The sequence below is a fragment of the Dendrobates tinctorius genome, unplaced genomic scaffold, assembly GCF_039654945.1.
Source record: "Dendrobates tinctorius isolate UK_male_01 unplaced genomic scaffold, ASM3965494v1 ptg000004l, whole genome shotgun sequence".
In the NCBI taxonomy this organism is placed as follows: Eukaryota; Metazoa; Chordata; class Amphibia; order Anura; family Dendrobatidae; genus Dendrobates; species Dendrobates tinctorius.
In genome coordinates this window covers 29,701,663-30,278,378 of record NW_027361672.1, presented here as the reverse complement: position 1 = coordinate 30,278,378, position 576,716 = coordinate 29,701,663, and the positions used below count along the sequence as shown (strand labels likewise).

The 576,716-nt window shown below is 44.5% G+C and overlaps 2 protein-coding genes across 7 annotated transcripts; one reads left to right on the top strand and one right to left on the bottom strand.

Annotated features, from left to right (window-relative positions):
* Positions 1 to 114,466: 114,466 nt before the first annotated feature.
* GCM2 (glial cells missing transcription factor 2) lies at positions 114,467 to 125,319 on the bottom strand. The gene is made up of 5 exons (XM_073566078.1): positions 125,221 to 125,319; positions 121,341 to 121,593; positions 119,247 to 119,359; positions 118,605 to 118,730; positions 114,467 to 115,757 (listed from the first exon to the last, which is right to left on the bottom strand). Exons 1-5 carry the CDS (start codon positions 125,317 to 125,319, stop codon positions 114,897 to 114,899), a joined length of 1,452 nt encoding a protein of 483 aa, XP_073422179.1. The 3' UTR covers positions 114,467 to 114,896.
* A 125,089-nt stretch (positions 125,320 to 250,408) lies between these two features.
* On the top strand, positions 250,409 to 570,600 carry SYCP2L (synaptonemal complex protein 2 like). 6 transcript variants are annotated; one of them, XM_073566670.1, is made up of 34 exons: positions 250,409 to 250,594; positions 290,956 to 291,009; positions 295,888 to 296,025; positions 296,100 to 296,218; positions 296,996 to 297,095; positions 302,954 to 302,981; positions 309,720 to 309,805; positions 309,904 to 309,992; positions 321,133 to 321,167; positions 324,140 to 324,282; positions 328,259 to 328,311; positions 351,521 to 351,566; positions 364,036 to 364,128; positions 407,487 to 407,547; positions 409,905 to 410,053; positions 416,671 to 416,734; positions 416,828 to 416,888; positions 417,977 to 418,046; positions 424,706 to 424,749; positions 435,638 to 435,695; positions 478,866 to 478,909; positions 479,065 to 479,125; positions 489,994 to 490,111; positions 492,783 to 492,835; positions 501,885 to 502,026; positions 504,840 to 504,916; positions 505,058 to 505,115; positions 508,034 to 508,147; positions 511,752 to 511,876; positions 532,636 to 532,730; positions 546,683 to 546,782; positions 554,385 to 554,443; positions 567,605 to 567,656; positions 570,203 to 570,600. In XM_073566670.1, the coding sequence occupies exons 1-34, from the start codon at positions 250,589 to 250,591 to the stop codon at positions 570,251 to 570,253; spliced, it is 2,646 nt and encodes an 881-aa protein (XP_073422771.1). In that variant the 5' UTR covers positions 250,409 to 250,588; the 3' UTR covers positions 570,254 to 570,600. The 6 variants fall into 6 exon arrangements, 5 of the variants coding, with proteins under 5 accessions (XP_073422771.1, XP_073422765.1, XP_073422777.1 ...); XM_073566664.1 differs by having other exon boundaries at positions 489,994 to 490,123; XR_012230581.1 differs by lacking the exon at positions 546,683 to 546,782 and having other exon boundaries at positions 489,994 to 490,123.
* The last annotated feature ends 6,116 nt before the right edge of the window (positions 570,601 to 576,716 follow it).

Below are 576,716 nucleotides of genomic sequence, written 5' to 3'. Positions count from 1 at the left end.
AATGTCACTTAGTATTACAGTGGGTGATGGGACTGTGGAAGGTTCCAGGGGTGGAGGCAGAGCTGGGGTGAAGCCTGGGTGGATTCTCAAGGGGACCTGAAAATTTTGCCAGTATAGGGTCCCAAAATTTCTAGTTGCAGCCCTGCATGGCACCACAACATTCATGCTAGGGACCCACTGAGAGGTTCACTGTGACGTGGTGGCTTCATACAGTTTGATCAGAATGTTAAACTAAGAACCTCATGTTCATTTTTGTAAATTTTTGCCTAGCGGGTGAAATAAGTATTGTACACATCATCAATTTTCTAAACAAATACATTTCTAAATGTGCTATTGACATGAAATTCTCACCAGATCTCAGTAAAAACCCAGACAGGCAAAGAAATTAAACCACAGATGTCTATAAATTAAGTTTTGTGTAATAATTAGTAATGACACAGGGAAAAAGTATTGAACATGCTTACTGAAATTTATTTAATACTGCGTACAAAATCCTTTGTTGGTGATTACAGCTTCAAGATGCCTCTAGTATGGAGAAACTAGTTGCATGCATTGCTCAGGTGTGATTTTGGCCAATTACATGAAGTTTGCCAGATCTGTATGCTGAAACACAGCCCCAGAGCAAGATGTTCCCATCTCCAAACTTCGCTGTTGGTATGGTGTTTTGGGGGTGATATGCAGTGCCTTTTGGCCTCCATACATGGTGTGTATTATGGCATCCAAAGAGTTCAATTTTAGCCTCTGACCAGACTATATTCTCACAATATTTCACAGGCTTGTCTAAATGTTGTTGAGCAAACTTTAAATGTGCTTGAACATGATTTTTGTTCAGCAATGGAGTCTTCCATTGTGAGCATGCATAGAGGCGATGGAGCCTGAATGCATTAATTATTGCTTTCTTTGAAGCAATTGTACTTGTGAATTCTAGATATTTCTAGAGCTCACCACAGGTGGTTCTTGCCTCTTGGATAATTTTCCTGATAATTATCTTCATTCCTTTGTCTGAAATCTTGCGCTGGGCACTTGGTCATAGCCAGTTTCTGTTGAAACTATGTTCTTTTCACTTCTGGATTATGGCCCCAACAGTGCTCACTGGAACCTTTTAGTAGTTTAGAACTATATCTGCAACCAATGCCATCAGTATGCTTTGCAACAATAAGGTTGGAAAGGTCTTGAGGCAGCTCACTGGTTTTACCAATCACAAGATGTTTCTTGTGTGGCACCTTGGTAACTAGACACCTTTTAGAGGACATCAGTTGAACCAGCTGATATTATTTTTCACTAAGTGGCAGGATTGCTTTCTAATTACTGATAGATTTCACCCGTTACCATGACTTTCCATGGCTTTTAGCACCTCTCTTTCTTCATGTGCTCAATACTTTTTCAGTGTCATTTTTCATTATTGCACATAACTTAATTTATGGACATGTATGGTTTGATTTCTTTGCCTGTGTGGATTGGATGGGTTGTTACGGACAGCTGATGAGAATTTCACATCAATAGCACCCTTAGAAATATATTTTAAATTAAGTTTGAGGTGTGCAAAATTCTTAACAAAGAGCAAACTGACTAAAAGGCTGGTGGAGCTGTAAACTGCAAATAGTGCCATAATTACTTTATAGCAGACCTAAGCAAAGTGTGCCGCATACTGGGACATTCAAAGAGCTTTGAGTGGCCACACATATGTCAAAGGTCCAACAGCTCCAATATCTGCATGTTCAAGGCACAGATACTGGTGAATACATCTTCCACCATTTAGCCTGTGCATCTGAGACTCAGAGCAAAAGCGCGACATTATCACTAGATCGCACCTGCTGTGTGGAGCCTCAGTCCACAGACTGGCGTAGGTGAGTAATTCTATTTATTTTATGTATTTTTTTTCTGTTAGTCAGTAGTTGGTGAAAACTGTGGGGGCATCATAATGTGTGAGGACTCTTTGGGTGGCATCAAAGAAGTGTGAACTGTAGAGGCCATGATACTATGTTGGTGGCTGTGGGGGCAATCTTACCGTGCGTGGGAAGCTATGGGTGCATCATTATTTGTTTGGGAACTGTGGGTTTCATCATACTGTGTGTATTGGAGAGTTGTGGGGTCCTTCATACTGTGTGTTCATTTTTTTTATAAATCATTAGTAAGAGGTGGCATATAAAAATGTGGGCACTCCTGGTCAGAATTACTGTTATTGTGAGCAGTTAAGCAAATTGAAGATGAAATGATCTCTAAAATGCCTAAAGTTAAAGATGACACATTTCGGAAAATGGGTTGATGCAAAAGGTTGATCACCCTTGGTGTTTTGTATGCTTGGATAACTTTGACCAAGGTTACAGACCGCAATTATTCTGTTTGGGTTATGGCTTGTTCACTTTCATCGTTAGGAAAAGCCAGGTAATAAAAATGTCCCAACTTTATAAAACCCCAGCCTCCTCTAACCTTGTGCCAAAAAACAGCAGCCATGGGTTCTTCTAACCAGCTGCCATGCACTCTGAAAATGATCGAGGCCCACAAAGCAGGAGAAGGCTATGTAAGGCAATGAGGGTTGATATGTGTTCCCAAGGAAGGGAGTTTTCTTAAACCTGCTGCAGTGTCTTGTGTTCACAGCAGGATGACTGTGAATCACAAGGAAAAATAAAAGAAAGTGTGGATTGGGTCGAAATAGTTGACCCAGTTATATTCTTAGAAAAACCCGGCATGGGCTTTTATTTTTGGAGCAAACTACAGGATAGTAATGGTGTGGTTTGCTCCCTCCAGCCAGGTCATACAAGTGGCCCATGGCCACAGATTCCATTTAAAAACCCTGCAGCAAGGTGTTGGGTGTGTCAGTGTTTGTTTGTAAACTGCAGAGCATGTGGCTCTGCAACATCCTGTTTAGGTGTACAGTCAAACAGAGCCAAGGGAAGCGAATGCCTGGCGCCCCCCAGCGTGACACGGTGGTAGGTCTCGGATACAGACTCCCCGGCTGCGATCCAGAGGATACCATTTGCTTTCCATTTGTAAATTTTATTTTGTACATTAGAGATAATTTGCTTTGAACTTTCCTGTACCTACAAAATTTTAATTCCACCGTGGAACATCACAAAGGGAAGGTGTAAGGGAATGCAGATGCCTGTCTTAGGCACCCTGTATGGTGACAAGTGTTCAGCCCCACAAGTTTGAACAGAGGATGGATATGTGAGGTAGTGAGGGAGATCATATGCAAGGGTCTATATGGGTCCTCCAGAATGCAAAAGGATTCTTATTAAACCCGCTTGGGTGCCTTGTGTTCACAGCAGGATGTCTGTGAATCACAAGGCAAAATAAAAAAAAGTGTGGATTGGGTACAATTAGGTGACCCAGTCAGATTCTTTGGAAAACCTGGCATGAGCTTTTATTTTTGGAGGGAACTACAGGATGGCAGTGGGTAGGTTCGCTCCCTCCAGCTGGGTCTTACAAGTGGCCCATGGCCACAAATTCCATTTGAAAACCCTGCAACAAAGGGTTGGGTGTGTCAGTGTTTGTTTGCAAACTGTAGAGCAGATGGCTCTGCAACATCTGGCTTAGGTGTGCAGTTAACACAGAGCCAAGGGAGGCAAACGCCTGGGGCCCCCCAGCGTGACATGGTGGTGCAGTCGTCCATGGTGTAGGGATTCTACTCGCTTATGTGCGACGGGAGACAGTCAGGAGGCAGGTTCCCTTAAAGTTCATACGGTTTATTACGTCATAAACCGAACAGCATGTCACCAAAATAAACAGCCATCAGTTCAGGAGACAAAGTAACATCACATGACCTTTCCTTCAGGCTCAGTCCGCGAGGAGGTGTATACCCCCCTCACATACAGCTGCCTGGTTCAAGAGCAGGCCACATTATAAGGGTGTAGCCACACCCACAAACCCAGCAGCTGACTGGTCACATGACTGTGACCTCACCACAGGTCCTTCAAAACAATAATACAGCAATATTTGTTATGCCTTACATAATGGAGACAAGCCATTTATGAGACACATATCTCCCATCGATTACACGACCCTTAGCCCTGCCACAATGACAACCGGTCTTGAATACGGACTGTTTTTTACGCCCCGACTGCGATCCGGAGGATACCGTTTACTTTCCATTTGTAAGTTTTCTTTTGGAAATTAAAGACACTTTGCTTTTAGCTTTCTTGTCCCTGCAAAATTTCAATTTCACCATGGAACACTGCGCAGGGAAGGCGCAAGGGAATGCAGATGCCCTGTCTTGGGTACCCTGTATGGTGACAAGTGTTCAAACTCACAAGTTTGAACAGAGGGTAGGATATGTGAGGCAGTGAGGGGGATCATATACGAGGGTCGATATGTGTTTCCCAGAATGCGAGCATAGTCTTATTAAACCCACTGGAGCGCCTTGTGTTCACAGCATTCCATTTGTAAGTTTTCTTTTGGTCATTAAAGACACTTTGCTTTGAACTTTCCTCTGGTCCCTGCCTATCTGTCGCACTGCACCAACCCCGCTGCACAACAGCTATAAGAAGATAGAAAAATGGTTTCAAGTTGCCTTTTCCTCACTTCGAAATGTAATTAAGAGAGTTAATAGGAACAGTGGAGTTCAAGATAAGGTCTGGAAGACCAAGCTAAATTTCAGTGAGAACTGCTTGTAGGATTGCTAGAGAGGCAAATCAGAATCCCCGCTTGACTGCAAAAGACCTTCGGAAAGATTTAGCAGACTCTGGAGTCGTGGTACATTGTTCTACTATTCAGAGACATTTGCACAATTATGACCTTCACGGAAGGTCATAACCTCTCCTGCGTTGTCACCACAAAATTCAGCATCAAAAGAATGCAAATGAGCATCTAAAAAGGCCTGATGCATTTTGGAAAATAGAACTCTTTGGCCACAATGATCAAAGGTATATGTGGAGAACAAATGTCACAAAATTTCAGGAAAAGAACATTTTGCCAACCATTAAGCATGGGGGTGGATCAATCATGCTTTGGGATTGTGTTGCAGCCAATGGCACAGGGAACATTTCATAGGTAGAGGGAAGAATGGATTCAAAGAAATTTCAACCAATTCTTGATGCAAACATAACACCATAAGTTAAAAAGCTGAAACTGCAAAGAGGATGGCTTCTATAAATGGATAATGATGCTAAACACACATCAAAATCCACAATACACTACCTCAAAAGGAGCAAGCCTAAAAAAGTAGTGCTTGCTAGACACCACAGGAATCTCACAGAGCTGGAAACATTTTCCAAAGAAGAATGGATGAAAATCCCTCAAAAAAGACCTGAAAGACTCTTGACTGGCTACAAAAAGTGTTTACAAACTGTGATACTTTCAAAAGGGGAGCTACTAAGTAGTAACCATGTAGGGTGCCCAAACCTTTGTCGGCCAATTTTCCTTATTACAATTTTTAAAACGTAAGAGATGAAAATATTTATATATTTTTTTTGCCGAAAATACAAAGTAAGTGTGTTTAACTTTAGGCCTTTTAGAGAACATTTCATCTTCATCTTGCATAACTGTTCACATTAACAGTTTTTTGACCAGGGGTGCTCAAACTTTTACATATCACTGTATATAAAAATAAAAAACTTTGTAATATAACTGAATAGATAAAGCAACTTGTTACCTTCTCCTGGACTGATCATTCATTCTCAAAGTTCTTAACTCATGGGTAAAAATCTGTCTTCAGTTAATACACATTTTCCCATAACTAAGCTATGACAAAACAGTAACTGCTCATAAATATCTATAGAGAACTGTAACTGTGGTTTCAAGAGAGGTTGTAGCAGAATACTCATATATGTGTCTTTCCATAGCTCCACCTCCCTGTTCCATAGAATATTAACCCCTTTCCCACATGAGACATAATCATCCACGTCCCTGTGACCTGGGCCTTATTGACCTGAGATGTATGGATACATCCCGGCGATTTTGTGCATACACAGACTGTGATTCTGACAGCTGACACCTGGCACTCAGTGCAAGGAGTGACACTTTAACCCCCTAAATGCTGCGACCGAACTTGATCAAAGCATTTCGGGATCATGCAGAGGGAAGACAGCCCCTCTGCCTTTGAATCTGTGACCAAATCGAACTGGCAATTGGCGCTCCTTCCCATCCGGGCTCTGCCGTGCACCGAAACAGTGGCTTTTCCTTCATATATAGGGTATTGGCATGCTCAGGAGAAAACATTTTAGAGTCAATTTTTTCCTGTTACCCTTATGAAAATAATAAAAAATTGGGTGGTTCTAAAGTTAATTTTTTGTGAAAAAAATTAAAAAAAAACTTGCACATTCCAAAAATTCCTGAGAAGCACCTGAAGGATTACTAAACTTCTTGAATGTGGTTTTGAGCACCTTGAGAGGTGCCGTTTTAGAATGGTGTCACTTTGGAGTATTTTCTATCATATAGACCCCTCAAAGTCACTTCAAATGTGGGGTGGTCCCTAAAAAAATGGTTTTGCAAATTTTATTGGAAAAAGAAGAAATTGCTGCTGTAAAGTTAGACATGTGGGAACTAAGGGCATAAGAATTCAAAGTTTGAAAATTGCAACATTTTTCATATTTTCGCCAAATTTCCATTGTTTTCACAAATAAACGCAAGTCATATCGCAGTAACAACAATTTCAGAATCAGAATCAGTGGGATCCATTGAAACTTTCCTGAGTTATAACCTGAATAATAATTTAACAAATGAATTGAGAAAGAATGATCAATCAAGGAGGTGAGAGAGGCAAATTTTACAAATAAGATATATTACAAAGCTGCTTATTTTCATTCGTTCTATTCATTTATTAAATAAGAATTAAACCAAGTTACTCTTTAAAACAAAAAAAGTGTATTCAAATCCTTTTAAGTTTCTAAAAATAAATAATACGTCTTTCCTAACATAAAAAATAACGCATGCGGCTTGCAATGAATGACAGTGTGGCTATAGTTTGTGGCTACATACCAAAACTGTAATTCACTGACACTGTGCTACAACTAGAACTAGTACATTCATTAATGACTGACACTGACTTATTACAAAATGTGTGTGCATCCATGTTTCCTCACACATTGACAAAGCCTGCCTTGGCAAACATAAAAAATTGAGGGTACATTTATTATCATTTAACCTCTTGTAGGCATTAGTGAGAACAGGACATATAGTCAGTGTGCATATCTGCTTTCAGGATCAAAGCCTCAGCACTGAGATATATTGCTTTACATGATTCTATTTTCCTTAAGAAGGTTAATGATGTGCATTGACTCCTTTCACAGTGAGATTAATCATAATTTTACTAGGTCTTCATTTTGCATTGTCAGTCTCCTCTGCTTAAATGAAGGTAAATGTATTATTTTTCACACACAGATGGCCAGACTGTGCTCCCATAACATAGAATCCTCAATTTAACCCAAACTATTAGTAACACTATTAGAGATGAACAATGCCATTAGTAAAGAGAGCAGAAGGTTTAACTGCAGCACAAGTAATTATTAAAGAAAATCTGTTCCATAAAGTGATACTTTATTACTCCAGCTCCGACAAAAACAACATATACAAGAAGGCAACGTTTTGACGGATAAGTTATGCTTCAGCTAATCCTTTGCATAAAGTTTATGTATATGGCTATATTATAATTATGTTGGGTACTGGACGCGTATAGTGTCGCACATGTCCTTTACCTGCCTTCAGTTTAATAGTATAACAAAAATTATTCAATTGCTTTAACTCTGATTTATATTGGGGCATTCTCTCCTAGGGGTAGTCAAGGTCAAAATAGCTGTGTGTACATCTGGCCCATAATGGAGTTTTGTGACATACAAAGTCCAATATGGCTCAGTAGTACATAGCCATATGAGACTTTGAGTGCCACTTTACCATGTCCATGAGACCTAGGCCTGCAAAAATATATTTTTTAATCTCTTATCCTAATATTACATACATATTTCCTAAACTATTGTAGTGACCCTGTCCAGAGTGTGTCCGTCCCTTTAAGTAATACTGAATTGAGAGTAGCTTCTGTACACTACAGCTCACTCTCTAACTGGCCCTCTACATTATTTGTGAGCTGTAATTCTCCATTTCTAGTCACCTCCATTTTAGATGCAATGCATTTCTCGTTTGCTGTGTTCTGTCGCCATCTAATGGTGAAAGTGTACAATGACTGAATTATTGTTTTGTAAGGATCTGAAATGTGAATTCGGTCTCCTATTGGCCAGCTCCTAGTCACATGGTCAATAGGAGAAGCTGTTTTTTGGGCAAGTCTAGAATGTTCTTTAGTCTGAGGGATGCCTTCAGGGAGAACAGAACACACATGAAGGATGTTTTTACCTCAAGATCTCTTGCAGGCCTAAAAGCCTGGGTTCCCTCTAACCTGTACAGAAATCATTTTAAAGACTTTCTGACAGGATTCACCGCATCTAAAGTATTTCTGTAAGGATTCACAACATCTAAAGTATTTCTGACAGGATTCACAACAGTTTCTACATTCACCTATAAGTATTTGTGCACGTGCCATGACTAGAGTTGAGCGATACCGTCCGATACTTCAAAGTATCGTATCGGATGGTATCGGCCGATCTTTAAAAAAAGTATCGGTATCGCCGATTCCGATACCGGAAGTCCCATTCAAGTCTATGGGACTTCCGGTATCGGAATAAGAAAAACCCTTTCCTGCCCTTGTACAGCCTCTCTGGGGTCTGTACGGGCCTTTCGGGGGGCTGTGCCAGCCTGCCAGGGGGTCTGTGCAGGCTCCGGTGGTCTGTGCCGGCCTGCCGGTGGTCTGTGCAGGCTCCGGGGGGCTGTGCCGGCCTGCCGGGGGGCTGTGCCGGCCTGCCGGGGGGCTGTGCCGGCCTGCCGGGGGGCTGTGCAGGCTCCGGGGGGCTGTGCCGGCCTGCCGGGGGGCTGTGCCGGCCTGCCGGGGGGCTGTGCCGGCCTGCCGGTGGTCTGTGCAGGCTCCGGGGGTCTGTGCAGGCATCGTCCAATGGGACTACAAGTCCCATCGGGCGATGCCTGCTACCATGACAGTGATTGACACATTAGCCAATGATGGGACAGTAGTAGTCCCATCATCCGGCTAATGTGTTAAATGTAAAAAAAAAAAAAAAAAAAAAAAAAAAAAAAAAAAAATTACATGCTACATACATACAACATGCATACTACATACATGCTACATTCATACTACATACTACATACATGCTACATTCATACTACATAAATACTACATGCAACATACATACTACATATATACTACATGCATGCTACATACATACTGCATGCTACATACATACCACATATATACTACATACATACTACATGCATGCTACATGCATGCTACATGCTACATAAATAACACATATATACTACATGCATGCTACATACATACTACATGCTACATACTACATATATACTACATGCATGCTACATACTACATGCTACATACATACTACATATATACTACATGCATGCTACATACATACTGCATGCTACATGCATGCTACATGCATGCTACATACATACTACATGCTACATACATACTACATATATACTACATACATACTACATACATACTACATGCATGCTACATGCATGCTACATACATACCACATACATAACACATATATACTACATGCATGCTACATACATACTACATGCTACATACATACCATATACATACTACATGCATGCTACATACATACTACATGCATGCTACATACATACTACATGCTACATACATACTACATATATACTACATGCATGCTACATACATACTACATGCTACATACATACTACATATATACTACATGCATGCTACATACTACATGCTACATACATACTACATATATACTACATGCATGCTACATACATACTACATGCATGCTACATACATACTACATGCTACATACATACCACATACATACTACATATATACTACATGCATGCTACATACATACTGCATGCTACATGCATGCTACATACATACTACATACATACTACATGCTACATACATACCACATATATACTACATACATACAATACATTCATACAATACATACATAGACATACAGTACATATAACATAGAGTAACATACTTACCAATACTTGTCACATTGTTCCCCGAAGCCATTGTCTTTTCCGGAATAAATATTAACATAACAAACCACAAAAATACTCACCCACGATCCGAAGCAGTCCACGAGTGTGTCCCACGACGATCTTGGGTAGAGAACTGCAGCATCAGCTGTTGCTGCCGTTCTCTACGGGCTGCAGGAATCCAATGACGGAAGGTAGGTATCCTTCCGCACTGTATTCCTCCGCCACTTAAAAAAAAAAAAAGTCCCTAGTCTCACTTTATGCCATTGCTGTGTGGGAAATTCCCACGCAGCAATGGCATAAAGTGAGACTAGGGACTTTTTTTTTTTTAAGTGGCGGAGGAATACAGTGCGGAAGGATACCTACCTTCCGTCATTGGATTCCTGCAGCCCGTAGAGAACGGCAGCATCATCTGATGCTGCAGTTCTCTACCCAAGATCGTCGTGGGACACACTCGTGGACTGCTTCGGATCGTGGGTGAGTATTTTTGTGGTTTGTTATGTTAATATTTATTCCGGAAAAGACAATGGCTTCGGGGAACAATGTGACAAGTATTGGTAAGTATGTTACTCTATGTTATATGTACTGTATGTCTATGTATGTATTGTATGAATGTATTGTATGTATGTAGTATATATGTGGTATGTATGTAGCATGTAGTATGTATGTAGCATGCATGTAGCATGTAGTATGTATGTAGCATGCATGTAGTATATATGTAGTATGTATGTAGCATGCATGTAGTATATATGTAGCATGTATGTAGTATGTATGTGGTATGTATGTAGCATGTAGTATGTATGTAGCATGCATGTAGTATATATGTAGTATGTATGTAGCATGTAGTATATATGTAGTATGTATGTAGTATGTATGTGGTATGTATGTAGCATGTAGTATGTATGTAGCATGCATGTAGTATATATGTAGTATGTATGTAGCATGTAGTATGTATGTATGTAGTATGTATGTAGTATGTATGTGGTATGTATGTAGCATGTAGTATGTATGTAGCATGCATGTAGTATATATGTAGTATGTATGTAGCATGTAGTATGTATGTATGTGGTATGTATGTAGCATGTAGTATGTATGTAGCATGCATGTAGTATATATGTAGTATGTAGTATGTATGTAGTATGTATGTGGTATGTATGTAGCATGTAGTATGTATGTAGCATGCATGTAGCATGCATGTAGTATGTATGTAGCATGCATGTAGTATGTATGTAGCATGCATGTAGTATGTATGTAGTATGTATGTAGCATGCAGTATGTATGTAGCATGTATGTAGTATGTATGTAGTATATATGTAGTATGTATGTAGCATGTAGTATGTATGTAGCATGCATGTAGTATATATGTAGTATGTATGTAGCATGCATGTAGTATGTATGTAGTATGTATGTAGTATGTATGTAGCATGCAGTATGTATGTAGCATGTATGTAGTATGTATGTAGTATATATGTAGTATGTATGTAGCATGCATGTAGTATGTATGTAGCATGTAGTATGTATGTAGCATGCATGTAGTATGTATGTAGCATGTATGTAGTATGTATGTAGCATGTATGTAGTATGTATGTAGCATGTAGTATGTATGTAGCATGCATGTAGTATGTATGTAGTATTTTTTTTTTTTTTTTTTTTTTTAACATTTAACACATTAGCCGGATGATGGGACTACTACTGTCCCATCATTGGCTAATGTGTCAATCACTGTCATGGTAGCAGGCATCGCCCGATGGGACTTGTAGTCCCATCGGACGATGCTTGCACAGACCCCCGGACATCAGCACAGCCCCCCGGCAGGCCGGCACAGCCCCCCGGCAGGCCGGTACAGACCCCCACAGGGTGCACAGACCACCGGCAGGCCGGCACAGCCCCCCGGCAGGCCGGTACAGACCCCGGGCAGTCCACACAGCCCCCCGGCAGGCCGGCACAGCCCCCCGGCAGGCCGGCAGAGACCCCCGGAAGGCCCGAAATGACGGCGCATCATGATGCGCACACACCGCGCATCATGATGACGTCAGGCCGTCAATCAACTGAACTTCCGATTCCGATGCCGAATTCCGATATTGAAAAAATATCGGAAGTCGGTATCGGAATTCCGATACAGCAAGTATCGGCCGATACCCGATACTTGCGGTATCGGAATGCTCAACACTAGCCATGACACATTGTGGAGCTAACCCCAAGTACAGGTCTGTAACCTCTAATTGCTGCATCTACCTCCTTCTGTAAAATACCAAAAGACACTGTCCAGTGCTCTTAAAGCTCCAAACCCCAATCACATCTCAGTATCTAAGTGTGAACTGTAATTACCGTGGACTACCCATGAGAAACTGTTCCTTATTTGTTCAAAGTTATAATTCCCGTTCTTGCTGAAGTAAAAGCAAATGTTATCCCCGAGACCGGTGTGTGTCATAATTCCTTTGGCTACGGACATCGTGTGGGTGTGGATAGCAGGGAACATTTGTCCTAGTCATTACACCATTGAATTCACACTCACTTTCTTTAAAGGGAACGTGCAGATTTGGGGTTATCGATAAGAGCTGGGGTGTAGTTACAGACGCAAATCACCATGCACTGAGCAGTGACAGAAGCCTTGCTGGCCACACCCTATGACTGAAAGCTTTAGGCTGCTGGGAGGAATAAGGCTCATTTCTTCCAGGCAGTGGGGCTCTCTGTGCGGCGCTCACACGGTTTTTGAACACTATCACTCTGTAGAATAACCCCATATGTGAAGTTTAAAGCGGTTTCTTACACAACAAGTTCCCTTTAGGTCACTTGCACACGTTGAGTATTTGGTCAGTATTTTACATTAGTATTTATAAGCCAAAACCAGGAGTGTGCAAAAAATACAGAAGTTGTGACTAGTGTTGAGCGATACCATCCGATATTGAAATATATCGGATCGGATTGGATCGGCCGATATCCAAAAAGTATCGGGTATCGCCGATTCCGATCCCGGAAGTCCCATTCAAGTCAATGGGACAGAAATATCAGAATTAAAAAAAAACCTTTCTTTCCTTGTAGGTTAATTCTACATGAAGAAAAAGAACTAATAATAATAATGTAGAATGTATTGTGGGAGGTGTAGGAGACATTAAATCCATAGAGGTTTAGCCCAATCAAATGGAATAGCAGGAATTTTTTTTTTTTTTTAAAGACGTTCGGAGTTACAAAGATATTGACTATGTTAAACTCTTTTATATTTTGTCAGATATGTATGTTTCACTACTTCCATGCTCTTCACCTTCTTTTTTACTTCTCCCACACTTTCTCTTTCATCATCCTCAGCAGCAGCATCTTTTTCATCAACTTCTTCACATTATTCATCTTCTTCTTCTTCACCGTCTTCCTATTATTCTTTTTTTTTAGATTCTTCATATTCTTCTTATTCAACAGGATTTGTCCGCGTTCAGTTTTGCCTGCAGCAGCAGGCATTTTCCAGGGGCACCATGAGGAGGACGGACTCACCCCCATACACTGCTTAGTCTTCTTCTGCTTATAATTTAGATAATATCATTTGCTCTGATTTTTAGTCTTATGCTTAATGTTCTTCTGCTTTTGGTTTTTCTGCTTCTTGGTCTTCTGTCTCTTGTTGTTCTGCATCTTGGTGGTTGTCTTCATGTTCTTTGTCCTCTTGGTCATCTTCTTCAGGGTCATCTTTTTGGTCTTCTTCGGAGTGGTCTTCAGGGTCGACGACTTCAGGGTCGTCATCAGGGAGTTCCAGGGTGAGAACCAAAAACCATTTCCACAAGCTCGAACTTGGAAAAGTAGCAGAAGGTACAAGAAGGCTGAGGAACTGCTGAGAACCAGCTGACGGTACTGGAACCCGGATGGTTAGCAGAAGGAACAAGAGCAAATGGAACTAGCGAGGACCAACTGACGGTGCTGGAACCCAGAGGGGCAGCATAAGGAACAAGAGCCAATGGCACAACTGTGGACCAGCTGACGGTGCTGGAACACGGTTACTATGCAGGAGGTACCTGTGCTACAAAGCACTACCAAGGACAAGCAGACATTGCTGGAACTCGGATACTGAGAAGGAGGCACCTAGGCCAAAGGCACTGCCGAGAACCAGCTGACGATGCTGGAACCCGGATGGGTAGAAGAAGCTGCAAGAGCAAATGGAACTAGCGAGGACCAGCTGACAGTGCTGGAACCCAGAGGGGCAGCAGAAGAAACAAGAGCGAATGGCACAACCGTGGACCAGCTGACAATGCTGGAACACGGTTTCTAAGCAGGAGGTACCTGTGCTACAAAGCACTACCAAGGACCAGCAGACATTGCTGGAACACGGATACCGAGAAGGAGGCACCTCGGCCAAAGGCACTGCTGAGAACCAGCTGACGGTACTGGAACTCGTATGGGTAGCAGAAGGTACCCACGAAAAAGACAAAGTTGCAAGGCCGCGAGCAGGCCGCAGTTACCGAAACCCACAGTCTTACAGGGGGTGCTTGTCCTATTGGCACTACGGAACCAGCCTTTATTACCAGAACCCACTGCCCACATAGGAAGCACCTAAACTGCAGGCATCATAGACTCGGCTAACCCGACCGCGGCACGACCGGACAACGAGTCGGTGGCAAAGTGACGTTGACACTACCCGGAAACAGCAAGCGTGCTGGAACCAGGATGGGCAGGAGGGAGTACCCGTGCCAAAGACACTGCCGAGAACCAGCTGACAGTGCTGGAACCCGGATGGGTAGCAGAAGCTGCAAGAGTCAATGGAACTACCAAGAACCAGCTGACGGTGCTGGAACTCAGAGTGGCAGCAGAAGGAACAAGAGCCAATGGCACAACCGTGGACCAGCTGACTGTACTGGAACACGGTTACTAAGCAGGATGTACCTGTGCTACAAAGCACTACCAAGGACCAGCAGACGTTGCTGGAACTTGGATACCGAGAAGGAGGCACCTAGGCCAAAGGCACTGCCGAGAACCAGCTGATGGTGCTGGAACCCGGATGGGTAGCAGAAGCTGCAAGAGCCAATGGAACTAGCGAGGACCAGCTGACGGTGCTGGAACCCAGAGTGGCAGCTGAAGGAACAAGAGCCAATGGCACAACCGTGGACCAGCTGACGGTGCTGGAACACGGTTTCTAAGCAGGAGGTACCTGTGCTACAAAGCACTACCAAGGACCAGCAGACGTTGCTGGAACTCGGATACCGAGAAGGAGGCACCTCGGCCAAAGGTACTGCCGAGAACCAGCTGACGGTGCTGGAACCCGGATGGGTAGCAAAAGGTACCCATGATAAACAAAGTTGCAAGGCCGCGAGCAGGCCGCAGTTACCGAAACCCACAGTCCTACAAGGGGTGCTTGTCCTATTGGCACTACGGAACCAGCCTTTATTACCAGAACCCGCAGCCCACATAGGAAGCACCTAAACTGCAGGCACCATAGACTCAGCTAACCCGACCGCAACACAACAGGACAACGTATTGGTGGCAAAGTGATGTTGACACTCCCCGGAAACAGCAGGCGTGCTGGAACCAGGATGGGCAGGAGGGAGTACCCATGCCAAAGACACTTCTGAGCAGCAACTGGCGATGTTGGAGCCCAGGGTCAATCAGGGTGTAGGCTGAGGCCTAATTTCATCAAGTTTAATATCTGTTGTAGACTACTACTGATTTTAAACGTGCTCCAACTAGGCCTCTGGCTCCACTCTGTCTCTAGTATTTCCCCTGGCCTCCAACCCCGCCAGTTGCTGCTCAGAAGTGGCGTCTGCACAATTAACACTTGTTCCTGTGTTACTGGGGTTCAGTAACGTCAGCTGTTCCCCTGATGTGTGTCCGGCAATGTCTCCTGCTCTGTCCACATTCCCACTACTAGTAATGGGAATGTGGACAGAGCAGGAGACATTGCCGGACACACATCAGGGGAACAGCTGACGTTACTGAACCCCAGTAACACAGGAACAAGTGTTAATTGTGCAGACGCCACTTCTGAGCAGCAACTGGCAGGGTTGGAGGCCAGGGGAAATACTAGAGACAGAGTGGAGCCAGAGGCCTAGTTGGAGCACGTTTGAAATCAGTAGTAGTGTGAATGTGGAGGCAGCAGGCGATATTGCCGTCCACACAGCAGGGGAGCAGCTGGCATTACTGAACCCCAATAACACTGGAGCATGTGTTTCTCTCTGTGCAGACGGCACTTCCAAGCAACAACTGGCTGTGTTGAAGCCCGGGATCAGTCATGGAGCAGGCTGAGGCCTAATTGCAGCAAGTTTTATAGGTGATGTAGTTTGAATGTGGAGGCAGCAGGAGATATTGCCGTCCACACAGCAGGGGAGCAGCTGGTATTACTGAACCCCACTAACACTGGAGCATGTGTTTCTCTCTGTGCAGGCGGCACTTCCAAGCAACAACTGGCTGTGTTAAAGCCCAGGATCAGTCATGGAGCAGGTCGAGGCCTACTTGGAACAAGTTTAAGAGGTGATGTAGTTTGAATGTGGAGGCAGCAGGAGATATTGCCGTCCACACAGCAGGGGAGCAGCTGGCATTACTGAACCCCACTAACACTGGAGCATGTGTTTCTCTCTGTGCAGATGGCACTTCCAAGCAACAACTGGCTGTGTTGAAGCCTGGGATCAGTCATGGAGCAGGCTGAGGCCTAATTGCAGCAAGTTTTATAGGTGATGTAGTTTGAATGTGGAGGTAGCAGGAGATATTGCCGTCCACACAGCAGGGGAGCAGCTGGTATTACTGAACCCCACTAACACTGGAGCATGTGTTTCTCTCTGTGCAGATGGCACTTCCAAGCAACAACTGGCTGTGTTGAAGCCCAGGATCAATCATTCAGCAGGCTGAGGCCTACTTGGAGCAAGTTGAAAATATGATCTAGCTTGAATGTGGAGGCATTAGGAGATATTGCTGTCCACACAGCAGGGGAGCAGCTGATGTTACTGAACCCCACTAACACAGGAGCTAGTGTTTTTCTCTGTGCGGACAGCACTTCCGAGCGACAACTGGCTGTGTTGAAGCCCAGGATCAATCATTCAGCAGGCTGAGGCCTACTTGGAACAAGTAGAAAATCGGATGTTGGGTTAATGTGGAGGGAGCAGGAGACTTTGCCGTCCACACAGCAGGGGAGCAGCTGGCGTGACTGAACCCCACTAACACAGGAGCTAGTGTTTTTCTCTGTGCGGACGGCACTTCCGAGCGACAACTGGCTGTGTTGAAGCCCAGGATCAATCATGCAGCAGGCCGAGGCCTACTTGCAGCAAGTTTTATATAGGTTTTAGACTACTACTGATTGTAACTGTGCTCCACTTAGGCCTCTGGCTCCACTGTCTCTAGTATTTCCCCTGGCCTCCAATCCCGCTAGTTGCTGCTCTGAAGTGGAGTCTGCACAATCCACACTTGTTCCTGTGTTACTGGGGCTCAGTCACGTCAGTTGATCCCCTGATGTGTGTCCGGCAATGTCTCCTGCTCTGTCCACATTCCCACTACTAGTAATGGGAATGTGGACAGAGCAGGAGACATTGCCGGACACACATCAGGGGGATCAACTGACGTGACTGAGCCCCAATAACAAAGGAACAAGTGTGGATTGTGCAGACGCCACTTCTGAGCAGAAACTGGTGGGGTTGGAGGCCAGGGGAAATACTAGAGACGGTGGAGCCAGAGGCCTAAGTGGAGCACGTTTAAAAATCAGTAGTAGTTTGAATGTGGAGGGAGCAGGAGACTTTGCCGTCCACACAGCAGGGGAGCAGCTGGCGTTACTGAACCCCACTAAAACAGGAGCTAGTGTTTTTCTCTGTGCAGATGGCACTTCTGAGCAACAACTGGCTGTGTTGAAGCCCAGGGATTACAGTTCAGGTGGTAGAAACATGAACACAACAGGAGACCTTTATACTGTTGCCAACCAATTATTTATTCTGGAAGATGACTGGCAAATTCTGGCGAGATCCAGGCCTTGTTCATTTTCAGAAAAGTAAGCCGGTCAACGTTATCGGAGGATAGTCGCGTGCGACGGTCTGTTAGTACACCACCTGCGGCACTAAAGACGCGTTCCGATAATACACTGGCAGCAGGGCAAGCCAGCACCTCCAATGCATACTGGCTAAGCTCTGGCCATGTATCCAGCTTAGAGACCCAAATATTGAAGGGGGAAGAGCCGTCTGGGAGTACACTGACAGGGCAAGACATGTAGTCTGTCACCATCTGATGGAAACGTTGCCTCCTGCTGACTGGAGCCGTCTGTGATGGTGTAGACATTTGTGGCGGACACACAAAACTTTGCCACATTTGGGCCATACTGGTCTTGCCTAGTGCTGAGGCGCTGCCTCTGCTCCCTCTTTGTGCAGAGCTTCCTCCACTTCCTCGACGCACAGAGCTGCTTTGTAAAGCACTAGCAGCACTGCTGTCAGGTGGAATGGAGAACATGATGGACTGCACCAGTGTGTCTTGGTACTCCCGCATTTTACGCTCCCGGTTCAACGGTGGTATGAGGCTTTGTAAGTTGTCCCGGTAGCGAGGATCTAGGAGGGTGTACACCCAATAATCAGCCGTGTTGAGAATGTGGGCGATGCGGCGGTCGTTTCTCAGGCACTGCAGCATGAAATCAACCATGTGCTGCAGACTCCCAACTGCCAAAGAAACACTGTCCCCTGCTTGAGGCGTCATCTCTGCCTGCTCTGCATCACCCCACCCTCACTGTACATACTGACTAGAGCACTGTGTACCTCCCTCCTCTGGAGAGATGTCTTCCTCCTCCATTAACTCCTCCTCATCCTCTTCACAATGTGTCCCCTGCCTAGGCCTTTGTGAGGAACCACGTAGCGCAGACTGTCCAGAAGCAGATGGCATTTGTGACTCCTCATCCTCCACCTCTTCCAAAACCTCCTCCCTTAGTGCTTGCAGTGTTTTTTGAAGCAGGCAGATAAGGGGGACAGTCATGCTGACTAGTGCATCATCTGCACTCGCCATCCGCTTGAAATCATCGAAGGCACACAAAACGAGGCAGATGTCCTTCATAGAGGCCCACTCAGTGGTGCTGAAGTGTGACCGGTGCACAGTGCGACTTGTTTGTGCCTGATGCAGCTGGTACTCCATTACTGCTGCCTTCTGCTCACACAACCGCTCCAACATATGTAACATTGAATTCCACCTGGTGGGTAGGTCACATATGATGCGATGTTCCGGAAGGCGTAATCGGCGCTGCAGAGCTGCAAGGCGCAATCTTGCCGTGCTGGAACGCCGCAAGTGAGCGCACTCTATGCGGACCTTGTGCAGCAGTGCATCAAGATCCGAATAGTCTCTCAGAAAGCTCTGCACTACCAAGTTCAGCACATGTGCCAGACATGGGATGTGAGTGAGGTTGCCTAGGCCCAGAGCCGCCACCAGATTTCGGCAACTGTCACACACTACCAAGCCTGGCTGGAGATTCGCTGGCAGAAACCACACGTCGCTCTCCTGCTTGATGGCATTCCAGAGCTCCTGCGCTGTGTGGCTTCGATTCCACAAAGAAATAAATTTCAGTACAGCCTGTTGACGTTTGGCCACGGCTGTGCTCATATCGGTCGTAACAGGCTCCTGCAGCGCTGATTCTGAGGAACTTGAGTAGGAGGAGGAGTCAATGTGTACAGACTGGATTCCTGCAATCCGTGGAGTTGGCAGAACACGTACAGCGCCACTCTCCAGATCTGTACCCGGCTCCACAACATTGACCCAATGGGCAGTGAGGGAAAAGGTATCGTCCCTGTCCATGGTTACTGGTCCACGCATCGGTGGTCAGGTGGACCTTGCTACTGACGGCATTTAGTAGCGCATGTTTTATTTTTCCCTCCACATGCTTTCGCAGGGCAGGGACGGCTTGCCTGCTGAAATAAAAGCGGCTGGGCACGGTGTATTGTGGGACTGCCAATGCCATGAAGTTCCGGAAGGTGTCAGTCTCCACCAGCCTGAATGAGAGCATTTCAAGGGCCAGTAGTTTGGCAATGCCAGCATTCAGAGCCTGTGCTCAGGGATGGTTTGCCGAGTATGACCGCCTTTTATCCCATGCCTGTGCTACCGATGGCTGTAGAGTGGCCTGGGAGTGTGAGGATGACTGGGAACGTGGTGCTGTGGGTGGAATGTCACTGGATCTCAGGACAACAGTGCCAGAGTTTCTTCCTTGGCGATCCTGTGAGGAAGCTGAACCAGCTGTGTGTGATCTGGAGGAAGAGGCCCCAACACGAGCTGAAGAGGTGGTAGGTGGTGCTGTACGTTGGCCTACGTCTTCAGTGTGTCTGTGTAACTCCAGCTCATGCTTGGTCCGCACATGTTTCCACATATTTGTGATATTGAGGTTGCTGACATTTTTCCCTCTTGACTTTCTGATGACACAGCTTGCATTTGACAAAACAAATGTCATCTGCAACTGTGTCAAAAAAGGACCACGCACTGCAAGTCTTGGGAGCGCCCGTTTTGGCTTTTGGAAGAGGAATGCTCCTAATGGGTGCCGAAGTGGAGGCTACAGGCAACCAAGTCTGCTCCTTCCCTCTCCCTCCTGTTTTGGCCGTTCGGGGAATCTCTTCCTCAGAGCTGCTCCCACCACCTTCCTGTTCCTCACGCCATGATGGGTCAAGGACCTCATCATCTACACTCCCCTCTTCAAACACCTGCTTCTTCTGGGTAGTCTCGCCAGCACCGTATGCACCAGAAAGTGGCACCTGAGTCTCGTCATCATCTGATGCGTACTGAGGTGTGCTGACCATAGGCACTGGCCCACCCACCTCTTCAGATTCAGAGGGACAAAGAAGTTGCGCATCACTGCATACTCCCTCTTCACATTCTTGAATGCTGCTTGGCTGGCCCCCTCTTTCCAAGCCAACAGATTCAGAGAACAGAAGTAAAGACTGTGATGGCTCCTGTCCTGGGCTCTCTGACTGCCTGGGCACTTTGGCAGGTGGTGAAGAGACAGATGGTTGCTCTTCAGTGCTCTGGCCCTGAGAGGACGTGGAAGTCATTGAAGTCGATGCGTTAGCTGCCATCCACCTGACAACAGCTTCAATTTGTTCCTCCCGCAGCAGTGGGGTACGGCGAGGTCCTACAAAGCTGCGCATAAAGGACTGTTGCCTGGTAAAACTGGGGGATGCTGACTCACTGGTGCCCGCAGCAGGCACAGAATCCCCACGTCCTCTCCCTGCTGAAACTCCATGCCCACGTGCCTTACTCCCTGCCTTCTTCATCTTGGTAGACTGATAAAGATAGGCAGAAAAGTACAAAGGTGGGGCTTAGTGTGCTTATTCCTGAACAGCTGCTAACAGGTATAAGAAACACTAATTTTATAAAGTGTGTGTGTGGACTACACTTTAATATGAGCTAATGTGGCCTACACAACTGTCAAATGGAGTGTTTGGTGAACTTTATTTTGTTTGTTTTTTTTTCAAAAAAACTAAAAGGATGTGACCAAAGAATTGAAAGCGATAGTATCACAAACTTTTTGGAGCTATTACAATGCAGGAAGGTAACCTGCAATGCAAAAGATGAGGCTCCAAAATTAGGGTAATACTAATCTGGCTGCCACTGAAGGGCACAAGCCAGAAAAAAGGCTCCTCTATCTACTCCTATATAGTGTTTGCAACCAACCAATGTAGATTGATACGGATGGATGCACACTAATAGGAGAATGAAAAATGAGCTGCAATAAAAGAAAAATATGTGTGAGGCAGTGACGCACACTCAGCGGCCTACAACCAGACGTAGCTGTAGGACACACTACAGCGTGAGCTGCACTCACACACAGAGACCTCTCAGACAGCCGTGAACAGTGAAGATAAGTGGGCACTAGCACTGAAAGGCTGCAGAAAGGCTCCGCTGTCTTCTCCTATAGTGTTTGCAACCAACATACTGTATATGGATACGGATGGATGCACACTAATAGGAGAAAGAAAAATGAGCAGCAAAAAAAGAAAAATATGTATGAGGCAGTGACACACGCTGAGCGGCCTACAACCAGACGTGGTTGCAGGACACACTACTCAGCGTGAGCTGCACTCACACAGACCTTGCAGACAGCTGTGAACACTGCTGCAAGGCAAAAGAAAGCTACAGTGGTGGATTATGTAGCCTGGGTAAAGCACACTATGATTGTGAAAACCGTTATCTCTAACTGTCCCTCACGTCTTGAACAGCAGCCTGTCCCTAACTGAATTCACAGCAGAGTGAACCCGAAATGGCGGCGGCGGCTTTTATAGTGCATCATAACATCATTTCAGCAGCCAATCACAGCTATGCCATTAGTTAACATGCCTACATGCCTAACAGGACGTGTCCACACTTCTGAGGATTGTCATTGGCTGAATCAAATCAAACTGGCTCATAGCATTATGGGAACTTCCGATTCCGGTATTCGATATGCTAAAAGTATCGGAACTCAGTATCGGAATTCCGATACAGTGAATATCGGCCGATACCCGATACTTGCGGTATCGGAGTGCTCAACACTAGTGGTGATGTGTTTTCATTATATTTTTCCTCTGAATGTTCCTCTCCTGGTTTCGTCATACAAATACTGAGATAAAATACTGACCAAATACTCAATGTGTGCACATGGCCTTAAGGTAAAAACCCAGCCATATAGAAAAATGAATGGTCCCACTTCATCAAACAATTACTGCCTGAATTTTTAGAGTAAAGTTGTTTTAAATTTCAGAAACTTTTTCCACAACTTATAGAATAAAATTAGAAACACATTTTATAGCTAGTGTACTAAACAGAAGAATTGTCAATCACTTTATTTATGTGAAACGTCTCCGTAAAAATGCCCTTGTGCCGACTTCTAGGTGCCTTCCTTTTATGTAACTTGCTGTTCTCTGCCTGTTGTTAAGTAAAATCCATCTCTGTTAACAAAGAAGCAGAACTAAATTACAGGAGGTAAGTCAGGACTTTCTTCTAATAGCTGTCATCTACTGTACACAAAGAAGGCAGAGAGTGGGGATCTTCCTTTCATGCACAGATTATGTCCAATCCCTCCCCTGTCTTTCCCCTCCTGGAACTCTGCATTGTTCACATACAACACTCCGCTCACAGCAACTAGCAAAATCTTAGTCTTCCATGTTTGAAAGTCAGGTCTGGTGCATCAACTTTTCAATTCTGCTTAATTTTTCAATTTCCCATACAGCTGTAAGCTACTTTTAGGAATATCTCAGAATATTTTTCTGCCCGTATAAGCTCATCTGTCTGATAAAACATATAGATGAACATACAAATAATGGGATTGGAACTGAACAGAGTCAAACTAGGGACACAAGACATATCTAGTGAAGAATAACGTCCAGCAAATAATCAAAAGATAAAATTTAACTTTTAATGCAAACAATGGTTAAAATTCCATTTAAATAATGTCCAGCATAATACACACACTGGCTCAATGCCGCTAATGATCAACGCGTTTCGACCTGTGGGTCTTAGGGTACCGTTAAACTTAGCGATGCACCAGCGATCCCGACCATGATAAGATCACTTGTGCATCGCTAAGTGGTCGCTAGTGAGCTGCCAAACAGGCAGATCTCACCAGCGACATAGCAGGGATCGGGGGTCGCTACTTACCTGTCAGACAAGGCGATCCTGACGTCCTCCCGCCCGCGTCCATGCGTCGCTCGTCGCCACAGCAGGAAGCCCAGCAGGAAGTGGCCAACGAGAAACGGCCAGGACGTCCTCGTGCGATCAGCGATAACCAGCGGGGGAGGCGGTCGGAGGTAAGTATCACACATAGCGATATCACCAGCAATATTGCTGCTGCGTCACAAAACTAGTGACGTTATAGCGATATTGCTAGCGATATCGCTTAGTGTAACGGGCCCTTTAATCATGATCTAGTGCTTTAGCAGTTTGGCCACGAATTTATAGTTCCCTGTAAAGCACTCATTCATGCTTACTTTGCATACAAACAGCTGTGCTCATTAAAGCTAACAAGGGTATGCATATGTGTTGTTACACAGAAAAAAAAAGAAGAAAAAAAAGGGGGGGAAAAGAAGTATATACAATAAACAAATGAAACAAATAAATACATTAAAAACAATAAAATACAAGCAGACTCAAATGCTTAATATTGCGCGATTAAATCGTATCTAGCATTTAATCCATGGGGTATGCGAGTGTCTAAAGTGAACATCCAATAGGATTCCCTATTCATTAATTTTCTATTATAATCCCCACCTCTATGCAGTTTTTGCACCTTTTCTATGCCATAAAACTTTAAAAAAAACTTGTATTGCCTTTGTGTTTTATTGCAAAATGTTTAGATGCCGCTGAAATGCCTGTAGTTGTAATAGTGTAATACAAGCAGCATCAGAGAGGTGTCTCCTTATACGGTTTTTTAAGGGACATGTGGTGCATCCTGTGTATTGTACAGTTGTGGCCAAAAGTAATGACACCCCTGCAATTTTGCCAGATAATACTCAGTTTCTTCCTGAAAATTATTGCAAACACAAATTCTTTGTAATTATTATCTTCATTTAATTTGTCTTAAATGAAAAAAACACAAAAAGAATTGTCCTAAAGCCAAATTGGATATTATTCCACACCAATCATAAAAAAGAGGGTGGACAAAAGTATTGGCACTGTTCGAAAAATCATGTGATGCTTCTCTAATTTGTGTAATTAACAGCACCTGTAATGTACCTGTGGCACCTAACAGGTGTTGGCAATAACTAAATCACACTTGCAGCCAGTTGACATGGATTAAAGTTGACTCAACCTCTGTCCTGTGTCCTTGTGTGTACCACATTGAGCATGGAGAAAAGAAAGAAGACCAAAGAACTGTCTGAGGACTTGAGAAACCAAATTGTGAGGAAGCATGAGCAATCTCAAGGCTACAAGTCCATCTCCAAAGACCTGAATGTTCCTGTGTCTACCGTGCACAGTGTCAACAAGAAGTTTAAAGCCCATGGCACTGTGGCTAACCTCCCTAGATGTGGACGGAAAAGAAAAATTGACAAGAGATTTCAACGCAAGATTGTGCGGATGTTGGATAAAGAACCTCGACTAACATCCAAACAAGTTCAAGCTGCCCTGCAGTCCGAAGGTACAACAGTGTCAACCCGTACTATCCGTCGGCGTCTGAATGAAAAGGTACTGTATGGTAGGAGACCCAGGAAGACCCCACCTCTTACCCCGAGACATAAAAAAGCCAGGCTGGAGTTTACCAAAACTTACCTGAAAAAGCCTAAAACGTTTTGGAAGAATGTTCTCTGGTCAGATGAGACAAAAGTAGAGCTTTTTGGGCAAAGGCATCAACATAGAGTTTACAGGAGAAAAAAGAGGCATTCAAAGAAAAAAACACGGTTCCTACAGTCAAACATGGCAGAGGTTCCCTGATGTTTTGTGGTTGCTTTGCTGCCTCTGGCACTGGACTGCTTGACCGTGTGCCTGGCATGATGACGTCTGAAGACTACCAACAAATTTTGCAGCATAATGTAGGGCCCAGTGTGAGAAAGCTGGGTCTCCCTCAGAGGTCATTGGTCTTCCAGCAGGACAATGACCCAAAACACACTGCAAAAAGCACTAGAAAATGATTTGAGAGAAAGCACTGGAGACTTCTAAGGTGGCCAGCAATGAGTCCAGACCTGAATCCCACCTGTGCACCTGTGGAGAGATCTAAAAATGGCAGTTTGGAGAAGGCACCCTTCAAATATCAAGGACCTGGAGCAGTTTGCCAAAGAAGAATGGTCCAAAATTCCAGCAGAGCATTGTAAGAAACTCATTGATGGATACCGGAAGCGGTTGGTCGCAGTTATTTAGGCTAAAGGTTGTGCAACCAAGTATTAGGCTGAGGGTGCCAATACTTTTGTCTGGCCCATTTTTGGAGTTTTGTGTGAAATGATCAATGCTTTGCTTTTTGCTTCATTCTCTTTTGTGTTTTTTCATTTAAGACAAATTAAATGAAGATAATAATACCAAAGAATTTGTGTTTGCAATCATTTTCAGGAAAAAACTGAGTATTATCTGACAAAATTGCAGGGGTGTCAATACTTTTGGACACAACTGTATAAAGAGGAGGTCGTCGATAAAGCGACCAAACCAAACAATATTACGACTATAAGGCTATGTGCACACCTCCTTTATCTGCTCTTCGGACTAAGAGGTCTTCATTATTTTTTATTTCTTGAATGGCTTTTCTTTCTGCATATGTCAAATTAGAAAGTTTTTCATTTCCATTTCTTTTCTTTTTATTCAATTCAATCAAGTCTTTTTCTATGAGGTCTTGAAATTGGTCCAATATTGCTGGTCTTGACTGAAGCGGATAAAAATATTGGTTTTTCATAGAAAAATGACTGTTCAATGATTCACTTTCCAATATTTTCAGATCCAAAAGTGATTTTTGTTCCTTGAAGGATCTAAACACATCTGGAAATATAAATGCACTGCGGTATTTTGAAGCTATTAAATGAACTGGCAGATGAATCAGAAAAATCTTCCGATGTAGATGGACATGTAGTATCTGAAAAATCTGTGGTGTCTTGAAAGCTGACTGTACCCTTGTTAGCTTTAATGAGCACAGCTGTTTGTATGCAAATTAAGCATGAATGAAAGCTTTACAGGGAACTATAAATTCATGGTCATACTGCTAAAGCACTAGATCATGATTAATGCTGGTTTCACACTAGCGTTTTTTAGCTATGCGCTTTGTGCGCGTCCATGCGCATGCGTCCTGCGCCCCTATATGTAACATGGGGGCGCATGGTCTAGCGTATGCACGTGTTCGTATGCATTTTCGTGCGCATGTGTTTTTGTAGTGTGCGCTGGACGCAACCTGTTGCATTTTTGGTCTGTCCGACCTGTCTCAAAAAAACGCTTGCGCACGGAATGCGCAAAAAAAATCACATTACAGTCTATGGGAAAGCAGGCGTGCGCATGGACATTTCCATAATTGTGGATCCTCAGGAATTAGGACCACTTGTCATTAAGGACAATCCACTGAATTTAGAAACATTGCCTAACAGTGAAACTATTTAACCGGTGACTACAACCTCTCTTCTCTAAAGGGCGACTATATGATAAAGGCCGTTGTGAGGCCGAAACGTCAAAAAGCTATCGCTTCTTCACCGTCAACTAAAAATTAAAAATATTTCACTTAAATCAAAATTCACGTGTGCAGTGACTCTATATTGAACTTATGCTGACGGGACTATCAGTTCCCTTTTCACTAGCACCGTACATCTACACCTTTTATTCGAGTGCTAACCATCTCTATTATCCGTTATACCCTCCCATATAAGCCATGTTACCCAGCTAAAAATAAAAGTGCAAAGTGCATATGGAAGCATACAACCTTGTGAGGCAGAGATCCCCGATGTACATTTCGCCACCGCAGTCGCAGTGATCGAATTCAGGTGCCCGCTCAGTCTTGTAGCAGGGCACATAATGTAGTCATCCCGGGGGTGGTGCCGTCCCCCCACAACTACGATCACTGTGATTGGCTGTTCATTTCTGAACAGCCAATCACAGCGTTTTCAGTGTTTCAGGCAATGAAATTGCCTGAAATACTGCTGCCCAGCCTATGATCGGCAGGGCTGCCAATAGGAATTTCGGGGCCCCATACTGGCAACATTTTCGGGGCCCCTTTGAGACTCTGCCCAGGCTTTTGCAGTATATTTTTTACTTTTAGTTCAGGATATTTGTGTTTTTTGCTTTTTGTTTTCTCTGGTTAATGGTCATGTGTTAATATGCACCTACATTGTGCATACACATTAACTTACTTTTCTCAGTTCAGATTTGCTTTTTATTCATTTCATTGTGCATTCAGTGCATATATGGGTGTGACCGCCCTCTTTCTGAGCTGGGAAAGCCATCCAGTCTGGCCTAAGCTGTTACAAGTGGTTCAGCCGCTCGACCCTTATTCACATTCACGCCACTTGGCAAGTGATAAGGTTTTAAATACTAGAGTAGGGACTGTCCCACAAGGGTTGCCGTGACGTGGCGGGATGGCTTGTACATTATTTTGATCAAAATTATGTTTACTAAATACCCTTATTATTATTACCTTTATGCATTATTTGCAGTATATTTTTTACTTTTAGTTCAGGATATTTGTGTTTTTTGCTTTTTGTTTTCTCTGGTTAATGGTCATGTGTTAATATGCACCTACATTGTGCATACACATTAACTTACTTTTCTCAGTTCAGATTTGCTTTTTATTCATGCCAGCCCTGCCTCGACCCCTCGAACTGTCCATAGTCAAAAAAAATTGTAAACCTCAAGAACAAGAAGTACAAGAAGATGGCTGTGCTCATCGTTCAGATAGCAATGTACAATGCTGACATGCTATCATGATGTGCAGCCCAGACCGGTACATTGTACCTTCAGTTCCAGGAGGTAGTGATCAAGGCCCTAATCTTTGGAAGTCAGGAAGGGAACTGAACGTGATCCCCTCTCCCATCTGTCTTGAATGCTGCAGCGAGGATCATATTCCTTACCAATTGTTACACCGATGCCTCTACTTTGTGCCAGTTTTTACACTGGTTACCCATCCATTCCAGAATCCAGTACAAACTTATTACCCTCACCACAAAACACTAAATCATAGAATCGTAGAGTTGGAAGGGACCTCCTGGGCCATCTGGTCCAACCCCCTGCTCAAACCAGGATTCGCTAAATCATCCCAGTCAGATGTCTGTCCAGCCTCTGTTTGAAGACTTCCATTGAAGGAGAACTCACCACTTCTCGTGACAGAGTGATCAATGAGTGGAACAAGCTAACTGTCAAAAAGTTTTTTCTAATATCTAATCTGTGTCTCCTCCCATTCAGTTTCATCCCATTGCTTCTAGTCTTTCCTTGTGCAAATGAGAATAAAGTTGATCCTTCTACAATATGACAGCCCTTTAGATATTTGTAGACAGCTAATAAGTCTCCTCTCAGTCTTCGCTTTTGCAAACTAAACAATCCCAAATCCTGCAACCTTTCCTCATAAGACAGGGTTTGCAGACCGGTCACCATTCTGGTTGCTCTTTTCTGAACTTGCTCCAGTTTGTTGATGTCTTTTTTAAAATGTGGTGCACAAAACTGGACACAATATTCCAGATGAGGTCTGACCAAAGAGGAGTAGAGGGAAATAATGACTTCACGTGATCTAGACTGTATGCTTCTGTTAATACATCCTACAATTGCATTTGCCTTTTTTGCTGCTGCATCACACTGTTGACTCATATTCAGTCTGTGATCTATTAGTATACCCAAATCTTTTTCACATGTGCTGTTGCTTAGGCCTATTCCTCCCATTCTGTATATGCTTTTTTCATTTTTATTGCTCAGATGTAGTACTTTGCATTTTTCCCTGTTAAAAACCATTCTGTTAGTTGCTGCCCACTTCTCCAGTTTATTTATATCTTTTTGAATCCTCTCTCTTCTCTAGTATTAGCTATCCCTGCTAGCTTTGTGTCATCAGCAAATTTAATCAGTTTACCCTCAATTCCTTCATCTAAATCGTTGATAAAGATGTTGAACAATACAGGGCCCAGGACAGAGCCCTGTGGTACCCCACTTGAGACATTCTTCCAACTGGATGTGCAGCCATTTATGACCACTCTTTGGGTCCGATCACTAAGCCAGTTATGAATCCACCTAACAGTTGCCTTGTCCATTCCATACTTAGTCATTTTTTCAATAAGGATTGTATGAGATACTTTGTCAAATGCTTTGCTGAAATCAAGATATACTATATCTACAGCATTTCCTTGATCCACAAAATCAGTGATTCCGTCATAGAAGGAAATTAAGTTAGTCTGACATGACTTATTAGTTACAAACCCATGCTGACTCTGTTTAATCACTTCATTCTTATCCAGGTACTGACATACATGTTGTTTAATAATTTGTTCAAAGATCTTTCCTGGTATAGAAGTCAGACTCACCGGCCTATAGTTGCCTGGGTCCACCTTCTTCCCCTTTTTGAAGATAGGAACAACATTTGCTCTTCTCCAGTTTTCTGGGACTTCTCCTGTTCTCCAAGAATTTTCAAAGATTATGGAGAGGGGTTCAAAAATTTCTTCTGCTATCTCCTTCAGTACTCTGGGGTGTAATTCATCTGGACCTGGAGACTTGAATTCATTTAGGTTAGCTAAGTGTTTCCTCACTATCTTTCTGTTTATAGATATGCTGGATTCTTCTATTCCCTTAATAGGACAGTGAAGAGCAGTTGATGTTACATTTCCTTTCTGAGAGAAAACAGATGCAAAATAGAAATTTAAAAGTTCGGCCTTCTCAACATCCTGTCTTACCATTTCATCATTTTCATCCTGTAAAAATCCTATAGCATCTTTGACTTTTCTTTTACTTTTGACATATCCCCAAAATCCTTTATTATTGCTTTTGACATCTCTTGCAAGCCTCAATTCATTGTCAGCTTTAGAAAATCTGATTTGTGCCCTGCAGGTTCTGCAGACAGCATTATATTCTTCTTTAGATATGCCTCCCTCTTTCCATTTTATAAACATTTTTTTCTTCCTTTTTAGCATGTGCTTAAGTTCTGTGTTCATCCATCCTGGCTTCCTTAAATGCTTCCTATTCTTCCGTCTTTTCAGAATTGTTAGCAATTGTGCTTTGAGAATTTCATTTTTCAAGATTTCCCATCCTTCCTGGACATTTTTGTCTTTAAGGATATCCAGCCATTGGATCCCTCCAATTCTCTTTCTGAATCCCTTAAAATCTGCCTTTCTGAAATCTAACCTTGACGTCTGAGTCTACACAGGTCTTCCTCCTCTAGTTATCCAAAATTCTAAAATAGCATGGTCGCTACCTCCTAGGGTCCCAGCCACTTTTACCTCCTCAACCATTTCCTCCTTGTTTATAAGGATTAGATCCAAGGTAGCAGTTCCCCTTGTTTTATCCCCTACCTTTTGGAAGATAAAGTTGTCAGCAAGAGAGGATAAGAATTTCCTTGACCTGTTAGTTTTGCCTGAGAGAGATTCCCAACAAATGTCTGGATAGTTGAAATCTCCCATGACAACTATGTCATATTTTTTGGAGAACTTGGCCATTTGATGCATAAAGAGTTCATCCATATCTTCAGCTTGCACAGGCGGCCTGTAGTAAATGCCTACAATGGTGTCCTTTCCATTGTTCTGTCCTTGTATTCCTACCCAAACAGTTTCCACAGAACTCCCAGTCTCTGAAGCTTCAATCTCTGTGCAGATATACGCGTTTCTAACATACAATGCAACACCTCCTCCTCGTTTATCAAGTCTGTTTCTTGCAAATAAGTTGTATCCTTCTAGTCTTGTATTCCAATCATGTGTATCGTCCCACCAAGTTAAAGTGATTCCAATGACATATTTCTTTTCCTGTGTTAGTAGTTCCAATTCTCCTTGTTTGTTGCCCATGCTTTGTGCATTAGTATAGAAACATTTTAGTTTGTGATTGGATTCTCTTTCTCCAAATTTTTATTAACTAGATTCTTTTGTCTTTGTTCTTCCATTCCACTTCTAATAGCAGAGTTCTCAATAGCATTTGTCAGGTGTACGGCTTTTTCTGGTCTTTTGCTTCCCTTCCCATGTTGTTCTAGTTTAAAGCTCTCCTTACAAGTGTAGCAAGGCGACTTCCAAATACATGTTTTCCAGTCTTCGTAAGGTGCACCCCATCTCTAGCAAGTAGTCCATCGTAAAGGTAATTCACTCCGTGATCCATAAATCCAAATCGTTGCTGACGGCACCATCGACGTAGCCAGTTGTTCACCTGCAGAATCTTATTCCACCTCCTTGTTCCATGGCCATCCACTGGGAGGATGGAAGAGAAGACCACCTGTGCTCCCAGTTCTTTCACTTTCTTGCCTAACTCTTCAAAGTCTCTGCAGATGGTTTCCAGGTCGTTTCTTGCGGTGTCATTTGTCCCCACATGTAGTAGCAGGAATGGGTAGTCATCTGTAGGTCTGAAGAGTCCTGATATCCTGTCAGACACATCTTTAATTTTTGCACCTGGAAGACAGCACATTTCTCTTGAAGTTATATCCGGTCTGCAGATAGCGGCCTCTGTTCCTCTCAACAGGGAATCCCCCATGACCACCACTCTCCGTTTCTTCTTCACAACATTTTTCTTTCTCCATCCAGGAGGACTCTGAGGGCGTACAAGGTTGCTATTTGTGGGCAAAGTCTTATCCTGATGTATTTCTTCATCGTTTTCCTGCGTGAGAGCCTGGTACTGGTTCCTGAGAAGTATGGGTGCTAACTGCCTCCTGATCCTCCTGCTTCTCTGGGTCACATGTCTCCATTCCTCTGTTTCTTCAGGTGCACTTCGAATTTCTTCTCTTTCTGTAACATGAAGAGATAATTCTGCTCTGTCTAAGAACTCTTCACCTTCCTTAATGATCTTCAACATAGCTAACCTCTCTTCGAGATTTTGCAACTTTTCCTCCAACAGGGACACAAGCTTGCATTTGTGGCATGTGAAGTTTGGCTTTTCCACTGGTAAGTCTGTGAACATGTAGCAAGAAATGCAGCTCACCAAATGGCTCCTGGCCTCTTCCATATTGAGATTTCTTAAAAACGATGAAAGATGAGCCAAAATTCCGATTTCCTCTTTTCAGCTGCAACGGCCAAAACCCAGTGATCGTTGAGCTCGCGGAGACTCTTCACTTATCCCAGAAGGCACTGGGAATATGCAAATGATCTCCTCAAGGCTCTTCCCCTGGTTTTCCAATTTCCTCTTTTCAGCTGCAACAGCCAAAACACAGTGATCGTTGAGCTCTCGGAGACTCTTCACTTATCCCAGAAGGCACTGGGAATATGCAAATGATCTCCTCAAGGCTCTTTCCCTGGTTTTTGTTTGTATTTTTTTGTATATGGAATAGTCAGTACTAATAGACACAGACTCCATTACCCACTATCTGCCTGATCATTTCCCCATTTCTGGATGGTGGTGATTACCCAATGCTACACAACATAAGTCGGTGTATAAGAGTCTCACCTCCTGAGCACTCCACCCAGCAGGGAAGCAAAATGGCTCAGCACCACCCTACATCTCATCCCTCGTCTCAGTCTACCACCCTACCCGTGCTCTCCGTTCTGCCAATGACCTGAGGTTAACATCCTCAATAATCAGAACCTCCCACGCCTGTCTTCAAGACTTTTCACGTGCTGCACCAATTCTTTGGAATGCACTATCCAGGTTAATATGATTAATCCCCACAGTTATAAGTGTGCCCTAAAAACACATTTGTTCAGGCTGGCCTTCCATCTCAATGCTTTAACCTAACTACCACTGTGTTTCCCATTCAAAATCTTTTACTATAACCAGGCAATTTATATCATGTTCTCACTTGTTTTATGCATTTAATAGCCCTCTGTGCCTGTATTGTTACATACTTAAGCTGATAACCGGTCATGCTGCATTACATGAACACCCGATTCTTACACTTTGACTGGTCCGAACAGCAAAAGCAATTGTTACCATCTACCTTCTTTGTCTCCACTTTTCCTCATAGATTGTAAGCTTGCAAGCAGGGCCTTCATTCCTCTTGGTATCTGTTTTGATCTATGTGACTATTGTTATGCTGTAATGTCTATTGTCTATACAAGTCACCTCTAAAATGTAAAGTGCTGCGGAATATGTCGGTGTTATAGAAATAAAATTATTGTTATTATCGTACCAGGCCAACATTTCCCTGGGGAAATCCCTCAAACCACAAAGAAAGGAAGTTTTCAAAAGAGGTGCCGATTTACAGAAGGGGGATGAGCAAGGACACCACTTATCAATTCGACACCTGCCCCAACAAACCTGACCTGTATATAAAAGAATGCTTCAAACTGTACCACACATCCATGGACTACTAAATTAATTTCTGATTTGAACAACCAATGTATGCCAACCTGACGTACACTAAACAACTCACATATGCCAACCTGACATACACTACACTACTCACATATGACTACTAGTGTTGAGCGATACCATCCGATATCCAGAAATATCGGATTGGATCGGCCCGATACACAAAAAGTATCGGGTATCGCCGATTCCGATACCGGAAGTCCCATTCAAGTCAATGGGACAGAAATATCGGATTTAAAAAAAAACCTTTCTTTCCTTGTACATCCAGTTCGGGAGGGGGGAAGAGTGTGGGCGGTGCGTGGGCTGACACTGTGCGTGTCTGTATGTGCGGGCGGGCTCTGTGCGGGCCTCTCGGGGGGTCTGTACAGGCCTAACGGGGGTCTGTGCTGGCTGCCGGCGGTCTGTACGGGCCTGCCGAGGGTCTGTGCCGGATGCCGGGGGTCTGTACGGGCCTGCCGGGGGTCTGTGCCGGCTGCCGGGGGTCTGTACGGGCCTGCCGGGGGTCTGTGTGTGTGTGCAGGCATCGTCCGATGGGACTACAAGTCCCATCGGGCGATGCCTGCTACAATGACAGTGATTGACACATTAGCCAATGATGGGACAGTAGTAGTCCCATCATCCGGCTAATGTGTTGAATGTAAAAAAAACCAAAACATACATACTACATACATACTACATACATAATACATACATACAACATTCATACAACATACATACTACATACTACATACATACTTCATATATACTACATTAAAAAAAAACATACATACTACATACATACTACATACATAATACATACATACAACATTCATACAACATACATACAACATACTACATACATACTTCATATATACTACATTCATATAACATACATACTACATACATACTACATATATACTACATTCATACAGCATACATACATACTACGTACATACTACATATATACAACATTCATACAACATACATACATACTACATTCATACTACATTCATACAGCATACATACTACATACATACTACATATATACAACATTCATACAACATACATGCATACTACATGCATACATACTACATATATACTACATTTATACAGCATACATACAGTACATACTGCATACATACTACATATATACTACATTCATACAGCATACATACATACAACATACATACTACATATATACTACATTCATACAGCATACATACATACTACATACATACTACATACAATACATTCATACAATGCATACATACAGTACATATAACATAGAGTACATACTCACCATTACTTGTCACATTGTTCCCCGAAGCCAGTGTCATCTGTGAAAAAATATGAAAAAAACAAACCACCAAATACTCCCTGTTCTGCAGAAATCCACGAGTGTCCCACGCAGATCTCCCGTGGAGAACAGCAGCATCAGCTGATGCGACCGCTCTCTAGGGGGCTCCAGGAATCCAATGACGGGAGGTAGGTATCCCTCCGCACTGTATTCCTCCGCCACTGTAAAAAAAAAATAGTCCCTAGTCTCATTTTTGGCATTGCTGTGTGAGAAAGTTCAAACGCAGCTTTTGCCATAAAGTGGGACACTCGTGGATTTCTGCGGAACAGGGAGTATTTGGTGGTTTGTTTTTTTCATATTTTTTTCACAGATGACACTGGCTTCGGGGAACAAGTAATGGTGAGTATGTACTCTATGTTATATGTACTGTATGTCTATATGTATGTATTGTATGTAGTATGTAGTATATCTGTAGCATGTTTTATGTATGTTGTATGTATGTAGTATGTATGTATGCTGTATGAATGCAGTATATATGTAGTATGTATGTATGCTGTATGAATGTAGTATATATGTAGTATGTATGTAGTATATCTGTAGCATGTTTTAAGTATGTTGTAAGTATGTAGTATGCATGTATGCTGTATGAATGTAGTATGTATGTATGCTGTATGAATGTAGTATATACAGTATGTACTATGTATGCAGTATATCTGTAGCATGTTTTATGTATGTTGTATGTATGTATGTAGTTTGTATGTATGCTGTATGAATGTAGTATATATTGTGGGGAATAGATAGCTCAGCTGGGATCTTTGCTTTGGCACAAGCGTGTGGTTATGAAGTCACTTCAGCAGACTAGCAAGTTCCACATGAATATGGACATGGCATATTTATTGTGCACACTTGTTATTCAATGTTACACATGCCAAACATGAAATAAAACATCTAAGGCCATCTGGCCACTAACTAACAATAGCAGGCTAACTCCAAAATAAACCTATATAACAACAAACAAGTCCATGTAATCTTACTGTGTCAGCTCCCAGCTCAGCAGACAAGATAGACTGAGAGATCCCAGCTCCTCCTGATTATATCAGCTGGACCAGTCAGGAAACCAAAACCTGGATTCAATAAGTGGAGGGGGAACTACCAGTCCTTTCCATGCTGATCACTAAGGAAACCAGGACTGGATTACAGTGAAATAAACTGGCTTCATCATCAGTACAGGGAGACATATGAAATGAAACGGGGAGAAATATACCTGTTTTCTAGTACCTCTCCCCTTGGCACCTCACAATATGTAGTATGTATGTAGTATGTATGTATGCTGTATGAATGTAGTATATATGAAGTATGTATGTAGCATGTATGTATGCTGTATGAATGTAGTATATATGTAGTATATATGTAGTATGCATGTATGCTGTATGAATGTAGTATATATGAAGTATGTATGTAGTATGTATGTAGTGTGTTTTTTTTGTTCTTTTTTTTACATTCAACACATTAGCCGGATGATGGGACTGTATGTATGTAGTATGTGGGGTTTTGTTTTTTTTTACAGTCAACACATTAGCCGGTTGATGGGACTACTACTGTCCCATCATTGGCTAATGTGTCAATCATTGTCATTGCAGCAGGCATCGCCCGATGGGACTTGTAGTCCCATCGGACGATGCCTGCACACACACACACAGACCCCCGGCAGGCCCGTACAGACCCCCGGCAGCAGGCACAGACCCCCGGCAGGTCCGTACAGACCGCCGGCAGCTGGTACAGACCCCCTGGCAGCCGGCACAGACCCCCGGCAGGCCCGTACAGACCGCCGGCAGCCCACACAGACCCCGGCAGGCCCATACAGACCCCCGGCAGCCGGCACAGACCCCCGGCAGACCCGTACAGATCGCCGGCAGCCCACACAGACCCCCGGCAGGCCCGCACAGACCCCCGGCAGGCCCGCACAGACCGCGCATCATGATGACATCATTTCAGCAGCCAATCACAGCCACAACAGTGGCTCATTGCATTATGGGAACTTCCGATTCCGATATTCGATATTGAAAAAATATCGGTACTCGGTATCGGAATTCCGATACAGCGAATATCGGCCGATACCCGATATTTGCAGTATCGGAATGTTCAACACTAATGCTAACCTGACGTACACAACACAACTCACGTATGCCAACCTGATGCACTCTACACAATTTACATATGCCAATACATTGTAAAATTGACATACTAGGAAACACTAGATTACTGTTTAGGCACTGTTCAGGAACTCTCCAAACGTGACATGACCCCCGCAGAACAATCCATCAAAGTCTGCATTCCAAAAAGTCACTCCTTCCCTTCCAAGTCCTGCTGTGCCCCCAAACAGAAGTTTTAGTCCACATATGGGGTATCAACATACACAGGAAAAATTGCACAACAGATTTTGGGGTCAATTTTTGCCTGTTACCCGTGTGAAAATAAAAGAATTGAAGCTAAAACAGCATTTTTGTTTGAAAAAAATGATTTTTTTACTTTCACAACTCAATGTTATATTTTTCTATAAAGCACCTGGGGGTTCAAGGCGCTCACCACAAATCTAGAAAATTCCTGGAGGGGTCTAGTTTACAAAATGGGATAATTTGCTGGGGATTCCTACAGTATTGTTTAGGCACATTATGGGCTCTCATACCGCAACATGACGCCCGCAGACCATTCCAGCAAAATCTGTATTCCAAAGCGTCATTCCTTCCCTTATGAGCTTTGCTGTTCTCCCAAACAGAAGATTTCCTCCACATATGGGGTATCAGTATACTTAGAAGAAATTGCACAACATATGTTGGGGTCCATTTTCTCATATTACCCTTGTGAAAATAAAAAAAATAATTGGTGCTACAATAACTTTTTTGGTGAAAAATGTGATTTTTTTTATTTTCATGACTGAACGTTACAATTTTCTATGAAGCACCTGGGGATTCAGGGTGCGCACTACACATCTAGATAAATTAATTGGGGGTTATAGTTCCCAAAATGGGGTCACTTGTGTGGGGGGGTTCTACTGTTTAAGCACATCAGTGGCTTTCCAAAAGCGACATGGTGTCCGCTCTCGATTCCAGACAATTTTGCCTTTGAAAAGTCAAACAGTGCTCTTTCCCTTCCCATACCTGCCTTGCATCCAAACAGTGATTTTCCCCCAAATATTGGGTATTGGCGTACTCAAGAGAAATTGCACAACAATTTTTGGGGTCTATTTTCTCCTCTTACACTTGTGAAATAAAAAAATAAAAAAAAGAATACCACTGAGACAACACACGGTGAGGATACAACAGTGTGGCAATAATTTATTGAACCACCAGACAAAAACATATAGAATAGTCCCAGCAAATACACAACAGGGTCTCACCCTTCAGCAGGCTCACCGGGATTACAGCAGCTGTGAAGCTGGGGCTTCCAGGTCCAAATACCCCCACCAGTGGCACCCTACTTTTGGGGAGCACCAACAGAGATGAGGTAATCATAAGCTTTGGAAATTGACACTCTATTGAGGTACGTGACCAGGTGACCTGATTGTCTCAACCTGGATTCTCCAAATGTCTTTATGAGTTCAGCAATAGTCAATGGAGCAGATCTGTATTCCTCCAGCTAGGGCCATGGTCCCTTGAGCTGGCATCCCATGGAATGTGTGTGGGAACAGAGGCAGATCCCCCTTTTATAGTTCACAACTATTCATCGGGTTATCATACACATGTCAGGGGGAAGGTGGGATAAGGCCAACTCTCATTGTTTGAGTATTTATTCTCCATAGTAGTTTGTCCTTCACTGTTTGCAAGTCAACAAGCTACATGGACATATACAATAGGCATTCAACATATTAGCAAACATCGATTGCTCAATGACCCAGCATCCCTGTCCTCCAAAAATAGCAACACAATAACCTATAGGAGCTGATATAATAGGTAAACAGCAGCCATTCAACAATTTACAAACATCAATTCAAGAGTCAATGTTTAGACTCATATGAACAATAGTCTATGTCTCCCGGACTACTGAACATTTATGTCTGGCATAGGCAAGATTTAATGCTGTGCTGTCAAAATCATTTTTGTGGACAAAAATGTGACTTTTTATTTTCACGGCTCTATGTTATAAACTTCCGTGAAGCGCCTGGGGGTTCAAGGTGCTCACCACACATAAAGATAGGCTCCTTGAGGGGTCAAGATTGGGTCTCCTGTGGGGGGGTTCTATTCTCGATTCCAGACAGTTTTGCTTTCAAAAAGTTAATCTGTGCTGCTTCCTCTCCGAAACCTGCTGTGCTCCCAAACAGTGTTTTTTTCCCCCACATATGGAGTATGGGTGCCATTAGGAGAAATTGTACAACAATGTTTCTGGTTTACTTTCTCCTCTTACTTACCCTTGTGAAAATAAAAAATTAGGGGCATAAAATCATATTTATGGAAAAATTAAGAGGTTTTTTTATTTTCACGGCTCTATGTTATAAACTTCTGTGATCTACCTGGGGGTTCAGGGGGCTCACCACACATCTAGGTAAGTTCCTTGAGGGGGTCTAGTTTCCAAAATGGGGTTACTTGTGGGGGGGGTTCTACTATTTAGTCACACCAGGGGTCTCCAAACATGATATGGCGTCAGCTCTCGACTCCAGGCAAATTTGTGTTCAAAAGTCAAACGGTGAACCATCCCTTCCGAACACTGCCATGCCCCCAAACAGTGGTTTTCCCCCACATATGGGGTATCAGCGTAATCAAGAGAAATTGCCCAACAATTTATGGTGTCTATTTTTTCCTCTTATCTTTGTAAAAATAAAAATTTGGTGGCTAAAAGATCATTTTTTTGGAAAAAATTGATTTTTTTTGTTTTCATGGCACAACGTTATAAACTTCTGTGTAGCACCAGGGGGTTGAAGGTGCTTACCAAAAATCTAGGGGTGGGAGGGGTCTAGTTTCCAAAGTGGGGTTATTTGTGGGGGTTTCCACTGTTTAAACATATGAGCAGCTTACCAAACGCGACATGGTGTCCGCTCTCGATTCCAGCCAATTTTGTGTTCAAAAAGTCAAACGGTACTCTTCCTTTCGATGCAGTGTAAATTTACACCTATTTGATAATAAAGGTATTTTTAACTTGACTATTATTATTTTTTGTCTCATTTTATGATTTTAGTTGATTGATCACTGATCCGGTACCTCTTTTTTATTCTGACATTACCGAATGGTCTGCGATTCAGCCTTTTAGTAGATATATATCACATTTTATTTTATTTTTATAAACATAAGTATAGTGTATATATATTTATTATTGTGTTGTGTGTTTCTGTTAAGCCTGATGGTCTTAGGAATGATAAGACCAGGGTCAAATGGATTCCTATACAGAGAGAGACTGGGACCTTTATGCTAACAATGTTTAAAGAAAAATGTTGTGGTACCAAAGTTTGTGCTTATGTGGCTGCTAGTAAGGTTGCCATGGCCAGGGATGGCCATGTTTACAGGAGGGAGGAGTGTAAGAAGGTGGCAGAGGACCTCTGTGCTCCCTCTCTCCTTCTTGTGAGGCTCCCCAGTGCATTCTATGTAAAAAAATGTTATCCACTACTATGTACTACTGTTGTACTCGATTACATTGTTCTATGGTGTGAGTCCCCTTTAATTGCTAATGTGTCTCTTGTAGTAACTGCTGCCTGCATGTAGGCTAGGGACAGATAATAGTTAAAAGTGGGCTGGATTAGCAGCTCAGAAAAGGCAGCAGAAAGCTGCTGCTGCTGGAGTAGCCCAGGCACTTTGGCCCTGGGCAGATGTATAGAAGCAGCCGGGGCATTGCCAGATCCCAGGAAGGAACAGAATCTGTTGCCCTGGACTAAGGACTTAAGGATCACAACGCAGCCCTCAGGACTTCAGAAGGGCCCCCCGCTGAAGGGACTAAAAGCGTTCAGATCCCAGCCTGTGGACTGCTGCTTGATTTTGGCTACCATGGCTGTGGTGGGTACAGCTGTGGATAGTGTCAGGGAGAGAGCAGGAAGCCAGTGTTGTACCCTTTTTCTTATCACTGTTTTATTAAAGTTCATTCCCTGTTGGACTGCAGCTGTGATCATGGACTTTAATTGCCTGGCCTACCATGGCTGAGGAAGCTGTGTCCGTCCTGTGTTTCATGTGCAAGGGGCCGGGGTATCTGCGAACTGTGTTTTGTGGGTGAACTCGGTCAGGACTACCACTCCGGTTGCCCTTGTTACATGCACACTTCACTCATAGGATTATAATACATACCTAACTGTATTAGGCATCATCTCGCCATCTAGCAACAGTGCTTGTACATAGAAAGTAACACAAAACATAAAACATCAGGCATAAACCGTTCATTTTTGTAAGACGATAGCAGATGCATTTTCAAACCTCTACAAAACTAGCACCTGAATAGGTATGCTCTGAAATATTCAAGACCAATATTTTTTGTTGGTAGCAAGAGACAGTTATTTGCTCCTCCGTGCGAGGAGGAGCAGAAAGAAAACTGCTAGAACAGTACAAAATGACATCCAGTGGCTACTGGCACGTAAGCTTCTGACCACACTGTCAGAAACAGATTCCTTTAGTGGATCAAAGACCTATAGTGGTACCAATCCTCACAGACCTGCACTATTCAGCTCAATTGGCATTTCCGTAGAACAGCAGACTTTTAAAGTCCACCATTGTTGCCTGGTCTCTTCACAGATGAGAGCTGGTGCACACTGAGCATATGTGACAGACATAAAAAATCTGTAGAAGCAGTTGAGAGCCTTATGCTGTGTGAACATCATCCAGCATGACAAGTTTGGCGGCAGACTAGTGATGGTCTGGGGAGGTACAGCTCTGGCAAAAATTAAGAGACCACTGCAAAATTTTCAGTTTGTCTGATTTTTCTCTTTATAGGTATATTTTTGACTAAAATGTAAATTGCTTTTTTATTCTATAATGTAGTGACTACATGTCTTTGAATTTCCAAGCATTAAATTTTGTATTTATTTTCAGAAAATGAGAAATGGACAAAATAACAAAAAAATGCAGTGCTTGCAGACTTCAAATAATGCTAAGAAAACAAGTTCATAATCATTTAGAAACAACAATACTAATGTTTTAACTCAAGAAGAGTTCAGAAATCAATATTTTGTGGATTAACCATGATTTTTAATCACAGCTTTCATGCGTCTTGGCATGCTTTCCACCAGTCTTTCACACTGCTTTTGGGTGACCTTATGCCACTCCTGGTACAAAAATGTAAGCAGTTCTTTGTTTGATGGCTTGTGACTATCCATCTTCCTCTTGATTACATTCCAGAGGTTTTCAATGGGGTTCAGGTCTGGAGATTGGGCTGGCCATGGCAGGGATTTGATGTGGTGGTCCTTCATCCACACATTGATTGACCTAGCTGTGTGACATGGCACATTGTCCTGCTGGAAAAAAAACAGTCCTCAGAGTTGGGAAACATTGCCTGAGCAGAAGGAATCAACTGTTTTTCCAGGATAACGTTGTATGCGGTTTGATTCATACGTCCTTCGCAAAGATTAACCTGCCCAAATCGAGCCTTGCTGAAGCATCCCCAGATCATCACTGATCCTCCATCAAATTTCAGAGTGGGTGCAAGGTACTGTGGCTTGTACACCTCTCCAGGTCTCCGTCTAGCCATTAGTCGACCAGGTGTTGGGCAAAGCTGAAAATTAGGCTCATCAGAGAAGATTATCTTACTCCAGTCCTCTATGGTCCAAACCTTATGGTCTTTGGCAAACTTCAGCTTGGCTCTCCTTTGCTTCTCATTGATGAAAGGCTTTTTTCTACCTTTACATGACTTGAGTCCTGCCTCTAGGAGCCTGTTGCGAACTGTTTTTGCTGTGCACTTCACCACAACTGCCATTTGCCATTCCTTTTGTAGGTCACTTGATGTCATCCTTCGGTTGCAGAGTGACATTCGAATAAGATGACGGTCATCCCAGTCAGTGGAGAGTCGTTTTCGCCCTCTGCCGGTCTGTAGCTTTCTTGTCCCCAATGTCTACTGCTTGACCTTGTTGTAATGGACTGCCGTCTTAGAAATTTTAAGGATGGAGGCAACATAATGCTCACTGTATCCCTCTGCTAGTAAAGCCAGAATTGAGCCCTACTTTTCCTCACTCAAAACTTTTCTTTTCAACATCTTTGGCATGGTTAAAAGTTATTTTTTCATTCCTATTACTTTTGGGATATTACTAGCACTTGTTTTGCCATCCAGCTTGTCTTATTGCAAGAACATTGTGAATACCACAGCAGGGTTTTTTATACTTTCCTTCGTTAACTAAGATTTGGTTCAGGTGATCACCTAATCAAAAGCACATTAAGTAGAATGAGGTGTTCTCTGGTTGGAATGCAATTGACACGGGAATGGCATGGCTGTCAGACATGTAGAGAAGCTGATTTTTATAAAACTGTGCAGTGGTCTCTTAATTTTTGCCACAGCAGTATATCCTTTGAAGTTCACAATCATGACATGTTAGCCAGTGAAGTACGAGGATAAAATCCTCAGAGCTATTGTATGACCTTGAGCTGGTGATGTGGGCCCTGGGTTCCTCATGGTGCAGGACAACGCTTGGCCTCATTTGGCCAAAGTGTGTAGGTAGTTCCTGGATGATAACATAACATAACATAACATAGTTTTGAAGGCTGAAGGAAGACCTTATGTCCATCTAGTTCAGCCTATTTTTAGTGCAGCTGTTCTGCATTGTTGATCCTGGGGAAGGCAAAAAACCCACAGAGTAGAAGCCAATTTTCTCCATAGGGAAAAAAAATTCCTTCCCCTTAGCTGGGTCAACCATCTACCTATAATATTATGTTATTCATAACCTTCTATACTGTTACTCACAATGAAGTCATTGATGCTACTGACTTGTCCTCCCATTCTCCAGACCTAAAAAGAACTCAGAACCTCTTGGAATTATATATCAGTGGATCAGACTCTGCCAAGTAAGACCACAAGAGCTGAGTGATGTCCTGTTTCAGGTCTGGAACTAGATCCCTCAGGATTCCATCATATCAGGAGCATTCTTAGACTTTGTTTGGAGTGTATACAGTCACATGGGAGCCATACACATTAAATCACACTAAGAGTTGTCGTAATGGAATTTATATAAATTGGATTTGCCTGTGATTTAAATATTTTACTTTGATTTTCAGAGTGATTTGGAATCCAGTCCTCAATTGGTTGAGGATTTCAGTTTTCACTGATTGTTGATACATTGTTTAGTTTTCCACAAATAACACAACTTAGTCCTTATATCAGTAAAATGTTCAACTAGAATGTTTTGTTCATTGAGGTCTGATGTGGGATTTAAGCGTTGCCTTAACATTTTTTAGCACTATATTTTTTAATGATTTGTCTCTCCCGTGCTATTGGTTACCACTAACTCCATTCTTTGTCCAAGACGTAGCAACCTGCTGTGACTTGTACAAAGTCAGCTTACTCCTCGTAGAAACATTAACTCTAGTCAAGTCTCCATTTCAAAGAAGAATCATTATAGCATCCAACTTCTCAGACCATATTTCAATGAAAGCAAGTCTCCTGAGAAGAATAATAACTCTAACAAAGGCAAAGATGGACATACTTAACAATGATCAAAATCCTACATTTTTTAGCAGGTGTGACTTCCAATTTTCATGCCATCAAGGTCTGAGTTAAAAATACTCATGTAACTAAAATAAAGGATAGTATTTATCAGCTCTTTACTCCTTTCCCACATTAGCCTGTTCCTGGACATCATAGGAGATTGGTAAAACTCTCAGAATTGAAATTTTCCTGTCACCTTGTTGCCCTCAAAACATTTGACTTAAAAGCAGTGGAAAAGTCAAATGTACCCCAAAATGGTGCAAATTTTGCAGTGAAATACAAAAAATATATAAATTTGGTATTGCCATAATGCCACTGATCTGGATAATCAAGTTACCAGCTAGGTAATTTTTGTTGACGTATACATCAACTGCAAGCTTATCTTGGAGGGACTATGCTAAGTAAGCAGCAGATGGCACTATGTTAACTGCTAGCGGGTGTGAATCAGTTCATTTTCCCACCGGGTGAATGCTCACAACCTTAGCTATTTTCTTAGCATTTTTTAAACTTCTACTGGTACTTTGCACTGGTTGCCCGCTCACGTAGGTGGCCACTTGAGCAGTAATTGAGCCTTGTAGGGCAGCTCTCTTTAGCGCAGTGGTACTGTGTTGTATTATGTATTGGTTAACATCTGAGTGAAATACCCCAAACAGGGGTATGGTATCTATCTATCACACTACACTGCTATATTGACTTTAGAGCATAGCTAAATTATAGTAATTAAGAAAAGTTTAGGTTCTTGGAAGAAGGGATGGAAAAAACAAAAGAGCAAAAGAAAAAATCGGCCAAATCTTGAATGGGTTAAAGTAGTTTAAGGTGTTGTCCAGTTAAAATAAGTTACCACCTATCTGCAGAATAATGGATAAGTGGCAACTGGCTGATCAGTGGATGTCCCATTGCTAGGACAAGCATCAATAAGCAGATTGGAGAAGGGTTATCTGAAACTGATAACTTGTATCCTTTTTATAACATAGTACTGCAGGTTGATGCCCAACGATGCTCAATTTATTGTCTATGGGACTGCCAGAAAAAGATTAGCGCAGCCCCATACGGAATGACTAGCACACAGGTAGAGCATGCACAGCTCAGTTCTAATGGGGATAAAAGTTCCACGAATATGTGTGCATCCCAAAGGTTGGACCACCAGTGATCAGCAAGTTACCACCTATCCTGTGGATAGGAGGTAACTTAGTTTAACCGGACAACCAGTTTAATGGTGAGAATTTCCATTTATCTTCAGTAGATTACTTTCTATGTTACATAACAAAAATAAAGCTAAAAATAAGTAAAAATAGATTAAAAAAAGAAAATATAGTGCAGAGTTTCTTGATTTAACATTTTGGTCAATATTACCCATCAAAAATATTCTTCACAATAAGATTCTATAATCCAGGTTATTTCTTACAGTCTAATAATGTATAGAATTTCTCTGTGTTATAAACTATAGCTATCATAGGGAATCACAGGGTATATACCATTTTTTGAAGCAGTACAAGCTTCTTTCCGGTATGTGTTTCTTTCTACACACAATCAACAAATTTTACAAACAGCTACACATCCGTCCCTATCCTTAGTGGTTAACTTGTTTACTGATCCAACCCTTATGTTTCTCCACTCCATTGTTCACTTACCTGTGCTCTTACAGATTCTTGTAATTTAAGTCTCTGATTTGTCTTATCACATCACCTTTGATGCGACTAGACGAAAGGATGCATTGTAATGTGTGTTTTCCAGTTGCCCTCATACATTTGATTTGTCAGTTACTTAGAACTTTATTTACTTTCTTTCTTCTTTTTTACTGTCAGAAGGAAAGGATATAAGGTACAAAAATCATAGCTCTTCTTGAAAGAGATTTCATTTTATTTATCTGGCAAAAGATCACTGTGAAATATTTACTTCAAATAAATCAAGATTAGGCTTTGTAAAAGTTAAAAGAAGTTTCCAGATTGTTTTATGAGTATGATGTGTGTCCCATCGTCTCCACAGACTTGGTTTCTACTTGGTGTATGAGCAAAGAATTTGTGATTGTTTTGTTAAGGTGATAAATGAGGTACTTAAATTGAATCTTCACCATACATTGTGTTTTTTCAAACCCAATCTTCTGTGCTGATTAATTTATTAAAAAGAGTTGTCCACTATTTTGATATTGATGACCTAACTTTAGAGTAGATTAGTGAGAGCGTGGGACGCTCACTAATCTGATATTAATTGTCTATGCTGTGGATAGCTCGTCAATATAGAACTAATGGACAACCTTTTTAATATAACTGCTTTTGAGTCAGATTAGTTTTCCCGGTACTGTGTGCCATCAGTGGTGTATGTTCGAGAGGGTGGGCTAGCATGCGTCCGTTGCCACTTTCAAGGCATACTCAGTATGCACGCCCTGCTCACGGTGTAAGGGGCTGGCAGTGCTATGGACAGTAGAGACAAGCTGCCCCTTTAAGAGACAGGACCCCCTTGGTTAGAGCAGTGGGACATTCTGTGCTTCCCTGCTGTAAAGGCTGTTTGGTTTCATCTGCCAGACTACAGAGGGGAGGGGCTGCGTTTCTGTATGGAGAAGAGATTTCTGCAGGAAGCAGGTGTGCTTGTGTAAGCTGTGAGTAAAAGAACATTTAGTCTACGACTGTGACTTTGTAAACTATTCTGAGGATTAAAAGGAGGCTTTCCTGCCTTGCCGTGAGAAGCCACGAAGAAAGGACAAGAAAGGAACCCAAAAGAGGACTCCATTGTTCCTAGGAGCATCATTGAACTTGCACACAAGGAAAACAGAGCTTCCAGGAAGAAGTGCGCACCATCTTGCAAAGCTTCAGGGGCCCCCAGGAATGGACTGAGATACCAACTACTGTGAGTGTTAACCCTGTGTGCGCACATGTTTAGGGCTTAGAATAGCCTGCAATAGACAGAGCACGGTAGCCACGTGGCCGAAGCAGGAGCGGCCAGATAGGTTATACGCGTAGTTAGAGTAGCAGCATACTGTATTGTATTGTATTGTTTTGCCTTTTGCAAAATACACTGATCTGTAATAGTTGGTGCTCCGTGCCATTTGTACTACCCAGCTAGAGAATATCACTTTTGTAAAATGTTTTATGTCATTGCATACCCCTGTTTACACTTTCCTAACACTGCATTCCTTGCCTGTAAATAAAATAACCCTTTGATGCTTGCACCTCATCTTGTGTACCGTAATCTCCCTGCATTGTGGTGGTCCCTGGCCATCGCTTCAAGTGGCGCTGCAAGCAGGGATACTGTCACCAAGATGCAGGCAGCAGGTAGCAATGGCGAGAATGCTAGTGTTAGTAGGGATGCTGTGGGCATTGGTGGAACCCCTGCAAGGTCACTCCCTATGGGCACCATATTTAGCGTGCTTCCAAAATTTGACGGCAATAATATGCCCCTGTCTGTTTGGGTGTCCCGGCTGCAAAGCACCCTAAAGATTTATAACCTCAGCACAGACCTTGAAGTGGATATTGCTTTGACTGCCTTGGAGGGAGAGGCCCATAAAAACTTCTGCCTACAGCCGGAACTCACCCGTAGTCCTGAAGGAGTTAATGAAATTCCTGGAAGAAATCTACGGCGAGACTGCTAGTGTGGGACACCTTCACGCCAAATTTTTCTCTAGACTGCAACAGGAAGAGGAAGGGATCTCTCAGTATGCAACAGCACTGCAAGAAGTGTTGACAGAAGTGCAGAGGAAAGAGACAGATGGGCTCAGTGGCATGGGCTCCAAAGACCGGTTACTCCGGGATCAATTCATTCTGGGACTGCATAGCACATCCTTGAGGACAGCACTGTCAGAATGGGTCCGTGCAGATCCAGCTCTTTCATTTCATCAAATCCTGGCAGAAGCAGTGGCCCGAAGCAAGGAAGACAGTTACATGTCTGGTGTGATGCATGTCCAGGGTGCCAATACCAGAGGAGACCCAAATCATCAGGAGGCGCTGGTCCAGGTAGTGCACGACTTGCAACGGTCTCTTGTCAGTATGCAAGATAAATTAACCTGGATGGAGCAAAGAATGGGAGAACAATAGTCTGACTCAACGCACTCATAAAACCATCCTTCGGCCCGACCTTTAAGGGGTCAGTGTGTGCAAGCTCGCCCGCACCAAGCATCAGAGGCACAAAGGCAGGCTCGGGGTGCCCTTCGGCGAAGAGGAGGCATCCAATGCTGGGAATGTGGAGGACAAGGGCACCTTGCCAGGGACTTCTGGAATTATGCTCAAAGCCAGCAACAGCCACCGTTAAACTACCAACCCCCGCAGTAAAGCGGCACTCTGTGGGGGAAGCAAGAAGAGAAGCCGCTCCTTATCATAACGAACACCTGATTGCTGGGAGTCCCATCCTGCGTGCTGAATTTGAAGACATTCCAGTGGATTGCTTGATAGATACCGGTTCACAAGTGACAACAATGCCAGAATCATATTTCAAACAGCATTTTCAGGCCCTAGCTAAGCCAGAGAAGGAGACATTGATCCGGTTGTTTGCTGCCAATCAACAGCTGATCCCAATTACAGGGGTTGTGTGGATGAATATTCGAATCTGTGGGCAAGAAGTAAGAAAGAAAGGGATCCTGCTAGTCCCTGAGCCCATCAAAGAAGATGTGCCTGTAGTACTGGGAATGAATATCCTACGAGAACTCGATCAGATAATGTTCACCAAACGGGGACCCAGTTATTGGATGAAGGCTGCCACACACAAGCCTACTCAAGAAGCCCTTCAGCGATTGATCCACGTCTGTGGGACGCAGGAGAGTGTGCCATCTTATCAGGCGGTAGGGGTCATCAGGGCCCCTGGGAAGGAGTCTATAATCCAGCCTCCCGAGCGAGAAAGTATATTACACCTTCCAGTGGGGACTCATCGCAGCCTTGATGGGCTGGAGGTGATAGTTCAGCCTGTGTAAGGCGGAGGAGCGGACCAAGAAGTCATGATAGCTCATACGATAGCTGTGGTCCAACGAGGACACGTCCCCATAAGAGCTTTGAACGTGGGCCCCGGGGAAGTCACCTTGCCACGGGGAACAGACCTGGCCCAGGTATACCTACACAAGGGCGAAGTGGTGAGTCAGAAAGAGATATCTTTATTGCCAATCGAAAGTGCGGGGTGGACCCTGGCAGTCGCTGCGGGGCCCGAAGAGATGCCATCCCCGGAGTGGAATGGGTGAATCATCCTTGACCAATTGGAAGTGGATGTGAAGACTCTTGGTCCTGAGCATGTGCGGGTGATAGAAGCTATGCTGTGGGAAAATCAGGCTGCATTCGCCCATCACGCCGAAGATTTTGTCTGTACCGAAGCGATCACACACGAGATACCGATCGGGGACGCTCGCCCAATTCGAGAACGATACTGGCAAATCCCACCCAAGATGTACCAAGAGGTGAAGACAATACTGAGGCAGGTGCTGGATTCAGAAGTAGTGCAAAGTAGTCAGAGCCCTTGGGTGGCACTGGTGGTGTTCATCAAGAAGAAGGATGGGACCATCCGGTTCTGTGTAGATTACAGGAAACTCAATGCCTGCACTGTGAGAGACTCATATCCATTACCCCGCATCGAGGAATCCTTGACAGCGTTGGGGAAAGCCAAGTACTTCTCCACCTTGGACCTAGCAAGTGGATACTGGCAAGTGGCCGTGGCCGAGAAAGACAAGGAAAAAACTGTCTTCATCCTCCCTATGGGATTGTTCGAGTTTAACCGGATGCCCTTTGGGCTCTCCAATGCTCCGGGCACGTTTCAATGACTGATGGAAAAGTGTTTTTGAGACTTAAACTTTGAGGCTACCCTGATCTATCTGGATGACATCATTGTGTTCTCTGCCTTGTTCGAAGACCATCTTGCCCGGCTTGGACAGGTACTCGGAAGACTGCGGGTTCATAACCTGAAAGTGAAGTCAAAGAAGTGCCACCTCTTCAAGAGAGAGATCGAGTACCTGGGCCACATAGTGTCTCAAGACGGATTTCTGCCTTCACCAGAAAAAGAGGCTGCTATCCAGAAGTGGCCAGTTCCTCGAACCGTGCAGGAGCACCAGGCCTTTCTTGGACTCGCTGGGTACTACCGACAGTTTGTCAAAGATTTCGCAAAGGTGGCAGGTCCTCTGAATGAACTGCTGAGGGGGACCGCCGGAGTGCCGAACACCCAGTGCATTCACTGGGACCAGAGGCAAGAACAGGCCTTTCAGGCTATAAAGAATGCTCTTACTTCAGCCTGATTTTGGCCTACGCAGATTTCGATCAACGGTTCCTGTTGTACACAGACGGTATCCTTCATGGACTCGGTGCAGTACTTTCCCAAATACAGGATGGACATAAGAGAGTCATTGGGTATGCCAGTAGGTCCCTGTGAGACAGTGAAAGAAACCCCCATAATTACAGCTCTTTCCGGTTAGAGCTCCTGGCCCTCATGTGGGCCATGACAGAGAAGTTTGCGGGCTTCCTTGCAGGGACCAAGATTCAAGTTCGCACAGACAGTAATCCCCTGGCCCACCTTGAGAATGCTAAATTGGGGGCCTTAGAACAACGGTGGGTGGTTCGCCTGGCCAAGTTTGACTTTACCATCCATTATTGCTCTGCTACTGAAAATGCAAATGCCGATGGCCTGTCACGAGTGACGGTAGAAACTCCAGTGGGGGATCTCAAAGAACAACTTGAAGAGGAAGAAACCCCAGACTTCCATAAGTTCAAGATCCCAGTGGTTGCGGTCCAGTCGAGTAGGGAGGCCTGCGCACTACCCCGATCTCTGGGGAGAACCAATGAAGAGTGGGGAAATGTTCAAGATGAAGACGGAGGGCTGAGACAGATGAAATGCTTTGTACCGCAGAAGCGGAAGCCAGGCAAACAAGAGAGAGATGGTCTGGACGCTGAGATTAAGAGTATCTTACACCAGTGGGATAGGCTGGAGGTGCGAGAATTGGCGCTATATTGCAAGAGGCAACAGCCGAAAGATACTGAAGTAAGGTGGCAGGTGGTCATCCCAGGAGGAATGGCCCAAGAAGTTGCTAAAGATGCCCATGAATTCGGAGCCCACTTCAGGTCCACAAAGACCTACCAGTGGTTACAGCGGCACGTGTACTGCCCCCGGTTGGAGTCCGTGGTAGAAGAGGTTTGCCGGCAATGTCGGGTATGCGACCTCATTAAGAGTACTGAACAAAGGGCATCCATCCAGACCATACATACTAAGGAACAGCTAGAAGTCCTGATGATCGACTATCTCCTCATGGGACACTCAGCCCAGGGGCCACAGTACTGTTTGGTGATGACCGACCATTTCTCCATGTTCGCGGTAGTCACCCCGACTAGAGATCAGAGTCGGCGGCACGGGCTATCTGTCAAGACTTCATCCGAGTGTATGGGTGCCCAAAGCGCATCCACTCTGACCAAGGTACATGTTTCCAAGGCAAGGTGATGGAAGAACTGTATCGTTTGTATGGCATCGAGTGGTCCCGGACAACCCCTTACCATCCTTAAGGCAATGGAGCATGTGAACGCTTCAACCAGACCTTACTTCAAATGCTGAGGACATTGGAAGAGGACAAGAAGGCATGCTGGCCAGATTTCCTGCCAGAGTTGATCTGGACCTACAACAATCCGGTCCATTCCACCACGGGTTACACCCCTTATCTGCTGCTGTTTGGAAGAGCTGGACGAGAGATTATTGAATTGAAGTTGGAACAGCCATAGGAGCTGATGGAGCGAAACGTCACTTCATGGGTGAAAGAACATATGGGCCATAAACCGATTCAAGAGATACCGCTCCGGACCGAGTATTAGTCAGAGCGAAATGCCCCAAGGGTAAACTAAGCGAGAGATGGGAAGTACAGCCTTACAAAGTCATCGAGCGAGTGTAGGCTGACGGTCCGGTCTACAAGGTGCAGGTTGAGGATGGGGCATCCACCCCTAGAGTGCTCCACAGGAATATGCTACGGCCATGCCGGTCCAAGGCCTGTCCTGTACCAGTGCCGCTTTAGGGTGATGCTCCACCTCCTGAACCTGTCTTGCCTGCTGTGAAGTCCATGATGAATGGTGGATCGGCCCTGACACCGTGGGGGGCCCTCAGCCGGACAGAGATGGTAATCTTCTGGAGGTACCACTGCCGCCACGTGACGATGAGTCCAGACAAGAGCCTTCTACAACTCCTGCAGCAAGTATTCCTCTGGAGGATAGTCAAGACATCCGAAGATCCCAGAGGTCTACTGCAGGGGTTCCACCAGCCCGATACATAGAACAGTGTTCTCTGTCTGTTTCTCCGCTTGTGTTTTCTCCCCTATAGATGCTGTTCCGCATTGCAAGTGTCTCTATTCCACTGCAACCTTGATGCTTTGATGGTCGAGGATGACCAACTTTCTATAGGGAGGCATGTAAGGAGGTGGCAGTGAGAGCGTGGGATGCTCGCTAATCTGATATTAATTGTCTATGCTGGGGATAGATCGTCAATATAGAACTAATGGACAACCTTTTTAATATAACTGCTTTTGAGTCAGTTTAGTTTTCCTGATACTGTGTGCCATCAGTGGTGTATGTTCGACAGGGTGGGCTAGCATGCGTCTGTTGCCACTTTCAAGGCATACTCAGTATGCATGCCCTGCTCACGGTGTAAGGGGCTGGCAGTGCTATGGACAGTAGAGACAAGCTGCCCCTTTAAGAGACAGCACCCCCTTGGTTAGAACAGTGGGACATTCTGCGCTTCCCTGCTGTAAAGGCTCTTTGGTTTCATCTGTCAGATTACAGAGGGGAGGGGCTGCTTTTCTGTATGGAGAAGAGATTTCTGCAGTAAGCAGGTGGTGAGCTGTGAGGAAAAGAACGTTTAGTCTGCGACTGTGACTTTATAATCTATTCTGGGGATTAAAAGGTGGCTTTCCTGCCTTGCCGTGAGAAGCCACGAAGAAAGGACAAGAAAGGAACCCAGAAGAGGAATCCATCGTTCCTAGGAGCATCATTGAACTTGCACATAAGGAAAACAAGGTTCCAGGAAGAAGTGCGCACCATCTTGCAAAGCTTCAGGGGCCTCCGGGAATGGACTGAGATACCAACTACTGAGAGTGTTAACCCTGTGTGCGCACATGTTTAGGGCTTAGTATAGGCTACAATAGACAGAGCACGGTAGCCGTGCGGCCGAAGTAGGAGCGGCCAGATAGGTTATACGTGTAGTTAGAGTAGCAGCATACTGTACTTTAATGTATTGTTTTGCCTTTTGCAAAATACACTGATCTGTAATAGTTGGTGCTCCGTGCCATTTGTACGGCCCAGCTAGAGAATATCACTTTTGTAAATTGTTTTATGTCATTGCATACCCCTGTTTACACTTTCCCAACACTGCATTCCTTGCCTGTAAATAAATTAACCCTTGTTGCTTGCACCTCATCTTGTGTACCGTAGTCTCCCTACATTGTGCTGGTCCCCCGGCCATCGCTTCAAGGGCACTGTATTTATTTGAAAGAACGCTGACTTTGCGATCCCTTCCTGGGTTTAAAGTGTAGTAATGAGACTGCAAGAGAGCACTGTCACTGCTTTAAAATGGAGAGAATGTAGCAAACAGGAAGAACAGACCAGCCCCTGAAATGTACATCACCATTCTGAAATGGGACGTCATTGCTGACGTCCGTTTCAGGTGTTGGTCTGGTATCCTTTCTCCCAGCTTGCCGCATTTTTCCTTTTCAATGCAGCACTTTCTTCAAGCAGTGGTACAGGAAAGAAAGCCATCATTTTTATGCTCCATCGCATGTATCAAAGTACACCATTGCTTGGCTAGCCAGTAAAGGCTTTAAAGATGAAAGAATAATAACATAAACCCCTGTCTATGTCTGACCTATACCCTATTGAGGACTTATGGTCCATTCTTAAAAGTGAAAGTAAGCAGTGTACCTATCTGAACAGTGTCTGGGAGGTTGTGTTTGGTGATGCCCAAAATGTTGATCGTCAGATTAAGAAACTAACAGACTCCATGGATGAAAGGCTTATGACTGTTACTGAAAAGACGAGTGGCAATATTGGTTACTTTTTTTTTTTTGCAATTTAAATAGTGTATTTTTGTACATTTTGAGTTGTTTGGTTATTATTTTCACTTCAAATAAACAATTGATTTTCATTTAATAGTATTAAAAACTTAGCCCGCTAACAGTTGCCCAATAATTTTGTATACATAGATATTCTCCTAAAGCAAAACTTTACTTTTATTTTCTTACAAATTCAGTTTTCAAGTTTACTAACTCTTTGGATTAACCAACAGCACTGTAGTTGTTCATTAATAAAAGAAATCATCAAAAATACAAATTGCCTAATAATTGTGCACACAGTGTAATGTTCAACTGTACCCATAACATAAGGATGCGGATACATTTGAAAGTGAAACTTACCTGGAAATATGAGGAACCCAGACAGAAATCCAGGGCACGTGTAAGTATATTAGCTTTTATGTAAGTTATTTTGAATGCAATAGCAGTCATTAACTATATGAGCATAATCTGATGCACTAATTGTATGCTTACTTTATTAGTTATAACATTTTCTGTTGGTATTATGATGAATGAAATGGATTTATCCAGCGTCGGACTGGAACACCTTGGGCCCACCAGAGAAAATCATTCTTGGGGCCCACTATGTAGCTGAATAGATAAAAAATACCAGACCACCAATTGTGCGGTAAAACACACTAATATCCGGGTATAATATAAGGTTGTACATGTCTTAATTATGTAGCAGGAGTTGGGGTAGCCCCCTCATAGAATATAAAGCAGCCCCCTCATAGAATATAATGTAGACCCCTCATAGAATATAATGCAGCCATCTCATAGAATATAATGCAGCCATCTCATAGAATATAATACTGCCCCCCTCATAGGGTATAATGATAGGGTATAATGCACCCCCTCATAGGGTATAATACTGCCCCCCTCATAGGGTATAATACTGCCCCCCTCATAGGGTATAATGATAGGGTATAATGCACCCCCTCATAGGGTATAATGCACCCCCTCATAGGGTATAATACTGCCCCCCTCATAGGGTATAATACTGCCCCCCTCATAGGGAATAATGCACCCCCTCATAGGGTATAATACTGCCCCCCTCATAGGGTATAATACTGCCCCCCTCATAGGGTATAATACTGCCCCCCTCATAGGGTATAATGATAGGGTATAATGCACCCCCTCATAGGGTATAATGCACCCCCTCATAGGGTATAATACTGCCCCCCTCATAGGGTATAATGATAGGGTATAATGCACCCCCTCATAGGGTATAATACTGCCCCCCTCATAGGGTATAATACTGCCCCCCTCATAGGGTATAATGATAGGGTATAATGCACCCCCTCATAGGGTATAATGCACCCCCTCATAGGGTATAATGCACCCCCTCATAGGGTATAATACTGCCCCCCTCATAGGGTATAATACTGCCCCCCTCATAGGGAATAATGCACCCCCTCATAGGGTATAATGCACCCCCTCATAGGGTATAATACTGCCCCCCTCATAGGGTATAATACTGCCCCCCTCATAGGGTATAATAATGCCCCCCTCATAGGGAATAATGCACCCCCTCATAGGGTATAATGCTGCCCCCTCATAGGGTATAATACTGCCCCCCTCATAGGGTATAATACTGCCCCCCTCATAGGGAATAATGCACCCCGTCAAAGGGAATAATGCTGCCCTCCTCATAGGGTATAATGCTGCCTCCTCATAGGGTATAATGCTGCCTCCTCATAGGGTATAATGCTGCCTCCTCATAGGGTATAATGTTGCCCCCTCATAGGGTATAATACTGCCCCCCTCATAGGGAATAATGCACCCCCTCATAGGGTATAATGCTATATAGATATATAGAGTTAGATAGATATAGATAGAAAGACAGATGTAGAAATAGATAGATATAGAGATAGATAGTAGATAATGGATAGAAAGTAGATAATGGATAGATATAGATAGAAAGATTCATAGAGATAGATAGAGATAGATATAAAGATAGATATAGAAAGAAATATAGATAGATAGATCGATAGGTAGATAGATATAGAGATAGATAGAAAATAGATAATGGATAGATAGATAGATAGCTATAGATAGAAAGATATAGAGATATATAGATAGAGATAGATAATAGATAGAGATAGATAATAGACAGAGATATACAGATATAATAATAATAATAATAATAATATAGACATATATAGATAGATATAGAGATAAATATATATAGATAGATATAGAGATAAATAGATAGAGAAAGATAGATAGATATATAGATATAGAGATAGAAAGATAGATATAGAGATAGAGCGATAGATAGATATACAGAGAGATAGATATAGAGATAGATAGATATATATAGATAGATAGCTATAGAGAGAGATATAGAGATAGATATAGAGAGAAATAGATATAGAGATAGATATATAGATATAGATATAAAGATAGATATAGAGATAGATATAGAGATAGAGCGATAGATAGCGAGAGAAATAGATATAGAGATAGATAGATACAGAGAAAAGATATAGAGATAGATAATGGATAGATAAATAGATAGATAGGTATAGAGATAGATAGATATAGATATTAGATAGAGATATATATAGATAAAGATAGATAGATAGATATAGATGGTAGCTAGATAGATAATATAGAGATAATAGATATAGAGATAGATAGAGTAAGATAGATAGATATAGAGATAGACAGATAGACATAATAGATAGATATAGAGATATATATAGAAAGATATAGAGATAGATAGATAGATATAGAGATAGATGTAGAGATAGAAAGATAGATATAAAGATAGAGCGATAGAGATAGATATAGAAATAGATAGATATAGATAATAGATAGAGATAGATATAGAGATAGATAGATATAGATAATAGATAGAGATAGAAAGATAGATAGATATAAGAGAGATAGAGAGAGAGATATATAGAGATATAGAGATAGATAGATAGAGAGAGAGAGAGACAGATAGAGAGAGCGAGAGAGATATAAAAAAAAAAAAAACACAATACTCACCTCTCCTCCTCGCTCCCACGCTGATTCCGGCAGCCGGCTTCAGTGTCAGGAGCTGCCCCCTCTGCCAGACACACAGCGGGTGTGCGATGTAGTGACGTCATCGCGCACTGGCTGTGAGCCAGGAGCAGAGAGGACTGAGGGCGACGCCGGCCCTGATTTACAGCTGTAGTCTGCAGAGCGGCTTACTGGGCTGGGGGCGGGGCCTCTGGGGGTGGAGACCTGAAATGATATTCACTGCTTCGCAGTGAATATTCATTTCTCTTTAGCAGCGGGGACAGGGGCTCCTGCCTCCTGACACCCGCTGCTGCTCCGCTGGCACGGGCCCCCATAGCAGCTGCATGGTGTGCGACACACCACTGGCTGGGGGCCCCTGGAGCAGCGGGGGCCCTAGGCAACTGCTGGCCCTGTATGCCAGCATGTGCCAGGGCCCACCAGATGCCAGGGCCCACCGGAGAATCCACCGGTTCTCCGGTGGGCCAGTCCGACGCTGGATTTATCCCATTTTAGCTCAGTTGAAGGTTTTATAGAATTCCTGAGAAAGTGAAAGCTAAACTTGTTTAAATATATACCGTATATACTTGTGTATAAGCCGACCCGTGTATAAGCCGACCCCCTAATTTTTGCCACAAAAAACTGGAAAAACTTATTGACTCATGTATAAGCCAAGGGTGGAATCCATAGACTATGCCCCCATATGCTGCTCCATAGAATATGCCCCCATATGCTGCTCCATAGAATATGCCCCCATATGCTGCTCCATAGAATATGCCCCCATATGCTGCTCCATAGATTATGCCCCCATATGCTTCTCCATAGTTTATGCCCCCATATGCTGCTCCATAGATTATGCCCCCATATGCTGCTCCATAGAATATTCCCCATATGCTGCTCCAAAAGCTATGCCCCATATGCTGCTCCATAGAATATGCCCCCATTTGCTGCTCTGTTGACTATGCCCCCATATGCTGCTCCATAGAATAAGCCCCCATATGCTGCTCCATAGATTAAGCCCCCATATGCTGCTCCATAGATTATGTCCCCATATGCTTCTCCATAGTTTATGCCCCCATATGCTTCTCCATAGTTTATGCCCCCATATGTTTCTCCATAGTTTATGTCCCTCATATGCTGCCCCATAGACTATGACCCCATATGCTGCCCCATAGAATATGCCCCCATATGCTGCCCCATAGACTATGACCCCATATGCTGCCCCATAGAATATGCCCCCATATGCTGCCCCATAGACTATGCACCCATATGCTGCTCCATAGAATATGCCTGCATATGCTGCAAAAAAAATGCCATACTCACCTCTCCTGGGTCCATCGCCACTGTCTGCCGCTTCTTGTGTCAGTGACTGTTCAGCCAGCAGAGGGGCAGCGCGCACTAACCATGTCACCGCGCCCCCTGCTGCCTAAACGTCACTGACACAGGATGCAGCAGAGAGCGGTGAGCAGCGATGGACCGGGGACAGGTGAATATCGCTATACTCACCCATCCTGCTGCGGTCTCTGCAGCCTCGCTTCTCCACTGTCTCCCTTCCTGTCTTCAGGGGTCACGTGGTACCGCTCATTACATTACACTCATGAATATGCGCATATTCATGAGTGTAATGAGCGGTACCACGTGACCGCTGAAGACAGGAAGGGAGACAGTGGAGAAGCGGGTGGCTGCAGAGACCGCGGCTGGACAGGTAAGTATGATCTCTGACACCCCCGCTCCCCGTCCCCCGCTGACCCCCAGGTATATGACCCGAGTATAAGCCGAGAGGGGGATGTTTGTGACGTTATAGCGATATTGCTAGCGATATCGCTATGTCTGAAACTTACCTCCGACCGGCTCCCCCGCTGATTATCGCTGATCGCGCGAGAACGGCCTGGGCCGTTTCTCGTCGGCAGCTTCCTGCTGGGCTTCCTGTGGCGCCGACGAGCGACGCGTGGACGCGGGTGGGAGGATGTCAGGATCGCCTCGTCTGACAGGTAAGTAGTGACCCCCGACCGCTGCTATGTCACTGGTGAGATCTGCCTGTGTGGCAGCTCACTAGCAACCACTTAGCAATGCACCAGAGATCCATATCGTTGTCGGGATCGCTGGTGCATTGCTAAGTGTGACAGTACCTTTACAAATACATATCTATATTGAATCAGTTTAATTACACTACTAGACTATTGGAAATTGGATCCAGTGTGTTTCAAAAAGAGATACGGCACTGGGTGGTTATTATAACCAAGTTTCTTCTGTGACAATCCATGGGGAAAAGCATGGTTTCACCAGAGGGGGTACCTTTACATGTGGGGGCATCACATGTAACATGTACTCATGCTAGTAAAAAGACTATATTCGCAGTATGTGGGACACAAATTTACACACCCGATGAAGAAGAAAAGAACACCAGGCACATGAATAGGTCAGTGAAAGATAAATATATTTGATCCATTATAGCCACAATCGATTGCCTGACTCTGGAGGCACCCATTAATTTTGCAATATGCAACTGAGGCTTTAGGGACTTTGTCACACCCAGAGCATTCAAAGAAACTCCGCCATCTGACCCTTGACAATTGGCTACTCATTAATAATTTTTTAAAAAAGAAATTATTTCTTTTAAACCTCCATTATTAATTACTATACTACTGAATAATTCTTCAAATGGGTGAAATTGGAAAACTAATAATATTTACATTTTTGTGAAGAAATATCTCTTTGCAAAATGACACTACAGGACCCATTGACGTGCAGTCAGCGCGAAATGGCCATCATCCACAGAAGGTTTCTGCTCCTCTCCCGCTGTACCCGTTTTATGGATAAAATAAAGGACTGTTTTATTTGGAGGTTGAGTGACACCTTTTTCTTTTTTTTGGACTATAATAAATAAAAATAGTATCACTAAAAACATCATCTTGTCTCACAAAAAACAAGCCGCCAGACATCTCCATCAGTGGAAAAATAAAAAGGCTTTAGCTTTCAGAATACAGCGATGTCAAGATAATTATTTTTTCTATAAAATAATTTTTATTGTGTAAATGCACAAAAACATGAAAACTTTGTAAATGTGCTATCGCAGTAATCGTAGTAATCCGAAGTATAAAACTGCCTTATCAATCTTACTATATACAGAACAGCATAAAAAAACAATTCCTGAATTGCTGGTTTCTGTTCTTTCTGCTTCCCAAAAATTGACATAAAATGCAATCAAAAATGTTTATGTGCCCAACAATGATACCAATAAAAATGTCAACTCATCCCACAAAAAACAAGCTCTCACATGACTGTCTTCCGAAATATGGAAAAAGTATAGCTCTCAAAATATGATGATGCAACAATAAAAAGCATTTTTTAGTGTGTTACAGCAGCCAAACAGAAAAACCCAATATAAATCTGGTATCGCTGTCGTCTAATCACTTATACCACAGGAGGAATGGCATAAAAAATAAATAAAACCAATTCTTCACCTGTTGATTTTTTCATTCTGCCTCCCAAAGTTCGCAGTAAGGATCGGCTCACATTTATCCTGCGCTCTAAGCTGAGCACTTGCATTAGGGTTTCCGTGTAAATATCTGAAATATGTGATTCAGATGGAACCCCCCCTGCAGACAATTCCCTATAATGAAGCAGAAGAAGCCAATGTGAATGCTGTCTGGTCTATAATCCGGCTGTCAGTCTTTTCAGGTGTGCATAAAAGTGCCATCGACCACAGTTATGTGCACTTTTAAAAAGAAGAACAATGCTGAACAGATGGAGTTCAGAGTAACTCTGCTCCCTCATTATAGTGAATGGATCCCTCTGGAGTTTCATCTGAATCATGTCATTTAGAGATTTAGATGGAAACCACACAGTGCTCAGAGTAGAGCGCCGGATAAATGTGATCCAAAATGTTATGTAAATTGTTTCCAACAAAAGCTTCAAATCAATCCACAAAAAAGCAAGTCCCCACTGTCATCATCTGTTAAAGGAAATATATGGGGCTTTCACGTTAACCGGTAGTACAACGGCTCTGGAAAAGTGAAATGGCTCCTTGCCCCTCTAAAAAAATTTAGTAATTCTGCACTCCCAAATCGAAAAAACCCTTCCCCTTTGGGTCCTACTGTGCCTAAGTCACATTTAGTGTCCACATGTTTGGCATTTCTGTAGCAATGAGAGGCCGCTTAATTTAAAAGTGCATGTCTCCAGAAGCATGAGCTGGGCACTACAATGTACTGGCACAACAATATACTGGGAACTACAACGTACTGGAAACTTCAATGTACTGCAGTTTGCAATTTTTACTGAGCAAAATCCACTGCTGCTTGTTTCTGGGAAAGACCCATAGAGTCAAAATAGTAACTACACTTCTAGATAAATTCCCAAAGGGATATAATTTCCAAAATGGGGTCATTTGAAGGGAATTATAGTCTTCAAGCATTTAAGGGCCCTGAAAATGGAGTCTGCAAACTATTCTAGGAAAATCTGCACTTCAGTAGCCAAATAGTACTCAGTCTCTCTCAAGTCTCGCCATATGGCTAAGCAGTACTGTACAGCCACATATGGGGTATTTCTACATTCAGTAGAAATTGTAGGACAAATTTTGGTGCCATTTTTAACCATTTCCAAGTTTGAAAATGGGCTGAAATTAAATTTTGGTGGTAAAAAATGTAATTATTTTTTTCTTCGCTGCCCAATGGTATAAAATTCTGTGACACACTTGGTGGGTTCTGATGTTCTGGCATCTCAGGGGCTCTCCCAGTGGGTCATGGCACCCACAAACCTTAAAAGTAAAATCTGCACTATAATATGGCTCTCCTTCCCTTCTGAACTTTGCACTGCCCTGATTACATGTAGGGTATTGGCGAACTCAGGAGAAATTTTTACAATAAACTCAGGTCCATTTTTTCCTACTGGCTCTTAGAAAAATTAAAAACTTGGGGATAAAACAAAATTTTAGTGGTAAAAATGTATTTATTCTTCCTACATTGCCCAATGGTATATAAATTCTGTGAGGCACATGTGGTGTGAATATGATCACTGCACCCCTAGATGAATTCATTGGGGGTTGCAGTTTGCAAAATCAGGTCGCTTATGTGGGATTTCTGCTGTTCTGGCAAATCAGGGGCTCTGCCAATGCGATATGGCACCCTCAAACCATTCAAGCAAAATCTGAACTCCAATATGGCACTTTTTCCCTTCTGAGGTTTACACTGTGCCTCAAAACTATGTATGGGGTATCTGTGTACTCAGGAAAAATTGCAGAACAAATTTTGGCATCCATTTACTTCTACTATCCTTGTGAAAATGAAAAAATTGGAGCTAAAAGAACATTTTTGTGGAAAAAATATATATATTTTTCATTTTCACAGTTCAACATTGTAAAATTCTGTAAAGCACCTGTGGTTTCAAGGACTTTCACCACAAGTCTAGATAAATTCCTTGAGAGGTTTAGTTTTCAAAATGGGACCACTTGTGGGGGGTTTCCACTGTTTAAACACATTAAACACCATGACACCCGCAGACCATTCCATCAAAGTCTACGTTCCAAAACGTTACTCCTTCCTTTATGAGATTTTCCGTGCTCCAAAACAGTAGTTTTTTTTCCCACATATGGGGTATCTTTGGACTCATGAAAATTTGAGCAACAAATTTTGAGTTTCATTTTCTCCTGTTACCCTTGTGAAAATTAAAAAGTTGGGGCTAAAAGAACATGCTTGTGGGAAAAATTTGATTTTTTTACTTTCTCGGCTCTACGCTATAAACTTCTGTGAAGCATCTGGAGGTTAAAGTTGCTGACCACACATCTAAATACATTCCCTGAGGGGGTTTGTTTCCAAAATTGTGGCAATTATTGGGTGTTTCCACTGTTTCGGCACATCATGGGCTCTCCAAATGCAACACGGCATCCGGTAATGTTTTCAGGCCATTTTGTGCTCCAAAAGTCAAATAGCACTCCTTCTCTTCTGAGCCCTTCGTACTCAAGAGATATTGCTCAACAAATTTTGGGGTCCGCTTTCTCCTCTTACCTTGTGAAAATGAAAAAAATTGGGGATAAAAGAGCATGTTTGTGGAAAGAATGTGAATTTTTATTTTCATGGCTGTACGTTATAAACTTCTGTGGAGCACCTGGCGGTTCATGTTGCTCATTATTCATCTAGATAAGATCCTTGCAGGGACTAGTTTCCAAAATGGGTCACCTGTGGGGGTTTCCACTGTTTAGGCACATCAGGGGCTCTCCAAACGTGACATGGCGTCCGCTCTCGATTCCAATCAATGCTGTTTTTAAAAAGTTTAAAGGTGCTCCTTCCCTACCAAGTCCTGCTATGTGTTGAAACAGATGCCTTAAACATGTGCTGAAACAGTAGTATTCTACGACATGTGGGGGATGAGAATACTTAGGAGAAATTGCACAACTATTTTTGTAGTCTATTTTTTCCTGTTTTCCTTGTGAAAATACATAAAATTTGGGGTTAAAAGAACATTTGTGTGGAAAAAAAATAATTTCTTATCTTCACTGCTCAACATTATAAATTTCTGTGAAGCACCTGGGGGTTCAAGGTGCTCACCACATATCTAGTGGGGGGTTTCCACTGTTTTGTCACATCAGGGGCTCCTCAAACGCGACATGGCATCCGCTAGTTTCTAGAACGGTGTCACTTTTGGGTATTTTCTGTCATGTATGCCCCTCAAAGTCACTTCATATGTAATGTGGTTCTTAAAAAATGGTTTTGTTGGACAAAATAGAAATCGCTGGTAAACTTTTAACCATTCTAACAAAATAAAGTTTCAAAACTTGTGCATATATACACTCACTGGCCACTTTATTAGGTACACCATGCTAGTAAGGGGTTGGACCCCCTTTTGCCTTCAGAACTGCCTCAATTCTTCGTGGCAGAGATTCAACAAGGTGCTGGAAGCATTCCTCAGAGATTTTGGACCATATTGACATGATGGCATCACACAGTTGGCGCAGATTTGTCGGCTGCACATCCCTGATGCGAATCTCCCGTTCCACCACATCCCAAAGATGCTCTATTGGATTGAGATCTGGTGACTGAGGAGGCCATTTGAGTACAGTAAACTCATTGTCATGTTCAAGAAACCAATCTGAGATGATTCGAGCTTTATGACATGGCGCATTATCCTGCTGAAAGTAGCCATCAGATGTTGGGTACATTGTGGTCATAAAGGGATGGACATGGTCAGCAACAATACTCAGGTAGGCTGTGGCGTTGCAACGATGCTCAATTGGTACCAAGGGGCCCAAAGAGTGCCCAGAAAAAATTCCCCACACCATGACACCACCACCACCAGCCTGAACCGTTGATACAAGGCAGGATGGATCCATGCTTTCATGTTGTTTACGCCAAATTCTGACCCTACCATCCGAATGTCGCAGCAGAAATCGAGACTCATCAGACCAGGCAACGTTTTTCCAATCTTCTACTGTCCAATTTCGATGAGCTTGTGCTAATTGTAGCCTCAGTTTCCTGTTCTTAGCTGAGAGGAGTGGTACCCAGTGTGGTCTTCTGCTGCTGTAGCCCATCTGCCTCAAAGTTCGACGCACTGTGCGTTCAGAGATGCTCTTCTTTATACCTTGGTTGTAACGGGTGGCAATTTGAGTCACTGTTGCCTTTCTATCAGCTCGAACCAGTCTGCCCATTCTCCTCTGACCTCTGGCATCAACATGGCATTTCCGGCCACAGAACTGCCGCTCACTGGATTTTTTTTCTTTTTCGGACCATTCTCTGTAAACCCTAGAGATGGTTGTGCGTGAAAATCCCAGTAGATCAGCAGTTTCTGAAATTCTCAGACCAGCCCTTCTGGCACCAACAATCATGCCACGTTCAAAGGCACTCAAATCACCTTTCTTCCCCATACTGATGCTCGGTTTGAACTGCAGGAGATTGTCTTGACCATGTCTACATGCCTAAATGCACTGAGTTGCCGCCATGTGATTGGCTGATTAGAAATTAAGTCTTAACACACAGTTGGACAGGTGTACCTAATAAAGTGGCCAGTGAGTGTAAAGTAAACATGTGGGAAATGTTATTTATTTATTAACTATTTTGTGTGACATAACTCTCTGGTTTAAGAGCATAAAAGTTAAAAGTCTCAAAATTGCAAAATTTTCAACAAAGTTTAAATTTTTTCACAAATTGACATAAGTAATATTGAACAAATGTTATCACTATCGTTAAGTAAAATACAGTGGGTACAGAAAGTATTCAGACCCCTTTAAATTTTTCACTATCTGTTTCACTGCAGCCATTTGGTAAATTCAAAAAAGTTAATTTTGTTTTCTCATTAACCCCTTCCTGACATCAGACGTACTATCCTGTCCATGGGACCCGGGCCCCTATGCCCATGGACGGGATAGTACGTCTACCGCGATCAGCGGCGCCCACGTGGTGAGCGCCGCTGATCGCGGCCGGGTGTCAGCTGATTATCACAGCTGACACTCGGCACAATGTGTCAGGGGCGGTCACGGACCGCCCCCGACACGTTAACCCCTTGCACACCGCGATCAAACATGATCGCGGTGTACCGGGGGTTAAAGGGAAGCATCGGCAGGGAGGGGGCTCCCTCCGTGCTTCCCTGAGCCCCCCACGGCAGCGCAATGTGCAGCGCTGCTGCGGGGGACTCCTTTCCTGCAGGCCCCCGAATCCAAGATGGCGACGGGGGCCTGCAGGAAGCTGGCTTCCTCAGTGCCTGCAAAGCGCAGGCATGAGGAAGCCTTCTGCACTGCCTGTGACAGATCGCTGATCTGTCACAGTGATCTGTGATGTGACAGATCAGCGATCTGTCACAGGACAGTGATGTCCCAACTGGGACTATTTAATAAAGTAAAAAAAATTTAAAAAAGTGTTAAAATAAATTTTAAAAAAATCGCCAAATAAATTAGAAAAAAAAAAAAATATTCCCCCAAATAAATCCATTTTTTGAAAATAAAAAAAAAAAACAATAAAAGTACACATATTAGGTATCGCCGCATCCGTAACGACCCGCCCTATAAAACTGTCCCATTAGTTAACCCCTTTAGCGAACCTCTTAAAAAATAAAAATAAAAAAACAAAGCAAAAAATAATGATTTATTATCATACCGCCAAACAAAAAGTGTAATAACGCGCGATCAAAAAGACGCATATAAATATCCATGGTACCACTGAAAACGTCATCTTGTCCCGCAAAAAATGAGCTGCCACACAGCATCATCAGCGAAAAAATTAAAAAGTTATAGCTCGCAGAATAAAGCGATGCAAAAATAATTATTTTTTATATAAAATAGTTTTCATTGCATAAAACCGACAAAACATAAAAAAAGACCTAAATAAGGTATCGCTGTAACCGTACTGACCCGAAGAATAAAACTGCTTTATCAATTTTATCGCACGCGGAATGGTGTAAACGCACCCCCCAAAAGAAATTCACGAAACGCTGGTTTTTGTTCATTCTGCGTCCCAAAAATCGGAATAAAAAGCGATCAAAAAATGTCACGTGCCCGAAAAAGGTACCAATAAAAACGTCAACTCGTCCCGCAAAAAATAAGACCTCACATGACTCGGTGGGTCAAAATACGGAAAAATTATAGCTCTCAATATGTGGTAACGCAAAAACTATTTTTACAATAAAAAGCGTCTTTTAGCGTGTGACAGCCGCCAAACATAAAAACCACCATAACTAGTAAATCAAACCCCCCGTTATCACCCCCTTAGTTAGGGAAAAATAATAAAATAAAAAAAATGTATTTATTTCCATTTTTCCATTAGGGCTAGGGTTAGGGGTAGGGTTAGGGCTAGGGTTAGGGTTAGGGTTAGGGTTAGGGCTAGGATTAGGGTTAGGGTTAGGGTTCGGACTGAGATTAGGGTTAGGGGTGTGTTGGGGTTCGGGTTGGAGTTAGAATTGGGGGTTTCCACTGTTTGGGCACATCAGGGGCTCTCCAATTACAGCATGGCGTCTGATCTCAATTCCAGCCAATTCTGAGTTGAAAAAGTCAAATGGTGCTCCTTCCCTTCCAAGCTCTGCCATGCACCCAAACAGTGTTTTACCCTCACATGTAGGGTATCAGCCTACTCAGGTCAAATTGCAAAACAATTTTTGGGGTCCAATTTCTCATGTTACCCTTAGGAAAATAAAAAATTGGGGTCAAAAATATCATTTTTGTGGAAAAAAATGATTTTTTTATTTTCACGTCCGAGCGTTATAAACTTCTGTGAAGCACTTGGGGGTTCAAAGTGCTCACCACACATCTAGATAAGTTCCGTGGGGGGTCTAGTGTCCAAAATGGGGTCACTTGTGGGGAGTTTCAATAGTTTAGGTACATCAGGGGCTCACCAAACGCACCATTCCATCAAAGTCTGCATTCCAAAACGTCACTGCTTCCCTTCCGAGCCCCGACGTGTGTCCATACAGTAGTTTTCTCCCACATATGGGGTGTCAGCGTACTCAGGACAAATTGGACAACAACTTTTGGGGTCCAATTTCTCCTGTTACTCTTGGGAAAATGAAAAAATTGGGGACTAATTGATCATGTTTGTGGAAAAAATATGATTTTTTTATTTTCATGCCCTGGCATTATAAACTTCTGTGAAGCCTTTGGGGGTTCAAAGTGCTCACCTCACATCTAGATAAGTTCCTTAGGGCAGGGATCCCCAACTCCAGTCCTCAAGGCCCACCAACAGGTCATGTTTTGAGGATTTCTTTAGTATTGCCAAGGAGATAATTGCATCACCTGTACAATACAAGGGAAATCCTGAAAACTTGACCTGTTGGTGGGCCTTGAGGACTGGAGTTGGGGAACCCTGCCTTAGGGGGTCTAGTTTTCAAAATGGGGTCATTTGTGGGGGGTTTCCACTGTTTAGGTACATTAGGGGCTCTCCAAAGGCAACATGACACCCGCAGACCATTCCATCAAAGTCTGCATTCCAAAACGTCACTACTTCCCTTCCGAGCCCTGACGTGTGTCCATACAGTAGTTTTCTCCCACATATGGGGTGTCAGCGTACTCAGGACAAATTGGACAACAACTTTTGGGGTTCAATTTCTCCTGTTACCCTTGGGAAAATAAAAAAATTGGGGACTAATTGATCATGTTTGTGGAAAAAATACGATTTTTTTATTTTCATGCCCTGGCATTATAAACTTCTGAGAAGCCTTTGGGGGTTCAAAGTGCTCACCACACATCTAGATAAGTTCCTTGGGGGGTCTAGTTTACAAAATGGTGTCATTTGTGGGGGGTTTCCACTGTTTAGGTACATCAGGGGTTTTCCAATCGCGACATGGTGTCCGATCTCAATTCCAGCCAAAAACGTCAAATGGCTCTGCTTCCCTTCCGAGCTCTGCCATGCACCCAAATAGTGGTTTACCCCCCACATGTGGGGTATCACCGTACTCAGGACAAATTGCACAATAACTTTTAGAGTCCTGTTACCCTTGCAAAAATAAGAATTGAGGGTGAAAAGATCATTTTTGTGGAAAAAACATGATTTTTTAATTGTACGGCTGTATGTTATAAACTTCTGTGAAGCCCTTGGGGGTTCAAAGTTCTCACCACACATCTAGATAAGCTCCTTGGGGGGTCTAGTTTCCAAAATGGGGTCACTTGTAGGGGATTCCACTGTTTAGGTACATCAGGGACTCTCCAAACGTGACATGGCGTCCGATCTGAATTCCAGCCAATTTTGCATTGAAATAGTCAAACGGCGCTCCTTCCATTCTGAGCTCTGCCATGGGCCGAAACAGTCGTCCCCCCCCCACATATCAGGTATCAGCGTACTCAGGACAAATTACACAATAACTTTTGCAGTCCAATTTCTCCTGTTACCCTTGGTAAAATAAAAAAAATTGAACCTGAAGTATTTTTTTTGTGAAAAAAAGTTAGATGTTCATTTTTTTTAAATATTCAAAAAAATTCCTGTGACGCACCTAAAGGGTTAATAAACTTCTTGAATGTGGTTTTGAGCACCTTAAGGGGTGCAGTTTTTAGAATGGTGTCACTTTTGGGTATTTTCTATCATATAGACCCCTCAAAGTGGCTTCAAATGTGATGTGGTCCTAAAAATAAAATGGTGTTGTAAAAATGAGAAATCGCTGGTCAACTTTTAACCCTTATAACTTCCTAACAAAAAAAAATTTTGGTTCCAAAATTGTGCTGATGTAAAGTAAACATGTGGGAAATGTTAGTTATCAAGTTTTTTGTGTGCCATATCTCTGTGATTTAAGGGCATAAAAATTCAAAGTTGGAAAATTGTGAAATTTTCAAAATTTTCGCCAAATTTCCGTTTTCTCACAAATAAACGCAAGTTATTTGAATGAAATTTTACCACTAACATGAAGTACAATATGTCACGAGAAAACATTGTCAGAATCACCGGGATCCATGGAAGCGTTCCAGAGTTATGACCTCATAAAGGGACAGTGGTCAGAATTGTAAAAATTGGCCCGGTCATGAACGTGCAAACCACCCTTGGGGGTGAAGGGGTTAATGTACACTATCACCCCATTTTGACTGAAAAAAACAGAAATGGAGAAATTTTTGCAAATGTGTTAAACAAGAAAAACAGAAATATCACATGGTCATAAGTATTCAGACCATTTGCTCCTACACTTATATTTAAGTCACATGTTGTCCATTTCTTTGTGATACTCCTTGAGATGGTTCTACTCCTTCATTGGAGTCCAGCTGTGTTAAAGTAAACTGATAGGACTTGATTTGTAACGGCACACACCTGTCAATATAAGACCTCACAACGCACAGTGCATGTCAGACCAAATGAGAATCATGAGGTCAAAGGAACTGGCCTAGGAGCTAAGAGACAGAATTGTGGCAAGGCACAGATCTGGCAAAGGTTACAAAATAATTTCTGCAGTACTCAAGGTTTCTAAGATCACAGTGGCCTCCATAATCCTTAAACAGAAGAGGTTTGGAACCACCAGAAGTCTTCCTAGACCTGTCAATCCAGTCAAACTGAGCAATCATGGGAAACAAGCCTTGGTGAGAGAGGTAAAGAAGAACCCCAAGAACACTGTGGCTGAGCTCCACAGATGAAGTAGGGTGATGGGGGAAAGTTGCACAAAGTCAACTATCACTGCAGCCCTCCACTAGTCGGGCCTTTGTGACAGAGTGGCTCGATGGAAGCCTCTCCTCAGTACAAGACATATGAAAGCCCGTATAGAGTTTGCGGAAAAACACAAGGACTCCCAGACTATGAGAAATAAGATTCTCTGGTCTGATGAGACAAAGATAGAACTTTTTGGTGATAATTCTAAGCTGTATGTGTGGAGAAAACCAGGCACTGCTTATCACCTGCTGAATACAATCCCAACAGTGAAACATGATAGTGGCAGCATCATGCTATCGGGGGGGGAGGTTATCAGCTGCAGGGACAGGACAACTGGTTGCAATTGAAAGAAACATGAATGCGACCAAGTATAGAGATATCCTGGATGAAAATCTCTTCCAGAGTGCTCTAGACCTCAGACTTAGCCGAAGGTTCACCTTCCAATAAGACAATGACCCTAAGCACATAGCTAAAATAACAAAGGAGTGGCTTCAGAACAACTCTGTGACCATTCTTGACTGGCCAAGCCAGGGCCCTGACCTAAACCCCATTGAGCATCTCTGAGAGACCTGAAAATGGCTGTTCACCAACGTTCACCATCCAACCTGATGGAACTGGAGAGGATCTGCAAGGAAGAATGGCAGAGGATCCCCAAATCCAGGTATGAAAAATTTGTTGCATCAGTCCCAAGAAGACTCATGGCTGTGCTAGCTAAAAAGGGTGCTTCTACTCAATACTGAGAAAAGAGTCTGAATACTTATGACCATGTGATATTTCAGTTTTTCTTTTTTGACCCCTTCATGACCCAGCCTATTTTGACCTTAATGACCTGGCCATTTTTTGCAATTCTGACCATTGTCCCTTTATGAGGTAATAACTCAGGAACGCTTCAACGCATCCTAGCGATTCCGAGATTGTTTTTTCGTGACATATTGGGCTTCATGTTAGTGGTAAATTTAGGTCGATAATTTTTGCGTTTATTTGTGAAAAAAATGGAAATTTGGTGAAAATTTTGAAAATTTTGCAATTATCAAATTTTGAATTTTTATTCTGTTAAACCAGAGAGTTATGTGACACAAAATAGTTAATAAATAACATTTCCCACATGTCTACTTTACATCAGCACAATTTTGGAAACAACATTTTTTTTCGTTAGGAAGTTATAAGGGTTAAAAGTTGACCAGCAATTTCTCATTTTTACAACAAAATTTACAAAACCATTTTTTTTAGGGACCACCTCACATTTGAAGTCACTTTGAGGGGTCTATATGGCAGAAAATACCCAAAAGTGACAATTCTAAAAACTGCACCCCTCAAGCTACTCAAAACTACATTCAAGAAGATTATTAACCCTTCAGGTGCTTCACAGGAACTAAAGCAACATAGAATGAAAAAATGAACATTTTAATTTTTCCAACCAAAATTTTCTTTTAGCATCAGTTTTTTCATTTTCACATGGGTAACAGGATAAAATGTATCCTAAAATTTGTTGGGCAATTTCTCCTGAGTACACCGATACCTCATATGTGGTCATAAACCACTGTTTGGGCGCACGGCAGGGCTCAGAAGGCAAGGAGCGCCATTTTACTTTTTGAATGGAAAATATGCTTGAATATTTAGCGGTTGCCATGTCGCGTTTGGAGAGCACCTGTGTGCCTAAACATTAGAGCTCCCCCACAAGTGACCCCATTTTGGAAACTAGACCCTCCAAGGAACTTATCTAGATGCATAGTGAGCACTTTGAACCCCCAGGTGCTTCACAAATTGATCTGTAAAAAAAAGTACTTTTTTTTTTTCACAAAAATTTTATTTAGCCTCAGTTTTTTCATTTTCACATGGGTAACAGGATAAAATGGATCCTAAAATTTGTTGGGCAATTTCTCCTGAGTACATCGATACCTCATATGTGGTCATAAACCACTGTTTGGGCACACGGCAGGGCCCGGAAGGGAAGGAGCGCCATGTGACTTTTTGATTGGAAAATTAGCTCCAATCGTTAGCGGACACCATGTCGTATTTGGAGAGCCCCTGTGTGCCTAAACATTGGAGCTCCCCCACAAGTGACCCCATTTTGGAAACTAGACCCCCGAAGGAACTTACAGCGCCTACAAGTAGTATTCAACCCCCTGCAGATTTAGCAGGTTTGATAAGATGCAAATAAGTTAGAGCCTTCAAACTTCACCCAAGAGCAGGAGTTATTAACAGATGCATAAATCTTACAAACCAAAAAGTTATGTTGCTCAGTTAAATTTTAATAAATTTTAAACATAAAAGTGTGGGTCAATTATTATTCAACCCCTAGGTTTAATATTTTGTGGAATAACCCTTGTTTGCAATTACAGCTAATAATCGTCTTTTATAAGACCTGATCAGGCCGGCACAGGTCTCTGGAGTTATCTTGGCCCACTCCTCCATGCAGATCTTCTCCAAGTTATCTAGGTTCTTTGGGTGTCTCATGTGGACTTTAATCTTGAGCTCCTTCCACAAGTTTTCAATTGGGTTAAGGTCAGGAGACTGACTAGGCCACTCCAACACCTTGATTTTTTGCCTCTTGAACCAGGCCTTGGTTTTGTTGGCTGTGTGCTTTGGGTCATTGTCTTGTTGGAAGATGAAATGACGACCCATCTTAAGATCCTTGATGGAGGAGCGGAGGTTCTTGGCCAAAATCTCCAGGTAGGCCGTGCTATCCATTTTCCCATGGATGCGGACCAGATGGCCAGGCCCCTTGGCTGAGAAACAGCCCCACAGCATGATGCTGCAACCACCATGCTTGACTGTAGGGATGGTATTCTTGGGGTCGTATGCAGTGCCATCCAGTCTCCAAACGTCACGTGTGTGGTTGGCACCAAAGATCTCGATCTTGGTCTCATCAGACCAGAGAACCTTGAACCAGTCTGTCTCAGAGTCCTCCAAGTGATCATGAGCAAACTGTAGACGAGCCTTGACATGACGCTTTGAAAGTAAAGGTACCTTACGGGCTCGTCTGGAACGGAGACCATTGCGGTGGAGTACGTTACTTATGGTATTGACTGAAACCAATGTCCCCACTGCCATGAGATCTTCCCGGAGCTCCTTCCTTGTTGTCCTTGGGTTAGCCTTGACTCTTCGGACAAGCCTGGCCTCGGCACGGGAGGAAACTTTCAAAGGCTGTCCAGGCCGTGGAAGGCTAACAGTAGTTCCATAAGCCTTCCACTTCCGGATGATGCTCCCAACAGTGGAGACAGGTAGGCCCAACTCCTTGGAAAGGGTTTTGTACCCCTTGCTAGCCTTGTGACCCTCCACAATCTTGTCTCTGATGGCCTTGGAATGCTCCTTTGTCTTTCCCATGTTGACCATGTATGAGTGCTGTTCACAAGTTTGGGGAGGGTCTTAAATTGTCAGAAAAGGCTGGAAAAAGAGATAATTAATCCAAACATGTGAAGCTCATTGTTCTTTGTGCCTGAAATACTTCTTAATACTTTAGGGGAACCAAACAGAACTCTGGTGGTTTGAGGGGTTGAATAATAAATGACCCTCTGAATAAACTTTTCACAATTTAAAAAAAAATTAAACAAAGAAATAACATTCTTTTTTGCTGCAGTGCACTTCACACTTCCAGGCTGATCTACAGTCCAAATGTCACAATGCCAAGTTAATTCCGAATGTGTAAACCTGCTAAATCTGCAGGGGGTTGAATACTACTTGTAGGCACTGTATCTAGATGTGTGGTGAGCACTTTGAACCCCCAAGTGCTTCACAGAAGTTTAGAACGCAGAGCAGTGAAAATAAAAAATAATTTTTTTTTGCTCAAAAATGATTTTTTAGCCCACTATTTTTTATTTTCACAAGGCTAACAGGAGAAATTGAACCACAAAAGTTGTAGTGCAATTTGTCCTGAGTACAACGATACCCCATATGTGGGGGGAACCACTGTTTGGGAGCACGGGAGAGCTCAGAAGGGAAGGAGCGCCATTTTGGAATGCAGACTTTGATGGAATGTTCTGCGGGCGTCATGTTGCGTTTGCAGAGCCCCTGTGTGCCTCAACAGTAGAAACCCCCACAAGTGACCCCATTTTGGAAACCCCAAGGAGCTTATCTAGATGTGTAGTGAGCACTCTGAATCCCCAAGTGCTTCACAGAAGTTTATAAATGCAGAGCCATGAAAATAAAAAAATATTTTTTTTTCCTCAAAAATGATTTTTTAGCCCGCTATTTTTTATTTTCCCAAGGGTAACAGGATAAATTGGACCCCAAAAGTTGTTGTCCAGTTTGTCCTGAGTACACTGGTACCCCATATGTGGGGGGAAACCACTGTTTGAGCGCACGGCATGACTCAGTAGGGAAGGAACGTCATTTGACTTTTTGAATGGAAAATTAGCTCCAATCGTTAGCGGACACCAAGTCGTGTTTGCAGAGCCCCTGTGTGCGTAAAGTTTGGAGCTCCCCCACAAATGACCCCATTTTGGAAACTAGACCCCCTAAGGAACTTATCTAGATGCATAGTGAGCACTTTGAACCCCCAGGTGCTACACAGAAGTTTATAACGCAGAGCTGTTAAAATAAAAATATTTTTTTTCCTCAAAAAATACATTTTTAGCCTGCTGTTTTTTATTTTCACAAGGGTAACAGGATAAATTGGACCCCATAAGTTGTTGTCCAGCTTGTCCTGAGTACGCTGGTACCCCATATGTGGGGGGGACCACTGTTTGGGCACACATTGGGGCTCGGAAGGGAAGTAGTGACGTTTTGAAATGCCGACTTGATGGAATGGTCTGTGGGCGTCATGTCACGTTTGGAGAGCCCCTGATGTACTTAAACAGTGCAAACCCCCCACAAATGACCCCATTTTGGAAACTATATCACCCAAGGAACTAATATAGATGTGTGGTGAGCACTTTGAACCCCCAAGTGCGTCACAGAAGTTTTTAACGCAGAGCCGTGAAAATAAAAAATATTTTTTTTCTCAAAAAATGATTTTTAGTCCACTATTTTTTATTTTCACAAGGGTAACAGGATACTTTGGACCCCAAAAGTTGTTGTCCAGTTTGTCCTGAGTACGCTGGTACCCCATATGTGGGGGGACCACTGTTCGGGGACACGTTGTGGCTCGGAATGGAAGTAGTGACGTTTTGAAATGCCGACTTGATGGAATGGTCTGTGAGCGTCATGTTACGTTTGCAGAGCCCCTGATGTACCTAAACAATGCAAACCCCCCACAAGTGACCCCATTTTGGAAACTAGACCCCCCAAGGAACTTATCTAGATGTGTGGTGAGCACGTTGAACACCCAAGTGCTTCACAGAAGTTTATAACGCAGAACCGTGAAAATAAAAAATCATTTTTTTTCCACAAAAATAATTATTTTAGCCCCCATGTTTTTATTTTCCCAAGGGTAACAGGAGAAATTAGACCCCCAAAGTTGTTGTGCAATTTTTCCTGAGTACCCTGATACCCCATAAGTGGGGGTAAACCACTGTTTTGGCACATGTCAGGGCTCGAAATGGAGGGAGCACCGTTTGACTTTCTGAATGCAAAATTGGCTGGAATAAATGGTGGCTCCATGTCACGTTTGGAGACCCCATGATGTGCCTAAACAGTGGAAACCCCTCAATTCTATCTCCAACCCTAACCCCAACACACCCCTAACCCTAATCATAACCCTAACCTCAACCCTAATCCCAACACACCCCTAACGAATCCCAACTCTAACCCTAACCACAAGCCTAACCGTAATCCCAACCCAACCCTAATCCCAATTACAACCCTAACCCTAATTCCAACCCTTAGTCCAACCCTAACCCTTAGTCCAACCCTAACCCTTAGTCCAACCCTAACCCTTAGTCCAACCCTAACCCTAATTCCAACCCTAGCCCTAACCCTAGCCCTAACCCTAGCGGAAAAATAAAAATAAAAATATTTTGTTTATTTTATTATTTGTCCCTACCTATGGGGGTGATAAGGGGGGTGGTGATTTACTTTTTATTTTGATCACTATGAAAGTTTATTATAGTGGTCAAAATGAATGAATCTGCAGCGTTGCAGATTCGATTCGGCGCACTGCGCATGCGCCCGCCATCCTCCAAGATGGCGGCGCCCATGACGCTGGACGGCGGGACACCGGACGGATAGCGGGAGATCGGAGGCACAAAAGAGGGTGAGAGGGGGTGATTGGAGGGCTGAGGGGGTGATCGGAGGGCTGGGGGGCGGAGGGAAGGCGGGGAGCAGATTATGACGGCGGCTGCCAATCGGTGGGGGGGGTCGGGTCTCGGTGTCCAGCCATGTCCGATGCTATTTCAGCATCGGCCATGGCTGGATTGTAATATTTCACCACTTTTCATTGGTGAAATATTACAATCGCTCTGATTGGCAGTTTCACTTTTAACAGCCAATCAGAGCGATCGTAGGCACGTGGGGGCTAAGCCACACCCCAGGTGTTAACTCTAAGGGTCCTTTGTGTGCGGGTCGGGTGACCTTTCAGTGACCCCGGTCACCCAACCCGCAGGGGGGCAATCAATTCATGATGCCACATAGGCGTCATGGGTCGTATTGTCACGACTTTTCATGACGCCTACGTGGCGTCAAAGGTCGTGAAAGGGTTAATAAATTTGCAAAAATTTCTACATTTCTGTTTTTTCAGTCAAGATGGGGTGCAGAGTGTACATTAATGAGAAAAAGAATATTTTTTTTTACTTTACCAAATGGCTGCAATGAATCAAAGAGTGAAAAATTTAAAAGGAGTCTAAATACTTTCCGTACCCACCGTATGTATTAAAAAAATTCTCAGGATCAGTGGGAACTGTTAAGCATTCCAGAGATATTAGCACATAAAATTACACTGATCAGAATAGCAAAATTTGCCATTCTGACATGAATTTTCCAAATAAGTATAGCAGCCACTGTCCAATCCACTGTCTCTTTGTGACAACACTTTGATGTTGCTGCACTGCAATGTGATTATCTCTCTTTTCCAGAATAATCTTTGCTGATTTATATCCAAATTTTAATTTAGTCATAAATCAGCTCAGAAGAAGAAAGATGTAGAAGCCAAATAGCCCCAAATTTCCAAATTTTATATGAACTCGTGTTATAAATGTCTTTAAAGACCAACCAAAATACATGCATTTAAATAAAATATGCACAAAAGGTGTCCATATCATTTACTTATAATGTACTAGCATTCTGTATATCGCCAGTACTGTGCGAAAGTTGTAGGCAGATGTGGATAAAAAGCTGCAAAGTATGAATGCTTTAAAAAATGAAAGTGTTAATAGTTTATTTTATCAATTAGCAAAATGTAAAGTGAATGAACAATACAGAAATCAACTCAATATTTTCTAAGTCCACCCTTAACCTTCAAATAGCATACATTTTTCTAGGATCACTTACACAATGTCAGGGATTTTGTAGAATTATAACCAAACAGGTGATAATGATCATCATTTTCATATGTATGTCACTCAGGGCCGCCATCAGAGCATTACTGCCCTGACTGACATATGGGACCCAATGACCAGAGGGGGCCGGCGTCTCTTCTAGTCATCGAGCCCCAGCAGCAGGATTCTGCCGGTGCAGTAACTGAACCTGCGTCCGATTCAGTTAAACTCTATTGCCATGTGGGCTGTATCCGCACGGCAATTGTTAAAAGCCACCAGCCAATCGGAGGCTGGCAGCTGACGTCAGCACGCACATCGCCGGTGTATGATGTCATTGCCATTCGCTGGCGAGTGCACGCTTGAACTGCACGGACGGAATTTCACCGCAGGAGCACGGCAAGGTGTCTCCTTTCTTGCCCCCTGTGTCTCCATTCTTGCCCCCGTGTCTCCTTTCTTCCTTGTGTCTCCATTCTTGCCCCATGTCTCCATTCTTGCCCCCTGTGGATCCATTCTTGACCCTTGTGTCTCCATTCTTGACCCTTGTGTCTCCATTCATGGCCCCAGGGGGGCCTTTGTCTTCTGACAGTCCAAACTGATTCAGAATTGAGTTGATTTTTGCTCTTTGGTTTAGAAGAAAGCTTCCACCTTCTTCCCTTTTGACCTGGATTCCTAGATAATATGTGACATTTCCAAGGTCTTTAGTTTCAAATTGCTCATTCAGAACTTTAGACATCTTTGCAATTTCTGTTTCCTCTTGATGAAACACAATCACATCATCTACATATAAGAGAATACATATCCACTTTCCGTCTGTACATTCTGTGTATAAACTCGCATCTGCCTGACCTCTTCTCAATCACTACTTCAATAAGACTGCCCACCTTGGTGCTCCATGCTCAACGTTCTTGTGACCTCAGGCCGACTTGATTTCTCTGTTGCATTTTTCATAGCTGAAGAACCCAACTAAACCCGTACATCCTTTTTCTTGCTATATTTAAATTGTGACTGTGATTGCTGTTGCTTCAGCTAGACCACCTGCATGATGTCATGAAACCCGAGTGACACCAAGCTCTCACCAACCACGACATCTCTGCCCACTGTGACCCTGTTCATCTCTGTGTTCAGGATCCTACATCCTCTCTGGATCCCACTGCAGCGCACCAGGACACCCTTGCATGAGATTCCTGTTTGGTACATTTTTGTCTGGCAATATGTACAAATACTTAACTTCCGGATATTCTTACACCTGTGGTCAAAATTGCTGGTACCCCTCGTTTGATGACAGTGGTGACAGAAATAAAGTAATAAATCAAAATCTATGAAAATGAACAGATGAAAGTCAGACATTGCTTTTCAACCATGCTTCCACAGAAATAAAAAAAATAAAATCATGAAATAGGCCTGGACAGAAATGATGGTACCCCTCAAAATAATGTGACAAAAGGGACATGTCAAATCAAGGTCTGTCCACTAATTAGCATCACAGGTGTCTACAATCTTGGAATCAGTGAGTTGGCCTGTATAGAGGGCTACAGATACTCACTGTGCTGTTTGGTGACATGGTGTGTATCACACTGAACATGGACCAAAGGAAAGCAAAGGAAAGACTTGTCTCCGGAGATTAAAATAAAATTATAGACAAGCATGTTAAAAGGTAAAAGTTTTATTATATTCTATGGGGGGCTGCTTTATACTGTATTAGGGGGCTGCATTATATTCTCAAAATGACCTGGAAAATCATAATGGCAGGTCAGATTTAGTATTTATTGGATGTGGTAAAAAAAAAAAAAAAAAAAAAACAATTGTGGAACTTCAATTTGTTTTAAATTTTAGCACACTTGGAATTTTTTTGCCATTTTCCAGTACACGATATGGTAAAATCAATGATGTCATTCAAAATGACAACTCGTCCCACAAAAGCTAACATGGTCATATTGATGGAAAGGTAAAAAAAAGTTATGGTTCTGGGACAAAGGGGAGCAAAAAATGAAAATACAGAAGCAGAAAATCCCAAGGTTGCGTAGGGGTTAAAATTGCCAGTGGATTTGATGATTTCTAGTTGTGAATCACAGCACATAAGAGCCTAGGAACTAGAAAAACCAGACTAAAATCAGGACTGAAGACCTGTGCAGCTTTAAGATCAAGAGTAAAGAAATACAGACATTTCTAGTTAGAAACTCTGAAGCCTGGGTAAAATGTACAGTATCTTAGCTCAGTGGGCTTTATTAACCCACCAAAAGGGATGTCATTGAGCTGTAATAGTTGCCCTAGCACTATAAAACAGTTATAAAGAGAACCTGAAAGTGCTGCTGGAGGTAGGAAGAGTACGGTAAATTACATCGTGGGCAGATGTGTCTAAATAAGACCACTTCTGCTGTATGTAGAAGCAAGGAATAAATTCATTGGTACTTAACATTATTGAACACAAGCATAAAAGTTTTAAATACACATACAAAAACACAAATTTAATTTTCTTAGATATTGTGTTACAAGAATAGTTTACTTATAGACCTGTACATTCTCCTCTGTTCTTAACCATTTATAACTGAAAAATGAGTAATTATGGGTTTCCCTTTCTCCTGTCTGTTCATATGAACAAAAGCTGTCATTAGCACAAACACGTGCATATTTGTGGTTCTGCCGTGTATGACAAATTAGCTTGTCAAGCCACTAATGCACCAGACGTCTTTTCAATAGCTCAAAGTATTTTAAAGTTGTTGTGGTATTCACAAGGTTTCTTCAACAGGACGGAACGTAGTTCATCTTGCTAACACATATCCCTGCAGGCCAATCATTTTCAATTAATGGCAACCATCAAAAAGCTTTATGCTTGAAAAGCTAGATTTCTCGAAATCCTCTGAAGTCAGAGCAGACGCAATAATGAAAAGTTTAAGGCATTCATTGATTGCTAAACCAGTATTTGCTTTCATTGTTGATTCCAATTCTGCTGCAATTTTCTGGTCATTTGTAAATTATCAAGTATAAATGATTTCTTTTCTCTGATTTTCTATGTCGCCTGGGGGTATAATTGCTACCACAAAACGTACTTTATCTAACTGGCGCATTCTCTACTGTCAGGGAATTGGCGGTAGACAGATCTGGAACATCTTCTTTCTAGAACTCTCTGACAGGAGCTTTTGCATCATACCTGACAAATTGCAGATCCTCATCTTATTGATGATGCCATGCACTGCAATGATGAGTAAGTTACAAAGGAATATTAATTACAGAAATACTTTTAAGATAAAAAAGTTATCATGTTTCTTTGAATACTAGAAGAAGCAAATGTGAGTAGTTTTTAGGTCTTGAGAAATGGTAAAAACTATTTTGAACATGTACTGTATCTACCAATTTGGAAATAGCTAGAAAGGAAAATCAGATTGATTTCAATAGAAATGGATAGAAACTAGCAACAGCATATATGATGAATAAAAACTATAAGTAAACAAGATTGTACTTGATAACCTCTTATATTTAACTTTAATACTATCTCATTACAGTTGCTGACCTTGTTTAGTATGAGCACTTATTCCAAATTTCTGTTATTGACCTTTCCTTGCCTTTTTTCAAGCTATGTACCTGGTGTCAAAATTTACCGTTGTCCCTTATGTTTAGCAGACTTTTTGTATCCATAGACTAATTATTGCTATGATAGTGTAGCAACTCACCCAGAAAAATAGGTCACACACTAAAAATTGCAACTGATACTGCCGATTCCTATACAGACTAGAGATCCTGACCCCGCAATCCCTAGTGCTTCCTGCGTGAGCACAGATAGCGCTAACTACAGACTAGATGATGGCAACTTGGACCTATGCTGCCTAATGGTCATCGATCTATTCACATTCCTCCTAAGAAATAGGAGGGCAGAGCAGAGGGCAAATTACCCACAGAAGGGAAAGTGTGCTGAAATAGAAAAAGATCCCAAAGTGAGTTTAACAAACCATGAAATGCAAAATAAAGGAGTAAGCTCGTACTGTTAGAGAATATGCCACTTCCTTTCTAAGAAAAAAACAGAAGATAGGAGCAGGGTAAATAACGTAAACAGCAGAGAGATAAACCCTGGCTGGTTTTTTACTGACTGGCTTAAACTACAGCAGTATGGCTGGACATCAAAACTCAGAGAAAAGGTTTCATCTGCTGAAGCTCAGCGGACAGAAAAGCTGACCACAAAGTACAGGCTCAAGACTTCAAACCCAGATGCATGACAATTATAAATCAATGCTCAGGTCTGTCTAAACTTTGGGACCTCCACTTATTGGGTTTCGACATTTAATCAGTACAAGTGTAGGTAGGTTGAACTGATGGATAGATCTGCCTGTAGTAAGAGGCAGAGGGGTAGCGCAGTGTAGGTGCAAAAGCGCTGAGATTAAGAGAAAAAGGTGCCGTGTTGTAGTTTGACCATTAGAGGGCAGTTGGGAGTGTAGGAGTGTGAATGTGTAACTGCCATTGGTCGAATTAACTGTCAGGTGATTGTGGGCGGAGACACCAGGACTGGGAGTATAAGAGGCTGAGGGAAGGTTCTGGAAAGTCCAGTCAGCCAGGGGAGCTCACTAGTAAGGAGGTTCTGCTGTAGAGAGGAAGACGGCAGAAAGCCTCCAGAGAGAAACTGACAGTTGAGACGGTCACGGGGGGTGGCCCAGAGGACAGTAGCCACAGGCGGAGATGGTCTGGGGGTGCCAAACGGACGGTGTACTTGAAATGGTGAAGCGCTGTGGTGGATTGGCCTAGGGCAGCCACAGTGAGAAGAGCCACAAAGGACGCCACGACGGTAAAAATAAGAAGTGACGGTACCCGGGTCTGTGAACAAAAGGACTGTGAAATTCCTGTGATGCATGGCGGTGGTGGTCAGAGAGGCGGCCAATAAAAATGGACCTGTTGAATATAACCCCGGTCTCAGTCTCGTGTCTGTCGGCGGCAAGAAGTGGGTCACCCCCCATTCCTGTTGGATCACTCCCTCGCCTATCCTACACAAGCTCCCTTACTACTGTATGATATTCTTCTGACTGCACAGTGACTGCGCTCCCTTGCCGACTATGATGAGAAGAGATGACAACCTGGCAAGAGAGCACACAGGTAATGTGCATTGTAATAAAAGAACATGATCAGCAGAGACCAGCACTGCCCCCAAAAGAGAAGTCACATTTGTGCGGTGGATCTGGTCTCTGCTCTCCCTACTTGCCACGCTTTTCCTTATAAGGCACACTAATAGTGTGCCCTCTTGTTGACTTGTCACTAATAATTAGAGCCAGCGATGGAGTGCACTGTGACTGTGCACTGGAAGAATATTGCACAGTAAGATTCGATCTTGTACTGAGCATATGTTGGAATTGACAACCGACGAATGCTCAGTAGAGCATGGACTAATGCTGCCCCTGAAATGGACACCACTGATGACACTTCATTTCAGAATGGGTACATCGACTGTAGCAGTTTACCAAAGCATGCATTGGGAGCTTTCACATGTAACATCATCAAGACAGAAATAGGTAAAAAAATAAATAAAGCAATTACATTACAGAGGGAACTATAGGGATTTTTAATTAAAGCGTATTAGAAAAGCGATTAGATTACAGAGTCGTGACAACTGTAGATTTTGTGATCTGCAGGAAATTCTGGATGTGATCAAACATTGTGGGCAGTATTTTTACTTTTATCATTCATGTAAAAGTTAAGTATTTCTCTAAATTTAGCTTTAACTTAAATTTAACTTTAACTGTAAAGCGCTGCGGAATATGTTGGCGCTATATAAAGATTATTACTATTTACAGTCCAGATCTGGAGACCAGACAAGTTGGGTATAAAGGATCTATGGTTTTGTCCTAATTTAATAAGTTTATAGAATACCTCAATAGCTCCAAAAATCTGAACATAAACTTTAATAGTAAGATTGAAGGTACTCGCTTAGAGTTTTTGGCTGGTTTAGTTGCTATGATGAATGAAAAATTTACCACCAAAAATTATTGAAAAAGAAGCCAGCTCACCTGAAGGCATGTGTAGTGGATAGCCTGGACCACGTGCAGTCTTCATGCAGTAACCAAGGAAAAAGAAAAAAAAAGAAAAAAGGTCCAGCTTTGCAAATTCAAGTTCAATTTATTGTTAAAAACAAGTCCAAAACAGAGCAAAAAATAGTGTGTTCACATGAGTAACAAGTAGTAGATTACGCGTTTCGAACAATAGCTTGTTCTTTCAGTTTTGAGAAAGAACAAGCTATTGTTCGAAATGCGTAATCTACTACTTGTTACTAGAGTTGAGCGAAACTGTTCGACCTGTTTCAAAAGTCGCCGACTTTTGGCAAAGTCGGGTTTCATGAAACGAAACCCGACCCTAGGATGAGGTCGGCCACAAGGTCGGCGACTTACGCGCCAAAGTCACGTTTCAAAAGTTTGTTTAGCGCTCTTTTTCAGCCAATCAGGATCCACGGACACTGTGGGCAATGTGATGACATAGGCAGAGGTCGCCACCATCTTTCAGAAGGGCATGCAAGTGATTGGCTTGCTTTGGTGGGCATCACAGGGGTTATAAAAGGGCGTGCACGCCGACCGCCATCTTACTTCTGCCGATCTTAGCATAGGGAGAGGTTGCTGATTCTGTAGGGAGAGCGTTAGGCAGGGAAGAAGACAAAAAAACTGCTTCTGCTGCTAGCGATTTTGCCTGTGCAACACACCAGTCACTGTGTGTGCAGTGCAAGGGGAGGCTATATTGTGGTGGATCAGCGGTGTTGGTTGTTAGGCTGCCTTCTAAGGCTTCCTGACAGCTGCATTGCTGTTTCCCCACTGCTCTGCAAACTGCTTTTTTAAAAGCAATCCCAATTTTTTTTTTGTCCTGCTAAGGTACTGAGCGTGCATTTATTCACACCATACAGCGGTGTACGCTCCTCACACAGTACCGTGTAACGGCTGTTATCACAGCCACAGTGAAGCTATCTGTGTGTCACTGTGGAAGGATAAGTGGAGGACTTGTTCCGTTCTTACAGACCTACACTATAGGGAGATTCCTATTCTGCCCAATTCTACAATTCACTTTTTTCACACCTGTGCCATCGAGCCTGTGACATAGCGCTCTGATATTCAGTGGGCCTCACACAATCCAAAAGTGTCCAGTGTCCACAAGTGTCTGCAGAATTTCAAAATCTCCCTTATCCTGTAGTCACTTTTTTCACACCTGCTGCATTGAGCCTGTGGCATAGCGCTCTGATATTCTTTGGGCCTCACACAATGCAAAAGTGTCCAGTGTCTGCAGAAATTCAAAATCTCCCTTATCCTGTAGTCACTTTTTTCACACCTGCTGCATCGAGCCTGTGACATAGCGCTCTGATATTCATTGGGCCTCACACAATCCAAAAGTGTCCAGTGTCCACAAGTGTCTGCAGAAATTCAAAATCTCCCTTATCCTGTAGTCACTTTTTTCACACCTGTGCCATCGAGCCTGTGACATAGCGCTGTGATATTCAGTGGGCCTCACACAATCCAAGTGTCCAGTGTCCACAAGTGTCTGCAGAAATTCAAAATCTCCCTTATCCTGTAGTCACTTTTTTCACACCTGTGCCATCGAGCCTGTGACATAGCGCTGTGATATTCAGTGGGCCTCACACAATCCAAGTGTCCAGTGTCCACAAGTGTCTGCAGAAATTCAAAATCTCCCAGAAATTCAAAATCTCCCTTATCCTGTAGTCACTTTTTTCACACCTGTGCCATCGAGCCTGTGACACAGCACTGTGATATTCAGTGGGCCTCAGACAATCCAAGTGTCCAGTGTCCACAAGTGTCTGCAGAAATTCAAAATCTCCCTTATCCTGTAGTCACTTTTTTCACACCTGTGCCATCGAGCCTGCAATATAGCGCTGTGATATTCAGTGGGCCTCACACAATCCAAGTGTCCAGTGTCCACAAGTGTCTGCAGAAATTCAAAATCTCCCAGAAATTCAAAATCTCCCTTATCCTGTAGTCACTTTTTTCACACCTGTGCCATCGAGCCTGTGACATAGCGCTGTGATATTCAGTGGGCCTCACACAATCCAAGTGTCCAGTGTCCACAAGTGTCTGCAGAAAATCTAAATCTCCCCTGTCCTATAGACACCTTGTACCTTGTTTTACATTACTATATAGTTTGTAGGATTTTGTCTACATTTCTACCAAAAATGAGGAAGGCTGGTGGAAGAGGCCGTGGAATTGGGAGGGGGTTGGCAGCTGGTAATGATGGTGTTGGTGGTGGATCTGATGGTAGTGGCAAAAGCAAAATAGGACCGAATGCAGGAGGTATTGAGCCTGCGTCATCGTCTGGCTCCATAAGGCTTCGAAGGCTTAGTTTTCTAGGAGTTGGCAAACCGCTTTTAACGCCAGAGCATCAGGAAAAAGTTTTGTCTTACATTGCTGACACAGCCTCCAGCTCTATCGCCTCCTCTTCTGAAGTTGTAAAAAGTAAAAGCACTGAGTCGTCATTGGAGGCTCATGTTCATGAACCACACCTTTCCTTGTATCCTTCACCACAACCAAGATTGAAGGATGACGCAGGCCATACTACTGATTACTCCATGGAGCTGTTTTCACATACCATGCCTGGATTATCAAGTGAAATGGTGAATTACCCAGGCCAAGATGAATCTGACATGGAGTGCACTGATGCACAGCCGCTGATAGATGATTCTGCTGGTACATTCACTCAGAGCACTACATTGTCCTCGCAGTGTACAGAGCCAGATTCTGACCCTGATGAGACTCAGGTGCCCCTTCCCGCACACTATACCACCATACACGGTGACACAGAGGAAGGTGCACATGACATTGAAGAGGAGGTGATGGATTACCCAGTTGTTGACCCAGATTGGCATCCATTGGGGGAAGAGGGTGCTGCTTCCAATAGCTCAGATGAGGAGCATCCACAGCAGACATCAACATCGCAACAGCTGTTATCTGGCAGGCCCGGAGCACTCCAAAGACAGGTTCCAAAAATCAAAAGAGTTGCTGGACAGCTTGTCCAGAGGGTCAAAACATCACAGCATGCTAGGCCGCAAAATGTCTGCCAAAGTAGGAAGAGTGCAGTGTGGCACTTTTTTGAACAAAATCCTCATGATCAGGCCAAGGTTATCTGTAAGAAGTGCGCAAAGACCTTTAGCCGAGGGAAAAATCTGAAAAATTTGAATACCAGTTGCATGCTTAGACATTTAACCAGCATGCACTTGCAAGCGTGGACACAACACCAAACCTCAAGTGCCACATGTGCAACTGATCACAAAGAAGGTAGTCAGCAACGCTTCATTGTGTCCCCCACTGTAAGCCCACCGGTTAGCACAGCAGCAAATGTTGAGGTGTCGTTGCAAGGCCACAGCAGTCAGGGAATCCCACTGTTATATCAACGAAATACTGAATCTAGGCCATCAGAAAGAACACCAACTCCATCACCATCATCAACCCTCTCTCAGTCCGCCCTGTCCACCGCTACTTCCACCATATGCAGCTCTCAAGTCCAGCTCATACCCTCCCAGACACTATGAGTAGGTCAAGAAAGTACTCAGTCTCTCATCCGCGTACACTGGGTTTGAACGCCCACATTGCCAAACTAATCTCATTTGAGATGATGCCCTATCGGTTGGTGGAAAGCGCAGCTTTCCGCGAACTCATGGCCTATGCAGTACCACGCTATGACCTACCCAGTCGCCACTTCTTCTCTCGCAAAGCCATTCCAGCCCTCCACCATCATGTGAAAGACCGCATTGTCCATGCACTCAAGCAGTCAGTGAGTGGAAAGGTGCACCTCACAACTGATGCATGGTCCAGTCGGCATGGCCAGGGCCGTTACGTGTCCATCACTGCGCACTGGGTTAATGTGGTGGATGCAGGGTCCACAGGGGACAGCGGTGGTGGGACAGTGCTGCCTAGCCCACGGTATAGGAAACAGTTGGCTGTAGGCGTTCCACCCTCCTCCTCCTCCAGAAGCGAAAGCTCGTCCACAGAGCGCAGGCGTACGAGCACTCCATCTGCAGCTGCCACTGTTGCACACGAGGTGTCCCCCTATCGAGCAGCTAGTGGAAAGCGTCAGCAGGCTGTGTTGCAGATGATGTGTTTGGGCGACAGACACACCGCCGAGGTGCTGGCCGAGAACTTGAAGAGACAAACTGAGTCATGGCTGGGCAGTGTACATCTTGAGGCAGGCAAGGTAGTTAGTGATAACGGCCGTAATTTTGTGGCAGCCATAGCCCTTTCAAAACTCAGCCACATACCTTGCTTGGCTCACACCTTGAACCTGGTGGTGCAGTGCTTCCTCAAAAATTATCCGGAGTTAACAGCCCTGCTCCATAAGGTGCGAAGACTGTGCGCGCACATCCGCCGGTCGCCTGTACACTCCGTTCGTATGCAGAAGCTGCAGCGATTGCTCCACCTTCCCAACCACCGCCTCATTATCGACATTGCAACAAGGTGGAACTCCACCCTGCACATGGTGGAGCGGCTGTGCGAGCAGAGGCAGGCCATAATGCATTTGTGGGAGGATACACGGCCAGGCACTTTGAGAGCAGACATGGAGTTGACAGGTGTGCAGTGGTCGAAGCTGAAAGACCTCTGTAAAGTCCTTCAGTGTTTTGAGGAATGCACACGGCTGGTAAGCGCAGACGACGCCATCCTAAGCATGAGCATCCCACTTATGCATCTGCTCATGCAAACTTTGACGCACCTTAAGGAGCAGGCGTCTGCAGCCAATGTTGACGAGGAGGAAGAGGTGGAGGGAATCCTTGATGACATTCAGCCATTGTCTGCTCAGGGACCTCTCCTGGACGAGTTGGAGGAAGAAGAGGAGGAGGAGGATGATGATGGGGATGATTACTTAGGGGAGGAGGATGCATCTCGTGGGGCAAGTGAAAATGTTGGCGTGGCAAGGTCTGGTACAGGGTTTGTGCGTGACTGGAGGGATGTGGATTTGCCAGAAAGTGCTCCTCCAACCAGCACTCGCAGTGCATCATTGACACCGGGAACATTGGCCCACATGTCAGATTATGCCTTGCGGATCCTAAAAAGGGACCCCCGCATTGCCAAAATGATGAACGATGACGACTACTGGTTGGCCAGCATCCTGGATCCACGCTATAAAGGCAAATTACAAAACATCATGCCACCGAGAACCTTGACCTAATATTGGCTAATAAACAAGCAACTCTGGTAAATCGGTTGCTTGAGGCATGCCCAGCACACAGCAGCGGTGATGGTTCTCACACGAGCCGTATGGGCCGGGGGCAGCTTGGCAGAGGTGTTCATGGTGCACACAGCAGAAGTGGCGTTGGAGACAGGGGTTTCATGACAATGTTGTGGACTGATTTTTCAAGTACCGCTCACACAACTGGTAATACAGCATCGATGGAAAGTGACAGGAGACAGCAGTTGTCAACTATGGTTACAAACTACTTTTCCTCCCATATCGATGTTCTCCCACACAGGTCATTCCCCTTTGACTATTGGGCTGCTAAACTGGACACCTGGCTTGAATTGGCACAATATGCCTTACAGGAGCTCGCTTGCCCAGCTGCAAGTGTGCTATCGGAAAGAGTCTTCAGTGCAGCTGGATCAATCCTGACAGAAAAAAGGACCCGTCTGTCAACCCAAAATGTGGATCATCTAACCTTCATTAAAATGAACCATGCATGGGTTTCCAAGGATTTTGTCCCACCTTTCCCTGATGACACATAGGGTGACAGAAAAATGGCTTGCTTTGGTCCACCTCTTCCTGGGACTTGACCTATTTCGCCTTTTGCATCAGCTGAATGTCCAACATCAACATATGCCACTTTCTAAAACTCCCTAACTGTGCTGCCTCCCCCCCATGGCCGGGGTCACCACCTAGCGCACGACACCGTGCGGGTGCCGTTGCCCTGGACAGGTGGGTAGGCCGACTCTTGGGCGCGGGCACTGGCACAGGGTCCCTCATAGTGCAATAAAGTGTCTCTGACGGTGGTGGTGCACACCCGCCGTCAGACACACCGCCGTACTATGAGGGGCCCAGTGCCAGTACCGACGCCCACGAGTGGGCCCCCCTTGCTTGGGCAGGGCCCCAGCATTTGCAATCTTTACCTCTCCCTGCTCCTCCGCTGTGTAGTCTGGGCCGTCAAATCCATACTGTGCCTGACACCGTCTGAGCCTGCCTCCTGATGTATAGATATATCTTTTGAATGTGTACGCTATCCATACATATTATCCGGGGATACGGTACCCTTTCTCACCTTTGTGCAATCACTTGCAAGCCATACTGGGCCTAACACCATCTGAGCCTGCCTCCTGATGTATAGACATATCTTTTGAATGTGTACGCTATCCATACATGTTATCCGGGGATACGGTACCCTTTCTCACCTTTGTGCAATCACTTGCAAGCCATACTGGGCCTTACACCGTCTGAGCCTGCCTCCTGATGTATAGACATATCTTTTGAATGTGTACGCTATCCATACATGTTATCCGGGGATACGGTACCCTTTCTCACCTTTGTGCAATCACTTGCAAGCCATTCTGGGCCTTACACCGTCTGAGCCTGCCTCCTGATGTATAGACATATCTTTTGAATGTGTACGCTATCCATACATGTTATCCGGGGATACGGTACCCTTTCTCACCTTTGTGCAATCACTTGCAAGCCATACTGGGCCTTACACCGTCTGAGCCTGCCTCCTGATGTATAGACATATCTTTTGAATGTGTACGCTATCCATACATGTTATCCGGGGATACGGTACCCTTTCTCACCTTTGTGCAATCACGTGCAAGCCATACTGGGCCTAACACCGTCTGAGCCTGCCTCCTGATGTATAGACATATCTTTTGAATGTGTACGCTATCCATACATGTTAACAGGGGATACGGTACCCTTTCTCACCTTTGTGCAATCACTTGCAAGCCATACTGGGCCTTACACCGTCTGAGCCTGCCTCCTGATGTATAGACATATCTTTTGAATGTGTACGCTATCCATACATGTTATCCGGGGATACGGTACCCTTTCTCACCTTTGTGCAATCACTTGCAAGCCATACTGGGCCTTACACCGTCTGAGCCTGCCTCCTGATGTATAGACTTATCTTTTGAATGTGTACGCTATCCATACATGTTATCCGGGGATACGGTACCCTTTCTCACCTTTGTGCAATCACTTGCAAGCCATACTGTGCCTGACACCGTCTGAGCCTGCCTCCTGATGTATAGACATATCTTTTGAATGTGTACGCTATCCATACATGTTATCCGGGGATACAGTACCCTTTCTCACCTTTGTGCAATCACTTGCAAGCCATACTGGGCCTTACACCGTCTGAGCCTGCCTCCTGATGTATAGGCATATCTTTTGCATGTGTACGCTATCCATACATGTTATCCGGGGATACGGTACCCTTTCTCACCTTTGTGCAATCACTTGCAAGCCATACTGGGCCTTACACTGTCTGAGCCTGCCTCCTGATGTATAGACATATCTTTTGAATGTGTACGCTATCCATACATGTTATCCGGGGATACGGTACCCTTTCTCACCTTTGTGCAATCACGTGCAAGCCATACTGGGCCTAACACCGTCTGAGCCTGCCTCCTGATGTATAGACATATCTTTTGAATGTGTACGCTATCCATACATGTTATCCGGGGATACGGTACCCTTTCTCACCTTTGTGCAATCACGTGTATCCCATACTGGGCGTGAGAACGGCTGGCGAGCTGTTAAGCAAGCTACAGCACCTGTGGTTTGCACACGTAAGTTTTTAATTTTTTTCAGGAATGACGGTTAGGCCTAATTCCGGAACTGCGGTTGACCTGCACTTACTGGGAAATCATCGTTCGCGAGTAATAATTGTAATCAGTGATCCCCATCACTAACGTTGTTCAGCGGGTTATCTGCACCTGTAAGCGACAAACGCTGGCCTTTTCAGTGTAGCGCACATGCAGCCACGGACATGTAAGGGCATGACACACCAGTTATTGGCCAATCTCATGTGCCAGAGCCTCACGTGTCCCTCTAGTAAGCCAGACTCGGACCGCGGGGCATGACGGAGTCTCGTTCGTTTACGGAATTAAGCTTGCAATGTGTGCATCTGTTCTGTAGCTGGCATGGTTGAGGTTGCCCGTGTTGAGTCAAATTACGCCGTAGGCTCCACTCCTGGTGGTGCCCTTCTGGACATTCCTTTAAGGTTCAGCTTTGCAACCATACTTCCCACATAAAACAAACACTTTGCCTTCATGAACGCTGTTTGGAGGGTCATGACTCGTGGGAATAACGCCGCCCAATCAGTTAACCTGCTAGAGAGATCCTTCGCTGCTCCCAAGCATGACATCACACTCCCTAGGAGGAAGGTAATGCCACTGTGGCGACCGTACTCCTGGGGGCGACACAAGTGCACTGATGCCCAGCCACTGCTCGATGAATCTGCTGGTACATTGACCCAGACCACTACATTCCCCTCGCACGCTACCCGGCCTGAATCTGACCCTGATGAAACTCAGGTTACCCTTCCCATATACAGTTCCATCTTACACGGTGACAAAGAGGAAGCTGCAGATGAAAGTGCAGGTTCGGCCCACCCGCCATCAGACACACCACCGTACTATCAGGGGCCCTGTGCCAGTGCCGTCGCCAACGAGTGGGCCCCCCCTGCTTGCTCAGGATCACAGCACTTGCAAGGTTGAAATACTGTGCAGTGAGATGGAAGATGGGGACGACGAGGAGTCCAGACTAGTACAGGGATTCCCTAGCGAGGAGACTTATTTCATTGTTTTCAATGTTGGGACAGCAATTTTTGGGAGCACTATACTCTGGAGTATGATAGATGGGGCCCACCATACACTGGAACATTCCAAAGGTGGACATCAGACACTGGAGCAGCATTTACAGGGCCCATTATACACTAGAGCATTAGAAATGGGGCCCATTATGTTTGGAGCATTATTTGGGCCCATAAGACAGTGGAGCTTCATCCATGGGGACCAACATATACTGTAGCATTATGTGGAGCTCATCATATACTGTTTCAAACATTATATGGGACCAATGATTCTGTATGGAGAAATAGATGGGCCTCGTCATGAGATGTAAAAAGTGAAGTATTTTTCATTGTACTATACCGCTATTTCTCTGCCGTATCGGAGCATGATGAGTTGTGGTATTATGTGTTAAAGGGGCGCTCTTTCGCCCAGGGCACATGAAAACCTGGAGCCAGCCCTACCCCCCCACAACTTTAGCCAAATAACCCCCATTTTTCAGTGCATAACTTGTATTATGAAGTTAATTAAGGTTGACCAGCTTAAGTAAGAAGAATTGATGCTTTTGGCATTCAAATGAGCACTGTAGGTGTGTTTCCTGTCCTCCTCTCACTGCCGACTTTTATTCCCCATTGACTTACATTGGGTTTCGTGTTTCGGGACGACCCCGACTTTTCCCTATAATCGGCCGATCTTGCTCGACCCGACTTTTGGAAAAGTCGGGTTTCACGAAACGAAACTCGACCATAAAAAAACAAAAGTCGCTCAACTCTACTTGTTACTCATGTGAACACACTATTTTTTGCTCTGTTTTGGACTTGTTTTTAACAATAAATTGGACTTGAATTTGCAAAGCTGGACCTTTTTTCTTTTTCAAAAATTTTTGAACACCCACCAAAATAAACTGCTTTTTGCATTTTCAGAGCACCCATCCACCACATGTTAAGAAGTCCATTCCATATAGTCAGTTTGTGAAATTTCATCTTATCAATGGCAGTGCCAGTGATGAAGGATGTTTTAAACAGGCCATAGAGTTAAAAAAAAAGGTTCATATAACGACGTTACCTTGAGAAAATTCTTAGTCACGCATTAGATCCGGCAAGTAACATTAGACCTGATAATTCTATTCCAAAAGAAAAGGAAAAAAAAAACTTTTTGTTTTTCTTCAAGGACGACCCTCCTGATGCGATATTTAGGTTAGCTGCATATATAAAAATTAGAATGTAATTGAAAATTATCCCAATTCAGAACAGGAACATTAAAAAATAGCTTATAGACACAACAATAACATAAAAGATTTACTGATAAGCACTTTCATAATGCAAAATGCACATGGCTGGAGGAATCTGTTCTGAACCATATGTAAATATTATGCAACATAGAATTAACCAGTTTACTTAATATTATGTTAAAATGATTTTGATTTTTATTCTATGTTATATTGTGCTGCTGCAGAGCCTTTTATATAGGAAAAGCAATCAGGTGTCTACATGTTAGAATAAAGGAACATCTAAAATCTACACAGCTACAGTATATTTATATCACTGTATATATGTATTGAAAGAAAGCAGGAGCTAAGGTCCTAGATGGCAGGTTTGTGTAACTGAGATGTTTATTTATTTTGACTAGATTTTAGGTTTAGGATTTAGGAGTGACCAAAACAGCCTGGATGGGAAGAGTTGCTCCCATATGCCAGTCCAGGTCTAACAGGCCTAATAACAAGCAGCTGGGAATAGGAGTGCATAAAAGTGCCGTCAGCCACAGTTATGTGCACCTCTGCAAAAAAAGGACACCGCTGAACAGAGGCCAGACGGAGCCCAGAGAAACTCTGCTATGTAAAATGTTCCAAATAAAAGCTTCAACTCATTCCACAAAAAAAGCAATTCCCGACTCAGGTCTTTCATCTGGTAACGGAAATGTAGGGGGCTTCCACGTTAATGGTAACACAAATGCTATAGAAAAGTGAAATGGCCCTCGCCCCTATAAAAGAAATTCAGAAAATTCTGTGCTCACAAATCCAAATGCCCCCTTCTGAACTCCTGTGTGCCTAAACCACAGTTAGTGTCCACATGTTTGGCATTTCTGTTGCGATGAGAGCCCACCTAATTTACGGTGCATGTACAATGTAAGGACACTGCAACGTAGTGGTCACTACAACGGCAGTTTGCCATTTTCACTCAGCAACATCCACTGCTGCTTGTTTCTGGAAAATACCCATGAAGTCAAAATCCTCACAACACCTATAGATAAATTCCCAAAGGGGTATAATTTCCAACATGGGGTCACTTGAGAGGGGATTCTGCTCTTCTAGCACTTAGGGTCTCTATATATGGAGTTTGCAAACTATTCTAGAAAATTCTGGGCACCAGAATGGTTCCTATATAACAGTACTACTTAGGCATGCGGTGAGATTCAGGGGGAAAGGAGCTCTTTATGCCAATAGCGCTCCGTCCCTCCTGAGTCTCGCTGTATGGCTAAGCAGTACTGAACAGGCACATATGGGCTATTTCTACATTCAGTAGAAATTGTGGGACAAATTTTGATGCCATTTTTACACATTTTCCAGTATGAAAATGTGAAATCTGGGGCTAAAAATAAATTTAGGTGGTCAAAATTTAATTATTTGTTTCTTCATGCCCCAATATTATAAAATTCTGTGACCCACTTGTGGTGTCAATATGATCACTGAACTCCTAGATGAATTCATTGAGAGGTGTAGTTTGTAAAATGGAGTCTCTTATGTGAGAGTTCTGCTGTTCTGGCACTTCTGGGGCTCTGCCAATATGACATGGCACACACAAATCTGTCCAGCAAAATGTGAACTCCAATATGGCGCTTCTTTTCTTCTGAGCTTTTCACTGTGCCTCAAAAGTAGTTTTTGACCACATATGGGGTATTGGAAAACTCAGGAGAAAAGTGCACAGAAAATTTTGGGTCCATTTTCTCCTACTATCCTTGTGAAAATAAAAAAACTTGGGGCTAAAATAATATTTTTGTGGGAAAAATTAGATTTTTTCATTTTCAAGTTTCATTCAAGTTTTTCATGTTATAAACTTCTCTGAAGCAGCTGCTCACCACACATTTAGATACATTCCTTGAGAGGTCTAGCATCCAAAATGGTGTCACTCTTGGGGATTTCTACTGCTTAGGCACAGCAAAGGTTCTAGAAACGAGACATGACACTGGCAGCCAATTCCATCACTAATTATTTTTTGAGCCCTGCCATGAGCCCAAACAGTAGTTTCCCCCCACATATGAGGTATCTGCAACAAATTGTATGGTGAAATTTCTCCTGTTACCCTAGTGAAAATGCAAAACTTGGGTCTGAAAAACATTTTTGTGGGAAAAATGTGTTGTTTTTTTCATTTTCATGGCTCAATATTATAAACTTCTGTGAAGCACCTGGGAGTTCAAGGTGTTCACCACAATCTAGATAAGTTCCATAAGGGGTCTAGTTTTTAAAATGGTGTCACTTGTGGGGTGTTTCTACTGTTTACGGACATCAGGGGCTCTCCAAACGCAGCATGACATTTGCTAATAATTTTTCCAGCAAATTTTACATTAAAAAAGTCAAACGGTGCTCCTTCCCTTCTTAGCCCTGCCATGTGCCCAAACACTGATTGTCCTGAACATACCAATGTATGTTCAAAAGAAATTGCACAACAAAATGTATGGTCCATTTTTTCCTGTTACCCTTGCGAAAATAAAAAAAAGTGGGTCTAAAGTAAAATTTTTTAAAGTAAAATTTTTGTAGCAAAAGTTAAATGTTCATTTTTCCCTTCCACATTCCAAAAATTCCTGTGACACACCTGAAGGGTTAATAAACTTTTTGAATGTGGTTTTGAGATCCTTGAGGGGTGCAGTTTTTAGAATGGTGTTACTTTTGGTATTTTCTGTCATATAATGTTATGTATTAACTATTTTATGTGATATAACTCTGATTTAAGGGCATAAAAATTAAAAGTTTGAAAATTGAAACATTTTCACCAAATTTCCATTTTTTTCACAGATAAATTATATTGAAGCAATTTTACCACTATCACAAAGTACAATATGTCATAAAAATATAATCTGGTAAGAATTGCAAAATTTTGCCTGGTCATGTAGGTGCAAACACCCTGGAGCGGTAAAAGGGTTGAATACAAGGGGAGTTACCAGTGTGAGACATGTAACTAACACAGAAGAGGTGAACTGAACGTTGTCTCATAACAACCATTTTGGGAGCTGCTGCTCTCACAGCTCTGCTGTATTGCAACAATATTGCAACGTGTGAGATGGAAGATAAAGTCTGGTAGGCTGCGCTTGCACAGATTGAGAGCATTGCTTGCCGATAGATGCTGCTGTGCATGCGCTGCCATTTTGTTTGAGCAAAAATAATTTGGTTACAGCAAAATGGCGTTGGAGGCGCATGCGCAGTAGTATCTATCGGCAAGCGATAGATTCTTCTGTGCATGTGCTGGCGCCATTTTGCTAGAGTTCAGTTTTCTTTTGTAAAACTGTGTGCATGTGTTTAGTATGTCCTTTAAAGGGGTGTTTTCAAGTTTGGTCACTATCCACTATCGTATGGATACGGGATAATTTCCCAATTGCTGGGAGTCCAATCTCTGTGCCCCACACCGATGCTGAGAACCAGAACTTTGAACAGCGCTGTGGGAATAGAGCAATGGTCGATCATGTGCGGTGCAGCTCCATTCATTCTTAATTGTACTGTCAGAGATAGCCAAGCTCTGCTCTTGGTTGATATTCAGCACTCCAATAAAAATACATTAAGTGGAAGTGCGAGTGTGCATGATAAACCTGAACTCCATTCACATGGGGTGTTTCAAAACACCAGCTCTCAGGTTTTGTGGGAGCCCCAACATTTGGACACCCAGTGACATGAAAAGTATTTCGTTTCTAATAGAGAGTACCCTTTTCCCACTCTTTCTGATGAAATTGGTAAAGCCAAGGAAAACTATGACCATTGATAAAATGTGGTTATTTGTTATGCCATAAGTTATGTAAATGCGCAGGTGTGGACTGTCACAAGGTATATTTTTTTCCCAGTCTGCCCTAAGGTAGCTTGTGGACAGTGCTAGAAAACTTCATTACAAGGGATTTTGTTTCATTTTTTAAAAAGGCGTGTTCACACTGAGTCTTTTTTTGCTGAGGTTTTTGCAGCATAAAATGATTGAAAACTCCAAATTTGTGAGGTGTTTTGAGTTTAAGTAGCATTTAGAGAGTTTCTGCTCAGTTTCTACTCCAAAAACTCTATGACCACACCTTAATTGTAACAAATACACAGGGAATAATACACAAATGCTTTTCCAAAATAAAACCTGAGAAAAACTCTTTTAATATTAACAAACATAGTCCTTTTAAGTGGATATGATAATATATTGCATTTTTCAGGAATCGACAGTATATTAAAAATATCTTTGGTGCTTTGTAACATAATGTATTTAGTGCTTTGTAACATAACATATTTAACATGTAGTCTTTTAATTTTATGAGATTAAATATTACCAGCTCTGTTTTATGCACTTAAAAAGTGTCAGAGTGTCAGAAGATACCTCATTACCCCAACTGAATCAATAATATCAGCTCCTTGCTCTAGTTCAAGGCTTGTGTCTCCAACATCTAATGTCATGAACTTGGACCAAACTCATTAAGATATCTCAGCAAATAGCAAACCTGGTTATTGTATGTTACTTTGCCTGATGCCAGCAAAAAACTCCTTTGAAAAGCTGTGGCTCCAAATGATGGTCTTGTTTTACTTTTTATTGCAGCTCTGTAGAATCTGTCTGTGGTTCTTCTTCTGGGCATGGCCATCTGTGTTGGTAAGATATGTTCTGTCCTATGGTAAGGCTTCTTCTGCATTAATATCCTGCCAGCAAAGTAAGTTACTTCCTTTGTTTGCCTATTGTCAGATGTTAAAATTAAGATAAGGCATTTGTGAATTAATCTTCTGGAGTTCGGGGGTCCAGTATTGCATTGTTAAGGGCTCACCTACTGATGTGGATGTATAGTTGAGCAAAAATGCATGAAAGGCTATGGTGCAGCGGAGTTCGTGTCAATAAAAACCATGACAGCTGGGTAAGCGGGACGGCAGTCAAACAAGTGAAGCAGGTAGCACAGATAAAGCAGAGCCAGGTATCCAGATACATATGAGAACAATGAAACTTCTATTAGAGAAGCAGTTAGCCATAGAAATGCAGTCTGCTACGTTCTGGCAGGACAATGGTTAAATACAGGAGTGACCAAGAAGTAAATGCAGAATGGTATGTTCAAGCAGGACAGTAGGTCATGGTAAAAATGTAACAGAGAAATAAATTCAGTCTGGTGTCTTCCAGCAGGTTAAATGTTCACAGTAGCGATAAAACAAAGAAGTAAACTCAGTTTTGTATCTTCCAGCAGGGCAAAGGTTAACAACAGCGATGTAACACAAATAAATGCAAGATAGAGACAGATGTGTTACCTTGATTGCAGAGGCTAGGTGTAAACAGGACTGAGAACAGTTGCGAGGAGTTTGTAACTTACCTGCAGAGAGGTTGGTGTGGACAACACCTAGTAAGTTTGACTCCACTTGGAAATAACTCTATTTGTAGCATGGAAGTCAAGAGAAGCTGAGGAGATGACAGAAATGTGACTGGATCAGAGCCAGGCAAAGTGGTAATAATAATAATAATAATAAATTTTATTTCTATAGCGCCGACATATTCCGCAGCACTTTACATTTCAGAGGGGATTTGTACGGACAATAGATATTACAGCATAACAATAATCACATAGATTATAACAATTACCAAGAGGAATGAGGGCTCTGCTCACAAGCTTACAGTCTATGGGGAAAGAGGTAGACATGAAAGGTGGGTGGTAACAGTTGCCCTGATTGTATGGACCAGCCATAATGTTAAGTGTGTAACAGTACAGACACAGAGGGCTAATGGATGCATAAAGCATGTGGGAACATGATGCGGGGAACCTGGTTATGGTAAAAAACTTTTGGCTGTGCCACACAGGGATAGATTAGGTTAATGTGTTGAGGCGATATGCCAGTCTGAATAAATGCATTTTCAGGGCACGCTTAAAATTGTGGGGATTGGGGACTAATCGTATTGACCTGGGAAGTGCATTCCAAAGAATTGGCGCAGCACGTGTAAAGTCTTGGAGACGGGAGTGGGAGGTTCTGATTATTGAGGATGCTAACCTCAGGTCATCAGCAGAACGGAGGGCGCGGGTAGGGTGGTATACTGAAACAAGGGAGGAGATGTAAGGTGGTGCTGAGCCATAGAGGACTTTGTGGGTGAGGGTAATAAGTTTATACTGAATTCTGGAGTGGATGGGTAGCCAGTGTAATGACTGGCACAAGGTAGAGGCATCGGTGTAACGTTTTGGTGAGGAATATGATCCTGCCTGTAGCATTCAAGACAGATTGGAGAGGGGAGGGTTTGGTAAGAGGGAGACCGATTAGAAGAGAGTTACAATAGTCGAGACGAGAATGAATAAGAGAAACAGTAAGAGTTTTTGCAGTCAAAAGTAAGAAAAGGTTGGATTCTAGAAATGTTTTTGAGGTGCAGATGACAAGAGCGAGCCAGTGATCGAATGTGGGGGCAAAGGAAAGCTCGGAGTCAAGTATGACCCCAAGACAGCATGCATGTTGCTGGGGAGTAATAGGGGAACCACACACAGAAATGGCAATGTCGGGTATAGGCACATTAGTAGAGGGAGGAAACACAAGGAGTTCAGTCTTTGACAGGTTCAGTTTCAGATATAGTGAGGACATGATGTTAGACACCGCATTTTGACAATCACCAGTGTTTTCTAGAAAGGCTGGCGTGATGTCAGGAGAAGAAACGTATAACTGGGTGTCATCAGCATAGAGATGGTACTGGAAACCAAATCTACTGATTGTTTGACCAATAGGGGCAGTGTACAAGGAGAAGAGGAGGGGGCCTAGAACCGATCCTTGAGGAAACCCAACAGTAAGGGGAAGGTGAGAGCAGGAAGAACCGGCAAAAGATACAGTAAAGGAGAGGTCAGAGAGATAGGAGGAGAACCAGGAGAGAACGGTGTCCTTGAGGCCAATGGAACAGAGCATAGTAAGTAGGAGCTGATGATCCACAGTGTCGAATGCTGCAGAGAGATCCAAGAGAATTAGCATGGAGTAATGACCATTTGATTTAGTTGTTAGTTGATCATTAAAGACTTTAGTGAGGGCAGTTTCAGTAGAGTGTAAAGAGCGGAAACCGGATTGGAGAGGGTCGAGAAGAGAGTTATCAAAGAGATAGCGGATAAGACGGGAGTGGACCAGGCGTTCCAGGAGTTTAGAGATGAAGGGAAGATTAGAGACAGGTCTATAGTTAGCGGCCCAGTTTTGGTCGAGGGATGGTTTTTTAAGTAGTGGATGTATGATGGCATGCTTAAATGAGGAGGGAAAGATACCAGAAGAGAGAGAGAGGTTAAATATTTTAGTTAGGTGAGGGGTGACAGCAGGGGAAAGGGACTGGAGGAGATGTGACGGAAATGGGTCACTGGTGCAAGTGGTTCGGCGAGAAGATGCAAGGAGCCTGCTTACTTCTTCTTCTGTGACTGGTTCAAAATCAAAAGTGGTAGAGAATTCCTGACAAACCCAAGACAATTATGGATAAAGCTATTTAATATCCAAGCCCTTCTGCCAAAGCCAGCCTTAAAAGGCCTGGTGTGATGATGTCAAAGAAGTTTGCTGAGTTATTTGCGAAAACTATATGACTACTGCAATGGGAGGAAGTCATAGGAGAAGGAAGCCAAACCAGGTACTTGTGCCGGGACAGGTGAGTAGCATGTATTAGGTTCGTCTTATGTCTCGTCATTCCCTGCACATTCTGTGAAAAATTTATGTAAGGCTATTGTTTTTAGAATATCTGTAATGGTATTGTGTTCTTAATTGGGTATATAAAGTATTTAATAAAGGATTGCATATATTTTTGTTACACTGATATAATTTGGTCTATTCAGATGTTATATATACTGTATATTTTTATTTTGCAGTCTGAGCCTATCAGGGGATATACTAATACTCCAATCCTGCAACATCCTTTTTTTTCTCAAAACTCATATTTTCAGTCTAGAAGACCCAATGCATATATGCAAATTTTAAAGTTTGAAGTCACTCCATATTAAACATATCCAAGAAAACATTAACATTTCTAGGAAACTACATATTTTATTCATGAAAAAATGTATAATAAATAGAAAATGTAATCAATACTACAACATAGGGTAAAAAATTATCAATTTAAAAAAAAAAAAATTATCACTTCACAATTTAGGGCTTGTTTCCTTTTGTCCAGCTTTTTTCTCCCTTCAGTGTGGGGCAATATGCTGGAGGGAAACTGATCCTATAGTTCTATATTGGATCATTCACATTCCCACAATGCATCAGTTGCTGCACCAGATTGGTTTTATCGCTGGATCAGAAAACTGCGCATGCAGCGTTTTCTGATCCAGCTATGCGTTTCAGACCATAGTTACACAGACGTGCAAGGTGCACAACTTGGTATTCAGCTACATCTGACCATGACTGAACAAACCCAACTGACAAATGGAAGCCCAATTTTTGGCCATTCTTTTTTATTTCTCTGTATGTGAAAAATGGTCCGTGTGGTGTGGCCCATTTGGTGGACCCATGTTTGGTGTGTGTTTCAATACCCACAATTCTTATTGCACTCATTTTCATATATGTAAAAAAAAATCTTAGCATTTCCTACACATTAACCAGTAAAATAAGGACAGCACACAAAGGACATCCATATGCTATCCATTTTTTCACGGGGCCATTGACTTGCATTGGTAAGTTTGATCTGCAACATGGATAAAAGTAGGACATGTCTGCGTTTTTTTTGGTGTTTTTTGTTGACAATCAATCCTCAAAGCAAATACATGTGAATAGGCACATTCATTGGCATGGACCATGATCGATTCGCAAATATAAAAGATAGAACACATACAAAAAAAACTGATGTTTGAAGTCAGCCTTATTGTAATCAATATTTTATTTGTTAATATCTCTGTTTTTTGAGGGTCTTTTCAGGAAAAAATGTGGTTCTATTCACATGATTCATATCCATCTCTGAATGCACATTTACTCAAGTTCGGCTATGAATCAGTGATTCAGACGGCCCACTTGTTTATATTTATTTGCCATGGGGAGCATGTCACCCCCATAGCCTCCCAATGTGCAACATGTCACCCCCATAGCCTCCCCATGTGCAGCATGTCACCCCCCATAGCATCCCCATGTGCAGCATGCCACCCCCATAGCCTCCCCAAACCCACCCAAACATCCCATACACATGAAAAAAAAGAACACCACATACTCACTTCAGTCCTGTTCCCCGGTGCTCTGCTTCTGCTCCTGTCTCAATGTCTCTGGTGCGCTGACTTTCCGCAGTACACCGCTGACCCAATGAAATGACGTAATTGCATCAGCTGTTTCACACACTGATTAGTTTAGGAAGTGGCCAGAGGCCTCTCCTCCACCAATGAAGTTAGCGCAGATGGAGACAGAGAGCGGGCAGGCAGGATGTGGCCATACTTTCCCCAGGTCTTTTTTTATATACATACTGAAAAAAAAACCTTCTGCAGGTGGGCGCCGGTCATGGCACCTTCGCTGCAGCATAATCGCATATGTACTGTGTAAATAATTACTATGTTTTAGGATATGATGATATTCCCAAAATGAAATCCAGTTGAAAATGGTGACCACCGTGCCTATGTAGTAGCAGCTATCAGTGATCCTCCTCCAAGATGGTGCTGCTGGCGTATGCGCAGTAGCAGCTATCAAATCACCGATACTGCGCAGGGCGAGCGCCATTTTCAAATGGATTTTTTTTTCTTATCAGCATAACCTCAAACATATTAATTATATACACAGTACACATGCGATTATGCTGCAGCACAGGTGCCATGGCTGGCACCTACCTGCAGAAGTTTTTTTTTTACAATATGCAAAGATATTCATCATGTAAACTAGGGGACAGGTCAGTGAGGGATCAGTGACCTGTGAGAAGCCATTCAGATTAATAGCTAAGCAGAGCACCACATGAAGCCCTCCCTCTCCCCCCACAGTCCGCCCCAGAGCATGAGCATATCATTAATCCATAACTGAAAATAAAGATTACACAAGCACAAGACAGATTTCATCAACCAAGTTATAATTGTAGTCAGTATAATGGCGCCGACCTGACACTGTCTATAGGTTACTGTGCACAATTCTGCTAACAAGTTCCCTTTACCTGGTTCCTTCACTTAGTAAATGTCGGCCAAAGTATAGATTATAGAGCTACTAGAGTTCTCAAGCCAGATGTGTCTGTTTGCAGAAGTAGAATGTGATAAATGCGGATTCCGCACAACTCACTATTCAGTCCCGATGATATGTTTACATGAAGAAGCACAAATGAAAGCGCACACTTCTACAATGAGCGTAGATATTGGACGGCTTTTTGATAACAGTATGTTGATGTAAATTAAACATAAACCACAAATTCTTCCCAAAGTAGACATTGCCATGATCCCCCTTGTTAGTCATGGCTGACAAATTTTCTCCACGGTCTTAAGTGCAAGTGCGGATAGTTTTTCCCTAATATTTCCTATATACTCGTAAAATCCTGATATTTGTCAATACATGCCAAAACATGTAAAGAACACCTGAGAAATGTAAGACTGTGTGCACACGCTGCGGATTCTGCTGCGGATTTTTAGCAAAATCCGCAGGTTAATCCGCAGGTCAAAAGACCTGCGGTTTATCTGCGGATTAGCCTGCGGTTTTCCCCTGCGGTATGACACCTCTACAATGGAGTAGGTGTAAAACTGAGGATTCTGCACAAAGAAGTGACATGCTGCGGTTTTGAAGCCGCTGCAAATCCGCGCGGAAAAATCTGCACGGTGTGCACTGCGGTTTTTGTTTCCATTGACGATAAAGGTACTGTACACCGCAGCAAAAACTGCTGCGGATCCGCAGGGCCAAATCCTCTGCGGACCGGCAGCAGAATCCATAGCGTGTGCACATACCCTAAGACTTTTTCTCACAGAAGTACATAAGTACAGTTATGATTGAAATTGTTCTATCCGAGCAAGAGCATAAAAACTAGAAATTTTTAAAGAATTTTTTATTTTTGACTTCAACTTTTATTGTATCCTTTTTGGTGATTTAACCTGTGAAGATAAAGGTATGGCCATAATGGCCCCGTTATACTGATTTAATGGTTAGCTCTAGTGAAAAAATGTATAGCCTGCTTCTTGTTTAATCCACCTTAGAAATTTTTGAGCAATAGCCTCTTTGGTGCATTCAGACAGGACTTTGCCTTTTTTAGGGTCGAGTCGGGTTTCATGAAACCCGACTTTCTCAAAAGTCGAGTCGAACGAAATTGGCCGCCCATTGGGAAAAGTCGGAGGTCCGACTAAAACACGAAACCCAATGCAAGTCAATGGAGAAGCAAAGTCGGCAGGGAGTTCTCTCTCTTGACGCTGCACATGTCATCTCGTTGCCCACAGTGTATGTCCTTGCTCATTGGCTGAAAAAAAAGTCATGTGCAAGCATTCTGTGAAATCATACTTTGGCGCTTGGGTCAACGACCGCATGGCCGACCTCACGCAGTGGTCGGGTTTCGCTCGGCGAAACCCGACTTTGGCGAAAGTCGGCGACTTTTGAATCTGACCGACCTGTTTCGCTCAACTCTAGTGACTAACTTTTTACTATTGAGGCCGCCTATGCAGCATCAGTAGTAAATGATAGGATGTAAAAAATAATTTAAAAAATTAAAAATCGGGTTATATTCACCTTCCGACGTCCCACGCAGCGTCCCCAGGCCCCCGCGATGCTCCGGCAGGTCCCGTTCCCAGTGATGCATTGCAGCAATGACCTTTGATGATGTCGTGGTCTTGCGAGATCAGCAAAGGTCATCGCAATGCATTACTGGGAATGGGAGCTGCCGCGTGTATCGCTGAAGCCTGGGGATGCTGCGTGGGACGCTGGAAGGTGAATATAACCCAATTTTTTTATTTTAATTCTATTTTTTACAGGGATATGGTACCCACAGCCCGGAGGACAGTCCCCTCTCCTCCAGACCGTGGGTACCATCCGCAAATGTTCTGCTTACTTTTCGCATGGTGGGCACAGCAACATGCGAAAAGTAAGCAGAACAATGCATTCCTATGTGGGAGGAATTGCCGCAATTCCGCCAAATAATGAGCATGCTGCGGATTTTTCCGCAATGCGACTCCGCTGCGGGAAAATCCGCAGCATTAGCACAGCATTGCGGAATCCCATAGGATTGCATGGGATGCCTTTTTTTTACGTTTTCGGGGCAAAATCGCGCGGTAAAAACCGCCACGAAAACACAAAAAAAACAGAACATGTGAACGCAGCCTTAAGGTGAAATAAATATTGACCAGGCTACAGATTTTTTCACTACAGTTATCCATTAAATCAGTATAACAGGGCCATTACGCCCATACCTTTACTTTAAAGGGGTTCTCCACTACTAGGAACACCCCTTCTTAAACTAAATATTCAGACCCGATAAAATAATAAAACCTATACTCATCTTCCATGCTGGCATGTATTGGCACTTGCTCTCTCCAGGGCTGTGGTGCCATGTTGTGTCTCCACCTTCGGGCAAACTGAACATGAAGAGGAAGCCAGAGATCAGCTGCAGCCCAAATTTCGTCTTCATGTTCAGTTTGTCCGAAGGCAGAGACAGTGATGCCAGCGCTGATTTGACACCAAAAATCACGTGTCGTTTCACCGCATCACAGCCACTGGACTTTGAGTGCCAATGTAAAGAGGTGGCCAATGTAAAAAAGTCACAATTGATGAATCAGTCGAAAACACCCGGAAAGTCCAAATCCCTGTCCACAATGGCAAAAACTAAAACAAAAAAAAGTTGATCACACGTATAAAATACACTTAAAAATGCACACATAAAAAAGAAGACTAAGGGGCAAATAAAAAAGCACCAAAAACCACACAAAGCCAATGCAACAGTGAGTGAAGCTCCATTGTGTATCTTTATGGTAATTGTCAAGTGTGTATTTGAAGCAATATTTTAATATGCATCACAATTTAAAGGGAATCTGTCAGCAGGGTTTTCTACCTCATCTGAGAGCAGCCTGATGTAGGCAAAGAGAAGCTGAATCCAACGATATATCACTTAGATTACTGGGTGCAGCCGTTCTCACACAGAGTTTTCAGATTTAGCAAAGAAGTAGAGCTGAGAAAGCTAATCCCGCCAACAGCAGCCTCGCTGTGTACTGTACATTGTCGATAGACAGAGAGGTGCTCATCTCAGGAGGGGGCATTGCTGGACCAGGAGGCAGGAGCTATTGCGTCTCAGCAATGATAAGCTACTGGTTCTAAAACAATCATTGCAAGCAAACAAAACCACAGGGTTTGAGGGGCATCCCTGAAATCTGTGTTTTAAAGGGAATCTGTCACCCTTTTTTTGGCCTATGAGCTGCCGGCATAGACATCGGGGGCTTATCTACAGTATTCTGTAATGCTGTAGATAAGCCTCCGATATAACCTGAAAGAGAAGAAAAACACGTTATATTATGCAGCATTTGACAGCGGCATTTAACGGGTTAATAGCCACGGGAGGATCGCGATTCCACCTGCGGTTATTCCAGACACATTTGTGCTGTTTAAAACAGCTGACATGTCCCGGAAAAGATGTGGGCTCACTGCTGGAGCCCACATCAAAGGGAGGGAGTCGAATGTCGGCGTACTATTCTATTACAACTGATGTCGTAAAGGAGTTAAAGTGAATTATATCTAAGCTACAGAGCCAAATAAAATGCAATATTTGTATGTAGCTGAACATTAGACCCCACAGTGCCATCTGCACCCCAGTCACAACTCCTGAATCATTCTCAAAATGTAATCTATAGCATTGATTCATATATTCCATCAGTAAGGCATCTTTACTGCAAAAGCTTATCTATATGGGGGAAAATTCAAATGAATCATAGAATGTTAGAGTTGAAAGCGACCTCCAGGGTCATAATGTCCAACCCCCTGCTCAATGCATGATTCACTAAATCATCCCTGACCGATGTCTGTTCAGCCTCTATTTGAAGACTTCCATTGAAGGAGAACTCGCCACCTTTCGTGGCAGTTTGCTCCACTCTCACTGTCAAAATTTTTTTCTAATATCTCTTCTCAATTTCAGTTTCAATCCATTGCTTCCTGTGTTTCCATGAGCAAATGAGAATGATGATCCCTCTATTCTGTGACGTCTCTTCAGATATTTGTAGACAGCTATTAAGTCTCCTCTTAGTCTTTTTTTTTGCAAGCTAAACATTCTGAGATCCTTTAATTGCTCCTCGTAGGACATACTTTGCAGTCCACTCACCTTTCTGGTAGCTCTTCTCTGAATTTGCTCCAGTTTTTCAATGTCTTTTTTCTAAATCTGGTGCCCAGAACTGGACACAGAATTCCAGATATTGAAACCACAGTGAAATCTAGTAGAGTTAATTTACTAGCAAAAATATAAACACATGGAAAGGAAAAAACATCACAGCCATCAATGACTGTTGTCTGGGTGATTTACTAGTGTTTCTTTAGTGGGTGATTAACAACACGTAAAAAAAGAATATTGGTGCATGCCGTCTATAGAAGGCACTGGATTAAAAAAAAATGAAAATATTCTGCAATCTGTATCATTATAATGAATTATACCTATAAAAAATTTGGATCCTTATAATGAAAAAATATAAAACATATCACCTTACTAATAGAAAAAATATAACACTACAATTAAAAAGATCAGGATACAGGAGGTGAGGGCTCAAATAGAAATGGGCACAAATGGGGGCATTATATAGGGGACAGCAACATATAGTCAAAATTTGCAGTCAAGTAATGGTAACAGTATGCAAAATAAAAACATAACAGTACAAGAATATGTGCAAGTGCAGGATTATAAAGACATGTATATAGATAACAGTTTAAAAACATGCTTATAATATAGACCAAACAGTGGTCAGAAATAAAGGTACAAGTACTAACTAGATAATTCATAAACTGCACAGAACATGTTCAATTAAACAAGTGCTTACCCATGCTTAAAATGACACAATGTGACCCACAGACTCTGATGCTCGTTTCACCTGGGCTTCCTCAGGGGGGCCATCATTTTAATGAATATAGCGGCAACAGATGCATATAAGACATGGAGCTTGTGATGACTCTGAGATATCTTTACCAAAAAAAGATGAATTGATGACAATACTTATATAATGCTATGGTAATCACCCAGTATTTTAGTAAAACCACACAGACCAGAACATCAAATCTATATCTAAGTCTCATATGCTGTCCAGTAATATCACATGACAGGTGTGGGATCATACTAGAGATTTTACATTTGGACTCACAAGTTTCCTGCTACACATCTACATCTGCACCAACATTGAATCTTTTTGTTAAAAGAGTCTCTCAACATAAAGGCACATTCAGCATATTTATACAGTTAGGTCCAAAAATATTTGGACAGTGACAGGACTGTGATTTGGGCTCTACATGCCGCTATTTATTATTTACAATGAAACAGCTGAGATGCAATTGAAGTGTAGACTTTAAGGTTTATTTAAACGGGATGAAGAAAAATATTCTGTAAAACGTTTAGAACTTACGTCCATTTTTCTACATAGCCTCCTATTTCAGGAGCTCAAAACTAATTGGAAAAATTAACTTTAGCATAAATAAAATGTAAATTTTCAAAAACTTGCAAACAAGGAGAACCTGAGTCATATACTGTACGTATTGCAAAATATTAACATTTTATTTAGGGTAAATGTACACCACATATGAAATAATTAAATACACATAAATTATTTCTTACCAAATATGGATAAAAAAATGTGATCCACAAGGAAAATGAAAGAAACTGCAGTCACCAAGGGGATCAGGACAGCAAAGCATACATAATTATATATATAGAAAGCCGCGCTAGCAAGAAAAATATCATAAAGAGAGGGGCAGAGCAAGCCGTGAATCACCCACTATAATCGGGACTGCACCAATCCACCCCCATCGTCACAAGGATAACATATGCAAAGCGTTGCTATATTCAAATTGGTATGCTATGCAAAGACTATACAAAAATGTAAAAGAATAAAGAGTTAATTACCCATATGTGTAGAGTCTCCCGTCCACCACGGGACCGCAGACCCGACGCGCGTTTCGCGAGCATGACTGTCGCTTCCTCAAGGGGGCCCCTTCCTCAAGGGGTCAAATTTTAATCTGGCCATTCTATTTTTAAGGCTGAATAATGATTTGCACCTTTTGGTGAACTGTCTGTATTTTCTCTCATGAAGTCTTCTCTTTATGATAGATTAAGACTTCTATACTGAAACACCTACCTCCTGGACAGTGGTTTTCACTTGGGTGGATGTTGTGAACAGGTTTTTCTTCATCATGGAAAGGATTATTATCCACCACTGTTGTTTTCTGTGGATGTCCAGGCCTTTTTGAGTTCCCATGTTCAGACCAGTATGCTCTTTTTTTTTTTTGCAGATTGTGCCAAACTGTTGATTTGGCCACTGCTAACATTTCTGCTAACTCTCTGATGTATTTCTTCTTTTTTCAGTCTAATGGTGGTTTGTTTCTCTTCCATTGAGAGCTTCTTTGACCACATGTTTTGGGTTCACAGCAACAGCTTCCAAATCTAAATACCACATCTGGAATCAGCTTGAGACATTTTACCTGCTTAATTGATGATGGCTTAATGAGGGAATAGCCAAAGCAGTCTAATAAAGAGCTTTTGAAATCATTATCCAATTACTTATGATTCCTTTAAAAAAGGCAGCTACATATTAAAGAGCTGTAATTCCTAAACCTGTGTCACTATCCACATATTTATGGACATAACTGTACGTACATGTGCTGTCCGTATAAAAATGAAAGTCCACACAGACAGCACATGAACCAATGTCATTGAATACGGCTGTGCAGTTAGCAGTTTCTACAATGACGAAGTGTAAAGGGAGTAGGTGAGGGAGTTAGCAAAGGGGAGCCCTAACGGTAGGGAGAGGGGATAGATGGTGACCCCTGAACACTCACCTTATGCTGACCACTGTGCTCCCTATCGCCCTAGATCAGGCCTTCTCCCCACGCGCCATTGCGTACCTAAGCCCTGTTTGCCTCTGGGTCTTAGCCCTAGATAGTAAGTTGGGCAGAAAGGCACTGGTCTTACTACTAAAACAAGATAACACATTGAAAGAGATAGAAGAAACTCCCAAACAAATGGAAATCCACAGGAATTTTAGGAACACAAACTTCTTCTCCAAGAACTCTACAGCTTCTCCAGGAACACAGGAGCTACTTCAGGTAAGTAAGGCACAGGGTAGATAAATGTATTGAAAAAATGGATTAAAAACACATGTGAACTGAACATCTGAACAGTGTCTTGACATGAACAGGATTCAGACAGGCTGCTCCACAGTGTGGGCTTATGGTCTGAGACAGCTCTTTTGTACACCTCACACAGGAGAGGGGTGGGGTCTCCCAAACCATGCTAAGCAAGGAAAAAAATGGATTAAAAACACATGTGAAGTGCACAAATGTGAACACGTCGGTCAGACAGTGTTCACACCACCCATTAACTAAGATGGGTGGTGAGGCAGCTTGGTATACTTTTTTTGCAAAAAAAGTATCGACTAAATACCCTGTATTTGTTGTTCAGCACTTGCTGATTACTGCCATATTTTTGGCTGCAGAGAATTTTTGCAAATTTTTGCAAATCTGCCATTCTATGTTCTCTTGTTATATCTTAGTTAATGGGTGGTGTGAACACTGTCTGACCGACGTGTTCACATTTGTGCACTTCACATGTGTTTTTAATCCATTTTTTTCCTTGCTTAGCATGGTTTGGGAGACCCCACCCCTCTCCTGTGTGAGGTGTACAAAAGAGCTGTCTCAGACCATAAGCCCACACTGTGGAGCAGCCTGTCTGAATCCTGTTCATGTCAAGACACTGTTCAGATGTTCAGGTATTAAATACATTAGATAGGGACTGCTTCGACACGGGTTACCTTGACATTGGTGAGGCAGCTTGGTATGCTTTTTTTGCAAAAAAACGTATCGACTAAATACCCTGTATTTGTTGTTCAGCACTTGCTGATTACTGCCATATTTTTGGCTGCAGAGAATTTTTGCAAATTTTTGCAAATCTGCCATTCTATGTTCTCTTGTTATATCTTAGATAAATGTATTGCTAGCATTGGTGTTAGCCAGAAGTGAGTTTAAATAGTGATGGGTGAAGTGTACCAAGAGAAGCAGAAAGCACTCACCAGTCTTTAGTAGAAATTCCGGCAATAAAAAAGCTTGTTGGCTGGGGGAGTGAGGACGGGAGTGGGCAGAAACTTGACGACGGCCGTTTCGCGCCGACTAGCACTTCCACCTGTATTCGTATAACTGTACATTTTAATGCATGCTTAATGTTGATTTTAATTGCTTTTATGTTTCATGTCACTATGGCAGCAGCTGTGGAAGGAGGAGCGATATGGTGATGGGTTATTTTCTTCCCCCGTCACATCCTTCCACTAATTGACCCATGGATGCGCTAGTCAGTGCGAAACGGCCGTCGTCAATTTTTTGCCCACTCCTGGACTCACTCCGCCGGCCAACATGCTTTTTTATTGCCAATAAAGAGTATAATTTCTACTAAAGACCAGTGAGTTATCTCTGCTTCTCTTGGTGGATTTATTACACTGTGTTTTCTTGGACAAGCACCCGAGGTCATGAGGCAAAATTTGCAGCATGGTATGATACCAACAGCATAGGATTTCAGCAGTACTGGTGGTGCCGTCCATCTTTTCTCTTGCAGCCTAGTGGATATATATATATATATCAGTGTGTTCTGGTTGCATTATATCCTATGGGGGGCAGCATTATTCCGTATGAGGGGGAAGCATAATACCCCCTGAGGGGCAGCATTATACTCTATGAGTGGGTCAGCATTATACCCTATTAAGGGGGCAGCATTATATTCTTTAAGAGGCAGCATTATAGCCTATGAAGGGGGGCAGCATTATACCCTTTGAGGGGGTGCATTATACCCTATGATGGGGCAGCATTATACTCTATGAGGGGGCTACATTATATTTATGGGGGGGCTGCATTATACCCTATGTGAGGATGCATTATACCATATGAGTGGCAGCATTATACCCTATGAGGGGGTTACATTATATTCTAAGAGGTGGCTGTATTATACCCTATGATGGGCAGCATTATACCCTATGAGGGAGCTACATTATATTCTATGAAGGGACAACATTATATATTACATGAGGAGGCTACATTATACTATATGAAGGCTTTACATTACATTCTATGAGGGGGCTACATTATACTATATGAGGGGTCTACAGTATATTCTATGAGGGGGACTACCCCAACTCCTGCTACATAATTAAGATAAAACACAAAAATTGAGCTTGGTTTGAGTTGGTACACATGCAGCATATAAATGCATGTTCACATGGCCAAAAAGCATACAAAACCTACAAAAGACAAAATGAAAAAAACACTGCTATAATTAAATAAGTAAAAAGCAAAAGTGCATTTAAATCATACAGAGTTCTTAGTAATACTGTATTTGATCAAACATAGCATAAAAGCCGTCCCACCATCGACAAGGTGACTCTGTGGTCTGGGCGGTCCTACACTGTCTAGTATTAATAACCTTATCATGTGTCAAAGTTGACGTCTGTGTGAATAAGGGCAGACAAGGACTGGGTCCCAACCACTGGACACCAGTCAGTGGAAGCCTTTAGATACAATTTCCAGCTCAGGAGAGGGAGGCCACACCCCAGCTTGCATAGAATGCAAAAATACAAAGAAAAAACACAAAAATTGAGCTTGGTTTTAGTTGGTACACATGCACTGGTGTCCAGTGGTTGGGACCTGGTCCTTGTCTGCCCTTATTCACACAGACGTGAACTTTGACACATGATAAGGTTATTAATACTAGACAGTGTAGGACCGCCCCGACCACAGAGTCACCTTGTCGATGGTGGGACGGCTTTTATGCTATGTATGATCAAATACAGTATTACTAAGAACTCTGTATGATTTAAATGCACTTTTGCTTTTTACTTATTCAATTATAGCAGGGTTTTTTTTTCATTTTGTCATTTGTAGGTTTTGTATGCTTTTTTGCCATGTGAACATGCATTTATATGCTGCATGTGTACCAACTCAAACCAAGCTTGTATTTATTTCTATGTAGCAACATAGTGGTCCCCAAGAATGATTTTCTCTGGTGGGCCCAAGGTGCTCCAGTCTGACGCTGCTCATGTGAATATTAGCATAGACTTTAAAGAGGACCTGTGATCAGCTTACCTCTGTGATCTTCTGATGCCAGGTGCAACACAGGTACCAGCAGGGTGCGGCACACTTGTGACAAAGAGACTCCACTCCAGCAACTCAGAATTAGTCAATAGAGTTAAAATCCTTATTCTAAGCCAGAAAATCAATTGGATTTTAGAAATCAAAGATTAATACATGTTTTTCCAAACCTCAAAATAAAGAATTACTAGTGTGCATGTATTTGGTGTAAAAAAGATCAATACTAATGTAATATAGCTCTGTTTATTAGCAAAATACACCGTATATACAAACCAATACACATACTTTTATTATACAACACCTGCAGGTCAGTTATGTGCATAGTAAGTCCAATACACATAAGCTTTACAAAGGGGATACTTGTAGGTTTGTGGTATTCTGCGCTACACAAAAAAATAGACTGCGACACAACTCTACTGACACCACATTATAAGTTGTCTTTTCAGTTAAGCAAATACTGTTCTTAATATTATATTTTAGCTTAAAGATCTTGACGATACCACCAGCTTGTATCTCAGGATGACTTAGTGGCAGTAGCCATTGTGTCACTCTAAAATTTTCTGAACAACTACTAAACTTAGTTTGCCTTCTGAGAATTCATACAGTCAACTTAATGGATACCCAGATTGTCTACTATAGAGTTTTCCCATCTCATTACAGGTCATTGATCTGCACAATATCAAACTAAGTTGTCAAGGCCTAATTCCATAAATAATAGCAAAGAGTGTCCACATTTATTGCCTCCCACTATTTCAGTACTCTGAGTTTTCAAATCGGTAAGGCTGCCCCGAGAAGCCATTGCCCATACATGTACCGTATCGATATAAGTCCAGGTTATCCACCCTCTCAGGCTTTGTTGGAATTTGTTCTTGGCAGCCTAGAGCAGACTTGATAACTGTGAAATCATCTTGAGCTTTCATGTCACTAAAGACACCTTCTGATATGCTGTCTTGCATATGTGAATAGTTTTGCAAAGTTTTGACTTCGCATAGATTGTCAGCATATTTAACCACTGGAGGTTTATAGGCTTGGTAAGAAACCTTGGTGGTTGTCGTAATAACGGTCTGCAAGGCTGGAGATGGTGTCCTTGCATATCTGCATGGGTATTCAGCATTGTAATAAGAGTGACCAGTATTTGGCTGAATTTGGGAATAGTCATTTCTGTCCACATATCCATTTTTGGAAAATATTTGCTTCCATCCATTGTGCTTAGCAGGGCCATCATAACTCCTCTCATGTGCATTCAGCATGCCAAGATTAGGTTGAGGCCCATTGAACTGAACTCGATCACTATCTGGCAAACTTGCCACTGCTTCTTTATACAGTGGTGGGTATGAATTGGGGGTCATGTAGCCAGGGACATGGAAATCATAACCACATGGAGTTCTGGGCACATATATTCTGTTAGGACATTTTGAAAATGGGGCCACAGAATCCCCCTGATATCCCATTGGATCATAGTTGCTTTTGTAGGGATCTGAATTATGAAAAGATGTGTAGTGTTGTGGTGGAAGCGGAAAGTTTCCGTCTGCAACTAGACTGAGCCGTTCTGATCCTTCCAAGCAAGAGATGGGATGAGGAAAATGTCCACCACTATCGTTGTATCTTCCCATCTGAAGAGAAGCAGAAGAAAATGACACATTTTAAAAAAGTATTATAGATATGAAGTATATGGACATAAAAAGTTTTAAAGGAAAACAAGGGATACCTCCCCCCAACTCTGCATACCTGATAGAATTCACTTCTTACTTATCCTCACAGTATTTAAAGGGAATAGGTTTTTGCTATTTAATGTGAAAGCAGCATAATATAGGGCAAGAGAGCCTGACACCTGGCATGTGACAATTATTAGACTGTGTGCTGTGTGTACTGTGTGCTGTGTGTACTGTGTGCTGTGTGTACTGTGTGCTGTAGTTTACAATACAATACAATCAGTATTTTATCAGCAGGACACCATGATTGCCTGACTAGGTCTCTTACACAGGAAGCTGCCAATCAGAGATGTGGGCGGGGTTATACACAGCTCAGCCTTCTGAGCACTGCCACATCTACAGCAGAGAAAACTGGGATTCAATTGAAATTACACCAGACAGTCCAGGGCAGCAAGGTGGCTTAGTGGTTAGCGCTGCAGCCTTGCAGCCTGGGGTCCTGGGTTTGAATCCCACCAAGGACAACATCTGCAAGGAGTTTGTATGTTCTCCCCGTGTTTGCGTGGGTTTCCCCCGGGTACTCCGGTTTCCTCCCACCCTCCAGTATGATAGGGAATTCAGATTGTGAGCCCCCATTGGGGACAGTGATGAAAAAGTGTGCAAAACTGTAAAGCGCTGCGGAATATGTTAGCGCTATATAAAAATAAAGATTATTATTATTAAGTGATATATCTCTGGTGTCAGGCGCCCCTGCCCTGACATCATTCTGCTCTTAGTTTACAAAGCAAAAACCTGCTGACAGGTTCCCTGAAAGTCATCATTGATCTGTCCGATTTATGCACCTGGACTGTACTTCACAACTGCTATCAGCCTCAGGATCAAGCCTCATTAGCTCTACATCCCCTACGTCCCCTACATCATCCATGCAGAAATGTCACCTGCTATTGCTATTGAGTTGAAACCATACACACAGGGCAGGCTCCAAGTTTTCGTGGGCCCTGGGTGAAAGATTCTCAGTTAACACATACCATGATTCATAAGGCACAGGTACAGCAGAGAAATATAGGTATAGTACAATGCCAAAGATTTCACATACATCTTACATTACATGAGTGATATACTGTATATTGTAAATTCTACAATACCATACATATAGTATAATGCATCCCATAGTCCTCCATATATAATTCACAGCCCATAGTCCTCTGTACAATAAATGCACCCCCCATCGTTCTCCATATTCCTCCACATAGTATAATGCACTTCCATATATAAAGCAGGGCACATAGTCCTTCATATAGTATAATGAACCTTCACATACAGCATAATACACAGCCCATAATCATCCATGCAGTTTAATGCACAGCCCATAGTCCTTCATATAGTATAATGCACAGCCTATATTCCTCCATTTAGTATAATGCACCTTCATATATTACACAGCCCATAATCATCCATACAGTTTAATGCACAGGCCATTGTCCTTCTTAGAGTATAAAGCACAGCCCCTAGTCATCCATGTAGTACAATGCACAGTCCATAGTCACCCATGTAGTAGTATGGCCAACGTGGACTCACTAATTTAAACAATATAAATGCGCTCCCCCCACTGTGCGACATCCTCTTCTGAGGCCGGCGGCTGAGTTCAGCGTGCAAGCTATGTTAGCGCATGACATTCATTCCATATGGTCACATGCACATCAACGTCAGCTGCTTCCCTCTGATTGGCTGGCAGAGTGTATTACTGCACACGGATCCGATGGGTCTGTGGGCTGCAATACACCAACTGAAAGTGCAATTGTGGTAGTTACATCCCTGCAGATGGCGAATGAGCGCCCCCCTGTTTTTCCAGGGCCTCACACTTGCCTGGTTGTGGCAGGTGGTGATGCCGACCCTGCAGACACATGTGAATAGATCAGGTGATTCTACCATCCAGAAAAGGGCATTGAGAAATGTGCAAGCACCAGGCTTCAGCTCAGTGGCGACAGTGCAAAATAGCTTGGTATGCAAGCCATATGGGACTTCAAGGATGTACTGGGGGACTTCATCCACATCAGCCATTGGGTTATGAGGCTGACAGAAGTCGTGATAATTAAACTGTTCTGGGCTGATTTGTATACGACATGGAAGAATTAAAAAGTGAATTTTATTAGCTATAAGAACTACCAACTTGACTTTTTATTTTTTTTACATCATAATTCTGATATGATGACATCAGCTGCATTCACAGTGAACTGTAAAGTGATGATAATTACAGTCAAAATATTCTGTATAAGTTTCTTTAGCTTCAAAGGAATCATGGACGCCTTCAATTGTTTTTATGGACAGAGCAAAAAAGTGCCCTTCTTTACGGACAGTCCTGGAATTTCTGGAAGATTGACAACCCTGTCCGCTATGCCTAGCTGTGTGCGGGGTGGTTAATCAACACATGTTTCAAAAAAGTCTTTATTGGACGAGCAACCCAGTGGCAGCTTGTTACGTGAGGGAAACCTGGTGACAAGTCCCTTTAAAGGATATTGAAAAAAAAAACATTTTTCCAGTTTTTTCTTATATTATTTCACTTTGAAAGTCAACAGTAAATGTTACACAGTCTAGCATGATGCAACAAAATATGTAAAAGTCTATCACACATGAGCCTAGGTAATATATTGTATGGTGATATATGCATTCATTATCAACTCTAATATTAATCACAATAAGGATTGAATAATGAGCACGGGTAATGAGCCATCAGTCAGCTGCTATATAGATTGCTCCGTGAAGCAAAATCTAAGTGCACTCCAGAGCTGCTCCTGAGAGCCATTTCCTCACCTCGGATTCCAGAAGCTTCTTTTTCTGTGACAGGTGAGAAGAGGACATTTGTCTTTTTACCGCACTTCGTCTAGCTTCTGTCTCTGATTTACTTTCTGGTCTTGGATGGTCATGAACTCCTTTTGCCTGAAAATAAATCTTTAACTGTTATTCTAGAACAGATCGGCTGCAGATTACCAGTTTCACTACAAGATATGCATACGTATGTCTGGCTTAACTCATTGGGTTTATGGGGTTGTTATAGCAGAATAGGTTATTCTGCATTTTTTATCCAGCCTTAACGAAGACTTGGAGAAAATATTACCCAAGTAAATTTTAGCAATCGCATATTTCCTGGTGCATTTCTCTCTCTATGGCCGTGGTCACACTTGCAACTGCAATGCGAGAAACTTGCTCGAGTCTCTCGCATCAATACCCGGCACTGTCGCCGGTACTTGGGACCGGAGTGTGCGGCGGCATGTATTTCTATGCAGCTGAGCATGCCGGTCCAAACCGCCGGCAGCAGTGCTGGGTATTGAGGCGAGAGACTAACGCAAGATTCTCGCATTGCACTCGCAAGTGTGACCCTGGCCTATAAGACATTTCAATACATCTGCTGCTGCTTTATCTGATAAGAACATAAAAATTGTTGTTAAAAATTACCTGAAAGAAGATGGCTTTTCCATCTAGGCGCCAGAAATTAGTAACTGGATAACCACTGTGACCTCTACAAGGGATCAGTTCTAGAGCAGAGCTACAGTTACTGCAGAGCTTTTCTGGAGAGAAAGAAGAATTAAAGCATATTACTATTGTGTTTTACATCCCTTTATGCCTAGAGGTTTTTTTTTTCAATAAATCACACAGGTGTCCTTAACACATATGCACGAACATATAGATACATGATACTCGGATAATTCAATTGCATCAGTTGTTTAGTTTTTGTATGTATATACTTATGATACTAATCAGGAAAATAATGCAGCTGTAAGGGCTTGTGCACACTACTGTATTTTCAGTCTGATTGTTATCTGTTAAAAATGGATCGCACTCAGACCAATGTCATTCAATGGGGCAGTGCAAATGAACATTTTTTTTTTTTTCACAGAATCTGCATGTGAAAAGAATCACATCATGCACTAGTTTCTTCTGTATATTGGATGAGACTCACCCATTCAAGTCTGTGTGTGCAAAAAAATCAGATGCCACAGTCTGGCATCCTATTTTTATGGATTGATTGCAATTCTGTAATTTAGGAAACTGTAAATGATTAATAGCTGCTGTCAAAAATGGATTGTATATGGACTGCACACAGATAACAAGTGAGAAAAAAAATCATTACACTTTTCTGGAAGAAACGCTGAAGGTTTTTCTATATGGTTGTGTGAAGCTACCCTAAGGCCATGTTCACACGTTGTGTTTTTGTAGCCTTTTTTGCTGCATTTTTTTAATGCAAACCTTAAGCTGCATTTTACAGCACCAGAAAAGTCTATGATATTTCAGAAAACTTATACAAACACATTGGTGTTTTTCCATAAACTGCAGCATGTCATTTCTTTCAGCGTTTTTTCAGCTAATTTGTTTTTTCGCCCATAAGAAACAATGGATAACTGCAAAAAATGCAGCAAAACCACTGCAAAAAATGCATGTATTAGTTTTTGCTGCGTTTTTGGCACAAAAACCCAAGGAAGTTCAATCATGCTTTTCTGGAGGGCACTAAACTTTATCAACACGCACAAGAGACAACAAAAACACAGCAAGAAAAATCAGCAAAACCTGCTTTTTGTAAGCAGATTCTTTAACTGCCGAGAAAGCAGGTTTTAGCTGCGGGAAAAGAAACGCAACGTGTGGAACATAGCCTAATAGATAACTTTGGAAATTACATTATAGAATCAGGAAGACTAAAAATAAGACAAATGATATAATTTATTGCATCATTGATATGACAATTGAGGTAGATATCTATTTATATGTTATCCTGAAATTAAAGTACAAGAACACTACATCAACCCTGCACATAATGTGCAAGTAAAAGTGCTATTGGCATTGGAAGTTTTTCCTCTTTTTTTGCATAGGCATAGTCCACTAAATAAAAGTATAAGATTATATCTCATTTTTTTCATTGTTATCATGAAGAAGGCTGGATGATAATAAATTGGTGTTATATGCCCATCTTAATAATTATGCCCCATAATATATGGTATCTATACCTGTAGAGGAGCGGTAAACCAGACCCAAATATTTATTATTAATGCGTTAAAAATGAGTTAAATGTATATATTCTACAAACAGGAGAATTTTTTTTTTTTGCAGTTGCTTTGGTTTATTAAATAGTCTAAATTTGGAGCATAAAATTTCTACATTATTGCCATTCCTATTTATACATTTTGCTACTCACTTGGTGTGGGAAACATATGTTTATTTTTCAGCACCCCCCAATTCTGATATTTCTTATAATTATGAATAAAGAAGACATCAAAGCATTATATTCTGAGCACTGGAAATAATGATGTGCTTGTCACCAGCAGAAATCACAGATTACATACTAAAATCGGATCTATGTTCAGCAATAAATAATAAACTATGTAGGTGCAATCAAGTAAAAGTGCAATTTGCATTCATATATGGAGCAGCATTGCCCATCCCATCTGCTGTGTGCTAGTGACAACAGGGAGTCACTAAAAATTGCCACTAGGATGAAACCAGTGCACACATAGGTGCAATCATAGTGAGAAAAGACATTTAGCACATTTCACTCACTTTGTTGCTTCTGTCTTGCTTTGTCACATATTGCTGGTCTGAGCTGCAGTTTGCCCCCATCCTGCAAGGCACAGCCCCTGCTGCAGACCACTACCCCCAGACAGGACTTCTTCAGGATCTGACAGTTGTGGTTGTTGGTGTTCCTCATGGCCCAGCCACTGAGGTGGCGCTGGGCATTTTTGTCTTCTCCATTGTATATGAATCTAACATAGCCATCTGTCCATTCCTGGAAGTTGTCAAACTGCTTTATATCCTGAAATATCAAATGGGATAATTCATAGTAATAGCACAATATAGAATAATTCCTTTAATTAGTCAGTACCAATTTGTCACCAACCTGACCCCTCTTCCTTGCCTGGACATATTAGGCTGTGTGCACACGCTGCGGATTTTGCTGCGGTTCTGCAGCGGTTTTGGCCGCTGCGGACCCGCAGCAGTTTTTGCTGCGGTGTACAGTACCATGATTCCCTATGGGAATCAAAAACCGCAGTGCAGACGGTGCGGAATTTTCCGCGCGGATTATCTGCGGTTTTCAATCCGCAGAAAGAATTGACATGTCAATTCTTTCTGCGGATTCTCCTGCGGTTTGCCATCTCCTCCATTGAGGAGATGAAAAACCGCAGGGCAAAACCGCAGAGCAATCCGCAGGTAAAACCACAGGTCTTTTGACCTGCGGTTTCACCTGCGGATTTTACAAAATCCGCGCGGATGAATCCGCACATAATCCGCAGCGTGTGCACACAGCCTTATACACAGCCTATAATCAGAAGTAGTGGCATTTGAATATCAGGAATACTTTATATCATTTTCTTTATATTAGTAATGGTTTGTTTATTAAATATATAAATAAAATATTATTAATAAGACAGAATTATTAAATTATAAAATGATGTAAAGAATAATTTTTCCCACTGTGTGTTACAGATGTAAGGACGTATATCATTATTAGATACAATGAGAAATTTTGTGGAAAGAAAACAGACTATTATTATGCTGAAACTTAGGTACTATTCTAGATATTCCTTGCTAAAACTTGTTGGGATGTTATGCAGCTTTGTGATCGGAGCCCAAGCTTACAGAATAACTTCTATTGCAGTGATTCGGGAGCTGCAGACTTGGTTTAGCCGGCATATCAGTATTATTAGAAGACTGGACCTGTATTGAGTTCTATCACCTGATAAGAAACATTCTGCTAAAGAACTCTTTTCTTTTATCTTCTAACTAAGGTGGTAAAGAAAACCTAAATGAACGGAATCTGAATATACCTAGCACATTAATGATAAAGGTCTGCAGAGATTTAGATCCTCACTTATTCTGTACAATTTCTATTCCTTGCAGTATTTCTCTTCACTTCACAAAGTTTGGGCAGAAAGTATAATCTCCAACGTTTAATAATAGTAATCATAATGTTAATAATGTCCATAACTGAGGATCTTCACTATGAGCTGTATGGAGATATTTGCTCTGGTAGAAGATTTGTTTGGCAATAGATTAGCGCTTACAATTGAGAATGAACAGTCCAGTAACTGCGATGACATGTTCCCCATTGATGGCTCACACTGGGATGTTTGCTGATGCTTTACTGAGTACACACTGGATTATTCACAGCAAATAAGGCACAAGTGCTCCCTGCCTATACCGAGCTGGTGTGAGAAGAAGAGAGCCCTGCAATAGCATCTATACATCCATATCTATCTATTTATCTATCTATCTGTCTACACACATATATGTTTATATTGTATGTTTATATCGTATGTTTATATCTATATATATATATAAACATATGTGTATGTATGGATAGATAGATAGATAGATAAAAGTCCACCTTTTTCTAATGCGTCTGTGGAGTGCTACCTCCTTTTATTATATGTGTGTGTATATATATATATATATATATATATATATATATATATATATACACACACACACACACAGATAAGTTATGCATGATACTAGATATATCACAGATACCTAAGCACCTAGACAGATCTGCATGTGGATGCAGCGAATCTTCACTAGAAGTACAAGAAATATCTGGTAACGTGAATTTTATGAGTTATTGAAAAAGTTCTTGTTTTCTGTCCAAAAGAAATGAGTATACAAAAGAATTGTAGGTGCTTTTATACTAATATAGCTATTACTATATTAATATCCAAATACTAAGAGGACTGGCATGAAACTATGAAGATATCTTTCTTTATTTGCTGTCCTTACAGAATCTCATTGATTTTTACCTATTTTTCATCGAAATTCTTCCCTCTAATTCAACCAAAACGAAGGTTGTTTAGGAAATGTTCAGGCAGCAAAAACCAGAATAACAGCCAGGCAGCTACTTGTGAGAAGAGAATGTCCTGCCCTTGACTCTGAGACCTAGAACTATTAGTTATTGGCACGCTGCTGGAAATCCCTAATTGTTTTACTCCTGAATAATATTTCACTATGTGATCTCATCGTCAGAACATTACAAAAAATAATGTATTTAGTGGTTATTGTAAAGGCGATTAACTATAATAATTAGGAGGGAGAAGTTCTAGAACGAATCATTGTAAATCCATTGATTAGAATCCATTTTACATAACATCTCACACATGATTACATCCGGCGACCTCATCAGTCTTAGAACCCAAGCACTGCTACTAATAATGCACCACATGGAGACATCATTAATGGTTAGATATTAGAAAGGAGCTTGACTGGGAGGAAATCTATTATAGTTACTTAGCAGAGACCCCTTCTATGTAACAGCCTTACATAAGATTACATCATGATGCAACCCAAATAATACTAATAATAATAATGTAGTATCTAAATGTTGGAAAAGGGCACATGCCCTGAAAAAAAATAGTTCTATGGACAATCGTTTATATCTACTGCATGTTTTCTAATTGCCCGAAGACTCTGCCGAGACTCAGTCTAATAGCCCTACAATTACTGTGTCCTACTTGTAACGTTGGCTAATTGTTCTATTCTTCAGCAATTAATATGTCATCCTTATTTACTGAACTCCTGCAGATTACTTCAAGCCTTTGACAGATAGATGATGGAGAGAGATAGACGGATAGATGGATTATGTATAGATAGATAGATAGATAGATAGATATGGGATAGATAGTAGATAGATAGGTAGAGATGGGATGGATAAATAAATATTAGATAGACAGATAGATAGATAGATAGATAGATAGATAGAAAAAAATCAGGCAGCAGTCCAGTTCAAGGAAAAATTGTGGACTTTAATCCAGCACCAAGTGGTGCAACGTTTCTACCTCACAGCACGGTCTTTGTCAAGCAACAAAGATATATATGAGATACTGTAGATAGATAGATAGATAGATAGATAGATGAATAGATAGATAAGGGATAGATGGATAGATAGATAAAATAATAGGAAGCAGCACCAGCAAAAAAGGGCAATAAAGTTTTAGTACCCCATCATAGCAACGTTTCGGTTCTTAGTGTGAACCTTTCTCAAGTCTAGTTGGGATAGAAAGCTGATTGATTCTATATATAGAAAATAGATAGATAATAGATGATGGATATAGTAAATGATAAACATATTATTTTTTACATTGCATGACTTGCTCTACAGCTATCAGTATTAGACCTTTTTTACAGATACACAGAGCCCATTGTCATTGTTAATGAAATTATCTTCTGTAAAGCTGTGAGCAGACTGTCAGAGGCTTTTTGCCATCGTAGTTGTTGTGTTTGCAGGCTGTGAAGCAGCATATGTCCCAGTCCTCCATGCATGCAGTGTGAAAGTATCTGTCAGGCTCTACTTGGTGTAAAAAGCACTGTTTGGAGATTTGGAGTCTTTGAACTTCTCCCAGCCCCGAGAGGGGCTCTGCGCTCCAGATTTCCTTCAGGAGGCTGCACTCACCTGCGGGAGCTTGGGGTCATTGATGTCCCAAGTGAGCTTCATCCCATAGGAGCAGATACAGTCGGATTCATCGTACATGTCCCCAGACACTTTGGACATGGTCATTACAGTGATTGTTAATTCTCCTATGAAGAGGAGAGAGAATCAAACAATTACCCACCAGGGATCAGTCCCAATGACCTGCTAATTAGTTCCATTTCTCCTAACAGACACAGTTAGATCGTCTGCTTGGAGTCACATACATTAAAGAGGTTCATCAGAGATAAAGGAATGCAGACAGTGACAGGTGTAGGGACTTACCTATGTGCTGTCTGGATGGGTGATGAGCTCAGAGTCCTCTGGCTACAGAGTCAGGTACAGGTAAACTGCTTCCCCTCCTGTGCCCACTCCTCCTCCTGCCTTATGGAGATGAGAGAGGCAGTACTGTCTCCTCACTGGCAGTAGGGAGCCAAGCTGCTGACTCCTCCTTCCACAGACAGGGCAGGAGAAGCATGTGCAGATCCCAGGGAGGCCAGTCATCCAGAGCAGGAACATACAGGTGACAAGTGTACTGCAGGCATGACAGAAGCTGTCCAGAGGGGGGTCTACCAATCAATGGGGTGCACTAGAAAACAGTCAGGATATGATGCTGCTCTCAGCTCCTCTATTAATTGTGCATTGACTTTTCCATTCATAAAACGAATTATGCAAAGCAAAAGAAAAAAAAAATGCAGTTGGATTATTTAGTTCTGGAAATAAGAATATGACGTGTGTCAGGAATTTCCCTAGAAAAAAGGCATGAAATAAGGAAAAAAAAAACATTTTTATTTTTTTTTAAAGTAGTGGATATTCACCAGGAAGCAGTGATAATTCTGGAGAGAAATGAGGGTCTTCTTCCTGCAGAAACTGGAAATAACATTACAAGCCCCAACTTTCCAACTTCTTGCTCGTATTACCAATCTCACTCCTAGGAAATACACTACATTGCAAGAAGTGCAGCTCTAAAAACGACTGTGACTATTCTTCATATGGAAATGACTATCACCATCTGTACTAGTGGTCAGGATTGTATGAATAGCAAGAAATCGGAATATGGCAAGGATTCTAATCAAACATACTTAACAGTGACATTGCCTGGAAAACCTATCTAATCCAATGGAACATCACAAGGAAAACGCCACAAATTGAAAATGATCTCTAGTCAGATAGGGATAATTATATAGAATAAGTTTTACCTGCTTTCTCCAGGGATCTGTGTTGCTGTAACTTGTAGTTCCACACCAATATTTATTTACTTCTTTAGATTTCTGCACAAAAAGCCATGTATGCCAAATGTCAGTATTGTATGTATTCAGTCATGGGCTGGAAAGTCTCCATATCTTATTGCCCAGTGAAGGCTAATTCTAACATTTGAGAGAATGGGGATTTAATTATTAATTTATAAGTAATTGTGATAGAGGCACCTTTGTTACTTGTACAAATATATAACTGTTTGTGAGATTTTCTGCTTTGAACATAATTAATCTTCCCCCATCGCTTGGTGTCTATGGCTTACTAGTAGTTATTGTCGGAAAATTCCAATCACTCACCAACTATGGGAAAACTACAACTCCTAACATCGCTGGGAAGCCTGCATGAGACAAGGGATGCTGGAAGTTGTAGCCTCACATCAGCAGAAGGGATGCTGCAGACCGATGTGCCATGTCTTGCTCCCACTCTGGTATTGTGTACCTGACAAGCAGCAGATTTCCATTCTATGCTTTCTAGTCTGAAGCCAGAGTGCCTAACTTCTTTGTATTGGACATAATAACCTTAGTAATTACTGTGCACTTTCTGGTTAGGAAATAGTTGTAAATTCTGTATTCAGCAAAGTTATTAATTATGTCACGGTAACTACTGAATGTTCTAGAATATTAAAGAGTAACCATCATTTTAATTTTTATTTCATGAACCAATAGTACTCATGAAAATAAGCAACCTTAAATCTGCTTCCCTTTCCTCCTAGATTGATTTTTTCATAAATAAAAGCTGTAAAATTTGTATTCAGTGGACACAGATTTTCCCATTACTCAGGTAGAAGATGGCAGCTGGTGCTTTTAAAATGCTTTGGAGAGGCAAGGAGCAGGAACTAGAGGTAAACCAATATTCTGCTGCAAGTTCTGAAAGGACAGCCAAAGTTCTCCATAGAACTTTACGAGCACCAACCGCCATCTCCTTTCTCAGTAATGAGAAATTACTGTATTTACTGAAGACAGATTTTACTTTGAGCTGAGAATACTTTGAATGGTCAGTGCAGAGGGAGAAAGAAAAATTATATTTTGCTGATAAGATATATTATAAAGTATCTTATTTTGAAAAAACATCACAGCTTGCATGTTACTTTCTCTAAAGATAATTTATATGGTCCATCTAATTTAAATTGATTGCTGGTGTGTACTTGCCTAATGTGTAGAGATAGGTGGATCTTTGAAATTGGAATTTATGGGCATCCGCTAGATGTTATAGCTTTAGTGGGAAACCTGCGCTGCTACGCAAAATGCCATTAGCTCACTCTCTGAGGATTCAGCAATTCCTTTACATACCTCAAATCGAATCTCAAAATGTTCAAATTCAAGCGAACCCGTGAACTTCAGGAAATTCGACTCAAACTTGATCCTCCGCAGGTCGTTCCACTCATCTCTACTAATGTGCGCCAGTTATGGCATAATGAGAAATACAATATTAGTGCTGAAAAATTCCATACCATATATAAATACAAGACAGAGGAATAAGTATATTGATACAGGTCACTATCAAGGTGGCTTGTAAAATTCTTCTTAATTGAGATTTTGGGCTACATTATTCCTTACAATTCACACCTTGACTTGAATAGATTGATTGAAATGAAATACCAGAGTCCTTAATAAGGGGGTAGCTCTTCAGATGCCACATTTTATGTCCGATAGTAGCTGTATATGACATATTTCAGTTGCGGGCACAGGTGGAGAAATTTCCTGCATAAGTATCTGTGACAGTAATGCCATTCATCTTGGTGTAATTGTCACAGTTGCCAGCCGTGAAAATTTGAAATATGAAAAATTGTTTTCACAGCATCGATATCAGGGGGTGCCAACGTGACTTTTTATTTTTTTCTGGACAGATTATAAAAAACCTCACGGACAAACAAGGTTTTTTACAGACACATTGGAAAACCATAAGAAACCATTATGAATGTAAGTGATACATGTCTGGAGCCAATAATTCTGATCTGAAAATATTGGTTGCCTTCACTATAAACTGTAAAATGATGATCATTTTTGTCAAAATACTCTTCATATGTTTCTTCAGCTTCAATAAAAAATCATGGAATCCTTCAATTTTTCTTACATAGAGGGCAAAAAAATTGCCCTTCTTTACGGACTGTTCTGGAATTTCGGAATGGTTGGCATCCCTGATCTGAGGGTCACCGCTAGGATGTCGTGGAATGGGCTTCACTATATAATTTCTGTACTGATAGGTGATCTGAGTAGATGGACATTTCTGCCCATACATTCAGTTAGATGCTCATAGTTCCACAATGGATTCATCTCTAAAGTTGTCACATATCTGATCTCTAAGACGCTTACTATTATGTGATATTACTGTTTGAATGAGGTTAGTCTATGCTCCTGGTCCTGGGGCCATATTTGGTCTACATCTACAACATGTGCCAGCAATTACTTTTTAGGAAATCCAAAAATGCCAATATGTTAACTTAGTATTTCCGTTGACTCTTGTAAAATGGACAACAAAATTAATTTGAATCAATTTAATGATGAATAAGAACCCAACAAGCTTTAGGTACAGGTGCTTCTCACAAAATTAGAATATCGTCAAAAAGTTAATTTATTTCAGTTCTTCAATGCAAAAAGTGAAACTCAAATATTATATAGAGTCATTACAAACAGAGTGATCTATTTCATGTGTCTATTTCTGTTAATATTGATGATTATGGCTTACAGCCAATGAAGATCCAAAAGTAATTATCTCAGTAAATTAGAATACTTTATAACACCAGCTTGAAAAATTATTTTAAAATCCGAAATGTTGGCCTACTGAAATGCATGTTCAGTAAATGCACTCAATACTTGGTCGGGGCTTCTTTTGCATCAGTTACTGCATCAATGCAGTGTGGCATGGAGGCGATCAGCCTGTGTCACTGCTGAGGTGTTATGGAAGCCCAGGTTGCTTTGATAGCAGCCTTCAGCTCGTCTGCATTGTTGGGTCTGGTGTCTCTCATCTTACTCTTGACAATACACCATAGATTCTCTATGGGTTTAAGGTCAGGCGAGTTTGCTGCCCAATCAAGCACAGTGATGCAGTTGTGTATAAACCAGGTATTGGTACTTTTGGCAGTGTAGGCAGGTGCCAAGTCCTGCTGGAAAATGAAATTTTCATCTCCAAAAAGCTTGTCGGCAGAAGGAAGCAAGAAGTGCTCTATAATTTCCTGGTAGACAGCTGTGCTAACTTTGGTGTTGATTAAAACACAGTGGACCAACAGCAGCAGATGACATGGCTCCCCAAATCATCACTGATTGTGGAAACGTCACACTAGACCTCAGGCAGTTTGGATTGTGGTCTCTCCACTCTTCCTCCAGAAGACCTTGATTTCCAAATGAAATGCAAAATTCACTTTCATCTGAAAACAACACCATGGACCACTGAGCAACATTCCAGTTCTTTTTCGCCATGGCCCAAGTAAGAAGCGTCTGGCGTTGTCTATTGGTCATGAGTGGCTTGACACAAGGAATGCGACACTTGTAGCTCATGTCCTGGATACGTCTGTGTGTGGTGGCTCTTGAAGCAATGACTCCAGCAGCAGTCCACTCCTTGTGAATCTTCCCCAAATTTTTAAATGACCTTTTCTTAACAATCCTTTCAAGGCTGCGGTTATCCCGGTTGCTTGTGCACCTTTTTCTACCGCACTTTTTCCTTCCACTCAACCTTATATTAATATGCTTGGATACAGACTTCTGTGAACAGCCAGCTTCTTTAGCAATAACATTTTGTGGCTTACCCTCCTTAAGGAGTGTGTCAATGACTGCCTTCTGGACATCTGTCAAGTCAGTAGTCTTTCCCATGATTGTGGAGCCTACTGAAACAGACTATGGGACCTTTTTAAACACTTAGGAAGCCTTTGCAGGTGTTTTTTGTTAATTATTCTAATTTACTGAGATAATGACTTTTGGGTTTTCATTGGCTGTAAGCTGTAATCATCAACATTAGCATAAATAAACACGTGAAATAGATCACTCTGTTTGTTATGACTCCATATAATATATGAGTTTCACTTTTTGTATTGAAGAACTGAAATAAATTAACTTTTTGATGATATTCTAATTTTTTGAGAAACACCTGTAGGTGCGTCAGATTCATTTACGTTTTTCTGTACAGCAGAGAACCGCAGATCAGCTAAAGGACTGAGGAACCAATAACCTCAAACAGAAATGGGTCTGCTAAGTGTGTATAAGGTAATACGTAGCGTAATATATGTGTCTGTACAGTTCACTACTCTTAACCGTGTTGGTGACCTAGCAATTGTGCTAGTTATTGGCAATAGAGACCACAAAAACCAAGTGTATAATTGAAAACAAGGATAGGATCTAGAAACTAAATCACAGACATTCAGGGAGTGGCTATGTTTTTAGAAGTTTTTTTCTCCATGGCAATATTTTTTTAGAAAAAATATTTTTTTTTCCTGGACATTGAAAGTACAACAAGATCTTTCATCTACCATAACTAGTAGCAGTGGAGTTTCCGAATTTCTGACAGTGACATCAGTATCAACCACAATAAGCAAATTGCTATGAGGCTTGTGCTCCTTCAGGTGCTTTTAACACTTTCACTTCGGGTACATGCTTTATCTTCGTTATAGTCGCATACATCATATCATCTCTATGAGTGGAGCCCAAGGGACACCTCTGTTTTTTAATCATTTTTTATAAGCATTTTGTGTGTGGACCATGATGAAGCTTAGATAAGTGGTGACAACTTTCCTGCTAATTTCAATAGCTAAGCCAGACTCCTTCTACACTCCCTAACAGAAGTTATGTCGCTTATCCATGTTATGTAAATAAAAGCTTATAACCTGATGTTAAATTCATCCATTGGTTGTATAAATTATTTTTTTGAAAGCTGAAACCCTCCGAAATGTGGTATAGGTTAAGAAAATAAATTGGCATCAATGCAGAAGTATTGATCATTTAATGAACACAGAATGGTCAGATTTTGGCAAGACAAAAGTTTTGTCGCCTGGTCATATAATGCACCCAATCCTAGTTTACATCCTCACCTGTGCTCAGTAAATGATCGGTTAATTAGTGGGTGTGCTTAAAAAGAAACCCAGCACCCAAAACCTTCACTTGAGCTACAACTTGAGCTCTGACAACATGCCAAAAATCCACCCTGCGACCAAAGCCTGGATTATCAAGAGACTGAAGACCAGATCCACTGCAGAGGTGGCTGGCACTGTTGTGAGTTCATTTTCCCCTTCACTACTGAGGCCCGAGGAACTCCCTCTTCTGGTAAAGAAAGGTAGTGAGCCTGATTATCAAACACCTGAGTCTGATGATGATAACTGGCTGAGTGGAGTTACTGACTGGATATAAGGCTGCTGACGCCCTTCTGCCCTGCGGGTGATTTCTCTGTGGGATCCTTGGAGACCAGTCTGAATTCCTGCTCTTCTAAAGCTAAGTTTTCTGCTCGGCTTTTTGCATTCGTGCTTTGACTTTGTTTTGCTTTGTTTTTCTGGATTTCTGCCATTCCCTGCTGGGGTGTGCTGAATTCCTTTAGCTCTGTCTTCTGAAAATACCTGAGTGCTGATTTAGTTTTTGAAGCCTAGCTGCTTCAGGGTCTTTTTCATATCAGCTTGTTGGCTTATGTCTTTGATAGGGTTTTGGCAGATTGCAGACAGCAACCTTCCTTTCCTGTTCTGTTTAGTTAGCTTGGGCCCCGTCTTTGCTCAGTCTATCTTTCTATCTGTGTGAGTGTTTTTTCATCTTGCTTCACCGTCATTATATGTTGGGGGCTGCCTTTTACTTTGGGGTCTGCTCTGGGGCAGTTTAGATTTCCTTTTCTGTCTTTAGGCTATTTAGCGCTCCGGCTGTGATCGAGGGGTCTAGGGCATCGTAGGAACCCCCCACGGCTACTGCTAGTTGTGTTGATAGGTTCAGGGGTCTGCAATCTGATAGTTGCCAAATTCTCTGGTTTTCCGGACGTAGCTTCTATTTTTGTGTCTGCCTCCTACGGTGACTCAATCATAACAGAATCACCCGCCCTACCTCACATCCTAGGGTACTCAATAGCAGGAAAGAATTGTAAAAAAAAAAAAAAAATTTTTTCCTCTATATCTCTGAGGCCGTAGGGGGAATTTTTTTTTTCTCTCAATGGAGATAAAGCAATTGTCTGATCGTGTGGAGCAGCTCGCTGCGGAAGTGCGGGGAATTTCCGCCTACCTTGCTCATTCACATGCTGCTTAACCAAAGATTCCTACACCTGATGTATTTTTTGGGGATCGGTCTAAATTTTTGAATTTCAAAAATAATTGTAAATTATTTTTTGCCTTGAAGCCTAACTCGTCAGGGAGCTCCGTGCAGCAGGTTAAAATTGTCATCTCTTTGCTGCGTGGCGATCCCCAGGATTGGGCATTTTCTTTGAAACCAGATGATCCTATTCTGACTAATGTGAACGCATTTTTTCAGGCCTTGGGGTTGTTGTATGATGAACCTAATGCCATTGATCAGGCTGAAAAGACCCTGCTGGCATTGAACCAGGGTCGTGATTCTGTAGAATTGTACTGTCAAAAATTCCGAAAGTGGGCAGTACTTACTACCTGGAATGATAATGCCTTGGCTGCTCTCTTTCGGAAGGGGTTGTCAGAAGCCGTAAAAGATACTATGGTGGGATTTCCTGTTCCCTCTGGTCTTGACGATTCTATGTCATTAGCCATTCAGGTTGATCGGCGTTTGCGCGAACGCAAAGCTGCACGAGAGGTGTTGCCACCTGTTGAACAAATGTCTGAACCTATGCAATGTGATAGAGTTTTTTCCAGAGAGCAGCGTCAGGAGATCAGAAGGCGTAATAAGTTGTGTTTTTTCTGTGGAGATGCCTCGCATATTATTTCTGTCTGTCCTAAACGAGAGAAACGCTTTGCACACACGTTTTCTGTTGGTGGTGTTCAACCTAAGTTTCTTCTGGCTATTACTCTGATCTGCTCCCTGTCCATATTTTCCGCCAAGGCTTTTGTGGATTCGGGAGCAGCCCTAAACCTAATGGACTTGGATTTTGCTAAACGTTGTGGATTTCCGATGACACCTCTGCAGACGCCTATCCCTTTGAGGGGGATTGATGCTACTCCTTTGGCTAAAAATAAACCTCAGTTTTGGACCCAGGTGGTAATGCGGGTCGCCCCAGACCATCAAGAAAATTGCAGATTTTTGGTGTTGCATAATCTGCATGATACTATTGTTCTGGGGTTTCCCTGGTTACAAATTCATAATCCAGTTTTGGATTGGAAATCTGTGTCTGTGGCGAGTTGGGGTTGTCGGTGTGCCTTTAGTGAGGCTCCGGTGTTTTCCACCTCTCCTCAGTCGCATGATGTTCCTGATTATTTGGCGGACTTTTATGATGTATTTAGTGAGAATGAGTCTGCGTCCTTGCCTCCTCATAGGAGTTATGACTGTGCAATTGAACTGAGCCCGGGGTGTAAATTTCCCAAGGGTCAGCTCTTCAATTTATCTGTACCCGAGCACGAGTCTATGCGATCCTATATTAAGGAGGCGTTGGAGAAGGGTCATATTAGACCATCCTCGTCACCCTTAGGTGCCGGTTTTTTTTTTGTAGCCAAAAAGGATGGATCATTAAGACCTTGTATTGATTATCGTGCCCTCAACAAAATTACTGTTAAATATCAGTATCCATTACCCCTGATTTCTGATCTATTCTCCAGAGTTAAAGGTGCTTGCTGGTTTACCAAGCTTGACCTAAGGGGGCGTATAATCTTATTCGCATTAAGCATGGGGATGAATGGAAGACGGCGTTTAATACTCCGGAGGGACATTTTGAGTACCTGGTGATGCCTTTTGGGCTCACTAATGCCCCTTCTGTCTTCCAGTGCTTCATGAACGATATTTTCCAAGATTTTGTCGATAAATTTTTGATTATCTATCTGGATGATATTTTGATCTTTTTCAAGGATTGGGATTCTCATGTGGAACATATTCGGACTGTGTTCCGGATCTTGAGGGAGAATTCCCTGTATGTCAAAGGATCTAAATGCCTTTTTGGAGTACAGAGGATTTCTTTTTTGGGATTTATTTTGTCCCCGTCAACTATTGAAATGGACCCGGCCAAGGTACAGGCCATTTACAATTGGGTTCAGCCCACTTCTTTGAAGGCCCTCCAGAAGTTTTTGGGTTTTGCTAATTTTTATCAGAAATTTATAGCAAAATTTTCTAGTATTGCCAAGCCATTGACTGATTTGACTAAGAAGGGTGCTGATGTGTTAAATTGGTCTCCGGAGGCTGTTTCTTCCTTTCAGGAGCTGAAGCGAAGATTCACCTCCGCCCCAGTTTTGCGGCAACCTGATGTCTCACTTCCGTTCCAGGTAGAGGTGGATGCTTCTGAGATTGGGGCAGGAGCTGTTTTGTCCCAAAAGGATCCTGTAACATCTAAAATGAATCCCTGTGCTTTCTTTTCCCGAAAGTTCTCTCCATCTGAACGTAACTATGATGTGGGGAATCGGGAACTGTTGGCCATGAAATGGGCATTTGAGGAGTGGAGACATTGGTTGGAGGGAGCTAAGCATCAAGTCGTGGTCCTCACTGACCACAAGAATTTGATTTACCTAGAGTCGGCTAAGCGCTTGAACCCTAGACAGGCTAGGTGGGCCTTGTTTTTTACACGTTTTGATTTTGTGGTTTCTTTTCTTCCTGGAACTAAGAATGTCAAGGCAGACGCCCTCTCTAGGAGCTTCTTTGCTGATTCTCCTGTGGTGACCAAGCCTGCTACCATCTTAGGCGAAGGAGTAGTTCTTTCTGCCATCTCGCCCGATTTGAGTCGTGCTCTGGAAGAGTTCCAGGAGGATAAACCTGAGCGTTGTCCCAGTGGAAAGTTGTATGTTCCTGACCAGTGGAAGAAGAGAGTGATGTCTGAAGTTCATTGCTCTGCTTTGGCTGGTCATCCAGGTATTTTTGGTACTAGAGATCTGGTGAGTCGGTCTTTTTGGTGGCCTTCCTTGTCTCGTGATGTCAGGAATTTTGTGCAGTCCTGTGGGACGTGCTCCTGGTCTAAATCGTGTTCTCGCTCTAGTGGGTTGTTGATGCCTTTTCCTGTCCCCAAGAGGCCATGGACCCATATTTCAATGGATTTCATCTCTGATATGCCTGTCTCTCAAAGGATGACTGTTATTTGGGTGATTTGTGATAGGTTCTCTAAGATGGTTCATCTTGTACCACTCTCTAAGTTGCCGTCTTCCTCTGAGTTGGTGCCCCTGTTTTTACAACAGGTGGTTCGCTTGCACGGGATTCCTGAGAACATTGTATCTGACAGAGGAGTCCAGTTTGTGTCTAGATTTTGGAGAACTTTCTGTTCCAAGCTGGGAATTCAGTTGTCCTTCTCCTCTGCTTTTCACCCTCAGACCATTGGGCAGACAGAGAGAACAAACCAGACCTTGGAGTCATATTTGAGATGTTTTATTTCTGCTGATCAGGATGATTTGGTTTCATTTTTGCCCTTGGCCGAATTTGCTTTAAATAATAGAGCTAGTTCTGCCACTTTGATGTCACCTTTTTTTGTAACTTTGGGTTTCATCCTCGATTTTCTTCAGGGCAGGTGGAGCCCTCTGCCTGCCCAGGTGTTGACACTGTGGTGGAGAGAATGCACCAGATCTGGGACCAAGTGGTGGATAAGTTATCTCTCTCCCAGGAAAAGGCCCAGCGATTTTCCAACCAACATAGGACCATTGGTCCCCAGTTTAAGGTTGGTGATATGGTGTGGTTATCATCAAAAAATATTGCTATGAAGGTGGCTTCTCCTAAGTTTAAGCCTAGATTTATTGGACCTTACAAGATTTTGGAGATTATTAATCCGGTCTCTTTTCGTTTGGCTCTTCCTGTCACATTTAAAATCCAGAATGTGTTCCATAAATCTTTGTTGAAGAGGTTTGTTGAACCTGTTGTTCCGGGGGTGGCACCTCCAGACCCTGTATTGGTTGAAGGTAACATGGAATATGAGGTAGAGAAAGTACTGGATTCCCGTCTGGCTAGACGGAGACTCCAGTATTTGGTTAAGTGGAAGGGTTATGGTCAGGAGGATAATTCCTGGGTCTCTGCCTCTGATATTCATGCCAAAAGATTGATGCGTGCCTTTCATCGGGCTCACCCTGATCGCCCTGGTGGCGTGGTTGAGGGTTCGGTGACCCCTCCTCAAGGGGGAGGTACTGTTGTGAGTTCATTTTCCCCTTCACTACTGAGGCCCGAGGAACTCCCTCTTCTGGTAAAGAAAGGTAGTGAGCCTGATTATCAAACACCTGAGTCTGATGATGATGACTGGCTGAGTGGAGTTACTGACTGGATATAAGGCTGCCGACGCCCTTCTGCCCTGTGGGTGATTTCTCTGTGAGATCCTTGGAGACCAGTCTGAATTCCTGCTCTTGTAAAGCTAAGTTTTCTGCTCGGCTTTTTGCATTCGTGCTTTGACTTTGTTTTGCTTTGTTTTTCTGGATTTCTGCCATTCCCTGCTGGGGTGTGCTGAATTCCTTTAGCTCTGTCTTCTGAAAATACCTGAGTGCTGATTTAGTTTTTGAAGCCTAGCTGCTTCAGGGTCTTTTTCATATCAGCTTGTTGGCTTATGTCTTTGATAGGGTTTTGGCAGATTGCAGACAGCAACCTTCCTTTCCTGTTCTGTTTAGTTAGCTTGGGCCCCGTCTTTGCTCAGTCTATCTTTCTATCTGCGTGAGTGTTTTTTCATCTTGCTTCACCGTCATTATATGTTGGGGGCTGCCTTTTACTTTGGGGTCTGCTCTGGGGCAGTTTAGATTTCCTTTTCTGTCTTTAGGCTATTTAGCGCTCCGGCTGTGATCGAGGGGTCTAGGACATCGTAGGAACCCCCCACGGCTACTGCTAGTTGTGTTGATAGGTTCAGGGGTCTGCAATCTGATAGTTGCCAACTTCTCTGGTTTTCTGGACGTATCTTCTATTTTTGTGGCTGCCTCCTACGGTGACTCAATCATAACATGGCACCTTTAATGTGTCTCAGCGTCAAGTACAAAGAACTAAAAAAAAGATTCGAAGAGACTGGAGATGTGTTTGACAAGCCCAGGTCCGGCAGACCCCGCAAGACAACTGCTCAGCAGGAACGTTTGTTGGTTAGAAAATCCAAAGCAAGCCCCTCTTCCACTGCAGCAGAGCTCCAACAGGCCTGGTCACCTCAAGTCCCTGTGTCAACTAGAACAGTTTGTAGGATTCTGTCTCGAAATAGCCTCCATGGTTGAATCAGTGCCCAGAAGCCAGCACTAAACAAAAGGCAAATAAAAAACCATGTGGCATTTGCAAAGTCCCACAGCCTGTTAAACAAATGGATGCTGGAAAAGTGACAGAAGGTGGATTTCTCTGATGAATCTTCAGTAGAATTATGCCACAGCTGCTGCAAATACTGCAGGAGACCTACTGGAGCCCGTATGAATCCAAAATACACCCAGAAAACAGTTAAATTGTATATAAATTGAGTTTATAGTCAACATATAGACAAAGAAGTAGAATCTGAAAAGCAATGTAATCTTTCAAACCCATGTTGAGACAATATGAGGACACAGGAGTAGAAGCTGACAAATGACACCCTGATGTGTGTTTCTCCCTTTGGCTTTGTCTGGGGATACATGGGTTTGTAATGTTACTTTGCTTTTCTGAAACAGTTTTTTGTGTATTGATTGCTATAAATGATCTTGCTTATAACTGATTGTGCTACATGCTGTTACTATACTGTGATTATTGGAGCTAGTTATAGACTACTTACCTATTAAACATACTACTTACCTATTCAACGCGCGTCGGGGCTGCAATAGGACACAGAAATTGACAGCTAATTATGGGTAAGACTTATCTATCCTCGCTAAGACCTTTATCACTATGATTTATATGAAAGCGCTATTGATTTAATGGCTACTTAGCATTTCACTGCTAATTCCCCTATTTGCACTTTACATGCATTATGCACTTTTTGGGATTCATTTGCGATTGGGTCCTTTTTCATGCAAATTCCTAGTGGGTTTTGTTTGTTTATGCTCAGGCTGCTACACTCATTTTTTATGCCCTTCATTCATGAGCTTTTTGAAGTACGCTTTGTTTTTCTGAGTCTGTATACTACTATATTTTGTGTTTTATGTGGATATATATTTTTAATAAAATTATTTTGATATTTTCATACTTTTGGACGTATGTACTCCGTTTGTTGAGTGTAGGATCTATATTGATTAGAGTGTCCGGTTCATATTCTTTGTGTCCGTGGAAAAATGCATTTGTCTATTTCTATACAGTGACATGTATCAGTGGAAATTGCTCTTACCTATTAAACATACCTAGCCAGCAGATTATTTGTGTAGAACACCTTTGGTTAGTTATGATGTACCACCATTGTGTATGTTGTTTATTTATCTGACTTTATGAGTATGTATTGAGTAGTGGTCGTCCACATCTGCTATGCCTTTTAATTGTTTTTTAAACAGTGCATTTGTTATATGTCAAAGAAAATTTAATTTCATAAGTCCTATCATTGTACTGATGTTAAATTTAAGGGATGTTATAGAAATCACATTAATAAGCTCCACAATGTACTAATTTAAAGCCATGTTTCCATGGCTTTGCTGCATTTTGTTAGGCATTTTCTCTTTTTTATGTTTTTTAGAGCAATTTATTGCAATTCTTAAATTTTAAACTTAAAAGCCCAACTGCCCTTTGTATTGCATTTTGATGAGCTTTTGATGAGTTTTTGACACTTCAGAATTTCTGCACCATTTCTGCAAGTATTATTTCAAGGTTACTTCTGATTTTTCATTGTGTTTTTGTTTGCGTTTTACTTGTGTTTTTATCTAGTTTTTGACTCTTTATGGTGTGCTATGTTTTAAAGAAGCACTTCTCCCATCAAAATTGTTATCCTCTTAATATATTGCAGCCATATTATAAAGCACTCTGTACTTACAATTGCTCATTTTGCCTGTCTACCCAGATAATTATACTGTTTTCCATTAGGTCTGTGACATCACGACTAGCTGAATCCTTCTAAGCTATATGTAAAAACAGGAGGTCAATTTTCTGCGCAAGTCATTAGTCACAGCAACAGTCTATGATATGACAGTGGTGAAGGGGAGCAGCTGGGTCAGAAGTTAAAGAGGGGAATGATAAATGCAGGGAAAAAAGACTTCGTGCTTCTACATAAAGCAGAGAAAATAGAAGAAATAACTAGGTAGAAAGGCAAAATGAGCAATTTTAAGTACATGGGGCTATATAATATCATAATTGCAATATATTAAGAGAATAAAAACTTTGATGCAAGTACTTCTTTAAATAAAGCTGCTTTGTTTTTGACATTTCCAGGTATTTGACTTTGACAAAACTTTATTGATATACTTGGATGAGAATTACATGAGTTATTGATGGGTTTCCGCAGCGGAAATGCACTTAAAACAGATGTGCGTTTTTTACTTGCAGAATTTCCGCACCTAACACAGGTCTATTGGGAAATTCCACTCAAAAACTCACCAAAACTCATTGTGGGCAGACAGCTTAAGGGGAAAAAACACTCAGCAAAAATATGACGTTTGTCGGTGAATTTAAAAACAATAATTTTTCATGAAATCACATTGACTTTGCTTGAACTGTCAAACACAGAATATTTTCTGCACAAAAAAAACACAATAGAAAAAAATGCAGCATTTACGCTTCATGGGAATATGACTCTTAACAACTTTGTTCAACCCCTTTAAAGGACCTTACCAAAATCCAAGAACATACTGTAGATTGTGAGGTGGTATGGATTAGCAGTAATACAGTAGATGGAGAGAATAGTGATAAAATGGTAAAATACTTAGTTCGTGTAAGTAGAAAAATAAGTGTAAAAATTTGATTATAATCTATCATGCTGCTCGAAGATATCTCTGTGCTGTGATGGCGATAGAAAATACTGTTAAAAAAGATTAATGCACACAAGTCTATCTAAAGGGAGGGAATAAAAAATCCACACGGTCAAAGAACATTTGAATGCATTGTCTTTCTTTGCATCCTTCGCTTTTGATAATGCTATCAGGGTGCCTGTATCCTATGTAACATGCTGGCGTCTTCAACCAGTAGCAACACAGATGTGCACATAAAGGATCACAACAAGTTTGCATCACTGTCTTGTAACGTGAATGTTTTCAGCAGTTTCAGTTATCAGTGGTTTACGCTATTAAGCGAAAACCTACCAAATTTTTGCCCTCCGTCCTCATGACACGACTCAAAAGTGACTTTTCTCAGCACATTGAGTGGAAGAAACTGTCAACTATTGTGGCTCTCTTGTCTTAAAAATTCTAAACCAGTCTGTTGTTTTTAGTGATCCCCCAACCCCATCCCAAGGCTTTTATCATTAACGTGCCAATGTAATCTCTGTCCCGAAATGATGATGATGAGTTCATGGTCCAGCAGGTGGAGTTGGTTGATCAGTGAGCCAAGGTACATTTGTACATGGGAATGCAGTTCTTCAGACAGGTTCTGCAACCATTGTTGCCCACTTGATTGATGTGTTTCCTTGTGTATGCTAGGAGATCCAAGCACTTTTGTCGTCAATGTAAGCAGTGCCGCTCATTCCTCCTCACCACCTGGACACAGTTTCTACATTGTAGAAGAAACAATGTAACTTTATATTGTCTGTTCTTATTTCCGGGGGCTGTGGAACACACTGCCGGTGTGAACATATGTAAGACATTATCAAGCTTAATGAATACATGTGTTAACAACTCACTTAATCAATGTTTCAAATTGTCTATTGCCTTAAAAATGAAAGGAACATTCTTAATTCTACATCATTTTATTCTCTCTATATTTTTAATTAAATATATTTATATGTACAGTGGGGCAAAAAAGTATTTAGTCAGTCAGCAATAGTGCAAGTTCCACCACTTAAAAAGATGAGAGGCGTCTGTAATTTACATCATAGGTAGACCTCAACTATGGGAGACAAACTGAGAAAAAAAAATCCAGAAAATCACATTGTCTGTTTTTTTTTCATTTTATTTGCATATTATGGTGGAAAATAAGTATTTGGTCAGAAACAAAATTTCATCTCAATACTTTGTGATATATCCTTTGTTGGCAATGACAGAGGTCAAACGTTTTCTGTAAGTCTTCACAAGGTTGCCACACACTGTTGTTGGTATGTTGGCCCATTCCTCCATGCAGATCTCCTCTAGAGCAGTGATGTTTTTGGCTTTTCGCTTGGCAACACGGACTTTCAACTCCCTCCAAAGGTTTTCTATAGGGTTGAGATCTGGAGACTGGCTAGGCCACTCCAGGACCTTGAAATGCTTCTTACGAAGCCACTCCTTCATTGCCCTGGCGGTGTGCTTTGGATCATTGTCATGTTGAAAGACCCAGCCACATTTCATCTTCAATGCCCTTGCTGATGGAAGGAGGTTTTCACTCAAAATCTCACGATACATGGCCCCATTCATTCTTTCATGTACCTGGATCAGTCGTCCTGGCCCCTTTGCAGAGAAACAGCCCCAAAGCATGATGTTTCCACCACCATGCTTTACAGTAGGTATGGTGTTTGATGGATGCAACTCAGTATTCTTTTTCCTCCAAACACGACAAGTTGTGTTTCTACCAAACAGTTCCAGTTTGGTTTCATCAGACCATAGGACATTCTCCCAAAACTCCTCTGGATCATCCAAATGCTCTCTAGCAAACTTCAGACGGGCCCGGACATGTACAGGCTTAAGCAGTGGGACACGTCTGGCACTGCAGGATCTGAGTCCATGGTGGCGTAGTGTGTTACTTATGGTAGGCCTTGTTACATTGGTCCCAGCTCTCTGCAGTTCATTCACTAGGTCCCCCCGCGTGGTTCTGGGATTTTTGCTCACCGTTCTTGTGATCATTCTGACCCCACGGGGTGGGATTTTGCGTGGAGCACCAGATCGAGGGAGATTATCAGTGGTCTTGTATGTCTTCCATTTTCTAATTATTGCTCCCACAGTTGATTTCTTCACTCCACGCTGGTTGGCTATTGCAGATTCAGTCTTCCCAGCCTGGTGCAGGGCTAAAATTTTGTTTCTGGTGTCCTTTGACAGCTCTTTGGTCTTCACCATAGTGGAGTTTGGAGTCAGACTGTTTGAGGGTGTGCACAGGTGTCTTTTTATACTGATAACAAGTTTAAACAGGTGCCATTACTACAGGTAATGAGTGGAGGAAAGTGGAGACTCTTAAAGAAGAAGTTACAGGTCTGTGAGAGCCAGAAATCTTGATTGCTTGTTTCTGACCAAATACTTATTTTCCACCATAATATGCAAATAAAATGAAAAAAAACAGACAATGTGATTTTCTGGATTTTTTTTTCTCAGTTTGTCTCCCATAGTTGAGGTCTACCTATGATGTAAATTACAGACGCCTCTCATCTTTTTAAGTGGTGGAACTTGCACTATTGCTGACTGACTAAATACTTTTTTGCCCCACTGTATATGCATGAGTCAAAGGGGTTGTGCAGGACTTTTAATCCCTTCACGACCTTGGGATTTCCCGTTTTTAAGTTTTCGTTCTTTTGCTCCCCTTCTTCCCAGAGCCATGATTTTTTTTATTTTTCCATCAATATGGCCGGGTGAGGGCTCATTTTTGGCATGACAAATTGTACTTGTCACTAAAACCGACCTGCCTTTATGATTCTCCAGGTCACTTTGCAAATACCAAACTTGAATAGATTATTTTTAATTTAAGTGGTACAAAAAAAATCCAAACTTTGTAAAGAAAAAGAAAAGGCACCATTTTCCTAGACTAGTAGCATCTCCATTTTTCAGGATCTGGAATTTAATTTTTGCATGCCGAGTTGATGTTTTTATTAATACCATTTTGGGGTAGATAAAATGTTTTGATCTCCTACATTTTATTGCAATGCTGCAGAAACAAAAAAAACCTTAATTCTGGCGCATTGATTATTTTGGTTACATCGTTCACCAATTGGATTAAATATTTTTATATGTATTTTGAAAGTACTGGCGTTTCTGAACACAGCGATACCAAATCAGATCTGCTGCCCTGTGCCTGAAAAGATGCGGGCTCAGCGCCGGAGCCCACAGCAAATGCTGAGACACGACCTATGACGTACCCATATGTCATAGGTCTTGAAGGGGTTAAACTGGTGATAGGGGGGATTTCTATACTAGGTGCAGGGGTTCCAGTTGAACCTGGATCCTGGAGCCTATTGAGCCCAAAAGTTTCCTTTGGCCCATAATAATAAATTAATAGATTACTACTATTAAAGACCTTAAAGGTCTTTTAGGAGCAGTTCTTTGGTGCATTTATTGCGTGCTTTCTTTCTCCTTGTAGTGAAGTGAATGAAAGCTGAGGCACAGTACCCAAGAATGGGGAAAAATAATTTTTTTTTAAACAAATATTGAGGGGAAAGTATCAAGGCTTTAATACCAATTTTCTGCTGATAAAAAGACAAATTGTGGTGCATGGAATTTTGTGCAAAAAAATGTGCAACATCTTGTCATGCTATGCAAAAGTGTTGCCATATATTTGAATTGTGACTTTTTAAAAAAAAAAAGTGACATGAATAGTTAATAAACTCACTCCAAATGGATTTTCCTAAATGGACAACCCCTGTAAGTACAGTAGAAGATATAATATTTTGTTATAGACAACTTTTATTGACAGAGGAAAGAATATATAATATCTATTTATATCGGCCATATATATATATATTGGTCGTGTTAAGAGCTGGGTTTTTGTGAACAGCTGAAGAGTGGGTGGAAGGCTGTTCACCATATCTCCACCCCAGGGTGTGGTCCAGAAGCTAAATGTGGAGTCTTCGGACTCATTCAGTGTTTGGTGAGTGGCTCTGGAGTGGCTCTGTATTGGCAGCGGATTATTCAGGATACTCTCCAAGCGTGTGACAGCAGAGCTTCTTTACTGACAAAAGATTGCTTTCAAGGCTGGGAACATAGAGAACATGCTTTATTGGGATCTTTCTGTTTTGTACTGAGGAAACTGGACAGTGGAGGTAGTTGTCTCCTACTCCTTCTGATGTCATATAGTGACCATTAACTAAGATGACCTTTTCTGACTTGCTTTCATTAAGGTCAGTGAAGAAATCCTTGTTATTTATCATATGGCTGCTTGCACCAGAATCTTTACACCATATATGCTTTGCAGATGGGCCTGTACTGGCATTAATGCAGCTTCAACACATGGAGAATCTTCCTTTACAGCTGTTTTAACCTTCTGATGACTGTTCTGCTTTTTAAGCTGACTCAGTCTTGCTTTCCAAATTCTGCAGTCTGCTTTAAGGTGGCCATGCTTTTTACAGACAAGACATTCACAAGTTTCTCTTAGATTGCTCTTTTATTTAGGGAAATTCTGTGTCTTTAATGCTGTTTCTGCCCTAGATTCATTACTGCTACTTACATGCTGCATTTTTTCTTGAATTCATCCACAAGTTTGCCTTTAACATACTCTAGTGTCAGCTCATTATCTGGCTGTGCATATAGTGTAGTCATGAGTGTGTCATAACTTTCTGGAAGACCACTTAGTAGATGTGCTACAACATGAAAATCTTTAATTTCTTCTCCAATAGCTCTGAGATGCTCCACAATCTCTAGGGTGTTTCTTATATAGTCCTGCATATTGTCTATCACTTAGCTTAGACTGATACAGCTTTCTCATGAGATAAAGCTTATTGCTGAGATTTGATCTTTCATGCACTTTCTGTAACTCATCCCACATCTCCTTTGAAGTTGCACATTTGCATATATACACAATCTGATTATCATCTACACTGAGGGAGATTGTGCTTTGTGCTTTCTGATCCTTCTCTAGCCAATCATTTGGTAATGGATAAGGCACTTGTTCCTGAGTATATTTCCATGTGCCTTCTCTAAGGGTACTGTCACACAAAACACAACCAAAAACAGGGATGGGCTATGCAAAGGGGATCACCACAGACAATTGGTAGGCGTTTAGATAGACAGTTTTTTATTTCAATTTAGACATGCATAAACCACACAAAAGGTAAAAACATTAAAAAGTCACACATGTGACTTGACAAACACATGACTGGCTCGCAATAGAGCCTTCACCCTAGAGGTGTACTCCACAAAAGACTTGCCTGTATAAACAGCATACCAAACGGTGACCAAGTGTAACGGGAAATGAGGAGGGTTGTACAATCCCTCAGTCCAAACGCTTGAAATTATTCCGCGGTAATTATGACCCCTAAATAGGTTGAATATAAAAAGTACACTTGGTCACCATAACCCAGAATGCCTGTCAGGAAGAAATTGTAAAGCATACATATAGTCAACATCAGATAGGTGCATCCCCAAATCAAAAAATAAACCCAGACAAGCAAAAAACCTGGGTAGAAGGAACCTATAATCATAAGTAATGGTATGTAGGGTAACCTACAATTACAGAGTCCATGTGGGGCAACCTCAGGGAGAACAAGATACCCGACGCGTGTCGCCACCCACAGTGGCTTCGTCTAAGGGTACTGTCACACTTAGCGATGTACCAGCGATCCCTACCAGCGATATGACGCGGTCAGGATCGCTGGTACATCGCTAAGTGGTCGCTAGTGAGCTGCCACATAGGCAGATCTCACTAGCGACATCGCTGGGGACGGGGGTCGCTACTTACCTGTCACACCAGGCGATCCTGCGTCCTCCCGCCCGGCTCCACGCGTCGCTCGTCGTCACAGCAGGAAGCGCCGCAGGAAGCTGACGACGAGAAACAGTCCAGGATGTTCTCGCGCGATCAGCGATAACCTGCGGGGAGCCGGTCGTAGGTAAGTATCAGACACAGCGATATCGCTAGCAATATTGCTATAACGTCACTAGCTATAGCGATATTGCTAGTGATATCTCTTAGTGTGACATGCCCTTTATGAGCAGCATCTTTGAATTTCCAGGACTGGTAGTTCTGGTTAGGGAGGCTTAGCACTGAGAACTTGACAGGATTGCTGCTAGTGGAAATCTTCTCTGTTGCTCTGTGCTGCTTTTGCTTTTGGCTTCTATTGCTGTGTTACTCTGGGGTTCTGTGTCACTCTGGGCCCATAACCTGTTGGTAGCAGATTATTCAGGATACTCTCCAAGCACATGACAACAGAGCTTCCTTATTCAGAAAAACAATCAGGAACCATATATGATAAGCTTAATAGATCAGGAATAAATCATTTTTGTGTTATGAATGAGTCACCGGAGGAGGAAAAAACAAAAATGCAAGCTCAGTCCAGAAAACCAGAGAGGTTGGTAGCTAGCGGATTGCAGACCCCTGATCCTATTCACAACAACTAACAGTAGCCGTGGAGCATTCCTACGGTGGTCCTAGACGCTTCTTCACAGCCGGAGAACTAAATAAGCCTAAAGAAAGAAAGGGGAAATCTAAACTGCCCCAGAGCAGACCCCAAAGCAATAGACAGCCCCCAACATGTATTGTCGGTGAAAATAGATGAAAACACAAACACAGACAGAAAGACAGGCAGAGCAAACGATGGGGCCCAACTAACTAGATAGGAAAGGACAGAAAAGATGCTGGCTGCAATCCACAAAAACCCTACCAAAAATGTCCCAACACGTCTGATAGGAAAAACGGCCCTGAAGTCACTAGACTTCAAAATCCCTATATCAGCACTCCGATATATTTTGAAGACAGAGCAAAAGAGATTTAACCGATCAGGGACAAAAATGGAAATTCAGCAAAGCCCCAGCCGGGGCTGACTGAACACAAAACTAAGCAAATCAGAAAAAATCTCATGGAACAATAACAGAGCAAAACTTAGCTTTAGAAGACAGGAACTGAACTGGAGGCCAGGGCTCAGAGCAGAGAAATCACCAGCAACCCTACAGGGCGTCGGCTGCCTTATATCCACTCAGAGATTCCGGATGTCCAATCGCAATCCACCTGTTCAGGTGACAGGTCTCTCTCATCCAAATCAGTTGCACAACCTCCCTTCACCAGCAGAGGGAGTTCATCGGACATCAAAGGTGAACGAGAAAATGAGCTCACAACAGTACCTCCCCCTTGAAGAGGGGTCACCGAACCCTCATCCACGCCACCAGGCCGATCAGGATGGGCCCGATGGAAAGCACGAACCAATCTTTTGGCATGAATATCAGATGCAGAGACCCAAGAATTATCCTCCTGGCCATAACCCTTCCGCTTAACCAAATACTGGAGTCTCCGTCTAGCCAGACGAGAATCCAGTATCTTCTCAACCTCACATTCCACATTACCTTCAACCAATACAGGGTCAGGAGGTGCCACCACAGGAACTACTGGCTCAACAAACCTCTTCAACAGAGACTTATGAAACACGTTATGGATCTTAAATGAAACAGGAAGAGCCAATCGAAAAGAGACCGGATTAAGAATCTCCAAAATCTTGTAAGGTCCAATAAATCTAGGTTTAAACTTTGGAGAAGCCACCTTCATAGAGATATTCTTTAATGACAACCAAACCATATCACCCACCTTAAACCGGGGACCAATGGTCCCATGCCGGTTGGAAAACCGCTGGGCCTTTTCCTGGGAGAGAGACAACTTATCAACCACTTGGTCCCAAATCTGGTGCATTCTCTCCACCACAGTGTCAACACCTGGGCAGGCAGAAGACTCCACCTGCCCTGAAGAGAATCGAGGATGAAACCCAAAATTACAAAAAACAGGTGACATCAAAGGGGCAGAACTAGCTCTATTATTTAAAGCAAATTCGGCCAAGGGCAAAAATGAGACCCAATCATCCTGATCAGCAGAAATAAAACATCTCAAATAAGACTCCAAAGTCTGTTTTGTTCTCTCCGTCTGCCCATTGGTCTGAGGGTGAAACGCAGAGGAGAAGGACAACTGAATACCCAGCTTGGAACTAAAAGTCCTCCAAAATCTAGAGACTGAACTCCTCTGTCAGATACAATGTTCTCAGGAATCCCATGCAAGCAAACCACCTGTTGCAAAAACCAGGGCACCAACTCTGAGGAAGATGGCAACTTAGGGAGTAGTACAAGATGGACCATCTTAGAGAATCTATCACAAATCACCCAGATAACAGTCATTCTCTGAGAGACAGGCAGATCAGAGATAAAATCCATTGAAATATGGGTCCATGGCCTCCTGGGCACCGGCAAAGGCATCAACAACCCACTAGAGCGAGAACAAGGTTTAGACCGGGAGCAAGTCCCACAGGACTGCACAAAATTCCTGACATCACGAGATAAGGCGGGCCACCAAAAAGACCGACTCACCAAATCTCTAGTACCAAAAATACCTGGATGACCAGCCAATGCGGAGCAATGAACTTCAGACATTACTCTCTTCCTCCACTGGTCAGGAACATACAATTTTCCAATGGGACAACGCTCAGGTTTGTCCTCCTGAAACTCTTCCAGAGCACGTCTCAAATCGGGCGAGATGGCAGAAAGAACTACCCCCTCACCTAAGATGGTAGCAGGCTTGGTCACAATAGGAGAATCAGCAAAGAAACTCCTAGAGAGGGCGTCTGCCTTGACATTCTTAGTGCCCGGAAGAAAAGAGACCACAAAATCAAAACGTGTGAAAAACAAGGCCCACCTAGCCTGTCTAGGATTCAAGCATTTGGCCGACTCAAGGTAAATCAAATTCTTGTCGTCAGTGAGGACCACGACTTGATGTCTAGCTCCCTCCAACCAATGTCTCCACTCCTCAAATGCCCATTTCATGGCTAACAGTTCCCGATTCCCCACATCATAGTTGCGTTCAGATGGGGAGAACTTTCAGAAAAGAAAGCACAGGGATTCATTTTAGATGTTACCAGATCTTTTTGGGACAAAACAGCTCCTGCACCAATCTCAGAAGCGTCCACCTCTACCTGAAACGGGAGTGAGACATCAGGTTGCTGCAAAACCGGAGCAGAAGTGATCCTCCGCTACAGCTCCTGAAAGGAAGAAACAGCCTCTGGAGACCAATTCAGCACATCAGCACCCTTCTTAGTCAAATCAGTCAATGGTTTGGCAATACCAGAAAAATTAGCTATAAATTTACGATAAAAATTAGAAAAACCCAAAAACTTCTGGAGGGCCTTCAAAAAAGTGGGCTGAACCCAATCATAAATGGCCTGTACCTTGGCCGGGTCCATTTCAATAGTTGACGGAGACAAAATAAATCTCAAAAATGAAATCCTCTGTACACCAAAAAAGCATTTCGATCCCTTAACATACAGGGAATTCTCCCTCAAAATCAAGAACACAGTCCAAACATGTTCCACATGAGAGTCCCAATCCCTGGAAAAGATCAAAATATCATCCAGATAGATGATCAAAAATGTATCCACAAAGTCCCGGAAAATATCATTCATGAAGCACTGGAAGACAGAAGGGGCATTAGTGAGCACAAAAGGCATCACCAGGTACTCAAAATGTCCCTCCGGAGTATTAAACGCCGTCTTCCATTCATCCCCATGCTTAATGCGAATAAGATTAAACGCCCTGCTGAGGTCAAGCTTGGTAAACCAGCAAGCACCTTTAACTCTGGAGAATAGATCAGAAATCAGGGGTAACGGATACTGATATTTAACAGTAATTTTGTTGGGGGAACGATAGTCAATACAAGGCCTTAATGAACCATCTTTCTTGGCCACGAAAAAAAACCCAGCACCCAAGGGTGAAGAGGATGGTCTAATATGACCCTTCTCCAACGACTCCTTAATATAAGATCGCATAACCTCGTGCTCGGGTACAGATAAATTGAAAAGTCGACCCTTGGGAAATTTACACCCAGGGCTCAGCTCAATTGCACAGTCATAACTCCTATGAGGAGGCAAAGACGCAGACTTATTCTAACTAAATACATCATAAAAATCAGCCAAATAGTCAGGAACATCATGCGACTGGGGAGAGGTGGAGAAAACAGGAGCGTCACTAAGAGCACACCGACAACCCCAACTCACCACAGACACAGATTTCCAATCCAAAACTGGATTATGGATTTGCAACTAGGGAAACCCCAGAACAATGGTATCATGCAAATTATGCAACACCAAAAATCTGCAATTTTCTTGATGGTCTGGGGCGACCCGCATTACCACTTGGGTCCAAAACTGAGGTTTATTCTTCGCCAAAGTAGTAGCATCAATACCCCTCAAAGGGATAGGGGTCCGCAGAGGTGTCATAGGAAACCCACAACGTTTAGCAAAATCCAAGTCCATCAGGTTCAGAGCCGCTCCTGAATCCACAAAAGCCTTAGCGGAAAATGTGGACAGGGAGCAGATCAGAGTAATTGCCAGAAGAAACTTAGGTTGTACACCACCCACAGCAAATGTGTGTGCAAAATGTTTCTCTCGTTTAGGGCAGACAGAAATAATATGAGAGGCATCTCCACAGAAAAAACACAGCTTATTAAGCCTTCTGAACTCCTGACGTTGCGCCCTAGACAAAACTCTATCACATTGCATAGGTTCAGACATTTGTTCAACAGGTGGCAACATTTCTTGTGTAATTTTACGTTCACGTAAACGCCGATCAACCTGAATGGCTAATGACATAGAATCGTCAAGGCCAGAGGGAACAGGAAATCCCACCATAGTATCTTTTACGGTTTCTGACAAACCCTTCCGAAAGAGAGCTGCCAAGGCACCATCATTCCAGGTAGTAAGGACCGCCCACTTTTGGAATTTTTGACAGTAAAACTCTGCAGAATCCTGACCCTGGCTCAATGCCAACAGGGCTTTTTCAGCTTGATCAATAGCATTAGGTTCATCATACAACAACCCCAAGGCTTGAAAAAATGCATCCACATTAGTTAGAATAGGATCATCAGGTGTCAAAGAAAACGCCCAATCCTGGGGATCGCCGCGCAGCAAAGAGATGACAATTTTATCCTGCTGCACATAGCTCCCCGATGAGCTAGGCTTCAAGGCAAGAAATAATTTACAATTATTCTTAAAATTCAAAAATTTAGACCGTTCCACAAAAAACACATCAGGTGTAGGGATCTTTGGTTCAGCAGCATGTGAATGAGCAAAATAGGCGGAAATTCCCAGCACTCCAGCAGTGAGCTGCTCTACACGATCAGACAATTGCTTACTCTCCATTAAGAAAAAAATCCTCCTATGGCCCCAGAGAAAAAGAGGAAAAAATATACATAAAAAAAAAATTCTGACACTTTTTTTTTTACAATTCTTTCCTGCTATTGAGTACCCTAGAATCTGCGGTATGGCTGGTGATTCTGTTATGAAAGAGTCACCGGAGGAGGAAAAAACAAAAATGCACGCTCAGTCCAGAAAACCAGAGAGGCTGGTAGCTAGCGGATTGCGGACCCCTGATCCTATTCATAACAACTAACAGTAGCCGTGGAGCGTTCCTACAGTGGTCCTAGACGCCTCTTCACAGCTGGAGAGCTAAATAAGCCTAAAGAAAGAAAGGGGAAATCTAAACTGCCCCAGAGCAGACCCCAAAGCAATAGACAGCCCCCAACATGTATTGTCGGTGAAAACAGATGAAACAACAAACACAGACAGAAAGACAGGCAGAGCAAATGATGGGGCCCAACTAACTAGATAGGAAAGGACAGAAAAGATGCTGGCTGCAATCCGCAAAAACCCTACCAAAAATGTCCCAACACGTCTGATAGGAAAAACGGCCCTGAAGTCACTAGACTTAAAAATCCCTATATCAGCACTCCGATATATTCTGAAGACAGTGCAAAAGAGATTTAACCAATCAGGGACAAAAATGGAAATTCAGCAAAGCCCCAGCCTGGGCTGGCTGAACACAAAACTAAGCAAATCAGAAAAAATCTCATGGAACAATAACAGAGCAAAACTTGGCTTTAGAAGACAGGAACTGAACTGGAGGCCAGGGCTCAGAGCAGAGAAATCACCAGCAACCCTACAGAGCGTCGGCTGCCTTATATCCACTCAGAGATTCCGGATGTCCAATCGCAATCCACCTGTTCAGGTGACAGGTCTCTCCCATCCAAATCAGTTTGACGACCTCCCTTCACCAGCAGAGGGAGTTCATCGGACATCAAAGGTGAGAAAATGAGCTCACAACATTTTTGTGTCTCTATCTGTGCAGCATCTATAGCAGGCTGCTTCATCTTCCATACACAGACACAGGGAGATCATGTGACTGTATTTCCTGTTTTCCTGTGTCTGTGTATGGAAGATGAAGCAGCTTGCTATAAATGCTGCACAGATCGAGACACAAATGATTTATTCCTGATCTATTAAGCTTATCATATATTGTTCCTGATTGTTCCTGAATAAAGAAGCTCTGGAGACGCTTGGAGAGTATCCTGAATAATCCGCTGCCAGCACTCTATATGCCATTTTGTTTTTCCTGTTATGCCAGGAGGGCCGTGTATGTTGATTTAATTTCGATCTGGTTTATGCAGCATGCCTTTTAATAAACCAGTGGAAGACTTAAACTGAAATCCATCCTATGTCTACCTCTGTGAGCAGCCGAGTGAGTCGCTTTACTTCAGGTGGTGGCTAGAAGTGCAGGCAAGATCCCCAGGAAGCAAGTGTGATGGCTATGGACAAACTGCATGTCCTGGGTGAAAGTAGATATAAGAATGAAACAATTGTCAGACTAATAGGAGGAGCTAATCAAGCACCTGATCCAAAGCCAACTGCACCAGTAGCAGCTCCAGCTGCAGCAGATCCAGCAGCAACAGCAAGTTCAGCAGGAGACAAATAAACTACTGATGCAACAGATCCAGCAACAGCAACAGCAGATGGAACTCCTGGCAGGGGAGGTCTAAGAAACTGCCCCTCACCCAAGTCCAGGTGATGACTCATATGTTTGGAAGGTGGCAAGGCAAGCCATACAAAAGATTACACAGGGTGATGATGTGCAGGCATCTGTTACTGTTTTTAAAAGGGTAGCAGAGCGGGAGAAGCTCCTGTCAGAGCAGTGGGCGGAGGTGTTGGCCCCCTATTTAACTGGCGAGCCCCCAAAGGCTTATTATGACCTTGCCTTACAGAACATATAGGAGTATACCAAAATAAAAACTGAAATATTGGCATGCTCAGGAGAGACTATGTCTGTCAGAACACATAGGGTCCAACACTGGATGTACTACGGTGACGAACCCACTCGCTCCCAAATTTTTGACCTGCTATATCTTGTACAAAAATGGCTGCAACCAGAGTCCTCTACCCCAGCAGAGATGGTTGAGCATGTTGTTATGGACAGATTTAGTCACAAACTGTGTCTCATGAACTCTGAATAGTTAAAGACCTGCTAAACCCAGTTTTAATAAGTCAGGACTTTAGTTTATTCTGGTACTTATGGTGAAAGGAGGCAGTGCCAAGTAACTCAGATAATGTTACAGTTCTGCAGCACAGGACTAGGGTAGAAGGGGGGAAAACTGACCCTGCACTGCGACTAGGCTGATACCCTACGATGGAGTGGGCGACCCATTCCTAGCGAATAGACCCACTGACGATCCTAGGTTAATCTCAAGTGAAGACCTATAGATAGCGGGAAGGGGGTCCCTGAAAGATCTATGAACTGGGTACAAAAAAAAGGGTCACCTCCTAATAGAAAACAAAGAAAAGACTGCAGAAACAAACTGAAAATAGAAACTAAGACTAGCAGAACCAGAGGTCCCAGAACTGCACTAATTAAACACACAGAAGGCAAAGCAAGGCTCCAAGCCAGACTTTAAGTGGATTAACACTGTTGTCCAACAAGGAATAGGAGACAGGTGCAGGTTATTAAAGGGTGATACAATCACCTGACCCAAGGCAAACCCAGCACCAGGGGAAAAAGACCAGCAGCCAGAACACTACAAGAAAATAGTGGATAGTCACAAACTGAACAGATTCTAACAGATAAGAGCCAGCTCGACAATGAAGAATCCTCATAGCAGTCAGAGGCAGAAGAGTTCCCTCTGTGAATCCTTGCTGGTGAGGAGTACAAGACAGTAACCTATCAGGTCGACATCCCTGAGTTTGATGTTTCTAGCGGGGAAATTTTGGACTGCTCAAATGAAGGATCTTACATTAATAATGTTACTGTTGTAAATGATGTTGCTCAAGAGCCGAGAGCTGACTCCAGGTTTCCATAGCTTGTGGAAATGTGGGTTTGCTACTTGCTACTAAACTGAGGGGAGAGGTAATAGAGCAATTGTTAGTACCAGGACTCTATAGGCATAGGGTGTTAGACCTGGCCCATTCTCATGTCTTGGGTAGGAATCTGGTCATAGACAAAACTCAAGAGTGGGTTCTTCAGAGGCTCTACTGGCCTGGATGTCACCAAGAGACTGTTAACTGTTGCCGGTCATGTCCCACCTGTCAGCTAACTACTCCAGTCTCTCACTTCCGTAGTCCCCTAGTGCCATTACCCATTATAGATGTTCTATTTGACCAAATTGTCATGGATCTTGTCGGACCCCTAGTTAAGTCCGCCAGAGCGCACCAATATATCTTGATGGTCATAGACTACACACCACAGTACTCAGAGCTGGTACCACTGAGAAACTTCTCCACCAGTAGTATAGCTCAACAGTTAGTCCATATTTTCCACCGGTCAGGCCTGCCAAAGGAGATCTTGATGTTAACCAAGGAACTCTGTTAATGTCCAAAGTAATGAGAGAGTTATGTAAGGCTCTCCAGATTGTACAACTCAGGAAGTTGTTATACTATTCGCAGACGGACAGTCTGTTGGAGAGGTTCAATAAGACCTTGAAATTCACACTTAAGAAAGTCATGGAGAAAAATGGCCGAGAGTTGGATGGCCTACTTCCGAACCTGCTGTTCTCTGTTAGGGAAGTTCCACAGACTCGGTAGCTCACCGTTCAAACTGTTATACTTATGGCACCATCGGGGACTTCTGGATATTCTGAAGGAAACCAGGGAAGTAGAGGTTACACCCCACTGGAGCATTATCAAGCAGGTGGCCCAGATGCAGGACAGGATCGCAAGGGTGATGCCAATTGTGAGGGAGAGCCTCTTTCAAGCACAAGTAGCCCAGACAAGGTTCTACAATTGGTTGGCGAGGCTGAGATAGTTTAGGCCTGGAGACCGAGTGTTGGTGTTAATCCCCACAGTTGAAAGTAAATTTCTGGCCAAGTGGCAGGGGTCATATGAGGTGGTCAAAAAGCTGGGTGATGTCAACTACAGGGTCCACCAGCCAGGGAGAAAAACTGTACCAGGTGTACCACATTAACCAGTTTCAACCGTGGTGAGACAGGGAACCGGTGGAAGCTACGTGATTGGAGGCCAATCCTGAAGCCAAGTTTGAGAATGTCACAGTGGCAGAGACACTGTCACCGGCCCTTAAACAACGATGCCAAGAACTGCTGCCGTGGAATCAAGACCTGTTTTCATAGTTGCCAGGATGAACAGAGGTTGTTGAGCATGAAATCCTGTCAGAACCAAATGTGCGGGTGAACCAAAAGTCGTATCAAATTCTCGAAGCCCACCGCAAGGTGATTTCGATGGAGGTGAGGATAATATTGATCCTGGGCATCATCGAGGAGTCAAAGATCGGCTCCAGGTGCAGAATCCTGATGGAGATTGGCATTTTTGTAATGATTACAGGAAGCTGAATAAGGTGTCCAAGTTCAATGAGTACCTGATGCAACGGGGCGATGAACTCATTGAGAAGCTAGGGTCAGCAAGATACATCACCACCCTAGGTCTAACGAATAGGTATTGACAAATCCTCCTGTCCCACAGAGTCATGGAGAAGACGGTCTTCTCTACACTTGATGGGTGCTTCCAGTATACCAGAATGCCGTTTGGCCTGCAAGGAGCCCCAGCTACCTTCCAGAGGGCCATGGACCAGATCATAGCACCTCACAAAAAGTATGCCACAGTTAACCTGGATGAAATTGTGATCTTCAGCCTGGTTTGGGAAAGTCATCTGCAGAAGATCCAAGTGGTATTAAATGCGCTGAGGAAGGCAGGGTGTCACAATGGTGTTGGGACTATAGATGCTGTAAGGCAGTGCTCACTGAGTGCATTGGGGATCGCCCGCTTGGCAGCGCTATAACATACAGGAAGACTCAATTTCCTTAAAAGTTCTCCTGGGTTTATTGCTCCATATCCCCAGCAGCACAAACACAGAGTAGTCAGCCTTTAGGTCTGGCATCATAAAATAATAATGTCCATAAACAAGGGTTTGCTCTCTCAGACCTTGTTCACACACAGGCCAGGGCTAAGTTTGCACTGTACACGTATGTCTCTGGGCTTGTACTGGCCCTTTAAGAGTTTTGTGCGACCTGGACCACTAATGTCTTTTTATGACACCCCACCAGCTCCTGCTGGCACTGCCACAGCTCCTGCTGTAGCCACAAACCACCGGCACCTCCGGCTGCCAAACAAGCAGCTGATGGTGTCACTGCAGCTCCTGCTGCTGCAGAACCTCTTGCTGCAACTGTAACTGCCGGTCCCACTGCCACAAGTCACTGCACGCTTCCCCTGTGCCGTCTTCGTGGACCCACCGATCCACAGCAACCTTCGTGACCCCGCGGAGCCACAGCACGCTGACTTGAGAAAAAAAAATCAAAAAAACTTCGTGACCTCACCAAGCCACCGCAAGCTGACTTGAAGAAAAAAAAACTTTGCGACCCGAACGAGTCACAGCAAAATACCTCACGTGCCTCCTGGACCGTTTCCCTTAGCATCCGAGTTTGTAGACCTCGTCCGTTGCCCCTAGCAACAAGGCTACAAAAGTGCCCTTAGCATTCTCCACCGTATGTAAGGCAGTGCTCACTGAGTGCACTGGGGAACGCCCACTTGGCAGCACTATAACATACAGGAAGACTCAATTTCCTTAAAAGTTCTCCTGGGTTTATTGCTCCATATCCCCAGCAGCACAAACACAGAGTAGTCAGCCTTTAGGTCCAGCAACATAAAATAATAATGTCCACAAACAGGGCTATGCTCCCTCAGACCGTGTTCACACACAGGCCAGGGCAATGTCCGTTAAACACTCAGTTCCATAGGACAGTACAAGTACAGTCTCTTACTGACAGTGGTCATTGCCACTCACGGTTGGCCGACCGTCCACTCTGGAGGTATCTCACAGCCCTCGTTCCTCTGGTTCAAGAAAGCCAGCACTGCTTCCCCAGGCTGTGCGATATCCAGCAAGCAGGGTTGGCCTGGAGCCACACACACAGGAGGCCTTCTACCTCCCAGGTCACAGACAACTCTGTAGTGTCCCACCTGGACACATGGAAGTCTGTGCACAATTCAGACTCCCAAAACTCTCTCATGTGCTAAACACACCTTCATTATGTAGGCTGTAACCCCACCCCCAGGTGAGGTATGGATCACATGGCTGGTCACCTGGTCATAACCTCACGGTAGGTCCTGAAAATATCTGCAGGTCCTGAAGGAAAACAGGGGTACAGCCAGCACCCTCACCCAAAGGTGAGGTAATATGGGTAGCCTGATCCTCCTATCTCTCATAGCTACCCGCACCCGGACCCAGGTGCACTAACCGTTATATTAGTGCTCACATGCACTAATAATAAAACACTCCGGGTTGCATCTCAGGGAGCATCTATCCCTGTGACATATATCGGCCATTCACAACCCTGCCAGTCACTGTTTCTGCATCACCACAGAGGGAACGCCTGTATGCATGACCTGGGGAGCCCACATAGCGCCCCCTAGCTGTCACAGGGGTCACTGCATTACAATGCTAACTATGTCCCTAGAACTAGAGGCACCCTAGTCTATCCCTGACTCCCAGATTACTCCTGAAAGTGGAGACGTTGATTTCTTGTGCCTTGCTAGTCTCAACCTCTATCTGTCCCCTCCCCTGCCAAGGTTAGTGGCAGGCAGAATTATATAGGAATATTCTAAATAAATAAAACAAATACAGCCCGCTGGGCAAAAGCAGGAAAACAAAACAAAATGGTAGCACAACCCACAGTCTTTCTGAGAGTGGGATTCCTTCTGCTCACTGCTAACAGAACACACACGCTTCTTTGGAGTGTTCCTCTTCAGACCCTGAACAACTACTTCCTCTAGAGGCTAGCTATTAAAAGCCCCAGACCACACCCTGGGGTGGAGATAAGGTGGACATCCTTCCAGTTGTTCCCAAAGGTTTCCAAATCCTGGCAGAATTTTTACTTTCTTGGCCTTTTTTCAGAAAATATGAATGATAACACCCAAACTTTATCCCCACTCATGGTTAGCGGTTGGGTGAAACCATTTATTGTCAGACTACTGTGTTTTCTCTTTTTAAATCACAATGACAACCCAAAACATCCAAATGACCCTGATCAAAAGTTCACATACCCCATTTCTTAATACTGTTTGTTGCCCCATTTAACATCAGTGACAGCTTGAAATCCTTTGTGGTAGTTGTGGATGAGGTTCTTTATTTCCTCAGATGGTAAAGCTGCCCTCTCTTCTTGGCAAAAAGCCTCTAGTTCATGTAAATTCCTGGGCTGTCTAGTATGAACTGCGGGCTTGAGATCTCCCCAGAGTAGCTCAATGTCAGGAGACTGAAATGGTCGCTCCAAGTACATCCCATGGCTGATGATTACTGATTATTGCAAATCATGATTGCAAATTTGCCTCCAGTATTTGCTGATAACGTGCTGCATTCATCTTTCCTTCAACTTTGACCAAGTTTCCTGTGCCGTTGTAGCTCACATATCCCCAAAATATCAGCGATCCACCTCTGTGCTTTACAGTATGAATGGTGTTCCATTCATCATAGGCCTTGTTGAGCTCTCTCCAAATGTAGCATTTATGGTTGTGGCTAAAAAATTTAATTTTAGTCTGAATTCTCCAAATTACCTCGTTCCAGAAGAAGTTTTGAGGCTTGTCTCTGTTCTGTTTTGCGTATTGTAGGCAAGATACTTTATGGCATTTGCGCAGTAATGGCTTTCTTCCGGCGACTCGACCATGCAGCCCATTTATGATTTAAAAAGAGAAAACACAGTAGTTTGGCAATAAATGGCTACACCCAACCACTAAACATGAGTGGAGAAAAAGTTTTAGTGTCATCATTCATGTACAGGAGTCTTTTATAAAGGTTGCTAGGTAAGACCGTTGTCTTTAATGCAGGTAACAAGGTGATTAGGAGCATCTAACTGGTCAGTAGGAGCCAGAACTCTTAATGGTTGGTAGGGGATCAAATACTTATTTCTCACAGCAAAATGCAAATAAATTTATACAATGTAACTTTCCGGAAAAATATTTTTTGATATATGTGCTTCTCACAAAATTAAAATATCATCAAAAAGTTAATTTATTTGCGTTCTTCAATACATAAAGTGAAACTCATGTATTATATAGGGTCACTGCAAACAGAGTGATCTATTTCAAGTGTTTATTTTTGTTAATGTTGATGATTATGGCTTACAGCCAATAAAAACCCCAAAGTCAATATCTCAGTAAATTAGAATACTTTATATGTAATACCAGCTTGAAAAAATGATTTTAAAAAGAACCTGTCACCTGGTTTGGCCACTATAAGATGCGGCCACTGCCTTTCAGGGCTAATCTGCAGCATTCAATAATGCTGTAGATAAGCCCCTGGTCTGACCTGAAAGATAAGAAAAATAAGTTTTATATTCACCTGCGGGACAGTCCGGTCCGATAGGTGTCGCAGGTCCGGGTCCGGCGCCTCCCATCTTCTTGTGACGCCATCCTCCTTGTCATGATCCAGGTTGGATCTGACAGATTAAATGCACAAAGTAACCTTTTTTTTTCCTTTGGCTGTGTGCCAAAGGTGGTTTTGCCCCCGGTGGCCATTAGGATTATTGCACTATGGTGTCTTTTGTTCAAAATTTGCCCCCGGTGGTGGTGAGCGTCATTGCACTTGGTTACTTTAGTTTGTGCACGTCATTATGTTACAGGTGTGATTGCTCTATAAGAAAGTGTCAGGTGTGTCAATCACTGTTGGTGATTAGTCCTCAGTTACATGCAAGCCTGGGTGAAGGATGGAGCTGAAAGAGAGTCCCGGGCAGCTCAGTGAGAGTCCTGGAGTGGCAGCTATGGTGTCTGCGAGGAGGGCTGGCATGGTTTGGTGGAGTTGCAGCTATGGTGTCAGCAAGGAGTTCTTGCATGGCTTGGTGGAGTGGCAGCTATGGTGTAGAGCTGCACTCAGGATGCTGGATTCGGTTGCTGGAAAGCTGGACTCAACATGCTGGACTCTTTGGCGGAAATCTGGACTCTTATGCTGGACTCTGTTTTCTGGACAGCTGCACGGAGGTGGTGGACTCTGTTTGCTCCAAGGCTGCACTATGGTGTTGGACCCGGTCAGAGGAAAAGATGCATGCAGGTGGTGAGTTCTGTTGCTGGGAGCGTAAGCAGCAGAGCAAAGCTAAGTGGTGTTCCCCTGTTTTGTCTCTTTTCCTTATGTGTGTTTAGTGCAGTGGTGGGATTAGTTTCCGCACCAACCATTTCCCTAGTGAGGGTTTAGGTGCAGGGCGAGCTAGGGTTTAAAGGTATCCTGAGCGGCGCCCGGTGCAGAACCGGCCTAGGGAGCGCTAGGAGTGTAGAGACACTGACTCAGGGGAGTGCAGGAGGTCTCCACTTCCCCGTTTCCCTATCGCAGGGCCACCAATGTTATTGTTACCCAGGTTTCCCTTATTGTTTAAATTCGCCTTACTGGAGGCGGGGTTTCCAGATTTACGTGTTACGTGTATTACCTAAATTCACCTGTTGGAGGCGGCGTATCCAGCTGCAAGTGTTATTATTTAAATTCGCCCAACTGGAGGCGGTGTATCCAGGGTCACGCGTGTCATCTAAATCCACCCTGCTGGGGGCACTGTGTCCAGCCACGCGGGACCATGACAGAATCACCAACCCCACTTTTTTTTTTCTGGTGAGCCTTGGCCATGTGGAGGTTCACACGGTTCATTCACCAGATGGCGATATGACTGCAGGTATGCTGATATAATTTATTGAGTGATCCTGCCTTCCTACTTACCTCTACTATGAAGCATAAGTGTATTTTATGGACTTCTTAAGGAAGGTCATTTGCCATGATGGTATCATGAGAATAATTTATTTGAAGTCATACATTAGCATGGTATAGATGGTGATTGTCTGCTTCACATACCTCTACTTAGTAGAATCATTAGGATCTTATCAATGAGGTATCTTTTTAGGCTATAGAACTTATAGTCAGATATATTATAGTCACTGCCCAATAGTTGGATCCGTGTGACCCTTCACAATTTTTCTGATATCCACAGCTTTGTATTGAACATTGAGGTGAGGTATTTTCCACCCATTTTTGTACTCTGTATCTCATTGATTGGTATTGTGTTGCAATGATATGTCTTTTTTATTATGTAGAAATAAAATTATTAATTTTTAGATCAATATGCTCCTTCATTTTGTCTCTTTTGGTGATATGTTTGGTATCTGAAGGGATCATTATTTATGGTGATTTTGAGGTAAATTACTGTTTCGATTGGATGTGGAGACCTGTGAGCAATTGCTGCTGGGCCTCACTGAGGTGAGTGAGGAGCTGCATGGTGTTGAAGCAGTTGCAGCAGCAATTATCAGGGTCTAGGGCCTTCCCCCTGGCTCAACCAGAAAATCAAAATTGCGGCTCCGGCAAAGAAGCCCCCTAGAGTTGCAGCTGGGGAACAGGACTTGCTCATACAGGTGGACGTACGCAGACAGGTGGGTGGAGTTGGTCCCCATGGTGCTGTCTGGGGTTCCCCGAGGTGAAGGGGTGCATCCCTGTAGTGAGCAGACTGGTGTGATAGTCCGTGGGGTTTACGCCAAATCTTCCATACCACCAAAGAAGCCGCCCCTCCTGGTCGTTCGGAGGAAGGCGACCAGGGAGTGTATTTTTCCTCCATATCCCGGGCCCCTTCTTCTCCAGTGTGAGCAGCAGGTGTGCTGCAGGAGTGTAGGGGCATGTCTCAACCCTCGCCATTAGCCAACCCAGAGAGGCGCAGACCTCGTGGTGTAAAGGGTTGGAGGGTGGTGTTCCCGTGGTGAATAGCGGTGGTGTGAGTGTGGTGACACAGGGGGACGCCTCTGTTGTCGATCCCAGAATTAGTTCACCGAGATATGACAAACGAATGTGTGGCAATAAACGTTCAGGTCCGGACCTGTGTGTGAACGAGCATGTATGGGTGGCCACCAAAAAACATCTTGTGGAAGTGTGTTGCGGAGTCTTACCAGCTCATACCGAACATACACTTACATAACTCGTTCCCCAGGTCGGCGCTTTGGAGATGTGTGGTGCCTCCAGAACAAACATTGCCTATACCAGCGGTGCGTTTGTCATTCACCTGAAGTGTCAGGTAGTGGTTGGGGTTAACTCTGGATCTGGGCATCCCCGCTGTAGGTGGTTCCCTGATGGGGAGTGGTTCTGAGGGTCCAGAGGCCCCTCATTAAGGGGAGGGTAGTGTCATGATCCAGATTGGATCTGAGATTAAATGCACAAAGTAACCTTTTTTTCCCTTTGGCTGTGTGCCAAAGGTGGTTTTGCCCCCAGTGGCCATTAGGATTATTGCACTGTGGTATCTTTTGTTCTAAATTTGCCCCCCGGTGGTGGTGAGCGTCATTGCACTTGGTTACTTTAGTTTGTGCTCGTCATTATGTTACAGGTGTGATTGCTCTATAAGAGAGTGTCAGGTGTGTCAATCACTGTTGGTGATTAGTCCTCAGTTACATGCAAGCCTGGGTGAAGGATGGAGCTGAAAGAGAGTCCCGGGCAGCTCAGTGAGAGTCCTGGAGTGGCAGCTATGGTGTCTGCAAGGAGGGCTGGCATGGTTTGGTGGAGTTGCAGCTATGGTGTTAGCAAGGAGTTCTTGCATGGCTTGGTGGAGTGGCAGCTATGGTGTAGAGCTGCACTCAGGATGCTGGAAAGCTGGACTCAACATGCTGGACTCTGGCCGAAAGCTTGACTCTTATGCTGGACTGTTTTCTGGACAGCTGCATGGAGGTGGTGGACTCTGTTTGCTCCAAGGCTGCACTATGGTGTCGGACCCGGTCGGAGGAAAAGATGCACGCAGGTGGTGGGCTCTGTTGCTGGCAGCGTAAGCAACAGATCAAAGCTAAGTGGTGTTCCCCTGTTTTGTCTCTTTTCCTTATGTGTGTTTAGGGCAGTGGTGGGATTAGTTTCCGCACTGACCATTTCCCTAGTGAGGGTTTAGGTGCAGGGCGAGCTAGGGTTTAAAGGTACCCTGAGTGGCGCCCAGTGCGGAACCGGCCTAGTGAATGCTAGGAGTGTAGAGACACTGACTCAAGGGAGTGCAGGAGGTCTCCACTTCCCCGTTTCCCTATCGCAGGGCCACCATTGTTATTGTTACCCAGGTTTCCCTTATTGTTTAAATTCGCCTTACTGGAGGCGGGGTTTCCAGATTTATGTGTTACGTGTATTACCTAAATTCACCTGTTGGAGGCGGCGTTATAGAATGCTGTAGATAAGCCCTGAAAGGCAATGGCCGCATCTTATAGCGGCCAAAACAGGTGACAGGTGCACTTTAAAATCTGAAATGCTGACCTACTGAAATGTATGTTCAGTAAATGCACTGAATACTTGATCGGGACTCCTTTTGCAGCAATTACTGCATCAATTCGGTGTGGCATGGAGGCGATCAGCCTGTGGCACTGCTGAGGAGTTATGGAAGTCCAGGTTGTTTTGATAGCAGCCTTCAGCACATCTGAATTTCTGGGTCTGGTGTCTCTCATTTTCCTCTTGACAATACCCCATAGATTCTCTATGAGGTTAAGGTCAGGTGAGTTTGATGGCCAATCAAGCACAGTGATGCTGTTGTTTTTAAACCAGGTATTGGTATTGGCAGTATGGACAGGTGCCAAGTCCTGCTGGAGAATTAAATTTCCATCTCCAAAAAGCTTATCAGCAGAGGGAAGCATGAAGCACTCTAAAATTTCCTTGTAGACAGCTGCACTGACTTTGGTTTTGTTAAAACACAGTTGTCCTTCACCAGCAGATGACATGACTCCCCAAACCATCACTGATTGTGGAAACATCACACTAGACCTCAAGCAGCTTGGATTATGTGCCTATCCACTCTTCCTCCAGACTCTAGGACATTAATTTTCTAATGAAATTCAAAATTTACTTTAATCTGAAAACAACACCACCAGTTCTTTTTCTGGCGTTGACTATTGGTCATGAGTGACGTGACACAAGGAATGCAACACTTGTAGCCCATGTCTTCTTTCTTTTCTTTTTTTTTTCATATAGCGCTAACATATTCCGCAGCGCTTTACAATTTGCACACATTTTCATCACTGTCCCCGATGGGGCTCACAATCTAAATTCCCTATCAGTATGTCTTTGGAGTATGGGAGGAAACCGGAGTACCCGGAGGAAACCCACGCAAACATGGGGAGAACATACAAACTCCTTGCAGATGTTGTCCTTGGTGGGACCCCTGACTAACCACTGAGCCACCGTGCTGCCTGAATACGTCTGTGTGTGGTGGCTCTTGAAGCAATAACTACAGCAGCAGTGCACTCCTTGTGAATCTCCCCCAAATTTTGAATGGCCTTTTGTTAACAATCCTTTCAAAGATTTTTTTGCCTTTTTCCTTCCACTCAACTTTCCATTAATATGCTTTGATACAGCACTCTGTGAACAGCAAGCTTCTTTAGCAATTACCTTTTGTGACTTACCCTCATTGTGGAGTGTGTTAATGACTGCCTTCTGGACATCTGTCAAGTCAGCAGTCTTCCCCATGATTGTGGAGTCTACTGAAACAAACTAAGAGACCCTTTTAAATGCTTAGGAAGCCTTTGCAGGTGTTTTTTGTTAATTATTCTAATTTACTGAGATAATGACTTATGGGTTTTCATTGGCTGTAAGCCAGAATCATCAACATTAACAGAAATAAACACTTGAAATATATCACTCTGTTTGCAACGACTCTATATAATATATGAGTTTGACTTTTTGTATTGAAGAACTGAAATAAATTAACATTTTGATGATATTCTAATTTTGTGAGAAGCACCTGTATATATGTATTTATACAACTCTGGCAAAAATTAAGAGAGCACTGCACAGTTATAAAAATCAGCTTCTCTACATGTCTGACAGCCATTCCATTCCAGTGTCAGTTGAATTCCAACCAGAGTACACCTCATTCTACTTAATGTGCTTCTTATTAGGTGATCACCTGAGCCAAATCTTATTTATCGAAGGAAAGTATAAAAACCCCTGCTGTGGTGTTCACAATCCTCTTGCAACAGGACAAGCTGGATGGCAAAACAAGTGCTAGTAATATCCCAAAAGTAACAGGAATGAAAAAATTACTTTTAACTATGCCAAAGAAGTTGAAAAGAAAAGTCTTGAGTGAGGAAAAGAAGGGCTCAATTCTGGCTTTACTAGCAGAGGGATACAGTGAGCGTCATGTTGCCTCCATCCTTAAAATTTCTAAGTCAGCTATCCATTACAAGGTTAAGCAGCAGACATTGGGGATAACAAAGCTACAGACCAGCAGAGGGCGAAAAAGACTCTCCACTGACCGGGATGACCGTCATCTTCTTCAAATGTCACTCAGCAACTGCAAGATGACATCAAGTGACCTACAAAAGGACTGGCAAATGGCAGTTGGGGTGAAATGCAAGAACAGTTTGTATCAGGCTCCTAGAGGCAGGGCTCAAGTCATGTAAAGGTAGAAAAAAGCCTTTCATCAATTCAAAGCAAAGGAGAGCCAGGCTGAAGTTTACCAAATACCATATGGATTGGACAATAGAGGACTGGAGTAAGGTAATCTTCTCTGATGAGTCTAATTTTCAGCTTTGCCCAACACCTGGTCACCTATTGGTTAGACGGAGACCTGGAGAGGCGTACAAGCCACAGTGTCTTGCACCCACTGTGAAATTTGGTGGAGGATCGATGATGATCTAGGGATGCTTCACGAAGGCTGGAATTGGGCAGGTAAATCTTTGCGAAGGACATATGACTCAAGCCACATACAATGTTATCCTGGGAAAACAGTTGATTCATTCTGCTCAGGCAATGTTTCCCAACTCTGAGGACTGTTTTTTCCTGCAGGACAATGTTCTTATGTGACAGCTAGGTCAATCATAGAATCGTAGAGTTGGAAGGGACCTCCTGGGCCATCTGGTCCAACCCCCTGCTCAAAGCAGGATTCGCTAAATCATCCCAGTCAGATGTCTGTCCAGCCTCTGTTTGAAGGCTTCCATTGAAGGAGAACTCACCACTTCTCGTGGCAGCCTGTTCCACTCATTGATCACTCTAACTGTCAAAAAGTTTTTTCTAATATCTAATCTGTGTCTCCTCCCATTCAGTTTCATCCCATTGCTTCTAGTCTTTCCTTGTGCAATTGAGAATAAAATTGATCCTTCTACAATGTGACAGCCCTTTAGATATTTGTAGACAGCTATTAAGTCTCCTCTCAGTCTTCTCTTTTGCAAACTAAACATTCCCAAATCCTGCAACCTTTCCTCATAAGACAGGGTTTGCAGACCGGTCACCATTCTGGTCGCTCTTTTCTGAACTTGCTCCAGTTTGTTGATGTCTTTTTTAAAATGTGGTGCCCAAAACTGGACACAATATTCCAGATGAGGTCTGACCAAAGAGGAGTAGAGGGAAATAATGACTTCACGTGATCTAGACTGTATGCTTCTGTTAATACATCCTAGAATTGCATTTGCCTTTTTTGCTGCTGCATCACACTGTTGACTCATATTCAGTCTGTGATCTATTAGTATACCCAAGTCTTTTTCACATGTGCTGTCACTTAGCCCTATTCCTCCCATTCTATATATGCTTTTTTCATTTTTATTGCCCAGATGTAGTACTTTGCATTTCTCCCTGTTAAAAACCATTCTGTTAGTTGCTGCCCACTTCTCCAGTTTATTTAAATCTTTTTGAATCCTCTCTCTCTCTTCTCTAGTATTAGCTATCCCTCCTAGCTTTGTGTCATCAGCAAATTTAATCAGTTTACCCTCAATTCCTTCATCTAAATCGTTGATAAAGATGTTGAACAATACAGGGCCCAGGACAGAGCCCTGTGGTACCCCACTTGAGACATTCTTCCAACTGGATGTGCAGCCATTTACGACCACTCTTTGGGTCCGATCACTAAGCCAGTTATGAATCCACCTAACAGTTGCCTTGTCCATTCCATACTTAGTCATTTTTTCAATAAGGATTGTATGAGAGACTTTGTCAAATGCTTTGCTGAAGTCAAGATATACTATATCTACAGCATTTCCTTGATCCACCCAATCAGTGATACCGTCATAGAAGGAAATTAAGTTAGTCTGACATGACTTATTAGTTACAAACCCATGCTGACTCTGTTTGATCACTTCATTCTTATCCAGGTATTGACATACATGTTGTTTAATAATTTGTTCAAAGATCTTTCCTGGTATAGAAGTCAGACTCACCGGCCTATAGTTGCCTGGGTCCACCTTCTTCCCCTTTTTGAAGATAGGAACAACATTTGCTCTTCTCCAGTCTTCTGGCACTTCTCCTGTTCTCCAAGAATTTTCAAAGATTATGGAGAGGGGTTCAAAAATTTCTTCTGCTATCTCCTTCAGTACTCTGGGGTGTAATTCATCTGGACCTGGAGACTTGAATTCATTTAGGTTAGCTAAGTGTTTCCTCACTATCTTTCTGTTTATAGATATCCTGGATTCTTCTATTCCCTTAATAGGACAGTGAATAACAGTTGGTGTTACATTTCCTTTCTGAGAGAAAACAGATGCAAAATAGGAATTTAAAAGTTCAGCCTTCTCAACATCCTGTCTTACCATTTCATCATTTTCATCCTGTAAAAATCCTATAGCATCTTTGACTTTTCTTTTACTTTTGACATATCCCCAAAATCCTTTATTATTGCTTTTGACATCTCTTGCAAGCCTCAATTCATTTTCAGCTTTAGCTAATCTGATTTGTGCCCTGCAGGTTCTGCAGACAGCATTATATTCTTCTTTAGATATGCCTCCCTCTTTCCATTTTATAAACATTTTTTTCTTCCTTTTTAGCATGTGCTTAAGTTCTGTGTTCACCCATCCTGGTTTCCTTAAATGCTTCCTATTCTTCCCTCTTTTCGGAATTGTTAACAACTGTGCTTTGAGAATTTCATTTTTCAAGATTTCCCATCCTTCCTGGACATTTTTGTCTTTAAGGATATCCAGCCATTGGATCCCTCCAATTATCTTTCTGAATCCCTTAAAATCTGCCTTTCTGAAATCTAACCTTGACGTCTGAGTCTTCACAGGTCTTCCGCCTCTAGTTATCCAAAATTCTAAAATAGCATGGTCGCTACCTCCTAGGGTTCCAGCCACTTTTACCTCCTCAACCATTTCCTCCCTGTTTATAAGGATTAGATCCAAGGTAGCAGTTCCCCTTGTTTTCTCCCCTACCTTTTGGAAGATAAAGTTGTCAGCTAGAGAGGATAAGAATTTCCTTGACCTGTTAGTTTTGCCTGAGAGAGATTCCCAACAAATGTCTGGATAGTTGAAATCTCCCATGACAACTATGTCATATTTTTTGGAGAACTTGGCCATTTGATGCATAAAGAGTTCATCCATATCTTCAGCTTGCACAGGCGGCCTGTAGTAAATGCCTACAATGGTGTCCTTTCCATTGTTCTGTCCTTGTAATCTTACCCAAACAGTTTCCACAGAACTCCCAGTCTCTGAAGCTTCAATCTCTGTGCAGATATACGCGTTTCTAACATACAATGCAACACCCCCTCCTCGTTTATCAAGTCTGTTTCTTGCAAATAAGTTGTATCCTTCTAGTCTTGTATTCCAATCATGTGTATTGTCCCACCAAGTTTCAGTGATTCCAATGACATCATATTTCTTTTCCTGTGTTAGTAGTTCCAATTCTCCTTGTTTGTTGCCCATGCTTTGTGCATTAGTATAGAAACATTTTAGTTTGTGATTGGTTTCTCTTTCTCCAATATTTTTATTAATTAGATTCTTTCGTCTTTGTTCTTCCTTTCCACTTCTAATAGCAGAGTTCTCAATAGCATTTGTCAGGTGTATGGCTTTTTCTGGTCTTTTGCTTCCCTTCCCATGTTGTTCTAGTTTAAAGCTCTCCTTACAAGTGTAGCAAGGCGACTTCCAAATACATGCTTTCCAGTCTTCGTAAGGTGCACCCCATCTCTAGCAAGTAGTCCATCGTATAAGTAGTTCACTCCGTGATCCAGAAATCCAAATCGTTGCTGACGGCACCATCGACGTAGCCAGTTGTTCACCTGCAGAATCTTATTCCACCTCCTTGTTCCATGGCCATCCACTGGGAGGATGGAAGAGAAGACCACCTGCGCTCCCATTTCTTTCACTTTCTTGCCTAAGTCTTCAAAGTCTCTGCAGATGGTTTCCAGGTCGTTTCTTGCGGTGTCATTTGTCCCCACATGTAGTAGCAGGAATGGGTAGTCATCTGTAGGTCTGAAGAGTCCTGATATCCTGTCAGACACATCTTTAATTTTTGCACCTGGAAGACAGCACATTTCTCTTGAAGTTATATCCGGTCTGCAGATAGCGGCCTCTGTTCCTCTCAACAGGGAATCCCCCATGACCACCACTCTCCGTTTCTTCTTCACAACATTTTTCTTTCTCCATCCAGGAGGACTCTGAAGGCGTACAAGGTTGCTGTTTGTTGGCAAAGTCTTATCCTGATGTATTTCTTCATCGTTTTCCTGCGTGAGAGCCTGGTACTGGTTCCTGAGCAGTATGGGTGCTGACTGCCTCCTGATCCTCCTGCTTCTCTGGGTCACATGTCTCCATTCCTCTGTTTCTTCAGGTGCACTTCGAATTTCTTCTCTTTCTGTAACATGAAGAGATAATTCTGCTCTGTCCAAGAACTCTTCATCTTCCTTAATGATCTTAAACGTAGCTAACCTCTCTTCGAGATTTTGCAACTTTTCCTCCAACAGGGACACAAGCTTGCATTTGTGGCATGTGAAGTTTGGCTTTTCCACTGGTAAATCTGTGAACATGTAGCAAGAAATGCAGCTCACCAAATTGCTCCTGGCCTCTTCCATCTTGAGATTTCTTAAAAACGATGAAAGATGAGCCAATTTCCTCTTTTCAGCTGCAACGGCCAAACCCCAGTGATCGTTGAGCTCGCGGAGACTCTTCACTTATCCCAGAAGGCACTGGGAATATGCAAATGATCTCCTCAAGATTCTTCCCCTGGTTTAATGTGTGGATGAAGGACCACCACATCAAATCCCTGTCATGGCCAGCCCAATCTCCAGACCTGAACCCCATTGAAAACCTCACAAGTCACAAGCCATCAAACAAAGAAGAACTGCTTAAATTTTTGTACCAGGAGTGGCATAAGGTCACCCAAAAGCAGTGTGAAAGACTGGTGGAAAGCATGCCAAGACGCATGAAAACTGTGATTAAAAATCATGGTTATTCCACAAAATATTGATTTCTGAACTCTTCCTGAGTTAAAACATTAGTATTGTTGTTTCTAAATGATTATGAACTTGTTTTCTTAGCATTATTTGAGGTCTGCAATTACTGCATTTTTTTGTTATTTTGACTTTCTCATTTTCTGAAAATAAATATTTGCCAGAGCTGTGTATATACCGGTATATATATATATATATATATATATATATATATATTAGCATAGTCTTAAAATTCAGCATGAGGAGCCAGCAAAAATTCATTATGATTGATATTTTCCTGAAAGTGCAACTTTACTCTGCATCTCATCTCTAGATTAGATCTTTGCTTGAAATTGCCCATGACAAGCAGTTATTTGGGAGAAATGTGCCTAGACTGGAGCACTAGAAATCTGTGTTTACTCTGGCTAATAAGAGACACTAGCGAACGCAAAACTTTTACACCTCTTTTGCAAAGTCATTCCTGTGAACCCAAACTTAAACAAACAATTATGATCATCAATGTCTTTGTGGCTTTGTACCCTAAAACATGTCTTGATTGACATAATGAAAAAACAGACAAAATGGGCAAGTCAACAAAAGAAGTGTGGATTTAAAAGTATTCTCTGTTTAAATATCCAAAATTGCATTTCTATCTTCGCAGTACACAAACAGATGTAATATATGAATATAGAGTTGAGCGAAACGGGTCGGTCAAATTCATAAGTCGCCGACTTTCGCTGAAGTCGGGTTTCATGAAACCCGTCATGAAACCCGACCATAGCGTGAGGTCGGCAACGAGGTCGGCGACCAGAGCGCCAAAGTCGCGTTTCAAATGATGCTTCCAGTGCCCTTTTTCAGCCAATGATGGAGGACACACGCTGTGGGCAACGCAATGACATGGGCATCGGTCACCACCATCTTTGAGAAGGGCATGCAAGTGATTGGCTTGCTTTGTGTGGCGTCACAGGGGCTATAAAAGGGCGTGCACGCCGACCGCCATCTTACTTCTGCCGATCTTAGCATTAGGGAGAGGTTGCAGCTGCTGATTCTGAATAAGGGAGAGCGTTAGGCAGGGAAGAAGAACAAAAAAAACTGCTTCTGCTGGTAGCGATTTCCGCTGTACAACACAACAGTTTGTGTGCAATGACAGGGGAGGTTATATTTTTGTGCATCAGCTCTGTTGGTTATTAGGCTGCCTTATAAGGCTCCCTGATAGCTGCATTGCTGTTTGCACACTGTTGTGCAAACTGCTTTTTAAAAGCAAAAATACTTTTCTTCCTCTTTTCTGCAGTTACCAAGCGTTCATTTTTCCACAATTTTGTGTGCAGCAGTCCTGCTTATTAGGCTGCCTGCTGCCATACTTGGACTGAGAGCATCATTGTCAGCCTTCTAAAATCTATAGGGAGATTCAAATTCTCCCCAATACTATATACACCTTGTACCTGGTCATACACCTGCCTATTTCAGCCTGTTAAATTGAGGTGTAATCTATAGTGGGTGTGACGGACTCGGCTTCTGCTGAGCCCATCTTCCTTTTTAGAGTGGACCCTCTGGGCCTTGACACCCACCCACCTAGGGCGAGCTGACCTAGTGAGAACCCACCCCCTGTACAGGGAGTGTCAGGGGCAAGACCAAGGGGGTGAGCCACCACGGCAGCTGGACCAGACGGCCGGCTCAAGGAGACACTATTAAGTGTCTGACAACAGGACGGACAGGATACCAAACATAAAGTAAAGTCACACAGTTTCTTCCTCAAATGTGGATTCACACTTTATTCAGTGCAAGGCATAACAGGGAATCAGGTGCAGGGCACAAACAGTGATGCATGCAAGGGCACGCCAAATGTTCCAGACATAGTACGTGCACGAAAACATACCAGGGTCCAGGACAGGATACGTGATAGGGATCACACAAGAGTTCCTAGAAGGGATGCATGCTAGGACACCCAGGATCCAAGACGGGGTGCGATGGCATCGGACTCCGGACTACTAGCAATGACCGACAGGGTCCAGGCATCAGGCTGCGGACATCAGCTCCGGACATCAGGCCGCAGTCATCTGGTTCCGGACCTCTGGCAACGGTCGGCAGGTTTCGGGAATCCGGCAGGCAAGCCAAGGTTCAAGGCAGGAAGCGTGCTTGGAGACATGCCAGGGTTCAAGGCAGGGTGCGTGCTTGGAGACACGCCAGGGTTCAAGGCAGGGTGCATGCTTGGAGACACGCCAGGGTTCAAGGCAGGGTGCGGGCTTGGAGACACGCCAAAGCACAAGGTAAGACAGAGTGCGTGTGTAGAGACACGCCAAGGCACAAGATACTAGACAGAGTCCTGTGCGTGCAAAGGGGCACGCCAGGGTCAGGCAAGGCAGAGTCCTGCGCGTGCAGAGAGGCACGTCAGGGTCAGGGTTCCAGGACAGGGTTAGGGCCTGTGCGTGCAAGAGGGCACGACAGGGGACATGACAAAGCCTGCGTGTACTTTTACAGGAGCACAGGGAGGTATACCATGGGCAGGCGAGGGCCTGCGCGTGCTTTAGAGAGCACGCAGAGCACTGTGCGGAAACAGCGTGAATTGCAAGGGAGCACAGAGGGCACGGCTGGGGCACTGGCTAGCTGATCGGGCTGCGGCAATGACAGGCGGGCAAGACTACAGCAAACCCGACTGAGGCATGGCAGGCGACACAGCTGTCACTGACCGACGAGCACGGCTGAGGCACAAGCAGGCGGGCACGGCTAGGGCGGGCGCGGCTGAGGCACAAACAGGAGCTAGGAAGGCCAGGTGCATGCAAAGAGCATGCGAAGCAGCAAGGGAAGACAAGACAAGAAACCAGGCAGAGTACAGAACCAGGGATGGAAGCATAGGCAGAAACACGGAATCAGGTCAGAGCAAGAACAGAGCTAGCAGCGGAGCGTAGGCCGAAGCCCAGAGCTGGGCCAAGGGAGAACCTTGGGACTAGCCTAGAAACGTGCAAGAGAGCATAATAGGAAAGAGTCTAGCAGCGGAGCGTAGGCCGAAGCCCAGAGCTGGGCCAAGGCAGAGCCTTGGGACTAGACATGGAAAAGAGCACAAAAGGAAAGAAAGGAGATATGGTGCGTGTGCCAGGGAGCACTACAGAGCACCATAGGAGAGAGCGAGGCAGAACAAGCAAAGACTGAGCCCACAGGAAGGAACAAGGCAGAGCAAGGCAAGGTACGAAACAAGCATAGCAAAAACAGGCAAGGGAGAGAATAACAGAAGGACTACAAGTCCAAGCAGGACAAGGACGAACATGGCACAATGGACAAAAATAAGACAAAGCACGGGACAAGAGACGGAGTACGAGCACGGAGCGTGTGCATAGACGCACAACAGAGCTAGGTGCACGGGCACAGAATAGAGGGAGCGCCCCACAGACCAAGCAGCCATGCAGGGACACGACACAATACTCAGGCCCTGAGCAAAGGAAAGGGTGGTCTGATATAGGGCACAGCACCTCCTCTTCCGGGTCAGGACCAGGGGAGAACTTCCTAGTTCAGACACTCCAGGATCACAGAGCGCAGTCACATGATCAGGGTTTCAGACATAACGAGATGATCACCGAACCAGACAGTGCAGGACCCCAGGAAGGACACATGATCAGAGTTTCAGACATGACGAGATGATTGCAGAACCAGACAGTGCAGGATCTTAGGAAACGTCACATGATCAAGGTTTCAGACATGACGAGATGATTGCAGAACCAGACAGTGCAGGATCCTAGGAAACGTCACATGATCAAGGTTCCAGACATGACGAGAAGATCACAGAAGGCAAAGCCGAAACGCAGGCATCTTGCAGCTCAACAAACATGAGGCAAGTGTGCACACTGCTCTAGGGAACAAGCAGGACAGCAGACAAGATATGCGCATGCACATCGCTCCAGGAGTTCTTGAGACAAAACAGACATGGCGGACATGACAGTGGGCCTGAGATAATAGTTCAGCCTCCTAAAATGTCAAGGGAGCTTTCAATTCTCCCCAATACTATATACACCTTGTACCTGGTCATACACGTGCCTATTTCAGCCTGTTAAATTGAGGTGTAATCTATAGTGGGCCTGAGCTAATAGTTCAGCCTCCTAAAATCTCTAGGGAGCTTCCAATTCTCCCCAATACTATATACACCTTGTACCTGGTCATACACCTGCCTATTTCAGCCTGTTCAATTGAGGTGTAATCTATAGTAGGCCTGAGATAATAGTTCAACCTCTTAAAATCTGTAGGGAGCTTCCAATTCTCCACAATACTATATACACCTTGTACCTGGTCATACACCTGCCTATTTCAGCCTGCTAAATTGAGGTGTAATCTATAGTGGGCCTGAGCTAATAGTTCAGCCTCCTAAAATCTCTAGGGAGCTTCCAATTCTCCCCAATACTATATGCACCTTGTACCTGGTCATACACCTGCCTATTTCAGCCTGTTAAATTGAGGTGTAATCTATAGTGGGCCTGAGATAATAGTTCAGCCTCCTAAAATCTCTAGGGAGCTTCCAATTCTCCCCAATATTATATTCACCTTGTGCCTGGTCATACACCTGCCTATTTCAGCCTGTTAAATTGAGGTGTAATCTATAGTGGGCCTGAGATAATAGTTCAGCCTCCTAAAATCTCTAGGGAGCTTCCAATTCTCCCCAATATTATATTCACCTTGTGCCTGGTCATACACCTGCCTATTTCAGCCTGTTAAATTGAGGTGTAATCTATAGTGGGCCTGAGATAATAGTTCAGCCTCCTAAAATCTCTAGGGAGCTTCCAATTCTCCCCAATACTATACACACCTTGTACCTTGTTTTACAGTACCATATAGCTGGTGGTATTTTGGTTACATTTTTCCAAAAATGAAGAAGTATGGTGGAAGAGGCCGTGGAAGTGGGTGGGGGTTGCCAGCTGGTACTGATGGTGGTGGTGGTGCATCTGCTGGTAGTGACAAAAGCACAATAGCACCTAAAGCAGGAGGTGTTGAGCCTGCGTCATCGTCTGGCTCCACAAGGCCTCGAAGGCTCCCTTTTCTGGGAGTAGGTAAACCGCCGGAGCTTCAGGAACAAGTTTTGGCTTACATTGCTGACACAGCCTTCAGCTCTATCGCCTCCTCTTCTGAAGTTTCAAAAAATAAAAGCACTGAGTTGTCAGTGGAGGCTCCTGGTCAGGAGCAACACCTTTCCTTGTGTCCTTCATCCCTACCAAAAGTGAAAGATGTGGCAGGCCACACTACAGATTACTCCATGAAGCTCTTTTCACATACCATGCCTGGGTTATCAAGTCAAATTGTGAATTCCTCAGTCCAAGATGAATCTGACATGTAGTGCGCTGATGCACAGTCACTGCCAGAATTTCCTGCTGGTACATTCACTCAGAGCACTAATTTGTCCTCGCAGTGTACTGAGCCAGAATCTGACCCTGATGAAACTCAGGTGCCCCTTCCCGCATACTATACCACCTTACACAGTGACACAGAGGAAGGTGCACATGAAATTGAAGAGGAGGTGATGGATGACCCAGTTGTTGACCCAGATTGGCATCCATTGGGGGAAGAGGGTGCCGCTGCCAATAGCTCAGAAGAGGAGGAGGAGGATCCGCAGCAGCCATCGAGATCGCAACAGCTGTTATCTGGCAGACCCGTAGCAGTCCAAAAATGGTTTACAAAAACCAAAGGAGTTGCAGGACAGCTTGGCCAGATGGTCAAATTAGCACAGCGTGCAAGGCCTCAAAATGTCTTCCATAGTAGGAAGAGTGCAGTGTGGCACTTTTTTGAACAAAATCCTAATGATCAGGCAAAGGTTATCTGTAAGAAGTGCGCAAAGACCTTTAGCCGGGGGGAAAAATCTGAGAAATTTGAATACTAGTTGCATGCTTAGACATTTAACCACTATGCACTTGCAAGCGTGGACGGACTACCAAACCTCACGTACCACATGTGAACCTGATCCGAATGCAGGTAGTCAGCAATGCTACATTGCTTTCCCCACTGTAATCCCACCGGTTAGCACACCACCAGCAGCAAATGTTGAGGTTAGAGTTGAGCGAAACGGGTCGAACAATTTCAAAAGTCGCCGACTTTTGGCAAAGTCGGGTTTCATGAAACGAAACCCGACCCTAGGATGAGGTCGGCCACGAGGTCGGCGACTTACGCGCCAAAGTCGCGTTTCAAAAGTTTGTTTAGCGCTCTTTTTCAGCCAATCAGGATCCACGGACAATGTGGGCAACGTGATGACATAGGCAGGGGTCACCACCATCTTTCAGAAGGGCATGCAAGTGATTGGCTTGCTTTGGTGGGCGTCACAGGGGTTATAAAAGGGCGTGCACGCCGACCGCCATCTTACTTCTGCCGATCTTAGCATAGGGAGAGGTTGCTGATTCTGTAGGGAGAGTGTTAGGCAGGGAAGAAGAAAAAAAAACTGCTTCTGCTGCTAGCGATTTTGCCTGTGCAACACACCAGTCACTGTGTGTGCAGTGCAAGGGGAGGCTATATTGTGGTGGATCAGCGGTGTTGGTTGTTAGGCTGCCTTCTAAGGCTTCCTGACAGCTGCATTGCTGTTTCCCCACTGCTCTGCAAACTGCTTTTTTTAAAAGCAATCCCAATTTTTTTTTTGTCCTGCTGAGGTACTGAGCGTGCATTTATTCACACCATACAGCGGTGTATGCTCCTCACACAGTACCGTGTAACGGCTGTTATCACAGCCACAGTGAAGCTATCTGTGTGTCACTGTGGAAGGATAAGTGGAGGACTTGTTCCGTTCTTACAGACCTACACTCTAGGGAGATTCCTATTCTGCCCAATTCTACAATTCACTTTTTTCACACCTGTGCCATCGAGCCTGTGACATAGCGCTCTGATATTCAGTGGGCCTCACACAATCCAAAAGTGTCCAGTATCCACAAGTGTCTGCAGAAATTCAAAATCTCCCTTATCCTGTAGTCACTTTTTTCACACCTGCTGCATCGAGCCTGTGACATAGCGCTCTGATATTCAGTGGGCCTCACACAATCCAAAAGTGTCCAGTGTCCACAAGTGTCTGCAGAAATTCAAAATCTCCCTTATCCTGTAGTCACTTTTTTCACACCTGCTGCATCGAGCCTGTGACATAGCGCTCTGATATTCAGTGGGCCTCACACAATCCATGTGTCCAGTGTCCACAAGTGTCTGCAGAAATTCAAAATCTCCCTTATCCTGTAGTCACTTTTTTCACACCTGTGCCATCGAGCCTGTGACATAGCGCTCTGATATTCAGTGGGCCTCACACAATCCAAAAGTGTCCAGTGTCTACAAGTGTCTGCAGAAATTCAAAATCTCCCTTATCCTGTAGTCACTTTTTTCACACCTGCTGCATCGAGCCTGTGACATAGCGCTCTGATATTCAGTGGGCCTCACACAATCCAAAAGTGTACAGTGTCCACAAGTGTCTGCAGAAATTCAAAATCTCCCTTATCCTGTAGTCACTTTTTTCACACCTGCTGCATCGAGCCTGTGACATAGCGCTCTGATATTCAGTGGGCCTCTCACAATCCAAGTGTTCAGTGTCCACAAGTGTCTGCAAAAATTCAAAATCTCCCTTATCCTGTAGTCACTTTTTTCACACCTGTGCCATCGAGCCTGTGACATAGCGCTCTGATATTCAGTGGGCCTCACACAATCCAAGTGTCCAGTGTCCACAAGTGTCTGCAAAAATTCAAAATCTCCCTTATCCTGTAGTCACTTTTTTCACACCTGTGCCATCGAGCCTGTGACATAGCGCTCTGATATTCAGTGGGCCTCACACAATCCAAAAGTGTCCAGTGTCCACAAGTGTCTGCAGAAATTCAAAATCTCCCTTATCCTGTAGTCACTTTTTTCACACCTGCTGCATCGAGCCTGTGACATAGCGCTCTGATATTCAGTGGGCCTCTCACAATCCAAGTGTTCAGTGTCCACAAGTGTCTGCAAAAATTCAAAATCTCCCTTATCCTGTAGTCACTTTTTTCACACCTGTGCCATCGAGCCTGTGACATAGCGCTCTGATATTCAGTGGGCCTCACACAATCCAAGTGTCCAGTGTCCACAAGTGTCTGCAAAAATTCAAAATCTCCCTTATCCTGTAGTCACTTTTTTCACACCTGTGCCATCGAGCCTGTGACATAGCGCTCTGATATTCAGTGGGCCTCACACAATCCAAAAGTGTCCAGTGTCCACAAGTGTCTGCAGAAATTCAAAATCTCCCTTATCCTGTAGTCACTTTTTTCACACCTGCTGCATCAAGCCTGTGACATAGCGCTCTGATATTCAGTGGGCCTCACACAATCCAAGTGTCCAGTGTCCACAAGTGTCTGCAGAAATTCAAAATCTCCCCTATCCTGTAGTCACTTTTTTCACACCTGCTGCATCGAGCCTGTGACATAGCGCTCTGATATTCTGTGGGCCTCACACAATCCAAGTGTCCAGTGTCCACAAGTGTCTGCAGAAAATCTAAATCTCCCCTGTCCTATAGACACCTTGTATCTTGTTTTACATTATTATACAGTTTGTTGGATTTTGTCTACATTTCTACCAAAAATGAGGAAGGCTGGTGGAAGAGGCCGTGGAATTGGGCGGGGGTTGGCAGCTGGTAATGATGGTGTTGGTGATGGATCTGATGGTAGTGGCAAAAGCAAAATAGGACTGAATGCAGGAGGTGTTGAGCCTGCGTCATCGTCTGGCTCCATAAGGCTTCGAAGGCTTAGTTTTCTAGGAGTTGGCAAACCGCTTTTAACGCCAGAGCATCAGGAAAAAGTTTTGTCTTACATTGCTGACTCAGCCTCCAGCTCTATCGCCTCCTCTTCTGAAGTTGTAAAAAGTAAAAGCACTGAGTCGTCATTGGAGGCTCATGTTCATGAACCACACCTTTCCTTGTGTCCTTCACCCCAACCAAGATTGAAGGATGACGCAGGCCATACTACTGATTACTCCATGGAGCTGTTTTCACATACCATGCCTGGATTATCAAGTGAAATGGTGAATTACCCAGGCCAAGATGACTCTGACATGGAGTGCACTGATGCACAGCCGCTGATAGATGATTCTGCTGGTACATTCACTCAGAGCACTACATTGTCCTTGCAGTGTACAGAGCCAGATTCTGACCCTGATGAGACTCAGGTGCCCCTTCCCGCACACTATACCACCATACACGGTGACACAGAGGAAGGTGCACATGACATTGAAGAGGAGGTGATGGATGACCCAGTTGTTGACCCAGATTGGCATCCATTGGGGGAAGAGGGTGCTGCTTCCAATAGCTCAGATGAGGAGCATCCACAGCAGACATCGACATTGCAACAGCTGTTATCTGGCAGGCCCGGAGCACTCCAAAGACAGGTTCCAAAAATCAAAAGAGTTGCTGGACAGCTTGTCCAGAGGGTCAAAACATCACAGCGTGCTAGGCCGCAAAATGTCTGCCAAAGCAGGAAGAGTACAGTGTGGCACTTTTTTGAACAAAATCCTCATGATCAGGCCAAGGTTATCTGTAAGAAGTGCGCAAAGACCTTTAGCCGAGGGAAAAATCTGAAAAATTTGAATACCAGTTGCATGCTTAGACATTTAACCAGCATGCACTTGCAAGCGTGGACACAACACCAAACCTCAAGTGCCACATGTGCAACTGATCACAAAGAAGGTAGTCAGCAACGCTACATTGTTTCCCCCACTGTAAGCCCACCGGTTAGCACAGCAGCAAATGTTGAGGTGTTGTTGCAAGGCCACAGCAGTCAGGGAATCCCACTGTTATATCAACGAAATACTGAATCTAGGCCATCAGAAAGAACACCAACTCCATCACCATCATCAACCCTCTCTCAGTCCGCCCTGTCCACCGCTTCTTCCACCATATGCAGCTCTCAAGTCCAGCTCACCCTCCCAGACACTATGAGTAGGTCAAGAAAGTACTCAGTCTCTCATCCGCGTACACTGGGTTTGAACGCCCACATTGCCAAACTAATCTCATTTGAGATGATGCCCTATCGGTTGGTGGAAAGCGCAGCTTTCCGCGAACTCATGGCCTATGCAGTACCACGCTATGACCTACCCAGTCGCCACTTCTTCTCTCGCAAAGCCATCCCAGCCCTCCACCATCATGTGAAAGACCGCATTGTCCATGCACTCAAGCAGTCAGTGAGTGGAAAGGTGCACCTCACAACTGATGCATGGTCCAGTCGGCATGGCCAGGGCCGTTACGTGTCCATCACTGCGCACTGGGTTAATGTGGTGGATGCAGGGTCCACAGGGGACAGCGGTGGTGGGACAGTGCTGCCTAGCCCACGGTATAGGAAACAGTTGGCTGTAGGCGTTCCACCCTCCTCCTCCTCCAGAAGCGAAAGCTCGTCCACAGAGCGCAGGCGTACGAGCACTCCATCTGCAGCTGCCACTGTTGCACACGAGGTGTCCCCCTATCGAGCAGCTAGTGGAAAGCGTCAGCAGGCTGTGTTGCAGATGATGTGTTTGGGCGACAGAATGCACACGGCTGGTAAGCGCAGACGACGCCATCCTAAGCATGAGCATCCCACTTATGCGTCTGCTCATGCAAACTTTGACGCACCTTAAGGAGCAGGCGTCTGCAGCCAGTGTTGACGAGGAGGAAGAGGTGGAGGGAATCCTTGATGACATTCAGCCATTGTCTGCTCAGGGACCTCTCCTGGACGAGTTGGAGGAAGAAGAGGAGGAGGAGGAGGATGATGGGGATGATTACTTAGGGGAGGAGGATGCATCTCATGGGGCAAGTGAAAATGTTGACGTGGCAAGGTCTGGTACAGGGTTTGTGCGTGACTGGAGGGATGTGGATTTGCCAGAAAGTGCTCCTCCAACCAGCACTCGCAGTGCATCATTGACACCGGGAACATTGGCCCACATGTCAGATTATGCCTTGCGGATCCTAAAAAGGGACCCCCGCATTGCCAAAATGATGAACGATGACGACTACTGGTTGGCCAGCATCCTGGATCCACACTATAAAGGCAAATTACAAAACATCATGCCACAGGAGAACCTTGACCTAATATTGGCTAATAAACAAGCAACTCTGGTAAATCGGTTGCTTGAGGCATTCCCAGCACACAGCAGCGGCGATGGTTCTCACACGAGCCGTACGGGCCGGGGGCAGCTTGGCAGAGGTGTTCATGGTGCACACAGCAGAAGTGGCGTTGGAGACAGGGGTTTCATGACAATGTTGTGGACTGATTTTTCAAGTACCGCTCACACAACTGGTAATACAGCATCGATGGAAAGTGACAGGAGACAGCAGTTGTCAACTATGGTTACAAACTACTTTTCCTCCCATATCGATGTTCTCCCACACAGGTCATTCCCCTTTGACTATTGGGCCGCTAAACTGGACACCTGGCCTGAGTTGGCACAATATGCCTTACAGGAGCTCGCTTGCCCAGCTGCAAGTGTGCTATCGGAAAGAGTCTTCAGTGCAGCTGGATCAATCCTGACAGAAAAAAGGACCCGTCTTTCAACCCAAAATGTGGATGATCTAACCTTCATTAAAATGAACCATGCATGGGTTTCCAAGGATTTTGTCCCACCTTCCCCTGATGACACATAGGGTGACAGAAAAATGGCTTGCTTTGGTCCACCTCTTCCTGGGACTTGACCTATTTCGCCTTTTGCATCAGCTGAATGTCCAACATCAACATATGCCACTTTCTAAAACTCCCTAACTGTGCAGCCTCCCCCCCCATGGCCGGGGTCACCACCTAGCGCACGACGCCGTGTGAGTGCCGTTGCCCTGGACAGGTGGGTAGGCCGACTCTTGGGCGCGGGCACTGGCACAGGGTCCCTCATAGTGCAATCAAGTGTCTCTGACGGTGGGGGTGCACACCCGCCGTCAGACACACCGCCGTACTATGAGGGGCCCAGTGCCAGTACCGCCAGTACCGACGCCCACGAGTGGGCCCCCCTTGCTTGGGCAGGGCCCCAGCATTTGCAATCTTTACCTCTCCCTGCTCCTCCGCTGTGTAGTCTGGGCCGTCAAATCCATACTGTGCCTGACACCGTCTGAGCCTGCCTCCTGATGTATAGACATATCTTTTGAATGTGTACGCTATCCATACATGTTATCCGGGGATACGGTACCCTTTCTCACCTTTGTGCAATCACTTGCAAGCCATACTGGGCCTAACACCGTCTGAGCCTGCCTCCTGATGTATAGACATATCTTTTGAATGTGTACGCTATCCATACATGTTATCCGGGGATACGGTACCCTTTCTCACCTTTGTGCAATCACGTGTAATCCATACTGGGCGTGAGAACGGCTGGTGAGCTATTAAGCAAGCTACAGCACCTGTGGTTTGCACACGTAAGTTTTTCATTTTTTCAGGAATGTCGGTTAGGCCTAATTCCAGAACTGCGGTTGACTTGCACTTACTGGGAAATCATCGTTCGCGAGTAATAATTGTAATCAGTGATCCCCATCACTAACGTTGTTCAGCGGGTTATCTGCACCTGTAAGTGTCAAACGCTGGCCTTTTCAGTGTAGCGCACATGCAGCCACGGACATGTAAGGGCATGACACACCAGTTATTGGCCAATCTCATGTGCCAGAGCCTCACGTGTCCCTCTAGTAAGCCGGACTCGGACCGCGGGGCATGACGGAGTCTCGTTCGTTAACGGAATTAAGCTTGCAATGTGTGCATCTGTTCTGTAGCTGGCATGGTTGAGGTTGCCCGTGTTGAGTCAAATTACGCCGTAGGCTCCACTCCTGGTGGTGCCCTTTTGTACATTCCTTTAAGGTTCAGCTTTGCAACCATACTGCCCACGTAAAACAAACACTTTGCCTTCATGAACGCTGTTTGGAGGGTCATGACTCGTGGGAATAACGCCGCCCAATCAGTTAACCTGCTAGAGAGATCCTTAGTTGCTCCCAAGCATGACATCACACTCCCTAGGAGGAAAGTAATGCCACTGTGGCGACCGTACTCCTGGGGGCGACACAAGTGCACTGATGCCTAGCCACTGCTCTATGAATCTAATGGTACATGGACCCAGACCACTACATTCCCCTCGCACGCTACACGGCCGGAATCTGACCCTGATGAAACTCAGGTTACCCTTCCCATATACAGTTCCATCTTACACGGTGACAAAGAGGAAGCTGCAGATGAAAGTGCAGGTTCGGCCCACCCGCCATCAGACACACCACCGTACTATCAGGGGCCCTGTGCCAGTGCCGTCGCCAACAAGTGGCCCCCCCTGCTTGCTCAGGATCACAGCACTTGCAAGGTTGAAATACTGTGCAGTGAGATGGAAGATGGGGACGACGAGGAGTCCAGACTAGTACAGGGATTCCCTAGCGAGGATACTTATTTGATTGTTTTCAATGTTGGGACAGCAATTTTTGGGGAGCACTATACTCTGGAGAATGATAGATGGGGCCCACCATACACTGCAACATTCCAAAGGTGGACATCAGACACTGGAGCAGCATTTACAGGGCCCATTATACACTAGAGCATTAGAAATGGGGCCCATTATGTTTGGAGCATTATTTGGGCCCATAAGACAGTGGAGCTTCATCCATGGGGACCAACATACACTCACTGGCCACTTTATTAGGTACACCTGTCCAACTGTGTGTTAAGACTTAATTTCTAATCAGCCAATCACATGGCGGCAACTCAGTGCATTTAGGCATGTAGACATGGTCAAGACAATCTCCTGCAGTTCAAACCGAGCATCAGTATGGGGAAGAAAGGTGATTTGAGTGCCTTTGAACGTGGCATGATTGTTGGTGCCAGAAGGGCTGGTCTGAGAATTTCAGAAACTGCTGATCTACTGGGATTTTCACGCACAACCATCTCTAGGGTTTACAGAGAATGGTCCGAAAAAGAAAAAAAATCCAGTGAGCGGCAGTTCTGTGGCCGGAAATGCCATGTTGATGCCAGAGGTCAGAGGAGAATGGGCAGACTGGTTCGAGCTGATAGAAAGGCAACAGTGACTCAAATTGCCACCCGTTACAACCAAGGTAGGCAGAAGAGCATCTCTGAACGCACAGTGCGTCGAACTTTGAGGCAGATGGGCTACAGCAGCAGAAGACCACACTGGGTACCACTCCTCTCAGCTAAGAACAGGAAACTGAGGCTACAATTTGCACAAGCTCATCGAAATTGGACAGTAGAAGATTGGAAAAACGTTGCCTGGTCTGATGAGTCTCGATTTCTGCTGCGACATTCGGATGGTAGGGTCAGAATTTGGCGTAAACAACATGAAAGCATGGATCCATCCTGCCTTGTATCAACGGTTCAGGCTGGTGGTGGTGGTGTCATGGTGTGGGGAATTTTTTCTGGGCACTCTTTGGGCCCCTTGGTACCAATTGAGCATCGTTGCAACGCCACAGCCTACCTGAGTATTGTTGCTGACCATGTCCATCCCTTTATGACCACAATGTACCCAACATCTGATGGCTACTTTCAGCAGGATAATGCGCCATGTCATAAAGCTCGAATCATCTCAGATTGGTTTCTTGAACATGACAATGAGTTTACTGTACTCAAATGGCCTCCTCAGTCACCAGATCTCAATCCAACAGAGCATCTTTGGGATATGGTGGAACGGGAGATTCGCATCAGGGATGTGCAGCCGACAAATCTGCGCCAACTGTGTGATGCCATCATGTCAATATGGTCCAAAATCTCTGAGGAATGCTTCCAGCACCTTGTTGAATCTCTGCCACGAAGAATTGAGGCAGTTCTGAAGGCAAAAGGGGGTCCAACCCCTTACTAGCATGGTGTACCTAATAAAGTGGCCAGTGAGTGTATACTGTAGCATTATGTGGAGCGCATCATATACTGTTTCAAACATTATATGGGACCAATGATTCTGTATGGAGAAATAGATGGGCCTCGTCATGAGATGTAAAAAGTGAAGTATTTTTCATTGTACTATACCGCTATTTCTCTGCCGTATCGGAGCATGATGAGTTGTGGTATTGTGTGTTAAAAAGGCGCTCTTTCGCCCAGGGCACATGAAAACCTGGAGCCAGCCCTACCCCCCCACAACTTTAGCCAAATAACCCCCATTTTTCAGTGCGTAACTTGTATTATGAAGTTAATTAAGGTTGACCAGCTTAAGTTAGAAGAATTGATGCTTTTGGCATTCAAATGAGCACTGTAGGTGTGTTTCCTGTCCTCCTCTCACTGCCGACTTTTATTCCCCATTGACTTACATTGGGTTTCGTGTTTCGGGACGACCCCGACTTTTCCCTATAATCGGCCGATCTTGCTCGACCCGACTTTTGGAAAAGTCGGGTTTCACGAAACGAAACTCGACCATAAAAAAACAAAAGTCGCTCAACTCTAGTTGAGGTGTCGTCGCAAGGCCAAAGCAGTCAGGGAATCACACTGTTATTGCAACGAAAGACTGAATCTAGGCCATCAGCAAGACCACCAACACCATCACCATCACCAACCCTCTCTCAATCCGCCATGTCCACCGCTAGTTCCACCATATGCAGCTCTCAAGTCCAGCTCACCCTACCAGAGACTCTGAGTAGGACAAGAAAGTACTCATCCTCTAATCCGCGTACACTGTGTTTGAACACCCACATTGCCAAACTAATCTCGTTAGAGATGATGCCCTACCAGTTGGTTGAAAGCGAATCTTTCTGCGAGCTCATGGCCTACGCAGTACCATGCTATGACCTACCCAGTCGGCACTTCTTTTCTCGAAAAGCCATCCCAGCCCTCCACCTGCATGTGAAAGACCGCATTGTCCATGTACTCAAGCAATCAGTGAGTGGAAAGGTGCACCTCACAACAGATGCATGGTCCAGTAGGCATGGCCAGGGCCGTTACGTGTCCATCACTGCGCACTGGGTTAATGTGGTGGATGCAGGATCCAGAGGGGACAGCGGCGGTGGGACAGTGCTGCCTAGCCCACGGTATAGGAAACAGTTGGCTGTAGGCGTTCCACCCTCCTCCTCCTCCAGAAGCGAAAGCTCGTCCACAGAGCACAGTCACACGAGCACTCCATCCACAGCTGCCAGTGTTGCACACGAGGTGTCCCACTATCGAACAGCTAGTGGTAAGTGTCAGCAGGCTGTGTTGAAGATAATGTGTTTGGGCGACAACAGACACACCGCGGAGGTACTGGCCGACTACTTGCAGCGACAAACTGAGTCATGGCTGGGCAGTCTACATCTTGAGGCAGGCAAGGTAGTTAGTGATAACGGCCGGAATTTTGTGGCAGCCATAGCCCTTCCAAAACTCAGACACATACCTTGCCTGGCTCACACCTTGAACCTGGTGGTGCAGTGCTTCCTCAATAATTATCTGGAGTTAACAGCCCTTCTCCATAAGGTGCGAAGACTGTGCTCGCACATTCACCGGTCGCCTGTACTCTCCAGTCGTATGCAGAAGCTGCAGCGATTTCTCCACCTTCCCAAGCACTGCCTAATTATCGACGTTGCAACAAGGTGGAACTCCACCCTGCACATGGTTGAGAGGCTGTGCGAACAGAGGCAGGCTGTAATGCACTTGTGGGAGGATACACAGGCAGGCAGTTTGAGGGCAGACATGGAGTTGTCTGGTGTTCAGTGGTCGAAGCTGAAAGACCTCTGTAAAGTCCTTCAGTGTTTTGAGGAATGCACACAGCTGGTAAGCGCAGACGACGCCATCATAAGCATGAGCATCCCACTTATGCGTCTGCTCATGCAAACTTTGACGCACATTAAGGAGCAGGTGTCTGCAGCCGAGGAGGAAGAGGAGGAGGGAAGCCTTGATGACAGTCAGCCATTGTCTGCTCAGGGAACTCTCCTGGATGAGGTGGAGGAAGAAGAGGAAGAGGAGGAGGATGGGGATGATTATTTAGGGGAGGAGGATGCTTCTCAGGGGGCAAGAGAAAATGTTGGCGTGGCAAGGTCAGGTACAGGGTTTGTGCGTGACTGGAGGGATGTTGATTTGCCAGAAAGTGCTCCTCCACCCAGCACTCGCAGTGCATCATTGACACCTAGAACATTGGCCCACATGTGTGATTATGCCTTGCAGATCCTTAAAAGGGACCCCCGCATTGCCAAAATGATGAACGATGACGACTACTGGTTGGCCAGCATCCTGGATCTACGCTATAAAGGCAAATTCCAAAACATCATGCCACAGGAGAACCTAGAGCTAATACTGGCTAACAAACAAGCAACTCTGGTAAACCATTTGTTTGAGGCATTCCCAGCACACAGCGGCGGTGATAGTTCTCCCACGAGCCGTAGGGGCAACATGGAAGAGGTGTTCGTGGTGCACACAGAAGAAGTGGCATTGGACACAGGGGTTTCATGACCATGTTGTGGACTGATTTTTCAAGTACCGCTCACACGACTGGTACTACTGCATCGATTGTAAGTGACAGGAGACAGCAGTTGTCAACTATGGTTACAAACTACTTCTTCTCCCATATTGATGTTCTCCCTCACAAGTCATTCCCCTTTGACTATTGGGCCTGTAAACTGGACACCTGGCCTGAATTGGCACAATATGCCTTACAGGAACTCGCTTGCCCTGCTGCTAGTGTGCTATCCGAAAGAGTCTTCAGTGCTGCTGGATCAATCCTGACAGAAAAAAGGACCCGCCTGTCGACCCAAAATGTTGATGATCTAACCTTCACTAAAAAGAACCATGCATGGGTTTCAAAGGATTTTGTCCCACCTTCCCCTGCTGACACACAGGTTGCCAGAAAAATGGCTCGCTTTTGTCCTCCTCTTCCTCGGACTTCTCCAATTCCTCCATTTGCAGCTGCTGAATGTCCAACATCAACATATGCCATTTTTTCAACCTCCCTAACTGGGCTGCCTCCCCCCAGGGCCGAGGTCACCACCTGGCGCATGCACCCGTGCGAGTGCCATTGCCCTGGACAGGTGGGTAGGCCCACTCTTGGGCGACGGCACTGGCACAGGGTCCCTCATAGTACAATCAAGTGTCTCTGACGGTGGGGGTGCACACCTGCCGTCAGACACACTGGCGTACTATGAGGGGCCCTGTACCAGTTCCGCCGCCCACGAGTGGGCCCCCCCTGCTTGCTCAGGGCCCCAGCACTTGCAATACTTACCTCTCCCTGCTCCACCGCTGTGTAGTCTGGGCTGTTAAATCCTTTACTGGGACTGCCAATACAAATTTGGTGAACTGATAGATGATGGTTAAGATGTAGCTATGCCCTGTTCTGCTGGGCTCTATCTTCAGATGATCAATGGCTTCCATTTGTTATGGACGTCGACTCACAATGAGATGCAGTGGTGGTTTATCATCAGCTTTCACGGTTTTCCTACTCACAGACGTGTGACATTCCTGCCCACATTTTTAATTGTGTCCTCTCATGCCAATCCAATAGAATCGCCTACGGCCTGTGGCTTCTGTCTTTTGCACTCCAAAGTCACCTGACAGATCATGATAGGCAGTGAGGACAATGTCTACATCTCTCCCTGTGATCACAATTTGATGGAGATGAGTAACGGTGATGGGATCCACGGTACTGCGATACAGCAAACCTTTCTTCACAAAGAACTGTTTTCGCTGTATCCACAGACAAAGTAATTGAGGGTCAGCATCGCTTCTGAGAATTCTCCCGGGAGTTTTTCCTGTGATTACTAATTCCAAAATTTCTGCAATCACTCGACTTTCCATCTGTACTTGTATCCATCTCGTTTCCTCTTGCGGAGAGTCTGGACTGTCTTACTGAGACTGAAATATATATGAAGATTCAAAAATACCCCAACAGTGTATACTGGTGTACACTTCGAATACATTACCCTTTTTCTACTTTTTAGATTCTTGTCTAATCCATACTGAGGCTGTAAGTGTCTTTGTCGGACTCCGGAAATATACACGGAGATTTTTAATGTGTAAACTATGCTATATATACCTGTTATCCGGTGATACTGTACCCTTTCTCAACTTTCTACAATCCTGTCGAATCCATACTGGGCCTGAGACCGTCTGAGTCTGCCTCCTGATATATAGACATAGATTTTTAATGTGTAAAACATGCTACATATATACCAGTTATCCTGTGATACTGTACCCTTTCTCAACTTTCTACAATCTTGTCGAATCCATACTGGGCCTGAGACCGTCTGAATCTGCCTCCTGATTAGAGATGAGCGGTGTTCGAGTCGACCTGTTCACCAAGTTCAAATTCGAGCTGTTTTGGGCGATGATCGTGCCGTTCGTCGAACTCGAACACTTTGCTTAAAATTCGGCTGTTCGAGGTTCCGTTCGAGAACGGTTCGTTCACCAAAAGCGTAACTTTATTTTCACATTAATAATGGTTTTCAATGTTAATACCGTGTTTCCCCGAAAGTAGGACCCCCCGAAAGTAAGACAGGGTGGGGGTTACGGGGGGGTCCTTCAATGTAAGGCCTCCCCCGAATGTAAGGCAGGGTTGGGGGCCGCTGTGAAATGTAAGGCCCTTACCTTTGGGCCGCCGCTGTCCCCCATTGGGTCCCCAGGCTCCAGAGGTGTCCTCAGGTGCAGCTGGGCGGGTCCAGCGCTCATGGGGTTAACTCGCCGTGTTAACCCCGCAATCCGCCCAGCTCAACAGCTCATTGGCCGCCCCTGTTCCCCACGTCACCGCCGGCCCCCAGCTCGAGCACTGATTGGTCCAGCAGCTCGGGCTGTAATTGGCCGCCCCAGCCCCACGTCACCGCTGTTTCCCTGCTGATTGGCACAGCGTTCCCTGCAGCACAGGCCTTCCGCACCCACAGCCGCACCGCAGAGGAAAACGTCCAGCATTTAAAAACCAAGTAGGGAAACATGTACTGTATAGGGTATGGGGCTGTGTGCAGTGGGATACGGCACTGTTATGGGGTGTGGGGCTGTGTGCAGTGGGATACGGCACTGTTATGGGGTGTGGGGCTGTGTGCAGTGGGATACGGCACTGTTATGGGGTGTGGGGCTGTGTGCAGTGGGATACGGCACTGTTATGGGGTATAACAGCATGTTAATAAATGTTAATTTATTGGTTAAAAAGAAATTGTCATTTTTTTTCGGCTAATGTAAGACCTCCCCCGAAAGTAAGACAGGGTGGGACTTTTTGGGGTAAAATTAATGTAAGACAGGGTCTTACTTTCGGGGAAACACGGTAGACAGTTTCATGGCATAATAGCGGTGTCTGGTAGCCAGAGGTGTAGTACACCTGTCAAGGAGCTACACCATGTGTGTTTCTAATAATTTTTTACCACATCTTGTCCAGAAAATCCTTTTGGGCCTTGTAGCACTGTCTGCTACTCAGTAGAGGAGCCCACCTGTGAACCAAGCTGTGCCGCCTGTTTATGTAACAATCATTTTTTAACTCCATTTAGCCCAGTGAATACTTTGGGCCTAGTACCTGTGTCTACTGCTCAGCAGAGGAGCCCACCCGTGAACCTAGCCATGACGCCTGTTTATGTAAGCACTGTCTGCTACTCAGCAGAGTTGCCCACCCGTGAACCAAGCTATGTCTCCTGTTTTTGTAAGAACTGCGTGCTACTCAGCAGAGGAGCCCAGCTGTTAAGCAAGCTACAGCACCTATGGTTTGGACACTTAATTTTTTCACATTCTTTCTGGAATGCTGGTTAGGCCTAATTCCAGAATTCCGGTTGACCTGCACTTTGTTATGGTCACGTGACCCTGGATACACTGCCTCCAGTGGGGCAAATTTAAATAATAAACACGTGCAGCTGGATACACCGCCTCCAACTGGCGAATTTACACTTTACACGTATATACAAGTCTGGAAACCCCGCCTCCAGTAAGGCGAATTTAAACAATAAGGGAAACCTGGGAAACATTAACAATGGTGGGCCCTGCGATAGGGAATAGGGAAGTGGAGACCTCCTGAGCTCCCCTGAGCCAGTGTCCCTGCACTCCTAACGTTCCCTATGCCGGTTCCGCACCGGGCGCGCAAGAGGAACCTAAAAACCCTAGCTCGCCCTGACCTAAACCCTCACTAGGGAATTGGTCAGTGCGGAAACTAATCCCACCACTGCACTAAAACACACATGAGGAAAGATGACAAAACAGGGGAAACACCACTTAGCTTTGCTCTATTGCGTACGCTCCTAGCAACAGAGCCCACCACCTGCGTGCATCTTCTACTCCACCCGGATCCATCACCATAACTGGATCCTTCACCATAATGCAGCCTTGGAGCAGAGTCCACCACCAATTGCAGAAGTCCAGTAACAGAGTCCCAAAGATGAGTTCAGCTCCTGCCCAAAAAGTCAAGCATGCTTGAGTCCAGCTCTCAGCAACCAAGTCCCGCATGCTGAGTGCAACTCTCTCCAAAGCCGCCACTCCGCCAAGCCATGCAAGCACTCCCTGTTGACACCATAAACTGTGACTCCACCACGCCACGCCAGCCCTTCTTGCAGACCACATAGCTGCCACTCGTCCCCTCTGGCTGGACAGCGCAGGACTCATGTTCAGCTCCTTCCTTCACCCAGGCTTCCTTGTGAATGACTAACACACAATATCACCAAAAGTGATTGAACACACCTGATACTCTTTTATAGAGCCTAACACCTGCTTTGTAATTAAGTGCACATTAAACCAAAGAAACTAAAGTGCACTACCGCTAACCACCACCGGGGCAACTCAGAATGAACGACACCACGTGTGATAATTCTAATGGCCACCGGGGGCAATCACATCACTTTGGCACCAAGCCAAAGGAAAAAAAACTCACTTTGTGCATTTAAACTGTCAGATCCAAACTGGATCATGACACACTTACTGGGAAATCCTGGTTCGCGGGGAAGAATTAGAATCCCAGATCCCCATCACTAACGGGGTTCAGTGGGTTATCCGCACCTGTAAGCGACACACACTGGTACTTTCAGTGTAGCGCGCATGCAGCCCCGGACATGTAAGGGCATGACAGACCTGTTATTGCTCGATCTCGCGTGCCAGAGCCTTGCGTGTCCCTCTAGTAAGCTGGACGCGGACCGCGGGGGCATGCCGGAGTCTCGCTCGTTAACGGAATTAAGCTGACAAATCGCTAGCACAGCTAAAAACGGCCATGCACCACCACTGACAGAATCGACAAAGCTTGCAATCTGTCCATCCTTTCCGTGGCTGGCATGGTTGAGGTTGCCTGTGTGTAGTCCAATTAAGCCACAAGCTCCACTCCTGGTGGTGCCCTTGTGGACATTCCTTTAAGGTTCAGCTTTGCAACCATACTGCCCCCGGAAACCAAACACTTTGCCTTCATGGACGCTGTTTGGAGGGTCGTGGGAATAATGCCGCACGAACGATAGTTGGCATACTTGATGGTGGGAAGTCCGACGGTATATGATCGTCTTCGATTTTAGAATTTTAGATTTTTTTTTATTTTAGATTTTTATTCCAGCCTTTCTTGACTTTATAAAGGCATGACATGCCTATATCTGTGTCTCCTCCTCTTCCTTTCACTCCTCCACTTCTTTTCTATATATAGTTACCCTTTTCCATATGTTATTTGTGTCTTCTGAGCATTTTGTCTGCTTTGGGACACAATTTAAGGTGTTTTGTAATTGTTTTCTATGTGTTTGTATGTGTTTGTCTGCCATTGTTTTCAATGGGGTTCGTCGGTGTTCGTCGAACGTTCAATGAACATTCACATTCGACGAACTTGCCTTCTATTCGACGAACCGAACCGAACTCGAACACTAGCGGGGTGGCTCAACACTACTCCTGATATATAGACGTACATTTTTAATGTTTAAACTATGCTATATATACCTGGTATCTGGTGATACTGTACCCTTTCTGACAGGAAGTCCTCCTCCACCCACCACTCTAAGTGTATGATTGACACCTGGAACATTGGCCCACATGTGTGATTGTTTCTTGCGGATCTTCTTTTTATATTGTGGTGTGATCCATCCTGAGCGTGTGAGAGTCTGTGGGTTAATCCTGCAATTTATATATAGATTTAAAAATTACCCCAACACTGTATACAGCTCTATGCTTGTGATACATTACCCATTTAATGCTTTTTATATTCTGGTCTAATCCAAACTGACCAAGTGAGAGTCTGTTTCTGACTGTGGAAATAAATACTGAGATTGACAATGACCCCTACACTGTATACAGCTGTACACTTCAGATCCATTACCGTTTTACGGCTTTTTATATTGTGTTGTAATCCATACTGAGCCTGAGAGCATCTGTGTCTGCCTCCTGAAATATATACAGAGAGTTAGAATGTTTAAACTATACTATATATACCTGCTATCTGATGATACTGTACCCTTTTTCTACTTTTCATATTCTTGTCTAATCCATACTGAGCCTGTGAGCGTCTCTGTGTGACTAATGAAATATATAGGGAGATTGACAATTATCCTTTGACTGTATAGAGCTGTATGCTTCTGATACAGTACCATATATCTGATGTTATTTTGGGTACATTTTCTCCAAAATTTGGAAGTATAGTGGAAGAGGCCACGGACGTGGGCATGGGGGAGCCAGCTGGTACTGATGGTGGTGGTGCATCTGCTGGTAGTGGCAAAAGCACAATAGCAGCTAAGGCAGGAGGTGTTGAGCCTATGTCATGGTCTGGCTCCGGAACGCCTGGAAGGCTACCTTTTCTGGGAGTAGGTTAAACGCTTTTAAAGCCGGAGCATCAGGAACTGGTTTTGGCTTACATTGCCGAAACAGACTCCAGCTAATATGCCCTCCTCTTCTGAAGTTTAAAAAAATGCAAACACTGAGTCGTCAAGTGCTGGCTCCTGGTCAGGAAGAACCCCTTTCCTTGTGTCCTTCACTCCCAGCAAAAGTGAATGATGCAGCAGGCCACACTTCACATTAGTCCATGTAGCTCTTTCTCACATACCATGCCTGGGTTATCAAGTCAAATCATGTATTCCCCAGTCCAAGATGAATCTGACATGGAGTGTGGGTGGCCAGCCAGGGCAGTGGGGTTAATCGGTACCAGGCCGGTGTCTCAGAGGGATGTGTCACGGTGGTGGTGACCTGGTTCGTGGCCCTGGGCGTCCATGCAAAGGGGTGAATAATGTTTATAGGTGAATGATACGTGATGCCACCTGTGGTTTCTGATCAGATTGATCAGTGCTGCAGTGTCGCTTCTCTGGGACAAATGTTGTGGTGCAGCTAAGATGTAGAAGCCCTGCACAGGTAGGGCCGTAGTCGCAGGGCAGATGAAAGAGTTGGTAGATGGTGTGCAGTGCAGGATGTAGCAGAGCCGTGTGCCAGGCGCAGGAGAAAGATGACAGACACAGTCGTGCAGTTCCTTTACCTGTACTTGGTAAGTGCCATCCAGGACCCAGAGTACAGATGGAGAAGGAGTTGGTCAGCCTGGAAGCAAATTAGGAATTCTCTCTCTGCAGATAGGTAGTGTGGCCTCCGTTCTAGCGCTTATCTGAGGTACTCGCAGTACTGAGTTCACTGAAGTTCCCCTGTTGACTCTCTTTTGAAACTTTCTCGTATGGCAAGCAGCCGTATCCTTTTCCTTCTGGCTCACACAAGTCGACGCTGGGGCCTCCGAGCCTTAGTTGGGAGCAAAGCATTTACAGCTGCTACTTCCTCCGGTTTCTGCTGCAGGACCGTCAGTGTCCCTACAAACTCGGAGACCGGAATCTGGACCATGCGCTCCAGCTAGGAGTTAGCCTTAACTCTGCTCATCCTCCAGCTCCCCTTCTCACATCCACACACTTCCTCTTACCTTCACAGACTGCCCTAACTTCCCTCCTCCCGACCACAGAGAGCAGCTCCTCAGCAGTCAGGTTCAGAGCTCTCCCTGCCGGCCTGGAGTGGGAACTGTGTTGTGTGTTGGTTTAACTGCTAGAGAGATCCTTCACTTTAGCATGACATCACACTCCCTAGGAGGAAGGTAATGCCACTGTGGCGACTGTACTCCTGGGGGCGCCACAAGTGCACTGATGCCCAGCCACTGCTAGATGATTCTGCTGGTACATTGACCCAGACCACTACATTCCCCTCGAACTCTACACAGCCTGAATCTGACCCTGATGAAACTCAGGATCCCCTTCCCGCATACTATACCACCTTACACGGTGACAAAGAGGAAGGTGCAGATGAAAGTGGTGGGGGGAATACTCATGGGCGATGGCACTGGCACAGGGCCCCTCATAGTATGCAAAAGTGTCTCTGTCGGTGGGAGGGGGGCCCTCACCCCACCCGCCGTCAGACACACTGCCGTACTATGAGGGGCCCTGTGCCAGTGCCGTCGCCAACAAGTGGGCCCCCCCTGCTTGCTCAGGATCACAGCACTTGCAAAGTTGAAATACTTACCTCTCCCTGCTCCACTGCCGTGACATCTTTCGCATTTCCTGACAGTGACATTCTGGTCAGAGAGCGCGATGACATCACATCTGTACGCCCTCTGCCTAAACAGTCCAAGTGCAGAGAGATGGAAGATGGGGATGAGGAGGAGTCCAGACTAGTACAGGGATTCCCTAGCGAGGAGACTTATTTAATTGTTTTAAAGGTTGGGAGCAATTTTTGGGGAGCACTATACTCTGGAGAATGATGTGGGTCGCACTCCCAGGGCAGCGGGGTACTCGGATGGAGAGCTAGTGAGGAGAGCGTAATGGTGCAGTGTTCAGCACAGAGATGTAGCAGTGTTGAGTGGGTTGGCGCAGGAATAATCGGAGGACACCAGGGCATATAGTTCCAAAGCTTTACTCACAGTCTGTTGTGCATACAGGTGCCCGCATCCGTGCCGTGTCCTCCAGGTCAGGGGCTCAGCCAACCTCCAGGGAAGATGAAGTACTCCCTCCGTTCCAACACTCCGCCAACATATGTGCCTTTTCTGAACGTCTTCCTTCTTGCGCCTATTTGAGGTACTCACACTACTGAGTTACACTGGAGTTCCTCCTTTCAGATGTTCTTAGAACTCTACTTGTACAGCAGACAGCTGTAGCCTGCTTCGGGGATTCCTTGCTACTCAGTCCCGGCTCTCTCACGTTGCTGTTGTGTCCCCAAGTCTTGTGTGGGAATAACGTGGTGACAACTTCTATTCCTCCGGTGTCTGTTGCAGGACCATTAGTATCCATACAACCTCGGGGACCAGACCCCGGCCATGCACTTAGAACTTGAGGATGGGCTCTGCTCTAACTCTAATCCTTAGTTCTCTTCTTCTCCTCATGTTCCGTACAAATTAATCTTTCTTATGGAGAATTAGGCTTTCTGAATATCTCTTTCCTGTGCCAGCAGACCAAGGTCACTGAGGTCTGCTGCAGCACTTCCTTCAATCCATCCCACTCAGGGGATCTCCTCTCACAGACTGACCTAGTCAGACTGACCTAGTCCTAATAATTTCCCACTCTCTTGTGCAGACTAAGCTCCACCCACCTCCCAGCACTCTTCGTGTTCCAAGCAGGGAGCCACCAAAGGTACTTTGCTACACTACTATGTTGTGTGGGATGCAGGTGTTGGAGTGTGGTCAGGTGTCTCAACCTTACCTGATTGGTGGGGCACCACACCTCAGGAGGAGGTGCAATACCTCTGTGGCGACTGAACCCTCAGGGCCGCCACATACCCCCCCCCGTTAAACACAGCACGTCCGTGGGCTGCAAGTGAAACAAAATAAGGAACATACGAAAATTTTTGAAATGCTTGATAAACAGTTCTTAAACTAAACTTCCCAATTTGGGAGGCACTGATTCTTGAACGTTACAAGCAATTTAACAGACTATCTATACTTAATATATTACTTAATTTAAAGTTATATTATCTAATTTAAAGTGCTATGGAAGTAAACTCACTACCTGTTCAAGTACCATCATCAAAACATTTTTCTTCTTTTTGTCTTTCACATTTTCACTGTCTCTGCTAGACTATGGGTGACAACCGCTGATGCCTGGTTCGTCACCTGATTCAAACCTTTATTCAAATTTTACACATCTTTATTAAAGTTCTAAATTCTACAAAATATTCATTCCTAATCAAATACCTAGCTACTACTGTCAGGTAAACTCTATATAAAATCTGTTCTACTATTATCAACATTTTTATAAGGCACATTATACAATACTTCTTATTAAGACGTCAATAATTCTTGCAAGTGCTGGACACCGCTCCCCGTCGGGATTTCTTGCAGTGTCCTTGGGTTGGAGCAATGCTCCATGATGAGGTAGTTCTTATTTATAGAAGACCTATGTGAAACCAAGAGAGGGCACCTCAAGAGGCGCAACTATTTACAAACACAGTTTGTGGATCACTCATTGTCCATGATCTCTGCAGTTCAATAAAAGTGGTGCCAAAACAACTACGCAGATAAACTGGAAAAATAACGAGAAAACAGAAAACAATGAGGGCACAACGGTGCCAGTACCCTTCTGGGTAACAGTTTAGTTTGGGAAATGTTCTTTATTGTTGGTCCCCTCCTGGGGTAGTGGAAGCTGGTTTCTTTTGTTGCTTCCAGGGGAGAACTTCAGATTTTCCTCTTCCTGTTGATGGTTGTTGCACATTGGATGAAGTGGTAGCTGGTGGAACTGCTGCCTGAGGTACAGCAGGGGTGGTGACATGTACCAATGGATGTTGTACTGGTGTAGAGGTGGCTTGCGTAGCCTTGGCAGGTACAATTACCACTGTAGGAGATATTCCTGCTGGGGGAACATAGGCATTTTCCCTCTTGTAGACCGCTATGAAGTCCTCTGGTTAGCGGCGCACGTTCAGGGCATACCAGTCACGTAGCCCCTCATGCCGGGTGAAGGTGACATATTCTCCCGGGTGCAAGTCACGAGCAGGGTGTCCCCTCTGCAGGTGGGACTCTACATCCCTCCGGCTGAAGAAGAGGTCAGTGATCCTCTGGGGGTCTGAGATAAAGCCAAACCCCCGTTCTTGGTTGACGTTAAGGACCTGACCCCATCCTGCTGAGTCCCGGGGACCATAGTGACCGGCACGGACCCTTTCTTACCGGTCCATGTCAGGGCCCAGCACGGCCAGTCTCCGCTGTTCCTGTTCCCTCTGCTCGGCTGCCAGTTGGCGGAGAGTCTGCTGGCAATAGGACTCTTCTTCCTCCACCTCTTCAGGCCGGCCTCTACCCACCTTGGACAGGGGCACTACTGCTAGGGGTTCAGGCATTCCCCCCCAGGGACTAGAATCCCGGTCCCAGACTAGGTCCAACACGACCTGACTGGATGCTGCAGCAGCTGTGCACCCCGAGGCCTTCCCAGCTGCAGGGGCGGCGGTCATACCTTGAGCCTCCTGGCGGTGTGGTGTCGGCTCCGGTGCAGGCATCGGGTGGCAGCAGTGGTGACTGGAGCTGCCGGGTCAGAGGCGGGAGACAGTGGTGGAGCGGATGGCGTCTCCGGATCCGAAAGGGCCTCCAGTGGGACCTGCGCAGCCTTGCTAGGTCCAGGCAGGAGCACAGCTTCTTCCTGCTCAGCTCCCGGGCCCTCCGGTAACTCCTCCTGGCAGGCAGCGCTCAGCGGCGGTTGCAGCATGGAGGTAGTGACAGGCGTTGCCGATGGCATCGCAGCAGCCGCAGGTGCTGCCTGAGGGAGAACCAGTGCATCGACGGTGGGGACCAGTGGTGAAGGTACCGTTGGTGTAGGCCCCTCCTGGGCACGCTGCAGGTTCAGGGTCCAGAGAGCCTCTTGTCTCAGCCGCAGATGGTGAGTCAGCTGGGCAATTTCGTCCTCCAACTGCTGGCGGTCCATGGTGGAAGCGGGGTTGGAGCCCTCAATCAGTGCACTGAGGAAGATCAGCTCAGCCTCCTCGCACTCTTCAGGCCTCCGTGCTTCTTCCAATATGGCATCCTGGCGTTCTCTCTCCTTCCCGGGCTCCTTTCCGGCCACAGGGCTTTGCTCCTCCTTCTGAGGGCGGCATCTTCTTCCTACTCCTCCATACCAGGCTAGTATATGAACCCCTCTGGGGGTGGGCCATGTCACTGTAGCATAGAAGTTTAGGCAGGGGAGGCCCAGGACAGTTCGCGGTCTTTTCTTAGGACCACCCATGTTGTCACGCCCTTCTTCACCGCGCCGGCGGCCATTTTGAGAGTACATTTTACAGTTTATAATTTTGGTTATTTTACACATTCTCAGCAATTAAGTCCAGTAAATCTTTGGCACACAGAACCCGGTGGCACCGGGCTTTGTCATCCTGTTAGTGACGCCAAAATATGCGTTGCCCTCCCAGGGCAGCGGGGTACTCGGACCCAGGCCCGTTGATTTCAATGAGAAGTGTCACGGCAGTGGTGACCCGGTCCGTGGCCCTGGGCATCCATGTAAAAGGGGTTAAGAGTGAAGCGTGGCTGATTAAAGTTTATAAGTGAATGATTCGTGACGCCACCTGTGGTGTTCGGCAATGAAGATGTTAAGCCGACGCTGCAGACAGATCCTCTGGGACAGATGGTGTGGTGCAGCAATGATGGTGTAGCCCTCCACAGGCAGGGCTGTAGTCCCAGGGCAGTGTAGATGGAGAGCTAGTGAGGAGAGCGTAATGGTGCAGTGTTCAGCACAGAGATGTAGCAATGCTGAGTGGGTTGGCGCAGGAATAATCAGAGGACACCAGGGCATGTAGTTCCAAAGCTTTACTCACAGTCTGCTGTGCATACAGGTGCCCGCATCCGTGCCGTGTCCTCAAGGTCAGGGGCTCAGCCAACCTCCAGGGAAGATGAAGTACTCCGTTCCAACACTCCAACATATGTGCCTTTTCTGAACGTCTCCCTTCTTGCGCCTATTTGAAGTACTCACAGTAACATAATAACATAGTTTTGAAGGCTGAAGGAAGACCTTATGTTAGTTCAGCCTATTTTTAGTGCAGCTGTTCTGCATTGTTGATCCTGGGGAAGGCAAAAAACCCACAGAGTAGAAGTCAATTTTCTCCATAGGGAAAAAAATTCCTTCCCCTAAGCTAGGTCAACCATCTACCTATAATATTCTGTTATTCGTAACCTTCTATACTGTTACTCACAAGAAAAGAATCCATTCCTTTCTTAAATGCATTCAGTGAGTTGGCCATCACCATAGTACGCGCCCCGACGCTCACCTGGGGTCCTCCTCCTCCCGGTGCACTCCCCCTTCATCCTCGCGCCGTGCCCTGTCTGGCTTTGCAGGGTCACGGCGCGTCAGAAGTCCGCACATGCGCACTCGCTCATTTCTGACCGCTGGGCATCCTGGGAGCATGTGACCCGGTGGCTCCGCCCCATCATGGCGGCGCCCACCGGGTATTTCTGTCTGGCGTCTTGACAGGTAAGACGCCTGTTTGTCATTCTCTGTGGCGCTTAGCGTTCCTGCGCAGCGTCGCCCCCGACTCTCAGGTCCCTCCGCTCTCCTAGACTGCGTTCTGCTCACCGCTCTGTAGCCCCGTCTGGGATCTTCGTTCAGTTCCCTCTGCTGCCTTCCTCTCTGTTTCTTTGCCTGTTCCCTGCCTGGTCCTCCGCTGCTGCAGTCGTCTGTAGCCCCCTTAGCTAGTGCTCTGTCTGTACCCCTAGGCCAGTCCCTCCTAATCTTATTTCCTTCTTCCATTCCAGCGCTTCTGCCCCGACTCCGTCCTGATCGGTCCTGGTTCCCTCAGTCTGTTCCCTCTTGCCCCGGGTCTACTTTATTCAGCATTCTTTGGCCTTCTCCCCTGTACACTCCCCGGGTCGTCCCTTTGGTTCCGGCTGTCGTGGTCTCACCCCCCTTGGGCCTGCCCCTAACACTCCCTGTATAGGGGGTGGTCATCACCTGGTCCGCTCGCCCTCGGGGGCTCTGGAGCCACGACCCAGAGGGTCCACTCTCGGGTTTCTACCTAGAACCCTAACACACCACTTCCTCAGGAAGAGAATTCCAGAGCCTCACTGCTCTTACCGTGAAGAACCCTCTTCTATGCTGGTGCAGAAATTGTCTTTCCTCCAAACGAAGAGAATGCCCCCCTTGTTCTTGTCACAGTCCTTGGTACAAACAGTTCATTGGAGAGATCTCTGTATTGCCCTCTGATATACTTGTACATATATATATTAAGTCTCCCCTAAGTCTTCTCTTTTCTAGAGTAAATAGACCTAGTTTTGATAACCTTTCGGGGTATTGTAGTGAACCAACTCCATTTATCATTTTAGTAGCCCGCCTTTGAACCCTTTCAAGTTCAGTAATATCTTTCTTGAGCACCGGCGTCCAAAATTGCACACACTACTCCAAGTGTGGTCTGACGAGTGATTTGTACAGAGGGAGAATTATGTTTTCATCTCGTGTCCCCAGACCTCTTCTAATGCATCCCATGACCCTATTTGCTTTGGTGGCAGCTGCCTGACACTGGGCATTCCAATTTAGCTTCTTATTGACTAAGATGCCTAAGTCTTTTTCCATGTCTGATTTCCCCAGCAGTTTCCCATTTAGTAAGTAATTATAGCATCTGTTTCTCCTTCCCATGTGCATAACCTTACACTCATCTGTGTTAAACCTCATTTGCCATTTTTCAGCCCAATTCTCCAATTTACTCAAATCTGTCTGTAGTTGCAAACTGTCCTCCTTTGTGTTAACTACCTTACATAGTTTTGTATCATCTGCAAATTCTGATATTTTACTGTGTAAGCCATCCACTAGATCATTAATAAATATATTAAATAGTAGGGGGCCCAATACAGAACCCTGTGGTACCCCACTAGTAACCCTGGCCCAATCTGAGTATGCACCATTAATAACCACTCTTTGTTTTCTATCACTAAGCCAGCTACCTACCCATCTACACACTTTTTCCCCTAGCCCAAGCTTTCTCATCTTACTTACCAATCTTTTATGTGGGACAGTGTCAAATGCTTTAGAGAAGTCGAGATAAAGGACATCCAATGATTCTCCTTGGTCCATTTGAGAGCTTACATCCTCATAGAAGCTGATCAGGTTAATTTGACAGGAGCGATCCTTCATAAATCCATGTTGATATGGAGTTAAACATTTATTAACATTGAGATATTCCATAATGGTATCCCTTAGAAACTCTTCAAAAATTTTACCCACAACAGATGTTAAGCTTACCGGCCTATAGTTTCCAGGTTCCCTTTTACACCTCTTTTTGAATATTGGTACCACATTTGCTTGCCGCCAATCAAAAGGAACAGACCCTGTTTCTATAGAGTCTTTAAATATAAGGAATAGAGGCCTGTCTATCACATTACTTAACTCCCTTAATACCCAAGGGTGAATGCCATCAGGGCCCGGTGATTTGTCAATTTTAATCTTACTAAGGCGGTTCTGCACTTCTCCCTGGGTTAGGCAGGTGTGGTGTAATGACCACTGTGTCCACTAGGGGGCACTGTGTGGATGTCCCATGAGAACGGATGAGTGGCAGAATCCTGAAGGATAGTTATGTATCTCAAAGTGGGTGGCTTTGAGATGGAGACTTGTGTATGTGTGATCAGCAATATCATTGCTGAGGTGTCGTTTCTAAGTGTAAGGGAGAAGTCTTCAGGTAACTAGAGAGATGGGCGGGTTCTGGTTACCTACAAACCCACCCAGGGGTGTGTCTGAAAACGCCTATAGTAAAAGGCTTTGTAAGTGTGTGAAGGACCTGTGATGAGGTCATAGCCATGTGACCCAGTGGGCATGGCTACAAACCATATAAGATGGCCAGGGTAGGTCACAAGGGGTGAATGCTGGGACCTGATTGCTCCAGTTTGGAAGGTCCCATGAGGAGAAGGATCTCCTGGCTAACAGCCTGTGGAGCGGCTGTGTGAGCATTGGCAATGTGTGCCTGAGAGTTCCCTGACGGGTGAGATAATGATGAGGCTGAATAGCCTATATAATGGACGCTATGCGGATATGAACTTTGTGGTGCTTCCTTTGGTTTATGCTGAAAAATAAACCTCACGGACTGATATGGTTTTATGGAAAACCCGTACCGGATGTGATTTATTTGCTGCCAAGCGAGTGTCCCCCAACATTGAATGACAGCGCTACCTCACAGCAGGTAATACTTCATGGGGAGTTTACATTATCACTCTGCATTTCCCCTGGCAAATTCTTTTCCTGTGTGAACACTGTTGAGAAAAAAGTATTTAAAACATTTGCTTTTCCCACATCGCTCTCTATGATTTCACCCTCATTGTTCTTTAAAGGGCCGACACCATCAATTTTAATCTTTTTACTGTTTATATAATTAAAGAATAGTTTGGGGTTTGTTTTACTTTCCTTAGCAATGAGTCTCTCAGTTTCCACTTTTGCTAAATGTATTTGTTTTTTACACATTTTATTTTTTTCTCTATAACTTTTTAATGCTTCTTCATTGCCTTCTTGTTTTAGCTTCCTAAATGCCTTGCTCTTGTTATTTATTGCCCTTTTTACATCCTTATTTAGCCACATTGGTGTTCTCCTGTTCCTAGCCCTTTTATTTCTGTACGGAATGGCTAGCTCGCAGTGGGTGTGTAAAACTGATTTAAATATTTCCCATTTATTTTCCGTGCTCCTATTTTTGAGGACATTGTCCCAATCAATTCGGCGAAGGTGCTCTCTAAGCTGATCAAACTTTGCTTTCCTGAAATTCAGCGTTTTCGTAACCCCCTTCCAGGGCACCTTACTGAAGGACAGGTGGAATTGTATTATATTGTGGTCACTGTTCCCTAGGTGCCCATCGACTCGTACTTCTGTTATTCTATCTGGCCTGTTGCTTAAAATTAAGTCCAGAAGGGCTGTCCCTCTAGTTGGGTCCTGCACAAGTTGTGACAGATAATATCCTTGGTTACTGACAGAAATTGGTTTCCTTTCTGAGATACGCAGGTTACAGTTTCCCAGTCTATGTCGGGTAGTTGAAGTCCCCCATAATAATCACCTCATTGTGATTTACTGCTTTGTCTATTTGTTTCAATAATACATTTTCAGTGGTTTCTGTTATATTTGGTGGCTTATAACAAACCCTATGAGGATTTTATAACTTTTCTCTCCTTGTATCTCCACCCATAGAGACTCCACCTCTTCATTTCCCTCTTGTATATCTTCTCTTAGTGTGGGCTTTAAAGTGGACTTTACATATAGACAGACTCCACCCCCTTTCCTTTTTTTACGATCCCCTAAACAAATCATATCCTTGCAAGTTAGCCGCCCAGTCATAGCTGTCGTCTAACCATGTCTCAGTTATTCCTACTATGTCGTATTTTTCTTCATACATTACCAACTCCAGATCTTCAATCTTATTGGTCAGGCTTCTTGCGTTGGTCAGCATGCAGGAAAGAAGTTTTGCTTCATTTTTCTTAGCTTCCTTCTGAGTACCCTGTCTTGGGTCCTCTTTACCACATCTAGTATCCTTGATTAGTTTGTTCTTCTGCTGCATGTTCTTGTCTGCTGTTTTTCCTCCCATGCCCTCTTCTTCTAGTTTAAAGCCCTCCTGATGAGAGTGGCAAGTCTTCTGGTGAATGTGTGTTTCCCAGGTTTTGTGAGGTGTATCCCATCTCTTGCGAGAAGTCCATCGTAGAGGTAATTCATGCCTTGGTCCAAGAATCCAAATCCTTGCTGTCTGCACCACCGTCGTAGCCAGTCGTTCACCTCTAGTATCCTATTCCATCTTCTGATGCCATGGCCATCGACTGGGAGGATTGATGAGAAAACAACATGTACGTTCTGTTCCTTTATTTTCTTCCCCAGAATTTCAAAGTCTTCGCAGATAGTTGGTAGGACATTTCTTGCCGTGTCGTTTGTGCCTACATGTATCAGTAGGAAAGGGTAGTCGTCCTTGGATTTGAGGATAGTTGGTATCCTGTTTGCTACATCCTTGATTTTTGCTCCTGGGAGGCAGCATACTTATCGTGTGGTTATGTCTGGCCTGCAGATAGTTGCCTCCGTGCCTCTTATTAGTGAGTCGCCCACAACTACCACTCTTCTTTTCTTTCCGGACGCACTGCTTGTTGCTCATGAGTGTTTTTGAGTGTCATTTGTTTCCGCTTTTGTTGACAGAGTAACTTTTGTTGATAGTGTGTCTTCTCTTGTAGATATGGTATCATCCTGAGCTGTGCCATTTTCGTTCTCCAGCATCAGGGCTTCATATTGGTTGCTAAGCTGTGTGGGTGGTGATGACCACTTGATCCGTTTGCTTCTTTTCGTCACATGGCTCCACTTTTCAGCCTCTGTATGTACTCTGAAGCTTTTCTCACTTTCCAAATCCTGAATGGTTGCTTCTGCTTCATCCAAGAAGTCCTCATGTTCTTTAATTACCTTCAATGTTGCTATTCTTTCTTCCAGTCCCTGCACCCTTTCCTCTAAGAGGGCAACAAGTTTGCACTTCTGACAGATAAAGTTGAGTTTTTGGGCCGGAAGATCCGTAAACATGTAGCATGTGTTGCTGGTGACCATGTGGATTTTCTTCTCTTCCATATTGCTGATGCAGTCTATGACAGTACTGAGTTACACTGGAGTTCCTCCTTTCAGATGTACGGCAGACAGCTGTAGCCTGCTTCGGGGACTCCTTGCTACTAAGTCCCGGCTCTCTCACGTTGCTGTTGTGTCCCCAAGTCTTGTGTGGGAATAAAGTGGTGACAACTTCTAATCCTCCGGTGTCTGTTGCAGGACCATTATTATCCATACAACCTCGGGGACCGGACCCCGGCCATGCGCTTAGAACTTCAGGAAGGGCTCTGCTCTAACCCTAATCCTTAGTTCTCTTCTTCTCCTCACGTTCTGTACAAATCAATTTTTCTTATGGAGAATTAGGCTTTCTGAATATCTCTCTCCTGTGCCAGCAGACCCAGGTCACTGAGGTCTGCTGCAGCACTTCCTTCAATCCATCCCACTCAGGGGATCTCCTCTCACAGACTGATCTAGTCCTAATAATCTCCCGCTCTCTTGTGCAGACTAAGCTCCACCCACCTCCCAGCACTCTTCATGTTCCAAGCAAGGAGCCACCAAAGGTGCTTTGCTACACTACTATGTTGAGTGGGATGCAGGTGTTGGAGTATGGTCAGGTGTCTCCAACTTACCTGGATGGTGGGGTACCACACCTCAGGAGGAGGTGCAGTACCTCTGTGGCGACTGAACCCTCAGGGGTGCCACAAATATATGGGGCCCACCATACACTGGAGCATTCCAAAGGTGGACATCAGACACTGGAGCAGCATTTACAGGACCCATTATGCACTGGAGCATTAGAAATGAGGCCCATTATATACGGAGCATTATTTGGGCCCATAAGACAGAGGAGCTTCATCCATGGGGACCAACATATACTGTAGCATCATGTGGAGCTCATCATATACTGTATCGAACATTATATGGGACCAATGATTCTGTATGGAGAAATATATGGGCCTCATTACTCTGTATAGCGCACTATGCGGTGGCCATAATACTGTATGGAGTAATATACTGTCCGTTTTTGGAGCTATTGGAGAATTTAAAATGGATATCAGTCATGTGATGTAAGAAGTGAAGTATTTTTCATTGTACTATACCGCTATTTCTCTGCCGTATCAGAGGATCATGAGTTGTGGTATGTGTTAAAGGAGCCCATTGACACTCTTTGGCCCTGGGCCCACGAAAATCTGGAGCCAGCCCTACCCCCCCACAACTTTAGCCAAATAACCCCCAGTTTTCAATGCGTAACTATTATTATAAAGTAAATTAAGGCTGACAAGCTTAAGTAATATGAATTGATGTTTTTGGCATTAAAATGGGCACTGTAGGTGTGTTTCCTGTCCTCCACTCACTGACGACTTTTCTTCCCCATTGACTTGCATTGGGTTTCGTGTTTCAGTCGGCCTTCGACATTTCACGATAATCGGCCGATTGCGTTCAACCCGACTTTTGCGAAAGTCGGGTTTCATGAAACCCGACTCGACCCGAAAAAAGGCAAAGTCACTCATCTCTATATGAATAGATGAATTACATTGTAATAATGTTTGTACACTACAAGAAAATTAGATGATGACTAATAGGCAATATCAAGATACATGATAACTATATTTATTTTCTTTTACTACAAAAAAAAAATCATTAAAGGGCTGGTCCAAACCTAAAGTTGATTTTATTCCTAAATGTTAAGTATCTAATGTGATAATCTAGCACTTTTCTAATATACCTTAAAGGAGTTGTCCAGAACTTTTTTTGGTCATTATTGGACTAAAAGCTAACAGACATGTGGTTTCTAATAACTACCTGCATGTTCTACCCATCTCGGTCTCCGAAATAGTTGATTTAAGGTACTGTCACACTTAGCGATGTACCAGCGATATGATGCGGTCAGGATCGCTGGTACATCGCTAAGTGGTCGCTAGTGAGCTGCCACACAGGCAGATCTCACCAGCGACATCGCAGGGGTCGGGGGTCGCTACTTACGTGTCAGACGAGGCGATGAAGACGTCCTCCCGCCCGCGTCCACGCATCTCTCGTCGTCACAGCAGGAAGCCCCAGCAGGAAGCTGGTGACGAGAAACAGTCCAGGATGTTCTCGCGCGATCAGCGATAACCAGCGGGGGAGCGGTCCGAGGTAAGTATCAGACATAGCGATATCGCTAGCAATATCGCTATAACGTCACAAAAACCAGTGATGTAAAAGCGATATTGCTAGCGATATCGCTAAGTGTGACAGGCCCTTAACTGGAAGGAGTGGTCAGTGACTGCTCTGTGCTAGCAGAGATTTGCACTGGGCAAAACAAGAGGGTAATTAGCAACTACTTGACTGTTAGTTCTTAGGCCCAAAGTAAAAAAATTAAAACTCTTGGGTAACCCCTTTAATTAAAAAGTCCCGACCCTTCCCTATCTGCTCTAATAGCTTTATTTTATTTATTTTTTTCTGCTTTGATCACGTTTCATTTGAGAATCCCCAATACATGCTTTGATAATCAATCGCAGCATCATCAGAGGTCGAGGCTTCAAACACTGTCACAGTTGCTTTCCCCACCCTGAAAAGAAGCATCATCAGTCTTGTCCGTTTCAGGTACTGGTCTAGTCTCTACTTTACTGGGTATGCATTGTTTGTCAATTCCAATACCTGTTTATTTGACGAAGCATATCAGGTGATGTGTATTTGGGTAATGAGGGAGGGTGTGGCCTAATGATGTAAACACGCTTTATCGAGGTGTGCAGAATTATTAGGCAGCTTGTTTTCCTCTGGCAAAATGGGTCAAAAAAGAAATTGAACTGACTCAGAAAAGTCAATGTTATGATAGCAACTCACTCTGAAAAATAGGTGACACACTAAAAACTGCCTTTGACGCTGCCACTTTGTGTACAGACTAGAAATCCTGACACTGCAGTCCCCAGTGGTTACTGTGCCAGCTGAGAAAGCCCTAACCACAGACTAGACATTGGCAACTTGGACCTATGCTGCCTGAAAGGCCATCGAGCACTTCACATACCGCCTAAAGAACCAGAGGGCAAAGCTGAGTGCAACTTACCTACAGAAGGGAGAGTGTGTTCCCAAGTAAAGAAAAGGTAGATGCAGTGTAAAGAACATAAACAGTAAAGGGATAAACCTTAGCCTTAGCTGATCTTTCATTGGCAGACATAAACTACAGCAGAAAGTCCCATGGCTTCAAGTACCATCTATACTCTGATGACACACAGATCTACCTCTGTAGCCCAAACATCATCCTTCAATCTACTAAAATAATAGTGCATGCTCTCATCATCTCACACCTGGACTATGGCAATATCCTCTTCTGTGTCCTTTCTGCTAACCTCTCGCACCTCTCCAGTCTTGACCTGAACTCTGCTGCCCGACTAATCCACTTCTCTACTGGCTACTTCTCTGCTTCTCCCCTCTACAAATCACTTTATTGGTTCCCAATTCCTCAATGTATCCACTTTAGGGTACTAACACTGAACTACAAAGTTATCCATAATCTGTCTCCCATATACATCTCTAAACTAATCTCCTGATATCTCCTACCACATTATCTCTGGTCCTACTTCTCTCCTTACCACTCGAATGTTTCCCACCCAATCGCCTGCAAGACGTCTCCGGGTATCAACCATCCTCTGGAATTCTGTGCCACAACACATCCGATTATCTCATACATTCAGAACTTTAAAGCGGAACTTGAAAACTCATCTCTTCAGAACAGCTTACAGCCTGCAATGACCCATCTGCAACCTCACCACTAGCAGATCTTTAATCTCACCATCACCGGAGTTGCTGAAATCCTTAACTTACTGTTTCCTTCCTCATTACCCTGTAGAATGTAAGACCGCAAGGTTAGAGTCCTCTCCCTTTGTACCTGTCTGCCACTATTAGTTTGTTCATTGTAATTTTTGTGTTTTTTTATGTAACCCCTTCTCATGTACAGCACCATGGAATCAATGGTGCTCTAAAAATAAATAATAATAATAATAATAATAATGGCTGAACATCAAAAAGAGACTATCACCAGCAGGAAATACCAGCAGGGGGAAAGAATATAAAAGCGCACCTGAAAAATGATAGGGCATACAAATGCGTAAATGAGAACATCTGTTACCCCAAAAAGATTGCAGCAAGGATAACAGAAACTAAGCAACCAGAAAAATGTGTATCCGCTGTGGCTCAGCAGAAAGAGAAACCAGCCATAAAGCACAGGTTCAAAGGTTTGAACCTAAACGTCTGACAGTACCCCTCCTTCTACCAGGGGCCAATGGGCCACTAAGATCCCCAACTGCTGATTCTGCTGACGGAACTCCCTCACTAGGTGATCTGCATGCAAATCGTTCGTATCAACCCAGGAATTATCCTCCAGACTGAAACACATTCATTTAACGAGATATTACAGTCAATGTCTGACACATCTGGAACTCAAAACTCATTCTACATCATACTCCTTGTCCTTTCCAAGTCAACCTCAATGATGTCCTAGGGACCTGGTATTCACTCAAGCTTTTTAAGAAGAGAGGAATGGAAGGAATTATGAATCCTCCATGCAATTGGTAGTTAGAGCTTGACTGTCAAAGGATTAATGAACTTATACGGACCAACAAATTTAGCAGGAAATTTCCTTGATGGAACTTTAAAACAAAGACATTTTGAGCATAGCAAAATAAACTCTCCCACCTTAAAGACAGGAGCTGGATAAAATTACCCTCAGGGCTAGCGCCCTGCAGGGGTCCCTCTCCATTTCTGGGTCCCAGTGCAGTCACATTGGTTGCACATGCGATATGTCCGCCCCTGGCTGGGTCACATTCTTGTGTTGTACGCTAAGAACTTATGTTGGGGTTTCCGTATAAATAACACAAAAATGTGATTTTGTTCCCCCTTTAATGTGGCAGATGAAGACACTTTGCACTCTGTTTGGTGTTTGCTCCAGTGGTATACATCTTTTAAAGCGTACACAGCTCTGTGGTAACCCACACTTGTGCACTAAAAAGACGTCTAAAATAATGGGACACCACCCAAACACAGACCAGTCCAAAGTGACTCCATCTGCCTCATAAGTGAGTGGTTCCGTCCGGTGTTTTGTATGAATCGCGGTTTTGAGGAATCTACATGGAAACCCCGTCGAAAGCACTTAGTGATGAGCGCAAGATAAATGTGAGCTGAGCCTCATTCCGATTTTGGGGAGGTAGAATGAACAAATAGACAGCAATGCAAGAGTAGTTCGTTTTTTTATTTTTGCGCTGTTCACCGTGCGGTGTAAGTGTCACGAAAATATGAACCATTTTCCAGGGTTTCGAATACACCTCCAGAACTTTCCGCTGCATCTACTGGGTTTGACATGCTGCCCCTCCCCCATTACGTTTGAGTTGTCCAGGCCCACAGCAGCAGTTCTCTCTGCCTGCGTGTAATTCTACCCCACTCTTGCACCTCCCTCGGAAATGTGGTTTGTGATCAGCTAACTCAACCTTTGTTTCAAAGCACATGGTTTCTTTGTTTATTTCAGATTGAATATAATAACACAAAATGTTCATAGGGGCAGGACAAACATATTTTTGGAATCCACATCATTAAAGCTATTCATAGCAGCGTTGTGTAGGTTGTGCGACTACCAGAATCCAATAAACGGATTTCTACCCAACCGTATCACACAGTCATGGCATGTTTAGATTTAAATGAAAGCTAATTTTGTCAGAAAAACTATAACACTCCTGCCGGCACGCTGTGAGACTTGCAGCAGGAGATATGGCCCACAGAAGTTTTTAGTAACTTTGGAAAATCCCCTGGTCCGCCCACCCAGTGAGGTCAGCAAGAAGAAAGTATAAGGCTAAAATGCCCAATTAGGACATCAGTCACACAGATAAGTGTGGTGCAAAGTGTTTGAGCAGCCTATTAATGACGCCCATAGTATTAGCAGGTGGGCCACTCTGCACTATATATATGCATCACACAGAAAAAACCAAGCCAACATGAAGAGGTCTAGCTGCATCCTGCAAAAATGATAAAAAGTGCAAAAAGATAAAAAGATATGGGGTATTAGTTACTATTTTGGCCAAAGCAGATAAGCTCACAACCCAATGTCAAGGGTCCCCAAATTTTCTGAGTCCCTAACACTAAATCTGAACAGCGCACATAAGGAAAAAATTCCCAAAAATTAAAAAAAAAAACACATTTGAAAGGTTGACTCACCAAAACCCTGACTAATGCACTAGCAGGATGCAGCAGACCTCCATTGATAAAGGCTGGGGCAGCACAGGTGTAAACCACTGATGAGAACAGCCAGTAACCCAAGAGGGTCTGGCTGCCTAGTGGAAAAAATGCACACAAATAGGGCTTGCATAGGACATCAGTCACACAGATAATTGTGGTGCAAAGTGTCTGAGCAGCCTATTAATGACGCCCATAGTATTAGCAGGCGGGCTGCTCAGCACTATTTATATGCATCACACAGAAAAAAACCAAGCCAACATGAAGAGGTCTAGCTGCATCCTGCAAAAATGATAAAAAGTGCAAAAAAATATAAAAAGATATGGGGTATTAGTTACTATTTTGGCCAAAGCAGATAAGCTCACAACTAGAGATGAGCGACTTTGCCTTTGTCGGGTTTCATGAAACCCGACTTTCACAAAAGTCGGGTTGAACGCAATCGGCAGATTATCGTGAAAAGTCGAAGGCCGACTGAAACACGAAACCCAATGCAAGTCAATGGGGAAGAAAAGTCGTCAGTGAGTGGAGGAGAGGAAACACACCTACGGTGCCCATTTTAATGCCAAAAACATCAATTCATATTACTTAAGCTTGTCAACCTTAATTTACTTTATAATAATAGTTACGCATTGAAAACTGGGGGTTATTTGGCTAAAGTTGTGGGGGGGGGTAGGGCTGGCTCCAGATTTTCGTGGGCCCAGGGCCAAAGAGAGTCAATGGGCTCCTATAACACATGCCACAATTCATGATCCTCTGATACGGCAGAGAAATAGCGGTATAGTGCAATGAAAAATACTTCACATCTTACATCACATGACTGATTATGGCCACCGCATAGTGCGCTATACAGAGTAATGAGGCCCATATATTTCTCCATACAGAATCATTGGTCCCATATAATGCTCGATACAGTATATGATGAGCTCCACATGATGCTACAGTATATGTTGGTCCCCATGGATGAAGCTCCACTGTCTTATGGGCCCAAATAATGCTCCATATATAATGGGCCCCATTTCTAATGCTCCAGTGTATAATGGGCCCTGTAAATGCTGCTCCAGTGTCTGATGTCCACCTTTGGAATGCTCCAGTGTATGGTGGGCCCCATATATCATTCTCCAGAGTATAGTGCTCCCCAAAAATTTCTCCCAACCTTTAAAACAATTAAATAAGTCTCCTCGCTAGGGAATCCCTGTACTAGTCTGGACTCCTCCTTGTCCACATCTTCCATCTCTCTGCACTTGGACTGTTTAGGCAGAGGGTGTACAGATGTGATGTCATCGAGTTCTCTGACCAGAATGTCACTGTCAGGAAACGCGGAAGATGTCACAGCGGTGGAGCAGGGAGAGGTAAGTATTTCAACTTTGCAAGTGCTGTGATCCTGAGCAAGCAAGGGGGCCCTCTCATTGGGAAAGGCACTGGCACAGGGCCTCTAATAGTACGGCAGTGTGTTTGACGGCGGGCCACCCACTGGCAGAGACACTTTTGCGTATTATGAGGGGCCCTGTGCCAGTGCCGTCGCCCATGAGTATGCCCCCCCACCTGCTCAAGGAACCTGCACTTTCATCTGCACCTTCCTCTTTGTCACTGTGTAAAGTGATATAGTATGCGGGAAGGGGAACCTGAGTTTCATCAGGGTCAGATTCTGGCTGTGTAGAGTGCGAGAGGAATGTAGTGGTCTGGGTCAATGTACCAGCAGAATCATCTAGCAGTGGCTGGGCATCAGTGCACTTGTGGCGCCCCCAGGAGTACGGTCGCCACAGTGGCATTACCTTCCTCCTAGGGAGTGTATTGTCATGCTTGGGAGCAACGAAGGATCTCTCTAGCAGTTAAACCAACGCACAACACAGTTCCAACTCCAGGCCAGCAGGGAGAGCTCTGAACCTGACTGCTGAGGAGCTGCTCTCTGTGGTCGGGAGGAGAGAAGTTGGGGCAGTCTGTGAAGGGAAGGGGAAGTGTGTGGACATGAGAAGGGGAGCTGGAGGATGAGCAGAGTTAAGGCTCACTCCTAGCTGGAGCGCATGGTCCGCATTACGGTCTCTGAATTTGTAGGGACACTGACGGTCCTGCAGCAGAAACCGGAGGAAGTAGCAGCTGTAAATGCTCTGTTCCCAACTAAGGCTCGGAGGCCCCAGCAGCAACTTGTGTGAGCCAGAAGGAAAAGGCTACGGCTGCCTGCCATACGAGAAAGTTTCAAAAGAGAGTCAACAGGGGGAACTTCAGTGAACTCAGTACTGTGAGTACCTCAGATAAGCGCTAGAACAGAGGCCACACTACCTATCTGCAGAGAGAGAATTCCTAATTTGCTTCCAGGCTGACCAACTCCTTCTCCATCTGTACTCTGGGTCCTGGATGGCACTTACCAAGTACAGGTAAAGGAACTGCACGACTGTGTCTGTCATCTTTCTCCTGCGCCTGGCACACGGCTCTGCTACATCCTGCACTGCACACCATCTACCAACTCTTTCATCTGCCCTGCGACTACGGCCCTACCTGTGCAGGGCTTCTACATCTTAGCTGCACCACAACATCTGTCCCAGGCATGGTATGTGAGAAAGAGCTACATGGACTAATGTGAAGTGTGGCCTGCTGCATCATTCACTTTTGTTGGGAGTGAAGGACACAAGGAAAGGGGTTCTTCCTGACCAGGAGCCAGCACTTGACGACTCAGTGCTTGCATTCTTTGAAACTTCAGAAGAGGAGGGCATATTAGCTGGAGTCTGTTTCAGCAATGTAAGGCAAAACCAGTTCCTGATGCTCCAACTTTAAAACAGTTAACCTACTCCCAGAAAAGGTAGCCTTCCAGGCATTCCGGAGCCAGACCATGACGCAGGCTCAACACCTCCTGACTTAGCTGCTATTGTGCTTTTGCCACTACCAGCAGATGCACCACCACCATCAGTACCAGCTGGCCTCCCCATGCCCACGTCCGCGGCCTCTTCCACCATACTTCCAAATTTTGGAGAAAATGTACCCAAAATAACATCAGATATATGGTACTGTATCAGAAGCGTACAGCTCTATATAATCAAAGGATAATTGTCAATCTCATTATACATTTCATGAGTCACACAGAGACGCTCACAGGCTCAGTATGGATTAGACAAGAATATAAAAAGTAGAAAAAGGGTACAGTATCATCAGATAGCAGGTATATATAGTATAGTTTAAACATTCTTAATCTCCGTATATATTTCAGGAGGCAGACACAGACGCTGTCAGGCTCAGTATGGATTACAACACAATATAAAAAGCCGTAAAACGGTAATGGATCTGAAGCTTACAGCTGTATACAGTGTAGGGGTCATTGTCAATCTCAGTATTTATTTCCACAGTCAGAAACAGACTCTTACTTGGTCAGTTTGGATTAGACCAGAATATAAAAAGCAGTAAATGGGTAATGTATCACAAGCATAGAGCTGTATACAGTGTTCGAGTAATTTTTAAATCTATATATAAATTGCAGGAGTAACCCACAGACTCTCACACGCTCAGGATGGATCACACCACAATATAAAATGAAGATCTGCAAGAAATAATCACACATGTTGGCCAATGTTCCAGGTGTCAATGATACACTTAGAGTGGTGGGTGGAGGAGGACTACCTGACAGAAGGGGCACAGTATCACCAGATACCAGGTATATATAGCATAGTTTAAACATTAAAAATGTACGTCTATATATCAGGAGTAGTGTTGAGCCACCCCGCTAGTGTTCGAGTTCGGTTCGGTTCGTCGAACAGGAGGCAAGTTCGTCGAATGTTCGTCGAACGTTCGACGAACACCGTCGAACCCCATTGAAAACAATGTCAGGCAAACACAAACACATACAAACACATAGAAAGCAATTACAAAACACCTTAAAGGTGTCCCAAAGCAGACAAAATGCTCAGAAGACACAAATAACATATGGAAAAGGGCAACTACATATAGAAAAGAAGTGGAGGAGTAAAAGGAGGAGAAGGAGACACAGATATAGGCATGTCATGCCCTTATAAAGTCAAGAAAGGCTGGAATAAAAATCTAAAATAAAAAAAAATCTAAAATTCTAAAATCGAAGACGATCATATACCGTCGGACTTCCCACCAGAAATTATGCCAACTGTCAATCGGGCGGCGTTATTCCCACGACCCTCTGAACAGCGTCCATGAAGGCAAAGTGTTTGGATTCCGGGGACAGTATGGTTGCAAAGCTGAACCTTAAAGGAATATCCACAAGGGCACCACCAGGAGTGGAGCCTGCGGCTTAATTTGACTACACACGGGCAACCTCAACTATGCCAGCCACGGAAAGGATGGACAGATTGCAAGCTTTGTTGATTCTATGGGTGGTGGTGCATGGCCGTTTTTAGTTGTGCTAGCGATTTGTCAGCTTAATTCCGTTAACGAACGAGACTCCGGCATGCCCCCGCGGTCTGCGTCCAGCTTACTAGAAGGACACGCGAGGCTCTGGCATGCGGGATCGAGCAACTACAGGTCTGTCATGCCCTTACATGTCCGGGGCTGCATGCGCGCTACACTGAAAGTACCAGCGTGTGTCGATTACAGGTGCGGATAACCCGCTGAACCCCGTTAGTGATGGGGATCTGGGATTCCAATTCTTCCCTGCGAACGAGGATTTCTGTAAGTGAAGGTCAACCAGAATTCCGGAATTAGGCCTAACCGGCATTCCAGAAAGAATGTGAAAAAATTAAGTGTCCAAACCACAGGTGCTGTAGCTTGCTTAACAGCTGGGCTCCTCTGCTGAGTAGCATACAGTTCTTACAAAAACAGTCGGCATAGCTTGGTTCATGGGTGGGCAACTCTGCTGAGTAGCAGACAGTGCTTACATCTGAATCAACTCCTGTGTTTCTCAACTCCATTCAATGTCAGCAAGCAGTTAATCCTGAATGCTATATACAGTGGGGCAAAAAAGTATTTAGTCAGTCAGCAATAGTGCAAGTTCCACCACTTAAAAAGATGAGAGGCGTCTGTAATTTACATCATAGGTAGACCTCCACTATGGGAGACAAACTGAGAAAAAAAAATCCAGAAAATCACATTGTCTGTTTTTTTTCCTTTTATTTGCATATTATGGTGGAAAATAAGTATTTGGTCAGAAACAAAATTTCATCTCAATACTTTGTGATATATCCTTTGTTGGCAATGACAGAGGTCAAACGTTTTCTGTAAGTCTTCACAAGGTTGCCACACACTGTTGTTGGTATGTTGGCCCATTCCTCCATGCAGATCTCCTCTAGAGCAGTGATGTTTTTGGCTTTTCGCTTGGCAACACGGACTTTCAACTCCCTCCAAAGGTTTTCTATAGGGTTGAGATCTGGAGACTGGCTAGGCCACTCCAGGACCTTGAAATGCTTCTTACGAAGCCACTCCTTCGTTGCCCTGGCGGTGTGCTTTGGATCATTGTCATGTTGAAAGACCCAGCCACGTTTCATCATCAATGACCTTGCTGATGGAAGGAGGTTTGCACTCAAAATCTCACGATACATGGCCCCATTCATTCTTTCATGTACCCGGATCAGTCGTCCTGGCCCCTTTGCAGAGAAACAGCCCCAAAGCATGATGTTTCCACCACCATGCTTTACAGTAGGTATGGTGTTTGATGGATACAACTCAGTATTCTTTTTCCTCCAAACACGACAAGTTGTGTTTCTACCAAACAGTTCCAGTTTGGTTTCATCAGACCATAGGACATTCTCCCAAAACTCCTCTGGATCATCCAAATGCTCTCTAGCAAACTTCAGACGGGCCCGGACATGTACAGGCTTAAGCAGTGGGACACGTCTGGCACTGCAGGATCTGAGTCCATGGTGGCGTAGTGTGTTACTTATGGTAGGCCTTGTTACATTGGTCCCAGCTCTCTGCAGTTCATTCACTAGGTCCCCCAGCGTGGTTCTGGGATTTTTGCTAACCGTTCTTGTGATCATTCTGACCCCACGGGGTGGGATTTTGCGTGGAGCACCAGATCGAGGGAGATTATCAGTGGTCTTGTATGTCTTCCATTTTCTAATTATTGCTCCCACAGTTGATTTCTTCACTCCAAGCTGGTTGGCTATTGCAGATTCAGTCTTCCCAGCCTGGTGCAGGGCTACAATTTTGTTTCTGGTGTCCTTTGACAGCTCTTTGGTCTTCACCATAGTGGAGTTTGGAGTCAGACTGTTTGAGGGTGTGCACAAGTGTCTTTTTATACTGATAACAAGTTTAAACAGGTGCCATTACTACAGGTAATGAGTGGAGGAAAGAGGAGACTCTTAAAGAAGAAGTTACAGGTCTGTGAGAGCCAGAAATCTTGATTGCTTGTTTCTGACCAAATACTTATTTTCCACCATAATATGCAAATAAAAGGAAAAAAAAACAGACAATGTGATTTTCTGGATTTTTTTTTCTCAGTTTGTCTCCCATAGTTGAGGTCTACCTATGATGTAAATTACAGACGCCTCTCATCTTTTTAAGTGGTGGAACTTGCACTATTGCTGACTGACTAAATACTTTTTTGCCCCACTGTATGTGTTTTCAACTATGGAAGCTTATATCTGGTATATAGGTATTTCAACTTACTCTGCTTGTCCCCTTATGTTGTGAGGTCAAGAAACTTTTCAAAGTGCTTTATGATACATGTAGTGCTGGACATCTGTTTATCTGACCACAACATTTTATTGGGTCCTGCTGTCTCAATTTAGTTTGACTGATTAACGAGAAGAGAGAGAGCACAAAAAAAAATCTAAGCCTTAGCTTCCTATATATGCAGACATAGCTTGGGGGAGCATTTATGCAGGGGGCATTTATGCACATGTTAATCGAAGTACATGTTTCAAAGTACTGGCAGTTATAACATGGCAGTTAGACAGGGCAGGAGACAGGTAAGACAATTTTATACATCTATTCCCTGTACATTTGGATTGCAACAAATATATACCATATGCATTTGTGTAATTTATATCCTGGCCGCTGCATTCACACACATCCACCGCCCTGGCATTAACTGTCTACACTCCATCGATATCGGCCCCTCATTCCTTTCCTCTCCTATGTATAGCACTAGAGCGTGAGTGCTATACATAGGAGAGGAAAGGAGCACATTGTTAAATTGCACAGATTCAGTCAGTCCCACCATTCAACATAAGAGACGCTCTCGCAAATCACTTAACCATCTGCTCACTCTTTCTATCCTCCTTCTCCTAGTCGCAGGAGATATTGCTCCCAACCCTAGTCCCCCATGTTATAGAAAGTCAAACTCCCCAACTGCTACACTCAGAAACCCCTCTAATCTTATTAATATTCCCTGCATACTATCTGTCTCTCTTAATTGTGCCCTTTGGAATTCTCGCTCAGTGTGTACCAAACCCTCCTTCACTCATAACTTTTTCCTTTCTAATTCTCTTAACCTCCTGGCTCTTACTGAAACCTGGATCCAGCAGTCAGACACTACCGCTGCTGCTGCTCTTTCATATGGGGGGACTAGACTTCTCTCATACGCCAAGATCAGACAATAGAGCAGGTGGAGGCGTTGATCTGCTCCTATCACCAAAATGTACCTTTCAGGTTATCCCTCAACTACCCTCACTAGTCTTCCCTTCTTTTGAGGTCCATGCCGTCAGACTCTACACCCCCTTCTCCATGCGAGTGGCAGTGGTGTATCGTCCTCCCGACCCCTCCCATCAGTTCTTGGATCATTTTGCCACTTGGCTTCCACATTTTCTTTCATGTGACATCCCTACCCTCATCATGGGAGATTTCAACATCCCCATTGCTCTTCCCCTCTCCCCATCTGCTACTCACCTTTTATCTATAACCTCCTCCTTTGGCCTTTCGCAGCTTACTAATTCTCGAACGCATGAAGACGGAAACTCCCTCGACTTGGTCTTCTCTCGGCTTTGTGCAGTGGATGATTTTGCAAACTCCCCTCTCCCGCTCTCTGACCACAATCTTCTTTCTTTCACTGTCAAGAACTACCAGGCTGCTCAGGTCACCCCCACTGTCCATACTTATAGAAACATACAGGCCATTAACACCCAGAAACTTATGAAGAATTTGCAGTCATCATTGGCCCCTATCTCCTCCCTCTCATGTCCTGATTCTGCATTGAAGCATTACAATGAAATACTTCAAAGTGCCCTGGATGAATTTGCACCCCCTATAAATAGAACACCACAACACAGACGGCGACAACCCTGGCACACCCTGCAAACATGCTTCCTGCAGCGGTGCTCCAGGTGCGCCGAACGTCTGTGGAGAAAATCCAATCTACATGAAAATTTCATCCATTATAAGTTTATGCTTAGAACATACAACACTGCCCTTCCCCTCTCCCAACAAACCTATTTCAACACCCTCATCACCTCACTGTTCAATAACCAGAAACGTTACTTTGACACTTTTCATCCTCTACCCTACCCAAGAGTACACGCCCCAACCACGGAGCTCCGAGCTGACGATCTGGCCAATTAATTCAAAGAAAAAATTGACCAGATTCGACAGGAAATTATCTCCCAATCACCTCATACCATGCACTGTCCTCCCTCCCCTACTGCATCTAGCTCACTCTCTGATTTTGAACCAGTCACAGAAGAAGAAGTAAACAGGTTCCTTGCATCTTCTCGCCCAACCACTTGCACCAGTGACCCATTTCCGTCACATCTCCTCCAGTCCTGTTGTGAGTTCATTTTCCCCTTCATCACTGAGGTCTGGTGAACTCCGTATTCTGGTAAAGGAAGGTAATGAGCCTGATTATCAGGCACCTCAGCCTAATGAGGATGACTGGCTGAGTGGAGTCACGGACTGGATATAAGGCTGCTGACGCCCTTCTGCCCTGCGGGTGATTTCTCTGTGGACTTCTGGGATACCAGTCTGATTCCTGCTCCTCTAAAGCTAAGTTTTCTGCTTTGCCTGTTAGCATTTGTGTTTTGTTTTTGTTTTCCTTGCTTTTCTGGATTCTGCCATTCCCTGCTGGGGTGAGCTGAATCTCCTTTTGCCGGTTTCTCTGTCTTCAGAATATTCCTGAGTACTGACATAGCTTTTTTGAAGCCTAGCGTCTTCAGGGCCTTTTTCACTGTCAGTCTGTTGGCTCTTATTTTCATAGGGTTTTTCACGGATTGCAGACAGCAGCCTTCCTGTCCTTTCCTATCTAGTTAGCTTGGGCCCGTCTTTGCTCAGTCTATCTTTCTGTCTGTGTTAGTGTTCTTTCTTCTTGCTTCACCGTCATTATATGTTGGGGGCTGCCTTTTGCTTTGGGGTCTGCTCTGGGGCAGTCCAGATTTCCCTTTCTGTCTTTAGGCTATATAGTCCTCTGGTTGTGATCGAGGGGTCTAGGGCATCGTAGGAACCCCCCACGGCTACTGCTAGTTGTGTTGATAGGTTCAGGGGTCTGCAATCCGATAGCTGCCAACTTCTCTGGTTTTCTGGACTTAGCTAGCATTCCTGTTTTTTGCCTCCTACGGTGACTCATTCATAACAGAATCACCCGCCATACCGCAGATCCTAGGGTACTCAATAGCAGGAAAGAATTGTGTTTAAAAAAAAAAAAAAGTGTGTATATTCTTTCCTCTATATCTCTGAGGCCGTAGGGGGAATTTTCTTTTTCTCTCAATGGAGATCAAGCAATTGTCTGATTGGGTGGAGCAGCTCGCTGCTGAAGTGTGGGGAATTTCCACCTACCTTGCTCATTCGCATGCTGTTGAACCAAAGATCCCTACACCTGATGTATTTTTTGGGGATCGATCTAAATTTTTGAGTTTCAAAAATAATTGTAAATTTTTTTTTGCCTTGAAGCCTAACTCGTCAGGGAGCTCCGCGCAGCAGGTTAAAATTGTCATCTATTTGCTGCGTGGCGATCCCCAGGATTGGGCGTTTTCTTTGAAACCAGATGATCCTATTCTGACTAAAGTGAACGCATTCTTTCAAGCCTTGGGGTTGTTGTATGACGAACCTAATGCTATTGATCAGGCTGAAAAGACCCTGTTGGCATTGAACCAGGGTCGAGATTCTGCAGAGTTGTACTGTCAAAAGTTCCGAATGTGGGCGGTCCTTACTACCTGGAATGATAATGCCTTGGCTGCTCTCTTTCGGAAGGGTTTGTCAGAAGCCGTAAAAGATACTATGGTGGGATTTCCTGTTTCCTCTTGTCTGGACGATTCTATGTCATTAGCCATTCAGATTGATCGGCGTTTACGTGAATGCAGGATTGCACGAGAGGTGTTGCCACCGGTTGAACAGACGTCTGAACCTATGCAATGTGATAGAGTTTTGTCTAGGGCGCAACGTCAGGAGTTCAGAAGGCGTAATAAGCTGTGTTTTTTCTGTGGAGATGCCTCGCATATTATTTCTGTTTGTCCTAAACGAGAGAAACGCTTTGCACACACGTTTTCTGTTGGTGGTGTTCAACCTAAGTTTCTTCTGGCAATTACTCTGATCTGCTCCCTGTCCACATTTTCCGCCAAGGCTTTTGTGGATTCAGGAGCAGCGCTAAACCTAATGGACTTGGATTTTGCTAAACGTTGTGGATTTCCGATGACACCTCTGCAGACGCCTATCCCTTTGAGGGGGATTGATGCTACTCCTTTGGCGAAAAATAAACCTCAGTTTTGGACCCAGGCGGTCATGCGGGTCGCCCCAGACCATCAAGAAAATTGCAGATTTTTGGTGTTGCATGGTCTGCATGATGCCGTTGTTCTGGGGTTTCCCTGGTTGCAAATTCATAATCCAGTTTTGGATTGGAAATCTGTGTCTGTCGTGAGTTGGGGTTGTCGGTGTGCCTTTAGTGAGGCTCCAGTTTTTTCCACCTCTCCTCAGTCGCATGATGTTCCTGACTATTTGGCGGACTTTTATGATGTATTTAGTGAGAATGAGTCTGCATCTTTGCCTCCTCATAGGAGTTATGACTGTGCAATTGAACTGAGCCCGGGGTGTAAATTTCCCAAGGGTCGGCTCTTCAATTTATCTGTACCCGAGCACGAGGCTATGCGATCCTATATTAATAAGGCGTTGGAGAAGGGTCATATTAGACCATCCTCTTCACCCTTAGGTGCCGTTTTTTTTTTTGTGGCCAAAAAGGATGGTTCTTTAAGGCCTTGTATTGATTATCGTGCCCTCAATAAAATTACTATTAAATATCAGTATCCGTTACCCCTGATTTCGGATCTATTCTCCAGAGTTAGAGGTGCTTGCTGGTTCACCAAGCTTGACCTCAGGGGGGCATATAATCTTATCCGCATTAAGCAGGGGGATGAATGGAAGACGGCGTTTAATACTCCGGAGGGACATTTTGAGTACCTGGTGATGCCTTTTGGGTTCACTAATGCCCCTTCTGTCTTCCAGTGCTTCATGAACGATATTTTCCGAGACTTTGTCGATAAATTTTTGATTATCTATCTGGATGATATTTTGATCTTCTCCAAGGATTGGGATTCTCATGTGGAACATATTCGGACTGTGTTCCGGATCTTGAGGGAGAATTCCCTGTATGTCAAAGGATCGAAATGCCTTTTTGGAGTACAGAGGATTTCATTTTTGGGATTTATTTTGTCTCCGTCAACTATTGAAATGGACCCGGCCAAGGTACAGGCCATTTATGATTGGGTTCAGCCCACTTCTTTGAAGGCCCTCCAGAAGTTTTTGGGGGTTTGCTAATTTTTATCGGAAATTTATAGCAAAATTTTCTAGTATTGCCAAGCCATTGACTGATCTGACTAAAAAGGGTGCTGATGTGTTGAATTGGTCTCCGGAGGCTGTTGCTTCCTTTCAGGAGCTGAAGCGAAGATTTACCTCCGCCCCGGTTTTGCGGCAACCGGATGTCTCACTCCCGTTCCAGGTAGAGGTGGATGCTTCTGAGATTGGTGCAGGAGCTGTTTTGTCCCAAAAGGATCCTGTAACATCTAAAATGAATCCCTGTGCTTTCTTTTCCCGAAAGTTCTCTCCAACTGAACGTAACTATGATGTGGGGAATCGGGAACTGTTGGCCATGAAATGGAGGTGGAGACATTGGTTGGAGGGAGCTAAACATCAAGCTGTGGTCCTCACTGACCACAAGAATTTGATTTACCTAGAGTCGGCTAAACGCTTGAACCCTAGACAGGCTAGGTGGGCCTTGTTTTTTACACGTTTTGATTTTGTGGTCTCTTTTCTTCCTGGAACTAAGAATGTCAAGGCAGATGCCCTCTCTAGGAGTTTCTTTGCTGATTCTCCTGTGGTGACCAAGCCTGCTACCATCTTAGGCGAAGGGGTAATTCTTTCTGCCATCTCGCCCGATTTGAGACTTGCTCTGCAAGAGTTCCAGGAGGACAAACCTGAGCGTTGTCCCAGTGGAAAGTTGTATGTTCCTGACCAGTGGAAGAAGAGAGTGATGTCTGAAGTTCATTGCTCTGCATTGGCTGGTCATCCAGGTATTTTTGGTACTAGAGATCTGGTGAGTCGCTCTTTTTGGTGGCCCACCTTGTCTCATGATGTCAGGAATTTTGTGCAGTCCTGTGGGACTTGCTCCCGGTCTAAATCTTGTTCTCGCTCTAGTGGGTTGTTGATGCCTTTGCCGGTCCCCAGGAGGCCATGGACCCATATTTCAATGGATTTCATCTCTGATATGCCGGTCTCTCAAAGAATGACTGTTATTTGGGTGATTTGTGATAGGTTCTCTAAGATGGTTCATCTTGTACCACTCCCTAAGTTGCCGTCTTCCTCTGAGTTGGTGCCCCTGTTTTTGCAACAGGTGGTTTGCTTGCACGGGATTCCTGAGAACATTGTATCTGACAGAGGAGTTCAGTTTGTGTCTAGATTTTGGAGGACTTTCTGTTCCAAGCTGGGAATTCAGTTGTCCTTCTCCTCTGCTTTTCACCCTCAGACCAATGGGCAGACAGAGAGAACAAACCAGACCTTGGAGTCGTATTTGAGATGTTTTATTTCCGCTGATCAGGATGATTGGGTTTCATTTTTGCCCTTGGCCGAATTTGCTTTAAATAATAGAGCTAGTTCTGCCACTTTGATGTCACCTTTTTTTTGTAACTTTGGGTTTCATCCTCGATTTTCTTCAGGGCAGGTGGAGCCTTCTGCCTGCCCAGGTGTTGACACTGTGGTGGAGAGAATGCACCAGATCTGGGACCAAGTGGTGGATAAGTTATCTCTCTCCCAGGAAAAGGCCCATCGGTTTTCCAATCGACATAGGACCATTGGTCCCCAGTTTAAGATTGGTGATATGGTGTGGTTATCAGCAAAAAATATTGCTATGAAGGTGGCTTCTCCTAAGTTTAAGCCTAGATTTATTGGACCTTACAAGATTTTGGAGATTATTAATCCGGTCTCTTTTCGTTTGGCTCTTCCTGGCACATTTAAAATCCATAATGTGTTCCATAAGTCCTTGTTGAAGAGGTTTGTTGAACCAGTTGTTCCTGGGGTGGCACCTCCAGACCCTGTATTGGTTGAAGGTAACATGGAATATGAGGTAGAGAAAATACTGGATTCCCATCTGGTTAGACGGAGACTCCAGTATTTGGTTAAGTGGAAGGGTTATGGTCAGGAGGATAATTCCTGGGTCTCTGCCTCTGATATTCATGCCAAAAGATTGGTGCGTGCCTTTCATCGGGCTCACCCTGATCGCCCTGGTGGCGTGGTTGAGGGTTCGGTGACCCCTCCTCAAGGGGGAGGTACTGTTGTGAGTTCATTTTCCCCTTCGTCACTGAGGTCTGGTGAACTCCCTATTCTGGTAAAGGAAGGTAATGAGCCTGATTATTAGGCACCTGAGCCTAATGAGGATGACTGGCTGAGTGGAGTCACGGACTGGATATAAGGCTGCCGACGCCCTTCTGCCCTGCGAGTGATTTCTCTGTGGACTTCTAGGATACCAGTCTGATTCCTGCTCCTCTAAAGCTAAGTTTTCTGCTTTGCCTGTTAGCATTTGTGTTTTGTTTTTGTTTTCCTTGCTTTTCTGGATTCTGCCATTCCCTGCTGGGGTGAGCTGAATCTCCTTTTGCCGGTTGCTCTGTCTTCAGAATATTCCTGAGTACTGACATAGCTTTTTTGAAGCCTAGCGTCTTCAGGGCCTTTTTCACTGTCAGTCTGTTGGCTCTTATTTTCATAGGGTTTTTCACGGATTGCAGACAGCAGCCTTCCTGTCCTTTCCTGTGAAGGGTTAATACTAAAATCAGAGCTTAAGTTTCACTTCTCCATTTCTCTGTAAGGTTTCGTTTCTCCGTTTTTGTTGCTGTAAGATAAATTTTTATAATTGGCATGGGCTGTCATGAAACCAGATTGTTCTCATCAGGTGCAAAGATAAGGGAGGCTGGGGTTGTAAAACTCTGAAGAATATGCCATTATACTACTTTCTACGCTATCTGGATACGGACATATATGTAGTTTCCGGTTTTCTTGCAATATTATTGGCTTATAAAGTGAAATGATGCTATTGGTACTTGAGAACCTTGCATAATTAAGCAAAAGATTATAAAAGATGTGACTAAAATAAGGGGCTTAGTGATCTGCCTCGATCCTCCCGTACAGAGACCCCAGTCTCCGTGTGGTCATTTGAGTTGCTAGCAACACTGGAATAATTTGGAACTCACTGGCTCAACCGTGAAGGGTTAATTTAGCCCTCCCTAAATAGCTACCTCGACAGTGGTGCCCAACGTGGGGCCCCCGAATAGGGACGCCTCTGCCCCGGAGGACAACAAGACAAAGGACCCTCGGAGCGGACACAGGTGTTGGAAAATTGGGACTGATCACCCTCCACGACAACTACGGTAAGTTGGCAGTTATACTGTTCAGACTGACCCTTGGTGTGGTTTTCCTGTGCTTGTTGCTGCAAAGAGGATCTGAGGTTTGTCCCCTGGTGGGGTGATTCATGGGTGGAATCATATAGAGGTGTAGTCCCGTTGGGGGCCCAGTGCTCGAACCATACCTCATAAGGGACGGACACCCCGGATTGACCAGTGATTGTGACTCTCTTTATAGTCAAAATATCCTGAATTCCTGGTCATTGTTAGTTATCAGGCGTGGTCATGTGATCGAAGATGGGTAGGATACGTAACTCAGGTATATATAGATAGATATATATAATCAGAGGTGTCCGGAGGGATAGTCTGAGACGCCCTCCTCCTTTCACTGAGTACCGCGAATTTTGGGCTTCCCAGTGGGGGTTGACCCTGTGGAACAAACGGAGACGGCTGCTCCAGTATTGTGCACAACTGAAGTAAGGATATTTAGCTCTAAAGGAGAGAATTATGTTTCTGTGGAAGAAAAAGAAAAGTTTGGAATTGTGTGAAGGATCAGATACTGTTAGTCTTATGATTCAAAGACGAGGAAAGAAATGTGTCAGAAATGCAGGAAAAATATTTTCGATTCTGGGATTTCCTAAGGGCGGGAGGTTGCAGCCTATGCTATGGGATGAAGGAGTTAAAAGGTTTACTGATGATGGATTACTTAAAGGCGCTGAGGAATTCCGTGGCTTGGCACATGAATTGTATAATGAAGGTTATGTGGAAATTGAACAGCAAGTGAATTCTGATTGTTTTTATTGCTATGTGGAAAAAAGGAAAATTGTCTAACACTGTGAAAAAGACTGAAAGTGTTGTGGTACAGGAAGAATTGAGATGTGATTGGTTACGAAGGAACTAAGATTGATATTAATGTGTCAGGGAAATAGTTAAAAGTGATGATTTGAAACAAGAGGTCTCCCTGCTAGATGACAATTGTACAATGAGACCGAGAGTCACAGCCCCCACCGCAGCTGCGAGCACACAGTGTGCCCTTCAGCCCACACCATATCACCCTTCGCCCCCACCGCAGCTGTGAGTACACAGCCAGTCTCTTATCAGTATCACTGGAGCACACACCAAACTCTGGCCCCCCCTCAAATACTGGGAACCCTGCTCCTCAGCCCCTCCCTGCTAATGCTGGCGCTGCGGGGGACTTGGTCACTTTCAGAGAGACTGTCACACTCCCGCTGATAGATGCTACCCTCAAGTTCTCTCTTCCAATCGTAATCTAAATACTGGGAACCCTAGAGGATACCCCGGTTACGGACAGCCCCAAAATCCTGATAATTGTCCATACTGAAGGGGTGGCCAACCAGGGTCTGCCATCACAATGTCCTCTGCCAAACCTGGGGCATGCTCATCCGTCACGCTCCCTGTAGGGGACACCCTTGTTAAGTTCATGGTAGACACTGGGGCGGCCAATTCTATAATCAAGTCATCAGATGTACCTACGGATATCCCTATTCAATTCAAGAGCTTGTTTTAATTGGAGTAGATGGCAGACCCAATAAACATACTCTTACAAAACCCATCCCTGTAGGACCTTTCCCCGAGGTTACTGCTCAGTTTGTAATTTCTCCCACATGTCCTGTAAATTTACTAGGGGCAGATTTATTATCACAGTTCCGCTCCAGAATACAATTCCAAGATGATGGTCAGATGGCTCTAACATTATATAATCCCTATGTAGATGGAGACAGTGAGGAAATCTGTATTTTGCATGCCTTTCCCACAGTTATGATGGCCCTGATAGGCTCAGATCCACCCCCAATATTGCCTGAGGATCAGTGACTCACCGCATACCTCTCAGAGATACCATCTAAAATCTGGTCAAAAGGGCCAAATGATATAGGGAAAATGCCTGTAGAACCAGTAAAAGTGTTTCTCAAACCTGGTGCCTAATCCACATACTCTTTTGTCCCAAATACCCCAGGATGCTGCTTGGTTTACAGTTATTGATCTTACCAATGCCTTCTTTAGCATTCCGTTACACCCAGACTGCCAGTTTCTATTTGCATTCACTTATCAGGGACGACAGTTAACATGGACAGTTATGTCACAATGGGCCCAAAACAGTCCAAACCAGGTTGCCAAAAAAAATATGAGCAGGTGTCTTTTGCCATTGTTGCCACTGTTAGCCTCCTTAAAGCATCTGGCAGCACTGAACTGTCGGGTTTCGGCCTCGGGACTTCAGTTCTGCCTTGGTCAAGTGATATTCTTGGGTCACTGTCTCCTTCAGGGTGCCAGACACCTCGCAGAAGAAAGAAAAATAGCTGTCAGCTCCCTTCCTTTCCCAAAGGATGAATCTGAACTCCAGCGTTTTCTTATGCACTTATTGTTGTCAGTGGATACCGGATGCATCCCGCATAATGCAACCCCTTTACAACGCCTTGAAAGGCGGTATAATGAACTATAAGGGAAGATGACAGTGATGAGGATTACCTCCAACATGATTGTTCCCAACTTATGACTGAAGAAACCAAATGCCAGTGAGAATCCACTCCCAAATCCCGATCTGGTGTTATACACGGATGGTTCTAGATATGCTGATGAGTTTGGTAGATTCCACACGGGATATGCTGTTACCACAGAGGACACTGTAGTGCACGCAGCTGTGCTCCCATCCTCACAGTCAGCACAAGAAGCAGAACTCCAGGCTCTGTCTACTGCATGTACTTTGGCCAAGAACAGACGCGCTAATATATGCACGGACTCACGGTATGCATTTGGTATTGCTCACGATTTTGGGGCTCTATGAGCCAATCGAGGGTTTATTACTACTGCCGGAACCCCAGTGAAAAATGCTGAAGCTGTTAAAACCCTCATGGGCTCGATCAAATTACCTACTCAGGTGGCTATTATCAAAGTTAAGGTGCACGGTCCTAGGAACAGTCCACAGACTGTTGGCAACACATTTGCGGATATGCAAGCAAAAGCCGCCGCTCTCTTACCCATTGAACCAACCATACCAACTATGGTGACCACATGCTCTCAACGTAAACAGTTACAAGAAGCACTGACCCTACAAGAACCTGATGATCTACAACAGACTGAAGTTTTCTGTCGGACCCTGCGAGACCGCTTAATGACGATGCAGAGAATGTCTCCAAAGGAAGAGGTGAAGCGATGGAAGACTGATGGGGCACATATGGATAATGGTCTCTGGAAAAAGGAGCAACTCGTGTGTCTCCCTAAGCGGATGTACTCTGCTATTGCCACATGGGCACATGGGCCTACACATCGAGGAAAGAATCAGGCCCTCGCACTGGTGCAAAAATTCCACTGGGCCCCGGTTCTCCAGTTGGCCGGAAGCATTCCCTGTTACCAACATGACTGCAAAAACCACAGCGAAGAAACTGGTGATGGAAGTTATTTGCAGATATGGGGTTCCAGAAGTTGTTGAAAGTGATCAAGGCCCGGCCTTTTCTTCTCATGTGTATCAGGAAGTTCTGACAATGCTTGAATCCACTGTAGCCCTCCATACTCCGTACCACCCACAAACCAGTGGGAAAGTTGAGAGTCTGAATGGCACACTGAAAGGACAATTGACCAAAATGATGCAGGAGACTACGGCTCCATGGCCAGAGCTCCTACCCATTGTACTATACCATATTCGTACTACCCCTATTGCAAAATATGGCCTGTCCACATATGAGATATTGTTTGGTACTAGGCCCCCAGTTGTAAATTTCCAGCCCCAGTAGTTATCAGAAGAAACTGACCGTGTTGTTCAATATGTTATTCTGCTTAGTAAAAATCTTGCTAACACCTATGTTCTAGTTTCCTCTTCTATTCCAGATTCAGCAGAAACCGGCACTTGTCATAACCTGAAGCCTGGTGATTTGGTAGTCGTGAAGAAGCATGTCAGGAAGCACGGACTAGAACCCTTGTATGACGGTCTCTATCAAGTTCTCCTCATCACCCAACAAGCCAATAGCAAATGAAGGGACATAATGTTTTGGTTTTTCGCATTTTCCATATTATTATTGGTAGAAGTTAAAAGTTAAAGTTAGAAGATATTCAATGACTCAAATCAATACGATAAAGATAATGATCGTACTAAGGACAGTTGGTGGTCAGATATCTTCTCCTTTTTCAATCCAGCCAATTGGTTTAAGGGAATTGGGGGCTGGATAGCTGGGATCTTACAAAGCTTGTTGCACATTTCTGCCTGTATCCTTGTTGTATATGTGATACTAAAACTTGTTCTTTGGTGTATTTCTGTATGTATTAGGAAATTCTGCACTAAGACAGCTAATGATGATACCAAAGGTGTCGTTGCCCCTGCTCTTCTCTGCACCGATCTCAAAAGGCTACTTGATGAAGATGTTGAAGCCAAGCACATGGCTACTTACAAAAGATCCCCACCACCGTCATCAAAAATTGTTATTCGTGAACTGCAGTATACAGGGGGGACGGGTGCGCCACGATAGCCATGACTGGTAACACGGCATCAGTCATGTGAAGACCAGTACCCCTCAAGCTGTTAGCTTGGGATAGCACCTCTGATGCTGCATATGTGTTAAAAAAAATTATCTAGGGGGAATGTGAAGGGTTAATACTAAAATCAGAGCTTAAGTTTCACTTCTCCATTTCTCTGTAAGGTTTCATTTCTCCGTTTTTGTTGCTGTAAGATAAATTTTTATAATTGGCATGGGCTGTCATGAAACCAGATTGTTCTCATCAGGTGCAAAGATAAGGGAGGCGGGGGTTGTAAAACTCTGAAGAATATGCCATTATACTACTTTCTACGCTATCTGGATACGGACATATATAGTGGGGCAAAAAAGCATTTAGTCAGTCAGCAATAGTGCAAGTTCCACCACTTAAAATGATGAGAGGCGTCTGTAATTTACATCATAGGTAGACCTCAACTATCGGAGACAAACTGAGAAAAAAAAATCCAGAAAATCACATTGTCTGTTTTTTTCATTTTATTTGCATATTATGGTGGAAAATAAGTATTTGGTCAGAAACAAAATTTCATCTCAATACTTTGTGATATATCCTTTGTTGGCAATGACAGAGGTCAAACGTTTTCTGTAAGTCTTCACAAGGTTGCCACACACTGTTGTTGGTATGTTGGCCCATTCCTCCATGCAGATCTCCTCTAGAGCAGTGATGTTTTTGGCTTTTCGCTTGGCAACACGGACTTTCAACTCCCTCCAAAGGTTTTCTATAGGGTTGAGATCTGGAGACTGGCTAGGCCACTCCAGGACCTTGAAATGCTTCTTACGAAGCCACTCCTTTGTTGCCCTGGCGGTGTGCTTTGGATCATTGTCATGTTGAAAGACCCAGCCACGTTTCATCATCAATGCCCTTGCTGATGGAAGGAGGTTTGCACTCAAAATCTCACGATACATGACCCCATTCATTCTTTCATGTACCCGGATCAGTCGTCCTGGCCCCTTTGCAGAGAAACAGCCCCAAAGCATGATGTTTCCACCACCATGCTTTACAGTAGGTATGGTGTTTGATGGATGCAACTCAGTATTCTTTTTCCTCCAAACACGACAAGTTGTGTTTCTACCAAACAGTTCCAGTTTGGTTTCATCAGACCATAGGACATTCTCCCAAAACTCCTCTGGATCATCCAAATGCTCTCTAGCAAACTTCAGACGGGCCCGGACATGTACAGGCTTAAGCAGTGGGACACGTCTGGCACTGCAGGATCTGAGTCCATGGTGGCGTAGTGTGTTACTTATGGTAGGCCTTGTTACATTGGTCCCAGCTCTCTGCAGTTCATTCACTAGGTCCCCCCGCATGGTTCTGGGATTTTTGCTCACCGTTCTTGTGATCATTCTGACCCCACGGGGTGGGATTTTGCGTGGAGCACCAGATCGAGGGAGATTATCAGTGGTCTTGTTTGTCTTCCATTTTCTTATTATTGCTCCCACAGTTGATTTCTTCACTCCAAGCTGGTTGGCTATTGCAGATTCAGTCTTCCCAGCCTGGTGCAGGGCTACAATTTTGTTTCTGGTGTCCTTTGACAGCTCTTTGGTCTTCTCCATAGTGGAGTTTGGAGTCAGACTGTTTGAGGGTGTGCACAGGTGTCTTTTTATACTGATAACAAGTTTAAACAGGTGCCATTACTACAGGTAATGAGTGGAGGAAAGAGGAGACTCTTAAAGAAGAAGTTACAGGTCTGTGAGAGCCAGAACTCTTGATTGCTTGTTTCTGACCAAATACTTATTTTCCACCATAATATGCAAATAAAATGAAAAAAAAACAGACAATGTGATTTTCTGGATTTTTTTTTCTTAGTTTGTCTCCCATAGTTGAGGTCTACCTATGATGTAAATTACAGACGCCTCTCATCTTTTTAAGTGGTGGAACTTGCACTATTGCTGACTGACTAAATACTTTTTTGCCCCACTGTATGTAGTTTCCGGTTTTCTTGCAATATTATTGGCTTATAAAGTGAAATGATGCTATTGGTACTTGAGAACCTTGCATAATTAAGCAAAAGATTATAAAAGATGTGACTAAAATAAAGGGGTTTAGTGATCTGCCTCGATCCTCCCGTACAGAGACCCCAGTCTCCGTGTGGTCATTTGAGTTGCTAGCAACACTGGAATAATTTGGAAATCACTGGCTCAACCGTGAAGGGTTAATTTAGCCCTCCCTAAATAGCTACCTCGACATTCCTATCTAGTTAGCTTGGGCCCCGTCTTTGCTCAGTCTATCTTTCTGTCTGTGTTAGTGTTCTTTCTTCTTGCTTCACCGTCATTATATGTTGGGGGCTGCCTTTTGCTTTGGGGTCTTCTCTGGGGCAGTTCAGATTTCCCTTTCTGTCTTTAGGCTATATAGTCCTCCGGCTGTGATCGAGGGGCCTAGGGCATCGTAGGAACCCCCCACGGCTACTGCTAGTTGTGTTGATAGGTTCAGGGGTCTGCAATCCGATAGCTGCCAACTTCTCCGGTTTTCTGGACTTAGCTAGCATTCCTGTTTTTGCCTCCTACGGTGACTCATTCATAACACAGTCCCTTTCCCCTGCTGTCACCCCTCACCTAACTACAATATTTAACCTCTCTCTCTCTTCTGGTATCTTTCCCTCCTCATTTAAGCATGCCATCATACATCCACTACTTAAAAAACCATCCCTCGACCAAAACTGTGCCGCTAACTATAGACCTGTCTCTAATCTTCCCTTCATCTCTAAACTCCTGGAATGCCTGTTCCACTCCCGTCTTATCCGCTATCTCTTTGATAACTCTCTTCTCGACCCTCTCCAATCCGATTTCCTCTCTTTACACTCTACTAAAACTGCCCTCACTAAAGTCTCTAATGATCTACTAACAGCTAAATCAAATGGTCATTACTCCATGCTAATTCTCTTGGATCTCTCTGCAGCATTCAACACTGTGGATCATCAGCTCCTCCTCACTTTGCTCCGTTCCATTGGCCTCAAGGACACCGTTCTCTCCTGGTTCTCCTCCTATCTCTCTGACCGCTCCTTTACTGTATCTTTTGCCGGTTCCTCCTCCTCTCACCTTCCCCTTACTGTTAGGGTTCTTCAAGGATCGGTTCTAGGCCCCCTCCTCTTCTCCTTGTACACTGCCCCTATTGGTCAAACAATCAGTAGATTTGGTTTCCAGTACCATCTCTATGCTGATGACACCCAATTATACGATTCTTCTCCTGACATCACGCCAGCCTTTCTAGAAAACACCGGTGATTGTCTAAACACTGTGTCTAACATCATGTCCTCACTATATCTGAAACTGAACCTGTCAAAGACTGAACTTCTTGTGTTTCCTCCCTCTACTAATGTACCTATACCCGACATTGCCATTTCTGTGTGTGGTTCCACTATTACTCCCCAGCAACATGCCCGCTGTCTTGGGGTCATACTTGACTCTGAGCTTTCCTTTGCCCCCACATTCGATCACTGGCTCGCTCTTGTCATCTGCACCTCAAAAACATTTCTAGAATTCGACCTTTTCTTACTTTTGACTCTGCAAAAACTCTTACTGTTTCTCTTATTCATTCTCGTCTCGACTATTGTAACTCTCTTCTAAACGGTCTCCCTCTTACCAAACTCTCCCCTCTCCAATCTGTCTTGAATGCTGCAGCCAGGATCATATTCCTTACCAATCGTTACACCGATGCCTCTACCTTGTGCCAGTCATTACACTGGATACCCATCCACTCCAGAATTCAGTATAAACTTATTACCCTCACCCACAAAGCCCTCCATGGCTCAGCACCACCCTACATCTACTCACTTGTTTCAGTATATCACCCTACCCGCGCCCTCCGTTCTGCTGATGACCTGAGGTTAGCATCCTCAATAATCAGAACCTCCCACTCCCGTCTCCAAGACTTTACACGTGCTGCGCCAATTCTTTGGAATGCACTTCCCAGGTCAATACAATTAGTTCCCACATAGGCCTGTTTCACAATTCAGTTTTTTTGTGTCAGTTAAAATCCGCCAAAATGGCGGAAAGCGGATCCATTGCTAACTGACGTGAACGGATGCCACCAGACCGTTTTTTTGACAGACCCGATGAATGAAGAATTTTAAAGGAACCGCAGCCCGGGGAGGGGAGGGGGGGGAGGAGAGAGAGAAAGAGAGAGAGAATTTTTTTTTCCAGCCGCCAGAACAGACTTTAGGGTTAAATTTCCGGCTGAGTGAAGACTTTCGGCCATGCGCAGTGTCAAGTGCGGATCCTGCCGGCCGAAAAAACGTTACATGCTCCATTCGGGTATGTCGGCGGATGGCAAAATTTTGGCGGATCCGCAAAAAAAACGGATTCAACGGATGGCCATCCGTCGGGATCCGCCGGTAATGCAACTCAATGGAAAAAAAAAAGGATCCGCCAAACAAAATGGCGGATCCGTTTTTTTTGCAAAACGGCGGATCTTGACTGATGGACAAAAACTGAAGTGTGAAACAGGCCTTAACCTAATCTATCCCTGGGTGGCACAGCCAAAAGTTTTACCATAACCAGGTTCCCCGCATCATGTTCCCACATGCTTTATGCATCCATTAGCCCTCTGTGCCTGTACTGTTACACACTTAGCATTATGGCTGGTCCATACAATTAGGGCAACTGTTACCACCCACCTTTCGTGTCTACCTCTTTCCTCATAGACTGTAAGCTTGCGAGCAGGGCCCTCATTCCTCTTGGTATTTGTTATAATCTATGTGATTATTGTTATGCTGTAATATCTATTGTCTGTACAAATCCCCTCTGAAATGTAAAGTGCTGCGGAATATGTCGGCGCTATAGAAATAAAATTATTATTATTATTTTATTATTACATAAACAGGCGGCATAGCTAGGTTCACGGGTGGGCTCCTCTGCTGAGCAGTAGACACAGGTACTAGGCCCAAAGTATTCACTGGGCTAAATGGAGTTAAAAAATGGTTCTTACATAAACAGGCGGCACAGCTTAGTTCACGGGTGGGCTCCTCTGCTGAGTAGCAGACACAGTTACTAGGCCCAGAGTATTAACTGGGATAAATGCAGTCAAAAACTGGTTCTTTCATAAACAGGCAGCATAGCTAGGTTCACGGGTGGGCTCCTCTGATGAGTAGCAGACAGAGCTACAAGGCCCAAAAGGATTTTCTGGACAAGATGCGGTAAAAAATTATTAGAAACACACATGTGGCGCCCCTGAGGGTTCAGTCGCCACAGAGGTACTGCACCTCCTCCTGAGGTGTGGTACCCCACCATTCAGGTAAGGTGGAGACACCTGACTATGCTCCAACACCTGCATCCCACACAACATAGTAATATAGCAAAGCACCCTTTGGTGGCTCCCTGCTTGGAACACGAAGCGTGCTGGGAGGCGGGTGGAGTTTAGTTTGCACAAAAGAGCGGGAAGGGTTTAGGATTCAGTCAGTTTGTCACAGGAGTCTGACGAGGTCAGTCTGTGAGAGGAGATCCCCTGAGTGGGATGGATGAAGGAAGTGCTGCAGCCGACCTCAGTGACCTGGGTCCGCTGGCACAGGAAAGGAACTTTGATAGAAAGCCTGACTCTCCATAAGAAGGAAAGGATTAGTACGGAACGTGAGGAGAAGAGAACTAAGGATTAGGGTTAGAGGAGAACCCTTCCCAAGTTCTAAGTGCAAGGTCGGGGTCCTGTCCCCGAGGTTGTATGGATACTAATGGTCCTGCAGCAGACACCGGAGGAATAGAAGTAGTCACCACTTTATTCCCACACCAGACTTGGGGGCACAACAGCAATATAAGAGAGCCGGGACTAGGTAGTAAGGAGTCCCCGAAGCAGGCTACAGCTGTCTGCCGTACAAGTAGAGTTCATAGGAACATCTGACAGGAGGAACTCCAGTGTAACTCAGTACTGTGAGTACTTCACTAAAGGCGCTAAGAGGGAGACATTTAGAAAAGGCACATAAGTTGGCGGAGTGTTGGAAAGGAGTACTTCATCTTGCCTGGAAGTTGGCTGAGCTCCTGACCTGGAGGACACGGCACGGATGCGGGCTCTTGTGCCGCAACAGACTGTGAGTAGAGCTTTGGAACTACATGCCCTGGTGTCCTCCATTCATTTCTGCGTCAACCTGCCTGGCACTGCTACATCCCCTGCGCCCGACACTACACCATCTAAGTGTCACTTCACCTACTCTGCCCTGGGACTAGAGCCCTGCCTGTGGAGGGCTATAACATCATTGCTGCACCACACTATCTGTCCCAGAGGATCTGTCTGCAGCGTCAGCTTAACACCTTCATTGCCGAACACCACAGGTGGCGTCACAACTCATTCATTCTAATCATCATAAGCACACTGAACATTCTCCCCCTTTTACAATGGGCGCCCAGGGCCATGGGCCGGGTCCCAGCTGCCGTGACATCTCCCATTGAAGTTCATCGGGCCCAGTATTGAGTACCCCACAGCCCTGGGAGGGCGACCCACACACGGTGTAGCTCCTTGACAGGTGTACTACACCGCTTGCTACCAGACACCGCTACTATGCCATGAAACTGTCTATTAACATTGAAAACCATTATTAATGTGAAAATAAAGTTACGCTTTTGGTGAACGAACCATTCTCGAACGGAACCTCGAACGGCCGAATTTTAAGCAAAGTGTTCGAGTTCGACGAACGGCTCGAACACCACCCAAAACAGCTCGAATTTGAGATTGGCGAACAGGTCGACTCGAACACCGCTCATCTCTAATCAGCAGGCAGACTCAGACGGTCTCAGGCCCAGTATGGATTCGACAAGATTGTAGAAAGTTGAGAAAGGGTACAGTATCACCGGATAACAGGTATATATGTAGCATAGTTTACACATTAAAAATCTATGGCTATATATCAGGAGGCAGACTCAGACGGTCTCAGGCCCAGTATGGATTCGACAAGATTGTAGACAGTTGAGAAAGGGTACAGTATCACCGGATAACAGGTATATATAGCATAATTAACACATTAAAAATCTATGTCTATATATCATGAGGCAGACTCAGACAGTCTCAGGCCCAGTATGGATTCGACAAGATTGTAGAAAGTTGAGAAAGGGTACAGTATCACTGGATACCAGTTATATATATATATATATATATAGTTTAAACATTAAAAATCTCTGTGTATATTTCCGGAGTCCGACAAAGACACTCACAGCCTCAGTATGGATTAGACAAGAATCTAAAAAGTAGAAAAAGGGTAATGAATTCGAAGCATACACCAGTATACACTGTTGGGGTATTTTACAATCTTCATATATATTTCAGTCTCAGTAAGACAGTCCAGACTCTCCGCAAGAGGAAACTAGATGGATACAAGTACAGACGGAAAGTCGAGTGATTGCAGAAATTTTGGAATTACTAATCACGGGAAAAACTCCCGGGAGAATTCTCAGAGGCGATGCTGACCCTCAATTACTTTGTCTGTGGAGACAGCGAAAACAGTTCCTTGTGAAGAAAGATTTGCTGTATCGCAGTACCGTGGATCCCATCACCGTTACTCATCTCCATTAAATTGTGATCACAGGGAGAGATGTAGACATTGTCCTCACTGCCTATCATGATCTGTCAGGTAACTTTGGAGTGCAAAAGACAGAAGCCACAGGCCGTAGGCGATTCTATTGGATTGGCATGAAAGGACACATTTAAAAATGTTGGCAGGAATGTCACAAGTCTGTGAGTAGGAAAACCGTGAAAGCTGATGATAAACCACCACTGCATCTCATTGTGAGTTGGCGTCCATAACAAATGGAAGCCATTGATCATCTGAAGATAGAGCCCAGCAGAACAGGGCATAGCTACGTCTTAACCATCATCTATCAGTTCACCAAATTTGTATTGGCAGTCCCAGTGAAGGATTTAACAGCCCAGACTACACAGCGGTGGAGCAGGGAGAGGTAAGTATTGCAAGTGCTGGGGCCCTGAGCAAGCAGGGGGGGCCCACTCGTGGGCGGCGGTACTGGCACAGGGCCCCTCTTAGTACGCTGGTGTGTCTGACGGCAGCTGTGCACCCCCACCGTCAGAGACACTTGATTGTACTATGAGGGACCCTGTGCCAGTGCTGTCGCCCAAGAGTGGGGACACCCACCTGTCCAGGGCAACGGCACTCGCACGAGTGCGTGTGCCAGGTGGTGACCCCGGCCCTGGGGGGGAGGCAGCCCAGTTAGGGAGGTTGAAAAAATGGCATGTGTTGATGTTGGACATTCAGCAGCTGCAAATGGAGGAATTGCAGAAGTCCGAGTAAGAGAAGGACAAAAGAGAGCCATTTTTCTGGCAACCTACGTGTCAGCAGGGGAAGGTGGGACAAAATCATTTGAAACCCATGCATGGTTCATTTTAATGAAGGTTAGATCATCAACATTTTGGGTCAACAGACGGGTCCTTTTTTCTGTCTGGATTGATCCAGCAGCACTGAAGACTCTTTCGGATAGCACACTAGCAGCAGGGCAAGCGAGCTCCTGTAAGGCATATTGCGCCAATTCAGGCCAGGTGTCCAGTTTACAGGCCCAATAGTCAAAGGGGAATGACCTGTGAGGGAGAACATCGATATGGGAGGAGAAGTAGTTTGCATCCATAGTTGACAACTGCTGTCTCCTGTCACTTTCAATCAATGCAGTATTACCAGTCGTGTGAGCGGTACTTGAAAAATCAGGCCACAACATGGTCATGAAACCCCTGTGTCCAACGCCACTTCGGCTGTTTGCAACACGAACACCTCTTCCATGTTGCCCCTATGGCTCGTGGGAGAACCATCACCGCCACTGTGTGCTGGGAATGCCTCAAACAAACGGTTTACCAGAGTTGCTTGTTTGTTAGCCAATATTAGCTCTATGTTCTCCTGTGGCATGATGTTTTGGAATTTGCCTTTATAGCATGGATCCAGGATGCTGGCCAACCAGTAGTCATCATTGTTCATCATTTTGGCAATGCGGGGGTCCCTTTTTAGGATCTGCAAGGCATAATCACACATGTGGGCCAATGTTCCAGGTGTCAATAATGCACTGCGAGTGCTGGGTGGAGGAGCACTTTCTGGCAAATCAACATCCCTCCAGTCATGCACAAACCCTGTACCTGACCTTGCCACGCCAACATTTTCTCTTGCCCCCTGAGAAGCATCCTCCTTCCCTAAATAATCATCCCCATTATCCTCTTCCTCTTCTTCCTCCACCTCGTCCAAGAGAGTTCCCTGAGCAGACAATGACTGACTGTCATCAAGGCTTCCCTCCTCCTCTTCCTCCTTGGCTGCAGACGCCTGCTCCTTAATAAGCATAAGTGGGATGCTCATGCTTATGATGACGTCATCTGTGCTTACCAGCCGTGTGCATTCCTCAAAACACTGAAGGACTTTACAGAGGTCTTTCAGCTTCGACCACTGCACACCAGACAACTCCATGTCTGCCCTCAAACTGCCTGCCCGTGTATCCTCCCACAAATGCATTACAGCCTGCCTCTGTTCGCACAGCCTCTCAACCATGTGCAGGGTGGAGTTCCACCTTGTTGCAACGTCGATAATTAGGCGGTGCTTGGGAAGGTGGAGCAATCGCTGCAGCTTCTGCATACGACTGGAGTGTACGGGCGACCGGCGGATGTGCGAGCACAGTCTTCGCACCTTACGGAGCAGGGCTGTTAACTCCGGATAATTATTGAGGAAGCACTGCACCACCAGGTTCAAGGTGTGAGCCAGGCAAGGTATGTGTCTGAGTTTTGAAAGGGCTATGGCTGCCACAAAATTCCGGCCATTATCACTAACTACCTTGCCTGCCTCTAGATGTAGACTGCCCAGCCATGACTCAGTTTGTCGCTGCAAGTAGTCGGCCAGTACCTCCGCGGTGTGTCTGTTGTCGCCCAAACACATCATCTTCAACACAGCCTGCTGACGCTTACCACTAGCTGTTCGATAGTGGGACCCTCGTGTGCAACACTGGCAGCTGCAGATGGAGTGCTCATGCGACTGCGCTTTGTGGACAAGCTTTCGCTTCTGGAGGAGGAGGGTCAAACGCCTACAGCCAACTGTTTCCTATACCGTGGGCTACGCAGCACTGTCCCACCACCACTGTCCCCTGTGGACCCTGCATCCACCACATTAACCCAGTGAGCAGTGATGGACACGTAACAGCCCTGGCCATGCCTATTGGACCATGCATCTGTTGTGTGGTGCACCTTTGCACTCACTGATTGGTTGAGTGCATGGACAATGCGGTCTTTCACATGCAAGTGGAGGGCTGGGTTGGCTTTTCGAGAAAAGAAGTGCCGACTGGGTAGGTCATAGCGTGGTACTGCGTAGGCCATGAGCTCGCGTAAAGCTTCGCTTTCAACCAACTGGTAGGGCATCTTCTCTAACGAGATTAGTTTGGCAATTTGGGCGTTCAAACACAGTGTACATGGATGAGAGGATGAGTACTTTCTTGTCCTACTCAGAGTCTCTGGTAGGGTGAGCTGGACTTGAGAGTTGCATATGGTGGAACTAGCGGTGGACATGGCGGACTGAGAGAGGGTTGGTGATGGTGTTGGTGGTCTTGCTGATGGCCTATATTCAGTCTTTCGTAGCAATAACATTGGGATTCCCTGACTGCTTTGGCCTTGCGACGACACCTCAACATTTGCTGCTGGTGGTGTGCTAATCGGTGGGCTCACACTGGGGGAAGCGATGTAGTGTTGCTGACTACCTTCATTCGGAGCAGGTACACATGTGGTACGTGAGGTTTGGTAGTCTGTCCACGCTTACAAGTGCATGGTGGTTAAATGTCTAAGCATGCAACTGGTATTCAAATTTCTCAGATTTTTCCCTCGGCTAAAGGTCTTTGCACACTTCTTACAGATAACCTTTGCCTGATCATTAGGATTTTGTTCAAAAAAGTGCCACACTGCACTCTTCCTATTATGGAAGACATTTTGAGGCCTTGCACGCTGTGCTAATTTGACCGTCAGACCATTTTTGGACTGCTACAGGCCTGCCAGATGACAGCTGTTGCGATGTCGATTCCTGATGCGGATCCTCCTCCTCCTCTTCTGAGCTATTGGCAGCGGCACCCTCTTCCCCCAATGGATGCCAATCTGGGTCAACAACTGGGTCATCCATCACCTCCTCTTCAATTTCATGTGCACCTTCCTCTGTGTCACCGTGTAAGGTGGTATAGTATGCGGGAAGGGGCACATGAGTTTCTTCAGGGTGAGATTCTGGCTCAGTACACTGCGAGGACAATGGAAGCTCCCTAGAGATTTTAGGAGGCTGAACTATTATCTCAGGCCCACTATAGATTACACCTCAATTTAACAGGCTTAAATAGGCAGATGTATAATCAGGTACAAGGTGTATATAGTATTGGGAAGAATTGGAAGCTCCTTAGAGATTTTAGGAGGCTGAACTATTATCCCAGGCCCACTATAGATTACACCTCAACTTAACAGGCTGAAATAGGCAGGTGTATAACCAGGTACAAGGTGTATATAGTATTGGGGAGAATTGGAAGCTCCCTAGAGATTTTAGGAGGCTGACAATGATTTTCTCAGTCCAAGTGTGGCAGCAGGCAGCCAAATCAGCAGGACTGCTGCACACAAAAGTGTGGAAAAATGAACGCTTGGTAACTGTGCAGGAAAGAGGAAGAAAATTATTTTTGGTTTTAGAAAAGCAGTTTGCACAGCAGTGTGCAAACAGCAATGCAGTTATCAGGGAGCCTTATAAGGCAGCCTAATAACCAACAGAGCTGATGCACAAAAATATAGCCTCCCCTGTCACTGCACACAAACTGTTGTGCTGTACAGTGGAAATCGCTACCAGCAGAAGCAGTTTTTTTGTTCTTCTTCCCTGCCTAACGCTCTCCCTTATTCAGAATCAGCAGCTGCAACCTCTCCCTAATGCTAAGATCAAATATGCAAATAAAGTCCGTGGAGCCTCATTTAAGAGTCTCAAACACGGGACTAGCCACATTAGCCTGCTAATACTATGGGTGTCATTAATAGGCTGCTCAGACACTTTGCACCACACTTATCTGTGTGACTGATGTCCTATGCAAGCCCTATTTGGGTGCATTTTTTCCACTAGGCAGCCAGACCCTCTTGGGTTACTGGCTGTTCTCATCAGTGGTTTGCACCTGTGCTGCCCCAGCCTTTATTAATGGAGGTCTGCTACGTCCTGCTAGTGCATTAGTCAGGGTTTTGGTGAGTCAACCTTTCAAATGTTTTTTTTTTTCTTAATTTTTGGGAATTTTTTCCTTATGTGCGCTGTTAAGATGCCCAATTAGGAAGACGTCATTCGCCCGGGGTGCCAGCTAGGAAGGTGTGCTGATAGACTATTTTCCCTTGGGGAAAGTACACCTCCCTCTCCTCCGCATGGCATGCCATTGACTGAGATATGTGCGTTTCTTATTTTAATCCATTGTATTTTACAATTGCCTGTATATATTGTATCTTGTCTCATTTGTAGCATCTTTTATTTTTTTGTAAACACTGCCTATATTTTCTGGAGTAAATCTATAAAATGTACTAGTTTTGCTTTCCTTGCTCTATAATGTACCGCCACGTTCCCCGCGCTAAAAAATTACACTACTGTGTGGGTTGGCTCCTGATCCGATATTGATTTTTATGTAGAACGAGGAGCTGGTGGCAGCACAGTGTTCTGGGGATTTGGGAGACTCTGGCAGTGACGGAATGGAGGTTTTATGTGTGTATTACCCACCCTTGGTCTGGGGGCATACATACCGCCCTCACTGCAGAGTGCCCAATAGCCAATACACGGCAACGCAGCCTTTCTGGTGACTACTTATCCTAGGTGCAGTTCCCTAACTGACCTAAGGGTAAAGGGGGCGCCAGTGAGCTGCAAGTTCCAAAACCAGAACTGAAGATCGAAGCAAAAGTTGTGGGTGGTTATAGGACCCACAACCACAAATAAATAGTAAATTTGTGACAATTAGTGGGATACAATAAATCCCTGACAACTGGGGGGCAACCTCACACCCCCAGTTCATGACAGTAAGTGATGAGGCAGATTTATTCTTTGGGTTGGTGCTAGAGTTGAGCGACTTTGGTCGGATAGGGTTTCATGAAACAAAATTTGTTTCAGATGAAACTGGTCCGACTAGGGCAAAAAAAAGTCGGAGTTTCATCCGAAACCCGACCCCAATACAAGTCAATGGGAAATAAAAGTTGGCATTGAGCGGACTCTTCCCTGGAGTTGTATGTCGGATCCTGGAGAGGGCGTCAGCGTGTACATGTTTGGCCCCTCTTTTATAGATGATCTTATAGTTGAATTTAGCCATTCGGGCCACCCACCTTTGTTCCAGAGCCCCCAGTTTGGCGTTCTTCAAATGGGCCAGCGGGTTGTCGGTCCGAACCACCACTTCAGAGCCCGCCAGGTACTCTGCGAACCGCTCCGTCATGGCCCACACTACTGCGAGGAGCTCGAGCTTAAAGGAGCTGTAATTGTCAGGGTTGCGCTCGGAATCATGAAGTGAGCGGCTTCCATATGCGATCACTCTCTCCCGGCCATCTTGAACTTGTGACAACACAGCCCCTATCCCGTAGAGACTCCCGTCAGTGTGTAGGATGAACGGTTGCGAAAAATCCGCATAACCTAACACCGGGGCACCCGAGAGTGCAGCCTTAAGGTCTTGGAAGGCCTCTTCTTGGGGTTGTTGCCACTGGATTTTCTGTCCATTTGCACCAGCGGGAGTCCCTTTCAGCAGGTCATTCCAATTCCAGCTCTTAGCCTTACTCTTCCCATTTCCCTGTAGCTGATGGCATATGGGGTAATAAGGGGTTAATGTCACTTTGCTATTGTAAGGTAACATTGAGCCTGGTTAATAATGGAGAGTTGTCAATAAGACACCTATCCATTATTAATTCAATAGTATGAAAGGGTTAAAAAAACACAGACATTAAGAATAAAGTCTTTTAATGAAATAATCAAACACACAGGTTTGCCATCTTTATTAAACTCCCAATCCAAGCGAAGCCATCGTTCTCCTGTAAAAAATTAAAAATAAAAAAGTAACAATATTCCATACCTATCCGCTGTACAGTTATGTCCCACATTGCAATCCATCTCAAGGGGTTAAATAGTTTACAACCGGGAGCGGTGCTGATGCTACAGAAATCCGCTCATCGGTGACCCCTGTCACGTGATTACGGGTCACTGTTGGGTTGGTATGACAACCAGAGGTCTCCAGCAGAAATCTGTGGTTGTCACTGCCGGATTGGTATGAGCGCTGCTTGGTGGTCGGCACTCATAGCAACAGAGCAATTCTGCTACATACAGGTTATCTGATAATCACCTGTATGTAGCAGAGCCGATCAGGCTGTGGTATCTTCTAGCCTCCCATGGAGACTATTGAAGCATGCCAAAAGTTAAAAAAAAAATGTTTTTCAAAATATAAAAAAAAGTTCAAATCACCCCCTTTGTGCCCCATTCAAAATAAAACAATAAAAAATCAAACATACATATATTTGGCATTCCCGCAATCAGAATTGCCCAATCTATTAATATAAAAAAATTTAACCTGATCGCTAAACGGCAAAATGAGAAAAAAAAGTCAAAACGCCAGAATTATGTTTTTTTTGGCCACTGCAACATTGCATTAAAATGCAATTAAAATGCAATAACGGGCGATCAAAAGATTGTATGTGCACCAAAACGTTATCATTAAAAAGTCAGCTCGACACACAAAAAATAAGCCCTCACCCAACCCAAGATCACAAAAAATGGAGACACTACGGGCATCAGAAAATGGCGCAATTTTTATTTATTTATTTTTTTAACAAACTTTGAATTTTTTTTTTCATCACTTAAATAAAAAAGAACCTAGACATATTTGGTGTTTATGAACTCTTAATCACCTGGGAAATCATTATGGCAGGTCAGTTTTAGGATTTAGTGAACATGCTCTCCAAACGCAACATGGCATCTGATCTCAATTCCAGCCAATTTTGCGTTGAAAAAGTCAAACGGCGCGCCTTCCCTTCCAAGCTCTGCCATGCTCCTAAACAGTGTTTTACCCCCACATATGGGGTATCAGCCTACTCAGGACAAATTGCAAAACAACTTTTGGGGTCCAATTTCTCCTGTTACCCTTAGAAAAATAAAAATTGGGGGCAAAAATATCATTTTTGTGGAAAAAAATGATTTTTTTATTTTCACGCCCGGGCGTTATAAACTTCTGTGAAGCACTTGGGGGTTCAAAGTGCTCACCACACATCTAGATAAGTTCCGTGGGGGGTCTAGTTTCCAAAATGGGGTCACTTGTGGGGAGTTTCAATAGTTTAGGTACATCAGGGGCTCGCAAAACGCACATGACAACCGCAGACCATTCCATCAAAGTCTGCATTCCAAAACGTCACTACTTCCCTTCCGAGCCCCGACGTGTGCCCATACAGTAGTTTTCTCCCACATATGAGGTATCAGGGTACTCAGGACAAATTGGACAACAACTTTTGGGGTCGAATTTCTCCTGGTACCCTTGGGAAAATAAAAAAAATGGTGACTAAAAGATTATGTTTGTGGAAAAAATACGATTTTTTTATTTTCATGCTCGGGCGTTATAAACTTCTGTGAAGCACGGGGGGGTTCAAAGTGCTCACCACACATCTAGATAAGTTCCTTGGGGGGTCTAGTTTCCAAAATGGTGTCATTTGTTGGGGGTTTTCACTGTTTTGGTACATCAGGGGCTTTCCAAACGCGACATGGTGTCCGATCTCAATTCCAGCCAAAAACGTCAAATGGCGCTGCTTCCCTTCCGAGCTCTGCCATGCACCCAAATAGTGGTTTACCCCCCACATGTGGGGTATCAGCGTACTCAGGACAAATTGAACAATAACTTTTAGGGTCCTGTTACCCTTGGAAAATTAAGACTTGAGGGTGAAAAGATCATTTTTGTGGAAAAAATATTATTTTTTAATTGTAAAGCTGTACGTTATAAACTTCTGTGAAGCCCTTGGGGGTTCAAAGTTCTCACCACACATCTAGATAAGTTCCTTGGGGGGTCTAGTTTCCAAAATGGTGTCATTCATGGTGTCCGATCTCAATTCCAGCCAAAAAAGTCAAATGGTGCTGCTTCCCTTCTGAGCTCTGCCATGCGCCCAAATAGTCGTTTACACCCACATATGGGGTATCAACGTATTCAGGACAAATTGCACAATAACTTTGTGCCGGGTATTGAGATGCGAGACTCGTTCGAGTTTCTCGCAAGCCTGACCCTGGACTTTATTCATGATGAGCTGTGGCATACCACATACCAGAAACCTTAGGGTATATGCAAAAAATCAATAAACACTGCTGGTTGTATGGTGTGTACTTGTGCAGTATCCAACACATAAGAAATCCCATGCCCACTATGCATCCATAGATGCCCACGGAAACGGAAATGCAGCGCGTCTCTCCATACAGCAGCATGTCAATTTATTTTGTGGAGATGCGAGCCTCCAATATAAATTTCACCCGTACTATGTATTGGATGCGGAGAATCCACACGGTTGAATGGGTACATGCGGAATCACCTGCGTTCAATAGTCAGAAGCGCTGGGGATGCAGTGAACATGCACTGCATCCAAAGCGCTGCCAATTCTTGATCGTGTGCACATACCCTTAGGCTACATTCACATAATGAGTCTTTTTACTCTGCGTTTTTTCCAAAAAATTCGAGTAACCTATTTTATTTATCCCCTTAACCCCCAAGGGTAGTTTGCACGTTCATGACCAGACAAATTTTTACAATTCTGAACACTGTCCCTTTATGAGGTAATAACTCTGGAACGCTTCCATGGATCCCGGTGATTCTGACATTGTTTTCTCGTGACATATTGTACTTCATGTTAGTGTTAAAATTTCATTCAAATAACTTGCGTTTATTTGTGGAAAAAAACGGAAATTTGGCGAAAATTTTTAAAGTTTCGCAATTTTCCAACTTTGAATTTTTATGCCCTTAAATCACAGAGATACGGCACACAAAAAAACTTAATAAGTAATATTTCCCACATGTTTACTTTACATCAGCACAATTTTGGAATAAAAAATTTTTTTCTTAGGAAGTTATAAGGGTTAAAAGTTGACCAGCGATATCTCATTTTTGCAACACCATTTTATTTTTACGGACCACATCACATTTGAAGTCACTTTGAGGGGTCTATATGATAGAAAATACCCAAAAGCGACACCATTCTAAAAACTGCACCCCTTAAGGTGCTCAAAACCACATTCAAGAAGTTTATTAACCCTTCAGGTGCGTCACAGGAATTTTTTGAATATTTAAAAAAAAATGAACATTTTACTTTTTTTCACAAAAAAAATACTTCGGATTTAATTTTTTTTATTTTACCAAGGTTAACAGGAAAAATTGGACTGCAAAAGTTATTGTGCAGTTTGTCCCGAGTACGCTGATACCTGATATGTGGGGGGAACCACTGTTTCGGCGCATGGCAGACCTCAGAAGGGAAGGAGCGCCGTGTGACTTTTTCAATGCAAAATTGGCTGGAATTCAGATCGGACGCCATGTCACGTTTGGAGAGCCCCTGATGTACCTAAACAGTGGAAACCCCCCACAAGTGACCCTATTTTGGAAACTAGACCCCCCCAAGGAACTTATCTAGATGTGTGGTGAGAACTTTGAACCTACAAGGGCTTCACAGAAGTTTATAACGTACAGCGGTACAATTAAAAAATCATATTTTTTCTACAAAAATGATCTTTTCATCCCCAATTTTTATTTTTCCAAGGGTAACATGCAGAGAAAGGAAGACATGCAGCCGCACGCTCCGGTCCCGAGTGCCGGGAATGGTGTCATGCCCTTGTTTCTCCTCCATACTACCAAAGTTTGGCTTTGAGCAAAAATGTTGCAGCTTTGTAATAGTAATTTACACCAGAATTCTGGCGTAATCACTTTAAGGCTGCGTGCCCACGATGCGATTTTTAAGCGTTTTTGCCGCGATTTTTGGTGCAAAAACGCTGCGAAAACGCTTAAAAATCGTGTACAGACCGCCCCCATGCATTCCTATGGCATTCCGCACATGCTGTGCTAATGCTGCGCTTTTTTCCGCGGCGGAATCGCATCGCGGAAAAACCGCAGCATGATCATTCTTTTGTGCGGAATCGCAAAGAATTGCCACGATTCCGCACCCATAGGAATGCATGAGAATCGCTTACTTCCCGCATGTGGCTATGCCCACCATGCGGGAAGTTAAGCGTCTCATGTGCAGTTGGTACCCACGGTTTGGAGGAGAGGAGACTGTCTTCCAGGCCCTGGGTACCATACCCCTGTAAAAAAAGAATAAAAAATAAAAAATCGGGGTATATTTACCTTCCGGCGTCACACGCTGCATTCCCGGCCTAAGCGTTCCCAGTAATGCCTTGCGGCAAGGTTCTATGATGACGTACTCTCGCGAGATCGCTATAGTAACGCGAGACCAACGTCATCACAGGTCTCGCAAGGCATTACTGGGAACGCTGAGGCCCGGGATGGCAGCGCGGGACGTCGGAAGGTAAATATACCCCGATTTTTTATTTTTTTTATCATTTTTAACATTTTATCTTTTACTATTGATGCCGCATAGGCGGCCTCAATAGTAAAAACCTGGTCACACTTGTCAAACACTATGTTTGACGAGTGTGACCAACCTGTCAATCACTTTCCAAGCGATGCTTCAAATCGTTTGGAAAGTGCTTGAGAAAATCGCGGCAAAATCGCAAACAGAATCGCGGTAAAATCGCGTGGAAAAAAAACGCGCGATTTCTGGGAAGGAGTCCGGTTTTCAGTGTGTGTTATAACACGCAACGTGGGCACATATCCTAAGGGTATGTGCACACGTTGTGGATTCGTCTGCGGGTTTGGCCCTGCGGATTCGCAGCAGAATCTCATGCGGTGTACAGTACCATGTAAACCTATGTAAAACAAAAACTGCTGTGCACATGCTGCGGAAAATTCCGCACGGAAACACAGCGGTTTATTTTCCACAGCATGTCAATTCTTTGTGCAGATTCCGCAGCGTTTTTACATCTATTCCATTCTAGGTGTAAAAATGCAAGTCATCCGCACTGGTAACCGTAACATGTGCACATACCCTAATGAATAGTGGCTTCAGCATCCTGTGGATGATTACATATGTTCTCTGCACAGAGCATGCTGAGCTCCAAGCCTAGGATGGGAACTAATCAGTGCTGATTGCTGAACTGTGCTCAGGTGCTGTACACATTGGGCGTGTTACTGGTGCAGCACTGACTCCTCAGCAGGTGAAGGGCCCACAGTGGAGACTATCCTTCTCTTCCCCCTGAGTGTGGACTCATTATTCAGTTCACTGAGGCTGGCAACATGAGTGTATGTATTCCTTGCTCTGCTCTTAAAGTTGTGTATTATTATTATACATGTATAGTAGTGATCAGTGCACCGCTAGGGCTACTAGTTTGTTTGTGATGGCCTCCATAGAGATAATATAATGCTTTGTATATTAGGAATCAAATATCTGGTGCTGTAGAATTTTTTTTTTTTTTTTTTTTTTTTTTGCTCCCTTCAATATTTTTAATATTCAGATTATATTAATATCACAATCTTACAGTATGTTAAAATCAATTTTTTGCAGTACCAACAAAAGCTATGAGATTTTAGAAATCTCATGCACACTCCTGGGGTTTTTTTTTTTTTTTATTTTAAATCTGCAGCATGTCAATTCTTTCAGGGTGTAGACAACTTTTTTTTTTTTTTGTATCACCCATAGAAAGCAATGAGCGTGATAAAATGCTGCAAAAATGGAACAAAAGTTTTTGCACCATTTTTGGTTAATAAAAGTAACTATTAACCCTTTAGTGACGAGGCCAATTTTTTTTGTAATTCTAACCAGTGTCATGCTGTGGTAATAACTCTGGAACATTTCAACAGATCCCAGTGACTGAGATTCTTTTGTTTTGTGAAATATTGTTCTTGTTAGTGGTAAATTCTAGATCATTTTTCTTTTTTGCATTTACTTGTGAAAATTCTGGAAATTTTGGTTAAAACTTTCTTTGGAGACCTATTAGGATTTAAATGGACTTTGCAGGAACTATATATTGAAAACTCCCCAAAGTAATTCCATTTTAAAACTGCTCACCTCTTACTTCACAACTGCTGTTGGGAAGTTTTTTAACCCTACACAGAAATTAATACAATTTTTTTCCACTAAAATATGACTTAAGCCCCATTTTTTTTTTTTTTTTTTCACTTGCACAAGGAAATGGACTGCAAAGTGTGTTCCTCACTTTCCATATCCCACATGTAGGGACACATGGCAGGGCTCAAAGGGAAGGAACATAATTTATATTTTGGAACACAAATGTGACTGAAATAGATTGCAGAGCTCCATAAGTGTTTCATGGAACGCTTTAAAATGTGCGTGTGAAAATGAAAATCTTTGTTTTTTTTTTCTGCTAAAACATTGTTTTAGCCCAAGGCTTGTAACTTTCACAATGGGTAATAAATAATGGGGTCCATTTATTCCTGTTACGCAGATCCGCAGCGGATTTGGCCCTGCAGATCCGCAGCGGATTCTTGGTGTACAGTACCATTATTCCCTATGGGAAATGGAAACCGCAGTGCAGATGCTGCGGAATTGTCTGCGCAGTTTTTGCTGCGGTTTCTAATCCGCAGAAAGAATTCCATGCGGTTTACCATCTCCTCCATTGTGGAGATGATAAACCGCAGGTCTTTTGACCTGTGGATTTTGCAAAATCCGTGCGGATCAATCCACAGCAGATTCCGCAGAGTGTGCACACAGCCTAAGAGTGTGGGTGGAAACTGGAGTACCCGGAGGAAACCAGCGCAAACACTGGGAAAACATACAAACTCCTTGCAGATGTTGTCCTCGGTGGGATTTGATCCCGCTGCAAGGCTGCAGTGCTAACCACTGAGCCACCTAGTTGCTCTCCCTAATTCTTTCAGTGTCCAGTGGAAAACTGGGAGAAGCATGAAGAAAAGCTCGTGTCATATGAAAATCACATATGAGTGAAGTGGCTGGAACCAGCAAGCAGAGCTAAATCCTGACAGTGAGTATATTACACGCTGTTAGGATTGGCTACAAGGCTTTATTTTATAAATGACAGGTTTGAGATGAAAATCTGCAATCACTCTAAGTGACTGCAGGCTTCTGAATTCTCACAGCACATGCACTGCACATTTTTAGGATTCTCCCTTGCCGATAGCAAGAGTGGACTGTCATGTAAGCACACGTATGCGATTTGAATACTTCTGGCAACATTCCAACTAGACATGTCCAGCCTCGCTCAACTCATTTTCATTAAGTAAGGCTATGCATATCTTGTCAGCACATGACCGTGTGTACTTAAATTGCCGGCACAAAAGAATCCTGACAGTGTCCAGTGCACAGTGTGAGAATTCAGAAGTCTGCAGTCTCATCACAAATCTGGACAACCCCTTTATCCTCCTAACTAGTGATTAGCAAGTACTAAACTGCTCAGGTCGAGCAAATTGGAGTACTCAGGTACTCGGACAGAACAACGAGCCCAATGTAAGTCTATGGGAGACCCAAGCGTTTTTACCGCAATCCACCCCCCCCCCCCAGGGTTTCTTCAAGGTCTAAAAACGTCAGAAAATGATGGAAACACTGCTCAAATTACACAGGAACTTCATGGCAACTGTCCCTGGAAGCATTTCTCACTCCTAGGTCACAGCTCTCAACAATATTGTCAGTTTCACGCCCTACAGGCACTATACAAAATGAAACCAAAATGGATTTTGCTGGGAAATATGTTAAGTTATTACCCTGGAAAGGATGTTCCTTATCTATGGCATAACTCCAAACCAAAAAGTTCTTCCACCGCTTGGGCTATGTTCATACACAGCGTTTTTGAGGTGTTTTGCAACTTTTGTGTGGCGCCCCTGAGGCTCAGTCGCCACAGAGGTACTGCACCTCCTCCTGAGGTGTGGTATCCCACCATCTAGGTAAGGTGGGGACTCCTGACCACGCTCCAACACCTGCACTGCACCCCACACCACAAAGTAGTGTAGCAAAGCACCTTCGGCGGCTCCCTGCTTGGAACACGAAACGTGCTGGGAGGTGGGTGGAGTTAGATCACATTACAAGGAGCGGGAAGAGTTTAGGACAACAGTCAGTCAGCAGTTGGTTAGAGGTGGAGAGAAGAACATCCCTGGAGAGATGAATAGATGGATGCAAGTGACCTGGGACTGCTGGCACGGGAAAGGAAGAGAGAGCAACATAGACTGAAAGCCTGATTCTCCATAGAAAGAAAGACTAGTACGGAACATGAGGAGTAAAAGGGGACAGAGGAGGTGGGTTAGAAGAGAACCCTTCCTAGAAGTTCCAAGCGCAAGGCCGGGGCCCGGTCCCCGAGGTTGTATGGATAATAATGGTCCTGCAGCAGACACCGGAGGAATAGAAGTAGTGACAACTTTATTCCCACACAAGACTGGGGGGCACAACAGCAACTGGATAGTGAGCCGGGATTTAGTAGCAAGAAGTCCCCGAAGCAGGCTACAGCTGTCTGCCGTACAAGTAGAGTTCATAAGAAAATCGGACAGGAGGAACTCCAGTGTAACTCAGTACTAGGAGTACTTCATTTAAAGGCGCTATGTTGGGAAGGAGTATTCTATCTGGCCTGGAGGTTGACTGAGTTCCTGACCCAGAGGACACGGCATGGAGGCAGGCACCTGTTTGTACAACAGACTGTGAGTAAAGCTTTGGAACTACATGCCCTGGTGTCCTCCACTTATTCCTGTGCCAACCTGCCCAGCACTGCTATATCCCTTGCGCCTGACACTACACCATCTACGTGTCACTTCGCCTACTCTGCCCTGGGACTACAGCCCTGCCTGTGGAGAGCTATAACATCACTGCTGTCCCAGAGGATCTGTCTGCAGCGTCGGCTTACATCTTCATTGCCGAACACCACAGGTGGCGTCACGACTTACACATTGATACTGAACATTTACAATGGGCGCCCAGGGCCACGGGCTGGGTTCCAGCTACCGTGACATCTCCCATGGAGGACCATCGGGCCCGGTACCGAGTACCCCACTGCCCTGGGTGTGAGGTCGTTCCATTTGCATTGCTGAATTGGGAGCAAACTTGTATGTGATACGTGTGCGGGAAAACCACGCTTTAAACTATCTGGACTGTAGTTAAAAAGGTTTTTTGGTTATCAAATTCATGTCAATAAGTACGGTAACAGACTGCAAAAACAATGGAATATGTAGGCCTAAAGTGGCCAAATTTTTTGCACGGAGATACCACACTGCCAAATGTGTCCTGTAAATTATTTTTTTATTTTTTTTTTTTTTTTTTTTTTTTTTTTTTTTTTAATGCAAAATAGTGCTGCATAAAACTAGAGTGACAGACAGCAAAAAAAGAAATTTAGGCATAAAATGCCCACGTTTTTAGCACACAGATGTACGAGCCGTGTCACAGATATACCGGACTGTAAAATGTGGCCTGTATGTATTTTTGGGGGTTTCAGCAAAATAGCGTCAAGAAATTGTGTAAGACTCTCAAAAAAAAAAAAAAAAAAAAAGAAAATTCTACCGTGCCATATGAAAATGAAAGATTTTTCTGCACACATTGCTAGATTTTCACGCTGTGCTAGGAAAAGGATCTGGCTGTATTGTGCAGTGTCAAAAAGCAAATGGAGAAAAAAAAAAAAAAGGGCTCTGGATTGCTTGGCAAGAAAATAATCTCTATTAACCTGGCAAAAAAAAAAAAAAATTCCTAGCCAATTATACCTAGGTATATATGCTATAGGTAGCAGCAGACACTAATGGAATGGACCCTCTTGATGTATGCAATGATATCTATATACACACTTACAGTGCCTGCAGGCCTTGCACTGATATGTATAGAGCGACGTACACTGCGACCTATATACTCCGGAATTGGTCTCTAGAAGGACTGTTGGTTTAGCTGGATTTGAGTTGTTTAGGATGGTAGATCCCACACTGACTAATCCCCATATCAGCAGCAGCTCTCCCTACACCATCTCAATCTGGAGCTGAATGTGCTGAGCAGGGCGGCGTCCAGTCTTATACCCCTGATGATGCTGTGTGGCCAGCCAATCGCTGCACGACCACAACAAAGATGGCTGCGGCATTTCAGTGCCTGGCAGACAATCCCTGCCTCGTGATTGGGTCTCTAAATACCGCCAAATATGCTGGGTGGAGACCCGAGTTCCCACCGAGTAATCCCGAAAGTGGTCGCCGAGTACACAAAGTACTGTGATACTCGAGCGAGTAACGAGTAGTGGTGAGCATGTTCGCTCATCACTATTCCTAAGAAAAATAAAAAAATGAGGATTGGTATCACAAAAACAATTTACATCCAGAGACCTTTTTAGATGAACGACTCCAGAGACGTCTTTCGTTTTATCGTCATTTTGTCCAGACGCCATGATGACTCTTCTCTCCCACAGTTGGTCTCCACAAGCTTCCATCTTTTCCGGTCTTGTGAAGCACATCACCACACGACGCACTTAAACATAACAGAGTTATTATAATGCTCCTGAATAAAAAATATCTTCAGTATGGTGAACCTCTGAATAAACAATTGCTCCTCACTATATTCTCTGCAAAAAATATGGCCCCACGCTGTCCCATTTATGGTACATGCCCGCCACACTGCCCTCTCCTTTCTATATTCTCCTCATACTGTCTGCACCTCTCTCCCAATCACCATGCTGTGAATGCACCCATCCCCCATAATGTTTCCTCATACATGCCTGTCTCCCCATTTACCCCTCATACTGTGGTTTCAAATCTTTCCCGTTTTCCATATCGTCTACACCTGTCCCTCACTTGCTCACCAAACTTGTCCTCAAATATTTCCCCCCCCCCCACATTTAATCTTCCGTGTCTTCAGCTCCAGAGTGGAGCACTTAGTGGCGGATTATAATGAGGTCAATTTGGGCAGTTGCCCCGGGCCCAGTGGGGTTAAGGGGCCCACAGCCCAGGCCAGTAAATTGCCCCATTATAATCTGCCACCGCGCAGGGCCGGATTATAGGCAAGGCAGGCGGGGCTTCAGCCCCGAGGCCCCCACCACAAGAGCTTCTAAGGGGGCCCCCACCACATGGCTGCTGCAATGGCACTCCATCTTCTCCCCACCTAAAAGTGAGTGACCGTGGGGGCGGCATTATGTGCTCTGCTACCAGCAGCATCTACAAGTAGCCTGAACGCTGGTGCTGCTGGTAGCGTGCAAAGGCTTGTGATGAGATCACAGGAGGTAAGGTGTCAGGGCCCCCGATCATGTGACCCCTGTCTCCTCCCCTCCTGTGACCTCATCACAGGTCCTGTGCGCACAGCACAGAGCACTGAGAGCAGCCATGTATGTGGAGTGCGGCTCTGCGGGTGGAGGTCGGTGCTGGAGGCCCCATTATTCTCTATGTAGAGTGCGGGTGGAGGTCGGTGCTGGAGGCCCCATTATTCTCTATGTGGAGTGCGGCTCTGCGGGTGGAGGTCGGTGCTGGAGGCCCCATTATTCTCTATGTAGAGTGTGGCTCTGCGGGTGGAGGTCGGTGCTGGAGGCCCCATTATTCTCTATGTAGAGTGCGGGTGGAGGTCGGTGCTGGAGGCCCCATTATTCTCTATGTGGAGTGCGGCTCTGCGGGTGGAGGTCGGTGCTGGAGGCCCCATTATTCTCTATGTAGAGTGTGGATCTGCGGGTGGAGGTCAGTGCTGGAGGCCCCATTATTCTCTATGTAGAGTGTGGCTCTGCGGGTGGAGGTCGGTGCTGGAGGCTCCATTATTCTCTATGTGGAGTGCGGGTGGAGGTCGGTGCTGGAGGCTCCATTATTCTCTATGTGCAGTGCGGCTCTGCAGGTGGAGGTCGGTGCTGGAGGCCCCATTATTCTCTATGTGGAGTGCGGCTCTGCGGGTGGAGGTCGGTGCTGGAGGCCCCATTATTCTCTATGTAGAGTGTGGATCTGCGGGTGGAGGTCAGTGCTGGAGGCCCCATTATTCTCTATGTAGAGTGTGGCTCTGCGGGTGGAGGTCGGTGCTGGAGGCTCCATTATTCTCTATGTGGAGTGCGGGTGGAGGTCGGTGCTGGAGGCTCCATTATTCTCTATGTGCAGTGCGGCTCTGCAGGTGGAGGTCGGTGCTGGAGGCTCCATTATTCTCTATGTGGAGTGCGGCTCTGCGGGTGGAGGTCGGTGCTGGAGGCTCCATTATTCTCTGTGTGGAGTGCGGGTGGAGGTCGGTGCTGGAGGCTCCATTATTCTCTGTGTGGAGTGCGGCTCTGCGGGTGGAGGTCGGTGCTGGAGGCTCCATTATTCTCTATGTGGAGTGCGGGTGGAGGTCGGTGCTGGAGGCTCCATTATTCTCTGTGGAGTGCGGGTGGAGGTCGGTGCTGGAGGCCCCATTATTCTCTATGTGGAGTGCGGCTCTGCGGGTGGAGGTCGGTGCTGGAGGCCCCATTATTCTCTATGTAGAGTGCGGCTCTGCGGGTGGAGGTCGGTGCTGGAGGCCCCATTATTCTCTATGTAGAGTGTGGATCTGCGGGTGGAGGTCGGTGCTGGAGGCCCCATTATTCTCTATGTAGAGTGTGGCTCTGCGGGTGGAGGTCGGTGCTGGAGGCTCCATTATTCTCTATGTGGAGTGCGGGTGGAGGTCGGTGCTGGAGGCTCCATTATTCTCTATGTGGAGTGCGGGTGGAGGTCGGTGCTGGAGGCTCCATTATTCTCTATGTGGAGTGCGGGTGGAGGTCGGTGCTGGAGGCTCCATTATTCTCTATGTGGAGTGCGGCTCTGCAGGTGGAGGTCGGTGCTGGAGGCTCCATTATTCTCTATGTGGAGTGCGGGTGGAGGTCGGTGCTGGAGGCTCCATTATTCTCTATGTGGAGTGCGGCTCTGCAGGTGGAGGTCGGTGCTGGAGGCTCCATTATTCTCTATGTGGAGTGCGGCTCTGCAGGTGGAGGTCGGTGCTGGAGGCTCCATTATTCTCTGTGTGGAGTGCGGGTGGAGGTCGGTGCTGGAGGCTCCATTATTCTCTGTGTGGAGTGCGGCTCTGCGGGTGGAGGTCGGTGCTGGAGGCTCCATTATTCTCTATGTGGAGTGCGGGTGGAGGTCGGTGCTGGAGGCTCCATTATTCTCTGTGGAGTGCGGGTGGAGGTCGGTGCTGGAGGCTCCATTATTCTCTATGTGGAGTGCGGGTGGAGGTCGGTGCTGGAGGCTCCATTATTCTCTATGTGGAGTGCGGGTGGAGGTCGGTGCTGGAGGCTCCATTATTTTCTATGTGGAGTGCGGGTGGAGGTCGGTGCTGGAGGCTCCATTATTCTCTGTGGAGTGCGGGTGGAGGTCGGTGCTGGAGGCTCCATTATTCTCTATGTGGAGTGCGGGTGGAGGTCGGTGCTGGAGGCTCCATTATTCTCTATGTGGAGTGCGGCTCTGCAGGTGGAGGTCGGTGCTGGAGGCTCCATTATTCTCTATGTGGAGGTCGGTGCTGGAGGCTCCATTATTCTCTATGTGGAGTGCGGCTCTGCGGGTGGAGGTCTGTGCTGGAGGCCCCATTATTCTCTATGTAGAGTGTGGCTCTGCGGGTGGAGGTCGGTGCTGGAGGCCCCATTATTCTCTATGTAGAGTGTGGCTCTACGATTCGTGACCCCCGTCACGTGACGAGGGGGGCCCACAGAGTCTGAACTGCCCCGGGCCCTGGCTACCCTTAATCCACCCCTGCTTGTTACTGATGCTCTTCGCACTTCTGGACACCGGCAGGTGACGTCAGCAGTGTGATCAGAACCTCACTTGTGCTTGTGAGTACAATTTAACACTGGGAGTCAGCGTGCTGCAGCTTCCCTGTGCCAGCTGTCAGCTTGACAGTCAGCTCAGAGAACTGCCTACTCCCAGTCCGGGGGATGGCAGAATGCAGCTGCCAGAGGAGACACTTCCGACCACCACATTAGGCGGCCCGACTGTGCCTTGGGCACATGCCCCGGCTGCCCCCCCCCCCAGATACACCTCTGTTTGACATACCAAAACAGAAGGGAAACCCCCCCCCCCCACACACAAGCGATCCCATTTTGGAAACTAGACCCCTCATGGATTTCATCTAGGGGTGTACAGAGAATTTTTCACCTACAGGTGATTCACAAAACTTTACAACAGATGTGAAAACTAAAAATTAAATTTTTCTCTTCACTAAAACACTGTTTAGCACCAAATTTATAACTTCCATAAGGGATAATAGGAAAGAATGGACCCCATAATTTCTTATGCAATTTTCACCAAACATGGCTGTACCACATATATGGTTGCACACTGCTGTTTGAGCACACGGCAGGGATCAGATGGGAAGGAACGCTACTTGGCTATTAGAAAGAAAGCAGATTCTGTTTGAGTAGCTTTAAGGCGCTGTTAGCTGAGCCCCTGAGGTGTCGGGTCAGGAGAACACCCCCCCCCCCCCATCCTCGTGTGACTCCATGTTGGAAACTTCACTGCTCAAGATTCCATCTGGGGGTGTAGTGAGTATTTTGAACCCATATGTGCTCCACAGAATTTTATAACATTGAGACATAAAAAAAAAATAATTTTTGTATTTGTGTATTAGTTACACAAAGGTTAATGAGAGAAACTGAAACCGAAAATTTATTGCACAATTTCTCTCAAACGCAGTGCTGCCCCATATATTGTCAGAAGCTACTGTTAGGCCACATGTCATGGCTGAGAAGGAAGGAGTGCTATTTGGCTTTTAGAGCACAGATTTTGCTAGAATAGTTTGCTGGCAACATTTGTGGAGTCCCTAATGTGCCAGAACACCTCCCAAAAGTGACCCCCATTGTAGAAATGGCACCTCTGAATGAATTCATTTATGGCTGTAGTGACTATTTTGTAACATGCATGTCTTGCTTTGTTCTGGAAAATTGCAAATATGCCAGTTTACTGCCCACATATTGTGCCCCCATGCGTTGTAGCTAGCTTGCACTTCTGTTGACATGCAACCTGTAAAAATGTTAATTGGACTCTCCCTGCTATAGAAATGCCAAACGTGGCCTATTATTGCCCCCTCCTCCTGAGTCTAAACCGCATTTGGGTTTTGGAGTTAAGATTTCACTGGATTTTATTTGAAGATGAGACATTTCACTTTTCCAGAGACTTTATTCTACCAGTAGTCATTCAGATCCCTGACGGAACCATCCACCATAATAGGGCATATGGAGACACTTTGAAATCCGCTTGGCATCTGTTCTGGTGGTATCTATCAGGAGAAGGGCATACTGTTATGAGTGATGTATGTTGTGACATACTTTATTAGTGACGGCATTGTAGTTTGGCAATATAATAGGGAGAGTTACGGTTAATGATGGGGACTAGCCCAGAAAGAGAAGTGCAGGGACAGAGACAGTTTCCTGTCAGTCATATAGGGCTGAAATCAGGGGCGGATATACCGCTGGTGCAGCTGCATCAGATCCCTGAAGGAGGGGGGGACCTTGATTCATCATAGAGGCAGGGGTTTAAGGCAATAAATATCAACATAATAAAATACACAGGACACGTTGACTTTTAAATGGAAGGTTTTGGCCATGGCCTTTATTAAATTTAAATATATAACTTATAAACCATACCACAGTTTAGCAAAAGCTCAAGCCCGTTCACCATTTTTACTTATAAACCATACAGCAGCTTAGCCAAATCTCAAGCTCCGCTTACCGTTTACCATTTACCATCATGCAGTCCATTCAGTTCCCTGAATGACATATCCAACGGCCACTCTCGCCTAAAAAAATAGGCGAGAGTGGCCCCCCCCACCAAGGGCCACTTCAACTCATTTCTGCGGGTTAAGATGAAAAATATCATTACCTATTTCAGATAGGTTAACCAAGTCATTCAGAAAAAGGCTTGGCATACCAACCATACAAAGTCAATGTGCCTGAAAGGAAAAAAAAAAAAAAGCCAATAGATGGCATAAACTTTTACATGACTCTGTTCAACCTTTATGGATTTTTCACAAAATCTTAAATCCAGAGAAGCCTCGACACAATTCTAAAAATATTAAAATAACACTGCTTTTAAGTTCTACCAAATTTTTCTACATCTGGCATAATAAATCGATGGTGCTGAGCTTCTCACGTCGCTTCCTCCTAAATGGATAATGATATCGTTGGGTAATGGGGCCCTGCTGTACATAAGGGCCACTCATTCATTTAGGCTGGTCCATTTTCATCCTGTTATACAAAACCAAAAACCATATTAGATCAAACCATAGCAGCGTTGCTGAGCTCTCCTTTCTGTCCAGCGGGCAAGAGAATGGCCCAGGGTCCATGCTTTGTTACACCTATAAAAAAGAAATAAAAATCTGCAAACTAAAGTTAATACCATATTTTCAAATGTATAACATTTTGAACTCCATCTTCCCAGCTTTTAATCATAGCCTCACTATAGCAAATACTGGCCACCTCTGTCGCAGATGCAAATCTTTTTGGAGGAATGGGTGGAAAAGTATATGTCAAGTAGATCCATTTTAATAAAACACTTTTGAAAATACTCCTGCTAGAACTGCGTAATAGGCTTGCTAGTAAGATGCCTGAGGAACTTATCCATACCAGCAGGGTGCACACAAATATAGTGTCTTCCCAAACAAATTGGACAAAATGACTTCTCTGAAAAAACATCAAATTTAAACTACTGCCCTTCCCTTTGTCAGTTTGCATCTGGCTATTTAAAAGACAAGTGAATTGCATCCCATCATGAGATAAATGATGCTTTTTGTATCCCTTGAAATCCTACTTCAAAATAAAATAAGAATTCAAAGCCTCCTGGCCTATAATTTCATTAAAAGGAAATATCGACTAAGTATTGAAAATTAAGCTCCATTTCTGCGTTTGAACTCAAAGTTCTCTGGTTATGTTTGCACACTGAACCACTGTGCTATACTCCCAATTAGCAAATGTGAAATAACCAAAGTCCCTATCAAAGAAAATAACAAAACATTAAGGCAGCCTGCTCTGAACTTGCTCCCATATCTAGCTTTCATTTAAAACAAAACTTGTACCAAACATCCTAAGCTGCTTAATAACCTCTCTAAGTCAAACTGGCAACAGACTGCTGTAGCCGCTCCATTACTATTACCAGATTAACCCCCATAGATTCTCCCAGCAATCCTCTCCTATTATTTGGGCACTAGGAACAAGCTTGAAGAACTTTGTGAACCTGAAAGCCAGAGAGAGTGATTCAGCCAATAAATTGTTTTTTTTTTTTTTTTTTTTATAATTAGTATAACTAAAAGCCAGTATTCCATTTAAAGGTACTGTCACACTTAGCGATGTACCAGCGATCCCGACCAGCGATATGACGCGGTCAGGATCGCTGGTACATCGCTAAGTAGTCGCTAGTGAGCTGCCACACAGGCAGATCTCACCAGCGACATCGCTGGGGACGGGGATCGCTACTTACCTGTCACACTAGGCGATCCTGACGTCCTCCCGCCCGGCTCCACGGTCCAGGACGTTCTCGCGCGATCAGCGATAACCAGCAGGGGAGCGGGTCGTAGGTAAGTATCAGACACAGCGATATCGCTAGCAATATCGCTATAACGTCAGTAGTTATAGCGATATTGCTAGCGATATCTCTTAGTGTGACATGCCCTTAAGGCATAACGGCACCAAATGTCTCAATAATTAAACCACTAAATCACTTTTACTAGATAAACAGTTCACAGCGTATACAAGCCTTTACTGTTGGACCTAATCAGAATATTTTTATAGCTAAACTCCTACCTTAAATGACTCTTGCTACTAGTATGGGAAACAATTCTAAGAAAACACCCCTGCTGGTGATGCCCCTTCTAATCCATGACCGATGCCGCATCTCAGCACACCACTCTCCGTCTAGGAAAACACCAAAACCAGAGGTGACTGCGTAGGTAAAGAAAAACTGCTCGTATGAGATAAAAGGTGACCGCCGCATAGACCAACCATTAACCCCTTCCAGACATCTGACGTACTATCCCGTTCATGGGACCCAGGCCCCTATGCCCATGGACGGGATAGTATGTCATAGCGATCAGCGGCGCTCACGGGGGGGAGCGCCGTTGATCGCGGTCGGGTGTCAGCTGATTATCATAGCTGACATCCGGCACTGTGTCAAGGGCGGTCACGGACCACCCTCGGCAGGTTAACCCCTGGGACACTGCGATCAAACACGATCGCAGTGTATCGGGGGGCTTAGGGAAGCATCGACAGCGAGGGGGCTGCTTCCCTGCAGGTCCCCAGATCTAATATGGCGGCGGGGACCTTCGGGGGGCCTGCAGGGAGAGGGCTTCCTCACTGCCTGCAGAGCGCAGGCATGAGGAAGCCTGCTACAGTGCCTGTGTCAGATCACTGATCTGTCACAGCGATCTGTGATGTGTCAGATCAGCGATCTCGCACACTACGGTGATGTCCCCCCTGGGACAGTGTAATAAAGTTAAAATAAAGCGTAAAAATAATTTATAAAAAAATCGCTAAATTAACAAAAAAAAAAATATTCCCTAATTCATTTTTTGAAATAAAAAAATAAATAAAAGTACACATTAGGTATCGCCGCGTCCGTAATGACCTGCCCTATAAAAGTGTCCCACTAGTTAACCCCTTTAGCGAACCCCTTAAAAAATAACAATAAAAAGCAAAGCAAAAAATAATGCTTTATTATCATAGCGCCGAACAAAAAGTGCAATAACGCGGGATCAAAAACACTGATCTAAATAACCATGGTACTGCTGAAAATGTCATCTTGTCCCACAAAAAACGAGCTGCCACACAGGGTCATCAGCAAAAAAAGTTATTGCTCGCAGAATAACGCGATGCAAAAATAATTATTTTTTATATAATTGTTTTTATTGCATAAAAGCGCCAAAACATAAAAGACATAAATGAGGTATCGCTGTTATCGAACTGACCCGAAGAATAAAACCGCTTTATCAATTTTACTGGATGCAGAACGGTGTAAACGCACCCCCCCCCCCCCAAAGAAATTCTTGAAATGCTGGTTTTTGTTCATTCTGCGTCCCAAAAATTGGAATAGAAAGTGATCAAAAAAGGACACATGCCCGAAAATGGTACGAATAAAAACATCAACTTGTCCCGCAAAAAATAAGACCTCATATGACTCGGTGGGTCAAAATATGGAAAAATTATAGCTCTCAGAATGTGGTGATGCAAAAACTATTTTTACAATAAAAAGCCTTTTAGGCTGTGTGCACACGCTGCGGATTAGGTGCGTATTCATCCGGGCGGATTTTGTAAAATCCGCAGGTGAAACCACAGGTCAAAATACCTGCGGATTGCTCTGCGGTTTTGCATCTCCTCAATGGAGGAGATGGCAAACCGCAGGGGAATCCGCAGAAAGAATTGACATGTCAATTCTTTCTGCGGATTGAAAACCGCAGATAATCCGCGCGGAAAATTCCGCACCATCTGCACTGCGGTTTTTGATTCCCATAGGAACCGCAGCAAAATCTGCAGCGTGTGCACACAGCCTAAGCGTACGACAGCTGCCAAACATAAAAACCCATCATAAATAGTAAATCGAACCCCCCTTTATCACCCCCTTAGTTAGGGAAAAATAAAATTACAAAAATGTATTTATTTCCATTTTCGGGTTAGGGCTAAGATAAGGGTTAGGGTTGGAGTTAGAATTGGGGAGTTTCCACTGTTTGGGCACATCAGGTGCTCTCCAAACGCAACATGGCGTCTGATCTCAATTCCAGCCAATTCTGCATTGAAAAAGTCAAATGGTGCTCCTTCCCTTCCAAGCTCTGCCATGCGCCCAAATAGTGTTTTACCCCCTCATATGGGGTATCAGCGTACTCAGGACAAATTGCAAAGCAACTTTTGGGGTCCAATTTGTCCTGTTACCCTTGGGAAAACAAAACAATTGGGGACTAAAAGATCATGTTTATGGAAAAAATTATTATTTTTTTTTATTTTCACGCCTGGGCGTTATAAACTTCTGTGAAGCACTGGGGGGTTCAAAGTGCTCACCACACATCTAGATAAGTTCCTTAGGGGGTCTAGTTTCCAAAATGGGTCACTTGTGGGGGGTTTCCACTATTTAGTTTCATCAGGGGCTATCCAAAGGCAACATGACACCCGCAGACCATTCCATCAAAGTCTGCATTTCAAAACGTCAGTACTTCCCTTCCGAGCCCCGACGTGTGCCCATACAGTAGTTTTCTCCCACATATGGGGTATCAGCGTACTCAGAACAAATTGGGCAACACCTTTTGGGGTCTAATTTCTCCTGTTACCCTTGGGAAAATAAAAAAAAAAAAATTGGGGACTAAAATCATGTTTGTGGAAAAAATGTTTTTGTTTTTTTACGACTGTACGTTACAAACTTCTGTGAAGCCCTGTGTGTTCAAAGTTCTGACCACACATCTAGATAAGTTGCTTGGGGGTCTAATTTACAAATTGGTGTAATTTATGGGGGGTTTCCACTGTTTTGGCACATCAGGGGCTTTCCAAACGCGACATGGCATTTGATCTCAGTTCCAGCCATGAAAGTCAAATGGCGCTGCTTCCTTTCCGTGCTCTGCCTTGCGCCTAAATAGTGGTTTACCCCCACATATGGGGTATCAGCGTACTCAGTACAAATTGCACAATAACATTTGGGGTCCTGTTACCCAGGGAAAAATAAAAATTGAGGGTGAAAAGATCATTTTTGGAAAAAATGATTTTTTTTTTAATTGTACGGCTGTACGTTATAAACTTCTGTGAAGCCCTTGTGGGTTCAAAGTTCTCAACACATATCTAGATAAGTTCCTTGGGGGGGTCTAGTTTCCAAAATGGGGTCACTTGTGGGGGGGTTTCCACTGTTTAGGTACATCAGGGACTCTCCAAACGTGACATGGCGTCCGATCTGAATTCCAGCCAATTTTGCATTGAAAAAGTCAAACGGCGCTCCTTCCCTTCTGAGCTCTGTCATGCGCCGAAACAGTGGTTCCCCCCACATACAGTGGGGCAAAAAAGTATTTAGTCAGTCAGCAATAGTGCAAGTTCCACCACTTAAAAAGATGAGAGGCGTCTGTAATTTACATCATAGGTAGACCTCAACTATGGGAGACAAACTGAGAAAAAAAAATCCAGAAAATCACATTGTCTGTTTTTTTTCATTTTATTTGCATATTATGGTGGAAAATAAGTATTTGGTCAGAAACAAGCAATCAAGATTTCTGGCTCTCACAGACCTGTAACTTCTTCTTTAAGAGTCTCCTCTTTCCTCCACTCATTACCTGTAGTAATGGCACCTGTTTAAACTTGTTATCAGTATAAAAAGACACCTGTGCACACCCTCAAACAGTCTGACTCCAAACTCCACTATGGTGAAGACCAAAGAGCTGCCAAAGGACACCAGAAACAAAATTGTAGCCCTGCACCAGGCTGGGAAGACTGAATCTGCAATAGCCAACCAGCTTGGAGTGAAGAAATCAACTGTGGGAGCAATAATTAGAAAATGGAAGACATACAAGACCACTGATAATCTCCCTCGATCTGGTGCTCTACGCAAAATCCCACCCCGTGGGGTCAGAATGATCACAAGAACGGTGAGCAAAAATCCCAGAACCACGCGGGGGACCTAGTGAATGAACTGCAGAGAGCTGGGACCAATGTAACAAGGCCTACCATAAGTAACACACTACGCCACCATGGACTCAGATCCTGCAGTGCCAGACGTGTCCCACTGCTTAAGCCTGTACATGTCCGGGCCCGTCTGAAGTTTGCTAGAGAGCATTTGGATGATCCAGAGGAGTTTTGGGAGAATGTCCTATGGTATGATGAAACCAAACTGGAACTGTTTGGTAGAAACACAACTTGTCGTGTTTGGAGGAAAAAGAATACTGAGTTGCATCCATCAAACACCATACCTACTGTAAAGCATGGTGGTGGAAACATCATGCTTTGGGGCTGTTTCTCTGCAAAGGGGCCAGGACGACTGATCCGGGTACATGAAAGAATGAATGGGGCCATGTATCGTGAGATTTGGAGTGCAAACCTCCTTCCATCAGCAAGGTCATTGATGATGAAACGTGGCTGGGTCTTTCAACATGACAATGATCCAAAGCACACCGCCAGGGCAACGAAGGAGTGGCTTCGTAAGAAGCATTTCAAGGTCCTGGAGTGGCCTAGCCAGTCTCCAGATCTCAACCCTATAGAAAACCTTTGGAGGGAGTTGAAAGTCAATGTTGCCAAGCGAAAAGCCAAAAACATCACTGCTCTAGAGGAGATCTGCATGGAGGAATGGGCCAACATACCAACAACAGTGTGTGGCAACCTTGTGAAGACTTACAGAAAACGTTTGACCTCTGTCATTGCCAACAAAGGATATATCACAAAGTATTGAGATGAAATTTTGTTTCTGACCAAATACTTATTTTCCACCATAATATGCAAATAAAATGAAAAAAAAACAGACAATGTGATTTTCTGGATTTTTTTTTTTTCTCAGTTTATCTCCCATAGTTGAGGTCTACCTATGATGTAAATTACAGACGCCTCTCATCTTTTTAAGTGGTGGAACTCGCACTATTGCTGACTGACTAAATACTTTTTTGCCCCACTGTATCAGGTATCAGCGTACTCGGGACAAATTGCACAATAACTTTTGCAGTCCAATTTCTCCTGTTACCTTTTGGTAAAATAAAAAAAATTGGACCTGAAGTAATTTTTTTGTGAAAAAAAAAAAAAAAAAAGTTCATATATTTTTTTTTTTTTTTTTTTTACATTAAAAAAATTCCTGTGACGCACCTGAAGGGTTAATAAACTTCTTGAATGTGGTTTTGAGCACCTTGAGGGGTGCAGTTTTTAGAATGGTATCACTTTTGGGTATTTTCTATCATATAGACCCCTCAAAGTTACTTCAAATCTGATGTGGTCCGTAAAAATAAAATGGTGTTGCAAAAATGAGAAATCACTGGCCAACTTTTAACCCTTATAACTTCCTAACAAAAAAAAAATTTGGTTCCAAAATTATGCTGATGTAAACAAATGTGAAATGTTACTTATTAAGTTTTCTGTGTGCCATATCTCTGTAATTTAAGGGCATAAATTCTAAGTTGAAAAATTGCGAAATTTTCACCAAATTTCCGTTTTTTTCACAAATAGATGCAAGTTATACAATTTTACCACTAACATGAAGTACAATATGTCACGAGAAAACAATGTCAGAATCAGTGGGATCCATGGAAGCATTTCAGAGTTATTACCTCATAAAGGGACAGTGGTCAGAATTGTAAAAATTGGCCTGGTCATGAACGTGCAAACCACCCTTGGGGGTAAAGAGGTTAAAACATTCGAAAAATGAACATGTGTACTGTATTTTCCGGCATATAAGACTACTTTTTAACCCTTGAAAATCTTCTTAAAAGTCGGGGGTGGTCTTATACGCCGGGTGTCATCTTATAGGGCATGTGCGGTGCAATTTTCGGTCACCGCATATGGTGGGGGGGAGTGGTCCCGATGACGAGGTGAGGGGGCACCTCACTGGGAAGATGTAAGTGAAGTATGCCTATTACCTCATTGCTGCAGCGGTGCTCTGCACGGCTCTCTGTGCTGGGGGGCGGCAGCGCTTTGTGCAGCTTGGGGGGGCTCTGCCAGCATCAAAGCCCGGAGGCCCCTGCAGCTCCATTGCTGCGATGCGGTGGCCTCTGGGGAAAATGGCCACTGGGGGGGCGGCGCATGCTTAGATTCAGATCTCGGTACGACGTCCGTGAGGCTGCGGAGTCCCTGGCTGACCTGAGGTGAATTGATGAGCGTGGGAAAAAGTTCAGAAACTTTCCCATGCTCATTGGTTGATCTCCGGTCAGCCGGGGAGGCTGTGCAGAGATTAATTCATTCATTCTGCAGTGGTTTACAGCGGGGCCGGTAGCATTAGCACCGGTCCCTGTTGTAAACTAGTTAACCTCTTGTGATGGATTGTAGCGGGGGACCTGACTGAACGGTGGAGAGGTATGTATATTGTTTTTTTTATTTTTATTACAGGACAAGGGCTTTTTTAGATTAGCAGATTAATAAATTTTGTCAAACTTTGTGTGGTTATTTCATTAAGAATTTTTAATGTCTTTTTTTAACCCTTTTACTATTCTAGGGTTAATAATGGAGAGGTGTCTTATTGACACCTCTCCATTATTAACCTGGCTTAATGTCACCTTTTAATAGCAAGGTGACATTAACCCATTATTATTATCCCATGGGAATAGAGAGGCTAAGTGTCAGAAAAAGCACATCTTATAGGTGCACCTTTTCTAGGGTGGCTGGGGGCAGATTTTTTTTTTTTTTTACTTTTTAGCTAGGGGGGGCCCAAAAACAAAGGTCCCTCTCTAGGCTATTAATATCTGTCCTCACTCACTAGCTTTCCCTCTCTGGCAGAGGAATTATAGCAGGAGCCCACGCAATTTTTTTTTTTTTTTTTTCAACGGATTAACCCCTTAATTTAACACCTACATGTCCCAAATTTTACACACCTACCCTAATCTAATTATTAGTCAGACATATAAAAAACTAAATGAAATGGTTTACTGTATGTAAACCTTGTCATTTCATGTCGAGTTTTGTATTGATTTTACAGAAGCTGGCAATTGATTTAGTGGCTATTATGCTATATAGAACTCGATCTCTGATATATATTCTTAATGACGTGTGTGTGTGTGTGTGTGTATATATATATATATATATATATATCTCATATGTAAAAGTTTGAGCACCCCTATTAATGTTAACCTTTTTTCTTTATAACAATTTTGGTTTTTGCAACAGGTATTTCAGTTTCATATATCTAATAACTGATGGACTCAGTTATATTTCTGGATTCAAATGAGGTTTATTGTACTAAAAGAAAATGTGCAATCTGCATTTTAACAAAATGTGACCGGTGCAAAAGTATGGGCACCCTTATCATTTTCTTGATTTGAACACTCCTAACTACTTTTTACTGACTTCCTGAAGCACTAAATTGGTTTTGTAACCTCATTGAGCTTTGAACTTCATAGCCAGGTGTATCAAATCGTGAGAAAAGGAATTTAAGGTGGCCACTTGCAAGTAGTTCTCCTATTTGATTCTCCTATGAAGAGTGGCATCATGGGCTCCTCAAAACAACTCTCAAATTATCTGAAAACAAAGATTATTCAACATAGCTTTTCAGGGGAAGGATACAAAAGTTGTCTCAGAGATTTAACCTGTCAGTTTCCACTGTGAGGAACATAGTAAGGAAATGGAAGAACACAGGTACAGTTCTTGTTAAGCCCAGAAGTGGCAGGCCAAGAAAAATATCAGAAAGGCAGAGAAGAATGCTGAGAACAGTCAAGGACAATCCACAGACCACCTCCAAAGACCGGCAGCATCATCTTGCTGCAGATGGTGTCACTGTGCATCAGTCAACAATACAGCGCACTTTGCACAAGGAGAAGCTGTATGGGAGAGTGATGCGAAAGAAGCCGTTTCTGCAAGCACGCCACAAACAGAGTTGCCTGAGGTATGCAAAAGCACATTTGGACAAGCCAGTTACATTTTGGAAGAAGGTCCTGTGGACTGATTAAACAAAGATTGAGTTGTTTGGTCATACAAAAAGGCGTTATGCATGGAGGCTAAAAAGCACAGCATTCCAAGAAAAACACTTGCTACCCACAGTAAAATTTGGTGGAGGTTCCATCATGCTTTGGGACTGTGTGGCCAATGCCAGCACCGGGAATCTTGTTAAAGTTGAGGGTCGCATGGATTCAACTCAGTATCAGCAGATTCTTGACAATAATGTGCAAGAATCTGTGACGAAGTTGAAGTTACGCAGGGGATGGATATTTCAGCAAGACAATGATCCAAAACACCGCTCCAAATCTACTCAGGCATTCATGCAGAGAAACAATTACAATGTTCTGGAATGGCCATCCCAGTCCCCAGACCTGAATATCATTGAACATCTGTGGGATGATTTGAAGCGGGCTGTCCATGCTCAGCAACCATCAAACTTAACTGAACTGGAATTGTTTTGTAAACAGGAATGGTCACAAATACCTTCATCCAGGAACTCATTAATAGATACAGGAAGCGACTAGAGGCTGTTATTTTTGCAAAAGGAGGATCTACGAAATATTAATGTCACTTTTATGTTGAGGTGCCCATACTTTTGCACCGGTCAAATTTTGTTTAAATGCAGATTGCACATTTTCTGTTAGTACAATAAACCTCATTTGAATCCAGAAATATAACTGAGTCCATCAGTTATTAGATATATGAAACTGAGATACCTGTTGCAAAAACCATAATTGGTATAAAGAAAAAAGGTTAACATTAATAGGGGTGCCCAAACTTTAACATAAGACTGTATAGAATATATTCTATTTATTAAACATGTCAGTGTGATTTTACTGTATCGCAAAATGAATTGCAGGCTTTTGTCAAACGACACCAGGGCATATTTCTCGCAAGTCACACTTGTGGTCTGTGTGTAATCCGATTTTATTTTTTTTTATCACATTGCAATCGTCCGTCTTTCTCGCTAGTGTGACTCCGGCCTAAGCGCTGTTCCCAGGCGCCGAGTGCTGAACATGGCTCTCATCATTCTCCCCTACTCTGCCGGTGATCGGCACAAGCAGGTGAGAATGATGAGAGCCGTGGTGAGCACCTGGCGACAGGGAACAGCGCTTAGTGTAACGCTTCTTCCCTGGCGCAGATATGTCACATGGATGACATCCATGTGTGTTATGCGTATGCATGTGTGCTGGATGTTTTGTGGCCCGTGTTGATATTAAAAATGGACATGTCAGCGTGTTTTTCCCACGGACACACGGTTCGTGAAAACACACTGACGTGCACAGACCCATTCACTTGAATAGGCAAAGGGCGCTCCGTTCCTTCTGAGTGTCTCCGCATGGCTATGTAACACTGTACAGCCACATATGGGGTATTGCCAACGTTCAGTAGAAAATGTGGAACAAATTTTGCTGCCATTTTTACCCACTTCTTGTGTGAAAATGTAAAATATTTGGCTAAAACAATTATCACCAAAAATTTTACTTTGTCCTCACTGCCCAATGGTATAAAATTCTGTTACAGACACACTCATGTTGTCAATATGATCACTGCACCCCTAGATTAATTCATTGAGAGGTGTAGTTTGTAAAATGGGGTCACTTCCGGGGGGATTGTGCTGTTTTGGTACCTCATGGCCTCTCCCAGTGGGTCATGGCACCTGCAAACCATAGCAGTAAAATCTGGCACTCCTTCCCCTTACCCCCACATATGGGGTATCTGCATACTCAAAGCAAATTGCACAGTAACTCTTGGGGTCCAATTTCTTCTGTTACCCTTGGGAAAATAAAAAATTGGGGGCAAAAACATCATCTTTATGGAAAATTTTATTTTTTTTTATTTTTTTTTTTTTGCGACTCTACGTTATAAACTTCTGTGAAGTACTTGAGGGTTCAAAGTGCTCACCACACATCCAGATAAGTTCCTTAGGGGGTCTAGTTTCCAAAATGGTGTCACTTGTGGGGAGTTTTCACTGTTTAGGCACAGCAGGAGCTCTCCAAATGCGACATGGCGTCCGATCTTAATTCCAGCTAATTTTACATTGAAAAAGGAAAACGGCCCTCCTTCCCTTACGAGCTCTGCCATGCATCCAAACAGTGGTTTACCCCCACATATAGGGTATCAGCATACTCAGGACAAATTGCACAACAACTTTTGGGGTCCAATTTCTCCTGTTACCCTTAGTAAAATAAAAAAATGGATCTGAAGCAATTTTTTTGTGGAAAAAAAAAGTTAATCATTTTTTTTTTTTCTTAACATTCTAAAAATTCCTGTGAAGCACCAAAGGGTTAATAAACTTCTTAAATGTGGTTTTGAGCACCTTCAGGGGTGCAGTTTTTAGAATGTCACTTTGGATATTTTCTTTTGGTTATTATCTATCATATAGACCCCCTCAAAGTGACTTCATATGTGATGTGGTCCCTGGAAAAAAAAAAAAATGGTGTTGTAAAAATGAGAAATCGCTGGTCAACTTTTAACCCTTATAACTTCCTAACATGAAATTGTGCTGATGTAAAGTAGACATGTGGGAAATGTTAATTAAGTATCTTGTATGTCATATCTCTGTGATTTAAGGGCATGAAAATTTAAAGTTGGAAAATTGCAAAATTTTCTAAATTTTTGCCACATCTCCGTGTGTTTTTTTTTTTTTATGAGCGCAAGTCATAGCAAAGAAAATTTAACACTATCATGAAGTGCAATATGTCAAGAAAAAAAAAAACCAATGTCCGAATCACCACGATCCATGGAAGCATTCTAGAGTTATCTCAAAAAGGGACAGTGGTCTGAATTGTAAAAATTGGCCCTGTCATTAACGTGCAAACCACCTTCGGTGTTAAAGGGGTTAATACCGGGCATGGGATGAGCATGACAATTTTTTTTTTTTTTTCATGCATGTGTTGTGTGGGCGCCAAATTCAGATGTGTGTGCTTAATGTAAACTTCCTCTTATGTCGGTCTCAATCCAATCATGGACCGCAATGAATGGATTGGCCTTTGGTATCCTGACTTTTGCATGATGGCCTCATAAAAGTGTATGAATCTGCTTTGCTCCAAGATCCAAAGACATCTTCATGAGCCCTCCTAGGAGCTCCCGTTTTATGCTTCACAGGAGCGTTTGCCAATCCAGTCCTTAGACACCCCAACAGATAATGTCTTCAGGATTTCCTTAGTATTGCACAGTTGATGGAATTATCACGGCAGCAAAAACTGCTACAGGTTCTCTCACCTGTGCAATACTAAGGAAAGCCTGATAACATGTTTGTGGTCGTGAGGGCTGGACTTGGGAAACACTGCTTCAGAGGAACCAAACTTTGCAACCATGATGAGCCATTATTTATAAATGCGCATCATGGCAAATGTTAACTATTTTAGTGTTAATATAACATATTGTTGGGGGGGGGGAGAATTGCGATAATTTTAGGTTCTGTATTTCATTGGTGTTTATATAAAAAAAAAAAAAAAAAAAAAAAAAAAAAATTGTTTAAACTGCTCCAACTTAAAATGACTAAAGTACAAAATATGCTGTTTGTCATTTGCAGAGCTGTTTTAGTGTTTGGAATGTGGCTAGGGCTTAGTGGTGTAGCTATCCAGAGTGTAAAGGTTTTATAATTGACACCTGAAATTGGAGTAAATTTCAGCAAAAGTCCAGCCAGAGTATGAACTTTCTGGCTCATAGGCATAGGTATATTGAAGGGAAGTTGGCTGATTCATGATGTTGGGAAAAAATTGACAGGTCTCTTCTTGGAGGGACTCATCCCCTCAAAAAAGCAGTCTAGGGGTGCAACCAGACATGTATGGTCCTCAGACAGATCTTGTATCTATATTTTCTCTGAAAGCCATAGCGTTTCAGATAAATATCCCTGGATTCAGGCATGCAGCCAGGCTCTGATTTGTGCTGCCTGTGGTTTGCATAGCGTGAATCAGCTGACCGGTTCCCTTTTAAGGGCTGTGCCCCATAATAAATTAAACTCTCCTTGCTGTTGCTAGCTTGATAAATTTAAAAGAAACTTGTCCGATAACTTGGACTCCCCATACCACAGGTAGCATATGTCAGATGTGGGCTTCATGATGACAGATATGTCTTGGACATCCATGTGTCGTGGTCTGTGATGCATGGACTGGCTGCAAGTCCCCTGATTGGAGCTCATCAGTCTCGGGCATATATTAGACTGCCAAGTTCAGATCTGGAAAGCTAAGGACAGTCCATGCCCACCTTCCAATATTTAGACCATGACACATGCATTTGTGAATTCAGCCTTACTGTGAAACATTATGTCCAGAGCCAGGAAAGGATAGACTGGTTGTATGCATGGGTCACTTTGCTCAGGCAGGTTCACATCTCTCCTTACATATACAAATGGAGAAACTGGTAGATGCAAGTGAGAGAAGCTGGTGGGGACCCACATCCATAGCTAGCCAATTCAGCACATCATACCTGGTTCTCTCTTCTAAAGGTTTTCTCCACTGGAAGGGTTGCAAAAAAAAAAATTGGACCTACCGGTAATTCAGTTTCTAGGAACCTTCCACGACAGCATTGGAGGTTGTCTCCACGCCCTAATGGGAGACAGGAAGCACAAAGCAGTTAAAGCCCCTCCTACCTCCTATTTGCCAGTGACTTATCACTAACACCATAGCACCAGATACCTTTTTAGGCTTCCAGGAATTATCGAAGGAACATAGGGAGGGAAATAGTGTTGTCGTGGAAGGTTCCTAAAAGCCGATTTACAGGAGGTCTAATTCTAGTTTCTCCAGTCGCCTTCGACGACAGCTTAGGAGGCATACCAACCAATTCTGCACTGGGGGGACAACAGCATGAAGAATTTTCCTGCCAAAGGCTAAATCCCTATTGGACTGCAAGTCCAAATCTATAGTGTCTGGTAAAGGTATGAAGTGAAGATCACGTAGCAACCCTGCAAATCTGCCCTGTGGATGCACGAGCTTTCTCAGCCCAGGAGGTCAAGGTAAATCTTGTAGAATGAGCCTTGACCCCAGCGGGGGGTGTCATATTTTGGGCTAAATATGTTTCCTATATAACCCTCTTGATCCAATTTGCGATGGTACTCTTCCACATTCCTACCCTTGTTTTTACCTGATGGATGAACGAACAGGTTCTGGTCAGTTCTCTGACTTGGTTTGCTCCAGGTAGTATAAAATCATACGTTGAGCGTATGAAACTCCTCCTCCTTTACTCTTGTTGGATTTTGGCAAAAGGAGGTGAGTACGATGTCTTGTGAACGGTAAAAAAATCAGACACCACTTTGGGCAGAAAGGACGGATCAAGATGGAGGACTTTACAGTTGTCTCTTATTATAGACAAAGCCTGAAGCTCCCCTACACGTCTTGCCATAGTTATAGCTACTAGGAAGGCTGTTTAAATGAAAGAAGCTGAGGGGTACGGGTGGATAAAAGTTCAAATGGGGGTTGTGTGAGGACCTTGAGGACTATATTTAGATCCCATGAGGGGATAACACTGTTTTACTTCATTGTAAATGGGATTAGTGACTGATTTCCTGGACATCTGTAAGGTGGCAATTACCCTGTCCGAAAGCCTCTGTGCACGTAACACCTGAGCCTCAGTAGCCAGGCAGCTAACTTCAGTCTCTGAGGATTTGGATGATGCACAGGTCCCTGTGAGAGAAGATCTTTATTCGGCGGTAACTGGATTGGGCCGTCCACCTGGAGATCGATGACTAGGTCGAACCAGCTCCTTTTGGGCCACATTGGAGCCACCAGGATGGTTAGTACTCTATCTTCCCGGATCTTCTGAAGAGCCCTTGCCAGCATTGGAATCGGAGGAAATGCATAAGCCAACTGGAAGTTCCACTGCTGGGCAAAGGCGTCTACTCCCCTGGATTTGTCCCTGGGGTTCAGGGAGAAATAGTTTTCAAGCGGCAAATTTTGTCCTGATGCGAACAAATCGATCTCTTGCAAACCCCATCTTGCTACCAGCATCCAGAAGGTTCCTCGATTCGGGCTCCATTCTCCTGGCTGTATATCTTGGCGACTCAGGAAGTATACATGAAGGTTGGAGGACCCTTTTAGGTGGAAAGCCATCCAGGAGAGAGATGTCTTTTGGCCCAACAAAATATTCGGCTTGATATGCTTTTCAGGCTGTCGAACTTCGTGCTCCCCTGATGTCTGAGGTGAGCTACGGCTAGTGACTAGGTTGCATGCTGCAAGAAGGGTCATAGAATCATAGAATCGTAGAGTTGGAAGGGACCTCCTGGGCCATCTGGTCCAACCCCCTGCTCAAAGCAGGATTCGCTAAATCATCCCAGTCAGATGTCTGTCCAGCCTCTGTTTGAAGACTTCCATTGAAGGAGAACTCACCACTTCTCGTGGCAGCCTGTTCCACTCATTGATCACTCTAACTGTCAAAAAGTTTTTTCTAATATCTAATCTGTCTCCTCCCATTCAGTTTCATCCCATTGCTTCTAGTCTTTCCTTGTGCAAATGAGAATAAAGTTGATCCTTCTACAATGTGACAGCCCTTTAGATATTTGTAGACAGCTATTAAGTCTCCTCTCAGTCTTCTCTTTTGCAAACTAAACATTCCCAAATCCTGCAACCTTTCCTCATAAGACAGGGTTTGCAGACCGGTCACCATTCTGGTCGCTCTTTTCTGAACTTGCTCCAGTTTGTTGATGTCTTTTTTAAAATGTGGTGCCCAAAACTGGACACAATATTCCAGATGAGGTCTGACCAAAGAGGAGTAGAGAGAAATAATGACTTCACGTGATCTAGACTGTATGCTTCTGTTAATACATCCTAGAATTGCATTTGCCTTTTTTGCTGCTGCATCACACTGTTGACTCATATTCAGTCTGTTATCTATTAGTATACCCAAGTCTTTTTCACATGTGCTGTCACTTAGCCCTATTCCTCCCATTCTATATATGCTTTTTTCATTTTTATTGCCCAGATGTAGTACTTTGCATTTCTCCCTGTTAAAAACCATTCTGTTAGTTGCTGCCCACTGCTCCAGTTTATTTAAATCTTTTTGAATCCTCTCTCTCTCTTCTCTAGTATTAGCTATCCCTCCTAGCTTTGTGTCATCAGCAAATTTAATCAGTTTACCCTCAATTCCTTCATCTAAATCGTTGATAAAGATGTTGAACAATACAGGGCCCAGGACAGAGCCCTGTGGTACCCCACTTGAGACATTCTTCCAACTGGATGTGCAGCCATTTACAACCACTCTTTGTGTCCGATCACTAAGCCAGTTATGAATCCACCTAACAGTTGCCTTGTCCATTCCATACTTAGTCATTTTTTCAATAAGGATTGTATGAGAGACTTTGTCAAATGCTTTGCTGAAGTCAAGATATACTATATCTACAGCATTTCCTTGATCCACCCAATCAGTGATACCATTATAGAAGGAAATTAAGTTAGTCTGACATGACTTATTAGTTACAAACCCATGCTGACTCTGCCACTGCCTTCAGCTCTCTGAAGTTGGACGACCTGGCACTTGTCGCTGGAATCCAGAGTCCCTAGGAAGGAGTGTGGGATACTACTCCACCCCATCCTCTCTTGCTGGTGTCGGTTATTACCGTGACCAGAGGTGCCTGGGACCAGGCTACACCCCTGCAAAGATTTCAGGTGCACAACCACCAAGCCAGGGAAGCTTTTACCCGGCCCGGGGTCTGTTTAGAGAGTTGGGTTTTCTGTTTCAATTCTTGAGAATGTGAGCCAGTAGGATCCTGGAGTGGGCCTGGGCCCAAGGTACTGATTGAATGCAGGCAGTTATGGAGCCTAGGACAGATATTGCTGCCTGGAGGGTAGGAGACCTTTTGTTCCCTGAACTCAGAAATTTTGGTTATCAGTCAGATGATCCTCTGGTAAAAAGGACATCTGCTTTCCTGAGTCTAGTAGAACTCATAAGAACCTTCTTTTTGTAGAGGGTTGGAGTTCGGATTTCTTTAGATTTGGGAGCCACCCCAGGGGTTGTAGAATGTCTAGTGACCTTAGTACATGACTCCTGAGTGTCTGAGCAGATGGGTCTATGATCAAGAGATCATCCAGATAAGACACAATACAAATGCCCTGTCCCCGGATGTAGATAACTGCCTCTGACATTATCCTGGAGAATACCCTTGGCGCTGAAGAGATGCCAAAGGGGAGCACGTTGTATTGGTAGTGCTTCACTTGCTGCTTTTGTATGACTGCAAATCTCAGGTACTTCCTGTGGTGAGGGTGAATCAGGATATGAAAATAAGCATCCTTCAGGTCGATGGCTGCTATTAAAAAAAAAAAAAAAAGTCCTGTCAGTGGAGTTGCTGATTTCACCGACTCAATCTTGAACCTTCGATATACAATATGACACTTGAGACCCTTCAGATTTATTATAACTCACTTCTCCTGAAGATTTTTTCGTGACAGAGGTGGGAGTAATGACCTCTTCCCCACTCGTCTACTGGTACTGGGCTGGGGAAATTGCATTTGATTTTTGCAGATCCTGAAACCCGATATCAGTAGGTCTTGGGCTTCCTGGTATGGTAGGGAGGTGACTCTTAGATGCTGAGGAAGGGAGGATGCGAACTCTATAAGGAGGCCCTCCCTGATGACATGGGGGACCCACTGGAAACAGCCAGCCATTGATGGAAGAATCTCAACCCCCCCCCCCCCTAACGGCGTCAGTCATTACTTGTCCAGGTGCTGCTGTTGGGGGACAAGGATGCTTTTGCCCTTCCCCTTAGCATAGCTCCACCTCCCAGTCTTCCCTTTACCCCTGGTCTGAGGCAGAGAAGACAAAAAAAACTCTTCTTGGCAGGCTTCTGCTCAGGAAGAGTCTTTTTGTCTCTAGGAAAGTGATAAGCGGTCTCAGGGGAGCGCTAAGGACCGAGCCACAGAGGGCTTAAAATGAGCAATGAGTCCAAGGCAGCCCCAACCGTGAACCCTCAAAGAGGGATAAAGAATACAGGATGCAAATAAACACGGTTACAGGAGCGCCAAGGAGTAGTGCTCAGAAGTATCTTTATTCCGCAAGGCTTTTCAATGACCAGACGCTGTCTTCATCAGGTGGCTGCCAACTGATGAAGACTACGACTGGTCATTGAAACACGTTGTGAAATAAATATACTTCTCAGCACTACTCCTTGGTGCTCGTGTGACCGCGTTTATTTGCATTCTGTATTCTTTTAGTCTGTGGCCTTTTCCAGTATGTCATAGAGGGCTGGTCCAAAGACATATTCACCCTTAAAGGGGATGGAGCAAAGTTTAACCTTTGTGACATCCCAACTCCACGTTTTAAGCCACAGGGCCCTCCTAGCAGAGTTGGACTGGACCAGGGACCTAGCAGTGATGCAAACCGATTCAGCAGTGGTGTCTGCCAAGAATCTAGTTGCATTTTTAAGTAGCAGAAGGGAATCCAACAACTCCCCTCTTGAGGTCACCAGGGAGATGTGACTCTTCAATTGATCTATCCACCGAAAGAGGGATCTGGCCACACAGGACAAATATAGCTTCCACCTAAGTGAGGAAGTGGAGGTCTCCCAGGATTTTTTTTTTTTTTAGCAGGCTCTCCACCTTCCTATGGGAGTGAAGTCTTCTTGGCTACCCTCGCCTAACCAATTCACCCTCTAGAGGGAAACTATGCTTAAGTTCCGAGGGATATTCGGCCATTTTCCGAAAACTCCCATTCTTGAGAAATCATATTCGTGATGTTCTCATGGACTGGGAACCCAATTTGCCTCCCTGCCTTCAACCCTCCAAACATTTCATCTTGGACTGTTTGGGGAACCTGTTCCTCCTCCAAACCCATGGTGTTACGGACTGCGCCAATTCCTCCATATAGTCCGTGGAGAAAAAATACTTCCTAGCTTTGGATATTTTTTGGGATGATGATGATTCCTCCCATTTCCCTGAAGCCAAGCTCTGAGTTCTCTGAATCTGACTCAGAGTCCTCATTTCAGAGCTTTCTTTTTTTGGGGGGGGGGGGGGATGTGTTATGAATGAGTCACCGGAGGAGGAAAAAAGAAAAATACAAGCTAAGTCTAGAAAGCCAGAGAGGTTGGTAGCTAGCGGATTGCAGACCCCTGATCCTATTCACAACAACTAACAGTAGCTGTGGAGCGTTCCTACGGTGGTCCTAGACGCCTCGTCACAGCGGGAGAACTAAATAAGGCTAAAGAAAGAGAGGGGAAATCTAAACTGCCCCAGAGCAGACCCCAAAGCAATAGACAGCCCCCAACATGTATTGATGGTGAAAACAGATGAAAACACAAACACAGACAGAAAGACAGGTTGAGCAAACGATGGGGCCCAACAAACTAAATAGGAAAGGACAGAAAAGATGCTGGCTACAATCCGCAAAAACCCTACCAAAAATGTCCCAACACGTCTGATAGGCAAAACAGCCCTGAAGTCACTAGACTTCAAAATCCCTATATCAGCACTCCGATATATTCTGAAGACAGAGCAAAAGAGATTTAACCGATCAGGGACAAAATGGAAATTCAGCAAAGCCCCAGCCGGGGCTGGCTGAACACAAAACTAAGCAAATCAGACAAAATCTCATGGAACAATAACAGAGCAAAAACTTGGCTTTAGAAGACAGGAACTGAACTGGAGGCCAGAGCTCAGAGCAGAGAAATCACCAGCAACCCTACAGGGCGTCGGCTGCCTTATATCCACTCAGAGATTCCGGATGTCCAATCGCAATTCACCTGTTCAGGTGACAGGTTTCTCCCATCCAAATCAGTTTCACCACCTCCTTTCACCAGCAGAGGGAGTTCATCGGACATCAAAGGTGAACGAGAAAATGAGCTCATAACAGGGATGGTTACTGTGATGAAGGAGTTAACTGCTCCTACCCCTCCCCAGGGCCTGTAAGCATATTGAAGAAAACAGGATTTAGTGCTCCAATGTTGAATAGCAAGGCCTTTAAGTATGATAATGAGATAAGGCCCAAAACAGAACTTCAAAGCTGAGTAGGAACCACGCCAGCATGGGGCAGGATGGGGCCTGGGGGCTTCAATTAGAATATACCTGTCAGCTAAACACAGAAATACACATCCATTGTCTCTCCCAGCCGCCCCGACTCCATCCTAGGATCATGGATTATGAGCACATCTTTCGAGTTATGGACTCATGAGAAATATCTGCATGACCCTGAGGAAATCGCGCATCTGGCAGTGCGACTCCTGAGTGGGTGAGGGCTCTGGGACCTGAGATATAGAGATTGGCCCTCCACAGCCATCCAATGGGGCCATGTTTGCTCTCCACACAGGCAAAACAAACCGCATTCACTGGTACCTCTCATGTCCTGATCCAATCATGCTGTTGAAAGTTACCCCCTTTCTTAGATATTGGGAATAAGTTCTGCAGGGAGCTAAAGAGTGGAGATTATTAGCCCACCCTCTGACACAGGGGGAGGAGCCTAGCATGCTTAAGAACTAGCAGCACATGGCAGAGACTCTCTCTCTCTCTCTCTGAAGAACCAGACGATGATGATCTAAGAAGGCACTGAGGACAGAAATGCCAAGGGGAGCAGCGGCTGCGCTTTGGGGTCTGTCCGGCAACTAAGATTCTTGTACTTGTGGACTGCAGAGCTCCCGACACCCACATGCAACCTACAATCTGGTAAATTGACCTCCAGCCTAATATCTCTAAGTCTTGTACCCTTATTGTTATATTTTACTCTGACTGCAAATCCACTGTAATTCCATTGTATAGCTTACTGTATATTTCTGTAATTAGTGTGCCCTTAAGGCAATTAAACCATAAAATTAATCTTGGGCTAATGCTTTTACTCTGATTACGAATCTTAGAATACCCAGCGGGTAACAGGACATCCTCCCCGGCGGCCATTTGCTCTAAGTGCAGTTCCCTTACTGACCTGAGAGACAAAGGGGGCGCCGGAGAGCTGTGCATGTGTATTTGTTACATTGGTGACGTGGGAGGAACGGGTCCTGTTCCTCCACATTGGTGGCAGCGGTGGTATCAGAGTAATAGTGTGCGTGGGACCCCTACTCCCAGACACTAAACACTACCAGCGGTAACTTTCACTGCTGGGGTCTTAAGGTCAGCCCAGCACTAGACGGTCAGAGTGTTATTATAATAAGTTGTGTGCGAGGTCAGGGTTGCAGCTGTGTCAGTAACCAGAGGTTCCCAAGATGACGGAAGGCACCTGGAGTAAGGCAAAGGGGGAGGCCAATGCTATGGTCTATGAGGAGGTGGTGGACAATACCAATGAAGGCGAGGGGGAGCTGAGCCAGACCCTCATGCTCAGTCCCGCAGTGGACTGTCCACCACCTGCCCGCCCCAGCCTGTCCAGATCGGAGGCCCTTTTCCATGCGGCTATGGCACAGCTCGAGGCTGGTAACGACGACGCCCATGACAGACTCCTGGTGGCGGCAGAGAAAGCAGCGGAGCGTGAGCATGCCGAACGTGTGCTGCAGAACGCCGTGAAGCTGCGGAGCACCGGCACAGACTGGAGATGGCTCAGCACGGGCTCCCGCTGGATGCTCCAGCCCCACCGGGGACCAAGGCTTCCAAGGTCTGGGCGGAGGACTTCCCCCTGCTTGAAAAGGATGGAGACCTGGATTCCTTTTTGCTGGCCTTTGAGAGAACCTGCCTCCAACACTATCTGGCCCTGGATCAGTGGACAAGGTACCTGACCCCCCTGTTTGAGGGGTAAGTTCCTGGAAGTTTTGGGGGACTTGCCTGCCAGGGAGGAGCAGGACTACACAGCATCAAGCGGGCCCTGATCCAGCACTACAACCTCACCCCGGAGTCATACCGCAGGAAGTTCCGGAGCCTGCAGCGGGGCTCAAAGGACAACTGGACCGACCACATGCGGGCACTGCTGAGAGCTGCGGAGCACTGGACCTCGGGTCTAGAGCTCAACACCCGCCAGGAGGTCCAGGAACTGTTAGTCACAGAGCAGTTCTTGTGGAACTGCCCAGAGGACCTCTAGCAGTTCCTCTGTGGCCGGAAACCAAAGGGGGCTTCTGCTACAGCCGCCCTGGCAGACGAATATGCCAACAACAGGGCCTCTGAGCCAAAGAAGCCTGCCAGCAGCACCTGGAGAGGGGGTAAGCCCAATCCTGCCCCTGTCCCCCCAGCCCCCATAGTGCAAGGGGTGTACCCCCCTGCTGCCCTCTCCAGGCCAGGAGCAGAACCCAGACGTTGTCGTCATTGCAACCAGCCGGGACGCTTTAAGGCTGCGTGTCCCCAGCGCCATAAGGCCCCATCCCTGTCCCAGAAACCGTCCACTGTTTTGTGTGTGAGAGGGGGTGATGGGAGGTCCCTGGACAATTACCAACCCATCACCATCGGCCGCTCAGCGGTCATGGGACTGCGGGACACAGGCGCTGAATGAACCCTGGTATGTCCTGAGGTGGTGTCTACTCAAAACTTGGTGACCGGGAAAACCCTTTCCATCTCCGGAATTGGAGGTGTTGAACCGGCGCTGCCCGTCGCCAAGGTGTTTTTGGACTGGGGCACTGGGAGGGGAATGCGGGAGGTGGGAGTAACACCAAATATTCCTGTTAATGTGTTGCTTGGGACCGAGTTGGGGTGGCTAGTGTCTCAGTATGTGGCCACTGAACCTCCAAGTCCGGCTCCCCAAGAATGTCATGATTCTACTGTGAATGTTAATGTGTTGAATGTGCCTCCAAAGGTGGAGGAGGGAGTGAAAACTGATGGGAAGCCATGCACTGACACTACACACAGGGCTCACAGTGAGGACAGGTGAGAAGACTTCAGGGGAGAGCTCAGAGGTGGAGGGAGCGGCTGCTATGGGCAGTGTAGGGCCCCTAAGCGACTCCAGCCTGCTGAGTCTAGGGCCTCTGCAGAAAGAGGAACAGGCCATGGGGGGAGGTGGCGTCCTGGGAGAGGAGCCACCAGGTAAGACCCCAGGGCAGGAGTTTCCCGCATCCGGGATGTCAGGAGGCCAGGGAAGTCTGCCTGACCCGGCAACTTGGTTGGGGGCCGAGGGGAAGCAGGCACTACCTGTGGTCTCAGCAGTCGTGGCCCCTGTTACCAGGAGTAGGAGCGCCGGAGCCCAAGGAGCCTCGTGGAGGTCCGACTGTTTCCCCCTCTCAGACCTAGTGGCTGCCGAGTCAGACAGCGGCCAGGAGACAGATCCCGGGGAGCTGATAGAGGATGTGGCAGTTTCGTCAATTCTTGCCACATCGAGTCAGGGATTTCAGGCAGCGTTGGAAGCTGACACTAACCTGAAAGCTCTCAAGGAGCAGGCGGCACAGCCTCCCCTGGAGTCCGACCGCGAGTGAGTGGTCTGGGACCAGGGACTGCTGTACCGGGTAATGGACCAGCAGGATTCACCAGAGGTGTGACCCAGGGACCGACAGTTAGTGGTACCCTATCCGTTCAGAGCGGAATTGTTGCGGATCGCATACGAGATTCCCATGGCCGGACACCTAGGGATCGCTAAAACCAGGGCCAGGCTAGCTCAGCATTTCTACTGGCCAGGAATGAGGACCAAGGTGATTGCCTACTGCCGTTCGTGTGACACCTGTCAGAGGGTGGGGAAGGCGGGGCGGCGCCCCAAAGCCCCACTGGTAACTGCCCATCATCGAAGAGCCTTTCTCAAGGGTGGCTGTGGATCTCATTGGACCTCTGTCCACCCCCAGCCGCTCTGGGAAATGCTTCATACTAACGGTAGTGGACTATGCCACCCGGTACCCGGAGGCGATAGCTTTGTCGTCCATTCGGGCTGACAAAGTGGCCACTGCCTTACTGGAGATTTTCTCCAGAGTGGGGTTTCCCCAGGAAATGCTCACCGACCGAGGGACCCAGTTCATGTCACAGCTGATGGAGTCTCTCTGTAAGCAGACACTGGTGCAACATCTGGTAGCCAGCCCGTACCAACAATAGACCAATGGCCTGTGTGTGCAGTTCAATGGCACCTTAAAGCAGATGCTGAAGATGTTGGTCGACTCACACGGGAGAGACTGGGTGCGGTATCTCCCACACCTGCTGTTTGCCTACCGGGAGGTCCCACAGCCCTCAATGGGGTTCTCCCCCTTTGAGCTCCTGTACAGGTGACTTGTACGGGGGCCCCTTGCTCTGGTGAAGGAAGCATGGGAAGGGGATTTGGCCACACCTGGAGTGTCGGTCATTGAGTATGTCGTGCGCTTCCGGGACAGAATGATGGCCTTGACACGGCTGGTGCATGACAATATGGCCCAGGCTAACCAGAAGCGGTGGTGTGACCAGAATGCTTGTGAGCGGACCTACCAGGTGGGTCAAAAGGTGTGGGTACTGGTCCCCGTACCTCCAAAACAAGCTTCAGGTGGCCTGGGAGGGTCCATACCTCGTGCACCAGCGGCTCAACGCTGTCACCTATCTAGTCACCCTGGACCATGCCCGTGGAAGGAGGAAGGCCTTCCACGTGAATATGATGAAGGCCCATCATGAGCGGGAGGCTTGTGCCCACCCAGTGTGCAACCTTCCCGAGGAAGGAGAGGTAGAAACCCTCCTGGATCTGCTCACCCAAGCCAAGTCGGGTGGATCCATCGAGGATGTGGGGGTTGGCCACCAGCTCTCGGAGGACCAACGTTCCCAGCTGGGGGTCACCCTACACCTCTTTCGGGAGCTGTTCAGCAGCCTGCCGGGAAGGACTTAGACAGCCGTCCATGACGTGGACACCAGCAGTCACCCCCCCGATCCGGCGTTCAGCGTATCGTGTCTCTCGAGGTGCAGCAGCACATGCGCCAAGAGATAGACGAGATGCTGAAGCTGGGGGTGATCCAAGTGTCCAGCAGCGCATGGGCTTTGCCTGTAGTCCTCGTCCCTAAAAAGGACCGAACTACGCGGTTCTGCGTGGACTACTGGGGGCTCAACGCTGTGACGGTCACCGATGCCTACCCAATGCCGCGCATCGATGACCTGCTCGATCAGCTGGCCGGGGCCTAGTACCTGACCATCATGGATCTGAGCAGGGGTATTGGCAGATTCCCCTGACCCCTGGGGCACGGAAATGCTCTGCCTTTATCACCCCATTCGGACTGTACGAGTCCACGGTGATGCCATTCGGCATGAAGAATGCCCCTGCCACTTTTCAGAGGATAGTCAACACGCTGCTCAAGGGACTGAAAGGGTATGCGACCGCGTACCTAGATGACATCGCCATCTTCAGTCCCACCTGGGAGGATCACCTAGAGAACCTGGCGCAGGTGCTCTGGTGGATCCAGCAAGCAGGCTTGACCATTAAGCTGGAAAAATGCCAGCTGGGTATGAGTGAGGTCCACTACCTGGGACACCGGGTAGGTGGGGGAGCTCTGAAGCCAGAGCCCGGGAAGGTGGATGCCATCACATCCTGGCCCACCCCAGGACCAAGAAGCAGGTGATGTCCTTCTTGGGGACTGCCGGGTATTATAGGAGGTTTGTTCCACACTATAGTGCCCTGGCCAAGCCCCTGACGGACCTCACCAAGAAGAAGCTGCCCGTCGCAGTCGACTGGACAGTCACCTGCGAGACAGTTTTCCAGGTGCTCAAGACCGCCCTTTCTAGCTCTCCTGTACTACAGGCATCCGACTTCAAGCGGCCATTCGTAGTGCAGACAGATGCCAGCGACTTCGGCCTCGGTGCTGTGCTCTGCCAGGTCAACACTACGGGCCATGAACACCCCATTCTGTACCTGAGCCGGAAGCTCCTGCCGAGGGAAGTGGCCTATTCCACAATGGAGAAGGAATGTCTGGCAATTGTGTGGGCCCTGCAGCATCTGCAGCCATATTTGTACGGACGCCAATTCACCGGGGAAACAGACCACAACCCCCTCAGCTGGTTACACACGGTCTGTGGGATGAATGGGAGGTTGCTACGCTGGAGCCTCACTCTCCAGCAGTATCACTTCACCATTCGCCACAAGAGGCAGGGACCATGGTAATGCTGATGGGTTGTCCCGGCAAGGAGAGGGTGCGGAAGAGCGCATGGGGGGAACACAGGAATGTGATACCACCTAGCGCCCTCTAAAGCAGGGAGGTGTGATGGAGTTAACTGCTCCTACCCCCCCCTGGGCCTGTAAGCATATTGAAGAAAACAGAATTAAGTGCTCCAATGTTGAATAGCAAAGCCTTTTATTACGATAATGAGCGAGGGCCCAAAACAGAACTTCAAAGCTGAGTAGGAGCCATGCCAGCATGGGGCAGGAAGGGGCCTGGGGGCTTCAATTAGAATATACCTGTCAGCTAGACACAGAAATACACATACACATCCATTGTCTCTCCCAGCCGCCCTGACTCCATCCTAGGATTATGGATTATGAGCACCTCTTTCGAGTTATGGACTCATGAAAAATATCCGCGTGACCCTGAGTAAATCGCGCATCTGGCAGTGCGACTCCTGAGTCGGTGAGGGCTCTGGGACCTGAGATATAGACATTGGCCCTCCACAGCGACCCAATGGGGCCATGTTTGCTCTCCACACAGGCAAAACAAACCGCATTCACTGGTACCTCTCATGTCCTGATCCAATCATGCTGTTGAAAGTTACCACCTTTCTTAGATATTGGGAATAAGTTCTGCAGGGAGCTAAAGAGTGGAGATTATTAGCCCACCCTCTGACACAGGGGGAGGAGCCTAGCATGCTTAAGAACTAGCAGCACATGGCAGAGTCTCTCTCTCTATATATATCTCTATCTCTCTCTCTCTCTCTCTCTCTCTCTCTCTCTCTCTCTCTCTCTCTCTCTCTCTCTCTCTCTCTCTCTCTCTCTCTCTCTCTCTAGAACCAGACGATGATGATCTAAGAAGGCACTGGGGACAGAACTGCCAAGGGGAGCAGCGGCTGCGCTTTGGGGTCTGTCCGGCAACTAAGATTCTTGTACCTGTGGACTGCAGAGCTCCCGGCACCCACATGCAACCTACAATCTGGTAAATTGACCTCCAGCCTAATATCTCTAAGTCTTGTACCCTTATTGTTATATTTTACTCTGACTGCAAATCCACTGTAATTCCATTGTATAGCTTACTGTATATTTCTGTAATTAGTGTGCCCTTAAGGCAATTAAACCATAAAATTAATCTTGGGCTGATGCTTTTACTCTGATTACGAATCTTAGAATACCCAGCGGGTAACAGGACATCCTCCCCGGTGGCCATTTGCTCTAGGTGCAGTTCCCTTACTGACCTGAGACACAAAGGGGGCACCGGAGAGCTGTGCCTGCGTAGTTACGTCACATTGGTGAAGTGGGAGGAACGGGTCCTGTTCCTCCACAGTTATGGAGGAAGAAGTGTAAAGGCAGCCAAGGAGAACTGTACCTCCTGTTTGACCAGGGTACAGATTTCATCCAGAAGCGAGGGATGTTCAGCCCTAACCACCTTATCCACACACTCCTGACATAGCTTCTTCTCCCATCGAGATGGAAGCTTCTTAATGCAGAGGGCACATTTAAGGACCACCTTAGCCGGGTTTTTGTGGTCAACTTGTCTCCCTAGAAGAAAAGGGAGAAGAGTATAACTAGAAGGTTACCACTATCCCTAACCAAAGGACCCTGACTAGGACCCCCCCCCCCCTCCACATACTTACTGAGGCTGGGACAGCGCTGGGCTCTGCAGATGCAGGGCAGGAAGTAGACACACCATCCATACTTGCAGGGATTTAGCCTTACCTGGAGGTGTCTTCCGGCAGGTTTATATAGAAATAAACCCTACCCTCAGTGCCAATGATTCGCCCTCCCCCCTTCCCCTCTGGGTTCTGACCAGGTGCCAGCTCACTTCAGCGTGCTCTGCATGCCATTCGGAGGCTTCAGAGGGCCGAAAACTGGAAGTTCATGCGTTCCACAATGGAATGCAAGGCATTGAAGTTACACGTGCCCTTTAAAGGATGTCACTTCTGGGTCGCCGAACAGCACGTGCTGAGGAGGAGGAAAGCCGGAGGGCCAGGAAGGTGCCGAATCCACCGCAAGCAGAGAGATGGGAGCAGAACAGAGGAGGAAGGCAGAGCCCACGACCACCACTGCCCAGCTTCAAAAATCCAGGTGCAGCACAGCATACAGGCAAAAAAACCTCTCCATTCCCCATGGGGGACAGTAATGACACTGGCGAATAGGCAGTGGGAGGGCTTTTAACCTCTTTGTGCTTCCTGTCCCCAATTAGGGTGTAGGGACAACCTCTTATGCTGTCGTGGAAGGTGACTGGAGAAAATGGATATTTGTAATTATGAATCCTGTCTTTGATTCCTGCTATACTAACTATAAACACAATGAATCAACTGTGACAAGTTCCGTTTTAGGCTACATTCCCGCACTGAGTATTTGAGTTATTGCTGTTTTAAGATTTTCTAGGCATGTTAAGTAAATTAGGCTACTTGTGTTTTTTGAGTGCAATTTTTTTATTTATTTTTTTTGTGCTTTTGTCTCGTTTGACACTTCGGATTTTGCCCAGTCATGTTTTAAATAAAGCTGCTTTGCTTTTGATACTTTAACAAAACTGATAGTCATGCGTGGATTACATGTGTTTTATCTGCAGATTTTCTGCATCTAATGTAAATCTCAGTGAAAAAAATCTGCACGTAAAACTCGGCTTACCCTCGAAACTGACATGTTGTGGATTTTGAAACAGCAAATCAGTGTATGCTGAGTACAAAAAAAAATTCTATAAATCCCATCCATGCTGGAACTGTAAGCTGATGCGTTTTTGATGCAGTGAAAATACGTAGCGTCAAAATCACCAAAATTCATTGTGGGCGCACAGCCTAAGACTTAACAGGGTATTCCAGCTCTCATCAATTCCTCACCAGAAGTGAACTTTGCTGACGATATTACAACTCCAAAAACGGATCTATTAAGTCGCCATCCATTTTTTTTTTTTTTTTTTTTTTTTTTTTTCTTTCTAACATTTCAAAAGGATCCATTTACTTACTGGAGTTGGAAAATATTTCACATATACTCCTGGACATGTGAACTTTCATGTTTATTTGAAACTAATCAAGTAAGCATAGACTACAAAAAACAGATCTAGTTGAAATCCATTTTTTTCAGATGGCCAAAAAAGTTCTCTGAACAACTCTTTTGCTCTTTTGCCAAGGATTTGCTGCTGGATCCGTTGGAATGGATAATTGCTGGACATGTGAACATGGCCATATCTGTTAGGCCCCTACTGCACAGGTTGCTCCAATAATTAGTCCGCCTCTGATTCTGAACATTTTGTTTTCGCCTAAGAATTTTTGTCTCTGTAATATTGTACATTTTAAAGATGTTTGACGTCAATGACAAATTGTTTTGTTACAGGGAGAAGAAAAACTGAATCCCAGTGAAAAAATGAACATTCAGACTGAATATTATGTATGTAACTGTTCCAGTATATTCTGCCTTATCCGTCTCATTGTTGCACAATTTTTGTGTTGTCACTTATCGGTCCTGCAGGTGGGTGGCAACTTGGTCACTGCACAAAGAATTTAAGGCCCCGACGCATCACCGCCGTTCCTCCACTTTTCTGAACTAATTTCATCCTTTTTTTAGCATCTTTAGTATTTGTACCTCTGTTTGGCACCACTTTTTTTTTTTTTTTTTTTTTTTTTTTTTTTCCTCAACAATTTTTATCCAGATGTTTGTTTAGATGGATTCATCAAATGCGACTTATACCAAATGTCATACTTTTTTTGGTACATTCAGCTCCACTACCTAACCAAAATAAGGTTTCTGTAAGGCTGTGCGCAAGATGCGTATTTAATGCGTTTTCTCAGCGTTTTTTTACGCACAGAAATGCTAGAAAAATGCAATGGAATACTAAAGCAAGGTAATGCAATGACAGTCCTGAAGTGCTGTGCACATGAACTGTAAATTTCTGTTTGTATTTGCAGTGTTTTTCTGCAGCTTGTCAATTCTTTGTGTTTCTGCAGTGTTTTTGACTCTGACTTCAACTGAATCTGTCAAACCTGCTGCAAAAACACAGGTGTAAAAAAAGTTTTGGGATTTGCTGCCAAAAACGCTGCAGAATTGTCAAAGGAAATGTCAGAAGGAGGAAGAACATGTGGGTGCATGGGTGGGCGGAGAGTGTGTGTCTGTGTACCCATGTGACGAACAGCCCATATTGATTATACTTAGGAGTCTTCTGATGGGACTACTACTCCCATCCGGCTATGTCTGCTGTCACATATAAGAGACAGCATGAGTCGTTGATGGGAGAATTGTCTCCTTATCTGGCGCATGAGTTTAGATGTGTTTAACCCCTTCACTACCAAGGGTGGTTTGCATGTTAACTCCCGGGCCAATTTTTACAATTCTGACCACTGTACCTTTATGAGGTCATAACTCTGGAACGCTTCCATGGATCCCGGTGATTCTGACATTGTTTTCTCGTGACATATTGTACTTCATGTTAGTGGTAAAATTGCATTCAAATAACTTGCGTTTATTTGTGAAAAAAACGGAAATTTGGCGAAGATTTTGAAAATTTCGCAATTTTCCAACTTTGAATTTTTATGCCCTTAAATCACAGCAATACGGCACACAAAAAACTTAATACATAACATTTCCCACATGCTTACTTTACATCAGCACAATTTTTGAACCAAAATTTTTTTTGGTAGGAAGTTATAAGGGTTAAAAGTTGACCAGCGATTTCTCATTTTTGCAACACCATTTTATTTTTAGGGACCACTTCACATTTGAAGCCACTTTGAGGGGTCTATATGATAGAAAATACCCAAAAGTGACACCATTCTAAAAACTGCACCCCTTAAGATGCTTAAAACCACATTCAAGAAGTTTATTAACCCTTTAGGTGCGTCACAGGAATTTTTTGAATATTAAAAAAAAAAATGAACATTTAACTTTTTTTCACAAAAAAAGTACTTCAGGTTCAATTTTCTTTATTTTACCAAGGGTAACAGGAGAAATTGGACTGCAAAAGTTATTGTGCAATTTGTCCTGAGTACGCTGATACCTGATATGTGGGGGGAACCACTGTTTCGGCGCATGGCAGACCTCAGTAGGGAAGGAGCGCCGTTTGACTTTTTCAATGCAAAATTGGCTGGAATTCAGATGGGACGCCATGTCGCGTTTGGAGAGCCCCTGATGTACCTAAACAGTGGAAACCCCCCAAGTGACCCCATTTTGGAAACTAGACCCCCCCCAAGGAACTTATCTAGATATGTGGTGAGAACTTTGAACCCCCAAAGGCTTCACAGAAGTTGATAACGTACAGCAGTACAATTAAAAAATCATATTTTTTCCACAAAAATAATCTTTTCACCCTCAATTCTTATTTTTCCAAAAGTAACAGGACCATAAAAGATATTGTGCAATTTATCCTGAGTACGCTGATACCCCACATGTGGGTGTAAACCTCTATTTGGGCGCATGTCAGAGCTCGGAAGGGAAGCAGCGCCATTTGACGTTTTTGGCTGGAATTGAGATCGGACACCATGTCGCGTTAGGAAAGCCCCAATGTACCTAAATAGTGGAAACCCCCCACAAATGATCCCATTTTGGAAACTAGACCCCCTGAGGAACTTATTTAGATGTGTGGTGAGCACTTTGAACCCCCAAGGGCTTCACAGAAGTTTATAATGCCCAGGCATGAAAATAAAAAAAATCGTATTTTTTCCACAAACATGATCAATTAGTCCCCAATTATTTTTATTTTCCCAAGGGTAACAGGAGAAATTGGACCCCAAAAGTTGTTGTCCAATTTGTCCTAAGTACGCTGATACCTCATATGTGGGAGAAAACTACTGTATGGGCACACGTCGGGGCTCGGAAGGGAAGTAGTGACGTTTTGGAATGCAGACTTTGATGGATTGGTCTGCGGGTGTCATGTGCGTTTGGAGAGCCCCTGATGTACCTAAACTATTGAAACTCCCCACAAGTGACCCCATTTTGGAAACTAGACCCCCCCATGGAGCTTATCTAGATGTGTGGAGAGCACTTTGAACCCCCAAGTGCTTCACAGAAGTTTATAACGCCTGGGCGTGAAAATAAAAAAAAACATTTTTTTTCCGCAAAATTATATTTTTGCCCCCAATTTTTTATTTTCCTAAGGGTAACAGGAGAAATTGGACCCCAAAAGTTGTTTTGTAATTTGTCCTGAGTAGGCTGATGCCCTACATGTGGGGGTAAAACACTGTTTGGGCGCATGGCAGAGCTTGGAAGGGAAGGAGCACCATTTGACTTTTTCAACGCAGAATTGGCTGGAATTGAGATCAGACGCCATGTTGCCTTTGGAGAGCACCTGATGTGCCCAAACAGTGGAAACCCCCCAATTATAACTCCAACCCTAACCTCAACACACCCCTAACCCTAATCTGAGCCCTAACCCTAACCCTAGCGGGAAAATGGAAATAAATACATTTTCTTTTAGTTTTATTATTTTTCCCTAACTAAGGGGGTGATAACGGGGGGTTTGATTTACGATTTATGGCGGTTTTTGTTTGGTGGCTGTCACGCTAAAAGACGCTTTTTATTGTAAAAATAGTTTTTGCATCACCACATATTGAGAGCTATAATTTTTCCGAATTTTGACCCACCGAGTCATGTGAGGTCTTATTTTTTGCGGGACGAGTTGACGTTTTTATTGGTACCATTTTCGGGCACGTGACATTTTTTGATCGCTTTTTATTCTGATTTTTGGGATGCAGAATGAACAAAAACCAGCGTTTCATGAATTTCTTTTGGGGGGGGTGCGTTTACACAGTTCCGCGTGTGGTAAAATTGATAAAGCGGTTTTATTCTTCGGGTCAGTACGGTTACAGCGATACCTCATTTAGGTCGTTTTTTTATGTTTTGTCGTTTTTTTGCAATGAAAACAATTTTATATAAAAAATTATTTTTGTATCGCTTTATTCTGCGAGCTATAACTTTTTTATTTTTTTGCGGATGATGCTGTATGGTGGCTCGTTTTTTGCGGGACAAGATGACGTTTTCAGCGGTACCATGGATATTTATATGCATCTTTTTGATCGCGCGTTATTGCACTTTTTGTTCGGTGGTATGATAATAAATCATTATTTTTTGCTTTGTTTTTTATTTTTATTTTTTAAGGGGTTTGCTAAAGGGGTTAACTAATGGGACAGTTTTATAGGGCAGGTCATTACGGACACGGCGATACCAAATATGTGTACTTTTATTGTTTTTTTGTTTTTTTTTTATTTTGAAAAAATGGATTTATTGGGGAATATTATTATTTTTTTTTTTTTTTTTTTTTTTACTTTATTACCTTGTCCCAGGTGGGACATCACTGTCCTGTGACAGATCGCTGATCTGTGACAGATCAGCGATCTGTCACAGGCACTGCTGCAGACTTCCTCATGCCTGCGCTTTGCAGGCACTGAGGAAGCCAGCTTCCTCAGGCCCCCGTCGCCATCTTGGATTCGGGGGCCTGGAGGAAAGGAGCCCCCCGCAGCAGCGCTGCACATTGCGATGCCGTGGGTGCTCAGGGAAGCACGGAGGGAGCCCCCTCCCTGCCGATGCTTCCCTTTAACCCCCGGTACACCGCGATCGCGTTTGATCGCGGTGTGCAAGGGGTTAACGTGTCGGGGGCGGTCCGTGACCGCCCCTGACACATTGTGCCGGGTGTCAGCTATGATAATTAGCTGACACCCGGCCGCGATCAGCGGTGCTCACCACGTGGGCACCGCTGATCGCTGGGACGTAATATTCCGTCCATGGTAGTTAGGTCCAGGGTCACATGGACAGAATATTACGTCCTTTGTAGGTAAGGGGTAAAAAAAAAAAAAAAAAAATGGACATAATCACATACTCGCCAAACACCTAATCCCCGAGACCTGCGTCTCCTGCAAGCAATCAAAAATGATAAACCAACATGTACTCCCTGTCTGCCGTAGTTAATTTAATTCCGAGTGTCCCGCGGAATTAATGACTACCTTTCTGTTCAGAGACAGGGACAATGTTTCCTTGATTAGTTTAGCCCTACTCCTTTTTGAAGGGCAGTAGAGGGGAGGACATGTCTGACTTTTCAGAAAGTTCTCCATGAAAATGATGGGGCCATTGTGGAAATTAACAGTCATAGTAACAGTGGCACTGTATTTTCTGAGGGTGGTACCAGGTATATTAACTACACATTTAACATGTATTGTTACATTTTCATTTTGGAATGGAGAGTTACGTTATCTGTAATATAATTCTTCCTATGATCAAAAAGGTAGCATTAGTGATGGTTGTAGCAGCAAGTCATTTTTATTTATTTTTTTTTAATTGTAGCTGGAAATGCTCCTCATCGATGCTTTTAAGGGCAAAGGGTTTCAGGAAATTGGTGCATTATTTGAACATAAGGGAATATATTCACCACAGAGATACAGCAAGGTTCTCTTAAACCAACTGGACCGGTTAATAAATAAGGTGGGTACGTGACGGTGCAGTTGTTCCTTACCACAGCTGCCCTTCAGATGGTACATGGCTCTTTTATCTTGTAGGAGTTGGATCGAAATGATTTTCAAAATGTATCTCTAGTGATGAAATGCATACAGCATTTCTGCAAGAGTGAATGCCATGATGGTTCATCCTTGATTAAACAAGGCCTGGTTTCTAAGATAAGTGCTACTTAACCTTTTTTTTTCTATCACTATGCTTTCTAACATTTATATTCCATTATTCCATTAGTGTTCACATAAGTATTGACATGCATATAACGGTATTTACTGTACATCCTTTTTGCAGCTTTGTGGGGTCTAGTATGTTGTAATCAGTACACTGGATCAGCTTAACACTAACGGCATCTGTTAAATAAACTCCCTACATTTTGCTGCTACTTCAAAAATTGGGGTGTAGTTTTGTGGGAATGGTATGGCTTATAATGCACTGAAATTTTGGCGCCAAATGTCTATCTGGAAGCAACCAATGAAGAGGCGGTGCAAAATTAAGTATCTTAAGATGCAGCAAATTTACCTGATGGCATAAACTGTAAGAAATTTGTAGTATTTCTAGACTTGTCTATTTATTTCACAGCAAAAATAAATTTTCCTGAGTATAATAATTTTTTTTTTTTTTTTTTGGGGGGGGGGGGGGGGGTGGGAGTCATTTTGGCTGATGGGAAAGTGGACTAATAACGCTTCCCCCAAATGGACCACATAGCCTAATGACATTTATTTTAGCATGGCATCCCATTGCATTTCAAATTTATTCGTTTGACTTATATTTTTTAAATAAAACACTAAGTTTGAGTGCGACGCAAAATACATGCACATATACATACACTTTTTTTTAATTTTTTGTGATCGCCAGTGCTACACTACAAACAAACAACAAAACCATCTGCCACTACACAAATCGCAGATCTATTTTTTTTTTTTTTTTTCTTTTTCCATTACATGGTCTTATGGTTTGAAAGAACCCTGGAATTCTTGAAGATTTGTAAGGACAACAGAGCCACAATTTCAGCACTTATAGAAGATTTCTATGACACAGCAATGGTATGTTTTTACAATATTGATGATAAAAAAAAAATCATGTGTTTAAAAACGATCTGGCATAAAAATGCATCCTTTGTAGGCAACAGAAAAAATGCAGGGAAAAACGGAATGCCTCACCGTGTCAATGTGCTTGGTAGCCTTGAATTTGCCAGCAGTGATTCCAAAAAATTCTGTCTGATCGTCGGATCACAATGAGAGGGAAAAAAAAAAGTTGTCAGATCACACAGCTGAATAATAAAAAAAACAATTCTTCTTTATTTCACACCATAATAAAAACGTGTAGCTATATCCACCAATAGATAAAAACAGAGTCACATTCTTACGTGTGTCAGGCTATCAGCCCATCTATTGGTGGATATATCTACATGTTTTTAATATGGTGTGAAATAAAGAATTGTTTTTTTATTTTTCAGCTGTGCGATCCGACAACTTTTTTTTTTTTTTCCTCGCATCCTTTGTAGGATTTGCAGTAGATCTGTTATTAAATACCCATGTGCCCTTCTCATTTTTATCTAAAAAAAAAAAAAAAAAAAAAAGGCACTTCATTAGTGGACCTCTATTTTAGCATTTCGTTTCTGCAATATTTTTTAAACTTGGGGGAAAAAAATATTGACATCAGACTAATAACTTATGCTCATGACAACTGTTTGCTCAGAACCTGTATGATTGCAGATAGTCTTGTTGATCCCATCTTACAGAGACGGAGGCATTCTATGTGAGACTTGCATCAGGTTGCATATCTTCCTTTTGAACCATTACTTCCTCTGTCTTTAAACATGTACTAGAACATTCCATGATTTTTTTTTTTTTTTTTTTTTTCTTCCTGTGTTCTTTTCTTGCTTATTGATATGGACAGAATGCACAGTGAACACAGACCCAATAATGTCAATGGGCCAATTCATGTGCACGATTTTTTTTTATTTTTTTTTTGTATTGCTCACCAGTCTGCACCAATAAAATTGAAACCTGTACTAAATTGGTCCAAGTTTCAGATGAGTTTATTACATCGCTAAAAATGGAACTTGCGTGGCAGAAAAGGTATCCATTTCAGATGATAAATTTTTCCATTTTTCTCAGATGAAACAGACAAGTTTTAAATCATTCGTCTGATTACAGGACTCTTAAAGCATCAGTTTTGTGGTATATTTGCTATCTATTTTTCTTATGTACCCCCTTTTTATGGAAAATTGGCTGCATAAAGTGAAAAACAAAAGAAAATATAATTCACCGCAAACTCTATAGTATTCTTTGCACAAAATTATAGATTTATTGACAAATGGTAAGTCCAGTAGAGATGCCGCAACAGGATGAAACAAAAATGTAGCTTAGACACCCAACGATTCGACCCGCCCGGGTCTTAATCATCGGGTATTAAAAGACACAAAAAAGGCATATAAGGTATATGTACAATAAGGACAAAAAATTAAACAAGTCAATTACTGACAAACAAGAACAAATAAAAGGTAATATAGTACTGAATTCCAATACAAGTAAAAGGTGCTAAAGAGTTGCAACACAGTAAGATAATGCTGTCTGTTATCTATATAGGTAGAATAGATCAAGGATCTTGATAAAGCTAGTTTCACTGACTAAGCAATGGTATGTAATAACTTGTATTCACATGAGTGAGACAAGTGGAGAAAGGTCTAATCATTTACCTTGGTTGCTGTATTGTTATAAATCATGAGATGAAAATAGAAGATTGGAGCCCCTTGGATATCACCAGATACTGTTATGAACGATAGGGATGTTGGTGATGCACAGAAAATAATCAATAATAAAGTTCATAAAAATGAAATACCTGTAATGTGTATAGTTGGACTTTAGCAGAGGTATCTGTCAGTATTAGACCAGTCCTAGGCAAATCGGAACCCCCCCCTGCTTGACTGCAAAATACCTTAAAGATTAATCAGATTCTGGAGGAGTTATACATTGTTTTACTGTTTTAGAGGCACCTGCACAAATATTACTTTCATGGAAGAGTCATCGGAAGAAAACCTCTCCTGCATACTCACCATAAAATTCAGCATCCGAAGTATACAAAAGAACATCTAAACAAGCTTAATGCATTTTGGAAACAAGTCTTGTGGTCCAATAAGGTTAAAACAGAACTCATTGGCCATAATGATCAAAGGAAGGTGTAGTGAAAAAGGCACAATTTCAGGAAAAGAACATCTCAGCAACTATTAAGCATGGGGGTGGATCAATCATCATGTGGTTTTGTGTTGGAGCAAATGGCACAGGGGAACATTTCACGGGTAGAGGGAAGAATGGATTCAGTGAAATTTCAACAAATTCTTGCTTCAAACAGAACACAATATGTAAAAAAAGCTGAAAATGAAGAGAAGATGGCTTCTACAACTGGATAAATATCCCAAAGCACGACAAAATCCACAATAGACTGCCTGGAAAGGTGCAAGCTGAAGGTTTTCCCTCAGACCCCTTATCTGAACATCATTAAAAATCTGATTAGACTTCAAAATAGCAGTGAATGGAAATACAACTCAGGAATCACACGAAACTGAAAGAATTTTCCAAGGAAGATTGGATGAAAATCCCTCAAACAAAAATTGAAAGACACTTGGCTGCTGGCTACGTGATTCCAAGCTGCAATACTCTTACAAAAGGGGGGTGCAACTAGGCACTAACCATGCAGGATGCTAAACTTTTGCATCTGTTCATTTTCCTCTTGGCATTTTTTTAAAATGCCCAATCTTTAACACGCCGTTGTATGCTATTGTCATGTAGAAAAGCGTTTGGCCACTAACCTTCACCTCTTGATGTGGTAAGGCATTCTGCATGTCATCTGCCACCCAGCAAGTATTGTTCACGTGGTCCATGAATTACAACAGGACTCGTGCATGATACTTGCTAGTTGTCTTGACAGTTGTCCACCTTTGACAGAACATTACTCCACTTAGCAGTTACCGATGATTAGAGAGAAATTGCTTGTATAAAATGTGGGTGTGTTAAAAAAAAAAACAATAAAAAAAACCTTTTGCCTCTGTGCCCAAGAATGTGTGTATAACCTGTGGAATGTGGTATTGAAACCTTGTCAGTCAGCCTCCATTCTAGATGAGGGCAGACAGAGGCCCGACTGTTCGGACTACATCCACTGAATATCTGAGGCTAGTTCTCCAAGATGTTTGGAGCAGCTTTACTTCTGAGTCTCTTCAAAAATTCAAAAAGAGTATCTAAAAGATTTGATAGCGTTTTGAAGGTAAAGGCAGCTGCCAATATTGGTTTTAATTTTTTTTTTTTTTTTTCCCGCTTTATCTCACTTAGAATTGATGAAAAAACTTAAATACAATCTTTTTAAAAGCAACTTTTTTTTTAGTTTGCAGCATTTTTCTACACCTGCTGAAAACTTTTGCGTTCTGTGTGTGTATTTTAATTGTTTCTGTATTTTTGTGCTATATATATGTCTGTCTCTATTTCTATCCCCTCTTCCCTCTTTTTTGCAGCATTGTTAATGTATTTAATAAAGAATATTTAAGGATTATACTCGTCGGTGGCAGTTCATTTACGTCCCATTAGTCTTATGTAAGCTTGAATAAATATAACTGCTGCTGCCCCGTAGTCCGTGGATAAATCCTCCAGGAGCTATTGGATCCAGTTGGATAAACAAGCAAGTGGGCTGTGCTGCTGGAGTGAATCAATTTTTCATAAAGAATGAGGAGGAAAGGGCTTTTTATTCACAACGCGTTTCAAACCCATACTGGCGTCTTTTAAGTGAAAAAAACAAATGTCTTGACGCAGATATAGTGTTGAAATGCGTTGTGAATAAAGACTTTTCCTCATAAGCCTTTCTGAAGAATTGATTCACTTCAGCAGCACAGCCCACCCATGTGTTTATCCAACCTATTAATATGGGCATACGGGTGATAGAAATGTTAAACTAGTCCTACCTGCATGCCTCATATTTGCGGTCTTGTTGGGAAACCATATTTCATTTCTGTATGCTAATGATTTCTTCCAGGCTCCAGGGCGTACGTTTCCTGAAAAATCTGTTTTCTGCCTTCATCATACCAGCCCCCTCTCATGAGCGTCAGTGACCTGGTGACAGGTAATCGTGACCCTGGAATACCACACCCTACAATAGAGCGATTATACAGTACCTATTATGCCCTTCTATGGTCACTGGCTTCAGCGTTCTTCTGCGTCAGTCACTTCCATTGTGTTCACTGCGATATAATGCTCTCCCCACCATCCATACATGAGTGAAAGGGGCACCAGAGACTGTATGGTTCCTAACTATACAGAGAGGAAGGAAGCTTAATGCCATGCATGCTGGCGCCTGCGCAGAAGAACGCTGAAGCCAATGCCCATAGAACAGCAAAACAAGTACATATATTCACACTATTGCAGAGCGCAGGCGAGGGACTCCGGGGCCACCATTACGGGTCACAGGGTACTGATGGGAGGGCGGTGGAATAATCATGGAGACAGACAAATTCCTTCAAGGCACCGCACACCCCAGAGCCTGGAAGAAATAATTACCATACAGAAATAAAATATCATTGCTCAATAACAAGACAGCAAATATAAGGCATACAGGTAGGACTAGTTTAACGTTTCTGTCACCTGTATTGTCATTTTAATAGGTCATATAGGTTCGGGGGGGGGTTGACATTACTTCTGAAACTATAAAGCCTGCTAGTTACAAGGAATTAACTACATTAATGCCTTTTATTGGCTTCTGGACATTACTGTAGGAAAAACTAGGGTAAAAGCTTGCCGCACAGGTGAAAACTTTTTTCAAAAATACATATTTTATAAAAGTAGTTTTCTCTCCAAGCCTTAGCAGCTGCTGAATGGAGTAATGTTACTAAGTTGGACAACTGTCAAGGCAACTAACAAGTATCATGCGCGTGTCCTGTTGTAATTCATAGGCCACGTGAACAATACTTGCTGGGCAGCAGATGAGATGCAGCAGTGCCTCACCACATCCAGAGATGAATATTAGTGGCTATCTGTGGACGTTGGGCCCTCAGACCATTCTCATGGAGTCGGTTTCTAACCATTTGTGCAGACACATGCACATTTGTGGCCTGCTGGAGGTCATTTTGCAGGACTCTGGCAGTGTTCCTCCTTGCTCAAAGGTGGAGGAAGCGGTCCTGCTGCTGGGTTGTTGCCCTCCTACAGCCCCTTCCATGTCTCCTGGTGTACTGGCCTGTCTCCTGGTAGCGTCTCCAGCCTCTGGACACTACGCTGACACACAGTAAATTTTTTTGCCACCGCTCGCATTGATGTGCCATCCTGGATGAACTGCACTCCCTGAGCCACTTGTGTGGGTTGTAGGTCCATCTCGTGCTACCACGAGTGTGAAAGCACAATCAACATTCAAAAGTGACCAAAACATCAGCCAGAAAGCATTGGTACTGAGATGTAGTCTGTGGTCCCCACCTGCAGAAACACTTCTTTATTGAGGGTGTCTTGCTAATTGCCAATAATTTCCATCTCTTGTCTATTCCATTTGCACTACAGCATGTGAAATTGATTCAGTGTTACTTCCTAAGTGGACAGTTTGACTTCACAGAAGTTTGATTTACTATTTACTTGAAGTTATGTTCTGTTTGTTCCGTTTTTTTGAGCAGTGTATATCTGCATTCTTATTGGTTTGCCTTTTTTAATGTGGTTCCACCTTTTAGCTAAAACTAGTCATATCCCTGCAATATATGTTTAGTTATGTTTTTACACTCTTTAATAAAGTTTCATATTTTTATTATTTGGTTGATTGGTGCTTTTTGTCTTTTGATAGGGGTTTGATTAGTATAGATGTTGGTTCATCTAGCTGGTAAATAAAGTTCCTAACAGACCAGGAAGAAACCGGTTTTGCTTTTTTTGTTTTTTCTTAGGTGATCTGTAAGTGTACCAGTGACGATGGTGAGTACTATTTCTAATGTTCTTATACCGGTATTTTTCTATTTTAAAGGAACCTGTTATGTTGAAAATGGTGTCTGATCTGCTGGCAGGATATATTGGAGCAAAAGAAACTCATCTAACTGATTTAAACATTTTTGTGGGAAAAAAATAAAGCTTTTATTTAATTCATTGAACTCCCTGGTGTTTTGTATGCATACAAGTCCAGCGGATGGTCTTACTCACTGTCAGTTTTCCCTGCATAACTGTGCATATGGAAATGATGGTCAATCACTGACTCGGGCTGCCTACTGGAATTGCATGCATACAAACACCAGGGATTTCAATGAATAAAATACAAGTCATACTCTTCCAACAAACCTATGTATCATTCAGCTCCGCTTCTACTTCTCTATACTATGCTGTACACAGATTTAACTTCTATGCAACATGACAGGAGCCCTTTTAGCTAAATAGGCTAGCTTTTTAAAAAGATTCATAGATGTAAAGTTGCAGATGAATGAAAACTACACTGCATGAACTACAGTAACTCTCTACTAATCCATCTTTCACTTCACTCTTCTCTCTCCAATCTATGCTGAATGCAGCTGCCTGATTCCTATTTGTCCAGCCACTACAGTGGTGACTCATCCCTGTGCCAGTTATTGCATTGGTTGCTCATCCACTACAGAACACATCATAAATTTAACACTCCCCCCACAATGCTTTCTGTAATTCTACACCACCCTACATCTTTGTTTACCACCCTACACATGCTCTTAGTTATAATTATTTAAAACTATCCTCTGCCATATTCAGGACCTTCCATTTCCCTCTCAAAGACTTTTTTAATCATACTGTTCCAATTCTTTAACCTGCATTACCCCAGACAATCTGGTTAATTCCCAGTATCCACAGTTTTAAACGGCCATCTTAGGCAGGCTTATTACATTACCTCACTAATCAAACTTTCTGCAGTTCTCCTTTTATATAGATTTCTTATCTTTCTCCTTTTATATAATCTGTTCCTACACTCTACAAGCACTCAAAAGGGGAGAGTTTTGCCTATTAACGGGGCAACATTTATGGGAGAGTTCTTGGAGATGGTTGTGTGAGGAACAGACAAGTGGAGAGCAAAGAATGAGGTCTTTTGGAACCAGAAATTGTTAGGATGCAGCATTAGATTTAAGCTTTATGGAAAGTATTGGTTCTAGATCACGTTTCAAGTCATTGGTAATATTTTGAAGGGTGTGGAAGAGGAATAATGTGGGGGTAGATGTATAAACCATGCAAAGATGAGATTGGATAGGAGAATCTAAAAGTTGAACATGAAGATATAAAAAATGCTTTTGATTTGGAAGTGGTATCAGATGGTATAAGTTTTGATTTTCTTTTTAAAGGAAACCTGACAGCAGGATTTGCCTCCTAGAAAGCCTTGAATATCTCCCATCAGTCTCCTTATACCGTTTTTTTTTAATGATCGCTATATTATAACTAAACATGGTGTGTTTGCACTTTAAAAACCATTACGTTTTTCCTGGTCTCTGTTTGTGGCGGGCTCAGAGGCGTATCTAGGGGGGGGCAGCTGGGGCATTTGCCCCGGGCGCAGCCGGCAGGGGGGTGCAGTCGGGCCACCTAATGTGGTGGTCCACAGTGCCTCCCCCCAGCGGCTACATTCTGCCGCCCCCGGAACGGGATACAGAAAGCTGCAGCGCGCCGGCTCCCTGAACGGAGTTAACTTTTGTAGGCGATGTCACCGGAAAGGGCGGGGCCTCCTTCAGTCCAGTAAAGCTCCAATAGGAAGCTAAGCTGTGCTGCTGAGGCTGCTGGAGAAGCAGGAAATGAGGGGGCTACATCATGGAGCTGTGTGAGAAGACCGAGGGGCTGAAGCTGTGTGAGGAGAAGACAGATGGGCTGCACCATGGCCCCTTGTACAAATGGGAATGAGGACCCAAGACTCAGTGTGAGTACTCTGAGGATGGATTTTGGAAAGGGGTTGCTGTTACTTGAGTGGGGTTCCATAGGCAAGATTATGATGAGGTGCTGTGTGGGGAATGGGAGGATGATGAGGGTCTGTGTGGGGAATTGGGTGATATGGAGCTGTGTGGAAAAGTGGTGATTAGGAGGATAATGAGGTGCTGTGTGAGGATTAGGGGGATGAGGTGCTGTGTGGGGATGATGAGATGCTGGGTGGGGATTGGGGGGATGATGAGGTGCTGTGTGGGGATTGGGGGGATGATGAGGTGCTGTGTGGGGATTGGGGGGATGATGAGGTGCTGTGTGGGAATTAGGGGAATGATGAGTGGCTGTGTGGAGAAGGGGTAATGATGGGCTGTGTGGGGAATGGGGGGATTTAATGTGTGTAGGGAGATTTGAGGACACAAAATAAGGAGCAAAGGGGGAGATGCAGGACATGTATGAGGAAACAGTATGGCGGAATGGGGGGGCATGTATGAGGAAACAGTATAGGGGGATGGGTGCAGGCACAGTATGGTGAGTGGGGATGGGTGCAGACAGTATGGGGAGCGAACGGGGGAATGTATGCGGACACAGTATGAGTAGTGATATATAAAATGTATGGGAAGTGAGGGTGATGGATGTGTGCAGACAGTGGGGGTATGTATGAACAGACAGTATAGAAAGTAGGGGATAAATATACGAGGAGACAGTATGGTGAACAGGAGGATGTGAGACAGTATGAGGGAGGGGAATAGTATGAGGTGACCGTATCAGGGGATAAAAGTGAGTGGGCACAGAATACAGACTGAGTAGTGGGGGCGTAGCATGGGGGAACAGTGTAAGGGGACAGTATACTAAGGAGGGGGAGTGTGATGACTCAGTACAGTATACAGTAGAGTGTGGGCACTATAGGGGAGACACAATGTGAAAGGACAGTGTGTAGAGGAGGCCAGTATGTAAAGGAGAGGTCAGTGTAAAGAGCATGTACCATAAGAGGGACAGTGTGGGGTTATATTTTGTGCAGACAATATAGTGAGGGGCAATTATTTATTCAGGGGCTCAGTGTACTGCAGATATTTTTATTCAGGAGCATTGTAATCAATCAATCAAATTTATTATCGCCAAGTACATATTACATATATACAAGGAATTCTTTGTGGCAAAGAGGCAACATAATATATAACAACAGATGCAACAAGTAACATCTAACAAGACAGATGACGATTTAATTGTTGAACAGAGAGTGGATAGAAGCTGTTCATATGGCGGTTGGTGCTGCATTTGGGGACTCTGAAGCGACGTCCTGAAGGGAGTAGTTGGAATGAGGAGTGACCCGGGTGAGAGGGATCGGATGAAATTTTCAATGCGTGGGATCGAATACTCATCATAAAGATCCTGGATTTTAGGCAGGGGGGAACCTATAATTCTCTCTGCTGTTCTGAAAGTCCTTTGTAAGCGGAATTTGTCATGCGCAGTGGCTCCCCCATACCAGACTATCAGAGAGGAACAAATCACTGATCTGATGCCAGCATTAAAGAATAAGATCAGCAGATTCTTAGACAAACCATATCTTTTCAGCTGACGCAGGAAGAACATCCTCTGTAGTGCTTTTCTTATAACAGCATCCACGTTTTTCCCCCATTTAAGATCATGAAAGATAACACCAAGGAATTTGGTCTCTGTGACCCTAAGAACCACTTCGTCATGGATGTAGATTGGAAGTATCTCATGTTGATCTTTCCTAAAATCCACAACCATCTCAGCAATTTTTTTAGTGTTGAGTACAAGATTATTGGCTTTACACCAGTCACATATTCTTTCCACCTCACTCCGATACAAGTCTTCAGCATTTCCCCTGATGAGACCAATCAGTGTCATATTATCGGCAAATTTCAAGATTTTTACTGAGTCTGCTGAAGAGATGCAATCATTCGTATAGAGAGAGAAAACAGTAACGGGGACAAAACACACCCCTGAGGTGCCCCGATGTTTGTGACCAAGGTGTCCGAAGTGAATGGTCCAACTTTTACACTCTGTATCCTGGCTGTCAGGAAGTTATAAATCCACAAGCATAAGTTGAGAGGGACTCCAAGAGCTACCATTTTCTTATGAAGTAAATTCGGATCAATGGTATTGAACGCTGAGCTAAAGTCCATGAAAAGAATCCGGACATATGAGTGCAGTTCATCTGTATGATCCAAAATGTACTTCAGTGCCAGATTGACAGTGTCGTTTGCCGACCGATTCTCCTTATAGGCAAACTGAAGCGGGTCCCATAGCTTCTGCGTGAATTTTATCAGGTGGGACATCATAATTCTTTCGAAGGCTTTCATAGCTACAGATGTGAGTGCTACTGGTCTATAGTCGTTCAACTCAGAGGATCCCACTTTCTTGGGGACAGGGATAATTGTGGAATTTTTCCAACACTGAGGTACAACGCCTTCTTTCAGTGACACATTGTATATATTTGTCAGTATAGGGGCAAGCTGGGTAGCACATACTTTCAGAGACACATTGGAGATACACCATCAGGGCCAGGTGCCTTTTTGACCTTAAGTCCCTTCAGGATGCATATCACCTCTGCCTCGGAGATCGATGTGGAGATTTGCTGCAGAAGACCGGAGAAGATGGAAGTCTGCAAAGATGAGCTATGGATGAGAAAACTCATCATGGGGTCTGGACAAGATGAAGAAAAGACTCCAGAGACGACATCATCTATAAGGTACCTGGATGTAAATATTTGTGATACTGACTTATTCTTATGTTTTTATTTATGTTAGGAGCATTAAAGGGGGTTTGTCCAGGTTTGTGATGAGTCTGCAGTCATTCTATGTGACTGCAGACTTCTGAATTCTCACAGTGCTCACTGAACGCTGTTAGGATTCTCTCATGCCAGTAATTTACATACATGCAGTCACGTACTGACTAGACATGTGTGGCCTCACTCAATGAAAATGAACTGAGCGAGGTCAGACATGTCTAGTCAGAATGTGGCCAGAAGAATACAAATAACATACTTGTGCTGACATGACTGTCCATCGGCAAGGGAGAATCCTAAAAGTGTGCAGTAGGGTGACCGGATCTCATATGGGGGGGGAAAAAAATGTCGGAATCTTGTTCATCTGGACCCCACAAAATGATTCCCCTTTCCAGATAGCCAAAATTTCAGCTCGATCAAACGACGTTAACCCGTGCCGAATGAAAAGTTGTTAATGGCTAATAAATTGCTCAGTAGCACAGATGAACCATCAGAGCACGCTAACCTACATGAGTTGATAATTTTACATAGTTATCTAATCTATTCTAGAGCTTTTGTTAAAGTAGTTTTTGAAACGTCAGAATATAATGCTCGGCATTTGCTTACAACTTGCAGGACATATTGCTTTTGTTCATCTTTTGTCAGAAGGTCGTTAAAGTCGGTTACTTCCTACCTCTTTTAATTTTTCTTTCCTAACTTTTGGATTTACAACCCTAGCGTGCTCTGATGGTTCATCTGTGCTACTGAGCAATTTATTAGCCATTAACAACTTTTCATTGTAATGGTGGGATCAAAAAACGATAATCCCACCAACTCTGCATTCAAATACCACAAATGGTTTGAAAATTTGGTCAGGGCTATTTCTGCAATGTTGTTGTCACATTCTTTATAGTCTAACAGACTATGCAAAATACCTAAATCTTAAAATACCTCAATTTGGATTTTTTTCAAACTTTGAGCGACGAGCGGCACGGGTTAACGTCGTTTGATCGAGCTCAAATTTTGGCTATCTCAATATCTGGAAAGGGGAATCGTTTTGTGGGGTCCAGACGGACAAAATTCCGACATCGATTTTTTTTTTTTTGCGGTCACCCTAGTGTGCAGTGCATTCGTTGTGAGAATTCAGAAGCCTGCAATGTCAGGATTCAGCTCTGCAGGTTCCAGTAGTCATCACATGGACACTTCACTTATATGCAATGTTCATACTTATGGTCCTGCGACCAGGAGCTTCTCTTCCTGCTTCTCTCAGTTTTTCACTGAACATGGAGAGCATTAGGGAGAGCAGCTCGTCGGTAAATGACTAAGTGTGCAAACTGCATGTGTGCTTGGGGGGGTGGGGGTGGTGTCGCCGAACCGAATTCTTGCCCCTGGTGCCAGAAAGCCTAGATACACCTGTCTGGGCTATACAGGGAGTGCTGTTAATCATTGCATCAATGTGCTGATATAATGCCCACATCTGTATGACTGACTTCCCAGCGTGTACAGAGAGGTGGAGATGGACGACTTCTCCTCCTGTGCCAGAACTACCAACAATTAGCCGGTTTGGTGTTATATCGCGCCTTGCCATCTAATCATAAACCACAGATGTCAGCCGGTTAACGGCATACTCCCGGTCTTCAGCAGCAGCCGCGGAACACTGTTGCAGTCATTGGAATGGGATGTGCAAATTATTTCTCACCAGCTCTACTAGTAACAATAATGTTTGTTTTATGACTTATGTAAAAGATGTCATCCCTAAATTTGTCTTCTCAGATGTAGCAATAACAATGGTGACATACATGTTGTTCAAAAGGCCTTCATACACTAATGTAACTGCTCATGTCAATTTCAACATGTCCAGCCACCCATCAACCATGTATAGATGCATACTCGCACTACTTGGACAGATAATGTCAGGAGGGAGTGGGGAAGGATCCAAGATGTACAGGCGCTTTTTTTTTTGTAGTTTTACTTCTGTACAATGTTTTGGGTAAAGCCCAACATTTGTTAATCTAAAATAGGATTTTTACGTTTTGCTGGAAATTATGAAACCTGTTTTTCTTTAGGTATAAAGCAGTTGCTAGACAAATTCCTTTTTACGCTTGGAATCGTCATTGTGGAAAAGTGGCCTCCATACCATGTTAAATTGGAGGTGGGCGTTTTCTGTATTGTATTTTTTATGTTTGTGCTGTCTTGATACCCTCCTGTTAACGCTGCATCTCTGTTCTCCAAAAACTGGTCATGGAAAAGGCTCTAAGGACTTTGAACGCCATTCTTGATCAAACCTTAAAGGAAGACAAGAAAAAGCTTAATTCTTCGGAGGAGATGTGTACTTTAATGTAAGTTTTAGCCCTTTTTGTCTTTTAACATAAGTAACAAGTTGGGAGTTGGGTGCCTCTTGGAAATATTTGTGTATTGTTATATTGCTACTGCAATTTTACTTTAATTGGTTGTCCCATGAAAAGTGTTATTTCAAACGCAATACAGCTTGTCTTGGAGTACCTATTTTCTTGAAAAATTGTCACTTAGGCTTTTTTTCTTATACCTATATTAAAATGAAGAAAAAAAATTCTAAAGCTAAGTAATTAAAAAAAAATAATTTAAAAGAGGGTTGTTAATACCACGAGAAGTGCCATGCACTACGTCACTCTAATTAAAGGGATAAAGGGGTGCTCACTCTTGAAGTCACTTGCAAAAATAGGTGCTCAGAAGAAAATTAGTCCAAAATAATCAAAAAAACTTCGGCACTCAAAATTATTTTTATTTGCTCACAAAATATCAGGCAGAGGCTTTTACAAAAAGAGAAAAAAATTAGGGCATTTAAGACACAACCCTTTCAATAAAGAACTCAAGAAATCTTGATAATTCAGACACTTGCAAAGTTTCGGCTAATATAATCCTTTGTCAAGCCTACATCTGCATAAAGATATAAAACAAAATATGAGATTTATATACATAAGAGACAATTCAATTAATAGTATCCAGACATTTAGAGAAATCCATAAAACTATAAAAGGTGTAATCTAATAATGCTTGAGTCCTATCCCAAAAATGATGATCAGATATCAAAAAGAAAACACAATACCATAAACATAGCAGTGGTCAATCTCATCATTAATCACAAAAAAGGTAAAATTAATAAAACATGAGCAGGTGTTTCCAGTTATTTAAATTCCAATAGTACCCCATTGTTCCTGAAATATGCGGGATCAGTATATCTAGCTCTCACTAGTATCCACATATGAGGCAATCAGTAATGGTGCTATCCCCAAACGGGGAGCAAAAGAATCTACTGCCTGCAATTTAATGATATACATCAGATAAAGTAGAAAACCAAGACGCCCTTAGACTGACATCAGATCCCCACAAGGTGGCCATAGAGTTGCCAAAGATATTTCATACCTGTCAGGAAGCCGTTGTCGCATATGAGTGCCAGAACCAGTGAACAAAGTGAAAGGAGTGCCTCTTATATAGCGCCATAACCGCGGTATCCCACCTGTTTCAGGATGGCCGAGCGTTCATTCTGACAGGCTAACAAGGCGCTTCCTGTAAGGAGAGAGCCTGCGCACTGACAGCACGAGAGCCGACAAGGCATTAATCTAAACTGCGCGTGTGCAAGCCGGGAATCCCCGGAAAAGTCCGAACTAGATGGTACAACTCTGCACAAAAGATCGTGATGTTCATCTGTGCATGTGTAAAGTCTCCAAAGTAAATTCTATGGCACTCTGTTCAAAGTATCAGCCAGATAAGACTATAATATATAGTGGCAACACTGAATTCATTACTAAGGTTATATTAATGGAATAATTTAATGGGGTTATGGATTAGTACATAATAATTATTATATTAGTAAATTAATAGACATGATTAAGAATCAATTAGTAAAAAGACAACCAATATTAGTATAATACTAAACACTAGTATTAATACATACCTGTTGTAGAGTCTAATGAGAAATCTAGGGGGAAAAAAATGATAAATAATAAATACTTCAAACGTAAATACAGAAAACCATGATGCTAACAATATAGACCATGTACAGAAGGAAAACTAATATTGAATTTCATATTCCCTATTTAATCCTAATGGTGTTGGGGTTTGTAGGGTATGGATCCAAAATGCTTCACAAGTCTTTAAGAATCTTAACCCTATTACCCCCCGTCTGTGGGCTGGAACGTGATCAACTTGATATTTAGGCTGTGATATGGGAAGGTGCGCCATTTGACTTTTTGAATGTAAAATATGCTGGAATATGTAGTGGTTGCCATGTCACGTTTGGAGGGCGCACGGGGGCCCCAGGCACAGTGCATGGGGGCCCCAGGCAGCATACAGGGGGCAGAGACAGTCTCTTCTCCCCCTTGTGCGCTGTTTCTGCCCCCCCCTGTGTGCTCTCTGGGGCCCTGTGCGCTGTCTCTAACCCCTGTATGCTGTCTGGGGCCACTGTGTGCTGCTTGTAGCCCCTGTGCGCTTCCTGCAGCCCCCCCATGTGCCGCCTGTGTCTTCTGTGTGCTGACTGGGGCCCCTTGGGCTGCCGGGGCCCCTGTGCTCTTCCTGGGGCCCCGTGCCCTGCCTGTGGCCCTGTGCTCTTCCTGGGGCCCCTGTGCTCTTCCTGGGGCCCCTGTGTGCTGCCTGGGGCCCCTGTGTGCTTCCTGGGACCCTGTTCGCTGTCTCTGCCCCCCGTGTGCTGCCTGGGGCCCTGTGTACTGTCTGATCTACAGCAGTTGGGGTATATTCTGACCCGGAGGGGTATAATCTGGCCTAGTCCAATTTATGCCCCGGGGTATAGTTTAGCCTAGGCCAGAATATACCCGGGGTATATTCTGGCCCAGAGGGGTATAAACTGGCCTAGGCCAATTTATACCCCGGGGTATAATTTGGCCTAGGCCAGAATATACCCGGGGTATAATCTGGCCTAGGCCACTTTAACCCTGGGTATATTCTGGGCGGGGGGTTAATCTGGCCTGTTACACCGGAAGTGAAGGAGCGCCATTTGTCTTTTTGAAAAGAAAAATTGGCTCCAATCGTTAGCGGACACCATGTCTCGTTTGGAGAGCCCCTGTGCGCCTAAACATTGAAGCTCCCCCACAAATGACCCCATTTTGGATACTAGACCCCAAAGGAACTTATCTAGATGTGTGGTGAGCACGCTGAACCCCCAAGTGCTTCACAGAAGTTTATAACGCAGAGCAGTGAAAATAAAAAATCATTTTTTTTCCTCAAAAATGATTTTTTAGCCCGCTATTTTTTATTTTCACAAGGCTAACAGGATAAATTGCTCAACTACTTCTGTGGTCCAATTTCTCCTGAGTACACCAATACCCCATTTGTGGGGGGAACCACTGTATGGGAGCATGGGAGAGCTCAGAAGGGAAGGAGCTCCATTTTGGAATGCAGACTTTAATGGAATGTTCTGTGGGTGTCATGTTGCGTTTGCAGAGCCCCTGATGAGCCTAAACAGTAGAAACCCCCCACAAGTGACCCCCATTTTGGAAACTAGAACCCCCAAGGAGCTTATCTAGATGTGTAGTGAGCACTTTGAACCCCCAAGTGCTTCACAGAAGTTTATAACAGAGCCATGAAAATAAAAAAAAAAAAAATTTCCACAAAAATAATTTTTAGCCCCCAATTTTTTATTTTCCAAAGGGTAACAGGAGAAATTAGACCCCGAAAGTTGTTGTGCAATTTTTCCTGAGTACGCTGATACCCCATATGTGGGCGTAAACCACTGTTTGGGCACACGTCGGGGCTCGGAATGGAGGGAGCACTGTTTGACTTTTTGAACGCAAAATTGGCTGGAATAAATGGTGGCACCATGTCGCGATTGGAGACCCCGTGATGTGCCTAAACAATGGAAACCCCTCAATTCTATCTCCAACCCTAACCCCAACACACCCCTAACCCTAGTCTCAACCCTAATCATAACCCTAACCACAAGTCTAACCCTAATCCCAACCCCAACCCACCCCAAACACTAATCTTAACCCTAATTCCAAAATATTTTCTTTATTTTATTTGTTCCTACCTATGGGGGCGGTGATTTACTTTTTTTTTTAATTTTGATCACTGTGAGAGTTTATCAGTGATCAAAATAAATGAATGAATCTGCAGCTTTGCAGATTCCGGCGGGCGCACTGCGCATGCGCCCATCACTTTCCAAGATGGCAGCGCCCATGATCTGGGACAGCCAAAGGGACTTCGTAGTCACCGTGCAGGGTGAGGGGGGGTGATCATAAGGGGGGGAGCAGATCATGACAGTGGCAGCCGATCGGCGCCGTCAGTCATGGCGGGGTCGGATCGGTGTCTCCAGCCATGGCCAATGCTATTGCAGCATCGGCCATGGCTGGATTGTAATATTTCATTGGTGAAATATTACAATCTTTCTGATTGGCGGTTTCACTTTTAACAGCCAATCAGAGCGATCATAGCCATGTGGGGGGCTAAGCCACGCCCCCTGTACCTGTATGAATTGATTGCCCTCCTGCGGGTCGGGTGATGGACCTCAGGAGCACATAACGCGATTGCGTTATGCGAGTAGTGTTAATGCAGTCCGTCAACGCTATGCATTGAACGGACTGCACTAACGCAGTATGAACCTGGCCTAAGAGGATAACCCTTATTAATGATCAGACTACTGAGCTTGTGATCCCCGATAGTAGTTTAATCACATAAATTCTCAAATCAATCATTTAGTGTGTGTATGTATGTGTGTGTATAATATATAATATACAGTGATATCAACTGCCTGTTTGTGGCATATTAGTATATGGGAGGGGGGGAACTTTTCAAGATGGGTGGTGACCATGGCCACAATTTTGAAGTCAGCCATTTTGGATCCAACTTTATTTTTTCCAATGGGAAGAGGGTCATGTGACATATCAAACTTCTTGATAATTTCACAAGAAAAACAATGGTGTGCTTGGTTTTAACATAATTTTATTCTTTCATAAGTTATTTATAAGTTTATGACCACTTAAAAAAATGTGTTCAAAGTGTTGCCCATTGTGTTGGATTGTCAATGCAACCCTCTTCTCCCACTCTTGACACACTGATAACAACACCACCGAAGAAATGCTAGTCTAAGGGGGTCAGATTCCTTGTAGGAATGCTTGTACCTGACTCCCATAATGTAGTGGTGCACCATCTTGCTGGAAAAACTCAGGGAACGTGCCATATTAAAGAGGGCAACACATCATGTAGCAATTTCAGATATTCTGTGGCATTGAGGTTTCCACTGATGAATAATGGCCCCATTATCTTTGTACCCCATATACCACACCATACAATCAATTATGGGTGTCTGGTCCGAGCATTTCTACATGAACAGTTTCCTGGAAAGTGGATTGGTTGTCGTGGGCCAGTTGAATGGCCACCAAGGTCTCCCGATCTGACCCCCTTACACTTTAATCTTTGGGGTCATCTGAAGGCAATTGTCTATGCTGTGAAGATACGAGATGTGCAGCATCTGAAACAATGGATACTGGAAGCCTGTGCTAGCATTTCTTCTGCGGTGTTGCTATCAGTGTGTCAAGAGTGGGAGAAGAGGGTTGCATTGACAATCCAACACAATGGGCAGCACTTTGAACACATTTTTCCCGTCTCCCATGACGGCACACATGAGAGGGGATCCGCCCAGTCAGGACAGGAACCCTACTGAAGATAAAAGGGCGGTACCTCTCCCTCGCTTCAGTTGGGTTTCCTGTCCTGACAGGGACCCGTGTGCTGAAGACAGCGGTCACACGTACCTGCCCCTCTCCCGTGCCGGCGTTGAATATCAGGCTGGTTTCCTGAGCGCTGCACGTCGGGAGGGGGAAGCGCCGTCTATGGGTCCCCAGGGGGCTCAGCGTCCGAGCGGGCGCAGAAGCAGCACGGCTGGGGTCCTGGGGCTCTGCCGTGGCTGCCGCGCCGCCCTCTCCCCCTCTGCCGCGTCCGGAAGCGGCGCAGGAGCGTCAGGAAGCGGCCGCTTCCGGGTTGCGCCCCTCTGACGTCACGTGCAGGGCACGCTGGGAAAGGGGCGTGCCCGTGTGACGTCGGGAGGCGGCGCCGACGATCCAAGATGGCGGCGCCCATAGAAAACAACGCCAGCCGGCGAAAGATCCCGGCGGCATGGCAGGGGGGAGGGGTTGTGGGGTAACCGGAGGAGGCGGAGAGTGCAGTGGATCCCCCTTACATAAGGGGGATGACCACAGAAGACGCACTCATGCCCAAGGCTTCAGGATGGAAGTGGGGCAAGACGAGCAGCGACAGCAGCGTCAGCAGCAAGACCTCTCGCCAGATGCCAGGCCGAGCCGCCAGCATACCAGGAGCAGTTGCTCGAGTGGTGGGAGCGGCAGTCGTAAACGCGACCGGCATGACTCTGAGACGTCCAGGAGGAACGTCACAAGTGCATCTGAGGAGCCTCTGAGATCGGTACCCCTGATTGACAGCGGTGGTGAGTGATCTTCGTGAATGTCACCCTTATGGTAACGGGGTTCCTTTTTTTTTCTGTTTGATCACTAGGGGTCGAGGAAGGCCAGCAGCAAAACCAAAAATAGAGAATGCGCCCTATGTAAAAACCCGCTGGCAGATCAGTGGCAGAAAGACCTCTGCGCTGACTGTATAAACAAAGCTATACAGGAGGAGACCCCTGATTTGGTGGCTAGCCTTAAAGAGTTAATACAACAGGAGGTGAAAGGCTCCCTAAAGGCAGCCCTTAGAAAGAGAAAAGAAACCGTAGGAGCTCCGATTCAGAGGCCTCGCCAAGGCAGAAGGGGTGGGATAGACCCTTGTCCCCCTCCGCCTCCTCTTCCTCTACTCAGTCCTCAGAATCCTCCTCGGACAGCGATATAGGCGGCCGTCCATGTTTCCCAGCGGAGGACGTGGAAAAGCTGGTTAAAGCTATTAGGGCTACGATGGGCCTTAAAGAGGAAAAAGCTCCCAAATTATTAGAGGATGTAATGTTTGGAGGACTGGAGGAAAAGCGAAAACGTACCTTCCCTGTAAATGGTAAAATAAAAGCACTAATTGACAGGGAATGGAAAAAATCAGAGGTCAGGGGGCTTACCTTCCACATCAAAGAGGAGGTACCCTTTTGAGCAGAAGGATTCAGAAACCTGGGAAAAAGTCCCTAAAATTGATGGGGCCGTAGCCAGATCCTCAAAGGTATTCCTACCATTAGAGGACTCCGGCGTGTTGAAAGACCCGCTTGATAAAAAAGCAGATGGTTTCCTAATACACATCTGGGAAGCTTCAGCAGGTGGATTGAAGCCAGCGATAGCTGGTACCTGTACCGCTCGTGCCCTCATGGTCTGGCTGCAACAAATAGAGGACCAGATCAAGGATAGAGTTCCTAGGGACGAAATTCTGTCTAATTTGACACTGGTGCACGGAGCAGCGGCTTTCCTAGCGGATTCCTCTGCAGACCCTGCAAGGTTGACGGCTAGAGCAGCAAGTCTGTCAAATGCGGCAAGACGAGCCCTGTGGCTTAAAGGGTGTCCCGGAGACTTACCATCGAAGCATAGGTTATGTTCCATTCCATGCGATGGCCAATTCCTCTTCGGGAAAAAACTAGAAGAGATTTTGGAACATGCGGGGGATAGGAAGAAGAGCTTTCCCCGATTTCCGGGAGAACCTAAAAAGCAGCCCTTTCGGAGGAGGAGATTTAACAGGGGTTGTCCCCCGGGGGATAGAAAAAGCTGTGACTTTAAAGAAAGAGGAGGATCGGGCTATATGTTTAAAGGGCCCTCCACTTCCTCCAAAAAATCTCCCCAATGACATTGGGCCGGGGGTAGGAGGAAGGCTTTCTCTCTTACTTTCCGCCTGGGCAAATATCTCCCCCAGTACATGGGTCCTAAATATAATCAAGGATGGCTTAAAAATAAAATTCATCCGTCCGCCCAGGCATACCTTTATAATGACACCCAGAAGGAAAGCCCAAGAGCAACAGCTGGCCCTGGAGACGGAAGTCTTGGGACTAGTGAAAAAACAAGTCCTACAGGAAGACCCAGTGCAAGAAGAAGGAAGGGGGTTCTACTCCCCCCTCTTCTTAATGCAAAAACCAGACGGCTCTTGGAGAACCATTGTCAACCTGAGGAGACTCAGTCAGTGGGTAGACAATTGCTCCTTCAAAATGGAGTCAATCAACACGGCCACAAAGATCCTGTTACAGCATTGCCTCATGGCAGTGATAGAATTAAAAGATGCCTACTATCACATCCCAATTCATCGGGAATATCAAAAATATTTGAGAGTAGCGCTCAATGTCCAGGGGCAGGTGAAACACTACCAATACGCAGCCCTTCCGTTTGGTGAATACTCTGGGGGCTGTAGACAGGCCAAAGTGATGGCCGAAGTATTGTCTTTTCTGCGTTCCAGGGACATAGTGATCGTCCCATACCTAGATGACTTTCTGGTAATAGGGAGGTCGGATTCCCACTGCACACATCAAGTGAAGGAAGTGATAGTAATTCTAGTAGGACTAGGATGGATAGTAAACATCCCCAAATCAAGGATAACCCCAGCAAAAGAGCAATCCTTCCTAGGGTTGATATTGGACTCCGAGCAACAACGCTGCCTCCTACCAGAGAGCAAAGTGACCAAAATAAGAGGCCTAGCTCGCACAGCAATACAAAGGCCAAATATGACACTGAGGAACGCAATGTCCCTTTTAGGCTCACTGACATCATGCATACCCGCAGTAGCATGGGCACAGTACCACGTAAGGCAACAACAGTGGGAAGTTCTGTCAGCACAGAAACAATTAAAAGGGCATTTAGAAGGCAAACTATGTCTCTCAGTGGCTGTAAGAGATTCCCTGCTCGGGTGGACTGTAGAAAAGAAACTAACAGCCGGTGTCCCGTGGCAAAAAACAGTCGAGGACATCATTACAACAGACGCGAGTGCCACAGGATGGGTAGCACACCTGAGATCCCACTCAATACAGGGGACCTGGTCCTTGCTAGAAAGTGATCACAGTTCAAATGTAAAAGAACTATGCGCAGTGGAAAAAGCAGTGAAACATTTCCTTCCCTTACTTCGGGGCCGCCACAACCGGGTCATGACGGACAATCAGGCAGTAGTAGCCTACATCAATCACCAGGGGGGAACGAGATCTCGGGGCCTCATGCAAATATCAGATCTACTCTTCCAGCTAGCAGAACAACATCTGTTATCCATCACAGCACTGCACATAAAGGGGGCAGAAAATATACAGGCAGACTTCCTGAGTCGCAGGCATCTAAGACAAGGAGAATGGTCCCTAAACCCCCAAGTCTTCCATCAAATAGTTCAGGCCTGGGGCAAACCAGAGATAGACCTGTTCGCTACCGCACACAACCGAAAGGTCAGGAAGTTCTGCTCACTAAATCCAAGGGAAAACCCCTTCGCAGTAGATGCCCTACAAATACCCTGGAAGTTCATCCTGGCCTATGCATTTCCCCCGATAACAATGATCCCAGTAGTGGTCAGGAAAATCGGGGAGGATCGAGCGAGAATAATTCTGATAGCTCTGTTTTGGCCGAGAAGGCCTTGGTTCTCCCTTCTGAGGCTCATGTCAGTGACAGATCCATGGATACTACCGGAGATTCCAGACCTGCTTTCCCAGGGACCAGTGGTCCACTCTCAGGTGAAGGGCTTCCATCTAGCAGCCTGGAATTTGAGAGGGCACTACTGAGTCGCCAGGGATTCTCTCCAGGGTTAGTCTGCACCCTGTAGAAAAGTAGGAAACCTATAACATCCCAAATCTATGGTAGAACGTGGAAAAAGTTCCTAGACTTCCTGGGGGAACCCTTGGGAAATGTAGCGCCAGTGGGACCTAGCCTAGAGTTCTTACAGTCGGGGCTACAACTGGGGTTAGCCACTAACACACTCAAAGTTCAAGTCTCAGCTTTGGGGGCCCTATATAACTGCAACTTGGCAGCCAATAAGTGGGTGTCCCGATTCATAAAATCCTGTGGCAGGTCAAGGCCGGTCTTTATCCCAAAGATACCACCCTGGGACCTCAGCCTAGTCTTAGAGGCCTTAAGCAAAGACCCCTTTGAACCACTACTAGAGCTGTCACCAAAGCTACTTACACTTAAAACTGCCTTACTGGTAGCCTTAACATCAGCCCGAAGAGTCAGCGACCTACAAGCTCTGTCTATATGTCCTCCATATACACAGATCTTGGATGACCGAGTGGTTCTAAGACGAGACCCGGCCCATCTCCCCAAGGTAGTCCAAAAGTTTCATAGGACTCAGGAAATCTCCTTGCCATCTTTCTGTAATAATCCTAGACCCCTGGGGAGCAAAAGTTCCATACATTAGATGTAAGAAGAGCTATAGTACAATATATGTCAGTAACTAGTCAGTGGAGAAAAGATCAGTCCCTTTTTGTAGCCTTTCAGGGTAGTAGAAAAGGGCACGGGGTAGCTAAGAGTACCATTGCCAGATGGATCAGGGAGGCCATTATGTTATCCTACTCCACAAGTGGTGCTCCGGTTCCAGAAGGCATCAAGGCTCACTCCACCAGAGCCGTGGCTACCTCCTGGGCAGAGAAGGCTGAGGTATCGATTGAACAAATTTGTAAAGCCGCTACCTGGTCCTCACCTTCTACCTTTTTTAAGCACTACCGACTTGATCTGTCTTCCTCTACTGACCTAACCTTTGGTAGAAGGGTGCTGCAAGCGGTGGTCCCTCCCTAAGGTGTCTTATTCTACAAAAGTCTCTCATGTGTGTCGTCATGGGAGACTGGAAAACACCAAGGTTACTTACCGGTAGCCGTTTTTTCCAGAGCCCATGACGGCACCTGTATATTCCCCCCCCCTTTTTCACTCCTTTTGGTGTGCACTATAGTTTGGGTGTTTTTTTAGTTAGATATAATGTGGTGATAGTTTTACCATGTGTACTAACCCGGGGGGCCTCTCCATGCTCTGTAAACCAACTGAAGCGAGGGAGAGGTACCGCCCTTTTATCTTCAGTAGGGTTCCTGTCCTGACTGGGCGGATCCCCTCTCTCATGTGTGACGTCATGGGCTCCGGAAAAACCGGCTACCGGTAAGTAACCTTGGTGTTTTTAAGTAGTCATAAACTTGTAAATAACTCATGAAAGAATAAAGTTTCTTTAAAATCAAGCACAATATTGTCATTTCGGTGACAGTCTCAATAAGTTTGTGTCACATGACCCTCTTCCCATTGAAAAAATAAAGTTGGATCCAAAATGGCTGACTACAAAATGGCCACCACCCATCTTGAAAAGTTTCCCCCCTCCCATATACTAATGTGCCACAAACAGGAAGTTGATATCACCAACCATTGACATTTTATTTAGGTGTATCTGTATAAATTGCCGTATGTCTATGTATTATAAAATTTATGCAAGTGCTTTTGGAAAACAGTATCATTTGGTGATTGTAAGAAAAGTAGTGTGATAACAGATTTCAGTAGTGAGGGAGAGTAGCTAATTTGTTAGCATCTGATTATTTAAAGATCGCAAAACAGTTTACATCTTTAAATCTCTTTTCTGCAGGCAAGGCTTGGCAAGAAAACTGTTTGAAGTTGGAGGTATACTATTTCTGTAAATCTATTGAAGAGGGGTATATAGAGGGTGCAATATAAAAATGTTAGCAATTGCTCATATGAACAAATCGAAATTTTTTTTTTTTTTTTTTTCTAAACTGTTTTGGGGGTTTTTTTGTTTGCCATCTTCCACAAAAGGTTTTTTTTCCTTCACCCATGACCGCACACCTGAGAGAGGGATCCGCCCAACCAGGACAGAAAACCTTCTGAAATAAAAGGGCGGTCCCTCTCCCTCGCTTCAGTTGGGTTTCCTGTCCTGATGGGAACTCTCGTGCCGAAAACCCAGGGGTTTGAAGACTTTTACTTATCCACTCACCCATGCCTGTCCCAGCACTGGAAGAACAGGCAGAGCACCTGTATGCTGGCCTTCAGATGGTGGAAGTGCCATCAGTGGGTCCTGTGGGGCCTCAACATATGTGCGGGCGTGGAGCGGCGCAGTCATGGACCCAGTGACTCTTCTGCGGCCGCCACACCGCTTTCCCTCTTCTGCCTGCTGTGGGCCGGGCTTCTGGGGGAGCACACCGCTGATGTTGCGCACGAGGAACGCTGGGAAAGGACGTGCCCGCATGACATCAAGGGGTGCGTGCTGGAACCATCCTGGGCAGAAAAGGCGGAGGTATTGATTGATCCAGGGGTGGGCAATTAATTTTCCCAAGGGGCCACATGAGAGACCATGACTGTTGTGGCGGACCAAACTAATCGCTTGAAATTAGCTTACTGACCAAAATCCCACAATGCCTGTCTGCTATTTCAGCCGCCTTTTCTGCTCGCTTTCTCAAACTGAACATGGACAAAACAGAATTCATCATCTTTCCCCATCTCATTCTACCCCTCCACCAGACCTAGCCATCATTGTCAATGGCTGCTCGCTTTCCCCAGTCCCACATGCTCGGTGCCTTGGGGTGATCCTCGACTTTGCCCTCTTTCAAACCACATATCCAAGCCCTTGCCTCCTCAAACTTAAAAATATTTCCTGGATCCGCGCATTCCTCAACCATGAAACCACAAAAACTAGTGCTCGCCCTTATCTCCCGCCTCGACTACTGCAATCTCCTACTCTCTGGCCTCCCCTTCAGCACTCTGGCACCACTCCAGTCCATCCTACACTCTGCTGCCCAACTAATCCACCTGTCCCCCCGCTATTCCCCAGCCTCCCCCCTATGCCAGGCCCTTCACTGGCTTCCTATTGCCCAGAGGCTCCAGCTCAAAACCCTAACCATGACATACAAAGCCATCCACAACCTGTCTCCCCCATACATCTGTGATATGGTCTCCTGGTACCTACCCGCACGCAACCTCCCGATCCTCTCAAGATCTCCTCTACTCCCCATCCTCTCAAGATCTCCTCTACTCCCCCTTATCTCTTCTTCCCACAACCACATACAAGACTTTTCCCGTTCTTCCCCCTACTCTGGAACTCTCTGCCGCAACACATCAGACTCTCGCCAACAACGGAAACCTTCAAGAATAACCTAAAGACCCACCTGTTCTGACAAGCTTACAGCCTGCAATGATCATCAGTCTACTGAACCACCACACAACCAGCTCTACCCTCTCCTAGTGTATCCTCACCCATCCCTGTAGACAGTGAGCCCTCACAGGCAGGGTCCTCTCTCCTTCTGTATTTGTGTGTCCCTTGTTTTGCACATGTTTATTGTACTTGTCCATATTTCCCTTTTCACATGTAAAGCACCATGGAATAAATGGCGCTGTATAATAATTCTACTCTATTAATTTATTAATATTGTATCACTTAATATTGAGCATAATTAAGTATGCTGACACTGCCCTATATATCTTTGAACCCCCCCCCACAGCCCCTTACATACAGCATGAGCCCCACACAGCCTCACTACATACGGCATGAGCCCCACACAGCCTCCCCGTGTACATCATCGCCTCAGCTGTTTCACACGCTGATTGGTGGAGGAAGTGGCCGGAGGCCCCTTCACCAATGCTGACTGCGGGAGACAGCGAGTGGGCGGGCGCGGTGCAGCCTGCGGACCCCAGGTTTTCAGCCCCACTTTGATGCTGTCTCGGTCCACGGGCCGGACTGAGACAGCCAGAGGGCCGGACGTGGCCTGCGGGCCGCACTTTGCCCAGGTCTGGATTGATCAGATCTGTAAGGCAGCTACCTGGTCCTCACCATCTACTTTCTTTTAAGCACTACAAACTGAATCTGTCCTCCTCGGCTGATCTAACCTTTGCTAGAAGGGTGGTACAAGTGGTGGTCCCTCCCTAAGGTGTTTGCATTTCTCCAAAAATCTCTCAGGTGTGCTGTCATGGGTGAAGGGAAAACGCCAAGGTTACTTACCGGCAACCGTTTTTTCCGGAACCTATGACAGCACCCGTATATTCCCCTCCTTGGGTGTGCACCATAGTTTGGGTGCCTTTTAGTTTATATAATGTGGTGTTGGTTTTCTGTGTAAACTAACCGGGGGGCAGCTCATTCTCTGTAACCCAACTGAAACGAGGGGGAGGTACAGCCCTTTTATTTCAGTAGGTTTCCTGTCCTGGCTGGGGGGATCCCTCTCTCAGGTGTGCTGTCATGGGTTTGGAAAAAACGGCTACTGGTAAGTAACCTTGGTGCTTCTGGTAGTCACCTGACTCTCCTTTTGTCAGTGTAGACAATCGGGCAGTTGAAGTTTTAAATTCGCAATCTTTTTTTTAATTTTTTTTTTTTTTTTTAAAGAAAGATGAGCAATTTACAAAGGTGCTTTGACAGTAGTAGATTACTCTCATCTGCCCACAAAGTTGTTAGGCCGAGATGAGCATTCCTACGTTCTGAAAAGTTGGGAGAGATCTCTGTTGGCAAAAGAACCTTTAGAAACATTAAATATTTGCATTCAATTGTGTCTGTGCATAAAATTTTAAATTTCTAGTTTATACTACATTCACTTGGAAAAAACCTTCTAATGTGTTTTTTTTTTTTTTTTTCTTTCTTTTGTTCAATTTAGACTATGAAATTCAAGTTGCTATAACTGAAGTTCTGTTCAGAATTACTACTAAAAAGATAAGAGATAAGGTTGCTCAAGAGTGGTTTGAAGATAGTTTATTTGCTGAAGCGTTCACAGCAATCACTGAAGAGGATTTTGAAACGGTATTTTCCATGTTCTGTTACTGCTTTTTACATTTTGTTTTTGCAAGTGGATTTCTTATTTTTCTTTAAAAAAAAAAAAAACCTTAATTTCCCAAAAGCTTTTTATGACTTGCCATATTTCTCATGAATTGGCTTATATAATAGTGAAAAGGCGACAGTAAAGCTAACTTATCTTCTTTATGATATGACGTATAGGTGCATCATAGGTCACCTCCCCCACTTTGATGCAGGCTCCAGCGTGGAGGTCGCATCTTTTCGAGCACATGACAGCTGATGTGATCTGCTGTCATGTGCCTCTAGAAGACACAAGTGGAATTGTAATCCACCCGAGGCTAACATGTTAAATGTCGCTGTCAAACTTTGAGAGCGGCTTTTAACATGCTGGAAGGCCGTCTCATGATCGTGGGGAGCAGATGTGTTGGCATGGCAACCGGTGGTCTGCAGGAGAACTCTGTGAATGTCATTGCAGATTTGCTATGAGCGCTGCCCCATGACAGGCATTCATAGTAGATGATTATTTTTGCTACACATAGGAGGGATCAAGCCCCTCTGTGTAGCCCAAGGATCAGAAGATTGAAGTTTCAAGTCTCCTTGAAGCAAGTGAAAATTAAAAAAAGTAGAAAGTTAAAATTACCCCCTTTTTGCTCAGTTCAAAATGAGGCAAAAAAAATACATATATTTGGTATCGCTGTGTTTAGAAATGCCCAATCTCTGAAAATTATATAAAGAAATTAATCCATCGGTAAACTGCGTAACAAGAAAAAATCAAAATGCCTGAATTACGTTTTTTGGGGTGCCACAATATTTCAATACCAAGCGATCAAAAGATCATATCTACCCCAAAATGGTATTGATAACATTGTCCAGCTTGTTGCGCAAAAAATAAGCTTTCACACAGCCCCAGATCACGAAAGATGGAGACAAGAATCTCTGAAAATAGTGCTTTTTAGGTTTGTAAAAAAAAAAAAAATTTCACCACTTAAATAAAAAATAACTTGTACATGTTTGGTATTTGTAAACTCATACTGAACTGGAGAATCATAATAACAGGTCAGTTTTAACATTTAGTGCACATTGTGTGTGGTTAAAAAAAAATAATTTTTTTTTTTTTTTTTTTTGCAATTTCACTGCACTTGAATTTTTTTTTCCCCCTGTACACGAGATAGTAAAACCAGTGGTGTTGTACAATTTGTCTCGCAAAAAAGCAAGCCCTACACTGCCATATTGACAGAAAATTAAAAATGTTATGACTCTAGTAAGAAGGGGAGTAAAAAGCTAAAGCCCAAAACCAGAAAATCCCAAGGTGGTGAAGAGGTTTAAGGGAATTTGTCTGTAATATTAACCCTCCTAAGCAGTCTATATGGGCACGTTGGTCATGGAAAGCTGAATAAAATGTCTTCGATCCAATGTCTTATACCAGAGAAATCCCATATTTTTCTTGTATGTAAATGAGCTGTTCAGGGCTTTGGGGCGGACACTGATCTGTATGAGAATCTACATCCAGATCATGCTATAAATATAAGGGGGAATAGCCAGTGTGAGACATGTACAACCAGGAGTGGGTGAAAAATGCAGAAGTGGTGCCTATGTTCCCTATACTTATAGAATTTTAGAGAAAGGAGTGGAGAAAGCGCAAATAGGGTCTTATCTCACAGATTTGAAGGGATAATCTCCAAGAAAACTGCTCACCTGATACTTGGTAAGGGTTCAAAATGTCGGCTGCTGCAAATTCACGGGACGGTAACCAACCATAAGAGACCATGTATACAAGGAGTGTGTATTGCTTCTGCGCTGCCGCAATAATACAGTTTCCAGAAATGGTATAATAGCAATGGTGGTTTATTCAATGCGTTTCAAGGTCTTACTGACCCCTTCTTCAGGAAATGCCACACAAAACATAAAAAAGCATTATACTTAAGTACATGCCGAAATAAAAAAAAATGCGTCAAACATTCAAATGACACGTGATGACAGGATTCAAAAATAACAGATAGTGAGCATATATTTGATAGCATAAAATAAATGAGTTTCTGATTGCATACTAATAAATTCCTTTTATTACAGGAAATAAGGCCAAAAATAGCAAAAAAAACTTTTACCATCAGTTAAATTGCAAAAGTGCTACCAAAGGGATTCCAAAAAAAAGGAAAAGAATCAGGGAAAAACCTGCGAATGGACACATTCAAGCACCACCACTTCCTATCTTGCTGTCAGGAGGAATAGCTTCATGTCATGATTAGTCCCATTTTTTAGTCCCATTTTTCAGCATAATTGCTTTAATAAATGTCCATAATAAATAAAAGAAAAACATTTTAAAAAGGACATTCACAAGCGGCAAATAATTACTTATGTTTTAATAATAACTTTTAAGAAACCTCTTAATCCTCTTTTGTGGAATTATTTTTGGTAACAATTTAACAATAAAGGTTTAGTGTGTTTTTTTTTCGGTGGTATTTCAGCAAAATAGTTCATTTTTAATCCAGTACATGTCCTCTTAACTTTATTGACTGTTCTGGTGGCTCGACTACAGCGTGGCCAAATGTGGTGCTTGAATGTGTCCATTCGCAGGTTCTTCCCTGATTCTTTTCCTTTTTTTTTCCTTTGGAATCCATTTGGTAGCGCTTCTGCAGTTAATTTAACTGATGGTAAAAGGTTTCAAATTTTTGGCCATATTTCATGTAATAGAGAGGAATTTGTTAGTAAGCAATCGGAAATTCATTTATTTTATGCTGTCAAATATATGCTCACGGTCTGCTATTTTTGAATCCTGTCATCACGTGTCATTTGAATGTTTGGCTTTTTTTTTTTTTTTTTTATTTCGGCATGTACTTAAGGAATGTAAGTGTAATGCTTCTTTGTTTTGTGTGGCATTTCCTGAAGAAGGGGTCAGTAAGACCTTGAAACGCGTTGAATAAACCACCATTACTATTATACCATTTCTGGAAACTGTATTATTGCGGCAGCGCAGAAGCAATCCACACTCCTTGTATACATTGCCTATTATACTTCTGACCTCCTGGTTTTGGTTACAAATAAATAAAAAAAACTCCCCAAATTCTCAATGTGTGCACTTGGCTTAAATATTCAAGCCCTCACTTTTTCCCCCATATAAGAATAAAGAAATTCACATGGTATCTGCACGTCCATAAAAGTCCAATTTGCCAATCAGAAAATTAATGTGATTGGTAAATGCTGTAATGAGAAAAAAGTCGAAATGCCTGAACTCCTCTTTTCAGCCGCCGCAACAATGCAAAAAAACACAATAAGAGGCTATCAAAACATCGTAACTACCCCATAATGATGTTGGTAAAAATGTTGGCTCAGGGCAAAAAATAAACAAGCCCTTGTACAGCTCCGTTGATTGAAAATTGAAAACATTACGAGTGTTGGAAAATGGCAACACAAGCAACTTTATTTTTTTTTTTTTTTAACCGTTTATACCAAACATACTGTACATATTATTTCATTTTTAATCCCTTTCCCCTAGATAATGAATCTTCTTTCCGGATCATTTTTACCACATAATGATGAAAAAACAAAACCCAAAAAACACTTGCGGAATTTTGCCGCTCTTAAATTTTTTCCGGCTTTCTGGTACATTATATTATAAAAAATAAGTGTTACTTCTGAGTGACAATCTATTTTATTTTCCAATGATATCGTAGAAATATTATGACCCTCATTTCATGAGAAAAGATGCAAAAATCATTAAATATCAAAATTTACAGCTCTTTTTTTAAACTGCATGTATTAAATAAAAACTGAATGTGCCTGGTGATGAACTAGTTAATTGAGTGTAATTTCCCATTTGTTGCTCATCTGGGGTTATAGTTTTACAATTTTAAGACCTTCTAAAGTCCAGATTTTTATGTTCTGATATTTAAACCAAACTTTTTTTTCTCATGACTATGTAATCCGCGTTTGCAAGTTTGAAAAGTAAATCTGTATTTTTTCTGTTTTGTTTTTTGTTTTGTAGGATTGTCGAAATTTTTTGATCTTTTTTAATTCCAGGTTAAGTGACGCAATAAGGTATGGATATTATAAATGATTCAAAATTTAACGAAATTCAGTGAAATAAGAATAATGTAGATATCTAGATAAATTGTTTCATGTCGATATTTATTTTGGTTTAACTTTAGTTTTTTGTTTTTTTTTATTTAAAAATACAATTCTATAGTAGCAAGCACAGCACTTTGGATTATGGAGGATGTTCGTTTTAGGTCAGTTGCAGAACTGAGACGACAGGTAGGGTGATAGAGATAAATGAGGAGATATAGGGTGGTACAGAACTGTGAAGAGCATTGTGGGTGAGAAAGATGAGATTTTTACCTTTCGCCACGACACCACCCACTGGAGGTATCGGATCCGCCCCATTTGGAACAGGAAACCCTACAGGAAAGATAAAAGGGGGCGGTCCGCCTTTCCTCCTCAGTTTTGGTTTCCTGTTCCAAACGGAGCCACGTTCCTTCAGGAAAGCATACCTGGGCCATGCATGCCGCCTGTGCGGTCTCCACGCGAACGGCAGGGGCTGCGGTCCGGAGGCAGCGTCGGGGGAGACTCCGTTAGACGGCTCCCCCCTCGTCTGGTGTATGGAGGGTGATGGCCGGGTCCTGGGTGGGCCGCCCGGTCTCACCCAGGAGAGCGTCGGTGGCACCAAGATGCGCAGACCGCCGCTGCTAGGAGCGGTAAGTGCGTCAGTGGCGCGAAGAGAAACCGGCGGTGGCATGGAGAGCGCGGGCCGCATACAGAAGCCGGTAGCCGGCCGGCGCAGAGGCTCCTGACCCCCGGAAGTAATGATTGAACTTCCGGGGCAGGGTGGCTGAGAGCGCGACGGCGCATGCGCAGTGATCCCGGGGAGGAGGAGCGACTTCCGGGGGAAGAGAGAAGAAAAAAAGACGAGCAATCTATTTAAACAGCGCCGCAGCTGTGCGGTGGTGAGCCATGTCGTCCCCAACGGAAGCGCATGCTCCAGCAGGAGACTCTGCGGGGAGCAACTCCACCAGGGACCGCAACGCTAGGACAGACACCGGCCGCAGGAGCGAGACAGGAGAGTCAAGACCTAGGACAGGATCTCAGCCATCCGATCCGGTAATATAATGCTTCACTGGGTGAGTGTGCAAAGTATATACTCTACATATTAAGCTGACCTCTTCCTACCCCCCCCTCCTTTCAGCTCCACTTTCCTGACAAAGAAAAAAGAAAAATCTAAGCATAAGGAATGCGCATTATGCTCTGAACCTCTCCCTGACTCCTACCCCAAAAAGCTCTGCAAGCAGTGCACCAGAGAGACTAGGCAGGGGTCCGCAGTGTCATCAAAAGACATTCGAGCCATAATCAGGGAGGAAATACAGGCTATCAACCGTGCCAGTACTCCCTCACCCTCAGAGACTAGAAGCAAAAAACAGGTGACCCTCAGCTCAGAGTCAGAGGAAGAACAGGGGTTAATCTCCGACTCCTCACTCACATCCTCCTCATCATCAGACATGGATGGACGGTCATGTTTTCCCCTGGATAGTGTGGATAACCTGGTCAAATCTGTGAGGAGCACTATGGGGTGTGAGGAACCAAGGGGTGCCCAGACCGCGCAAGAAATAATGTTTGCGGGGTTGGCGGAAAAGAAAAGGAGAGCGTTCCCAGTGATACCAGCAGTTAAGGCCCTAATAAAAAGAGAATGGGGAAAAACATGATCAAAGAAGTTTTCTCCCATCGGTCTCAAAGAGGAAATATACTTTTAGCGATGACGAGCTATTAAAATGGACCAAGGTGCCAAAGGTTGATGCCGTTGTAGCCTCTACCTCAAAACAATCTACTATTCCGGTAGAGGACGCAGGCTTATTGGCAGACCCGCTAGACCGTAAGGCAGAGTCATCATTGAAAAGGTCTTGGGAATCTGCCACGGGTATTTTTAAGCCAGCAGTAGCCAGCACGTGCACCGCCAGATCTATGCTTGTGTGGTTGGACCAATTGGATCAACAAATCGAGCAGAAGGTGTCAAGAGAAAAGCTACGGGCCGCTATTCCATTAATCAGAGGGGCAGCTGATGCTTCAGCGGACACTCTGCGGCTGGCAGCAAGATCGGCAGCTCTTGTGAACAACGCCAGGCGGGCACTGTGGATGAAGAGCTGGAAGGGGGACGCACAATCAAAATCTAAGATTTGTGCAACCCCATGTGAGGGTGAGTTTCTCTTCGGGAAAGCCCTAGACGACATACTCGCCAAAGCAAAGGAGAGGAAGAAGGCGTTCCCTGACTCTTCTATCCCTTTCTATAGGAGAACCTTTAAAAGACGACCGTTTGGAAGGAGGCAAACGGATAGATCAAATAGATGGCCCGCAAAGGAAGAAAAACAAAAGGGTAGCATGTTCAGGGGTTCAACATTCCGGAGGGAAAATAAAAATTAAAAAATCAGACCCACCAGTAGGGGGTAGATTAAAAAAATTTTTTTTTTCAAAATGGCAAAAAATCACTTCGAGCCCATGGATCTTAGGTATAATTAAAGAGGGAATGAAAATAGAATTCCTTCAAACCCCTTATGATTTCTTTATCATAACCTGCCTTAACTCTTTAGTTCAACAAAAGGCCCTCGAAGAAGAAATTCGGAGCCTACTATCTAAGGGGGTTTTAGTGGAGGTCCCAGTGGGACAGGAAGGTAGAGGATTCTACTCTCCTTTATTTTTAATTTCCAAACCAGACGGTACGTTTAGAACGATTATTAATTTAAGGAAGCTTAATACGTTTATAAGAAATTATAAGTTTAAGATGGAATCAATCAGATCCACCATAAAGCTTCTCTTTCCAAACTGTGTAATGGCAGGAATTGACTTAGGAAGATGATAGTATGCATCTTTTATCCATGATAGATACCAAAAATACCTAAGGGTCGCAGTGGTGTTCGAAGACAAGATCCGTCATTTTCAGTATACAGCCATGCCTTTCGGCCTCTCTACAGCGCCAAGAATCTTCACCAAGGTGATGGCAGAGGTGATGGCCTATCTTCGCCAAAAAGACACTCTAATTGTACCTTACCTAGATGACTTCCTAATAATCGGGAACTCGGTTACCCAATGTACCAAACGTGTGGCTGACGCAATCTCATCTTTGCAGGATCTAGGTTGGATCATCAATATACAGAAGTCCAGACTCGTTCCGCAATCCCGCCAGATGTTTTTAGGGTTCCAGTTAGACTCCACAACCCAGAGATGTCTACTTCCTCAGGTAAAGATTGCACTCGCAAAAGAGAAAGTAGAGGCAGCCATAGACCACGCATGTCTCTGAGAGGGGCAATGTCGCTATTGGGGTCGCTAAATTCCTGTGCCCCAGCAGTCCGGTGGGCCCATTATCATGTCCGCACACTTCAGCATCAGATCCTCCAAGAGGACAGGTGACATGGTGGTCACCTCGAGAGCAAGATAACCTTAACTCAGGAGGTCTTGACTTCTCTAAAGTGGTGGCTAGATGATGACCATCTATCCTCAGGAGTCCCATGGGTCATAGTACCATCCTGCATCCTAACCACCGATGCTAGCCCCCATGGCTGGGGAGCCCATATGGGGAATAGCTTTTGTCAAGGAAGGTGAAATAGAGAGGAAAGGGAATACTCGTCTAATTTAAAAGAGCTGACAGCGGTATACTATGCTCTACACCATTTCCTTCCACAGCTCCAACAGAAACATGTCAGGATCCTATCGGACAACACCACTACAGTGGCCTACATAAACAGACAGGGAGGTACTCGATCAGAGACTCTGATGTCTTCTGTGGCAAGAATCTTAAGCTTAGCCGAAAGCTGTTTGTTTGTCCCTCTCGGCTCTTCATATCAGGGGAGAGAACAACCAAGAGGCGGACTTCTTAAGCCGACACACACTTCGGCAAGGGGAGTGGTGCCTCAACCGCCGAATTTTCAAGGATATAGTAACTTTATGGGGACAACCTCAGGTGGACCTCTTTGCCACGAGGGAGAACAGACAGATAAAGACTTTTGCTTCCCTGTCTCCATCAGATCACCCAGACATAGTGGATGCCCTCCAAGCCTCATGGAAGTTCAAGCTGGCATATGCCTTCCCTCCGTTGATTCTCCTGCCACAAGTGATTCGGAAGATCAGAGAGGACAGGGCGAGAGTAATCCTGATAGCACCATTCTGGCCCAAGAGGCCGTGGTTCTCGTGGCTACGAATTATGTCAGTGACAGACCCTTGGGTCCTCCCTTCGATTCCCAACCTACTCTCCCAAGGCCCTTTCATCCACCCCCAAGTGGACAGCTTACACTTGACGGCGTGGAATTTGAAAGGCAACTACTAAGATCAAGAGGGTTTTCTGAAACACTGATTGCTACGCTCCTACAGAGCAGGAAGGAGTCCACGACCCAGATTTATACAAGAATATGGAAAAAATTCCTACAGTTTCATATAGCACCCCATACAGCAGAAGTCCCGATAGTTCCTATCTTAGAATTTCTACAGAGAGGGAAGGACTTGGGCCTGGCAGTAAACACACTGAAAGTACAGGTGTCTGCGTTAGGGGCACTGTACGGCCATAATATAGCAGGAAATAAGTGGATATCACGATTCATCACAGCCTACGAACGAACAACTCCAGTCCACATACCTACAATCCCCGCATGGGACTTAAATCTGGTCTTAGACGCCCTGACGGAGGAACCCTTTGAGCCGATAGACACGATATCCCTCAAATACTTGTCACTCAAGACTGCCCTCTTGGTAGCGCTGACATCTGCTAGGAGAGTGGGTGATATCCAGGCCCTGTCCATAGATCCACCCTTTTTTTCAAGTATACCAAGATAGCTTAATATTAAAGCCAGACCCCTCGTACCTGCCTAAGGTATCAACAAAATACCATAGATCTCAAGAGATACTCCTCCCAACCTTCTTTGAAGATCCCTCCACTCCAGAGGAGCAGAAATTCCACACTTTGGACGTCAGAAGAACTGTCCTAAAGTATATTGAGAGGTCTAGAAGCTGGAGGCAGTGTAGGGCTCTGTTCGTTTCTTTTCAGGGCTATAAAAAAGGGTACGGAGTCACGAAGAGCACCATTTCCCAATGGATCAGGGATGCCATTCGTTTAGCCTACTCCGCAAAAAATGAAAATCCTCCGGAAGGCATCAGAGCGCATTCCACTAGAGCAATGGCGACCTCCTGGGCCGAGAGGGGAGACGTTCCAATTGAAACCATATGTAAGGCGGCAATTTGGTCATCCCCTTCCACCTTCTATAATCACTATAGACTTGACCTTTCATCAACTTCTGACCTAAGCTTTGGCAGGACGGTCCTTGGCACGGTGGTCCCACCCAGGTGATGGTCTCTGGAATCTCTCCAGTGGGTGCTGTCGTGGCGAAGGGTAAAAAGCCGGATTACTTACCGGTAATGCTCTTTTAATGAGTCCACGACAGCACCCGCTCACTTCCCTCCCTGCTAAAGATATCGATAATAAAGTATATCTGCTAAAGATGGTTAAGTAAAATTTAGATATACAAAAACATTGCCTAATCCTTGGCGGTCCTCCTGGTACTCTGAAATGCAAAACTGAGGAGGAAAGGCGGACCGCCCCCATTTATCTTTCCTGTAGGGTTTCCTGTTCCAAATGGGGCGGATCCGATACCTCCAGTGGGTGCTGTCGTGGACTCATTAAAAGAGCATTACCGGTAAGTAATCCGGCTTATCTTGTGCTCTGTAGTGAAAGGGTAGCCAGTGCACTGACTGGCACAATACAATGTGGAGGCATCGGTGTAGCGGCTGATCCCTGTGGACTGTTAGACTAGTTGCATAGTACATACTGTATTTGAATTTATTGGCAGCTGAAATAAATGGGATTCTGTTAATGGAAAAATGTCATAAAATGTCTCCCGAAAGTTCAACCTTTTGCATGAAAAGGTGATTGACAGGTAAGGTGCATACAAAACCATATCTGTGTGTGTGCATTTAATCTAATCTAAAGCTGACCATTGACATACTTAAATATATGATGTGAAATGAATATACTAGCAAAGGAAATACTTGGTCTCCAAGTGATAATTGAAGAAAATCATAGTTCTATATAGTTGTCACACATGTCATAAAATGAAAAATTCCACCCTCTAAGACTAGTTTCACACTAGCATTTGGCAGAGCTGCTGAGGGCTGCGTAGTTCCTCTGTGAAGCTCCGCCCACTGCGACACCTCCGTTCAGCTCCACCTACGTCTGCATGCGGCCTGCGTACCTATCTTTAACATTGGGTACGCAGGCCATGCGGATTCATCCGCATGCATCATTTTGACGCTGCAGTGACCGAAACAAAATGCAACATGTTGCGTTCAACACAGGTCGCCGCAGCGTCAAAACGACACATGCGGACGCATCCCCATACATCTGCATGGCCTGCGTACCCTTTTTTTTAAGAAAGGTATGCAGGCCGCATGCAGACGTAGGCGGAGGAGGTGCAGCAGTGGGCGGAGCTTCATGGAGGAACGCTAGTGTGGAACTAGCCTAAGCTAGTGATCTTTCTGAACAGCCCAATCACGTTAGTTTGACTGCTACCTAAAGGAACTCATACACATTTGATAAAGCAACCAAATCCCTTTTGCCCTGATCATGCAACCATCTAAGGCCGGTTTCACATTTATAGCGCAGCGACGGCCTGCGCACGGCCGCCACTAAGCCCCGTCCTCTCCCGGCTCCCTGCCCGCCCCATCCGGTCATCGCCACTTAATAGCGCACATGGACGCTTGCGATCTGTGCACCCTTATCTTTAGCATAGGGTGCGCAGATCGTGCGCTGGCCGTGTGCTAGCAGGATTTTGCCGTGCGCTGCGCACTTTTGAAGGTGCGCCGTGTGCGCCGAAATGTAACATGCTTCAAAAGTGTGCAGCGCACGGCAAAATCCTGCCAGCGCACGATCTGCGCACCCTATGCTAAAGATGGGGTGCGCAGATCGCAAGCGTCCATGTGCGCTAGTAGGCGGCGATGACCGGATGGGGCGGGCAGGGAGCCGGGAGGGGGCGGGGCTTAGCGGCGGCCGTGCGCAGGCCGTCGCTGCGCTATAAAGCGCAAATGTGAAACCGGCCTAATTGTTAAGGAGTGCTCCATACTCTTCTACAACTTCCCCACACCAACATATTATCTTGGTAGCCTAATCCTTTTGCTCTGCAGGCATGTAAATCAAAGCTAATAGATTCTGATCATGACTCCCCCGCCCACCCCCTCCCCTAAAGTGAAAACATGGCATTGCGCTGCAGTGTTTTGTTTTTTTTCCTCTACCACCATGCAGGTTTTGTGCACGCCATTTTTTAACCCTAGGACAGTGTTTCCAAAACGCTAGTCCTCACTGCCCCCATCAGATTGTTTTCATGATTTCCTTCCTATTGCTCAGATAAAAGAACCTGTGGAAATCTCTGTTGCCTTGACTATACTTCATCACCTGAGCCAGACCAGGGCAAAGTGAGGCCTGCAGGCCACATCCAGCTCTCTGGATTTTCAGTCCAGCCTGTGAACCAAGACACCAAAAGGACTGAAACCATGGCCCACTGGCCGCACTGTGTCCTCCGCTGCAGTCACCGCTATCCTCATCCTCATGTTGCAGACCGCAGTGACTATATTGGTGTAGGGAGGAGGGGATGCCGTCTCTATCTTACACCAATCGGCGTGTGAGAAAGGTGACACTGTGACATCATATATTGAGTCAGCGCACCAGAGACAGGAGTAAAGGCAGAGCACTGGGGGAATGAGAGCGAGGTGTTTTTTGATTGTACATAGGAGGTTATGTGCAGCTCATACGTATATTGGAGACTGTGGGGCTCATGCTGATTTGGTGGGCTGTGTGGGTAGATCAAGCTGTATGTGGGGGCATCAGCATACTAAATTCTGCTCAATATTAAGTGATGCAGTTAATAATATATAATTAATATGTTAATACAGGAAAGATATATATATCTTTGTACCGTGTTAGCCCCAGTAGATAGAAAAATATTTAGAATTAGCTGAAGAGCCCGGAGTTGCCCGGGCATAGTAATGAACTGCGGTTAGTTATAACATATTATAATGATTATACTGCACATAAAAACATTTCACGTCATATATTCAAAACTACAGATTTGCAATAATAATAATTATAATAATAATTTTTATTTATATAGCGCCAACATATTCCGCAGCACTTTACAATTAAGCGGGGACATGTACAGACAATAAATTCAATACAAGTTAAGACAATTCAAACAATGACATTAGGAGTGAGGTCCCTGCTCGCAAGCTTACAATCTACAAGGAAATGGGGGGACACAGTAGGTGAGAAATGATTGTTAATTCAGGTCTGGCAATTATAATAGGGATTTTCATATAAAGCTGCATGATCCGGTCATCAGCCCGTGTGTTTAAGTGCAATAGACAAGTATCAAGTGCAGTTATCATGTGCATGAAGGGTGTGGAGACAGATGAATAGTAGGGTGCAGATTCAGAATAATATTTGGAAGGAGGGAACAGGGCAAAGTTAGCTTGCTGAGTAGTTGATGTGATAGGCTTCTTTGATGAGATGGGTTTTCAAAGCGCGCTTGAATAGGTCAGGGCTAGGTATCAGTCTGATCGTCTGGGGAAGTGCATTCCAGAGAGCTGGAGCAGCACGAGAGAAGTCTTGGAGACGGAGGTGCGAGGTTCGGATTACGGGGGATGTTAGTCTTAGGTCATTTGTAGAACGGAGGGCACGTGTAGGGCGATAGACAGAGATGAGAGAGGAGATATAAGGCGGTGCAGAACAGTGGAGAGCTTTGTGGGTGAGAGAGAGGAGTTTATACTGGACCCTGTAGCGAATAGGTAGCCAGTGTAATGACTGGCACAAGATGGAGGCATCGGTGAAGCGGCTGGACAGAAATATGACCCTGGCTGCCGCATTCAAGATGGATTGGAGAGGAGAAAGTTTGGTAAGAGGGAGACCGATCAGAAGAGAGTTGCAGTAGTCCAGACGAGAATGAATAAGAGCGACAGTAAGAGTCTTAGCAGTTTCAAAGGTGAGGCAATACAAATTAAATGATTACCCAAGCAACTTCACAACCTCCCCTCTCCCTCTGACCACCATCCACTCACTTTCTCATCCCTGTCCTCCTCACCTGTCACCCATGCTCAGCAACACGCACACCCCCGCAGAAACCTCACACATCTAGACACTCGCACACTCTGACTCTATTCTACCACTGTCCTCCATATCCTCACTCCAAGACACACACTGCCACTAGCTTCTATAATGCCACTCTCGCATCAGCCATCGACTCGGTTGCCCCTGTCATGCATAAGAGTGCGACAAATCAATAGACAACCCTGGCACAATAACACCACGAAAAAACTTAGGCAAGCATCCAGAACTGCAGAACGGCGCTGGAAGAAAAATGCATTCCCAAAACGACTTCACTGCACTCAAACAAGCAACACTTGCATTCAAATCAGCTCTCACCTCTGCTAAACAGGCCTACTTTACATCCATTGTATCTTCCTTATCCCACAACCCTAAACAGTTGTTCAATACTTTTAACTCCCTCCTCCGCCCACCACTGCCCCATCCAACTTCCCTATTCTCTGCTGAGGACTTCGCCATGCACTTCAAAAATACAAGATAGACCAAACACAGCAAGTCTTAATTATTCAACCACCACAACACCTTTGTATACCAGACCAATGCCCAAACCCCATAACCTCCTTATCCAACATCACTGGAGGGGAGCTTGCTCATCTTCTCTCCAAATCACACCTCACCACTTGTGCACTTGACCCCATCCCATCCCACCTCCTCCCCAACCTCGCCACCACACTTATCCCATCTCTAACTCACCTCTTCAACCTATCACTAACTTACGGTACCTTCCCTTCTGCTTTCAACCATGCTACAATCACGCCTATCCTCAAAAAGCCAACCCTCGACCCAACCGCTATGTCCAGCTATCGCCCAATATCGCTGCTCCCATTCGCTTCCAAACACCTGGAGCAGCACGTCCACGCTGAACTTTCCTCCCATCTCTCATCTAACCTGCTCTTTGACAATCTACAATCTGGTTTCCGCCCCCATCACTCCATTGAGACAGCCCTGACCAAAATTACTAACAACCTACTTACAGCCAAAGCGAACGGACAATACTCTATATACTCCTCCTTCTAGACCTGTCCTCTGCCTTCGACACAGTTGACCACTGCCTCCTAATACAGATCCTCTCTTCCTTTGGCATCAAAGACCTTGCCCTATCCTGGATCTCCTCATACCTATCCAACCTCACAATCAGCGTCTCCCACTCCCACACTACCTCCTCATCCCATCCTGTATGTTGGAGTCCCCCCAAGGCTCTGTTCTAGGACCCCCTACTCTTCTCAATCTATACACTTGGCCTGAGGCAACTCATAAAGTCCCATGGATTCCAGTACCACCTTTATGCCGATGATAGCCAGATCTACTTTCTGGCCCAGACGTCGCCTCTCTGCTCTCCAAAATCCCAGAGTGTCTATCAGCCATATCCTCCTTCTCCTCCCCCTTCCTCAAACTGAATATGGACAAATCTGAACTGATCATCTTTCCCCCATTTCACAGATCTTACCTGACCTATCTATAACAATTGACGATATCACGCTTTCCCACGTACCGGTGGTCTGTTGCCTCGGAGTAACCCTTGACTCTGCCCTGTCCTTCAAACCGCACATCCAAGCTCTCTCCATGTCCTGCCGCCTCCAGCTCAAAAATATTTCCAGAATCCGTCCCTTCATCAACCCTCTCTCTACTAAAATGCTTGTACATGCCCTCATCATCTCCTGGCTCGACTACTGCAACATCCTTTTCTGTGGCCTCCCTGCTAACACCCTCGCACTTCTCCAGTCCATCCTTAACTCTGCTGCCCGACTAATTCATCTCTCTCCTCGCTACTCCTCCGCTTCTCCCCTCTGCAGATCTCTTCACTGGCTCCCACTCCCTCAGTGTATCCAATTCAAATTACTAATACTGACCTACAAGGCCATCTATAATTTGTCTCCTCCATATATCTCTGAATTAATCTCCCGATATCTTCCCTCACGTAATCTCCGATCCTTCCAAGACCTCCTTCTCTCCTCCACACTTATTCGCTCCTCACCCAACCGCCTCCAAGACTTCTCCCGAATAGCCCCCATCCTCTGGAATTCTTTGCCCCTACATGTCCGGTTATCAACCACACTCGGATCCTTCAGACGGAACCTGAAAACCCTTCTCTTCAGGAAAGCTTACAGCCTGCAATGACCCTGCTACCTCCTCACCACTACTGGAGCTACTGCCTCACCTTCACTAGAGCTGCTGCAACCCCCCAACCTACTGTCTCCTTCCCCACCATCCTGTAGAATGTAAGCCTGAAAGGGCAGGGTCCTCTCTTCTCTGTATCAATCTCTCATTGTAAGTTTACTGTAAGTGATATCTGTAATTTGTATGTAACCCCTTCTCATGTACAGCACCATGGAATCAATGGCGCTATATAAATATTAATAATAGTATTTTATTTTCAACTCATTCAGGAGCCTTTTGATAAACATTTTTGGTTTTTCCTTTTGGTGCAAAGATGAACAGGTTTTTGGTAGTTCCAACTCTTGAACAGGCCACGTAAAGTTGATCATGAGAAAAGCATGGAGATTACAAATCGATTCCTACTACTTTCAAGGACTGTCCCTGAGCTTTGTTAATGCACATTTTAAATGCCAGTCAAAGTGGAAACTGGAGGCTTTTAAAATCAAAAGGCAAATCAGATGGAATGAGAGGATTTCTTGGAATGAAAAAGTCCTCTACTTTGGCACATCCTGTTGCTGAGCAGTGTATCTAATCCTATCCTGTGTGATACTGTCTGCTGAGCTTGTATATGATCATATCCTGTGGGATACTGTCTCCTAAGCTGTGTACCTGATCCTATCCTGTGGGATACTGTCTCCTGAGCTGTGTATCTAATCCTATCCTGTGTGATACTGTCTGCTGAGGCGTGTATCTAATCCTATCCTGTGGGTTACTGTCTGCTGAGCTGTGTATCTAATCCTATCCTGTGGGTTACTGTCTGCTGAGCTGTGTAGCTAATACTATCCTGTGTGATACTGGGCTGTGTATCTAATCCTATCCTGTGTGATACTGGGCTCCCCCTGCAGTCTGTGTCAGAGTGGTCTGTGTCGGCACAGTAATAACTGTTACTATTTTATTAAGGTTGAAGGAAGACTTTAAGCCCATCTAGTTCAACCCATATCCTATCCTAACTTGTCCTAACATGTTGATCCAGAGGAAGGCAAAAACAACCCCTTGTGGCAAACAGTAAGCTGTTATTTCCAGCTTTACAGAAGGACGATAACACCATAGAAATAATGAGAAAAATAGGCCTCAGTTACCACAACTTGTGTGCAAGGGAAAACTGTTGCTCATAGCAACCAATCACAGCTCAGCTTTCATCTTTTAAACAGCTCTGGTGAAATGAAAGATGCTTAGTAATTGGTTGCTTTGGGCAACACAGGCAGTGTACCTGGTATGGTCAAGAAGATGTGCCTATGGGAATATAGGATGGCGGATATGTGATGGGTATATGGGCACTGGACTAAGGGATGGAGGAGGGAGGGGTGATTCATTTGTCTTGTGCTCTCTGCTCCTTTCTGGGGGCCAGACAATGGCTGGGAGCTTACGTTCCTGGGGATGCTAGATTTCTCCCACCCGGTCAGTGTCTCGGTGTTGTGTAGTGGGAAAACTGTTGCTCATAGCAATCAATCACAGCTCAGCTTTCATCTATTAAATAGCTCTGGTGAAATGAAAGATGCTTAGTGATTGGTTGCAAGGAAAACTGTTGCTCATAGCAACCATTCACAGCTCAGCTTTCATCTTTTAAACAGCTTTGGTGAAATGAAAGATGCTTAGTGATTGGGTGGGGCTATGTGGAGTGGCCGATACACACCATACATACACACCACGCATACGTACTCATACTGTACTGTGTGTATGTGTGTATATATATATATATATATATATATATATATATATATATATTACACACACACACACACACACACACACACACACACACAGTCCTCAGTGGCTATGTTTTAATGGCTAACTGAAAAGATGGTGACACATTGCGAGCTTTCGAGACTACTCTGGTCTCCATCAGGCAAAGACTAATACAATACAGATTTTGTATTAGTCTATGGTTGATGAAGAGACCTGAGTATTCTCGAAAGCTTGCAATGTATTACCATCTTTTCAGTTAACCATTAAAAGGTATCAACCACTGAGGACTCTCAATTCTAAAAATGTTATGTTAATATGAATATTGGCCTATTGGTTTGGACCTACCCAAGTCAATGTCTTTCATGTGGCCCCAAAGGAAAACTAATTTCCCATCCCTGACCTGTGCAATACTGAGGAAATGCTGAAAATGTGATCTGATGGGGGGCCAAGAGGACTGGAGTTTGGGAAACACTGTGCTAAGACATGCCCAGGTCAGTGAGTTTTCTGTGAGACAACTGGTCTCCTAAATGAGCATGCTTGTGAACTAGAGATAAAGTCATTTAAGTGCTGCTATCCAGCCCTGGCATTTAAGCTCCCATTAATTCTTGATGTGATCATGGGGTGTTGATGGGTTATAATGACTGCTGAAGACCCCAGTCTCTGCTATATTCATTCTCCTGTGAAGTCAAGTCACAAGCTGGGCTCCAGTTTTTTTTTTTTTTGTTTTTTTTTTGTTTGACTTGTAGCACATTTTTTGCAAAAAAACATAAGTATGAACCCTAGAATGGTTTCAATATAAATGTCAGCTCGCCATGGAAAAAAGTCATGGATGCTTGAGAAGGTCTACTTGTTGTTGTGTTTTTAAGTTCACAGTTGTTTTAAAGCTACTAAAAGAATAAAAAATAAACGTATTTTCTCTAGTCACCTTCCATGACAGCCATATCGGAGGATGTCTCCCCGCCCTAATGGGGGACAGGAAATGCACAAGAGGTTAAATAACCCTCCCCTTCATGCTACCTCCAGTGTTTTTCCTGTCCCCTATGGGGCATGAAGAGGATCGATAGTGCTGCCGTGGCCAGCGACTGGAGGCACTGTGATGGTTACCTGAAGCCGGATGGCCGACGGTCGGGGGCTCCGCTCTCCTCAGTGTGATGGCTGCTCCTGTCTCCACTTCGGCAAGACTCGGGACCCCTGTCCGCCTCTCCTGCACCCCTTTGTGGGGTAAAGCGAGGCGGTGATGTGCGGCCGGGGTCCTCTGAGCTCCCCGGCATCGTCCTCCCCATGCGGCAGGCGCACGCATGCACCCGAAGTGACGGACCGGCGCCAAACTTCCGGTTTGGCCTCCCTCCTGCGTTTCCGGATATAATGCTTATGCGGCGGTATTACAGGCCGCCGTTAGCGTCTCGGGGGCCCCCGTCAGTGGCTCTACTGACCCCCAGCTCACACCGACCGGCCGCTAAACAAGAGGCTGGACCGGGTCAAGGGGGTGGAGCCAGCAACCCCAGACGGGGTGGGGGAACAGGATGGCTGCTGCAGCTGCAGAATCTGCTACGAGGAGGGGTGATTACAATGACAACCACCTGTGGACCAGGGGAGGAGGAGCACGGAACACGCTGGTGGACCTTGGCTGTTAAAACCCTGGTCTGGGTGCATCCAGGTAAGGCCATTTCTGTACTGGTGACTGTGGCATACTGACCATGGACAGCGATAAGCCCTCACGATCTGCTTCTGTGGAGCCCAGCGTTCACTCTCCTGCTGTAAGTAGCGGGGGGGTCCCCCTTTATTCTGTCCAAGTGGTCGCTGAGGTACTTAGTATGCCTTCTCTCTCTGTTTTAGGGAGACAAGGCCCCTGACCCTATAAAGAAACCGAGCCGCAAGTGTGTGTGTGTGGTACCAAACTTCCCTCGGCATATAGGAAGAAGCTATGTCAGCCCGGCACGGATGACTTAATACGTGCAGAGCAGCCCTCCCTACTGGACAGAATAAAAACCCTCATCAAACAAGAAGTCCAAACTTCTATGATGACTGTTGCCCAGACCCCGACGCCACAGCCCCCTCCTGCTAGGAAAAAAAGCGGCCCCTGTGGAATCTGACTTGGACTCGGGGAAAATTGATACCTCTAACTCAGAGGATGCATGGGAAATTGAGAGTTCCACTTCCACCCCAAACCCGATAACAAAAAATACTACTTCTTGTCTGAGGACAAGGGGGATTTAGTTAGTATGGTAAGGGGCACTATGGGATTGGAGGAGGAGGAAGTGGAATGCTCTATTCAGGATGAAATGTTTGGGGGACTGAAGCCCAAAGACCAAAAGGGGTTTCCCATTCACGAAAACATCCGAAACCTGGTTATGCAGGAATGGGCCCTCCCCGAGAAAGGGCTTAGTGTCCCCTCAGATCTGAGGAATCAGTTTCCCTTAGAGCGAGATTGCTCCCTATGGGAGTTCCCTAAAGTGGACGTGCAGGTGTCCAGAGTGACTAAGAGAACGGCTCTTCCATTTGAAGATCTCCGTTCAAGGATCCCATGGATCGGAAAATGGAGAGCCTGCTCAGGAAATCATGGGATGCCTCCACAACCCTGCTTAAGGCCAATATAGCCTCTACGTGTGTAGCCAGGTCCCTATTTCGCTGGCTGCATACACTGGAAGACCACCTCACTCAAGGGACCTCCAGGGAAGAAATCCTTGACTCTCTTCCCCTATTACAAAAAGCAACAGGGTTCCTAGCTGGTGCTTCTGTGGAATCCATACCAGTAGCAGCAAAGTATGTGTGGCGCCCCTGATACTCAGTCGCCACAGAGGTACTGCACCTCCTCCTGAGGTGTGGTGCCCCACCATCCAGGTAAGTTGGAGGCTCCTGACCAAGCTCCAACACTCGCACCCCACATAACAGAGAAGTTCAGCAAAGCCACATTGCGGCTCCCTGCTTGGAGTGTAGCAGAGCACCTTTGGTGACTCCCTGCTTGGAACACGAAACATGCTGGGAGGCGGGTGGAGTTAGAATACATAAGAGCGGGGAGGTTTAGAATTACGGGTCTGTCTGGGAGAGGAAACCACTCAGGAGTGAGGAAAGAAGATCCCTGAGAGAGGGATGGAGGAAGGAGGTGCTGCAGCAGACCTCAGTGACCTGGGTCTGCTGGCACAGGAAAGAAGGAGAAAGACATTGAACTGAAACCTGATCTTCTATAAGAGAGAGATTAGTATGCAACGAAGGAGTAAAAGGGAACAGAGAGGACGTGGGTTAGGAGAGAACCCTGCCTAGAAGTTCTAAGCGCAAGGCCGGGGGCCCGGCCCCTGAGGTTGTATGGATGCTAATGGTCTTGCAGCAGACACCGGTGGAGTAGTGGGCTGTAAATGCACTACTCCCATCTAAGACTTGGGGGCACAACAGCAACTTGGATAGTGAGCCGGGACTCAGGAGCAAGGAGTCCCCGAAGCAGGCGACAGCTGTCTGCCGTACAAGTAGAGTTCTTGGGAACATCTGTCAGGAGGCACTCCAGTGTAACTCAGTACTAGGAGTACTTCACACTTAAAGGCGCTATAAGAGGAGACGTTCAGAAAGGTATATGTTGGTGGAGCGTTGGAAGGGAGCATTCCATCTGATCTGGAGGTTGATTGAGCCTCTGACCCGGAGGACGCAGCACGGAGGCAGGCACCTGTGTGTACTACAGACTGTGAGTAAAGCTTTGGCACTACAAGCCCTGGTGTCCTCCATTGATTCTTGTGCCAACACACCCAACACTGCTACCTTTGGGTACCGGCTTCTACACCGCTTGTGCCTCTCCTCCAACTCCACATCTACACTGCCCTGGGGCTACAACTTCACCTGTGGGGAGCTTCACCATCTTGGCTGCAACACACCACCAGCCCCAGAGGATCTGCATGCAGCGTCGGCTTAACATCTCACTTGCCGAACACCACAGGTGACGTCACGAACTATTCCATTAACTACATTCCACCATTCAATCTTCCCCATTACTTGGGCGGCCAGGGCCACTGACCGAGTCACCGCTGCTGTGACGCATCCCGCTGACACCAGTACCAGTACCGAGTGCCCCACGGCCCTGGGAGGGTGACCCATATGCGGTCCTCTCCAACTCAGCCAGAACACCACTGTGGCCGAAATCTTGGGGAGGAGACTTTACGTCAAAAACAAAACTCTGTGCGATTCCCTTCCAGGGGAATTATGTATTTGGCACAGCTCTGGATGACATCCTGGAGAAAGCCACGGAAGAAATCGCCTCCAGAACAAAAGAAACCTAGAGAATGATTTTTTCGTTTCCCCCCCCCCCCCCCCCCCCCCCCGTGACCAGCCCTCCCAGAGAGAATTCAAGGGGAAGGGCAAAACGGGCCGGTGGAGTTAACCGAAAGGAGGTAAGGGCAGAAATATTCTGGCCCCCCAACAACGACAAAACCCTACTGACAAACAATGACAGTATTCCGGTCGGGGGGCCCGACTCTCGAATTTCATTGCTCAATGGCAGTCCATAACCTCAAACCAATGGGTTCTTCACACGATTCGCGACGGACTGAGATTGGATTTCGAGAGTCCTCCCCCTCAATGCCTGAGAATAACCTCCCTACAGGCACACCTCCAAAGATCCTTGCTGTCAGATATAAACACTTCTGCAAGCAAGAGTGATCTCCCCAGTTCCACAACAAGAGATAGGCAGAGGCCACTACTCTCGCCTCTTCGTAATTGTAAAACCCTCAGGGAAGCACAGGGTTATAATACACCTAAAGCCCTTGAACCGAGTGGTGAAGTACAGACCATTCAAGATGGAGTCGGTCAAATCAGCAATCCCCCTCATAGGACAAAATTGGGTGATGGCCACTATAGACCTGAAGGACGCTTACTATCACGTCCCGATTCATCCAGACCACAGGAGATTCCTCAGGTTTGCAGTGTCCCAGGTCAACCACTACCAGTTCAATGTCCTGCCGTTCGGGGTGTCAGCCCCTCGAGTATTTACCAAGGTGATGGCAGAAGCAATGATCTTCATTCGCCAGCAGGGGATCTGCATTGTCCAATACCTAGACAACCTAATAATAGCTCCATCCATATCTCGCCTGAACCAGGATGTAGAGAAATCTCTGGAAATTTTAGTGTCCTTGGGCTGGATTCCCAACCTGGAAAAATCAGACCTTCCCACTGCAAGGGAAAAGTTTTTGGGGATACTCCTGGACTCAGAAAAGCAAACATCTTTTATACCCAGGGAACGACAGCTCGACCTCGTTCAGAGAGTCTCCAAGTTCAGAGACCAGAGGACACAAACCCTGAGACTCAATGTCCATCCTAGGTTCACTTACAGCATGTATCCAAGCCGTCTCCTGGGCTCAAGCCCATTATAGGATCCTTCAGTCCTATGTACTCCGATGCTCAAAGAAATGTCGAATACACGGACCAAGAGAACCCCCTCTTCCAGGTCATGTGAAGGTGTCCCTCCTATGGTGGCTGAACTACCAGAATCTCCAGCAGGGTGTCAGCTGGGATCAGCTCCCCCGGAAAATCATCACCACAGACGCCAGTCAGAGAGGCTGGGGTGCTATAGTGGAGAAATCACACTTCCAGGGGATATGGGCCCCAGACGTCAGAACCAGCTCCTCAAATGTGAGAACCAAAAGCTGTAGAAGTGTTGAAGGCAGCGTCAACCCTTGTCCAAAACAATCATGTATGTATCTGCTCAGATAATGACTACAGTGTCCTACATCCGTCACCAAGGAGGCACAAAATTCTTCAACTTAAAATTGGTGGCTGCAAGAATTTTTTCTTGGGCAGAGAAACATCTGCTGTCCATATCAGCAGTACATCTAAGGGCATTGGACAATGTGGAGGCAGACTTCCTCAGCAGGAAGGGTGTTCATCCTGGGGAATGGAGCCTAGACCAAACAGTTTTTTTTGTCTCTGGAGTCAAGGTGGGGAAATCCCGATGTGGACCTCTTTGCCAGCGGTCAAAATGCGAAGGTGGAAACTTTTTTTTCCCCTCAGTCCCACCGATGGAGCTTGGGAGGTAGATTCCGTCTCCGATCTGTGGCAGTTCGATCTGGCTTATGCCTTCCCTCTGATTCCCATGATGGCGAGAACAGTGCAGAAGATACGGGAAGAGCAAGTCACTACAATCCTTGTAGCTCCCTTGTGGCCAGGGAGAAGTTGGTATGGAGCCCTACGAAATATGGCTCAGGAAGGTCCAATACTTCTGCACCAGAGGGCCAATCTCCTTCACCAGGGCCATCTACTGCACCCAGACCCACACAAAATGAACCTTGCGGCCTGGCTACTGAAGCTGGAATTCTAAGGGCTAAAGGCTTATCCGAAAAAGTAATCCAAACCCTACAGAAGAGTAGGAAACCAGTGACTAACACCATTTAGGGAAGGTTTGAAAAAAGTTCTCATCTTGGTGTTCCCCCAAATGCTCCAGATCCCTTCCATCCTAATATTGCACAGATGTTAGTTTCTTCAAGGTGGCCTAGATCTGGGGCTCACACATAGTACTTTAAAGGTCCAGGTGTCAGCCCTTAGTTCATTCTACGACCAAGATCTGGCAAACCATCAATGGATCAAGTGATTCATAACCTCAGCATCTAGGATCAGTCCCAGACTCTGTAGTCAGGTCCCCCCTGGGACTTGAACCTAGTTCTCAGGGGCTTGACCAGGGAGCCGTTTGAACCACTGTCTTCCACGACTCTGAGAAACTTAACGCTAAAAACTGTGTTCCTGGTGGCAATTGCTACCACAAGGCGCATAGGAGAATTGCAGGCCCTTTCAATACAGGAGCCATACTTAACCATCACAGAGGATAGCATCATCCTGAGGTTAGATCCCTCCTTTATGCCTAAGGTACTCTCGAACTTCCATAAGTTCCAAGACATTGTATTGCCTTCCTTCTGTGCAAACCCCTCCAACACGAAAGAAGTCTTTCACACCCTCGATGTCCGTAGAGTAGTTCTCTTCTACCTCCAGCAGACAGAGTTGGAGGATTGACCAGGATTTATTCATTCAAATTTCCGGTTGGAAAAAATGCAAAAAGGCGGCAAAAAAAATACAATCGCGAGTTGGATCAAGCAAGCTATCCGCCTCACCACCTCGTCACAGAACGTTCCTCCTCCTACATCTCTAAAAGCCCACTCTACTCGTTCAATAGCAACATCGTGGGCAGAAAGAGGGAACGCATCTTCTGAGCAGATATGCGGAGCCGCCACCTGGTCATCAGTCCGTACATTCACCAGACGTTGTAGACTAAATATCAACAGGGATTTAACGTTTGGCATACATGTTCTGCAGGCTGTTGTCCCTCCCTAAGAAATTAGTTGTTGGTATTCCTCCGATATGGCTGTCGTGGAAGGTGACTAGAGAAAATAGAATTAGTCTTACCGGTAATTCTGTTTCTAGGAACCTTCCACGACAGCACTAATTTCCCTCCCTATCTGATGCTTACTGGATGATGTCTGCTCTTTGGTGGTAACTATACATGCTAGTGTGTACAGAAAAAACACTGGAGGTAGCAGGAAGGGGAGGGTTATTTAACCTCTTGTGCATTTCCTGTCCCCCCATTAGGGTGGGGAGACATCCTCCAATATGGCTGTCGTGGAAGGTTCCTAGAAACCGAATTACCAGTAAGACTAATTCTATTATACTGACCTGGAAATGTTCACTCTTGGAGCATAATTAACGCCATTGGGCACATGCACACCACCCACACATCTGCTTGTTTGTGACTGGCCGTGTGCTTTCTGTAAAATCATGTGGCAATTAACAATGGGCAAGTAATTTGCTATTCCTTTCTAATGATGCTGTTGAAACCCATGCTGACTAAAGGCCCCGTCACACACAGGGAGATCCCTAGCGAGACTGCTGATTTTGTGATGCATCAGCGATCTAGCCAGCTCTCTCGCTGTGTGTGACACGCATCAGCGACCGGCCCTCCCCCGCTGGGTATCGCTGATCGTGCACGAATGTCCTGGGCCGTTTTTTGATCGTTAGTCTCCCGCTGGCCAGCGCGCATTGCTGTGTGTGGCAGCGGGAGAGCAACGATCAGCGAGCTCCCAGCGCTGTAAGCAGACGCTAGGAGCTGGTACCAAGGTAAATATCGGGTAACTGACGCGTGCTTAGTTACCCGATGTTTACCTTGGATACCAGCGTCCTCGCTGGTCCTGATCGCTGGTGAAATCTGCCTGTTTGGCAACTCACCAGCCAAGCTTCAAACTAGACCTAAAGTACTACGTGCTGAGGATTAAAACCTTTTTGTCAAAGCCTCTTTGCTGTCTTCGGTGTAATGTAGTGGTAGTGTCAGTAACTTTGGATACAGCATTTTTACAATTTTGGATAGCATCAGTAGGAAAAAGAGTACAAATACACAAGGTGCACATTCTTACTGCGTAAATTGTAAATCTGGAAATCTACACCATGTCTGTATAGAAAATGACAATTCTTAGTACCGGAATTTTTCAGGGATTGCATCTTTTGCAATTTATAGGGTGAAATTCGCAACACAATCTGTGTTTTAAAATACATTTGACACATTCACAATTGGCTAAAGATTCTCTGCAGACAATCTACCTTGTGTAGGTACCATTCCTTAATCGCTGAAATATTCCCTGGTAATCATATTGATTACAAGACTTGTCCTATATGGAAGGTGTCTATTGAACTGCCTCCCACAATTTACATGCCAATTTTGATCACCAGCCGCCGATCTTGAAACAGGAAGAAGAGAAAAAGCACCACTGCATAATAACGCACACTATCCCCATATAATACTTAGAAGTTTATTAATGCAAAAGAGTTATACATAAAAACATATAAAAAAAACACACACAGAGACATCCCACAATATACAATGATAAAGTGTAAGGCACAAAATCATATGTAATATAATTGCCTGACACAACTAATCCAACCACGGAATACATCTATACCCTACTATCGGGCTCATGGGGACCATAAGGTCCTAGCACAAATCCATCTCAACCAACTAATATGGATATATAGGCCATAATAAACCACCTAAGTAATCCCCAGGGTGCTAAAGACACCCTATAATAGGGTAATATCCAAAAATAGCCAGTTCAACATATATACATCCATATAATGGGATAATACCCCAGGATGAACAAGCTGAATAATGTAAACCAGACCTCAGCAGATTGGAGACCGTAGAAAGGATCAGATAGTGGGCGCCCTGCCCAGAACCATACCCCACGCGTATCGCTGCAACACGTGCAGCTTCGTCAGGGGAAGCCAATCTTGGACTCCATCGTAGACCCAGCCTGAGTCAGAGGAGGTAATCGTTCTGTAGCAGTCCAGGATCCTTGTGTGGCTCCAACATCTTGCTTTACCTATAGAATGACAGAAAGTGGTGGTCCAAGTTCTGCTCTTCCACAGAGGAGGAAGATGGTCGGCTCTGCAAATTTAGAAGGCTCCTCTTAGTTTTCGACTCTGTTCCCCAAGGATACAGATATGGTTTGTCAGGCGAGGGGCAGGATTGTTAATCACTAAAGGCCCCGTCTCACTAAGCAATCTCGGTAGCGAGATCGCTGCTGAGTCACAACTTTTGTGACGTAACAGCGATCTCACCAGCGAGATCGCTATGTGTGACAGCGATCAGCGAGCGGCCCCCCTGCCGGTATCGCTGATCGCTGCAAGAAACCTCTGGACATTTTGTTTGGTCGCTGGTCTCCCGCTGGCCAGCACGCATCGCTGTGTGTGACAGCGGGAGACCAGCGATCAGGTGTAAAAAAATAATAAAAAATATAGTTATTCTCACCTTCCGACATCCCGTTCAGCCATCCTGCCTCTCTCCACGCTCCGGTCCCAGTGATCCTTTGCATGAATGACCGCGAGACTTTGTTATCCCGCGAGACCGTGACATCTCGCGGTCATTCGTGCAAAGGATCACTGGGACCGGAGCGTGGAGAGAGGCAGGATGGCTGAACGGGACGTCGGAAGGTGAGAATAACTATATTTTTTATTTTGATACTATTTTTTACAGCGATGGCAAGCGATGCCGGGCGCTCTGCATCGCTGTGCTGATTGCTGGTGAAGCTGTCTGTGTGACAGCTCACCAGCGATCACATAGCGACTTACCAGCGATCCTGACACCTTTATATCGGTGTCAGGATCGCTGGTGAGTCGCTTAGTGTGACGGGGCCTTAAGCCCCTCCAAAGCTCTGGTTCCATAGAGACCACATGGGATACCACCGTTTACATTAATCTACTGATAAGTATGTGTTATCAGTTTGAATTGTAATACTTGTTTTTTGATTATCCAGATGTCTTGTGTTGTAGGGTCCATTCGTTTCCATGCATTAGCGTGTCAACAGATATTGGTGAGGTAAGGTTTTTGTTTTTTTTTTTTTATTCTATTCTTTTCTTCATTGTTTGGGATATGTGATCAGTGTTTACTATTTGGGGTTCTCCTAACATGGTGGTGTTATAAATAATGCAAAAGAATTAATCTTGCAACATAAAATATATTGATTATTTAAAAGGCTAACTGGAAATTTTGAATTTTTTTTTTCCTTATGGGGCTAAAAACTTAATATCAGATAGTTGCTTCATACCCACCTGCTCTGGCAACGCCAATTTAAAAAATTAAAGTAATAAGAGACTCTTCAGGAAAAGCTATGACGACCGTTTCCTGAAGCATCAGCATCTATAAGAATTGCTGTGTGCACATATCCTTAGATTTCCACTCTAAATTTTGGCAATTTCTAGTGTAAAATATGAAAAATCAGTCACGCTACACCGTCCCATCCAACCCACTAAATCTTGCCTTTTTTTTTTTCTTTTTTTTCTATCTTCTCACAGAACCACCTTCCTTCTTCATAGGATACAAGCTTTTCAAAACACTTAGAATACACTGTAAAACTAAATAGACAAGCCTATTCATACTGGTGGCCTAACTAGTGCACAGATATTGGGATTAACACAGCACTTGGGTTTAGCAGTCCACACCACTCGAATAGCTGCTGCAACAGAGCCATCTAGTGGCCACAGCAAAACATTGCAACACAGTCCCCTATGTTTGCATTAAAAAAAAAAATCCTATCTATATATATATATCTATCTATATATATATCTATCTATATATATATCTATCTATATCCATTTTTGTGTTTTTCTTTCGGTGCAAAGATGAACAGATTTTTGGCAGTTCCAACTCTTGAATAGACCACTTAAAATTGACCATGAGAAAAGCATGTAGATTTCAAATCTATCCCTACTACTTTCAATGACTGTCACTGAGCCTTGTTAATGGACATTGCAAATTCCAGTCGAAGTGGAAACTGGAGGCTTTTAAAAACCTCTCCTTTGGCACATCCTGTTGCTGACCTGTGTATCTAATCCTATCCTGTGTGATACTGGGCTCCCCCTACAGTCTGTGTCAGAGGGTGGTCTGTGTTGGCACGGTAATAAATTATTTCCAGCTTTACAGAAGGACGATAACACCATAGAAATGATAAGAATAATAGGCCTCAGTTACCTCAACTGTATACAAGGAAAACTGTTGCTCATAGCAACCAATCACAGCTCAGCTTCTTTTAAACAGCTCTGGTGAAATGAAAGATGCTTAGTGATTGGTTGCTATCTGGAGTGGCCGTGGCTGATAAACACACATACGTACGTGTGTACGTACGTACACTCATATTTATATTTATATATATATATATATTATTTTTTTTTTTTTTTTTTTTTTTTTCAGAAAAAATTGATTTTTTTTTTTTTTTTTTTTTTTTTTCAGAAAAAATTGATTTTTTTTTTTTTTTTTTTCTCATCCAAAATTGATCAGTTATCAAAATTGAGGAAACATTTGTATTCAGTGAAGACACTTTCCCATTACTGAGCTAGGAGATGGCAGTTGCTCCTCCTTCCTCCTATCTACATAATATCTCATCAGCACCAGGTGTCCTCTCCTATCTCGATAATGGGAAAGTTGTTCTTATATATAGATGTATTACAAAGTTGATTATTATAATGGGTACTATTGACTTATGAAATGAAAATGGCTGTTTCACTTTAAATGCTAGGGTTTTCTAAAGTGGATTCGGCAATGGGATCCATTGAACAGCAAAGCTGGATTGGAGATGACAACAGGGTGGTGTTTAAAAAAAAAAAAAAAAAACACTCTAGGACAGGCATTCTGCAATAAGTACACGGATTGGTCTGCACAGGATTAGGGTTAAAGAAGCACTCCTCCCAACAAATTGTTTATCCTCTTAATATATTGCAGTCATAATGTTACTTAAGGCTAGTTTCACACTAGCATTTATGAGCGCAGCGACGGCCACCGTTAAGCCCCGCCCCCTGCCGCGCCTCCGCTGGTAGCTCCGCCCACCGGCGCATGCGCCCTGCGTCCCCTATCTTTATCACTGGGGGCGCAGGCCGTGCGCAGTATGCATTTGGCGGCGCATGCGTCCTTTTGACGGTGCGCCGACCTGCGCCAAACGCAACCTGCTGCAGTTTGGTTGCATCGGCGCACCGTCAAAAAGGCGCATGCGCCGCCAAACGCATACTGCGCACGGCCTGCGCCCCCAGTGATAAAGATAGGGGGCGCATGCAGCGTCATGCGCCGGTGGGCGGAGCTACCGGCAGAGGCGCAGCAGGGGGCGGGGCTTAGCGGCGGCCGTGCGCAGGCCGTCGCTGCGCTCATAAACAGTGTGAAACTAGCCTAACACTGTGTACTTACAATTGCACATTTTGCTTTCTACTCCGTTAATCTCTTTTCCATAATGTCTTTTACATCACATGATTAACCCCTTCATGACCAAGCCTATTTTGACCTTAATGACCAGGCCATTTTTTGCAATTCTGACCAGCGTCCCTTTATGAGGTAATAACTCAGGAACGCTTCAACGGATCCTAGCGATTCTGAGATTGTTTTCTCGTGACATATTGGGCTTCATGTTAGTGGTAAATTTAGGTTGATAATTTTTGCGTTTATTTGTCAAAAAATCAGAAATTTGGTGAAAATTTAGAAAATTTTGCAATTTTCAAATTTTGAATTTTTATTCTGTTAAACCAGAGAGTTATGTGACACAAAATAGTTAATAAATAACATTTCCCATATGTCTACTTTACATCAGCACAATTTTGGAAACAAAATATTTTTTTGTTAGGAAGTTATAAGGGTTAAAAGTTGACCAGCGATTTCTCATTTTTACAATAAAATTTACAAAACCATTTTTTTTAGGGACCACCTCACATTTGAAGTCACTTTGAGGGGTCTATATGGCAGAAAATACCCAAAAGTTACACCATTCTAAAAACTGCACCCCTCAAGCTACTCAAAACTACATTCAAGAAGATTATTAACCCTTCAGGTGTTTCACAGGAACTAAAGCAATGTGGAAAGAAAAAATGGACATTTTAATTTTTCCAACAAAAATTTTTTTTAGCATCAATTTTTTCATTTTCACATGGGAAACAGGATAAAATGGATCCTAAAATTTGTTGGGCAATTTCTCCTGAGTACAACGATACCTCATATGTCGTCATAAACCACTGTTTGGGCGCACGGCTCAGAAGGGAAGGAGCGCCATTTGACTTTTTGAATGGAAAATATGCTGGAATATTTAGCGGTTGCCATGTCACGTTTGGAGAGCCCCTGTGTGCATAAACATTGGAGCTCCTCAAAAAGTGACCCCATTTTGGAAACTAGACCCCCCAAGGAACTTATCTAGATGCATAGTGATCACTTTGAACCCCCAGGTACTTCACAAATTGATCTGTAAAAAAAAAATAAAAATACTTTTTTTTTCACAAATTTTCTTTTAGCCTCAGTTTTTTCATTTTCACATGGGCAACAGGATAAAATGGATCCTAAAATTTGTTGAGCAATTTCTCCTGAGTGCACAGATACCTCATATGTGGTCATAAACCACTGTTTGGGTGCACGGCATGGCCCGGAAGGCAAGGAGCACCATTTGACTTTTTGAATGGAAAATTAGCTCCAATCGTTATCGGACACCATGTCGCATTTAGAGAGCCCCTGTGCACCTAAACATTCGAGCTCTCCCAGAAGTGACCCCATTTTGGAAACTAGACCCCCTAAGGAACTTATCTAGATGTGTAGGGAGCACTTTGAACCCCCAAGTGCTTCACAAAAGTTTATAACACAGAGCAGTGAAAATAAAAAATATTTTTTTTTCCTCAAAAATGATTTTTAGCACACTATTTTTAATTTCCACAAGGCTAACAGGAGAAGTTGGACCACAAATCTTGTTGTCCAGTTTGTCCTGAGTACGATGGTACCCCATATGTGGGGGGAACCACTGTTTGGGCACACGGCAGGGCTCAGAAGGGAAGGAGCGCCATTTGACTTTTTGAAATGCAAATTACTTCCAATCGTTAGCGGACACCATGTCGTGTTTGGAGAGCCCCTGTGTGCCTAAACATTGGAGCTCCCCCACAAATGACCCCATTTTGGAAACTAGACCCCCTAAGGAACTTATCTAGATGTGTAGTGAGCACCTTGAACCCTCAAGTGCTTCACAAAAGTTTGACGCAGAGCTGTGAAAATAAAAAAAAAAAATTTTCCCTCAAAAAATTATTTTTTAGTGCGCAATTTTTTATTTTCACAAGGGTACCAGGATAAATTAGACCCCAAAATTTGTTGTCCAGTTTGTCCTGAGTACGCTGGCACCCCACATGTGGGGGGGAACCACTGTTTGGGCACACGTCGGGGCTCGGAAGGGAAGTAGTGACATTTTGAAATGCTGACTTTGATGGAATGGTCTGCGGGTGTCATGTTACATTTGCAGAGCCCCTGATGTACCTAAACTGTGGAACCCCCCCACAAGTGACCCCATTTTGGAGACTAGACCCCCCAAGGAACTTATCTAGATGTGTGGTGAGCACCTTGAACCCCCAAGTGCTTCACAGAAGTTTATAACGCAGAGCTGTGAAAATAAAAAATATTTTTTTTTCCTCAAAAAAAATGATTTTTAGCTAGCAATTTTTTTTTTCACAAGGGTAGCAGGATAAATTGGACACCAAAAGTTGTTGTCCAGTTTGTCCTGAGTACGCTGATACCCCATATGTGGGGGATGACCACTGTTTGGGTACACGTAAGGGCTCGGAAGGGAAGTAGTGACATTATGAAATGCTGACTTTGATGGAATGGTCTGCGGGCATCATGTTACATTTGCAGAACCCCTTATGTACCTAAACTGTGGAACCCCCCCACAAGTGACCCCATTTTGGAAACTAGACCCCCTAAGGAACTTATCTAGATGGGTGGTGAGCACCTTGAACCCCCAAGTGCTTCACAGAAGTTTATAACGCAGAGACGTGAAAATTAAAAAAAAAAAAAAATTTCCACCAAAATATTTTTTTAGCCCCCAATTTTTTATTTTCCCAAGGGTACCAGGAGAAATTAGACCCCCAAAGTTGTTGTGCAATTTTTCCTGAGTACGCTGATACCCCATATGTTGGGGTAAACCACTGTTTGGGCACACGTCGGGGCTTGGAAGGGAGGAAGCACCGTTTAACTTTTTGAACGCAAAATTGGCTGGAATCAGTGGTTGCACCATGTCGCGTTTGGTGACCCCCTGATGTGCCTAAACAGTGGAAACCCCTCAATTCTAACTCCAGCCCTAACCCCAACACACCCCTAACCACAGCCCTAACCCCAACACATCCCTAACCCTAATTCCAACCCTAACCATAACCCTAACCTCAACAGACCCCGAACCCTCTTTCCAACCCGAACCCTCTTTCCAACCCGAACCCTCTTTCCAACCCGAACCCTCTTTCCAACCCGAACCCTCTTTCCAACCCGAACCCTCTTTCCAACCCGAACCCTCTTTCCAACCCGAACCCTCTTTCCAACCCTAACCCTCTTTCCAACCCTAACCCTCTTTCCAACCCTAACCCAAAAATAAAAATAAAAATATTTTCTTTATTTTATTAGTTCTGCCTACCTATGGGGGTGATAATCGGGGGGTTTATTTACTTTTTCTTTCATTTTGATCACTGTGAGAGTGATCAAAATGAAAGAATGGAATCTGCAGCCGGCAGATTCGGGCGGGCGCACTGCGCATGCGCCCGCCATTTTCAAAGATGGCGGCGCCCATCATCCGGACCCGAGGGACACCGGGAAGGACAGGGGGACTCAGGAGGTACCGGGGGGGTGAGGGGGGGATCGGAGGCTGGCGGGGAGCAGAGGGAATGGGAGGGGGGCAGATGATGACAGCGGCGGCAGATCGCCACTGTCATTCAGTTGCCGGGGGGCGATCGCCAGTGGGGGGGGTGGAATCGGTGTCTCCAGCCATGTCCGATGCTACAGCAGCGTCGGACATGGCTGGATTGTAATATTTCATCAATTTTCATTGATGAAATATTACTATCGCTCTGATTGGCTGTTAAAAGTGAAACAGCCAATCAGAGCGATCGTAGCCACGTGGGGGCGAAGCCACGCCCCCTGTGGTGAATTACAAAGCCCCCTGTATCTGCGGGTCGGGTGACCTTTCAGTGACCCCGGTCACCCGACCCGCAGGGGGGCTTTGAAGTCATGACGCCACATAGGTGTCACTGGTCAGATTTGAACCAGGTTTCATGACGCCTATGTGGCGTCATTGGTCGTGAAGGGGTTAAAAATGGACTAGCTAAATCCTTCTAAGCTCTATGTAGAAACAGGAGGTCAATTTTGCCTGTATGAGTCAAGTCACTGCAAAAGTCAATGTGTGAAGTATATCGTGGCACAGCCATGTTGGTGCTCAAGTAGGTTCCCATACCAAAGCAATAAATAAAATTTGGCACTCAAAAGTTGAGTACCAAATTTTTACCTATTACTGCAAAAGTCAATGTTAGGGGTAGGAGTGGGGCAGCTGGGTCAGGGGTTGAAACGGGAATGATTTTTGCATGGACCAGAAACTTCCTATTTTTACATAGAGCAGAGAAAAGAATTATTTGGTAGGAGCACAAAAAATGAACAATTGTAAGTACATCATGCTTTATAGTATGATGATTGCAGTATATTAAGAGGATGAAAACTTTGATGGGAGTGCTTCTTTTTAGTTTCTCTCATGAAGCGCCCCCCCCCACCTCCCCAAGACTGACTTGGAATAATGATTGTAAGAAGAAGGCGTGAGTGCTACTGAGTCCTGTATCATGCCAACAGTAAAGCATCCGGAGACCATTCATGTGTGTAGTTGCTTTTCATCCATGAGTGGGCTCAATTACATTTTTGCTTAAGAACCGTGCCATAAAGAATGGTGCCGAAACTTCTCCCAAATATTTATGACCCGTTTTCTGTCATTGTGCTCTACCATACTGAAGAAAGAATTGTCCATGTCACGAGGCGGTGAACAAAGTATGGAAATTTTGTTCCATGGCAATGAAATTCACCATACCTCAATCCCAGAGAGAACCTGTTAATCCTCAAAAAGCTGGTGTCCAAGCGAAAACACAAATTGTGAAGCTCCAAGCACTAATAAGGCAAAAATGGGTTGTCATCAGTCAGTGTTTGGCCCAGAAGCTGTTATCCAGCTGCTAGGATGACTTACAGAAGCCTTGAAAAATAAGGGACAACAGTATAAATATTAAGTCTATAAACTTGATATATTCGTCAAAAGTTTAAAAACTGATTAAATGCGGGTAATTGTATTTCAGTAACCATAGAAACACTGGAGTAAAAGATCCAAAATTGCTGAACAAGTAAACTGAAAACCAAAATTTCAGTCTCAACTTTTGGCCATGGCTGCATTTGAAAAATGATGTCAAAGGCTAATATTTACTACTAATTTGTGGTACGGCAAATTCCAGCTGTACTTGACTGGTTTTAACTGAATACACTAAATACTGAACCTTATGTTCGGCTACATTCACACTTGAGTTTGGACCTTTTGTTTGTCTGGTCCATTTTGCAATTCCTGTCTAAAATGCATCTATTGCATAACTGATTTAAACGGAATCGGTGAGATGCCATTTGATTTCTGTCTATATTTCATTGTACTAAATAACTGATGGTAACTGGGCCTCTCTGCCCCCTTTACAATAGTTATGCAGTTGATTCATTTTGGACATGAATACTATTGGTTTGTTCTGGTATCAAGAGCAGAATAAACAAGGTGTGAACCCTACCTGATTCACATATATATATATATATATATATATATATATATATATATATATATATATATATATATATATATAATATCTCTATCCTTTTATTAAAACATCTGATAGCCAGGATGTATTTTATTAAGTAATGAACTGGGTGCGTCGCTCAATCACCTGTAGATCTCACATTTTTTTCCAGACTTTATGCATTCGGGGTCTAGTAGGGAAGCATTTGCCATTGGTTCAGATTGTTTTGATGCTTTAGAAGCTAAAAATTAAACTTCCCAGGTAATCTTCAGCAATGCAGTACTAATATCTGTTTTCTCACATTTTGGCCCTTGTTTGTTTTCCCCATTCACGTTTGATACGGACATGACTTCTGTGCCACATCAAGTCTCATCAAACACCATTTATTTTATAGAAAATGATTATGCGATGCAAACTGGAGAATTATGAAGGAAGATGGATGTTTGCTATAGAAGCCACCGATATTTTTCGTTAGGTCTGAGCTCTAAGATCACTGCCAGTCAGGATAAACTTGCATTCATGAGTTACATAAGCATAACACTTCCATATGAGTTGCCATGCCTGGTACTGCTGCTTGTCTGGGTTACTCATGTTGATTAGCGGAGGTTCCAAAAGTCTTAACGATGTACCATCCATGGTACAGCCCCAGATAACCTCTTGAAGGGTTGGCTATGATTAGAAAAACGTGTTGGCTTTCTTTCAGATACTGTCTGGTATCACAAAGTTGAAGAAACTGTACTGGAGTTGCAGTTCACTCACAACTTTGTCAGTGATGTTGTTGCGTCTAAAACAAAGCGGCCATGTTCTTCTAAGAATCATAATATAGATTTATATAGCACCATTGATTCCATGGTGCTGTACATGAGAAGGGGGTTACATACAAATTACAGGTATCACATACAGTAAACAAACTAACAATAACAGACTGATACAGAGGGGAGAGGACCCTGCCCTTGTGCTCTTCTACAGGATTGTGAGGAGGGAGACAGTAGGTTGGATGGTTGCTGCAGCTCCGGTGTTGCTCAGGTGGTAGCTCCGGTAGTGGTAAGGAGGCAGCAGGGTCATTGCAGACTGTAAGCATTCTTGAAGAGGTGGGTTTTCGGGTTCCATCTGAAGGATCCGAATGTGTTTAATAGTCGGACGTGTTGGGGCACAGAATTCCAGAGGATGGAGGATATTTGGGAGAAGTCTTGGAGGTCATTAGGTGAGGAGCGAATAAGTGTGGAGGAGAGTAGGAGGTCTTGGGAGGACCGGAGATCACATGAGGGAAGATATATGGAGGTTACAGGTCATGGATAGCTTTGTAGGTCAATATTAGTAATTTGAACTGGATACGCTGAGGGAATGGGTGCCAGTGAAGAGATTTGCAGAGGAGTAGCGGGGAGAGAGATGAATTCGTTGGGAAGCAGGGTTCAGGATGGACTGGAGAGGTGTAAGAGTGTTAGTAGGGAGGCCACAGAAAAGGATGTTGCACTAGTCAAGGCATGAGATGAGGGCATGCACAAGCATTTTAGTGGATTGAAGGTTGAGGAAAGGACGGATTCTGGAGTTATTTTTGAGCTGGAGGAGACAGGAGGTGGAAAGAGCTTGGATGTGCGGTTTGAAGGCACAGGGCAGAGTCAAGGGTTTCTCTGAGGCAGCGGACTTCCGGTACGGGGGAAAGCGTGATGTAATTAACTTTGAAAGATCAGGTAAGGAAGATCTGTGAGATGGAGGAAAGATGAGGAGTTAAGATTTGTCCACATTGAGTTTGAGTAAGCGAGAGGAGGATATGGCTGATGGACACTCTGGGATTCTGGACAGCAGATGGGTGACATCTGGGCCAGAGAGGTAGACCTGAGTGTCATCAGCATACAGGTGGTACTGGAATCCATGGGACTTTGAGTTGTCTCAGGCCAAGTGCATAGATTGAGAAGAGTAGGGGTCCTAGAACAGAGCCTTGGGGAACTCCAACAGAGAGAGGGTAGGATTAGGAGGCAGTGTGGGAGTGGGAGACGCTGAATGTGCGGTTGGAAAGGAATGAGGAGATCCAGGGTACAGCGAGGTCTTTGATGCCAAAGGAGGAGAGGATATGTAGTCGGAAGCAGTGGTGAACTGTGTTGAAAGCTGAGGACAGGTCTAGAAGGAGGAGTATAGAGTATTGTCTGTTGGCTTTGCCAGTAAGTAGGTTGTTAGTAATTTTGGTCAGGGCAGTCTCAGTGGAATGATGGGGACAGAAACCAGATTGTAGATTGTCAAAGAGCAAGTTAGATGAGGTGGGAAGAAAGTTCAGCGTGGATATGCTGCTCAAGGAGTTTGGAAGCGAAAGGAAGAAGGGATATTGGGCGACAGCTGGACATAACGGTTGGGTCGAGTGTTGGCTTTTTAAGGATAGGTGTGATTGTGGCATGTTTGAAAGCAGAAGGGAAGGTACCAGAAGTTAGTGATTAGGTTGAAGAGATGTCTTAGAGATAGGATAAGTGTGGTGGTGAGGTTGGGGAGGAGATGGGATGGGGTCTAGTGCACAAGTGGTGAGGTGTTATTTGGAGAGGAGACAATTAAGCTCCCCTTCAGTGATGTTGGAGAGGGAGGTTATGGGGTTTGGGCATTGGTCTGGTATACAAAAGGGTTGTGGTGGTTGAACAATAAAGACTTACCTTGTCTGGTCGATATTATTTTTGAAATGTGTGGCAAAATCCTCAGCATAGATGAGGGAGGTTGGAGGGGGCAGTGGTGGGCGGTTGACGGAGTTAAAAGTTTTGAATAACTGTTTGGGGTTGTAGGATAGGGATGATGCCTTTTTAGCAGAGGTGAGGGCAGATTTGAAAGCGAGCATTGCCTGTTTGAATGCAATGAGATCATCTTGCAAATTTTTCTTCTAACGTCGCTTTGCAACCCTGGACAATGCTGGAGCTTTTTAGTGGTGTTATTGTGCCAGGGTTGTCTATTGATACCTCGCACTCTGCCATGAACGAGAGGGGCGACAGTGTCAATAGCTGATGCGAGAGTGGCATTGTAGAAAGCGGTGGCACTGTCTGTGGTTGTGGAGTGAGGATATGGATGCCAGTGGTAGAATAGACAGAGAACGGTGGGTGTCTAGGTGTGCGAGGTTTCTGCGGGGGTGCGCATGTTGCTGGACATAGGTGAAAGGTGAGGAGGACACGGATGAGAAAATGAGTGATGGTCGGATAGAGGGAGAGGGGAGGTGGTGAACTTAGAGAACAAAGACTGGTGAAGACCATGTCTAATGTATGTCCATCTATGTGGGTGGCTGCGGAGGACCACTGAGTAAGTCCAAAAGATGAAGTAAGGGACGGAGGTTTGGAGGCTTGTTGACGTCACCCATGATGATAGTGGGAATGTCAGTGGAAAGAAAGTGAAGAAGCCAGGTAGAGAATTGATCAATAAAGGCAGTGGCTTGGCCAAGAGGTCGGTACATGATGGCCACTTGGAGGTTGGAGGGAGAATAGATGTGGACTTCAAAAGAGGGGGGCGGATAAGAGAGGCTAGATGTGGGATTGGGTTGAAGGTGCAGTTAGTGGAAAGAAGACCCACTCCTCCACCATGTCTGTTGCTAGGGGCGAGGCATGAGGGTTAAGTGGAGGCCGCAGTACACAATGCAGCAGGGGAGGCGGTGTTGGAGGGTGTCAGTCATGTTTGTGAGGTTGGGGAAGGCAAAATTGCGAGAGAAAGAGGTCATGAATCACATGAAGCTTATTGCAGATGGAGCGGGCATTCCAGAGTGCTCCAGAGAGAGGGAGCAAGGGGGGGTGGGCGTCAAGGGCATGGGTTTTACGTTGGAAATATTGCTTTAGTTCATATTAGATAGGGAGCGGTAGCAGAGGGTAGTAATGGGAGGTATGAGCTGTGGGGGTCCAGGATTGGTGGATATGTCGCCAGCAGTGAGGAGAAGGAGTGGCCGACTTGTTTTATGTTTTATTAGGAGAAATCTGATGTTGAGGAGCAGGTCAGCAGAAGAGGTCAGGTGGGGAGGTGATGATTTGGTTTGAGGGTGCTGGGGTTTGGGGATAGCGAAGGAGAGTGAGGATTAGTGGAGCAAACACTGTAAGGGCATATGTAAACATGGAGTGAAGGAGTAATATGGGTTAATAGAAAAGCTAGGTCCAAGTAATAAGTGCTTACTCAGCAGACATACCCAAAAGAGACAGATGCATAGTGTGGGGTCGTGACTCCTGCTGTGACTGCCGTTGAAATAACTGCAGCTTCTAGATACTTAGCTGCAGTGATACTTTGCTGCAGGGGGACGTGTGCCAGACCCCACATGACTGCACACCTTAGGAAGCTACTAAATTTATAGGACTGAGTAGAGGATCAGGTCAGAGGGATTGTGGGAGCTGGTTTTGGATAAATTAGCAGTTGGCCAGTACACCAGGGAAGTTAGATGATCAAAGGCACTGGGCCTGGCTACATCTATATGCTATAACACCTTGCACTATATAACATCTCTAGTGACCCCATCCATCGATATACAGCAGTAAGTGTTGAGTCCAATGCAACAAATGAATTTAGCAAAAGTTCAGCTTGCACGGCACGGTTATATACCATTAAAAGAAATGTTGCAGGATGATAAACAGCAGTTGACAGCAAGCAGAGGTTGTACCATTAAAGAAATCTAATCCTGAGTAACCCTATTGAACCTCGTTGCTAATGTTATCTATATTCTAAGTATAATTGCTTCAATGTTTCTTTTTTTTTTTTCTTTTCTGTTTTAGCTGACAAAACCTCAGGATGATAAACTTGAGCACTTTTGGATTGATTTCAATGTCTGCAGCCAGGGTATTTCATTCTACACATGTAATAATGAGGTAAATACAACTTGAAATGCTAGATCTTGTACTAAAAAGATTTTAAATAGCATTTACTATATTCAGGATCAATTTTTAGATGAAGAGGGCCCTGGGCGAAAGTTTAAAGTGGGGCCCAAAGTGCTCTCACATTGCGCCATCACACAAACATTTTTGTTGCATTTACATGCGCTGAGTTCAGGCCATTAAACGAGGGTGTAAAATCTTTCTGAAGTCGTTCGACACTTGTTCCCGACTTCTTTACACCGGCTGAGGAAGAATGACGGGCACAGAATGAACACCAATTGATCACTGTCCACATACAGAGATCAGCCATAGTGGGAAAATTTATTACAAAAACCCACTTCAAAAAGGTGGATTCAAATGACTTCTTAGATTTCAACAGTGCACATTACAAGAAGTGGAAGATTAATATACCCCACAGTCAATTTTTTCGTATAAGAAAGAATTGTACAATTCTATCTGATTATGTAGCTCAGTCTAAAATTCTAAAAAGAAAATTTAAGGAAAAAGATACCCAAAAAATTTGCATATAGGGATAACAAAAAAAACACAGGAGGAATGTTTAAAAGGAAAAAATAAAAAGAGGGATAATTTGACTATTGGTAAAGAAAAAAGTGATGATCGCTGGAAATTAAATTTTGTGACAAAATTCAATAGGGGAAATAGTCATAAACTGTGCTTTCAAAATATTGGTATATCTTGAAGCGTGGCCCTGTTTTGGGAAAAAATCTCTCTGATAAACCAGGGATTACATATAGAAGGGTGAAAACTTTGAAAAGTTTGGTGGCCCCCAGTAAATTAAAAAAAACAGTTAAATTCAAAAGGAAAAAACATTAAAAAAAAGTACGGATAACATTTTTTAAGTGGTGTTTTTCAAGGAACCAGAGCTTTTAAATGCACCTCCAAAAAATGTACCTGTGGGATCATAGATCACGGGGCTAAAACTTTTAAATGTAATAATACTGGTGAGGAGAGTTGAGCGAAACGGGTCAGTCAAATTCAAAAGTCGCCGACTTTTGCTAAAGTCGGGTTTCGCCAAGCGAAACCAGACCATAGCGTGAGGTCGGCCATGCGGTCACCGACCCGAGCGCCATAGTCGGATTTCCCAGAATGCTTGCACGTGACTTTTTTCAGTCACTGAGCAAGGACGTACACTGTGAGCAACGAGATGACGTGCAGCATCCGGAGAGAGGAGTTTTCGCGCACTTTAAAAAAGCGGTCCGACATGTAGGTGTGTTTACTGTCCTCCACTCCCTGCCAACTTTGCTTCCCCATTGACTTGCGTTGGGTTTCGTGTTTCAGTCGGACCTTCGACTTTTCTTGATTGTCGGCCGATTTCGTTCGACTCGACTATTGAGAAAGTCTGGTTTCATGAAACCCGACTCAACCCTAAAAAAGGTCAAGTCGCTCATCTCTACTGGTGAGGTCTTTGAGATTTCACAAAGACTCAACTGTAGCAGTGATTATGTTGTATATGTCATCACATGCAGTTGCGGTTTGCAATATGTGGGACGCACTGTGCAGACACTGCCGTCCCGCATTAATGGTCACAGAAATAGAGCAAAAACAGCTTTTTAAAACAGTCTCTCAAGGCATCTGCTAATTAAACATAACAAAATTTTTAACCTAAAAGTAACTCCGGTGGAGCAGATACCTATTTGCAACACCAGAGGGAATGCTCTTTTAAACCGGAAAGAAACATTTTGGATATATCGTCTGTGAACATTATATCTAAATGGATTGAATGATATCATTCAATGGTTCCTCCTCCTCTCATCTTCCCCTTACTGTTGGGGTTCCTCAAGGATCAGTCCTAGGCCCTCTCCTCTTTTCTTTGTACACTGCCCCTATTGGTCAAACAATCAGTAGATTTGGTTTCCAGTATCATCTCTATGCTGGTGACACCCAATTATCCGCTTTTTCTCCTGACATCACGCCAGCCTTTCTAGAAAACACCAGCAATTGTCTAAATGCTGGGTCTAACATCATGTCCTCACTATATCTGAAACTGAACTCCTTGTGTTTCCTCCCGCTACAAATGTACCTATACCCGACTTTGCCATTTCTGTGTGTGGTTCCAGTATTACTCCACAGCAACATGCCCACTGTCTTGGGGTCATACTTGACTCTGAGCTTTCCTTGGCCCCCCATATCCGATCACTGGCTCGCTCTTGCTATCTGCACCTCAAAAACATTTCTAGAATTCAACCTTTTTCTTTCTTTTGACTCTGCAAAAACTTATACTGTTTCTCTTATTCATGCTCGTCTCGACTATTGTAACGCGCTTCTAATCGGTCTCCCTCTTACCAAACTCTCCCCCCTCCAATCTGTCTTGAATGCTGCAGCAAGGATCATATTCCTCGCCAATCGTTACAGCGATGCCTCTACCTTGTGCCAGTCATTACAATGGCTACCCATCCACTCCAGAATTCAGTATAAACTTATTACCCTCACCCACAAAGCCCTCCATGGCTCAGCACCACCCTGCATCTCCTCCCTTGTTTTAGTATACCACCCTACCCGTGCCCTCCGTTCTGCTGATGACCTGAGGTTAGCATCCTCAATCAGAACCTCCCACTCCAGGGGGTGTGGCTTGAGCTCTGAAGATGGTGAATGCCTGAGCTCTCCCTTTGCCACCTATTTGAAGCAACTTATCCAGTGACTAAGTTCTTCTTCTGTTATCAAGATTTTTTGAAGAATCATTCAGGAGGATATCCTGGACAACTGGCAAAAAATTTGGAAGCTTTGTTTTATCTGGACTGGCGTTACAACTGATTTGCTTTTCTGCTGACTCATCCTGCTTGCAGAGAGGCCAGCAGACTAGAAACAGTGAGAGCTTGGAGTGAGATTGCTACACTGCGTGGAGTAGAGCCTGTATACAGAAGGAAGAATCCTGGACATATTCATCCATCCTACACCTGGATTAGAATCTTTTCTGCAGGGACCGGATCCTGGAGTTGCTTGGGATACAGGCCAGGCACAGAACATATGCTGTACTGTGGTAGGGACTTGATTTCATTTAAACTGACTGCAGTGGATTGTATGGGAAAGAGGGAATGACATCAGAATTAGTGCCTGTGCTACACAAGAACACCTGGTGTCCCACACTCGCACTAGGCAGCCCCCTCCATACACAATGACTCTGGCCCCATATAGCCAGCAATAATTCCTTGCAAACCAGGATTGTGCCTTCCTTTCCCCGGCCTATACAGTACTGACGATATGAATACCTAGACTGCCCCCTAGCGACAGGCAAAGGGAGATGCTTGATTAAATTATAATTTTTCAAAATTCTATTGCCTTGTATATACAAATATGGGGAAATCTGGAGCTAAAATGCAACATTCCACAGTCAAGCCCCTTAAATCCATTACACAAGCCGATGTGGATAAATTTTTGAGGAAGCAAATTGCTCTACCTGACCCTACTAGATCTCCAGGTCATACAGATCATTGTACAGAGGATGATTCAGACTCTGATCTTGAAAGCGACACTGACACAGGTGGAGACTCATGGGACAATTTGGTAACACATTCCTTCATTAAACGGATCCTGTCCAGGGCCCTTAAACCTATCGGAAAAGAGCTCGCTGAAATTAAGCATGACCTATCTCAACAAGGACACAGGCTTGAGGACATGGAACAAAGCCAAATAGCTATGTCACAGCACACCAATGGTCTCCTTGCCAGTTTAAAAGCCCATGAAAACCAGCTACATGATATCCAATCAACTCTGGAGGACCATAAGAACCACAAGCGTAGAAACAACATTGGAATTAAAGGTCTCCCGGAATCTGTGGCATTTGATGCTCTGGCCAAGGCAGCCAAAGAGATTTTTGGGAAACTAATGCTGGATGGGGACCCCACTGACATTGAGCTTGTACGAGTACATAGGTCCTTGCGCCCTAAACCAAAACAGGGGGAACCCCCAAGTGATGATCTGTCGTTTCCTAGACTTCTGTACAAAAGAGCTGATTATGCGCAGATCTCGTGAGTTGGAGATTACCTATGAAGGCTCACACCTGAGACTGTAACAGGATCTTTCAGCCACTACTCTCAGGAAGCGATGGCTTATTTAAACCATTCACGGATGCCCTGATTCATAAAGGCTACTACTTCCACTGGCTTTAACATTTTGGGATCTCCATTTCCGCGGGTGATAAAAGGTTTCTGGTCAGATCATCCGCCGACATCAGGAAAGTTTGCAAATCTCTAGATATTGGCCTGGAGACCTATCCTGACCTAGAGACTTTCCACACTGCTTCTCTTCTCCGGCCTCTAGAACCACCTCCCCCTTGGATTACCGCGGGCTCTCCCAAAGCACAGAGACCGAAAAGAAAGTCGACTAAGACACCATTATCTAAAGGGGACATAGAAGTAACATGAACATGTGACCTGTCTCAATCCAGATCCAAGAATTATTTCCTCTTTTTGCGCATTGCTCTTAGTGGTTATGTAATTATTGTATCTTTAGTCTCGTGATATTCTAAGTGCTGTTTTCCCATAATTTTTTCCTTTACTAACTTCCCTCCCATCCCATCCTTATGCCCCCCTTACTTCCCTAACCCCCACACCCCATTCTACCACAGAGTACATAGTCACCAAGGCTATAGGCGATGTAGTTTTTCTTCTCTCCCTTGATTGCCGACAAACATGTTTCAAAGGTTATTTGACCTAATCTTTAGTAGTTCATTAAAACGAGTTTCATCTTTGAAACAAGTCTTCTTTTTCCTCCCTCTTCCTGTCTCTCTTCCCCTCTATACCCTTCATTCACTATCCTTCATACCTATCTAATCCGGGCATCATGGTGCAACTGAGGCAACGGTGGAGGTCTTCCCAACAGGCTAATGCCAACTCCCCTGTTTCTTCATACTCATGGATACTCATGATAAGGTATTTACCTTTGCCACATTGAATGCACATGGCCTTAATTTACCAGTCACTAGGCGACATACACTGGCCCTTCTCAAGAAACAAAAAGCAGATGTTCTGCTAGTGCAAGAAACCCACTTTAAACCGAACAAAATCCCCAATTTTGAGCGAGCTCACTATGACACATGGTTCCATGCTACCACCACTCAGGCGGGCTTGAGGGGTGTCTCGGTAGCGATAGCGAGGGGGCTGCCCTTTCAGATGCAAAAAATCTTGTCTGACCCTATGGGGAGATATCTACTGGTCAAGGGCCTATTGGCGGGGAATTTAGTTATGATCTGCAGTCTGTACGCCCCTAACAAGAAACTCCTGAAATGGTTGGTAGCGACACTGGAAAAAAAGCAGATTATTTTAGAGAAGGTCTCATTATAGGAGGTGACCTAAATGTTGTGCTCGAACCATTAATAGACACAACGAAAAAGAAATGCGCAATTTCCCTCAGAGATCTTGGTAGAATAAAACAACGGATCCACTCTTCACAAATGATAGACATTTGGAGGTACCTACACCCAAATGACCGAGACTTGACTTTTTACTCACCCCCTCATGGGTCCTACCATAGACTAGACTATATCTTTACAGCTAAAAACTACCTTCCTAATGCAAAAAGGTCCAATATATTACCTAATGTTTTCTCAGATCACTCAATAGTAACTTTAGAAACGATATTGATCAAACCCTTTTGCTCCCTGTAGATCTTGGCGACTTAACGAATCAGTTCTGAACACTCCCTCAACGCGTGACCATATAACCAAGACACTTAACCATTACTTTGGCCAAAACGACAATGGGGAGGTGTCAGCCCCGATCTTATGGGAAGCCAACAAATCCGTTATCAGAGGAGAATTGATATCAATCTCCTACCTACACAAACAAAAACAGATAAGCACTTCATATGCTGAAATAGCCGAACTTGAGGCTCAACATAAAAAACAAACTGAATCTCAAACAATAGCCCAATTATCCCAGAAAAAACAACGCCTAAAAGCTATCCTTGACTTAGTCTGCAAAATGGTATACTTCCTGGCGGACCAAAATGTTTGTACATGGGGACAAGGCATCTAACCTCATGCTCTCAAAAATACAACAGCGTCAAGTTCACACATATATTCACTCGATTAAAAATCCGAGAGGTATGCGCACCTTTGACTATGACCAGATAAAAATGGAGTTTTTAAACTATTCTAAGCAATTTTATAACTTGCGCCCACCTGAGTCCTCCCAGGAGTGGCCAGGAGGAGACAATCCATAGTGTCCTTCCAGACCCGTCTGGGATTGCCAAAACTCTCGGATTCGCAGCAGCGGTTAGTCGAACCTTTTTCGGTTGGCGAGCTCCGGTCCACCCTGTCGAGGTGCCCGTCAGGCAAGGCGACGGGCCCTGATGGCCTTTCCTCCTTTTATTACAAATCCTTCCCCTCGATCCTCCTCCCACGACTGTAAAATGTGTGCAATTCTATGCTAGGAGATAGCTTTTTCCCTACTCAGGCTCTGGAAGCCAGAATCTCATTGATACACAAGGAAGGTAAAGATGCTGAATTATGCAGGAGCTATAGACCGATTTCCTTGTTAAACGTTGACCTTAAGATGTTCGCTAGTATGATTGCTCGAAGAATCGCAAAATTCTTGCCAGAATTAATCTCGTTAAACCAAACAGGCTTTGTGGGGGGGAGAGAGGGAAGGGATAATACATACAAAATACTTCATCTCATGCATTTTGCAAAGCAAAAAAATCTTCCCTTGGTGCTTCTTGGGACTGACTCTGAAAAGGCGTTTGACAGGGTGGACTGTGCTTATCTGGGAGAGGCATTGACCTGCTTTGGCTTCCCCTTACCATTAGTTTCGGCCATTATGAAAATGTAGAGAGACCCTACTGCACACATTAGAGTCATTGGTTCCCTGACAGACGCATTCACCATCCAAAACGGAACAAGACAAGGATGTCCTCTTTCTCCTTTCCTCTTCATACTAGCGATGGAGCCCTGCTGTTGTGTGCAATCCAGAAAAGTAAAGAGACTGAAGACATCAAAATTGGTAATAATCACTATAAGTCTGCGGCTTTTGCTAACGACTTGTTGGTTTTGATGACATCCGCTACGAGGATTTCCTGCCTTACTGGGAATTCTTGAGGAATATGGCAACCTCACAAACTTGAAGGTGAATGAGTCAAAGTCGGAAGCTCTAGATCTAAATGTGCCCGCCCACACGCTGGATAAGTTGAAGGAGCTCTACCATTTTGCCTGGCCTAGTAGATATATTACTTGGGTATAAAATTAGCTAGATCTGATAAATAACTTTTCCAGCTTAACTATTATCCCTTAAGGGCCTTTTACACAGCAATATCGCTAAAGAGTCAACTGATTTTGTGACGCAGCAGCGATATCACTAGCGATATCGCTACATGTGGCACTCACCTCCGACCGGCTCCCCCGCTGGTTATCGGTGATTGCGCGAGAACGTCCTGGGCCGTTTTATTATCGTCGACGAGCGAGCCATGGACGCGGGCAGAAGTAATCATCGCCGCGTCTGACAGGTAAGTATCGACCGCCGACCGCTGCTGCATCGCTCGTGAGATCTGCCTGTTTGGCAGCTCACTAACAACCATTTAGCGATGCACCAGCGATCCTGACCGGGTCATATCATGGTCGAGATCGCTGGTGCATCGCTAAATGTAACGGGGCCTTTACTGGACAGGGTGCAGTCCATTATTAAATCGTGGAGAGAGCCTTTTCTGTCATGGATGGGAAGGAAGAATCTCCTAAAAGCTTGATCCTTCCCAAATTCACATACCTATTCTCAACTCTACCCCATGTACCAAACTATTTCCTCGCTAGAGTGAACTCTTTATTTTTAAAATACATCTGGAGGGGCGCAAGACCCCGCATTGACTCGCGCACACTATCTTTGCCAAGACAGAGGGGGAATGGGAGCCCCCGACATCAAAAGCTATTGCTATGCAGCGGTGCTTTCTCGATCAATGGACCCGATTAGGAATTCTAGTGACAAACATTGGGTCAACATAGAAAACATTCTATCTCCTATACCCCTTAGGTCTCTACTGTTGACTTATACTAGGGGATGAAATCCCTCCCCCGAACAACCCCCTCTCTCTGGCTTTACTCAGGGTTTGGGCGAGCTTCCACACCCTCCTGGTACTCCCCTCGTCCCCACTATTGAAACTATCCAACGCCTTGTCTCCATCTCTGGACGGGAGGGAGGTGATCTAGCCAAGAAATTGAGACAAATCTCCATTGATCAGATAATGGCAGATGGGGCACTCCTTCCGCTGACTGAATTGAGTGATCTCTTGGTCCCCTCAAGCTTCACTTTTCTCCACTATAATTCTTTGAGAGCTTTTGAAACGTATACAATATTGCCTGGATAATCCATGCAAGCTTAAACCATATGAAGTTCTCTGCTCCAGAGTATCAAGGCCAACCAAGGTCCTTTACAATTTACCAGACCCTCTTAGCTAAAGACCTATCCCTGAAAAGAGCATATGGGTCGCCCTCACACCCAGGGCTGTGGGGTACTCGGTACCGGGCCCGATGAGCTTCAATGGGAGATGTCATGGCAGCTGGGACCCGACCGTGGCCCTGGGCGCCCATTGTAAAAGGGATTGTTTCAGTGTGCTGATGGTAGTGAAAGTTTATAAGTGATTCATGACGCCACCTGTGGTATTCGGCAATAGAGATGTAAGCCGACGCTGCAGACAGATCCTCTGGAACAGATGGTGTGGTGCAGCAGTGATGTTTATAGCTCTCCACAGGCAGGGCTGTAGTCCCAGGGCAGTGTAGGTGAAGTGACACTTAGATGATGTAGTGTCAGGCGCAAGGGATGTAGCGGTGCTGGGCAGGTTGGCGCAGGAATAAGTGGAGGACACCAGGGCATGTAGTTCCAAAGGTTTACTCAAGTCTGTTGTGCAAACAGGTGCCGGCTTCTGTGCCGTGTCCTCCGGGTCAGGGACTCAGTCAACTTCCAGGCCAGATGGAATACTCCCTTCCAACACTCCGCCAACATGTGCCTTTTCTGAACGTCTCCTCTTATAGCGCCTTTGAGTGAAGTACTCCTAGTACTGAGTTACACTGGAGTTCCTCCTGTCAGATGTTCCTATGAACTCTACTTGTACGGCAGACAGCTGTAGCCTGCTTCGGGGAACCCTTGCTATTAAGTCCCGGCTCACTAATATGTTGCTGTTGTGCCCCCAAGTCTTGTTTGGTAATAAAGTGGTCACTACTTCTATTCCTCCGGTGTCTGCTGCAGGACCATTAGTATCCGTACAACCTCGGGGACCAGACCCCGGCCTTGTGCTTCGAACTTGAAAAGGGTTCTCCTCTAACCCTGGTCCTTGTTCTCTTATTCTCCTCATGTTCCGTGCTAATCCTTCTTTCCAATGGAGAATCAAGCTTTCTTCCTCTGTCTCTTTCCTGTGCCAGCAGACCCAAATCACTGTGGCCTGCTGCAGCACTTCCCTCTTCCATCCCTCTCCTGGGGATCTTCTCTGTCTCACTCTGTCCTTCTACATCTTCACTCACTCACTAAATGAAATACTGACTCAACTCTTCCCGCTCCTGTTTTTGCGAACTAAACTCCACGCACCTCCCAGCACGTTTCGTGTTCCAAGCAGGGAGCCACCAAGGGGTACTTTGCTATACTCCAAGCAGGGAGCCGCCAAAGGTGCTTTGCTACACTACTTTGTGGTGTGGGTTGCAGGTGTTGGAGTGTGGTCCGGTGTTTCCACCTTACCTGGATGGTGGGGCACCACACCTCAGGAGGAGGTGCAGTACCTCTGTGGTGACTGAGCCTCAGGGGCGCCACACATACATTGCCCTCTGGGAAAAAGACCTAGGATACAAATTCACACAATCACAAATAGACCATATCTATATGCATTCGCACGGTCCAACAAGCTGCGTGAAAACCCAAGAAAACGCTTTTAAAATATTTACACGATGGTACATTACACCGGCACAGACTTGTACCTGGCGGTCGGGAGCTCGGGCTAGGTGTTGGCGTTGCAAGGAAGAGGGGGGTGACTACCTTCACATATGGAGGACTTGCCTGTCCTCTGACCCTTTTGGGCAGCAACAGAGAAATTCATTAGAGATATCTGAGTCACCAGTGTCGCTGACACCCGAGATGGCTTTGCTGAACATCCCTATATACTTCAAACAAAAGAAGGCTCCTGGGTCGCCCTCCCAGGGCTGTGGGGTACTCGGTACGGGGCCGGTGTCAGCGGGATGTGTCACAGCAGTGGTGACCCGGTCCGTGGCCCTGGGCACACAAGTAATGGGGAAATGTAATGGTGTAATAGAATAGTTTGTGACGCCACCTGTGGTGTTCGGCAAGGGAGATGTTAAGCCGACGCTGCAGACAGATCCGCTGGCACTGATGGTATGGTGCAGCAAAGATGTAATACCTCCCCACAGGTGAAGCTATAGTCCCAGGGCAGTGTAGATGTGGTTGGCACGGGGATGTAGCAGTACCGGAAAGGTAGGAAGCAGACATGACACAGCGGGGTGCAATTTCTGTACCTTTACTTGATAACTGCAGTCCAGGGTCCTGATTACAGTTGGTAACGGAGCAGGCTAGTCTGGAAGCAACACAGGGATTCTCTCTCAGCAGACGGGCTGTGCAGTCTCCTTCCTAACGCTTGTTTGAATGAAGCACTCCAGGACTAAGTTACTCTGAAGTTCGTCCTGTTCCCAAGAACCGTACTTGCACGGCAGACAGCTGTAGCCTCTCTCGGGGACTCCTCTCTTTCTGAGTCCTGGCTCTCTATCCAAGCTGCTGTTGTGCCTCAAGTCTTAGATGGCAGTAGGGCATTTACAGCCTCCTTCTCCTCTGGTATCTGCTATAGGACCCTTAGTATCCGTACAGCCGTGGAGACCAGGCTCCAGTTCGTGCGTTCTCAAGCTGAGGGAGCTCTCCTTCCTAGCTCAACCTCCAGCTTCCTTCCACACGTCTGCACACTTCACCCTCCGCAGATTAACTGACCACTCCTTCCTCTTGGCCCTCAGAGGGCACCCCTCCCCTTAATCCTGGTTCAGAGTTCCCCCTGCTGGCCTGGAGTGGAACTGTTGCATGTATGGATTGACTGCGAGAGAGACCCATCATGGCCTCCAAGCCTGGCATTACCCTCCCCTGGAGGAAGGCAAAGCCACTGTGGCGGCCATACTCCTGGGGGCGCCACACTCCCACCTTGGCCGCAGCTATAATATTGTGGACTAAACTCCTAATCCTGACTTACTGGGGCACAACCCAGATACCCACTTCTCCTCAACTGCTGACAAAAATTGACCAACTATATTGTATGGCTGAGATTGTTACCTCGGTGAACCATTCTCAGTTATCTTTTGAAGAGAACTGGCGCTCCTGGATTAAGTATAGATCTACCCTCAAGCCTCTACAAGTATGAATATTTGATTAACTCAAAACTTTCTGTGATGTTTCGGAACACTTACCCTCTCTCTCTCCTCCACTCTCTCCCCCCCCGCCTCTTTCTTTCCTTCTCTCTTTCCCCCATTTTGTTTACGGCTCTCCCCCCCCCCCCCCTCTCTATTGTTAGTTCTATTCTTTCATAAATGAAAATATTTTGCATTTGCTAAATGTTTTACACCATTACAATCCATGTTACCTTAAATTGGTTATTTCTATGTGGTGTTATCTTTTGATCAATCAATAAAAGATAATTGAAAATAAAAACTTCCCACTCCCGTCTCCAAGACTTTACACGTGCTGCGCCAATTCTTTGGAATGCACTTCCTAGGTCAATATTAGTCCCCAATCCCCACAATTTTAACCCCTTTCTGTCATGTGACGTACTATCCCGTCCATGTGCCCTGGGACTTAATTCCCAGGGACGGGATAGTACGTCACAGCGATCAGCGGAACCCAAATGGTGAGCGCCGCTGATGGCGGCCGGGTGTCAGCTGATTATCACAGCTGACACCCGGCACTGTGTGTCAGGGGCGGTCACGGACCGCCCCCGACATGTTAACCCCTTGCACACCGCGATCAAACACGATCGCGGTGTACCGGGGGTTAAAGGGAAGCATCTGCAGGGAGGGGGCTCCCTCCGTGCTTCCCTGAGCCCCCCACAGCAGCGCAATGTGCAGCGCTGCTGCTGGGGGCTCCATCCCTGCAGGTCCCTGAATCCAAGATGGCGACGGGGACCTTCGGGGCCTGCAGGGAGCTGGCTTCCTCAGTGCCTGCAAAGCGCAGGCATGAGGAAAGCCTGTGCAGTGCCTGTGACAGATCGCTGATCTGTGATGTGACAGATCAGCGATCTGTCACATGACGGGTATGTCCCCCCTGGGACAATGTAATAAAGTTTAAAAAAAAAAAGTGTAAAAATAATTTTTAAAAAATCGCTAAATAAATTTAAAAAAAAAAAAAAAATTCCCTAATTTATTTTTTGGAAATAAAAAAAATAATAAAAGAACACATATTTGGCATCGCCGCGTCCGTAACTACCCGCCCTATAAAACTGTCCCACTAGTTAACCCCTTTAGCGAACCCCTTAAAAAATAAAAATAAACTAAGCAAAAAATGATTTATGATCATACCGCCAAACAAAAAGTGCAATAACGCGCGATCAAGAAGACTCATATAAATATCCATGGTACCACTGAAAACGTCATCTTGTCCCACAAAAAACGAGCTGCCATACTGCATCAGCAAAAAAAAATATAAGTTATAGCTCGCAGAATAAAGCGATGCAAAAATAATTCTTTTATATAAAATTGTTTTCATTTCATAAAAGTGCCAAAACATAAAAAAAAGACCTAAATGAGGTATCGCTGTTACCATACTGACCTGAAGAATAAAAGGGCTTTATCAATTTTACCGCAGGCGGAACGGTGTAAATGCACCCCCCAAAAGAAATTCATGAAACACTGGTTTTTGTTCATTCTGCGTCCCAAAAAATCGGAATAAAAATTGATCAAAAGATGTCATGTGCCCGAAAATGATACCAATAAAAACGTCAACTCGTCCTGCAAAAAATAAGACCTCACATGACTCGGTGGGTCAAAATATAGAAAAATTATAGCTCTCAATATGTAGTGATGCAAAAACTATTTTTTACAATAAAAAGCATGTTTTAGCGTGTGACAGCTGCCAAAAATAAAAACAGCCATAAATAGTAAATCAAACCCCCGTTATCACCCCCTTAGTTAGGGAAAAATAATAAAATGAAAAGAAAATGTATTTATTTCCATTTTCCCGTTAGGTCTAGGGGTGTGTTGGGGTTAGGGTTAGGGGTGTGTTGGGGTTAGGGTTGGAGTTATAATTGGGGTGTTTCCACTGTTTGGGCGGATCAGGTGCTCTCCAAACGCAACATGACATCTGACCTCAATTCCAGCCAATTCTGCGTTGAAAAAGTCAAACGGCGCTCCGTCACTTCCAAGCTCTGCCATGCGCCCAAACAGTGTTTTACCCCCACATATGGGGTATCGGCCTACTCAGGACAAATTGCAATACAACTTTTGGGGTCCAATTTCTCCTGTTACCCTTGGGAAAATAAAAAATTGGGGGCAAAAATAACATTTTTGTGGAAAAAAAATGATTTTTTTTATTTTCACGCCTGGGCGTTATAAACTTCTGTGAAGCACTTGGGGGTTCAAAGTGCTCACCACACATCTAGATAAGTTCCTTAGGGGGTCTAGTTTCCAAAATGGTTTCGTTTGTGGGGGGTTTCCACTGTTTAGGTACATTAGGGGCTCTCCAAAAGCAACATGACACCCGCAGACCATTCCATCAAAGTCTGCATTCCAAAACGTCACTACTTCCCTTCCGAGCCCTAACGTGTGACTGTACAGTAGTTTTCTCCCACATATGGGGTATCAGCGTACTCGGGACAAACTGCACAATAACTTTTGCAGTCCAATTTCTCCTGTTACTTCAGGTTCAATTTTTATTTTACCAAGAGTATTTTTTTTTTTGTGAAAAAAAGTTAAATGTTAATAATTTTTTTTTTTTTTTTTTTTTTTTTATAGTCAAAAAATTCCTGTGAGGCACCTGAAGGGTTAATAAACTTCTTGAATGTGGTTTTGAGCACCTTAAGGGGTGCAGTTTTTAGAATGGTATCACTTTTGGGTATTTTCTATCATATAGACCCCTCAAAGTGGCTTCAACTGTGATGTGGTCCGTAAAAATAAAATGGTGTTGCAAAAATGAGAAATCGCTGGTCAACTTTTAACCCTTATAACTTCCTAACAAAAAAAATTTTGGTTCCAAAATTGTGCTGATGTAAAGTAAACATGTGGGAAATGTTTAAGGGCAAAAAAATTCAAAGTTGGAAAATTGCAAAATTTTAAAAATTTTCGCCAAATTTCCATTTTTTTCACAAATAAACGCAAGTTATTTCAATGAAATTTTACCACTAACATGAAGTACAATATGTCACGAGAAAACAATGTCAGAATCACGAGGATCCATGGAAGCGTTTCAGAGTTATTACCTCATAAAAGGACAGTGGTCAGAATTGTAAAAATTGGCCCGGTCATGAACGTGCAAACCACCCTTGGGGGTCAGACTGGCCTACCGCCTCAATACATTAACCTAATCCAGGGTTTCCCAACTCCAGTCCTCAAGGCACACCAACAGATCATGTTTTCAGGATTTCCTTTGTATTGCACAGGTGAAGCAATTATCACCTGAGCAATACTAAGGAAATCCTGAAAACATGATCTGTTGGTGTGCCTTGAGGACTGGAGTTGGGAAACCCTGACCTAATCTATCCCTGTGTGCCACAGCCAAAAGTTTTACTATAACCAGGTTCCCCGCATCATGTTCCCACATGCTTTATGCACCCATTAGCCCTCTGTGTCTGTACTGTTACACACTTAACATTACGGCTGGTCCATATAATTAGGGCAATTGTTACCACCCACCTTTCGTGTCTACCTTTTTCCTCATAGATTGTAAGCTTGCGAGCAGGGCCCTCATTCCTCTTGGTATCTGTTATGATCTATGTGATCATTGTTATGCTGTAATGTCTATTGTCTGTAGAAGTCCCCTCTGAAATGTAAAGTGGTGCGGAATATGTCGGCGCTATAGAAATAAAATTTATTATATTATATCATAGAGAGCGTTTGAACATTGCTTTTTTTTCTGGGTTTTTCTTCCTCTAGGTTTTATTTTCTTGCATCTGTTGTCAAGGTTGGATCAATCAGTGGGTGTGTTCCTGAACTTGGTCCACACCCCAAATAAAGTTTGAGACTGGGATAAAAGGTTTGCTACTACACTGCTCAAAAAAATAAAGGCAACACTTAAACAACAGAATATAACTCCAAGTAAATCAAACTTCTGTGAAATCAAACTGTCCAAGCAACACTGATTGACAATCAATTTCACATGCTGTTGTGCAAATGGAATAGACAACAGATGGAAATTATTGGCAATTATCAAGACACCCTCAATAAAGGAGTGGTTCTCCAGGTGGGGACCACAGACCACATCTCAGTACCAATGCTTTCTGGCTGATGTTTAGTTTAATTTTGAATGTTGGTTGTGCTTTCACACTCGTGGTAGCATGAGATGGAATCTACAACCCGCACAAGTGGCTCAGGTAGTGCAGCTCATCCAGGATGGCACATCAATGCGAGCTGTGCAAAGAAGGTTTGCTGTGTCTGTCAGCGTAGTGTCCAGAGGCTAGAGGTGCTACCAAGAGACAGACCAATACACCAGGAGAGGTGGAGGGGGCCGTAGGAGGGCAACAACCCAGCAGCAGGATCGCTACCTCAACCTTTGCGCAAGGATGAAAAGGAGGAGCACTGCCAGAGCCCTGCAAAATGACCTCTAGCAGGCCAAAAATGTGCATGTGTCTGCACAAACTGTTAGAAACCGACTCCATGAGGATGGTCTGAGTGCCTGACATCCACAGATGGGAGTTATGCTCACAGCCCACTGTGCAGGATGCTTGGCATTTGCCACAGAACACCAGGATTGGCAAATTTGCCACTGGCGCCCTATGCTCTTCACAGATGAAAGCAGGTTCACACTGACCACATGTGACAGTCATGACAGAGTCTGGAGATGCCATGGAGAGTAATCTGCTGCCTGCAACATCCTACAGCATGACCGGTTTGGCAGTGGGTCAGTAATGGTGTGGGGTGGCATTTCTTTGGAGGGCCGCATAGCCCTCCATGTGCTCGCCAGAGGTAGCCTGACTGCCATTAGGTACCGAGATGAGATCCTGAGACCATATACTGGTGCGGTTGGCCCTGGGTTCCTCCTAATGCAGGACAATGCCAGACCTCATGTGGCTGGAGTGTCAGCAGTTCCTGCAAGATGAAGGCATTGAAGCGATGGACTGGCCCACCAGTTCCCCAGATCTGAATCCAATTGAGCACATCTGGTACATCATGTCTCGCTCCATCCACCAACGTCATGTTGCACCACAGACTGTCCAGGAGTTGACTGATGTTTTAGTCCAGGTCTGGGAGGAGATCCCTCAGGAGACCATCTGCCGCCTCATCAGGATCATGCCCAGGGGTGGTAGCGAGGTCATACAGGCACGTGGAGGCCACACACACTACTGAGCATCATTTCCTTGTCTTGAGGCATTTCCACTGAAGTTGGATAAGCCTGTAATTTGATTTTCCACTTTGATTTTGAGTATCCTTCCAAATACAGACCTCCATTGGATATTCATTTTGATTTACATTGATCATTTTTGTTTTCTTCTTCTCAACGTATGCCACTATGTAACGAATAGATTTTCAGCTGCGATATTTCATTCAGTGATATCTACGATGAGGTATCTTAGTGTACCCTTTATTTTTTTTGAGTAGTGCATATATGTGTACCTGAATTTTATACTATTAGGATTTGTACTGTGTTTTTATGATACCTGATGAAGGAGATATACTGTACCCAAAGCACATTGTATCTCCTCTATTTTAACTTATCAAATAAAAAAATATGAAATATCATCTTTGGATTTGAGTCCTGGGAAGCAGTGCCGTTCTTGGCTGGATGTGTTTTTCTTGATTCACATACAATATCATGTTATCAGCAGCATATCTGCAGTTTTCACCGGACGATGTGCCACTGAGAACAATGATTTTTGTTCTGGCATAAACAATCCAATCAATTGATGAATAGGCAGTATTTTGCTAATTTAGTATAATGCACCCCATAGTCCTCCATATTATATAATGTGCACCTTATAGTCCTCCATATTGTATAATGCACTCCCATAGTCCTCCATATAGTATAATGCACACCATAGTCCCCCATATAGTACAAACACTATGATGCAGCCCCTATAGTCCTCCAGTATTATGGCCACCACATACTCTCTGATTTAAAAAATAAATACAATACTCTCCTCGTTCCCCGCTTCAATGCTTCTCCTCACCTTAGCTGCTCCACTACCGGCACAGTGTGAAGTGGCAGAGGGGGATGATGGGAGAAAGAGTGTCATGTGACGCTCTCCACCATAATTGCTTTTAACTGTATCTGCATCTCTAATGCCAATACAGTTTAATGCGGGGTGCATTGGCACCGGGTCCCCCTGACTCACAGGCCCCATAGCGGCCGTGTGGTCTGCTGCAATTAGCGGCCTGCCACTTGCTGGAGGCCCCTGGGATAGTGAGGGCCATAGGCAAGATGCCTAGTCTAAGGGCCCTGGCTGTATTCTATTAACCAAGATGCACTATGTAATTGTGAACAGCTTATTGCAAGCCAACACGTTCATGAGGTGAAAGTAACCAACTAAAGCTATTTATTTTCCTACCACAGAAATTAGTGGAAATTATGTTAAACAGTTATTTGGGTACAGGATGACAAGTCAAGCAATACTCTTGATAACAGTGCAACAAGTTTAGTATCTAATTCTATGTTCCATTTAGCTATCTTTTAGTGTGAACAGCGTTTTATGTTTTTCAGCTTTAACTCCACAGACATCACTCGTAACATTAGGCCAGTCACTACAATATGTCCTTCAGGCACTTTTGATTACAATACTGTCACTAGCGGGAGGCCAGTGGTATTTCCCGCTAGGCCAAAAATTTTTAGCAACAAGTCACTTGGTACCCTGTATGTGTTCCTCACACTGACCGTCCCCGGTTCCTTCTACAACCCATCGGGTCTTAACTGGTGAACACTGGAATTTGGGTCTTTAACCGGCATATTCTGGACTTCTGTTTTTGACCCACGATGTCCTGCTTACTTCGGTCTCCAGTCACTCTAGTCGCTCTGAAACTGCATACCACCGCTCACACTACCTCCTTTCACTGATTGGTGCCAAGTGAACTCCTGCCTTATCATTCCGGTCTTTTACGAGTATATTTCATAACTGTGCTACTACTTGACCTGGTGTCCCATTCAAGTTCATCCCACCAGAAATTATTCCTCCATATTCTAGTTCCACATTATTCAGTGCGTACAGCAGATGGTGCCATTTGGTCGAACGTGTCATAGAACATTGATTAATAACATCTTTGGTTTGCCACCCCCCCTTAATACTGAGGCATACAGTATCCTCACCAATCAGCAATACTATTGCTAAGGCATGTCAGGGTTGAAGAGTGCTTTATATTGGTTGACTTTACTTCATTTTGTATACCCGCTCCTTAACTTGAAATCAATAGTCTAGGCAAATAGGAAAAGCTTTTTATGTAATGTAAATGAGCAATTGAGAACTATGGGGGAGACACAGATCTGCATGAGAAAAGAGGAAAAGGACATAAGAGACACTTCTTCCCCTATTTGCTGAATCCAGAACTCATCTGCTCTGGTAAATAATGCAAAACTGACTGGTTACACAGCTTGTTATAGGCAACCAGACACCACACCGTGCTGGTGAACCGCCCTGGAGGCAGTAGGGTACTCGGTGCTGGGCCCGTTGTTTACAATGGGAGATGTCACAGTGGCAGTGACCAGGTCTGTGGCCTCAGGCAGTCAATGTAAAAGGGGTAGAGTGATGGGAATAAAGTTGAGATGATTCGTGACGCCACCTGTGGTTTCTTGTCAGTTTGACCAGTGTTGCAGGGTAGCTTCTCTAGGACAGATGGTGTGGTGCAGCAATGATGTTGGACCTCCCCACAGGTGGAGCTGTAGTCCCCGGGCAGTAGTAATAGGTGTTGAGGGAGAGGGTGCAGTGTTAGGCACAGATATAGCAGTGCTGAAGGGGTTGCAGGAAGAAGGCAATGACACAACAGGGTGCAGTATCTTTTACCTTTACTGTGCTTTGTCAGTGCAGTCCAGGATCCAGATCACAGTTGGAACAGGAGTTGATTAGCCTGGAAGCAACTTGGGAATCTCTCTATGCAGATGGGTTGTGTAGTCTCCTTCCTAGCGCTTATCTGAGGTACTTGCAGTACTGAGTTACACTGAAATCCCCCTTGCTTGCTCTCTTTAGAACGCCCCTCGTATGGCAGGCAGCTGTAGTCTTCTCTCTTCTGGATCACACACGTTACTGCTGTGCCTCCGAGTCTCAGTCGGGAACAGAGCATTTACAGCCTTCTGTTCCACCGGTTTCTGCTGCAGGACCATCAGCATCCATACAACTTCGGATACCGGACTCCGAACCATGCTCTTGAAGCCAGAAGTGGGCCTGAATTCCCCTCAATCCTCCAGCTCCTCTTTTCCACATCCACACTTTGCCCTCCTCACAGAGCTGACTTAACTTCCCCTTCCCGGCCCCCAGAGAGCAGCTCCACCCCCAGTTTGGTTCAGAGCTCCCTCTGCTGGCCAGGAGTGGGAACTGTGCTGTATTTAACTGATAGACCCTTCATTGCTTCCAAGCATGACATCACCCTCCCAAGGAGGAAGGCAATGCCACTGTGGCAACCATACTCCTGGGGGCGCCACATTCCCCCCTAGTGCAATTCAGTACTCCCGGACTGAAGAAAACATGCAAAATATATTAACAAATGAACAATTGTAACTGTTACAAGATTTCAAAAAACGAAAAATTACAAAACCAAAGCTCAAAAATAGTTCTTGTGATGATTAGTCCATGCGTCAATGTCCATGGTCCATTTCCTGAGCAGTTGGTAACTATATACAAGATAGTTTTGGCCACACATAGTCCTGTGGCACAATTGTCCATCAAAAACAAACTGAGATTGCTCAAAAGATTCTTAGAGTCTCTGTAGGCACAAAAGCTTGAAAAGTTGCATATTTACAGTTTACCATTCACATAACTTATTTATATACGAAACCTTAGGGGTGGTATACCTCTGGTACTACGGACAGACCCACGTAGCACTGGTGGTGTTGTGTACCTTACTGGATGCCTTGTGTTAACTACTACTGGTGTAGTGTGTGTTGTACTGACTACACTACTGGTGGTTCTGAGTAGCACAGGAATACTAGATTTCCAAGGACCACTTCTACTCACTGTGCGCATGACAGATTCACCACTGGCAGGGTGAGGATACTCTTGCTTCACTGCTGGTGTGGCATCTGCTGCCTGTACTTGCTGGTTTTCAGGGTGGTCTTGAGTCACTTCTTGCACTACCAGTTGGGGAAAGGTCAAAACTGATACCACTATGGCCTGATTCGCTCTAGTCCAATTTGCAGGGAATTCTCAGAGTACAGTGCTGACCTTTTTCTTCTTCCTCCTCTATGGGCTGAAGGTTGTTTTGCTCTTCCATCCTGTCCTTTAGTTGGTCAGGGCACAGTTTCAGTTGATCCCTTGATACTGCTGATGAGGTTTCTCCTCCATCCTTACTGATAAGACACACTTTGGTGTTGTCAAAGTTTGATGGTAGGATGGTGTAGGGTTCAGCTTCCCATTGGTCATCCAATTTATGCATCCTCCTTTTCCTCTTTAGGACCTGTTCTCTTGGTGACAAGGGAACTGCAGGTGCATGTTGATTGTAGTTCTTTTCCTGCTTTTGTCTTGCCTGCGCTCAACTTTTTCTGCGCACTCTTGTACTCTTCTGTATTGCTGCTGCCGTTCTGTATCCCAGTCAGCATCTGGTGATGTCACCTCAGGTGTAACGACTCCCATATCCAAATCAATAGGCAACTTGCCTGGCCTCGCTCTCATTAGGTAGGCTGGAGCGCAGTTGGTGGAATTCACAGGAATGTGAGTGTAGAGCTCTACCAGATCTGGCAACTTCTCTGGCCACATATTCCTCTCTTCCAAAGGCAAGGTCTTAAGTAGATCGATCACCACCTGATTCATCTTTTCACACATGCCATTGGACTGTGGATGGTACGGTGTTGTCCTGATCTTCTTGCAACCGTACAAGTTACAGAATTCCTTTTAACACTTCTGCCTCAAAGGCTGGACCTTGATCTGTAAGCACTCGCTCGGAATAGCCGTGTGGTCGACAGAAGTGCTGTTGGAATGCTCTGACTGCTGTCCTGGCTGTTTGATACTTGGCAGGCACAACTACCAGGAATCTCGAGTAGTGGTCAACGATGGTAAGAGCATAAAAGTAGCCTGAACGGCTTGGGACCAGCTTCACATGGTCCAGGGCTACCGACTCGAGTGGCTGTTTGGTTATTATTGGCTGCAAAGGAGCTTGCTGGCTGTTACGGTCCTTCCTGCGCCGGTTGCATTGTCCACACTCCCAGCACCAATTTTCAAAGGCCTTCCTCATACCAGCCCAGTAGAATCGCTCTCTCGGAGCAAGGCCTCCAACTACTTCCATCCAAAGTGTCCTGCTCCATTGTGGTACGCTTCCAAGACCATCGATGCCTCCCTCTTTGGAACTACCACCTGCCAGACCAGCTCATGAGTGCGGGCATTGATAGTCCTCCGACACAGCTTTCCCTCATAGATGAACAGCCTGCTTCTTTCCTTCCACAACTGCTGGGTTTCTTCAGGAGCATCTGGACCCAGGCTTGTGTCAGCTTGTGACAGTAGCTCCTTTACCAGGCGGACTACGGGGTCGCTATCCTGCGTTTCTGCCCAGTCATGAGGCAATGGATTTAGGGTGGCCTCTTTCACGATAGATCATCTGTTTCTCACTCCTTGGGCACATTGGGCCACAATTGGCCGGTGGAAGGCAGGTAACTCTTTCTTCGAGTGCCTCAGGGTCTTCTCCTGCATCTGGCAGATTGGGCATCCTGGACAGCGCATTGACATTCTTGTGACCTGCTTAGTACTTGATGGTAAATTCATAGTTAGACAGCGGGGCCATAGATCGCTGCTCCAGTGCACCTAGTTTTGCAATTTCCAAGTGAGTCAGTGGGTTGTTGTCCGTGAAGATGGTAAACTTGGCTGAAGTTAGATAATGCTTGAATCGTTCCGTCATAGCCCAGACTATGGCGAAGAACTCCAGTTTGAAGGAACTGTAGTTTTCAGGGTTCCTTTCAGTGGGACGAAGCTTCCTGCTGGCGTAGGAGATCACTCTTTCTTTGCCATTCTGTACCTGTGACAGTACTGCTCCCAGTCCCACGTCCATCAGTGTACAGAACAAATGGTTGGTCGTAATCTGGGTAGGCCAGAATTTCATCTCCTGTGAGAGCCATTTTCAGTTGAGTGAAGGACCTCTCCAGTTGCTCATTCCATTCAAATGTAGGACTCTTCTTCCTGGCTTTCTTGGGCTGGCCCACCAGAAGATTTTGCATAGGCGTGGCTATCTCAGTGAAGCCTTTGATGAACCTTCGGTAGTAGCCTACCAACCCGAGGAATTGACGTACCTCATGGAGGTTGCTGGGCTTCTGCCAGTCCCAGATGACAGTGACTTTGTCAGGATCTAGTGCCACACCTTCTGTACTCACTACATGACCGAGGTACTGCACCTTGGGCTTCAGGAGGTGGCATTTGGATGGCTTCACTTTCAGGCCAAAGTTGGACAGGGCTTCAAACACCTCAGCCAGGTGCTCCAGAGATGGTCTTCATAAGTCTTGGAGAAAACACTGACATCAAGGTACAACAGGACTGCCTCGAAGTTCTTGTGTCCAAGACAGCACTCCATTAGCCGTTGAAATGTCCCTGGGGTGGTGCAGAGCCCGAACGGCATGTAGTTGAACTCGCAGAGGCCCATTGGTGTAGTAAACGCTGTTTATTCGGTCGTCCATGACAGCACCACCTGAGAGAGGGGATCCGCCCTTTAGGAACAGGAAACCTACAGATACAAAAAGGCGGCACCTCTCCCACGCATCAGTTGGTTTCCTGTTCCTAGAGGACGGGACTTCCTTCAGATCATCCATCATGGAGTCGTCGAGGGATTCCCAGGCCGGCTGACTGACCCAGGTAGCGGGGGGTTCTCCTACCTCTGTCATGCTCGGGTCCCTGGAAGCGCCACGGTGGGGCCGGGTAGGTCGCCACGGCAGTGGTCGGAGAAGGTGGAGCACAGGGTCCGGTGGACAGCCGCCTCCATAGTGCCGGCACCGGGAGGTATGTATGCCCCGGTCCCCTCCTGGTGCGTTTCCCCCGGGGTCCGGTCCCCCTCTCCTATCCGGGCGGCGGTTGTGCCCGGTCGGCGCGCGTGGGGCTGCGGGCATACCGGGGCCGCCGGTGCCGTGCCTGCTCCTTCTGTGCGCACCCGAGGGCTCAGATGAGCGGCGGAAGTGACGCGGCGGAACGGGCGGGGCCGGGAACGCCGAAACCGGAAGTCGGGTGCCGGCCGGCTTTCCAGTGCGCGCCGCGTGTGCACGGCGATCCGGGGTGGTGCCCGGGGAGGGGGTGGCCGGTACAGGCGGGGGGAGGTCGCTGGGGGGTCCCGGGTGGGAGGTGCCGCGCCAGAACCCTGCTGACCCGGACACTGGGAGGCCTTAAAAGACAGGAGGTGACGCTGCTGGGATGCTTCTGAAGGCCCAGCAATGGAGACGACAGAAGCCCCCATAGAGCAGCAGGACGAGGTGCAGGAGCGCCCACAGAAACAGGCCACGGTGAAGCCTCATGCGAGTGGCCAGCAGAAGAAACAAACGTCCGAGCGAACAGAGCCACAGAAGTTCATCCAGAATAAAGGACCCTCCTGCCTCCCTCCGTGATCTGGTACCTGCCTCATCTGCATGGGTAAGAGATCTCCGTGAATGTACCCTGATGCAGTGTTCCCTTATGTTTTTTTCGCAGGGGAGGAAAGCTACGGGAAAACAGAAGCACAGGGAATGTGCCCTCTGTAGTTGCCCTTTGCCAGACGGCCACCCTAAAAAGTTGTCAGCCATGCGTGCGACAAACGGTAGGGGTTGGATAGGGACGGGGGCCCAGGGGTAGATTGACAGGCCCTTACACTTCCCCCCCCCCCCCCCCCCCTGTCCATACAGGTAGCGGAAGAAACGCCGGACTTAACCACAAGCCTGAGGGAAATTATCAGGTCGGAGATGAAGGCCCTATCTAAAAGGGATTCTTCTAAAGGAAGAGCATTTAGTCTCTCAGGTTCTGAGTCCTTGGACGCCCCTAGGATCGATGACTCCTCAGATTCCCCGGCCTCCACTTCGTCATCTTCAGAGGAAGACTCAAGCCGATTCTGCTTCCCCTTAGATCAAATGGATAGGCTGGTTAAAGCAATAAGGTCCACCATGGGGGTAGCAGACGCAAGACCAGAACTTTCCGCACAGGACGTGATGTTCGGGGGTCTAGATCCCAGAAAGCGCAGGGCCTTTCCATTAAATGACAAAGTCCAGAGCCTGATAGATAGGGACTGGAAAAGACCTGAAAAAAGGGGCTCCTTGCCACCTGCCTTCAAGCGGAGGTTCCCTTTTTGATGACCCAGTGGTAAACAGATGGGATAAGGCCCCTAAGCTGGACGCGGCAGTAGCCAAAGCCTCCAAAATATCCTCCATACCATTCGATGACATAGCCGCCTTAAAAGACCCGCTGGATAAAAAAGCGGATTCCTTTCTAAAGGGAACATGGGAGATGTCAGCAGGCGCTTTAAGACCAGCGATAGCTGCCAGTGCTGCCACATGTACGGCCAGATCCATGATGGTCTGGCTAGATCAACTGGATTCCCAACTGAACGACGGAGCCTCAAGAGCATCCATTCGAAAAACTCTACCAATCATCCAAAGTGCTGCTGCTTTTTTGGCTGCTGCCTCAGCAGACTCTGAGAAAATGGCGGCTAGGACTGCGGGTTTATCTGACGCAGCACGAAGGGCTCTCTGGTTAAAATGCTGGCCAGGAGATATCCAGGCCAGGTCACAACTCTGCTCCAGTCCATGTGAGGGGGAATATCTGTTTGGCCCTGTTTTGGATTAACTTTTAGAGAAAGCCGGGGATGATAAAAAGAAGTTCCCCAGTCTGCCGAACCCTTCTTATAGACGTCCCTTTACTAGGAAAGGATATTTCCATAGAAGGCCGTCCAGGGACCAGGGCAGATGGGATGACGAGAAGGAGAGGTACAGGTTTCATGTTCGGAGGTGGGGGGCGCCAGGAAGGTCCAGCCCGTGACACTAAAAAGTCGCCCCAATGACTAGCTGCTCCGGTAGGGGGGAGACTAGCTGCCTTCTACCCAGCCTGGTCTATGATTTCTAGTAGTAGCTGGATACTGGGGGTGATAGCTGCGGGTTTACGACTAGAATTCACCCGGGTCCCCCAAGATCGATTTAAGGTCACCCCGCTCAGGACTTCCACATCAGAACAAGCTGCCCTGGAGGCCGAGGTTCATGATCTTTGCCGCAAGAAGGTCCTAACTATGGTTCCAGAAGGAGAAAGGGGGAAAGGTTTCTACTCCCCTCTGTTCCTGGTCCACAAGCCAGACAGCTCCTTTAGGACTATAATAAATCTTAAGTCCCTCAACGAATTCCTGGTCATACGCCCGTTTAAGATGGAGACAATTAATTCATCAATAAAAATTGCTTTATGGTAGTGTTAGATTTAAAAGATGCTTACTACCATATACTCATTCACGCAGCTCATCAGCGCTTCCTCATAGTGGCGGTTCAGTTAGATGGGTCAGTTCAGCATTTCCAATATGCGGCACTCCCCTTTGGGGTGGCAGTCGCTCCCCGAGTATTTACTAAAGTGGTAGCGGAGGTTATGGCCCATCTACGTGAATCAGACATTCTAGTAGTTCCCTACTTAGATGACTTCCTGATTGTAGGGAAAACGGTGAAACATTGTATGTAACAGCTACAAAGAGCAATGTCTGCCTTAGAGCGGTTAGGTTGGCTGCTTAACATTAAAAAATCTCGTTTACAACCGGTGAGAGTCCAACAATTCTTGGGCTTGATCCTAGTTTCTGAGAAACAGGAATGCAGTCTGCCTCCGGAGAAGCTTGTTCGCCTACACTATCAGGTCCTGAACGCTTCCAATAACCCTACCATGTCTCTCAGGAGAGCCATGTCCCTTCTGGGTTCTCTTTCATCCTGTATCCCGGCTGTCCAGTGGGCCCAGTTCCATTCAAGTACACTACAGGGCGAAGTTTTAGTACATCAAAGAATGCTCGGAGGTTACTTAGAGGGCCAGCTAACCTTGTCCCGGAACACAAGGGAGTCCCTAGAGTGGTGGCTAGACAAGGATAATTTATCCAGAGGGGTTCCCTGGGAGTATGACATATCCCGCATAATCACCACGGATGCTAGCCCTTCCGGTTGGGGGGCTCATATGGGTGAGATTCTGGTCCAGGGCCTATGGGAGCATCATCAGATAGAGATGTCATCTAACCTGAAAGAGTTGACAGCAGTAGAACAGGCAGCTAAGAGACTACTTGCGTATCTACAGGGCCATCATGTGCGAGTGTTCTCCGACAATCAGGTCACCGTGGCTTATATCAACCACCAAGGCAGGACTCGTTCCAAACCCCTGATGAATGTGGCAGAACGGTTGTTCCAGCTAGCAGAGCAGCATTTTCTATCTTTAACAGCGCTACATATAAAAGGGAAAGAAAATATCACAGCAGATTTCTTAAGCCGCAATCTACTAAGACAAGGAGAATGGTCCCTAAAAACTTCCATCTTCGACCTGAGTGTACAAAAATGGGGACAACCAGAGATAGAAATCTTCGCTACCATGGAAAACAGAAAATTAAGGCAGTTCTGCTCCCTAAATCCCAGAGAGAACCCCCTGGCGGTAGATGCCTTTCTGATAAAGTGGGACTTCAGGCTAGCATACGCCTTCCCTCCCCTATCACTACTCCCCCTGGTGATGAGGAAAATCAGGAGGGACAGAGCGAGGGTTATAGTTATCGCTCCTTTTTTGGCCCAGGAGGGCATGGTTCTCATGCCTCAGGACCATGTTGGTGTCCGAGCCTTGGGTCCTTCAGGACATGCCGGATCTCCTATCCCAGGGCCCAGTCTTCCATTCTCAGGTGGCTGGCCTACATCTGACGGCGTGTAGTTTGAACGGACATTGCTAAGAGAAAAAGGCTTCTCCCCAGACCTGATTAACACTCTACTTTAAAAGTAGAAAAATCATCACAACCAAAATCTGTCAGGGTTTGGAAGAGATTCCTTCAGAACTCCGGAATAGTCGCTGGGGGTTCAGCGCCTATAAACCAGATCTTAGAGTTTCTTCAGAAAGGTCTGGATATGGGGCTTTTCACTAGTACCCTTAAAGTACAGGTATCAGCCTTAGGGGCCCTCTTTAGCTGCAACATCGCAGGTAATTACTGGATCAGTAGATTCATTAAAGCAGCAGGTAGATCCAGGCTAATAGTGAAAGATAAGTTCATGCCGTGGGACTTAAACCTAGTCCTCACGGCTATGACAGAGGCTCCATTCGAACCTATTTCATCAGCTTCCATAAAAAACCTGTCCTTAAAGTAGCCTTCCTGGTAGCTCTAACCTCAGCTCGTAGATTAAGCGACATCCAGGCATTATCTAGGCGTCCTCCTTATATACACTTTAAGGACGATAGAGTAACACTCAGACCTGATCCGGCGTACTTGCCTAAGGTAGTTTCTAGCTTTCACAGGACACAGGAAATTATTATTTATTGTTGTAGCGCCATTTATTCCATGGCGCTTTACATGTAGGGAGGGGTATACATAAAAACAAGTACAATAATGTTAAACAATACAAGTCATAACTGGTACAGGAGGAGAGGACCCTGCCCGCGAAGGCTCACAATCTACAAGGGATGGGTGAAAATACAGTAGGCGAGGGTAGAGCTGGTCATGCAGCCGTTTGGTCGATCGGTGGTTACTGCAAGTTATAGGCTTGTCGGAAGAGGTGGGTCTTCAGGCTCTTTTTGAAGGTTTCAATGGTAGGTGAGAGTCTGATATGTTGTGGTAGAGAGTTCCAGAGTAGGGGTGATGCGCGAGAGAAATCTTGTATGCGATTGTGGGAAGAGGAGATAAGAGGGGAGTAGAGAAGGAGATCTTGTGAGGATCGAAGGTTGCGTGCAGGAAAGTACCGGGAGACAAGGTCACAGATGTATGGAGGAGACAGGTTGTGGATGGCTTTGTATGTCATGGTTAGGGTTTTGTACTGGAGTCTCTGGGCAATGGGGAGCCAGTGAAGGGATTGACAGAGGAGAGAAGCTGGGGAATAGCGGGGGGACAGGTGTATTAGTCGGGCAGTGGAGTTTAGAATAGATTGGAGGGGTGCGAGAGTGTTCGAGGGGAGGCCACTGAGCAGGAGGTTGCAGTAGTCAAGGCGAGAGATAATGAAGGCATGGACTAGGGTTTTTGCAGATTCTGGGTTGAGGAATGAACGGATTCGTGAAATATTTTTGAGTTGAAGTCGGCAGGAAGTGGAAAGGGCTTGGATATGTGCTTTGAAGGAGAGATCCGCATCAAGGATTACCCTGAGGCAGCGAGCTTGTGGGACTGGGGAGAGTGGGCAGCCATTTACTGTAATGGATAGGTTCGTTGGGGGGTCACGTGAGATGGGGGAAAGATGATGAATTCTGTTTTGTCCATGTTAAGTTTCAGAAATCTGGTAGAGAAGAAGGATGAAATAGTGGACAGACATTGAGGGATTCTGGTTAGCAGGGAGGTGATATCTGGTCCAGAGATGTAGATCTGTGTGTCAGCAGCATAGAGATGATACTGAAAGCCATGAAATTCAATAAGCTGTCCCAGGCCAAAGGTGTAAATGGAGAAGAGCAGGGGTCCTAGGACTGAACCTTGTGGGACTCCGACAGATAGGGGGCGAGGTGAGGAGGTGGTGTGTGAGTGGGAGACGCTGAATGTCCGGTCTGTTAGGTATGATGAGATCCAGGACAAGGCCAAGTCTGTGATGCCAAGGGATGAGAGGGTCTGTAATAGTAGGGAATGGTCCACTGTGTCAAAGGCAGCCGACAGGTCCAGGAGGAGGAGGACAGAGTAGTGTCGCTTGCTCTTGGCGGTTAAGAGGTCATTGGTGACCTTAGTAAGGGCAGTTTCGGTGGAGTGGTGTGACCGGAAGCCAGATTGTAAGCGGTCGAAGAGGGAGCAAGAAGAGAGATGGGAGGACAGTTCAAGGTAGCAGTGGTGTTCCAGTAGCTTGGAGGCATAGGGGAGAAGTGATATAGGGCGATAGCTAGATACAGAGGATGGGTCAAGAGGGCTTTTTGAGGATAGGTGTGATTGAGGCATGTTTAAAGCTTGAGGGGAAAACACCAGTTGTTAGTGATAGGTTGAAGAGATGGGCTAGGGTTGGGATGAAGACTGTGGTGAGGTTTGGGATGAAGTGGGAAGGGATCGGGTCAAGTGCACAAGTCGTGAGATGTGATCTTGAGAGTAGAGTGGAGAGTCGATCTTCTGTAATGGTGGAGAAGTTGGTTTTGGAGGTGGAGGGCTGGGAAGCCGGGAGGAGGGGCTCTGGGGGTTGTTGACCAAAACTGTCTCTGATGTTATCATATATCAAATAGTCCTTCCATCCTTCCTCCCTAATCCAGCTAATGAGAAGGAAGAGAAACTACACACCCTAGATGTTAGGAGATGCCTCATAGAATATCTGGCAGTTACCGATCCCTGGAGAAAAGATAATGCCCTGTTTTGTCTCCCATCAAGGCCCTAGGAAAGGTTGTAGAGTGTCAAAAAGCACACTAGCTAGGTGGATTAGAGAGGCAATTTCAATAGCATACACCTCAAAAGGCAGGTCGCCACCCGGGAAGCTGAGGGCGCATTCCACCAGACCCATGGCGATCTCGTGGGCCGAGAGATCAAAGTCTCCATCGACCAGATATGTAAGGCGGCTACTTGGTACTGTCCGAGCACCTTTTATAGTCATTATAGGCTAGACTTGGGTGCTTCCACAGACCTCTTTTGGTTTAAGGGTACTGCAGGCTGTAGTCCCTCCCTAAATAGTTATTACTCTCTGTAATTCTCTCAGGTGGTGCTGTCATGGACGACCGAATAAAGTCGTAGTTACTCACCGGTTAACGGTATTTTTCGGAGTCCATGACAGCACCCGTATGTTCCCTCCCTTTAGTTTAAAATTTGGGTGTGCACTTCTTCCCCTTATAGGTACACGGGTAATTTAAATAGTCGTGTAAAGTATTGTAGTTAAATTATGCTATTAACCATTGTGGTCCTCTTGTGCTCTGTAATCCAACTGATGCGTGGGAGAGGTGCCGTCTTTTTGTATCTGTAGGTTTCCTGTTCCTAAAGGGCGGATCCCCTCTCTCAGGTGGTGCTGTCATGGACTCCGAAAAATACTGTTAACCGGTGAGTAACTACGACTTTTCTCCTTGTCTGCCTCTGCCATGGGAACCTGCCAATGCCCACTAGTGAGATCTAAGGTGGAAAAATAGCAGTTTTAAGTGCAGCTAATGACTCCTCAATTCTGGGTAATGGGTAGGCATCCTTATGTGTAATGCTGTTAATTTTTCTGTAATCAACACACATTCTCATGGTACCATCTTTCTTTTTCACAAAGACTATTGGAGCTGCCCAGGGGATACAACTGTCTCTGATCACCCCAGCCTCCTTCATTTCCCGCAACATACTTTTGGCACATTGATATTGTGTTGGGGGTATAGGCCGGTACCTTTCTTTAATGGGTGGATGATCTCCAGTGGGGATAAGGTGTTGAACCCTTTTGCCTTTCCAAAGTCTAGAGGGTGTTTGCTGAATACCCGCTCATATTCCTGAGCCACCCCTTTAAACCCCATTCTTTTGGTATGAAGGGGTGGAGTCAGTTCCCACCTGCAGCTGCTGACACCACTCCTCCAGCTGCTTTACAGAGCCATTGTCCCCTGCCTGGTCAGATGAGACCAAGGGCTCTGCTGCCTGTATTGCATTGTTACTGACAGTAAACAGCTTAGCAACTGTGGCATACCGAGGTGTTGTTGCCGCCTCCTCCCCACAATTCAAGAGGCGTACAGGTACTCTCCCTTTGTGGACATAAACTACCCCTCTGGCTGTCAGCACAGTGGGCCGGCTATCAGAGTACACTGGCTCTACCAATGCTTGGTAATCTTTTCCTCTGAGGCCTATGGCTGCCCGACACCAAATTAACATTTCACATCTGGGGGGTATCACAGTGGGGAATGAATCACTCACTCTGACGCTGCCAATTTCTCCGCCAGACAGTTCTACCTGCTGTCTTTGCATCAGGGCCTTGATCTCCTTCTGCAGGACTCGTTGTTCACTGGAACCAGCAGTCTCTGCTACCTGTTGCAACACAACAATAGTGTACATAAAAATCCCCTTAAAAAACAATTTTATTAATAATCATAAAAACACACCTTCCCAGTGACGTTGAAAAAATGTCAAAAAATAAACCTAGTATAAGGTGCTGCATAGCCCTACATTAAGGCCTAACTGATACCTTCCTATCCGTGGAGGTTGGCACCCTAATAGTACGATATTGGCGCCCCCACTCAACGAGGACTATCCCTCACTTCCCTAGTGATCCCTAGTATCACAGAGAGGAAAACAATTTCAAGATAGAACAGTAATGAAAAGATCAGAATGCCCTAGGACTTATACAGACCAAACAGATAATACAGCAATAAAACATTTACCACATCATGATATCATGTGACCCACAAAGATAGCAGCTATTCTCACTTGGAGAGATAAACATCCTCAAATACAATCAGCAATAAATGAAAAGGTCACTTATCATGTCTCATGGGGGACCCTCAACGCGTTTCCCCGCCGTAGCGGTTCATCAGGAGGAATAGTCCTATCAAAAATATTGTTGCTGCTTCATGCCTGATACCTTCAATAACAGTGGCCACTGTTATTGAAGGTATCAGGCATGAAGCAGCAACAATATTTTTGACCTTTTCATTTATTGCTGATTGTATTTGAGGATGTTTATCTCTCCAAGTGAGAATAGCTGCTATCTTTGTGGGTCACATGATATCATGATGTGGTAAATGTTTTATTGCTGTATTATCTGTTTGGTCTGTATAAGTCCTAGGGCATTCTGATCTTTTCATTACTGTTCTATCTTGAAATTGTTTTCCTCTCTGTGATACTAGGGATCACTAGGGAAGTGAGGGATAGTCCTCGTTGAGTGGGGGCGCCAATATCGTACTATTAGGGTGCCAACCTCCACGGATAGGAAGGTATCAGTTAGGCCTTAATGTAGGGCTATGCAGCACCTTATACTAGGTTTATTTTTTGACATTTTTTCAACGTCACTGGGAAGGTGTGTTTTTATGATTATTAATAAAATTGTTTTTTAAGGGGATTTTTATGTACACTAAGTCTTTTCCAATCTCCATGAATTAGTGATTTTTTCTACAACACAACAATAACCTCGGCAAGACAATTTTCAATCACATTAGTACCTAAGGTCATCATTGGGTTTCATTCTCGTCAATCAATGTCTACAACCATCAGACCTTGAGATTTTTAACTCTATTCGCCCCACTTTAATGGTAATCTCTTTACATCCTACTTGCGGCAAAGACTGACCATTGCTGGCAACTACTGTCAGCTTATCACTTGGGCCTAAAGTAAGTTCAGAGTTAGCCCAATACCGTTTGTAAAGGATATATGTCATAGTGGTCACCTGAGAGCCAGTGTCCAGCAAAGCGTTCATGGGGATGCTGTCAATCACCACTAGGAGGACCGGTCGCCCTCCAACATACTTGGCTCGCCAGTTCTTTGGGCCTTGTGGTCCTACTCCTGGGGGTTGGCCCTCTGCCCCAGGGGTTGCTCGTTGCTTACCGGATAGAATGCACGGACCCAGCACCAAAGGGTTAACCCTTTGGTGCTGGGTCCGTGCATTCGGTCCGGTAAGCTTACATTCAACTTCACCTGTGCCCGCTTACTATGGCGTTATTGTTTTTTACATGGCATATTGTCATTACTACTGCTTACCACCACTCTCCTGTCAGTATGGGTTACTAGCATTACCGATACTATTGTTGACGGTTGAGAGCATGTGTCAGATTCACGTTCACTCCCCCCTTTTTTCCTCCCCCCTCTTGGTTTCTGTCCTGTTGGCCCACTTAGGGCGTATTTCACAATTTAAACGCTAAAAGAATTCATCTTGTGTGTTTGAGTCTGTGCACATTATCTGGCACCCTCCCCCCCCCCGGAACATTTATGTGGTGGTTGCCCATTATGGCTTTATTTTGATATATATGGGATATTGCCTGCCAGTTCACCCTGATACCACCAATTACCAGTATACTAGCGTTATGGTCATATAGAGGTATATTTCAGGTGCATGATTCATTTTCTCCTTGTGCATGTCCTGTCATTTTTGTAAGCTGTATGATCCTTTTATGAAAATTTTGATATTTATATGACTAATAAAATGTATATACTGTTTTTATATCATATTGAATCCTATACTCCGTTTTTTTCCTCCTGGTTTCAACAATATGTAAATTAGTATACATGCATAGTAAGCTGCGTTCCCGCACTTAATGCGCATGTGATTAGGAAGATAATGCGGTTTAACCGTATCTAATGAAAGTGTATGGGTAACTTATGCAGCAGAGACTGAGCGTCTCCACTACATAAATTGACATGCTGGAAAGACGCGCAGCATGTCTGTTTCTGTGGGTGAGCCGCCTGGATCGGTGCACGCATTTAGGCCATGGGATTTCTTGAAATCCTTTCCACTATGCTGTAACAGCTGGATGCTGTGAGTGAGCCGTGGGCATGGGATGTCGTGAAATCTCATCCACTATGCTTTAACAGCTGGATGCTGCGGGTTGGATGCTGCATCCACCCCTCAGCACTTACTGATTGTGGGAACATACTCCAATATATCTGCAAACAGGAAATCACTTTTTTCCAATCACCCATAACAGCACCAACGAGAGAGGGGATCCGCCCTTCAAGGACCGGAAGCCTTCAAGATAGAGTGGCCCCTCTCTCCGCATCAGTGGTTTCCTGTCCTTGACAAAGGGAAACTTCAGTCAGCAGCAAGAGCTGCTGGCACGGTGGAAGAAGAAAGGAAGAAAGCAAGTCTGTTGTGGGAGGGCTCCGTCTCTGCTTCATCCGGCGCCAGAGGTACTGGAAGCACTGTGGGGGGGCCCGATGGGGTCTCGGCCATGAGCGGGTGGGTGTCTGCAGCGCCATCACTGCATGGTCAGCTTGCATCCTGGCGCGGTCACTCAGTGCAGCCGGGAACTGGAAGTCACGCTCTGATGACGCGGCCGGGACCTTTCTCCCGGTACACTTCCAGGGGCGAGTACCGGAAGCTGCAGGAGACACCGGCCGGCAGATCCCCTACAGGCACAGTACTTAGGGTTGAATCGCTGGCCAGGGTCGATACGGACGTGGCAATAACAAATGCGTATATTTTTTTTTTTTTTTTTTTACGAAAAAAGAATATTAGGGATTTTTTTTTCTTATTTTAGGATTTTTTATAAATTAAATTTTAAATTCTTTTCATACTTGGTTTCTGTTTTTTTTCACTTTATTATATTGTCCCAATGTGGGACATTACAATAAAGTGTCAGATCGCTGATCTGACACTTTGCAGTGCCCTGTGTCAGATCAGCGATCTGACAGGCGCTGCACAGGCTTTCTCAGTGACTGCTCTCAGCAGGAACTGAGGAAGCCGCCTCCCTGCAGGCCCCCACGGCTATATTGGATCCGGGGCCTGCAGGGAGGAGACCCTCGGAGCAGCGCAGCACATCGCGCTGCTCCGAGGGTCTCAGGGAATTACGCAGGGAGCCCCCTCCCTGCGCGATTCTTCCCTGTGCCCCCCGCGGTACACTGCGATCATGCTTGATCGCAGTGTGCCAGGGTTCAATTGCTGGGTGCGGTCCGTGACCGCTCCTGACACACTGCTGGGTTTCAGCTGTGATAATCAGCTGACACCCGGCCGTGATCAGCGGCGCTCCCCCCCCCCCCCCCCGGGAGCGCCGCTGTTCGCTATGACATACTATCCCGTCCCCGGTCATACGGGCCCGGGTACCTTGGATGGGATAGTACGTCTGATGTCAGAAAGGGGTTAAAATAGCTGGCCTGTTAAAATAAATTAATTAATCCTGGTCCCTGATACCTAGGGCTATGTCTACAAATATCTGTAATAGGCAGCAGCAGACAGAACTGGAATGGACCCTCTTGCTATATGCACTGCAGTCTCCACATACACTGCCTACCTGCCTAGCACTGATATCTATGCAGCTTTAATAGTCCTCACAAGTACTGTTAGGTGAGGTGGATATGTGTATTATATATGGTATACTGTTGTGAGTTCATTTTCCCCTTCACCATTGAGGTCTGATGAACTCCCTCTTCTGGTGAAGGAAGGTAGTGAGGCTGATTACAAAGCACCTGAGCAGAATGATGACTGGGTGACTGGAATTGCTGACTGGATATAAGGCAGCCGACACCCTTCTGCCTTGCGGGTGATTTCTCTGAGGGATTCTAGGAGACCAGTTTGATTCCTGCTCCTCAAAAGCTAAGTTTTCTGCTCTGTTTTTTTGCATTTGTGTTTTGGCTTGGTTTTGCCTTGTTTTTCTGGATTTCTGCCTTCCCCTGCTGGGTGAGCTGAATTCCTTTTTGCTCTGTCTTCAGAAAATACCTGAGTACTGATATAGTATTTTTGAAGCCTAGCGTCTTCAGGGCTTTTTTTCCCTATCAGTCTGTTGGCTCTTGTTTTTGAGAGGGTTTTGGCGGATTGCAGACAGCAGCTTTTCTATTCTGTCCTATTTAGTTAGCTTGGGCCCCATCATTTGCTCAGCCTATCTTTCTATCTGTGTGAGTGTTTTTTCATCTTGCTTCACCGTCATTATATGTTGGGGGCTGCCTATTGCTTTGGGGTCTGCTCTGGGGCAGTTTAGATTTCCCTTTCTGTCTTTAGGCTATGTAGTTCTCTGGCTGTGATTGAGGGGTCTAGGGCACCGTATGAACCCCCCACGGCTACTGCTAGTTGTTGTTGTTAGGTTCAGGGGTCTGCAATCCGATAGCTGCCAACTTCTCTGGTTTTCTGGACTTAGCTAGTATTTCTGTTTTTGCCTCCTACGGTGACTCATTCATAACAGTATACCCACAGTAAGTAAGAGCCAAGCTAATCTCTCCCTATCTCAGCAGCAACTCTCCCTACACTACCTGATTCCGGAGCCGACTGTGAAGAGTAGGGCGACGCCAGGTATGATATAGACCTGGTGACACTGTGTGGCAAGTTCAATATAGAATCACTGCACACGTAGAATATGCTCAAAGTGAAGGTTTTTTTATTTATTGACGGTGATAAATATAAAAAGAAAACTTCACTTTGAGCATATTCTACGTGTGCAGTGATTCCATATTGAACTTATACTTGCGGGACCACGGGCTCCTTTTCACTAGCACCATATACTCAACCCTTCAGTTGAGTGCTAACCATCTCCATTATCTAGACACTGTGTGGCAAGCCAATCACTGTAATGCCACAACCAACACGGCTGCGGCATTAGTGTGTGGCAGACATTCCCTGCATGTTTATTGGCTCTCTAAAGAGCGCCATACATGCAGGGCAGGGACCCGAGCTCCCGCCAAGCAACCCCGGAAATACTCGGCAAGCTCCGAGCATCTTGAGCAGTGAGATGCTCGGGCGAGAACAGAGTAGTGACGAGCATGCTCATTCATCACTAGTCACCACTTTAAACATTGAATATTTGCAGAAAATTCATGTATTTATAAATTATAGTCAAAACTTATAAAATGCTTATAATTGTACTAAAGTAACCATAGAAATAAACTAAAAGATGTAAAAACACAAACTCCAAGCTTTTTAAAAAAACATTTGTCAGTCTTAAAACTTTTTGGCCATGTCTATACTTAGAAGAATTGATGCTGTTTTGAAGGCAAAGGATGGCCTCTTTTAATTTTGTTAATTTATATAATAAACGAACACTTTTTTTTTAAAGAATTCTTGCTTTCCAGCATTTTTTTCCACAACTACCAAACATTTTGCACAGTATTAAGTACACTACAAAATTGCCTACATTGTTGAGGAATAAATTGGGGATAAATAAATATCTTCGACAACCCATTTTCACTTCTGCTCGAGTGGGCATAGACTACGTGGTATGATGCCTAGTGTCAAGCTAACATTTTCAACAACATAGTTAAGAATAAGAACCACTGATGCATACTATGAAATAATGTTGGTCATATGTCAAACTGACTGACCAACTTCCCTATTCAAAGACACTCCAAAAACATAAATCCTGCAAGAACTTCAGAGTCATAGTCCAAAAAGTTGTGGGCTTGCTCGGGGAGCTGTGAGGAATGTGTCAAATGCCCCCTGAGCAAGCGCACGCGAAACTCACGTCGGGGCTCACACACTGACAGGAGATGCCCTGCTTACCCATTCTTGCCCAACACTACCCTCTTCCTCTCTTTTCCTAGGGTCTATGGCATATGGTTAAGTGTTAATTAAAATTTGTTTCTTACTGCCTTTATATGAGCTCTATAGGAACTGGGGATCCTCCTTGTATATTTATACTGTATTTGCACCTTACATGTACTGTGCAGTTTTTTGTATATACTGTACTCTTTACAATAAGTCTTTTTGAGGTATATGATATTCAATTCCTGTTTAGCTTGCCCATCCTGTGACATAACCAGCGTCTTTTTCTCTCTGTCCTTCACACTTATGCCTTTTATGTGCTTTGTCTGCTGTATCCTTTGAAGATGATATATGTGAATTTTTTGTGGTTCTGCTTATTTGTCAAAATAAACTTTGAGATACTTACTTTTTGGACTATGACTCTGTGAAGTTCTTGTAGGATTTATCTGTACTATAGTTATACTGATCCAGGAAACCTATATCTGTGTACTGTTAGCCAGTGGATGGAGAAAATATTAGGATTTGAGTCTTCAATGGGTGATTAACCCCTTAGTGACGGGGCCAATTTTTTAAAATCTGACCACTGTCACTTTGTGGTGATAACTCTGGAACGCTTCAACAAATCCCATTGATCTTGAGATTTTTTCATGACATTATAATTCATGATAATGGTAAATTTAGGTCAATATGTTTTGCTTACAAAGAATGTCAAACTTGACAAAAATGTAAAAAAAATTAGCAATTTTCTAACTTCGAATGATTATCCCTTTAATCCAGATGGTCACGCCACAGAAAAACATTAACACATTACATTTTCCACATGTCTGCCTTACATCAGCACCATTTTTAAAATGCTAGTTTATTTTCTTAGCCTTTTAGGTGGCTTAAAAATGTAGCAGAAATTTTTCATTTTTTTTCAAGGATTTTACAAAAATTTTTTGAGGGACCTATCCAGGTTTGAAGTGAGTCATATATATTGGAAAACCCCACACGCGATGCCATTTTATAAACAGCACCCCCTGACATATTGAAAACTGCTGTCAGTTTATTAACCCTTCAAGTGATTTTCAGGAATTAATGCAAAGTGGTATAGCAGGAATGAAAAAGTGTTTACCACCTAATTGTCGCTAAATTCTGAACTGACTGCTATAGACAGGAGACTCTAAGGCCGCTATTTGGCCATGAACTGCCATGGCAAACATCAGGACCACACAATCATGATCTCGATGTGTCAATTAGATTAAAGCGGATGCCCCCACAATCTATTAACCATTTATTTGAAGTAGTCACTTGACAGCAGCAACTAAGGGGTTAAACAGATATGGACAATGCCAACACTTATCATTTGTGATACAGCAAGTTGTCAGATAAAGTGTACTGTTGGCAGCTGCTGGATTGTCACCTGTAAGGGGATGATATTCTCATCTCGGGTCCGTAAAAAGACGTATTGGCTGTCATTAAGGGGTTAATAATAATAATCTTTATATAGCACCAACTTATTCCATAGCGCTTTACAGTTTCAGACACAAGTCATAAGTAGCAACGTTAATACAGTAATTAAAGCAAAATGAGATGACCCTGCTCGTGAGAGCTTACAATCTACAATGAGGTGGGGGAGATACAAAGTACAGGTGTGTATTTACAATGATGGTCCAGCCATCTTGAGGGAGTGGGGGATAGAGATAGTGAATGGGCTACACATGCACACGCACGCACACATAAAATGACATTGATCAGGGAATGTGATAGGCCGCTCTGGACAAATGTGTTTTAAGGGAGCGCCTAAAGCAATGCAAATTGTGGATGGTCCTAATTTATTCGAGTAGAGCATTCCAGAGGATTGCTGCAGTGTGGGAGAAGTCTTGGAGTTGAGAGTGAGAGATACGGATTAGTGCAGAGGTTAGTCGAAAGTCGTTTGCAGAAAGCAGCGGTCAGTTAGGCTGATAGAAATGAGGGAGAAGATGTAAGGGGGTGCTGCACTGTGTAGAGCTCTGTGAGTGACAAGAAGTACTTTGAATTACAATCTATAATGAATGGGCAGCCAGTGTAATGACTGGCGAAGAGCGGACACGTCTGAATACCGATTAGCTAGATGGACGACCCTGACTGCTGCATTAAGGATAGACTGGAGAGGGGAAAGTAGAGTGAGGGGAAGGCCAATTAATAGAGCATTGCAATAGTGCAGGCGGTAGTGTATCAATGCTATAATGAGGGGTTTTGTTTCCATGCTGAGAAAAGGGCGGATTCTAGAGATGTTCTTTTAGGTGTAAGCAGCAAAAGATTGGTGTCAAACATAACACCCAGACAGCGCGCTTCCTGCTGGGGTGTTATGGTGCCACCCACGGAGAGGGAAATATCAGATATAGGGAGGTTAGTAGATGAGAGCAAAAGAAGTTCAGTTTTGGAGAGGTGGAGTTTCAGAAGGAGGGCGGACATGATGTTGGAGACTGCGGACACAGTCACTGGCGTTCTGAAGTACAGCGGGGGTAAGGTCAGGGGAAGATGTGTGTAGTTGTGTGTCATCAGCATAAAGATGGTACTGAAAGGCAAATCTGCTGATGGTCTGTCCAATTGTGGCCGTGTAGAGAGAGAGAAGAGGAGGCTAAGGAATGAGCCTTGAGGTACCCCAACAGTGAGAGGAAGATATGCGGTGGAGCCAGTGAACAAAACACTGAAGGAGCGGTCAGAAAGATATAGTAGGAACAGAACCAGAAGAGGGCATTGTCATTAATGCCTAGTGACTGGAGCCAAGAGAGTTGGAGACAGCGGTCAACAGTGTCGAAAGCTACAGAAAGGTCGAGAAGAATGAGCAGAGAGTGGTCACCGTTACATTTTGCTGTCAGAAGGTCATTGGTCACTTTGAGTGTAGTTTCTGTCGAATGTAGGGGGTGGAAGCCGACCTGTGAAGGGTCTAGGAGAGAGTGAGTGGAGAGGTAACTGGTAAGGTGGGAGTAGACCTGGCGCTCCAAGAGTTTAGAGATGAAGGGGAGATTGGAGACTGGTCTGTAGTTTGTGCAAAATGAGTCGAGAGCGGGTTTATTTAATATTGGAGTAATGATAGTGTTTGAAGGAGGAGGGGAAAATGCCCGAGGAGAGGGAGAGTTTAAAGATTGTAGTTAGGTGAGTTGTGACGACTGGAGGAGATGTGAGGGAATGGGGTCGTTAGTGCATGTAGTCTGACGTGAAGAAGAGAGGGGTCTGGAGACTTCTTCTGTGATGGGATCACATGTGGAGAGTGAGCCAGGGGAAATGCAGGAAGGGATGGGAGTAATAGGACTTGGTGGTTGGGAGTGGATTTCCTGTTGGATGTTATCTATTTTCTCTATAAAGTGCAAGGTCATCAGCACAAGTATCTGTGGTAGGGGCTTGTGCTTTTGGCCTGAGGAGGGAGTGAAAGGTGTCAAAAGTTTCTTGGGGTTGTTGGATAGTGAGGAGACCAGCGTGGTGTAGTAGGTCTGTTTTGCAAGGAGAAGGTCAGAGTTATAGGTTTTTAACATAAATTTGAAGTGGATGAAGTCTTCTGATGTGAGTTTTCCTTCATACTGTAAGCGTTCAGCACTCCTAGAGTATCGCTGGAGCAGTCGAGTTTGCGATGTGAGCCAGGGCTGTTTTACTCTGTGTTTGGAGGTTCTGAGGGTGAGGGGCGCTACTTGGTCAAGGGTGCTTCTGAGAGTGTCATTGTAGTGGTGTACAGCCAGATCAGGACAGGAAAAAAAGGACATTGGGGACAGTGATGAGTGTAGGGAGTCTGAAAGTGTATGAGGGTTAATGGCTTGTAGATTTCTGAATGTGTAGTAGGTAGGAATGTGCTGGGGTGGGCGAGGGTTTGCGAGAGTGAAGGAGAGAATGTTGTGGTCAGAGGGAAAGCGGTGAGTTATTTAGGTAGCAGATTGAACAGAGCCGGACAAAGACCAAGTCAAGGGTGGTACCGTCTGTGTGTCTCAGAGGTTGAGAGCTGTGAGAGGCCGAGAGAAGTGGTTAGTGTTGGGAGTTGGGATGCAGATGTGGAAGTGGGGATGTTGAAGTCTCCCAGGATAAGGGTTGGTAGTTCTGAGGACATGAAGTGTGGCAGCCAGGCTGAGAAATAGTGAAGGAAGTGGGTGGGTGAGCCTGGGGACCGATATATGACCACTACTCTGAGGGAGAGGGGACAGAAGAGCCTGATGGTGTAGACCTCAAAATATGGGAATGAGAGTAATGGAACTGAGGGGATGACCTGGAAAGTGCATTGTGGGGACAGGAGTATACCAACTCCACCACCAAGTCTGTTTGTGTTTCTCAGGGGAATGGGAGAATTGTAAGCCACCATGGGAAATGGCAGAAGGGGAGACGGTGTTAGAATCCTGGATCCAGGTTTCAGGTGAGGCGCTGAGGGCCAATAGAGAGTTGTTCAGAAAGTAGTTGTGCAAAAAAGGGAGCTTGTTACATACAGACCGTGGATTCCAGAGGGCACAATTGAAAGAGGGAAATGAGGGAGTGCAAGTAATAATATTAGTATGGTTTTCGATATGAGGTAGGGTAGGGGTTGAGGTTAGGGGATGGTGGACCAGGGTTGGAGGAGATGTCCCCCGAAATCAGTAGGAGTAGGATGATAAAGACCAAGTAGTTATTGGAATTGTAGGAAGTTTTTTGTGCAATCTGTTTGGGCAAGATGGGCTGAGGTTTTGCAGGAAGATGAGGAATGCATGGGAGCTGTACATGGGAGAGGGAAATAGAGGGGCTGATGTGTATGAGTCATAATGGTGGGGGACCGTGAATGTGGATGGCAAGGGAACAAAGGAGGCTTGAAATAAAGCACATGGATAAAAGGGAGAGCAAAGTGTGGATTACCTGACTCCTGCCCTGACACACTGCCATGGAATAACTGCTTTTTCTTGATACTTGGCTTCTGTGAAGCTTTGCTTATGGGATGCGTGCAACCCCACTGACTAACTGAAAAGATGGTAAATGGCAAGCGTTCAACACTACTCAGGTCTCTTCAGCAGGAATAGAATAACTTAAAATCTGAAGTCACATATTTATACACAACAGGACACAAGAATAATGCAATATATAAGACAAGTGACATGAAGCAGAACTATCTATGTGGGACAGGAAGCAATGGTTGTGGCAGTAAATATTGGAGCAATTCATAGATCAGGAGTGTAAAAGTTTTATTGTCTGCTGATTGAGGTCCTATCCAGGATTGTGATGCCCCAAGAAGTCTGAGCAGCACATTCCTTAGTTAAGGTAAAAGGACATAAATAAATGCAACATTCATTCTTGATACATTCATTTTGAAAAATATTAGATTTGATAGTCCTCAGTGGTTGATACTTTTTTTTTTTTTTTTTTTTTTTTTTATGGGCAACACTATGCAAAGATATATTTTTCCTTTGACACAGTCAGAGCAAGAATTAATGTTTTGCATGGATTTATGTCTGCATTATACTATATGGAGCTGCATTATATATCCTGTTGGGGGCTGCATTATACCCCTGTGGGGGCAGCATCATACTCTTGTTGAGGACTATGGGGTGCATTATACTAAATTAGCAAAATGCTGCCTATTCATCGAGTGATTGACTTGTTAATGCCAGAACAAAAATCATTGTTTTCAGCAGCACATCACCCGGTTACACTAGAGAAGTGCTGCTCCTAACATGATACTGTATGTGAACAGATTGATATATTGGTGTTTGTTCTGTGCCCGTCATTCTTCCTCAGCCAATGGTAGAGGCCGGAAAACAAGCGTTGTACGACTTCATTGTTGTCGATCACTCTCATTTAACCATCTGAACTCGGTGCATGTAAATACAACCGAAAAGTTTGTGTGATTGTGCAATATGTGAGCATTTGGTACCCCACTTTAAACGTTTGCTCAGGGCCCCACTTTGTCTAAAACTGGCTTGGGCACTATTTTGTGTGATATGTAGATTTATCATTTTTGTTTATTTTTAGGGTTGCCTTTGGGAGACTGTCAGACTACAGAAAGAATCACTAAATGGTTACAGCTTGGAAGGTACTATTGTATAGTTACTTGTTGGATACATATGTAGAAAATTCTGTAACGTTATAATGTGGGATATTATACAATCACAAGTAAATGGGAAAATGCTCAATAGTAGCTCCAGAAAATTACTTGGGATGTTGCCCATTTTTAAAGAGGTTTTTCATTTTTAGAATTTGGACCCAAAACATTTTCAGTAATGTACAATAGCAAAATCACATTGTACTAGCCCTCCCCGAGTCCAGCATAGGCTTCCTAGCAAGTAGCTGAGCTAAGTGATTGACTACAGAAGTGATGCGAACTGTTAACTTGTCGTCACCCCTGCAGCCAAAGCACAGAGACCGGAATAGTGGTGGCTAACTATATTTGTACATGTTAAATGTTTGGGGTTCACTTTTCTAGAAGTGGAAAGTTCTGTTAACACTTCACAGATGCAGCTACTGTATATTTATAGCGTGGTTAAAAGGGCCTCTAATCAAACTAATAATCTTAATTCCCTATGACACACATTTCATCATGGGCCGCTAAGAAAGTAGTAAGCTGGCTGAGAAGCTTAGTCACAGAAGGATGGCAACTTCTCGAAATATAGCAATGATCGCAGTTCCCTAAGAAGACTTAAACTTTTTTTTTTTAAATTGTCCCCTCCTTTGGACCTTCAAAAAAGTGTTTAAAATAACTATTTCATGATACACACACAGCTCCATTGTAATAGTAAAAAAATACACAGCCCAAATTTTATATATTTATATTATGACCATTTTGGTATTGTCACAAATTTGTTGTAGTGCTCTGGCGTTCAAATAGCGGTATAAGACAGTTCTTCTGAGCCGAGATTTGTGTTATGCGAACAGAACAGGTAGAGCCAGACTACAGTTGTGACTTTTCTTATGTGGGTGTGTTCTTATATTTGCATTTTGGGCACTCTTTATTACTGAGGGGTATAACTTTGGAATGGAGGGGGCATATGAGAAACTAAACTGTTCCAGAAACAGTGGAGCAAATAGAGGAGATACTCAATTTAAACTGAACTTAGTTTAAAGAGGGCCTGTCACCAGTTTTTGCACTTTTTATACCCACTGCTACTTTAAAATATTTTTTTTTTTATTGATTCTTAAAATCCACCTCCATGGTTCCAAGGATATGGGCCTTTTTAGTGTTAATGTTTCTGGGCTTTACCAAGGGGAGGGTTGCTCACAGAGTAATTATGCAGAGCAGCCTAAAGAGACACCCCAGAGAATACTGTGACATACCACCTTAATAAAGACCATAACAATTTGCACTAAACAAAGTCTTGTACCTCTGCAGATACCAAAAGGGCCCATACTTCCATATGGAGGATTTGTAAAAAATTGAAGACAAGGGAGCAGCAGGAATAAAATATGAGCAAAGTCTAACCACTTCTGACTTATTAGCGAGTCCTGTTAAGTTTAGAAAGGTGAAAAGTGCTTGTTAATTCAGGTCTGGCAATTATAATAGGGATTTTCATATAAAGCTGCATGATCCGGTCATCAGCCCGTGTGTTTAAGTGCAATAGTCAAGCATCAAGTGCATTTATCGTGTGCATGGAGGGTGTGGAGACAGATGAATAGACGGATAATAGAAGGGAAACAGCTGGGGGAAAGTGGAATAGGAGTGCAGTACTTAGATTTGACCACAAGATGGCAGGGGGGAGCATGAGAACAGGACTTGTCAGCAGCTTAGGGCTACGAAACCGCTTAGTCATAGGGGGGTGGGGAGATAGGATCCCAGGGGGGAAATTCCAGAGGAAAGGGATAAATAGGACAGGACAGGGTTGCAGGCAGGACTGGTCCCGGGAAGAGCTCAGGAGGAGAAGACTCAGCGAAGGACTGACAACAGTGGAGAGCTCGACCAGGGGACTGACAGGAAGAGACAGTCAGGGGGGGTGGCCCCTGATGCAAAGAACCGCAGGACAGACGAGGCCCCAGGGGTACCGATTGGATGACGATCTCGGACAGGTAAAGCGCTGGCGGTAGATAGGTCTAGGACAGCCACAGCGAAAGATCCGCGAGGAACGTCACTACGACAGAAGGAAGGTGAAGGTACCCGGGCCTGAATACGGAGAGCTGTAAAGGAACTGCAGTGTATGGCTGCAGTCGTCAGGAGGATGGCTAATAAACTCGGTCCTGTTGCAACCAAAATCTGCCTCCGTCTCGTCTGTTGCCTGTGTGCGGTAAGCAGTGGACCACCCCCCAATCTGAGCCATCACCACACAAACTGCTTAAATCATTCTATAAGTTATCTTGGTTTATTTAGGTAAAATGCTAGAATAGAAAGTAGTTCTGATTTATAAAGTAATATTTTCCTTGATCTTCGGGAACATTCACCTTTTTGTTTTTTTTTCTTTAAAGAATGCAATGGGCAGAAACTATTAAGCATACACCTTAAGGTTCCTCAGTCAATCAATAACAAGGAGGCTAAATACATCAAGATGAACTTCGAAATGAAGCACGCCATCCAGAATGCTACAATTAAAACGTACGGAGCGGATCTTCAAATGGTGCGTCCACGTCACAACCTCATCCGCTGACCCGGCTAACATCCTCCTACTAATCAGCCTTGGTGAAATATTATAGTACAAAGCAAAAATGTTTACTTTTTTTTTTTTTTTTAAAGCTTTATTTTTTGCACAATGAGAAGATGGTAATTGGGCTATTCTGTGATGGCAGTTATCTCTGTATATAAAACTGAATGTATGTGTGTGTGTATCACCAACCAATCACTAAGCATCTCTCGTTTCACCAGAGCTGGTTAAAAGAAACTGAGCTGTGATTGGTTGCTATGAGCAAGTTTTCCCACTTGACAACACCTCAGCAGACACTGACATGGTGAGAGAAATCTAGCACCCCCAGAAACATAAGCTCCCAGCCATTGTCTGCACTCCAGAAAGCAGAAAGAAGCATGACAGAAATGAATCTCCCCCCCCCCCCCCCCCCGTGCCCATATCCCCATCACACATCCTCCATCCATAGGCATATCTTCTCTCTTAAAGGGATCATTGGTATGGAAGTCAGGGCAAATCCATCCAGCACTTTGGTTGTGACCCCAGGCCTCTCGTAAAGGGATCCCCGGTATGGAAGTCAGGGCAATTGCCTTCAAATGCTCTGGTACTGACCTCAGGCTCTCTTAAAGGGATCTCCTCTTTGGAAGTAAGGGCAAATCCCTCAGCGCTCTGATTCTGACCACAGGGTTCTATTAAAGGGATCATTGGTATGCAAGTCAGGGAAATCCACTGAGCACTCTGGTTCTGATCTCAGGCTTTCTTAAAGAGATCCCTGGTATGGAAGTGAGGGTAAATCCACTCTGTGCTTTGGTACTGACCCCAGTCTCTCTTAAAGGGATCTCCGGTATGGAAGTTAGGACCATTCTACTCAGCGCTCTGGTTTTGACCCCAGGTTGACGGGATGATGTGGGATATTAGGGGTAGTAGTCCGGTGGCTCTGGCTGACTGGATGATGTGGGATATTAGGGGGAGTAGTCCGGTGGCTCTGGATGATGTGGGATATTAGGGGGAGTAGTCCGGTGTATCTGGCTGACGGGATGATGTGGGATATTAGTGGTAGAAGTCTGGTAGCTCTGGCTGACGGGATGATGTGAGATATTAGGGGTAGTAGTCCGGTAACTCTGGCTGACGGGATGATGTGGGATATTAGTGGTAGAAGTCTGGTAGCTCTGGCTGACGGGATGATGTGAGATATTAGGGGTAGTAGTCCGGTGGCTCTGGCTGACGGGATGATGTGGGATATTAGTGGTAGAAGTCTGGTAGCTCTGGCTGACGGGATGATGTGGGATATTAGTGGTAGAAGTCTGGTAGCTCTGGCTGACGGGATGATGTGGGATATTAGGGGTAGTAGTCCGGTAACTCTGGCTGACAGGATGAGGTGGGATATTATAGTGAATGTGGCTATGTGGAGTGGGCGGGGCTCTACACTCAGAGAGATAGATATATTCATTATAATTTGTTATAACTATCCGTAGTTAGTTACTATGCCTGGGCAGCACCAGGCTCTTCAGCTAGTAATGTATAATTCACAGTCCAAGCTTTTGTAGGCTGTAAATATAGCTACTGCTACAAGTACAGTAAGTCTGTTTACATCAACCAACTGGCAACCAGATGCAACCGCTGATCAAACACAAAAATTGAGCTTGGTTTGAGTTGAAACACATGCAGCATATAAATGCATGTTCACATGGCCAAAAAAGCATACAAAACCTACAAAAGACAAAATGAAAAAAACCCTGCAAATTTTTGTGTTTTTTCTTTGTATTTTTGCATTCTGTGCAAGCCAGGGTGTGGCCTCCCTCTCCTGAGCTGGAAATTGTATTTAAAGGCTTCCCCTGACTGGTGTCCAGTGGTTGGGACCCGGTCCTTGTCTGCCCTTATTCACACAGACGTCAACATTGACACATGATAAGGTTATTAATACTAGACAGTGTAGGACCGCCCAGACCACAGAGTCGCCTTGTGGATGGTGGGACGGCTTTTATGCTATGTTTGATCAAATACAGTATTACTAAGAACTTTAAATGCACTTTTGCTTTTTACTTATTTAATTATAGCAAGGTTTTTTTCATTTTGTCTTTTTGTAGGTTTTGCAACCGCTGATCAGTAAACCATTAAATGTCTGCCAGTCGGTGAATGCCCTTTTATACAGGCAGACCAAAGTAAATGATGTGCACTGAGCAATCTGTAATAGATCTGCAATAGATCGCTCAGTGCGCATAGACTGCCTTGATTCTCTGCAGTGCAAGTCCTCTTTACTTAGTTCTTGGCGGTGCATTGCCCTATGGTCTCTTGAGCTGCGCTAAAGATCATTTCACCCATAGAACAAGCATTCTGTTTATTCATTTGGTGATCTGCAGCCTATTTACCCTAAACGATTATCATGAAGCAAGTGTTTTTAAGAACGCACATTCACAATTATCTTGCATTGTAAATGCAGCTCAAGGCCTAATTCATACATCAGTGTTTTTGTATTATAGTTTCTTCAGCGCTTGGGGAGTGTCAGTTTTTACTATCAGAGTATGATGATGGCATCTGAGCACTGTCCAATTTTTATTGTTTTTGTTGAGTTTTTTTTTCTCCACGGACCTATTGACTTGCATTTCCTATTTTTATCCAGTACTCTTGATCAAGATCAGACATGTCTCTGATTTTCCACAAAGCATGGTCTGCAAAAAATCAGACATGTGGACAGCCCTATAGACTTTCAAAGGTATGAGTGCTATCTATGAAAAACATGTGGTATCACTTGTACGAGAAAAACTGACGTGAGAATGAGCCCTTTTTAGGGTTTTTATTTTTCTAGTTAAAGGGTTATTAAATAAAGTTATTCATATGATAAAGGTCAACTTGCTTGATGTCTGACTAGGGATACTGAGTTCATGGCTATAGAGCTCCTTCCTGAATGCGGAGGTGTGTATGCTTGGCTTTGGCTACATTCATTGGGCCCAATCATCTGCATTTTTGTCACTATTTTTCTTGATTTTCCTTGTTTTTGCTGATGTTTATTTGATTTATATTACTCAAAATAACACACAGGATTCATCATGAATCTTGTGTAAAGCCCATAATTGTTCTTTTTCCTGTCATTAGGTATAACTTGGAGTAGAGTTGAGCCATATTTTGTGCCTATTTTTGTTTTTTTAAAGTCTGATATCATGAATTTGTCTAAAACACCTGGAAAAGCCACATTGACATAAAAATCAGAAAACAAAAAACAACTGGAAAAAAAAAAACGCAAAGCAAAATTTCAGGGGGTCAAAGCAGTCGGACCTCAAGTGATCAGAAAATTACTCCTTATCCCATGAATAAGGGGATACCTTGCCTATTTGTGAATAACCATTTAATATGTATGTATTACAAATCTATTGAATCGCACTGTTACTCCTTTTTCTCCTATATAAACCTTTTCAAGGAATATGTGCTTTGTTCTGTAAAGGCTGCATTGAATGGGAATTTATTTTATCAAATATGTATATCTCCCCCCCCCCCATATGTGCTTTTGTGATCAGCAGAGCTGTAAACTGCCTAAGAGACCAATTGAGAATATCCCTTTAATGATTGGCTAAAAACTGATGGAAAATGGTCTTCCATTTTTCATCAGTTTATAATGGATTTTTATAGACGTTGAAGGCTGAGTCTAATTCTCAAAATAGATGAGAACAGTGCATGCGCAGAGTTTAACAGAATGGACACATGGATCCATTAAAAAAAGCAATTTGTGAAAGGTCCTATTAAACTGTGGGTCATGTGTTTCCAAAATAGACTACATGGATGAGAAAAAAATGTGTGAATGTAGTATTCGAAGCTATACTTCTAGTGGAGAATACCTCTATACAGTTGTGGCCAAAAGTATTGACACCCCTGCAATTCTGTCAGATAATACTCAGTTTCTTCCTGAAAATGATTGCAAACACAAATTCTTTGGTATTATCGTCATTTAATTTGTCTTAAATGAAAAAAACACAAAGAATTGTCCTAAAGCCAAATTGGATATAATTCCACACAAAACATATAAGAGGGTGGACAAAAGTATTGGCACTGTTAGAAAAATCATGTGATGCTTCTCTAATTTGTGTAATTAACAGCACTTGTAACTTACCTGTGGCACCTAACAGGCAATAACTAAATCACACTTGCAGCCAGTTGACATGGATTAAAGTTGACTCAACCTCTGTCCTGTGTCCTTGTGTGTACCACATTGAGCATGGAGAAAAGAAAGAAGACCAAAGAACTGTCTGAGCACTTGAGAAACCAAATTGTGAGGAAGCACGAGCAATCTCAAGGCTACAAGTCCATCTCCAAAGACCTGAATGTTCCTGTGTCTACCGTGCACCGTGTCATCAAGAAGTTTAAAGCCCATGGCACTGTGGCTAACCTCCCTAGATGTGGACGGAAAAGAAAAATTGACAAGAGATTTCAACGCAAGATTGTGCGGATGTTGGATAAAGAACCTCGACTAACATCCAAACAAGTTCAAGCTGCCCTGCAATCCGAGGGTACAACATTGTCAACCTGTACTATCCGTCGGCGTCTGAATGAAAAGGGACTGTATGGTAGGAGACCCAGGAAGACCCCACTTCTTACCCCGAGACATAAAAAAGCCAGGCTTGAGTTTGCCAAAACTTACCTGAAAAAGCCAAAAATGTTTTGGAAGACTGTTCTCTGGTCAGATGAGACAAAAGTAGAGCTTTTTGGGCAAAGGCATCAACATAGAGTTTACAGGAGAAAAAAAGAGGCATTCAAAGAAAAGAACACGGTCCCTATAGTCAAACATGGTGGAGGTTCCCTGATGCTTTGGGGTTGCTTTGCTGCCTCTGGCACTGGACTGCTTGACTGTGTGCATGGCATTATGAAGTCTGAAGACTACCAACAAATTTTGCAGCATAATGTAGGGCCCAGTGTGAGAAAGCTGGGTCTCCCTCAGAGGTCATGGGTCTTCCAGCAGGACAATGACCCAAAACACACTTCAAAAAGCACTAGAAAATGGTTTGAGAGAAAGCACTGGAGACTTCTAAGATGGCCAGCAATGAGTCCAGACCTGAATCCCATAGAACACCTGTGGAGAGATCTAAAAATGGCAGTTTGGAGAAGGCACCCTTCAAATATCAGGGACCTGGAGCAGTTTGCCAAAGAAGAATGGTGTAAAATTCCAGCAGAGCATTGTAAGAAACTCATTGATGGTTACCGGAAGCGGTTGGTCGTAGTTATTTTGGCTAAAGGTGGTGCAACCAAGTATTAGTCTGAGGGTGCCAATACTTTTGTCTGGCCCATTTTTGGAGTTTTGTGTGAAATGATCAATGTTTTGCTTTTTGCTTCATTCTCTTTTGTGTTTTTTCATTTAAGACTAATTAAATGAAGATAATACCAAAGAATTCGTGTTTGCAATCATTTTCAGGAAGAAACTGAGCATTATCTGACAGAATTGCAGGATTTTATTTGGCCTATTCCAATACCTGTGTTCCCTAACCCCTCATCACATATGAATTTAAAGGTACGTCCGCTCCAAGGTCTGCATATGTGGCGCAGGCTTGGGAGCTGACCCCACACCAGACGCAGCTGATGCCCACTATTACACAGCCGACATCTGCCTTTAAATGCATCAACGAAAACGATGAATGCTGCTGTTTAACCATTTAGATACTGTTCTCAATCACCCCAGGATTTGGTATTAAATGACACAATGGTAGGGCGCTGATGGATTATCATGGCAGCCAGGAGCCTGCTAAATGTCCTTATAACTGCCATTTTGGTACTCATGTGAGGACCAGCCATGGGCTATGCTGCATAGAAGATTAATATACTGTATTTACTGCAATATAGCAGTATATGGAGCAAGTGATCAAAGGATCGCAGGTTCAAGTCTCCTAAGTTAACTAAAAGAAAAAAGTTAAACGCTCACCCCATTCAAGTAAATAAAAAAATAAACAGAACTGGAATTGCCACGTCCATAAGTCTAATGTATCAAAATCTAAAAGTAATTGACCTGTGGTAAATGTTCTAAAGAAAAAAAATTAAAAAAATTTTTGGCCTCCATACCATGTTCAAACTATGCAAGAAAAAGCTATCAAAACATATGTAGCCCCAAAATTACATAAGGTAAAATTACAAATTATCCCTCAAACAACTTCATTGATGGGAAAAGTTAAGTTACAGGTCTCATAAAATGGCAATAAAGAAACAATTATCCGTACTTTTTTTTAATAACAAATTTATAGATTTTTTTTTTTTTTTTTTAAGCCACTAAAATAACCTACCGTATATAAGTTTATCACCTTATTCGTATTCGCCTGAAAAATCCTATTGCCTGGTCATTTTTGCCACACAAGGAGCGCTGTTAAAACTTGTCTTGTGGAAAACAAGCCCTCATATTGCTACATGTTGATGGAAAAATAACTATAGCTCTTTGTAAGAAAGGCAGGGGGAAAAAACTAAAGCACAAAAATGAAAAATCGTTCAGTGATATGTACAAAATGGATCCAGAATACAGTTGTGTGCGTAAGATGTTAATGCATATGTAGGGGATCATATAAAAGGTCAACCTAAGCAGAATGGGTAAAATTCTACAACGCTATAGTATTTTTACTATATGCTTTTATTCCCTCATTGTTCAGAATGTCCACCTTACATCACCAGAGCAAACGGACACTGCAATCAATTTACAAGATGGATGGAAAGGTTTGTATCATGATACTATATATACTAAGCAGTTGAAATCTGTTTGTTTTTCTTTTTAATAATTTATTTTTTTGCTAATTTATTCGCTACCAGATTCAGGTAAAGATTCCATTTGTGAGGATCCAGTGCCAGTCTCAGTCAGTGATACCTGTAGGTGAGATATTACAATTTGTTTTTTATTTCACAGCATCTTGGAAATGCTCATTTTCATAAGTGTTCTTTTGAAGGAATGTTGTGTGTTTTGTTTTTTTGTTAGTCTGCTGTCTAGTGGTGACCTACTATAATCACTGTTCTATCCTAAGCTTGTGCTGTTTGTCTAAAAGTTTAAAGCACCACTCTAACATTTTTTTTAATTCTAGAGCTGAAGAGGTGCCGCTAATGTAAGGTCGCTGCACCTAGCAGTATACTCACCACCCGCCATATTCCGCTATTCCCAGCTCTACTCTGGTTCTGCTCCTCCTTTTTGTGACTGCAGCCTCTGAATGGTCACAAGTTCTCAATATAAGTTTCAGGGCCTTGTTTTATCTCTCATAGACTTACATTGAGAAGTGACTTCCAAATCATCAAGCAAACACTGGAGCAATCCGGCAGGTCACAACCTGCTGAAAACTGACCAGAGCGGCACCGATAAAAGATGAAGACGGCGACTGGGAAGTATATTACTAGGCGTAGGAAACATAATTAGCGACACCACTCTAGCCCTGAAATTTACAAAAACAAACACTGGAATGGTGCTTAAAAAAGTATTCCAAAAAATTGAAAGTTTTAATATAGCTAAAAGATGGGGGATAACTGATTGTTGAAGGTCTGACTATTTGAACCTCCATTAATACCAAGAACAGGCCAGTCTTGAATGAAGTGAAGAAATAAACTTGGAAATAGCCAAGTGCTGTACTCTGTATTTCTAGGAGTGCCATAAACAATGAATGTAGCAGGGGGTCAAGCAGAGCACCTCTGCTCCATTAGAGACTTTTCGAGTTTGCTGTGAGCTGTAGTGGCCCACCCCCAGCAATCAGAAAGTTATCCCATGTTCTATGGATAGACGGCAACTTTTAATTCTGGAAATACCGTTTTTGACATGTCGCCAGTAACTTACTGCCAGACATTAGTGTTGGTAAACTGAAAAAATGAAAGTAAAATAAGTAACTTTTTAGACGTTTATAAAGCCTGGGCTGGGCTGTTAGCATTGGAGGATACTTGGATGAATGGTCTTTTACTGAATGCAGCTTTGTTGTTCTCTAGGGTTCTGGAAAACACTGCAGACAAGCTACTGTCTGAGGTTCTCTCTACACGTTCTGAACGTTTTATCAAGGTATGAAATTAAAAGTTCAGGTACTATTTTGGAAATTGAGGGAGCAATAGAAAATAAACAATGGTATTGAAGAGTTTCTATTCTAGCAATTGACCAACAATAGAACTATAGTAAAAATCAGCGCAAATGGGGTCTAATCCGATGGACATTAGCAATATTTGCTCAGATTCTACTAACCTGATGAATCCTTTGGTAAAGCGAGAATATCAGCTGCAGTATATCCACCGGTCAGCAAGTGACTGTTTCAGAACCAAAGTAAAAGAAATTTTGTGGATATTACCCGCTCTGCTGAATAAGACATCAATCCAGACGTAATAGATGAAGGATGGTGGTTTATTCTACGCGTTTTGAAGTATATAGTTACTACTTCAGGGAATTATCACATGTATACGTGTGGTAATTTCCTGAAGAACTAACTATATACTGAAAAACGCGTAGAATAATCCACCATCCTTCATCTATTACGTCTGGATTGACGTCTTATTCAGCAGAGCGGGTAATATCCAGGAGATTTCTTTTACTTTTATTCTAGCAATTGGGATTACGCAGTGAACAGTGTAGCATAATTGTATTTTTTTTTCCAATGAGGAGACCTCTGTCATCTAAGCTTTTCAATTCAGTGAGGGTTAAATGGAATATTATCACATAGTGCATTGGGTGTATATCCCAGTGCATGGGGTTTAGGAAAGCAGGTGGTAAACTCCGGGATGGGGAGGTATGTGTCACTGAGGTGGAGATGAGGGTCCAGCCACAGTAGGTTGCTTAGAAGTTTTAATGGGATAGGATTATGGGTCCGGGTTTTAGGAACGTTTAGAAGAGTAAATAAAGCACTAGACAGTTTCAAAGACAAACTGACATAAGTCTCACCGAAAAATGTTATATGGAATATAAAGCAATAGGTGAAAATATAAAATATAACCTTTAATCAATCATTTAAAAGTACTTATTATGTGTCACCCTGTGAAGGTAAAAAAGCAGCATACAGCTGCTTATCAGGCATTTAGGCCTATACTTAAAGAAGAAAAAACGGCCAAGCCTGAATATAGGGATGTAGATGGTCACCCAAAAAAATCTCTATGTGGGTGTACAAAAACATCTGTGGGTTACAGCGGTTGAGAACACTTTCCCATAAATGCCATGACCCTTTTGTGTGTGTGTATGTATGTATATATATATATATATATATATATATATATATATACACACAAAAGTGTCATGGCATTTATGGGAACATTTAGAAGAGCTTCGGTGAGAATGGTCACTTCCCATATCTTCAGTCCAGGCTTTCCAGGTGTTTTATAAGGCAGACTCTGAGCTGTCTGTATGGGAGGAGAAAAGGACCACCTTGTGCTAGTCAGTCTCTCCAAGTTGGAGAGAGAAGGGACTTTATTCTCTATGGATGAGCCTGTATCTGCTATGTGAACTGTTTTTTGTTTATTTTGTCAGACCTTTGAGCTGAGAAAATGCTGTTTTAATTTGTGAACTGTGATCATTAATGGACTTTATAATAAACCGCTTACTGTTAGAGTACATACAGGAATCCAGTTCTTGTGTGCCATCTGCTGCCAAAGAACATGAATCCATCTGGGGCTCAAATGTAGTGTACACATAGTTTAAAATAAAAGGAGTTCCTTGTGTCAAACTCCTCAAACCTTCAATGATCAGCTCCAGGGAAAAATGTCATTTAGTTGCCAGACATTAATGTAAGCCTGTGATGTGACTGATCTTCTAGAGCTCCACCAATCTAAAAGCGATATGGGACATATGGACAAGATTTGTTGTCATGCAACGTATCTTTTTACATTATTGTGCTGACCTAGATGGGAGATATGAACAGCGAGTGAACAGACAATTCAGAAAGTTGATGTGTTAAAAGCAGAAACAATAGGTAAGAGTAAGGTTCAAACTTTAACAAGGCTGCGAAGGTATTATATCTGGACAGCTTCATCAGAGCATCTCCAAAAATAGAGATCTTGGTGGGTTTTCCCAGAATGCAGTAATTTGGGGCCTGCCAAAATAGTCCAATGGAGGACAATTAATGACCCACAGAAACTGGATATACATGACAAAGGCCCATTGGGGAATGTGTGTGGGAGGGAGCAAAGGCAGGTCAAATACTACAAAAAGTTACTGTAGCACAAATGTTAGGAAAATATTTTTAGCACACATTCCAACTTGTGGATTGGACTGAGTAGCCAGTGGCATGGTGACCTAAATCCACAGATGAAAGTGCTTACTTTAGTCATGAGCATCAAAACTGCACTACAGAGCAATAAGAAAAGGTGGTCTGGATTGACAAATCATATTTTCATAGGGATGACTAGGTGCATGTTCATCATTATGGGAAGAAGGCAAGGCGGGAGGCAGTGTGGTGCCCTTGGAAACTTTGGGTACTGGCATTCATGTGTATATCACTTTGACATGTAGAACTTTAAACATTGTAGACAACGCGCACCCCTTTATGGCAACTATAGTCCAGGTGCCTTTGTTCTCATAGAAGCCTTTATTTACAGCATAAAGGGCTTGATCAAAAATTTTGAGCGGTTTGGCTCTCTGCAGATGATCTTTACTATGTATACTGTAAGGTGGCTGTAGGTAACCTAGTGGATGGAAGATAAACCTAGAGAAATGCTTTAACACATATAGGGCTAAAAGGGGTTAATTGGCCACGACAGATTAAATGCGAGTGGAGCGCCCCCCAGAGCTGTGGGGATACTCGGTATCGGGCTGGTTCTTAAGGGGATGTGTCATGGCAGCAGTCACCCAGTGCGTGGCCCTGGATGTCCAGTGAAAATGATGATAAAAGGGGGAATAAAGTTTATAAGATATAATTTGTGATGCCACCTGTGGTATTCGGCAAGGGATATCTGACGCTGCTTAAAGAGACCGCTGATGGTGATGCAGCAAAGTTGGTATAGCTCTCCACAGGTAGAGATTTGTCCCAGGGCAATTATATTATAAAAGATGGTGATGATGGATGTAATGCAGGGCAGGTGACACAGTAAATAACTCTGAGGACACAGCAAGGCAAGTTTCATTTACTTTTACTGGATGTGCTGAGGTGCAGACCGGAGCACTGGTACAGGTGGAAATGGAGACCTGGGCACCCTGGAAGCAATTTAGGTGGTGTTGGAGGCCTCCTTACTGCGCTGTTCTGAGGTCCTTGCTGCCTGAAGCTATGCTCCGTCTTCTATTACTTACTGTTCTTTAGTCCTTGCCTGTATGCCAGGCAGCTTGAGCCTTTTACAGGTGTCACTCCTTCGTGGTGGCTCTGCTATGCTGCTGTGCCTTCAGGTGTGTGATGGGGCCAGGAGGCCTGCAGTCTCCTGCCCTCCAGATTTATCTGCTGGGACTGTTGTACCAGTGCAGCCACGGACTCCAGCGTCCGGTGTCAAGCGCTCTTCCCTAGGGTGAGCTTGATCACAGCTACAATCCCCAGGCTTTTCTAAACTTCCTCTTTCCTCTCTCTTCACTCTGCTCTTGGGACGAGCTCCTCACAGTTCCTGTCCACTGTACAGACTCTCAAAGACTGACTAACCCCGCCTCCAGGCCAGAACTAATAAGGAAGCTTTCCTGAAACCAGGTTTTGAGCTCCCCCTTCTGGTCTGGAGTCAGGAAAAGTGTTGTATGTTGATGTTATCTGGCTAGGGAAACCCTCCTTGCTTCCAGGCATAACATCACCCCCTGTGAGGGAGGCAATGCCACTGTAGCAACCGGACTCCTGGGGTGTCACATGAGTAACTGAAGATTTATGGAAAGATCGCTGCTTACCATTCCTCCACCCCTGGATGTGGTTCACTTTGTAAATTGAGACCTGATGTCTTACACGTGGCTGTGTGAAAGGAGGTGTGCAGATCTCCTGGATTGAGTGCCTTTAATAAAGGACTAAGAAGCTGGACTCTAAGCCTGGCAGGCCAACTAGTGCTATTATATGAACTTTTTTTTTAATTTATGTTGTACTTTGAGCCAAACAAGGACTGTATTTGAGTTTCCTGTAATGTGGTTTATGAGGACTTAAATACAGGTTCACAACACTCAACCTGCAGATTAACTCCTTATCTGCAGTGTTATGATTGAGTCACCGTAGGAGGCAAAAATAGAAATGCTAGCTAAGTCCAGAAAACCAGAGAAGTTGGCAGCTATCGGATTGCAGACCCCTGAACCTATCAACACAACTAGCAGTAGCCGTGGGGGGCTCCTACGATGCCCTAGGCCCCTCGATCACAGCCGGAGGACTACATAGCCTAAAGACAGAAAGGGAAATCTAAACTGCCCCAGAGCAGACCCCAAAGCAAAAGGCAGCCCCCCACAAATAATGACGGTGAAGCAAGAAGAAAGAGCAAAACACAGACAGAAAGATACTGAGCAAAGATGGGGCCCAAGCTAGCTTAGATAGGAAAGGACAGGAAGGCTGCTGTCTGCAATCCGCAAAAAAAACCCTAAGAAAATAAGAGCCAACAAACTGACAGTAAAAAAGGCCCTGAAGACGCTAGGCTTCAAAAAGGCTATGTCAGTACTCAGGAATATTCTGAAGACAGAGCAACAGGCAAAAGGAGATTCAGCTCACCCCAGCAGGGAATGGCAGAATCCAGAAAAGCAAGGAAAACAAAACACTAATGCAAAAAGGCAAAGCAGAAATCTTAGCTTTAGATGAGCAGGAATCAGACTGGTTTCTGTTGTGAGTTCATTTTCCCCTCCGTCACTGAGGCCTGGTGAACTCCCTAGTCTAGTGAAGGAAGGTAGTGAGCCTGATTATCAGGCACCTGGGACTAATGAAGACGATTGGCTGAGTGGAGTCACTGACTGAATTTAAGGCAGCCTACGCCCTTTCTGCCCTGCGGGTGATTTCTCTGTGGACTCTTGGACACCAGTCTGATTCCTGCTCTCCTAAAGCTAAGTTTGCTGTTTTGCCTTTTTGCATCTAAGATTTGTTTTTGTTTTTCTTGCTTTTTGGATTCTGCCACTCCCTGCAGGAGTGTGCAGTGTTCCTTGAGCTCTGTTTTCTCAAAGTACCTGAGTGCTGATTTAGTTTTTGAAGCTTAGTTGCTTCAGGGCCATTTTTATATCAGCTTGTTGGCTTTTGTCTCTGATAGGGTTTTGGCAGATTGCAGACAGCAGCCTTCCTATCCGTTCCTATCTAGGTAGTTTTTGGGCCCCGTCTTTGCTCAGCCTGTCTTTCTGTCTGTGTAAGTGTTTTCATCTTGCTTCACCGTCATTATATGTGGGGGGCTGCCTTTTGCTTTGGGGTCTGCTCTGGGGCAGTTAGATTTCCCCTTTCCTTCTTTAGGTCTATGTATCTCTCCGGCTGTGATCGAGGGGTCTAGGTCATTGTAGGAACCCCCCACGGCTACTGCTAGTTGTGTTGATAGGTTCAGGGGTCTGCAATCTGATAGTTGCCAACTTCTCTGGTTTTCAGGACTTGGCTAGCATTTCTGTTTTTGCCTCCTACGGTGACTCAATCATAACAGGTTTCCTAGAAGTCCACAGAGAAATCACCCGCAGGCCAGAAGGGCGTCGGCAGCCTTATATCCAGTCATTAACTCCACTCAGCCAGTCATCATCATCAGCCCCAGGTGTTTGACAATCAGGCTCACTACCTTTCTTCACCAGAAGAGGGAGTTCCTCGGTCCTCAGTAGTGAAGGGGAAAATGAACTCACAACACTACAGATTATTAGTGTTTTTTTTCAGGTGACAGGTTAGATTTAATTACAATTATTAAAATTTTGGCCCTCTAATAGTATTAAGATTGATACTGTGGCGTAGGCTTGCCAAGAGCAAGCATAATCATATTGCACAAAGTAATTTCATACATTTCAATTTAATGCTCCATTTGAAGTATTGCAAATGCTTACTTTAAGTGTGTATTCCCCAAAACAGATAGTGGAAAACTTGCTGATTGTTGAAGGTCTGACTACTGAGACCCCAACATATGAATCTAATTACTTTTTTTTTTTTTTTTATAAACTTGCATATTTGTAAAGTTTGTGTGTGAATAAATATATGTATTGTTCCGTCCTTACTAATGAACCTGGATTCATGTAGCTTATACGGGCAGCTAAACCGCTATACCGGGGGTCCAATAAGAAGATTGTAGGTTGAATCTGTGCTTTATTGAACGTAATGGTATATTGGGGCATGGTGAAACTACAAGCAAAACATGATACAATCAATCAGTATGGGTACATAAAAATACATAATATACATTATACAGATTACCTGCACTAATACCTAACCAGGGGAGAGCTAACTAAGGAAGGTGATCTAGGACAGGGATAGATGTGGGAGCGTGATTACTCACCGACGATGCTGATGCAGGGGGAGAAGAGGGATGAGGTACTTCCAGTATGCAAACCTGATAGAAAATGGCAGACTGGGCAGAAAAAGGGGGCTGGAATAGACCATAATGCCTTGTAAACTTACCCAGGGTACATTGGGAATTGGAGGGAAATCAAGAACGAAAATGAAACTAAGATAGAATAACACTGTAGTTATTTTTGGCCACTAGATGGAGCCAAAACGGTGAACATCAGAATCTATGAAAAACTGAGCATTATCACTGAATTTATGTTATCAAAATACAGTTAAGAGTCATTAACTATGTCGGAGACAGAACATGTATATATAAAAATTGGATTAATATTTTTTTTTTCTTTCTCAGAATAGAACTTCTACTGAAACAAAAAGACCGCAGTCAGCAGAGAAGTACAATTTCACAATATTCAATATCTGTTTTATTTATACATATTACACATTTGATTAGGTTGTCTGTGTTCAGCGGTCACGTGGTACCACTTAGTAAAGTCAGGATTATGCGCATATTCATTACTTTAATGAGCAGTACCATGTGACCGCTGAACACAGGCGCCGAGACCATGAGAGAAGCAGGGGGGCTGCAGAGACTGCACCAGGAGGGGGTGAGTATGATCTCTGACATCTGCGCTCCCCCCTCCCCCGCTGACCCCCAGTATATGACTTGCATATAAGCCGAGAGGGGGACTTTCATCCCCAAAAAATGGGCTGGAAATCTCGACTTATACGTGAGTATATACGGTAATTTTCAAATATATTCACTATCGGTATCAAGTATAAAAGTTACACACAGAAATACAAGCCTTGACTTGCTATCAATGAGATTATTAACTCCTTCACAACATATGACCTAATCTTATGCCATATGTCAGCTATAGGGAGCTATGTTGGGGTTCATACTGTATATAGGATGCGATGTAAGGGCTCATACTGTATATAGAATGCTGAGTGCTCATAATATATATAGGGAGCTATGTAAGGGCTCATCTTGTATATAGGCGGCTGTGAGGGCTCATACTGTGTGTGTATATAGTGAGCGATGTAGGGGCTCATACTGTACATATGAGGCTATGTGAGCTCACCCTGTATATAGAGGCTCTGAAGGGATCATACTGCACATAGTGGCTCTGTTGGAGCTCATACTACATATAGGGTTCTATGTGGATCTCATACTGTGTATAGGGGCTAGGTTGGGGCTCATACACTATATAGAGGACTATGGTGATAATCCTATATATAGGGGGCAACAGGGCAATTAAAAAAAAAAAAAAAAAAAAAGATATCAAAAAGTTAATTTGTTTCAGTTTTTCAATACAAAAGTGAAACTCGCATTAGTTATTACTAACAGCTATCTATTTCTAGTGTTTATTTCTGTTAATGTTGATTGTGGCTTACAGCCAATGAAAACCCAAAAGTCATTATCTCAGTAAATTAGAATACTTTATAACACCAGCTTGAAAAAATGATTTTAAAATCTAAGATGTTGGCCTACTGAAATTTATGTTCAGTAAATGCACTCAATACTTTGTCGGGGCTCCTTTTGCATCAATGCAGCGTGGCATGGTGGCGATCAGCCTGTGGTACTGCTGAGGTGTCATGGGAGCCCAGGTTGCTTTGATAGCAGCATTCAGCTCGTCTGCATTGTTGGGTCTGGTGTCTCTCATGTTCCTCTTTACGGTATCCCATAGATTCTCTATGGGGTTAATGTCAGGCGAGTTTGCTGGCCAATCAAGCACAGTGATACTGTTGTTTTTATACCAGGTGTTGGCACTGTGGACAGGTGTCAAGTCCTGCTGGAGAATGAAATTTCCATCTCCAAAAAGTTTGCCGGCAGAGGGAAGAATGAAGTGATCTAAAATTTCCTGGTAGATTGCTGCGCTGACTTTGGTCTTGATAAAACAGTGTACTTACACCATCAGGTGACATGGCTCCTCAAACCATCACTGATTTTGGACACTTGAAATAGATCATGCTGTTTGTAATGACTCTATATATGAGATTCACTTTTTGTATTGAATAACTGAAATAATTAGAATATCATCAAAAACTTAATTTTTGTGAGCAGTTCCTGTATGTGAGAGCTCATACTGTGTGTATATACACTCACTGGCCACTTTATTAGGTACACCTGTCCAACTGTGTGTTAAGACTTAATTTCTAATCAGCCAATCACATGGCGGCAACTCAGTGCATTTAGGCATGTAGACATGGTCAAGACAATCTCCTGCAGTTCAAACCGAGCATCAGTATGGGGAAGAAAGGTGATTTGAGTGCCTTTGAACGTGGCATGATTGTTGGTGCCAGAAGGGCTGGTCTGAGTATTTCAGAAACTGCTGATCTACTGGGATTTTCACGCACAACCATCTCTAGGGTTTACAGAGAATGGTCCGAAAAAGAAAAAAAATCCAGTGAGCGGCAGTTCTGTGGCCGGAAATGCCTTGTTGATGCCAGAGGTCAGAGGAGAATGGGCATACTGGTTCGAGCTGATAGAAAGGCAACAGTGACTCAAATTGCCACCCGTTACAACCAAGGTAGGCAGAAGAGCATCTCTGAACGCACAGTGCGTCGAACTTTGAGGCAGATGGGCTACAGCAGCAGAAGACCACACTGGGTACCACTCCTCTCAGCTAAGAACAGGCATCTGATGGCTACTTTCAGCAGGATAATGCGCCATGTCATAAAGCTCGAATCATCTCAGATTGGTTTCTTGAACATGACAATGAGTTCACTGTACTCAAATGGCCTCCTCAGTCACCAGATCTCAATCCAATAGAGCATCTTTGGGATGTGGTGGAACGGGAGATTCGCATCAGGGATGTGCAGCCGACAAATCTGCGCCAACTGTGTGATGCCATCATGTCAATATGGTCCAAAATCTCTGAGGAATGCTTCCAGCACCTTGTTGAATCTCTGCCACGAAGAATTGAGGCAGTTCTGAAGGCAAAAGGGGGTCCAACCCGTTACTAGCATGGTGTACCTAATAAAGTGGCCAGTGTGTGTGTGTATATATATATATATATATATATATATATATATATATATATATATATATATATATATATATATATATGCCATGTGGGGGCAGGGTCATCCTGTATTTAGGGATGCTATGTGGAGGCTCATGCTATATTTAGTAGGCCTGTGTATGGGCTCCTAAAGTATATAGGGGGATGTCAGCATAGTTCTGTATTCTTAACACTTAATTCAGCCTACTTAACTTATTGAGCAGAATTAATTTCAGCCCATTGGTTCAGCCTCCACAACAGTCATGGTCTCACATAAGACCCCATGGTAAAATTATTTGTTCTCCCTTGCTCTATTATATATAGCTCAATGTTATTTATATCACTGTACATAAGAGAGTAAAAATTGTGCAGCACGGTCTCTCATTATATATCTACAGTTGTGCACCTGTGCATTAATCACGTGACTTATCATATGATCTATCAAAGGAGGTCATGTGACATGTCACATGATACATTGGGAATGGGGGCATGCATTTTAAACTGCCCGGATCCCTGGCTACTCTTAATCCGCCTCTGGTGGCATTTAACACGCGCCAACAGGTGAGCGTGTAGTTCCATGCTCCCATCGGCACACCGTAGACACGATCATGAAGGGCTGATGCATTCTCATGAAGAGCAGAGGGTTTGCTGAAGATCACTATGCCTCTCATTACGATCCTCCATTGGAGATCGTGATTGCTGCTATGCATAGCAGTACTGATGTGATGCTACAATATAGCACAGGAGATCAGACAACTGCAGCTTCAAGTCTCCTAAGGGGACTATTAAATACAGAAAAAGTTTTTTAAAATATGAAAAAAAAAAAAAGAAAACACAAGTTCAAATTGCCCTCCCATTTGCCCCATTTAAAAATAAATGCAAAATAAACATTTTGTATCACTGGGTTCTTAAAATAAAATTCTATAATAAATACGATCAGTATATGGCATAACAAAAAATATCATAACGCCAGAATTATTGGGTTTTTGGCTGCTGCAACATTGCAATAAGAGGCGATTTAAACACTGTATAAATATTGCATCTACCCCCAATGATATCAGTAAAAATGTATCCTCACACAACCCCATTACAAAAAAATAAAACGTTACAGGTCTTGGAAAATGGGGACAAAAACATTTTTTTTTTTCCTTACAAATTTCCCCAAATTTTATCATCACCAATTTAAAAAAACAGACTATGCATGTGTGATATTTGTGTACTCATGCTGACCAGGATAATTATATTGCCTTGTCTGGTTTACCATATAGTGAAAATGGTAAATAATAAACAAATAAAAATTGTGAATTTGCAATTTTTGTTTTGCAAATTCAACACATTTGGAAATCTTTTCCTGTTTTCCTGTACTCTCTGTGGTAAGATGAAAGCTCTTATTCAAAAATTAAAATAGTCCTGCAAAAAACAAGCCCAGCCCTCATATGGCTTTATTGACTGAAAAATACAAAAAAAAGTTATGGATCTTGGAAGGGGAGGAAGAAATGAGAATGAAAAAAAAAAAAAATGGAAAATGGCCATGTCGTGAGGGGGTTAATGGGTGTTTGAGAACCATTCTGCCTCCCTAAATGCAATTGGGAATGTAAATCTAAAGATCTGCTGCTGGCAGCTCCCTTTACAATCGCCGACCAATTGCATCCTACATTTACTTGATGGGAGACAAATCTGGACACTGCAGGCTATGGTAACACACTTACCACACAGGCCACACAGGTTGTTCACCGTTGCACGAGCAAAAAGCGACCTGGCATTGTCGTGAAAAATAGCTTCAGACACATTGGAGAAATTACTGTACTAGTGGTTGCACAACCAAATCAACGTAATGCTGTGCTAATAATGTACCTGGAATTAACTCGACTCGCTGTGTTTGGAGGAAGGTAATTGCTGCTTATAACCCAAAGAACACCGTCCCCACTGTCAAGCATGGAGGTGGAAACCTTATCTTTTGGGGGTGTTTCTCTCTCACCCATGACAGCACCACGGAGAGAGGGGATCCGCCCTTCAGGGACAGGAACCTACAGAAAAAGGGCGGTACCTCTCCTCCGCCTTCAGTTGGGTTCCTGTCCCTGACGGAGGGACACACAGGATGGTACCTGTGCATCCAGGACTCCGGGGCCGGCCTGTCCGGCTATCGGCAGCGGGGAGGCCCCTGTTGCGGCAGGTGCGGTGCCCGAAGCCGCCACCGCTGGGGCCGATGCGGGCTGCCGGGTGAGCGGGGGGGAGAGACGCCGGAGTCGCCGCTCCGGAGAGGAGATTGGGGCTCAGCGGGACCCGGTGGAGCGTGGGCAGCGCCATGGTACGGAGAGTTACCAAGATGGCCGCTGCCCCGGAAGTAGACCAGCGACTTCCGGGTCCCGGAACCGGGCGCATGCGCAGGAGCGCGCTTCCCGACCAGCGCGTGCAGGGGGAGCGGTGACGTCACGCGGCGCTAAGTTTAAAAAAGGTGAGGCGCAGAAACTCCTGGCTGGAAGCGATCCTAACAATGGAGGACAGCGACCAGCAACAGGAGCAGAGGCAGCAGCTGAAACACCACCAACACCACCACCGACAAAAGGAACGAAACACAGAGTGCCGTTCCAGCAGTCACTCCACGCGGCGTAGCACGTCAGCAGCGAGGAGCAAAACACCACCAGGAGATCAGCCTATACAGGACCTGACTCCGTCTCCCGAACCGGTACCTGCAGCCGCGCGCCTTTTTTTGGGGTAAGTGATCTTCGTGAATGTCACCCTTGTAATGCAATCCCTCTCCCTTATTAGGGAAAGAAGAAGGCTAAAAAGAACAGGGAATGTCCCACTTGCACTAAACCCCTACTGGGTATCATGGGAGAAAAAACTATGCGAGTCCTGTACAAAAGAAATTGTCAGGAGACTCCGGATTTCGCATCTGACCTAAGGGCCGCAATTAAATCAGAGGTCCAGAGTGCCCTCGAATCCCTTAAACATAAGGATAAAACGAGGAAAAAGGACACGGTAGAAACCTCCCAGTCAGATTCTTCCACATCAGGGGAAATCTCGTCTAAATCCTCAGAATTCGGCTCCTCATCCTCAGACGAGGAAACAGGAGGGCGCCATTGTTTTCCCCTAGAAGAGGTAGACAAACTGGTGAAAGCTGTAAGGTCTACCATGGGGGTATTGGACCCGAGGCCGGATAAGACAGTCCAGGACATAATGTTCGGGGGACTAGGCCAGAAAAAACGGAGTATTTCCACTAAACGAAATCGTCAAGGGTCTAATCAAAAGGGAATGGGATAAGCCACATAGGAAAAATACTACGGTCCCTTCCCTTAAAAAGAAATATCCGTTTGAGGAGGAGGCATCCACGTCTTGGGATAGAGCCCCGAAACTCGATGTAGCAGTTGCTAAAGCCTCAAAGAAATTCGCCCTTCCCTTTGAGGACATGGGCACCCTCAGGGACCCCCTAGATAAGAAGGCGGATACCTTTCTAAAGGGGGCTTGGGAGTCTGCAGGCGGTAACCTCAGGCCAGCGATAGCGGCGACATGTACCTCAAGAGCCCTAATGGTATGGGTGGACCAACTTGAGAAACAGCTAAGGGAAGGGACACCTAGAGATAAAATTTTAGATTCTATCCCAGTAATAAGGGGAACGGCTGCATTCCTAGCAGACTCATCGGCCGATTCAGTCAGACTATCGTCCAAAACAGCAGCACTTTCAAACGCGGCCCGAATGACACTATGGCTTAAAAGTTGGCCAGGGGACCTTCAGACCAAAATGAAATTATGCTCCATCCCCTGTGAGGGAAAATTCCTTTTTGGGGAAACGTTAGATGACATCCTCCAGAAAGCAGGGGACAAGAAAAAAGGATTCCCAAATTTAGGGCCAGCGGCATTTAAAAGACCCTTTCGGAATAGGAGGTTTTTTTCAGAGAAGACCACCAAGGGAACAAAAGTGGGATGATAAAAGAAGAGATAGACTTCTTCTTTAAAAAACTCTCCCCGGGACAAAAAGCCCTCCAAGTGACAGTACGCCAAGGGTGGGGGGAAGGTTATCCTTTTTCCTTCCAGCCTGGAGGAGAATTTCAACAAACCCATGGATAATAAACCTAATCCAGGAGGGCCTAAGGATAGACTTTTTCTCTCTCCCACCTCAAAAATAAGTAACAACGCCGCTGAGATCCAGCATGCGAGAACAGGAAGTGCTAGAAAGCGAGGTTCTAGGCCTAGTAAAAAAAGGAGTCCTCCAGGAGGTCCCCCTGCAGGATATGGGCAGAGGGTTCTACTCCCCTCTTTTTCTAGTGACCAAACCAGACGGCACCTTTCGTACAATTATAAATCTGAGAAAGCTAAACAAATACCTCAAGACCCAGAGCTTCAAAATGGAGTCGATCAAATCTACCACCAAAATCCTGTTCCCAAACTGCTACATGACGGTGTTGGACCTCAGCGACGCTTATCATGTCCCTATCCACAAAGACTCCAGGAAGTATCTGAGGTTAGCCATCTCAATAAAAGACAAGGTGAAAGAATTTCAGTACAGAGCCCTGCCGTTCGGAATATCGATAGCCCCGCGAGTATTCACCAAAATAGTAGCGGAAATGATGGCTCATATAAGGGAACAAGATATAATAATAATCCCGTATCTAGACGATTTCCTAATAGCGGGCAGCTCGGCTCAAAAATGCAGGGAACAGAGAGACAGGGTGATGAACACTCTACAAGACCTGGGCTGGCTTCTAAATCTAAAAAAATCAAGATTGGAGCCCAGCAGGGTACAAGAATTCTTGGGCCTAACACTAGACTCAAACATTCAGGAGTGTCGCCTCCCAAACCACAAAAAGGAGAAGATCGCTCAAATTACAGCAAGAGCAATCCAAAATCCCTCCATGACACTAAGGAAGGCCATGTCACTGTTGGGTTCACTATCTGCCTGCCTGCCAGCAGTTCAATGGGCTCAGTTACACACGAGAAATCTCCAGTGGGACGTATTGGCCAACCAGGCAGTAATAGGGGGACACCTAGAGGGTCGCATTACCCTAAATTCAAGCACTATTCATTCCCTAGATTGGTGGGGAAACCAGGAGAACCTGTCCAAAGGGATCCCCTGGGCACCAAAGATAACACACATAGTGACAACAGATGCCAGTCCCACAGGATGGGGAGCGCACATGAACAACGAGGTGACTCAGAGCGTATGGGGAAATCAAGAACTAAGAGCCTCCTCAAATCAAAAGGAGCTTCTAGCAGTAGGCTATGCCCTAACACACTTCCTACCCCTACTCCAGAACCACCATGTCCGTATCCTTTCGGACAATCGGGTCACAGTGGCCTATATAAATCACCAGGGGGGAACCAGGTCCTGAGCCCTAATGGACACATCCGCCAATATCCTCAAACTAGCGGAGGCAAACCTGTTATCTCTGACAGCCCTACACATCCGCGGTACAGAGAATCAAAGGGCAGACTTTCTGAGCCGCACCCAATTACGACAGGGGGAATGGGTACTAAAGCAGTTCATTTTTCGGCAGATTGTAAAAATGTGGGGGTCCCCAGACGTAGATCTGTTCGCCGACTTCAAAAACAAAAAAGTAGACTCCTTCTGCTCCCTAGATCCCAGGGGGAATCCTCTAACTCTGGACGCATTTATGCTCCCATGGACACAGAATCTAACACATGCCTTTCCCCCAATCATGCTCATTCCAGCAGTCCTAAAGAAAGTCAGGGAGGACAGGGCAAGAATGATACTGATAGCCCCCTTCTGGCCCAAAAGAACCTGGTTTTTCTGGCTAAGAATGCTCTCAGTAACCGACCCATGGGTCCTACCGGATCTCCCGGACCTGCTATCGCAGGGCCCAGTGCTACATCCTCAGGCACCGAACCTCCATTTAACAGCATGGAATTTGAAAGGGCACTGATGAGGGACAGGGGTTTTTCAGAAAACCTGATAACTACACTACAAAAGAGTAGGAAACTGGTTACAATGAGAGCTTATGGCAGAATATGGAAAAAATTTCTATCCACCTCTAGGGCAAAGGTTCAGGACGGGGTTCAGATTGATAAGATCCTAGAATTTCTACAAGAGGGCCTAGAACAGGGTCTGGTGGTCAACACATTAAAAGTACAAATAGCGGCATTAGGCGCCTTCTATAACCATGATGTGGCAGGTGACCCCTGGTTAGCATGGTTTATTAAAGCCGCAACCAGATCGAGGCCAATAGCCAGTCAAAGATTACCATCATGGGACCTGAATCTTGTACTTTCAACACTGACAGGCCCTCCGTTTGAACCAATTCACTCGGCACCCCTAAAAATCCTATCTCTTAAAACGGTGCTTCTGGTGGCACTAACATCAGCCCGAAGAGTGAGCGATATTCAAGCCTTGTCAGCGGGGCCTCCTTTTACAAAAATTCTAGAGGATAGTCATCTTAAAACCTGACCCAGCCTATTTACCTAAAGTGTCATCACATTTTCACAGGTCCCAGGAGGTAGTCCGTCCTTCCTTCTGCCCAAATCCAAAAAATAAGGGGGAACAAAAGTTCCACACTTTAGATGTTAAAAGGTGCCTAGTACAGTATTTAGAGGCCACCAAAAAGTGTAGGAAGGAAGGCTCTCTCTTTGTATGTTTCCAGGGTCCTCGGAAGGGGCTCAAAGCATCCAAGAGTACCCTGGCAAGGTGGATAAGGGATGCGATTGCCCTGGCATATTCATCCAGCGGGAATACCATCCCAGAAGGACTGAGAGCTCATTCCACAAGGGCAATGGCGACCTCATGGGCTGAAAGATCTGCGGTATCAATAGAACAAATCTGTAAGGCGGCCACCTGGTCATCACCTTCGACCTTTTTTAGGCACTATAGATTAGATCTAGCCTCTACATCTGACCTGACCTTCGGGAGAAGGGTCCTTCAGGCGGTGGTCCCTCCCTAAGCTACCAATCTCTGAAATTCTCTCCGTGGTGCTGTCATGGGTGAGAGAGAATAGCTTACTCACCAATAACGGTGTTTCTCGGAACCCATGACAGCACCAGCTTATTCCCCTCCCCTTCACGAGTATGGTGAGCACGTTTTATTGTTAGTAGAGTGTTTCCGTTTAGGCACGGTGCTTTGATAAGTAAGCAGTATTATAATATTGTGTATGTATTTCTGTTGTCTAACTAACCTGGAGACCCTCTGATGCTCTGTAACCAACTGAAGGCGGAGGAGAGGTACCGCCCTTTTTCTGTAGGTTCCTGTCCCTGAAGGGCGGATCCCCTCTCTCCGTGGTGCTGTCATGGGTTCCGAGAAACACCGTTATCGGTGAGTAAGCTATTCTCTGCTAAGGGCACAGGACTACTTCAGCGCTTCAATGGGAGAATGGATGGAGCCATGTACCATAAAATCCTGAGTGACAACCTCCTTCCCTCTGCCAAGACATTAAAAATGGGTAGTTGCAGAGTCTTCCAGCAATACAATGACCCAAAACATACAGCCAAGGCAACAAAGGAGTGTCTCAAAAAGAAGCATGGAGTGGCCTTGCCAGTCTCCAGACCTTCATCTCATAGAAAACTTATGGAGGGAGTTGAAGCTCCGAGTTGCCAAGCGACAGCTTCAAAATCTTAATGATTTAGCGATGATCTGCAAAGAGGAGTGGACCAAAATTCCTCCTGACGTGTGCAAACCTCATCATCAACTACAAAAAATGTCTGCAGTGCTTGCCAACAAGGGTTTTGCCACCAAGTATTAAGTCTTATTTGGCCGGAGAGCTCAAATACTTATTTCTCACTGAAAAATGGAAAGTTATATAATTTATACAATGTGATTTTCTGGATTTTATTTTTTATATTCTATTTCTCAATGTCAAAATTAACCTACCCTTAAAATTATAGACTGTTCATGTCTTTGTCAGTGGGCAAACTTACAAAATCAGCAAGGGATCAAATACTTCTCCAACTGTGTATACAAGATCTATATCAATAAAACATTCTTGTATATTTATATAAATTGTAATTTCCTCTTGACATGGCCTCCTCTTCTCATCCCCTCTCACCAGCAGATCATGATGATTTGCGGCCCCAATTGCATTCAGCGTGGCAGAGCATTTCTCAGACAATCATAAATATCCTCTTTGCTAGCATGCATGTATTTTTGTGTGGCACTCATACTATAGATAGAAATGTTTTGAAAATTGTGTTTTTATCACCTTGGTGTTGCAAAAATCATTGGTGAAAAGTGTGCTTGTATATTATATAAAATATGTTCAAATCAGAAATTTAAATATTTTATATGCACATTATATTAGATCCTTTTAAGTGTAATTTTCTGCTTGTTTTAGAAAAGCATTTGATGTTTTTGAATTTAAAAGCTCATCGGAGTCAGCTTCAGATATAGAGGTAAGACCAGTTTGTTTGTTTGTTTTTTTTTTTTTTTTGCTTTTTTGTCTAAAAACTCAAACCTGTATGAAATATAGAAAAATAACTGCCAGCTTTGACTATTTGATAACCTCACAACCCAGGAAAAGCATTCAGTAATCTTCTCAGCTAGAACTAGGTGATAAACCTTAAAGGGGTTTTCCCATTAATAAAGTTAATTTTAACCAATACATCTTGGATTAATAAGGCTATGTGCACATGTTGCGGATTTTGATGCGTATCTGCAGCATTTTTTTCTGCGCGGAATTACACCAAATCCACATTGTTAGCTCAAGCAATGTTAATCAATGGGAATCCAGAATTGGTGTGCACATGCTGCGGGAAATTCCGCACTGATTTGCAGCGCTTTATTTTCCACAGCAGATCAATTCTTTGTGGATTTGCATCGTTTCGGCACCCATTGACTTACACTCAGTCAAATCCGCAGCTAAACCGCAGGTGTAAAAGGGCTGTGGATTTGCATGCAAAAAAACTGCAGAAAGGAAGGAGAATGTGTGTGGATGGAGAATGTGTGCGTGTCTGTCTGCAGGTGTCTATGTGCAGCCAGGCATCGTGTGATGAGACTACTACTCCCATCCGACTATGTCTGCTGTCACATCTAACAGTGACAGCATGAGCCGATGATGGGACAGTAGTCCCATCATCTGGCGACTGTGTTCAATTGTAAAACAAACAAACAAAAAAAATCATACTCCCCAAACACTTAATCCCCGATGCCAGCGTCTGCTGCAACAAAAATAAAATAATAAACCAACATATACTTACCAATCCGCCGTAGTCCATTTAATAACGAGTGTCCCACAACGATCTAGCTTGTAGATAGGGAGATGTGACTGCTCTACCCAGGCTCCGGTGATACACTGACAGGAGGTATACTCCCGTAGTGTATCACTGTGCCGCCGTCAGATTTCCCCGTTTTCGTGCTGTGATTTGTGGCACAGCTGCGTGAGAAAATTCTCACACAGCGGTAGTGCCATGAGAACACGAACTTGAGTGAACGATCTGATGCACTGCAAGAGCAATTATCTCCTATCAATGTATCACCGGAGGTCAGGTAGAGCAGTTACATCTCCCGATGTGACTGTTCTACCCTTGAGATTGTCGTGGGACACTCTGTAAATGGACTACTTCAGACGGGGTGTATATTTGTTGTTTTTTTTTTATTTTTGTTGCAGGAGATAGAGGGATTAAGCATTCAGTAAGTATGGTAAATTAAGATTCATTAAGAGTCTGTGTCATTATTTCTAATAAACAACTTTATTCTGGCTGTGTCTTTATTTACCATATAACTATAGGATTAGTAATAGATAGGTGTCTTATTGACTCTTTTCCATTACTAATCAGTGGGCTTGATGTCACCGGACTAGAGTTGAGCGACTTTTGGTTTTTTAGGGTCGCGTTTCGTTTCGTGAAACCCGACTTTTCCAAAAGTCGGGTCGAGCAAGATCGTCCGATTATAGGGAAAAGTCGGGGTCGTCCCGAAACACGAAACCCAATGTAAGTCAATGGGGAATAAAAGTCGGCAGTGAGAGGAGGACAGGAAACACACCTACAGTGCCCATTTGAATGCCAAAAGCATCAATTCTTCTTACTTAAGCTTGTCAACCTTAATTAACTTCATAATACAAGTTATGCACTGAAAAATGGGGGTTATTTGGCTAAATTTGTGGGGGGGGAGGGCTGGCTGCAGGTTTTCATGTGCCCTGGGCGAAAGAGCGCCCCTTTAACACATACCACAACTCATCATGCTCCGATACGGCAGAGAAATAGCGGTATAGTACAATGAAAAATACCTCACTTTTTACATCTCATGACGAGGCCCATCTATTTCTCCATACAAAATCATTGGTCCCATATAATGTTTGAAACAGTATATGATGAGCTCCACATAATGCTACAGTATATGTTGGTCCCCATGGATGAAGCTCCACTGTCTTATGGGCCCAAATAATGCTCCAAACATAATGGGCCCCATTTCTAATGCTCTAGTGTATAATGGGCCCTGTAAATGCTGCTCCAGTGTCTGATGTCCACCTTTGGAATGTTCCAGTGTATGGTGGGCCCCATCTATCATTCTCCAGAGTATAGTGCTCCCCAAAAATTGCTGTCCCAACATAGAAAACAATCAAATAAGTCTCCTCGCTAGGGAATCCCTGTACTTGTCTGGACAGGTGCTGTAGCTTGCTTAACAGCTCGCCAGCCGTTCTCACGCCCAGTATGGATTGCACGTGATTGCACAAAGGTTAGAAAGGGTACCGTATCCCTGGATAACATGTATGGATAGCGTACACATTCAAAATATATGTCTATACAGCATGAGGCAGGCTCAGACGGTGTTAGGCCCAGTATGGATTGCACGTCATTGCACAAAGGTTAGAAGGGGTACCGTATCCCCGGATAACATGTATGGATAGCGTACACATTCAAAATATATGTCTATACAGCATGAGGCAGGCTCAGACGGTGTTAGGCCCAGTATGGATTGCACGTCATTGCACAAAGGTTAGAAGGGGTACCGTATCCCCGGATAACATGTATGGATAGCGTACACATTCAAAATATATGTCTATACAGCATGAGGCAGGCTCAGACGGTGTTAGGCCCAGTATGGATTGCACGTGATTGCACAAAGGTTAGAAAGGGTACCGTATCCCTGGATAACATGTATGGATAGCGTACACATTCAAAATATATGTCTCAGGAGGCAGGCTCAGACGGTGTCAGGCACAGTATGGATTTGACGGCCCAGATTACACAGCGGAGGAGCAGGGAGAGGTAAAGATTGCAAATGCTGGGGCCCTGGCCAAGCAAGGGGGGCCCACTCGTGGGCGTCAGTACTGGCACTGGGCCCCTCATAGTACAGCGGTGTGTCTGACGGCGGGTGTGCACCACCACCGTCAGAGACACTTGATTGCACTATGAGGGACCCTGTGCCAGTGCCCGCGCCCAAGAGTCGGCCTACCCACCTGTCCAGGGCAACGGCACTCGCACGGTGTCGTGCGGTAGGTGGTGACCCCGGCCATGGGGGGGGGAGGCTGCACAGTTAGGGAGTTTTAGAAAGTGGCATATGTTGATGTTGGACATTCAGCTGATGCAAAAGGCGAAATAGGTTAAGTACCAGGAAGAGGTGGACCAAAGCAAGCCATTTTTCTGTCACCCTATGTGTCATCAGGGGAAGGTGGGACAAAATCCTTGGAAACACATGCGTGGTTCATTTTAATGAAGGTTAGATCATCCACATTTTGGGTTGACAGACGGGTCCTTTTTTCTGTCAGGATTGATCCAGCTGCACTGAAGACTCTTTCCGATAGCACACTTGCAGCTGGGCAAGCAAGCTCCTGTAAGGCATATTGTGCCAATTCAGGCCAGGTGTCCAGTTTAGCGGCCCAATAGTCAAAGGGGAATGACCTGTGTGGGAAAACATCGATATGGGAGGAAAAGTAGTTTGTAACCATAGTTGACAACTGCTGTCTCCTGTCACTTTCCATCGATGCAGTATTACCAGTTGTGTGAGCGGTATTTGAAAAATCAGTCCAAAACATTGTCATGAAACCCCTGTCTCCAACGCCACTTCTGCTGTGTGCACCACGAACACCTCTGCCAAGCTGCCCCCGGCCCGTACGGCTCGTGTGAGAACCATCACCGCTGCTGTGTGCTGGGAATGCCTCAAGCAACCGATTTACCAGAGTTGCTTGTTTATTAGCCAATATTAGGTCAAGGTTCTCCTGTGGCATGATGTTTTGTAATTTGCCTTTATAGCGTGGATCCAGGATGCTGGCCAACCAGTAGTCGTCATCGTTCATCATTTTGGCAATGCGGGGGTCCCTTTTTAGGATCCGCAAGGCATAATCTGACATGTGGGCCAATGTTCCCGGTGTCAATGATGCACTGCGAGTGCTGGGTGGAGGAGCACTTTCTGGCAAATCCACATCCCTCCAGTCACGCACAAACCCTGTACCAGACCTTGCCACGCCAACATTTTCACTTGCCCCACGAGATGCATCCTCCTCCCCTAAGTAATCATCCCCATCATCCTCCTCCTCCTCTTCTTCCTCCACCTCGTCCAGGAGCGGTCCCTGAGCAGACAATGGCTGAATGTCATCAAGGATTCCCTCCTCCTCTTCCTCCTCATCAACATTGGCTGCAGACGCCTGCTCCTTAAGGTGCGTCAAAGTTTGCATGAGCAGACGCATAAGTGGGATGCTCATGCTTAGGATGGCGTCGTATGCGCTTACCAGCCGTGTGCATTCCTCAAAACACTGAAGGACTTTACAAAGGTCTTTCAGCTTCGACCACTGCACGCCTGTCAACTCCATGTCTGCTCTCAAAGTGCCTGGCCGTGTATCCTCCCACAAATGCATTATGGCCTGCCTCTGCTCGCACAGCCGCTCCACCATGTGCAGGGTGGAGTTCCACCTTGTTGCAATGTCGATAATGAGGCGGTGGTTGGGAAGGTGGAGCAATCGCTGCAGCTTCTGCATACGAACGGAGTGTACAGGCGACCGGCGGATGTGCGCGCACAGTCTTCGCACCTTCTGGAGCAGGGCTGTTAACTCCGGATAATTTTTGAGGAAGCACTGCACCACCAGGTTCAAGGTGTGAGCCAAGCAAGGTATGTGGCTGAGTTTTGAAAGGGCTATGGCTGCCACAAAATTACGGCCGTTATCACTAACTACCTTGCCTGCCTCAAGATGTACACTGCCCAGCCATGACTCAGTTTGTCGCTTCAAGTACTCGGCCAGCACCTCGGCGGTGTGTCTGTCGCCCAAACACATCATCTGCAACACAGCCTGCTGACGCTTTCCACTAGCTGCTCGATAGGGGGACACATCGTGTGCAACAGTGGCAGCTGCAGATGGAGTGCTCGTACGACTGCGCTCTGTGGACGAGCTGTCGCTTCTGGAGGAGGAGGAGGAGGAGGAGGGTCGAACGCCTACAGCCAACTGTTTCCTATACCGTGGGCTAGGCAGCACTGTCCCACCACCGCTGTCCCCTGTGGACCCTGCATCCACCACATTAACCCAGTGCGCAGTGATGGACACGTAACGGCCCTGGCCATGCCGACTGGACCATGCATCAGTTGTGAGGTGCACCTTTCCGCTCACTGACTGCTTGAGTGCATGGACAATGCGGTCTTTCACATGATGGTGGAGGGCTGGGATGGCTTTGCGAGAGAAGAAGTGGCGACTGGGTAGGTCATAGCGTGGTACTGCATAGGCCATGAGTTCGCGGAAAGCTGTGCTTTCCACCAACCGAAAGGGCATCATCTCAAACGAGATTAGTTTGGCAATGTGGGCGTTCAAACCCAGTGTACGCGGATGAGAGACTGAGTACTTTCTTGACCTACTCATAGTGTCTGGGAGGGTGAGCTGGACTTGAGAGCTGCATATGGTGGAAGTAGCGGTGGACAGGGCGGACTGAGAGAGGGTTGATGATGGTGATGGAGTTGTTGTTCTTTCTGATGGCCTAGAATCAGTCTTTCGTTGATATAACAGTGGGATTCCCTGACTGCTGTGGCCTTGCAACGACACCTCAACATTTGCTGCTGTGCTAACCGGTGGGCTTACAGTGGGGGAAACAATGTAGCGTTGCTGACTACCTTCGTTGTGATCAGTTGCACATGTGGCACTTGAGGTTTGGTGTTGTGTCCACGCTTGCAAGTGCATGCTGGTTAAATGTCTAAGCATGCAACTGGTATTCAAATTTTTGGGATTTTTCCCTCGGCTAAAGGTCTTTGCGCACTTCTTACAGATAACCTTGGCCTGATCATGAGGATTTAGTTAAAAAAACTGCCACACTGCACTCTTCCTACTTTGGCAGACATTTTGCGGCCTAGCACGCTGTGATCTTTTGACCCTCTGGACAAGCTGTCCAGCAACTCTTTTGATGTTTGGAACCTGTCTTTGGAGTGCTCCGGGCCTGCCAGATAACAGCTGTTGCGATGTCGATGTCTGCTGTGGATGCTCCTCATCTGAGCTATTGGAAGCAGCACCCTCTTCCCCCAATGGATGCCAATCTGGGTCAACAACTGGGTCATCCATCACCTCCTCTTCTATGTCATGTGCACCTTTCTCTGTGTCACCGTGTATGGTGGTATAGTGTGCGGGAAGGGGCACCTGAGTCTCATCAGGGTCAAAATCTGGCTCTGTACACTGCGAGGACAATGTAGTGCTCTGAGTGAATGTACCAGCAGAATCATCCATCAGCGGCTGTGCATCAGTGCACTCCATGTCAGATTCATCTTGGCCTGGGTAATTCACCATTTGACTTGATAATCCAGGCATGGTATGTGAAAACAGCTCCATGGAGTAATCAGTAGTATGGCCTGCGTCATCCTTCAATCTTGGTTGGGGTGAAGGACACAAGGAAAGGTGTGGTTCATGAACATGAGCCTCCAATGACGACTCAGTGCTTTTACTTTTTACAACTGAAGAAGAGGAGGCGATAGAGCTGGAGGCTGAGTCAGCAATGTAAGACAAAACTTTTTCCTGATGCTCTGCCTTTAAAAGCGGTTTGCCAACTCCTAGAAAACTAAGCGTTCGAGGCCTTATGTAGCCAGACAACGCAGGGTCAGCACCTCCTGCATTCGGTCCTATTTTGCTCTTGCCACTACCATCAGATCCACCAACAACACCATCATTACCAGCTGCCAACCCCCGCCCAATTCCACGGCCTCTTCCACCAGCCTTCCTCATTTTTGGTAGAAATGTAGACAAAATCCAACAAACTATATAGTAATGTAAAACAAGGTACAAGGTGTCTATAGGACAGGGGAGTTTTAGAATCTCTGCGTACACTTGTGGACAGTGGACACTTGTGGATTGTGTGCGGCCCACTGATATCTGAGCGCTATGTGAAACGCTCGATGGCACAGCTGCCTGTGACCAAAGTGACGAGAGGATAATGGAGATTTTGAATCTCTGCGTACACGTTTGGACACTGGACACTTGTGGATTGTGTGCGGCCCACTGATATCTGAGCGCTATGTGACACGCTCGATGGCACAGCTGCCTGTGACCAAAGTGACGAGAGGATAATGGAGATTTTGAATCTCTGCGTACACTTTTGGACACTGGACACTTGTGAATTGTGTGCGGCCCACTGATATCTGAGCGCTATGTGACACGCTCGATGGCACAGCTGCCTGTGACCAAAGTGACGAGAGGATAATGGAGATTTTGAATCTCTGCGTACACTTGTGGACAGTGGACACTTGTGGATTGTGTGCGGCCCACTGATATCTGAGCGCTATGTGACACGCTCGATGGCACAGCTGCCTGTGACCAAAGTGACGAGAGGATAATGGAGATTTTGAATCTCTGCGTACACTTGTGGACAGTGGACACTTGTGGATTGTGTGCGGCCCACTGATATCTGAGCGCTATGTGACACGCTCGATGGCACAGCTGCCTGTGACCAAAGTGACGAGAGGATAATGGAGATTTTGAATCTCTGCGTACACTTTTGGACACTGGACACTTGTGGATTGTGTGCGGCCCACTGATATCTGAGCGCTATGTGACACGCTCGATGGCACAGCTGCCTGTGACCAAAGTGACGAGAGGATAAGGGAGATTGGATTGCTTTTAAAAAAGCAGTTTGCGGAGCAGTGGGTAAACAGCAATGCCAGCGTGTCAGGAAGCCTTAAAAGGCAGCCCAACAACCAACACCACTGATACACCACAATATAGCCTCCCCTTGCACTGCACACACAGTGACTTGTGTGTTGTGCAGGCCAAATCGCTAGCAGCAGAAGAAGTTTTTTTGTCTTCTTCCCTGCCTAACGCTCTCCCTACAGAATCAGCAGCAACCTCTCCCTATACTAAGATCGGCAGAAGTAAGATGGCGGTCGGCGTGCACGCCCTTTTATACCCCCTGTGACGCCCACCAAAGCAAGCCAATCACTTGCATGCCCTTCTGAAAGATGGTGGTGACCCGTGCCTATGTCATCACGTTGCCCACAGTGTCCGTGGATCCTGATTGGCTGAAAAAGAGCGCAAAACAAACTTTTGAAACGCGACTTTGGAGCGTAAGTCGCCGACCTCGTGGCCGACCTCATCCTAGGGTCGGGTTTCGTTTCATGAAACCCGACTTTGCCAAAAGTCGGCGACTTTTGAATTTTTTCGACCCGTTTCGCTCAACTCTACACCGGACAATACAAAGGTGACATCAACCCCACAAATATTACCCCACTTGCCATCGCTACAGGGCAAGCGGGAAGAGCGAGACTAAGTGCCAGAATTGGCGCATCTATAAGATGTGCCATTTCTGGGGTGGTTGAGAGCTGATGTTTTTAGCCTGGGGGGTGCCAATATACATGGCCCCTTCCCCGGCTGTTAATACCAGCCCACAGCAGTCTGTTTAGCCTCTGCTCGTTCAATTTTATAGGTGGGACCCCATGTCAATTTTTTTATGGGGTTCCCCTGTAAACTAGCCAGTAAAGGCTAAGCAAACATCTGTGAGTTGATATTAATAGCCTGGGTACCTTAATGGCTATTGGCTCCTTCACAGAATAATATCATCAGCCCTCAGCCATTGCTTTTCCCTCCACTGGTTATAAAAATTACGTGGTAGCCCACGCAATTTTAATTTTCTTTTTAAATAGATGCTGCATTTCATGCAAATTTCGTGCATGTCTCTTATTTAGCTCTCTATGTACCACTTTATTAATAAGGGTATCCGGCTGACACGTGTATGTGTGTATGTATGTGTGTGTGTGTGTGTGTGTGTGTGTGTGTATGTGTATATATATATATATATATATATATATATATATATATATATATATATATATATATATATATATATATATATATATATATATATATATATATGTGTGTGTGTGTATATATATATATATATATATATATATATATATATATATATATGTGTGTGTGTGTAAAAAAAAAATGATTTTCTTTCAAAAATAAGGAAATTTCTATGAGACCCTAAACATTTGAACGGTAGTGTATATTATAATATATACATTATAATATATATATAATTCTAATATACACTGCCGTTCAAAAGGTTAGGGTCTCATAGAAATATCCTTATTTTTGAAAGAAAATTTTTTTTTCCAATGAAGCTAACATTAAATGATTCAGAAATACACTCTATACATTGTTAATGTGGTAAATGACTATTCTAGCTGCAAACGTCTGGGTTTTCTAGTTTGTATTGGAATATGTTCAGAGGTGTATAGAGGCCCATTTCCAACAAAAATCACTCCAGTGTTCTTATGGTACTTTGTGTTTAACTGTGTAAGAAGACTAATGGATGGTTAGAATACCCTTGAAAACCCTTGTGCAAGTATGTTAGCACAGCTGGAAACAGTTTGGCTGATTAGAGAAGCTATAAACCTGACCTTCCTTTCAGCTAGTTGAGAATCTGGAGCATTACATTTGTTGGTTCCATTACACTCTCAAAATGGCCAGAAAAAAAGAACTTTCATGTGAAACTCAACAGTCTATTCTTCGTAGAAATGAAGGCTATTTCATGAGAGAGATTGCCAAGAAACTGAAGATTTCCAACAACGGTGTATACTACTCCCTTCAGAGGAGAGCACAAATGAGCTCTAACCAGAGTAGAAAGAGAAGTGGGAGGCCCGCTGCACAACGGAGCAACAAGACAAGTACATTAGAGTCTGTAGTTTGAGAAATCGACGCCTCACAGGTCTTCAACTGGCAGCTTCATTAAATAGTACACGCAAAACGCCAGTGTCAATGTTTACAGTGAAGAGGCGACTCCGGGATGCTGGCCTTCAGGGCAGAGAGAGTGGCAAAGAAAAAGCCATATCTGAGACTGGCTAATAAAAGGAAAAGATTAATATGGGAAAAGGAACACAGACATTGGACAGAGGAAGATTGGAAAAAAGTGTTATAGACAGACAAATCCAAGTTTGAGGTGTTTGGATCACACAGAAGAACATTTGTGAGACGCAGAACAACTGAAAAGATGCTGGAAGAGTGCCTGACGCCACCTGTCAAGCATGGTGGAGGTAATGTGATGGTCTAGGGTTGCTTTGGTGCTGGTAAAGCGGGAGATTTATACAAGGTAAAAGGGATTTTGAATAAGGAAGGCTATCACTCCTTTTTGCAACTCCATGCCATACCCTGTGGACAGCGCTTGATTGGAGCCAATTTCATCCTACAACAGGACAATGACCCAAAGCACACCTCCAAATTATGCAAGAACTATTTGGGGAAGAAGCAGGCAGCTGGTATTCTATCTGTAATGGATTGGCCAGTGCAGTCCCCAGATCTCAACCCCATTGAGCTGTTGTGGGAGCAGCTTGACCGTTTAGGTACTGTCACACTTAGCAATGCACCAGTGATCCCGACCAGCGATATGACGCGGTCAGGATTGCTGGTGCATCGCTAAGTGGTCGCTAGTGAGCTGCCACACAGGCAGATCTCACCAGCGGCATAGCAGCGGTCGGGGGTTGTTACTTACCTTTCAGACGAGGCGATCCGGACATCCTCCCGCCCGCGTCGCTCGTCGGCGCCACAGGAAGCTGACGACGAGAAACGGCCCAGGACGTTCTCGCGCGATCAGCGATAATCAGCGGGGGAGCTGGTCAGAGGGTAAGTATCACACATAGCGATATCGCTAGCAATATCACTGCTGCGTCGCAAAAAACAGTGACGTTATAGCGATATTGCTAGCGTTATCGCTTGGTGTGACAGGCCCTTATGGTATGCAAAAAGTGCCCGTCAAGCCAAACAAACTTGTGGGAGGGGCTTCTGGAAGCATGAGGTGAAATTTCTCCAGATTACCTCAGCAAATTAACTGCTAGAATGCCAAAGGGAGCATTCTTTGATGAAAGCAAAGTTTGAAGGAGAAAATGATTTTTACTCTTCGCCACGACAGCACCCACTGGAGGTATCGGATCCACCCATTTGGAACAGGAAACCCTACAGGAAAGATAAAAGGGGCGGTCCGCCTTTCCTCCTCAGTTTTGGTTTCCTGTTCCAAATGGAGCAGGATCCTGCAGGATCTTACCTGGGCCATGCATCCGCCTGTGCGGTCTCCTCGGGAACGGCAGGGGCTGCGGTCCGGAAGCAGCGTCGGGGGAGATTCCGTTTGACGGCTCCCCCCTCGTCTGGTGGCATAACGGTGATGACCGGGTCCGGGGAGGGCCGCCCGGTCTTACCAGGGAGCAGGCCGGTCTGGCATCCGGAGGCAGAACACCCCCCCCCCCCATCGGTGGGGATACAGCGTGGGAGGTGAAGCCATGAGCGAGCGAACCGCGCGTGTGAGTAGCGGTGGCGCAGGAGCCGGCCGGCGCCCGACGCTCCTATACCCCGGAAGTAATGGTTGAACTTCCGGGGTAGGATGGCGATGACGCGGCGCATGCGCCCTGACACAGGGCGACTTCCGGGGGCACGACAGGAGTGAAGATAAAACTGCGCTGCAACGATGGAACCATGTCGTCCCCCACGGAGTCGCAGGCCCCAGCAGGGGATTCAGCTGGGGGCAATTCCACCAGGGACCGCAGCGCCAGGCAGAGACTGCCCGCAGGAGCGAGGCAGCAGAAACCAGATCCAGACCGTCTCAGCCATCCGACCCGGTATTAAGCTTCACTGGGTGAGTGTGCAAAGTATATACTCTACCTATTAAGCTAACCTCCTCCCCCCCCCCTCTCTTTACCTTTGACCTCCCACTTCAGTCAAAGAAAAAAGAAAAAACTAAACATAAAGAATGCGCATTATGTTCAGAGCCTCTCCCTGACTCCTACCCCAAAAAACTCTGCAAACAATGCATGAAAGAGACCAGGCAGGGGTCGACGATATCTTCTAAAGATATCCGAGCCATAATTAGGGAGGAGATACAAGCCATCAACCGCACCAGCACTCCCTCAGAGTCCAGTCATAAGAAACAGGTCGTTGTTAGTTCAGAGTCAGAGGAAGAACAGGAGTTAAATTCAGGCTCCGCATTCACGTCCTCATCGTCATCCTCGGAGATGGAAGGACGCGCATGTTTTCCACTGGACAGCGTAGATAACCTAGTAAAAGCGGTTAGAAATACTATGGGGTGTGAAGAGGAAAGGGGAGCCCAAACCACGCAGGACATTATGTTTGCGGGATTGGCAGAAAAAAAGACGAGATCATTTCCGGTGATACCGGCAATTAAGGACCTCATCAAAAGAGAGTGGGGAAAAACACGACCAGAGGGGTTTTCTCCCATCAGCCTCAAAACGGAAGTATCCGTTCACTGATGAAGACCTATTGAAATGGACTAAAATACCAAAGGAGGATGCCATCATAGCCTCCACTTTCAAACAGACCTCGATCCCGGTCGAGGACGCAGGATTGTTAGCAGACCCATTAGACCGAAAGGCAGAATCTTCGCTCAAAAGGTCCTGGGAGTCCACCACCGGTGTATTCAAACCCGCAATAGCCAGCACATGTACTGCTAGATCAATGCTGGTATGGCTAGATCAATTAGATCAGCAGATCGAGCAAAGAGTGTCAAGGGAGAAACTGCGTGCAGCCATCCCGTTGATAAGAGGTGCAGCTGCCTTTATGGCAGATGCTTCAGCGGACACCCTAAGACTGGCAGCGAGGTCGGCAGCCCTGGTGAATAATGCCAGACGCGCGCTGTGGATAAAAAGCTGGAAAGGGGACGCACAATCAAAATCCAAAATTAGTGCAACCCCATGCGAGGGTGAGTTCCTCTTCGGGAAAGCTTTAGACGAAATTCTCGCCAAGGCAAAAGAGAGGAAAAAGGCCTTCAGTGATTCTCCCATTCCATTTTATAGGAAAACCTTTAAGAGACGGCTATTCGGGAGAAGAAGACAGTCGGACAGAACGAATAGATGGGCCACGAAAGACGAAAAGCAGAAGGGTACCATCTTCAGAGGGCCAACATATAGGAGAGATAAAAATTAAGAGTTTAGACCCACCAGTTGGGGGTAGATTAAAATTTTTTGTTACCAAATGGGAACAAATTACGTTAAGCCCATGGATTTTGAACATAATCAAGGAAGGAATAAAGATTGAATTCCTTCAGATCCCTTATGAGTTCTTTGTTATAACTCGCCTTAATTCCTCAGTTCAGCAAAAGGCTCTCGAAGACGAGATTCGAGTCCTACTAGCTAAAAAAAAGTTTTAGTTGACGTCCCTGAGGAACAAGAGGGTAGAGGCTTTTACTCTCCCCTGTTTTTGGTTTCTAAACCAGACGGTACGTTTAGAACCATTATTAATTTAAAGAAGCTTAATTCATTTATAAAAAATTATAACTTCAAAATGGAATCAATTAGATCCACTATAAAGCTTCTTTTCCCAAATTGCGTAATGGCAGGGATTGATTTAAAAGATGCTTATTATCATCTCCCTATTCACAATAGATTCCAGAAATACCTAAGAGTCGCAGTGGAAGTCAAGGGCAGGATTCGTCATTTCCAATACGCAGCCATGCCCTTCGGGCTTTCCACGGCACCAAGAATATTTACCAAGGTGATGGCAGAAGTGATGGCCTACCTTCGCCAAAAGGACACACTGATCGTGCCGTATTTAGACGACTTCCTAATAATTGGGAATTCAGTCAAACAATGTACCGAACGCGTGACTGACGCAATCTCCTCTTTTCAGAGCCTTGGCTGGATCATCAATATCCAAAAGTCCAGACTCGATCCACAATCCCTCCAGACATTTCTAGGATTTCAACTAGATTCCTTGACCCAGAGATGTCTACTACCTCAGGTAAAAATCACCCTCACGAAACAAAAAATACGAGCAGCTATAGATAGACCACGTGTGTCCTTGAGAGGAGCAATGTCACTATTAGGATCACTAAATTCTTGCAGTCCGGTGGGCCCAGTACCATGTCCGTACACTACAACACCAGATCCTCCAAGAGGATAAGCGACATAGTGGTCATTTACAGAGCAAAATAACCCTGTCACAAGAAGTCTTGACTTCTCTAGAGTGGTGGTTAGATGATGACCATTTATGTTCAGGAGTTCCATGGGTTATAGTTCCATCCTGTATCGTAACCACCGATGCCAGTCCCCAAGGCTGGGGAGCCCACATGGAGAATGGGTTTCATCAGGGAAGGTGGAATAAAGAGGAATGCGAGTACTCATCCAATTTAAAAGAACTGACTGCAGTGTTCTATGCTCTATACAACTTCCTTCCGCAGCTCCAACAGAAGCATGTCAGGATCCTATCGGACAACACCACCACAGTGGCCTATATAAACAGACAAGGAGGGACTCGATCAGAGACTCTGATGTCTTCAGCGGCAAGAATTTTAAACTTAGCAGAAAACTATTTTTTGTCCCTCTCGGCCCTTCATATCAGAGGCGAGAGCAATCAAAAGGCAGACTTCCTAAGCCGACACACTCTACGGCAAGGAGAGTGGTGCCTCAATCAGAAGGTCTTCAGGGACATAGTAGCCCTATGGGGACAACCCGAGGTGGACCTTTTCGCCACAAAGGAGAACAGGCAGATAAAAACATTTGCCTCCCTATCTCCATCAGATCACCCAGACATACTAGACGCCCTTCTAGCTCCATGGAATTTCAACCTGGCGTATGCGTTCCCTCCATTGATCCTCCTACCTCAAGTAACTCGGAAGATCAGAGACGACAAAGCAAGGATAATCTTAATAGCACCGTTCTGGCCAAAAAGACCGTGGTTTTCGTGGCTGCAAATTATGTCAATAACAGATCCTTGGGTCCTTCCTTCGACTCCCAACCTACTCTCCCAAGGCCCCTTTTTCCACCCTCAAGTGCTCAGCTTGCACTTGACGGCGTGGAATTTGAGAGGCAGTTATTGAGGACAAGAGGATTCTCTGAGTCTTTAATTACTACACTACTACAAAGTAGAAAACAGTCCACAACCCAAATTTACACTAGAATATGGAAAAAATTTCTTCAATTCCATACAGTACCTCATACAGCAGAAGTTCCGATAATCCCAATCTTGGAATTTCTGCAGAAAGGGAAAGACTTAGGCTTAGCAGTAAATACGCTAAGAGTACAAATATCGGCATTAGGAGCACTATATGGCCATAATATAGCAGGCAACAAGTGGATAACTCTATTCTGTTACACCGCTCCGCCATACTCACCCGGCCTCCGCTCCCATGCCGCAGTCGCCCTCCGCTCCCACGCCGCAGCCTCTCTCCACCCGACGGCCGCGGCGGTCACCTGAGACAGACCCGCGACCGATGCCTTCCCTGCATGCTATGCGCATGCGCCATAGGCCGCGGCCGCGCCTCCTTCCTGCTTCTTATGCTCCGGCTGTGCCCTGACCCGGAAGCACATTTGGACCAATGGCTGACCGGACGGGGCCATATCAGGCCGCTTCCCCCTGAGGGAGGCGCCTGATCGTTGTGTTTCCTGACACTCTGGCCTCGCTCCATCGTGCACACTCTGCTCCTGCAGTTCCTGTCTCGGCTGCTCCTCACAGCAGCTTCTCAGTCCTGCCGTCCTACTCCAGTCCTGCCTTGTGTTCCTGTCGTCCTACTCCAGTCCTGCCTTGTGTTCCTGCCGTCCTACTCCAGTCCTGCCTTCACTGTTCCTGCCGTCCTACTCCAGTCCTGCCTTGTGTTCCTGCCGTCCTACTCCAGTCCTGTCTTCAGTGCTCCTGCCGTCCTACTCCAGTCTCAGTCTTACTCCGGTCCATCCTGAGCCGCCCCTCTCGGTACCGGCTACCGTGGTACTCGAACCCCTGGGCCTGCTCCTAACGGTCCCTGTATAGGGGTCGGTTCCACCTGGCAGCTCGCCCGGGGTCCCTCGGTGCCACGGTCCAGAGGGTCCACTCTCGGAGCTCCCGCTCCTGACCACCCACGCTAACAGTACGATCAGGCCATGGACTCCGCCGGTACTACGGCTGCTACCCAGAAAGAGTTGCTATTTCTACGGGAGAATCAGGGGCGCATTATGTCAATCATGAAGTCGATGGACACCCGTTTGTCGGCCTTACAGGTGGCCGATCCTGGAAATGCCACTCAGCTGGCCAGTCTCCAACAGGAGCTGGGCCAGCAGCAAGATACTCAAACCCACATTTTGTCCTACATGGCCTCCTTTGATAGTCGCTTGTCGGCCCTCCAGGCTGCCGCTGCAGTGCCGACTCCTCCCCCTGCGTCTGCTGCTCATCCGACGCCCCGCCTCGCCAAGCCGCCTCGTTTCACCGGGGATCCCAAGCTCTGTAGGGGGTTCTTAAATCAGTGTAGTCTCCACTTTGAATGGCTGCCGCAGCAATATCCCTCGGACCGGGCCAAAGTGGCCTTCATCATGTCCCATCTGGAGGGAGAGGCCCTTTCTTGGGTAAACCCGCTCTGGGAACGTGACGACCCGGTCGTTTCGAGTCTCCCGGTTTTCCTGGATACGTTTCGTAAGGTTTTCGATGAGCCGGGCCGGTTAGCCTCTCTCACTGAGTCACTCTTTAACTTACACCAGGGCTCGCTCACGGTCAGACAGTACGCTATTCGCTTTCGCACTATTTCCTCTGAGCTCGGCTGGAATAACGCAGCTTTGGTGGGGGCATTCTGGCGCGGTCTTTCTAGTAAAATAAAGGATGAACTCGCTGGTCGAGATACCCCGTCCACCTTAGAGGACCTTATCTCGCTGGCTACCCGCATTGACCTGCGCTTCCTGGAGCGCGCTCGGGAGTCAGTGAGAGACAGGCGCTCCTCCAGGTCAGTTCCTCCTTTCGCTCAGTCGGCCAGCTCACGTTCAGTCGGATCTTCTTCCCTCTCTTCGGGTGAGCCCATGCAGATAGATCATCTCAGGTTGGCCGAGTTACGTCAGAGAGAGAGACGGGCACAAGGTCTGTGCCTCTATTGCGGTCATTCGTCACACTATATCCGCACCTGTCCTAAGAGACAGGGAAACGACTCCACCTAGGTCAGGTAAGAGAGGCCTTCCTAGGTGATGATGATGATTCCTCTCAACCCCTTACGATTTCTGTGCTTTTGGTTTCAGGAGGGAGGCGTGGTTCCGAGGTGGCCTACGTGGATTCGGGCTCAGCGGGTAACTTCATTCGGCCGGAAGAGGTAGACAAATACCAAATTCCTGTAGTCACTCTATCTAACCCAATTCAGATTGCCACCGTGGATGGCAAACCGCTACAGGTGACCGTCACCTTGGTCACTGAAGAGGTGGAATTGCAAATCGGAGCCTTACATCGAGAGAAGATAGCCTTTTACGTTTTACCTAAGCTCTCTCACGCCATTCTACTCGGTCTTCCATGGTTAAGGACTCATCAGCCTGTTCTCGACTGGTCTTCTGGGGAGATACTCCGCTGGGGGCACCCGTGCCAAGCTCGCTGTCTGACTCCTGTCCGCCTGGCGGCCGCTCCACGGTCACCTCCAGACCTCCCGGGTCTTCCTCCAGCTTACAGCTCCTACGCCGATGTTTTTGATAAGAAGGAAGCAGAGGTCCTCCCTCCACACCAGCCGTTTGACTGCCCAATTGAACTTGTTTCTGGTTCAACCCCCCCAAGGGGCAGAATCTACCCTCTGTCTCCCGTGGAGACCACCGCCATGTCCGAGTACGTCCAAGAGAACCTCGCCAAAGGCTTTATACGGAAATCCTCTTCGCCCGCGGGAGCCGGGTTCTTCTTCGTCAAAAAGGACGGGACTCTACGGCCATGCATTGACTATAGGGGCTTGAATGAGATTACCATCAAGAACAGGTACCCTCTTCCACTCATTCCGGAACTGTTTGACCGTCTCAGAGGGGCTCGGGTCTTTACCAAGCTGGACCTCAGAGGAGCCTACAATCTGGTCCGTATCCGTGCAGGTGACGAGTGGAAGACCGCTTTCAACACTCGAGATGGCCATTACGAGTACCTGGTCATGCCCTTCGGTCTTTGCAATGCTCCTGCAGTCTTTCAAGAGTTCGTCAACGAGATCTTCCGGGATCTCTTGTACTCCTGTGTGGTCGTGTACTTAGACGACATCCTCGTCTTCTCGCCGGACCTCTCGTCCCACAGAAAGAGTGTCCGCCTGGTGCTTCAGCGTCTTCGGGAGAACCGTCTGTATGCAAAGATCGAGAAATGTCTCTTCGAACAGACCTCTCTGCCATTTCTGGGATACATTATCTCCGACGCTGGTCTAAGGATGGATCCCGAGAAGTTGTCTGCCATCCTCAAATGGCCTCGCCCCGTCGGATTAAAGGCGATACAACGATTCCTCGGGTTCGCCAACTATTACCGGCAATTTGTCTCCCACTTCTCCGCGATCACAAGACCCATTTCTGTGCTTACCCGTAAAGGGTCTACTTCCAAGGATTGGTCTCCTGAGGCAGAGGAGGCCTTTCTGTCCCTAAAACGGGCTTTCTCCACGGCTCCGGTCCTGCATCGCCCTGAGAGCGATCGACCTTTTGTACTCGAGGTGGACGCTTCCTCGACTGGTGCCGGGGCGGTGCTGTCCCAGAGAACCGCCTCTGGTCGCCTGCACCCTTGTGGCTTCTTCTCGAAGGCCTTTTCTCCATCCGAGTGTAACTACTCGATCGGTGACCAGGAACTTTTGGCCATCAAGTTGGCCTTGGAGGAATGGCGCCACCTCCTGGAAGGAGCTGTCCATCCTTTTGTCATCTTCTCGGACCACAAGAATCTGGCCTATCTCCAGTCTGCCCAGAGACTAAACCCTCGCCAGGCCAGATGGTCTTTATTTTTTGCCCGATTTGATTTCGAGCTCCGATTCCGTCCCGGCAGCAAGAATTCCAAAGCCGACGCCCTGTCCAGGGTCTTCCAACCACACGAATCCACGGAGGAACCGTCACATATCATTGATCCCACTAGGATCATCACCGTGGCTCCAGTGAACTGGCTTACTCCTCCGCCTGGCAAGACGCTTGTGCCAGAGAATCTCAAGCAAAAGGTTTTTCTATGGGGGCACTCCTCCAAACTGGCCGGCCATGCCGGAACTAAGAAGACCCTTGATCTTATCAAACGTCACTACTGGTGGCCCTCACTTCGCCAAGATGTACTCGATTTTGTGGCTTCTTGTCCATCCTGTGCAAAGAACAAGGTACCACGGAGATCTCCGTCTGGCTTGTTGCTTCCGTTGCCTGTCCCTACGGTTCCTTGGGAGAACATCGCCATGGATTTCATCACCGACCTACCCTGCTCTGCGGGCTGCTCAGTCATTCTGGTGGTGGTGGATCGTTTTTCCAAGATGGCTCACTTCATCCCTCTGCCCGGTCTTCCCTCAGCGCCGGAGCTGGCCGAGATCTTCATTCATCAAGTCTTCAGGCTTCATGGACTACCTCGACGCATTGTGTCTGACCGAGGGGTTCAGTTTACCTCCAAGTTCTGGCGTTCGCTTTGTAAGCTTATGAACGTTTCCCTCGACTTCTCCTCGGCCTACCATCCACAGTCCAACGGACAAGTAGAGCGTACCAACCAGACGCTTACGGGATACTTACGCCACTTCTCTAACGCCCACCAGAACGATTGGGTCAGCTTACTCCCCTGGGCAGAGTTCGCTTATAACAACCATGCTGGTGAGTCTTCGGCCAAGTCTCCGTTTTTCATTGTTTTTGGCAGACATCCTGGTGTCCCTCTTCCGATAACCCCTGCCTCTGAGGTACCCGCGGCCAATGCCTTGTCCTCGGAATTTTCTAAGATTTGGGCTGAGACCAACACATCACTCAAGAGATCCGCTGATCAGATGAAGAACTATGCAGACAAAAAGAGGTTGGATTCTCCTCCGTATCGTGTTGGCGACAAGGTCTGGCTCTCCTCCAAATTCGTCCGACTAAAACTGCCCTCCTACAAGTTGGGTCCACGCTACATCGGTCCGTTTGAAATTCTGGGACGTATTAACGAAGTTGCCTACAAATTGAGGTTGCCTGCTTCGCTCCGGATCCCAAACACCTTTCACGTCTCTCTCCTGAAGCCTGTGGTGCTGAATCGTTTCCATTCCTCGCTTGATCTTGGTCCTCAGCCGGTGGGTGCCGACAACGTTTTTGAAGTGCAGGACATCCTCGCTGTGAAAAGGGTTAGAGGTAGGACTTTCTTTCTCGTTGATTGGAAGGGCTTTGGTCCTGAGGAGAGATCCTGGGAGCCTCGGGAGAATATTAATGCTCCCCGTATCCTCAAGAGGTTTCTTGTTAATCTCCGGGGGGGCGGCTTAGGGGAGGGGGTACTGTTACACCACTCCGCCATACTCACCCGGCCTCCGCTCCCATGCCGCAGTCGCCCTCCGCTCCCACGCCGCAGCCTCTCTCCACCCGACGGCCGCGGCGGTCACCTGAGACAGACCCGCGACCGATGCCTTCCCTGCATGCTATGCGCATGCGCCATAGGCCGCGGCCGCGCCTCCTTCCTGCTTCTTATGCTCCGGCTGTGCCCTGACCCGGAAGCACATTTGGACCAATGGCTGACCAGACGGGGCCATATCAGGCCGCTTCCCCCTGAGGGAGGCGCCTGATCGTTGTGTTTCCTGACACTCTGGCCTCGCTCCATCGTGCACACTCTGCTCCTGCAGTTCCTGTCTCGGCTGCTCCTCACAGCAGCTTCTCAGTCCTGCCGTCCTACTCCAGTCCTGCCTTGTGTTCCTGTCGTCCTACTCCAGTCCTGCCTTGTGTTCCTGCCGTCCTACTCCAGTCCTGCCTTCACTGTTCCTGCCGTCCTACTCCAGTCCTGCCTTGTGTTCCTGCCGTCCTACTCCAGTCCTGTCTTCAGTGCTCCTGCCGTCCTACTCCAGTCTCAGTCTTACTCCGGTCCATCCTGAGCCGCCCCTCTCGGTACCGGCTACCGTGGTACTCGAACCCCTGGGCCTGCTCCTAACGGTCCCTGTATAGGGGTCGGTTCCACCTGGCAGCTCGCCCGGGGTCCCTCGGTGCCACGGTCCAGAGGGTCCACTCTCGGAGCTCCCGCTCCTGACCACCCACGCTAACATATTCATTACAGCATGTGAACGAATAGCTCCAATCCACATACCCTCCGTCCCTACATGGGATCTAAATCTGGTCTTAGACGCCCTAACGGTAGACCCCTTTGAGCCGATCGACACAATACCCTTCAAATACTTAGCACTTAAAATGGCCCTCTTGGTAGCACTGACCTCAGCTAGAAGAGTGGGTGATATCCAGGCCTTGTCAATAGATCCACCTTTTTTTCAAGAATACCAAGACAGATTGGTATTAAAACCAGACCCTGCCTACCTGCCAAAAGTGGCAACAAAATACCATAGATCTCAGGAGATACTCCTCCCAACCTTCTATAAAAATCCCTCTACTCCGGAAGAGCAGAAGTTCCATACTCTGGACGTCAAAAGAACTGTCCTAAAATATATTGAGAGGTCCAACAGTTGGAGGCAGAGTAGGGCCCTATTTGTTTCATTTCAGGGCTGTAAGAAGGGGTATGGAGTCACGAAGAGCACCATTTCCCGGTGGATCAGAGAGGCCATTCGTTTAGCCTACTCCGCAAAAAACGAAGATCCTCCAGGGAACATCAGGGCGCATTCCACCAGGGCAATGGCAACTTCTTGGGCGGAAAAGGGAGATGTTCCGATTGAAACTATATGTAAGGCGGCAGTTTGGTCATCCCCTTCTACCTTCTATAACCACTATAGACTTGATCTTTCATCAACCTCTGACTTAAGCTTTGGCAGGACTGTCCTTGGCACGGTGGTCCCACCCAGGTGATGGTCTCTGGAATCTCTCCAGTGGGTGCTGTCGTGGCGAAGAGTAAAAAGCCGGATTACTTACCGGTAATGCTCTTTTAATGAGTCCACGACAGCACCCGCTCACTTCCCTCCCTAAAGATATCAATAGTTAAAGTATATCAACCAAATAATGGATAAGAAAGATGTTAAAATAAGAGAACATTGCCTAATCCTTGGCGGTCCTTCTGGTACTCTGAAACGTAAAACTGAGGAGGAAAGGCGGACCGCCCCTTTTATCTTTCCTGTAGGGTTTCCTGTTCCAAATGGGCGGATCCGATACCTCCAGTGGGTGCTGTCGTGGACTCATTAAAAGAGCATTACCGGTAAGTAATCCGGCTTATTTCAAATAATCTTTTTTTCGAACCTTGTCAACGTCTGGACTAGATTTTAAATTCATTTGGCAACTCATTTGATTAATAAAACCATGAGTTTTCATGGAAAACACAATTTTCTGGGTGACCTCAAACTTTTGAACAGTAGTGTATATATTATATATTTTATGTGTGTGTGTATGTATATGTGTATATATATATATATATATATATATATATATATATATATATATATATATATATATATATATATATATATATATATATATGTGTGTGTATATACACACACACACACACACACACACACATATATATACATATATATATATATATATATATACATACACATATATATATGTATGAATATATATATATGTATATGTGTGTATATATATATATATATATATATATATATACACACACACACACATACACGAGTATGTATATAAATATATACACACTTTTTCACTTATATTTGCTTTGTGTGTAAACATATTTGAACATGGTATGTAATGATATTATGGTCTTCAATGGAGAATGTGAAAGGTTGAACAAGAAATTACATCACAATTCTTTTTTTTTTTTAGTTAAATAGTATATCTTTATTTAGCTTGCAAATCCGCAGAGAAAACTGCCTGAAAATCCGCATCAAAAACTCATAAAAACCGCGCAGAATTTCAACTGTGTTTTTTGTTAAGGCAGAATCCACACAGAATTTAACAAAAGCAAATCCGCAACGTGCGCGCATAGGTTCCACAATTGGATGTGTTTTAGAAAATGTCCCTGTGCCGAGGCAATTTTGTAAATGTGCCCCTGCTGTGTACTGTGTAATGGCTGTGTCTGACCATGCAGGAACGTGGTCTGATCATACCACATCTCCTGGGCAATTCAAAGAAGTCATGATTAGACAGACAACATAGTAATGGCTTGCAGCTGCTGCTCTGTCAGAGGGAAAACATTTCCCTGTCTATTTTATCACGAGCAAGTGTTTCTTCCTTTTCCTCAGTGGCCGACAGACAGAAGCGGGCCCCTGTGCAAGAGCAGTATATGGGCCCCTCTTTGTATCTGTGAGAAAAGCTGCTTTGGGAATGGAAGTAGGCCTCCTTATCTCTTTGGGCCTCTGTGCAGCTGCACAAGTTGCACGAATGGTATGACTGCCCCTGGTAGGGCTGCCACCTGCTACCAGGAATTTCAAATATTCGGGCCCCCATCAGACTTCACTCAGGCTCCACCCCTCGAAACCTTTCACAATCCCACCGCCTACTCTTGGAAAAACTCTACTTCTGCACCATGTCCTCACCAATCACACATTAACAGTTCCCATCTAACACCATATCACATACATAGCCAGCAGCTTTTGTTTTGGCCAAAAGATTTTTTTTTTAACCCCTTAGTAACTGAGCCAATTTTGATCTTAATGACCAGGCCAAATTTTACAATTCTGACCACTGTCACTTTGAGGTTATAGTTTTGGAACGCTTCAACATATCCCACTAATTCTGAGATTGTATTTTTTTTGACATATTGTACTTCATGATGGTGGTCAAATTTATTATGAATCAAATTTAGCAAGAATTTTGAATTTTTTTTCCAATTTTCAAACTTAATTTTTGTGCCCTTAAATCCGTTGTCACTCAATAGTTAATAAATAACATTTCCCACATGTTTACTTTAAATCAGCACAACTTTGGAAACAATTTTTTTTTGTTAGGTCGTTAAAACTGTTAAAAGTTAACCAGCGATTTATCATTTTCGCAACAAATTGAAAAAATAACTTTTTTTTTTTTTTTGGGACCACCTCACTTTTGATGTGACTTTGTGGGGTCAATATGACAGAAAATACCCAACACCATTCTAAAAACTGCACCCCTCAAGGTGCGCAAACCCACATTCAAGAAGTTTATTAAGCCTTCATTTGCTTCACGGGAACTGAAGCAATATGGAAGGGAAAAAATAACTTTTTTCACAAAAAATTTTCTTTAGAACCAAACTTAATTTTTACAAGGGTATCGGGAGAAAATGGACCACAGAAATTGTTGTGCAATTTCTCCCGAGCACGCAGATACTCCATATGTGAGGGAAAGCCACTGTTTGGGCACATGGCAGGACTCAGAAGGGAGGGAAGCACCGTTTGACTTTTTGAACGCAAAATTGGCTGGAATCGATGGCGGGCTCCATGTCACGCTTGGAGACCCCCTAATGTACCTAAACAATGGAAACCCCTCACTTCTAACTCCAACACACCTCTAATCCCAACTCTAACCCTAATCACAACCATAACCTCAACACACCCCAAATCCTAACCACAACACCACCACCGTAACACATCTCTACCCCTAGCCCCAACCCTAACTGCAAAGAATGGAAAAAATAAAAACAATTTTTTTATCTAGCAAAGGGGGTGACAAAGGGGGGTTTGATTTTTACTATATATATTTTTTTTATTTTGATCACCGTGATAGGGTCTATCGCAGTGAACAAAATGAACCAATAGGAAAAATCTTCTATTGTTGCCGGGTACTGGCTGGCAGATCTTGGCGGGCGCACTGCGCATGTGGCCATTTTTTTTTTTTACAGGGGATGTGGAGGGCCAGGGGACTGAGCAGGAGGGTCTGGGGATGACAAAGATACCGGGGGTGTGGGCTCAGAGGACCCCATTTCTCTACTCTGATATGCTAGAACATATCAGGAGACAAATGAATTTAAAATCAGATTTTTTTTTTGCGATCACACTTCTGTGAATAATGGCGATCACGAGACTAAGAACAGTAAAAACCGACCCGAATAATGTTCTCTGGGGTCCTGGCTAACACCGGCAGCCGAGCCCTCCGAGATTTTCTGATGCTGGGGGGCCCTATCCACTTATTTCTCAGTGTTGAGGAAAAAGTACCCTTAACAGCCACCTTTTAACCCCTTACCTACAATGGACGTAATATTCCGTCCATGTGACCCTGGACCTAATTACCATGGACGGAATATTACGTCCCAGCGATCAGCGGCGCCCACGTGGTGAGCGCCGCTGATCGCGGCCGGGTGTCAGCTGATTATCACAGCTGACACCCGGCACAATGTGTCAGGGGCGGTCACGGACCGCCCCCGACACGTTAACCCCTTGTACACCGCGATCAAACGCGATCGCGGTGTACCGGGGGTTAAAGGGAAGCATCGGCAGGGAGGGGGCTCCCTCCGTGCTTCCCTGAGCCCCCCACGGCAGCGCAATGTGCAGCGCTGCTGCGGGGGTCTCTTTCCCTACAGGCCCCCGGATCCAAGATGGCGACGGGGGCCTGTAGGGAGCTGACTTCCTCACTGCCTGCAAAGCGCAGGCATGAGGAAGTCTGCAGAACTGCCTGTGACAGATTGCTGATCTGTCACAGTGATCTGTGATGTGACAGATCAGCGATCTGTCACAGGACAGTGATGTCCCACCTGGGACAAGGTAATAATGTGTGTATAAAAAAAAAAAAAAAGTGTTAAAAATAATTTAAAAAAAATCGCTAAATAAATTAGTAAAAAAAAAAAAAAACATATTCCCCAATAAATCCATTTTTTCAAAATAAAAAAACAATAAAAGTACACATATTTGGTATCGCCGCGTCCGTAGCGACCCGCCCTATAAAACTGTTCCATTAGTTAACCCCTTTAGCGAACCCCTTAAAAAATAAAAATAAAAAACGAAGCAAAAAATGATTTATTATCATACCACTGAACAAAAAGTGCAATAACGCGCGATCAAAAAGACGCATATAAATATCCATGGTACCGCTGAAAACGTCATCTTGTCCCGCAAAAAAACGAGCTGCCATACAGCGTCATCCGCAAAGAAATAAAAAAGTTATAGCTCGCAGAATAAAGCGATGCAAAAATAATTATTTTTTATATAAAATTGTTTTCATTGCAAAAAACTGACAAAACATAAAACGACCTAAATGAGGTATCGCTGTAACCGTACTGACCCGAAGAAAACTGCTTTATCAATTTTACCGCACGCGGAACGGTGTAAACGCACCCCCCCAAAAGAAATTCATGAAACGCTGGTTTTTGTTCATTCTGCATCCAAAAAATCGGAATAAAAAGCGATCAAAAAATGTCACGTGCCCGAAAATGGTACCAATGAAAACGTCAACTCGTCCCGCAAAAAATAAGACCTCACATGACTCGGTGGGTCAAAATACGGAAAAATTATAGCTCTCAATATGTGGTGATGCAAAAACTATTTTTACAATAAAAAGCGTCTTTTAGCGTGTGACAGCTGCCAAACATAAAAACAGCCATAAATAGTAAATCAAACCCCCCGTTATCACCCCCTTAGTTAGGGAAAAATAATAAAACTAAAAGAAAATGTATTTATTTCCATTTTACCATTAGGGTTAGGGCTCGGATTAGGGTTAGGGGTGTGTTGGGGTTAGGGTTGGTGTTATAATTGGGGGGGTTTCCACTGTTTGGGCACATCAGGTGCTCTCCAAATGCAACATGGCGTCTGATCTCAATTCCAGCCAATTCTGCGTTGAAAAAGTCAAATGGTGCTCCTTCCCTTCCAAGCTCTGCCATGCGCCCAAACAGTGTTTAACCCCCACCTATGGGGTATCAGCCTACTCAGGACAAATTACAAAACAACTTTTGGGGTCCCATTTCTCCTGTTACCCTTAGGAAAATAAAAAATTGGGGGCAAAAATATCATTTTTGTGGAAAAAAATGATTTTTTTTTTTATTTTCACGCCCAGGCGTTATAAACTTCTGTGAAGCCCTTGGGGGTTCAAAGTGCTCACCACACATCTAGATAAGTTCCTCAGGGGGTCTAGTTTCCAAAATGGGGTCATTTGTGGGGGGTTTCCACTGTTTAGGTACATTAGGGGCTCTCTAAAGGCAACATGACACCCGCAGACCATTCCATCAAAGTCTGCATTCCAAAACGTCACTACTTCCCTTCCGAGTCCCGACGTGTCCCCATACAGTAGTTTTCTCCCACATATGGGGTGTCAGCGTACTCAGGACAAATTGGACAACAACTTTTGGGGTCCAATTTCTCCTGTTACCCTTGGGAAAATAAAAAAATGGAGACTAAAAGATGATGTTTGTTGAAAAAATACGATTTTTTTATTTTCACGCCCGGGCGTTATAAACTTCTGTGAAGCACTGGGGGTTCAAAGTGCTCACCACACATCTAGATAAGTTCCTTGGGGGGTCTAGTTTCCAAAATGGTGTCATTTGTGGGGGGTTTCCACTGTTTTAGTACATCAGGGGTTTTCCAGTCGCGACATGGTGTCCAATCTCAATTCTAGCCAAAAACGTCAAATGGCGCTGCTTCCCTTCCGAGCTCTGCTATGCGCCCAAATAGTCATTTACACCCACATATGGGGTATCAGGGTACTCAGGACAAATTGCACAATAACTTTTAGGGTCCTGTTACCCTTGGAAAAATAAAAATTGGGGGTGAAAAGATCATTTTTGTGGAAAAAATGTTTTTTTAATTGTACCGCTGTACGTTATAAACTTTGGTGAAGCCCTTGTGGGTTCAAAGTTCTCACCACATATCTAGATAAGTTCCTTGGGGGGTCTAGTTTCCAAAATGGGGTCACTTGGGGGGGGTTTCCACTGTTTAGGTACATCAGGGGCTCTCCAAACGCGACATGGCGTCCGATCTGTATTCCAGCCAATTTTGCATTGAAAAAGTCAAACGGTGCTCCTTCCCTACTGAGGTCTGCCATGCGCCGAAACAGTGGTTCCCCCCCACATATCAGGTATCAGCGTACTCAGGACAAATTGAACATAAACTTTTGCAGTCCAATTTCTCCTGTTACCCTTGGTAAAATAAAGAAAATTGAACCTGAAGTTTTTTTTTGTGAAAAAGTTAAATGTTCATTTTTTTTTTTAAATATTCAAAAAATTCCTGTGACGCACCTAAAGGGTTAATAAACTTCTTGAATGTGGTTTTAAGCACCTTAAGGGGTGCAGTTTTTAGAATGGTGTCACTTTTGGTTATTTTCTATCATATAGACCCCTCAAAGTGGCTTCAAATGTGATGTGGTCCCTAAAAATAAAATGGTGTTGCAAAAATGAGAAATCGCTGGTCAATTTTTAACCCTTATAACTTCCTAACAAAAAAAAATTTTGGTTCCAAAATTGTGCTGATGTAAAGTAAACATGTGGGAAATGTTATTTATTAAGTTTTTTGTGTGCCGTATCGCTGTGATTTAAGGGTATAAAAATTCAAAGTTGGAAAATTGCGAAATTTTCAAAATTTTCGCCAAATTTCCATTTTTTTCACAAATAAATGCAAGTTATTTGAATGAAATTTTACCACTAACATGAAGTACAATATGTCACGAGAAAAAAATGTCAGAATCACAGGGATCCATGGAAGTGTTTCAGAGTTATGACCTCATAAAGGGACAGTGGTCAGAACTAAAAATTGGCCCTTTAACATGCAAACCACCCTTGGTAGTGAAGGGGTTAAAAGGCGCTGCCACAACAAGCTAGAATCTTTTTTGATCGGGCCTTACTCTACTCTAACCTATTAAACATTTCTTAAAATATCCAATACACCTTTTAGTTTTTTTTTATTTCTCTGTAAGGGAGATGGCTATACATCAGTACTAGGTGATGGATGATGAGCTCGCTATTTATCAATACTAAGATGGATGATGGATGGGAGATGGTTAGACATCATTACCAAGAGATGGGTGGGAGATGGCTAGACGTCAGTACTCAGAGATGGCTGATGGGTGGGAGATGGCTAGACGTCAGTACTAAGAGATGGCTCATGGATGGGAGATGGCTAGACGTCAGTACTAAGAGATGGCTGATGGGTGTGAGATGGCTAGACGTCAGTACTAAGAGATGGCTGATGGGTGGGAGATGGCTAGACGTCAGTACTAAGGTATGGCTGATGGGTGGGAGATGGCTAGACGTCAGTACTTAGAGATGGCTGATGGATGGGAGATGGCTAGACGTCAGTACTAAGAGATGGCTGGGAGATGGCTAGATGTCAGTACTAAGGTATGGCTGATGGGTGGGAGATGGCTAGACGTCAGTACTAAGGTATGGCTGATGGGTGGGAGATGGCTAGACGTCAGTACTAAGGTATGGCTGATGGGTGGGAGATGACTAGACGTCAGTACTAAGAGATGGCTAAGGGTGGGAGATGGCTAGATGTCAGTACTCAGAAATGGCTGATGGGTGGGAGATGGCTAGATGTCAGTACTCAGATGGCTGATGGGTGGGAGACGGCTAGACGTCAGTACTCAGATGGCTGATGGGTGGGAGATGACTAGACGTCAGTACTAAGAGATGGCTAAGGGTGGGAGATGGCTAGATGTCAGTACTCAGAAATGGCTGATGGGTGGGAGATGGCTAGATGTCAGTACTCAGATGGCTGATGGGTGGGAGACGGCTAGACGTCAGTACTAAGGTATGGCTGATGGCTGGGAGATGGCTAGACGTCAGTACTAAGGTATGGCTGAGAGATGGCTAGACGTCAGTACTCAGATGGCTGATGGGTGGGAGATGGCTAGACGTCAGTACTAAGAGATGCCTGATGGGTGTGAGATGGCTAGACGTCCGTACTAAGAGATGGCTGATGGGTGGGAGATGGCTAGACGTCCGTACTAAGAGATGGCTGATGGGTGGGAGATGGCTAGACGTCAGTACTAAGGTATGGCTGATGGGTGGGAGATGGCTAGACGTCAGTACCAAGAGATGGCTGGGAGATGGCTAGACGTCAGTACTCAGAGATGGCTGATGGATGGGAGATGGCTAGACGTCAGTACCAAGAGATGGCTGGGAGATGGCTAGACGTCAGTACTAAGGTATGGCTGATGGGTGGGAGATGGCTAGACGTCAGTACTAAGGTATGGCTGATGGGTGGGAGATGGCTAGACGTCAGTACTAAGGTATGACTGATGGGTGGGAGATGGCTAGATGTCAGTACTAAGGTATGGCTGATGGCTGGGAGATGGCTAGACGTCCGTACTAAGGTATGGCTGATGGGTGGGAGATGGCTAGACGTCCGTACTCAGATGGCTGATGGGTGGGAGATGGCTAGACGTCAGTACTAAGGTATGGCTGATGGGTGGGAGATGGCTAGACGTCAGTACTAAGGTATGGCTGATGGGTGGGAGATGGCTAGACGTCAGTACTGAGATGGCTGATGGGTGGGAGATGGCTAGACGTCAGTACTAAGTCTAGAAAATGATGTGAAACCTATTGTACTAAACTGGTGGCATAGACCTAAAGATAATAAATGAAATGACACCTATAGTTCCCATAAGGACATGGTGTTAGACTAACTGCAGTGCAAAGTAATACTTGGCAAATAAGAAGAGAAGAAGCAGTCATAAAGCCCATAGATTAAAAAGTATCAAAATCTTTATTTAACAAATTGGAATCAGGAATAGCCATGGAAGAAATTAACCCCTTAGCGACAGAGCCAGTTTGCAGCTTAATGACCAGGCCAATTTTTACAATTCTGACCACTGTCCCTTTATGAGGTTATAACTCTGGAACGCTTTAATGGATCCTGCTGATTCTGAGATTGTTTTTTCGTGACATATTGTACTTCATGTTAGTGGTAAAATTTCTTCGATAAGTCTTGTGTTTATTTATGAAAAAAACAGAAATATGGCAAAAAAATTTAAAATTTTGCAATTTTAAAACTTTAAATTTTTATGCCCTTAAATCAGAGAGATGTGTCACATAAATTTCTTAATAAATAACATTTCCCACATGTCTACTTTACATCAGCACAATTTTGGATGCAAAATTTTTTTTTGTTAGGAAGTTATAAGGGTTAAAAGTTGGCCAGCGATTTCTCATTTTTACAACAAAATTTACAAAGCCATTTTTTTTAGGGACCACATCATATTTAAAGTCATTTTGAGGGGTGTACATGACAGAAAATACCCAAAAGTGGCACCATTCTAAAAACTAGACCCCTCAAGGTGCTCAAAACCACATTCAAGAAGTTTATTAACCCTTTAAGTGCTTCACAGGAACGAAAGCAATGTGGATGGAAAAAATTAACATTTAACTTTTTTTTGGAAAAAAATTACTTCAGAACCAATTTTTTTTATTTTCACAAGTGTTAAAAGAGAAAATCAACTACAAAATTTGTTGTACAATTTCTCCTGAATACGCCGATACCCCATATGTGGGGGTAAACCCCTTTTTCAGCACACGGCAGAGCTCGCAAGGGATGGAGCACCGTTTGACTTTTTCAACGCAGAATTGGCTGGAATTAAGATCGGATGCCATGTTGCGTTCGGAGAGCCCTTAATGTGCCTAAACAGTGGAAAACTCCAACAAGTGACCCCATTTTGGAAACTAGACCCATTAAGGAACTTATCTAGATGTGTGGTGAGCACTTTCAACCTTCAAGTGCTTCACAGAAGTTTATAACGTAGAGCCGTGAAAATAAGAAATCCATTTTTTTTTCCACAAAAATGATCTTTTCACCCCCAAATTTTTATTTTTACAAGGGTAACAGGAGAAATCATACCCCCACAGTTATTATGCGATTTGTCCTGAGTACGCTGATACCCCATATGTGGGGAGGAACCACTGTTTGGGTGCATGGGAGAGCTTGGAAGGGAAGGAGAGCCATTTTGGAATGCAGACTTTGATGGAATGGTCTGCGGGCATCATGTTGCGTTTGCAGAGCCCCTGATGGGCCTAAACAGTGGAAACCCCCAACAAGTGACTCCATTTTGGAAACTAGACCCATGAAGGAACTTATCTAGATGTGTGGTGAGCACTTTGAACCTTCAAGTGCTTCACAGAAGTTTATAACGTAGAGCCGTGAAAATAAGAAATCCATTTTTTTTTCCACAAAAATGATCTTTTCACCCCTAAATTTTTATTTTTACAAGGGTAACAGGAGAAATCATACCCCCACAGTTATTATGCGATTTGTCCTGAGTACGCTGATACCCCATATGTGGGGAGGAACCACTGTTTGGGCGCATGGGAGAGCTCGGAAGGGAAGGAGTGCCATTTTGGAATGCAGACTTTGATGGAATGGTCTGCGGGCATCATGTTGCGGTTGCAGAGCCCCTGATGGGCCTAAACAGTGGAAACTCCCAACAAGTGACTCCATGTTGGAAACTAGACCCATGAAGGAACTTATCTAGATGTGTGGTGAGCACTTTGAACCTTCAAGTGCTTCACAGAAGTTTATAAACGCAGAGCCGTGAAAATAAGAAATCCATTTTTTTTCCACAAAAATGATCTTTTCGCGCCCAAATTTTTATTTTTACAAGGGTAACAGGAGAAATCATACCCCCACAGTTATTATGCAATTTGTCCTGAGTACACTGATACCCCATATGTGGGGGGGAACCACTGTTTGGGCGCATGGGAGAGATCGGAAGGGAAGGAGTGCCATTTTGGAATGCAGACTTTGATGGAATGGTCTGCGGGCATCATGTTGCGTTTGCAGAGCCCCTGATGGGCCTAAACAGTGGAAACCCCCCACAAGTGACCCCATTTTGGAAATTAGACCCCCTAAGGAACTTATCTAGATGTGTGGTGAGCACTTTGAACCCCCAAGCGCGTCACAGAAGTTTATAAACGCAGAGCCGTGAAAATAAAAAGTCTTTTTTATTTCCACAAAAGTGATTTTTTAGACCCCAATTTTTAGACCCCCAAAGTGGGTAAATAGTGGAAACCCCTCAATTCTTGCTCCAACCCTAACCCCAACACACCCCTAACCCTAATCCCAACCCTAATCCCTAATCCTAACCCTAATCCTAGTTCGCCCTAACCCTAGCCCAACCCTAGCCCAACCCTAACCCTTAACCCTAGCCCAACCCTAACCCTTAACCCTAGCCCAACCCTAACCCTAGCCTAGCCCTAACCCTAGCCTAGCCCTAGCCTTAACCCTAGCCTAGCCCTAACCCTAGCCTAGCCCTAACCCTAGCCTAGCCCTAACCCTAGCCTAGCCCTAACCCTAGCCTAGCCCTAACCCTAGCCTAGCCCTAACCCTAGCCTAGCCCTAACCCTAGCCTAGCCCTAACCCTAGCCTAGCCCTAACCCTAGCCTAACCCTAACCCTAGCCTAACCCTAACCCTAGCCTAACCCTAACCCTAGCCTAACCCTAACCCTAGCCTAACCCTAACCCTAGCCTAACCCTAACCCTAGCCCTAGCCTAACCCTAACCCTAGCCCTAGCCTAACCCTAACCCTAGCCTAACCCTAACCCTAGCCTAACCCTAACCCTTATGGAAAACTGAAAAAAAAAATATTTTTTTTATTTCATTATGTGTGCCAGAATAAGGGGGTGATAAAAGGGGGGTTATGTACTATTTTTATTATTTTGATCACTATGATCGTTTATCATAGTGATCAAAATAATGAATGGAATCTGCCAGCCGGAGCCAGCAGATTCCCGGCGGGCGCACTGCGCATGCGCCCGCCATTTTCAAGATGGCGGCGCCCATCAGATGACGCCGGCGGGCGCGGGACCACCGGGAGGGGACGGAGGACAAGGGAGAGGTACCGGGAGGGGAGCGGGGGGATCGGGGACCCTATTTCTCTATCCTCTGATGTGCGATCACATCAGAGGAAAGAGAAATGAAATGTAAAATCGCGGCTTTTTTTTTTTTTTTTTTTGCGGTCGCCGTTATAGGGTTAATAACGGCGATCGCAAAAGCGGGGGTCGGTAAAAACCGACCGATTCATGTTCTCTGGGGTCTCGGCTACCCCTGGCAGCCGAGACCCCGGAGAAAATCCGACACTGGGGGGCGCTATTCACTTAAATCACAGCGCCGTGAATTAACGGCGCTGTGGTTTAAGTACCCTTAATTACCGCCGTTAAAAGGCGTATCGGCGGTCGTTAAGGGGTTAAAATGCACAATCCAAGTAAACACCCTTGTAAGTGCTGAAAAGCACCCAACACTGCACAATATTACTGGATTACACTAATCCTCAATTATCACGTGGCCAGACAACAGATAGATGTACAAGACAGTGAATGGAGGACTGCACAGATTATACAAGATAAATATAAACAAAGTATATACAATATTATTAATAGTTACCTATATTAACCCTCCATCAGGCGCAATATAGATTCTCCTCAGTTCATGCGCAATGTGCCTGAGAAGCACAGGTCAGAAAACCACCTATAGTAGCTACATATTTCAATTTCAGGACTATAGAAGTAGTCAGTGACCTTCATAGGAATGTATTAAAAGAGATTACACCAAATCAGATGCAAAAAAAAACCATTTATTAACCATAAACTTATTAAAACTAAAAGTACCACTTTTCGGTAGTACCGCCAAATAGGCTCCAGATATCTTTACTTAACTATTGCTTAAATATAAAATTATGGAAAAAAACTTAAAGGATATTGCACTTAGATGTTACTTAATTATTTTCTACTCATCTTCAGTGGTTTCAATTGCAGCAGAAGCAGCACAGGTACACTTAAAAGCAAGGCTGGCAGACGAAAGTTGCATGGGAAAGGCAGATTGATTCTTTACATATTTTGCAGTCATATTTAGAAAGCCTTCTGAAACCAGATACAAATGAGCAGGTAGTACAACTGCGTCTTTTAGAAGGTGGTAGAGTCGGTGTTTGTTCTGGAACGTCCTTGGGACGATATCTCTTCAACCGGTGTTGCAGGGCAAGGGGCATTCCAACCGTCTTTGTACTTCTTAGGCTTAGCTCTCCACTCACCAGTTCATTAGCCAATTGTTTTAGGTACATTCTTCTGCGCATTTGTTTAAGTTCATTACCGAGGTAAATTACTTGTGAGTTGATGCCACCCACATTCAGCATTGTAAAGAAGATTACCATCGGCCAGCGTTTGGTATTTCGACTTACATTGAAATTGCCACACATTTGGTCAGCAGTGTCAACGCCGCTTTTGGTCAAATTATAAAAAGTTATGATTTCTGGTTTCCTTAGCTCCCCAGACTCTGGATCAATGGTGTAATCATTATGTAATGAAGAGACCAAAATCACATTTTTCCTCTCGCGTGGGATGTAAGAAACTAAAATCTTTCCATTACTGAACCCAAACATAGTGCTATACTGTTGTTTGCCTTTTGTATATAGAAAATCTGGCGGCAACTGCCTTTTGTTTTTTCTAACAGTTCCCACATATGACAGCTTTTTCGTTTTTAAAAAATCAATCAGATCAAAGTCAGTAAACCAGTTGTCAGCAGTGATATTTCGACCAGATCCAAACATTGGCTCAGCAATTCTCTTTACCACATCACTAGGCTTGTTGCTCACATTGAAAGGACCTGGTGGCTGTCTTCCACAATAAACTTCCATGTTCATAGTGTACATCATCCTTGCATCAACCATGGCAAAAATTTTAATTCCATATTTGTTTGGCTTTGATGGTATATATTGCCGAAAACCACATCTTCCACGGAAACCTGGAAGCATCTCATCAATAGTGAGATTTTGCCCCGGGCAATAGCTTTTTTGACAATTCATAATTGTTGAAATATGTCCCGAATTGGTGCAAGCCGGTCATAACCTTTTCGTTCTGTCCGGGTACTTCGATCATCGAAACGGAGGCAACGGATCAGGACTTTGAATCGTTTCAGATTCATCACAAGGCTGAATTTTTCGATGCCATCACCGTCTGTCCCCCAAAGCTCCTCCAAACTTTGCCTATTTGCTCTGAAAGCACCAGCTAGGTATAACAAGCCAATAAATGCCTTGAGTTCAATCACATCAGTGTTTTTGATGTCCCTCTCTCTGGAGAATTGCTCTTTGATTGTGTCAATATACTGGTTAGGCCGGTTTCACATTAGCGCTTTTTAAGCGCACGCACGGCCGGGGGTAGCTCCGCCCCCGAGCCGGCTCTCTGCCCGGCGTGCCCGCCCCTTGCTTGTAGCGCCGCCTACTAGCGGACAGCGGCGCCTGCGATCGGCGCACCCTATCTTTAGCATAGGGTGCGCAGATCGTGCGCTAGTTGCGCTTTGACCTGCGCTGCGCACTTTTGACGGTGCGCCGTCAAAAGTGCGCAGCACAGGTCAAAGCGCAACTAGCGCACGGCCTGCGCACGATCTGCGCACCCTATGCTAAAGATAGGGTGCGCCGATCGCAGGCGGCGCTACAAGCAAGGGGCGGGCACGCCGGGCAGAGAGCCGGCTCGGGGGCGGAGCTACCCCCGGCCGTGCGTGCGCTTAAAAAGCGCTAATGTGAAACCGGCCTTAGTGAACCGAACAATAGTTTCCAACATGCTATCTGTAATTAGATTACTCCAACATTCCACTGCAGTTTTAGCTTTTCTAGCACTTCCAATAACTCCAGGAAGGTGTGTAATAATATTGTGGGATTCTCTGCGCTGTTTGTTCTTGGGTGCCTTTTTGTTCCACTTTGTATTTTTATCTTTGCCCAAATAATAAGCTAGATCTGTGTCTGTTTCCTCTGTATCAGTGTCATCACCATCCTGCTCTGTTCCAGAATCAGTGTTACATTCTGCTACCTCATCTTCAGATGAAATGTCACTAGATTCCTCTAAATCCTCAGTTACTGCTGGTTCTTCCTCATCATCTTCTAACAAAAAAATCTTCATTTCTTCTAAATGAAGGGGTTTAGATGAATCATACTGTTTTCTGGCCATTGCAGCAGAAAATCTGAAGCAAGAGAGAAAGAGTATGTGTTAGGGCGCAATGTGCCTTAGAAGCCACCCTCCTTTTGTCTAAGAAAACAGTACTTATGTACACTAACTTAGCATTAATCCTTCATAAAACAAGCTAAATACACAATCGTGATGAATAAAAAAAGAAAATACTAACCTTTCAATTTGTGTTGAAATCAGGCGCAATGTGCCTGAGAAGCCAAAGTGTTGATATCTGCTCACTAGAAGGTCTGCTGAGTCACTGTGATATCAGGTTTCACAGAGCCTGTAGAGTCAGGAGATAACAAGGAGGGGTGGGGTTTTCTGATAAGTGGGCAAGGAGAGAGAAGTGAAACTAATTACTGTGTGCCTGACGGAGGGTGCAGCAAAAACACAGAAGAGGAGTGGAGGGTGCGAAGAGATGGGTGGGAGATGGCTAGCCATAATGCCTAAGCTCTGGGTGGCTCCTGCACGGCCTCCCTTCTCACACAGCTCCCTGCAGGAGTGTCAGTGTGAGGAGCCAGTCAGTGTGTGCAGCCAGTGGCGCCGCTCCCGCCCAGAAGCTTCCAGCGCAGCCGTTACAGCAAGCCCCGCAGACGAGGCCAGTGATGACACTCTGAGGGAAGGCGGCGCAGGGTGAGGAGCTGTCCTGTGCGCGGTAAGCTCTGCTCCCGGCTCCGTGTGGGTGGCGGCAGGGGGAGGCTTTTTTCACCACTTTCCTCCTTCCTTCTGTATTTGGCTGGGCAGTGGCACTGTGATTAGCGGCGGCGTCACTAGGCCTGCGCCCCGAGTCACGCGCACTGCCCCCAGATCCCGCTGACACTCCGGTCTCGGGCCATGCACGCCGGCCGCAGGTGCTCCTCCCCAATCGGTGGCTTCCAGGCTCTGCTGAGCCGGGAATACAGTGATGGCGGCGGCACAGAATCGGAGGTCAGTGACGGTGATCCAGGAGCGCCGCACTCATCGGTGCAGGATCAGATGTCATTCACACAGCACCGACCGAGCAGTCACTGATCACTGCCTGATCTGTGCCAGGGCTGCCTGCTGTAAATACCTCTATGATGAATGCAGGCTGGGACTGGCCTCTGATCCTACCCCTCTCTACCCCATCCAGTTATCACTGTGGTGTTCACAGTACAGATAATGTACTTTCCACCGGCAGTCCTATGTAAAAGGATCGAAAGTGCAGTAAAAACTTAGCCCAGATATTGTAATGGAGGTCACCTGCAGGTCTAAAATGCAATCACGGTTATCAGTGATGTTACATGGGACTGCAGATGACCTCTACATTATCTTTACGCAAGACGCTATCACTGTTTTATCTCTGGTGTTCATTTTCATTTTTTTTTTATTTTGGGGGGCTACGTTTTTTGGGAAAACGAAAGCCTTGGGGCTTAACCCCTTGATATTCTCTAGCGACGTCCATGGCATCAAGCCATTGTCACTTAACTGCAACAGAGAGGCCTTCTCCCTCAGCTTTTCCTTCTCGCTCTGCCTCGGCCCCCTCCCTCCTCTGGCCCTCTCCCTCATTTCTTCCTCCCTTGGCAACCTCCTCTGGCCCTCTCCCTTAGCTCTTCCTCCCTTGGCAATTTCCCTCAGCCCCCTCTCCCACCTCTTGCCCTCCCTTCCTTGGCCCTCCCTCAGCTCTTCCTCCTCTGGCCCTCTCTCTCGGGCCCCCCCCTCTGGCCCTCTCTCTCGGGCCCCCCCCTCTGGCCCTCTCTCTCGGGGGGGCCCCCCCCTCTGGCCCTCTCTCTCGGGGGGCCCCCCCCCCTCTGGCCCTCTCTCTCGGGGGGCCCCCCTCTCTGCCCCTCTCCCCCCCTCTCTGCTTCCTCTGGCCCTCTCTCTCGGGGCCCGCCCCCCCCTCGGGCCCTCTCCCTCGGCCCCCTCTCTGGGGGCCCTCTCCCTCGGCCCCCTCTCTGGGGGCCCTCTCCCTCGGCCCCCTCTCTGGGGGCCCTCTCCCTCGGCCCCCTCTCTGGGGGCCCTCTCCCTCGGCCCCCTCTCTGGGGGCCCTCTCCCTCGGCCCCCTCTCTGGGGGCCCTTTCCCTCGGCCCCCTCTCCCTGCCTTGGCCCCCTCCCTCAGCTCCCTTCTCTGCCCTGCTGCACTTGTGCTGTCTGCCCCTGTGGTGTAAATATTGAGTCTTAAACTTCTATTGACAAACACATGAAGTTTATGTAAAGAGAATCTATAAACAGGTATTAAAGGGAATCTGTCACTCTTTTTTTGCCCTATCAGCTGCCGGCATTGACATCAGGGGTTATCTACAGCATTCTGTAATGCTTAGACACACCACAATTTCCACTAAATGACACACAGAAATTATACCAAAACTCCATAAAGTCATAAGATAATTTTTCTCTGCCTAATTATGGCACTGATGGATGGTTTGTGTGTTATCTTATCTTATTCTGTAATGCTGTAGATAAGCTCCCGATGTAACCTGAAAGATAAGAAAAACACGTTAAGTTATACTCACCGGAGGGGGCAGTCTGGTCTGATGGGTGTCGCGGTCTGGTCTGACTCCTCCCATCTTCATACGATGCAGTCCTCTTCTTTCCTTCCTGTAGTAGCTCCGACAGAGCAGAGTCATGCAGTGCGCAGGCGTCGGGAGAGGTCTGGCGCCTGCGCACTGCAGTATTCTGCTCTGCCCTCAACAGGAGCTACTACAGGAAGGGAAGAAGAGGACGGCATCGTATGAATATGGGAGGATCCGGACAGAACCGCGACACCCATCGGAACGGACCGCCCCCTCCGGTGAGTATAATCTAACGTTTTTTTTCTTTTCCAGGTTACATCGGGGGTTTATCTACAGCTTTACAGAATGCTGTAGATAGGCCCCTGATGTCAGTGGCCACAGCATATAGTCCAAAAAAATGGTGACATCCCCTTTAAGACCCTCAACTGAGGTCATCTGTGTGAAGCATCTGACATGCTGATTATGTCTATACCTTTTGTATTATGTGTCTGTTTAAACATTTTCTAGGAATCCAACAGCGACTATTTATACATATGAGCTTGCAGGTGCGGGGGGCTTTATGACCCGCTTCACCCACTGAGATTTTTCCAGGCGTTCTCACTCCCAAGGTCGACACACAACATGGGGAGCAGGTCACAGAGAAGTGACGTGTTAGTCTAATGGCAGGGGCAGCTATCGCAGGAGAAAGATGGAGAGGCCGTAGAGCCACCGCACTTGTGAGCTCATTAGCGTAAGCTTTCACTGATTGAATTCTAGAATACAAAGGTATACACATAATCAACATTTCAGATGTTATAAATAGATGGTGTTGGGTAACCCCTTCACGACACATGATGTACATTTGTCATAAGTCGTGTCCCTCTCTTTGGTGCTGCCTTGCACACAGAGCCTGCATCATTCTCATTAGATAATGGCTGATTTAATCAGCCGTCATGTGCCTATAACAGCTGTGGCTGTTAACCTGTTAACCCCTTCATGACCGGGCCAATTTTTTAAATTCTGACCAATGTCATTTTATGTGGTCACAACTCTGGAATGCTTCAACAGATCCCAGTGATTTTGAGACTGTTTTTTTGTGGCACATTATAATTTATGATGTTGGTAAATTTAGATTGATATATTTTGTGTTTATAAAAAAAAATATCAGAAACTTGACAAATGTAAAAAAAAAATTGCAATATGCAAACTTAGAATGATTATCCCTTTAATCCAGATAGTCATACCACATTTACCATATTTAATAAATAACATTTCCCACATGTCTGCTTTACATTAACACCATTTTTAAAACGCTAATTTATTTTGTTAGCCTTTTAGGAGGTTTAAAAATGTAGCAATAATTTTTCATTTTTTCAAGGAAATTTACAAAATTTATTTTTTCGAGGGACCTATCCAAGTTTGAAGTGACTTTTAGGGGTGCTATATATTGGAAAACCCCAAACGTGATACCATTTTAAAAACTGCACCCCCTGACATATTGAAAACTGCTGTAAGGTAGTTTAATAACCCTTCAGGTGATTTTCAGGAATTAGTTCAAAGTGGTATAGCCGGAATGAAAGTGTTTGTTTACCACCTAAATGTCACTTCTGAACTGGCCGCTGTAGCCGGCAGACTCTAAGGCCGCTATTTGGCCTTGGACTGCTATGGCAAACATCAGGACCACACAATTATGATCTCGGCGTGTCAGATTAAAGTGCAAGCCCCCACAATCTATTAACCATTTATTTGATGTAGTCATTTTTGACAGCAGCAACTAAGGGGTTAAACAGATATGGATGGTGCCAACACCGATCATTTGTGATACAGCAAGTTGTCAGATATAGTGGACAGCTGAAAGCTGCTGGATTGTCACCTGTATGGGGATGATATTCCCTTATATCTCAGGTCAGTAAAAATACGTATTGGCGGTCATGAAGGGGTTAAAGGGACTCTGTCACCCCATTTTTCGACTATCAGCTGCCGGCACCTCCATCAGGGGCTTATCTACAGCATTCTGTAATGCTGTAGATAAGCCCCCGATGTAACCTGAAAGATAAGAAAAACGAGTTATATTATACTCATCCGGGGGCGGTCTTGGTCCGGTTTTGGTCCGATGGGTGTCGCTGTCTGGCGCCTCCCATCTTGTAGCGGTGACGTCCTCTTCTTTGCTTCCTGTCACGGCGCCGGCATACTTTCTCTGCCCTGTTGAGGGGAGAGTAAAGTACTGCAGTGCGCAGGCGCCGGACCTCTCTGATCTTGTCCGGCGCCTGCGCACTGCAGTACTCTGCTCTGCCCTGTTGAGGGCCTGCACCTGCGACGGGAAGCAAAGATGATGACGGTACCGCTACAAGATGGGAGACGCCGGACCCAGACCGCGACATCCTCCGGACCCGGGGTGAGTATAATCTAGCTCGTTTTTCTTATGTTTCAGGTTACATCGGGGGCTTATCTACAGCATTACAGAATGATGTAGATAAGCCCCTGAGGGCGGTGCCGGCAGCTGATAGTCGAAAAATGGGGTGACAATCAGCTGCCGGCACCGCCCTCAGGGGCTTATCTACATCATTCTGTAATGCTGTAGATAAGCCCCCGATGTAACCTGAAACATAAGAAAAACGAGCTAGATTATACTCACCCCGGGTCCGGAGGATGTCGCGGTCTGGGTCCGGCGTCTCCCATCTTGTAGCGGTACCGTCATCATCTTTGCTTCCCGTCGCAGGTGCAGGCCCTCAACAGGGCAGAGCAGAGTACTGCAGTGCGCAGGCGCCGGACAAGATCAGAGAGGTCCTGCGCACTGCAGTACTTTACTCTCCCCTCAACAGGGCAGAGAAAGTATGCCGGCGCCGTGACAGGAAGCAAAGAAGAGGACGTCACCGCTACAAGATGGGAGGCGCCAGACAGCGACACCCATCGGACCAAAACCGGACCAAGACCGCCCCCGGATGAGTATAATATAACTCGTTTTTCTTATCTTTCAGGTTACATCGGGGGCTTATCTACAGCATTACAGAATGCTGTAGATAAGCCCCTGATGGCGGTGCCGGCAGCTGATAGTCCAAAATGGGGTGACAGGTTCCCTTTAAATGCCACTGTCAGTCTGACAGCCGGATTTAACATGTGCCAGCAGTGGGGCGTAGTATTCCACCCTCCCCTTGGCACACCCATGACTTGATCATTGGGTGCCGATGGGTTGCCATGACAGCTGGAGGCTTGTGAAAGATCTCAATGCTTATGTTGACGATTCTCCTGTGAAAACCAGCTTTCACAGAAGATCGTGGTTTTCAGCAATACGCAGCACAATCAATCAGACCAAGTCCCCTAAAAGCACTATTAAATACAGTAAAAAGTTAAAAAAAAAAAAAAAGTTCAAGCAACCTCAAATCACTCCTTTAAATAAAAAATTGCACATTTGGTATTGCTGCATTCATGAAAATCCAGTCTATTCAAAATATAAAGTAAACTGATTCTATCGTTAAACGCTGCATTGAGAAAAAATCGAAATGCAAGAACTACATTTTGTTTGCCAAAGCAACATTGCAGTATGAGGCGATCAAACATCATATCTAGCCCCAAACGGAATCGGTAAAAATGTCAGCTCAGGTCGCTAAAAATAAGCCCTCAACCAGCCCCAGATCCTGAACATTGAAAGCATTACAGGACTCTGAAGATGGCGCCAAAAGCCACTTTTTGTTATACAAATTTACCAAATGTTTTTATTCACTAAATAGAAAAAGAAAAACTATACATGTTTGGTACCCGGAGAATCCTATTTCCTGCTCAGTTGTACCATACTGTGAACGTGGTGAATAAAACCCCAAAAAAACTACCCTGGAATTGTGTTTTTTTGCCATTTGAACTCATTTTGATTTTCTTCCGCTTTCCAATACATCACATGATAAAATGAATGATGTAATTTAAAAACTACTTGTCTCGCAAAAAAAAAAAGCAAGCCCTCATACGGCTACGAGGACGGAAAAATAAAAGTTGTGGCTCTTGGAAGAAATGGAGCAAAAAACAAAAATGAAATAAAAAGTTAATTGCCTGCACATTAAATGGTTAAGGGTCTAAAACTTTGACGGGTTCCCTTTACAAACTTAGGAATTAATCATACGTCGGGACCTTTGCTTTTATTTCAGATGTCTGCTGCAACAGTCAAGATAGTAAGTCCTCCATCCAGCAGGTACGTTTATGATGGGGTTTTTTTATTATTAATAAGAAAATGCTGTGGCTTGTTGTGAAGTGTGAACAATGCACATATGTAAGCTTTCATTATTCATAGAGCATTAGGGTTATTGATTCTGAATGTATTTTTTTTTTTTTTTTTTAAATATATAGGAAGACTACTGCCCCTAACAAGCCACGAACACGATCTAGCCAGAAAACGAAACCCAAAATGGTAGTGTGGTTTTTTTTTAATGTAAAAAGCCTCCATTATTAATATGTTGTGCTTTATCCTGTTTCCCATAGATCTATCATAGTGAAAGGTCAGATTGCTGTTTACCTTATGCTTTCATTTTTGCTTTGTAAGTCAACAATTGAGTGGGCTCAGATGGCAATGATCAGACCGTAAATTGTCTGTTTCCATTTCACCACAGAGATGTGTTCATTTTATTACAGCGGTTTCTCTACCTTTCCAAACCTAGTACCACCCAATGACAAGAAGTTCCTACCAAGTACACCCAAATAAAGGGATCACTCTGAAATGTTAACATAATAATGACTCTGCTCACTCTGTGGTCCAAGTCTAGGGTCTGGAGCCTTAAATGGGTTTTCACTACTATGACATCCCCTTCTCGATTTTAAATGTTTGGCCCCTATAATATAAAATAAAGCTTATACTCTCCTCCCATACCGGCACCATTCCAATGGTGTCGGCACTCGCAGTCCCGGGGTTCTTGTGTGGTGGCATGTAACGTGGTGCCCAGCTCCCCAAAAAAATACGTAAATAAAAATACCACTGTCATTCTAAATTGCTGTTACTAGCTCTGCTCCACCCCCTCAAAAAAAATTGTGCCGATTATTTAAAAATAATTACCGGTATGTAATGTGGAATCATCTTTGTCAATTTATTTTAGTTCTAACAATATAGGAATATCAGACACTTATACAACTTATATCGGCAAAACAAAAAGATACTAAAACAGTGATCTAACAATAAAGCCCCATGTATCACAAAGAAAGACCCAAGAATCACTTGAGTATCCGATGGAGGAAAAAAAAGTTATATCATTATTTTTTTTTTTTTTTTTAAATTCGTTTATTGAACCTCAGGACACAAAAATGTACAACATACATATTGGCTTATGATGACAAGCATTACACCGAGCATACATGTTTCTGTCCATTGTGAAATATAAAGCAAAGAAATTGCGCACTCTTATTGATAAACAAGGTAATATGTACATATCCTTCCAAGCATACGCAAAGGATAATTGGCTATACACTTTTCAGCATGTATATCAATCCAGTTTCACAAGCCCTGTCGTATCGCTCGATTAATAAAGTCTAACTAAAATTCCTAAACTACAACTACCACTACATCAACTAGTATCTACTATTTTCGCAGCCTGGTTTCCTATATCATATGTCGCATGTGTTCTCTCAACCTTGCAAAGTAAGATGAGAGGAATTCCACCTCTCCCAAATCTTTTCAAATTTACCCGGGCATCCCCTATTTTGGTATAACGTCACGTGCGCTCATATGGAACAATCGAATTTATCAAATCAATCCAACTTCTAAGGGAAGGACATGAGCCTCCCATCCACTGCAGTGCCAGCACCTTCCGTGCCATAAACAGTGTTTCGCGCAGGAAGACCCCAGTATAGCGATCCCAAATCTCCTCCTCCCATACCCCAAACAAGCAGACCAATGGCTCTAGAGGGACAGGGGTTTGTACCAGGGATGTCAGTAGTGAAGTCACCTCTTTCAAGTAATGTAGGATAGTGGGACATTGCCACACAATATGAATAAAATCCGCATCTGGCAAGTGACATCGCAAACATTCTGATGATTTGAAGTCGACCCATCCTAAAAAGTCGCATCGGAGTCAAGTATGGTTGATTAATTATATATAATTGTATCATTCTGTTATTGATAGATGGTGATACTCCGGTTGGAGATTCCAGAATCTCCTCCCACTCCTCTCCTTGCGTATCAGGGTTGAGTCGTTCCCACTTCCTCTTAATAGAGCTTATAGCGGATTCTGCCCCTACTGACAGCATATATGTATATAACGATGATATGAGACCTTGGGGACCCTGCGAATTAAGGATTCCTATCAGAGGTAAAAACGAAATAGTACGGCCCACACCCCCACCCCTCTTATGTGATTGAAGAGCCGATCTCAGCTGTAAATAGCGAAAAAATTGAGATCTCGCAATATCATATGTAACCTGTAATTGTTCAAAAGACTTTAAGATCCCTTGGTCATACAAGTCTCCCATTGAAGAGACGCTATACTGAATCCAAAAAACGGTGGATGGGTGATTTAGTAATTCCGGAAAATAGTTATTATTCCACGGGCATTTCAGCTATAAAATCTTTAAACCCAATTACGTTCTTGATTTGCCTCCATATTAATCGTGCCAGCCGAGAAAGGGCCGCATACGTGGGACATTAGCGTTCTCTAGCTCAAGGAAACCTAATGGGCAATCCGCTTGTGAAGCAGGTGATTTTCAGAATTAGGGAGGCAATTACCCGGCATCCATTTACTTAAAGCTTTAGCCTGCCTAGCCAAGTAGTATAGGAAAAAATCTGGCAACGCCGCCCCACCTCCCTTCTTTGGTCTTTGTAAAGTGGATAGTTTAAGTTTGGGCCTAGTTTTCCCCCATATAAAGGACGTGACCAGGGAATTGAGATTTACAAAAAAGGACCTAGGCACCGCTACTGCACTGTGCTGAAGGGAGTAACTAAACTTAGGGAGTAATATCATTTTAATCAGGTTAATGCGTTCAGCCACAGACAATGGGAGCATACTCCAGGATGCAAATTTAACTTTTAACTAGTTCCAGCAGTGGGTGGACATTACGGTAAGTTGTAAATCAAGCGTACTATTGTGAGATATGTGGATGCCCAAATATTTAAAACTAGATACAATACAGCGAGGAGAGAGCCTCCAGCTGGGGCATCAGAGCATGGTTAAGGGGCAACAGGGCAGACTTCTCCCAATTTATATGTAAACCTGAATATTTACTGAATCTATCTATAAGGGATATCACCTGTGGCAAACTTTCTTCCGCTTCATTCAAGAATATCACCATGTCGTGGGCATATAGGCCTCTGGTATCCACCCGACAAGATGTATCTATACCTTTGATGTTAGGGGAGGACCTTATACGTATTGCTAGTGCCTCAATCACAAGGGCAAAGAGGGCCGGGGAAAGAGGGCAGCCTTGACTGGTTCCTCTATGTAATGAGAAAGACTCCGATATAGTGTTATTTACTATAATATGGGCCTTGGGTTTCATATATAATATTTTGATCCATGTTATAAATTTATTGCCAAAGCCATACCTTTGCAAGCATGCGGAGAGGAAAGGCCATTCAAGAGAGTCAAAAGCCTTGGCAGCATCCAGCGATGCCAATGCCCATTTGTTGTCTGGCATTAGGGAGCTATATTCGACTATTAACTGGACTCGTCTGATATTAATGGAAGTACTTTTACCAGGCATAAAGCCCATTTGATCAGGATGTATAAGGTTCAATATAATTGAATTCAGTCTAGTAGCTAGGATCTTGGTGAAAATGTTATAGTCCACATTTACTAATGAAATAGGGCGATAGGATCCACATTCCAAAGGGTCCTTCCCCTCCTTCCTGAGCACTGTGATGTTAGCTCATAAAAGGACTCAGGCATAGAATTCCCTTCCCAAATTCCCCGAAATACCTTCACCACCAAAAGTGTCGTCAATATATCCCGGTATTTCCTATATAATTCAATAGGGAACCCATCTGGTCCAGGGGCCTTCCCAGAAGCCATGTCCGTCATAGCATTTTCTATCTCCTCTGCGGTGAACACAGCGTCCATAAGGGCTCACTGCTCAGGAACTAATGTGGGGAATGACACATCTGACAAATAGTCTAAACACCCCAAAGTGTCAAAGTCACTTTTAGATTCATGTAGTGACCTGTAGTAGTCATGAAAACTGCCAAGAATCTCCTCGGTCGAAGACACCAAAAGACCATCCGCCCTCCGAATCTCTAATATTGTATTAGAGGTGCTATGTTGGCGCACCAGATAGGCCAAAAATCTGGTGCGCCAACCAGGGGAAGAGTCTTGAGGAGATCATTTGCATATTCCCAGTGCCTTCTGGGATAAGTGAAGAGTCTCCGCGAGCTCAACGATCACTGGGTTTTGGCCGTTGCAGCTGAAAAGAGGAAATCGGAGAAACCTTGCGCCTGTCGGCGCGCGAATTTTGGCTCATCTTTCATCTTTTTAAGAAATCTCAAGATGGAAGAGGCCAGGAGCCATTTGGTGAGCTGCATTTCTTGCTACATGTTCACAGATTTACCAGTGGAAAAGCCAAACTTCACATGCCACAAATGCAAGCTTGTGACCCTGTTGGAGGAAAAGTTGCAAAATCTCGAAGAGAGGTTAGCTACGTTGAAGATCATTAAGGAAGGTGAAGAGTTCTTGGACAGAGCAGAATTATCTCTTCATGTTACAGAAAGAGAAGAAATTCGAAGTGCACCTGAAGAAACAGAGGAATGGAGACATGTGACCCAGAGAAGCAGGAGGATCAGGAGGCAGTCAGCACCCATACTGCTCAGGAACCAGTACCAGGCTCTCACGCAGGAAAACAATGAAGAAATACATCAGGATAAGACTTTGCCAACAAACAGCAACCTTGTACGCCTTCAGAGTCCTCCTGGATGGAGAAAGAAAAATGTTGTGAAGAAGAAACGGAGAGTGGTGGTCATGGGGGATTCCCTGTTGAGAGGAACAGAGGCCGCTATCTGCAGACCGGATATAACTTCAAGAGAAATGTGCTGTCTTCCAGGTGCAAAAATTAAAGATGTGTCTGACAGGATATCAGGACTCTTCAGACCTACAGATGACTACCCATTCCTGCTACTACATGTGGGGACAAATGACACCGCAAGAAACGACCTGGAAACCATCTGCAGAGACTTTGAAGACTTAGGCAAGAAAGTGAAAGAACTGGGAGCGCAGGTGGTCTTCTCTTCCATCCTCCCAGTGGATGGCCATGGAACAAGGAGGTGGAATAAGATTCTGCAGGTGAACAACTGGCTACGTCGATGGTGCCGTCAGCAACGATTTGGATTTCTGGATCACGGAGTGAACTACTTATACGATGGACTACTTGCTAGAGATGGGGTGCACCTTACGAAGACTGGAAAGCAGGTATTTGGAAGTCGCCTTGCTACACTTGTAAGGAGAGCTTTAAACTAGAACAACATGGGAAGGGAAGCAAAAGACCAGAAAAAGCCATACACCTGACAAATGCTACTGAGAACTCTGCTATTAGAAGTGGAAAGGAAGAACAAAGACGAAAGAATCTAATTAAAAAAAAATATTGGAGAAAGAGAAACCAATCACAAACTAAAATGTTTCTATACTAATGCACAAAGCATGGGCAACAAACAAGGAGAATTGGAACTACTAACACAGGAAAAGAAATATGATGTCATTGGAATCACTGAAACTTGGTGGGACAATACACATGATTGGAATACAAGACTAGAAGGATACAACTTATTTGCAAGAAACAGACTTGATAAACGAGGAGGGGGTGTCGCATTGTATGTTAGAAATGCGTATATCTGCACAGAGATTGAAGCTTCAGAGACTGGGAGTTCTGTGGAAACTGTTTGGGTAAGAATACAAGGACAGAACAATGGAAAGGACACCATTGTAGGCATTTACTACAGGCCGCCTGTGCAAGCTGAAGATATGGATGAACTCTTTATGCATCAAATGGCCAAGTTCTCCAAAAAATATGACATAGTTGTCATGGGAGATTTCAACTATCCAGACATTTGTTGGGAATCTCTCTCAGGCAAAACTAACAGGTCAAGGAAATTCTTATCCTCTCTTGCTGACAACTTTATCTTCCAAAAGGTAAAGGAAAAAACAAGGGGAACTGCTACCTTGGATCTAATCCTTATAAACAGGGAGGAAATGGTTGAGGAGGTAAAAGTGACTGGGACCCTAGGAGGTAGCGACCATGCTATTTTAGAATTTTGGATAACTAGAGGCGGAAGACCTGTGAAGACTCAGACGTCAAGGTTAGATTTCAGAAAGGCAGATTTTAAGGGATTCAGAAAGAGAATTGGAGGGATCCAATGGCTGGATATCCTTAAAGACAAAAATGTCCAGGAAGGATGGGAAATCTTGAAAAATGAAATTCTCAAAGCACAGTTGTTAACAATTCCGAAAAGAGGGAAGAATAGGAAGCATTTAAGGAAACCAGGATGGATGAACACAGAACTTAAGCACATGCTAAAAAGGAAGCAAAAAATGTTTATAAAATGGAAAGAAGGAGGCATATCTAAAGAAGAATATAATGCTGTCTGCAGAACCTGCAAGGCACAAATCAGATTATCTAAAGCTGAAAATGAATTGAGGCTTGCAAGAGATGTCAAAAGCAATAATAAAGGATTTTGGGGATATGTCAAAAGTAAAAGAAAAGTCAAAGATGCTATAGGATTTTTACAGGATGAAAATGATGAAATGGTAAGACAGGATGTTGAGAAGGCTGAACTTTTAAATTCCTATTTTGCATCTGTTTTCTCTCAGAAAGGAAATGTAACATCAACTGTTATTCACTGTCCTATTAAGGGAATAGAAGAATCCAGGATATCTATAAACAGAAAGATAGTGAGGAAACACTTAGCTAACCTAAATGTATTCAAGTCTCCAGGTCCAGATGAATTACACCCCAGAGTACTGAAGGAGATAGCAGAAGAAATTTTTGAACCCCTCTCCATAATCTTTGAAAATTCTTGGAGAACAGGAGAAGTGCCAGAAGACTGGAGAAGAGCAAATGTTGTTCCTATCTTCAAAAAGGGGAAGAAGGTGGACCCAGGCAACTATAGGCCGGTGAGTCTGACTTCTATACCAGGAAAGATCTTTGAACAAATTATTAAACAACATGTATGTCAATACCTGGATAAGAATGAAGTGATTAAATAGAGTCAGCATGGGTTTGTAACTAATAAGTCATGTCAGACTAATTTAATTTCCTTCTATGATGGTATTACTGATTGGGTGGATCAAGGAAATGCTGTAGATATAGTATATCTTGACTTCAGCAAAGCATTTGACAAAGTCTCTCATACAATCCTTATTGAAAAAATGACTAAGTATGGAATGGACAAGGCAACTGTTAGGTGGATTCATAACTGGCTTAGTGATCGGACCCAAAGAGTGGTCGTAAATGGCTGCACATCCAGTTGGAAGAATGTCTCAAGTGGGGTACCACAGGGCTCTGTCCTGGGCCCTGTATTGTTCAACATCTTTATCAACGATTTAGATGAAGGAATTGAGGGTAAACTGATTAAATTTGCTGATGACACAAAGCTAGGAGGGATAGCTAATACTAGAGAAGAGAGAGAGAGAGGATTCAAAAAGATTTAAATAAACTGGAGAAGTGGGCAGCAACTAACAGAATGGTTTTTAACAGGGAGAAATGCAAAGTACTACATCTGGGCAATAAAAATGAAAAAAGCATATATAGAATGGGAGGAATAGGGCTAAGTGACAGCACAGGTGAAAAAGACTTGGGTATACTAATAGATCACAGACTGAATATGAGTCAACAGTGTGATGCAGCAGCAAAAAAGGCAAATGCAATTCTAGGATGTATTAACAGAAGCATACAGTCTAGATCACGTGAAGTCATTATTTCCCTCTACTCCTCTTTGGTCAGACCTCATCTGGAATATTGTGTCCAATTTTGGGCACCACATTTTAAAAAAGACATCAACAAACTGGAGCAAGTTCAGAAAAAAGCGACCAGAATGGTGACCGGTCTGCAAACCCTGTCTTATGAGGAAAGGTTGCAGGATTTGGGAATGTTTAGTTTGCAAAAGAGAAGACTGAGAGGAGACTTAATAGCTGTCTACAAATATCTAAAGGGCTGTCACATTGTAGAAGGATCAACTTTATTCTCATTTGCACAAGGAAAGACTAGAAGCAATGGGATGAAGCTGAATGGGAGGAGACACAGATTAGATATTAGAAAAAACTTTTTGACAGAGTGATCAATGAGTGGAACAGGCTGCCACGAGAAGTGGTGAGTTCTCCTTCAATGGAAGTCTTCAAACAGAGGCTGGACAGACATCTAACTGGGATGATTTAGCGAATCCTGCTTTGAGCAGGGGGTTGGACCAGATGGCCCAGGAGGTCCCTTCCAACTCTACGATTCTATGATTCTATCATTCTGTCAGGAGGTCCCATCAATTTTAAACAGAAAGGATTCAACTTCCAAGCTATCCCATTGTTTACTTGTCCATATTTGAGTTTAAGGATGACAGGGCTATGGTCTGAGATCCGCCTACTTCCATGCTCTATATCAGCCACCCACATTGCCAGACTGCTAGAACCAAATATATAGTCTATGTGTGATAGAGAGCGTTTAGTGGATGAGTGGCAAGTATATTCCCTTAACTCAGGGTGACGCACCCTCCACAAATCCAACCACCCGCCACCCCCATGAATAATGACAGTGGAGTTGTAGTCGGCGTAGAGGATCCCCCAGTCACTCCACCATCCAACCTCAATTTATCAAGGCAATTGTTCATGACCATGTAAAAGTCTCCCATACAAATAACATCAGCGTCTGGGTAATTAAGGGCAAAACTCATTGCCTTCTGCAGAATGGATATGAGCCGGGGGGGATTATAAATACATAAGACTACATATTTCCTGGTATTAATGCATGGACAAAAACATAGCGACCCTCAGGGTCCCTCCGAGTCTCCCTGGCTTCCCATCTGACGTCTTTATTATGTACCAACAGTGAGACCCCTCTCGAGTAGCTGGTGTGGAATGCATGGACAGACCATTGTACCCAAGGCTTCTGTACGCACCGCTCTGTATCCCTGGTCAGGTGTGTCTCCACCAAGGCCACAATGTGTGGGCGATAATGTCTGATCTGTGAGAAAACGTTGATCTTTTTTCGAGGGGTTTTTATACCTCTCACATTCCATGTCATACATATCAACTCCGACCCCATGTTTTACTCCGCTGAATATGGTGCACAATAGTACCCGGGCAAAATTTAGAGACATCACCTATAGACTGAAATTGGTGTCGGCTGCGATTTTTACCTAAAAAAAAATACAAAAAAAACCACTATGGAAAAAAAGCAAAGTGAATAAACCACAAACAACGTGGGAGCATAGTCCTGTACTCCCATCATGAAGCAAACAAGGGGATACCATCACTGAGCCCAGTGTCCGGTATTGTTGGTAACTTGGATGCTTTCGAGTAGAGCTCCAATCAGCCGATTAATAGAAAAATACAGACTAGTAATAGATACGTTAGGATTCCTTTGCAGCAGACCCTTGGTGGGACCGTAGCCACTCAGCCACCTCTGCTGGATCCGTAAAAAACAAAGTAGAACCCTCATGGACCACCCGGAGCCGGGCCGGGTAAATCATAGAGTACATAACATTCCTCTCCCGTAGATGCCTTTTAACTTCCGTAAACTGTGTCCGTTTCTGAAGTTCCATTGAAAAGTCTGGGAAAATCGATATTGTGGCATTGTTAAACTTGATAGGACTCTTTTGCCGCGCCAGACGCAGAGCCACATCTCTATCCCTGCAGTTGAGGAGACGCGCCAGAAAAGGTCTAGGTGGGGCTCCAGGAGGAAGAGGCCTAGTAGGGACCCTGTGAGCCCTTTCCACAGCAAATATTGGGGAGAATTTGTCTCCCAAAGTAGTTTTAAGCCAATCTTCTAGGAATTGCTCCGGGTGCTGTCCCTCCGAGCGCTCCGGTAGTCCAATAATTCGGATATTATTCCGGCGCATTCTGTTCTCCAGGTCATCTGCTTTTTGCCTCCACGTGTTCATAGAACCTGCCACTTTCGTTAGTTTGGCTTCCATAGGTGTGATGGTGTCTTCTACCTGGGATACCCTTGTCTCCACCTGCGTAATGCAGCCCTTCATGGCTTGCATATCTTGTCGGAGGCGTCCCACCTCGGTGTGCACGTCCTCTATCTTCCCAGACAGAGATGTCCTGGTTAAGGAAATGGCCTGCTTCAGTTATTCAGAAGCCTGTTTAAGAGTTAATTCCTCTAACTCACTCTCCTCCCCACCCTCAGATGGGCGGTTCTTGCGCTGAACCTGTGAGGGATTGTTTTTAAGAGATCTTGAGACTTCAGTATGTTCTATTCTGGCATATTCCTTCAGCTTTTTAGCTGCCCCAGACCCCTTGGAACGACTCATTTCAATAGCAATAGGGCACAGCCGGATACTAGAGACAGTGCACCCTGGAGTCCCCTGAGTCAAAGTTATAAACGTAGTAAAACTATCAGATAGTGGCTGCAGTGTCCCAGGAGCAGCACAGATCTGCAGAGTTACACAGGGAGGCAATGTCCAGCTCCGGGCAGCAGACAATGGCCCTTATAGCCCGGGGAGAGGCCCCCACCACACCACAGGGACAGCAGAAAGAGAGGGATCCAAGTCCCTACAGTAATGGCACTGGCAGGCCAGGTGATTTAGCAAAGAGGGTGAACGCTGGGCCCAATCTTTCAGGGCACACACCGCCTGTCCCTCACAGATATTCAGGGTGTCTGCTCACCGTCTGTCAGCGCTGCAGCAATGGGAACCCGGCGCCGCGTCTCTCACAGGCAGAGCGCGCTTCCAAGATGGCCACCGCCCCGTGCAGGCCCCGCCGGCTGCCCCTGTCTTCACAGCTACAAGCACACAGGAATCCAGCCCCGCTTTCCCGTGGGGGTCCAGGAGCGCCCCAGATTCCAGAGGGGTCCGAAAACCGGCAAATATGGCTGAGAGGTAAGGGTCCGCTGGTCGGGTAGCTTCAGGATGGCAGGAGCTCTTGCCAAGTGCGTCCTCTCTCCGCTGCTACATAGCCACGCCCCCCGTCCTCCATGTTATATCTCTTTGAACCTCAAGTATGAAAAAATCTCACTGTCCCTTGTCTTGAACTGGTTAAATAATTTAAAACTATTTTCATTTTGGTTGCATTGGATCATTAGAAATCATGTGCCTCGTCTGCTTTTCTTTAGTAAAGTGCTTCCATGGTTTTATTATAACTTGACACCCCTTGACTTCTGCAGGCTGTAAACTATAGAGAGAGCAGTCCTTCAGGGAGTGACATAAGCTGGCTCTTAGAATCTTCTCGAAAATCCTTAGAAAAATCTGTTGACTACAGTCGTAAAAGGCAAAAGAGTAAAAGTAAGCTTAAAGGTAACACAAGTCATTTTTACATCATAAAATGGCACAAATTTCTGATCACTTAAAAGGGAGTCTGTCGTTTGCTTTGTCATTTTGTCTGAGAGCAGTATAATGTAGAGACAGACTCTGATTTCAGTGATGTCAGTTATTGAGCATCTTCCTGTAGTTTTGAGAAAATCACGATTTTATCTGCAGATTTTCACTAGTAAACCTTCTGCAGCTGGTAGTGCAACAATCATGAGCTCTGTATAACCCTGCTCACACCACTGATTGGTAGCTCTAAGTATGGCAGCTTTATGGATAGGTATTACAGTGTGGATGGGCAGGGTCATACAGAGCTCAGCATTCAGAAAACTGTTAAACCTGAAGCAGATAAAACAGGGATTTTATCAAAATTGCAGCAAGCAGCTCAGTAAGTGATACTTCACTACAATTGGGGTCTCTGTCCCTACACTGTGCTGCTCTCAGATGTGGCAGCAAAAACCTGGTGACAGATTGCTTTTAATTAGATTGTTTACCAGTATTCTATTTTGTATATAAAACAATACCAGGGCTAGGCACTGTTCACCCTCATTCACTTCTATGGTTAAAATACATTAAAGGGAACCTGTCATGTCCCGAAATGCTATTAACCTGCATATATAGGGTTAATCTGCAGATTAATAGCGTTACAATGTTGCCTAGCTCCCATACTGAAAACACAGTTGCTGGGTGAAAATCAACTTTGTTATTCTACTGAGCCACTGGCTTTCAGTTGTAGAGGTGTGCCTTTAGTGGCTACAGTTATCGCTCAATACACAGTGAGTGCCGGCTGTACGCAAACCCACTTAATTTCCTTCCGCTAGCCGGGTTTTGGTTAGTACGCTATTAACCCCATATCTGTCTCTTAACCTCTTTCCGACATCGGGCCTAATAGTACGCCGATGTCGGACACCCTCCCCTTTGATGTGGGCTCTGGCGGTTAGCCCACATCTTTTGTGGCACACGTCAGCTGTTTTGAGCAGCTGACATGTGGCGCTAATTGTGGCGGGAGGAATTGCGATCCTCCCGTGGCTGTTAACCCGTTAAATGAGTTTGACAGCGGCATTTAATACGCGCTTCCGACAAGCTCACTGGAAATCCGCCCATCGGTGACCCTCGTCACTTGACCGTGGGTCACCAATGGGTTGGCATGACAACCAGAGGTCTTCTGCAGACCACTATGGTTGCCACTGCCAGATTGCTATGAGCACCACCAAGTGGTCGGAGCTCATAGCAAGTGAGTTTTCTGCTACATACAGGCGATCTGATCATGTTTGTAGCAGGGCCGATCGGGTTATGGCAGCTTCTTGTCTTCCATGAAGACTATTGAAGCATGCCAAAAGTAAAAAAAAAAATAAAATAAAAGTTCAAATCACCCCCCTTTCGCCCCATTCAAAATAAAACAAAAAATTTTTAAACATTCACATATTTGGAATTGCTACGTTCAGGATCGTCCGATTAAAAAAAAAAAAAAAAAAAAAGGATTTTTTTTGGTTCCACGCTATTGCATTAAAACGCAGTAACGGGCAATCAAAATATCGTATCTGCACCAAAATGGTATCGTTAAAAACGTCAGCTCAGCGTCCAAAAAAATAAGCCCTCACCCAACCCGAGATAACGAAAAATGGAGACTCTTTGGGTATCAGAAAATGGTGCAATTTTTAAACAAAGGTTGGATTTTTTTTTTCACCGCTTAGATAAAAAAGAACCTAGACACGTTTGGTGTCTATGAACTTGTAATGACCTGGAGAATCATAATAGCAGGACAGTTTTAGCATTTAGGGAACATAGTAAAAAAGTAAAACAAAAAACTATGGGATTGCACTTTTTTTTGCAATTTCACCGCACGTGGAATTTTTTTCCCGTTTTCCAGTACACGATATGTTAAAACCAATGGTGTCATTCTACAGTACAACTCGTCCTGCAAAAAACTAGCCCTCACATGGCTATATTGACGGAAAAATAATGTTGCTCTGGGAAGAAGGGGACCAAAAAAAACGAAAACTCAAAAGCAAAAATAACTCCTGTCATGAAGGGGTTACTATCTTTTGACATGACTTGTTCCCTTAAATTTTGAGGGTTAATGCAAGATATCCGTACTTTATTAAATTGTAATACTTGATTAGGACTTTATATAGACACTTTTATATTAGCAATAAGTAAAAAAAAACCTATACAATCTTTAACTTGTTGCCTTTTTGTAAGAAGTAAATTAGCGCGACTAAGGCTAGTTTCACATTTGCTTTTGGAGGCGCAGCAGATGCACGCCATGAAGCTCCGCCCCCTGCCGCGCCTCCATTCAGCTCCGCCTTTGGGCGCATGCCGCTGCATGCGACCTGCGTACCCTATCTTTAGCATTGGGTACGCAGGCCGTGCGCAGGTATGCTTTTGGAGCAGGTCGCTGCCTCGTCAAAAGCATACCTGCACACGGCCTGTGTACCCAATGCTAAAGATGGGGTACGCAGGTCGCATGCAGCGGCATGCGCCCATAGGCGGAGCTGACCGGAGTAGGCGCGGCAGGGGGCGGAGCTTCACGGCGAGTGTCCGCTGCACCTTCAAGCGCAAATGTGAAACCAGCCTAAGCCTTGTCAACAAACTGAAGTGAAAAGTGTTTGTATACTCTGCACTTACTTTATTTTAATTCTTTCAGTACTTCCCCTGTCTTCGCACAGTTCTGAGGATGAAAAAAAGCCATTGAAGATGGTATGTTATTTTTGTTTTTTTTTTATCTTTTGGGTAATATTAATACTAGTGATGACAATATATCACCTTCTATTTCATTTATTTTCTTTGCAAACTTTAATTGAGATTAATTGTAGCAAATTGTCCTTATGATCAAAGTCCTACCATTTAGTGCAGGGATAGGGAACTTCCCGTTTGTGGGCAAATTCCCAGGTGCGACAACCACGTTTTGCCGGCTGCCAGCCCTTTAAATCTCTTCTTGCGTTGCAAGCACACGCACGCAGCATTCTTTACTGAATGCATTGAAGAATTACAACCTGATACTGGCCAGTGCCAGCTTCTGTATATACTTTTTGTGGGCGGAATTTGTTTGCAATGCATGCCGTTCACACAGATGAAGATGGCAGTAACAGCATCCCCAGTGTCTCCTGTAATGGACATGCTGCAGTCCTTTTTGTTTCCTGTGATGTACATGCTCAAGTGTCACTGTCTCTTGTGATGTATGTATTCCAACCCCAATGTCTGTGATGTATGGTGTGGGAACAAAGCATTTGATCCCTTGCTGATTTTGTAAATTTGCCCACTGACAAAAACGTGAACAGTCTATAATTTTAAGTGAAGGTTAATTTTAAGATTGAGCGATCATTAAAAAGCTGCCTTGAGATCATTAACAAGTTACCCCCATTTAGTTAGGCTGATCTCTCACCTTCCTCATGATCAAGGATACCCCACGAGGTGAGATTTTGCATGGTGCCCCAGATGGATGTCAATTGACAGTCATTTTGTATTTCTTCCATTTTCTTACTATTGCACCAATAGTTATCTTCTTCTCGCCCAGCACCTTACGTATAGTTTTGTAGCCCATTCCAGCTTTGTACAGGTCTATGACCTTGTCCCTGACATCCTTATAAAGCTCTTTGGTCTTGCCCATCTTATAGAGGTTAGAGTCTGACTAATTGCGTCTGTGGACAGGAGTCGTTTATAAAGTTGACTATGTAAGGCTAGTTTCACACTAGCGTTTCACTGACCTGCGTCGGTCTGCGCACGGCCGCCGCTAAGCCCCGCCCCCTGCCGTGCCTCCTGTCAGCTCCGCCTATGGGCGCATGACGCTGCATGCGACCTGCGTACCCTATCTTTAGCATTGGGTACGCATGCCGTGCGCAGGTACGCGTTTGCCGGCTCATGCGTCCTTTTGACGGTGCGCCGAGCGCACCAAAATGCAATACAGTCGGTGCGTTTGGTGCAGGTCGGCGCACCGTCAAAAGGACGCATGCGCCGGCAAACACATACCTGCTGACGGCCTGCGTACCCAATGCTAAAGATAGGGTACGCAGGTCGCATGCAGCGTCATGCGCCCATAGGCGGAGCTGACAGGAGGCACTGCAGGGGGCGGAGCTTAGCAGCGGCCGTGCGCAGACTGACGCAGGTCAATGAAACGCTAGTGTGAAACCAGCCTAAGACAGCTGTCTTTAATGCAGGTAACGAGTTGATTAGGAGTGTCTGATTGATCTGTAGGAGCCAGAACTCTTAATGGTTGGTAGGGGATCAAATGCTTATTTCTCACTGCAAAATGCAAATAAATTTATATATTTTATACAATGTGATTTTTCTGGATTTTATTTTTAATATTCTATCTCTCAATGTTAAAATTAACCTACCCTTAAAATTATAGACTGTTCATGTCTTTGTCAGTGGGCAAACTTACAAAATCAGCAAAGGATCAAATACTTATTTCCCCCACTGTCTATGCTTCAGTGTCTCCTATGTGAGGTTTATTCTCTTTCCCCAGCTTCTCCTATGTGAGATGTGTACTTCTCCCCCAGCTTGTCCTATGTGAGATGTATGCTCTTTCCCCAGCTACTCCTATGTGAGATGTGTGGTCCTGCCCCATCTTCTCATATGTGAGATGTGTGCTTCTGCCCCAGCTTCTTCTATGTGATGTATATGCTCCAGCCTAAAGCTTCTCCTATGTGATGTAAATGCTCCAGTGTCGTATGTGATATACTTGTGCCAGCCAGTGTCTTCTATGTAAGAAGCACCGGACCATACGACTCACCTAGGTTGAAGCATAAGGTGTCAATTCCGTAACAATATCCCCTATCCTAGTATATATGGCCCCCTCATCCCTATCCTGGTAGACATGGCTCCATCATCCCTAGCCTGGTAGGCATGGTCCCCCTCATCCATATCCCGGTAGGCATGTTCCCCCTCATCCCTATCGTGGTATGCATGGCCCCATCAGAAAAACATAAAACATAAAAAAAACACAAACCATTATACTTGCCTTCTTGAGCTCCCTCACAGCATCTTGTTCCGATGCCAGCATCTTCTTTATGGTTGTAAGCCTCACATGGCACGGAAGTCATTGTCAGCTTAGAAGCTGCCTAAATCCTCGCTACTCTCTGCGCTGGAACTATGTGCGTGGAGAGCAGTGAATATTCATTGCTTTTTAATAGCGGACACGCTGTTAGCCGCCAGCACCTGCCGGGCTTTTGACTGTCACCGCTACTAAAGGGAATGAATGTTCACTGCATTCCACGCCTAAGAGTGGTAGGCAATGAATTTTAATTCCCTTAATTAGCGGGGACACGCACAAGCACGGCAGCTGCAAGAAGCTGGTGGTTGTGGCTAACAGTGTGTCCGCTATTAAGAAGAAATGATTATTCACCGCTATCCACTCTCATGGGCGTGTAATGCAGTCAACATAAATTTTTCTTTAGCAGCAGGCACAGGAGTTGGCCGCAGCCACTGGCTCTTGCCTCCTGTGACCCGCTTCTGCCGCTTTCCCACCTCCAAATACACAGCCAGGGCCAGTACATCTGGACTGTAAGATGCACCTCCTATTTTCCTCCACAATTTTGGAGGAAAAAAGTGAGTCTTATAGTCCAAAAAATATGGTTCTTCAGACTTCACACTGCTTGCATTCTATAAATGTAACATGGACAGTGATAAATTTTGCTCTGTGAGGAGACATGCAGTGTTCAGAAATACTTACCGCTGCAATTTCTTTACAAAATATATCATCACAAAGAGTTGATTGCTCTCCAGACTGACGCTAACGGCCTGCGGCTGTTAAACGGAATCTGTCACCCTTTTTTTGGGCTTGCAGCTGCCGGCATATACATCTGGGGCTTATCTACAGCATTCTGTAATGCTGTAGATAAGCCTCTGATGTAACCTGAAAAATAAGAAAAAACACGTTATATTATACTCACCGGGGTGGGCGGTCCGGTCTGGTGGGCGTTGCGGTCCGACGCCTCCCTTCTTCATGCGATGATGTCCTCTTCTCCCGTCCTGTAATGGCTGCGGCGCAAGCGCACTGCTCTGCCCTGTTGAGGGCAGAGCATAGTCCTGCAGTGCGCAGGCGTCTGGAGAGGTCCGGCGCCTGCGCACTGCAGAATTCTGCTCTGCCCTCAACAGGGCAGAGCAGTGCGCTTGCATCGCAGCCATTACAGGACGGGAGAAGAGGACGTCATTGCATGAAGAAGAGAGGCGTCGGACCGGACCGCAACGCCCACCCCGGTGAGTATAATATAACGTGTTTTTCTTATCTTTCAGGTTACATTATACTCACCGGGGTGGGCGTTGCGGTCCGGTCCGACGCCTCCCTTCTTCATGCAATGACATCCTCTTCTCCCGTCCTGTAATGGCTGCGGCACAAGCGCACTGCTCTGCCCTGTTGAGGGCAGAGCAGAATTCTGCAGTGCGCAGGCGCCGGACCTCTCCCGACGCCTGCGCACTGCAGGACTATGCTCTGCCCTCAACAGGGCAGAGCAGTGCGCTTGCGCCGCAGCCATTACAGGACGGGAGAAGAGGACATCATTGCATGAAGAAGGGATGCGTCGGACCGCAACGCCCACCAGACCGGACCGCCCACCCCGGTGAGTATAATATAACGTGTTTTTTCTTATTTTTCAGGTTACATCAGAGGCTTATCTACAGCATTACAGAATGCTGTAGATAAGCCCCCGATGTCTATGCCAGCAGCTGCAAGCCCAAAAAAAGGGTGACAGATTCCCGTTAACCAGTTGAATCCCGCTATCACCGACAGCGGAATTTAACACGCTCCAGTTGGATGCATGTCACTCATCCCGCCCATCGGCTCCCCTGACCCCATGATCGCATGGCGCTGATGGGTTGTCATGGCAGTCAGGTGTCTACTGATAATCCCCCATACCGATCATTACGAGCCTTCAACCTGTGGATGATAGCAGCTTCAAGTTTACAAAGGGGACTATTGAAGACAGTGCAAAGAAATAAAGTGATTATGGCACCCCAAGGTCATCTGATGATCCCAGGGTACGATGGCCTGTTAGATCCTGCTGTAAGCTGGGTCTAAAAGGTACAGTCAGTGAGACACTACAGGTCTCGGGCACAGCGGTGCACAAGTACTGAAATGCATGAGACCAGTGATCAAAGTAAAAAAAAATGTATCCCACAATGAGACTGGAAAAAAAAGTTAAAAAAAAAAAATGCACACACCGTGAAAAGCAGTTTCAGTACTAATAACTTAGCCTTTGTGTTTAACCCCTTAGTGACTGGGCCATTTTTATAAATTCTAGCCAATGTCAATTTATTTAGTGATAACTCTGGAATGCTTCAACAAATCCCATTGATTTTGAGATTGTTTTTTCGTGGCACATTATAATTTATGATAATGGTAAATTTAGGTTGATATGTTTTGTGTTTATGTATAAAAAATATCAGAAACTTGACAAAAATGTTAAAAAATTGCAATTTTCAAACTTTGAACGATTATCCCTTTAATACAGATAGTCATACCAAACAAAAATATTAATAAATAACATTTCCCACATGTCTGCCTTACATCAGCACCATTTTTAAAATGCTAATTTATTTTGTTAGCCTTTTAGGAGGTTTAAAAGTGTAGCAGTACTTTTTCATTTATTCAAGGAAATTTAGAAAATTTATTTTTTTGAGGGACCTATCCAGGTTTGGAGTGCCTTTTGGGGGTGCTATATATTGGAAAACCAAAAATGTGATACCATTTTAAAAACAGCACCTCCTGCCATATTGAAAACTTCTGTCAGATAGTTTATTAACCCTTCAGGTGATTTTCAGGAATTAATGCAAAGTGGTATAGCCCGAATGAAAAAGTGTGTGTTTACCACCAAAATGTCGCTAACTTTTGAACCGGTCGCTATAGCCGGGAGTCTCTAAGGCCGCTATTTGGCCGTGAACTGCTATGGCAAACATCAGGACCACACAATCATGATCTCGGTGTGTCAATTAGGTTAAAGCAGAAGCCCCCACAATCTATTAACCATTTATTTGATGTCGCTTTTGACAGCAGCAACTAAGGGGTTAAACAGATATGGACGGTGTCAACACTGATCGCTTGTGATCGCAGCAAGTTGTCAGCTATAATGTACAGTTGACAGCTGCTGGATTGTCACCTGTATGGGGATGCTATTCTCTTAAATCTCAGGTCAGTAAAAAGACATATTGGCTGTCAATAAGGGGTTAAAATAAAGAAAAAAAAAAAAGGGACACGTAATTATTGACGCCTCAGAACAACCTGAACAATACAACTCTCATGTTATTCTGTACAGAGAACGCCGTAAAAAATAAACGCGTCAATGTTGCTTTTTTGTTACACTGATACACCAAAAATTTAATAGAGATCAAAAAGTCATATGTAAAGAAAGTATATACATGATCGCAGCAAAACATCACACAAAAAAAAGTCCTGATCTGGCTCATTTGGCGAAGCAAAATTGGAAAAAAAAAGTTACAGCTCTTGGGATATAGTGATGAAAAATCTTTTTTATAAAAAGCATTTTTACTGTGTGATGGCAGCAAAACATATAAAAAAAAATATAAATCTGACATCGCAGGAATCGCACTGACCCCAAGAATAAAGTAGTCTTATCACTAATACCGCATGGTGAGCAGCGCAAAAATAAAAACTATACTTGGACTGTTGTTTTTGTTTATTTTGCTCCCATATATTGGAATAAAGCTTGGCTCTTCCCTGAGCACTTGCGTCATTGTTTCCAAAATTCACAATTCAGATCAAACCCCTGACGGAACCACTCACTATAATGAGGCAGATGGAGTCACCGGACTCTGTCTGGCATTCTGGGGGTGTCCCATCATTTTAGGCGTCTTTTCAGTACACAAGTTGGTCGACTGCAGTTCTGTGAATGCCTTAAAAAAATGTCTACCACTGGAACAGATGCCAAACTGACTCCAAAGTGACTTCATCTGCCTTATTAAAGTGAGTGGTTCCATCTGAATCACATTTTTGTGGTATTTATACAGAAACCCTGACGTAGTGCTTAGCTTAGAAAAAAAGAATGTGACCCAGCCTTATACTGACAGCGATAAAAGCTATGTACCCCAAAATGTTACCAGCAAAAACCCTAATTTATCTCACACAAAATCAGCCCCCGCTCAGGTCTGTCCTCGGTCACTGGAAATATAGGGACTTCCCATGTTACTGGTAGAACAGACTCCCACCACCTCAAATAAAATAGTGACATCTGCACTCCCGAATCCAAACGCCCCCTTCTTCTGAGCCTCACTGTGCTTAAACCGTAGTGAGCAGTCACATGTTTGGCATTTTTGTAGCTGAGAGCACTTTACAATATTCGGGCTATGTGCACACGTTACTTTTTTTAGCGTTTTCACAGCATTTTTCCCCTGTGAAAACGCTAAGAAAATGCATCCCATGCAATCCTATGGGATTCCGCATTGCTGTGCTAATGCTGCGGATTTTTCCGCTGCGGAATCGCATTGCGGAAAAATCCGCAGCCTCTTCATTCTTTGTGCGGAATCGAGACGATTCCGCACTCATAGGATTGCATTGAAACGCTCACTTTACGCCTGTGGCTATGCCCACCATGTGTAAAGTGAGCGCTTCATGTGCGGATGGTACCCAGGGTCTGGAGGAGAGTATCCTCTCCTCCATGCCCTGGGTACCATATTCCTGTAAAAAATAGAATTAAAATAATAAATCGCGATATACTCACCCTCTGATGGCCCCCGGTGCCTTCCTGCCTCTCGCCGCGCTGCCAGCATATTCCGGTCCCAGTGATGCTTTGCGCGAATCACCTGAGATGACATTATGATGGCATGCCATGACGTGCAAGTGCGTGTATTTCTACACATGTCACTCGTACTTGGAAATATTTTCAAAACCGTTTAATCAGTACCATTTTTTCAGAATTTTCATATTAACAGGGCTACCAATCCTGTGAATTTCATAATTCAACTTTTCCTTCTTGGTGTCTCGCAGTTTCACTGTTGAGGAGTATATCTTTTTACATGGTCTGTGAGTATCTTTTCATTTTCAGAAATTACAAAGTCTTGTTTGGCTGTTATTGGTGTTAGTCTAATGACACACAGAATTTGATAAATGAGCCATATTTTAGGACTGTCCAAAACGTCACTGTCTTAGGTTAATCAGTCCCGCTATGGTTTTTATATCTGGATTTATCCTATAAATTAGTGAGGAGGGAGAACCTAGTCTCATTTGGCAGAGTAAATCTGTCTCGACTCCATGTTCTGGCCTAAATTTTCAGCTCCACAATCTGGAGAAACCAGGAAAGTAATAAAGCAGTTCTGCCATATTGTGATGGCATTTAGAGCGCCATACCTTGGTGAAAGAACAATTGAATGCAGTAGGTCATCATTATGTTGAACCAACATATTGGCAGGCACTGGCAGTTTTTGGTTTCGTCGGGCCCAGACTTTCATAAAGGCTTTCTCCAGCTAATTTGCTAGATGCACATGTGCATTTTGTATTTTTCTTTCTTCTCTGGCAATGCATATTGAACATGTGTCCTGGATTAGTGACCAACTCTATGCCCATCTGGCTCTGCTTACCATGTGCATCCACGTCCATGCGGCCAACCCTGAACATCCATCCCATGCACGTAATCGCCTTTTTCTCTCTTTCCTTTATTCCCCATGAGGGACCATGACCTGCAAGTGGCTGGTGATCTACAGAATCGTGTGGCTAGCTATATGATCTCAGAATTCCTGTGGATGCAGAAAAAATGATGGCGTTTTATGACCCAGGTGCTAGCATACTGCTTCCCTCTATGAACTGGCAGTGGTTTGGAGTAAAAATTCTCACTTTTGTTTATGGAATTTACTCCCCTGCAATCGTCGGATAGGGGGATGATGGCACCATCATCGTAGAAAGTGCCAGATATGTATTTTGAAAAAAAAGTACAGCAAACTAAAAAATTGGGAATGTTACAGCACCCATCTTGTTCCCTCAGACACCTCTGCACTCAGTTTTGGAGGGTCACTGCGTTTTCCATATAAAAATGCCAAGCAATTTGCCAAGTTTTGGAATAGCTCCCTTTTAAACAAATTGTGTGGCTGTGATCTGTCCTGATGTGCATAGATTTGATAATTTTATTTTTATACTTCTTGCTAGTTTTAGGGTATGTGCACACTATAAGTATTTCCTGCAGACCTTTCTGCATCAAAAAGGTTTCTATTGGTAGGAAAAACGCTGCATGAAAATGTTTTTTTTTCTTTATGCATCTTTCTCATTCATTACAATAGGGGAAAAAACACTGCAAAAACATTGAAAGAATTGACACGCTGCAGATTGGAATTGGCTTCAAATGTGCAAAGAAAAAATAAGCAACATGCACATGACATTTCTGAGACCTTTTTTGCTTTGCTGGGACAGTAAAGTGTTACGTTTTTCGCTCAAAATGCGTGGAAAAAAACAGCAAGAACATGACGTGTTAATATATCATTACTGTTCCAAACATTAGGATGGGATTCACTAAAACACAGTTGTATATTTCTACCTGAATGAGGTTTATGTTTGTATTTTTAAGCAGGCCTAATAATCTGAGAACCGTGTAGTTTTTGACGCAAGAATGAAATAATGTACCCTGTTTTTATTTTTTTATTTTTGTTTTTTAAGAAATTGCACAAGGGCCATTTCCAAAAGTGAGGATTAGACCTGTTTGTATATTCACACTGCACAATGAAATGCAGCGGCATGTATCGCACAGCTCTATATTTAACGAACAGTGTTCCATTTTTCACTTTTATTTTTTTTCTTTTATATTTAAAGGGTGAATGGTCAAAAGTTAAAGAAATTAAAAAGGAAAAGTGGCAAAAAAGAGGTGTGGCAGAAAGTCTGTCATTCCCTGAGGTAAAACTGCCAGGTGTCTCAGCCCTGCTAACTCCTAGCAATTCCCATCCACAGACCTCAGGTGGGTATGCGTTCCATTATAAAAAAAAAAAATAATTTGATTAAAAATTCAAAAATAACACATTGCATCTATGTTTTTCTGGACAATGCATTAGGTCTGTAGACTATTAAAGGGAATACATGAGCAGATATTCTGTAATCCAAGAGCAGCATGATGTAGGGGCAGAGACTGATTCCTGTGATGCGTTACTTATTGGTCTGCATGTTGTAATTTTAATAGTCATTGATTTTTCTGCTGCAGATCTAGCGGTTCTCTGAATGCTGAGCCGTGCATAACCTCGCTTACACCACTGATTAGCAGCTTTCTATGAATGCATAGTATACACAGAAAGCTGCCAATCAGTATTGGGGTTATACAAAAACAGTTGACCAGGAGGCACGAGACACCTTGTCTCTAGTGCTAATCTGCTAATAAAACACTGATTTTATAGAAGCCACAACAGACAGCCAAGTGACACATCACAGGAAAGAGGCTCTCAGCCCCTATATCATGCTGCTTTCAGACTACCTAGAAAAATGCTGCTGACATATTCCTCCTTTTAATAGTCAGTTAGATATAGGATTTATCTTGATTTTGCAGTTGTGCTGTGGTTCTCAGCCTTGTGACAAGAACGAGAAGTAAAACGTTGTGAATTGTAATCCTAAAACAATGTGCAGTTTATGCCACAAACATGTACATAGCCGTAAAGTACAGTATACTGTATATCCTGTGTGTTCAATATATGTGAATGGAGTCATTCTGCTGTAGGTACATGAAGCTTTACAAACCACATTTAAATGACAGTAAATACTGCTTTAGCTCAGACCTTCACAACATCTGGCCTGCGGAAGGGTGGTGTACGACCCACAGAGCTGACAGGGAAGACTCTGCTCCTACTTCCTGAATTCAAACGTATTCGCATCTCTGAGACGCAAATACATTTGAACACTGCTGACACATCGGGTCAGGGGCTGACTAGAGTAGTACTAGTCAGCCCCTGACCTGACGTGTAGCAGCATGATGAGGTCTGCACTACTAAGCTCTCCAGGATGAGCTGAGGATGAAATGTCTTGATATTTTAGATTGGGGGACCGAAGGATGGTTGTATTACTATGAGTGCACACAATGTGGTAATTTGGGACATCATGGGGCAATTAAGGGGGAATTGTGAAAGGGGTCATAGCGAGAGGCAGTGGTGTGTGGGGGGACTTGGAACAGGGGCATTTGGGGGGAGATATGGAAAGGAGCAGTTTGGGGGGACATTTGGGGGGAGATATGGAAAGGAGCAGTTTGGGGGGACATTATAGAGAGGTATTTTTGATTAGGGGCAGTGTGTGTCGGAGGGTATTTTGGTGAGGGGCAGTATGTGTCTGAGGTATTTTGGTGATGGACAGCTTGTATCGGAGGGTATTTTGGTGAGGTGCAGTGGTATTTTGTGTAGGAACCACAGGCAATTATTTATTCAGGGACAGAATGTAGTCTTTAGGGAGCAGTGTAATGATACTTTTATTTTTAAAGAGAATCTGTCATCAGAATGCTGTAGATAAGCCCCTGATGGCGGTGGCTGCAGCTGATAGGCAAAAAAATTGATGACAGATTCCCTTTAAGGGCAACGTGTTGGTAAGTGCTGCGGTAAACGGAGCAGAGGGAGATCTAGCTTTGGGCATGAAATCTCAAAATGGCATCTGTGGTACAAAAGGGATAGTAACGCCAAATGGAGATGATGTCTCCTATAAGGCACCTAGATGTAAGTATTTATTTGTGATCCTGCCTGCGTGTCATCAGCACTGTGGTTCCTGTATGGTCCGTAGTCTGATGACTGGTAACAGCAACTCCCAGTATATCCTTACCATTGTCAAGGACATACTGGGAATTATAAATTCATGCAATACAAATGTATATGGGGCTGACTTTTTATTACAATTAATCGCTGTACTAAGCTTATTGCTGTATGCATGTACTGAAGGTGTTTCTTGCTCTGCACTTATGTGCTGACGGTGACTCAGGCGCTGAATGTGTGCCGACGGTGGCTTTGATCTTGTACACATGTAGCAATTCATAACATGTTTCATGGCTACGTTAAACCTTAAAATGTGTCAAAAATGTGAGGATTTGCTGAGTTTCTGCAACAAAAAAACAAACTCAGTTTAAGTTGGTGTGTGTTCACACTGATTTTTGTTTTTAGAACAGAAACTCTACAAATCCTTCTCAAGTACTCAAAATTTGGTTTCAGTGATGTATTAATGTACTGATGATGGTTCTGTTGATCTATTCATGTAACTACCCCTTCAAAAAAAAAAACTGGAAATCCCCACATGTATTCAAGCTGTTTAGCAGCCGCAAATCATACAGGCAACAAAAACTAAATCTCCGAGCACGCCAAAATACTCAGAGAACACCCAAGCATGCTCGGAAATCTTGAGTACCGAGCATGCTCGCTCATCACTAGCGCCAACTTAATAACAGCATTATTTGTAGCCACACATGCATGCAATTATTACCATCTTGGCTGTGTATGAACACATTAGAGAGCACCTGACAGCAGATGCATGCTGCCTAATCTATGGCAGCATGTATGAGGCACTGGGTGTATGAACCAAGCCAGGTATGTTTGAATCTGAAATGTTACGGTGTTTCAGAGTCCAGCATACATTTTGTAGCGACCAGGAACTGATAATCGTGCTGCAGACTAGTCTGACAGGTGGGTCCCCCCGGTGGCTTTTCCCCATCCGCTGACTTGGATTTGAAAGGTCTCTGCCCAAAAGATTGGGCAACGTGTAATTTCTCCTTTTCACTTCAATATGTTTGCAGAGTGATACACTTGTATCTTTCAGGCACTTTACATTTGTCTGACCTGGATCAGGACACCATGGATCCCCTAGTAGATGATTCTTCTGATGAGGAGTTAGTGGTAAGTTTTTAGTCTTACAATATTTTGTAGAATAAAATGTCTATAATATCTGTAAGTGTGTAGATTATGTTCTTGTAAGGTTGTTTTGGTAACGCACACATATATGAAGTATCATACATTTCAATATATATTCATTTTCAGGCAAATCAAAGTGACACTGCCAGTAAAATGGATATTGGAAGCAACGAAGACCAGATTGGTACTTTTTTTTCCCTAAATAACCAGTGTTCGGCAAGTCTCTCATTTGTTTCTCTGTAAAGGAATTGTTGGCGGAGCTTCTGGAGAAAAGTCCTGTCGGTCAGTGGCTCTTGTCCAGTCAGTGGTTCTGCTGACGGACAGGGCTCTCTTTCAGCAGAAGAAAAAACCCATACGTTCCTTTTAGTAGATTGCATTGCTAGCTTCTGTATAACATACCCAAAGGCACCAAAAAGTCATGTGCTAGCAAACTCCCAAAAAAAGAATCCAAATACCATAGATGAGAGGAAAAGGAGTGGGGTTTGCACTGAGGCACCCTCCAAAACAATATTGTATAGGAGGTAAAAAATGTATTCAGCATAATATATCCTCTCATAGACATCTAGCCTATTTAAAATGCAATTAAAAACCTCTTGGGTACAATCACTGTAAGATGGACCTGCCCACATACATATCTGCATCCAACCCCTAAACAATAAAAGGTGCAAGCATAGTGCAGTGTCCAATCTTCATAAGAGTTATGATAATGCAAATGATCAGAGCAGTCCAAGCTAAAATGGCATCTATCAACTGCAATGGAAGCAATATGAGTGAAAAATATATAGATAAAAGTACAAAATCTGATAGCACATGCAGTTTCCATCTTGCCCACTGAGCATAGATGGCAAGAGAGAAGAGCAGATGTTGAAAGATGAACAAAGGTATAGAGAACACCAATGATTACAAGGACTGCTCCTGGGCCAAGGGTGTAGCAGAGACCCCATGTGTATTACCACTGTAATACATGGCTTCTCAGGTATTAGAAGACATTTTTAATTTTATTTTTTAATCCTGAACCATAAGGGTTCATGTACAGTATTTCACAAAAGTGAGTACACCCCTCACATTTTTGTAAATTTATTATCTTTTCATGGCAAAACACTGAAGATATGACACTTTAATACAATGTAAAGCAGTCAGTGTTCAGTTTGTACAACTTGTCTAAATTTGGTGTGCTCTCTAAATAACTCAAAGCACAGCCAATAATGTCTAAACCACAGGCAATAAAAAAGTGAGTACAACCCGAAGTGAAAATGGACAAATTGTGCCCAATTAGCCATTTTCTCTCCCCAGTGTCACGTGACTCATTAGTGTTACAAGGTCTTAGGTGTGAATGGGGATCTGTTGTGTAACATTTGGGGGCATCACTAACAACACTCATACTGGTCACTGTAAGTTCAATATGTCACCTCATCCCAAAGAAATCTGAGAGTCTGAAAAAATGAATTGTTGCTCTAAATAAAGATGGCCTAGGTTATACAAAGATTGGCAAACCCTGAAACTGAGCTGCAACATGGTGGCGCAGACCATACAGCGGTTTAGCAAGACAGGTTCCACCCAGAACAGGCCTCGCTATGGTCGACCACAGAAGTTGAGTGCACGTGCTCCGCGTCATATCCCAGAGGTTGTCATTTCAAAATAGACGCATGAGTGCTGCAAGCATTGCTGCAGATGTTAAAGGGGTGGGGGGTCAGCTTCCAGTGCTCAAACCATACGCCACATACTGCATCAAATTGGTCTACGTGGCTGTCGTCCCAGAAGGAAGCCTCTTCTAAAGATGATGCACATGAAAGCCTGCAAACACTTTGCTGAAGACAAGCAAACTAAGGACTTGGCATACTGGAACCATGTCCTGTAGTCTGATGACACCAAGATAAACTTATTTGGTTCAGATGGTGTCAAGTGTGTGTGGCAGCAATCAGGTGAGGAGTATAAAGACAAGTGTGTCTTGCTTACAGTCAAGCATGGTGATGGGAGTGTCATGGTTTAGGGCTGCATGAGTGATGCCGGCTGTGGGGAGCTATAGTTCATTGAGGAAACCATTAATGCCAACATGTACTGTGACATGCTGAAACAGAACATGATCCCCTACATTTGGAAACTGAGCCGAAGGGCAGTATTCCAACATAGGGACCCCAAAAGCTTCCAAGACGACAACTGACTTGCTATATAAACTGAGGGTAAAGGTGCTGGACTTGCCAAGCATGTCTCCAGACCTAAATATATGGTTGGGGACCACAAAGTCTCTGACATCCACCAGCTCCGTGATGTCGTCATGGAGGAGTGGAAGAGGATTACAGTAGCATCCTGTAAAGCTCTAGTGAAATCCATACACAAGAGAGTTAATGCAGTGATTTAAAATAATGATGGCCATACAAAATATTGACACTGCTCACAATTTGGCCATTTTCACTTAGGGGTCGACTCACTTTTGTTGCCAGCGGTGTAGACATTATTGGCTGTGTGTGTTATTTAGAGAGCACACCAAATTTGCACTGTTATAAAAGCTGTACACTGACTACTGTACTTTGATACAAAGTGTCATATCTTCAGTGTTGTCCCATGGAAAGATGGAATCAAATCTTAACAAAAATGCCGGGGGTATTTTCACTTTTGTGAGATACTCCTAGATGTCCATTTTTTTCAGAGTTTTTTTTTTTTTTAGAAAAACTGTCCTAGTTTCAACAATGTTGTTCTGAGTTTCACCCAACTTTGGTCAGTTTCGTTTTCCTCGGATGAGAAAATAAAATCTCCACTCTTTATCTAGCGATCCATGAAATACTGACGCCACTTGGATGACTGAAATGACTAACAGAACTCATACGTAAAAAATGGATATCTAAATGAGCCCTAACTTATAGATGTGGAAGGAAATGGATGGACTCAATAGGAAATCGGCTACCAGAGATTGACTAAACACTGCTACATATGACATAGAAATGTGTTATACTGTGCATATACTGCCCACTATGTTGGTCATGCAAACCAACTTTCATAGTAATACATTGTATACACTGTTTCCTCTATTGTAATAGTCACTCCATGTTTTAAAAGCTTATCTTTTGCAAAGTAACTTGATTGTTTCCTTTTGTATCATGCTAGAGCTTATAAAAGAGCTGCATCTTTCAGGCAAAGCTGGGGATTCAAAGAAAAGAAAGCGCGCAAGCAATGAAAAGCCTGAAAATACTTTAAAACCACGTAAACTATTCACTTCTGGTGAGAAAAGCTCACTGCTAAAAAGATCTATGCGTTTGCATACATAGTATGCTTGGCTGTATAGACTTACTGACAGTTTATTCTAGTCTCCCGGCATCAATCCCTGTTCAGACTGAATTTACTAAATGGCAATGGAAAATATAAACATGGTCTTGATATGCTGTGGACAACTGTAAGTGTTTGCTGCCTAGCCAATAGACTCATGGAAGGTCAAATTATTGTATTAAATTTGATCCCAAAGCAACAGAGCTGTGAGATATGGAAGCAAATGTTCAGCGTTCCAATTTGAATCCATGTTTCACAGATCCTTTACTGATCTGCAGACAAGGATCAGAATAGGACATGTTCGGAGTTACACAGATTTCGCACTCGGATCTGTGATTTTTATGCATTGCACTCTATGGGTCCGAGTGCTATCTGAGAAAAAAAAATCACAGTACACCGACATTTCACAATGTGAATGTGCGAATTCAACCCTATTGGAAGTAGATGGTACTCTCTAAAGGAAGCAGCTAGAGAGACTTGAGAGATTCCTGGTCTCCTGTCTTTTTTTGTAGCACATATTGAAAATTTAATAACAGCATGTAGAACATTATGCAGAAATATTGAGCAGTGTGGCTGTGAATCCAACTTTGGATCAGGTAAAGACACAAACTAGAATCCCATTTGTGTATGTGTGCGCGCGCTGTTTCCTTATTCCTCCTCATAGACTTAAGCAAACAGCTGTAATTTGAGTGTTCAGTGATAAACATTCTGTTTATCTGGCAGGGCTCTGTCCCAGATCTGGAAGCCTTTATCGGGGGTCTGAATCGCAATGGGTCCAACATCAAGCTCACTTATAACTTTAACCAGAGACTTGACTCATTTCTTGATGTGGAGATTAGGGTTGGTGATGATGGCCACATTCAAACTGACATGCATCGCAAAAAAACATCTGTCAATTCTCTCTTACATGCATCATCGTCACACCCGATCTCCACAATCAATGCTATCCCGACAGGACATTTTCTCCGGGCCCGGAGAATTTGTGCTACGGATGTGTCGTTTGAGGGTCAGGCCAGGGATCTTGGGAAGAGGTTCAGAGATCGGGGCTACAGTAATAGGAGCATTAAGAAAGGCTACTTGAGAGCTAAAAACACTAAGAGAGATGATCTTTTGGCCACCCAGAGAAATAAGAAGGAAAAAACTGAGGGTGTGATTAGATAGATCTCTACGTTTAACCAGCAATGGGATACCATGAGATCTATTTTAAGCAAGCACTGGTCAAATTTAACGACTGACCCTCTCCTTGGCCAGTATTTAGCCTCTGGCCCATTGATGACAGCACGTAGAGGCAAAAATTTGAAAGATATTTTAGTATCTAGCCATTACACTTCTAAATCACGTTTTTTGTTTGGCTCTAAGGGGAGAAACAATGGATTCTTCCCATGTGGAAAATGTCTCGCCTGTAAGAACCATGTCAGATCCACGTCCTTCGCATCATCGGACGGCCTCAAAGTGTTCTCAATTAGGGACTATATTACCTGTTCGACTATACATGTGGTGTATTATGCCATTTGTAATTGCAAACTAATTTATGTTTGCCTAACATCTAGAGAGATACGAGTAAGAACCCGGGAACACATTAGGGATATTGAGACCGCCCGTGATGTGGACGACGTGGACTCTCTAAAAACAATACCCAGACATTTCAAGTTAAAACATAAATGCAATCCAGGCGACCTAAAAATCAGAGGGATTGACTATGTCAATATGGGGATCCGTGGTGGCGACAGTATACGTCTCCTAACAGAAAAAGAATGTCGCTGGATTGTGACACAGGGGACTATGGTTCCTTCAGGGTTAAATGAACAACTTAGCTTCTCATCATACTTATGAGCGAACGTCGTCTGCACACTAATGATCACTGTATTTTATATTTGTTTTTAGTTTTATGTTTCGCTTATCTAGTTTGTGATATCTCGCTTATGGAATTATCTTGTATGCCTTGTCCTTGGAATCCATTGAAACATTTGGACATGAAATTGTCTGAATCCCACGACATCTGCTGTAAAGCCATATAACGAAGAATGGCAAGCCGTGCATAGGATTTTTTGATATTTATGAATTTATGTGGATATTTAACTAAAATGAAATATATTGTCTCTGCATTGAGTATCATGTCATAATGTATCATGTTATAACGTATAATGCGTGTATATTTAATGTGCTTTTAATATTGTGATGCTTTGCAGCTTTGTGATAAATTGTGGGCATTACGTGCCCTTAAAGGGAATCTGTCACCCCTTTTTTGAGATCATATAATGATATCATTCAATTGTGTGTCACATAAGGATTCTCTTAGTGCTTTTTCTTCCCCCTGACCCCCCACCTTTCATGCATAAATACCTTTTTTATATTTGTTCAGATGTATGTAAACTGCCGCTGTCCGGTCTGCTGGGCGGGGCTTATTCAACTGCTCCCCCCCTCCCTGTCTTGCTCTACGCATTTCTTCTTGTGTAGAGCAAGACAGGGTGGGTGTGAGCAGTTGAATAAGCCCAACTCATTGGACCGGACCATGGCAGTTTACATACATCTGAACCGATATAAAAAAGGTATTTATGCATGAAAGGTGCGGGGTCAGGGGGAAGCAAACGTACTAAGAGAATCCTTATGTGACACACAATTGAATGATATCATTATATGATATCTCAAAAAAGGGGTGATAGATTCCCTTTAAACAACATGGTGGCACTGTCTGTTCCTCACTAGTGCTCATGTCCCTGGTGTGGCTACTGCTGTCGGCGTCACTTCCGGTGTCTTTGTGACGTCGCGGTTCACTCATGCGCAGTGTGGATCGCGTCGCCATCTTGACGCCGGGGGCGTCACTAGATGCCTCTCCCACGGGTCCGTGACATGCGCCACCAATGGTGAGTCTTGGTCGGGCATTTAAGACGCACGAGAGGGACACTTAGTACATCTGGTCCCCCCGAAGAAGCTACCGCGAAACCGCGCGTAGGGGCGCATGCCTGCATATGGCTCCAGCATGGGTAATAAAGGAGTACATTCCTCCCATCCCCTCCGTGTCCCCTCTTTCCAGGGCAATTTAGCCATGGTAGTACTAGATGTGTGGCGGCATCTCGGTGTTAGATGCCAGAGGGAACAAGTGTGTTGTGGATGGATTAACTAATTTGGCCCTCCATGTACCAAATCTGATGCTGTACAGGCAGCGTGTATCACTCTTTGACACTTTTTTACTATAATGGATGATTTTACTATGATGTATAATGGTGGTCCTTGCCCATGCTGTGTGCGCATGTAATGGCACGTTTTTTCCATAACCGGTGCACCTTGATCCGTACCGTTTGAGCTCTGTTTTTGTTTATCACATTAACTAAATAATTGTAGTCTGTTCTTATATATTTGTATAATTAAAAGCATTTTCAGATTAATACCCTTTCATACTTTTTTTTGTTATGGATTATAGGCTCCATGTTCTCTGTGTATATCTGTGCTGGAAGATGTAGCCTCCAATGCTATCATGCTAACACGTGATTAATACCTTTTTTAGTCCCTGTGAAATGATGCATTCACAAAAGTAATATCTGTTATAATATCTATACAGGCAATCCTTCAGCTGACTTAGAAGATGAAGTTTTTCACTCTGACATTTGTGAATCGGACATGACAGAATGCAGCTTCATCCCCTCTTTTGAAAGATTTTCTACCAACCTTAAAAAGACACTGATGGTAGCAAATATATTTCTTTTCATTTTGAAATACATGTGTGATTTATAAGAACTTGCCATCTTTAGCAGCCTTGCAAAATACTGCTGAAACACTACAGTTACTACATTCTTCATTCAGTATCCAATCACTTAAAGAACAAAACAAAAAACCCAACCAACTAAATGTAAGAATTGTCTCCTGATTGATTTACAATACATGATGGTTCTCAATTTATATTTCCTCAATTTTTTTGAATTTTTTTTACCATACGTGTTTGGTTAATTTGTATTGATGCTGAAACTGCATATTTTTTTTTCATTTTGTGGTGGCATAAAATGGGTTTTCTAAATTTACGGAGTTCTCACTTATTAGACAAGTGAGTATTTGATCAGATAATAACTTTTATGCAGATTTTCCATCCCCAAGCTATATAAACTTGAATGCTTATTGGATGAAACGGCTCATGTGATGTTTATTTGTGTAATGAGTGCGTGTGACCTAAGGATACAACACCCTTTATAAAGGTGTGCAAAATTAGCCGGCAGCTTGTTTTCTTCAAGCAAAATAGGCCCCAAAAGAGCGTTAACTGACTCAGAAAAGTCCAAAAATTAAGTCTTTGAGAGATGCACAACACTTGAAGTTGCTAAGAAATTGGGGCGTGATCACAGAACCTTCAGAAGTTTTATTGCAAGTAGTCAACAGGGTCACAAAAAATCTTGTAGGAAAATCAAAATCCCACACATTAACACCTTAACGTCATGGCCATTTTTTGTTTTTCCCTTCTCTACTTAGGCCTGTTTCACACATCAGTTTTTTGCTTCAGTTAAAATCCGCTAAAATGGTGGACAACGGGATCCGTTCTTGGACTGATGACAACGTTTGTCACCGGACCGTTATTTTAACGGATCCGTTGAAGGAAGAATTTTAAAGGAACCGCTGCCTGGGGAGGGGAGACACAAATCCTCCGGGCATGCGCAATGTCAAATGCGGATCCGGCCGCCGAAAAAACGTTGCATGGTCCGTTCAGGCATGTCGGCGGACGCCAAAGTTTTGACGGATCCGCAAAAAAACGGATCGAACGGATGGCCATCCGTCAAGACCCGCCGGTAATGCAACTCAATGGGAAAAAAAAACTGATGTGTGAAACAGACCTTACCAGACCTATAACTTATTTTTTGTTGTTCCATCAATATAGCCATATGAGGGCTTGTTTTTTGAGGGATGAGTTGTACTTTTGAATCGCACCATTGATTTTACCATATAGTGTACTGGAAAATGGGAAAAAAATTCCAAGTGCGGTGACATAGCAAAAAAAAAAAGTACAATTCCACAATAATTTTTTTATTTGCCATGTTCAGTATATGGTAAAACTGACCTGGCAATATGATTCCCTAAGTCAGTACGAGTACACAAATACCAAACATGTATAGTTTTTTTTTATTTAAGTGGTGACATAAAAATTGCAAAATTTTTGTGTCAAAAAAGTTTTCACGTTTTTTCACCATTTCCCGACACCCATGGCGGTTTTCATTTTTTGGAAGAAATATGTGCTCCAGGAGGCAAATGGCTCTCTGTCCTTCCCAAGTCTTGCTTTATGGCTAAGTAATGATGTGCAGCCACATATGGGGGTATTTCTACATTCAGCAGAAATTGTGGGACAAATTTTTTGGTTCTATTTTTATACATTTCCCCATGTGAAAAAATAAAGTCTGGGGCTAAAACAAAATTTTACTAGTAAAAATGTACCGTATTTTTCGGACTATAAGACGCACCGGACCATAAGACGCACCCCAATTTTCAGAAGGAAAATAGGGAAAAAAAAGTGTCAAATGGGGGTCCGTCTTAGGCTAGTTAAACACTAGCGTTTATGAGCGCAGCGACGGCCTGCGCACGGCCGCAGCTAAGCCCCGCCCCCTGCCGCTCCCCGCTGGTAGCTCCGCCCACCGGAGCATGACGCTGCATGCGCCCTGCGTCCCCTATCTTTATCACAGGGGGCGCAGGCCGTGCGCAGTATGCGTTTGGCGGCGCATGCGCCTTTTTGACGGTGCGCCGACGCAACCAAACCGCAGCAGGTTGCGTTTGGCGCAGGTCGGCGCACCGTCAAAAGGACGCATGTGCCGCCAAACGCACACTGCGCACGGCCTGCGCCCCCTGTGATAAAGATAGGGGACGCAGGGCGCATGCAGCGTCATGCGCCGGTGGGCGGAGCTACCGGCGGGGTGCGGCAGGGGGCGGGGCTTAGCGGCGGCCGTGCGCAGGCCGTCGCTGCGCTCATAAACGCTAGTGTGAAACTAGCCTTACAGTCCGAATTCAGCTTACCTGGGAAGTGGTCACAGGGGTCATTCAGTGGTCCAGGTTCGTGCGGTGGCGGCTCTGTGCTGGGTCAGGTTGGTTGTGCTGGAGCAGCCTGGGCTGTGCTGGGGCAGCTGGGCTGGAGCAGGTGGGCTCTGTGGGGTGAGGGTGGCGGCTCTCTGCTCCGATGCAGGGGCGGCAGCGGCTCCGCCGGTATTTCCTCCAAGCCCGGAGGCCCCCGCACATCCCTTGCTGGCCGCCGCCATGTTGCGGTGGCCTCCGGGAACATAGACGCCGGGAAGATGGCCACCGGTCTGGGGACGGCGCATGCGCAGGTTCAGATCTCGTCCCGAGATCTCGGGGGACGAGATCTCGTTGCCGAGATTTGAATCTCGTCCCCCGATATCTCGGGATGAGATCTGAACCTGTGCATGCGCCGCCCCTGCAGCGGAGCACAGAGAGCCGCTACCCCTGCACCGGAGCACAGCCCGCTGCCACCACCGCACTACAGAGCCCCGCGGCACCCGCACCGGCCTCCTGAGGTCAGTATATTTTGACCATAAGACGCACCCCCCACTTTCCTCAAAAATTTTTGGGGAAAAAAGTGCGTCTTATGGTCCGAAAAATACGGTAATTATTTTTTTCTTCAATGCCTAATGGTATGAAATTTTGTAACCCGCCTGTGATGTCAATATGATCACTGCACCTCTAGATGAATTGTGGTGTAGTTTGTAAAATGGGGCCTCTTAATGGTTTTTTTTTTTTTTTCTCTGCTCTGGCAGCTCGGGGGGTTTGCCGATGTGAAATGACACACTCAAACCAGTCCAGCAAAATCTGAACTCCAATATGGCGCTCCATTCCTTCTGAGCTTTGCACTGTGCCTCCAAAATCATTCTCGACCACACATGCAGTATCTCCGTACTCAGAATAAATAGCACAAAACATTTTGGGGTCCATTTTCGCCTGCTATCCTTTTGAAAATGGAAAAAATTGGGGGCTAAAACATTTTTATGTGAAAATTCTTTTTTTCTTCATTTTTACAGATCAATGTTGTAAAATTCTGTGAAGCACCTGTGGGTTCAAGGTTCTCACCACATATCTAGATAATTCCTTGAGGGGTCTAGTTTCCAAAATGGAGTTACTTGTGTTTTCCACTGGTTAGCCACATTAGGTGCTCTCCAAACACGACATGACATCCGCAGACCATTCCATCGATGTCTGCGTTCCAAAACAGCACGCTTCCTTCTGATCCCTGCTGTGCGCGCAAACAGTAGTTTACACCCACATATGTGGTATCTGCGTACTCAGGAGAAACTGCACAACACATTTTGGGTTCCATTTTTTTCCGGTTACCTTGTGAAAATGCAAAATTTGGGGCTAAAAATCATTTTTGTGTGAAAGTTGTGTTTTTTTTTTTTTTTTTTTTTATATGTTCATGGCTTAACGTTGTATACTTCTGTGAAGCATCTGGGGGTTCAAGGTGCTCACCACACTTTTAGATAAGTTCCCTAAGGGGTCTTGTTTCGAAAATGGTGTCTTCCACTATTTAGGCAGATCAGGGTCTCTCCAAACGCGACATGGTGTCCGCTAATTATTCCAGCAAATTTTACATTCAAAAAGCCAAATGACACTCCTACCCTTCTAAGCTCTGCCGTGCACCTAAACAGTGGTTTTCCCTCACATATGGGATCGTCATGCAAGGAGAAATTGCACAACAAATTTTGGAGTCTGTTTTTTTTCTGTTATCCTTGTGAAAATTTTTTTTAGGTCTATTGGAAAATTTTGGTTAAACAAAGTTAAATGATCTTTTTTTTTTTTCCCCCCGTATTCCATTAGTTCCTGCGACGCACCCCTACAGTGTTGATAAACTTCTTGAATGTGGTTTTGAGCACCTTTAGGGGTGCAGTTTTTACAATGGCGTCACTTTTGGGTATTTTCTGTCATAGACCCCTGGAAACTCGCTTCAAATGTGATGTCGTCCCTAAAAAAAAAAAAAAACATGATTTTGTAAATTTTTTTTTTGGAAAAATGAGATCACTGGTAACTTTCTGCTTTAAGGGTGTAAAGATTAAAAGTTTGAAAATTGCTAAATTTTCACCAAATTTATTTTTCCCCACAAATAAATGCAAGTCATATTGAACAAATTTACCACCATCATGAAGTACAATATGTTACTAAAAAACATTCTCCGAATCATTGGAATCCGTTAAATTGTTCCAGAGTTACTACCTCATAAAGTGACCCTGGACGGAAAGCAGACTTGTGGGGGTAAAGTGGTTAAGGAAAAAAAAATGACATGACCTCATCCACAACTGACCTAGACCCCATTGAGAAATTTGGGGCCATCGTAAATGGGAGATTTATCATAAAGGAAAACAGTCACTTCTCTGAACAGTGTCTGGGAGGCTGTAGTTGGTGCTGTCCAAAAAGTTGATAAACTCCGTCGGTGGGCCCGCCTCAAAGCCGCGACATGTCAGCTGTTTTTAACAGCTGACATGTGCCCGCAATAGGCGCGAACGGAATCGCGATCCACCCGCGCCTATTAAGTAGTTAAATGCCACATGTTAAACTCTGACAGCAGGCATTTAAATGCACTTCTGGACGCCGATCCAGAAATACGTGCAGCGACGACCCCCGTCACATGATTGGGGGTCATTGTTGCGTTGCCATCACAACCAGAGGTCTCCTTGAGACCTCTATGGTTTTTAATGGCAGAATTACAGGCTTGCTATGAGCGCCGTAGCAAGCCTGTAATTCTGCTGCATAGAGGTGATCTGAGCATCACCTCTATGAAGCAGAGGCAATCGCGCCATGGCAGCTTCTAGCCTCCTATGGAGGCTATTGAAGCATGCTAAAAATAAGTGTTTAAAAATATAAAAAAACAAGTTCAAATCACCCCCTTTTCGCCCCAATCAAAATAAAACAATAAAAAAAAATCAAACCTACACACATTTGGTATCGCCGCGTTCAGAATTGCCTGATCGATCAATAAAAAAAAGAATTAACCAGATTGCTAAATGGCGCAGCGATAAAAAAAAAAAAAAAAATCAAAACCCCAGTATTACTTTTTTGGCAGCCGCAACATTGCATTAAAATGCAATAACGGGCAATCAAAAGAATGTATCTGCACAAAATTGGTATCATTAAAAATGTCAGCTCGGCACGCAAATAATAAGCCCACACTCAACCCGAGACCACGAAAAAAGGAGACACTACGGGTCTCGGAAAATTGCACTTTTTTTTTTTTTTTTTTTTAGCAAAATTTGGAATTTTTTTTCACCACCTAGACACCAAACAGGTCTAGGTTCTCTTTTATCTATGAACTTGTAATGGCCTGGAGAATCATAGTTGCAGGTCAGCCTCGTGGCAGCCTGTTCCACTCATTGATCATTCTCACTGTCAAAATTTTTTTTCTAATCTGTATCTTCTCCCTTTCAGTTTCATTCCATTGTTACTCATGTTTCCTTGTGCAAATGGATGATCCCCTCTACACTGTGACATCATTCAGATATTTGTAGACCGTTTTTAAGTCTCCTCTTACCTTATTTTTTGCAAGCTAAACATTCTTAAATCCTTTAACCGTTCCTCGTAGGACATAGAGTGCTGTCCGCTCACCATCCTGGTAGCTCTTCTCTGAACTTGCTCCAGTTTTTTAATGTCTATTAAAATGTGGTGCCCAGAACTGGACACACTAATCCAGATGAGGCTTGACCAAGGAGGAGTAGAGGGGGGTTATTTACCTCATGTGATCTAGACTATGCTTCTCTTAATACATCCTTGAACTGTTTGCCTTTTTTGCTGCTGCATCACTCTGTTGACTCATGTGCAGTCATTGATCTATTTAGTATACCCAAATCTTTTTTACATGTGCTGCTGCTTGGTTCTATTCCTCCCATTGTGTAGATGTAATATTCATTTTTCTTACCCACATGTAGACTTTTGCATTTCTCCCTGTTACGTGCCATTCTCTTAGTTGCTGACCATTGTTGAAGCTTATCTAGATCCTTCTGAATCCTTTCTGTCTTCTCTAGTGTTAGCTATCCCTCCTAGCTTTGCATCATCTGCAAATTTGATCAGTTTCTTCAGTTCTCTTATCTAGATCATGTCTAAAAGTATTAAATAACACTGGGGCCAGGACAGAGCCTTGTGGTGCCCCACTTGAAACACTCTTTGAATTGGATGTACAACCATTTATTACCACTGAGTACGATCACTGAGCCAGTTATCAAGCCACCTAACCGTAGCGGTGTCAATTCCAAGTCCCCTAGGAGGACTAAAATATTAATACAATTTTGTTTTAACCACTTAGTGACCACCAATATGTCTCTTTACTGACCTGCGATATAATGGAGTGCCATCCTATGACCGGTGACAATACTGCAGCTGACAGCTGTACACTATAGCTGACAACTTGCTGCATCAGCCATGATTAGTGTTGGTCCCCTTAAATGCTGCTGTCAATTTAGGCTACAGCATTTAGAAGGTTAACGGTGTGTGGGGGCTCCCTCTCTAACCCCACCGCCACACTAATATCTTGATCGTGTGGTCCTGATTAGAGATGAGCGACTTTGGTCAGATCAGGTTTCGTGAAACCCGAATGAAACAAAATGAAATGTCATCCGCTCAATGCTGACTTTTATTTCCCATTGACTTGGATTGGGGTCGGGTTTCGGACGAAACTCCGACTTTTTTTTTGCCCTAGTCGGACCAGTTTCATCCGACTCAAATTTTGTTTGTCGGGTTTCACGAAACCTGATCCGACCAAAGTCACTCAACTCTAGTCCTGATGTTTGCCATAGCAATTCATGGCCAAATAATGGCCATAAAGTCTGCCAGCTATAGCGGCCTATTCAGACGTGATCATTTTGATGGTAAAATTACATTTCTTCATTTCTGTTATGTCACTTTGCATTAACGCCGGAAAAGTACCTAGTTCTCTCCATGTTTGCGTGGTTTCCTCTGGGTTCTCCGGTTTCCTCCCATATTCTAAAGGCATACTGCTAGTGATTCTAGATTGTGAGCCCCATCGGGGATGGTGCCAATAATGTTTGAAAAGCGCTGTGGAATTAATGGCGCTAAATAAAGGGGTTAATAAATTACCTGAAAGCAATTTTGAATTTGTTGAGGGGTCCTGTTTTTAAAAGTGTCACTTTTGGGGGTTTCCAATATATAGGACCCCCCAAAGTCACTTCAAAACCTAATGGGTCCCTAAAAACTTTTTTTGTAAATTTCCTTGAAAAAATGAAAAATGCTAGATTTTGAAACTTTCTAAAATGCTAACAAAATAAAACGACATTTTACAAATAGAGCTGATGTAAAGCAGACGTGGGAAATGTTATATATTTTTTGTGTGACTATCTGGATTAACCCCTTCATGACCCAGCCTATTTTGACCTTAATGAACTGGCCATTTTTTGCAATTCTGACCTGTGTCCCTTTATGAGGTAATAACTCAGGAACACTTCAACGCATCCTAGCAATTCTGAGATTGTTTTTTCGTGACGTTTTTGCGTTTATTTGTGAAAGAAACGGAATTTTGGAAACAAAATTTTTTTTGTTAGGAAGTTATAGGGGTTAAAAGTTGACCAGCGATTTCTCATTTTTACAACGAAATTTACAAAACCATTTTTTTTTAGGGACCACCTCACATTTGAAGTCACTTTGAGGGGTCTATATGGCAGAAAATACCCAAAAGTGACACTATTCTAAAAACTGCACCCCTCAAGCTACTCAAAACTACATTCAAGAAGATTATTAACCCTTCAGGTGCTTCACATGAACTAAAGCAACATGGAAGGAAAAATGGACATTTTAATTTTTCCAACAAAAATTTTATTTTAGCATCAATTTTTTCATTTTCACATGGGTAACAGGATAAAGTGGATCCTAAAATTTGTTGGCCAATTTCTCCTGTGTACGACGATACCTCATATGTGGTCATAAACCACTGTTTGGGTGCACGACAGGGATCAGAAGGGAAGGAGCACCATTTGACTTTTTGAATGGAAAATATGCTGGAATATTTAGCGGTTGCCATGTCACGTTTGGAGAGTTCCTGTGTGCCTAAACATTGGTCCTCCCCCACAAGTGACCCCATTTTGGAAACTAGACCCTCCAAGTAACTTATCTAGATGCATAGTGAGCACTTTGAACCCCCAGGTGCTTCACAAATTGATCTGTAAAAAAAGTACTTTTTTTCACAAAAACTTTCTTTTAGCCTCAGTTTTTTCATTTTCACATGGGCCACAGGGTAAAATTTATCCTAAAATTTGTTGGGCAATTTCTCCTGAGTACACTGATACCTCATATGTGGTCATAAACCACTGTTTGGGCGCACGGCAGGGCTCAGAATGGAAGGAGTTCCATTTGACTTTTTGAATGGAAAATATGCTGGAATATTTAGCGGTTGCCATGTCGCTTTTGGAGAGTCACTGTGTGCCTAAACATTGGAGCTCCCCCAAAAGTGACCCCATTTTGGAAACTAGACCCCCAAAGGAACTTATCTAGATGTGTGGTGAGCACTTTGAACCCCCAAGTGCTTCAGAGAAGATTATAACACAGAGCAGAGAAAATAAAAAAAATTTTCCTCAAAAAATCTTTTTTCGCAAGCTAATTTTTATTTTCCCAAGGGAAACCGGATAAATTGGACCCCAAAAGTTGTTGTTCAGTTTGTCCTGAGTACGCTGGTACCCCATATGTGGGGGGGAACCACTGTTTGGGCGCTTGGCAGGGCTCAGAAGGGAAGGAGCGCCATTTGACTTTTTGAATGGAAAATTAGCTCCAATCGTTAGCGGACACCATGTCGTGTTTGGAGAGCCCCTGTGTGCCTAAACTTTGGAGCTCCCCCACAAATGACCCCATTTTGGAAACTAGACCCCCTAAGGAACTTATCTAGATGCATAGTGAGCACTTTGAACCTCCAGGTGCTTCACAGAAGTTTATAACGCAGAGCTGTGAAAATAAAAATAACTTTTTTTTTTTCTCAAAAAATTATTATTTTTTAGCCCGCTAATTTTTATTTTCGCAATGGTAACAGGAAAAATTGGACCCCAAAAGTTGTTGTTCAGTTTGTCCTGAGTACGCTGGTACCCCATATGTGGGGGGGAACCACTGTTTGGGCGCTTGGCAGGGCTCAGAAGGGAAGTAGTGACGTTTTGAAATGCCAACTTGATGGAATGGTCTGTGGGCGTCATGTTACGTTTGCAGAGCCCCTGATGTGCCTAAACAGTAGAAACCCCCCACAAGTGACCCCATTCTGGAAACTAGACCCCCCCAAGGAACTTATCTAGATGTGTGGTGAGCACTTTGAAACCCCAAATGCTTTGCAGAAGTTTATAACGCAGAGCCATGAAAATAAAAAATCATTTTTTTCCCTCAAAAAATGATTTTTAGCCCACAATTTATTTTCACAAGGGTAACAGGATAAATTGGACCATAGAAGTTGTTGTCCAGTTTGTCCTGAGTACGCTGGTACCCCATATGTGGGGGGGCGACCACTGTTTGGGCACACGTCGGGGCTTGGAAGGGAAGTAGTGACATTTTGAAATGCAGACTTGATGGAATGGTCTGTGGGCGTCATGTTACGTTTGCAAAGCCCCTGATGTGCCTAAACAGAGGAAGCCCCCCACAAGTGACCCCATTTTGGAAACTAGACCACCCAAGGAACTAATCTAGATGTGTGGTGAGCACTTTTAACCCCCAATTCTTCACAGAAGTTTATAACGCAGAGCCGTGAAAATAAAAAATCATTTTTTTTCAGCCCCCAATTTTTATTTTCCCAAGGGTAAAAGAAAATAGACCCCCAAAGTTGTTATGCAATTTTTCCTGAGTACACTGATACCCCATATGTGGGGGTAAACCACTGTTTGGGCTCACGTCGGTGCTTGGAATGGAGGGAGCACTGTTTGACTTTTTGAACGCAAAATTGGCTGGAATAAATGTTGGCGCCATGTCGCATTTGGAGACCCCCTGATGTGCCTAAACAGTGGAAACCCCTCAATTCTAACTCCAATCCTAACCCCAACACACCCCTAACCCTAATCGCAACCCTAATCATAACCCTAACCACAACCCTAACCCCAACACACCCCTAACCCTAATCCCAACTCTAACCCTAATCTTAACCCTAGTTACAACCCTAACCCTAGTTCCAACCCTAACCCTAATTCCAACCCTAACCCTAATTCCAGCCCTAGCCCTAACCCTAAATGGAAAAACAAAAATATTTTCTTTAATTTTTATTATACAGTGGGGCAAAAAAGTATTTAGTCAGTCAGCAATAGTGCAAGTTCCACCACTTAAAAAGATGAGAGGCGTCTGTAATTTACATCATTGGTAGACCTCAACTATTGGAGACAAACTGAGAAAAAAAAATCCAGAAAATCACATTGTCTGTTTTTTTTTCCTTTTATTTGCATATTGTGGTGGAAAATAAGTATTTGGTCAGAAACAAAATTTCATCTCAATACTTTGTGATATATCCTTTGTTGGCAATGACAGAGGTCAAACGTTTTCTGTAAGTCTTCACAAGGTTGCCACACACTGTTGTTGGTATGTTGGCCCATTCCTCCATGCAGATCTCCTCTAGAGCAGTGATGTTTTTGGCTTTTCGCTTGGCAACACGGACTTTCAACTCCCTCCAAAGGTTTTCTATAGGGTTGAGATCTGGAGACTGGCTAGGCCACTCCGGGACCTTGAAATGCTTCTTACGAAGCCACTCCTTCGTTGCCCTGGCGGTGTGCTTTGGATCATTGTCATGTTGAAAGACCCAGCCACGTTTCATCATCAATGCCCTTGCTGATGTAAGGAGGTTTGCACTCAAAATCTCACGATACATGGCCCCATTCATTCTTTCATGTACCCGGATCAGTCGTCCTGGCCCCTTTGCAGAGAAACAGCCCCAAAGCATGATGTTTCCACCACCATGCTTTACAGTAGGTATGGTGTTTGATGGATGCAACTCAGTATTCTTTTTCCTCCAAACACGACAAGTTGTGTTTCTACCAAACAGTTCCAGTTTGGTTTCATCAGACCATAGGACATTCTCCCAAAACTCCTCTGGATCATCCAAATGCTCTCTAGCAAACTTCAGACGGGCCCGGACATGTACAGGCTTAAGCAGTGGGACACGTCTGGCACTGCAGGATCTGAGTCCATGGTGGCGTAGTGTGTTACTTATGGTAGGCCTTGTTACATTGGTCCCAGCTCTCTGCAGTTCATTCACTAGGTCCCCCCGCGTGGTTCTGGGATTTTTGCTCACCGTTCTTGTGATCATTCTGACCCCACGGGGTGGGATTTTGCGTGGAGCACCAGATCGAGGGAGATTATCAGTGGTCTGGTATGTCTTCCATTTTCTAATTATTGCACCCACAGTTGATTTCTTCACTCCAAGCTGGTTGGCTATTGCAGATTCAGTCTTCCCAGCCTGGTGCAGGGCTACAATTTTGTTTCTGGTGTCCTTTGACAGCTCTTTGGTCTTCACCATAGTGGAGTTTGGAGTCAGACTGTTTGAGGGTGTGCACAGGTGTCTTTTTATACTGATAACAAGTTTAAACAGGTGCCATTACTACAGGTAATGAGTGGAGGAAAGAGGAGACTCTTAAGAAGTTACAGGTCTGTGAGAGCCAGAAATCTTGATTGCTTGTTTCTGACCAAATACTTATTTTTCACCATAATATGTAAATAAAAGGAAAAAAAAACAGACAATGTGATTTTCTGGATTTTTTTTTCTCAGTTTGTCTCCCATAGTTGAGGTCTACCTATGATGTAAATTACAGACGCCTCTCATCTTTTTAAGTGGTGGAACTTGCACTATTGCTGACTGACTAAATACTTTTTTGCCCCACTGTATGTGCCTGCCTATGGGGGTGATAAGGGGGGCAGTGATTTACTTTTTCTCCTTCGCCTCATTGGGGGACACAGATACTGTGGGTGTATGCTTCTGCCGCTTGGAGGCTGACACTAAGTGAAAGAGGTTCGCTCCTCCTCTGCCGTATACACCCTCGCCCCCATTGTGGGCGGAAATCAGATTTTTGCTTAGTGTCCATGGAGGCACACGTCTGGCTTTTTTCTCCAGACTTTTTTCTTTTTTCCCATGAAGATTAGACAGGGGCAACGGATCCTATTGAAAGGGTCCGATTTCCCCAAACCAACAACGGGCGAACACGTGCAAGTGTCCCTCCACATATCCTCACCCGCGACGTGGGACACAATGCCGGACTTGGCCCTGACCACCCCTAGATATTGAAACCATGGGCTGTACAGAGGCACAAGACTAGTCCGTGCGGCCCCCACTACTCCACCAATGCTTAGACTGCGGTACTGCAAGGCGGTGGACAGTCCCTCTCCTCACCCCCTGAAGGGGTTAGATGGAGCTAGGGTGCCTGCACCGTCCTATTATTCAAGGCCCCCCTCACATACCTGAGCTCAGGAAGCTGAAGAGGATCGTCAGAGGAGGATGGCCTGGGAGGGCTCCTGTGGGATCCGGGGCTGGAGCCCTTAGCCAGCGGAGAGTGCAGTGCGGCAGCAGCCCGTGCCAGTGAGTAGCGCCATTTTTCCGGCGCCATAGAAGGTCCGCGCCCCCCCCCATCGCGGGCAGTGGGTAAATTGAGGCCGCGGCCAGAAGTCCCGCGTCACTTCCGGCCGCCCGCCCCTCATGCCTGGGCGGCGGTGAATAAATTTAGTCCCCGGCTTCGGAGCGCGACTAGGCCACAGAGCCGGAAGTACCGCCCCTGGAGTGGTTCATATGCTGGCAGGCCTGCCCCACAGCTGTGGCACGCAATTTTGATGTGAAGAGGCATCCAGGACACGTGGGGGCACAGGACTGGGGTAAATGCTGCCAGAGAGGCCACGCTATAGGGAAAACGAGGTGCTACCTCCTCCCCCCCCCCCCCCCCAGCAGCAGACAGATACAGCATGTCTGAAAAAGCAAGGATGCACACGTTTTTTTAACGCTGCATGCATCTCTTGTCAGGCTGCGTTTCCGTGGGTGCAGAGCAAGCGATTATGCAAGGCCTGCGAGTCCGAATGCGCCCAGGAGCCCTCCCCCCGCGGCCGAGGTCCCGAACCCCTCCGGAGTGGGCCCTATCACTCACAGTCCATGGCGTCGCTTACGAGGGCAATCGAGTCCCGTCAGGCCCCGGATAGGGGCAGGGACAGTGGCTCACCGGCCTTAGAGGGAACCTCCACCTCACAAGAGCCTTTGGCCTGCAGGGGCCGCTCATTCCAGGCAGACCCGGGGAAAAGAATCCACACGGTGTCGCCCAGTCCATCCGGTGCCTTGGCATCCGTAAATTCTTCTTCTCGCTCCCCGTGGTTGATAGCGAGCAGACCTCAGACGAGCCCCTTGACCTGGATGCTCCAGGGTCACGTGAAAGAGTGGACAGCCTCATAGAAGCCGTCAATCAGACCTTGGGGATTGAGGATGGTCCCACAGCGGCTACGGGGCATAAGGTGGCGTTTAAGCGAGTGAAGTGGCCGCACAGAGTTTTTGCCACTCACCCTGAGTTTTAAGACATAGTGCAGCGACACAGGGAACGACCAGACAGGCGTTTCTTGGGTCAAAAGGCACTCGAAGCAGGGTATCCATTTGCCCCGGACCTCTGTAAAAAATGAACGGAATCTCTAATGGTGGATCCACCGGTTTCGCGCCTAGCCGCTAAAACCCTGTTATCTGTACCTAGTGGATCTTCCATTAAGGATCCCACGGATCGCTCATAGAGAGCTTAGCTCGCTCAGTATATGAGGCATCAGGATCAGCGCTCTCTCCCTCGTTCGCAACAATTTGGGTAGCCAAGGCCATGATTTCATGGTCAGAATCATTAAAAACAAGGTCGTGCAGGAGCAAGGTCTACCTGCAGAGATATCGGAGATCGTGAGTCAAATCGCGATGGCCGGAGACTACGTAATCAATGTATCTTTGGATGCGGCCAATTGCGCGGCACTTGCTTCCGCTAACGCAGTTTCTATCAGAAGACCTCTATGGTTAATGACCTGGCGGGCCGATTCTACTTCCAAGAAGTCCCTGACTTCCCTGCCTTATCAGTACGGCCGTCTATTTGGGGAGAAGTTAGATCAACTTATCTCCGACTCCACAGGAGGAAAGAGCGGTTTTCTCCCTCAACAAAAGGTCAAACCGCCTTTTCGCCACCCGTTTCAGGCACGTTTTCGGGCCTTTCGCAACCCCGGGTGGACCACAGCGGCCAATTCTGCCGCTTCAAGCCGCCCCAACCAGGATAGGGAGCAGCAGGTCTCATATAGAACCAACCCATTGGGGAGAATGCGTGCTCAGCAGCCCAGATCGAGGGGATCCAGATCCCAAAGATCGTCAGCCAAATGACTCGAGGCGTTTGCCAGACGACACCAGCAAGGTGAGCGGCCGACTACTCTGGTTTCGCCAAGTCTGGTTCAGTGTCGCACGCGACGCATGGGTAAAGGAGTTGGTGGCCTCAGGTTACAAAATAGAATTTGTCAGATACCCTCCAAGACTGTTTTTTCTTTCTCGTCTTCCCAGGGTGGATACCCAGGCAAGGGCTCTGTTGGGAGCCATCGAATCGCTCCAGCACAGCGGGGTCACTGTTCCCATGCCAGAGCAGGAAAGGGATCAGGGCTTTTATTATAACCTGTTTGCGGTTCCCAAAAACGACGGGTCTGTCAGACCGGTTCTGGACCTGAAGCTTCTGAACAAATTCATCAGGATCAGACATTGCCGGATAGTCTCTCCGTTCAGTCATATCGGCCATGAAGCAGGGAGAATACTTGTGGACAAGTGGTGTTTACCACGTCCAGGAGGAACAGGCTGCGCTGATATTTTCTACTATTAAGATTATCCTGCGTTACAGCAGCATTCTGACCATTTGATTACTGGCGTTATCAGTGAATAACATAAAAAGCGCCCTCCTTCAAGCTACTTTCAAACATACTAGCACGTAACTGATGAAGGTCTATATCGACCGAAACGTTTTCTACAATAAACTGCCTCACCAAGCATTAAGTTGAGTGCCAGGTTTTCATTTTATCATACAGTGGGGAAAAAAAGTATTTAGTCAGTCAGCAATAGTGCAAGTTCCACCACTTAAAAAGATGAGAGGCGTCTGTAATTTACATCATAGGTAGACCTCAACTATGGGAGACAAACTGAGAAAAAAAAATCCAGAAAATCACATTGTCTGTTTTCTTTTCATTTTATTTGCATATTATGGTGGAAAATAAGTATTTGGTCAGAAACAAAATTTCATCTCAATACTTTGTGATATATCCTTTGTTGGCAATGACAGAGGTCAAACGTTTTCTGTAAGTCTTCACAAGGTTGCCACACACTGTTGTTGGTATGTTGGCCCATTCCTCCATGCAGATCTCCTCTAGAGCAGTGATGTTTTTGGCTTTTCGCTTGGCAACACGGACTTTCAACTCCCTCCAAAGGTTTTCTGGAGACTGGCTAGGCCACTCCAGGACCTTGAAATGCTTCTTACGAAGCCACTCCTTCGTTGCCCTGGCGGTGTGCTTTGGATCATTGTCATGTTGAAAGACCCAGCCACGTTTCATCTTCAATGCCCTTGCTGATGGAAGGAGGTTTGCACTCAAAATCTCACGATACATGGCCCCATTCATTCTTTCATGTACCCGGATCAGTCGTCCTGGCCCCTTTGCAGAGAAACCGCCCCAAAGCATGATGTTTCCACCAACATGCTTTACAGTAGGTATGGTGTTTGATGGATGCAACTCAGTATTCTTTTTCCTCCAAACACGACAAGTTGTGTTTCTACCAAACAGTTCCAGTTTGGTTTCATCAGACCATAGGACATTCTCCCAAAACTCCTCTGGATCATCCAAATGCTCTCTAGCAAACTTCAGACGGGCCCGGACATGTACAGGCTTAAGCAGTGGGACACGTCTGGCACTGCAGGATCTGAGTCCATGGTGGCGTAGTGTGTTACTTATGGTAGGCCTTGTTACATTGGTCCCAGCTCTCTGCAGTTCATTCACTAGGTCCCCCCGCGTGGTTCTGGGATTTTTGCTCACCGTTCTTGTGATCATTCTGACCCCACGGGGTGGGATTTTGCGTGGAGCACCAGATCGAGGGAGATTATCAGTGGTCTTGTATGTCTTCCATTTTCTAATTATTGCTCCCACAGTTGATTTCTTCACTCCAAGCTGGTTGGCTATTGCAGATTCAGTCTTCCCAGCCTGGTGCAGGGCTACAATTTTGTTTCTGGTGTCCTTTGACAGCTCTTTGGTCTTCACCATAGTGGAGTTTGGAGTCAGACTGTTTGAGGGTGTGCACAGGTGTCTTTTTATACTGATAACAAGTTTAAACAGGTGCCATTACTACAGGTAATGAGTGGAGGAAAGAGGAGACTCTTAAAGAAGAAGTTACAGGTCTGTGAGAGCCAGAAATCTTGATTGCTTGTTTCTGACCAAATACTTATTTTCCACCATAATATGCAAATAAAATGAAAAGAAAACAGACAATGTGATTTTCTGGATTTTTTTCTCAGTTTGTCTCCCATAGTTGAGGTCTACCTATGATGTAAATTACAGACGCCTCTCATCTTTTTAAGTGGTGGAACTTGCGCTATTGCTGACTGACTAAATACTTTTTTTCCCCACTGTATATGGTTTGGGAACCTAACTTGGCACCACTACAGTAGTGCACACGGTGTTTTCTTCTAGGAAAAATGGTGGCAGCAATGGAAGCGATACCGTTCGCCCAGTTCCATCTTCGCCCTGTGCAGCACGCCCTCTGGTCAGCCTGGGACAAGAATCCCTTCACGCTTGATCGGCGGTGCCGATTGTCCCCTCAAGTCAGGCAGTCACTCGGGTGGTGGATGACCAGTTCCTCTCTGACCCAGGGGAAACCCTTCCCCCCAGATCATTGGTTGGTGATGAAAACCGATGCCAGTTTCCTCGGCTGGGGAGCGGTGTTTCGCCACCACACGACCCAGGGGCGATGGTCTCCGCAGGAGGCCCGCCTCCCGATCAACTTATTGGAGATACGAGCAATTCGGCTGGCTGTGCGACAGTTTCATCACTTCTTAGCAGGCCGCCCCGTCCGAATTCAATCGGACAACGCCACGGCGGTGGCTTACATAAATCACCAAGGGGGCACCCGCAGCAGAGCAACCATGCGCGAGGTGGGGCATGTGCTTCAGTGGACCGAAGCAAACCACTTTGATTTCAGCAGTCCACATCCTGGGAGTGGAAAATTGGGCGGCAGACTTTCTCAGCCGGCAGGGTCTTGCGTCCGGAGAGTGGTCACTGCATTCTGAGGTCTTCCAGCAGATTTTTGAACTGTGGGGAACTCCGGATGTGGACCTGATGGCTTCCAGAGTGAACGCCAAGGTGCCCACATATGTCGCTCGGGCCGGGGACCCGCAGGCAATCGCTGTGGATGCATTGGTTCTGCCATGGAACCAATTCCACCTCCCATACCTATTTACCCCGCTGCCACTACTTCCAAGAGTCATCAGAAAGATCAAGACGGAAGGGGTTCGGGCGATTCTGACGGCCCCAGACTGGCCCCATTGAGTGTGGTATGCAGATCTAATGCAGCGGCTTGCCGACGTTCCTTGGCGTCTGCCAGAGCACCCAGATCTACTTTCTCAAGGGCTGATTTGCCACCCGAATTCAGGGGCCCTGTGTTTGACGGCATGGCCGTTGAATCTTGGATTCTAACCCAGGCAGGGTTTGGGAGCAAGATGGTCGCTACAATGATTTGCGCCAGGAAGCCTGCTTCAGCACGAATTTACCACCACACCTGGAAGGTGTTCTTTGCTTGGTGTCGAGGCTGGGGTGTCTCTCCACTGAGATTCTTGATCCTCAACATTTTGGCCTTTCTCCAGTCAGACCTAGACTCTGGGTTAGCCCCAAGCTCCCTCAGGAGACAAATATCGGCATTATCCGTTCTATTCCAGCGCAGAATTGCTACCAATTTGCAGGTGAAGACTTTCATCCAGGGAGTCTCCCATTTGGTACCTCCCTATAAGGCGCCTATGGACGCCTGGGACCTTAACCTGGTCCTAAGTGTTCTGCAGGAAGCTCTTTTTGAACCTCTTCAGGAGGTCTCTTTGAGGTACCTTTCCTGGAAAGTGGTGTTCCTAGTGGCCATTACGTCTATCAGGCGGGTTTCGGAGATGTCGGCCCTATCCTGCCGAGCTCCGTTCCTCACTTTCCATAAGGATAAGGTGGTGCTCAGACCAGCCCGCCCCTCCTTTTCTGACGAAAGTCGTGTCCTCATTTTATATTAATGAGGATGTTGTCTTGCCTTCATTTTGTCCAGCACCGGTGCACTGTGTGGAAAAGGCTCTTCACACGTTAGACCTGGTAAGAGCCATCCGGAGGTACGTTTCGAGGACGGCACCCTTTCGTCAGATGGACACGCTGTTCATGCTCCCCGAAGGGCGCAGGAAGGGACTCGCCTCAATATCGACCATAGCCAGATGGATTCGTTTGACTATTCAGGAGTCCTACCACATTAAAGGCACGCCGATTCCAGTAGGGATCAGAGCGTACTCTACTCGGGCAGTGGACGCCTCTTGGGCGCTTCGGCACCTGGCTTCGACGGAACAGATTTGCAAGGCAGCAACCTGGTCCAGCCTGCACACATTTGCCAAACATAATATCCATACTCGGGCCTCGGTGGATGCGAGCCTTGGTAGGATTCTCCAAGCAACGATGGCACACCTTTAAACGAGGTGCATGTAGCTTGGATCGGTGAGTCAATCTCCCACCCAGGGACTGCTTTAGGACGTCCCACAGTATCTGTGTCCCCCAATGAGGCGAAGGAGAAACATGTGTTTTTGTGATAAACTCACCGTAAAATCCTTTTCTCCGAGACGCTAATTGGGGGACACAGCACCCACCCTGTTAGCCAAGTTGGCTTCTGTTTTGTTTAATTAATACACATTTATTTGTGAAAGAAGGGTGGTCTTTTTCTGGACATGTTGTACCTGTATTAAGGCTGATTTTGTTGTCCTCCTACTGCTTTGGCACCAAACTGATTTCCGCCCGCAATGGGGGCGAGGGTGTATACGGCGGAGGAGGAGCTAACCTCTTTTTTTCACTTAGTGTCAGCCTCCAAGCTGCAGAAGCGTACACCCACAGGATCTGTGTCCCCCAATGAGCGTCTCGGAGAAAAGGATTTTACGGTGAGTTTGTCACAAAAATCCATGTTTTTTTTATTTTGATCACTGTGAGAGTTTATCACAGTGATCAAAATGAATGAATCTGCCGGCCGGCATATTCCGGCGGGCGCACTGCTCCCGCGCCCGCCATTTTCCCATGCAGGAAGGACGGTGGTACCGGTGAGGGGGGGCATCGGACTGCGGGGGGAGCGGAGGGAAAGGGGAACAGATCGTGACGGCAATGTCCGATCGCTGCCGTCAGCCGGTGGGGGGGGTCAGGGTAGTGTATCCAGCCATGTCCGATGCTACTGCAGCATTGGCCATGGATGGATTGTAATATTTCACCAAATTTCATTGGTGAAATATTACAATCGTACTGCGTATGCACCCGCCATGTTCCAAGATGGCGGCGCCCATGATCCGGGACGGCGGGGCACCAGAAGCCAGAGTGGGGACTCGGAGGCACCGTGGAGGGTGAGTGGGGGTGATCGGACTGCGGGGGGGAGCGGAGGGAAATGGAGGGGGAGCATATTGTGACAGCGGCGGCAATCGCTGCTATCAGTCCATGGCGGGGGCCGATCGCCCCCGCCAGCAGGTGGGGGGGCAGATCAGTGTCTCCAGCCATGTCCGACGCCACTGCAGCATCGGCCATGGCTGGATTGTAATATTTCATCAAATTTCATTGATGAAATATTACTATCGCTCTGATTGGCTGTTTCACTTTCAACAGTCAATCAGAGCGATCGTAGCCACGTGGGGGCTAAGCCACCCCCTTGTGGTAAAGCACAAAGGGTCCTGTGTGTGGGTCGGGTGACATTTCATTGATCCCGGTCACCCGACCCGCAGGGGGGCTATTTATACCATGACGCCTACGGGGGCGTCATGGGTCGTTTGGGCACTACTTTTCATGACGCCTACGTAGGCGTCATGGGTCGGGAAGGGGTTAAAGGGGTAATCATTCAAAGTTTGAAAATTGCTAATTTTTGTCAAATTTTGTCAAATTTCTGATATTTGTATAAATGCAGGGAATATTGACATAAATTTTCCATTATCATAAAGTGCAATGTGTCACGAAAAAAGTCTCAATGTATGGGATACATTGAAGCGTTCCAGAGTTATTACCCTATAAAGTGATACTAGTCAGATTTCAGAAAATTTGGCCTGGTCACTTAGGGGTTAAATGTAACCGAAAATATGTTAATAACCACCAAGTCTGATCAATCAAAATATCAATGTATTTAAACTGTACATTAAAAAGGAGGAATGGGGGGGGAATTAAAATTCCAGAATTGCATTTTTTGTATTCACCTATCTTCCTTTTCATAAATTACATATAATAATTTTTACTGCTTTTTTTTATGCTTTTAGGCTAGTTACAAAAAAATGGAAGTTCGGGCACAGGATGGACTGAAAATATCTCATCAGCATGTATCAACATTATTGAATCAGATACAGCAGAGCAAGTATGTGATTTAACAAGGGAGAGCAGTTTTAGTTCCACTGAAAAACAGTTCATGAAAGATCGGATTCATTGTGTGTGTACAGGATGGTCGAGAAGTAGATATACAGTTGAATTAATAGGATTCCATGAGTTTTTATGGGCACACAATACTTACTGGCTCATAGCAAAGAGGTTGGCCACTCTCTCTTGCTAGTGCAGCTTTCCTCACAGACTGACTAGACCAGGGGTGGGGAACCTCAGGCCCCAGGGCCATTTACGTCCCTCGATGACCTTTTATCAGGCCCCCGAGCAGATTCTCAGGGACCGCATTTTTGGGCAGGGAGCTGTATTTTGATTGCCACAATCTCATTAATTTCTTCTTGCTCTGTTAGCACACACACGCAGTGTTCACTACTTAACATTGAAGGGCATGCAATGAAAGATTACGTCATGAAACCAGTGCCAGAGTCAGGATGTACTTTGTGGGCGGAGTTTGTACGGCCCCCGAAGGATGGTATAAATATCCAAATGGCCCTTGGCAGAAAAAGGATTCCCCACCCCTGGACTAGACCATGGACAAATGAAAATTGGAAGCGTTTTTAGTCGTTGATGTAGATAGGAATTTGTGCCTCCCTGTGTCACATATCTGGTATGAAGAATGTTGCAGTCCTGATGAGACATTTTGGGCACTTACCTTTATTTAATGCTGTTTAGACTTGTAAGGTTACAAAACAATTTAATAAGAAGCAAATTAACTTTGTTGCATTCTGGTCTGTATTTTCAGCCATGTAACCTGCTCTGATAAGTTTAATAGATTCAACTGTATACCTACTTTTTGGTCACCCTGTACATGCTGGCCTCCATTTTTGTGTGCCAGATAATTCTGATTTATTCATCTCGGTAATATTGTTTTAGTTTTTTAAAATCTATTAGCATCCTTTGAATATGTATTATAAAAATATCAATATCTTCAGAAATTAATGGCTGTGTACCAACTTTGACTGTTATTAACATAGCAAAAATCACAGCTGCATACTGGATGCCAGGGTGGTGACACTAGTAGAAACCCACCCTATAGAAAACAACACCAACTCCAAGAGACATGAAAGCAAGAGGGGAATAAGGAGTAATAGGTGGAATCAAATAAAATAAAGTATAAATTTTATTAACTATCACATGAAAGTAAAAACTTTACAAAATACCAGGACAACACAGATGTGACAGGATCTCCCATGAAGCATGGGAATATGATCAAACATTTAAATATATGCTGAATAGTAAGAACATAAGAGACCATAAACCAGATGGTATACTTGAGCAAAGACAGTCCCAAGGTTTAAAAGAGCAGGCAGTAGCAAGTAGCACAATATTAAGTGATGCCAAGGGTCATAACTTACTATAAGTTAGTGTGATCCTGAGCCGGATGGCAGGACTCCGACGTGCGTTTCGCGGGTGCAGGACACCGCTTTATCAAGGGGGGATGCACTGTGCTGTTACAGATGGACCTTCAAATAGCCGCGGCAATCGGTCACATGGTCTCTATGGACCAATTACAATGACTTTCGGTGCATTTGCTACCAGCGCGTCCCGATATCTACAGAACAGATTGTCAAGTATCACAACGCAGGGAGGGGGATGGTCCCTGGGCGCACAGCAGAGACAAAGATGTATGACTGTGTGTGGGACGCGGTGGGCAGCAGCAAAGAAAAAAAAAAAGCCCCAATGTCCCCATACATTTTCATTTCAAAAAGAAACGGACCGGTTTGACATGGGCAGAATTAAAAGTACGCTTGACTTTGCCACCAAAGGTTATGCAACTATGACAGACCCTAAATGTTTTTTGTAGCCATGTGTGAGCGTCTTACACCTGCCTACCAGTTGTTTATTTCTTCTATTGCAATCTTCTCAAGCTTCTTCTCCAATCCTATCTGCACCCTCATAATGCAATTGCATTGGGTTGTTATAGTAAGCAAAGGGGCAAAAATGGCCTCCAGGTCTACAATATTCCAAATACAATTAGATCTGATCAAAGGTGCAGTCTAATAAGCCACCTCAGTCTAAGGCCAGGGTCAGAAGAGCTTATGAAAAATAATCTGCCTTTCATCTAGAAAACTGACGATTGTCATCCATATGCCAGCCATGTGTATGTTTGTTCCAAATGGGATCGTTTTGTTTTCTATTTGCACCAATAGACGTAAATGGGAAATTCTCCTCCGAGTATCAGAAAAGAGTAGTGCAAGGCGTGTTTTTTGTTTCCACACACACTCTGTGAGAAAATGGTTATCTGAATAGCCCTAATGACTTAAATTGGTCATTGTGCTGTCCACTCTTCATTCAGACAGCTTACCTTGTATTCTGCGCTCGTATGTACGAGCCCCTACATTGCACTATCTATCTATACATTGTGTAATGAATTCTCTATGCAGTCAAAGATCATATTCTCCTTCCCTTGTGGTGTTAATACATATTTAAAAACATTTTTTAGATTTTTACAAGTGTTTAAAAAAAAAAACAAGATTGTACCAATAAAAACTGCTGCATGTGATGACCTAACATAACTTTTTTCTTTTTGTTCAGACTTTTATGGACATGGAAATACCACATGTTTTTGATTTATTTTTGTTTTTTTATGCAGGCTGATTTCGAGCTGTCAGATTTTTTTTATATATTTTAAAACTTTGTATTTTACTTTTTCATTGTGTATTGCAATCTTCCTAAAAGGGTTGTCCCACGAACAAAATATTCCTTAATCAATAAAACTTGGATTAATAATAAGATCCACAAATGGATGTTTAAATTAAAAAAAAAAAAAAAGTTCCTGTCCTGACATAACCAGGGTGTACAGATAGGACAGCATGGGGATCACAGCTGATTCTTTTTGCGAGATGAAACATTCCACTGGCTGATTTTAATGAATGTTTTAGCTCAAAGAATGAATCATTTGCGATCCCCGGCTGTAATGTATGTATAGTTTTTTCCATCCTCTCCTGCCCAGGGGGTGTGGTATGATCAGACCATGTCCTTGTACGGTCAGACACAGAGATTACCCAGTAGGGGCACATTTATAAGATTATCTCAGCACAGGAACATTTTTTTTTTTTTAAACATCCGATTGTGGAACTTAACATTCTATTGATTAGGAATTAACTTGGTTCTTGAGAAAACCCCAATCAAGGTACGTTAAAATTGTGATCATCTGATCAATAACACCGTACAGCTGTGTATAGAAAAAAGAATCCTGGTCTCCTATGAATGCCAGCCATAGGTTGGTTTTCATAGCAATAAATACCTTCATGACAGCCACACAGGGGTCTACAACAGACCCTCGTTTGTCATGGCAACCTATCAGCGCCATGTGATTGCTGTTCTTCATTTACAGCTGTTAGAGGTAGGTGATGGATGAATAAAACAGCAATCATGTGCTGGAAAAATATTTTAAAAAATGCCATATTTCTTTTCCCTCTTACTTTTTTCAAAAATGGAATAGAAAGTTGTATGTACAGTTACATGGTACCAATGAAAACTACAGCTATTCATGTATAAAAAGCCCTCCTATAAATAAGTGATGAGAAAAATTTAACATGGGCTTCAGAAGATGGTGAGACAAAAAAATGTTTTTATTCTGTGCATATTTATTGTACAAAAGTGATACATAAATGAAATAAAAAAATATACTACTCAGAAGGGTCACCCATAGTTGTATTATATTAGCCAGCATATTTTTTATTAGAAACTGCTAAGTCCTAGATGAATCATGGCAGCATTGAATGAGGAGATGTATAAGGCAAAAAGGAATAATGTTAAGCTAACTAGAATTCTTTTCTGTGGAAGCCTCAAATTATACCATATCAGGACATGCATGTGTGCGGTTTTCCATTGCGGGATTAATTGTGTCTGTTGTACCCAATGTCTATCTCTGCCAGCACAGAGGGGTCTTATGCTGACATTACATAAACAGAGCAGCAGTTTCTTTTCTGCTCTGTTGACTAGGTGTGAGTGCAAACTGCAGGGAGCTGGCGGTCACTCAACGTGACGTTGGCAATCCCGTTCTATCAACAACGTAGCACCTCTTCTTCCAGGCTGCTCTGTTGACAGGGCGTGAGCTGCTGAATTGCGACAGGAGCGGTCACTAACAGCTCTTGTACTTGCAGGTTAGTTTTTAAACCCATGGTAAAAAAAAAGATAGCATTTTTTTCCTTAATTGTGGTTTAAAGGGGTTGACCCACAAACAAAGTTCATAGGTCTTGAAATAATAATTTCCACAATTGGATGTGTTTAAAATGTTTCTCTTTCCCCCATGACGGCACCATGGAGAGAGGGAATCCGCCCCACGGGGACAGGAAACCTACAGATAAAAAGGCGGTACTTCTCTCCCGCATCAGTTGGTTTCCTGTCCCCATAGGGAACCTACAGACTTGCCATTGTCGTGGGATGCCGGGGCCGACCAGTCTGGAGGACGACAGCGGGAGCCCCCTGTCCCAGCTGGGGCGGTTACCCGAGGCGCCACCGCTGGGGTCGGCGGGCCTCCAGGGTGTGCGGGGGGGGAGAGGCGGCAGAAGACGTTCCAGAAGACCGCCTCTCCCGAAAATAGCGTCCCCCTCAGAAGTGGGCCCGGAACCGACCGAGGCGGCCTGGGGCAGGTACCGGAGGCCAGCGGGCGCCGGGCGCACCAGTCTCAGCGCAAGGCATTTCTGGGATCCGGGGATGGCGGCAGGCGCATGTGCGGGACCGCCGCCTAGTCACGTGGGGCCAGGCGCAAGGTATCACTGGGAGGCCCGGGAGTGCGCATTGTGGGCCAGAGCGCCGCGGGGGCAGCCCTAGGCCTCTCTGGGTGCTGGCGCTGAGCACGCGGGAAAAAAAACGCCGGTCGCTCGGTTGACAGGTGCAGGAAGCACCACGCTGACTGGTTCCTGGAATCATGAGTTCGGCACAGGAAGTGCAGCAGCTGCAGGGCATGTCCTCTGACGCAGGACCCAAGCAGCAACAGCGGCAATCGCCGCTAAGGCACCGAAAGATGGATCCCACAGGCTCACAGCGACGCAGTAGCAGCAGCCGCTCGGAGTCCCGACGCAGCAAGGAATCCAGTGGGACGGGGGTACCAAAAACAAACCACCTGCAGATCCGGGAGCCCCTTCAGACTCTGTATCCTTCTTCGGTCCGGTGGGTGAGTGAGCTACATGAATGTAATTAGGGCCTGTCCTCCTCTTATAGGGGAAGCAGTGCACGCAAAAGGCCAACCACAAGGTTTGCCCACTCTGTAAAGAGGAGCTCCCCGCAGGGTGGGGGAAAAGGCTCTGCCAATCCTGCATAGAGCAAACTTATATGCAAGGAATCCTCAGACTTCGCTTCTGACCTTAGGAACCTAATTAAACATCAGGTAGAGAACACGCTCAAATCCCTCCAGGGAGAGAATAAAAAGCATAAGAAGCCTAAAAGCAGGGATCCCGAGTCCGATCACAGCAATCGGGAGAGCGATTCCTCTGCATCAGACATGAACAGCCCGTCATCCGAATCCTCGTCCTCTGTCGAGGAAGGTCGCAGCTGTTTCCCTATAGAGGAAACCGATAATTTAATAAAAGCAATCAGAACCACTATGGGACTAGTAGACACCAGGCCCAAAAGGACTATCCAGGATACTATGTTCAGTGGGTTAGAGCAGAAGAAAAGGAGATCATTCCCTATGAACGATAAAATTCAGGCGCTAATACAGAGGGAGTGGAAAAGACCAGAGAGAAAAGGCCTCCTAGCCCCCAAAAGAAAATACCCCTTTGAAGATCCAAGCTGTTCATTTTGGGATAAAGCACCAAAGGTGGATGTAGCCATCGCAAAAGCCTCAAAAAAAATTATCTCTGCCGTTTGAGGACATGGGTACACTGAAGGATCCCATGGACAAAAAAGCGGATACGTTCCTGAAGAGTTCCTGGGAGGCACCCGGAGGAGGGCTGAAACCCGCCATAGCCGCCACTTGCACAGCTAGAGCCCTTATGGTGTGGTTGGATCAGTTGGAGGACCAGCTAAAAAACAAATCCCAGAGAAGCGCAATCCTAGACTCCGTCCCATTGATGAGAGGAGCGGCGGCCTTTTTAGCGGACGCATCCACAGATTCAATCAGACTAACAGCCAGGGCAGCCTCATTCTCGAACGCAGCTAGAAGGGCCCTATGGCTCAAGTGCTGGACGGGAGACTTGCAAACAAAATCAAAACTTTGCTCCATGCCCTGTGAAGGTGAATTCCTTTTCGGACCTACACTAGACTATATACTTGACAAAGCGGGGGATAAAAAAGTCTTTCCCTAACCCATCCAATTTCCTCTTCAAGCGTTTTCGGAGCAGGAAATTTATCCAGAGGAAGCCGCCTAAGAATTCCCAGGACAAGTGGGAAGATAGAGGCAAAGGAAAGGGGTTCATGTTTGGAAAACCGGCAGACAAGAAGCCACCCCAATGAAGGTGTCTCCCAGGTAGGAGGAAGATTGAAATGTCTTCCCTGGTTGGGAAGAAGAGGGCCAAACAGTCAATGGATCTTAGACATCATAAAAACAGGCCTCAAATTAAAATTTAACACCTCACCCAAACCCTCTTTCGTATTGACCCCACAGAGGCAGTCTGCGGAAGAGCAAGCTGCAATTCAACAGGAGATTCAGACCCTGGTGGAGAAATCGTTACTGCAAGAGGTCCCTCACCAAGAAAAAAGAGAAGGCTTCTATTCCCCTATCTTCCTGAGGAAGAAGCCAGATGGGACATTCAGGACAATAATACACCTAAAAAAATTAAACACGTGCCTGGTAATCCACCCATTCAAAATGGAAACAATAAGGCTGGGTTCACACGTAGCGGAACTCTCGCAGAAATTACCGCGAGAATTCCGGAATTCCATTCCGCGGAAAAATCGCATTATAAATTTCCGCGATTTTCCCACGGAAAAACTAGCATTTTGCAAGCGTAATTAGCTTGCAGAATTGCTAGCGTTTTCCAAGCGATCTGGAGCATCGCTTGAAGAACTGATTGACAGGTTGGTCACACTTGTCAAGCATAGTGTTTGACGAGTGTGACCAACTTTTTACTATTGAGGCCGCCTATGCGGCCTCAATAGTAAAAGATAGAATGTAAAAAAATAATAATAAAAAAAAAATATATTGTTATTCTCACCTTCCGACATCCCGCGCAGCCTTCCCGCCTCTCTCCACGCTCCCGGTCCCAGTAATCCTTTGCGACAATTACCGCGATGATGTCTGTTCTCGCGGGATCGCGACGTCTCGCGAATGACCGCGAGACGTCGCGATCCCGCGAGAACAGACATCATCGCTCGCAAAGGCTTACTGGGACCGGGAGCGTGGAGAGAGGCGGGAAGGCTGCGCGGGATGTCGGAAGGTGAGAATAACAATATTTTTTTATTTTAAATTCTATTTTTTACAGGGATATCGTACCCAAAGCCCGGAGGACAGTCTCCTCTCCTCCGGACCATGGGTACCATCCGCAAAAGTTCTGCTTACATTTCGCATGGTGTGCATAGCCACATGCGGAAAGTAAGCAGAACAATGCATTCCTATGGGTGCGGGATCGCCGCGATTCCGCAAAATTAATGAGCATGCTGCGTTTTTTACTGCGAAGCGATTCCGCCGCGGTAAAAACCGCAGCATTAGCACAGCATTGCTGAATCCCATAGGAATGCATGGGATGCTTATTTTTCGCGGCAAAATCGCGCGGTTAAAACTGCCGCAGCAACGCGAAAACGCCACGTCTGAAGTCAGCCTAAGATCTGCAGTGAAAATGCTGTTTCCGTCCTGTTACATGACTGTACTCGATCTAAAGGACGCGTACTATCACGTCCCCATACACACGGACTACCGCCAATTTCTCAGGATAGCAGTAACTGTGGGGGGAGAGATAAAGCACTACCAGTTCAAAGCTCTCCCATTCGGCCTAGCCATCGCCCTGAGGGTATTCACAAAAATCATAGCAGAGGTTATGGCACATCTAAGAGAGCAGGACGTCCTAATAGTCCCATACTTGGACGATTTCCTAGTAATAGGCAACTCCCCATCACACTGCAGGGACCAGTTGAACAGGACCATGGATTCTCTGACCGACTAGGTTGGCTGCTAAACCTACCAAAATCCCAAACGGTCCTGAGCCAAGTACAAGAGTATTTGGGCATAACCATAGATTCCCTCAGGCAGGAATGTTGACTCCCGGAAGGGAACATGCTACACATAAAGCAAATACAACAGCTGCAATAACTCACACAGTATAACAACACTGAGGAAGGCCATGTCCCTACTCGGGTCAATGACTGCCTGTATACCAGCCGTGCAGTGGGCTCAAGCCCATACAAGGGATCTACAGTGGGAAACACTAGCGGCAGAATTTTCCCTTCACGGAGTTTTAGAAGGGCAGTTAGACATATCACCTGAAACAGCTCATTCACTACAGTGGTGGACGGAATCAGCCAACCTATCCAGGGGGGTCCCTTGGGTAATACCGGTATCTCGAGTCCTCACTACAGACGCAAGCCCCAGGGGGTGGGGGGCTCACTTGGACAATCAGGTAACTCAAGGGGTCTGGACAGAGGACGAAAAGGCAGCCTCCTCGAATATGAAGGAGCTGTTAGCGGTAAAACTCGCCCTCCTGCACTTTGTGGAATCCCTCAGATCCCACCACGTAAGGGTGTTTTCGGACAACAGCACGGTAGTGGCTTACTTAAACCATCGGGGGGCACAAGATCCCGCGCCCTAATGACAGTGACAAGATCAATCCCTCCAGTTTGCAGAGGGAAACCTGGGCTCGCTGACGGCACTCCACATAAAAGGGACAGACAACATCACGGCAGACTTTCTAAGTGGCACACAGCTGAGACAGGGCGAGTGGAAGTTGAACCAGGGCATTTTCAACCAGATCACGAAACTATGGGGGAAACCCGATTATAGATCTATTCGCCAACAGGACGAATCGGAAGGTGAAAACCTTCTGTTCCATAGACCCCTCCAGGAATCCAGTAGCCCTGGATGCCCTCATGATCTCCTGGCACTTCCCTCTTGCTTAGGCGTTTCCACCAATAGCCCTAATTCCATCAGTTCTGAGGAAGATTCGGGAGGACAAAGCAAGGGTAATATTAATAGCCCCCTTCTTGCCAAGAAGGACGTGGTTTTCGTGGTTGAGGAGAATGTCCATCTCCGACCCTTGGGTCCTCCCGGATATCCCGAACCTACTCTCTCAGGGCCCGGTACTACACCCTCAGGTGGAGAACCTACATATGACGGCCTGGAATTTGAAAGGGCTCTGTTAATCAACAGAGGCCTCTCCCAAAATTTGTTATCCACTCTACTACGAAGCAGAAAACCGATAACCACTAAACAGTACGGGAGGGTCTGGAGGAAGTTCCTTTCAGTATCAAGGGCCAGTCCAAAGGGGAAGGTACCCATACCAAAGATCTTAGAGTTCCTGCAAAAGGGCGTAGAGCAAGGTCTAGCTACCAGCACATTAAAGGTTCAAATGGGGGCCCTGGGGGCCCTATACAACTGTGACTTGGCAGGGAATCGTTGGGTGTCCAGATTCATTAAGGTAGCCGGTAGATCCAGGCCCGTGTCTTCCCTAAACACCCCTCCCTGGGATCTAAACTTGGTACTCTCAGCCCTGACCAGCCCACCCTTTGAGCCTTTGCAAGAAGCACCGCTAATATTAATATCTCTCAAGACCTCCCTCTTGATAGCCGTCACATCGGCCCATAGAATTAGTGACATCCAGGCTCTGTCAGCCTTCCCTCCATTTACACAGATCCTGGATGACAGGGTGGTACTTAGAACAGACCCAGCCTATCTGCCGAAGGTAGCGTCCCGATTCTACAGAACTCAAGAAATCTCCCTCCCCTCCTTTTGCCCCAATCTCAAAAACAAGGGAGAAGAGACCCTACACACATTAGATGTCAGGAGATGCCTAATTGAATACCTAGCGTCCACCAGGGAGTGTAGAAAGGATAGGTCTCTCTTTGTCTGCTTCCAAGGGCCAAAGAAAGGGCGAAAGGCATCAAAGAGCACGCTGGCGAGGTGGATAAGGGACGCCATCACCTTGTCGTACTCGTCATATGGTGCGGACATTCCAGGCAGAATAACGGCCCTTTCCACAAGAGCTGTGTCAACTTCCTGGGCACAGAGAGCAGGCGTCTCCATTGAACTGATATGTAGAGCCGCCGCTTGGTCCTCTCTTTTGACTTTCTTTAACCACTATCGGCTGGACCTAGCCACCTCCTCAGATCTAACCTTTGGTAGAAGGGTGCTGGAGGCAGTGGTCCCCCCCTAATAAATAGTCTCTGCAATTCTCTCCGTGGTGCCATCATGGGGGAAAGAGAAAATCGTAGTTACTTAGGCCTGTTTCACACTTCCGTTTTTTCAAATCCGTCAAAATCCGTCGTTTTCCGTAAAAAAACGGATCCGCCATTTTTTGCAGGATCCGTTTTTTTTGTCCCATAGACTTCCATTACGGTTACCGCGGATCCGTCAAAAAAACGGATCCGTTTTTTTAAAAACGGATCCGTTGGCATCCGTTTCCGTCAAAAAAACGGAAACGGATCCGTTTGGCGGACACAAAAACGGAAGTGTGAAACAGGCCTTACCGTTAACGGTATTTCTCTGAGCCCATGATGGCACCCGTATATTCCCTCCCTAGACGCATGGGGTGCGCACTTATTGTAAATACAGTTTAATCGAAAAGTCACGTGGTGTCTCCTCTACGCAGTTTGATTATAGAAATTTATTTTTCTTAAAGTTGTTGTGTTAGTATTAGGCTGAAGTTCCGTTAATGCTCTGTAAAACAACTGATGCGGGAGAGAGGTACCTCCTTTTTATCTGTAGGTTTCCTGTCCCCGTGGGGCGGATCCCCTCTCTCCGTGGTGCCGTCATGGGCTCAGAGAAATACCGTTAACGGTAAGTAACTACGATTTTCTGTGTTGAGAGAGCCTTATAAATGTGCCCCTGCTTTGTACTGTGTAATGGCTGTGTCTTACCGTAGGGACATGGTCTGATCATAACACAGCCCCTGGTCAAGGGAGGAAGGAAGAAGAGTATACAGACATTTAAAGCTGATTTTTTTTTTTTTTGTGAGGGAATACATTTTACTGCCTGTTTCTAAATAATGTTTTACTTCAAAGAATCAGCTGCAATCCCCGGCTGTAATGTCTGTATAATTTTTTTTTTTTTCTTTTTTATTCACCCCTCCACCCGCCCAGGAGATGTGGTATGATCAGACTATGTCCGTGTTCAGTGAGACACAGCCATTACACAGTATACAGCAGTGGCACATATTTATAAGATTATCTTAGGTTCACTTTAAATATAATGATCCCATCCTATCAGCAGGATTTAGTGACGAAAAAAAAATCAGAAATTTAAAAGAAAAAAAAAATTGGTTTTGCAACACCGTTATCCGAAACCCTTAACGGGAACCTGTCAGCAGGATTGTACACTGTAACCTACAGACAGTGTCAGGTCGGCGCCGTTATACTGACTAAAATGATAACTTGGTTGATGAAATCTTTCTTGTGGTTGTTTAATCTTTATTTACAGTTTTTAGTTAATATGCTTGTGCTCTGTTGCGGCCTGTGAGGGGTCTTAATGTGGCGCTCTGAATAGCAATTTGTAAAGCAGACTGCTGACAGGTCACTGATCCCTCACTGACCTGCCCCCTAGTTTACATAATGAATATCTGTACATACCAAATGAAAAAACACCTGCAGGCAGGCGCCGGTCATGGCACCTGCGCTGCAGCATAATTGCATGTTTAATGTGTTAATAACTGTGAAGATACCTATAACATGACACACAACATCAATAATCCAATTCAAATTTTATTATTAAATTTCACAAATAGCCACAAAATTTAAAAAGAAAAAAACAACCAGGCAAAATACAAACAAAACAAAAAAATCCCTCATTAAAGCACAAGGCGAAACGCGCGTTGGGCACACGCAGTGAGCACCTGGGTCAATTTTAAAATGGCGCCTGCGCAGTAGCAGCTTTGGAAAAAAAAAAAACTTCTGCCGGCAGGCGCTGGCTGTGGCACCTGCGCTGCAGCATAATCGCATGTTTACTATGTTAATTATGTTAATAATAACTGTGCTTGAGGTTACCCTGATAGTGTGTGTATATATATATATATATATATATATATATATATATATATAAAAATTAGCTGAAGAGCCCAGCGCTGCCCGGGCATAGTAACTAACTGTGGTTAGTTATGGCAAGTTATAATTATCCTCCATCCCATAGTCCCGTGCCCATATACCTATCATACATATCCACGATCCTATAGGCCCGTGCCCATATACCTGTCATACATATCCTCCATCCCATAGGCCCGTGCCCGTATACCCGTCATACATATCCTCCATCCCATAGGCCCGTGCCCGTATACCCGTCATACATATCCTCCATCCCATAGTCCAGTGCCCATATACCCATCACACATCCTCCATCCCATAGTCAACCATTATGACATCATAATGAGCGGGGGGGGCTTGCAACCTATGATGACATCACTATCGCCATGGCAACCATTATGACATCATAATGAGGGGCGGGGCTTGATACACACACTTTCCCCATTATGTAGATAGGGGCAAAATTGGTGAATTGGAACGCGCGGGGTTAAAATTCTGCCTCACAACATAGATTAGGACACTCTCGGGGCCCAGACGTGACACTGCCAAATTTTGTGGCTGTAGCTGCGACGGTGCGGATGCCAATCCCTAACACACACACACACACACACACACACACACACACACACACACACACACACTCTTGAGCTTTATATATTAGATATATATATTCATTATGTAAACTATGGGGCAGGTCAGTGAGGAATCAGTGACCTGTCAGCAGTCTGCATTATGAATATCTAAGCAGAGAACAACATGAAGATCCACCCCGAAGCACAAGCATATCATTAACTCAAAACTGAAAATAAAGATTAAACAACCTGAAGATGGATTTCATCAACAAGGGTGTCATTTTAATCAGCATAACGGCATCAACCTGACACTGTAGGTTACTGAGCAGAATCCTGCTGATAGGTTCCCTTGAAACACATCCAATTGTGGAAATTATTATTATTCCAAGATCTATAGATTAAAATGAACTTTAAAATTAACTTTGTGTGGGAAAACCCCTTTAAGTCTTTCCAATTTGATCTTTCAGGCAATGAGCTATTACTTATAGACATAATCTATTATGGTAAGGTGGTGCCATAAAAGATAGGAAGTGAGGAGGACAAAAAAGTGTGATTTAAAAAATATAATTTTTATTAATTACCGTAACAATTTAAAATGATTGGTATAAAATGACAGGGCAAAAAAAGGGACCTCCAATATGAAGGGGAGTGTGACCAGCAAGTACATAAATTATTAGATAAATAGTATAAAATAAATACGACTAGGTAACTAAATAAAGTGCACAGTATATTTAAACCCCTAAAAATAGGCTAAATAAATGTGGTCACAGTAATAGCAGATTAAACCACTTATTATACTGATAAGTGACAAAAACACTAATAGACCATCCTATAAATGCAGCCTTAAAAGAAGAGGGGACAAGAAGAGGCACCGTCCCAGAAGGTGTAATAAGAACATTTCTTTAGTTGACATATTAGAATATAAGGGAGTTTTACCTTTATAGTGCTGAAGGACTGGACACAGGTGCTGGAATAGAACGGCGCACAGAACTGTAGATGCCGGTGACCCCCCCACCCAACGAGCGCTGTTTCTCAAGTTGCAACTTGCTGTATATTTTGAAAATTTGCTTGGTCAGTGAATTGACCATTTTGGAGAACCTGACATTACCATATTCATTAGCTTTCTACTCTACTTCATGAATTTGTATAGAGGGGGTAGAGTTTTACTTCTATAAATGCCTTTCACACTGTCTATTTTGTTTAGTGTTGGCAGTCTTAAACTATGTTGTGTTTTTGCTTTTTAAATGTTTAGTTTACGAAAATTGGACAATTTTCACACAATGGTAGCACATCACGTCTCTTGTCTTCAGGCTCAAACTAAGGCTTTAAAAAAGCTGGAAAAGGAATCCATGGTAAGCACTAACTTTACACAAATCTATTTAGTCCGTAAAGTAGAGGTGAGCAAATCGATTTGCATGACTTTAATCCAGCAGTGGCATCAGCATTCCGTGGCCACAAGTTGGAAGACCTGCAAACCAGCTCCTACCTGCTTAAACTTCCAAAGTCTCTCATTAGCAGGCTTGGTGTGATATTGTGTGCATTATGCCACAACAATGGCGACCCAAGCCTATATATCTGAAGTGACGTTGAGGCTTTGAGTACATAGCAGGTAGCCACAGAATAATGACTTGTTGGACCAAGCTCCTGCTAATTTATTCTCTAATCTGACTATAAAGATATTAGAGAGCACTACGAATGTTAATAAGTGCATGGACATCTTTTTTTTAAAGTTGCTCTTAAATGGGAATGTATTAAAAAAGAGCTTTAACGGGATTTTCCAAGAATTTGATAGCTATGGAGACTGTGACCATTCAAATTGCTGTCCTATTCATGTGTCAGAACGGCTGCATGCTGAAGAAACAGGGTTTGAGATGTATTTTAACTGTTGGGTATGTGTGCTTATGATGGCAGCTCCTCACAACTGAGTAGCAATGCTGTGGACTAGACAGAATAAATCTAGTTTCTGACTGAGCATGTTTACCCTTTCTACTGAGCACTGAAATTGGAGAAGTCCTTATCATCCCCATTGTGCCCAGTAAGTGAAAAGATTTATTTCGTCTCATGTCCACAGCGCTGCTCTTCAGCTGATAGAGATATAACAGCAGCTTCTCTGACAATTGAGATGCATTACGAGCTCCGTTTCTTCAGTGTGCAATGGTCGTGATCAGTGCTGTGAAGTATGTCCATTTTAGTGTAGTCAGTATAAAATGGATCGACTCTAAAAATACATAATAAATTGGGTTTAGTAGTTCAATGCAGGATGTGCTGAATATTTTTTCATAAGAATATGGTAAAGTCATGAAATGGCCTAATAATGTCTGTTCTGTTCCTGATCTGAGGATCTCTGCTTTTAGTTAGGGTGAATCTGTGCTGCACTTTATTTACATGATGATAATAATCTTTATTTTTATATAGCGCTAACATATTCTGCAGCGCTTTACAGTTTGCACACATTATCATCGCTGTCCCCGATGGGGCTCACAATCTAAATTCCCTATCAGTATGTCTTTTTGGAATGTCGGAGGAAACCCACGCAAACACGGGGAGAACATATAAACTCCTTGCAGATGTTGTCCTTGGTGGGATTCGAACCCAGGACTCCAGTGCTGCTAACCACTGAGCCACCGTGCTGCATGATCAGTAGTGACCAGTGCTGTGGGGTTGGAAATTGAGGAGTCAGGGGTTTGACATATCGACTCCACAGCCCTGGTCCTGATGCATAATAACTAGGACAGCTGCAGTTTGATGTCACGGGCACCATATTTATCACGTTGTTGGAGAAGTCCTTTAAAAAGTAATAATTTATTTTTACTTTGTAAATTAATAGTACACTTGAAAACAAACTTTAGTTATATATCTTTTCAGATAAATCTGTGTTTTTTTTTTTGTTTTTTTTCTCCTCGGTTGATCTTTCAGGCTCAAGTCAAGGGTAAATGCTGTGAAATCCGCAAGTGAAAACAGATTTTACCATTACTGAAATAGATAACTGTTGCTACTCATAACGTTCTATGAAGAGTGGAGAGGAAGGAGGAGCTAGAGGCAGGCACACATTCTGCTGCAAGTTCTCCTAAACAATAGTTATTACTGTCATTTCAGGAGAACTTACTGCAGAATGTCTGTATCTGTCTCCAGTTCCTCTCCCTCCCTCTCCATAGAATCATATTTGTAGCAATTGTGATCTATTGTTGAGGTAGGGCTAAATTAACCCTTCACGGTTGATCCAGTGATTTCCAAATTAATTCACAGGGCGTTGCTAGCAACTGGGAATGACCACACGGAGACGGGGGTCTCTGTACGGGAGGATCGAGGCAGATCACTAAGCCCCTTTATTTTAGTCACATCTTTTATAATCTTTTGCTTAATTATGCAAGGTTCTCAAGTACCAATAGCATCATTTCACTTTATAAGCCAATAATATTGCAAGAAAACCAGAAACTACATGTATGTCCGTATCCAAATAGAAAGTAGTATAATGGCATATTCTTCAGAGTTTTACACCCCCGCCTCTTTTATCTTTGTACCTGATGAGAACAGTCTGGTTTCATGACAGCCCATGCCAATTATAAAAATTTATCTTACAGCAACAAAAACGGAGAAACGAAACCTCCAAAGAATGGAGAAGTGAAACTCAAGCTCTGATTTTAGTATTAACCCTTCACATTCCCCCCTAGATACATTTTTTTAACACATATGCAGCATCAGAGGTGCTATCCCAAGCTAACAGCTTGAGGGGTACTGGTCTTCACATGACTGATGCCGTGTTACCAGTCATGGCTGTCGCGGCGCACCCGTCCCCCCCTGTATACTGCAGTTCACGAATAACAATTTTTGATGAAGGTGGTGGGGATCTTTTGTAGGTAGGCATGTGCTTGGCTTCAACATCTTCATCAAGTAGCCTTTTGAGATCGGTGCAGAGAAGAGCAGGGGCAACGATACCTTTGGTATCATCATTAGCTGTCTTAGTGCAGAATTTCCTAATACATACAGAAATACACCAAAGAACAAGTTTTAGTATCACATATACAACAAGGATACAGGCAGCAATGTGTAACAAGCTCTGTAAGATCCCAGCTATCCAGCCCCCAATTCCCTTAAACCAATTGGCTGGATTGAGAAAGGAGAAGGTGTCTGACCACCAACTGTCCTTAGTACGATCATTGTCTTTATCGTATTAATCTGAGTCATTGAATATCTTCTAACTTTAACTTTTAACTTCTACCAATAATAATATGAAAAATGCGGAAAACCAAAACATTATGTCCCTTCATTTGCTATTGGCTTGTTGGGTGATGAGGAGAACTTGATAGAGACCGTCATACAAGGGTTCTAGTCCGTGCTTCCTGACATGCCTCTTCACGACTACCAAATTACCAGGCTTCAGGTTATGACAAGTGCCGGTTTCTGCTGAAAAGAGAAAACTAGAACATAGGTGTTAGCAAGATTTTTACTAAGCAGAATAACATATTGAACAACACGGTCAGTCTCTTCTGATAACTGCTGATGCTGGAAATTTGCAACTGGGGGCCTAGTACCAAACAATATCTCATATGGAGACAGGCCATGTTTTGCAATAGGAGTAGTATGATTGTGGTATAACACAATGGGTGGGAGCTCTGGCCATGGAGCCGTAGTCTCCATGGCCAGGGTCTCCTGCATCATTTTGGTCAATTGTCCCCCTCAGTGTGCCGTTCAGCCTCTCAACTTTCCCACTGGATTGTGGGTGGTACGGAGTATGGAGGGCTACAGTGGATCCAAGCATTGTCAGAACTTCTTGGTACACTTGAGAAGAAAAGGCCGGGCCTTGATCACTTTCAACAACTTCTGGAACCCCATATCTGCATATAACTTCCATCACCAGTTTCTTCGCTGTGGTCTTTGCAGTCATGTTGGTAACAGGGAATGCTTCCGGCCAACTGGAGAACCGGGGCCCAGTAGAATTTTTGCACCAGTGCGAGGGCCTGATTCTTTCCTCGATGTGTAGGCCCATATGGCAATAGCAGGGTACATCCGCTTAGGGAGACACACAAGTCGCTCCTTTTTCCAGAGACTATTATCCATACGTGCCCCATCAGTCTTCCATTGCTTCACCTCTTCCTTTGGAGACATTCTCTGCGTTGTCATTAAGGGGTCTTGCAGGGTCCGACAGAAAACTTCAGTCTGTTGTAGATCCTCAGGTTCTTGTAGGGTCAGTGCTTCTTGTAACTGTTTACGCTGAGAGCGTGTGGTCACCATAGTTGATATGGTTGGTTCAACGGGTAAGAGAGCGGCGGCTTTTGCGTGCATAACCGCAAATATGTTGCCAACAGTCTGTGGACTGTTCCTAGGACCGTGCGCCTTAACTTTGATAATGGCCACCTGAGTAGGTAATTTGATCGAGTCCATGAGGGTTTTAACAGCTTCAGCATTTTTCACTGGGGTTCCGGCAGTAGTAATAAACCCTCAATTGGCCCATAGAGCCCCAAAATCGTGAGCAATACCAAATGCATACCGTGAGTCCGTGTATATATTAGCCTGCCTGTTCTTGGCCAAAGTACATGCAGTAGACAGAGCCTGGAGTTCTGCTTCTTGTGCTGACTGTGAAGGCGGGAGCGCAGCTGCGTGCACTACAGTGTCCTCTGTGGTAACAGCATATCCCGAGTGGAATCTACCAAACTCGTCAGCATATCTTGAACCATCCGTGTATAACACAAGATCGGGATTTGGGAGTGGATTCTCACTGACATTTGGTGGACTAGCTGTTTCTTCTATCAGAAATTGGGAACAATCATGTTGGAGGTAATCCTCATCACTGTCATCTTTCCTTATAGTTCATTATACCGTCTTTCAAGGCGTTGTAAAAGGGTTACATTATGCGGGATGCATCCGGTATCCACTGACAAAAATAAGTGCATAGTCCAAGAAAACGCTGGAGTTCAGTTTCATCTTTTGGGAAAGGAAGTGAGCTGACAGCTATTATTCTTCTGCGAGGTGTCTGGCACCCTGAAGGAGACAATGACCCAAGAATATCACTTGACCAAGGCAGAACTGAAGTCTCGAGGCCGAAACCTGACAGTTCAGTGCTGCCAGATGCTTTAAAGAGACTAACAATGGCAACAATGGCAAAAAACACCTGCTCATATTTTTTGCAAACTGGTTGGGACTGTTTTGGGCCCCTTGTGACATAACTGTCCATATTAACTGTCGTCCCTGCTAAGTGAGTGCAAATAGAAACTGGCAGTCTGGGTGTAACGGAATGCTAAAGAAAGCATTGGTAAGATAAATAACTGTAAACCAAGCAGCATCCTGGGGTATTTGGGACAAAAGAGTATGTGGATTAGACACCAGGTTTGAGAAACACTTACTGGTTCTACTGGCATTTTCCCTATATCATTTGACCCTTTTGAACAGAGTTTAGATAGTATCTCTGAGAGGTATGGAGTGAGTCATTGATCCTCAGGCAATATTGGGGGTGGATCTGAGCCTATCAGGGCCATCATAACTGTGGGAAGGGCATGCAAAATACAGATTTATCTTCACTGTCTTCATAACGTAAGAGCCATCTGACCATCATCTTGGAATTGTATTCTGGAGCGGAACTGTGATAATAAATCTACCCCTAGTAAATTTACTGGACATATGAGTGAGATTACAAACTGAGCAGTAACGAGAATTAGCAGGGAGGGGCTGAGGAGCAGGGTTCCCACTAGCTGAAGTCGAGGAAGGGGGAGCGAGAGTTTGCTGTGTGGGCTGAAGGGCACACTGTGTGCTCGCAGCTGCGGTGGGGGCTAGAGGCTGCTGTTTGCTCTTTTTTTTTTTTTCCCCTCTCTCTCTCCTGAACAGAGCAGGTTAAAGTCTGAAAACTTTTTTTTTTTTTTTTTTCCCTCTGGAGCTGGTAAATGGAAGGGGTGGCTACTCATAACCACTAGCAATAACGGGGACTAAGGCTAGTGGTGGATGATAATAGGTGCCGTTAGCAGAGGTGGGGGCTGCAACTCTCGGTCTTCTTGTGCCACAATTATAACAGACCTCTCTCCACTGAGGATTAGTAACTACACATACAGCACAGATCCACCCGGCAGGATCATAGGGTGGGGGCATACTGAGTTTCGGTAGTCCAGGATACATTGGTGCCTTAGGGTTAAGGGATTTCCTGGGGAGGGACCTTATCATCTAGCAGGGAAACTTCTTGTTTCAAATCATCACTTTTAACTATCCGACTGCCTGACACTTTGTCTGGATCTTAGTTCCTCCTTTAATCAATCACATTCTCATACCACAGTCACTTTCTTGAACCACAAATCATCCCATCCCTGTCATAATAGACAATTCTTCCTTCTTCAACATAACAGTAACAGAAACAATCAGAATTCACTTGCTGTTCAATGTCCACATAACCTTCATTATACAATTCATGTGCCAAGCCACAGAATACCTCAGCGCCTTCAAGTAATCCATCATCAGTCAATCTCCCTTTATTTTTTTTTATTTTTTTTTTTTAACTCCTTCATCCCATAGCGTAGGCTACAACCTACCGCCCTTAGGAAATCCCAGAATCGAAAATATTTTTCCTGCATTCCTGACAGATTTCTTTCCTCGTCTTTGAATCATAAGACTAACAGTATCTGATCCTTCACACAATTCCAAACTTTTCTTTTTCTTCCACAGAAACATAATTCTCTCCTTTAGAGCTAAATATCCTGACAAATTGTGCACAATACTGGAGCAGCCGTCTCCGTTTGTTCCACAGGGTCATCCCCCTTTGGGAAGCCCAAAATTCGCGGTACTCAGTGAAAGGAGGAGGGCGTCTCAGACTATCCCTCCGGACACCTCTGGTTATATATATCTTTCTATATATACCTGAGTTACGTATCCTACCCAGTCTTCGATCACATGACCACGCCTGATAACTAACAATGACCAGGTATTCAGGATATTTTGACTATAAAGAGAGTCACAATCACCGGTCAATCCGGGGTGTCCATCCCTTATGAGGTACGGTTCGAGCACTCGGCCCCCAACGGGACTACACCTCTATATGATTCCACCCATGAATCACCCCACCACGGGGTCAAACCTCAGATCCTCTTTGCAGCAACAAGCACAGGAAAACCACACCAACGGTCAGTCCGAACAGTATAACTGCCAACTTACCGTGGTTGCCGTGGGGGGTGATCAGTCCCAATTTTCCAGCACCTGTGTCCGCTCCGAGGGTCCTTTGTCTTGTTGTCCTCCGGGGGCAGAGGCGTCCCTGTCCGGGGGCCCCACGTTGGGCGCCAAGCTGTTGAGGTAGGGCTAAATTAACACTTCACGGTTGATCCAGTGATTTCCTAATTAATTCACAGGGCGTTGCTAGCAACTGGGAATAACCACACGGAGATGGGGGTCTCTGTACGGGAGGATCGAGGCAGATCACTAAGCCCCTTTATTTTAGTCACATCTTTTATAATCTTTTGCTTAATTATGCAAGGTTCTCAAGTACCAATAGCATCATTTCACTTTATAAGCCAATAATATTGCAAGAAAACCGGAAACTACATATATGTCCGTATCCAAATAGAAAGTAGTATAATGGCATATTCTTCAGAGTTTTACACCCCCGCCTCCTTTATCTTTGTACCTGATGAGAACAGTCTGGTTTCATGACAGCCCATGCCAATTATAAAAATTTATCTTACAGCAACAAAAACGGAGAAACGAAACCTCCAAAGAATGGAGAAGTGAAACTCAAGCTCTGATTTTAGTATTAACCCTTCACACTATTACCCATGTAATGAGTGAAACATCAGTTCAGGAGGGAAAAAAAGCAGTTTTTCTCTGAGATATTTAACAGTTTCATATTTTCATATGTAATATTGGTTTATGAAATAAATATTTAAAATGAGTGTTATTCTTTAAGCCTTTTAAGAAATTTGTGTATAATTCTTATTATAAAGTTGTATAATTTCGTTTGTGTAAACCTTTTTTGTATTAAACAGGATTTCTGGGAAGCGCAGACAAAGAAAATTAATGAATTCTGCATCAATCAACGTCTAAGGTGTGAACTATTGCATTGTCTCCAATTCTTAGTACACAGCTAAAATCCTTCCTGACATGGCCAATTTCCGTGTTTTTTTTGCTTTTTCCTCCCCATTTTCCAAGAGCAATAACATATATTTTTCTGTCTGCTTAGATGTCTGAGGCTCGTTTTCTGCGGAACGAGTTGTACTTTGACACTATGCAGTTTACCACAAAGAATTTTCTTTCCCATTTTCCAGTACACTAAGGCTATGTGCACATGCTGCGGTTTTTGCTGTGGATCCGCTGCGATTTTGGCCGCTGCGGATCTGCAGCAGTTCTGCAGACAGTGTACAGTAGCATGTTATCCTATGGGATTTACAATCTGCTGTGCACATGCTGCGGATTTTTAACTGCGGAAAACCTGCGGTTTTGAATCCGCAGAAAGAAATGACATGTCACTTCTTTTCTACGGATTCTGCTGCGGTTTACCATCTCCTCCATTGTAGACATGATAAACCGCAGGCCAATCCGCAGGTAAAACCGCAGGTCATTTTACCTGCGGTTCCGCAGATACAAATCCGCAGACCAATCCGAAGCGTGTGCACATAGCTTAAGTGCGGTGATATTGTTTTTTAGGAATTGTTTTTATGACTATCATTGTGTGGTAAACATAACCTGGCAATATGATTATCCTCATTAATATGATTAACTCCTTCCCGACCCTTCGTGATCCACTTGTGGTTAATAAATGAGAGGCCGCTGTCAATCTCTGACATGAAGATTTAACACGTGCTGGCCGGAAGCCTGTCACGTGATTGCGGGGCGCTGATGGGTTGTCTGCAGAAAACCCCCATGCTTGTCATTTGTCCATTTTCTATGAACTCCAGCTACGGCCGTGATCTTGATTTACTTTGCACATAGCATGGTTTCAGCTTTTGTCCAATTCAAAATAAAACCATTAAAAAAAATACACGTTTGGTTGGTATCACTGCATTCAGAAATGTCCGATCTAATCAAAATATAAAGTGAGTGAATTTGATCATTAAAAGACGTAACAAAAAAGAAATCGAAACACCAGAATTAGATTTCATTGGCCACCGCAACATTGAACGATAATGCAATAACAGGCAATCAAAATATCATATCTACCCCAAAATGGTAACAATAAAACGTCAGCTCGGTGCGCTAAAAATGAGCCATCACCCAGCCCCAGATCCGAAAAATGGAAGTGCCAAGAGTCTCGTAAAATGGCTCCATTTTGGGTTTTTTTTGTTTATTTTCAAACTGATTTTTTTTATCACCACTTTAATAAAAAAAGAACCTATACACGTTTGATATCTTCGTACTCATACTGACCTGGGGATAAGAATTACAATGGCCAGGCAGTTTTATCACTTGGTAAATGGACATGGTAAATAAAAAAACCCAAAAAACTGTTTTCCAGTACACTATATGGTAAATTAAATGGTGTCAATCAAAAGTGCAACCAATTCTGCAAAAAAACAAGCTCTCATGCTTCCATATTGACGGAAGAATAAAAAATGGCTTTGGGAAGAAGGAGAGCACAGACTGAAAATCGCCTGGGTGTGAATTGGTTAAGATGATACCAAACTTGTCCACTTTATTTTTTTATTTTTTTTTATTTTTAGTAATGAAGAAAAAAAAAATCAGAAATTTGATAAAAAAAAAAATGGTTTTGCATCTCCATTTTTCAAAATCCTTAAAGGGAACCTGTCAACAGGATTGTGCACAGTAACCTACAGACAGTGTCAGGTCGGCACCGTTATACTGATTAAAATGATACCTTGGTGATGAAGTCCGTCTTGTGGTGGTTGTTTAATCTTTATTTTCAGTTATGGGTTAATTATCATCTTGTGCTTCCGGGCGGCCTGTGGGGGGTCTTCATGTGGTGCTCTGATTAGTTTTTCATACTGAAGACTGCTGACAGGTCATTGATTTTATTATTTTTCCCTACCTAAGGGGGTGATAAAGGGGGGTTTGATTTACTATTTTATAATCGCTGTGATAGGGTCTATCACAGTGACCAAAATTAACCAACAGGGAAAATCTCCTATTGTTGCCGGTTACCGACCGGCAGATTTCGGCAGGCGCACTGCACCCTCCGTTTTTCTTCCCGGACGAAGACCCAGCGGCCGTAGGGGGAAGCAGGAGGGTCCAGGGACACCAGGAGGTACCGGGACATCTGGGGACCCTATTTCTCTCTCCTCTGATGTGCGATCATATCAGAGAAGAGAGAAATTAAATGGAAAATCAGACTTTTTTTTTTTTTGCGGTCGCTGATATACCGTTAATAATGGCGATCACAACACCAGGGTCGGTAAAAACCAACCCTAATCATGTTCTCTGGGGTCTCGGCTACCCCCGATAGCCGAGATCCCAGAGAAATTTCGACTGGGAGGCGCTATACACGGTTTCCTCAGCGCCGTTAATTAACCGCGCTGTGGCTTAAGTAACGTTAACTGCCGCCGTTAAAAGGTGTATTGGCAGTCGTTAATGGGTTAATTATATACACATTACATGTTCGATTATGCTGCAGGGCAGGTGCCACGGCTGGCGCCTGCCTGCAGAGGGTTGTTTTGTTTTGTTTTTTTTTTGTTTATATATATATATATATATATATATATATATATATATATATATATATATATACACACATACACTCACTGGCCACTTTATTAGGTACACCTGTCCAATTGTGTGTTAAGACTTAATTTCTAATCAGCCAATCACATGGCGGCAACTCAGTGCATTTAGGCATGTAGACATGGTCAAGACAATCTCCTGCAGTTCAAACCGAGCATCAGTATGGGGAAGAAAGGTGATTTGAGTGCCTTTGAACGTGGCATGATTGTTGGTGCCAGAAGGGCTGGTCTGAGAATTTCAGAAACTGCTGATCTACTGGGATTTTCACGCACAACCATCTCTAGGGTTTACAGAGAATGGTCCGAAAAAGAAAAAAAATCCAGTGAGCGGCAGTTCTGTGGCCGGAAATGCCATGTTGATGCCAGAGGTCAGAGGAGAATGGGCAGACTGGTTCGAGCTGATAGAAAGGCAACAGTGACTCAAATTGCCACCCGTTACAACCAAGGTAGGCAGAAGAGCATCTCTGAACGCACAGTGCGTCGAACTTTGAGGCAGATGGGCTACAGCAGCAGAAGACCACACTGGGTACCACTCCTCTCAGCTAAGAACAGGAAACTGAGGCTACAATTTGCACAAGCTCATCGAAATTGGACAGTAGAAGATTGGAAAAACGTTGCCTGGTCTGATGAGTCTCGATTTCTGCTGCGACATTCGGATGGTAGGGTCAGAATTTGGCGTAAACAACATGAAAGCATGGATCCATCCTGCCTTGTATCAACGGTTCAGGCTGGTGGTGGTGGTGTCATGGTGTGGGGAATTTTTTCTGGGCACTCTTTGGGCCCCTTGGTACCAATTGAGCATCGTTGCAACGCCACAGCCTACCTGAGTATTGTTGCTGACCATGTCCATCCCTTTATGACCACAATGTACCCAACATCTGATGGCTACTTTCAGCAGGATAATGCGCCATGTCATAAAGCTCGAATCATCTCAGATTGGTTTCTTGAACATGACAATGAGTTTACTGTACTCAAATGGCCTCCTCAGTCACCAGATCTCAATCCAATAGAGCATCTTTGGGATGTGGTGGAACGGGAGATTCGCATCAGGGATGTGCAGCTGACAAATCTGCGCCAACTGTGTGATGCCATCATGTCAATATGGTCCAAAATCTGAGGAATGCTTCCAGCACCTTGTTGAATCTCTGCCACGAAGAATTGAGGCAGTTCTGAAGGCAAAAGGGGGTCCAACCCCTTACTAGCATGGTGTACCTAATAAAGTGGCCAGTGAGTGTGTGTGTGTGTGTATATATATATATATATATATATATATATATATATATATATATATATATATATATATATATATATATAAATAATACTCGGGGGCAGGTCAGTGAGGGATCAGTGACCTGTCAGAAGCCATACTGGTGAATATGTAAGCAGAGCACCTGAAGACCCCCCCCACAGGCCCGCCCCGGAGCACGAGAATGTCATTAGCTAAAAACCATAAATTAAGATTAAACAACAACCACAAGACTGACTTCATCAACCAAGGTATCATTTTAATCAGTAGAACAGCCCCAACTTGACACTGTAGGTTACTGTGCACAATCCTGCTGACAGGATCCCTTTAACATTTACATTATTTTGTTAATAGAGATGTGTGAGGCCTTATTTTTTGTGGGATGAGAATATTTTTGATGCCATTTTGGGACAGATATTTTCCTTTGATCGCTTCTTACAGAATATATTATGGTATTTCGGCAATTAAAAAAAAAAAACACAATTTGAGAATTCTTAATTTTCTTGATTGATTGGACTGCTTTGGAGAGGACTAAACCACTTTTTTCTATTATTGAACTTGTGCTTTTATTTCATATTTAAAAAAAAAACAAAAAAACTGTTGAACCACAGTCATCTGAGGACTAAGTCCCCTATCTTATACTGTATAAATCAATACCACGGTATTCATGCATATAGTAAAAAGCACAATCTGTTTGGAAGAGAAGTCCGTAATGACTGGCAAGAGGTCTTGAGAAGGATCCTAGCTGTCACGGCAACCCATCTGCGCACCATGATTGAGTCACGAGTGCATTGATGGTTGCATAGAATGATGTGTCCACAAGTGGCATGCTGTTAGTGCTGCTGTCAGAGTTTGACAGCGGCATTTAACAGTCACAAGCTCTACTCCATGCTATGCTGTTAGACAGGTCCAGCCATTACATGCCATATATGTGGCAAGTTCAACCCATTGATGTACGGTGAATGATGGTAAGTGGATAAATTCTCCCCTTACTTAGAAGATAATGATAATACTGATAATGATTAAAATTATCATGGTCCTCAACAGGTCATGTTTTCAAGAATTTCTTAGTATTGCACAGGTGTTGGAATTATCAAGGCATCAGACTCTGCCACAGGTTCTCACCTGTGCAATACTAAGGAAAGCCTGAAAATAAGCTTTGGAAAAAGCTGCAAGTGACAAAAAGAGGGATCACATGTACCACCCCCAGTGTAGTTTTACAATCATTTGCCACCACAACAAATAACTGTGTTAGTAAGATGGGTATTATTTATGGAGGCTGCACCCATTTATACCCTCTACAAATAGGACTTTTCATGCCAAAGTTACATTTAGGGCGCAGACGGCATTATTACTCGCTTGAACATTGCATCTCATCGGAATCCTCAGACTGTTGGCTGCATAGAAACACATGAAAACTAACAAATTAAAGCTGCACTGTGTAACACTATAGTATGCAAACAGGGAATATATGATATTGGAATTGCAGTACAGCTCTTGAAAATAAGTTAGAGATTAAATTGGAGAATTCATGTGTGCCTAGCAGCCAACGACAAGGCGAACTTGTTTGCTGGGAACCTAACCTAATATGATACCTCTTCTGGGCTGAACCTTTCAATTATATGGGTAGGTAAGATCAAGCTGTGACTTACAAACTCCATAGGCTGATGGGTGGAGTGCTCTGTCAGATAGTCTTTTGATATTTGTATACATAAGCTGACTGTCCCTTCCAGAGACAGGTGTGAATAGGTGCAAGCTAAGAGAGCCACTTCCTATGTAACTAACAAAGCTGCACTCTTTAACGCTCTAGCATTCAAACATGGAGTTTCTGAAATTGGAATTGCATTACTGCTATCGAAATTAAGTTAAAATGAAGATTCTAATATGATACCTCTACTGGGCTGAAGACTACAATTATATGGGTAGGTAGGATCCTGCTGTCATTAAAACTGCCATAGGCTGATGAATCTTAATCTTAACATATTTTCTAGATGCTTGTCTTGTCGTTTACTGCTGGCCATACATGAACTGGCTAATTTGTGTGTTAAGAACCTCCATTTTAATCTATTTTCTAGAGCAGTAATGCAAGTTCATATATTCCATGTTTGCATACTATAGCATTACATAGGGAAGTGACTACTCTTAGCTTGCACTTGTTCACACCTGTCTTTCTGTTTGCAAGTGACGGTCAGTCTTTGATATTTATAGATATACATGCTGTCACACTCAGGTCAGGGGAACAGACGGACAGCCTGAAGATTGTGATGCAATCCAAGAATAAGTAATACTGCCATCTGTGCCCTTACACTACTCTACCTTCACCATCATAAATGTGACTTTGGTAAGAGAAGTACTATTCCTAGAGGCTGTACCCATTTACAGCCTCCAGGAATAATACCTGTCTTACCAAAGTTATATTTGTTGTGGTGGTAGTAGAGTACAATTGGGAAACGCTCATTTAAAGCTTTGGAAAAAGCTGCAAATGACAAAAATAGGATCACAGCTGGTAACCTGTACAACCCCTAACGGTTCATGTTCTCAGGATTTCCTTACTATTCTTGATGCCTTGATGATACTTCCACCACCTGTGCAATACTAAGGAAATCCTGAGACCATGATCTGTGGGAGCCGTAAGGACTGGAGTTTGGGCAACGTTGCTTTGTATCAATATTATTTTCAAAGTGGGGGAGGGGATTTAATCACTTGGTCATCCGCCGTACATGTACGGCACACAACGGGAATGAGTGTATGGAGCAGGCTCACAGAGTGAGATCCCTCCTTACCCAGCAAATAACCTGATTGCATTACAAAATGTTGCATTTTAGTGAGCATAAAGGAAGTCCTAAGTGTTGGCTGTAATATTCTTAATGTGATGGGTCTTAAATTTGAGAAAATATGGGCAAGAAGGAGTTTGATTTTTTTATTTTAGTATCTTAGGCATCAGAATCATTTTGATGAGATTGACCCGTCCAACCACCGACAAGTGTAGCTTAGTCCAGGCACCCACCTTCGCCTTAAGAACCCCCATTACAGGAGTCAGATTCTTATGCAGATAGTTTGTAACCAGCATATCCCTAAGTATTTAACTTGATCTGCAACTTTAAGTCTGCCCCCGCCTATGGTGTCCCTCACCTCATCCACTACATCATCAACCTTAAACAGAATTGATTTATTCCAGTTTATCACCAGCCCCGACAAGGATCCATATTCCTCAATAAGCCGCATGGCATTCCCCAGAGAAGTGTGTGGATCACCCAAGAACAATAGTATATCGTCCGCATAGAGCGCTTTCTTTTCCTCTATTGACCCATACCTGAACCCAGACACCCCAGTAGACTGTCGAATCTTTGCGGCCAGCGGTTCCACCGCCAAACCAAACAAGGGGAGAGTGGACACCCCTGTCTCGTCCCCTCTGTGCAACTTTATAGTTTGGGATAGCTCCCCATTCACCCTGATTTTTGCTAACTGTTGCGCATACAGCAGTTGAACCCATGACAGAAATTGCGGACCAAAGCCCAAACAGCGCAGAACCTCCACAAATATCCCCACTCTACGCTATCAAAAGCCTTATGAGCATCTAAGGATGCAATAACCCTCTGACTGCAGTTGTCGGCCCCCAGCTGCATATTCATAAAAAGTCTTCTCAGGTTAACAGCCGTAGATCTGTCTGGCATAAAGCCGGACTGATCCGGATGTATCAACTTTGAGACCACACCCATCAGCCGGTTCGCTAGTACCTTGGCCAGAAGCTTAACATCCGTTGTGAGCAAAGAGATTGGGGGTTATGACTCAGGCTGCTGTAGATCTTTATCCTCTTTCGGTATTACCACTATTATGGCTTCTCTCATTGAAGCTGGCAAAGTCCCTCTACACTTGGCATCCTCCAATACCACGCTCAATCTGGGCACTAACACTTCCTCCATACCTTTATAAATTTCAGCTGGTAACCCGTCTACTCCTGGCGCCTTCCCCCTTGACATTGACCCTAGTGCCCGGCTCAGCTCCTCTTCCGTGATAGGTGCCTCCAAGCTTTCCCTGTCTGCATCTCCCTGTTTAGGGAGCCCAAGCCCCTCCAAGAATGCCACAGTGTCCCCCACCGATGCCCCCACCCGAGAGGAGTATAAATCCGCATAAAAGTCTGTGAAGACCCCTAAAATGTCAGGGGTCTCCGACACCTTCGTCCCATTTCCTGAAACCAAAGAATGCACAAACGAGGTACCCCTCTGGGCAGAAGCAATCAGTGACAGCATGTGGCCCACCTTGTCCCCTTCCTGGTAATAAGCCAGTTGCTGAAACACTCTTTTCCTCTCCACCCTTTCCAAAAGAGTTTTATCCATATTACTTTGTTTCCTTTATCCGTTTCCCGGCCTCTGGGGTACCAAGTAAAGCCATCTCATCTTCCGCTGCTCTCAGCCTTTCCACCACTACTTTCTCTGCCTGTTTTGCCCGCCTCTTACACCTACTGATATCTCTAAACAGCAAACCCCTCAAATACGCTTTTATGGCCTCCCATATAGTGGATATATCTGCACTCCCATCATTAAATTAAAAAAACTCCTCTACCTCCCGCTGTATACTCTCTAAATCTACACTATGCAACCAATTGGGGTGTATTTTCCACTCTCCCCTACACATCGCATGTGTCCCCGTCAGCCGCAGCTCCACCTCTATCGGACTGTGATTCGAAATAGCCCATGGCAGGTACCTCACATCCTCCACCATCGTGTCCATCATTCCATTGCCGAGCGCCATATCTATTCTAGATACGGTATCAAGGGCAGGCGAATAACAAGAATATCCCCCCCTCTCCAACATGTCGCACTCTCCATAAATCAATCATGCCAATTTCCCGAACATATGTACCAAATGCAGTAGCGTGACCTTCGGTAGCGTGTAGCAGTAGCGTGTTTTTGTTCTTGTCCAAGAAATCATCACAAATATTAAGGTCCCCAATAATTGAGTGGCATCGACCCTCCCACCCCCACCCCCACGTCCGACCAACTCTAATACTTCCCTAATTTTCCTGCTGGAATAGAAAAATATTCAGAATTGAGTCCTCAGTGGTTGATACCTTTTAATGGCTAACTGAAAAGATGGTAGCACATTGCAAGCTTTCGAGACTACTCAGGTCTCTTCATCAGGCATAGATTAATACAAAATCTGAAGAGTCACATATTTATGCACAATACAGCACAGAAAAAATGCAGTAGATGAGACAAGTGACGTGAATCAGAATTATGATTGTGGGAGAGGGAGAAACATAAATAATAAACCCCCTGCTGGAAAAGGGAGACGGAATGTACATGGCTGCCACACACATCAACACACCAAACACTCTACATTTCACCACCACATATTGTCCATCCACATCTACATGCACCTCCACTTCCTCATAACGTGCCCCCGCAGAGATCAGTACTGACACTCCCTTCGAATACGTAGAAAAGGTAAAATGATATGCTTTTTGTATCCAGTTCCCATGTAAAATGTCAACCTTCTCATGCACCGAGTGTGTCTCAAGCAGGCATATCATTGAGGCCCTCTGATCTCGAGTGTACTGTAAAACCGCCGCTCGTCTGGTCCTATCTGATAGGCCTCTTACATTCCAACTCAATATTTTAATACAGTCCCCCATCACACCGCTCATTTTTCAGAATATCCTCTTCCCTTAATACTAGCTGTCTAATCCCCCTACCCTCCACCCTTTTAAATCCCAACTCCCTCCCCTGTCCGCCCCATATCTAAAGCTTTTTCCTCTCATTGAGAATGGGGCTCCTCTGCCCATTGCAAACACTCTCCCGAAGTTAACCATCCCTTGTCGCCTCCCGCCACCATTACATAAAATATTTCAAAACCAAGTAAAGAGATTACAATAAACATTTGCAGTGCACCATTTTAAATCCTCCTCCTCCCTCCATATTATCTATTACTGCACCCTCTGGCCAAGCAAACCACATGGACATTCACAGCGCTTCCAAAATTGAGAGCCGCACAAAAAAGGAACAGGTATAAAAATATACAAAATTTTCCTATTCCAGATATATAGAAAAGATTTTCCCACGCTTCCAGGTCACCGTGGAATCTGTGTCCCCTTTTGGCTTGTATTTTCTAAGCATTAATGTCAATCCACTGGGTAGCTTCCTCTGGTGTCAGGAAAAAATGGACTCTGTTCAAAGCTACCACCCGTAGCCTCGCAGGGAACAGCATGGAGTATTGCACCCCCAATTCCCTCAATCGTCTCTTGACACCAGTAAACTGCATCCTCTGTTTCTGAACCGCAGCAGAATAATCCTGATATGGCAGTCCTCTGTCCATCGACCGGGAGATCCTCCATTTCTCTGGCCCTCCTGAGAATAATGTCCCGGTCCCTATAGTTCAGTATTTTGGCAAGCATAGTACGGGGATTAGCTCCAGGGGCAGGGGACTGTGGTGAGACCCTGTGAGCTCTCTCAACAGCAAAAACTTTTGTTAACGTCTCGACCCCAATTTTCTTCCTCAGCCAGCTTTCAATAAACTCAGTAGGATTCCTCTCCTCTGTTTTTTTTCTAGCAGACCAACTATACGGAGGTGATTTCTTCTGGATCTGTTCTCTAGATCCTCATTTTTTGTAGCCAGTTCTGACACTACTTGAGCAAGCTTTTTCTCCGGTTTTTGCAGGTTTACTACATGATCCTCTGCGGTGCTGACCCTCTCCTCCATTGCACCCATACATAGTAACATACTTATTAAGGTTGAAGGAAGACTTTAAGTCCATCTAGTTCAAAACATATCCTATCCTAACTTGCCCTAACATGTTGATCAAGAGGAAGGCAAAAAAAACCCCATGTTGCAAACACGAAGCTTCACATTGGGGAAAAAAATTCCTTCCCGACTCCACATACGGCAATCAGACTAGCTCCCTGGATCAACGCAATATTAAGGAAACTAGTGTATATACCCTGTAATATTATACTTTTCAAGAAAGGCATCCAGGCCCTTCTTAAATTTTAGTAGGTAATCAATCATTACAACATCATATGGCAGAGAGTTCCATAGTCTCACTGCTCTTACAGTAAAGAATCTGCTTCTGAGTATGCTTAAACCTTCTTTCCTCCAGACGAAGAGGATGTCCCCTTGTCCCCGTCACAGGTCTAAGAGTAAAAAGAACATTACAAATGTCTTTGTATTGTCCCTGCATATATTTATACATTGTAATAGATCACCCCTAAGCCTTCGATTCTCCAAACTAAATAACCCCAAGTGTAATAACCTGTCTTGGTATTGCAGACCCCCTAGTTCCCTAATAACCTTGGTCGGTCTTCTCTGCACCCGCTCTAGTTCAGCTATGTCTTTCTTATACACCGGAGACCAGAACTGTACACAGTATTTATTCTAAGTGTGGTCGCACTAGTGACTTATATAGAGGTAAAATTATGTTCTCCTCATGAGCATCTATGCCTCTCAATGCATCCCATTATTTTTTTTGCCTTTGCAGCAGCTGCCTGACACTGGCCACTAAATGTGAGTTTGTCGTCCACCCATACACCCAGGTCTTTTTCAGTGACCGTTTTGCCCAGTGTTTCAGTTAAGCACATAATTATACATCTTGTTTGTTCTACCCAAGTGCATGACCTTACATTTATCCCCATTAAAGCTCATTTGCCATTTATCAGCCCAAGCTTCTAGTTCACATAAATCCTCCTGTAATATAAAATTGTCCTCCTCTGTATTGATTACCCTGCAGAGTTTAGTGTCATCTGCAAATATTGAAATTATACTCTCTATGCCCCCTACAAGGTCATTAATAAATATGTTAAAAAGAAGTGGGCCCAAAACTGACCCCTGTGGTACCCCACTGCTGTGACCCAGTCAGTGTGCTCAGACGTTTATCCACCTTCTGTAGAGCCGCATTTATATGTGCCATTTCCCCTTTAACATCTTGCACCTGCAGGGTTAAGGCATTTAGGGATTGCTTACATGGAGAGACTAGTGTAAAAATGTCTCTCAGGGTCAGTTCTCCTTCCACCACCTCTTCTTCCTGGGCACCTGTTACCACAGCCATGCTGCTCCCTCCTGCCCCCCTCTGTACCTCATTTTGCCCTTCAGGGATCGTTTACTACTCCTCTTCCTCCTCAATCCATCTCCAGCATGTGTCTCTACCTCCTCCTCTGCTCCTTCCACCCGGGCAAACTGTTTTAGCTTTACAGCCACTTCCATGCGCCGCTGACATGCGGCGTTGGCTTTCTCAGCGTCCTTTCTGGCCGCAACGCCATCTTGGATAGCACCAGCATCTCCTTCCCCTGCGTCCTTCTGCCTCCTCCGAGTCATCTCTCCCTCCGCCGGACTCCCGGTCAACACCCCTCGGCTCCTAGGACCTTCAGCCAGCAGGTATGGCACAATTTAAAGCAAACAGCGGTGCCTACTCAGGATTATTGTAGTAATAGTGGCAGGAGCTCTCTCCTATGCAACCTCTCACATGGCCAGCTAGGACACGCCCCCAAGGAATTTGATTTTTATATGTTGTATTTTTAGAAGGCATTGTGAGTCCCAGAATTTGCATTGATTCAAACTTTTTAGGCACAAACATTATTTAACTATAAAATGTTGAACTTTTAGTGTAAGGCGAGTGCTAAGTGTTAGTCAGAATCTTCATGATGTGCCAAGTCTTTACTTTAAGAAAATGTGTGGGTATGAGGAAATATTTTATATATTTTTTTTAATTAAGGCTTTTTTTGTAAAAATAAATATACCGGTATGTATAATTTGGCAAAAGAAACTGCATCATATTTTTTTTTCTGCATAATTAAAAACCTTGTGTCCAGGTGTCAGAATACTATTCAGATATTTAGGTGAGCATCAGTTGTGTGTTACAGTAAGGGTATGTCTCCACGCTGCGTACTGGCAGCACTTTGGACGTAGCGGAAACCCCACTCTGCCCCGTTGTACGCATGGTGATTCCGGATGTGTTCATTGAACATTTGCAGAATCACCGCATCCTAATCATAAACTGGGTTATTTATCTTGGGGAGAAGGACGCGCCGCATGGCCGTAATTTAGGATGTGTCACCCGCATCCCTGCACGCATAGTGGAGATGGGATTTCATAAAATCCCCTCCACTATGCTGCAACATCTGGACGCTGCGGATTGAACGCTACAGCTGTATGCAGCGTCCAATCCGCAGCAAATCCTGATGTAATCCGGACCGTGGAAACATACCTTAAAAGTCTGTGAAAAATGGTGGGTTATATAATCTACTTTATCTTCTGTGTCAGGCAGAGTAATCACTAATTTAAATGTTTTTCCATTTAGTATTGAAGCCATGGAACATGCAGCTACTGAGTCTTTAAACTTGCTTAGAAAGGTAATTTTTGTATTGCTTTATCTAGGTCTACTTATATTGTACCAGTGTTTTGTTTTTTCACTTAATCGTATTACAAGCACTCTTTATATTATTATGATCTATAAATGTATAAAATAATTAGTTTAGGTTTCAAAATGTTTCATGGTAGTAGGTAAAGCCCTATGGTTCATAGCTTTTTCCAAAATACTGTACATGTGAGGCAATGGAAATGTATTTTAATAAGGTGAATAATTTTCTAGAGAAAACGCTTTCCTTTGCTTGTCCGCTTCGCATTCCTATAATTCTTTAACTGGTCTTTTTCATAATGATCGCTCTTGATGGTCAGATACACCACAATTTTGTGGGATTTTTGTTCATCTACAGTATATTGATGTTGGGGACGTTCTCATCGTACAATGATGAATGGAAATGTACGCCTTTTTTTCTTAAAGAAATACATTAACCCCTTAAGAACCGAGCCAATTTGTAGGATAATCTGGCCTTTTTTAAGTCGGACCTCTGTCACTTTGAGTTAATAACAATAAAACGCTTCAACAGATCCCGCTGATTCTGAAAAAAAGTTTTTCGTGAAATATTGTACTTCATGATACTGGTTAAGAAAAAAAAAAAAAAAAATTCGTTATTTGCGATTATTTGTGAAGAAATCGAAAATTTGGCAAAAATTTGGAAAGTTTCACAATTTTCAAACTTTGAATTTTTATGCCCTTAAATCAGTTATGTCCTGCAAAATGGTTAAATTACATTTCCCACATGTCTACTTTAAATCAGCACAATTTTTGAAACATTTTTTTGTTAAAAAGTTACAAGGGTAAATGTTGACCAGCAATTTCTCATTTTTCCAACAAAATTTACAAAACCATTTTTTTAGGGACCACATCATATTTGAAGTAACTTTGAAGGGCTTATATGATGGAAAATACCCCAAAGTAACACCATTCTAAAAACTGTACCCCTGAATGAGCTCAAAACCACATTCAACAAGTTTATTAACCCTTCAGGTAGAACTGAAGCAAAAAAATTTTTACACAAATTTTACTTTTTATTTTCACGAGTATCAAAAGAAAATGGACCCCAATATTTGTTGTGCCATTTCTCCTGAGTACACCAATACTCCATATCTGGGGGAAAACCACTATTTGGGCGCAGGTTGGGGCTCGGAAGCAAAGGAACACCATTAGACTTTTTTAATGCAAAATTGGCTGGAATCAAGAGCGGACTCCATGTCACATTTGGAGAGCCCCTGATGTGCCTAAACATTGAAACCCCCCACAAGTGACACCATTTTGGACACTAGACCCCTTAATGAACTTATCTAGCTGTGTGCTTCACAGAAGTTTATAATGTAGAGCTGTGAAAATAGAAAATCCTGTTTTCCACAAAAATCATCTCTTAGCCCCAATTTTTTAACAAGCGTAACAGGAAAAAATGGACCCCAATATTTGTTGTGCAATTTCTCCTGAGTATGCTGATACCCCGTATGATTGACTGACCGATCACAGTGATCTGGGTGCAGGGACTGATGACATGGATCACTGCACTTCTTCCTGTGCCTCTCGGATGTCTGTGACAGCTGTCGGCACTGAACTGTCACTGTGTGCTTGCACGCAGTGACAGTTCAGTCATGATGGACATAGCACGGCAAGGAGCTGGAACTGACACCCGCTCATGAGTTGCTAGGCCCGTCATTGAGCATTAAGCAGTTATATGAAAAGGTACCATATATACTCGAGTATAAGCTGACCCGAATACAAGCCAAGGCACCTAATTTTGCCATGGAAAACTGGGTAAGCTTATTAAATTGAGTATAAGCCGCGTATGAATTGTCCTCTCATCCCTGTCCTGCTATGCATGGCTCCCCCACCCCGTCCTGCCCTGGTATGTGGCTCCCCCCGTCCTGCCCTGGTATGTGGCTCCCCCTGTCCTGCCCTGGTATGTGGCTCCCCCGTCTTGTCCTGGTATGTGGCTCTCCCTAGCCTGTCCTGGTATGTGTGGCTCCCCGTTTGCATGGCTCACCCCCCCCAGTCCCATCTTTGTATGTCGTCGCTGCATCTCCGCTGTTCCGGCGCGGCAGCTGACCTGTGCTGAGCGGTCACATGGTACTGCTCATTAAGGTAATGAATATCCCCTCCATGCCTATGGGAGTGGAGACGCGTGCATATTCATTACCTTAATGAGCAGTACCACATGACCGCTCAACACAAGAAGAGCTGCCGGGATGGAGATGCAGCGACGGCACGAGGAGGGTTAGTATGATGTCTTCTGGAAGCCGGCGACTGCTGCTGTCACTGTGACACAGCCATCGGCTCCTGCTGCTGCTCTGCCGCTCCCCCTCCGACTTTCTGGATAGTGACTCGTGTATAAGCTGAGGGTGGCGTTTTCATCACAAAAAAAGTGCTGAAAATCTCAGCTTATACACGAGTATATTTAAAAGTGTGCAAAATTTCTTTGTAATGTTTGTGATCTATTTTCTTCAGTGAATCACTTGATCATTTCTACATGTTCATCAAATGTATTCTTTGGTTCCAACTATGTATGTTTGCTTACAGACAGAAGAAAAATCGATTGATGCTGTCAAGGAGAGCCTCCAGAAATTGTAACTTTTTATTGTTCGTGGTGTGACCAAATTGACATTTTTCCTTTGTATGTCAATTTTCGATTTAGCTTAGTATTCATTTGTTTTGTTGTCTAGATTAGATCTGCTGTTATCTTCAGTAATCACTAGATCATTTCTACATGTTTGCCAAATGTTTTTCTTGGTATCCACCATGTATGCTTGCTTACAGAAGGAAGAAAAAATTAGAGATGTCAAGGAGAGCCTCCAGAAATTGTAGCTTTTCATTGTTTGCACAAATTGACAATTTTGTTTTGTATGTTCGTTTTCTATTTTGCAAATATTTAGTTTAATGTTTTCTCTAGAGTCAATAAACCTATCTAGTTAAAATTACTTTTTTGTGATGTGCATTTGTTAGTCTTCCCATGTACAGATCCTATCCCAGTATGTAGTAGATATAATAATATTAGCAAATACCTCCAATTAGAACTGTAGTATAGTTCTTCTGATTAGCAATGTCAGTTACTCCAAGTGCAGAGCATTGCAGGAGCTTAGCTATCCATGGTTACAATTATTTGTTCGGGATCCATAGTTATGACCACTAAACTACTGCAGTGCTCTGCACATGGGTTAAGCAACATAGGAAATCAGAACTATACTACTTGTAATTGAAGGTATTTGCTAATATTATTACATCTACTACATATTGGGTTAAAGTCTTGAGATGGGAATACCCCTCTAACTTTTGTCTGCCAGGAAAGTTACTCCGTTTCAGACAGCACTATTGAGCCTTTTTTTTCTAATCATTTCTTTTCAAAGAGACAGATTGAACCCTTAAGGTATGTTCACACTGAGCGTTTTTGCTGCTTTTTTATGCAAATTTTTAACTGCTTTTTATAGTACAAATAAAAGCCTGTGACATTTCAGAAATCTCATGCATACAAATTGTTTTTTTTTTGTCACCAGGATTTTGTGCTTTGCTGCATTTTTTAGACATAGAACATGTCATTTCTTTCAGCGTTTTTCACTCATTGACTTGAATGGATGGTGAAAAAACATTTCAAATACGCAGGTTGACTTTGTTGCAGCGTATTTGCTGCAGAAAAGTCAAGGACAGCAGGATGTGACCACAGTCAGCTCTGCTATCTCTAGATGGCAGGTGGCATTGTTGCATGATGCATCCATATAGCCTGTCATCCAGCAGAGACACTGAGCCGATGACCTGAACCCCATTCACTTGAATGGGGGCCCGACAATACAGTGTTTGCTACTCATGTCATGGATTCAGGTCTGAGGAAAGGGCGGGCCAGTCCATAGCTTCAATTACTTCATCTTGCAGGAACTGCTGACTCACTCCAGCCACATGAGGTCTGGCATTGTCCTGCATTAGGAGGAACCCAGGGCCAACCGCACCAATATATGGTCTCAAAAGGGGTCTGAGGATCTCATCTTGGTACCTAATGAGTCAGGCTACCTCTGGTGAGCACATGGAGGGCTGTGCGGCCCTCCAAAGAAATGCCACCCCACACCATTACTGACTCACTGCCAAATCGGTCATGCTGAAGGATGTTGCAGGCAACAGATCACTGTCCATGGCGTCTCCAGACTCTATCACGTCTGTCACATGTGCTCAGTGTGAACCTGCCTTCATCTGTGAAGAGCACAGGGCGCCAGTGGTGAATTTGCCAATCCTGGTGTTCCGTGGCAAATGCCAAGCGTCCTGCACGGTGTTGGACTGTGAGCACAATCCCCATCTGTGGACATCAGGCCCTCATACCATCCTCAGGGAGTCGGTTTCTAACCGTTTGTGCAGACACATTTGTGGCTTGCTGGAGGTCATTTTGCAAGGCTCTGGCAGTGCTCCTCCTGTTCCTCCTTGCACAAAGGCTGAGGTAGCGGTCCTGCTGCTGGGTTGTTGCCCTCCTACGGCCCCCTCCACGTCTCCTGGTGTACTGGCCTGTCTCCTGGTAGCGCCTCCAGCCTCTGGACTCTAGGCTGACAGACACAACAAACGTTCTTGCCACAGCTCACATTGATGTGCCATCCTGGATGAGCTGCACTAACTGAGCCTCTTGTGTGGGTTGTAGAGTCCGTCTCCTGCTACCACGAGTGTGAAAGCACAACCAACATTCAAAAGTGACAAAACATCAGCCAGAAAGCATTGGTACGGAGATGTGGTCTGTGGTCCCCACCTGCAGAACCACTCCTTTATTGTGTGTCTTGATAATTGCCAATAATTTCCATCTGTTGTCTATTCCATTTGCACAACAGCATGTGAAATTGATTATCAATCAGTGTTGCTTCCCAAATGGACAGTTTGATTTCACAAAAGTTTGATGTACATGGAGTTATGTTCTGTTTAAGTGTTCCCCTTGTTTTTTTGAGCAGTGTATATGTATATATAATATATGTGTGTGTGTGTATGTATATATATATATATATATATATATATATATATATATATATATATATACACCTCACAAAATGTAACCTCTGCGATCTCTTGCTGTGAGTGTGACTGTGTGAATGTGAGCGACAGTGTAATGTCATGCTTCCTCCCCTGCCCAGGAGCTGTGGTATGTTCTGTAAATCCAGGATTTTTATTGTATCATGTTTAAAATTCATGGCTGCTTGTGATCAAGTAACGGCAACAAAGTTCACCGCATGGTGATATTCTCCAGGTCTCTGTACGCGTTTCGAGCACAAATGCTCTTAGACTCAGACCTTTCTTCCTCTTCTTGGAGTCATTATACGTCCTGGCAGAGACGTGTCCGCGCTCAGAGCTTCTCAATAGTTCTTACGAACCTACAAGAGGTGAGCTGAAATTTATCTTTTTTGTGGTATGTTCTGTACACGGTCAGACACAGAGGTGAGAGAGTCAGAGCACATGGGGGAGACAGCTCAAATGGGACAGCACATGAGGGGAGAACACTGCACAGGGAAGGAGAGAGACAGCAGACAAGGGCGATAGCACATGGGGTAGACAGGTCAAAGAAGAGGGCACAGACGGGAGAAGTCAGCACATGGGGAAAGAGAGAGTGGATAGGTGGGGTGAGCACATGGGGAGAGAGATTCTTAACGATGCAAAGTCTGCCCCCATTGTGACATTACCGGCCTCCATCTAGTAGTATCATAAACCCCTGTAGGCCATGTTACACTTCTTGGCACCTGGCTTTAATACGCAGTCTTTCAACACGCCGGACTTCTTTGACCAGTTGCTGTGGGAGACCGCACACCGAACAATTTATTAACTGACCTTTGTAAGTGCACACAGTTCCCCCATTCTCTGGATTACCTTTCAGGAGCTCCTGTTCCACATGCTGACTCGTCAGTCCTAGGTCCCCCCGAGGAAGCTGCCTGACTGGGATCACAGTCCTGGACAGTGCCTTGCTCACCAGGCCACCCGACAGTCCAGATCCTCAGTAGGTCGGTAGCTTCCTCAATGCAGTAGCAGTCACAGGCTCTACAGGCCCATGGACTCACCCCGTGCTTCCAGGAATCCGATCCACATACACACAGGACCTTCTAACACAGAGACCTTCAGGACCTAACAGACCATTCGGGTCCATACACTCGGGCCATGTTACCAGACCTCAGTCATATTATACACTGTAGCTACCCCCCATAGGTAGGAGGCGCATGTGTGGTTTGTCATTCCTGCCCAGCTCGCTGACTAACCCTATACGTTCCCCTATTATAAATAAGCAAAAACTCCTGGAAATACAAGTCCCTGCATAAATATTATTTCGGGCTTACAGCGCAGAGGCCCTCTGCGACACATACTGGCCATTAACAATCCTGCCGGTCGCTGTTTCACCATCATGACCACGCATACACCTGTGACTGCCGTGCAGTCCTATGGCCTCAATATGCCTCTGTGCGTATTCTGAGGAGCATATACAGCGTCCCCTAGCTGTAACGGGTCACTGCCTCACAACGGCTGCTGAATTGCTGGCTTTTCAAAGGATCTAGAGGTATGGTTCTACAGGAAGTATTTTTTTTTTCTCTGTGCACTCAACTTTATTAGCATGCACAAAGAAACACACGTTAGCCCCAAAAAGGCATGAAAACCGCACCAAAAAATGCACCAAAATGTGTTTTTGCTGCAGTTTCTTTCCTGCCAAGAAATCCGGTTTTGCTGCAGAAAAAATTGCAAAAAAGCACCCTGTGTGAATATACCTTTTGAAGAGTACTTGTAGTTTAATCTTTTTCTTCCTAAATCGGCAATACAGTGCACTGCAGGATAGGATTTGGATTTTTGTCTGCGTTGCCCAAATGATAAAATTCCAAGATATGGTAGAAGTTCAACAGTGATTTATTTGACGCGTTTCAGAGTTAACACAACCCCTTCCTCAGGAAATACCACATATAACCTACATAGCAACTGATCAACAGTACTTCGGCATTGCAAGGCTTCAGTAAGTGTCATCACCAGGTTGCAACAGAGACTGGAAGAGTTACAGGAAGGCATAGAAGTGGACTTCCTTTTGCCACATCCCACACCCCACACTGATGACTGTTTCATGGTGACTGATGACCGTTTCATGGTGTCCACTGCCCTACGGAACCAGATGAATGCCACACAACTACTGGCACATTTGAGAGGTATCCAAGCACGTCAGACCATTCAAAACAGTTTCCATCCGCGTGTTCTGCGTGCTAGATGACCTGCAGGGGTACCTGACCGCACCACCAGGCACACGCGTCGTCTTGCATGAGCCAGGGAGCGTCTACGCTCCATGAGGGACCAGTGGGCCTCTTTGCTGTTCACTGATAAGTCTATTTAAGCTAAGCAGAAATGATGTCAAGGAGGGCGCTATACATCACAATTTTTTTTTTTTTTCTTCACCAGACGAGCCTTTGGTGGTGGTGTTTACAGTGTGCACATTTGTGTTTAGTCAATACAGAACTGCCCTACACCTTGTGAATGGTAGTGACAAGCCCTTACTACTTAACGATCATCATTAATCCAGTCTGCATGAGCAACACAGGTCTAATTTCATCTTCACGAACAACTGCTCAAGCTCATCAAGGTTGCATCGTAAGGAAATGGCTGTTGGAAACTGGGGTACCTCAAATGGAGTGACCTGCAGTTTCTCCAGATGGAAATCACTTAGAAATACTATGGGATCAGCTGAGTCGCTGTGTAGATGCTCGTAACTCTGTACCCCAGAACCTCAGTGACCAAAGGGCTGCCCTTCAAGAAGAGTGGGATGCCATGCCTCAGCAGGCTATAATGACTGGGCTTGTGAACAGCATGAGAAGTCGTTGTCAAGCTGTAATTGATGCTCAATGTAACATGACAAGTCACTGAGACATTGACATTTTTTTGTTGGTATAACCACCACTGTTTTGAGCAGCTTTTGTTTCAATAAATTGTTTGAGGTAATCATCATTGCATGCTTCTAATCATATAACACTGTAGATCAGCAAGGGTGCACAAACTGATATGCACCCAATAAAATATATATATTTACTGTATATATAATATGTGTTTGTGTCCATGACCTAATCAGACCAAGTATAAAATTGAAAGGATCTCACCAGTATCTTGAGAAACCTGCTCATGGAAACACCGTACTGGAGAAAAGTGAGATGTAAATGTAGAGCCCTAAAATCCATGTGTTACTTGGGTACTGCCCTTGTTAGGGCAAGTATCTTCACATGGGCACAACAGGGGGTTTTATGAATATACCTTTACATTTCTTCCCCTTTTCCTCCAGTGTGGTGCTTCCATGAGCAGGTGCCTCAAGATACGGATGTTTTTGTATCCGTGTATGTTGGTTTCATTAATCTGTTACCCGATTGAGGATTTTATTTGGTCCACTTAAGACTTATGCTTTGAAGTACTTTGCTAGATACACAAAATAACACGGCTTTAACTGTTAACTTTTAATGTCTTTATAAGTTTCACCTGAAAGCCAAATATCCCTTTTTGTTGAGTAGTGTTAAAATTAAATTAATACAGTAATGTATGTGCATGCGTTCACGGCCTGCAGCACCAAAATCTTTTTAAAATCCTGATGTGTAGGCAGGAATAACAGGGTGTAAAATACACAGATTTTTGCAGCGTTTTGTGTAGCTTTTGATGCTTTTCTATGCGTTTTTTCCCCCATTCATTAAAATAGGTGAAAAATGTTGCCAAAACCCTGAAAGAATTGACACGCTGCAGACTTGAGATTTCTTATTTTTTCCTTGCAGATTTGAAGCAATGTGTGCATGAGACTTAAGAAATCTCATATACTTTCCTGGGACAGTAAAATGCTTCAGTTTTCTCAGGGAAAAAAATGTGACGTGTGACCATAGCCCTAAGGGCCCTTTACACATAGCGATATCGCTAAAGCGTCACCGATTTTGTGAAGCAGCAGTGATATCGCTACATGTGATACTTGCCTCCGACCGGCTCCCCGCTGGCTATCGCTGATCGCGCAAGATCGGCCTGGTCTATTTCTCGTCGTCTGCTTCCTGCTGGCGCCGACGAGCAAGCCATGGATGCAGGCGGAAGACTG

What these genes read in the sequence shown, in the direction of transcription:
- GCM2 (XM_073566078.1), bottom strand. Translation starts at nt 125,319, where the DNA reads ATGTCCAAAGTGTCTGGGGACATGTACGATGAATCCGACTGTATCTGC. An exon ending in AGCAAGACAGAAGCAACAAA is followed by an intron (nt 119,360 to 121,340) that starts GTGAGTGAAATG and finishes CTTTCTCTCCAG; the next exon opens with AAAAGCTCTGCAGTAACTGT. An exon ending in AGAAGCTTCTGGAATCCGAG is followed by an intron (nt 115,758 to 118,604) that starts GTGAGGAAATGG and finishes GCTTCTCTTCAG; the next exon opens with ATGGGAAGATACAACGATAG.
- SYCP2L (XM_073566664.1), top strand. An exon ending in CTTCTGATGAGGAGTTAGTG is followed by an intron (nt 504,917 to 505,057) that starts GTAAGTTTTTAG and finishes ATTCATTTTCAG; the next exon opens with GCAAATCAAAGTGACACTGC. An exon ending in ACGTAAACTATTCACTTCTG is followed by an intron (nt 508,148 to 511,751) that starts GTGAGAAAAGCT and finishes ATATCTATACAG; the next exon opens with GCAATCCTTCAGCTGACTTA.